General features: G+C 39.6%; 27 protein-coding genes and 2 long non-coding RNA genes across 54 annotated transcripts; 16 read left to right on the top strand and 13 right to left on the bottom strand.

The window, feature by feature from the left end:
• The first annotated feature begins 23,278 nt into the window (after positions 1-23,278).
• On the top strand, positions 23,279-40,629 carry LOC125974627 (tumor necrosis factor receptor superfamily member 11B). Its single transcript, XM_049729286.1, has 6 exons — positions 23,279-23,442; positions 32,865-33,092; positions 34,031-34,175; positions 36,374-36,589; positions 37,250-37,474; positions 38,545-40,629. The coding sequence occupies exons 1-6, from the start codon at positions 23,359-23,361 to the stop codon at positions 38,937-38,939; spliced, it is 1,293 nt and encodes a 430-aa protein (XP_049585243.1). The 5' UTR covers positions 23,279-23,358; the 3' UTR covers positions 38,940-40,629.
• Positions 40,630-41,433: 804 nt separating this feature from the next.
• LOC125974628 (tumor necrosis factor receptor superfamily member 6B) lies at positions 41,434-44,327 on the top strand. Its single transcript, XM_049729287.1, has 5 exons — positions 41,434-41,565; positions 41,640-42,036; positions 42,623-42,802; positions 43,867-43,948; positions 44,036-44,327. The coding sequence occupies exons 1-5, from the start codon at positions 41,563-41,565 to the stop codon at positions 44,280-44,282; spliced, it is 909 nt and encodes a 302-aa protein (XP_049585244.1). The 5' UTR covers positions 41,434-41,562; the 3' UTR covers positions 44,283-44,327.
• A 405-nt stretch (positions 44,328-44,732) lies between these two features.
• LOC125974626 (F-actin-uncapping protein LRRC16A) lies at positions 44,733-77,345 on the top strand. 2 transcript variants are annotated; one of them, XM_049729283.2, is made up of 39 exons: positions 44,733-45,144; positions 47,987-48,084; positions 52,630-52,680; positions 55,311-55,370; positions 55,754-55,875; positions 56,405-56,502; positions 56,655-56,725; positions 56,909-56,982; positions 57,094-57,169; positions 60,273-60,361; positions 60,671-60,765; positions 60,972-61,058; positions 62,313-62,416; positions 62,686-62,763; positions 63,362-63,438; positions 64,213-64,317; positions 64,405-64,474; positions 66,043-66,124; positions 66,208-66,307; positions 66,454-66,508; positions 68,415-68,587; positions 68,658-68,726; positions 69,777-69,870; positions 70,060-70,158; positions 70,292-70,420; positions 70,582-70,713; positions 71,085-71,260; positions 71,330-71,417; positions 71,546-71,686; positions 71,982-71,999; positions 72,796-72,862; positions 72,994-73,220; positions 73,309-73,418; positions 73,485-73,733; positions 73,950-74,160; positions 74,276-74,312; positions 74,421-74,615; positions 74,685-74,831; positions 75,112-77,345. In XM_049729283.2, exons 1-39 carry the CDS (start codon positions 45,105-45,107, stop codon positions 75,285-75,287), a joined length of 4,170 nt encoding a protein of 1,389 aa, XP_049585240.1. In that variant the 5' UTR covers positions 44,733-45,104; the 3' UTR covers positions 75,288-77,345. The 2 variants fall into 2 exon arrangements, with proteins under 2 accessions (XP_049585240.1, XP_049585241.1); XM_049729284.2 differs by lacking the exon at positions 71,982-71,999 and having other exon boundaries at positions 44,734-45,144.
• A 240-nt stretch (positions 77,346-77,585) lies between these two features.
• On the top strand, positions 77,586-84,181 carry scgn (secretagogin, EF-hand calcium binding protein). Its single transcript, XM_049729288.1, has 11 exons — positions 77,586-77,747; positions 78,070-78,140; positions 79,123-79,215; positions 80,415-80,504; positions 80,894-80,950; positions 81,196-81,273; positions 81,380-81,435; positions 82,337-82,382; positions 82,492-82,551; positions 83,565-83,633; positions 83,813-84,181. The coding sequence occupies exons 1-11, from the start codon at positions 77,678-77,680 to the stop codon at positions 83,939-83,941; spliced, it is 819 nt and encodes a 272-aa protein (XP_049585245.1). The 5' UTR covers positions 77,586-77,677; the 3' UTR covers positions 83,942-84,181.
• On the bottom strand, positions 83,927-85,452 carry LOC125974630 (uncharacterized). Its single transcript, XR_007483674.2, has 2 exons — positions 84,373-85,452; positions 83,927-84,307 (listed from the first exon to the last, which is right to left on the bottom strand). It is a non-coding gene; the product is annotated as an uncharacterized lncRNA (long non-coding RNA).
• Positions 85,453-89,198: 3,746 nt separating this feature from the next.
• On the top strand, positions 89,199-92,621 carry LOC125974904 (CCN family member 3-like). The gene is made up of 5 exons (XM_049729832.2): positions 89,199-89,308; positions 89,626-89,854; positions 89,937-90,191; positions 91,003-91,226; positions 91,616-92,621. Exons 1-5 carry the CDS (start codon positions 89,258-89,260, stop codon positions 91,907-91,909), a joined length of 1,053 nt encoding a protein of 350 aa, XP_049585789.1. The 5' UTR covers positions 89,199-89,257; the 3' UTR covers positions 91,910-92,621.
• Positions 92,622-94,104: 1,483 nt separating this feature from the next.
• sntb1 (syntrophin, basic 1) lies at positions 94,105-126,807 on the top strand. The gene is made up of 8 exons (XM_049729831.2): positions 94,105-95,173; positions 102,739-102,988; positions 113,632-113,749; positions 113,858-113,947; positions 115,501-115,640; positions 116,117-116,313; positions 121,898-122,127; positions 124,428-126,807. Exons 1-8 carry the CDS (start codon positions 94,690-94,692, stop codon positions 124,518-124,520), a joined length of 1,602 nt encoding a protein of 533 aa, XP_049585788.1. The 5' UTR covers positions 94,105-94,689; the 3' UTR covers positions 124,521-126,807.
• A 2,847-nt stretch (positions 126,808-129,654) lies between these two features.
• mtbp (MDM2 binding protein) lies at positions 129,655-143,479 on the bottom strand. The gene is made up of 23 exons (XM_049729536.1): positions 143,303-143,479; positions 142,962-143,045; positions 142,811-142,884; positions 142,576-142,724; positions 142,446-142,504; positions 142,169-142,313; positions 141,881-141,995; positions 140,403-140,510; positions 138,403-138,497; positions 137,819-137,885; positions 137,598-137,715; positions 137,063-137,242; positions 135,854-135,964; positions 134,364-134,504; positions 133,749-133,839; positions 133,488-133,646; positions 133,108-133,203; positions 132,731-132,991; positions 132,489-132,646; positions 131,895-132,007; positions 130,735-130,848; positions 130,118-130,183; positions 129,655-130,034 (listed from the first exon to the last, which is right to left on the bottom strand). The coding sequence occupies exons 1-23, from the start codon at positions 143,361-143,363 to the stop codon at positions 129,993-129,995; spliced, it is 2,607 nt and encodes an 868-aa protein (XP_049585493.1). The 5' UTR covers positions 143,364-143,479; the 3' UTR covers positions 129,655-129,992.
• Positions 143,480-143,705: 226 nt separating this feature from the next.
• On the bottom strand, positions 143,706-152,469 carry zfat (zinc finger and AT hook domain containing). Its single transcript, XM_049729535.2, has 24 exons — positions 152,080-152,469; positions 150,742-150,891; positions 150,446-150,595; positions 150,225-150,362; positions 149,961-150,068; positions 149,748-149,885; positions 149,607-149,680; positions 149,394-149,482; positions 149,173-149,241; positions 148,823-148,971; positions 148,629-148,720; positions 148,153-148,301; positions 147,286-148,078; positions 147,082-147,199; positions 146,264-146,496; positions 146,005-146,086; positions 145,719-145,832; positions 145,424-145,597; positions 145,208-145,296; positions 144,853-144,991; positions 144,567-144,667; positions 144,358-144,445; positions 144,169-144,275; positions 143,706-144,094 (listed from the first exon to the last, which is right to left on the bottom strand). The coding sequence occupies exons 1-24, from the start codon at positions 152,096-152,098 to the stop codon at positions 143,906-143,908; spliced, it is 3,552 nt and encodes a 1,183-aa protein (XP_049585492.1). The 5' UTR covers positions 152,099-152,469; the 3' UTR covers positions 143,706-143,905.
• Positions 152,470-152,622: 153 nt separating this feature from the next.
• LOC125974755 (protein tyrosine phosphatase type IVA 3) lies at positions 152,623-159,584 on the bottom strand. The gene is made up of 7 exons (XM_049729540.2): positions 159,286-159,584; positions 155,884-156,301; positions 155,318-155,463; positions 154,980-155,072; positions 154,211-154,341; positions 153,978-154,052; positions 152,623-153,652 (listed from the first exon to the last, which is right to left on the bottom strand). Exons 3-7 carry the CDS (start codon positions 155,411-155,413, stop codon positions 153,532-153,534), a joined length of 516 nt encoding a protein of 171 aa, XP_049585497.1. The 5' UTR covers positions 155,414-155,463; positions 155,884-156,301; positions 159,286-159,584; the 3' UTR covers positions 152,623-153,531.
• A 248-nt stretch (positions 159,585-159,832) lies between these two features.
• On the top strand, positions 159,833-170,604 carry LOC125974753 (protein NDRG1-like). Of its 3 annotated transcripts, XM_049729539.2 has the most exons (13): positions 159,838-159,972; positions 165,176-165,253; positions 167,421-167,526; positions 167,739-167,859; positions 167,952-168,014; positions 168,106-168,166; positions 168,457-168,543; positions 168,669-168,725; positions 168,810-168,976; positions 169,257-169,356; positions 169,459-169,494; positions 169,572-169,623; positions 169,730-170,604. In XM_049729539.2, the coding sequence occupies exons 3-13, from the start codon at positions 167,463-167,465 to the stop codon at positions 169,918-169,920; spliced, it is 999 nt and encodes a 332-aa protein (XP_049585496.1). In that variant the 5' UTR covers positions 159,838-159,972; positions 165,176-165,253; positions 167,421-167,462; the 3' UTR covers positions 169,921-170,604. The 3 variants fall into 3 exon arrangements, with proteins under 3 accessions (XP_049585495.1, XP_049585496.1, XP_049585494.1); XM_049729538.2 differs by lacking the exon at positions 165,176-165,253 and having other exon boundaries at positions 159,833-159,972; XM_049729537.1 differs by lacking the exons at positions 159,838-159,972; positions 165,176-165,253 and adding an exon at positions 165,322-167,231.
• Positions 170,605-171,652: 1,048 nt separating this feature from the next.
• Positions 171,653-203,550, top strand: LOC125974889 (focal adhesion kinase 1). 15 transcript variants are annotated; one of them, XM_049729804.2, is made up of 35 exons: positions 171,653-171,920; positions 175,797-175,823; positions 180,122-180,399; positions 180,475-180,641; positions 181,651-181,738; positions 181,822-181,901; positions 181,998-182,060; positions 182,147-182,201; positions 182,437-182,577; positions 182,893-182,970; positions 183,260-183,367; positions 183,779-183,896; positions 184,167-184,197; positions 184,389-184,459; positions 184,846-184,863; positions 185,281-185,337; positions 186,002-186,022; positions 186,696-186,793; positions 187,294-187,378; positions 187,466-187,566; positions 187,644-187,759; positions 187,911-188,011; positions 188,125-188,214; positions 188,343-188,547; positions 191,395-191,506; positions 194,153-194,230; positions 194,320-194,508; positions 195,382-195,555; positions 197,321-197,383; positions 199,454-199,493; positions 199,818-199,921; positions 201,119-201,274; positions 201,685-201,765; positions 201,884-201,969; positions 202,187-203,550. In XM_049729804.2, the coding sequence occupies exons 3-35, from the start codon at positions 180,166-180,168 to the stop codon at positions 202,311-202,313; spliced, it is 3,336 nt and encodes a 1,111-aa protein (XP_049585761.1). In that variant the 5' UTR covers positions 171,653-171,920; positions 175,797-175,823; positions 180,122-180,165; the 3' UTR covers positions 202,314-203,550. The 15 variants fall into 15 exon arrangements, 14 of the variants coding, with proteins under 14 accessions (XP_049585761.1, XP_049585758.1, XP_049585759.1 ...); XM_049729801.2 differs by lacking the exon at positions 171,653-171,920 and adding an exon at positions 172,847-173,288; XM_049729802.2 differs by lacking the exons at positions 171,653-171,920; positions 175,797-175,823 and adding an exon at positions 175,853-178,065 and having other exon boundaries at positions 195,382-195,507.
• Positions 203,551-204,075: 525 nt separating this feature from the next.
• On the bottom strand, positions 204,076-208,696 carry LOC125974770 (lipid scramblase CLPTM1L). The gene is made up of 17 exons (XM_049729566.1): positions 208,238-208,696; positions 208,069-208,160; positions 207,571-207,748; positions 207,134-207,255; positions 206,947-207,025; positions 206,764-206,881; positions 206,584-206,678; positions 206,370-206,454; positions 206,188-206,288; positions 206,058-206,111; positions 205,939-205,989; positions 205,781-205,863; positions 205,333-205,367; positions 205,066-205,121; positions 204,948-204,992; positions 204,716-204,849; positions 204,076-204,569 (listed from the first exon to the last, which is right to left on the bottom strand). Exons 1-17 carry the CDS (start codon positions 208,439-208,441, stop codon positions 204,518-204,520), a joined length of 1,584 nt encoding a protein of 527 aa, XP_049585523.1. The 5' UTR covers positions 208,442-208,696; the 3' UTR covers positions 204,076-204,517.
• A 68-nt stretch (positions 208,697-208,764) lies between these two features.
• mrs2 (magnesium transporter MRS2) lies at positions 208,765-214,229 on the top strand. Its single transcript, XM_049729567.2, has 13 exons — positions 208,765-209,034; positions 209,230-209,525; positions 209,704-209,768; positions 209,938-209,974; positions 210,065-210,177; positions 211,809-211,970; positions 212,038-212,168; positions 212,377-212,493; positions 212,802-212,871; positions 213,071-213,153; positions 213,237-213,354; positions 213,476-213,589; positions 213,663-214,229. Exons 2-13 carry the CDS (start codon positions 209,243-209,245, stop codon positions 213,720-213,722), a joined length of 1,353 nt encoding a protein of 450 aa, XP_049585524.1. The 5' UTR covers positions 208,765-209,034; positions 209,230-209,242; the 3' UTR covers positions 213,723-214,229.
• Positions 210,369-211,638, bottom strand: LOC125974773 (integrin beta-1-like). Its single transcript, XM_049729568.2, has 4 exons — positions 211,492-211,638; positions 211,062-211,370; positions 210,713-210,991; positions 210,369-210,633 (listed from the first exon to the last, which is right to left on the bottom strand). Exons 2-4 carry the CDS (start codon positions 211,367-211,369, stop codon positions 210,462-210,464), a joined length of 759 nt encoding a protein of 252 aa, XP_049585525.1. The 5' UTR covers position 211,370; positions 211,492-211,638; the 3' UTR covers positions 210,369-210,461.
• A 487-nt stretch (positions 214,230-214,716) lies between the features above and the next one.
• Positions 214,717-219,250, top strand: fez2a (fasciculation and elongation protein zeta 2a). Its single transcript, XM_049729572.2, has 9 exons — positions 214,717-215,203; positions 215,574-215,682; positions 215,840-215,959; positions 216,039-216,171; positions 216,236-216,480; positions 216,598-216,678; positions 217,173-217,248; positions 217,329-217,394; positions 218,415-219,250. Exons 1-9 carry the CDS (start codon positions 214,917-214,919, stop codon positions 218,429-218,431), a joined length of 1,134 nt encoding a protein of 377 aa, XP_049585529.1. The 5' UTR covers positions 214,717-214,916; the 3' UTR covers positions 218,432-219,250.
• A 187-nt stretch (positions 219,251-219,437) lies between these two features.
• Positions 219,438-220,847, top strand: clec3ba (C-type lectin domain family 3, member Ba). The gene is made up of 3 exons (XM_049729569.2): positions 219,438-219,840; positions 219,917-220,012; positions 220,185-220,847. The coding sequence occupies exons 1-3, from the start codon at positions 219,585-219,587 to the stop codon at positions 220,583-220,585; spliced, it is 753 nt and encodes a 250-aa protein (XP_049585526.1). The 5' UTR covers positions 219,438-219,584; the 3' UTR covers positions 220,586-220,847.
• Positions 220,687-228,021, bottom strand: cdcp1a (CUB domain containing protein 1a). Its single transcript, XM_049729565.1, has 9 exons — positions 227,765-228,021; positions 226,607-226,807; positions 226,135-226,488; positions 225,691-226,059; positions 224,302-224,499; positions 223,817-224,185; positions 223,088-223,435; positions 222,931-223,018; positions 220,687-222,247 (listed from the first exon to the last, which is right to left on the bottom strand). Exons 1-9 carry the CDS (start codon positions 227,817-227,819, stop codon positions 221,839-221,841), a joined length of 2,391 nt encoding a protein of 796 aa, XP_049585522.1. The 5' UTR covers positions 227,820-228,021; the 3' UTR covers positions 220,687-221,838.
• A 633-nt stretch (positions 228,022-228,654) lies between these two features.
• LOC125974775 (transmembrane protein 158) lies at positions 228,655-231,637 on the bottom strand. Its single transcript, XM_049729570.2, has one exon. The coding sequence runs from the start codon at positions 230,215-230,217 to the stop codon at positions 229,513-229,515; it is 705 nt and encodes a 234-aa protein (XP_049585527.1). The 5' UTR covers positions 230,218-231,637; the 3' UTR covers positions 228,655-229,512.
• A 3,906-nt stretch (positions 231,638-235,543) lies between these two features.
• On the top strand, positions 235,544-255,806 carry lars2 (leucyl-tRNA synthetase 2, mitochondrial). Of its 4 annotated transcripts, XM_068651902.1 has the most exons (24): positions 235,558-235,694; positions 235,884-235,968; positions 236,118-236,297; positions 237,069-237,276; positions 238,625-238,756; positions 240,709-240,800; positions 240,880-240,940; positions 241,008-241,097; positions 241,340-241,483; positions 243,287-243,394; positions 243,652-243,811; positions 244,104-244,208; positions 244,423-244,538; positions 244,643-244,926; positions 247,761-247,859; positions 249,887-250,024; positions 250,100-250,203; positions 251,225-251,404; positions 251,486-251,655; positions 252,375-252,452; positions 252,529-252,640; positions 252,972-253,052; positions 253,432-253,559; positions 254,821-255,806. In XM_068651902.1, the coding sequence occupies exons 4-24, from the start codon at positions 237,073-237,075 to the stop codon at positions 254,995-254,997; spliced, it is 2,763 nt and encodes a 920-aa protein (XP_068508003.1). In that variant the 5' UTR covers positions 235,558-235,694; positions 235,884-235,968; positions 236,118-236,297; positions 237,069-237,072; the 3' UTR covers positions 254,998-255,806. The 4 variants fall into 4 exon arrangements, with proteins under 4 accessions (XP_068508002.1, XP_049586088.1, XP_068508003.1 ...); XM_068651901.1 differs by lacking the exon at positions 235,884-235,968 and having other exon boundaries at positions 235,544-235,694; XM_049730131.1 differs by lacking the exons at positions 235,884-235,968; positions 252,972-253,052 and having other exon boundaries at positions 235,544-235,694.
• A 2,839-nt stretch (positions 255,807-258,645) lies between these two features.
• Positions 258,646-272,444, top strand: LOC125974800 (Wilms tumor protein 1-interacting protein). 2 transcript variants are annotated; one of them, XM_049729613.1, is made up of 8 exons: positions 258,646-260,293; positions 264,870-264,971; positions 268,169-268,236; positions 268,900-268,962; positions 269,356-269,486; positions 270,142-270,193; positions 270,555-270,626; positions 270,957-272,444. In XM_049729613.1, exons 1-8 carry the CDS (start codon positions 259,186-259,188, stop codon positions 271,092-271,094), a joined length of 1,734 nt encoding a protein of 577 aa, XP_049585570.1. In that variant the 5' UTR covers positions 258,646-259,185; the 3' UTR covers positions 271,095-272,444. The 2 variants fall into 2 exon arrangements, with proteins under 2 accessions (XP_049585570.1, XP_049585572.1); XM_049729615.2 differs by having other exon boundaries at positions 258,647-260,293; positions 270,558-270,626.
• A 735-nt stretch (positions 272,445-273,179) lies between these two features.
• deptor (DEP domain containing MTOR-interacting protein) lies at positions 273,180-288,119 on the top strand. Its single transcript, XM_049729616.2, has 10 exons — positions 273,180-273,542; positions 273,647-273,736; positions 276,636-276,814; positions 277,084-277,207; positions 279,112-279,290; positions 279,990-280,172; positions 280,405-280,542; positions 280,943-281,013; positions 281,295-281,399; positions 285,336-288,119. Exons 1-10 carry the CDS (start codon positions 273,529-273,531, stop codon positions 285,456-285,458), a joined length of 1,206 nt encoding a protein of 401 aa, XP_049585573.1. The 5' UTR covers positions 273,180-273,528; the 3' UTR covers positions 285,459-288,119.
• Positions 288,120-294,158: 6,039 nt separating this feature from the next.
• col14a1a (collagen, type XIV, alpha 1a) lies at positions 294,159-366,400 on the top strand. 2 transcript variants are annotated; one of them, XM_049729958.2, is made up of 48 exons: positions 294,159-294,481; positions 296,072-296,175; positions 302,964-303,080; positions 304,822-304,965; positions 306,010-306,099; positions 316,781-316,936; positions 317,019-317,138; positions 317,266-317,430; positions 317,551-317,715; positions 318,395-318,543; positions 319,283-319,412; positions 319,963-320,108; positions 320,175-320,304; positions 320,542-320,681; positions 320,973-321,099; positions 322,363-322,502; positions 323,504-323,636; positions 324,137-324,172; positions 325,012-325,154; positions 327,040-327,172; positions 328,117-328,239; positions 328,794-328,943; positions 331,777-331,893; positions 332,527-332,673; positions 333,746-333,820; positions 334,818-334,957; positions 337,293-337,416; positions 343,011-343,154; positions 343,303-343,467; positions 343,539-343,577; positions 343,664-343,802; positions 344,808-344,950; positions 345,696-345,805; positions 347,477-347,635; positions 348,380-348,457; positions 349,136-349,222; positions 350,382-350,435; positions 352,767-352,862; positions 353,224-353,277; positions 356,341-356,394; positions 357,527-357,580; positions 357,667-357,738; positions 358,770-358,805; positions 359,753-359,819; positions 360,254-360,445; positions 360,723-360,800; positions 361,912-362,067; positions 363,665-364,641. In XM_049729958.2, the coding sequence occupies exons 2-48, from the start codon at positions 296,076-296,078 to the stop codon at positions 363,691-363,693; spliced, it is 5,346 nt and encodes a 1,781-aa protein (XP_049585915.1). In that variant the 5' UTR covers positions 294,159-294,481; positions 296,072-296,075; the 3' UTR covers positions 363,694-364,641. The 2 variants fall into 2 exon arrangements, with proteins under 2 accessions (XP_049585915.1, XP_068507986.1); XM_068651885.1 differs by having other exon boundaries at positions 294,160-294,481; positions 364,604-366,400.
• Positions 366,401-366,458: 58 nt separating this feature from the next.
• On the bottom strand, positions 366,459-372,665 carry mrpl13 (mitochondrial ribosomal protein L13). The gene is made up of 7 exons (XM_049729959.2): positions 372,506-372,665; positions 371,951-372,074; positions 371,532-371,625; positions 371,222-371,282; positions 370,941-371,027; positions 369,476-369,597; positions 366,459-366,766 (listed from the first exon to the last, which is right to left on the bottom strand). The coding sequence occupies exons 1-7, from the start codon at positions 372,530-372,532 to the stop codon at positions 366,742-366,744; spliced, it is 540 nt and encodes a 179-aa protein (XP_049585916.1). The 5' UTR covers positions 372,533-372,665; the 3' UTR covers positions 366,459-366,741.
• Positions 372,666-377,050: 4,385 nt separating this feature from the next.
• dscc1 (DNA replication and sister chromatid cohesion 1) lies at positions 377,051-380,609 on the top strand. The gene is made up of 9 exons (XM_049730034.2): positions 377,051-377,220; positions 377,303-377,471; positions 377,931-378,065; positions 378,152-378,242; positions 378,328-378,466; positions 378,575-378,627; positions 378,700-378,854; positions 378,935-379,083; positions 379,245-380,609. Exons 1-9 carry the CDS (start codon positions 377,051-377,053, stop codon positions 379,354-379,356), a joined length of 1,173 nt encoding a protein of 390 aa, XP_049585991.1. The 3' UTR covers positions 379,357-380,609.
• On the bottom strand, positions 377,256-378,826 carry LOC125975011 (uncharacterized). Its single transcript, XR_007483816.2, has 3 exons — positions 378,690-378,826; positions 378,120-378,228; positions 377,256-377,402 (listed from the first exon to the last, which is right to left on the bottom strand). It is a non-coding gene; the product is annotated as an uncharacterized lncRNA (long non-coding RNA).
• On the bottom strand, positions 379,762-387,616 carry LOC125975009 (carboxypeptidase Q). Of its 3 annotated transcripts, none has more exons than XM_049730033.2 (11): positions 387,581-387,616; positions 386,976-387,099; positions 386,598-386,807; positions 386,306-386,422; positions 385,921-386,128; positions 385,638-385,845; positions 383,416-383,527; positions 383,198-383,289; positions 382,835-382,930; positions 382,565-382,670; positions 379,762-381,078 (listed from the first exon to the last, which is right to left on the bottom strand). In XM_049730033.2, exons 1-11 carry the CDS (start codon positions 387,596-387,598, stop codon positions 380,987-380,989), a joined length of 1,383 nt encoding a protein of 460 aa, XP_049585990.1. In that variant the 5' UTR covers positions 387,599-387,616; the 3' UTR covers positions 379,762-380,986. The 3 variants fall into 3 exon arrangements, with proteins under 3 accessions (XP_049585990.1, XP_049585988.1, XP_049585989.1); XM_049730031.2 differs by having other exon boundaries at positions 379,762-381,044; XM_049730032.2 differs by lacking the exon at positions 387,581-387,616 and adding an exon at positions 387,203-387,348 and having other exon boundaries at positions 379,762-381,044.
• A 266-nt stretch (positions 387,617-387,882) lies between these two features.
• On the bottom strand, positions 387,883-395,250 carry LOC125974855 (syndecan-2). Its single transcript, XM_049729720.1, has 5 exons — positions 394,971-395,250; positions 391,165-391,297; positions 390,284-390,489; positions 389,955-390,210; positions 387,883-389,873 (listed from the first exon to the last, which is right to left on the bottom strand). The coding sequence occupies exons 1-5, from the start codon at positions 395,028-395,030 to the stop codon at positions 389,710-389,712; spliced, it is 819 nt and encodes a 272-aa protein (XP_049585677.1). The 5' UTR covers positions 395,031-395,250; the 3' UTR covers positions 387,883-389,709.
• An 809-nt stretch (positions 395,251-396,059) lies between these two features.
• On the bottom strand, positions 396,060-407,265 carry ankrd28b (ankyrin repeat domain 28b). Of its 2 annotated transcripts, XM_049729719.2 has the most exons (28): positions 407,031-407,264; positions 405,142-405,225; positions 404,855-404,933; positions 404,377-404,447; positions 404,066-404,266; positions 403,119-403,206; positions 402,576-402,718; positions 402,247-402,459; positions 401,936-402,014; positions 401,717-401,831; positions 401,512-401,594; positions 401,385-401,448; positions 401,204-401,272; positions 400,971-401,111; positions 400,603-400,714; positions 400,497-400,523; positions 400,099-400,173; positions 399,813-400,014; positions 399,646-399,733; positions 399,448-399,565; positions 398,918-399,137; positions 398,537-398,624; positions 398,373-398,456; positions 398,149-398,294; positions 397,732-397,814; positions 397,504-397,586; positions 397,077-397,168; positions 396,060-396,979 (listed from the first exon to the last, which is right to left on the bottom strand). In XM_049729719.2, the coding sequence occupies exons 1-28, from the start codon at positions 407,055-407,057 to the stop codon at positions 396,699-396,701; spliced, it is 3,156 nt and encodes a 1,051-aa protein (XP_049585676.1). In that variant the 5' UTR covers positions 407,058-407,264; the 3' UTR covers positions 396,060-396,698. The 2 variants fall into 2 exon arrangements, with proteins under 2 accessions (XP_049585676.1, XP_049585675.1); XM_049729718.2 differs by having other exon boundaries at positions 401,385-401,594; positions 407,031-407,265.
• Between the last annotated feature and the right edge of the window lie 977 nt (positions 407,266-408,242).

The raw sequence follows: 408,242 nt of genomic DNA, 5'->3' as shown, positions 1-408,242 counted from the left end.
AATCCTCTTTGGTCAGATTTCAACAGACTTAGTGGAAGGACATCTTCCATAAAACCCTCACCAGACAAATAATACTTTTTGTATGAGTGTGTCACAACACTCATTTTTGATCATTTTACATGGACTTTCTCTGCATTCCTGCTTGATGAGTACAACCTATACAAATGTACTTTACAAGCATCCTGAAGCTAATTGTATACATGTGGTTCATGTTGCTTTTTCTTACTAAGTGTGTGATTCACACCCTGACATTGAGAGGTGACTCTTGTGGTCAAGGCAGCAAAAAAACTCTTTGCTGCTTTACTTGCACTTTTGAAGGTAAAACCTTTGTCGGCCAATCGTCACCAGAGATAAATGGTTGTCTTTGCTGTCACCATCTTTGCTCTAATGACTTCAAGAAACCTGCTCACAACTGGATGGTTGTGAGAGCAGTTGGAAATAAAAATGTGATTATAATTTGGCCAAACTGAAAAGTATGAAGATTGCGTGACTGTCAATGACACAAATACCTTGAACGGCACCAGGAGGCCTGAGACCGCCGTGACGATGAAAACGCTATTTATACAACAGCAAAGCATCCATTGATTTTGAATGTCGGATAGGATTACTCTACCTTTTCGCTTGCTTTGGCAAGAATTTCCGTTCTGATTGAACATGACACAAGAATGGTGTCGACATGAAAAACATGGAGAGAAGCAAAGGTTGCGGGAAACGTTTTGTAGTCATTTCACACGTGTTGTGAAATCTCAGCTAACCAAAAATAAATCTGGGGAGACAGAAGCATTTCCAAGTTTTCATACCTCACTTGAATTTCCTGAAAATAAAGACAATCACTGTGAGGAATTTAAAAACAGGCATCAACTGAGCCCAACTAGTATAGTTCACCCGCAGGAATTGTTGAGCTATGATGATCAAGGCAAGACAACAATCATAACATAATTTCATTTCATTCGGAAAGCCACTAACATTATCAGCCTATTACTCATGGTAGGCAACTCCATGACCGCTTGGATGCTAGTGAATCAAACGCAGACACAGACACATCTGGTAAGTGCACACGAATACCTTATGGGACTATGATATATAAACTTTATGTAAAATGTCTGTGAAACTCCAATGAGGTAATGTCATGGCTTGAGCTTGCGAGGGCTTCTTCTGGGATTGTTGTTTTAAAAATTTTCATTGATCAAACACATGATGCAAGCAGGAAATCGAAAATCGACAGACATAGCAAGCCGGCACATTTGCCAAAGGGCCATTTGCGTCAATGTGGGCGTGAACACAGCCAACTGGAATTACCGTCAATTAAAGCGACTTCTCATTCCCAAGGTGAATGAAGAAGAAATTGGTCTAAAAGTTGTTAATTCTAACAGTCTGCAGCTATACCTCAGCAGAGATTATGGAAAGGTCATGGTATTTTTTTGGAATGGCACACATTTGATTGACATGGAAATACAGTATGTATGACTGAAAGTACCAACGTTGAACCACAACACAGAAGTACATGTTTGCTGACTTTGGTTCAATGTCCAGGGCTTCTTTTATAGAGAGTAGAAGACAAAGGTTTGTCTTTTTCAACCATGACCAGCGGCTTTCCTCAAGTTTACACAAAGTGCTCTGTTTCTAAACCTCAGCCATCAGTTTATTGCCTTAACCTGATCTTAACCTTCACTCTGTTTGTCATACTTGCTTCTCATGTGTCGCTTGTTTGTCCATTTTGGGCTTGGGACACACATGAAACCTATTTTACTGTAGGTTTGTGTGAGGAAGAATTTTAGAATGTAATCTGACGCGATGTAAATTCAACTGGGAGTATCAGAAGCAGCTACGTGACGCTGCTACGTGTGTGTTCATGATGTGTATCAGTAACTGTCGAAAGTCATCTGCAATTTTCCGAACTGGAGATTGAATAACAGTAATTATCGTCACTCATTCATTATTTATTTAGACAAAAATCTGTGAATTCAAGTTACAGAATCCTTAAATGGTTACTTAAATAGGCAGACACTAATCTGTTCAGAAAGCTCAGAAAACACACTGTAGCGTGAACAACAAATATGGCGAGACAATAATGAAAACATGCTTATAAAATAATCTTGACCTCATGTTCAAGCCAACTTTCACAAAAAAAAATCTGGTTGACTGGATGAAAAGGGAGTGTAAAAATACTTTTCTCTCCAGTTTCTATTCCATTTGGAGCCTTTTTCCCAAATTGTCACAGGGTTGATGAAATATCAGATGGGGTAAGATGCAAACACGTCAAGTGGGCGTAGTTGTCAGATGGATGTTAAGAAAACAACTTCACTCTTTCTCATGCCTCCACCTCACAGTTTTGGGTGTCACTCTGTTTTTCTAGCATACTTCATCCAGACATGTGGTTGCATTTCTACATGAAACATCTCTCATATTCTTGATGATTGACATATTGCATTACATCTAATTCCTTCTGTGTGGATGTAAACTACACCTTTAAATATGGGAAATAACCGTTGGATTACCAAAGCTGAAACAACTCTTTTCAATATTACACATCAGTGTAAAAAAAACTAAATGGTGCCGTATTAAAAATGTGGTAATAAGATAGCGTCTTGAATTTGAATGCATAGTTTTGCTATAACGATATTTGCAGTCATCTTGTATATCCGTTCATCCATCCGACTTTGCGTAAGAGTCAACGCATACCCTGGACAGGTCACTTGGCACATAGAGACAAACAATCACTCAAATTGGTAACTATGGAAAATTCAAAGTCTTCAGTTAACTGAATATGCAGAATCTTCTGACTGTCTGCTGTATGCACAATTGCTCCATTTCAACCATGTTGCTATTTATTTATTATTTATTTATTGTTCTTATTTATTCATTGTATGTGCCTTGTTGTTTTTACTTTTTGTATTGTTTTGTTTGTCCGTGGACCAATATAATGTAATATATATATATATATATATAATATGTCTTGTCACCATGGGATAGTAGGAAACGCAATTTCGATCTCTTCGTGTGTCTTGACATGTGACGAAATTGACAATAAAGCAGACTTTGACTTTGACACTAGGCCAGCAGGTTGCCTGGCAACAATTCTTCATATATTATATACAGTTATTTTAACATAATACATATACAAAGTACATAGACATAAAAAGAGTCAGAATGAAGGACTTTAAAAAATCCCAACCCAATTCTTGGCTGGGACGGGAGACAAAGCTTTTACCCTCCCCAATTTTCTGAAAATACTTTCATAACTTAAAAAATAAAGAAAACACAGCTGAATAGTGACCGTTGCTATTCCCTGATTTATGAAAGTGAGAGGAAGAAGACTACAACTAAGTTCTTGGCCTCAAAACTTGTACTATATCTAATGCCACACAGTATAAATCACTGAATTCTGAATTTAATTTTGAAGCCCCTTGACTTCACAGAATGACAACAGAAATCTGGATTTGCATTCGAAGACTAATGTTGAAGATCGCCATGTTGATTTAGGCAAGGCCCATCACGCATGTGTGTTTTATATTTCCTGGATTTGGACAAAAATCATACTAGCGGTCATTACCTTATTGGTGCAGATTTATCAGGTGCGTCATAGCATGCCAAAGCTGTTCTATTTGCTTGCCCAATACCTGGCATTGAGAAGTGCAGTATAGTATGACGTGTGTATGTGATCCATCCTAATGTGTGGGAAAAGTGATGTACAGCCCGAATGGTTGCGTGACATATGGGTCCGTGACAGTCTGTTCTGCGCTCCCACACTCGGCCCTATAAATCCTTCCAACGATGCGGCGGTTAAAGTCTGACACGAGAAAGAAAAGAGAAGAGCAGGAGACGATGACGAGTAATTGATTCCAACTCGGAAACAAATTGATGTAAAGCCACAGCAAAAGCAAACATCATTTGAAAAAGTACAGGGATGTGCGATGAAAAACATGCATCACTGATGTATGACATTTTTCCCATGGCCCAAAGTTATACCACATTTTCATTTTTTGGGGGGATGACAACATCAGGGTGTTGGAAACAGAAGGGTATGTACAAGTTTTATAGAAAAACAAAAACTGTGCAAGAAAACCAAACACCTTTAGCTAAAAAATGCTATTATCGTACGGACACACTAATCAATTAAACAGGTCATTAATCAATCAGGATTTGGACTATGCTGCTTGAATCTTATAGCCAAAGAAAATCAAACCAGAAACTCCACACAGGAATCCACTAACAAGATTTGAACTCAGCAACTCCAAACCATGAAGGAGTTCGCTGCTTGGCCATCATGCATACTTCTTTTTAACTTTGACAGATATTGTTTGAAATAAATTAAACACAAGCTCATCATTGCCAAAATGATTTGATGCTTTTCTCCAGTGAATATAATTTCGGCACACAAGCTGCGTTGGCTCTCACTCACCTTTTTTTTTTTTTTTATTCTTTTTTTTTACTTTTTGAATTTGATTTAAATTGAGCTTGAACAAATCTATATTAGTCAGTACTTGTCTCCATTCTCCATCTTCTAATTCTTTCTGCTCTCACTTTGGCAAACATTGATGACAGCATGTCACTCACAGTTGCAAGCTTGCGTACGTTCTCACTCCATAGGGACTGAGGCGAAACACGCCATAAGGCAAACGACAGGAAGGGAGGGGAAAGATTAAGATGATGCAATGCCGATTTTGATGACTGATTGATTCGGTGTCATACAAAAGTTCACGTTCAAATCAGCCAAGCTTGCCTCCAGCATCTTATTGGATGGTCGATCATAGTCTTCTCTTGTGCTCTTTTTCCACATTTCATGTTACAGTAATAACGTAATATCCCACAATGGCATTACTTCACTTTAATTTTGACAATGACATTATGGAATCTTATGTGTATTTATTTTATTTTTTTGTGTGGGCTGGGTCAATGCATTTAGAAATATGGCTACATCAGAACAACTTGTGGAAAAACTGAAGGGCTGTAAATACGTTCCGGATGCTCTGTATTAAGTTACAGTACCTTGACAGACCAAAGAGAAGACTATACCTGACTAAGATCCATTATCTCCAATGTAAAAGATGCTTGGCTGTCCTGATTGTACTGTTTATTGAAAACATGAATCTTTTCAGATGGTTACAATAAAATGACCTTCTCCTAACCTTAGATTGGAGTTTCCCAAATTACAAATGTGGTTTCTGTTGCGGGATCCATATTTCTACTTGACCACCAATGAAAGCATTTTACTTTGACAATCAGTGTTGAATACAGACATTGTATCCCTTCTATTTGCAAAAAGATACATGCATACACTGTTACCTGCAAAATATCCAAATAATTTTTATTCTTCCTTTTTAAAACAACATGCCACATTTGATTAACTGCAGGTCTTGTGAAATGTCAGGACCTGTGACGGTTGCGCTCATCCACCCACACAGCCATCTTTCTAGCGGGAAAATGATTAGTCAACGTTAACAAAAGGTATGTAATGTAACAAATATGCATATTGGTTAAAACTGCAGCCAAATTGTGTGGCTGATCATATGAGGAAAACATTCAACAGACAACTCAATTGCCATAACCTTGCCTTGATTGTATTATAGACACGATGGCCTAAAACTAATTATTTCTCTCTGTGGGAAATGGATGGAAAGATTTTATTGAGGTAAATTCTCAAATTTCCCAAAGAACCTTTTACATTACATTAGAAGCAGACTAATTGATGTTTGCATTTTTGAAGTTTGTCCTGAAATGAAATTAAGGTCCAGAGAGTTTTGTAATTTAGCTAGCGGAACTATTGCTCATCTCATCATGTTTGGACTAACAGGGATTCACTGACATCATCATCATTATGGCCCTCAAAAGACACATCGTGGTTATTCAGCCCATTTACAGTGGAGACTTTTCTGGATGTGGGCAAATAAGAGTCACAGGAGTCTGATTGTACTTGTGTCCTTCCTGACACTCTTTATCATCTTTTCCGACTTCCAAACCATTTTCTGAGACACATATTTTATTTGATGTCTACTCATTGTCTGATGGCCTCAATACGTCACACTGTTCCCGTTTGCTTGGTTTGCTTGGTTCTGATGAGAGGAGCAGATTGCAAAGTGCTGGCACCACTGCTGTGTACTCGGCGGCTCTTAAGAAAGCTTTTGGGAGTCGCATTAAGAGGCCAAATCACGTCACAAAGGTAAAAAAGATGCACATGCTTTCACACAAACAAAGCCGTGTTCTTGGAAAGGTCAGGAATTACATCACAATTTGTACCTACCAAGGATGAATCAAGATATCCTTATGGGAAAAAAAACATCCATCTGGTAAAGTTAGTGAAATGTCACGTTTGTACAGGAAAAATAAACTGTGTTGTGTATACTTTTCCAATTTTTCTTAAACAGGATGGAAATTGCTGGATATGTTTGTGGAAACGACGTCTTAAAGTCAGCTGTTGACGTCTGTGGAGCGCTTCTGACTTGCGCGAACACGTCAATCTGGTAGTACACTCAAGAGACTCAAGTGTGTACTGTATTTTCATTTTTACAGAGTGGAACCTCAAAAGCTACATGACACACACTTGAAACATACTGTACATTTCCAAAGTGTGCTATGGGAAATTCTCCTTAAGTCACAAAGAAATTATTTATTTACTACATGTAATGCATAGGTGTCAAACTCAGGGCCCGGGGCCCAGATTCGAGCCGTCACATCATCTTATGTCGCCCCCGAAGACAAATTGTGCATCGTGTCAATATTAAAATTACAAATTTTCTTCACTTTTAAAGAAATACAGATATTGCTAGAAATTTTTACCATTGATCTTTCAAAAATATTTGAACAGTTTTAACCCCAGTTATTCATCAGTTTGTTATGTAGCCTATATGGCCCTCCCCTGAATTGTAATGTATCTTTGTTCATTTATCTAGCCATGCATAGACATAGTTCAGCCTGACAGAACAAATAAATGCTCTTGCTTTAGATGGCAAAAGCCAAATAATTATACTGTCCTAGATTTTTCTACGTATAATAAAATATGTCCCTTGGCTCCGTAAAGGTTGGGATACACTGTTCTACTGTATACTGTAAGTTTACTTATTCCTTGCTGTAATTCTGCCTTAGCATTAGAATAGAACAGACATTTACTGGAATAGTTAAAGATGTCACAAGTCTGCAGCCAACATATCCACACTTGTTTCCAGTGTTTGGGGAGTAACATTTCTTCAAAAAAAAGCTTCACTGAGCATTTTCAGATGTTAGATTAATTAACTTTATTTCCATCGCTGGAACAAACAATCCTGCTGCTCAGCAGCGTGGTTTTGGTCATAAATTGGGTTTAAAGTTAGAAAGATATTCATGACCAAAATCATTGAGGCAATATGTAGAGTTGGTCCATCAAAACCAAACTGGGGTTTAAGTGATTCCGCCTGTCTTATCCTGTTCATCTAAAGCAGCCACAGGAGTTTGGAAGCATCTTTATCATTAGTCACGGTCGTGTGTCTGGACTATGAACACGTATGTCACTTGGGTGCGAGTCACTAAATACTAGCTCATGATGTTCTCGGAGTATTGCCACCTAGTAGATTAAAAAAAAAAATATATATATATATATATAATGCGGCACACAATAGAAACATCATTGTGCGAGTGTTGTGACACGAATTTCAAGACTGGAAATATTTTATAAGAGTGACAAAACAAGACATAAACGACCCATTCATTAGGTCCTCCAGAGTCTGGAATTTCCCCTGTTATAGTGAAAAACAGTCACGCACACATCGTGTACACTGAAACACTAAGAAAGTCAACTATGGTTGCTTTTCTTACGAAGCCAACAAATTTCATAAATAATTACGCAGTTGATATGAACCTTTTTCAGATTTGGAATAGCATTCATTTACTATTATTATGAATAACAATGTTTGCATTACTGCCAGGTGTAAATCCATGCATCTGCTTAGTATACTCATTAGGATTGCAGATGAGCTGATCCCAGATGACTACATAGACATCTATCTACCAAGCACAAGGAGCAAAGCATGTAAAGTCTACACCAGGGGTGTCAAACTAATTGTAGTTTTTAAAAGTGAAGGTTTTAGTATTGACACATGAGGTCGATCCACAATTTGTCTTCGCGGGCTGCATATAATGATGTGACGGGCCGTATCTGGCCCCCCGGCCTTGGGTTTGACACCTATGCTCTAAAGCGTAACAGAGAGATTTGATCCACAGACCTCAGAACCGTCTAATAAAAAAAAAAAAACTAGTAATGCCTGCGTCTTAAAAAAAGTGACACTTTAAAAAAAAATCTCCCTCCCCACTATGGTCTCTACCGCAGGAACAGTTGTATTGTTTCAAGTTCTGAAAAATTACACTTATTGGCCGGAGATAGTCACTGGTGGAAATGAGGACAGCTCAAGTGTACTTAGAAGTTGGCCTTGATAAGAAAAGCTGAATTGTCTTCAAGTAATAAATTGAGCTTCTTCTGTTTTTGTTTCACACAACCACAGGAAAAAAAATTATCTAGGGAAGGGTCATTATCATCAACATCTTGATCATGGATTCAAACTGATTATCATGGGATATGCACTCAATTCTGCCTCACTTTTATTGTCTTCTAACAGCTCCTCTCATTGTAATTTTCATAAGCCAAACTTGACAGATATATTGAAAAATACATATCTGGAAAAGAAAATGGTTAGCAATGACTTCCTCATTCAGAATTGTTCTCGCAGACCAATCAAATTAAGTAACGGAAGAAACTATAACGTGACCTTGACTTAAAGGTCACCTAAGGTAGTGAGGACTGATGTGTTGTATTAACAAATTCAAAAGTAATGTCATTTGTGTACAGAATTTGTAGAATGCCATCTGGAATGTGTCTCATTTCCATGTCTGTGAGAAAATTGCGGCGTTGAAGGAGGGGGTGTCGCTTCTCCGTCTCAACACTTACTCACGGTGGAAATACAAACACAATTGATCACAAGTGAATTACAACTAATGTTACTTTATCCTGTCATCTACAATTACTTACTAGAAAGAACAGACGGAAATAGTTTAACACATTCTCCCACTATTTTGGTTGCCAGCGAATCACAGAGCGGACTGAGAGAATTATTCACACTCGCATTCAATTGAACCCATTGAATTAAGGTGAGTAAACCATGATGGCTACTCTACCAGGGGGGGGGGGGAAATTTTGGGTCTCGAGGGTATTGATCGAAATGTGAATAAATATAAAAACTGGTTAATCTTCATTTAAAACTGTCATTATGTATGTCAGTCTTCTGCAAACCTAAAAGCAAACGTTTACAACACTGGATTCCTTTAGTTTGCCATTCCTTTTATTTCTTACCACTGAATGAAACTAAGCTGATGTTATGTCAGCTCAGGGTTCATTCAGACATCTAGTTTGGCAGCTCCTTGACAAGATGAGAAAAGAAGAAAAGAGGAAATTGGAACAGTGTGTGACCACAGAAAGGCCTTAGACCGTTTATATTGTGCCCCACTAAAAAGAAGGGGAAAGCCAGGAATACTGAAGGGGGTTTCGGCTGCGTCTCTTTCGCAAGCGACCTGACTAACTACTCAGGCAGGGTTGCAGCCTGGCGTTTGTCACACACGTTAAAGGAATTAAAAAAGAAAATACCTCGCTTAGAATGTGTACTTTCTCCGGAATTCCCAGTTTGACATGTCTGAAATTGAAATGATGACACTTTTCTTGCTATTGTTAAATTGTCAGATTGATTAGAAGTCCTGTCATTGAAGAGGAAACCACGTAAGAATTATGAGAAGTTAAACAGTAGGGTGGCATTTTCCGCACACAGCTATTCTTCATATAAATATGACATTTTTCAAAAGAACAAACGTGACCATGATGGATCACAAACCCACATCAACCGTCTTAACTTCCGAGAATACACGCAGATACTGGCTCAACTAAGGCTTTATTTAGCTATTTCAATGCGGGGCTGCCTCAGAGGAATATAGTTAATCACTAAAACAGAACCTTGGAAAGAAATCCCCCCGCGGCAGGAATTGACAACATCTAAACCACATTTTAAGGAGGGACAAGGGCCCACTAAAGCATACTTAAGATAGTTGAACAGTTGAACGCACATTCACACAGCCCTGCGCAGTCACCAAGCAAATACACAGACTATCCATTTTCTAACGTAGGGCTATGGGTGAGCTGGAGCCTTTGCCAGACGACTTTGGCCGAGAGGCTGGGCACATGTACAACCATTAACATGCACATTTGTAGAAACCGGAAATATAAATAGGTATCTCTTACGTAGCAGGTAGTGCTAATTGGGCAATTCTCTACCAAATGGGGATGTTTTTCTTTTTTTTAATTTATATATATTTAACAACGACCAGCCCCAAGGTTGTTCATTTCAGATTTCAATCAAATAAAAAACAAAATGTTTCAGCTCAACCAGTAATTAACTGTAGTCATATTTTTTCTTATAACTGTGACAAAGTGAAGCGAGGAGAGTCTCTGTTTCAAAAATGCACAATTACAGTCAATTGCGTTGTCGTTGCTGACACCCCCTCAAATATCCACAATCGCTCCTCCTTTATATTGTATTTTTTCTAATTTATTATCCACGATAATATAACTACAGCAGCCAGTGTGTTCTGCTTCTTTCTTGACAACCGTGTTGTTTGTGGGTCATAATAAAAAAAAAAAGTTTAGGTTTGGTCGTTTGTTATTCACAGGGCACATACACATCAGTAACCGTTCACATTAAGACACTTTCTATTGTTTCCTTTGGGATTTTTCTTTTTCAGAACAAATTGGCGGTTAAGCCAATCTTTGAGTTTCAACTGTATTCAATTTAGGGCAAGCTTGGACTAATGGTAGCCAGTCCAACACCTGGATTCTTTTTGTCTTTCGCCATGCCTCTGTAATACTTCCAACATGGCATCATAGTCAACGATGTTTCTGTCTTGAGGGAGTTCGCTTTTCAGCAGTGATTGAGCCATCACCGCTCAACAAATTGCGGCACCATGGCTGGTTCCACTCAGATTCTTCTCATTTGGTGTCCACATCCCTCCGGACCAGACCTTTCCGGAATGTTGCTTTTGAACGAAATAATGATTACCATCACTTGCTGACCGCCTCTGTTCCATTTGGCGTTATTTCGTGATTGTCACATCATTGGCAACAATAACCAAATGGTTGGCCTCCAGGTGAGGAAAATTTGACGAGATAAAACATTTAGCATGTATGCAATTTGTGATTAGCATAAATCCTTTGTACATCATTTGAACTACCATTCACATCCAAAACCAGCTTCTTTTATTTTTTATTGATAAAGTACCCTGGACCAATTTTGGTCAATTCCCGTCCACCACAATACTTAGAGCGGGTAGCATGACGGAGATGCCATGTCCCCAAATTTCACCACTGCTTTGAACCTTGAGTAGGTTTAGAGAAAGGCTTAGGCGCTCAGCTCATGAAATAATTACTGGTTAACCACTAGTGACCACATTCTCTTCTCTGATGTTGCCTTCAGAAGACTCAACGCAGCTGGCTGATGGTGCAGGCCTTTGTAGGGTGGCAGAGTGCAATGGTGGCAGTCAAAGCCGGGAATGCCCCTTCACTGGAATCTTGGATCCGATCCCCATATTTTATAGGAGCTAAGACGTGACAAAAGTCAGGACTGCTCAGTGTAGACTACGCAGGGACACTGGCTCTATATTTAACTGCTATTTTTCAAAGAACCAACAAGTAAAGCAACTTTATGTGGTGTTATTGGAAACTTCTGGACCATCTAGGGTTCGTTCGGAGCAGGTGATGCTCACCCGTTCAAGTCCATAGTCGCCACTTGTTAGATAAGCCAGGCTGCTTTTTAAAGGATGATAGAAATGAAACATTTTTCCAACAAAAAGTTTGAAAGATTATACAGAATTTATCACATGATGAATGAAACTCAATGACACTTTTACATATTTGACCGACTGCCTTTATGCGAAGGGTTGAATAAAGAGGTACCATGGGAGAGATGGCTTGACTATGTGGGAAAAAAAAAAGTGACCGTAGAGAATCCAATGATTCACACAATGAATATGCTGTCTGTCATCACAGTCCCGCTCCTGGTTTTGGTTTCGAGACGTGAAAGATGAGCGGTGAGTGTAGTCACCGCTTTCACACCCTGTGAAAACCACACCCCGTAAACCGTGCAACCATTTTTGGGTTCAGCGGGAAGACGTCGCCTCGCAGATGATAACCTTCATTAAATATTTCCCTGGTGACTGTATCGGCATGCCTTGAGATCGGTCCCAAATATATTTAGCAGTTTGTACTCACAACATTTGGACACTGTAACATTATTGTCATTATCTCATTTCTCATTATTATCATTATTCTTTCTGTATGGGATATGAAGTTACAACTATTTTTTATTCAATTATTTTTTAACATGGCTGTTGTTCCAAATTCAGTAGCGGCACTTTTTTTTCCCCCCCTGTTCTCAGTGCGTTCTCCACATTTTCTGGTTGGACTAACTTTAGTTTTTCTCTCTTTCCTCTTTCCCAGACAGATTTACTTGGCTTCAAGCAGCTTCTTATTGGACCGTGCTTTTGTTCTATTAGAGACATATTGTGTGCGTCTTAATGGTTGATCCCAATAGATGATTTAAATCTCACGATTTACTGGCCCTAAACATTTCCGGGAATATCTTTTTTTCTTTTTGCGATGTTCCAAATCAGGTTTATAATGAAAACATGCTGTGTATGTGTATGTTTATAAAACTATTATTTCAAATCCATGTTGACAAAACAAGCAAGTTACAGTAACATTTTCCATCTGCATCCAACAATAAACATCCTTATTTGTAAAAATTGATTTATTTGGCGGGTGAGATGTAAAGTCCGTATCCTAGTGAGCAGCAAAGCTTTGCGAATATTTGCCAATGTATTTTTCGTCTGGGTCATTCAAGGTCACAATTGGTCCCAAAGACATTCGCCAGACATTTGCAAACAGTTAACGGACAAAAAACAGCTGTTCTTGTCAAGAAATTTTCAACATGTCTGGTTGCGAATGTCTGGCGGACATCTTTGAGACCATTTGCGACTTTAAACAAACTCTGAAGAACAATCAACATTCACAAAGACTCGCAAACCTTCCGGATACGGGCTTGACATAATATTTTAACTTCAAACCTATCTTCTTCTATCTTGCAGTGATAATTGCTCCAAGTTTCAGCAAGATTTCAATTTCAAGGACTATTTGACTAAAAAGAGGGATAATATTGTATATACTGCACACTGGAAATCCTAGTTCCCAATTCTAATACCACCATGACACATTTCCAAACTGTGCCAATTGAGCAAAATCAGCTGTGTATTACTTGTTTTTGCACTTTGCCAGGTTTTAATGAACAGTCTTGGCTATTACATTCAAGGATTTCTGCTAGTGACAATCTCAGAACCGCACTGGTTTTGAATTCCTATTGCCCCTAAAGCAAACCCACCACTGATCAAAAAATGAAACAATAGACGACAGTGCTGGAAGAAAGTAATAAGCTACTGTAAAAATTCCCTTCTCATAATAGCGTACGTGGCAAGACTCAAGTCTTTAGTAAAGGTGAACATCCTGCCAAGCATTACAACAGCAACAACATCACTGATTATTCAGCCATGACGCATTAATGCACCCACTACTCATTGCTTGGCTTTACCAGCCCTGCTACTGGCTTGCCCACACACCGATGCAAAAGGCGGCTTGATGTCCTGGCTGCCTCACACAGCTTTCCCAGCATTAGACCACGGTGTGTGTGCATGTGTGTGTGAGTCCACTCGGAAAGATTAGTTTGTTTATGACTGCATTGTGTGTGTAACTAAATGGTTTCTGACTGGGGGCTTTTGTGAAACTGTTTGTGGAAGGCATCAGCAGTTGCTGATTAAGGCCTCAAAGACTTTCCTTGAGCCCAACTTTTAATCCCTAAAATGGTGTTTGACATGATGTTTTAGTGCAACTAATCTTTGGGGAAACATTTTCATTTCTTCTTGAGTTGAGCTACAAAGCAGAATACAAAAAGCATCAAATGAACTGATGTTTTTTACCGTAACGTGATGACAAATGCAAATGGGAATTTAGTATGTAGAGTGCATGATTAGTACGCTGGTGTTTTCCCCACCATCATTCAAAAATGCAGCACCATTAAAATCTGTGTGGTTAAATCGGGATGACAGCATAGAGTGTAAAACAATGGGATCACACAGATTTTACACAATAGACATGCATGGGGTAACCTCAAATGGTGCGTGGATCAATTGATTGACTGAATGTTGAGAACTTTGCCTCGTCAGCATGCTGTCACATTTTATTTACAAGTGTATTTATAAACAGAATTTGGTTTTCAATGGTCATACCCTTTGGCACACTGTTATGCTCACTGTTCATGGCAGCAAAGTACAAAACATTGTGGGAGGTCACATATCTTTTTGAAATAATGGTTAGCATGTCTGTCGAGAAGACCTGCGGCTAAATTTCAGCTCTGGCCTTCCCTTCTGTATTTTTCAAGGGCTCTCCGTGGTTGCACGCCTGATCATCGTGTCCTTTTCTGCACACAAATGTCGACATGCAAGATGAGAGTGCTCCACATTAAGGGAATGAGCGGAGCCGCTTTTGATTAGACGCTGTGATTACGCCCACAATGGTGCAAACTGCCCTTTTGAAAATTGTGGACATTTACTCATGTCAATTACTAACTCCTGGTTTAAAACATATTCGAACAGATTTAGACCGCATGTCGCACTGGAGATGAAAATAGAGTTTCCAAAGTACCCGAGACCTCCCATTGTTCAAAGGTTTAATAATTTCCGAGGCATTAGAACACAGCGAAGTCATCGTCAAGTGGAACAAATATTCAAACACTTCATTTTTTTGTTTCAGTTGTTCAGGTTATAAGTAATTTTTATTTGGTATTGTTGTTGTTGTTTTTTTTTTTTACATCACACAAACCTTTGGAACATGTTTGTTGACTTTGTATGACTGGTGCCAAGTGCAGGTTTACTATGTATTGGACTTCAGTTATACAAGCAAAGTCTGTTTTAGGTCACTGAAAATGAAGCTTTTGGAAATCCAAAGTCCAGACATTCCAAAATTGTTGGGTAGGCAGGAAAACCTTTTCTTTTCCTTGGCTTAAGTCAGTTGCATGACATCACAATGTGTTCCATTATTTGTTCTTTTTTGTCTTCATTGTTTTGTAACCATTTAAATTAGTATATAATCCATTTCGTGGTCAATTCATGAGTCCTCTTTTCCCCAACTTGCAATTATTGTCATTATGCTTTTAACGGAGTTACTCAAGATTTTAGTAAGTTAAAAATGGTCTGTATTTAACCAATGGGTTTCAATCCGGACAAATCCATGAAAAAAGTTCAAACTCCATCACTTTAATTTTAGTGAACAATTTTAATATTACGTCTTTCACCTATGGGTTTGCAATGATCCTTTCAAGAAGCGATCTGTAGCAATGACCGCAGCAAAACAAATAATAATAAACTTCGGCAGACCACAAAAAATTGAATGCTCACTGAAATGGAGTAAGTCCAGGGCAGAGATTAGGAGAAAATTAACTCAATATTCTTCATGACAAACCCGGGTTAAACAAATACAGCGCAGTGTTTTGACGACGCGAGAGCAAGCACACGCATTCAAAGTAATCCCATTTCCCTTATTCGCCAAATTTAAGATCCATTCATCACATTCACTTCTTTTCTCATGCCCTCATGTCTGTGGACTTTTCCCTCTCATTCTGCACCTATCAATTTCCCCCTCCAGAAGGATTCAACGGTTTCCTCCATGCCAGTTCCAGTCTGCCAAATTTAGCTTTTGACGCCCTTTTACTGGCAGCGCACCCATCACTGGATTAAGCTCACACTTCTTCTGGCAGATGAAGGGAGAAAACAAATGAAAGCATGTGTGTCTGCTTGGCTGCGTATTTCTATAGACTATTATTCTTTCAAGCTCCAGGTCATTGTTTGCATAAAATAAACACGGTTCTAGTCTTTCTCATTCAAAAGACAAACACATTTTATTGGTTGCAAATGAAGGAGAGAGGTTAACTAGAAGACGGCTGCGGAAATACAAAGTAAAGGAAAATAAGCAAACAACCAGTAAATAAGTTTACTGCGGAAAGAGGGCAATGCCAAATTACCACTTACAATTTGTTTTGTAAAACCAAATTAATATGTTGCAGCATCTACCGCAAGTGTGTGTGGTGTACTTGATGACAAAGCACAACATACCACACAAATACTAACACCACCGACAATTGCGAGCCTTCCCCAAACAAATACTTATAATCTTTAAGAGACATCTGACCGTCAGATCTGTACTAATTTGAGCTGTAAGAAAGGCTCGAATTCGACTTTCCGGTAATTGAATTGTTGTCACAATGAAAAATGAGAAAACAAATTTCAAGCTACTTGGACCAACAACAAAGTCCACAAATACAACATTAGGAAAAATGTTTCTCGCCATCGTTTTAAGCATCAGCCGCACTATTTCTGCATTAAAAATATTCTTTAAAAATGTGTTTCCCCGACTTCCATTGAATAATTTGCTCATTCCAAAGAAACACATGCGCCTCCCACCCACTGTGCTGAGGTATATCAACCATTTTTTTCACCCACGGACTGCCTGTGCAGCACACGCCCACCCACGCACACTCCCCAATACACACTTGCATGCAGACAGGCCGACGGGCAGGCCGTTTTTCGGCGCACAGCTAAGTGCCCAGTGCGGGAAAGCCCAGTGGCTTGCATTCCAGTGGCATACTGGTGAGAGAACAGGAAGCATGCCGCTGCTTCGCAAGCTGCTGGCCTCTTTGTCATCTTTTCCAAGATAACCAGACTGCAGGAGAATAGCCCAATGGAAAATACTTGCAGAGATAATAATGGAAAAAAAGACAACAAAGAAACCAAATATGTGACTCAAGTTGTTACCTTGAATATGTCATTTTTAGACCAAGATTGTGGGTTGATGTAGAAATCTTTGTTGGAGCTTTTTGACTGCATTCAACTCAACGTGACTCCTGAAACGTCTTGGATGGCACTACTTTGCTGATAACAGATGGATGATTCAAACCACTGCTGCTCGCTCATTTGTCGAGCCAATTAGCAAGCACTGCTTTGGGGACAATCGAGGATATAAGGGTTAAGTCTGGTTCATGTGGTTTCCTTCCCGACAATCGTAGGTCAGCTCCGATTCTAGTAAAGGCTCCAAATATAATCTTTAACAGATAATCATGGTGTGGTGTCGTCAGGGTGTCGAATTTTCTATCCAATGTGGGAATTTTAATGAATGAAATCCCTTTTTGTATGATGTTTCGCTCTTGCTGTGTGGTTGCACAGCACCCACGATTCAAAACAGTTCGAGCTGTGTTTTTTTTCTCATCTCGTGTGGGTTCTCTCATTGTTTCGAAGTCGGCCGACAATTTATTGCTGTGTGCCCCAGGCTTTAGGGTGATCCATCCATCAGAACTATGAAGTCGGCATGTTTTTTTTTTTCAGTAGAAGAAAATGAAAGCACAGTAGATGCTTTTCTTGATCCGAAAGTTTTGTCCAAATTGTCTTAGGCAGGCGATGATAAATGTTTGTCAGGTCTATAGTTGGAATGATTAGCCTGTTAAGCTTGTGTCATCCAGAATGTACAGAGCATAAAAACACCTTCCAACTGTCACTCGTAACAGTTTCTGCAGCCAGCATGTCAGGTTACTTCATTTTGGCACAGTAACATTCATGTCTGACCTTTTCCAACTTTAAAAAAAGCAAGAAAGTTATTTATACGGCCTTTTGGGGCATCTTAAGGGTAAAATATGAGGGTGATTTCCATTAAATTGCTATGTTTGACTTTTGACCCCATGGGGTCTTTTCCCCAGTTGATGTAAAGTTCTTAAAAAGAACATTTTGTATTTTCACAGCATTGGGGGATTTTTCTGGTTGCCTGAGGGGAGCACTTAATACTTCAAATTTAAGAGAGTTATTTCATATTTACGTGTCAGATTAAAGGCGTGCAGCCAACCAACATTTCCTCCTTATTTAAGGGATGTCTTTTATTTTTACCCCGGTTATTTCATGATAGTGTAACGGAGTAGCCAAGGGTGAGACCCTGTCGAGTTTGGTGTTAGCACAGTAGCTGCACAGTGCGGCCATCTTTACATTGGGCCTGTGCCACTGCGCAGTGTGGCCAGTGAGTAAGAATTTGTTTTGGTTGGTAAACATAAAGCACAACTACATGCATTCAACCTCATGAAATGAACATACCAACAAGCAAGGAAGTAGGCTGCTCCCATTTATCTGTTGACTTTGCTTGGGGGAAAAAAAAAACATATAAAATACATCCTTTTAATGTAGCTGGAAACATGTTTGAGGGCAAATTTCCCAAGTTTATATAGGCATGTCTGTATTCAAGAGAGAGATTCAAGAGAATCTGTATATTAAAACTTCATTTAACTCTTAAATGCTAACTGTGTGGTGTTTCAAAGTAACAATTTGATGTAACGCAGTGATGAAATTTCTCTGTGCCAACTAACTTGTCTGTCTGCCTTCCATTTATACTGATATCCATATATACCGTAATTTCCGGACTATAAGCCGCACCTGCATATAAGACGCACCAGCTTCAGCACAGGGAACACATGGCATTTACACCTAAACGAGTTTAAATTTTTGACTCTGAGGTAAATTTGCTAACCACCAGGCAACCGTTTCCCCCCGTAGGCCTGTTTCTATCTTACTTGCAAAAGATTTGCAAATAACTTGTTTTTAGTTATTGTGTTTGGAAGTTTTATTATATTATCCACCACCACTAAATGGTACTTTCAGTCGTGTCAAACCTGTTTTAACCAAAATCCACATCGTTGGTACGGTTGCCTCAAGGGGGATGGTTGTAACGGGGAAACAACACCAATAGTTAATGGCTCGGGGGGTGTAACAGTATGTGAAGTCACAGTTCAAGTCATAATTTGGTTTTAAGTGTATGGTTCAGTTGACATTCAAACAAAATGCAAAACCAACTGCTTGCCTTTTTTTGTAAACAGGAACAGATTTTAATGACATTTCAAATAAAACAGCAACAAGCTAAATGTTTTCTATCTGGGAAAGTCCAATATAAACATTTCTTCTTCCTCCAAGGAAATGAAGGATGCAGACAGATGCAACAGAGAAGGAACAGTTTGAATGATTGTACTATACCTGTAAAAATATTTATTTATTTATTTATTTTTATTTTTTTAAAAGGATGCCTCACCGGTGTTTGTTTCTGGACTCGGCAAATAGCAACAGAGCAAGTAAGTTTGACGTCTTATCCTTAATTGAATACAGAATTTGCTATGTAATTGACACATCTCATTACTTAATTGGAGAGATGAACTACTTTATTCTATAATTGAGGCACACATTTTACAGCTATCTATTCCGATACGGGACTAATTAAGCGAAGCTTTTTCACACTGAGCCTTGTTTCTGCGTACGCTGCTATGTGTCACGTCGGTCATCATAAGCGCCGGAGAGTTTCCCCTAAATCATATTCAGAAACCTCACAAGAGAAAACAAGGTGACCACATCAGCTGCCGTGGAACTCCAGGGTTCCCTCTGTTGTTATTTCTTCTCTCAAGGCCACATACGAGTCACTGCTTGGACTGGCAAGACTTCCAACGCCGTGCGCAAGGTCTGTAGGAACACTCATCGCTCTTTTTCATGCCTGCGTCTCTGTTGCTTGTCTACTCCTTTCGTGTCCTTGCACTGTGTTCACATCACTCACTCCAAGTGACAATTTCTGCATCCGCCTCATGCCTTTATTGTTGTTGTTTTTCTCAGTGTTTTCTTTACCACTTGTCTGTCGTAAATTCCATCTGAGAGGCCCCCGGTACTCTGACAACATAAAATATCCTTAAAAAAGAAATTGAGCTGGACCGCAAGGGTGGTGGAGAGACAAATATGAGAAGGTCAAGACAATGGTTGCTTTGCCTATACAACAACAGAGCAGAGGCCCACGTTTCCTGACAAACATTCACGCTAAGGTCATTCATCTTGCTTCCCAGACTGCGTGGGCTCGTAGGAAAATGTACAACAGCACCTGGAACTTCAAAAGTTGTACAATTTTTAAATCAGGCCAAAATTAAGTGAAGACAATGCAGTACTAAATTTGTCATTTCTAAGGTTGCTCAAATTGAAGTCCAGCAGAATCACAGAACAGCAAACGCCCGAGTTGAATTTTAATATCCTGCCTGATTTAATGCAACGTTGTGCAGATGTACTACAGTACACACGGCAGCTGTTAATAGCATGATGGCATCAGTCCCATCTTTGTTATTGTTTTGCTCTTAATGGAAGTTTCCAGCACATGCCTACAACAATAGACAAAGAGAACAGTACTCACCAATGTCATCCATGACTTAAAGGATGTTGTGCTGACTTTTGAGTTTTGTAAGATGTCGACTCAACTTTTTTGAGGGGGGGGAATTTAACATGAGACATAGATTTTGATTATTTTGGTGAGTTTCAAGTGTGAGAAACTGAAAGGGAAAAGTTGCAGACTCACAAAGATGAATCATCATACTATTGATGGCTATTGGGCAAGATATAATATATTTTTGTGTTGATCGCCATTTATTTAAACAGCTATTAAGAATGGTTGGAATTTTCCATATGCAACATCATCAAGAAGATTATTGCAATCAATTTATGACACTTTTTTATTCCTTTCTCTGAATACATTTGTGAGAGATTTGCACTGTGATAACGTATGTGTATGGTCATGTGTACAGTATGGTAGTTGCATGTTACATAAAACACATTTTTCCCATTTCCTCCCAAAAAATACCACTTCTCAATCGTGCGCAACCGTTTACACATTCAAGTTATGTGGAATCAAATGAGTTTTTTTTTTCAGAGTAATGGTATGATGTTAGGAAAGAAACGTTCATTACTTTGACTAATATGCAAAAGCAAATTTTTAGAGAAACAATATCAACCTTGGGCTATGATTATCAGAAAGAATATAAACAAGTATAGGTACATTTGCAAAGATGTAAAATTATAGCGCTTGGGGCAACTGTGAGTTTTTACATGTTAATCCCATTTTCAAGTCAGACAAACAAATCAGGAAAAAAAAACTGTCCACCTTAAGAGGTCATTTAATAGCACACATCTAAGAAGAAACATTTTTTAACTAATGTTTTCAGTTCGAGCCCTGTAAGGATACGATTGCTTAATTACGTTTACCATAAATTTCAGCGAGCTTTGACATTTATACTTCAGCCACCTGGTAATGCTTTCATTCAATGGGAAGTAAACGTTTATTGGCAGCTTAGCAGAGTGTTTAATGATTTCACCGATGACCTCAGCTTCTTAAGAAAACATTGGGTACCTCAAGATTAATAATAAAATTCTGAATTAAGTTTTTCCAACGCTGTGACAGTCAGATTCCACGTTTTCACTCTGCCAGCCACCTGCTTCCACATCCATCAAGTTCTCAATCCCGCCTCATAAATATATATAAAAACGTTTTTTAAAGAAAATAATAATAAATTAAATAAATAAATAAATAAATAAATAATGATAATTCAGTGCGTAAGCCTTCCTCTCTAGTCATTTGGAATTATCAAGCTAAATTGTTTTCCTCCACTAAGTAGGTCACCCATCATGTCAATATGTAATAGTATGGCTGGTTTTCTACAAATATACTACAGACAGATGCTATGTATCACTTGACCTCTGAATTAGCTACGCATACCGATGACTAAAAACAAAAATAAGGACAATTTTGCAAGGTCACAGGTCTTGTTTCATGACCGCCCATGATCCATCGTGTAATATGACCTCAGCTTTTGCTTTGAACCTTGATTAAAAGAGGATATGATTTAAATTGCTGCACTGATTGGATGTTTTTCTTGTAGTTTACTTAACATATTGAACCAGTGAATGGAACACAAGTTTCCAGCTCATAATATTTTTTGGAATTGTCAAAGGATTGTATCCAGGAAAATGAAGGATAAACATTAGAAATCATCACAACAAATTCCCCGACTCAGTTAAAATAATAGGACTATACAATTTTAATTAAAACATTTGGGATACATCCATTCTGACCAACCCCAGTTGAAGGTATAAGAGCGTTGCTGAGTACTTTTTCAGTGTACTTGGGATTCACAGAAATGTTGAATCTTCAGTTGTTGACAGCAAACACTGTCTCTGGAAATTAGTTCAATTACTCAACTCTATGATGTGTCATGGACCTGCTTGCTGCGTATGTTTAACTGTCTGTGGTTACTCTCCCAAAACATCTATTTTCTATGACTAACAGCTAATAGCATGAATGAAGAAGACATAATAAATCTTGTACATAGGCATTGCTTTCTGTGGATTTTACCACACACTTCAAAATACACCAAATTGTTCCACTTGTTGTCTTGCCACATTGTTTTTCAGGTCCACTTGACCTCAATGCACACAAATTACCACACCAGAAGCGCGATGAATTACGAATTAATCCACGGATAATTCTTTTAAATCAGAGTGCATTCATTGAAACGTTCTTATGATGACAGAGCCATGTCATTATTGCTAAAGAATACGAGTACCACATTGAAAATAAAGAGCAAACGTAAAAATATACAAAATAAATGTATTTTGCAGAGAATAAAAGTTGTGACATTTGTATAGCCACGTCTGTGTGATTTTATGGAAATATAAACTATATGTATATTACTGTACTTGCCACACACATGTGTACGGTGGTAATAAAATAAAATTACTTTTTTTTCCAGCCATGTAGCCCATGTAGAGATATTTTAAGTTAAATATCACTTTATAGCTTGTGGTATTCTCAAAAAGCAACATTTCATTTCTTTTTCCTTACTTTATTTCATAGCTAACACACAGAGGAAATATTTTCCTACTTGATTATAGCAACCACATTCTTCATTTCTTATTTCTTCTTTGTCACATATCTATCTGTCTCTCATTGCCCTGTGACATTATGGAGCGGAGGGTGATTCCAGGCAAACAAAATATTTCATTTTCTTAGAAAAAATGCTTTCATGTTCTGTAAATGCATAAATAAAAACATAATTGAGCCATAAATTCAAGGACACATCCTCTCATGATCACGAAATGTTGCGCTTCACTTGAAGTAGTCCTCTCTCTCTCTCCCTCTGCCTCTATCCTTGTCATGCACGACTTGGCTCTGTGCAAGGGGGAGACACTCAGTGGGTGGGCAATGTGCTCTCTCTCACTCTCTTTCTCAGTCTCTCTCTCTTTCGCGCTCTTTGACTTGCTCTCTAACACACTTACTCCCTCTCTCTCTCTCTCTCCCTCTCTCTCTCTCTCTCTCTCTCTCTCTCTCTCTCTCTCTGGCTCTGGTATAAGAGCACATTTGTGATGGAGTCCACATTAGTTCACTTTTATGCTGTGGAGATGAGTGCTTGGATAGCAAGCTCCAACCCGGCCATGAAACTTATTTTGGTAAGTTGTATTTTGATTCTGGAGAATGATGATATTTAATTAGGGTGCGTGTGTATGTGTGTGTTCATTAGGCTGTGGTTTTGTGGCTGGTTTAATTTCCAAGATGGGACTTTGCTTTGCTGTTAGTCATTTCTCATTTGTGCACCATGGCTATAAAAGAGTATTTGTATAAAAACATGCAAAAGGAATGTTCAGTCTCAATGTTTACGAGCAGGGAAATTAGTCTTGATGATGACAACATAACAGAAATGCAATGTGAAAGAAATTACGGTTAATTTAGTGATAAATATTGCATCATACTGTATTGTTGATAAAGTGGCTTCAGGTTCCAGTGTTGTTTTCATCCAATGTCGTTTGCACTGCAATGCGTTTTTCGTACTGTAATACGTTTTTCAGGAAGATGGTTATCAGAGCAGTTAAATCTTCTAAAAGCATTCCTGCAAGCGCCAAATGTTGTCTTGCAAATGTTTCCAATGTAACCTGTTCATTTTCAAGCCAATGGATGGAATTGCTCTTAGAGCCAATGCGTTGAAGGATTCATGCAGAGCAGCGCATCACATATCTGAGTATCTTTGAGATGACAATAGTATTGACGTGCTTTTGCATTATTCCGACATTCAGTCAGATAACTGTCATATTTAGCCAACTAATGAGTCAGTCTTCTTACTGCTTTCAACATCCGGCTAATTAGCCAAAGGCCTCCTTTGGGAATCTCTCATATTTGCAATCCTGCTTCCAAGCCAAGCAGCCGCTCAGTCCGTCATTGAGCAACTCCTGTCCGAGTCGAACAAATGGTCTGCAGTCTTGTCCAGAGAAGTTGTTGCGGTTTCAGGCGGTGAATGTACCTCATGCACCTGTGACCTGTGTGCACTTTCACTTCCCGGCGCGTCCCCAGCACATGTGGCTGCAATCTGTCTTCAAACGCATGCTCCTTTTGGATGATATCATTGGAATGCATCAACATAAAATCACATGCAATTTTTTTGGAGGAACATGAGGACAGATCAACGGGCAAGCTTTGTATGACTGACACACAAATGTGAATGTTTACTTCACGTCTCTATGGGTTCTGATAGAGGCAAGGTTTTATCACTTTAAATATTTGTTGCTCCTTTTAGTATCCAACTGTCTGTCCATGCTAACTCTTAATCTGTTATCAGTATCGGTAATCTATCCTTTCATCCACCAATCTGTCAGTCCATTCAACAATCCGCCTCCTCTATTTATCCATTCGTCCGTCTGACCGTCTATCTTTCTGTCTTCCCATCCGTCTGTCTGTCCATCCATCCATCATCCATCCATCCATCCATCCATCCATCCATCCATCCATCCATCCATCCATCCATCCATCCATCCATCCATCCATCCATCCATCCATCCATCCATCCATCCATCCATCCATCCATCCATCCATCCATCCATCCTTCCTTCCTTCCTTCCTTCCTTCCTTCCAGCCATTCTTCTAGCCATCTATGCGTCCATCTGTCCTTCCAACAATCTGTTAGTCATCCACCATTATCACCATTCATTTTTCTATTATCCCTTAATCCACCCAACTGTCAATTTATCAATCATTCTTCCCTTCCACTCTGCTCTTCATCTGTTCTTATTATAGTTAATGGTAAATATTGCTATTGTTCAATATTTGATTTCCAAGTTGGAATCTCATTTGACACCCAAGTCTGCAATCACCCATTCACATTTGAATCCCATTACGCTATAATGTCCAATATCACCATCTGTTATCGCTTCCTTCTTTATTTTAACGCCCTCTCTCTTCTTTCTTCTTGCATCTGTCCGTTGGTATGACCTGCATCAACTTCCCCAAATGTGCGAGTACTGTATTCCATTGTAGAAGTTTATCATGGAAAAGGCGGGTAGTGGGTGGGAGGTAACCTTGTCAAACTGATTTCATTCTTTTGAAAACCTTTGAGGAGTAATAGGGAGGCCCTGCCAAGGGTCTGTGAAGGACCAAGGTGTTTTAGACAAATAAACATTTACCTTTGTAAGTTAGGGACTGCACACCTAACTTCCTCTTTTGCATCAACAGTAGAGCAGATAACAGAAGTTTGCATGTATGGACTGCAAATGAGGGAGGGGGAGGGGGGGGGGCAGGGTGTAGGTGTCTTTATTTTAGGAGGTTGTGGAGGATATGTGGTCAAAAGACAAAGAGAAGTGTGAGGGGGGTATGCAAAAGGCATGCGGCTATTTGAATCAATATCCCACTCTGGCCTTCATTTTTGTTTCATCTTATTTCCGCATGCATTGCGTTAAAAACAGTTTGACTCATGCAAATGTGGTGAACAATTATCGCACAAAGAACCCATTGTGTATTTTGTACAGGGAGTAGGAGACATGGCTTAAACACATCACGCACAAATGTTTGCATGTGTTGAACAAATGTTTTTTTTTCCTGTGGTTTTGAATAGAATATGTATTTTATTTTTAATATCACTTAAATGTTAATTGTTGTTTTGATTTTCTTAATCGGGTACTTTTCAAAAGTAGGGTATCAAATGGATAAAATGTTAGTGAGCTCTCAACTGAAGAAAAGTTATGTTATAATTTAAAATTTCTGTTTTATTGGTACATAGTAAACAAAATCCATCTTAAAAATATGAGATGCTTTGTTCAGCAATGATTGATGAGCTACCGGTGAAAATGCTGTTAAATTGTATCAGTTGAGCAATGACCCAATGTGTCATGATGTAAGCAACATGGAAGAATAACCCCCCTCTGTCTCTCTGACCCTGTAAAAAAAAAAAAAACATACGAGCACAGAGCTGGAATCCCCCTTCGGACCACCTGTGTTTTTCAGTTAACCATGTGCCTGGTGCACGAGCTGGTGTTGTGGCTTTGGTGCTGCAGCCACCAATTGCAGGATGACCTCAGACAAACCTAACTCACATTCTCTTATTTCACGTCAACCATCTCTTTCTTGTGGAACTCTAAAAATATGAATATGCTATTTTAGATATGTTAGCGAATTGATTATGGACTCTACAAGCTCTTTGTTTGTAGACGGCGTAGCTGCACTCAAGCGTAAAAATGGCCTTATCCTGATTTTCATGCAGGTGCAAGTCCCATTTTGCCTGTTGGGGAAATTGCTAGACTGCTCTACGCCAATATAGACACTGTGAGCGTGCTTCCTTTTATTTGCTCCAGGCGCACCTGACAATTTGGTTGCTGAAAGCAGTCCAAACTTTCAAACTTGCCTTCTGGAACCATGTCGATCCATATAGTGTAACGTGATTTTGGTGAATTTGGGAGCACAGGCAGACTGATTCTACACTTTACGGATTTCTGATGGCTGTCATCGTATTTCATTCAGAAATATGACAACAGCGTGCGTCAAACCCTCTTATATAGGTATAGGCGAGAACTGATACCAGGTATTGGTATCTCTGCTGATACCAGCGTTATTTCAAAGTATCGGTACTTGTGACGTTCGTGGCGACTGATTGGCTGTCCTCTTGTGGATGTTTTACAAATTAGAAATGCAAAGAGTAGAAAATGACTTTTAATTTGATGCAATTTTAAGAAATATTTCGACATTGGGATTATATATGCTTCTTTCTTGAAAATGCACTAATGGTATTAGCACTTGGTATCGGCACAATTAAGTAATCGTAGTTATCAGTCTGAAAGTAACTGCTATCGAACATTCCTACGCTTATCCCCTTACTATGTTTTTAAAATCCATCCTCCTCAGCCATTGAATGGGGGGGGGGGGTGAACTGATTGATAAAATAAAACACATGTGTTTTGTCAATGTGTCCTTCTGCCATGTTAAGAAGACCCCTGTGCCCACCACCACACGCACACACACACACAATGGCAATAACTGGGGGCAAATCACTGTTTTTAACTGCGCCAAGCTTCATTCATCAGCAAACATACCAATACCCGGTCATAAAAATATGTGCTTTATGACTGACATGGATGGAATCAGCCTTTTGAACAAAAGTTAGCTAGGATATTGTCCAGGTGATCTCAATATGGACAAAAAAAATACATAAAATAAAATACAATATTCAAACTTTATTTATATAGCGCTTTCACAACAATAGATAAATAAAACTCAACTAACTTTGGTATCTTATTTCATTTACATTTTTTCTCACATTTCAAATGTCTTGCAGACATGAGATAGGTGCACGCAAAGTACATTCAAATGAAACTGCAAGATGATCTTCCCTTGCGGATTATGTAAATTTGGCTGCTGTGGAGCGGGCACTTGAAGACTGCCTTCCACCCCCAATAAACTGACTTTCATATACTGTATTGAACTAGTCAGGGAGCCACCAAGCACACTGCGGCAAGTGTGGCGTGTAATGAATCGGCATGTTTTCTTTGCTTTTAAAAAACCTAATTTGCTGTTTTTTTTGCGGTCTATGCCCAAACCACTTGTTCTCAATTGGAAAAATTGAGTGTTTGAATATAACACAATGTGGGTTTTTGTTTAATGCTACATAGCAAGCAGAATAAAATGGAGGAACATTTTATGCTTCTAGCTGATATATTATTCCTGAGAAAAATACTTAAATGGAGATGGAGGTTTTTCATTAAGTGGAGTGCCCAGTCATGATACCGAGAGCAAAGCTAACATCCTTGAACTTTTACTGTTTATACTGCTGTCTCAACATCATTTTGATTTAAATCAAATGGCGTCCTCCTTTTTATCCTCTGATTTCCAACTCCACTTCAATACCTTCATCAATCCTTTCCTCCCATCTGGCCGTGCTCTCTTTACTCCATTTATCTCACTGACAGTGTAATTATGGATGTCAGTGGGATCTCGCTGCCGTGTAATTTGGTTTTCCTTGAATGATGTCATCAAATGGTGTCTTCAAAAGGGTTGCAAAGTTCAGTAACTCTTAATTGCTGATAAACATGTAGACACATGCCACAGGGCATAATGGAAGACAACCATTCTTCAAAACAGGAGCATTCATAGTGGGTTCATCCGGGGAGCATTAAAACATAACACCAGACATTGTGGACTCAATAAATGAATATTGCTTCATACAGTTTGGGGCAAGTCATTTTTGGTTCTGTGATTGTGCCTATGCAGTCAACCCATGAAGTTATGCTCGGATGAGTTTGGTTGGACTTATCAAACACCTTTGGCAACTAAAATCTCCAGCTAGATACTAAAAAAATGTAATAATAATAATAATAATAATATGAAATTATACTGTATAATACTCGTCAGATGCATTTGAAATAAAAAAGCATATTACATCACAATTGCAATGTTGAGTGATAGAAATCCTACACATTTAAATCAGTCAGCCCTAAGTAAAAAAAAAAAAAAAGAAAAAAAGACATCTAAGGACAGTGAAAACATGCTAACTTCCCACCAACATTTAAAACCCCAAGCCTCAAAATGTGAGGCAGATTTACTAACCACAATCCACTGCATGCCTTCTGAGATTACATGAATATAATATTAACAGACGTCTATTAGGAATGATATTCATTACTGCCATAGTGTTTGCCAAGGTGGTGAAGCTGTAATACCCTCATGCAAAATAACTCCATCCTAAAAGCAAATTTATGCAGACGTAACGGCCAGGGGTCTCAATTCTGTTCTCCCTATCATGCCCCTTCTCTGCTGCTCCCAAGTGGTCGGATACAGTTCTGCAAGTCTGCTCACCAAATGTTTAAGTTACCAGTCCACATGGCTTTCATCATATCCTTATAACTAAACCAGTGAAGGATTCAATTGAACGATTCACTTTTTTTCGACATGTCTCAAAATGGATTACTCAAATCCTATCATTGCTATTTCATCTTAACATTTCCCGGAATGCATGCGCTGTCTTCCATCTCTGTTCCGTGCATCGTGCCTGTTCTGTCACTGTGACTGGGCTCAGTCCAAAGAGCGCTGTGTGAAACTTGACAAAATCAGCGCGACCGTGACCATTTCCACATGTGCTCGTGAGCACATGCCAGTGAACTCAGTGTGACTTATCGATGTGACGGCTGTAACTGTAACCAGATTAGGTAAACTGGGGTCACACTCTGTCAGGGATTCTCTATACTCTTTAGATTGATTGGCTGAGGTCTCGTGTCTTAATAGCCTTCTTAATTTACGACCTCGATTATTATGAATTTGATTCCCGGTGAGGGCCACCCATGCTCGTACAAACAAAACATGCAGTCACGGTATGGGCCACCAAGTCAATCTGGGTGAGAGGTTGATGGGTTTTGTCAGGAAAACACTGAGCTCACTCAGTTTTTGGAGCTTCGGTTTCCAATATGGAGCCTTTAATCTGTTTTTATTATCTTTTCGCTGACCTTCAACGCTACGGAAAAGAGGATTGAGTGTTTTTTTTCCGCCTTCTTATGAAGATGAAAAACCAAATGTGCATTTAATTAAGAACGCATACTGCACACCAACTTCCTCCCTTTTTTAAAATCAGGTTCAGTAGGTTTTTGCGTCCACCTGTTCTTATCGGCCTACTGCCTTTGTGTTCAATTAGGTGTTCCTCATTGTCTCAACAGTTGTATTTAGTTCCTTGGTTTCTTTCAGTTGTGGTAGGTTCACTTTTTTTGTTACTTCTGTTTCTGTTTGATCTTGTTCCCAATTTTGGTTTGCTGATTTGCATATATTTGGACTTCTGTTAATTTTGTAGTTGGAAATGCCAAACCTATTTTTTTGGTTTGAGAGCATCCTGCAATACTACGTTGTTTCTCCTACTTCGCTGTACTTGCAAACCCAAATCATAACGGAATGTGAAAAACAAAAAACCTAAAGTTCAAGACAGGACACAAACCACAAGAAGACATAAGATGAAAGAAACCCAAATCTAATCAAAACCAAATAAAAAAGACTTTTTCTACCTATTGTTCTTCCTATACCAAAAGTACCACAAAACACACATTTGACCTCAGATACAGAAAGAATACTCCGTCCGGTTTGACACAGATTTATATTCTTGAGGTGGTGTGTTCTTTGAGGTAAGCGGCTTAAGAAGAAATACAAACACGCAGCAGAGGGAGAGGTCAGTGGTGCATGGTGATAAAATAGTAGGACCGAGTGTTTTGTATTGTGGTGGTGAATGGGGAAAGCCCAGCAGTAACCTCCAACAGTTACTTCAACAAACAGCAGCCAGGAGAGGCGACCACAGAACGTACCACAGCCATAACATATAAACACACATGTGCATTGCCCACACATGCAACATATTATCCTGCACATGCACATGCACAATATGTGAGGAGAGCTGCCTGCTGTATTTGAATTTAAATAAGAAGAAACAAATATGTTACAAAGTATGCAGTCACATGCGACGATGGCCCATTTAACAACGAGGACGCATCTCAGCCAACGGGAAAGTCCGCAGAGCCAATACTGTAGCAGAAAGGAAGCGGGCTGTCGGCTGACATCTGGTCTGCATGTGTCCTTCACGGTCTGCGTGGCTGCGTGTCAAACACGCTGACTTCTTTTCCAAGTCTACTGTGAACTGTTCAGGAAAATTCACAGCCAATTAGATAATAAATACGATTGATGTATGGCAGAATATTCCTCTAGTGATAGTCAATCAATGGTTAGTGAATTCAGATGGGTTGGGATCTCGACTCTAGATTTTCTGTTTGGAATTTTTTTTTCACACAATCCCCCAAATATTTTATGCCATTTCCAAATCAGTGGTTCTTGTGGTGTAACTCTTTGAAGCACAGCCCGACTTATTGTGAAAGGGAAACAAGAAGTACCTGAGATGCTTTGACGTCTATGTCATGTTATTAATTGGCGTTAGGATTATGAAGGGTCCCTGGAAAATTTTTCCTTAGACACAAAAATGTTGAGCACTCCCTGCTCTAAATTGCTTGTACGTGTGAAAATTAGAATGATTGTGATAATCACTTCACTTCTACTGATTTATGGTGGTTTCCTTACTCTTACTTTACTGGTGTGCAGGTGCATTTCTGGCACATGTAATATCAAATTCAATAATTCCGTTTTGTCAGTGAAATTCGTCACCTTAGTAGGCCAATGGCCACAGTGAAATATTTCCCAGGAATGCAGTGGGGTGTGGGAAAAGAAAGCCACATTTGTGGCCTGCATTTCTAGTTCGGAAGCATTTACAATGTCATCAGCCTTCAAATGCAGCCTTCAAATGATGCAGCCACATATTCAGAGGCATTAACAGTAGAGCATGCACATCTTTGTAAACATTAATTTCATTCCATCTAAGCGATACATTGTCTTACTCTGGTGTTCAACAAAAGATAACACAATGTATGGAATGAACGGCATGCAAGATCGATTGATTTTATGAATTTGGCTTTTGTCTCGTTTTTGAGAAGCGTTGACAGTGAGTCTCGGGTGTTAAACCTCACAATCTGCTCGCTGGCAACACGCAGGCTCTGTTCCGCCTCTGATACTATGCGGGAAGCCGGCAGATTTCCCGGTTGACACACAAGACTTTGGCAAAAAAAAAAAAAAAAAAATGACTGACAGGGTGAAAGAGACTAGCGACATCTGGTCTCGGGTAATGTATATAGTTTGCGTGCAGCAATGCATTTTTATCGGATATTTGATTATAATCACTTTGCGAAAGACAGTTGATATAAGCCGCAGCTTTCAAGTTTAATCACCGGCAGTGTAATTCAGAGCATTTGCATTTTCTCTCAGTTGCACTGCCACAAAACTAAGTACCATATAAAATGTTGAATTTTCATTTTATTTAACATTCTACAATGCTCTGGTTGCCTTATAAACCAAAGTAAAATAAGAATCATAGTGATAGCCAGTCTTTGATGCACATATGCAGGAAATCATATTTTTTAGTAAGCGGTCAGTTCATCTAAGTGAGCAAATACACACCAAGTAACTACATGTTGACAAATTTGCTATATGTGGCACGTATCATCATGAAGAAACTCACAATGTACATTCGCTTCAGCAATTATTGTAAACAAGCTATCGAGTCGAAATGTCCCCTTTAAACTTTTAGCTGGAGTGAAACATCTGCCTTCACTAAATTTATCGTCCAGAAAGTTTTTAGCTTATGACGAAAATATGCCAAAGGAGCAGTGAAAAATAATGAAGATTAACAGGCACAATGAAATCATACGACAACAATTACAGCTTGTTTGGCATCAATACAATGTGACTAATTGTTGTTTGAGCGGCGCCAGTAATGAAGTAACTCATACGGAGCGATTCATCTCAATGGTGAGTTTCTTCTCAGGCTCTTTAAAGCACAGCATTTGGCCGAAGGCCAGCGAGTCCACCAGGAGCTACAACTTTACAGCTCTGACCTTTCCTTCAACTCACTCTTACTGGAAGCCTTGGGCAGGCCACAGCTCTACTATTCAGAAATATTTCATGTTGGAGCCAAAATAAGACGAGATGTGCTCGAGATGGTTTTCTCCATCACACGTGTTGATCATTTTCATCCTTGCTTCAGCTCTTCACAACTTCCCTCACCTGGGCCTTCCAGCAGCAGGCTGAGCTATCCAAGTACCAGTACCGAGACCCGGTGACCTCCGACCTCCTCCTGTGTGACCAGTGTCCCCCTGGCACGGCCGTGAAGAAACACTGCACTGCTGAGAGGGCCACAGAGTGCCAACCCTGTCCAGAGAGGCATTTTGCAGACAGCTGGCACTGGGGGGACTCGTGCCAATACTGCACTTTGGTGGGTACAGTGCTGGGAGTAACAAAGTACAATTACTTGGTGACGCTCCATTTGTAATTACAAATTTATACTTCAAGAGAAAGTCAAGTCAAAAACTTCAAGAGGAAGTCAAGTCATAAAATGTATTTTATTCATCTCAGGGGGTGGCCATTTTGCAACTTGCTGTTGACTGAAAATGACACACAGTTGCTCGCAGTTGCTCAGTGCTTAAGTATTGACAAACCATGGCTCCCCTTTTTTTTTTTTTATTTGGTCATGTCATGTTCACATGCTTAGATTTTAGGCACTGTGGTGTCATTTTCAGTCAAGAGCAATTGGCATAATGGCCACCTCCCACAGGTGGATAAAAACGGGTGGATTTTGCTGCTTGATTCATATTCCACAAATGCATGATTACTCAGAATAGTGTTTTTGGACAAATGCGGCCACATCAAAAACATTAATGTCAAGATCATTTTTGACTTGACAGGAGTCATTTTAAGCACAATTATCTGCACTTCTGCCCAAGAACAGTGTGTGAGTACTTTTGTTACCTTTAGCACAAAAAAACTATACATTGTAGTTTTCAGAAAGACCTGTTTTTCTGTTTAAAATTCCTGCACACACACACACGCTGTGGACACAAGTCTGTTACTTCACTTATGTGAACTTGTCCGAAATTCCTCCGACGTTGCGTTTGTATTTTTATTCAGCTTAGTTTTTTACTTGAAATATTCGTGGTCTCAGATCTTTTCCTTATGTGCATGACTATGCTATATTGTGTTGCTTTTAGAAATCCAGAGGATGGTTTTATTACATGTCTTTCATCAAAGTTTTTGTTCAAGGCTGCGGTTTGTAATGCAGCACCTTCATGACCTGCACCGCGACTCAAAAGAACCATTTCTACATTCTCCACTTAAAGGCCTGTGACAATGCTGGGTTGTGTGCTCCATGTTTAGGTATGCAAAGAGAGACAGCTGGTGAAACAAGAATGCAACAGCACCCACGACCGAGTGTGCGAGTGTGCGGCAGGTTTCCACCTCGTGGTCGAGTTCTGCATCACACACAGCTCCTGCCCACCCGGCTATGGGGTGACGGATTTAGGTAAACGAGATTGCATTTCAATTTCACAACCTGAACGATTAAGTGACCTTGATTCATTTTGTCACTACTAAGACGTAAGACTCGTGTATGTTATTTTTACAAATTATTGATTAATCTAAAATGTTTAAAGTGACTTGCGCTCTATTATGATGCAAGATTGAACAAACATATTGTTTTTGGGAGAATTTTTATTTTTTAGTTTTTTTTAATTGTTTATTTTACTTGTGATTTATTTGTTCATTTTGCAATATGGTATCTTTTTCTTTACTTTAGTACGGTCACTGTGTTACACTTACAAATTCTGAACTAATAGTTTAGATTGTTCTTTGCATGTGAAGTGATGATAATTAAAAAGAAGAAGTCACAAATAGCACGTCAAATGGTTAAAGTTCCTCACAACCACTTGATAACTTCCTCAAAGCATTCATGCTTGGGTGTCAGACACGTTCAAAACTCCGCTTCCGGGTCAATTTGACTTTTTGCATTTGACATGTTATTTGTATATCAGAATTTGTTATTCATGTTACTATTATTTTCAAACATTACTAAGGTGCACTCATCTGACTTTGATAAGGTAAATTTGAGCATATTTCCCTATTTCATACGTTTCTTTATGAAGTCTCCGAACTCTCAGTCTTTTATCGAGTCATCGTGGTTTGCATCAACTGTTATTTTGCATAAACAAATCTGTCTCATCTTCTTTGGAACCCATTTTGCATTAAATACAGTATGCCTCGCTGACACTTACCTTCTATTCTTATTACCCTGTAATTCGCACAAGGCCATAGTAAAATAGGAGACAACTTTTCTCGATGTGGCACAGCATCACTGGGGTTTCCCCTTCCTTAAGCTGCTTGGTTCCTCATGTAATGGGCACAAATGTGGTCCAAGCCTTAAGACCACAAGATGAGCAAAAACCAACGCTTTGCTGCCTTGATGTGACTCAGCTTCTTCCCACTAGGCCACCTAATGTGCCCTTTTGCTGTTGACTGACAAGAAGATTGGAAGTTTGACCTGACCGTACTTTACGCCTGACTTGTGCTGGTCACAAAGGGCCAAGCGTGTTGTCAAAAGTATAACACTGTTTAAAACGAAGCGAAACAAGCGTTTTAAACTGACTAATGCACTTTGATATCTCACGTGTTTAGTTTCAAGATGCAAAATGAGGATGTGATTGTGACACACAACATGACACAATGTGACTTATACGCAAAGCAGACAAATCATTTCAAATCATCAAACCTTGGCCTAGAACTTTTCCTCGAAATTCCCATGTGTCTGAGGATTCACATAAACTCCTTGACCATTCCCAGAAGAAAAGTGAGCAACATAAAACACACAGCAGGCCAAACCAGGATCACACATTATGACTAGTTATATGATTTTACAAAAAAAAAAAAATCAACCCACCTACATATCAATAAGAGCATATAATTGACTGGAGATTTGTGACAAGACTAAAATTAGCCCTAGTTTGTAAGAATTTGATAAGGATTAAGGATTTTATGCTACTTTACTTTGGATTTGTCCAAAAATCAATGTAACGTATTTGTACATGAAACATTTGTAATAATTAAAAAAAAAAAAAAAAATAGTTGACAGAGATGTGTGTACCGTTTTTCCTCTTTGTCACCACTGGTACACTTGTGTCAAATTGTGGGTCAATTAGTTCATTTTCTGAGGCATTTGATTGAAGAGGCTCCACTGAATTGAAAGCAAATTAATCTTGTTTCCAGTCAAAATAAAAAGCCCCAAACATATGACAAAAATAAACCAACTAAGTAGCTGCTACAGTGGTGTGACTCACTCTCATAATGACAAAGTCTCATGTTGTGGTTGACGTTCTTAGAATCACATCATTGCTCCTTTCCATAAAACAACAATATGTACTCATTTGACCCAAAATGACAGCATCTGAAATCATTTGGGATGTAATAAAAAATAATATCATCTTTGTCATTTTCATGGAAACCACGTCTCAACTAATTCAGTGTTCTAGAATAATAGTAATTCCCAACCAGAATGTGCCATGGGACATCAACAAGTGTGCCATGGGAAACTACACAATGTCACTTCACTGATCCAAAAATAATTTATTTATATATAATTGCACATTGTCACAGGACCTCCATGTAAAGCTCTTCTTTGTATTCCTTTTTGTTCCTTTACATGACTGCTTGGTCTCTGATTCCTTGCAGGTACACCATTGAGTGACACTGTGTGCAAGCAATGCCCCGCTGGTCATTTCTCCAGTAGCCGCTCGTCCACAGAACCATGTCGACCCCACAGAAACTGCACAGATTCAGGCCTGAAGACACTGCGATGGGGAACATCCACTTCAGACAGCATCTGTGGAAGTCAAGACCAAATTATGGCCGTTGATTGTGTTCATCGGCACACTTTGTGCCATACAGGTGAGACCTGAGCTCATTTTACAGATCAGCTGTCGCCTCATACACGTCATTGCACACGGGTTGCAGCTAAAATTAGTCTGGAATGTGTAGTTTCTCTTCCTCACCACAGGGAATTTTTATTTAGTCCTCTTTTCTGACCAGATTCACACTGCATGTCAAATCTTGATCCCAATTTAATGTAAATTAATGTAAATCCCACTGGAAACGAATCATGTAGTAAACATTCTTGAAAGAGTTCAAAGTATTGCGCAGTGAAAAATGCAACTCTGGATATTCTGTAATGTACCATTTTGCATCATTTCTGGAAAGTACAGTCAAATCGAAGCCAGAGTTAGGCAAAGCTTCAAGGAAAAAATATGTAGTTGCGTAAAACAAAACTGGAACCAAAATGAATGACAGAATGGGTTTTCATGCAAATTTGTATCAAGTGATGGCGCATGATACCACAAATAGGCAATATTTCAGCATCTAAATCTTGTGTGTTGCATATTATGCACTCATTTTAATTCTAAATCAGCTCTTAATTCCAGGAAAACAAATGTATTTTATAAGAAGCAGTTTGTTCACGTGTGGAATGACAATAATAATGAAGTGAGATCATGTAGCTCCCTGATTATGTTTCTATAAATATTAAATCTATTATTTGCTCTCTTGTTCCAGATGTGCTCTTGTGTGAGGAGGCAGTCTTCCAGTCGCTTGCCTCCCTGCAGCTGTCTTCCGTGCCCCTGGAGCGTCTACTGGAGAGTCTTCCGGGCCGCAGGGTGGATGGCAAGAGTGTGGAGAGGCTGAAGAAGGCCTGTTCACCACAGCAGCAAGTCTTCCAGCTGCTGAAGCTGTGGAGGCAGCAGAACAAGGACCAGGACAAGTTGTATGGCATCATAAAAGGTATTCCAAGATGACAAAAGTGTTTCAGTCGCTCCAGGATTTTACAAGAGAATTTTGCAGGCTTAAATAAAACTGCACTGTAAATTTTCACCTGAGCTTCATTTGTTCTGAGTGGAACATGAAACCAGTCACTACGATATAATCATCATAATTAAAACTATTACTACTACTACTAATAATAATAAATAGCGTTATCCCAATTGTTTTTATTAATAAAAATAATTTTTTTGACACTTGACCTAGATACCAAAGCCTACTCATCTTTGACGTTCTGAATTGTTTTGCAATCTTTTCTCAGTTGGTGACTCTCTTGCTCAACCGCAATCCCGTATATTTTACAAAACAGTACACCCGTGTTTTCAAAACAATGGTATGAAAGTCGTTTTGGAAGAAAATGAGTCATCAACTTTGATCATAATTTAAAAGCTTTGCATGTCACACTGAATTTATGGTTGCTTGAATTGCTTTAATTGTTGCAAATTTAGTTTTGGTGTAAAGCTGATTCCGTTTTAAGTTGGTGCAGACACAAAGTTTTTGTGATTTTTATAAAACTATTGTTTCTGTACTTTAAATAGTTTCATTTTTGAAAAGTACACGTGTGTGCGTGTTAAGTTGTGCATAATAAGGTACAGATTTGTGTTAATTTTAAAATAAGCAAATTGCTTCAAAATGGGAAACGCTAAGGTCTGTGAAGTGCTGCCATTGTAGTGGCCCATAACTAGTACTGAAAGCTAGAAATGGACAAGTATCGATACCAAGTATCGGTATTGGGCCGATGCCAGCTTTATTTCAAGGTATCGCGTACTAAAGAAGGCTGCCAATACCAGTTACCGATACTGGTCACTAGTGCCCTCTTGTGGCTGTTCTATTATCAGAAATTAGATGGCATGCATGGCTGACAGAACCTTCTTCTAAGTTAACTGCATCAATATCAATTCTCTCAAATACCCATGAAGATCTAATTTCTATAAGTATAATGCTTAGAGTGCATTAATTATCTGTTGCTACCAAAATCTGTGTTTCCGTTATGACTGTGTTTACAGCCTGCATGTTTCTTCTCTTTCATCCAGGTGTGAATAGCTGCGAGCGGAAGGTCTCCCGCTGCAACAGCCTGAAAAACGTAACTTTGGGCGACCTATTAGAGGTCACGAACAGCTTGCCCGGGGTAAAGGTTCATCGGGAGGACGTGTTGGCGCTCGTGGCTACTTGTCTCCCAAAGCAATACATGCTGCAGCTCCTCCACCTTTGGAAGACCGCCAACTTTGACATGGATTTGGTCAAAGGTCTTTCTCACAGTCTGAGGGTGCTCCGCAACAAAGGCGCACCTAGGTATCTTCAGAAGGGCCTGAAGAAGATCAGCCGCATTATCGGATCTACGTCCACACGCAAGACGTATGAGAAGATGTTTATTAGCATGCTGCAGGATGAGTTGTGTTTTAAAACGCTTAAGCCGTTCAATGAATGAGGGCAAGATTTCATTTAGGGATGGGCATTAGACTAAATTTATTTTATGAGACTATGGGGCAAATCAAAGTCTAATTAGTGTTACGTCAGCTATTTTTTCATTTTTGAATGGTCGAGAAGATGGTCATCACATCTGCCTGGCACTTCTGAGGTTTCATGGTTCTAATCCTGAATCCAGCCTATGGAGAATGCATGAATGAATGCATATCAACTGCATGTTAGGTCAACTGAAGACTAAATTGTCCATAAGCGTGAAAGTGAGTGTAAATAGTTGTTTGTCTAAATGTGAGTGACGGGCAATCAATCCAGGGTGCATTGCCCAAAGTCAGATGCTATAGACTCCAGCCCACCTGCGAACCCAAATGAGGACAAAAGCTATAAAAAAAAATGATCAATGGATGATTGGGAAAAATGTCACTCTGTTTGTTCTGAACTCCTGTTTTCTGTTTATTATTGTGTAGAATAATGTTTCCAATATCTTGCATCATGTTCTTCCTCATACCTCAAACTAGTTGGCCGTAAACCAACAGCGCCTTGACTGTTGGGAGGCACTTCATGAAGCTGAATCACTGAATTCCACACAATTGATGATAAATTAGATTGACTTGATTTTTATGCCCATCCTTAGTTTCAATTAACACTAAACTTCAAGGCAGACACACAAAGTGATTCGTTATAATTACACCTAAATCCAATGGATCCAATACAGAAGCTGTATTTGTAATGTAAAATTAACATTACCTCTGTAAGGTTTTGCTGTCGGTCTGTATTATTATCATTATTATAACATTATTATTATTGTGTGCATTCCTAAAGTGGGTTTCATGATGGCATCAAGAGTGTAGGATGCTACTTAAGTAGCTGAGCTACACACATAGTAATCCCAGGCAATTACAATTCCACTGGTCAACAGCATATTTTCATCAGAGATGTTCGTATGTCTTTACTTTTTTTTTTCTTGCACATCAGGCTTTTTGAGATATTTTCATTTTGACCTATAATTCCTTGCGCAATACAGGTTTACCATGTGTTGTAATTTATAGCTATTACATTGTAGAACAAAATCCACCTGTTGCTGCACCTAACCCTCAATCCATAAATATGACTACATATATTATTAGATTACATGTAATATTATTAATATAATGAACATAGACGAATTGTATATGATCATTTATATTACATATAACGTAATTTTGGGGAAAATATTTCATTGGAGTCATTTGAATCTGTGAAAAGAAATATTGAAACTATTTAAAACGTAAATAGTACTATTTTATGAAAAGTGGGCTAGCAAATTTGAGTGGTTTTCTTTTTGCTTTCTCTGAATTTGAGAGGAAGGATTTGATTTCATAATCAAATCCAGGTAAGAGCTATACCTGTATGTCCTTCGTTTCTTGCTTTTGTCTGTGACTGCTGGCAAGTGAAGCTTATAGGAATTTTATTATGTAATTGTCAGCTTTATGAATGTACAATTGTGTACTATTTAAGAAAATGGAAATTTAGTTTTCCATTCCATGTAAAGGCTTTTTTTTAATTGCTTTATGAGAAATACTGGATTCTAAATGCTGCAAATTTTTGAAGGGATGTGTTTATTTTTTTCACTTTTAATATTATGAACTTTGTTGTATATAACACTAATGCCAAATGATTTGTACAAATGCATTGCTTGATAAAAGTTTGGACTTTTTCCTCCTGTGACTTAAAATTTCTTAAACAGGCATTTATGAGCATGGGGCACAACAATGTCAGTCATGAATGATTGCTTTATATTCAGCGGAAAAAAATGCTATATGTTGCTTCTTCAGCACGGGAGCCACACTACACATAGCTGACTCATCATTATCGTCACCATCATCATCACAGACGGCGTGACTCATTATTCAGAATTTCCTCCAAACAAGCAAGTTGGAAACCAAAATGTCCTTCTTAAATTTGCATGATTTTGTAAATTCACATCTCACTCATCTGACTGTGCAAACCTTCTTTGCAGACTGTGTACACAAAGTAGTGTAATTAAAGTATTATAAAATATTGTTCAGTGGAGTTCTACCCCAATGCAAACTCCAGCCAGATTAATAAACATATTGTTCGGCTTTTAAAGGGCAAGGAACCAGTATTTGCAACATAAAGTATTCCCTATGAGGCAAAAGAACCTCATGATTTATCCCAACCTGACAACAATGAATTTTTTTACAGCAAAAAATCTTATATGGATGTTCATTGATCAAACATATTTTGACCACATTTTTAAAGAGTTAATTGAAAAATGTATTAAACATCATAAATGTGTCTGTTTATATGTTTGTTTAAATTTCTTCTCTCTGTTCCTTGAAAACCATAGTCACCAAAAACAACTCTTGTTGTTTTTAGACAAAGTCACTGGGGATCTGCAAAATCTCTGGATCAGTTCAGAACTTTTTTTGTGTGTGTGGACACATCAAGTTTTTTTTTATCCTCAATTGTGCATTTTTGTTAAACACTTCCCAACCAAGCCTATACTCGAAGTAGAAGTGGTTTGACCTTTAGAGAGAAATGTAACGTGTTCCTCGCTCGCCACTATATAAGTGCATGACAAAGCATCCAAATGCACGCATGAGAACCTCAACACAGAGAACATCAGCATGGTAAGTAGAAGGATGGCGTTGCGTTCAAAGTCACTTGTAATCGTCAGATAACTTCACGCTCAATTTTTCCTCAGCTGTGCCTGCCGTCCCTGCTGCTGCTGCTACTGTGTGGCGTTCACGGCAAAGTATCGCCAACGGAGTCCCCTCCCACGTTCGAATACAAAAATCCATCCACCGGGGAGATACTCGCGTGCAACAAGTGTCCGCCCGGCACGCGCATGTCCGCTCACTGCACGGCCGCCGAGCAAACGCAGTGCGTGCCGTGCAGGGATGGACACTTCACGGAGCTGTGGAATTACCTGCCCAAATGTCTCTACTGCAACCAATACTGTACCGGCGACAAGGAGGTGGAGATCGAATGTGGACCTCGCAACAATAGAGTGTGTCGCTGCAAGGAGGGCTACTACAAGACGGATGATTACTGCAATGAACACTCAAAGTGCACCCACGGATACGGCGTTCTTACTCGAGGTGCATATTTGAATCCTTTTAAGTGTTTTGGGAAGCTAGTAAATACAATTGTCTAAAAAATAATGTAATTACTTTTTTTTTAATTACAACAGCTAAAAGTAATTTGTAGCTTTTTGCACCCATTTTTGTTTTGAGTCATTTTTTATTTTGGCAATTAATTAATGTATTTTTTTCATTTGATCAACCCATCCATTATCTAAACCGCTTATCCTCAACTTTATTCGAGAGCCACCAAAAAGAGTAGCTTTTTCAGTTCCCAAACAGCTCTTCTATATTTTTTGCTGCCTAAATTAATTGATCACCAAGAACTGTGTAAAATTATGATTTCTTTTTCAATAGGTATCCTCATGAGGATTGCAGTTCAGATAATGGATGGATAGGGGGTAATATGTATATAGGTCACACAATAACTTATCAAAACCTTTCCTCCTGGGAAATTATTATGACCAAATGGACTAGTGGTATGCATGTCTGCTTCCTAACCTAGATCTGGGTTTGAATCTCAGCTCAGGCCCCATACTGGTTGAGCGAGGGTGTACCTGATATTGCCTATTTCTATGACCCTAATGTAAAGATGTTTTTTTAGGTACATTAGAAAATGACACAGTGTGTCAAAAGTGCTCCAATGGCTTCTTCTCCGCCTCTTCGTCGTCATTGGAGGCGTGTGCCAAGCACAAGGAGTGCACCAACGAGCAGCTCGTGCTCTTCAATGGCTCTGAAGCCCATGACATGTTCTGTGGTCGATGTGAGGACCTTGCAAATGGAGGTAATTTTGTCCTGTACTTCAGCCCATAACATTTTCGGAGTCTTGTTTGATTGGACACGTTCATTCGGATAGTTATCAGCACTATTCCAGCTTCAGTTATTTTTCAAGGCAACCTTTTTCACACAGCATGTTGACACACTTTACTTGAAGCACTGCTGTTAGCAATGACCCCCAACCACGTTGAAACCGGAAAAAACAGGAGAGCTCAGAGGCAAAGGGCAAATCTAATTTTGATCAGAAGCAAATTGTTCAGATTTATAGACAATTCCCACCTACATTTGCCCAAAATATGTCTAAACTCCGGCGGCTCGGTGGAGCACTGGGTAGCACGTCCGCCTCACAGTTAGGAGGGTGCGGGATCGATTCCACCTCTGGCCCTCCCTGTGCGGAGTTTTGCATGTTCTCCCCGAGCCCGCGTGGGTTTTCTCCGGGCCCTCAGGTTTCCTCCCACATCCCAAAAACATGCTTGGTAGGCCGATTGATCACTCCAAAAACAAATGGTTGTTTGTCTCTGTGTGCCCTGCGATTGGTTGGCAACCGGTTCAGGGTGTCCCCCGCCTACTGCCCGATGACGGCTGGGATAGGCTCCAGCACGCCCGCGACCCCCGTGGGGACTAAGCGGTTCAGAAAATGGATGGATAGATGGATGTCTAAATTCCATTTGTGCTTCAATCAGATAACAAATAAACAGTAAAAACATAACCTTGGTGGAGTAATGATCGGAACAATCCTGGATTCAACATTTCAAGAGATTCTTCCTTGGCCTTTGTGCCGTGAAGGTGTGTGACAATTGTCATAGTTTTTAGGTAATCCTAAACCAAGAAATAAACATGGTGTAAGTATGAATGGTAATCCTGGATTCACACTGCAACAAAATGTAATGGCTTTATCCAAATTTTGTGTTTTCTTGTTATCTCACAAATGAATGAATGGATTCTTTTTAGAGCAAGTTTCGATCCATGCCTTTGGCCGCCGCCCAGCTCATAAAAAAGCGTAACCTGAGCGGCAGTGTCATGATTGATCCTAGATTATACTTGCATTCATCCTTGGGCTTTCCTTTTCAGGTGAGCTGCTCAGGAGCTTCTTGTCAAGATTCTTTGGTATGCAAAGAATGAACTCAGTGAAAACGAGGAGCTTTTTCAACAAGTTAGTCCATATCAAAATCTATTGAGTACTCTGAATTGTTCACGGTTGGTTCATTATAGTATTTAACAAATATCAATTTCCCAACAGATATATTAAGTCTGAGATGGAAAGAAACACCATGCACTTCTTGACTCGGCATCAGTCACGACGTCATGTGTTGCATCATATCAAACGTTGGCTCCAAATAGTCCCAGAGAAGGAGCTGAAGATGTTACCACACATGCTGAGAGCTTGTCAGCTAAACTCTGTGGCAACGAAGCTGTACAAGACACTCGAAGGGATTGAAAGGCAGCAATCAAACTGTACCTTAACGCATTTATTCTCATTTGACTAATTGTGTACTTTTCACAATAAACATACCAAATTAGTGCAATTGCAATTGTGTAAAAATTGCAGTTATATGATGAGCTATATAGGGGTCCTCCAATTCAATTCACTTAACAACCACAAGATGTCACTCTCTCCTTTCTCCACTTTATTAGTTGTCCTGAAGAAAAACGCTTGCAAAGCAGACATGTTTACATTGTTGTCTTTTAAGATTGAAAACGACATCTTTTGCCAAACTTTATAGTTATTTCGGCTTCAATGCATTTATTATTAGAAACTAATTGTTGAATAGCACGGCTTTAATTTACGCCGCCTGAGGTTTGGAGGAGCTTAACTCGGTCTTTCTGACCCGAGGAGCAGCCAGTGACAGCAGCGCAACCACGCCCCCTCTTGCCACGCCACGATCGGCTCCCAGACTTTCGCATCATCAGCCTGGGAGGGACTTAGGCTCCCGGTCTCCACCATTGGCTGCCGTGATACAACCACAGACAGCTTTACGATAGGGAGACAGCTAGAGAGGATGTTGTCCCGTCATGCCTGTGGAGATACGCTACATCTGATCCCTTCGGTGTACTTTCCGTTTGCCACCCTCCGGCTCACTCCATCCTAAAACCGCTTGAATCACAAAACGATGCCCTGCACCGATCCACGCCGAAATATTGTCCGGACAGTGCGGGGGGAGAGGAGCATGTAACCCTGCAAGAGAAGCACCGGCGAGGCGGCAGTGTGGTACCACCTTAGACTTGGCTTTCTCCCGCTTTTGCCTTCATTCCGACACCAAGGGAGAAACCTCATCGTCGTCTAGTTTGGATACTTAAGTGTGCACAAAATGAACGAAGACATGTCAGAGGTCTCCAAAGAGCTCATGGGTGAGTAAAGCTCATTTGTGGCCATGTGTTCAACCCTCTTGTCAAACCCACGCGACGCGATCGTCATCGGGAACGCGGTGTGTTGTTCCTCTGCAACGCTGCACAGCTTCTCATTGTGCCCGACTGTGGCAAACAATAGTGGGATTGTCTCAGTTGTGGAGCAGTACTTTTCCTAGAAGTCATGCATGATTTGTTTTGCGTGAGACTTCAATAGTACACACAACTGATTTTACTGCTGGTAACACAGATTGTGCAATCTACAATCATTATTATTGCACACCAAGATTCCTTTCCAAGACTTTAAAGGTGCAGGTTGGGTAACAAGCAATAAAAGTCTGATGTTAGTAAAGGACAAAAGCATTTCTTAGGACCTTGATATCTACAATTATGATGTTCATGATGTTCATAAACTCTGTGTAATTTAACAAATTGATTACAGAATCACATGTTAGACAAATCTGTGGAAATTATATATTGTAAAGCAACTGTCCTCAATGTAATCCTGTAGTTTTGCCGATTCTGCGTAAATCACAATGCACATTGTGCCTTTTTTTGGAGAAGTGGCCATTAATAGAATTGCTCTCTTCTTAACATAACCCATTTAATCCACATGGTCCCTGAAATACAAATTTAATGCAATTTAATACTATTAGTACAGAGTAAACATGTCTGATTAGGATATCTCAATTGCTGTTGATAGGCAGTTTTTACACTGTAAAAGTACTTTGTGGACAGCCTGAACATTCTTGTCTAAAGAAGTGGTGTCAAACGCAAGGCCCTTGGGGCCTGATCTGGCACACAACCTCACTTGATTTGGCCTGCAAAAGCCTGGGAGTAAATACTATAGCCTTGTTTGGGCGCTCTGTGTATTTAAATGACAAAGAAACAACATCAAAGAGGTGTAGACCGTTTGTCGTGAGTGTCTGCCCATAGTCCACAGATTGGTCCTGGGAATGTGATATGCTTCTCAGACCTGTTTCGACTTTTACGCCGGACATTTACTTTTCACCCAGTTGTGCAGCTGTGTGTTTAACTTTCTTTGTTTGACCAAGCAGTTACTATTTGACACCTTGGTGCAATCTTGGGCAAGCACAAGCACTTTCCATCCCATCTATGGACAAACACTTCCTCCTTTTAAAGGGGAATGGGTGTTCAGGAAATTGTATGGAGGGACTTCAGAGATGACTTCAATAGCTATATTAGGTCATTTTGTGCGTTATCTGCACACTGACGTGAATCATATATTTATGCTGTGCTGTAGGGAAACAATCTAAATTCTGCATTGAGAACACTAAGGAATTTGTCATGATCACAAGTCATGTGAGGAGCTGTGTGGACGATGACCATTGTTAGGAACGTTTGTGCACTGGTGCCAGTGATTCAGCATCATCTTAGCAAAATACCACTCCAAGTATTCTACATCAACCGTCCACTCAAAATTGAGATATACACATTTAGTCAATATTCTAATGTCAATGTTATTTGTCTTTGTAGTGCTTTTTTTTTCTCACCCTTTGGCTCATTTTGATTTATTTTCTTTAATTACATTTTCATAGCCAGTAAAAGAAGAGCATGATTGCATGTGGGTCATTGTGGCCTATTTTATTAATACTTTGGATCAGAGCAACCCAATTATGGGTGTAGCAATGTGGTGAATAAATAACAGGCCCTGCCCAATGACATCACTTCTCAGTGACACACAGGAAAGCTGTGCGGTTAAATGATCAAAAATAGGATTATGATAAATTTCACGTCGATCATGTCATCAGCTGAGAGCACATTTACTAAAATCAGACGCAGGATTGTGCATGTCAACAGCCAATCAGTCAAATTTTTCCTCCTCTTTCATTTCCGTGTTTTGTTAGTTTTTCATTTTGACAATGAAAACTCCAACCTTTGATGCGAAAACAAACACAATAGAAAATAAATTGACTTGTAGTGATCCACTTGCCTTGATGCCGTTGGTACAATAACATCAAGTACACCAATTTGTATCTGCCGTGACTCTATAAACATGAGTCAATTTGAGCCTGAGGTTCATTTTCCCAATTGCACAAAGTGCACATGCTGCAACTCAATCCACAGGCTGCACTGCTGTTTCAGTTTAAATTAATCGGCGATGGAAATGAATGAAAAATGCTTACTTCCCCTCATGCTTCTTGAAATATTCAAGTTCACATGTTGGATAGAGCCGCACTAACTGTTTTTAGCGCATTCCCTAATTGTTTCCTTTTGATCCAAAGAAGCCTGTAGGCAAAGATACACATGCCAGCACAGATGTGCTTGAGTACATCCTCCCTCGGAATGGATGAGTGGGAGTGTGAAGAGCTTGGAGAGGCAGCTGACCCACTTCTGCTCTCTGGGCCAGCATGCCAATTTTGGTGCTTCTCCTGGGCGTGAACAATCGGGCTGAAGAGAGCATACGCTGAGTGCAGCAGCTTCCTTATCGTTTTTAGTGCGCTAAAGTTTGAAGAATTTCCCACAAAGCTCAAAATTGAGATCATGCGCATCATGTGGACGAATACTGACATGAACCCTGAAATGGAACACAACCGCGTGAGCGTCTGTGTTCCACGTGCAAGTCCTAAAATGAAACTATGACAGTATGGAGGCATCACATAAAACAAATCCATGAACAAATCCTAACTTTTGCACTGTAATTCTTTCTTATCACTTTGGTTAAAATACTTTATCCAGAACTGAATAATGCATAATTTGTAATGACGGAATTTAGACATAAGCCGGTGGGTATCTATGAATGTTTTTATCTATGAAACGCTGCTGTCAGTATTATCTTCAAATATATGCCAACGCTGACATTTAATCTTTTGTCTTTGTGTAGAGAGCATGCGGGATGCAGTAGGGAGGAAGGTGAAGCTGTCACTGAGGAAAAGAGTCAAACTGGAGATCAAAGGAGACAAGACAGAGAACCGAGTCTTGGTGAGTCGACTGCTGCTGCTTTCCAGCATACACAAAATAACAGTCTGCTTTCCAGTCTGCGTTTTTTTTTTTTTTCTTGTGGGGTCATTACACTGTGAAGTTGTAAAAGTTACTAAAAGCGAATAGTCCCCCCTACATTTTTAAGTCTGGGCACCAAATGCACAGAATTATAAGGATGTAGCAAAATCCAGACTAGTTGAAAGAGAAATGCCACTTTTGGAGCAATAACTGGGTACACTATTAAAAATACTTGTGAATTAGGTCAAGAGAATTAAAACGCATTAGTTTTTTTTTTCTTCATGGCTGCAGCACTGTGCTTAGTGATGATTTTGTCAGATTAATTGCCTCGGTAAAAACTGTCTTGTGCTTGTACGGCGTCTCTTGTTAGTCACAATCATAGTGAAAACATAATTTAAAAGAGGCTTTTGTTTAGTTATACCAATGGGACATTTTAAACTTTAGTCGACTCCAATAGTCCAGGAAGCTTCCTTATCTGTCTTGAAGTGCAACTGCCAACTTTCAAATTAATTCTCCAGAGTCTTAATACTTTGGCATGCGTATACCGGGTCGTACTTTGCACTCACTGTTGGAAATCTTAACAGCTCAGATAATGTGAAGCAAATGACTCACTAAATGACTCACTTAGTGGTATGTGAATGACTTCAATGTATTCACGTGGAAAAACAGCCACTCGTATCTTGTAGACAACAAGCGTAGGGACTTGGAAAGTATCTCCTGCTCTTCAACATGTATATTAGGACTTACTGAAGACTGCATAAATAATGTGTTTCTGGTGGATTGTTAACAATTTTGTTTTTTCTTTTTTCTTAAGAGATAAAGCTTTCGAGAAGAACGATGAATAAAGTCATCACACAACTTCTGGTGTTATTGTTTGAAACCTTATGCGTCATCTAAGGACATAAGCAGAAAGAATGAGCTTTACTTTCACATTTCCTGTGTTCGCTAAATGATCTGGCAGCTGTGCGAGGTGGGAAGCTTGTGGCAGAGAACGAGTTAGTGTGGAAGAAAATTGCGCTAGTCAGTTATGTAGTGTTCCCATTAACTGGAGAGACACTGAGTCTTAGATCACAAAGAAATATGGTCATGGAGGTGTTGGAGGCACCGTAATATTAAACGATCATTTAAAAACGCCCGTGTTATGTGGGAGAACATGGAATGGAGAAACACATGCAGAAACAATGCAAATATGTGGGAATCTGCCTGAGGAATTTCAGTGGACTAATTTTGATATTTTATACAGGCTGAGAGCATGAGAAAATCCCACTGCTTGACCGCACTCGATTAAACAATGGGCAGTTGTTGCTCTCGAAAATAGAGAAACAGATTCTGGAATAAACACAAAAGGAAGGCAAACACGTCAAGGAATTTAAACCTATGAGTGGGATGGCTTTTGTCAAATGTTAGGTGAAATGTCCAATGAGTTCTTTTTTATTATTCTGAGAAAAAATGACCATTATATAGACCTGCAAATGTTATAAACATTTATTTTATATAACAAATGTTGATTCTGTCTAAGTACTTTCAGCATATTATTGCCAAATCCCTCAACACTTCTAAAAGTTTAGACTTGGACTCAATTTTATTCCTCTCTTGGGCTTGCTCCCTCAGGAAATTCTGGTTCCAGTAGCTCACACAAAAATAGTACAAAAGAGAACATTGAACATGAGTAACAAACAAAGAGGAGAGTAACAAAAAAAGTCCATAGCAATCGCAATAAAGTGTCGAGTAAGAAATAAATAACAATAATAATAAAGCATTGAAGCGACTACACTTGTGTATCCCAAACATGTGAGGACTCCCTTTGTCCCTGTTCCTATTGCTCCTTCCCCCAATTGAGTTATACAGTTTAATGACATGAGCAACAAAGGATTTCAGCAGTCTGTTGGTCCGACACTAGGGGAGGAGCAGTCTCCCACTGAACATTCTCCTCTGAGTGATGATGACGGTGTGCAGAAGGTGGCTGGCATTGTCCATAATGTCCCCCAGACAGCCCAGCTTCTTGCCGACCACTTGCCTGACCAGATTGTCCAGTCTGGAAGAATCCTTCTTGGATGTGCTGTTCCCCCAGCACACTATAGTGTAGAAAAGGACACTAGCAACAGCAGACTGATAGAACATCTCCAACAGCTTGTTGCAGATGTTGAACTACCGCAACCACCTCAGGAAGTATATCCTGCTCTGCATCTCCTCGTGCAGATGGCTGGTGTGTGCTGACTTGTCCAGTTTACCACCCAGCCACACCCCAAGATATTTGTACAAGTCCTCAGCCTCCACCTGAGCTCCCACTAGTAGTACTGGCCTATTAAAGGAACTGGAGAAGTCCAGGAAGAGAATCCTTGACATGGCGCTCCCCTTATCCAGGTGGGAGTGGACTCGGGGTAATAGTTTGAGGCTGTCATCCTCCACTCCCACACCTGGCTAATATGTAAACTGCAGTTGATCCTGGGTGTGTTGCACTTGAGGTCTGAGAAGATTGAGGAAGATCTTCTCCAATGTCTTCATCAGGTGCGAAGTAAGCACCACTGGCCAGAGGTCATTCAGTACACCGGGCCAGGTCTTTTTTGGCACCGGTTATTTTCTTAATTTAATGAATCTAGAAATTCTATGTTTTTGTTTCACCTTTTAAACAATTAAACAAGATTATCCTGCCATTTAGACTTTTAGGGGCACTACCACAATGATTTTAGTCAATCCGAATTCGATTGCGATATTAGGCTTCACCATTAGCAATGTATTTTTTTTTTCATTATAAGGTTTAGCATATTTGTAGATAACAATAGTCCGAATAATGTATCCCAAGGGAGGTATTACCAAGCAATGTAGTCTGGTCTCATGAAAGCTCCTCCCATCATCATTCAATTTAATGATAGTTTACGTCAGGGTCATGGTCATTCAAACAGTCTTAATTGCATACAATCATCACCTTTATATTTCTTTGTAAATAGTGTCATGGTATTGACTGATGATTTAATTTTTGTTGTCATTGTGTTCCAGTCTTCTGATTTGTATGTGTTCATAGAATATACAAACATATAGAATATACCTTGTAAAAGAAACAAAATTACTCCATTGTCTTTCATTGAACAAGCTGAGCCAAAGAAGTGTGTTGGAAGTGTAAAATGGTTTTATTACAAATACCACTTGCTAAACATGAGTGGCGGACTATGACAAGGTCTGTTTGCTCTTATTGGCTTCAATTAAATGAGGTTTGTAGGTCATAGCCACAGCCAGCATTGATTGGACTGAAATGACATTTGTGCATTGTCAACTGACATACTACATATAAACAATTAGTTTAGTTAATTATTATTATTGTTATTGTTATTATTATTATCATGATGCTTTCTTGTCGAAACTGAGAGAGAGAGAGAACTTAGTAATGTGACTTTTCCAGGGTGCCTTTCCTGCCATTATGTCTGGATGAATACTTCCCAGATTGGCTTTGAAATAGAGTTGTCCTGATCTGATCACACTGCAATAGATTTATATTGCGTTATGTAATGTTCCGGGTATTTCAGGACAAGCCGTTTGAGTGATACTATCAGAGCCAGCTTCTATGTTGTATTTGCAAATCTGGACTTTGGTCAACTGAACTGTAAGACAGGGAGGAAAAGGGTTAAGGAAATGCAACTTATCTTAAGGTTTGAAGTTTGTCATTTCGTTTTGGTGGGTGGTGTACGGCTTGTATCAGTGTTTCCCTTGGAAAGATAGACTGATACTACTACTAATGTGCGTTATTGGTGCTGACTGATGTTTTCCGCCTACTCCAAAGGGAGTCTTTTGCTTTGCTGTCAACATCAGAAAGGTTCCCCAACCGCCTCCGCTTTTCTTGTTAGTCTGCCTTTGTCTTTTCTCGACTATCCCCTCCAAACAAAAACCACTGCGGGTCCAACCTGGATTGTTGAAAGGATTCTCCTCCTCCTCTCCTCTGTCATTGGTTTTTCCACCTTTTGATTACGTTCTTGCAGTTTTATCTCCAGCATCTCTCATTACACACAGATCTCGCCCCTACTGTGTGTGGCTGGTATGCTGATGAATGATTGTGAAGGTTCCTTATCTTGGTAAACAAAAGACACACAGCGTCCTTACAGGACACCCTGCAGGATGATACTGTTTTGCATCCATTGGCAAAAGAGTATGGCACTGATATCCAATCAGTGCTGAGTGACAATTGTGATTATTGCAGCTTTCACATGGGTTGACTAGTGCTAATTTAAAATAACAATTATAGAACATTTTATTTCCATGTCTAAGCATGACATTATTTCAAATGGACTAATCATGATTCAGTTACTGTTTTGGTCCATAACATATTGATTGTTGTTTTCCAAAAACAAATGTGAGCAGAGAAATAAGTTTTTCTTTGTCTTTGACAAGATTTTTTCCTATCACATGCATTTTTTTCCTGATGAGTCAACAGAAGAGCTCGCTTGTCGTCTGTATCATTTCCTGCTCGGACTCTGTATTTACCGCAAAAGAGCATGTATTTACAGACTCATTCTGCCCTCTAATTCTTTTTCTCAGGCTCTTGCGTCCCATCGAGCATACCTCCTGACCGCACGCATTCCCACCAAGGTAAGTGGAGAGATTTCGATTTTTTTTCCCCCCATGAAAATTATGACAAAATTTGAAAAATATTTGATTGTCATTGTATTCTGCTGCACATGGGTGTAGTGTGAACCAATAGTAGTTGCTATGACTGCCACTTCTACTACTTTCTTTCATTTAGTGCATTACCCCTAACTTTTTAGCAAGTTGAAGAAGGTGACTACTACTACGTCTTCCATTTCTTCCTCATCTTGCCTTTTGACCTCCATTTCTTCAACTTCTATTTCTTCTTTCATGTTTTCTTTCTTTTGGAGGTTGGAAAATACTTTGGTTACATTACCACATTCAGGCCACCAGGGGTAATGCACCAAAAGTATTTGCCAACCTCCAAAAGAAAGTGGGAGCTCAGTTTGAGCTTTAATTTGAATATTTTTATGCCGCACTTGAGTATAAGTCGCATACACTCTGCTGCACTCTAAAAACTGTTCTACTGTTTTTTGTTTGTTTGTATGATTTTTTTGCATTGAATCGTACCTGTAGTCTTAAGGATATTACCATAGCCCCATCCCTATCCTTGTTTCATTCACATTGACCCTCTTTCGTGAATGTTTATTTAAGCAGTGCAACAGTTCTTTTGTTTATCAACTATCCTTATTTGAAAAGTCAGACCCTTGATTTATGAACTACTCACTCAGAAGCACGTCCAAGGCTAGAATAAATCCACATCCCCTCAGTAAAACCACCTCTGCTTCGATGTCCCTTAAACCTTTCATTCCGGATTTTTTTTTTTTTTGCTCTGATCCTCACCACTTTTTCCTTAGTCCAGATTACTTCTTGCTACCCCCCCCCCCCCCTTCCCCACACACTAGTGTGTCAAAGGTTAGCAGGGATAAGCTACATTGTCTCGTTCTGAAGAGGATGGTGCATCAAAGAACGTTGTCTGCCTGCAGCTGAAGATCATGTTTTGTTCCACTTTCCTTTGTTTGGATTTAGTTTTTCAGGTGTTATGTGAGTAGCATGTTCAATAATATGACCAAATGTCTAGCAATATTTATTTTACAACGATGGAAACAAATGATCAACTATTTGTATCATACAAATGTTTCAGTGCATTTGATGATTTTGCTCATGCCACAATCGCTTAAAATTATAATAATATTCCCGCCTGTTTCCAAAAAAGGCTTCCGATTCAGATTTTAAGTAAAGTGGACTTTGCTATTCATTGGGAGATAGGCACCAGGTGAAATATGTTGAAATACATTTGGGGGAAAAATTCCACAAAAAAGGGGGTTTGGCTCCCCACTCATTAAAAAAACAACAACAACAGCAGCAGGAAAAAAATAAATAAAGATAAAAAAACAAAAGGAAACACAAATCCGGAAATACAGCAGGTGAATCTGCGGCTCCCAAACCACGGGTAAGTGGCGGTTGACTGTATTGTGTAGCTTGATGAAGTGTGCGGTACTGATTTAAAAATAGTGTGGCTCTGCTTGTAGGCAGTAGTGTCAGGTGGTATGTGTGAGCCATGCAAACATTAATGCATTTGGTCGTCTCGGCAGGACATTGAGTTTTTTTTCCGTCAGCTTCTGTGTGTCAGCATGTTCCAGGAACATTGGCTGGAAATCAGTTGCGCCAATATGGCAACAATATATGTTAGATATTGTGGCGTGCTGTGAAAAGGTAGCATTATAAATATTGTCTTTTTGAACCCATTCTATATTGCATTGATGCAGTTATTTTCACATTAAATCACAAGTTACTTTTGCATGAAGTCCTATCTAAACTATGAGTTCACCAACATCATCAGCTGAAAAGATGAAACATCATTCTGAGGGATTGAATTACTGTTTCTATAAATGTTTTCTAAAATGTAAATGTCGCAGTGTCACTCTTTTGTAAACAACGCAATTAGATGACAGAAAGTTGATTATAGTGCTTTTGTAGGATCATTTTTATGCAGTGGAGTGTAGACAAAACATTGGTGGAAAGAACAGTGCTTCCCACAACACCCATGCACACACAAACACACACAGAGACAGACAGTCTGCTCGTCGTCTCCCCCCCCACTCATCTTTGAGCCAATCCTCGGAAAGTCAACTCCCACCTGGAATTGTCTGCTTTCGCTTCCTGGCCTGCCTTCAGGCTGTGTGTATGTGAGATGCAAGTGCGGGAACCTACTTGCTTACTTACCGTAATATAAACAGTCTCAGGCAAAAAGATTCCCCCACAGTCATGTTGAGGATCATTTTTGGTTTATGTCCTTTTTTGGTATGCAAAAGCAGACTACTGCTTTTCTTGTATTTGAACTAAAATGCTTCTTTTCACAAATGGATAAAAATGGTTCCTTTTGTTTTATTATTATTATCATTATTATTGTTATTATTATTATTATTGTTGTTGTTTAGGTTTTATTTCCAGACACTAAAATGTATTTTATTTTCGGGGTAAGAATTTGTTTTTAACCTATGAATTATGGACAAAACATTATTTTACACACATTCTTCAGTCAGTCAGTCACTGTCAAGTCTTGTTATTGAGACAGCTATCACAGCGCTAAAATAAGCCTCTGGATAGTGTTCCTGATACTCTTTCTTTCTTTATTAACATTATACTATATTTCACTCTTTCCAATGTATTTTTCTCTCTTTTTTGTTTAGGTGGAACACTCCTTTAACTACCTGGAGATCCAGGGCATTAGCTGTAATAAGGCAAAACAGGTACAGGACATCTCATCTCAAGTACAAACACAAAAGCAAAATATTGCTGACTGTGGTTATTTGGTATGTCAAAAGTGCATGCCAATGCTTACTTTAATCCTCCTGGCACACAAGCCTGGAATTACCAGCGATACTTCCACAAGGAAGACATTTGTTAGCCCATCTTGGGAAAGGTCACTGTAGTTGTCCTTTTACTTTAATTATTTGGTGCATGGACAGATGGGTTGGTATGACTGTGGATAGATTAGTGGACATCGATAGAAGGGATTATAAAATTCAAATTCAACGTTTTTGAGTGGGGGGGAGGGGCTGAATAATTAGTATCCAGATTTAAAAGAAACAAAAATCTATTGGAAAAACTAACATTTTGTCTTTCCTTTCAGCTGTTAGTAGAATACGAGCGAGGTTCCTTCTCACTGAAGCTCATCTCCACTGAGGAGGTCAATGAGGTGGTTGCACATGTTGGAAACTGTCTGCTCAGAATATGTCCAGGTCTTTCACCCAAGTGAGTCTCAGTCAGAAAGAAACTCCCATATTATTGAGAGAAAGAAACATGCTCATTATTACATTCAGAGTTGTTAAAATTGAACATGATACTTTTGTTTGTGAAACCAATTTTTTTTTTTCCCATGCTAGATATATAACAACATGCCATTTGCACGATAGCATCATTGGGGTTCTGAAGAATTTGACCCAAGCGTAACATATTCTGGCTTAATAAATGGGGTCCAAGAGCTGACCCTTGATGAACCCCATATGCTCTAGCCATTCAGTCAAATTGAAAATTTACAAAAGGTAAATTATTTTCTCCAACTACTACAGAACCAGAGCCATTATAGGACGGTTCCATTTAGTCCTACCCAATTTTATAACTCGCTCAACAATACATTATCATCTACCATATCAAATGTTGGAGTCCTCAGCACACCCCAGCATCATCCGTGCTATCCATAACTTAAGACTTTCACACACTCTTGGAGTGAGTTTATATAACTGCCTCACTAAATAATACTCTTGCTCTTTTCTCATGCCAGTAAAGTGATGAAGAAGCTCAGCATGGAGCCTGCTGACAGACTGACTTCGCTGCAGACGTTGTGGGAGAACAACAAACCTGCTGACCCGGGGCCATGTGGTAGGGATCAGTGATGTCAAGCAGCTCGAAATGTCATACTGCAAAAAAGGACTTGCAACGATAAATCAAATATGAAAGTGAAGCTTTGAAGCATCGTGCTTTTAAGTTATACATTTAATGCTCTTTCCTTTTGATGCTTGCTTGTGCTGCAGGTGGCTTTTCTCAGATGTACAAGTGTGTTTGTGACTGGCTGTCACTGCCATACAGAGAAGAGGTTCAATGGGTCAGTATGGGTTCATCCATACTTACTGATAACCAAGTTGCCATAGTAAATGTGTAAATATCCAGTCATTTCTTAAAATCTTGAATCACAGTGAAACCTCTTTTTTTCGTGGAAGTTATTCAATTCAAAGTGGGGAAATGTTTCTTCTTCATTCTGGCTTGAATGAATTATTTATTTCCCCAGGATGTGGACACTATCTATTTGACACAAGACACTAGAGACCTTAACTTGCAGGACTTCAGCCATTTAGAGAACCGGTGTGTATTTTTAAATACTGTCAAAGAACTTTAATACTTAAATAATAAAAGGTGCTTAATTCATTGGAGTAAATTGTCTGAGTGACCCCCCCATATGTTTTTTTTCCTCAGAGACTTGGTGGCCATAATTGCAGTCCTTGAGTTCAACCAGTGGTTCACCAAGCTCACCACGAAAGACTACAAGCTGGTAGGCTCCTTTTCTCTATCCACACTGATGATCTGTTTGTTGCTCCAGAGACTCCAAATTAAAATTCCTGTCATTTTTCTAAACTCACCATGAATCAGGTGTCCCTCCCATTAAGTCCTCGAATAGTGTAAACAGCAATCATGTGGCGAATTGCATTTTTGTCTTTGGTTTCTCACTCTGCTCAGTCGCCAGTTAAAGGAATGTCTCGGGCTGCGCCTCTTTCATGATGAAGTTTATAGTGCTGTCTAATGTCTAAATGTTTTTGGTAGAAGCATTATGGATGGTTGTGAAGATGGTAGGTCATTTTATTGTTGAATTGTTTCCGTTTATTATCCCTTTAAAACACACACACACACCCCTTTTAGTTCCTCGTCATATATTTCAATTCTATTATGAGCTGCCCCAAGCTTGTCAGATTTGCTCCCATCACAGTTAGTGAGGCACTACTTATAAATATGTGGCCTCGGTTGTTATCAATTTTATTAAACGTCCCCACACTCACACTTGCAGCCGTCCTTTGTTTTAAATATTTACATCTCTATTTACTCATCTTGGAACTAGTATACTGAGGTCTGTGGTTGCCATGTCTATTTACAGGGAAACAAATATGGATCGTTGAGGGGTTGTTTGTGTGATTTTTATAAATTGAATCCAATTCTATAAGAAAAATTCAATCATAATTTGTTTGTTTTTTGCAATTGGCATATTTGTTCAGTTTCATTCGCTTCATGACTATTCTCATTCCCACGAAATTAAGTGGCCGTATGCCCATCGTCCCTCGTGTGCCATTTGACTCCGGATCAGTCAAGTGTTCTCATGTGATAAGACTCCCAAGATCAGAATGAGACAAAGCGACACCAGGCCCCCCCTGCAGGTCTTCATTACCAGCTGTCTTGTCTTGGCGCTTCATGCTGTCTCACCAGTTACCACACTCTGCTTCCTCAGTGCAAACAATTATCTCATGCTTTTGTTATTGCCAGTCCCTTTGTATTATGTTTAATCCCTTTCCTCATCACCATGCCATGATGTGCTTATTTAGGCTCAAATGTTCATGGGGGCTCATGTGTTTTTACGTGTGGCTTGCCAGTATTAAATGGTCACCAAAACTACTGAAAAAAGATGAGCTTTAAAAATTCCTTTTTTTTTTTATGATTTTGGTGTGCAGCTTTTGAGAGGACATAGCATTTCCCATCTATTTAGAATTTGTATTTGTGTAAAAACAAGACACGTCATCGCTAAACAATGTGCTGTTTTGAGCTGTATTTACCATCTCCAGGACTTTTTTGTCATTTCAAGTTGTATGTCGGTCTTAGCTGTAGCTACTTGATGATCTGTAGCCAGGAAATCAGTGAAGCTATGTCTGCTACAACATGTGATTTGACGCCGGATAGTCAAAGAGCACATTTGTACACATTCTTGGTCATCGTTTTGTTGCTTTGTCAAGAGCAAAAGTTCCACTGTTTGCTTGTTCAGTGTAGTTTTTTTTTTTTTTTCTCCAAGCTTGTTTGCACAGTTATAATTATAGTCTACGTTGACAACTTGCTTACTGCTCCTTTTGAACTCTTCTGTGAACTATACATTTGAGAGAAGTAGTTTGAGGATGGCCTTCCTTTTCTGCAAGACAAATAAAGGCACCTGAGGCATCTGTGTGCACTTATACCAGTTACAAATGTACCAAAGGAAAAAAAAAAAAAAAGGACAGAGCATGAATGAGAGCAGCAACAGGATAGAAATATGTAGGTCAATTTGGATTTCGATGGAGAGGGGCAGGGAGAGCCAGATGACGAAATAATTCAAGAGGTAGCATGAAAGAAAAAAACATCCTACTCAACAGCAGAAGTGATTTTCTAGTATTTTTTTCGCATAGCCCTTACAGCTTTATTCATGCTGATGTAGCCACAACAAGAGTCTTATTAAAGAAAGAAATGTCTGAAAGTCATACATTATTTTCATTACTCAGACTTTCTGCGTTATTATTCTCCGTCACAAGAAGCAATTTGCTTGCTCACACCATTTAGTGTTCTAGTCAGGTTGCCGATCTGGGCTAGAGGACGAGGGGAAAGATGACCTCATAAATGTGTAGCTTGCATACAAAGTGCAACTTGCACATCAGCTCAAAGCAGCACAGAAAAGAGATTTAATGTCTCTTGAATGCTTCAATGCATCGTGCCTCTCCAGCTGTGTCATTGTGGCATTTTTTGGATGTTTAATTCTTCATTACCGTTATACTATATTTTCAGGTATTGCTTGCTACTCTGTTATTCTCAACCCTGCTCTGTAATTCATAGTTTGAGAGAATCAACATGGGAACAACAAGCTCTTTCTCCATCTTTCTATCGCTCAGCTCTGCTTTTCTGCCCTCCTCTCCACTTTCCCTAGGACAATGTTGCCAGTGTTTTGGCCCCACCGGGGCTGTTGGCCCAGAGAGGCAGGCCCTAATGGCAAGACTGTCAATTACCAAGAATAACAAACGGCACAATGGTTCAGTAAAGTTCTGGTATTCCGATGGAAAATTGTTGCGGCCATGCAGATAATTAGCAACTGGTTGTAAAAACCTTTAAATGTCTGCATGGGGGAATGAGAGGCAGCATACACTGAACTGGGTCAGTGAACATCTAGGCGGGACTTTTGCTTCTAACTGTTGAATTTTTTATTTTGTCTAAGTTGACTGCTTTAGCTCCCACGTGTGCTTGTCCTGTGGTGATGCAACCACAGGGACACAATATTGTCCCGCTGAAATGTTTACTGAAGTGTGTCCTTCCAAGTTGTTTGTCGTCACACATTGATGGCTGCAAAGTACCACGGGTTGAATTGCTTGTTATTGATTTAATTAAGAAAAAAGGGAGCACTTTGTCTGCAATTTTTTAAAAGGAAAGCATGTGTCCCAAAGCACATCTCTCTTGGTCAGATCTTTTTGGTCTTAGTTTTTCTGGTTAATTGCACTTTGACTTTTATATAATGGAAAATGAGCTGATTCCGTTGAGTAGCGTGTCTTTTTGATTAACACTGAACATCTTCAGTAAGCCTATCTGCTCATCATTTAATTTTACTGTCCTTCATGCTTTTCTTATCTCATTATTTTTAGCTATGTGTTCTTCCTAAGTCTACAGATGTTTGCGAGCAGATCCTTAAAGTGGTGTCTCGCTCCACTCGACTTGAGGAGTTGGTGCTGGATAACGCAGGACTCAAAACGTGAGTAAAAATGTCAACTTAATGGACAAAAAGGCTTACAGGCAAATTTTCGGACAATTCTATGCGTTTGGCCCTTTTCCGATTCTAATCCTGACCTCGACTCCATTAAGTGCCCTAAACTAGAACAGAGGTTGTGATCCAGACCCTTTCTCAAATTCAACATTGACTTCTGATGTCACGAATGTTCTTCGAGTTGAATGGGTGCAAATTCACACAAACACAAAGTGTACCCGTTTACGATGCTTCTTTTACCAAAAGCTATCAAGTGTATTGGTCATGAACTTAAAATGTCTTTTGGTCTCTCCTCAGTGATTTTGCCCAGAAACTCGCTGCTGCCCTTGCACACAACCCCAACTCAGGACTCACTAGCATCAATCTTGCGAACAACCCTCTGGAGGACAGAGGTATGATATTTAAATATGTTCATATCAATATTAAATCATATGATTGACTATTTATATTTATATGAGTAACATATTTTATAAATTGACAACCCAGTTAGTTTTGCCAACTAAAAGTGAAATGGCGGTCTGTTAAAAATAATTTGCCAAGAAAAGGGTTTTGGGGGCAGTATCTTGAGGATCCATTTTCATCAGCTGTGTTCTTGCAGGTATTTCCTCCCTTGGTGTTCAGTTTGCCAAACTTCGTACTGGGCTCAAACACATAAACTTCTCTAAAACCTCAGTGTCACCCAAAGGTAGGTGTTGTCTTTGTAAAAATGTAATTTGATTAATATGGCAACTTCATTTATATCTGTTTGCATGCGTGCCACCAGGTGACAAAAAGTCCCTCATTGTTATGCTGGAATCGTTGTTTTCTATATTTGCATGCGAAACACGCGGACACTTTCAGAATTCTGTTTATGTTTTTTTTTTTTTTTAAATCTTTTTCATTTGCAAGTTTTGTCAATATTGGCTTGTCGGTGCGATTTAGTTTTGGTTTACCATCAAAGTAACCGCTGCAACACTAGACACAGTCTTTAGGGATGCACTGTAAACTGCTTAGGCCTAGGGCAATCAATAAAGTGCTATCATTTTCCACAGTGCAGTGTTGCTTCAACCGATCCCTGCTCAGATGCTGTTGCTCAAGGCTTAATCTATAATCCTAACTCTCAAATGGTATAATGTGCACAACTATATCAAGGGCACCCGCTGGTGTTAGAAATTCTTGAAATGATCAGAATATTTTGTTCTTTTTCGAGATTTGGTAGGTGCTTCAGTTTTGGATGAAAAGTGCTAAAAGTGTTTTCCCACATTCAAAAAATATGTATCTTAATGGTTAGATTATAAAATGAAAAAAAAAAATCGGCCTAAACCCACATTATTATTTCAGTGGCTGCTGGTTTGAAGGAAGGACTAAAGTCCAAAAAGCGAGAAAACAAGTACTACTAATGTATAATATTACATATATGATATGTAGTTGATTAAATATTTGTCCAATTGACTGGAGGATATTAAGCAATCTATTGTAAGGCTATTGGCAAAATTGATTTGACTTGTTTGCCTTCTGCTTTGTTTTTCAATTTTTTTTTATTTACTCATGTAACTCTATCAAATAAGTCAATCCGCAGACAGAATCTGATTCAAGACCCTGTAACATTGACTGTGTGACTCATACGATACATTTGACATAGGTCAGCAACTCTACGTGTCATACGTCAATGTCATGCATACCCCAATCGTCGATTAGGTAAAGACACTTCAATCGCAATGTTACTATCAGGATTCTAGCAGATTCTGTCGAGATCAGTGTATCGCACCGATTTTATTATCTGGGCTTGAAATGAAAACCGCACTACTATGAAACATGCATGCTTCATTCTCGCCACTTGTCTTATTGTTTGACTCAATTTATTCCTTTCAATATGCCTGAAAAGCACAAGTGGACATTTGAAAAATGCTGACACAATTTCCGCTTGGCTGTTTGTTTTTTTGTGTGTGTGCGTTTTCAGGGGTGAACAGCCTTTGTCAGTCACTGAGTGCCAACCCATCCATCCCCGGTAGCCTCGTCCATCTGGACCTCTCAGGGAACATCCTCAGAGGAGACGACATGCAGGTGCATACATATTGGCACATATTTGCATTTAAGCATACACATTTTTTTCAGTTATAATGCGACTACTGTGCAATCAAAAGGAGAACAAAAGAAAATCTACTTCAGTTATAGATTATACTTGTAGCTAGGCAGCTAATCAATTGTCTGATAGAGCTGATGTAGTCTTCTGTGCTCCAAAGACAAAGCGAGGCTGATTTGGTTAATCTTCTGTAGGAAAAACTGGTTCCTATCATGACAAATTAAATTGGGGTTTTTTTCTTCTCTTGTAGCATTTTTACAATTTCTTGAGCCAGCCCAACCGACTAACAACCCTGGATCTCTCCAACACAGACTGCTCATTGGATCAGGTGGGTAGGTTCCAAAGAAGAACATTCAAAGGGGAAAGCTCAAAAATACATTGTTAAAGATGCACAATGATGACTTTGGTCCACAAATCCTCACTGGTGTTCATGAAATATATTTTTTGCTAATTTGATTTATTCTCGAGATGGTGTCTTCTCAAATTTAATTATCGCACGTGGTTGAACGGGATTACTAATGTACGTATTTAAATAAGAATGATGACAGGATTGTGTCTAAAAACAAATTTAGCTTGATGAGTAATTAAGAAACAGTACAGTCCTACTGTATGTGTGAGGTACTGTTTGTTGGTCTTTAGGACAAATACAATATTGATTTGTCTGAGATGTAGCCAGCTGTCATTCTATCACAGAGGCGAGTGGACCACTGATGTATAAAGTGCATCATGAAACATGATCAGACCATGTTTGTCATATAAAACAAAAACAAGCGAAATAAGGTGAAAAGACTGCAAATACTCTCTTATTGTATTGAATGAGAAGTTTGACCTTTTCACAGACTCGTTACACTATATCCATCATATTAAAATTTAAGATGCCTATAATATGATGTTGATTTATTTATTTATATTTTTACATTTTCCAGGTTTGCTCTGCTCTCTTGCGAGGCTCGGCACAGCATCTGTCTGTCCTCAACATTTCCAAAAGTGTCTTTCCTCACAGGTAAGACCCCACTCAGTGTGCCTAATATTCACACTCAGTGGCGTGTTTATTTAAAAAAAATCATTTTTGCATCCCCCCTCGGCCATGACCTCAATATTTTTTGTGACACCTGCTGGTGAGTGAATGTCAGGGCAAACACACTTTAGGTGTATGTTTCCACTTGTCATATGTGTAACAGATGGGTTAAGGGTGGAGTTTTGGATACCGTTATCTAATCCCACTGAGTCTCGGGGGAGTTGAGATTTGTGGTGAATAGAGCTGATGTTGAACGGGCCCTGGGGCTGTTGTCTATAGATGGGCAGGGAACGGGAGGACAGTAGAGTAAAAGGAATGACCTTTTTTTTTTTTGTGGCTATCAAATCTCCCGAATGTTAGTGAGTCTGAAAACAAAGACAGATGTGAATAGGAAAATTGTTTTGTTTTCTTGAAACACGCAAGTGCATTGGCTGGAATCGTTCCACTTCAAAATAAATCAAAACATATCGAATTATCATTTATTGGAGGGATGTATCTGTGAAGCAAATACCTGACAAGTGAATTCATATAATTAATTCATAAAATGATGACAACAAACTTATTGCATCGTACCCTCTCGAACTGAGCCGTGTCATATCGAATCCATAATTGTAATCCCACTCGATTGAATCTTTGATTTGTTTCACACGCATGTATCGAAATATCTAATGAATAATTTTTAAGTGGAGAAATGTACACCCTTAGCGCTGGGAGAAGGAAATTGAAAGCTGTTCGATTTTTATTTTTTATTTTTTGCAGGAAAGGCAAAGAGGTGCCGCCATCGTTTAAGCACTTCTTCAGTAGCGCCATGTCTCTCAGCTCCATTAATGTGTCAGGAACAAAGCTGGCGCCAGATGTCCTCAAGTGAGTGAACCACAACAAAATAGTCCTTTTAATCCATCAATTTCTAAATATTTAATTTTTTTCTTTCTGTCCAATTGAATGTTGTAGAGCTCTCCTGCTAGGCCTGGCTAGCAACCCCAATGTGAAGGACGTATCTCTCGACTTAAGCTGCTGTGAGGTGAGACCATACATACAAAGCACCTTATTAGGGCCAAATTTGGAATTTACAAGTGTGCCTTTTTCTCAAGATCCAAGTTTATTAAGCTATTAGTTTGCTACTTTTCTGCAGCAAAAATTTAAGAGCAATTCACAATATTTGTATCATGATATATCGCTCACTAATCAACATTTGTATGTTGCTGTAGTTATACAGTGACATCGTCTGTTCCTTAAATCTGAGAGTTAAATAGTTTATCTGTCATTTTAACATACAACACATAATGTCCCATCTTAACTGGCAAATGGGCACTCTAAAGCTTTTGTTCAAGTGCCATTTGCAGCTTAATTTTGGTGAGTGTGGCATCTAATCATTTGGAACTGATCCTCCTTTACTGCAATCAGCTTTTTAGCAGCCACTCCAAAACCATTTGACAGACTGGTGACATGCCAGTGGGTATTATTCATAGGCTTTAGAATGAAATACTTAGCAGGCAGCAGGCGGGGGAGAGAGGATAGTAGTTGTAGGGTGGTGGTATTCTGTTTCGCAATCTAATTTTTGCATCTCTACATTTTTCATCTCTACCTGTGCGGTGCTATAAGAAAAAAAAAAGCTTTTCACAGCTTAAATGGGATCATCAAAGATAATACTTGAATAGAAATCACATGGGGAATTCAATTCCAGATACCAGTAGAAATCTTCTCTCATTGAAGCTGGTGGGAATTAAATGAGCCATTTCGGCAATTATTCCATGCCCTAATGAGCCCTCTGCTGAATGCAGCGCTCAGCGTAGGCTGACGCACAATATGCAAATGTGTGTCAGCGTGTGAGTTTTTAGAGTAACTATATGGTCATTAAGCATCTGTGTTGTTCTTGCTAATTCTTGGCTTCTGTCTGACACGCTGTTCTCTCCCCTTAATGCCTCTTTAAGCTTGGCCATTGTGTAAGTACCAATGGGCTCCCGCTTACTAATTAACTTCTCATTGTTCCATTTTATTTGCGCATCTGATGTTGGTTTAGTGTACTTACATAATGCTCACCTTCATCTTTTTGAAATTATTTCTCTATCTCGTGGGGAATTAATTATTTGTTGTGCTTCATTATCCATGTCATGGTTGTACTAGTAGAACTACATTACAGTGCATCCAGAAAAGTATTCACAGCACTCTAATTTCACCACTATTATTGATAGTGTAGCCTTGTGGATTAGTGGAAAGTCCTTGAAATTCCACACACAACAATCAAATGACAAGGTAAAATATGTTTCTTGTACAGAGACCTTGTATTTATATATCTTGTGCAATTTAAGACTCTTGCATTTTATTTACAGTGTGCTGCATCCACACCTAACTGTAGTGGCATTTTTGCACATTTTTGTCCGTGATTTTCAAGACATCCTGTATTCATTTACCATCTACTGTGTAGTTGCATGTTCACCCTAAAAATGTGAGTTTATGCAGCTCGATGTTTTGATAGAACACTTTTATGCTCCTATTGGTTGCGGATCTGAGAGTGCTGTCCAGTGGTTTCACATTTGGTGACATGTGCAATATGTGTGTCTTACTTTGTTTGCGCTCTTCTTCCAACAGTTGCGTTCTGGAGGGTCACAGATCCTTGAAGGATGCATTGCTGAGATTCCAAACATCTCCAGCCTAGATATCTCTGACAATAGTGAGACACTGCCCTCTAGACTGACTTTTCAATGTTTACCTCACAATACGTTTTTCTTAACTTTTCTCTTTTTATATTTCCAGGCTTGGATTCTGATCTGTCGACTCTGCTGATATGGTTGGCAAAAAATCGATCAATAAGACATTTGTCTCTGGGCAAGAACTTCAACAACATCAAGTCCAAGTGAGACTACAAGCCTGGACTTTATATGGCTTGACACATGAAAAATCCGCTCCTGTCCCGAAGGACGAGCCTGCAATATGTTGTTCCTTCTTGTAAAAAGAAGATTGATGGTCTCATCCTCTGCTCTTGCCGTCTATCCGATTTAGAAACCTCGCCCCGGTGTTGGACAGTCTGGTTCACATGATCCAGGAGGAAGAGTCGGTGAGTTTTTCATTTCCTTATTTGTCTGATTCTGAAAGCATCATTCCTTCAACAGTTAAGCCTCGCATGATTTAGGCTGCATTGGAATTTGATGGCTGTAAGGTTGAATGCTTCTTATCGCTTGGCCGTGTAAACTGAAGTCCTTATCTTGATCAGCTGAAATGTGTAAATATTGATACTTTATTATATCTTAGTGTCTCACTCGATCCATTGCACTTCTGATATCTCACTCCGTAATGGCTACTCGCCCTTTGTCTCCTGCATGAGTCATATCAAGAGTGAAGTGGTGAGTGGGGAATTGTCTGCGTGCGGATGTGTCATTAGGTGCAGGAGACCAATGTGCGTAATCTGATCATATGAATGAGAAGTTTTATGCAGAAGTGTAAAGATTGATTGAAAGCATCGGGTCAAATACAATGTTCACGCATGCAGACAGAGAGGAAGTGACAGATGACAAGCAAGGGGACAAAAACGTTTTGTTTTGTCTTGGTCAAACCACCAGCTCAGAGTATAGGGAAATAGAAGATATGCAAACAGGCTATTGGATAACATTAGCTTCCTTTCTTTTTTTTTTTTTTTTTTTTTTTTTAAATAAATGGGACAGTATGTGTTTTTTTTTAAGTTTTGTACTTTTGTCAACTGTTGTCAAGCAAAAATAAATATTGTCCATTCATATTTGTTTTGAAATTCCTAAACCTTTGTGAAGTAATTGGAACACTGAAAAATATTTCTTTCGAGAAACAAAAGTTTTTATTTTGAAAATGTGACATTTTCCACACTAGTGTATATCGGAACCCCATTCAGGTGAAACTGGTCTATAGAACACAAAGGTTAATTCAATACTATGCAGTGGATTAGAGATATTCAGGTTTACATATGTCCTCCAGACAGGACAGGTTTGACCTACTGATATTTATGATTCATACAAACAGCATCTGACTTCAAGCTATTTCCATGCCATCTTGCAAGAGATTGAACAATTAGAACTACTCAAACAAATGTGTTTGAGTGAAATACAATGACAATTTCACCATCTGCAATCCTACATTAACAGATCAAATACATTTTATTGCCCAGCATGAAGCAGCACAATTTTTTTGAAGAATGGTTAATCACGCTGTAATTTGGCAATCTATTTTCTTTATACATTTTCTCATTTCCCTTGTTTAATTAAACAGGGCGCGTGTGTTAACCCTGGGTAATGACTTCTTAATTTCACCCGTTAATAAGGGAATCTGATCTCTTTATATCCAAAGGGGAGAAATGGGTTTAATAACTACATTTTTCTTCCAACACATGTCGATGTTTGTGATTGCAGTCCACAATTCCTCTCAAATTGTCGAGATGTGGTTGGCACGGCTACTTGCTTTGTTCCCATGTTTCCATTTTGCAAAGGAGTTAAACCCAGTATGCAAAGCCCACTGATTCTTTCTTCAAGATTAAGTGGGTCACACTCTGCGCTTTGTTGTTACACAGCATGTGGCACTGAGTCAGACGGCCCACCTTGCTTGGCTGCCCAGCAGCCATCTGTGTGTGACTGAGAGGCAAGATTGAGAAACATTTTGGACAAAAGCACAATAAAATGACAACTAATGAGACTTGTGGCTGGTTACATTTACATGCATAATGTCTGCTGTGTGCACACACACGGGCTGTGAATAATTCCTTCTGCACCTCTCTTTCAAGAAGGCATGAAATAATAATTTTCCGCCTTTGTTGTTATTGTGTTGAGCAAGTATTCTCAACGGGTTAAACCTCTACATTACTATTAAGAAATGAGCCTTGACAAGCACACAGGCTCCATTTAAGATGTATTATTTAGAAAATTTATTATGGCAAATCTATTTGAGATAGCCCAAAAATGATATGAATGTTCCATGTTTAAGATAATTTCTTTTCTCTTCAGCCTCTCACCTCTTTGTCTTTGGCCGACTCCCGACTGAAGAGCGATCTGACCATTATTCTGAACGCGCTCGGCAGCAACACGTCACTCACCAAACTGGACATCAGCGGCAATGCCATGGGCGACATGGGTGCCAAGATGCTGGCAAAGGCACTACAGATTAACTCGAAACTCAGGTGATTACCACGGGACAGTAAATACACGTACATCCGCCATTTGTGTAACACGGTGCATTTATCTTTACAGGACGGTGATCTGGGACAAAAATAATACTGGTCCTCAAGGTCTGCAGGATGTAGCAACAGCTCTGGAGAAGTAGGTTTCAAATACACAATTGTAGAGAAGGCATTCATCAGCGTTTATTTACTTTTCACTGAATGATCATCTTCTGGCTGTGTGCACCTCCTTCAAAATTTTCATCTGGGACGTCTCTCTTTTTATCACAACCTCCTGAAGGCATATCTCCCAAGCTCCTATCACACTTTCATTTTTTAAATAGGTTTTGAGCCTCCCCCCCATTCTGTGTCTGCCTATTTTGTGCAATTCAATTTCCTCATGCCAGTCGGTCTTTTTTGAATGAATAATGATTCTCATAAAAAGCATTCATAATGCTTGACATTACAGTCAGTCTCAAATATCCCCCTGTCACCCTTTTCAAAGTAAAAGCTTTAATAATGCTTGACATTACATTCTCAGATAATCAATATTTAGTATTCCTAAATGACTGATACAATTGGGAGATTCAAAAGTAAATTAATAAACACCCTGCCTTAGATCAAATTCATTAATATTATATGTGTTATGAATATATATGATATGAATAAAAGTTAGACTCTCACTCTTGACACTGCTTTGATTACTAAATCTGGTGGGAAGAGTCAAGTGTCATGAATTTATAAAATAAGTGTCCAATTTGCTGTTGAAGAAAAAAGGAAGGCCCATTTAGATTGAGGCACATGACCTAGAATACAGAGTGTGTGTGGTTTCTTAGTTTCTTAGATCTGATTTAGGAACTGAAATAAGACACACGGCTGTACAGTTTACAGAACGATTATTTGATTTATTGTCACGATGATTTGATTAATTGTCCCTTACCAAGATCTACCTCAATTAAAACACAACAAAATGGGTGTTTTCATTGACTTGGACATTGAATTACATTGACATTTGATTTATTGTGGTTTTCTATAGCTATGATTTTGAAACCTTCCCTGAATATATCTGACATAATAGCTATTGACAATAAAACTGACTTTGACCGAATGAAAAAACAAATCTTGTTTGCATCTCCACTCATGTACTTGATAACTGTGTCCAATCTGTTTACGTCATTTCAATTTTGTCTTCTGGCTGTGTGCCTAATAGGAACTTCACTATCCGTTTCATGCCCATCCCCATCATTGATGCCTCTCAGGCACTAAAGTCCAGTCCAGAGAAGACAGAGGACGCCTTGCTCAAGGTATTTTAACAAGCTCCATTAGTTCCATCAACCCCAATCTGTCTCGTTTGTATTCTCATGTGGAATGATGTTTGCACAAACTGGAAAAAAAAAGAAACATATTCATGGTACTCCAGGATTTCAGTCGCCTGACAAACCTTGTTAAATACATTATCACTCACATTATTTGTGTTTCTGTTTCCCCCACAGATTGAAAACTATCTCTACAGAAACCACGAAAGCAGGAAATACCAACAAGAGCAGGCCTATCGTCTTCAACAGGGCATCGTAACCACAACAACACAACAGGTTTATAAACACAGAAGGACCACTTACCTTTTATTTTAGCTAATTGTTCATTTTTTTGGGACATTAGTCATTTTGCTGCTAAAGTCTTTTAATGCAGTATTGGGCTCTAAACTGCCTGCTGTGTGTTGTCTAGATGATGGATCGGATTTGTGTGAAGGTGCAGGATCACCTGAATTCTCTGAGAAACTCTGAGACTGACGCCATCCTCGAAGATGTCAGGTCTGCTGAAAGTCTCATCAAAGACGCAAGGAACTCTAAAACGGTCAGAAACCAGACCATTGTTATGTTTCACTTGTAAACTCATCTTTGAGGCATTTTAAGCAGTTTTCCTTTTTGCTGTACATAACCAAGGAGATTATCATTATACTTTTTTTTTTTTTTTTTCCTATATACGATTGATTCCGCCTTTGCGTTTCTTCACAGCTCCTTCCAAACCTCTATCACTTGGGCTCTGCCTCGAGAGAAGAGGTGCACCATGCTTCAGTAGGTCCCATTCAGGAGAAATTGGAGTCCATGGCTGGTGAGGTGACTTCTGTCATGGATCAACAATTACAGGTATGTGATGACATCATCTACACACATACATTCTGGATGTAATTAGGTGATCCAAATTGTTACTCTCGTTGAGGGGCATTTTTTTGTTGTTGATAGAAGAAAAACATGGTATTGGCGCCATCTACAGACAGTAATAAAAATATCTGTTAAAAAATAGACATGCAATTTGTGCCTGTTTATTTACTCATTAGTTGAGATTATATTCGTATTAGTTGATCATTGTGCGCCATAAATTATAGGTGCATAACAGTTAAATGAAATCCAGTCTAATTTTTAGCTGAAAAGTGACCCCCTGGACAAAGATGAAAATTCTTGATTGAATTGAATCGCTTTGTGGCTAATACTACATCGTTTCCAATGAATCCTTCCAGAGACTGTTGGAGTCCATGATGGACGCCGCAGAGTCTGTGTGTCCTCACGTGATGAAAAGGAGTCATCTGCGCTCAGACCTCATGAAGGCCAGTTCGACCAAAATGGTCATCCCTAAAAGTTTTGTCACCAAAACGCTCCTGGATCAGTCTGGTATTGACATCATCAATAAAATCAGGTGAGTGCCTTTACTGTATGAATAATGTAATATGAGGTTAGACCTTAAACACATTTGTATTTTCCTCAGTGAGGTGAAGCTGAGTCTTGCCTCCTTCCTGTCTGACCGCATCGTTGATGAGATTTTAGAGGCTCTTTCCACTTCGCAACACACTTTGGTGCGTAAATCAATCACAATTGTGATTACTTTGAACTCATCAATAGCTCATTGCCCTTTTCACACAAATGTTTCTACTCATGCTCGAACCAATTTATCTCTGTTGCTTTCATCCCTGCCCTCTCTTAGGCAGACCACCTCGTGCGAAGAGGGCGGCCCTTGGTGCAGCAAGAGTCGATAGACATGGATGTTCCCGAGGAGAGGATTCCCAAACGGGCATCCACTGAGACCCTCGAGGGCGAGCGGCTGGATGAACTGGAGTCATGCATGGTAAGGGAAAGTTGAAAAGTCAATTATTTTGATGATGTTGTCATTCATGTGGCTGAATAAAAAGACAAAATAGGTTGCAATCATCATCAGGCGGCATTTACTTCTCATTTGTTTCTCTTGTCTCTTTTACCCCCTCATCCTCTGTCATGTCACCTTTTTGCATATTTTAAAAGCCTCTTTTCTGAGTTTAGGGCTATTACTCTCAGTTTCCCCCCCAATTTGCCTTTTTAGGCTTTACTATCTTTTTCTTCAATTTCCTCTGTTCATCCTCTTCTTGCACCTTTGCCCCATGGAGACACTGTGCTGCACCAGTGTAAGTAATCATTGATGCTTCTTGTCTTGCTCCACTGAACCTGCTTGCCAGTGGTCATCTGTAACAAGGATCTGTAGTGTTTATGCTTGTCTTTAATCGTTTACAGTGTGCTGTGTTAAGTTAAATCGGAAGCTGGACCTGTTAATTTGTTTACCACTCGAACACTATTTTAATCCATTTGTATTTTAGTAGTGCACCCATTTGCCACATAAAACATATCAGTTTATATGTGAAGCTGTGTGACCTATATGGGGAAATATGTAACACTTTTACCAACTGCAGACAGGGAACGTGGCTTGCTTCGGAGCAAGAAAATAAAATGACGACAGCTAACTGAAGCAGCAAATATTACATATTATATGTTGCACTTCCTGTCATAGCCATTCCAGATTTTAAAGCAGTTTGGGAATTGTGTTAGATTCACAGATATGGGCACTCAATCAGATGTTCATCCAGATGAGTGTGCGAGTGTTTTACTAAAAAGTTAATTCGGTAATTTCTGGTTGATGATTTTATTTTTTATTTTATTTTTTTTACCAGTACTGGGAAAATGTATGTAATACACTGATATATGTAGATGCAATATATCAGTACAATGTGGGAATGATCCTTTTCTTTTGTATTTGGTGTTTTGTATTGGGTTACCTAATACTTTCTTGAGTCTATAATAAAAATTAATGCCAAGTTCCACAGTTCAATCACAGTTCACAGAGGTATACAGGATAAAAAACATTATTTGTTCTTTCAATTAAAAAAAATACATACAAAGCATAATGTGTATGTGCTTGTCTTACAGATGACTCCAAAGACAAAGAGAAAAAGCATCCATAGTAGAATGCTGAGACCTGTGTCTCGTGCCTTTGGTAAGTTACATGCAATTGTGTCTTTAAACTCAACATTTTCTGGAAGTGACCTTATATTAAAATATAGAAAAGACCCACTGCACTCTAATCTGTCTCAATTGCTGCTCCACTTTCCCCAACACTATCAATAGAGATGGAGTTTGACTTGGACAAGGCACTGGAAGACGTACCAGTGCATGTGGAGGACACGCCACCTCCGTCACTTAGCCCTCCAGTTCCCTCTCAGCCCTTACCAAAAGGAGAGCAGCGTGTGCCGGGAGGGATATTGGAGCTCCCGTCTGAGGAAGAGAAGAAGCTGCAGCACTTTACCAAGCAAAGACCTCGTCGAAACAAGAAAACACACTCCAGCAAGATACCAGTGAGTGTAATTTTGTTATTTTGTTAAAGACAATCAATAGGTATTGGTTTGATGATCTAATGTTTTTTTCTTGTTATTGTTTTCAAAGCAAATGAGCAGCGCCCCACCCCAGGATGGTGAGCAGAATGGCCTCATGGGAAGGGTGGATGAGGGTGTGGATGAATTTTTCTCCAAAAAAGTCACCAAGATGGATTCAAAGTAAGATACATTGTTTTTCCTTTCTCATAGACTTTCTGCTTAAATGTTGGATTGTTCTTTCTCCAGACGTTCCATAAAGGGCTCAGAATCACACGATGGAGAGAAGAAGAAGAGCAAAGGAGGCTTCCTCAACCTGATCAAACGCTCTACCAAGTCAGATAAATCAGAGAAGTTGGAAAAATTAGAGAAAAATCAGGTGACCCCTTCATCCTCAGCCACATCGTCGACCTCTTTAGTGTCAGTTTCCAGCATCGCTGAGGAACCATCCTCTCCAAAGTCCACAATAAAAAGTCCAGCACCTGAGCCAAAGTCCAGGTACTATTTAAGTCATTGTATGCACCTGTGCCTCTCATGTAAAATTAAAAAAAGAAATAAAATATTGCAGCTAGAAGTTAACTATAGAACGTAAAACTTGCTACTTTTTATAGCCCCCCCCCCCTTGAATTATCATTCATATTTTGTCAGTAATTTGATTGTTATTTAGACAGACATTTATATCAAATTTTTCAATATGTCCTGTTCATTCGGTAGAGATTCGTCCACTCGCTCACAGCCGACAGACTACAGCAGCGGCTCGGAACGTTCGGAGGAGCTGAGGACTCCCGATTCCATAGATGAGCCGTGGGAGAGCTCCGACGGCCGAGGGAGTCCCCAAGGAGGCCGGCGGTACCCCGGCATGCAGATGATGGGTGGCGGGCTCCTGGCGGAAATGAAGGCCAAGCAGGAGAGGAGAGCACATAAAGTAAGCTGATGTTATTTAAAAAATATATATATAAAAGGAAGTACAGGTTTTGAGGTTACGAATGACGTGCTGCATAAGAATATGGGTTAAATATGAGGTCTGTTTTGTGTTTTAGTCCTCCAGCCCTGACAGACCTGACAGCAATGCCACAGGTGATTCAACATGCTTATTTCTTATTCTACTATTAGAATTGCAACAATTACAAGGTGTTTGGAAAGTTACTTTGCACTTAGTTTTGTCATCACCGTAACCACTTCCAGGTTCTCCAGAGAAGACCTCAGTTCGTGTCGAAACAAAGCCTGATCCCGTTCCTCGTCCCCGGGCTCCGTCCTCCTCTGGCTCCCCTGGCGGGCCAGTGAGTCCCAAACCTGCAATGCCCCTGGGAACGAAGCCCACTCCGTCCTCCCGGCCCTCCCTTCCTCAGAAACCGAGGACCTCCAGCAATCGGAGCATAGGTACTATTAAAACCGCTTTGCGTCAAAAGTGATGGGAGTGAGTAATACTTATGCGTATGTGATAAATAGATGAGAGCTCAGAAGCACCCAACGGCGGGAGACTTTCTCCTAAAGTGCCAGGTCTCCCATCGCTGAAGAAGGTGTTACCAGAGAAAGACAAAGAGGGCCACAATAGCCTGCAGCCAGGAGGTTCTGCTACTAAATCTACTCAGGAAGGTGAGTAGCCATAGCTCACATTACATGGCATTAGTCTTGTGTGTCTTTTCTCGTAAGAAGTCTGTTTTTAAGATCAATTTTAAAGATGCTTTGCGGGTTACTAGGAAGTAGCATGGATGCTTTTCCCGCTAGTTGGTCTATTCCTGTTGGCAATCTGATATCACGCCTACGCCTCAGTCTGTTTGGCATCCCCATGAAACAGAAAATAGCCCGTGTTTTGTTTTTTGTTTTTATTTTTTTATTAATCAAGTCCTTATTATTGCCCTCTGTCATCATTCAGGGAAGAAAGCGTCCGTGTTTGAGCCCATTCAACGCTCCAACCATCAGCGCAGCAACTCTGATGACCACGGCGCCTTCAAGGGAAAGGGGGCATCTCCAAATCCAGATAAGGACAAAGCAGGCAAAAAAAACTCTGATCCTGGGGAGAAAGGCGACAAAGAAATTATTTTAATATGAATTTATCGCATTTAATGCAAAAATTAACCTTTTTTTTTTTGTTCATTTGCAAATGATCGAATAGGCAATATGAGCAATAGTTTGTATTTATATTAAGTTGTACAAATGATGAAACACTTGGTTACAATTAACCTATTAATATGAATCATCACACCAAAATGGTGTTTTTTTTCCCCCAGAATAACTTTTTCAACTCTTTCTGATGTCACCTACTAAACCAAACATTCATTAAGAGCTTCCTTCTTCCTGCAGAAATATGTCATTTCTACAGGCAATTAATCATTTGAGCTGACTAATTAAAACCACTAAAAACAGAAGCATGAACGTACTTTCATTCGAAAGCAAGCATGGGCTGGAAACTCTGAAAAGAGGCTGTGAAATGATTTTAATAATGCCATGATCTATTTGCTTAATAATCATAATACCACCTATCGCGGTACTTTACTTGAAGCTTAATACAGTCCTCCACCCAACAATTTTTCTAAATGAATCTCTTTTTGCCAAAATACTTTTTTTGGTGAATCCATTATGCAACCCATCTTTTTTACAGGATAATACAGGTTTCTGCTAAGCATCTCAGCACTCACAAATCACACTAATGTAGCTTACCTGGACTGAACAATCACCACACCGCTGGTCCTCACTGGTGACTGACCTTTGCCGACCCTGCAGTACACTTGAGCTTTTAATCAACAAAGGCTTCAGCACTGTTAACAAACAAGCATTCACTTACTGTGGATGGAACAAATCTTGTGACCCTTTAACTTGCTAGGGGTGTCTTTATGTCTATAGGAAATGAAGTCATGTGACTTAGTCTCGTTTAGTTTCAAGCTAGAATACAAAGCTGTTGTGTTGCATGCCACTTTTTGTCCTGTTGTCCTTCCAATTGTTGAGTTCAAGACGCAGTGTGACACCATTTATTGCCACTCATCAAAAACGTTGCATACTTAGGGCTTTCAACCTTAATTGACTTGAATGCAAAGTGCATTTCATCCAAAATGATCCTGAAATGGTGTGTGTGTGTGTTTGTTTTTTTATCTCGGTGCTCTTGCGTTCCCTCTGGACGCTTACCGAAACAGCACAAAACATCTTAAAAAGCAACAAATGCTATTTTGTACACAGCCTGACAACCGCCACTTTCCAATGCATGCACTGCAAAATGCAGTAGAAAAAAAATGAGGTCCAGTTTGGATTGCCATAGCTTGCAGATTTAAGAGAAAGATTAAGGGTGGTGGAAGCACAAGTGTTAAGTGGGCTCCAAAATAATGTTTGCAGTCTTTCTTGTAGAATGGCTTCTTAACTAATCATGCAAATAACAATTCTTCTTGTAAATAGTTTCACCGGCATGATGCCAATTTGATTTATTTATTTTTTGCTCCAAAAAGATGTCAGGTCACAGGTGCACAAGTTTGCTGCAGCTGAGTGTGACGCGAACAAAATAACAGTAAACTCGAGTGAGTGAGTGAGTGAGTGAGTGAGTGAGTGAGTGAGTGAGTGAGTGAGTGAGTGAGTGAGTGAGTGAGTGAGTGAGTGAGTGAGTGAGTGAGTGAGTGAGTGAGTGAGTGAGTGAGTGAGTGAGTGAGTGAGTGAGTGAGTGAGTGAGTGAGTGAGTGAGTGAGAGACTGCATGATGTGCACTGTACTGTACTGTACTGAATCGAGCCTGAATCAAGCGTCAAGCCTACAAGTGTGTATGTGTCATGCATACACGTAATATGGACACTGTGACTTTTTTTTTTTTTTTTGCATAGTTTGGTACATTGCTTGTAACATTCAAAATAACGTCCACAAAATTCTCTCGTAAATTGTACATTTTGTTTATAAAGCGAGTTGTCTTTGTTTGTGTCAGGTATGAAATGTATTAAATCTTAACCATTCTTTCATAATTTGTTAAAAAAAAAAAAGGGGGGGGTGGTGTATGCAACATTTTCACATAAATACTGAAAACATATTTGCACATCTTACATCTTGATTTAGTTTTGGGATCATTGTGTTGCTTTCATACTGTCCTGCTGGTGTCCATGTGAATATTAACCTTGATTAAAATCATTTTACAGGCTTTGGAATGTGGTGTTATTTTTTTAACCATTTGTCTGACTTTATATCTCCCTATAAGAAATAATGTCATAGGAATTAATTTATTCTTGGCTCAGACTTAAACGGTTTTGTTTTATCCACGTGTGTATACTTTATTGTTGTGCTTTTCAAATTCATAACCACCAGATGGCATTCACTAACAACTCATTAGAAGTGTGTGTGCGCGTGTGTCGTGCGCAGTTCCCACATGCAGAAGGGGTGTGGTTTCTGTCTAGAACATATATCATTCAAGCAAGAGTTTAAAAGGCAACCACTTTTCACCGCAGGAGTCTTTCTGTGAAGAAAAAAAAAACAATGGACAGTGCCTTTGACAAACTGGACGCTGCTGGTTTCTTGGAAATCTGGCAGCACTTTGATGCAGATGGTAAGTATAATGAGTCACATATTTTCATCTCCAAACAGCTGTTAAAGATGATGTGCTCTGATTATGTGGCTTATGAGGAAAAGTTCAATCTTACAACTCTGAATGCAATTTTGTGTGTGCAAAGTTGATTTTGTTATTTTGCATCTGAACAGATGTAACAGAATAACAGCAGTTTATTGTTATTCTATGACAGAGTACAGTCACATAGATGTTGGATAAATGTGGGAAAAAAATAGTAAAACGTTAACCTCTTTTAGGTATTTTTTATTTAAAACAGTAACGTGTGCCAATGTGTGTGTTTTTTTTTTTTTTTTTTTGTCAGACAACGGCTACATTGAGGGCAAGGAGCTGGATGAGTTTTTCCGTCACATGATGAAGAGACTGGGGCCAAAGGTTAGTCCGCATTCTAAACTCATTTGGTAGACCTGTGATGACAACAGTTCACTTAACATTTCATCACTCATCTGATTTACCGATGAATGCACTTGATGAATGACTCCGCTATGAATTGGAAAAGCACTGCTGTTTCTACACATGGCATGTCAGTGATGTCACTTTACATTTGCAGTCTGTAAATTCATAATGAATGTCTGCTCAGTGTGAGTGTGCTCGGCATGGTTACAAATGGGATTGTATTAAACCAACAGGCCGCATGTCTTTTAGCCGTCCTTGTTTGCTTTCCAGCGTGAAAGCCACAAGGATAAGTGCACTGTTTTGTGATGTGGCATCTGATAAACACACAAACCTCTTGTTATTTGAGTCAGTATCATATACACAGTCAATAAGTGCACCTGTATAAGTAAGTGATTCCCAAACAGCCACTGGTGAGCAAGGAATTTTTTTTTTTTCCTTTGGGCGGGACCATACGTGTGACTGGTCAAGGATAACAAAAAAACATATTGTACAGATGCACATATTTCCATGACCCACACATGAAAATATTTTACAAAGTGATGTTTTGTTATCAACCAAATTGAGAAGTGCAACCTTGCAATGACCTCGTCTTCCATGAAGGGCCAGTTCAGTCTGTGAGATGGAGAAAAAAAATTGCCTAGCAACATCAAATGGTTCCTGACATAAGAATGATGTTGAAGACAAACACTGGCCTTTCTCTAATGGATCTGGCGCCAGCATGCTCCTCTGCAGACTGTGCGTTCTCCCCTCGGATCATCATTTTTCCAATCATATAGGTTTCCATCGTTACTTACTTCATAGGTTTAAACTGTATATCCCCCCCCCAAAAAAAAAAAAAACAATGCAGGCACCTTTTGTCTATGTATGCACATGCCTATCCTTCATCTTTACAGCTTGGTGACACACCTTTACTATTTTGGAAACTTAAATAGTTACAACTGTCACTTGCATGTTCTTGCAGGAGAAAGTGACTGAAGAGCGGGTCCAGAGGCTGAAGCAAAGGTTTATGTCCGCCTATGACGTTTCTGCTGATGGCAAACTACAGATCCAGGAGGTACTCCATTAGCAGCAACATGCCACTTAATTTACAACCCACTAATTATTCGAGACTACCAGTTAACGTGTGGATTTTCATTGTCAATTGCACCAAAAGTTCTTGATTGGTACAACCACTCTCTACAAAGTCTCAAGCAAAGTGCTACTTTTGGATTGAGTAATTGGCTCCTTCCTCTGTGAACATTCACAGAAAAACAAACACACCACTGCCTCTGTTTTTGTCTGACCATTAAAAGCATTCATGGCACGCTTTTGTCTGACAAAAACCTCCCGCCGCTCTCTTCTTCCGCTGCTTCTCTGGACTTCTGTCTTTTATTTAATTCGTGTTACCATGACAAAGACATGAGCCTTAATTCTGTTAAATCTGCTGTGGAGGCTTTCTCTGACTGACTGACATTAAGCCTTTGTCAAGTACTGTTCAAATATCTTTTCAATTTTCAAAGGGAGACTTTTTCATTTAATCTTATATCTACTTAACTGACAACTGAGATTTAAAGTCACGCTTTGAAGATGACAATGTCTCCCAGGCTCCACTTGAACATGCAATTCAATTGAAACCAGTCAAGCACGGGTTCTTCTTTTCCAATGTATTTGAAAACGCGGCCTGAAATTTTCCAGTTTTGCCTGATTTAGTTGTAAGCAGTCAGATAAATGACGATTCTAAACCGCTCATGACAACGTCACGCAATTAAGTCGAGTAAGTCACACCAAATTCTCTGCTTCAAATGCCTTATTTTCCATCAACTATTATTCTAACTGCAGATGCAGAATTAGGAAGGAAGTGAGCCGAGCACTCAAGAAGCTGCTGCATCCTCTCTGATAGGCCAGAGTGTTCATTTGGCAGCCAAGATTGGTGCATTGCGTTTGTTTCCGACTCAACCGCAAGCTATTTCAATGAGATTGATGCCAGCGGCCATGGTTTAATCTACTAATGGACATACGATAATGTTATTAAAGGACAGAAGGGAGTGAGAGCTGGGGTGAGTCGGTCCAAACAGACATTTCTATTCCCTCGGTGGTGTCTGCGTTTCTATAAATTCAATAATTATTTGTGGAGGAGCATAAGAGCTGACTTTATTTTTCCATCATCTCACGTTTGCTATATTGAAACACCTTAAATGTGAAATCAATAGTGAACATTTACATTGCTTGTGAGCACAAGAAAGTTCACCCTCAATTGTGGGCTTGGTTTTACAGTTGGCTAACATGATCTTACCTGAGACGGAGAACTTCCTGTTGATTTTCCACAGAGAAGCTCCCCTTGACAACAGTGTCGACTTTATGCAGGTGAAGCCACTCACTCGTATGGTCATAAATTTTTGGGTGCAGGGTTTAAGTGCATGTTTTATAAAAGGGTGGCAGATGCCCTTTGTCAAACGAGGAACCATATTTTATCATCTAAAGAAGCATTCACAATGAATCTTCATATTTGGATCACATTGTTTATTTTATTCAAGCAGTAGAAGGTACTCTCGAACTATACTGTATCATTGTTGGGTCATTTTTGTACATCAATGATAGATTTTTTTTTTTTTAAATAATAATTTTTCTCATCAAACTTGAATGTCACTTGAATGATCCTTTTCAGTCGTAGTGTATCACAATGGCTTAATCGTTTCACTCTTCTCATCCTCCCTAATAAATCCTGCCATCGATCACTTTCCCGGCCCCTGCAGATCTGGAGGAAATACGACATGGACTGCAGCGGCTACATTTCAGCTCAGGAACTGAAGGTAACAAACAAAAGCCAATGGCAAGCTGAAACATATTTCTTTGTGAAGGGAAACAAACGTATTGTAAAAGCCTCACCTGATATTTCTGGTCCTTCCACTTTCAGGTCGACATATTTATCATTTTTAACCACTTGCGAGGGATTTTTACTGGTTGGAATGGTGCATTTAAAAGTTAATTTTGATTATGATCACTTTTCGCTTCCTTGTCTCTTTGTGTAAAATCATACCTGAATGTGTTTTTGTAGGCTTTCTTGAAAGACCTGTTCCAACAGCATGGTCGCAAAGTGTCACCTGCCAAGCTGGAGGAATACACGGACACAATGGTATGATTCACACCTCCCGTCAATTATTTGAGCTGGTTCTTAACGAACAAAATGGTTGCTTAATCATACATCACATCACATACTGGCAATCCTTTGTGTGCCGCAGATGAAAATTTTTGACAAGAATAAGGATGGCCGTTTGGATCTGAATGACTTGGCCAGGTATGTAATCAGGAAAGAAAAAGTGCATGACTCATATGTGAAGTGTTGGCTACCATAGTAACCTACTCACAATGTTTGAACAATCCTAGCAGTGCTAATTCAGGATTAGAACTTGCTTTTAAATAAGAATATAATACATACGCACATAAAGAAATACATAAAGAAATACAAAGTTGCTAGAGGATAAATACAGCAAAAAAAAAAAAAAAAGGTCGAAACACAGAATACCTGCTCACTTCATCCCATACCGGAGCTCCATCCTGGTTGTCATGAGAACAAATGCTGCGGGTAAAAGTAAAAGTTAGGCTTTGCGTAATTCGTCTTTTGTGTATTTTTGATTTAGCAAAATGTCAGCGTTATTTTTGTTAAGACACGTAGGAACAATTTTAAATTTGGGAAAATTATACATAATATGCCATCTTGAAGAATGTATCGGTTTGTAATTGGTACACAAACAACAATCCCCGTTGAAAATGATTTTATTGTTTTTGGTATTGCCTATTTTAATCAACCTACTTCAACATATAGGATGGAGTCAAAATAAATATGTTTGGCTTTATTAAGATACGCCCGCCTTTGGGTTGGGTAACAATTTGTTTTATTAAAATGATATTACAATGACTCTCAATATGACTTAAAGGCCACCGTACTTCCATGCCGATATCGACATTATTTTAATATACTCTATCCTTTTTGTGTCAGCTTGATTTGGTGGTGTGATGGAGATTTGTCAGTCCCATTTGTGTCTCAATAATAATTGGGATTTTTTTTCATTCATCATTTTGTATTGGATCCTATCAGATTATGCAGATGTGCCTAGTGCTTTAACTTCTATAACATCTATTTTTGTATGACTCTCTTTATACTGACGTGACGGTATGATAATATTGTGCTCAAACAGGATCTTGGCTTTAGAAGAGAATTTTCTGCTCCAGTTCAAGTTGGACGTACGTGTCACATTTTGCATAATAAAACATGATATATAAATACATGTATTGTTATTTTTATTGAATTCACTCGCTCCTATTTGAACAACTTTATGTGTGTATTTTCCAGGCTGGCAGTACAGCGGAGCGAAAGCGAGATTTTGAGAAGATTTTTGATCATTATGACGTTGTAAGTACGATTTAGGTTTTCAATAATTGTCAAAAAAATTTACAGTACATCATTAAAAGCTTCCGGTGCTTTCAATTTACTGCATTGCTACACGGCCACAAGAAGAGTTTCCATAGCGCTTGTAACATTGCTTTTAATCAATACAATACCTTTCACTTTACTTATTCATGTGTTCCATTTTAAATATAAAATACTATGCAAGGTCTGCGATGGTGCTGATTAGACGGCTGAGCCGCGTAGCCAAAGGTCATTAATGAAGTAAAACATCCATTAGGTTGCCAGTTTACACTTTGAAATAACAAGGTCATTTTCTCTTATCTGCATTGATATACTTCTTTTATTCTTTGTGAACTAAGATGAGAACTTGTATGTTGTCATGTATTTGTCAATGTAAACAGCTGTAGCATTCCAGCACCCCAAAAACACCAATACATTTATTTATTGTGTTCTTATAATAATAAAAAAAAAAAGTACTCTTCAATACTGTACTGTATAAAAACAGTAGCAATTCAGTGATTACAAACAATTAGAACTACACTTCATGGCCACTAGGGAACAGTATAATACATATATCAATTGCACATGAATGAGATGGTACACAAAGAAGATTGCTGCAGTAAAATTATTTTCCACATCATAAAAATACATTTGCATACAAAATACAATCTATGGTAACTTATATCTGCAATAGCTGCTGTTCTGTTTATCTATGAGTATTACTGTAGCTTCTTTACTAACGTTTTAAAGTTCACTGACAAAACATTGCTCATAATATACTAAGTGATGGCTCAAATCTTGAAAAACTCGTTAGACTTGAGCGTCTTTTGTCTTCAGTGCTCTGGAGGCTGGTATAGCTCCTCTCCAAGGCAAAACATTATATTGCACGATTTGAGTCATTTCACAGCCACTGACAGCAGGTGATGATTGTCACCGTCCTACTCGGCTGATCCATGCTGACATGCGAACAGAGGCAATGTGTGTTTTTCATTAATTCATCCTGCCCGTTATTTTAGAACAAGACTGGCGCATTGGAGGGAGCAGAGGTGGACGGCTTTGTCAAAGATATGATGGAACTGGTCCGGGTAAGAATATATCAGATCACATCAAAACAGCCACACTTCATTTTATCTCCCAATGAGGCTTGAAGAGCAAAAAGATGAATTTCAGAATATAAAAAAAATTGCAGAATTATGTATTAAATTACTTTAAGAGTGATATGTATCAATTACACATAAGTTCTCTCCTCTTGTGTGATCATCAGCCCAACCTCACTGGTCCCGAGCTGGATAAGCTGCGAGCAGTTTTGTTGCGTCACTGTGATGTCAACAAGGATGGAAAGATTCAGAAAAATGAGCTTATGCTGTGTCTGGGGGTGAAGCACATGGCTTAGGTGCACTTCTAGAGCATTGTGTTATCATTGTTAGATTTTTTCAAAAGCATGAATGTAATTTATGAAGCGGAGACAGATCATGCATTTCATGTGGGATATTGATCCATCAGTGAAGTGTCTCTTTGACTATGATGAAAAAACACATTGTGATACTATGGAGTAAAAAGTTAGAAAAAGTGTATTGTGCATGTCAAAGGTCAAATTAAACGGTGCAAAGTGGATGCCTGTGGTTAAAAGGAACATTTGTGCTGCGTAATTATTGTCACCATTTTAGTTTTCCTTTATGGGGGGGGGCTTAATGTAAGGCACATATTACTTCAAATGAAAGAAAACAATGAATTGCTGTCTATTGGTTTCCATGACCAACTTACTATACTATACTATACTATACTATACTATACTATACTATACTATACTATACTATACTATACTATACTATACTATACTATACTGTAACATGACATAAAACAAAGCCCGCCCCTACAAAAAAAAGTAAAGTACTGGACTAATCTCTCAACCTGAGAACATTTGAGCATTGAACAATGCCTCCCGAGATATCATACATGATGTTTGTTCAAACCTGCTAAAAGGAGGCAATGGGGTGGACCTAACAGTTTGAGTGCACTCTTTTTTCCCCAGAGAACTCCACCTGCGAGGTTTGTGTACATGTGGGCATGATATAATGTAGGGTCAATTTTTTCTACTCTACCACATTAGGATCATTTGTAGACAATTGCAGGGCCAGAAAGAACTGAGTGTAGCTATCAAAAAGAGATGTCGTATCTTATTTGTTTGCAAACAAGTGTCACATTTTCAGTGTGCAGTGAATGTGTGTGTGTATCTGAGAGGGTTAAGCAGCTGCCTAACAGCTGCTCTAGAACAAACACCTTCCCATTAAGAGAGCTTCAGTTTCTGTTAGACCATAATCCTCATGTCCACTTGCTAATGGATCACAAAGAAACCCCAAAGGATGCAGGTTGAATGCTAAACCTCTGTCTGTCAATACTCAAAGAGATGGTGCTTGTTATTATCTTGTGACCAGAAAATGTTAATGCTACATACATAATAATAATAGGGGCAGGTTAACCAGGTCCCATTTTAATATGCTGAAAATAAATGTCAGATTTCAAATATTCATTGTATGATGTTATTCTCCACGGGTGCTTCTTATAAAGGTCAACTTTGGTAGAATCATCTTTGCTCAGCGAGCGAAACAAATATTTACGAAGATAACCCAGTTTAGATGATTTAATTACAGGTGGTCCACAACAAAACAACGTAACCACTTGAGCTGGTTGGTTTTAAAATAAACATTTCAAGATTTATGGGCCATTGCTTTGTTTGACTCCCTTTATATTACCTTGCACAGTGCTGCCGTCTAGTGGTAAAAATAAAACAATGCAGTGCTTCTGAAAATCAGTGTCTGAAACTAAACTCTTCACTGCTTCTGTGTTGTCAAAGCAACATCATAAATATAGGATTCTCAGACAAGTTTTAAATCTAATTGTATTGCTTGCAAAAAAAGTTTATTAGAGATTAGGATGATTTTTCTTTCTGAAATGTTTATTCCAATGTGTTTGATAAAATTATGTGATGAGGTTTTCCTTTTAAAATACAATATTGAAATAAATGTACTTTTCTGCATTTGTTGAGATGCTCACCACAAAACTTGCATAAGTTGACAAAAGGCCATGGTGCTGGGCTCTTATAGACACACGGCTCCCCTGAATTCCTTCCTCGTATATTTTCTCTCTTTTCTTTAACTCCTTTGTCTTTTCCTCCAAAGGTTGGTGGCTAAGTAAACAACAAATAAGACAGATGCAGTAAATTGTAACCCTTAAAGTCTCAGTGTGACGCAGCCTGGGCTTGCGTTTCTGCGCCTCTCCTAGGTGAAACCCAACACAGACGCTCTTGAAATGCCACAGGGGGGGCAAAACGCAGTTCGGGGGAACCTGTGAGTGACGTCGTAAAGATAACTGACAATATATGGATGGGCCAGGTCGAAGGTTACCGTGGTTACACCAGCATTGCTATGATGGGCAAGCAACAGGTCAAAAGAAGGGGAAATAGTTGGAAGTCAAGGCTAGAATTTATCACAACACAAGGATTTTTTTCTGCTCTCGTGGTCTTTTCAGTAAAACGAGGCATTACAAGGAAAAGTGTGTGCGTGTGTGTGTGTGTGTGTGCGTGTGTGTGTGTATACAATGCCTAAATGGCCAATATTTTCCTTAATTATGATTCCACAGTTTTGCTTTTAGTTCTCTTTATGTGTGCTGGTCTAAAAATACTAACTTGAACTAACTGAAAATGAGTTCATAAAATGGAATACTAGATTTATTTTTATATGCAGTCCTCCCCGCCCACGTGGCAACCATATGTTCCTAGTCCTCCATCTGAGGAAGTCAACACAAACATCTTCATGGCGGGGAACCCGTCCAAGCGTGGCTTCTGCCTGATGCACTATAAGGCCGCAACGGGGTGTCTTGTCATAACCAGAAAGGAAAAATGTGACAAATTGCTGGCTCACTCGAGATTAACATTTGGAAGTTTTTAAAAGAAGGTGCTTCAATCTGACCTAAACAATCATATAAATCCAGTTCTAATTCATATGTTGTTTGCACCGTATTTTCCGCACTGTAAAGCATGGCGGATTATAAGGCGCACCTTCAATGAATAATAATCATCATCAGGGAAAATATAAAACATAATATATTTCAGACTCAACTAAAAATGGGGGGGATAAAGTTTTTTTTACAGTGAACGTGGTAAGTAATAAGAAAAATCTTGAAGTCTGTCCCATACGTCCATGTTTAATGATATTCAACTTCTGGGCGACTTCTCACGGGCGGTATGCTCATGTGTGGGCCGACCGCATGAGAAAGTGCATAAAGCCCTTCGGCAGGTTGCAGGCAGTCATGGTTATGGTCATGGTGGATGTGTCTTTGTTTGGAAAAGATGGTGTCAAACCCCATTTCAGAGTGGCAGTTAAACATTTCCTTCCACTGAATAAAGTGTATTTTGTCTGAGTGTGATCATAACATCTGGTGCGAGGTACGTCCTCAGATGGCGTGAAGTCGTCACTGCTCGCATGACGACATCATTGCTTTCGTCTATGCTCCCACCATCTCCTTCAAGTCCTCACTTCAGCTATTTCACAGATAGCATGAATGTGCGTATGCAGACTTCCCACCTCATTCTGATATGACACATTCTGTGCCAGGCTGTTCCACTGTAAATAAGCCTCAATATGTTCACTTTTTGCACACATACAGTATATTGGGTTTGGGGAAAAATGTCATTCATCAACCACTGGTAAAGTAATCGGTAATAAATCGTAAAAAGTATTTACAGTTTATAATTTCCATGGCAACCATGCATTTGGTTTGGTAATCTGGCTCTTCTAACCTGTGCGATATTCCCAAAGTAAAATTTCTTTATATTGAAATTTAATTACTACTATTAATTATTATTAATACTATTTAATTGAAATGGACTTTTTACCCACATAAATACAAGTTGAATTAGATGTTATACGGTCATTTATAACCAGATACATTCAGTCAAGGAAAGATATTTATCTCTGCATTATAAACTTCAAATGTGCACAAGTAAAGGTGAAGTCAAAAGAGTTTTTTCAATGCAGCCAACGTCATTTGTGTCAGGTTGACCAATGGAGGAGTCATCGAGGCGGCACAGTCCGCAAACATGGCGCACAGTTAAGTTCAACATTCTTTCGCTGGCACATATATATATATATATTGTACACGCTATACTGTATACACAAAGAAAGACCTTGGGAACGCTTCACCTCTCACACACAAGATAGCCAATACTGGACAAAAAAAAAAAAACATCTCCAAACAACAATATTACAATGTAATTTTATTCTAAGGCAACAAGTGCATGCACTGGTTAATTGTACTCTTCAGCCATCTTGTGGAAGTCAAGTCAGGTTAATTTACTATATCGCCCTTAAATCACAGAAACATCTCAAAGGACTTCACATGCCCACAACAGACAAATATTCTCGACATCCCCTCGATAGAAATTCATTAATATCTCACAGCACACCTGATTATTTCTCACGGTATTGGGAGCCACTGGTAAAGATTGATGACTAGACCTGTCACCGATGTGTAAATACATCCTTCTGTCTTAGCAGGGGCCACACGACAACACAACCTCTGATCTGAGCAGATGTGGTGACCTCCATGTCAGACTCCCACTGACCCAAGCTGCTGACCATCCAAAAGTTTCCCAACGTATCTATTAATGGAAACAGTCAAGATCCCTATGGATATAACGGGCTTTTCCATGTGCGCCCTCCCAAGAAGAGCCCAGGGAAAGAGGTCAAAGGTTCATCACCTGCAAGCAGATGGACCAAAGGGAATCCTCACACGATGACTCAAACATCCTGAACTAGGAAATGGAATCTTCCATTCATGTCGCCCAAAGGGGAATAGGAAAACAGACGGTTGACTGACAGACACTTGTTCATGTATACAATCATCCTTCCATTCATTTTCTTTACTACTTTTCCACATTTGGGTCATGGGTGAGCTGGCGCCTATCCCAGCAGAAGGGCCAGATACAAACTGGACAGACAAAAAATCTTTCACAATCCGGAATCTTCAATTTGTCTAATGAATGTTTTTGGAATGCTGGAGGAAGAAGAGAAAACAAATTAAAGCACAGAGAAAACTGTGAAGGAGATGGGAATTAATGTGTAGATTTAATTAATATAGTTCCAGTGAAATAAAAGTTTAAAGCGCACCATTAACATTTAGAATTATTGTTAATATATGTTTAAACTAGTACAACACAATGTGTTGTCGAGGGCATACAGTAGAAAATACATGGATTTTTTTTCCCACTTTAAATCACTATCTGTGTCGCTGTGTTTTTAGCTAGCATGTTTTCACTGCCTCTCAACTATTCAGTGTTCAGTTTTCAATTTAATGCAATACACTAAAACAGACTTCCGCACTTGTTTGGATTTTAGGGTGTAAGTTGTCCTGTGAGGAATCTCTTGGCAGAATGTCCAAATAAAAAAGAAAAAAAGTCCCTCCTCAAACACTTTGGGTGTTCTGGCACACATTCCTTGCTATTGGTCGTCATGGTGGCCATGGGACAGCTCCTCTATATAAAGTCCTCCCCTCCTCGGCCCTGATGCACAACGACAAAGAGATTACAACCTTCTGCTTTAACGCAAGCTAGAGACAGAGAGGAGGGAAACGTAAACCCTAAATCCAAGCATTCAAGACAGCTTCAGCATAGACGGAAGATTTTATTATTTTTTCCCCCAGCCCTGAGACGATGACTTGTTTGTGTGATAGAGCTCTTTTTCTTATTTGCTTTACAGCACAGGTAGGAATGAGAATTTATCAGAATATATTATTTTTACTAGATATTTTTTAATCCATTTTAATGTTGTGTTTGACTATCAATATAACACATAGTGTTTTTAATTCATATTTGAACTAGTATCAAATATGCAAATTTAAATCAATACGACACTCATTCAATTCTAATCAGCAATTCGACTGATTGGCTGAGAGAAATCACATGGATCCGCTTCGATGTTAACCGCTTGTGTGATGACACTTGGCATTCCTTCCACCTTTGCATTTGTTCTCTACATTTGTAAATATGTTGTATAAACTTTTTTTGTTTCGCCCAATCAGGTGCTTACGTTAGCCTGGTCCCAAGCATGTACGCAGAGATGCCAGTGCCCAGACGAGCCCCCGATCTGCCTCCCCGGAGTGCCCCTAATCCTGGATGACTGCGCCTGTTGCCTTGTGTGTGCTCGTCAGAAAGGTCAGGCGTGTTCCGAAACCAACCCCTGTGACTCACGGAAAGGCCTGCAGTGCGACTTCACCTCTGGCAAAAACAAAAACACAGGCGTATGTGTTGGTGAGTCAATTTGTGCGGTATCCACTGTGATTTTAGATTGCATTGAAAATCAATCCAACATGATTGTACGATGGTCTTCCAGCTCACGAAGGAGACGTCTGTGTTCTGGACGGTGTGGTCTACCAGAACGGCCAGACCTTCTTCCCCAGTTGCAAGCACCAATGCATGTGTCATGATGGACAGATCGGCTGCATCCCTCGCTGCAATATAGACGTCATGCTACCTGGGCCCGACTGCCCCGTGCCTCGTCGGGTCCACGTCCCCGGCGAGTGCTGCGAGAAGTGGGTGTGTGATCCCCCGGCCGAAGCCAGCGCACTGGGAGGCTTTGCTATGGCAGGTGAGCAGACTTTTTATTAAGTGCACATACACTCATTTTATGGTACAAGAGTTGCATAAACAGTCTGTCATTTGGATGATCATCATCCCAAAATATAATTGATGCAGTGAGAGATTATTCTTTTGATATTTGGTACAGAATAATAGAAAATCACCATGTCTCAAAACTGGTGAGCTATTTTTAGAACAGCTCTGTGGGCTGTTCTTGTCGTCCATGGGGGCTATCTGATCTAGTTTATCTATAAGAGAGTTGGGTAACAAAAAAATATTTTCCATGAAACTTTGTCGAGGACAAGGACATAGACAAAGTGAGAACTCATTGAATTTTGATGTAGTATCAGGATTTTTACCCCCACCCTTTTTTTTGTGACATTGCAATATTTTCAATTCCTCCGAGAATATCATGATGCAAACCCGATTCATGTAACCTTTGAAAACAATGATTTTTAAATATCAAAGTGTTTCAAATGGGTTCCTTTTGTAGAACCTGTAATTGTAGCAGTAAATTAAGTAACTAATCTCCCGTTGTGGGTTTTATTAGACGACTGTGCCGAAAGCAGACATACAGTCGTCCCTAGACTTGGAACACACATTCCTGGTGTTACACTTGTGTGAGACACTCAAGAGTTGAAAGGTTGTTTACTTAGCGCTGACCTGTCAGAGGAAGAGGCCGGACTAAAACCCAACACAGAGGAAAGAGTGTTGTCACCTCCACCACAAATATGAAACACTAACGTGATTCTTCAAAATCTTTTCAGTTGAAAGGCTATTTCAGTATTTTTAACCTGCTTCTCCTACACGTGCTCCCGCAGCCTTTCGTCAGGAGGAAGCGGTGAATTTTGACTCCTGGGACCCCAGCTTGAACTGCATCGAGCAGACCACTGAGTGGGGAGCCTGCTCCAGAACGTGCGGCATGGGGGTGTCCACCAGGGTCACAAACAAGAACCGGCGTTGTGAGATGGTGAAGCAGAGCCGGTTGTGCATGATCAGACCCTGCGATGAGCAGCAGGACCAGACAGCGCTCTTGCAACCAAAGGTACCCTCAGCGTTGTGCTTATTTGTAGTGTGGGCCTTGAGGCATGCATCTGCACCTGCATACACTGGCGGAGCTAGAGGGGGGCACAGGGGCATTGGTCCCCCTTGAAATATATAACCACATATCCAATCTTCATCAACATTTTTTGATTTTGTATTTTTCTTGTTGTTTTGAGATATCCTTGGCCCACCATAACCCCCGGCCAGTGCCTGCATAAATAAATGTGTAGTGTTTATGATTAAAAATTACTCACCCATTTATTTAGGTCAAACACACTTTAAACAAGTAGTTCATAATTTAAAATATTTTGACGATATCCTTGGCCTGGGCTGAACATACGTGTCTGTTAAAAGAATAAGGGTTAAATGTGAACTAAAATGCGTCTTCAGAGAGGCAGCAAATGCCAAAGGATTGTGAGGAGCGACACCGCCGTCCAACTCTCCTACAAGAACTGCACTAGCGTCCAGGCTTACAAACCTCGCTACTGCGGCTCCTGCACGGATGGCCGTTGCTGCACCCCACACAGAACCAAGACCGCCCTGGCGGATTTTACCTGCGCTGGCGGTAAAACCAGTAAGAGGCCAGTCATGGTGATCCTGACCTGCGTCTGCCACAATAACTGCCCACGGGACAACGCAGTTTGGCAGGCTTCGGAGCTGGGCTACAGCGGGATGACGTTATAGGTCAGAGCTGTCATCATTACAGCCAGTGACTGCGTGTATATTTGGCATTTCTGTTGCGTTGGACAAATTCTTGGCCAAAATCTTGAACATGAGTTGTATCAACTCTTCCTTAGTCTAAAACACGCAAACATGTGACAACATGGACTCTCCTGTGCACAAATGAGTCTATTTTGCTTAATGAACGCACTTAGCATATATCACACAAGTCTCTACTATTTTCGGAGATCAGATTGAGAGAATGATCCATTATTCATTTGAGCATTTATGGTCAACACAGTGGTTGGTTTGTTAGTTGGAATGAACATTTGACACTATTTCTGTGAGTCAAAAGTGTCATGTAACAATGCTAACACGTGATCTAATAATTGTGTAGTTGACAGTTTCCAAGTATGGGATGCATACATGCATGACCTGGCCCTACACAAAGGGCTCAACCTATGAGCAGAGGTCATTTTTGGGACTTTGTGTCGTTTCTAACGTTTGTCTGATGTCCTCCCTTGTTGTGTCTGGCCATTAACGTTTTATTGTATATTTGAGTCTTATGCAGTGAACGACAAAGGTTCTTGATAAAACTTGCTGTAACTGTTGAATTTTGTTCGTGTGCAAATTGATGACTCATAATCAAACTGTATTGTTCTGTGGTATGTTTTCTAACTCTTTGCTTATTGATCTGCAAAGTCTTTCAAAAATAAATGTATTTTTGTATCAAAGAGTTTTTCTGTTGTACGAGTTACAATATTTTAATCTAGGGGTGTCTAAATTAGAGCGCATTGGCAGCATATGGGCTGGTTTTTTTTATTTTTTGGGGTCAACATTTGAATAACTTTCAAATGTGGTTAGCAATGCAGGAAAGGCGGCAGAGCTCGGGTTTGTGTCAAGGCCTGACCCTCTCATAGGATTTTGGTTCCTTATGTTTAATATATATGATTGTTCTTATTCTATTTTATTCTTTCGCTGTTTCACTTCCCCCGAAACCAACATGATCAACAGGTGCACGTTTCTGCTGAAATCTGTGAAAATATCATGAGAACATGACTGTCTGTCCCGTAATAATACAAATTCTATACACACAACTCTTTGACTCAGCCACTGTGCAAGCGTTTGTATTCTTTTTGTTAGCAGTTTTGCCTGCAATTTCTTCTCTGTCCAGCAGTAGACGCTAATGTTTCAGTAAATATGAAGCCCCTCCAGCAATGGATTTGACATTTTAAAATGTTTTATTCATTTAATAAAGTTAAAAAAAAGAATGAATTTCCCAGAAAATCCTAGAGCTTTTATAGTATTGTGCTTTTACTAAAAAGAAAAACGTGAACTACATTACAATGTAAGCGAATATATATTTTTTCCTGATATATCTCTGGCGTGGTTTTCAGCCATGCAACAAGTATGAATCAGAATGGACAGATTATGGCAGCCGTTGATTTGAATTATATTGTAAATCCAAACTGCTTGTGAACATTTCTTCCTGCATCAGCCACCGTAGTTTCAAATAGCAATTAATTAACCTTGGCATACTTTTATTAAGACAGCCTATTTCTCTTAGTCATTTTATTTGTGTGCTTATTAGTTTTGAAGGTCATTCCCCCATCCAAGTATGTGCATTGAAGTGGATGTCTCATTTCTATATAAAAGTTTTTTTTTAATCAATCACAGCTTTTTCACAACACCTCATTAACACAAAATGTTCTATGAATTCTATTTTCTCAAATCAATCTAAGCCTATCTTTGCTTGTTTCAGTTCTGCCTCCCTAACTTGTGTGTTGCAGTTTTGAGCAGTTATTCAGGTACTTGTGTTTCATCCTGCTCATTCAACCAAACAACTTGTTGTATTTCCAACTTTACATATTCCCCAATTAGGCTATTTACCCTATAATCATTTCCCATTGATAGGGAAGTACTTTTCTTTTCATTCCCACGCAAGTTGCAGCTCCAGCACACAGTAGGCAGGCCTACATGAACAGCTGCTTATGCTTCTACTTGAGAGGTCAAAGGGTTGAAAATAAAATTAAGAATGACGGGCCGCTAAATGTTGTCACACCAGTAGGTGTCATAGCAACATCACTCACCTCGCAGCATGTTTAAGGCGCAACAGTTCCTCCAAACATGACATTAAAATGTTGAATAATGTGTGTGCACCCATTGCACACATGTGGGAAACATGAGTGCCATGTCGTGCAATCTTGATGATGGGAAAAGAAAAATCATTTATTTCATGTTCTCTCGTTCTTTCTTTCTGTCTTTCTAGATTTGGAGTTGTCAAAAAACTGGAACAGGCGCATTCCTGGAGGCGCGCAACCGACCCCACGCCTCCATCCGTGCACGCACACTGGACAGCAAACAATCTGTGTACAATTTCATTTCTCATTGCCAATATCTGGATTTTGATATTGTTAAATAATGGTTGATCGAAAATGGCAAGTCTAACTTTAGACAGTGCATCAGTATGCCATGTTGCGCCACTGTGACGATAATACGGCACGAATGAGGAAGCGCTCATTTTGAGGTTGCTTATTCTTATGTGTGTGTCAAAATGTTGACGCGTTGCACACACACTGGTCGCAGAGGTTTGATCGTCAGATAGCGGACAGCAAACTCCACCCAACATACACTTACAAATACATGCACGCGCACAAACACGCGCGCGCTGAGCAGAGAACCTGTGGAAGCTTGCTCCGCAAAATACGTGCTGCTCGCACGGCGTCGCGTGGAGAAAAGTTGTGCGGGTCAAAGTCCGACAGCTCGGGTGCAAGCAAGACGTGTGCCGAAGACATGGTTCAAACATGGCCGTAGTCTTAACGAGCGTGCAGGAGAGTGGATTTGTGGAGGTTCTCGTGCGGGCTCGCTGGCACAAAGTTTGGGCGCACTTAAACGAGGAGGCGCTCACGTTGAGCTGCGAGGACGACGGCGTCAACTCCAACGGAGTCGTCACCAATGGATCCTACCTTGACAACAACAATTCCAACAATGGTCCGAGGCTGCCGGACCTGCCCGAACCCGTGCCGGAGACCATCGCCAACAGGAAGCGGTGCGTCAAGGTGACCAAGCAGGACGTCGGCGGACTGGGGATCAGCATTAAAGGCGGCCGGGAGAATAAGATGCCCATCCTGATCAGTAAGATCTTCAAGGGGTTGGCTGCGGACCAGACGCAGGCGCTATACGTCGGGGACGCCATCCTGTCCGTCAATGGGTTCAACCTGAGGGACGCGAGCCACGACGAGGCGGTGCAGGCGCTCAAACGGGCTGGCAAGGACGTGACTCTGGAAGGTAAGCATGGTCATCCTGTTGATTGACGTGGTGAGTGGCTGCAACAAGAAGCTCAGTTGTGGAAGACAAACTCTATCCTACCTACTGACCTACTTTGCAACCAAAATTCTATTTCTGCTCCATGACATTTTATTCATTTATTCTTAAAAGTATTTTCATTTCATAGCATGTATTTTGGCTCGACTGCTTTCAGTACATGTAGACTGTAGCTTTAAAATAGAGTCTATTTTATGCCTCTATCAATCTAATCTGCCCAGGTCCTTCAGAATCAACAATAGTGGCTGATTTAACCTAAATTATGGGACTCTTTCTTTGACCAATTAGCGCTCAAATACAGTTTGTCCTCACGGTGATTGCCACTGATGAGCTCAGCATTATTCCATGATTGGTTGGTCAGAGAAAAACATGTTACAGCCAATTTTGAGAAGCAAATGGTCATGTGCACTGGCCATGTGTCCAATCTTGAAACAAACTTTTCTAAGGTTCTGGGTTTGAAACTTGGGTCTAGCCTTCCTGTGTGGATTTTGCATGTTCTCCCCGAGAATATTGTCATTTGAAACTGCACACAGATATGAATATGAATGTTAATAATTCATTGTATGCACCATGAAATTGACTGGCAGTCTTCTTCTCACCCAAAGTCAGCTGGGATTAACTCCAGACCTAAACTGCACTTTGAGTGACAGAAAAAGGCTCCTGCTATACTGCCATGCTACAGAATATTTACGACAGCATTAAACACAGACCTGCAAACTGTGCGTTTTAGCTGGACATGTGAATTAATTAGTTGATTAATTGATAGCTCAAGAATTGTGGACCGTGTCGAAATGGCGTGCACAACTTTGTTGCAACCAGCAACAGCTGCTTAAAATGATCTGAAGAACAGCTCAACATTAGCTAAGTCGAAGATGAGTTTGCATCGTCTCAACAATGGCACACCTTATACAGGCTGTGTTTGCATGTGCTTTATATGTTGTCTTTAGTAACTTGTGTTACACCAATTGCCATCATTGCAGAGCTTCCCTTGTGTCATAATTTTACGTCAAGCTCGTGAGACCTTCAACGTGCACTGAAGTGTAAAAGCAGAGGGGGCGGCTGTGCGTGGACTGCCAAAAACAAAGCAAAAAACTCTATCAACCATGGCACCAGACTCTTCTACCAAAAATTCTCAGGAGAGCAAATGTGATTGCACATCAAGAAAAGCATCCAAAACACTTGCAAGCTCAAGTTTTTAAATTTAGAAGAAAAATGCAGGGTGCTTACAAAATTCAAAAATGCAAAATATCATTCTTGAATATTTCTCCCTGCCAGTTGATTGCATTCATTTGGCTTCCTGGAAAGCCAATAAATCACACCCTGTTTGGGTGAATACAATAAAAGCAGCAGGCATCCTGAAGACTAAGCCCCTTGGACAAAATTCTCACTTCTATGCAATCTATTTCCCACACTTTGAATGGTGCTGATTAATAACAACAGTCAGGACACAGAAATTGCTTGTTTGTGTTGAGCTCTATCATGTTTCTTTAGACTTATTCTTATATTTGATGTCATGGTCGCATAGCATTTGACCATCTAATCAAAATGTAATTTAACTACTTGTCACTTCACAGCAGCAGAGGTTGATCGCTTTGTAATTTGCCACCCCTGAAATCAAAGTCAGCAAAGTTCAGATTGACTGATTATATTCTGCTACCACTTGTGTGTACCTATTTTAATGTAGTTTTTCTTCTTTTTGGATAACTGAACATTTGTGTTTTTTAACACGCTGATTTTTATGGTACAAAAGATTTGATGGTGACTCATTTAACCTATTGATAGATTTTGATCATGCGATTTCTGTTTTGTTTGTGAGAGCTAAGAAATGGGTGGTCATAGTTACCACTCATATGATCAAAGAATCCGAAAACCTCCATCATGGCGGTCATGGTGTGACATCATCTATGAGTTGCCTTTGGAGGTGCCACTGCATTTATTTGGCGAAAAAAATAATAATGAATGCCTTACATCTCTAGGAAGGCTCTTATGTAACCAGGCATTCCATGTTCCAACTCCCTTTGCTGCTTTTTTTCTATGCAAAGCTGAAGTAAGTTGAGTTTCCTGCTATCTCACTCACTCATGCAGTCGCGAGTTTACTGACATAAACAGTTGCTTTTAGAAGATGAAAATTGCACTGATAGTAGATTACTCTGAAGGCTGAACATCATTTTGCACACATACTCACAGGCACAGGAAAATGGATCATGTAAGTGCCCACTTCTGAGTATATTCCTGTTCCCATGAGGACTCTTGAATGACGAGTATCTCACGTGGTAGTGTGCGTACACACACACGCACACACACACGTCCACAGAGATGATCCTTCCCAGGGGAACAAGGGGAATACATTGCAGAGGGGAAAAGCAGAATTGATAAGAAAAATAAGCAAAGGGAGCGAAGCAGTGGGACCGGGGGAGAGCGTGGAGCAGAATTGTGATTTTTTTTTAAATGGAGAAAGACCAAGAGGGGAGAGCAAAGCTGCAGGAGGGATAATGAGGGAGGAAAAGAAAGTAATGGGAGGATACGTAGATTAACTTCAGGGTACACCAGTGCCGGGAGTTTGTGGCACACTGAGTGGATGCGCTCAACCATTTACCCAAGCGTGTATGTTTCATTTCCAATGAAAAATGTGATCTGTGATATTCCCACCGTTCCACTTTAGTCCTTACTGTAAGTCGTTTTCTGAAACGGGAGAACAGCAGTTAGGATGAGAGAGAAATCAAGAAGAAACCAATTGGAGAGGTGGGACATCGCTGTGTATTTTTAGCAATGTTTTCATCTTGTTAAACAGATGGAAAGAAAGTTTGCGAAAAGCGACAGTTGTGTGCTGAAGGTTGCGTGAGCAAACAATTGATTAGGAAATATAATGCACACCATAAGGACAAATGTTTGTGGACACGCCTCATGGTTTAGCTTCAGCAAACAATTTTTTTGAAAAGATAATTCTCTCTCTACCAAGCCTTTGCCCCACTGCATAAAGTAAGGGCCATAAAGACATGTTTGGAATAGTTTGGTATGGGACAACATTGCTGGCCCGTGCAGGGTCTTGACCTTGCACCCATCAAACCGGGATTACTCGAGGTATTTTCAGTTCTTCAATTCTCAGTTCAAGTTGCTACATCAACATAACCTTGCCCCCAAACCATGTAATGTCATTTTTAGAAAAAAATGATTAACTCTGAATAAAATTGTACGAATGGGTCTCCTGTCTGCTCTCGCACTAACAGAACAAAAGTCTTTAATACTTAACAAAAGCATACGACTGAGGTTATATCATCTTCATAATTTCTTTTTCAAACTTCTACAACCCATACAATGAATAAAACAAGAAGCTGAATACTAAGCAGTGCATTAGGTGCACAGCCACACTTACTATTGATTGGTATGTATATATCTTGATAGTTTGAACATTTTTTTTTTAATCCAGCTACGCCACCGTCTCCTGCATAGGAAGGTAGACTAAAAAAAAGAATTTAATCAAAACATCTGCCTTACTTGAGCAGGAAGGATATGAGTCAGTGGCCTCCAAGCGTTTCGATTTGCCACCCAGCAATCCAGGCCTGTCATCACCTGACAAGTGTGATGAGGCAGCGTTAGTGTGCCCATCGTTGTATCGTTATTGTCAGTGTCGTCTAGACCGATGTTCCAGTCACAATGCGTGTGTACGTCTGAGACTCAGTGAGGAAGCCATCACTGAGTCGGAGTGGATGATGATGGTATTAATGACAATAGTGTTGTTGTGCTGAAAATACTCAATGGAATTGTTCATCCCCTGCTTTATGTACAGTGCGCTTACACAACCAAGCCGATTGCAGAGATGCTTCATAAGAGAAAGACAAACTCCCATTGCCTCCAGGTGTAATCACTGTTCTTATGTCTTTTGTTGTTTGACCCAATTTCCTGGAATGGTTGTTACAAAACTCGAAGACTCATTCTTATCCGAAGGCTTATATACGTAACTTCAGTAGAATACTTGAAGGGAAAACTTAAAGCCAGATTCACTGGAATGGAAAAACATCTCCGAGACATCAAGTCAACTGGCGTCTTTGTAATGTGTTGGTGCTTACTGATCAGCAGCTCGCTGTGAGAATGAGAATTGAGGTCGGCGTTGGAGTTCGCTTGTTACAGATGGAAATGCAATTCCCAAAAAGTGGGTTATGGTTTGCCATTTAGTAAAACCTCTGATGAGTTGGGACTCCTGAGACTCATCACTTCTGAACTGAACTGATTCATAAATCATCTGTTAGGCAAATTCCCAATTTTGATTTTTTTTTTTTTTTTAAGTGGTTTGTCTTAAGATCAAAACTTGATCTGACGTACACGATTGACATACCGTCATCGGAACATCAACTGAACATACGTAGACGGCAGCTGAAAAGCAAATCTCCTTCGGAATGATAATTATGTAAAGTTGAGTTGAGCCTTGACCCCCATCAAGCATTTCTATCGTTTGAACTACAACAGAGCTTGCTCTTTTTGTGACCTCTGATCGTAGAAATGTTCTTCTGGATGGATGCGCATTCAAATTCCCACAAACAGAAGAACCAAGGAGTCTGTTGGCTTCACTTTCATTACTCAAGAGTTGTATTTCTTTGCTTATTTTTCAGGCCAACACAAAATGGTTTCATTGAACATGACACAGTACACAGTTTTGTCAGCGCAGTCTAAACATCTTCATACTTCTAGGTCGATTAAGCTTCCAAACATTTAGAGAGGACTTATTTGGTTTTTCTTGTCTGAGCTGAGGGATCTTTTTACATGCCAACATTTTAGTTGATCTGAGTGTGTTGTTTGAATGACTTGAGGTTCAGTGACAGCTGTTCCAGTTGGCCTCCTTGGAGAGAGCCACTTGGAAGCGTTTAGTTTGTGTGTAATCCTTTGGCGAAAACAGGAACTGGGGGAATGCCAATCCTTTCCAGACTATTAAAATAAACTAGTTTTTTTCAATCATGGTGATTTGTTTTTTTTTGTGCCTTATAGAAGAAACAGCAATGTGCAATTCATTGGTAGATTCTTCAGTCACCGAATCATATTGGACTTTGGCGCTGTTTTCTAGCAGCTGTGTCTTGTCTGTTTTGTTTCCAATTCGTATGTGTTTTATTTTTTATTTTTTGGTCAGAGACTTATTTATAGCCATCTCTCATTGTCACATGTGTTGATGCCAGCCTTGTGGCCCTTACAGTATGTCCTAAGCTTCTTAAGTTCCTGCCTGCACTTAAGGATGCATTTCCTCCATACAAACGACACATCATTATTCTTTCCCTCTTTGTTCATGTGAGGTAGTACATTGCAGGGACGAGCTTTCAATATGTTCTTGTTAAAGGTGAAGTTACACAACGGCCATTCTCAAAGGAAAGATTCCTCGAATTGGAACAAATATATAAAAAATGTTGCTGTGAAGGTCTTGTGAAAAGTGAATAAAGCCTTGTATAGCTGCGACATACAGTAGGGCTTACAAGGGAAGCTTTCATTGTGCACTCACAGGAGACTTTTCCTAATTTTGTTTTGCCTCCTGCCTGTTCTCCTTTCAACTTTTACCTTACTTGTCACAGGCCTAATGAGAGGACGTTTCTCCTTTATCCGCTACATTTGCTCACCAATTAAATTTCTTTTCAGAACATATGGAAGGTCCCCTCAACTTCGAGAGAAAAAAAAAAAAAAGCAATTGTCGAAAAAACAATTTAATGAGATTGATGAAGTCATTGCACAACTGGTGCTACTGTTGACACTCTTCAGCGTCGGAGGAAATAAAATGTCGTATTTACAAAACGTATAATTGGATGGGGTTGAGTAGAGTTTAACAAGTGAAGTGGTTTTTGACGAGCGAATGGGGTTTTTAATGGGGGCCGAGCAGCTGGTCGCTGGTGGTAGGCTGTCACTCATCAGAAGAACTGTAAGAGTGAGCTCCAAATGAGATGCAGAGTAGTTACTAGAGAAACAATTTGGCAAAGGCTATTTGTGCAAACAATCTCCAGAAGCAGTTAAAGAACTCGTAAAATTTGGAGTTCCGCCATAAATTTCTGGAAAAACCTGCTCTAAATGTCATATCAATTTTGGATGTCAAACTGTCACAATGTATGATGAACTCACTCCTGCTGGTTAGAAGTCTTTACTTGTTGCTATTGTTTGAATTTTTACATGGCCCGTCAAAGTGATAAGTTTTAACATGGCAGCAGTTTTACAAATATACTTGAGCTCAATTGGATGATTAGTTTTGACTTCCAAACTGCAAACATCCCGGAGGTGATTGTAAGGTTCCACTGTATTTACTTCTTACTGCTTGCCATTTATATACTAGTCTGGCACAGAGCTGGTGCTTTGACAGAAACAGGACCTGTGGGAATATGCACACACAGACATGCACAGTGTAACCATTTTCACCAATGAAAGGAACTCTTGCAGCTCTATTTGTGACCACACTTTAATGAGATTACATCAGATCTGTTTGGAGATTTAAAATATATACATGTATTTGCTATGGGTCATTTTTAGAACTGCAAATTAGCAACTGTCTCCCGGTTTCAATTGCTTTGTACATTTTTGGACGAAATACATATGAGCTTAGATATGTATATTTATTATGTTTTCCAAGGTTGCTTGTCATCATGAATGACGAAATAAGCACGACACGGTTGTCACGTCCCAGATTTGGCAGATTACCTGAGGTCTTTATCATGTACCATGTTTTTACCATCCGCTGGAATAAATCAGCCCTTATTTGGCGCTCTAATCTGACATAGCTGATGTGACTCAGTGAGTTATTCTTGTTTTGCAAACGCCGTCTTTGGTGGGCCATTGTGGACAGTCTCGTAAAGCCACGATTCCAGTGGCGAATGCCTGCCTGTTGTCGTCCACAGGTTGGCGGCTAGGCTTGTTACTGTTTCACCATGACTCTCTCGACAATACTTTGTATGCTGGATCCCAAATGCCAGCGGCCATCTGCCAATTATACACAACAAGTACAGCGGAATATGTCTGTTCCACATAACAAGCATACCAAAGATTCAGAATGTGAGATATAGGCGGATTTGAGCCCTTACGTGAAATATACATGTCTCGTCTGTGTCGCTCTTCCTGTGTTTGATCTGTCTTTTGCTGTTCTAGAACAATCTGTGTTCATCAACACTGAGCGTAGATTTCTTTGTAGAGCTTTGCACCATAAGAGCACTTTACATTTGGGTGGAGTGATTGAATGTTCTCATTTTGCATTTTATTTTAAGCATCATGCTTGGTCTGTGGTTTACAGTATTTCTCTCATTTCCTTTTTTTATTCACAGTTCATGCACTTATTAGGAAATAGCATGATATGCATACCTATGTTGTGGAGTCTTCAGTCAACCCAACATTCATTTTTTTGGTATGTGAGGAAACTACAGAGAACATGTCTAGCTATGATTCAACCCCAGAACCTTTGACGATGCGGTAGATGTGCTCCCGTGTTGCCTCAATTATTTTGTGTGCATAATTCATACTGTAAATCTTACCATTTGCAGTAACCCTGACATTGTTGCCGTTTCTTCCCTATTTAGTCAAGTACCTGCGAGAGGCCACGCCGTATGTCAAAAAGGGCTCACCTGTGTCAGAGATCGGATGGGAAACCCCCCCACCTGAGTCGCCACGTTTCGGCAGCACTCCCATCACCACCTCTCCTTCCTCCCCGGAAACTCGAAGTCCTCCTCATCCCCAGCCTTCCTTGTCCCTGCAAGGCGATAGGAGATGCATTCCACTTAAAATGTGTTACGTAACCCGAGCTATGACCACAGTAGATCCAGACAACAGGTAGCTGACTAATACAAATTTCCTCCTCATGTGCATACTTATATTACATTTTGACACAATGATTAACTGCTCCTGTAGACCGGTGGGTCTCATCTAAGGTGAACAATATTTAGTGTCTTAGTCTAAAATAAAGTATAGAGTATTCCGCTTTTATAGATTAATGATAGAATCAGATCAATAAGAAATGATCTGGAATGCTTAGTACAATCATGTTAGATATTTTTCTCAATCAACCAAATGTAATGTTCACTGTCACGCCCCGGAAAAATTGCGATGGCGCTCTTAGCTGCACTTTGACAAAGCTCACTTGACTTACAATTACAATTTGAGAGGATCATAGTGGTTAAACATTCACTGGCTTGACAATATTCTGCACTTGACCGCTCTGTAGTTTATACGAGAATTTGGGGTCAATATTCCAACTCGTAATTTTGTGTGCCAACGTTACAACAGTATTTCGGTGTACAGATGTTTGTATTATGGTATGGTTGTATGTTATCTACTGTGTTCTTGTTTATTATTTTGCACTTCTGTGTCAACGGGTAAATTCATTAGATTTTCCTTTGGGGTGGGGTGGCAAATGCATTTCACAGCTTGGTGGTAAAAGCTGTATTTGAGCCTCCACATTTTCTAGAATGTAATTTTCAAAAGATGCTGGTGTTAAACTTTCTGAACTACTTATTGGTATTAGTATTTTTCTTTCTTGTTACTCTCTTTGTATGTCCTCCATTTTATTTCTTATATTTTTTACAGTTTAACCCTTTCGCATGCTTTAAATACATTTCAACTAATCCAAACACACTTTAAACCCACGCAAACATTTGCACGCATTAAATGAATAGAAAATTGTACATACTGTAGACTCTATGTGCTAGTTACTGTATGTACGTACTGTGCCTGGTAATGGGTGACATCACCAATTCTGTGCGAGTGTCTGGCTTGAGCTGTGGCAGACAGCAGCTCCTCTATGAGTATGCTGAAAAGTACAATCTATGAGCCACAATAGAGCGGGAGAACACCGAAAGTATTTTTAACCTCAAGTAACACCTGGAGCGGATGTACAGTATGTGGTGTGTCCCAACAATTGCAGATTCATCACATTCTCTCGGGCTTTTCCAGGTCTCCTGTGCCAGGTGTGTGTATAAAAAGGGAATAGAGAGAAAGCCAAACCACATGTGGTTGGGAGAGTTGTCATTCCACCACCCACCTGAACAGATGACTATTGAGTTCGACATAGTAAACACAGCAGATAAGGAATGCAGTTGTACTCATACTGATGAGCGTTGAGGCCGAAACTAAACATTTCCTCCCTGTTTGCTTCTCACTTATCATTGTTGCTCCAAGCATAACACCTTCGTGATGTGTACTTTTGATTGATTTTCTTTTGTGGTGGGATGTTTATTGCTAGACATATTTGTTAGACTGGCATAGCTCGGGGGGGTGACATAATAAGGTTTTCTCACTTGTACTCAAATATCCACTTTTTTTTTTTTTTTTGCTCGATACTTGCCACGTCTGGTCTTGTCCTCAGCTGTGGGCTGTATGTTACGCTTGCATTAATCATCACTTGTATATAGGGAAACACCTTTGAGGCCCTAGATGTTTTTTTCAACATGATTCCTTCTACCACAGAGGTCCCCAACCACCGGGCCGCGGCCCGGGACCAGTCCGTGGGTCACTTGGTACCGGGCCGCCAAGCCGCACAGGGAATTTTTTTTTTTTTTTATCGACGATCAATTAATTCAGGTCAAGGCGCTCGTCCCGGTCATGTGACAAGCTTCCTGCTACCTTCCTCGCAGTTCAACCGCAGGTTCCATAGTGTAGTGGTTGGTTCTCTGGACTCTCACCCCAGTGATCCAAGTTCAAATCTTGGTGGCACCTAAAATATTTTATCATGGAAAAATTTGCAACACAGTTGCTCATGTGCCCCATAAATCCATACTTTTTTTTCTATCAATGTTTTACCAGGTAAGCCAATTCAGAACACTTTCTCATTTACAATGGCCACCTGATATACGTACTTTCCCTGCAACTCAACCAAGGGTTTCCTAGTGTAGTGGTTGATGCTCTGGACTTTCAGCTCTGCAACCCGAGTTCAAATCCCGGTGGCACCAAAAATTTTTAACATGGAAAAATTTGTTGCTCGTGTGCTGCCCCATAAAACCATACACCTCCCTGAGGGTGATGGCTCGAGGTCTGGGGTTAAGGTTAGAGCTAGGGTTGTGGTTGGGGCTAGGTTTAGAGCTAGTTTGCTTGTGAGCTGCTCCATTAAACCATATACGTACCTCCCATGCAATACAAGTGAGTGGTCCATAGTGTTGTGGTTCGTGCTGTGGACTCTCATTCCAGCGACCTAAGTTCAAATCCCGGTGGGACCTAAAATATTCTATCATGGAAAAATTTGCAACACAGTTGCTCATGTGCTCCATGAAACCATAGATTTTTTTTATTTTTTTTTATTCAATGTTTTACCAGGTAAGGCAATTGAGAACTTTCTCATTTACAATGGCGACCTAATATACATACCTTCCCTGCAGTTTAACCGAGGGATGCATGTTGTAGTGGTTGGTGCTCGGGACTCTCACCCCAGTGATCCAAGTTCAAATCCCGGTGGCACCCAAAACATTTTATCATGGAAAAATTTGCAACACAGTTGCTCATGTGCCCCATAAATCCATACTTTTTTTTTTCTATCAATGTTTTACCAGGTAAGCCAATTGAGAACTTTCTCATTTACAATGCTACCTAATATACATACCTTCCCTGCAGTTTAACCGAGGGTTACATGTTGTAGTGGTTGGTGCTCTGGACTCTCACCCCAGCAATCTAAGTTCGAATCCCGGTGGGACCTGAAATATTTTATCATTGAAAATTTTGCAACACAGTTCCTCATGTGCCCCATAAAACCATTCTTTTTTTTTCTTTCAATGTTTTACCAGGTAAGCCAATTGAGCACTTTCTCATTTACAATGTCAACCTGATATACGTACCTTCCCTGTACTTCAACTGAGGGTTTCATAGTGTAGTGGTTGGTCCTCTGGACTTTCAACCCAGTGACCCGAGTTCAAGTCTCGGTGGGACCACAAATTTTTAACATAGAAAAATTTGCAACATAGTTGCTTGTGTGCTGCCCCATAAAACCATACTCCTCCCTGAGGGTGATGGTTAGAGCCTAGTTACAAACCCTAATCTTAGAAACCCTAAAAGTAGTTGGAAACTTTCGTTGGAAACCCTAACCCTAGCTTTAAAACCTAGTTCGAAACCCTAACCTTGGTTTAAAACCCTAGTCGGAAACCCTAACCCTAGTTTCAAACCTTAATTAGCGATAGCAAGACTCCTTGGAAACCCTAACCCTAGCTCTAACCCTAGTTCTAACCCTAACCCTAACCCTAGCTTTGAAAGCCTAGTTACAAACCCTAATCTTAGAAACCCTAAAAGTAGTTGGAAACTTTCGTTGGAAACCCTAACCCTAGCTTTAAAACCTAGTTCGAAACCCTAACCTTGGTTTAAAACCCTAGTCGGAAACCCTAACCCTAGTTTGAAACCTTAATTAGCGATAGCAAGACTCCTTGGAAACCCTAACTAGCTCTAGCTCTAACCCTAACCCTAGCTCTAACCCTAACCCTAGCTTTGAAAGCCTAGTTACAAACCCTAATCTTAGAAACCCTAAAAGTAGTTGGAAACTTTCATTGGAAACCCTAACCCTAGCTTTAAAACCTAGTTCGAAACCCTAACCTTGGTTTAAAACCCTAGTCGGAAACCCTAACCCTAGTTTGAAACCTTAATTAGCGATAGCAAGACTCCTTGGAAACCCTAACCCTAGTTCTAGCTCTAACCCTAACCCCAGCTCTAACCTAAACCCTAACCCTAGCTTTAACCCTAACCCTAGCTCTAACCCTAACCCTAGCTTTGAAAGCCTAGTTACAAACCCTAATCTTAGAAACCCTAAAAGTAGTTGGAAACTTTCGTTGGAAACCCTAATCCTAGCTTTAAAACCTAGTCCGAAACCCTAACCTTGGTTTAAAACCCTAGTCGGAAACCCTAACAATTGTTTGAAACCTTAATTAGCGATAGCAAGACTCCTTGGAAACCCTAAACCTAGCCCTAGCTCTAACCCTAACCCTAGCTCTAACCCTAACCCTAACCCTAGCTTTGAAAGCCTAGTTACAAACCCTAATCTTAGAAACCCTAAAAGTAGTTGGAAACTTTCGTTGGAAACCCTAACCCTAGCTTTAAAACCTAGTTCGAAACCCTAACCTTGGTTTAAAACCCTAGTCAGAAACCCTAACCCTAGTTTGAAACCTTAATTAGCGATAGCAAGACTCCTTGGAAACCCTAACCCTAGCTCTAACCCTAGTTCTAACCCTAACCCTAACCCTAGCTTTGAAAGCCTAGTTACAAACCCTAATCTTAGAAACCCTAAAAGTAGTTGGAAACTTTCGTTGGAAACCCTAACCCTAGCTTTAAAACCTAGTTCGAAACCCTAACCTTGGTTTAAAACCCTAGTCGGAAACCCTAACCCTAGTTTGAAACCTTAATTAGCGATAGCAAGACTCCTTGGAAAACCTAACTAGCTCTAGCTCTAACCCTAACCCTAGCTCTAACCCTAACCCTAGCTTTGAAAGCCTAGTTACAAACCCTAATCTTAGAAACCCTAAAAGTAGTTGGAAACTTTCATTGGAAACCCTAACCCTAGCTTTAAAACCTAGTTCGAAACCCTAACCTTGGTTTAAAACCCTAGTCGGAAACCCTAACCCTAGTTTGAAACCTTAATTAGCGATAGCAAGACTCCTTGGAAACCCTAACCCTAGCTCTAGCTCTAACCCTAACCGCAGCTCTAACCTAAACCCTAACCCTAGCTTTAACCCTAACCCTAGCTCTAACCCTAACCCTAGCTTTGAAAGCCTAGTTACAAACCCTAATCTTAGAAACCCTAAAAGTAGTTGGAAACTTTCGTTGGGAACCCTAATCCTAGCTTTAAAACCTAGTCCGAAACCCTAACCTTGGTTTAAAACCCTAGTCGGAAACCCTAACCATTGTTTGAAACCTTAATTAGCGATAGCAAGACTCCTTGGAAACCCTAAACCTAGCCCTAGCTCTAACCCTGACCCTAGCTCTAACCCTAACCCTAACCCTAGCTTTGAAAGCCTAGTTACAATCCCTAATCTTAGAAACCCTAAAAGTAGTTGGAAACTTTCGTTGGAAACCCTAACCCTAGCTTTAAAACCTAGTTCGAAACCCTAACCTTGGTTTAAAACCCTAGTCGGAAACCCTAACCCTAGTTTGAAACCTTAATTAGCGATAGCAAGACTCCTTGGAAACCCTAACCCTAGCTCTAACCCTAGCTCTAACCTTAACCCTAACCCTAGCTCTAACCCTAACCCTAACCCTAGCTTTGAAAGCCTAGTTACAAACCCTAATCTTAGAAACCCTAAAAGTAGTTGGAAACTTTCGTTGGAAACCCTAACCCTAGCTTTAAAACCTAGTTCGAAACCCTAACCTTGGTTTAAAACCCTAGTCAGAAACCCTAACCCTTGTTTGAAACCTTAATTAGCGATAGCAAAATTCCTTGGAAACCCTAACCCTAGCTCTAGCTCTAACCCTAACCCTAGCTCTAACCCTAACCCTAGCTCTAACCCTAACCCTAACCCTAGCTTTGAAAGCCTAGTTACAAACCCTAATCTTAGAAACCCTAAAAGTAGTTGGAAACTTTCGTTGGAAACCCTAATCCTAGCTTTAAAACCTAGTTCGAAACCCTAACCTTGGTTTAAAACCCTAGTCGGAAACCCTAACCCTTGTTTGAAACCTTAATTAGCGATAGCAAGACTCCTTGGAAACCCTAAACCTAGCCCTACCTCTAACCCTAACCCTAGCTCTAACCCTAACCCTAACCCTAGCTTTGAAAGCCTAGTTACAAACCCTAATCTTAGAAACCCTAAAAGTAGTTGGAAACTTTCGTTGGAAACCCTAACCCTAGCTTTAAAACCTAGTTCGAAACCCTAACCTTGGTTTAAAACCCTAGTCGGAAACCCTAACCCTAGTTTGAAACCTTAATTAGCGATAGCAAGACTCCTTGGAAACCCTAACTAGCCCTAGCTCTAACCCTAACCCTAGCTCTAACCCTAACCCTAACCCTAGCTTTGAAAGCCTAGTTACAAACCCTAATCTTAGAAACCCTAAAAGTAGTTGGAAACTTTCGTTGGAAACCCTAATCCTAGCTTTAAAACCTAGTTCGAAACCCTAACCTTGGTTTAAAACCCTAGTCGGAAACCCTAACCCTTGTTTGAAACCTTAATTAGCGATAGCAAGACTCCTTGGAAACCCTAAACCTAGCCCTAGCTCTAACCCTAACCCTAGCTCTAACCCTAACCCTAACCCTAGCTTTGAAAGCCTAGTTACAAACCCTAATCTTAGAAACCCTAAAAGTAGTTGGAAACTTTTGTTGGAAACCCTAACCCTATCTTTAAAACCTAGTTCGAAACCCTAACCTTGGTTTAAAACCCTAGTCGGAAACCCTAACCCTAGTTTGAAACCTTAATTAGCGATAGCAAGATTCCTTGGAAACCCTAACCCTAGCTCTAGCTCTAACCCTAACCCTAGCTCTAACCCTAACCCTAGCTCTAACCCTAACCCTAACCCTAGCTTTGAAAGCCTAGTTACAAACCCTAATCTTAGAAACCCTAAAAGTAGTTGGAAACTTTCGTTGGAAACCCTAACCCTAGCTTTAAAGCCTAGTTCGAAACCCTAACCTTGGTTTAAAACCCTAGTCGGAAACCCTAACCCTAGTTTGAAACCTTAATTAGCGATAGCAAGACTCCTTGGAAACCCTAGCTCTAGCTCTAACCCTAACCCTAGCTCTAACCTTAACCCTAACCCTAGCTCTAACCCTAGCTTTAACCCTAACCCTAACCCTAGCTTTGAAAGCCTAGTTACAAACCCTAATCTTAGAAACCCTAAAAGTAGTTGGAAACTTTCGTTGGAAACCCTAATCCTAGCTTTAAAACCTAGTTCGAAACCCTAACCTTGGTTTAAAACCCTAGTCGGAAACCCTAACCCTTGTTTGAAACCTTAATTAGCGATAGCAAGACTCCTTGGAAACCCTAAACCTAGCCCTAGCTCTAACCCTAACCCTAGCTCTAACCCTAACCCTAACCCTAGCTTTGAAAGCCTAGTTACAAACCCTAATCTTAGAAACCCTAAAAGTAGTTGGAAACTTTTGTTGGAAACCCTAACCCTATCTTTAAAACCTAGTTCGAAACCCTAACCTTGGTTTAAAACCCTAGTCGGAAACCCTAACCCTAGTTTGAAACCTTAATTAGCGATAGCAAGATTCCTTGGAAACCCTAACCCTAGCTCTAGCTCTAACCCTAACCCTAGCTCTAACCCTAACCCTAGCTCTAACCCTAACCCTAACCCTAGCTTTGAAAGCCTAGTTACAAACCCTAATCTTAAAAACCCTAAAAGTAGTTGGAAACTTTCGTTGGAAACCCTAACCCTAGCTTTAAAACCTAGTTCGAAACCCTAACCTTGGTTTAAAACCCTAGTCGGAAACCCTAACCCTAGTTTGAAACCTTAATTAGCGATAGCAAGACTCCTTGGAAACCCTAACCCTAGCTCTAGCTCTAACCCTAACCCTAGCTCTAACCTTAACCCTAACCCTAGCTCTAACCTTAACCCTAACCCTAGCTCTAACCCTAACCCTAGCTTTGAAAGCCTAGTTACAAACCCTAATCTTAGAAACCCTAAAAGTAGTTGGAAACTTTCGTTGGAAACCCTAACCCTAGCTTTAAAACCTAGTTCGAAACCCTAACCTTGGTTTAAAACCCTAGTCGGAAACCCTAACCCTAGTTTGAAACCTTAATTAGCGATAGCAAGATTCCTTGGAAACCCTAACTCTAGCTCTAACCCTAACCCTAGCTCTAACCCTAACCCTAGCTTTGAAAGCCTAGTTACAAACCCTAATCTTAGAAACCCTAAAAGTAGTTGGAAACTTTCGTTGGAAACCCTAATCCTAGCTTTAAAACCTAGTTCGAAACCCTAACCTTGGTTTAAAACCCTAGTCGGAAACCCTAACCCTTGTTTGAAACCTTAATTAGCGATAGCAAGACTCCTTGGAAACCCTAAACCTAGCCCTAGCTCTAACCCTAACCCTAGCTCTAACCCTAACCCTAACCCTAGCTTTGAAAGCCTAGTTACAAACCCTAATCTTAGAAACCCTAAAAGTAGTTGGAAACTTTCGTTGGAAACCCTAACCCTAGCTTTAAAACCTAGTTCGAAACCCTAACCTTGGTTTAAAACCCTAGTCGGAAACCCTAACCCTAGTTTGAAACCTTAATTAGCGATAGCAAGACTCCTTGGAAACCCTAACCCTAGCTCTAACCTTAACCCTAACCCTAGCTCTAACCCTAACCCTAGCTCTAACCCTAACCCTAGCTTTGAAAGCCTAGTTACAAACCCTAATCTTAGAAACCCTAAAAGTAGTTGGAAACTTTCGTTGGAAACCCTAACCCTAGTTTTAAAACCTAGTTCGAAACCCAAACCTTGGTTTAAAACCCTAGTAGGAAACCCTAACCCTAGTTTGAAACCTTAATTAGCGATAGCAAGATTCCTTGGAAACCCTAACCCTAGCTCTAAACCTAACCCTAGCTCTAACCCTAACCCTAGCTCTAAGCCTAACCCTAACCCTAGCTTTGAAAGCCTAGTTACAAACCCTAATCTTAGAAACCCTAAAAGTAGTTGGAAACTTTCGTTGGAAACCCTAACCCTAGCTTTAAAACCTAGTTCGAAACCCAAACCTTGGTTTAAAACCCTAGTCGGAAACCCTAACCCTAGTTTGAAACCTTAATTAGCGATAGCAAGACTCCTTGGAAACCCTAAACCTAGCCCTAGCTCTAACCCTAACCCTAGCTCTAACCCTAACCCTAGCTTTGAAAGCCTAGTTACAAACCCTAATCTTAGAAACCCTAAAAGTAGTTGGAAACTTTCGTTGGAAACCCTAACCCTAGCTTTAAAACCTAGTTCAAAACCCAAACCTTGGTTTAAAACCCTAGTCGGAAACCCTAACCCTAGTTTGAAACCTTAATTAGCGATAGCAAGACTCCTTGGAAACCCTAACCCTAGCTCTAGCTCTAACCCTAACCCTAGCTCTAACCCTAACCCTAGCTTTGAAAGCCTAGTTACAAACCTTAATCTTAGAAACCCTAAAAGTAGTTGGAAACTTTCGTTGGAAACCCTAACCCTAGCTTTAAAACCTAGTTCGAAACCCTAACCTTGGTTTAAAACCCTAGTCGGAAACCCTAACCCTAGTTTGAAACCTTAATTAGCGATAGCAAGACTCCTTGGAAACCCTAACCCTAGCTCTAACCCTAACCCTAGCTCTAACCCTAACCCTAACTCCAGCTTTAACCCTAACCCTAGCTCTAACCCTAACTCTAACCCTAGCTTTGAAAGCCTAGTTACAAACCCTAATCTTAGAAACCCTAAAAGTAGTTGGAAACTTTCGTTGGAAACCCTAACCCTAGCTTTAAAACCTAGTTCGAAACCCAAACCTTGGTTTAAAACCCTAGTCGGAAACCCTAACCCTAGTTTGAAACCTTAATTAGCGATAGCAAGACTCCTTAGAAACCCTAACCCTAGAGCTAGGGTTGGGGTTAGGGTTAGACCCAGGGTTAGGGTTGGGGCTCGGGTTAGGGTTAGGGCTAGGGCTAGGGTTGGGGCTAGGGTTAGGGTTAGAGCTAGGGTTAGTGCTAGGGTTTACTTGTGAGCTGCTCCTTTAAACCATATACGTACCTTCCAGGCGCTACAAGTGAGGGTTCCATAGCGTAGTGGTTAGTGCGCTGGTCTCTCAACCTAGCGACTAGAGTTCAAATCCCGGTGAGACCTGAAATATTTTATCATGAAAAATTTACACCACAGTTGCTCATGTGCCCCATAAAACCATACACCTCACTAAAGCTGAGGGTGAGGGTTAGAATAATATTTAATAAATAATTACTAATAAATAAATAAATAATTTTTATCTATGTCGTTTATACTTGCTTTTATGCAAGTTGTATCATTTTATTTCATCATGTTTATATATTTATTATAAATGTATTAGTTATTTATATAAATGTATCATTTATTTATATGAAGGCCGGTCCGTGAAAATATTACACGTAACCGGTCCGTGGCGCTAAAAAGGTTGGGGACCACTGTTCTACAGGATTGAACAGGAATGATGGCAACAATTTGAAATGGCGCCGTGTTACATTATGCACCATGAAGCCTGGCAAAGAACCCTTTCTTTAAAAATTCACATTCACTGAGCACACAATCAAAGAGCAGCTCGCTGAAGCCCAGAAGCATTCCATAGATGCATGTCTATGGAGGCCAGAAATACTCCCTTACGGTAAAAGCAGATTAGTGAAGGAAATTTAGAGAGAAATGCCTATTTGTTTGAAATGGCCCGCAGAGGTTTTGTAAAGCACGGCAACTTTATTGCATTTTAACCAGGATCAAAGAAGTTAAGAATTCAACGTAAAACAAGAACATTTGATTGGCTTGGAGCTTCAGGCTAAAAAAGATATAGAGAGAATAAAGAATCATATTTTGTACTCTGCCATTTGATTTCTTCACTTTGATCCTAAAATTGCCTTCTCCAGACAAGTGGAGCTGCACTCCCCTGACGCCAGACACACTGTGGTACTGCGCTGTCCAGACCAGCCATCTGCCCTCACTTGGTTCTCCACAATGCATGCTGTCACATCAACACTGACTCAGGTCTGTCGCCCATTTCCACAGCAATTATAGCATACACGATATAATATACATACTATAAGGGATGTACTCTATGTAGACATACTAAATGATCACGGCATCTCATTACAGCAAGCACTAGCCGAGGTGATTCATCACAAAACCAGGTCAGGGGTTGCTGGCAGCAAAGAGATCCGACACCTGGGATGGCTGGCAGGGAAGGTAAGCAACGAGTGTAATGTGGTGGTTTCTCGGAAGTCGACATCATGTTTTGTCTAGCCATCACCCGTGGATCAATCTCGTGTTATTTTTGTGCTTGCAGTTTGAGTTGGATTGTGTTTGTGGTGTGAGTTAAGGTGTGTTTCTAAACTTGTTTTTCCATTTTATAACCAACTTCTTTGAAAGGATTGGGCTCTTATACCATTTGCACAAATTTGGTAAAAAATACGGCACGGTCATAGGGTTCGTCTAAATCATAGGTGTCAAACTCAAGGCCCGGGGGCCAGATCCGGCCGCCACATCATTTTATGTGGCCCGCGACGACAAATTTCAACTTTGTGTCATTACTTAAATTAGAATCCTACAAGTGTGTGCCAGAAATGATGCAAGTGTGTTTTGTGTACTGTTTCTCCACACACAAAACGTCCACATGCACCGAGCAAGCTTCTAATCACATCGCACTCACCTTAATGATCTGTCCAATTGTATCCTTCTAACATTAGCAATACTTCATCATTAAATTCTAACCATTATTGCTACTGGGCAACAAATTCTCATTATTTTCAAAAGGTGACCTTTAATCCTGAAAAATCCTCCGACGTGATTGGCTAAGACAGATCTTCAAAGAGCAGCTTAGGATTCCGTAGCTAGGTTGCAGATAAAGTCTCATAATGAGAATAGTTAGGAACGGAAAATACCAATCCACGTGTGGCATATGTATACGGGAGCTCTAGATGTAAAGGATTAACTGTGTGGCTTCTGAAGGAAATACGAGAGAGGTTTCTCTGAAGCATGGGGGTTGCCTGAAAGCAAATGTCTCAATCATGTACCTATGCACAAACACCAGAAATGAATTTGCATTTCCATCACACATCCCCGAATGGATCATATTTCTCTGGCATTCCGTTTCGGTTATTGACTTGCGAACAAAGAGAAAAACAAATCATAACGGGTCTGCATATAAACACAGTTATACAAATTTTGTATTCCATAAACATTACTTCTCTGTCTGCTTGAGTTTGTGCTTGAGTAACTTTAGTAAGGAACAATTTCAGTACTTTGCACAGTCAGTGACATTTTCAAAATTCACATTAGGTTTAGTGGACGGCTGCACAGATAAACATTTGAAGCAATTGTTTCAACGTTTAAAAACAATCCTCAAACTACAGAATGAATGGATTTTGATATTGTTAATGGGACAGACAACCTTTCACACTCATCATCACATCATCACTGAGTGGTAACTGAACACACTGATTTGTTGTGGAAATGTCCAAACAACTAATCAAGTCAGAACTTGTCCAGGAACATCCTTACATATAACAAGGCTCATATTACAAAGGTCAAGGGGGAAGTACCGGACCAGCTGGCTGAACTCACAACCTGACCATAATCTGTACAAGTCTGAAGTACCAGAAAATGAATTGATAGAAAACACAAGAATAACGTGATAACTTCAATCTTTTTGTGTTCTGATGAACTCACGTTCACAATTTGCTATTGATCCCAAGTAGGATCACTCAATGCTCTCAACTGTGTGCTGTTTATTTGTGCAGCAAAGTGAGAGTGAGAAGCAGTGCTGGAAACCTGTGCTGGTGGTGGTGACGGACAAAGACCTGCTGCTCTATGACAGCCTGCCACGGAGCAAGGAAGCCTGGCAGAGTCCAGCACACACGTATCCTCTACTAGCTACACGGTGCGTCCATCTTCACATCCACACAATCGAAACTCGTGAGGCGCTGCTGTGTAAAACTTTATGGTTGGATGTCAAGGATTTATGGTAATGTACAAAAGCCTCAAGGTGTTTGTGTTTTGGAAAAGTTTCACAAATTATTTATTTAAACAGTCCTTGGTCCCCGTCTGTTTTATCAAGCAGCATATTTTTAATGCTGTCTTGGACATATATTTGGTTGGAAAATATGAGCTTAGGGAGGAGCCATGCAACTTCATAGCAGGCACTAGCTATGTACATTGCCATACATTGCCATCACTTGTTAAATAAATAAATAAACGGATGAATAAATAAATAGATAAATAAATTCATTTACTTCCACTGGGAAATTTTTGATTAAAATAAGAACATCTTGTAAGTTAGCTAATGTCTCGGAACAGATTGTTTGTCTTTGCAAATTCCACTGTGTATTCAAATTGGATTGTTTGTGTTCTCCTCAGTCTGGTGCACTCTGGGCCTGACACGGGGTCTCCTTACTCGGGCACCGAGCTCTTCTTTGCCACTCGAACCGGCACTCGCCTCGGAATCGAGACTCATCTTTTCCGAGCTGAAACCAGCAAGGATTTATCCCTGTGGACTCGACAAATAGTCAACGGCTGTCACGCATCAGCCGAGATGATCAAAGAAGTCAGTACCAGTGAGTACAGCGCCGTCACACTGACAATGAATGTAAATGCATATACACAATGGTACCTTGACTTAGAAACCTAATTTATTTCTAGTTTAATCTCATAGCTACTGTATTTAAAAATCAATTATCTGCTTTGAAATGAATTAAAATGCCACAAATGGAAATAATGAAACAGTTGAGGCCAGCCCACAGTAACACTGCAAATTTTAGTTGTAATTTATAATAAAACATAAAAGAATGTGAAGCAATGAGCTTGTTCAAAAGTCATACAGATATACACAGATAGCAGTGAAGTGAAGAAGTGAAATTTATTTTTTAACGTATTTTTAACGTATAAAATTTGTTCTCTGCAAATTACGCATTCTCTCAAATTTTCTGGCGGCATCAGATAACTGGGCACTCACATCAGTGTTGCCGTTTTCCTACAGATGCGTATTAAGAATCGACCAAACAAAATCATTTTTTCACATTTTCACATAATTTCATGTTATGCCAAATAAGGCACATAAATCAACATGTTCAAAAAAGGAGAAGGAAGAAGCTATTGCTTGTTTTTTTCCTACCCCTTTTAAACATCATAATTGCAGTGCAGTCGTGCATTTGTGAAGACTTTCTTAATGAGTGACATCCGGAGCTCTGACTCCGCCTCCAGTTAGCCACTTTCCTCGCATGACTATCTGCTTCCTTTTGTATCTGTGGCTCTTCTTTTGAAACATCACTTATGCGTTGGCTTGCAACACAGAGCCAAGCAAAAAAAAAAAAAGATTAATCAACCAAGCAATTTCTCATAATTTGCATACATTGTAAACAAGGTATACCTGCATATTAAAATCAAAAGCTTCTTTAAAATGAACGTCACCTTAAACATGTCCTCTGTGAATTGAGATAAAAATGCATGGAAGTACGAGGATGGAATAAATCACGCGGCACAGGTCACTGCGCTAGATCCTGTAACACTTCCTCAGATGTGTTCAGGCCTGCTGCAGCAGCACAGATCCCGAGAAGGCGAGGGTATGCGTGGCACACAGCCTTTAGTGCTGCGAGCCTAAAACAAAGTATTAAACCAAGCTCACCATGTGGAATGTCAACACAAACGTCCACAGAAGGTAGAAGAGAGCCATATGGAAGATGTTTACAAGCTATTTATAGACAAAAAGGGCATTTTTCTGCATGTTTGTAATTGTTTATTTACTGTCAAGGGAATTCCAACAGTACCCCCCTCCCCCTTTTCTCTTTGCCTCCCTTTTCTCTCCCTGCACAAAATGTCCTGGGAACTGCACGTCTCCCATGGGCGCCCGCCCCCACTCCCTCCCCTCGTCACACAGTGCCAAGTTTCACTTCAGACCTCTTGTATCCGGCAGTAAAATCCACTCTATGCCAGCTTCACATACTACTCGTTAATTTGTTTAACTCGTTCAGTAACTCGTCATTTCTGCTTCATTTGATTGTCGCGTTTGCACTCACAGCAAGTGTATGATCACATCTGCAGTTTCAAAACGTAATCACCTAAAGGTGTTTTATTGCAGTCGTATTGTTTACGGTTAGTTTTGGGGAAACGTGACTTTTCTTAATTGTATTTAGAGCCATGACTAATTGTTGTCTAGACAGAAGGACATGCTTTGTAGCGGTTTTAGAATTGACAGGGTTTTTTTCCATCTATTGATTTCTTTTAGTTCACACAAGGACAAGTGGTGGCAAAGGTAAACAAAAAACAGATATCATCGTTTCATGTGTGGAGGGGAAAAAACTGCACAACAAACAGCTGCCAATTCAAGCTAAACTGCAATCATGCATTATTTAGAAAGAAATCAAGTGAAATGTGCTCTGATGATAAATAATTAATCCGGTTAAATAAAAAAGTATCGGAATAATACAAACTCCTTGGGAAAGATCTCACCGCTCAACTTGCGCTAAATGACTGAGACTGACTTTTTTTTTTTTTTCCAGTCACACACCAAGAATAAACATCAAGTCACTGAGTTTTCCAATGTGAAAATCCTGAGAAGGAATTGAATTTGTCATCTGAATGCAAATTATACTTAGAGCTTAACACAGTGTGGACAAATGTTCCTTAAGGGCAAAACAAACATTCAATTGGAATTCAGGTTGTATTGTTGTTACAGACTCCACCAGTTAAAGGTTGCACAGCATTCGGTTCTTAACTTCTCAATTATGCAAGTTGATTTAAATATATTAGAATGTTATACATATATTAAACATCCTTATTTTCTTTATAATGTAATATTCACATTTCATCAGATAGTAAATTGTTTTGTTTTGTTTATTGTTTTGTTTAAATCTTTGGGTAAGAAAAAAAATCTATTATAAATCTAAGTTATTTTCATGTTTGTTATTCAATTTTGTGAGCTGAAAGCTAATTTAAAAAAAAAGATTAACTACGCAAATAATAACAAGGAAAGCTGAGGCAAGCTGGAGTAGTCAGATTTATAAATAGCTGTATGATTTATAGTGTTTTACCAAATGTCTTTTTCTCTGAGTGGACGTATAGAATTACAATATTTTACCAGCTCTGCTGTGACACCCTAAGTGCATAACGGCGAGTTTCTAAAATCATCATCATCATTTAATATCTTTTCCAAGCTCAAACATGACAGTAAAATCCAATGTGGTCCCATTACAGGCTTTTATGGTCTATGCATATTATGATTAGCATCTACTGTATGTATCACATCAGATCCTCTCTGTTACTTTTGCTTGACGATCATAATTTCTCTCACTCTTTTGCTTACCATCAGAGAAAAAAAAAGACCGTTGATGCCACTTGAGAAATGTTCTCGTACTTTCTCGGTCTCAGTCTGTGCGTGCGTGCGTGTCGCTAGTCATCGGATAGTTTCACTTTAAATCTGCAACGACAAGAAATTTATATTGTAAATGCTGCCCAGGGTTTTTCAACTTCTTTTTTTGTGACGTTATATTAGTCTGTGGTTCACACACTGACAAAATAGACATTTGAATTTATTTGAATAAAACAGAAATACGCAGGTTCCTCAATTCAATCATGCGTATCAGATGCATATGTTCAAAATAAGTCAATTCAAATGTTTTTTTTTTCTGTGTAGTAGAGGAGGAGAAGCAAGAATAATATGCCAAAGTGCATCTGGCACACACATTTAATATTATATGTAGCCTATTGAGCCAAAAACTGCCTTTATTATGCAGAAACATTTTACAATATATTTAATGTTTCTTCCGCAACCTTTTAAATGCACATTTCTTGACCTTCTTATCATTATAGAAATGTGTGCTTTCGTTTTGGACTACTTTGATGGATTTGATGTAAAGGTCCAAATGTGTGTTAGCAACAGCATGAGAAATAATCAACTGGGTTTTTTGTTTTGTTTTTTGTTTTTTCCAATCATTTCACTAAACATGGCAAAAGTACTATTTCAAGTGCTGTTTGAGAAATGTTTATTGGGATTGAGAGTATCTTCTGGATTCTGAATGTAAACACTAAAGAAATAAATCAGAGGAAAGGGAATGTAAGGATATGTGGTCAGGAAGGTTAGTGATCGACAATGCCACGTTCCGATTTAGGTACAAATTTGGGTTACATTGTTGTTGCTGTTGTTGAGCAACATCGGGCTGGATTGTGGATGAATTGTTGCTGTTCATCTGTTCTTCATTCTTCTCCAGCACATCTTTCCCTCTTTCCCAAAGTCAGATTTGTTTGACTCAGTTGTAATTCACATTAAACAAATGATGGAAAACTTTGAGATTGGGAGGCGGAACTGGTGAAGCAAATCCGTTCGCTGGTATCCAAGCAACTGATGAATTACCCATTCATGCTTTTGACGTAATAATTTAAGGCAATGTGGCACAGTCAGAAACAATTGCAGTTTGGTGCTCATGGATGGCTCCTCTGGTTCTCAAATAATGAAATGCAAATTGCCGTAGCTGACAAATTGGGTATGATTGGCTGTGACATTAAGTGTAGTGATTGCGAGCCAATTCTTTCAGCAGTGTGCTTTTATCATTTAAAAAAAAAATAACCAAAAACTCATGGAAGGGTTCAAGTCGCATGTAAAACGATGTGTCAATACCATTTTTTTTTCCTACTAAATTATTCTGTGTAAATCTGCGGTATCTGAGCTACTAGTTAAATTAAAGAATTTCCATGTTGTGCTCAATCATAATGTGATGCACATGATCGGTGATCAAACGGGAAGCTAGATTTAGTTCTACAGTAGATGAGGTTTCTCTGTCAACAAAACCCATCCTAGTCAGACAAGATGCTTGGAGAGGCTACAGAGAGCTGCAGTGCACATACTTGAGTAACCACACGCAAGCACGAAAATATGGTTTCTCTGTAGACAAGCACTCACGCGCGTGCACATTAAGTGTATACACATCCTTTTCAGGCTATCAGTAAACAATAGCAAGATAATAACTTGCCTCTGGCTCTTTGCCCCTTCTTTGCCCAAACATGCAGCTCAGTAGAGGAAATGATGTCAAGAGAAAGGCGCTTAAGAAGTTTATATTTTAAAAAAAAAAACAACTGCATGGGAACTTTTATGTGTGTGCCAAGACAGATGTCAAGATTTTCAAATCATGGAACTTCAATGGACTCTGAGGGGCAGTAAAACAGATGTGACATAAAAGCGCAACATTGGTGTGTGAAAAATAACAAGCAAATGAAATGCAGAAAAAGAGAGATTGTAGTGCTGCTGAACAGAGAAATGATGCCCAATGGTGCATGTAGCCAGCAAATAATCAGTCAGCATTAAACGTGACATAACAAATAACTATGGAGCATACAGTATGGCGATGAGCCTGTGTGATTAATTACACACTTTCCAAAGAGGCGCTGAGCTATGGTTGCTTTTATGAAGCATTTGGACCACATTACATAAGAAAATTGGCATCCATATCCAGATTACTCTTAATTTAAAGAGAGACAGTTGAAGATGAAAGTTGAGACTCAGGGTCCAACTATTTGTAACTATTTATTGTAATATACTTTTAAGTAGCCTAGTCATTGTATCTACATTTGCATCTAATTAATACTCCAGTCAGCTCAAATTAATTCAGTACAATTCAAAAGCACAAGACTGTCAACATTTATACAGTTAAGTTTAACATACCCAAGAATTTCTGACATTGAATTTTTTTTTTTTTTTTTAGATGACTGTTGACTGGGACCATCTCGCCATTTGATTTATTGCAATGTTTCGTTTAACGACGGTGACTTCCTGAAATGCCTTCTAGTTTAATATGAATCACATGAAAAAAATATGACGTTTGAACGATCACTTCTGTTTTCTTTGGAGGACATTAGAGAAGGGAAAAAAAATAAAGGAAATGTTTGTCACAGTGGACACATCACATTTGAACTTCTAATAGTGGGAATAACTTTCTGCATTACTTTTACTTTTCCACTCACTTTTTTTCTTCCGTTTCATAGAAACAATTGAGGGTTATCATTTACAGAGTTTTTTTTTTAAATGTCATTTTAGGTTTCACTATTAAAAGTCACTTAAAAGTTAACCAACTTTTACACTACAACCACAATTTAAATGGAGAACAAAAAAGCTCTTACTCAAATAATGTACACTCGCAATAAATCTTTCAGGTTGTCTTTACCTGGGTCAGGAGTCCCGGCTGGTGATCCACTACGAGCAAGGCTTCTCCGTGTTAGCTGAACCCAAAGTCCAAGACGTTGAGAACGGGAACGACGGACGACGCCATAGTCCAACCAAAATCCGAGTGCTCCTGTCCTACCCTTTCGAAAAACTGAGGATGTCATCAGACGATGGAGTTCGAATGCTGTTCCTGGACTTTGGAGGAAAGGAAGGGGAGATTGTGAGTGTTTTCTTTTCTTTTAAAAACACAAAATGACAAGTTTACATGCAGCAATCATAGTTTAGGTTTTATGACCGTGAAAAGAAGTCAAACTGAAAATAAAAATACTAACCTGTATTTTATTGGACTAACCATTAACCGGCAATATGTTGGGAAATTGCAGGTCACTCATAAAATAACTCCTGAAATAAAATCAGCTGCAGTTAGCGGTCTCTCCCAAGACTCCCACTGCTTTGAGACTTTTAATCAGATTCAATCACTGCGTAACAAGTCGAGGTAGCATTTTTTTTCCAATAAGTCAGGACCAATTACAGTCAAGATAAAAAAAAATAAAAAAAAAATCAATGGAACATTGAAATGTTGGCATTTTCATTTTGGAAACCGTCACTTTGTTTCATCCCCTGATCAACATTTGGTGACACTATGAATATTAATGTGGGTTTCATTTGCTAACAGTTTTTAGATAGACAGCAGTGAAAATGCTAAAAGGGACTAAATGAATTACCCTCATGGCTTATGGGATTTAGCTAATGTAAATGTAGATGTTTTGTCTCCATACAAATGTCTCATTCCCTATTTACAGCTCAGTAAAAATGGAAATTCTCTGTTGTCGGCTATGAGGGGTGATTGTCAACACGGCTTCATCAAAATCCCAAGGCACTTGTGGATTTGGCTGATGGCTCATTAGCTCAACTTTTGAAAGACAAATCTGCTGGGCCTTTGCTTCATCTTGTTGACTTTACTGTCATTATTTGGCACAGACACAGTCTGTTTCTAAATTTGTCTCCGCTCTTGACTGTTTACCTTTCCCGTTGAGAGATGTGGACTGAACCAGACCAAAATAATCATCTGAAAATGAGACTGAAGGTCTGCATATGAGCTATGTTAAAAGAATGCACTTGCCAACCCGGTTCAATCCTTTCATATGGAGAACCAAAACTACCACAACAAAAATAAATAAAAGTATAAATTATATATATATATATATATATATATATATATATATATATATATATATATATATATATATATATATATATTATTTTTTTTTTATTTCCGTATATTTTTGAAAGTACGTGTAGAAGTTGTCGTATAATTTGCATATTCAGAGTTTTGTCAGGGACGGTAAAAACTGTGCTCCATAAAAACACACCACCAACCTGTTATTGGACAGCTTCAGTACTATAAACATAAACCTATCCTTTAACAGCTTAGAGTATGTTTATTGTTCTGAAATAGCAGATGGCAAAATTCTTAATTCTTAAATTATTAATGCAGATTAAAAAAAAATAGTTCAAGAATGGACAACTTAACATGACAAAAATGCCACTTTAAATTTAGACAAATTAAGTACTCTTAATATACTGTATTTTACATTTTTCATAACAAATTTCTCAATGCATGTACTATATGAAAAGTCCATAAAACAATTTGAAACAAACTATACACTATATAGAGTATATACTAAAAGTAATGTTTTTTTGTTTTTTTTTTTACTAAAGCAATAACAGGTGCATTTGGAGCTGACAGACTTCAAATTACATTTTGTCAACTCAAGCACTTTATCCAGGTGTTTACCGTTTCTGCTTGAGGCGCCAAAACTGTAGTGTGAACAAGGAGCTCTTGATGCTACTCGAGGACTGAAGTCAGGGATACCTGCACTTCAAGGTTGATTATCCGTTTTCTTTTTACTGTAGAGATGAGTGGACACCGTTCTTTTTTTTTTTTTTTGCTCCCTCAATTTTCCGGTGATGCTCCGATCGATCGGGCACCGATTGTGATTGGCCGATTTCCAACCAGATACCAGCCCTTGTACTGTCTAGCATCCATCCCCTTTTTCTTTACAATATGCCCCAAAACAGTGTCATCGTATTAATTTTGATTGCATTTTAAGTTGTTAGCAGACTAGTGTAAACATGCAGACAGACTATAATTAATGCACCGTGGTTTACTGGAGAATAGCTGTCATTATCAAAGTTTTATTGGAAGAAGCAAACAGCGGTTTAAGAGGGAATTTATAGGTTGAAGCTTCCTTCCAGGCCTCAGGAAAGAAAGTGAGTCATAGATTCATGAAATGGTCCATTGTTAGGAGGATAAAAGGTCTTTTGTTCTTACACATTTTAATAGGAATGTCTTAACCTTGTTGCAATGGGAAATGTTGACCTTTTAATGTCATTTTTACACTTGGGATGTGCCTGAGTAATTTTTTACACTTACTCAGGATGTGCCTGTTTATTTTGCTTCCTCTGTGTTTCATGTTACATGTCCAGAATGTCACTGTATCCATTGTTCTCCTACAGCAACTGGACCTCCACTCGTGCCCCAAGCCAATCGTCTTTATCGTCCACTCCTTCCTCTCTGCTAAGATCTCCAGGCTGGGCTTAGTGGCCTGATGGCAACCCCTGGGTGGATTTCTGTTGCTATGGCCACATCTCTGCAGACCACGTGCAGGAGATAGACAACATTCAGTCCAAGACCCAAGCTGAGGGAATGTAGCCTCTCTTTGGTCCACAAAACAATGAAGAAGCAGGTTGAGATATCGTGCTTGTTTGTCAAAGAGCTGGAAACTGACATCAGTGAACAAAATGTACTCGGAGCAGATGGACGGATACGATGAACGTGAAAAACGATTGGGCATTACCGACACATTCACAAATTTTATTTCAGTTACTATAGAAGCAGTAAGTTGATTTTATTTAGCAATTATATTTAATTTATTCATGATATCTGTGAAAACATTCTGAATTTCACTCTGTTTACTTTTTCACCTGTTAGCAATATAAACTGTTTTAATCAACTATACAATACACACAAAAAAATTATTTGGTTTTTGGGTGAATGCTAACGATAAACCTATATTTCACTTGCAGGTTAAATTAATTTGACCTGAATTTTTGAATGCACATGTCCAACTGTTCAATGGTTCAATACCTTTTGCACAAGTTTCTGTTCTCTAGCTAAGAAGCTAAACGGCAAACTTCTCAATGGATGTTTGATCCACATCCAATCCTTTGCCTTCCTTTGACACTTCCAGTCTCTCGGCATTACTGTTGCAACATGATGATGACACCCTGTGACACTCAAAGCTCAGCGCTGATCAATTGTGAGGTGTCGTCTTGGTGTTATAAAGTTCAAATGTGAGCAGCATCTTTAAATAGCATTTCTATATCAAGCAAGAAATGTATTGTGTAATATGCCGCGTTCAGGCATTCGGTAATCCAGGCGGGAGACGATCTTTCATTCTACGTTCAATTTATTGGCATCTATCGACATGCGTTGTACTTCGTACTTCCTGTCCGTTCATCTCCTTCATACTATGTCCCTTATTCAACCTATTAAGCGTGTTTGGGTCCTTGAAAAGCCCTATATAAATTGAATTAATTATTATTATTAACAGGTACAAATACATCTCTCGCTACATATCCGTACATCAAACACCTGTTGTGAATTGTATCGTTCAACTCCTTGTTAGAGAACAGTAAGATGTGCTACCAAATACCAAAACGTTGAACATTTGGACAGTTTTAAATTTTATTGCTCAAATAAAGTGAATAAAGTGCATTTTAGAATCATCCTGAAATTTCACCTGAAAGCCAAATATCCTTATGGTTTTGTGAGTATTATATGTTCCCAGAATAGAAAACTCAACTAACTCAAAATACATGACAGTATTGCTTGAGATCATTGCATTCAAAAACCAACTGTGCTATTAGTGTTGAAAGTTAACTTATATTTTTGCAACTCCGGTGAATGAAAAAAGTAGCTGCGCTAAAGAACAATGTAGGATATGACCACATTCCTCTATAAATTTCAGCTGTTCTTAAAATACAAATGTGGCTGCCTGGGATCATTAAATATAAATTAATGAATTATATCTATTAATTTCAAATCCGAAGAACATGGTGGTAGTTAGTCTTTATCAGCCCTCTGACCATTTATTTTCCTTCTCGTGAAAACCGATTGCCATCTTCATATGTAAGACAATACTGTACGTGTAACTGAGTGCTCTAATGTAACAAAATCTGCCACCAAATGATCAGCCTATGTGGAGCATCCAAAGTCAAACGTACAATGAGGAGTAAAGTATCGTTAGGTCTTTTGCAATGAAGCAATCAAGCATTAAAGCAAAACACTGCAGCCCCGTCGTTCTTGTGCCTTGGAAATTGATCGTTTTTGCGAGGAATACCTCACAGGATGAACGCGGAGCAACATTGTGTCTTGAGGACATTTGCCACATTAGCAGTAGTCATCTGATATATTGAGTTTCACATGCTTTGTTCCCTTTTTTGTGCACCATGAACAATGATTTGGCAACATGTTTTTGTGTCTTGCTCAATTGACCGTTGCAATTATGAAGGCGCAGCAACAATTGTAGAAATCACAATCACAAGTAAAGTACAGCGTGAGAGGTTTTATGCTGCTTCAAAATAATGCCTTTTCGTCATTCGGAATAACAAACCAATGTTTTTAACTCAATGGATGCACATAAATGATGTATTTCAAATGGATTACATGTTTTTTTTTTTGTTGTCCTCCTTGTCTCTTTTGTGATTATTGCAGAACTATCAGCACAATTATGCAACTGAACACTTTGAGCTTGTTTGGCTGTCACCCATAAAGGACAGATATTTGGTCAATGGTCATACAATACAGTACTGAAAGATTATTCTAATGCAAAAAGTGTTTGAGTAGTTTGTGTAATGAGTGGCTTTTAGAAAAAGTTACGTTAATTTCAGCCCACTCAGCAAAAACGATTTGAGAGAGAGAGAAGACGCCTAAGAATAACTTTGTTGTCCTGAGCACTTTGTGCACAATTGCGACTCTGACATGATTTAGTTCTAGTTAGTGAGCTAGCATCCGCACTGCCACAAAGTAATGAACACATTTGTGTGGTTAAGAAACTTTATAGACTTGGATTGTTTAGCACAAGATTTATGAGCATTTTTTAAACGTGAATTAAGTCCAGCTCCCTCTGTGGATCATAAACTATAATATGGCAAATGAATTTTCTATGCGGTAGTGTTGTGTGAGGGCTGATACACCAATAAATTGCCCATCCATGCACGGTCACTGAGCTTTTCCATTGACTCAGAGAAGAATGGCCTCAATGACACATATTGTCGCCTCTTTGTTTTGATTGCCTGCTAGATTCATTAGCAACTGGCCACAAAGGTTTGAAGCGTATACAGTATATTTTCAGCAGCTAGTAAACTAGCAGGCGTTTTAAAGTGGTAGAAGATTAATCAATCATTTTTGATGAGTGATTAATGGTTGCGATCTTGTTGAACTTAAAATGTCAGTAACAGTAAATATATAATATATATATAGATTTTGACACAGATTGGCAGTGTCAAGTTGACTGGTGAAACTAAAATGTCCCATACCTAAAAAAAATATGCTTGGAAACTCTTCCAGGTGCCAAGCCAGATAATTGACTTTGTTAATAGTTAATCATGAATATGTGGGTGGAGAAAGGGTTCACTAGTTTCCCTTGTGTGTACTATTTTTCATTGTCTTGGCTCTCACTTGATCGTGTCAACCCTCAGGCTGTCAGCTTGCCATTGTGTCTTGCATGTGTGCTTAGTCAGTCTACTTAGCTCCAGTTTCTTTTGAGGGAGTCGGGGGGGGGGGGGGGGGGGATCATTGTTATGACTTGATGTGAACGTGTACTTCCATCAGTCGAAGACAATACATGCAGGTGTTGTAACTTGTTCATGCGTTACATAGTAGCATCTTGGCTCATTCACCATTTGCATTCCTCGCCCGCCTGTGGCTGGTCCTTACAGGTTGTGGTTTATTTGCTTGTTTGTGTGTTTGCATGCTAGGGAATAAGCTATAGAAGCTTAAGATTGCAGGAGGGAGAGTGGGACCCAACAGGCTGCATTGGAAATTGGAAAGTTCCGAAAGTTATTCAGGAAGATGAGAGGCTGACAGGCCCAAAGAAACACGAACTTACATGTTTGGAGGATTTGCATTGATTATTTAAACTAGAGATGATTGCAAGTGAGGTGCTTGTCCTCTGGGTTTGATTTGCAAGTCTTTCACTTTGTTAAAGGTGCCTCCCCATCAACCTTTATGGGTATTGACTGGCAAAGAGAACGAGAGAAACAATTTGAAGCTAGCAATATTGAGCATTGCTTTTATTTGATTTACTGAATTATGTGTAGTGCTTAATCCAAACACTCCCACATGTAGACCAGTAAAAGCAAGTATCTTATTGGAGCAGAAACAATAAATACATATTCCATAAACAAAGACAGTGCAGCTTCTGGCTAGCGGACATTGTGGCTACTGAATTGCTTTTGGCAGAAAATCAAACTTTTTAACTAATTTAAAACTGTGTTAGTTGAACTGACCTTTAAGGGTTTTTCAAAGCAACACCATTGTTAGTTTTTATTGGAAACCAATTGAAACTGATCAAACAATTAAGTGTAGCTATGTCTATATTGTTGAATTCCTAAAACAATCTACTTATTTGGCTCTTTCTCTAATATATTTCATTTCAATGTAATGAATAATGTTTTCAAGGGCATGGAAAGCACATGATCATCCTCTTCCTGTGTCCCAGTTATAATCTGTTGATGGACAAGAGGATGATGGATGGATGATGCTTTCATGCATACTGTGCTAAAAAAAACAACAAAGCCATTTTAGAAAGGGTCAGGTATGTTGTTGTGGCCCTCTTGCTGTCTGGGTGCTATACAAACACACACATACTACACGAAAAAAGTAAGGTAAATGCATGTGTGTTTGCACTCAACATTGCCTTTCCCTCTGCAGAAACACTGGCAGCTCCTATTTTTTTACTTCAACTCTGGGAACGTCATGATAAAAGAGATTTTAATTGTGTGTGTGCGTGTAATGTTCTGGATGCCACTGCCAAGTCCCTGCAACAACCTTGAATCCCCCCCTTTTGCACAAAGCCTTTTCATGTTCTTTACCATTTCATGATCCATGATGAATAAGTAATAAATGCAGGTGAGTGCAATGCATTGTGGGCATCGTGCACAAATGCACAGGCAAGACAAGCTGTCGTACATCAGACAGTCCTAATGGCAATTTTGAAGCAGAGACAAATGGCTTGAATGCGAATGAACACCAAAGATGGGCATGACTCGAGTTTTTGATGAGCTGTGCAAGAGTTTGACGATGTGCTGGGGGAAGGGGAGGGAGATGTCATCCTATTAACAAACAAAAGATCAAGAAGCCCCTTCCCACAAGCCTTGCATAGGCAATATTTGAACCGAGAAACAAGCTGGGAGAGTGAGAAGTGTGACCAAGAAGTCAGTGACCGATTGTGACGATTATGAATTATAGTTAGTGGTTCATAACTTCAATTAATCTCATCTTTGTATGGTGCACAATAGTTGTCCTGTGTCGTGTAGGCTATAAATGATTCCAAAACTAAATACAAGTGATGTGATAAACATGGAACACCTGCACAGGACACGAGTGGCTGAGGGAGCTGATTGAGAGACACAAGGGACCTTGTTGACGAGCGCAGGAAGAAACAAAAAGCTCAGCATGTTTAGTTATGCCATACTTACTGATTTTTATTTCTGTTGTTTATGGAATACAAGTGTTGTTCAGCAGTATTTACAATAATTATTTTTAATTAATATTATTGAGTGGTTGCATACAGGAATACAACAGGATATTAATTAAAAACACATTTATTATCCTACATAAAGTAAAACATTAGATAAAAACATTTACAATTAAAAAAATCTATGAGTATTTAAAACAAAAGATTAATTTAAAGAGCAAATTATAATTGAATTAAAAGAATTTCCAACAAACTAGCAAAACATGCCTACGTAAAACATGGACATATTAAAATAGGACTCAATAAGCTTTTGTTAAAATCATGATTTCTTTATATTCTTCTCCAGCACCCAGTCAATGACCTATAATAACGCAACATATGAGTTGAAGAGTATTTTCATGAGTTAATGTGTGGAAAAGGAACACTGATGCATGTTGATTTTACCTGTTTAGCATTGCCGCTAGCTGCCTTTTTCATCTCATCATAGAGACCTCGAGATGTCTTCAGATCCTGAGAACAAACAGTTTCACTCATTCTTTTTAATCAAGCTAAGTGAAAATTTGAAGTCAAAGCTCAAAAGCTCTCTCTTCTAAAACATACAAAGACTCTAATAAGTACAAAATTAGTTTGTTTTTCTAAGCTGTTTTTGTTTTAAATTCAATATTCAGAAAAAAAAAACTTGGTGTGGTTAATTTCATAATTAGTCTATGACGTAACAGTGGGGCGAAGGAACAGAAAATCTCGCTCACAGGAAGTTTTTCAAAATGAGGCAGATAACCAATAATCTACTTGGTTGTTTAATTTCACACTATTTATTTAGAAACAAAAAATCAACTTTTCATTTTGTGTGCGCCTTTGAAATGGGAGCACAAAATAAATAATGAATATATATTTGGAAGAAAAACAAGGGAGTGTTCCCATTGGGGTTTATTTGTTGCACACATTGGTACCAAAACAACGACATATGGTGGACACTACATTCGTGGCGGGAGGGAGCCAAAGCACTAAAAGAGAGTTCAGAGTGAACGAGTGGACAGTGCTGAGTGTGTGTGGGCACCAACCTTGAGAAAGAATTTGGAGATATCAAACAGTCTCTTGCTGCAAGCCTCAAAGCATTTATGCTCGGCACTGATGCCGTGCTGTTTGAGCGTTTTAACAACTACCTCCTGCAGCATCTGAGGGCAACAGAGGACACGCACATTTTCATGGACACAATACTAAAACCTTAAATCTACTCGTTAATTCCCTTATCGGCTAACGTCAACTTGGTTCAAAGAAACTCATTTTAGCAAGGCTTCCTTCTTAAAGAATGGATGTCAAAACGTCACGACTTTGGAGAAGGATGGCGTTCCACAGAAGTGTCTTTAAAACGACTACGGGGGCTCTCAGGTAAAAGGTGCACTGTTTCACTGAAAGAGTTGACAGCATACATTCAAAAATAAATGGAGCCACCTTCACTCTTTAGACAGCAGATGATCTGAATAAACATAATAAATCACACTGGGGGATCATCGGTGCTTTTCCGTTCCACAAAGCAGACGGTTTTTAATCTCTGTGTTGAATTAACTGCTGTCGTTATTCCTGAATTGCGACAACTGTTTTTGTACACGTGCAGAGGACCTGCACATTAGTATTGCTGACTGCACACATCTCCTGTTAGCATAATGTCCACGGATCGGAACACATCAAGGTCGGGATTCAGCCGGCGACGTGTGCGCAGGTAATAGTGAGTGTGTGGTCATGCATCGTTTCCGTGTGAGTGTGTCTGTCTACACACAAAGTATGCGCAGGCTGTAAATAATCAGCAAGCACAGCATGTGATAACATCCTAAACATGCATCATTTATCTTTGCTAAATCTATTATAGTTATACGATCCTCATTTGTTGGATGGACATTAGGTGAATTTGTTGTCGGCCTCCGGTGTAGGAGTTTGCGTGTGTGTGTTAGTAAGTGGTACACTTGATTTAAGGCTTTTATTCATCAGTTTTCAGGGGGTCTGCATAATGTTTTCATTTTAAAATGGCTCTTACAATGAATTTCCGACACACAATGTGTTATAGTATTTATAAATCTGTTTTTCTTTTTTGTACAGATTTTAAAAGCAACATTTTTAAAAGAAAATGACTCAAAAAGTGTTAGGTAACAATAATAACGTAGAAAATAATCAAATTAAATTGCATTCATTTCTTATCAAAATACACACACACACACACACTTACCCTATTGTGTTTCTGGGAACGCGATTCCTTGGCATTTTTATCGTCTTTCAGTTTGTGATCAGTCTTCTGCTCCAGGGCTTTAAGTTTGTCGGCTGAAGACTGCTTCAATAAACCTAAGAATAAACCAAGGCAAACCATAAAGTAATACATTAAGGTAGTTACAATAACATGCTGTGTAAAGTGCCTTGACTTCACAATGCCCCAACTACAAGTAATTCAAGTTACGAGTCGACACTTGATCGTTCAGAGTTGCAGGACAAAATTTAAGGTACAAGCCAGCTTTTAATAAGCTGCCACTCAGGTAAATGAGGAAAAAAAGATGGACTATCAATGAGGTTCATTAAACGGGACAAGCGTCAAACACACATGAAAATGAGAACAGTCACAAAGACTCGAAATGACACCAACCCCTGACATCACCCACAAAGCTAAAAGGCATACCATCCCAATACACCACATTCAACCTGCCAATACCATAACACCACTTCAGTACTTATCATGTAAATACCAGTAAAGATTTTTTACTTGAAATTGTCTTTTATTATGCTTTTTTATGAGCTACATTTTTGGCCGGTTAGGTTGATTTGACTATACCAGATGATGTTCTTGAAGCAGAAGAGGATGAGGGAGTGGAAGAAGAGACCGAGTGCGATCTGCTGGGCTGCTGCCGTTGCGACTTGATGGTAAGCTGAGTCCCATTACTGCCATTGCTCTGTGAACAGACCAAGTCGCTGCTCTCTGACTTGGCCTGCCTGTATCATTTATTGAAACAGTTATCACAGTCAAACACTAAAATGATTCCACCAACTCATGCATGAATCCATGCCTCCACCTACCTCTTGCGGGGATAACCCCCAACATCAGTATCCCAGGACCTGCCTTTGAGTCGGGCTACATCAGCGTTCTGCAGAGTCTCCCCATCGGGTACACTTCCCGGTTCTGACATCACCGCGGGAGAGGGGGCGGGGCTGGTGGCAAACGGTAGGACACACGGCTCCCTGGAGCAGGTGGTTTGCGTCTCGTAGCGAATGAGACGGGACTGAAGCCGCACAAAAGCCTTATCTCGCTCCATAGAGCGCTGGTTATCTAGGCAGAAGCTATATAAAACCAAAGATAGGAAACCAGCAGATTGTTAAATTATATTTAAAAAAAAAAGAAGTGCAATGAAAAGAATCCAATCACCACAAAGGAATTTGAGGTGGTAGATACATACTCTATGCCGTGATAATGGGAGGTCGTGGCCTCTTGAAAGGACATCTCACTGACACTCCTAGGACACAAGTCTGGCGACAACTGGAACGCATTATGACTGAAGAAAAGCAGCACAGAGAATAAAGTAGAATGAGATGGTCTGTCATACTCAATGAATTGTGTTTCCCTCCAAATGGTATTCCAACAAAGGTCACGGAGGTTTTACTCAGGTAGACTAATGATCAAAATAAAATCCTGACCTTGAACTGCAGTACACAAGATTTTTTTTATTTGCCAATAAACAATTTTTTTTTTAGATCCTGTTTTCCTTCTGTCTCCAACTGCCAGTCTACATTCTCAGAAAATGCTGTAAGCAGCGCTCATTCAAATGACTTGTCTTACCCTCTAATAAGAGCCAAAGGTTGCAGCTCACTGGTGGGCTTGCCATCGAGAGTGAAGTGTTTTAAAAGTTCTTTGGCATCCAGTAAGGTAGAAGAACCCTTTGGACAGTCTTTAGGACCAAGCAGGCTATCACTGGAGCCGGAACATAACAAACTAAGTCTAAAGCACAACACATAATATTAGTAATTGCAGTGCACTGTTCATATGTTGAAGTCACAATCCTGCAAATAGATCACCGAGGTACCACACGGTAATTTTTACCTTCGTCTCTGTCGTCTTTTTTGCATGTTCTCAATATTGTGGAGGACGCTCTGCTCTGGCCATACAGATTGAGCATGTGACGTTGTTTCTACTGCAATAAAGGAAATAGAACCGACTTGATGTAGCAAGTTCACAGCTCAAATGACATTGCCCCTTAACGTTGTAATAGATTTGAAGTTGCTGTTATGTTGTCGAGCCATACATTAATCTTCAGATGAGGTCAAGAACAGAACGAAGGTTCGAAAAAGAACCGTACATCTCAGGTAATTTACTACTACCCTTTTTGTAACAAGAACAAAAGACCTCTGGTGCAATCATACACAAACCTACAGGACTTCCTCTATGAGCACACTATACGGAAAAATTCACTATATGATGGATTGCAGCGGTTATTCAAACTTTTAGCTCGAGCCAGGTCAAGATGCGTAAGCTGTGGTACATGGAAATTCAATCACAAACAAATGTGTGCACTGCATTGATGTAAGACAACTGCATTTTCTTTGGCTGTGTGATCTGAAATAAAATACTTATTACATGGACAGTATTTGTCCTAATTGGATACTCTAGTAATTAAGATATGTGAAGTGCTTGAGATGCAAGTATAAATATGCTTACCTGGGTGCTTAGTGTCCAAGGTGTCAGTCAGAGAAGAGGCCCGGGGAAGCATGGAGTCAGTCATCTTCAAGTATTGCTCCCTAGCTATACTCAGAATGGCCTTCAAGTCATTGGGTGATATTAAAGTGGATTTTTTCTGTCCTGGACACACAAACAGATCCTTTGACACTTTGGTGCACAAGTTCTCATTTGTAGTCATGTACCAAGGACGAAAAATATAAATTGGAAGCATTATTATGAAATGTATGAGCACAGAGTAATAAGTGTTGGAAAATAAAACATCAGAAATACTTTATCGCCCAGGCTCATTCAATGCAATGCTATAGTACTGTACTTAACAGAAGCTGATGTTCTATTCCTCTTTTTCTTCTTAAATTACACAACTAGACAGGCATCCTCCTCAATTTGATGTGAAATCATTGAATATATTGCAATTTTGAATTAGCGCTGTGGTATATAACCTCCTCACAGTCTTGTCAAAGCGCAGCCAGACTTTGTCTCCTCAAGGTTGAAGAACTTCATTTTCTTTTATCTTACTATACTCTACTGTAGCTTCGCTGTCTTTGTCTGTCGGTAAATTAATTATATTGCGAATCATTCTATGCGCTAGCAAGTGCCTGAAGTAAAAACATGGAAAATTACTGAAGCCACTGATAGGATATTTTGGACCCGTTTTACTAAGAAGCAAACAAATAATAATGGTTTTGTTTTTTGAGACTGAGCCTCAGTCAGTATAATTTATACTGACATTACAGTATTATAACATTTTAGTTTATCTTGTTCAGCTACCTTAGTGGGGCAAAGTAGTAGAAAATTACTACATCAATATTAAGCAAATTAATACAGTACACATTATATTTGTTAATCATATTTCCAGGTTTTATCTTCTGCATCTATTGGGTTGTTGACTTTCAGTGGGATTAGTATAACACATAAAAAAAAAAACACACACACACACACAATGAGGGATCATTGATTGCTGTAATTTATAGCGAATATGGAAATTTAGCCCTCAAGTAAGTATAGCTATATTTTTGCATTGAAAATAAAACGTACAGTAATATCTTTAGAGCATGTATTCTGTGAGTTTGTTTTTCATTTTGTTTCTTTTATTATTGGTGTGATGATATAATAATGTGATATGATAATAATTAGTCGGGATGATTATGAAATGTTCACGTAGTTTATTCTTCTTAGCTATAAAGCACTTAAGCGGGATTTGGAGTCAAACAAATGACCTCAATGTTAATTCAAGCACACGAGGGCACCACCATTCTTTTATATATTAAATTGGTGATTCTAAGGTGAAGTGAAAGAATTTAATAAAATTATGATATGACATGTATAATGAAAATATTTTTTGTGAACTATAAAACGAATGACATGAGCTTTGAGGCTCCGGACGTACATCTTCTACATTCCATCACCCTATAAATCTCTTCATATTCATTTCTTTCCATGTCATCAGCTTTTTTAGAACAAGTACTTACTGGAGTATTCTTTAATCACTAGTGCTTGGACCTCAGCCACCTTCCGCTCTCTCCTCAGAAGACCGTCTCCTTGGAGACAAGGCAGAGAGAGGATGTCGCTTCGAATGCCTCCTGGATGGAGAAAAAGTGGTGAATGGAAAAAGGCCAGAGAAATGTGCATGACCAGCCCAGCTGAGAATGTTCTTTGTAGAGCTTCATTCACGGGACATATGACACCTCCTTAAACTGCATTACATCTTAAAGCAATATAAAGTATAGTAAAAGCCCCAAATTCAGCTGAATAAAATAAACAAAAATGGCAGTAACCTCCAAAAAATGTGAAACATGTTTTTCCCCAAGAACTAAAGCCATCATGTTGTCATGGAGATGACTTATAGTGAAAACTCTGCTGACTCACAGCACAAGAGTTGGGTTATATTTTATGGTACTTTACAAATGTCTTCTGAAGGTTGCATAAAATGTTAACAATCATAGAAACTTTCTTGAATATCATTTGCAGCCTAAGAGCAGACAAGGACATCCATTAAAACAATTGGTCATACTTTTGGAGAAAGTACCGATGCACAAATGATTGTCAACTCGAGATGAATGATTTTGAAAAAAAATCCAATTGTGATTTTTTTTTTCCCATTGCAATTTATTATGCAATTATTTTTCCCATATTTTTTTTCAAACAAACACAATCTATGTATTAATCTGTATAACAATATAAAATGAATTGTTATCTATTTTCTTCAAACTTTTTCACTTAAAGGAGAGATCAATATCATCTGACAATTTAAAGTGTTATTTCATCCGATTTATTTTTATTTGTAGCTGCAAACATCTTGTTAAAAACCTCACTTAGCATGGCAATTATTTCTCCTCTTTCATTTACTTATTTATTTATTTTGTGCTTTGATTTTGATGCTTTATTCATTTTTACTTCCAATTATTACATTTTGCTCATCTCTTAATGAATCAACTTATTTTTGGCACGCACAACCTTGTCATCTTATCCTTTTCAAGAAGTGAAGGCTAACAAAACTGCTGGCATTCATTTTACCCCAAGTCGCAAACATTGACGTGAACAACTCTGCCCTTTTAAATACTCTTCATGCCTCTAAAATGTTTTCCTCACTGTTAAATGAAAGGAAAAATAAATGAAAGTACAAACACACTGAGTAAATGAGACTACAGAAACACACACAGCATTATAATAAATCGCACCTGATGATGACAGCAGCTTCTGTTCAGACAGCCCCGAGAATGTTGCCATGGCGGGCACGCCATTAATTTGACTGTCAGAGTGCAAGACCCTGACTGTGCAGACTCCATCCTCGATATTGCCTGAGCCCTGGACCAACAGGAAGTAGTGAGCACTCTCTCCCTTAACCTCGATGTCAGGTGCTGCAAGATGAAATATTAGCGTGAGTCAAAACAAAGATATTCTTCTGCTTAAAGCTATATTGATAAAACTTGCTAATGCGCTACAATACAAAACCTACTATATTAGGATAAAATTTCAACCCTATTTTTCCCCCTATCATTTTTTCTGCAGTTTCATTTTCATAAAAATACAATCAAGTTGTATCAGTCATATCTTTAATATAGCTTTCGGATTTTTCCAACAGTGTTTTTGACTTGCGAGTCTGCCTCATCCACAGAAGGCTTTATCATCTGTGACAATGTAGCTCCAGTTACCAATTTATTTCCTATACGCAAGATATGACTTGTCATTTAATGAGGTAATGAAAGAACTGACTGGGCAAGGACTTGGGTCTTCTGGCTAGAGTTTCTCTCCAGCGCTGGGAGCTGATTTGGCTTGCTGATGGCTGTGCGATGGAAGTGACGACGCAGGAAAGGCTGAATAAAGCCCCGACCTGAGCACATAGAATATATTTGATTCTCTCACAATGGCAGTGGCAGACATTGAAAACAAAATGTTTAAAGGAAGAAAACTGAAGTGTTCAAACTAGTTAATACCCTTCCACGCAATGACTTGAGCTGGTCCAAAAGAAGTTTAGAGTTGACTGACTTCCCAGAAAGTGCTCTGTGTTCTTTTTGTTAAGGTGTACAAAATAGAGCAAGACAAGTAAAAGGGTGCTGCAGAACAAGTTGAAATGAATTAAAAGCGGGGTTCAAAACGAGTGAGGCCATATTTTATGACTCGTGCTATAAAAGTATCTTGGAAACATTACTGAATGTTATTTAGAAACTTGTGATTATATTTTGTCAATTACAAGGAAATTTCAATCTTGTGATGAGGAATGAGGAATGTTATGATGATGTTGAGGGGGTGGTGGCAGCATGGTGGTGTTTTGCAAGTTCAATCATTGCTCTAGGGGCTGGGGTAAACGCTTTTTTTTTTTTTAGCCTGGAGGTACCAGTTTGCAGGCTCTTTAATGTTTTCCTACTTTTAAAAGCGTCCTCCATTTGCATTCCTATCGGTACGGTTTGCATCTAAAACTGAGTGTAAGTTATTACAGGTCCTCGAAGCTCTGATCGCCTGTGGGGTCCTCGAGGTCTGACTGTTGGCATGGAAGCACAGACTTCAGAAGTGAGGATACAGCTCAAAGTGTGTGTTGGACATCAGGAAGAATGGCAGGTCTGACAAAGTAATCAGATGAAGCAGGTCTAAAACTGGTGCGTAGTAATGAAAGACCTGCAAACAGGAAGAAAAGGAATGACAGCTCTCAAACACTCTTTCAATTGAGGAATGTTCAATAATTATTTGCCCAGATCGCTTTTGAGATTCTTCCAATGTGGCCGATTGTAATAACAGACAAATTGTTATATATTGTAAAGTTTTATTTCTTGGGAGGCTTTGAGTGGGCAGCTAATTTTCACAGTTTGAGATTTTGTATTTCCTGCAGCACAATGGTTTTCATTTAAATCAGATCAAATTGAATGATACACAAGTCAGTTTGAAACAAGCACCTCCATGGCAATTATCTGAGGCGAATGAAAGCCCACAGAACCAACTGGTGTTTATTTTCAGTCATGTAACATAGTGAGTGTTCTTTCTAAAAAGTCACTCACACTGCCGACAAAGGTCAAGTCTGCAATCTGGCTTCGCGTTGGTGTGCCAATGCAATTATTCAAACAATCCACTGAACATCTTTAGTGCAAAGTGTTTGTGCTGGTTGCGTTCTCATTTTGCAAAAAACTTTTGCTTGTTTTTATTTCCTCACTAAGCTGTAGCAAACATTTCTCCTGTTTTTACCATAATAATCAACTTATTTATAACTATTACAAATTAGGGTGAAACATCCTTGTTTTACATTCACCATTGTACCCTTTGAAATTGCTTGGCTCATTAAGCTAATGTATTGGTTGATGGTGAGTGTGATGATGTGATCGCTCATCACTGCTATTTAAATTAAAACTGTTCTTATGTAGACAGCGACTTAAGCGTTAGAGAGATTATATGTATTTGTTATGTTTCATTAGATCAACTTGTCTGTTTTTTTATTTTTTATTTTCAGAGTGTTGCCACTGTTGTCAAGCAAACTCAAGATCGTGATGGAGCGTAGTTTGTACAAGAGTGCTGGGACACTTTTGCTATCCTTCAGTGTTTCTTTTTTTTTTTTTTTATTGTGTGCCAAGACGATCCCCACCATATGCCTCTCTTTCTCGCTAATACAGGCACAACCGCACGCGGAGCGGAGTCTTTTCTGTGTATTATGGACACATACTAACCATAACCTTCCTGTGCACACCCCTTGGCTTTTATTGTTATGGTTATTAATCTACATCAGAAAGCTCATTATAATGCAGAGCTTTACCAACTGTTATTAAGGACCTTGTCTCACACTGAGTGTTCTCTCTAAATAAATTCACAGCTTTCACACTGTGCACTACGCACCTTTTAAACAAACACCGGGGGTCTGCGCCACAAATTCACGCAGTACTATCATTACTTGCTTGAACAGTGACATGTCCTGGCTTTATTACAGGGCACATAGCAGCAGTGATGTCATCCATCTTAAAAATCATGGAGTGGGTCACAGGTTATACAACAATAGCAACTCAAGAACTAAGCTAATAGGAAATTATTTTAGCCAGACTTTCCAATATGCTTTGTATTAAAACTAACTAATTTTATATTGTAAATAATGGCTCAAAGCAACATGCGAAATAAATACACTCAAAATTTGAAGATTCCTGACAGACGTGAATGAACAAAGAATTTTCAAGTTTTTTCTCAAAATCATAATTTGTTATTTTGCTTTTCACTACATGTTATTTACATGCTTACAATTAGTGTTTAATTAGTAAACATTATGTTAAATTTCAGGGTCTATGGCAAATATTACAAATGTACACACACAGACATTAAGATGCTAAGTGAGTCTAATCCTGAAACTTTTCCATGACATCATGCACAAGGATGAGAGGTTTTCCTGATACCCCCAAAAAACATTTTTTGTTTAAGTCATATTTTATTTATCTTTAATATTGTAGTGATCAATTTCTCTTTTTTACTTAAAATGTTCCTCTGCATATAATGTCCACAGCAAGAATAAACAAAGCTTGAGTAGGTAGTTAAGTCATAAGAAGAAATCACCTCAGAGTGTAGTTTGTGGTCTGCAGTAAAGCATGGCTCTTCCATGAGATTGGATCTATATACTGGAGCGTGCAAAGAAAAGCCACTGAAACGAAGCTCTGACACATTCTGAAAAAAAAAAAAAAACAATAAAAAGAGAAAATATCAGGTGAGGCAGCAGGTGATGAACTCATATGTGGGCTCTCACGCTGAACTAGGGATGGTGTAATGGAAGTAATATTGCATTGCACTTCTTTGAAGCAACCAGTAGTGTCACATAGATTCAGGCCCAACTAATATGTTAATGGCTGTCATGGGAATAAAAAAGAAAGGAAAAAAAACGTTGCTGTACGTTAATTTGCTGTGTCATCATTGACATTGGGTGGAACGCTGGTACCTCAAAATTCAACACTTCCCAGTACACCCTAAAAATGTGACGTTTGTTCACCTATTTACATCATCAAAGAGAGCGAGCCAACACTGAAAATTGGTCAATAATTTGTAAAAATAAATCCCACATACTGGACTGACCCTTAGTCTAAATTGGTGAAAAAATATTAAATTTGTAACATAGGAGGTTTCAGCCAGAGCCTGCTGACATTGTGGACAATAACAGGGTGGACATGATATAGTTTGTTGACAATATAATATGGCAGAAATATCTTTGAATGCAAATCCAACAACTGACTGTTGTTCTGGTGCTGGAAAAGCACAACACACATTCGCACACGGTGCAGTCCAAGGCCCGTTTGCAGGTTTTCATTCCTCTGGGAATTGCTTCCTCCCGCTGAGCAGCTTTCACCAACTGCCAGCCTAAGCCTGCTACATCTCCTAGCAGTGCCTTATTGCAAAAGGTCAACGTGTTTGCTGTATTCATTTGTGATTTAAGATGTAATTTCAGTGTGTATATATTTTTTTTTCTCAATTATTGAGGGGATCTACACTATCAGTTTGAGAAGACATCACACACTGCTATTCTTCAATCTGGATAGTATAATGAAATGGAGGAGTTGAAGTGTCGATTCACACATCACTGAGACACTCAGTTTGAATTCATTACACCGCATATTGTATTTTTCAAGATTGCTTTTCATCCTAAACAACCCCCCATAAAAATGAGACGCTTCCTGCTGCATTACACCAGCGGCTGTATTTTTTTTTCAAGATCTGCCATTATGCAATTTTTTGCCAGTGAGTTTAAAAAGAATGCAACTTCCCTTCACAGTTATTATTCCACAAAAAAAAACAACAACACATGCATGCAAACACATTTGATAATAGTAGGATGATTTACCACAATGTCACACTTTTTTGCTTTGCAGCATTGTGATTACTAGAGAGCAATAATATTAGTCATGTCTACAAAAAAAATATTTTCAGCATGTTAATCATACCCCGGGGCCAAATAATTGCGAGGGTAAGAAAAATACATTTGTGCAAAAACTGCAAAGTGCAAATGTAAATAAATATAACCATAACACACATGCCTCCAGCATTACCTTCTTCTCTCTGATCACCATGCCCCCTCTCCAAAGTTCATTTGCATTGATACAGCTGGTTAACTCAGTGGACTCCAATAGACCAGCATTCAGAAAAGATGCAGTTTTTTGCCACCTGAGACAAAGATCACGTGATCAACATGTAATTCATGCCATAAGATCAAATATTAAGTTCAAGAGAAGATAAAAATCAACCAAAATATACGAGTAAAAATCCTGTCTGTCACCTGCTCATATTATGCCACTAATGCCCCCTAGCGGCACAGAGACAGTAACACATATTCTCACCCTGCAGCATGATGACTGACGACAGTGATCTTAGCAGAGTGCCAGCAGTTCATGTGTCGAAGGGCCCCCAGTAGTGGAAGCAGGATTTTTAATGCAGGACACTCCTCAGCACACCCAAACACCAGTATATCTAACAATGCTTTACCTGAGGGGATGGGTCATGCAGAGAAAAATAAATAAACAAATGTACAGAACAGTTTTGACAGTATTAAAGGATCTAGAAAACACAAAAGCATAGAATGAAATAAATGATTTAATATGGATTGGTTAACTATACCTGGAGGTGGAAGTTTGTCTGCCAATGCATGCAATCCTTCTGCAGCCTCCTCGAGCAACCTATTAAATAAAAAATAAAACATTTTCTTCCTAATCCTGGCACATGTTGGCTGTGTGAAGTGAAATCTCACTCTGTTAGCGTTGCTTCGTCGCACTTTTGAACAGATCCCTCCTGAAGACACAGGGAACCAATGCACAGATCCAAAGTTGTTTGCTTCTCCTCTTCACTGTTCGCTCTCTGTTGGACTGCCTCCACCTCTTCCCAGTCTGAGCTGCAAAACTGCAATGCATTTAAGCACAGGTTTATTTTCACCTTTCATTCAATGAAGAATTCATCCAATTCAATTCAAAATTCAAAAATTTTACCAGCATTTCTCCATGGCAAGCCTGAACAGCAAAGTACCACCGCTGAACTGAAGGGCTTCCACTGAGAGAACACGCTAAAATGGGGAGGAAGTCTGTTGTTAACAACATATTATAATAAAATAAAACATGATGGTTTGATGGCTGAACGCACCTGGGAGCACAGAGATTCCTCTGGCTGATTCTTGAGAGGAAAATGCCACAATTTGGTCATAAATCTGCTTCACTTGGGCCAGACCTGTGCAAGACAACATTAGGTATTAACTTATTCCATTGCTGTTCTGTTGCACAATAGGCAGCCACAACATTAAGTACATTTGCGCAATCTAATACAATAAAGTTCTACACGCATTTCCACTTGTTTATGCAAAATGTTTAAGTGGATGAGCAGAAATAAACAAACACCGGTTGTACCTTCTTGAAAAAGTGAATCTAAGCCGGAAGGTTAGTAAACGCTGATAGATCGGTAATTCACACAAGGAAAGAAAAACTTACATTTGCACTCCTCGTCGTTATTCGCCTGACAGATGGATGTAACTAACACATATCTGTCCATTTCGTGTTAACTTGCGATCAATAACATAAAACACGATTTTTTTTTACGATTGTTTGCAGCAACGCCCGTCAAATTTCCCACCAGGTACTCTTCTTTTGTTTTGAGATTGTTAGCAAGACTTTACGCGATCGCCACCTACTGGAGATAAATATTATTGGCTAAACGGTACTGATTGCGTCCTGTTTTCATGGTATCTTCTATTTAGAAAAAAATAAAATTGAAAGCCTTCATGAAAAGTTCAGGTAGACAGATAAACTGATACTTTTTTCCCTTACTGAGCTAAATACTATATCAAAACCAATTTCATTTCAATTAGTAAATAATGCTACTCGACACGACAAGTGTAAGACATGATTTTATTTCTTTGCTGTGAAAGTAAAAGGTGTTGTATATAAGTATTGCACATTTCATGATAAATGATTAACCAGTGTAACAATTCAACATTGCTTATTGATATTTTATGTATGTATGTAGGCACCCTATGTATAAAATCTTCAACTTGGTTATGGATAATTGAACTATATTGTGAAATTCAAGCAGTACTAGTTGATTTCCACAGTCTGTTCCTCTACATAGACAATAAAATCCGGGGTGCTGTCATCTTGAGTGAGAACTGTCAGGCCCTCCAGTTCGTGTCTCTCCTCCACCACCATCACCTGCTCGCCAGAAAAATCGCCATCTGCATTCAAAACCATTAACTGATGGTCGCCGACCTCCTCCTCATCAGCCACCTGCAAATGCCAGCATGCTTCTATGAATCAGCTTTTTTCAGGCCAAGATTGCCTGAGTCACACAAACTGTTTACCTGTTCAACCACAGCAACAGTGCCAGGAGCCATGGTGACCATCGATGTGATGGCGTCATGAGCTTCTGAGCTTAACTCAACAATTTGCTGGACAATATGCTCAGTCCCTGTATACATATAATCATAAACAACGGTTGAAAGCCATTAGAAAAAAAAGCTATTTTGCTTTCAGGGCAGTTTGACTCTCACCATTGTCTTGTAGGACTGTTACAGGTTCTTCTGTCAACTCCACTTCTTGTGCTAAAGGGATACATTGGCTCTCTACCATTTCTTCCACCTGAATATGGATTCAGAACACAAAGAGCACCAATTGCAAATATTCATAAATAAACATATCGGGTTAAATTAACTCCTCTTGCACTGTAACAACATGAGCATTATTGTGTATATTAGCGTACCTCCCAGATACATGCTCCCTCTTTTGAGCCATGCTTCTTCATGTGTCGATTTAACTCCCATTTGGTGCCATAAACAAAAGGGCATTTAGGGCACTTGATGCCTAAACATGGGCATAGATAAAGTTAACACATTTATTCTCTGCCTAAACATGGGCATAGATAAAGTTAACACATTTGTTCTCGGAAAACAGTTTGTGTGGTATCAAGTGCTCACACGACACATTTCTGCTGGGACTTAAAAAAAAAAAACTGTGACTGAACTGAAGACAGATACTTATATTCAAACCTTGTTGTGTAGAATAATCTGTATCTGAGAGACCTTCTCCGACATTTTGATAATCCTGGTCTGGGTGTTTTACATTGTAGTGTCGTTTCAGGGGACCAGATGTGTTGCAGGAGTAGAAACAGTGAGCACATTGAAATGGCTACAAACAAGCAAAAGAGGTTATGAATAAAGTGCATAAAATTAGTATCGGGCAGAAATTGACAAATCACAGGCAGGTTTTATCCCAGCGGTGCAACATTAAATTGTTTTTATTCTTTTCCAAATACATTTATTCATTTTAGTATGAATTGACTAAAATATTGGTACACCAGAGCTTTTGTAATCCTTCACAGGGTGGACAATAAATGATTCTGACCTTAAATTTAGCATGCTGCTCCATGTGTCTCACCAAAGTATACTTGAAAACTGAACTGTAGTCGCATTCTGAGCACTTGAATTCTTTCTCTTGATTTAAAAAAAAAAAAGAGGGGGGTCAATAAGGGAGCGCCTCGTTGATCAAACATGCTTGAGAAAACAAGTCAAAGAAGAAAGTGTAAATAAATGAAAGAAAACAATGCTAAGTGGAATATACCTTGGTTAGTATGGCTCAGTTTGTGGCTCTTCAATGACGCTTTGGATTTAAGCGCTTTACCGCACAGGTCACAGATGTGACATTTTTCCTTGTTATGCCGTTTCATGTGATTTTTCAAGTTACTCCTGCTGCAGCTAGCATAGTTGCATATATTGCAGACAAAAGGTTTCACACCTGGAAATGAAATGAAGCCAGATTTGAGATTTTTGTATGAAAAGAAAATCAGACTACACGACTGGATTCTTATTGTTCTTTTACAAGTCAATCAGCACAGGCATAATTGCACCAATTTCACCTTGGTGGGCCCAGATGTGCTTCTGAAATTCACTGCTGTTCCTGAGGTAGTAAGCGTCGCAGTATGGGCACTTCTCTGCTCGCTTCACCATCTGCCCTTTAACTGGTAATGTATCTGTTCAACACAAAATCAAACATTCCATGCTATGTCCAATAACTAGAATACATCAGCAAACAATTTTAGTTACACACTGAACTTTAGCAAGCATTTTTTACAGCATAGCAGCGGATTAATTCAAAATGTTTCTTTCGTCTCGTATATGTTGATATATTTGCGTGTATTTTACCAGGGTGGGATATTTGGATGTGGCGTTTAAGTCGGTGCTCTGGATAGCTTTGATTGCAAGTGGGACACGGTGAGCTCTTCCTCTACAATCAAAACACAAACAGTAACAGTAAGTCATTTGGATTACATCTCCAAAATATACATTCAATAGCTCAATGAAAGCTCATTTGTATTCTGTTGTGTCCTTATTTAAACACAAAATGTTTCAAATTTACCAAAAATGATTCGATCTGACTTTTGATTTACCGGCAATATCTTACCTCTTTTTGATGAGTCCTCTGATGGGCTTGTAGTTTGTATTTATCAGGTGTGGTGTATTTACATCCTGAAGTGGAACATGACAGCAGCAAGCCGCTGTGCTTCTGGATCAGGTGGCGCTTTAAAGAGCTTTTGGTGATGGACGAGTAGTTACAGTTTGAGCAGTAGTGTAGGTGCTCCTTAGTGTGTGTGCGTATGTGGGCATTATAGTGGACCTTGTACCAGAACAGTTTCCCTACAGGGAACAAAAAAGCACTTTAATACATTTTTGTAGATGACCATAAGACATCAGAAGTTTTCTAATTACATTTTTTGTTGACCAATGGAATCAATTGAAATTATTTTGTCAATCAATGAATCTTGTTCATTCCAACCCTATATTGAAAAACAGAATTTTCAAATTTTAAATTATATGATTTGTTTTCCGGTTTGGCCCGTAACATGTCATAAAATGGTGATTATTGTTGTCTATAGTAAAAGCTGAGATTTGTAAATGTGTCTTATTTTGATTCAACACAATAACAATCAGTTTGTCGAGGGGCTGAAATTCTGAGGGTTTCGACAATTTGAGGTCTATAAACAAATGTTAATTAATTTGATAATCGATTAGTTGCTGATTAATCGATTTATTAGTGCTCCTAATTTAAAAAACACTTTTTTTGTGGTTGTAGTCCAAGTTAATTCTGTAAAAGAACAATAACAGTTGTCAATCTGAATGGCACCTTATCGTGATTAATCATGGTTCAAGTAGAATTTCTGCTATTTGCTCTAATCAAGATCTTTTTACGATTGTGCAAAGCAGGTCATTCCCTGATCTCACCACAATATTGACACTCCAGGTCGCCATACATTTTCCTGATCTGCTGGAAACTCTCCATATCAAGAGGAGTCTTCGGAATTGATAACAACACCTGCTGGAATGCACTTAGTTGGAAGTCCTGTAAGATAGAAGACAACTAATAAGTAATGTAGAAAATAGCGTGACACAAAAAGAGATACGAAATAGAAGCTTGAAATGGCTCACTTTTTCTGATTGTGCAGTTTGGATGTTTTCTTCTGAAGGTGCTGAAGGCAAATGAGTGTGTTGGGTAGGATTGGGCACTTGAGTGACTTCTGAGTAAGGAGCTTGTCCTTGCTTATTTGTATCTGCAGAGTTACATGTGTGTTTTGTTTTTGAGGACTCAACACACGCATCCGTCCGTGTCTCAGTGACAGTTTTGGTTTCCAGATTTGGAGTACATCCTTCACTTGTCCTCTCAGCTTCCGCATTTTCACCCTGATTTTTAATGTCCTCCTTTTCTTGCTGCGCATCTTCCAGTGCAGCTGCTTTTTGCGATTCACTTTCACCACTCTTGAAATCCTCAACATCTTCGCCGGCTCTTATCACCTCTTCTCTGCTCTCGACTCCCGCTTCTGTGCTTCCCTCCATGTTTAAACATCCCTCTTTGCCCTTTCTTTCTTCATCTACCGACAAGATCTCTCCGCCATTCACCAAGTAGAAGCTGTTTTTAATACACTCGGTGAATGCCTGCTCTTGCTCCAGCTCAGGGTGATCCTCTGTGAGGTGACTCTTGAGTCTTTGACTGCTGACAAACTTCCTCTCGCATGCCACACACACATACAAGAAGAGATGCTTTCTGACGTGAGCGGTGAGGCTGGCCAGGCTGGTTCTGGCGTGGTCACAGAGCAAGCAGGTGAAAGGCCGTTGAGGCCCGTGGACCAGTGAGTGGCGGTCGCGCTCCATCTGGTTCTTAAAGCAGCGGCTGCAGGTAGGACAGTGGTAGAGGAGTTGTCGGAGACCCTGGCGAGTCTTCAGCCTGGAAAAACAGATTAAGATAGCCGTCATTCATAAATGACAGTATGCAAAATATTTACATGGTGTCTAGAAAACCTCAGTTGTTGGTAGCTCTTGTGTATGAGCGGGTCCTTCAGATTGTGACTTTTTTCTATATGCTTGATCAAGTTCTTCACATCGGAGTACTTCTTTTGACAGAAGCTGCAATGCTGCTTCACCTTCAAATGAACTCGTTCAATGTGGACCTAGAGCACAAACAAACAGCAGAGTCATCATGTCAAGTCAATCATCTGGCCTAGCACTGGGGAAGTCCAAGCATATATGAGGGGTGCCATTGCCCCTGCCGGGCCCCCTCTAACTCCATCAGTGACTACAAGACTTTATGGAGCTAATTAAAAATCTGATGACTGTAACCATAGCAATTGATCTCGTGAACGCTCCCCTGTGAGGCCAATATGCCAACCACGACTCCTGCTGACTTTTTAAAATAAAATACGTGCACAAAAATGCACATAAATTAAGACCTCAGTCAAACCTGCATTAGAGTATGAGCACAAATGTTAAAACCAGACCTTGAGGTGTCCTGGGTTGAGGCATTTGAAGGGACACTGTTGACAACTGAACTTTTCGCCAGTGTGTTTCCTTAAGTGAACATTCAGGTTTGCTTAAGACAAAAAAGAGGGAGGGGGGGTAATTTATTAGATAAAAAATAGGAATTGATTAAATGTTTTTCTAGTCTAAATTCGCCAGTGAAGAGTTGATTTACCTTTGATGGAAGATGCATAGTCACAGTGTGGACACTTGAATGGTTTTTCTTGGGTGTGCGTCCTGAGGTGGGACATCAGCGAGTGTCGAAACTTAAAGATTTTATTACAGACCTCGCAGCCAAAGACCTTCAGCTGACTTGGAAGTAAACTGAGGAGAGAAAAACTTGTATTACCATGTTGCCCAATGTTGTGTCAAATGAGTAACTGATTTTTCTGCTGCTATTTCTCTTTTCTTAATCTATATATGAAAGTAATCTTGTTTGAATTAAAGCCCAGCAATGATTCATTAAATCATTCATTTAAGATATGTATATTTGTACATGCAAATAAATATATAAATACACAGTACTTAGGAACATCTTGCTTGATGGAATATTCCTGGAAGCCTTTTGCGGGTGCTGATTCAATATTGTCAGAACTGCAGTTGGAGTAGAGCAGAAAATAGGCAGAAAATGTCAAATGCTGCATGTTACTTTTTCATGCATTGAATAAAAAGAGGCAACACCTGACCATTTATCCTATTTAGCGTCTTTTTTTCTGGCAGAAATAATCTATTGTACGATTCAGTACCTTGGGTTCTGGTCAGCTTTTACATCTTCAGCACTGGCTGTAGACTGACTTGCAATGTCTGCAGGCTCATTGTGAGGGACTGCTGTATCCTGGATACAATTATTTTCAGGAAAAAAAAAATTGAAAATTCAATAAAATAATACATTTGTGTAGCTTGTGGACGGAAACATTTCTTCATGTGGTGGGAAACAGCAAACTTGCAAACAGACTCACCTGAGACTCATTCAGAATGTTGACGTGCTCCGAATTTGTTAATATGCTCTCTACTGGAATTAATTGAATGACACCTGTGGTATGAAGAGTTTACAAAATTAAAAGTTTAGTTTCAGAAATAAACCAGCGCACAAGACTGACCTGGGAGTGATTCATCTGCAGTGAGGAAAATATCAACACTTTTTTTGCTTCCTGTTGCAAGTCCATCTTCTTTGGAGGTGAGACTTTGCCCATCAGGAAGCGTTTGACCTTTCTTGTCGCGCTGAAAATTCCTCATTCCTACACACAAAGAAGACAAAGCCATGAATTATAGTGACTATAATTTGGAAAATACTGCTTCTGAAGGTTGTTTACCCTTTCTCCCCTTCATCCTTGATTTTTTTGGGGGTTGTTGCTTTTGCCCATTATCTCGTCCTAGAGGGTCCAGATTTTCTGAATCCTCAGGACTTTTGCAAATGCTGTCTGAAACGTAGGCAAATTATATGCCATGTTAGTTAATATATTTGTTTTAACATTATAAATAACATTATAGTTCTCTCCATCAATGCCTTGGCTAACCACTACTAGTAAATGCAGCTTTGACAATTTATCTCATCCTATTTAGTTTTATTTCCTTACCAGGGTCCTCGTCCTCGTCTTCGTCTTCGTCTTCCTCATACTCTACTTTCAGGCAGATGTGTTTAACAATCTGCCGTCTGTTGCTAAACAAACGATGGCAGTCATTGCATTTCAGCCCAGATATTCTGTTGTCATCAGCTAGCAGAGGGATGAAAACACTGGAATTGGCATCCTTTTTACAGAACAGATCATATTATCCATCTTGCCATTTAGTGCTTTACCCTGTTTGTCGACTTCCTCTTTTGGCCCCTCTTGCCTTTGGACTTTGTCTTCTGAAGGTTGCGTGGAGTCTTCTGTACCATCCCTCTGGTCTATGAGTGCTTTTTTGGTAGAGCCTTTTGGTCGTCCTCGTTTTCGCTTTACTGAACTCTCTGTGAAGAATACATATAATTATGACCAAAATTATTCATGGTGAAAAATAAAAAGAGACAATTTTAAGCGTTAAATTAGTGTTAATTAGACTTTAGATAGATGTTTAAGTCCTGAGTAAATCCTAATAACATAATCCTGATTTGACCTGCTAAAGGCACTCCTGCAAGGGGCTTCAGTGCAACAATGATATCCGCATAAGGTTCCTGAAATGGGTGCTTCTGGGCACAATGGTCCATTAGCAGTGAGTGACTGGGAGAGAACTGGTTGCAGAGCCGACACATGAAAACAGAGCCAGCTGTAGAGGAAGAAAGAATGAGAAGTTAAGACAGGTACATGTACAATTTACTTTCCATCCATTTATTTTATAGACCATGCCCCTTATTAGGGTTGCAGTTAGGTTGGAGCCTATCCCAGCAAATTTTGGGCAAGACTCTGGACTGGTCACTGGCCAATTCCAAGGAAAACAATCATCAATTCACACTTATGGATAAGTTAAGAGTCTTGACTGATCCAAACATGCATGTTCTTTGAAAAGTGCCCAAGGACCAGGGGAAAACCCAAGTGCAAGGAAATGTACAAGTTTCACACAGGATTGCTGGATCGTGGATGCTACATGGTGGAAGTTCTAGACCACCCAGCTCGTGATACACTCCTGGAATTTGATGGGAATGTTTTATTTGTATAAAAGAATCCATGCAGTCTTGTACAACATCACAACAATTAATGCAAAGGTAGTATATTGAATGGAGCAGGCCTATGCATACAAACATTTCCATTTAGATTATTTGCACATATTTTAAACCCTCTTTGCAACTGCAATCATGCCTAGATGAGTCCTCCACATATTTGATATTTACTATACATAGACATTTACTTCGTGTTTATTGCACGTTCAATTCATTTTGTGCCAAAGAACAATTTCCCTCGTGCAGTAATTGTTGCTCTCCATTCAAATTATGGGGGTATCGTTTGTTTCAGTGACACTTTTTGTGGTTTTAGAAGGCAAGTGGGGTTCCATAGTGTGTGCTTATCAGTAGTCAGCGCGCACTTTAAATATCAGATGTTTTTATTTTTCCTTCAACAGTATCTTGAAGCAGTCAACTCCCGTAAACCCTAAGAATAAATGAGACGTCACATAAACCCTCTTATGCTTTTGCAAAAATCGTGGTTGCCATTGAACCGGTGGAAAGATGGGTACATAGACTCGTTATTATAGTAAAAAACGAATTCCAATAATCATGGCTATCGTGCGCCGTCACACGACGACGGTCACCGTGTCTCAAAACTTGCGAACATTATGAGCTATTAGAGCATTAAACGTGTATGGGGAGAGAAAGGATCGAGCAAGTCGTCCGAAATGTTCGTGAGTACTGAAAAAGCTTGCAATAAAAAGCGTGCATTGACGACCACACATTTATGTCAACATGGCCTAACATTAAACACCGACTAGCATATTCGACGTAGAGCTAACGTAAATTCATACCTATTAGTTGCCCGTCCATTTTCTTTTGGATCTTTGAACAAAATATTTTGCAATTTATTCACTGTCAGTAAGCAAAAATAAACTGTTTATAATTTAAATATATATACTTTAGTGTCTAATTTTTTTACTTGGAATATAGTAAATTTCTGACGAATGTGTTAAACATGTCCTCCTGTTCAGCGGAAGTGGATTGCACTTGTTGCTTCAACCTATAGCGCCTCCATACTGGAGGAGGACTACACAGCAGTTTGAGTCAAACCCCCACACAACCAATGTTTTTGTAACAAATCCCAATATTCAGTTAAGCGTAGGATATAATAAAAATGATGTGAATAAGAAATAATTGATCTTTTACACATTTTATTTGAGTGGTAAAAATCTTGTATTACATGAATACATATCTATCCATTCATTAATGAAAGGCTCAATTGGAAATGTTTTAACTACTCCTGCTATAGGTCCTAAATTCTATTGCCATTTTTCCAACAGAAGCCATTTATTATTTAAGACCTGTGGATGCAAAAAATGACACGAGACATTGACTCAACATATATTTTTTTATATTTACATATATGTAGTCCACACCTTTCAGGCATTTTGATCATTTACACACGGACAAAATTCTTGGCACCCCTCTGTTAATGAAATAATAATAATAATAGTAATAATAGAAAATTCAAAGAAAATTAACCAATCAAAATCATTACTGCTTAATTGTGGTTCAACATAATTATTAAAAATAATACATAATAATTTAAATGCAATAACATTATTATTTTATTTATTTTAAAAATGTTCTCTCATTAACAAGTGGGACAAGTATGGTTAATGTTGCCATAATGTTTACGCCAAAACTTTCTCTAACACAAATCCGTTGAATGGATAACAAATTGCACTCTGAAATGTAAACACACAAACATTGGCTATGAAAACCAAAGAGAAGGCTTTATGAGTACCAACATGCTTAAAGCATTAACATTTTCATGCGAAATATACGTATCTCTGACAAGTTGAGCCCTTAAGGGTTTTTTTTTCCTTTGAATTGTTTCAAATTAGACAACTTTAGGGCATCCAAGAATCCAAATTTAGATGTCAATAAATTATATGTAATAGCTGTACAAAACAAACCAACTACAACCTAACTGTATTTGGGGTCACATGCTGCAAGATTAACCTGCCTTTCTACAATGAACTGTCTTATCTGTTACTAAGCAACTTCCCCAAGCCTCAACAATCAGACTTGTCCACTTTTTCCATTCCCTCATCACTGGTCGAGCTACTGAAGCAAACATTCAAAGTGTAAAACTCTTTTTTTGTTTTTTTAAAGACCCACCGTTATTACAAACAGGGAAACCAGTGGATTTTAATGAAAGGAGGGTAACAAAAACTAGGAAAGGCCTATAAAGAGTAAAGCAATCTTTTGTCCAAATGTGTGACTAACATTGTGTGCGTTCACATAATGCAACACTTCTTGTTCTTGTGGGTGTTTGACTCATTAAAGCGGAGTCGTTGCCTGGATCGGTACTTCTCCAGGTAAGTTAGTTGTTTACTGTTGATGGCTCCACGACGCTTCCTTTGACACAGAAAATGTAGAGGTGGGACAAGTGGAGCAAATTCAGTGATTTCAAATAAATTACTACTCCAGTCGTATATGTCCTTTTGAGACCTTTTGAATATTACAATTTAGGTAGCAAAAAAAAAAAAAAAAAGAGAATACTTTTGTGCTTTCCCAAACAAAAAAGGTGCTCATTAATAATTTTGTTCCATATCAAGTACGTAGCATATTCTGACTGCAGATTTGAGGTCGTAAACAAGTTCTCGTGCTCCCATCACAGTATTACATGCATCTAATTAGACTGAACATATTTAGTTAATTCAAAATAAGGGCGTATACTAACTGTCGGATCAGTTGAATAGCATCTTCATACTTCATTCCACTCTCTATCAAAGCCAGCGCAACCAGCACAGGAGCCCTGTGTGGACATATATAGACAGGAACAAAGTTATGGCGACCAGATGATAAATTATCATTCCTCATCAACGTCTAAGAAAGGTGGCTGGTTACAGCTCATTTTTATGAGATATAACAAAAAATCTTGTGTTTCGAAACCTCTGTTGGTGTGTCACTAACCTTCCAAGACCCGCCACGCAGTGAACAGCCACACAGCTTCCAGGTTCTTCATGAAATTTCTTCTTCAATAAACTCAACCAGTCATCAACTAGTACACTTGGGGGCGGGGCACCATCGTCAAATGGCCAGTCCTAAACGAGAAGCAGTAAGAAATCACTATGTACCATATGTATGCGTGTGTGAAGTGACTTAACCCTATGTAGTAGTAAATAAAAATGGTAAAAATGATAAATAGAGTGTTAGGACGTGTGCCTTGCAAAATATGAAAGTAAACAGACAGAGAGTTCTGTGATTGAAGGTCTTAGAGATCAACACGGTAAATAACTAATAACATAAAGCTAACAAAACAATCACATGTATTTCTCACACAAACATTGGTATTTTCTCGGCATTGGACACAGTTGAAAAATGTTCGCTTCTTGTTAACCCCACCGTGTTCACCGTGGACTTTATAGGCTTCCCAGTATAATGTATGGTACTGCATGAGAGTCTCTCTTGTGACATGGAGGTAAATTACAACAATGCAAAAAAACAGCTCATAGAGTATGTTTATTCATTTGTCTTGCTTGCCTAACAGGGATCAGCCCTAAACCTAAATCATTGTGGTGATGACTTTGGGACATTTTGACGAGTGCATTATTTTATGAAATCAATGTGGCACAAACTAAGTAGTGCTTCAACCTGTGTGTGGAAGTAAATCTATAGAAAGGTTTTTGGGTACAATTTTAGAATAAACATCAAATGTTTTGACTAGTGTATATGTCCTCACCAAGACAGTGATGCCATCTTTCTCCAGCGGCGTTTTGTCATATGTGATGTCACAGACTCGAACCACTGTTGTGACCCCAAACCGCTTCAGGTCCTGGAACACAACAGATCGGGTCAACTTAGTTCTACTGGTTGAGTTCCTCAATATGCGTACATTAAAAAAAATATAATCCTTTAGATTCACTTAATTCAACCATGTGAGGTTCATCATATATCATTTGACTCTTGGGGGAGTTAAAGAGGGAACAATTACAGCATTTTACCACATTTGAATCAGTGCAACTGAAAGTTGACTGCTGTTTGTGCTCAGTGTGACATTATTTGACACAAATAACTTACCTCTGTGAAGGACCCGAGTGTGTTGTCTGTCGGGTTATGTGTTATAAGAAATCGCATGTGATTGTGGCACAGTTCCACAGGAGCTGGACGGTTCATGATGACCAGTTTGTCTTATGGCTCACAATTGTCCCAGGAAGACTTCTAACCTATACATTTTAGAAGCACAAAAGAAGAAATTTAAGTGTGTCCAAACTACAAACTATTTTTTTTGCCATTCAATGTGGATCGGATAAGCAGCACATATATGGTGTTTCTTTGTAAGGAGTGTCATAATCATGCCCTTGTATGCAAATAAGGTACACCGAGATAACAGGAGTGTGTTTACAGTTTGGAATGGAATTTTAAATTCTGTAATCAAGGATGCCTCGCATGCTCTAACGTGTTCACAGCCACTATTTTAGTTAGAGTGCTGATGGATAGATGGGTGACATTGAAGGTTGCAATGAGAAACAACTAGTTCATTTTATTTTCATCGAGTGGATTTCAAGAAGACTGCACAGTCTTAAAAACGATGCATGGTTATGTATATTTCAAGACCCGATCAGCAAATTGATAAAGTCTCTCACCTTTAGTTTCACACGCTACAGCTGCTGCAATGAATGGATGGCCTCAGTTGTAAATGTAAATATTGAAATTTAAGAAAGAAGATTCCCAAATGGAGGAAAATATTTTACCCCATCAGTTTTACGTAGCCAGAGAGGCAACAATATGTCAGCTCTGTGTTATATTATCACAGAACTGATATCAGTTCTTCTCTTTAGTCCTTTATGCTCTGCAACTGAAGGTCTTCCAGTCCTTCTCCACTTCAATTTTGAGGCTCCACTTTTTACCCCATCAGACACCTCGTTGGCCAGGCACAATTTGTTTCTTCAGATTTCAGGGTCCCAAAACGGCATGGTAGAAATACATCATTGGTTGGGTCTACATGTGTTGGGCGTGGCAGTAGTCACCACTCTGTCGCACAAACGCCATCAACCAGTGTTTCTGTGAAGACAAAAACAAGCAAACCATAACTGCAGAATTCTTGTTCATCACGCTCCCACAAAAAAAAAAAATGTTTTTCCACTAAAGGCTACAGTTACAGGAAACACAAGTTCATTGAAAATGCCTTATTTATTTAATCATAGAATAAAAGTGTGGGACTGAGTGTGACTCTCTTCTGATTCACGTGTGCAAAGACTCAGACAAACAGCTAAGGAAGGCGAAAGGGTAATCTAGGTAATCTGTGATCACCTCTTCACCTCTGGCAACACACACACACACTCACAAACACACACACGTATGCACAAAGCACCCTGTCACATGGCAAATTACTCACACGGTGACTGTTCCACAACAGTGTCATCTATTCTAGGTTGTTGACGATCTATATTTAGTTATCATCCTGTGATGGGTTGCAGATTATTTTGTATCATAGTATTTTACACTCACAGCACAAGAGGAACTAGTCAAGGGAAGCACATAGTAATAGTAACAAAAGAAAATATTAATCAATAACTTTCAGTTTTGATAGCCACTTTAAGTTTGAAACTGCAATCACAATTACCAACTGAGATCAATCTACACTTCTGATACAAAACATATTATAAACCTATTCAATAGAATAAATTTCCCTAATTTTATGACCGTTGGCTACATTTTTAAATACAAAAAAGAATTCTACTGATCACACAAAACATGACACAAATCACTAACTCACTGTTGAATAGGCTGTTGAGAGTTGCCTGGCTAAATAAATAACTCCTTTGTCGTTTATCTTGATAAAATAGTTATACTCCTGATACTTACCTGGCTTGTATTACATATTGACCCGGTGAACTAAAAAAATAAAAATAAACAAATCCGGACGGTGATATAACCTTGGTAGATTTCTAATACTAATATTATTTTAGACGGAGTTGGTGAAACTGAAACAAGCAAATATGTGTGCCCACAGTTGCGCTGCTTCTTTTTCCTGTCATAAGATAGGTCAAGACCCAAAGAAGTTGGAACATTGTATTACCGTAGAGAGCCATGCTGGGTTGCCTAACTCACTTTTTTCCAACCTTTATTGAGCCAAGGCAAATACATTAAAAGAGGAAAATCTCACGGCACAGTATCAAACAAAAATGTCACAAAAATATGAAATGATGGCTATGCATGTAACTTTACCTTCTGCTATCTTGTGGAAACACATTCTTTCAAGTGTTCGGCCTGTCCCTACATGTCGCTCATATACTGTGGCTAGTTGAACAAAGATATGTTCTTTGTAGTAAATAAAAAATATTTTGGGACCATTTGAGTGAACTTTGCCACAGTAAACATAATGAGCTCTCACAAAACACTAATGTGCCGTGGCACAATGATTTATTATTGATGGCCAAACTTCCTGCAGAACTACACAACATGTATTGAGCAAGGGAGACTGGCAGTAACTTCAAGTTGGATCAGTCCTGAAACATTGTTGTACATGCCATACAAATGATACCCAGTTAACACCTAAAAATGACGCAGCATTTTTCTTCACCTGTCCATAGTCACGTTGGGGGGTGGGGGGGTTAATGCACACATGCATCATTTGTGTGCAAAGGCGGGGCGTAATTAAGTGCAAATACATTGTTAATGTATTTCAGTAGATCTTTCAGGTGTCTGTCGCTGAGTATTTATTTTTATCATGACGGTTTTACCTTTGCTGCCTATACTTTAAAATGAATGTTTATTTTCAAAATTTGTCAAAATAGACCACTTTTTTTTCAACATTAGCAGAGGACATCGCATTAAAAAAAAGACAAATAGAAAGATGTAACGTCAACCCCAGTTCAGATTTTGATTGATCGCTCGATTGACTGACTGATTGAGAGCTTTTGAATCTGCAAGGAACATGAACCAGGGAGCTTCAACAATAATGGTGCAACAGATTGAAAGAAGCAGGATGTTCACAATCTATGGTGTTTTTTAAATGAACTGATGTTGACGGCTCCTAGAATGATTTGTTACAAAGTTACATTGGTTTAAGGGCAGAAAAGCCCGAGTCAACGCTAGCTAGTACCTTTCTTCTCACTTGGTAGGACCATTGTGAAACGTAGTAAAAAGAGAAAATATTTTGTGTGCATATATTTGTTCTAAAAAAAAATACTGGTGGAAATAAGTACTGATTCAACTCTTGTGTTGATAGAGTCTAGTCTTTAAAATACATCTCAATAAAATATTCAAAATTTATTTTTACAATTATATACAAAACACATTTAAAAAAAATCTAAATTTATAATAAACCAAGAGAAAGAAGAGAGAAAGAATCTTGACTTTTTCCAAGATATGGAAATCTAGGGGGGAAATACTTAACTTCTATGTGCTGATAATATCAAAAAGTTCTCTTGTACAATGGAATATCTTGCTTCTCCCCCTGATTCCGTGGTAGATAATTGTTCTTTGCGTCCTCCATGCTGCCGCTCCCGTCAGTTTTTGTTTTTTTTTAACTTGAAATTCTCCAAAATCTCAAGACTTTATCCGAGAATTAATTAATCTCTAATCCATTTGAAAAGTTCCTATCACCAAACTGCAGAGGATGCAAACAGTTTAACAAAATAAGGAGTAGAAATTACAGATCGTTATAAAAAAAAAAAAAACACTCAATACTTCATTCACTATTTGTATGTTTAGCAAAGTATTTTTGGTATTTGTACTTCGACCAGAGTAGTACTTTCGCCACCACTGGATTTAAAGTATAAGCCTGCTCTGCACGTCTCGTACCTGACTTGAGCTCCACAATCTGATGGGTTACGCTATGTTGCAGAGGCTGCAGCTCGTCTGCTCGTAACCCCATTTTGACACCGAATACACGCACAGCTGTACCGTATTTATATCCACATATAGCAGCGTTTGCGTGACGCACTAGCTTCTAGGTGGCAACAACCTGTAAACTTAACGCGTTTCTCGAGACTTTAGTAACAACAACAAAGCGGATCTCATTTGAGTTTCCCCTTCCTTACCGCTTTAGATGGTCCGTGTCATCCCTCGATAGAGACGCGTGATTCTCCCAACTGCACCGAGAAGGTAGTCTGGAAGGTCTTGTGCAACCACCTGTAGCTCCTTCCCGAATGACGCGACTGGCTCCGCGAGAAAAGAAGCGAAATGCGTCGCACAAATCGAACGTGCTAGCTTGGCACGATGTAGTAGAGTCGCCGAGGATCTACGCCGGTGAGCCGGTGTAATCAGGCTGAGCAGCCATCTGACCCTGACAGCCCTGTCACCGCCAGAACACTCGACAGTTAATGCTCTTAGAGGGAGAAGAGCTTCACTCTCCCCGCCTCCTCTGCATCCACTTTACCCTCCTTTCTTCCCTCCCCTCCTTCCCACCATGCAGGTACTTGGTGTGCACAATTATAGCGTGGTTCCCTCCTCCAAATAACATAAGGCTAAGAATTCTTGATCAATTGTAAATCATCTGCAAAAGCAAAATGTTCCCCCCCAAGCTGTGCCTTCTCAGGTTTTCTCCTTCTTATTTCTCCTAAAAATAGTAACCCCGTCAAGCTACCAGACAGGTTGGACAAGTCAAACCTTTGAGTGCGCTTCATGGAATTAACCATTTCCTATCACTAGAGAAGTGTTGCTTGTTTGTTTTTGGTACAACCGTGCTATTGCAGAAAGGTGCAAACCAGAACAGCTTCTTCTCTACAGTACGTACTTTTATAAACTTTTTAATAGACATTTGAGTTATTGCTGTTGTGTCATTTGTGTTAACTCCTAATACTGGCCGTGACTTTGGTACATGGGCCTTCAGCAGGCATTTACCAGACATAATCCACTTCTCAGTAACCCCGGTGGCAGTTTCTGGTATGTGCAAAATGTAGCTGCACATGATGTGTGTGTGTGTGTTTAATTCTTGGAGAATGATAGGAGATTTATTCATCGTAAACAGAGACGTAAAGGTCAAAACAAGGTGCTAAAACAGGGTGCCTTACACACGGCTCCATTCAAGATAGAATTATAGAAAGCATCAACACTATAAAAGTGTAGTATTCAACCTTACCACGTACTTTACATCATCTGCATAAATTCAAAATCCACATTTATCTAATAATATAATACAACACAACAGGGATGGTCAACCGGTGGTCCGCGGCCCTCTAGTGGTCACTGGCGGTATTGCATTATGGATTTATTTAGACTTGTTTTATTTTCCAGCTAATTTTGTGAATCATTTACCCATCCAAATGATGTCAAATGTAGCTAAGATTCCCAAAATAAATATACACATGCAAATAAATAGCCTGTATATGTCTATCCTCCTTCAGTGCTGAACTAGATAATATTCTGCCTAAACTGTGGTCCCCGAGTTGCTTCTTGGTTATAATGGTGGTCCCTTGGACAAAACCAGTTAAAAACCCCTGCAGTACACGATACTCACCAGATATGATGATTAGTCAATATATTCATCTGTGAAGATTGCTACAAAGTGTCATCGAGGACCAGCTCGCTTCTAATAGATTAAGTTACATTGACCTGTACTAGAAGGCAAGAAATCAATAAATAGTAGACTACACAGATTGAATTGGTAGATTGAAACTCTCCAATATATATCAGTTATCAGCTTTTTTTTTTTTTTTTCTTGAGGATCGCTTCAAAATCCTGACTGTGCAAATCCCGATAGATACATACTACTAAACCTACAGCACATATGTGTTGGGTCTTTTTTTCTTACTTGGTTAGAGTATGTACAGTATGTTGAGCCAGAGAGTCACAAGACTGTCACAGGCACAGCCTTTTTAAAGCAGGCAAGGATGAGGCCTCACTTTCCTATCAATCACTTGGAGTGGAGGTTAAAGTGACTGATCTAGCACATGAACGGCTTCGGAAAAAAAATCTGCCTCTGCTGGATAAAAATAACTATATGTTGCTTGTATGGCTGGTAATTTGTTGCATTTTAAATTGGAAAGAATGTATAAAAGTTGAATGGTTTTTTTGCCAGACGATTTTTCAGACATTTATCAGGAATCCCTAAAAAATGTGATTTAACTTGAGGCTCATTGAATAGAAAAGTTTAAATAGCTGTAAATGTCAGTGTGAATGATTACTTGACTCTTGAGTGGCGAAAAGTCCAGGCTTTACCCCACTTCAAAGTCAAAAGGGATTGGCTCCAGTTTACTCACAAAAGATAAGCAGGGTGGATGAAAGAAAATGTAACACAAAGACATACTCAAAGGTTGACATATTTTAGGCTTAAATATTGAATTCTAAACAAATCAGACACTCAATCTTGACTGCAGCTGCAATGACACACCTGCCCTCAGGTATTGGGGATTTTCAAAATGTCGTGTTGCTGGGTGAGGTGCAATAATCTGTGATTATTATTGAGATGATACAAAGCAAGTCAGAAAAGACGGTCTCACTTTTATCAATTTGATCCTCTGTGAGAGTGCCAACTGTGTTGATGCTGCAAACCGTGCAATGCAGTTGGCTTAAACATGGTTGTCGCAATGTTCTCAGGAAATATGAGCTGAGATCCTGTAGGTCAAACATCAGCTGGCAGTCTTGTGATTTTCGAATAGCCCAAAGGACACTTGGGTGCAGGGTGCGGTCTCTCTCACTCTGATGTATGAAGGCCACGGGCTTCATTTGACACATAAACCGCTCCAGCCTGTTGGTCTGCCACCTCTGCCAGTTTGTGCTGGCGTGTTTATTACCTCTTCAAAGATGAGTTGTTTTTATTTCATGGCTGCTCTTTTGTTCACCCGGCGAATGTCACAAAACATGTTTGATCAGTCACATGTCATGACACCAGTGTCAGATTTAAGTATTTAGAACACAGATTGACCATTTAATCTGCTAGCTGGTATTTAAGGGGAACTAAAAGCAACATGTCAAAAGGTATTTTAAATGGGCAACTTTATCTTGCTGCTGTTTGTCTATAAAGCATATATTCTAAAAAAAATATGTTTAAAACATTGCATCTACTTGATTACGAAGGCCCCCATTTTGTAGGTCTTTTTACTTTCACAGTAGCGTAAAATATGTCTAACATATGTCCATGTGTTACTATGCAGCGTTATGAACGAAAAAACATACAGTTAGTAAATACTAACTAAAACAACTAAAAAACTAAATACTAAAAAACTACATCTGTGGGGCAGAACTAATAATAATAATAATAATAATAATAATAATAATAATAATAATACATTTTATTTATAAGCCACCTTTCAAGGCACTCAAGGTCGCCGTACAAACATAAAATAGCATACACAATTAAAAGAAAAACAAAAAAGTTTGGATGTTAGTACATCAACACATCACTATCCAGAACTCTTGTTAAATTGCTAATTCGAAATGCTAAAAAATGTCACAAATAGTCACAAGAACATGCATAATTGTAACCTTGATCACACTATTAAAGTCAGCTTTAGTCTGGTATATTTACGTATCTGCATAGCATGCGGACGTGCTAATCAGTGCATTTTCCCCCCTCCCGGTAAAATGTCACTTCAAATATTAAATAAATCACTGTCTTGTCTTATCTCAAAAAGTGGAAGTTGTAATTTGTGCATGACATGTAAAATTCACGACACGTGAATAGAATGTGAACTATGATCACCATGTAAGAAATGTGACTCACCACAGAGTGCATTCCACTCACAGGTGTGTTTTCTGACAAAGTCTTCACTTGCTACTCTTGGTCATTCAAAGAAATGTTGCACCGCTGTTTCTGCCATTGTATGTATATAATTCACTGTACACATCATTTTCTGGAAGCTAATTGCCACCACTTGGACAACCTTTTGTAATTTTAGAGGCCATTGGTAACTTCTATTAATCTTGTGATGTTTTAAAATATTTATGTAAGTTTTCTTTTTAGTGATGTGTGTATATCTTATTTTGTGTGACAATGTGCAAATACTATTTTTAATTTGGACTGGCTGTGATGTTAAGTAGAGGATTTTCCATGGCGCTCGGTAGTTTAAAGAGAAAATGTAATTTGATAGATGCAAAGAGTTACATGAGTACTATCGGTGAGTATTATTTATTGCAGGGTTTCCCTGCCTGGTGCTGAGTCCGATCTAGTGGACAAAAAATAAACCCAAAGGTCCAATGAGGATAGCCTGCATAAAGGAAAACATCATATGATGTCACACATGTGTCTTAGTTCAGCTGTCTTTAACTTTTAAGAACAAAGCAGCCATTTTGTTTTTATAAAGTTTATTCTTATTATGGATGTGGGTATGCTGGAACCTGTCCCAGGAAAGATTTTGCAAGAGGCAGGGTACACCGTGGATTGGACGCCAGTCAATCATGAGTCACATAGAGACAAACAAGCAAGCAACAATGGCAAAAAACAAGCATTCATACCCTGGAAAAAAAATGTGATGCAACAATTCCTAACAAAATATTCCTATCTGAGAGTTTTTTTTTTTTACCATGATGTGCCATATTAAACTTACAGTGAGGACTATTAAAGGAAGGTGATAAGACCAATTTTAACACATTTTGACACCGGGAACCTTGTGATATTATTTTAATAAATACATTTTTCTCAGATCATATTTTAAGAGCAATTTATGCAGAAATCCAGATAATACCAAATGTTTCACATGCTTCTTTAGCACTTTGTGTATTCTGTTTTATTTTATGAGGTTACTGATATTAAACCTGTGCAAGTGGTTATCCCTTTTTTTTTATACAGGTTTCAAAAGCTTTGTCTCTACTATTGCAGCCAAGTACAGTAAAGTGAATCAAATTAGTTCTTTCCTTAAGCTGACAACACCACCCACACATCCTCACTGGCACTATTACTATAAAAGGAATCATGGAAAGCAATGGTGGGCTTTTGCATGCACACACACACACACACGCACGCACGCACACACGCGCACACACGCACACACACTTGCTTATAAAACGTGGCTACATACATGTCGACCCATCTACACAAATAGCATGATCCAATACGCACGCACACTGTGAAACAAAAACAAAATCACATACACCCAGTCAAGCATGTAGCAAGAAGCAGCAGCTGCTGTGTTATATTTAGAATGTTTTGAAAGCTGAGAGTCAGAGATTGAGACTTCACCTGCACGCTAAGTACTTTCCATGGCAGCCTATTGTCAGCATGACAAAGATCATACATGTTGAGACAAACAGAGAGAGAGAGAGAGAGAGAGAGAGAGAGAGAGAGAGAGAGAGAGAGAGAGAGAGAGAGAGAGAGAGAGAGAGAGAGAAAAGTTTTATCTGATCTGTTGACAATATTCTCCCTGAAACAGTTCGTAATTCAACTTGGAAAAGTTTCCTCCCCTTGATCAGTCGATAAAGTAAAAAAAAAAAAAAATCTGTTCAAGTGTCACTGTTCCCCATGGGCCATAAAGCCACACTTGGATGAGTTTAGTGTGGAAGAATCTTGTTGTCAGGTCGGAAAACAGTGTGCTTTGACCTCTCAAATGCTCTTTTGGATGAATGGACTGAACGATTCAAACAAAAAAATTGCTATCCCCTAATTTGTGTATCCAAAACACATAAAAGCAATCCCTCAAGGAAAATATAAGACTGATGAGACAAGACAAGAATGATGAGGCACACATATTGCCTTCACCCCTTCGCTGAATCTGGGGGTCAATGCCTTGCTCAATGGGACTTCAAAAGTATTCAGAAACCAGACTAGCCTCACTCCAAGACAAATTGCAATTTCCTTTAGTCCACAGTCAGACTCCAAGCTGAATCGTAATAGATGAGCTTTGCAGCCCCGACCCAATCTATTGTAGCTATAGCTGCATGTATACGGTATTTTCGCCGCTTTCTGTATATGTTGTGATTATGTGGATAAATAGTCTAACTTCTGTTTATTAAAAAAAAACGTCATGAATTGTGAAATTCTGTTAAATGTTTTAGACTAGTCTGCTCCAATGCAAGAGAACTCCAGCTCAAATCTCCATCTAGTGGAATCTACTGGTAAATGACAGCAGCAGTGTGAGTTCTGTACATTTTATCTATCATCTGTACTTTTATTAGAATGATTAAACTGAACTGAAAGATTTTACTTCTGTCAGGCAGAACATGTCAAACAAATTTTGTTAAACTTTAGACTAATGTCATTTTAGCCATTACAAGTAAGCATGAGTCACCTTCAACAGGTCCTGGGTTTGAATCTTGGAAATGTGGCTTCCCCTGTGTGGATTTCTATTTTTTTAATGTTACTGCATTCTTGTGGTTTGCCTCTAATTACCACCTTTTCAGTGACTCAGTATCCGTACTGCCAAGGCCTGTGCCAATCTCAGTAGAACAGGTAAGTTCAGGAATGTTGTCACCTGTAAAGCAATATTATTGCTGACTTGAATAAAAAGCCCAATGACACTGTTGTGAGACAATTACAAAAAAAAATGTGGGACAGTGCTCAGTGATGAATTAGGCCAGGAGGTCAATGTTTCATTAGGATTGCAAAGATCCTAAACAGGTTCCATACTGACGCCAAGCTGAATGCAACCATCTGCTGCCCTCTACTTTCAGCCATGACTAAAAGGATTACCAACTGTACCTGCACAGCTCTCGCAAATGTAAATAGATCTTAAAGACGGGACTAGTCTGCTTTGTTTCCGTTCAACCAGCAGTTCCTAGAAATGAATGCATTTGGTAAAAAGTACTCCTGTTTTTTCCCAAATGTTCTGTTGTTTTTCATCTTATCAAAGAACTACACAAAAATTTCTACAATCCAACCTGAAGAACTTTTTATCAAACTTTAACCTTCATAAATTGTTAATGTGTTTGGATCCAAAATGTGGGACAAGCTCCAAAGGTCAAAGTCTGGCCATATTAAACTGGCCCTGGTCGGACATTTTTGGGAAGAAAAGATGAGAGCTTGCCACATTCATCATTATCATTACATTATCTAGATGAATTAATTCATTCCAAAATTTTGTAGAAAATCTAACAACAAGCCAACTGTGCATTTTCTTTAGCAGAGGTCAGGTGTGCAAATATCTATCTATAATTTTAACATTTGACTTGGTGCATTACATATTCTTATTATTTATGTGCAGCGACACCCCTTGGCATCTGAAGTGTATAAAACACACAGATCATTCAAAGTAATAAACAGTACAGTGGATTGCAGTCAAGTGTCAAGGACAAGTAAGCAGAATTATGTGAACAGATGGAACTCAGAGATTAAGAAATTGACCTGATACCTCATGGCTTGGCTGAAGGTGTTGTGGCTGATGCATACATCTTTTTATTGTGCCAGCTATTTAATCATCCACACAAACCATGAAAACAAATATTCAAATTATGACACCCTGATTCGATTGATCTTTTTCTATTCTTTTTATTCTAGTAGTTTTGATAGCTATATTATTATCATCAGTGATGCAGATGTCATTATCACAATCCAAAATTGTTTTAAAACGTATTCTCCTTTTTTAACCTTTTTTTGTTTGTTTGATGTTGTATATTTCCAGTTATAATTTAGTTCTGTTATGTGCCTCCTATGTTCAATAAAGCAATCAATCCATCAATTGTAGAAGTTGCTCTCGAGCATCAGATGTATCAAAAGACCAAATGGCAACGTCATGTTTACGTGGTCTTTGGTGCATGGTTAATTCTCAGTGGAAATCCCGTGCCGGTTCATCGGGACTGTCTGGAACAGCCTAAAGTGAGATTAAAAACAGAGGCCAGTTGGCCACAGGTGAACCAGGTTGGACTTGAAGCTTTAGCAGCAGATCAGTGCTGCAGCGTATATAAAGCAGCTCAAGCAAATGGCCAGTCACATATCCTGCACGGGGTTTTACGCATAGTCGTGCTCCCTACGAGATTTTCAAGAAATTCACATTCAGAGGACAGCTCAGCACCTATTGCAAGTTTTTCGTCAATCTGTACTTGGGCCTTGAGTGCAACAGGAGTTATGGTTCTGGAAGAGAATGAGTCTGACTCTGTCTTTGAGCCTCACATTAAAGTGAGTATTATGATACAGAAATCATATATAGTATATATATTTTTACATGCTGTTCTTCTGTATCCCAACAAGTTTCAGAATTGTTTCGCATGAGCGTGCAGTCAAAATAATCATGTTTCTCCCACGTAGAAAAAATATGTAAGATATTTTATTCAACTTGTGATTTTTTTGTTTGTTTTTTTTTTAAAGGAGGAGGACGTTGAGACTCAGTATGGGAATGTCCACTGCATCATGATGGGGACGCCTAGGGCAAATCGCCCAGTCATTCTGACATATCATGACGTTGGACTAAACCGTACGTATTAATGGAGCTGCTTATCTACCAGAAATCAATAGTAGCATCACAGTTATTCCAACAAAGAGGGAGAAAATAAAATAAATATTTTATTTATACCATCTATAAATTGTCTTGTGAGAAACACTTTACACATTCGTAATTCACTATTTGATCAATTTATTCATTTCATATTGCATAACTACTGCTTTCCCACTCCACATTTTCTACAGACAAGACCTGTTTTGAGACTCTATTTGCGCATGAGGACATGCAAGAAATCCTCGGACATTTTCCTGTTTGTCACGTTGAAGCCCCAGGACAACACGAAGCGGCCAAAACTTTCCCAACAACGTGGGTACTCTCTGCAGTTCACAGGCTCATTCTTAACAGTACGTTAACTGTATGATGATATCACTAATAACTATTCATATCTGACCTTGAAGGTATTCCTACCCGACCATAGACCAACTGTCTGAAGCGCTGCTTAGTGTGCTCAAACACTTTGGGTGAGACAGACCTGATAATCCTCGAGTTTTACCATGATAATCTCCAGCTAATACCACAGATCCGGGTCTTGATTCTCAATGTGATTCACAGGTTGCGCAGTGTGATTGGACTGGGAGTTGGAGCAGGTGCCTGCATTTTGGCCAACTTTGCTGTGAGTCCACATTATTTTTCATTTATGACAATATTGTTGACCTAAGTGAAAATATGCATGTAAGAAAATAGACATTTTCAATTCCAACAAACCTGAAGAACTACGTGTTAAATAATTAATTATCTTTTACCATTGGAAATTGTGTTCACTTCTTTAATTTCTTCATCAACATGACATCATACTGGTGAAAAATACAATACAAAAATATAAAATAGATGGCAGATGGTTGCCTGGATCAAACACAACTATACAAACTGCTAATTAAATGTATGTCTTCTGTTTGTGTGCAGCTAAATCACCCTGATCTGGTGGATGGATTGGTTCTGATCAACATTAACCCTAATGCTGAAGGATTAATAGATGCCGTCACAAACAAGGTCAGCACCACTTAGGGCATCATGTCTCTCTCTCGCTGTGATTCCTGTATTAGCTTATCTTAAAATGGTTGATTGTTAGTTATACTATACATCAGCATGTTTTTTTTCCTCATTTTATGCTACAGCTTACTGAATGGACTCACACTCTCCCTGACACAATTATCACACACTTATTCGGAAAAGTAAGTTGCCATAACAACCAAAGCATCCGTAGATAATTATATATTAAACCTCATTCTCGTTCTTCCTTCCACGCTGACTTTTAGGAAGAGATCCATACCAACCATGACCTCATAGCCACATACCGCCACCACATCAGCGCGACCATGAACCAGCACAACGTGGCCCAGTTCTTTCGTGCTTACAACAGTCGCAGTGCTCTTGAGGTGGAGAGGCCTGTTCCTGGAGCAAATACCAAAGTCAGGACCCTCAAGTAAGAATCATCTTCTGATCTGGAATGCAAAGTCATGACTGAAGTCAGTAATGCAGGGGTCACAAAGTCCGGTCCTGCTCTAATGTAATGCACTGATTTTTTTTTAAAGGAGACAATAGAGGCTAGTTGGAATCACTCACTCAAAAAAATTTGAAAGTCAGAGCTTTGACGTTCCTCCGTTCAGAGCTGAACATGGTCATGGTGAACTCCTGTTGCAGGAAATCCAGGCACGACTTAACATTCTGTAAACCAACTCTTATGTGTTATGTGTTAATCCCAGGTGCTCCACATTACTGGTTGTTGGAGACAGCTCTCCATTTGTGGACGCTGTGGTTGACTGCAACTCGAAGCTTAACCCAACAAAGACCACACTGCTCAAGGTAAGCACGAACTTCTAGATTAATTTACTAATGTTTGGGGTACGCTAGCAAAGTGAATGAATTGTTTGTTTGACCAAAGCTACTTTTGCTTTGCCCTTCTAGATGGCGGACTGCGGAGGACTTCCTCAAGTGGCTCAGGTATGCCAGTCCATTGAGCTGTAGTAATTCTCCACCTGAAAAAGAAAATGTATTCATATTGTTTTGTCTCATAACAGCCAGCAAAAGTGACCGAAGCCTTCAAATACTTCATCCAAGGCCTTGGATACTGTAAGTGACATCAAAATTGCCTGACTTGTATTCACAGGATACAATTAAATTTTCTGAACTTTTATTTGATCATTAATAATGAAATACTAAAATTTTGTGTCTATAGTATCCAGTGCCAGTATGACCAGACTTCGTTCACGGACAACCTCTAGCTCCAGCGTCTCGTCTATGGAGAACTCTCGGAGCCGTACACATGAGAAGCGAGGACGCTCCCATACTGATGTTTCCATGGAGAGCATCGCCAACAACAACATGGATCGCATCGTTTCAAAATCCACTCATGAAGTGGCATGCTAGAGCACACAATGCACTCAGCTTGCTCTTGCATCTTGTTATTGACTATCTCTGCAATGACACTTAAAGGTCACGGTCATAGCTAAATATGACATCAATATGCTTTTTTTTTTTTTTTTTAGTCTCCTTTTCATGTTCCCCCGAGCAGCTTCTCCTTTCAACCTTTAAGTACCTAAAAAATTCCATTCTCCTTTTCTTACCACTACTACTGATTGCACATACTATCGATAATAATTTCCATGTATTATTGATTTCATTATTTATCATTTTCCTAATTATTTTATTCATTACTGACCAAAAGAACTCATATCTTAACACTGATAGACCGTCATTTTTTCATCTTTTGCAGAAGTGGTTCATAGAAATGTGTACAAAAGATCAATTATGATAGTCCATCATTGATTTGCAGAAGATAAATTATATCGTTACATGGAGTACTGAATAACGCAGCACACCGCAGACTGTAAAATAAATACCAAGTAACAAAAATTGGAAAATGCAGCAACATTATTTGTTTTTTTTTTATACGTATTGAGTTTTTTGATGATCCTATTGTTTGAGTTTAGTGGTGAGTGCAAGGGCTAGTTTTGTTTTAAGCACTTGTTTTAACTATATATTGTGAATATAAAGGAATGATGTAATATACTATATTGTTACTGTATGTAGAAAATAAAAGAATACAGTGGTTGGAGTGTCTCTTACTTTTGGTCACTAGATGGCGCTCTCCGCATTGATCTACTACATAGTTCATGGAAAGCGGCGACATCCATCTGGCTCAGAGTCGTAGATGTTTTTAATACGGCTTATGGGTTTATCATAAGCCCTGTCGTTTCACAGATGGTCTGCATTAAATAAAAATAATGTAAAATTAGATATCTAATATAAATGGTTTGTTTCCATTCTTGAACTGTGAAGACACGCACAGAGTTTGAATTTTGATTACTTTCAACTTAAAATAATTCAGTACTGAAACTATTCATAGCACATTGCATACATCATGCAATCAGTCACTTTCCCTTTCAGCGTGCTTCCTGCATGACTGAATGTTCTGACTGTACAGTACGTGCAGAAAGAATCTTATGATGCAGTATGAATGCATTCAGTGTCGAGGCATGTGGGTTGATGAAAATGGATGATACAAATTGAAAGCACGAGATGTCAGCGTTGAATATATCTGTTTGTGTGAGGGGTGATGGGTCCAGATCACGAAGAAACTCTGCATTATGATGCTCACATGAATAATGTATGGAGGAATCTTTTATTTAAACATGAGACATCCTCTGTTGCATGCTTAAGGGCTTGTAACTTTACCATCTTTAGAAGCATATTATTTTACTGTGCTTTAGTGTAAAGGGCTGCATTGGTAGTTTCACTCATTCAATGAATTAATTTGGTTGATGGAGTGCTCAGAATGGAATAAAGGGACGTGGAAAGGGTGGACAAATGAATTGACACTTTTACATTGAGTTTATTGCTTTTTTTGTCTACTGTTTACTAACCATTATGATGACCATAATATAATCTAGTTAATTCAAAATAACAATAAAAGTCATCTGCAGCACCGTGAGGAACACTATTGCATGATTTCTCCCCTTGACATCCTTCCTTGACGTGCTAGATGACCTCAGCATTACGCATGTGCATTATGCATGCATTGAATTTGATTTAAGTAAGAATAATGCCCCTTTCGGTGGTGTGAACCTTTGGGCCCACAGTCCTCGTGACAGCTGCAGCCATGTTGGGAAATCTCGGCGCTCCAGATGCAGCAGAGCAGATCGGCACGGCACCGCACGGTTGCTAACTGGGCGTCAGTGACACCGACAGCCGGGCACGGCGCTGTTGTAGTGGACTCACTCAGACAGGGAGAGGGAGCCAACAGCGGGCAGACTCATCCTGCAAAAGTCGGATTTAACACCACCGGTACTAATATGTTAAAGCCCTGCTTCCTGACTGAAAAAGCTGGCCGGTGACTAGAAGTAGGTGCGGCCTGGCCCCGGGATTGGGTGAGTATTGATCAGTCTTGGGAACAGAATGGTTGGGAAGAACCCACCGTTAGCTGAATTAGCTTAGCATTAAAGGGCTAACAGTCAGACAATGGGCTGGATGCTGCACGGGGCTTGCATTATTGTCGACTGCCATGGAGATTTTGTAGAAATAACGCGCAGTCAGATAGTGTGGTCATTTGTGACACGATGCAGTCATTTGTATTCGTAGCAGACACTAGTGAGTGGTGCAGTGGCCGAAACCACCCCTCTGGGCTTCTCTGGTAACTTGGGTGCAAAGATGAACCCTGAGAATGATTAATGTCGTGCACAACGATCATTCTGAAACATGTGCAAGATAGCCGTCCCCGTTATAATGCATTGTTGCAACCATGGATTTCTTTGAGGTCTTACTTAACCATCTTAAGGTGCTTGGGTCGCTGGCTGACAACCACTACTGAGTCCGATTGGTGTTTTTACTCTATTGTCAAAAATGACCAGTTTAAACCGCTCCAAAGGTAAAGATGATTGTAGATGACTAACATATGATGTAATTTGTCAGATTGTCCTATGCGTGCCCCTGTCACACCTCTCTGCATATGCTCCTCATCAGCTGATGACCCTGGAAGAAACCCCAAAGGTTGAATAATCATAGTCAGCAGATCTTCATTAAGATCATATGTTGGTCCACAAATACAAGGCTATTGTTGGCATTCCTGACTCACTTACACCTATTCCTGGATGTGTCAGCTTTTATTGTTACTGGGTGAATCATCAGGCAATTGCCCTGGCCATCGTTTTAAACAGACACTGTCTGATTATTGCTACGAATAGTGGTTACTGTCTAGTATTTATCTTCACCTTTTCTATAAAGAGGCTGCTTACAGATGACTAGTCATTCTCATTCAGACTGTAATTTGCCTCACAATGTCTAGATTTTTTTTTTTTAAGACAAAATGACCCTTGACTTGTCTCCATGTGTCCTGCAGTGTCACTTCTCACGTTTCGGGTACTAATCCAAAGAGGCAGTAGTGAAGGAAGCAACGCTGACAAAGTTGGATCGATGGTCACACCTGTCTGGTTTCTGACGGGGGAAATAAAGATGAGGGAGAGGGGCTTGTGGATGAAATTGGAAGCAAGGTGGATGGCAGTGGTGCACCATGGAAAGAGAAACAAATCAACTAGAGGGAGGAAACTGTTATGATCCTCGAAGGTGTGTGAATTGGAAACAATCGGGGGGCGGGTGCTCTTCCTCTCCTATTTGACGACATGCCGACCAACTAGGAAGTGGAGCGGGGAGGAAAAGGGGAATGCATGCAAACAACGAGCAGAGGTACCTAAAGGCTACCAACATGCACTTCTGGGATTTTCTCGGCTGCTCCAGCAGAGGTATGTAGGTGGCAAGATGGCTCGGGAGGGTCTATTTGAGCCAGTGTGTGGGTGCTTGCTGGAAGCCAGGTAGTGAAGGTCTGAGGGCTGGAAAGGAATTTGCGTTGCTCGTCACCATGCAAGCAGTTGCATGTGGAAACCTCGCTCACAGGCTGAATGTGCAGCGCAAACATGGACACGGACGCCTCTGATATGCTGTCAGGTCGCTTTTTGTTTTTCTTTGATAAAGCTGCTCGGTTGCTTTAGATGGGAAGGAATGAAATGTGTTGCTTTGGATATCTGCCTTGTGATTACCGATCCTGCTGCCAAGGCAAAGTTTTCCCCGCCTTTGACGTTGTTTTGTTTTGATTGTTTACCTTTAGTATTAATTCTGTTTTCATGCGGACCGCAGTTACAAAATTGAACTTAAAGATGAAATAATGTGGAATTTTACAGCGACTGTGCTACTGTTGCTACTTTAAATGCTACCTGAGACATAACAGTGGAGCTGACTCATCTTCAAATCTAGCTCTGTAATAAAAAAGCAAGCACTGCTTTTGTGTTTGTGTCTAGCAAAATGTAGTACATTACATACATTCATGTCAGGCGAAGTTACTTACTCGTACACATTGCTCAGTTTTCACATATGTACTGCACAAGAGCGAGACAGTTTGTCCCCAAAGAAAAGAGTACTGGTATCGTGTCGTTGTAAAAGTGTCTCGATACTACACACCGATACCACGTGACATCTACTTTGTGGGTAGGAGTGATGTCACATGTGGAAATAGGTGACTGCATATTATGCTGTGGAAATGGATGACTAACTGCTCAGGTCTCGACCACCACACTCCAATTCCAAAAACGTGTGCTAGGTTGATTGAAAATACAAAATTGGCCTTCTATGTGGATGCGAGTGTGAATGGTTGTTTGTCTATATATGCCCTACAGTTGGCAGTTTAGCACACTTGGGACTCAAGTTGGGGGTAAGTAGTACAGAGAATTGATGGATGGGTCGACTAAGCAAATGGAAAATTTTGAGGTCCGGTCATTTGCGCTGAGAAATTCTTTGGAAACGGACCCTTGCTTCAAATTTAAATTTTTGTATTTGAGTAAGACTCTTAACGTGTTCGTGATGTTTTTGTTTTAAAAAGCTTTCGGCAGTCATGCCTGGTCAAGACTCCTCCACAAAGGGTTAAACACAAGATCTCATCCATCATTGATCAAATGTCACTTTTTGCCCTTGAGGCCTCTTGAAGTAGATAGCAGAGAAGTGAGAATGAAGCAGACATAATGCGAAAAATGTACGTTTTAATTGCTTGTGCACAAATCTCTGGATCTCTTGAATGTCTGTCTTGCCATAAAATGTGAAATGTATCCTTTGCAGGTTAAAGTCTTTAAAGGATAACTTATGTCTCACGCATACTGAATGAGGTTATCTAACATCTTGGCCAGTCAAGGTAGTTTCATCCAGCCATCCATTTTCTATGCCGCTTGTCTTGTTCAGGGTCACAGGGAGCTGCAGTCTGTCCCACCTGACTTTCGGGCAAAAAGTGGACGACATCCTGGAGTGGTCGATTTGTTCGTCACAGGGCACATTTATAGAAAAGTACAGTTTACGCAACACTGTTATTGATCCACAGATAACTAGAATTGTTCTAGCAATTGGGTTGTATTGGGCTTTAGCCATCAGTTATCCAAAAGTTTGGTGCAACGTTGCAGTTTTTATTTATTTATTTATTTATTTATTTATTTATTTATTTATTTATTAATACATACAACAGTTTTAAACATATGCTAAATAAGTAGCTAGACAGACAGGTAGGGGCTATATCTCAGATAGAAAGTCTAGACGAAAATGGCCATGCTGAATTCAATTTTCAACTTGTTTCTTGTGAGTATTCTCATCAAATGTGACATTTTTAGCACTTTATTTTTTATTTTTTTGAAGGGATGGACTTTTTTTTCTTTTCAACTGGGAAGTAATGAAGCGAGACTATTCACATTTTGAAATATGAAGCCATAATATAATCAGAAATATAAATCAAAAACTGTCAGCAATAGTTGCAGTTATATTACAAAGTTCATGTTACCATGAACTTTGTAATATAACTGCATTGATTTCATTAGTTCTAATGCCGTTTTCTCTGCAACTACTGGGATGAATTTGCCTGAAACATGTTATGCCCCCACTACTAAAGCTGTTTGGTGCTGCGTAGTGAATTCAACTTGCTGCTATTTATGCCTGAAGTTGTAAGACTCCCCCACAAAGCTGTTCTTACGTAACCTTGACAACAATATCTTGGGAAGTAGTCATTATTGGCGGTCGGTCCTTTTTTTGCACAGAGTAAAGTAAGTATGCAGAAGCTGGGAATATTTAAAGCTCTTATCTTGAGTAGATCATAAGCGCTCTTCATATGAATGGGAGATTTTAAATCAGTAATACTCTGCCATCAAATCGGGATGTTGTTATCATTCGACACGTTCCAAAAAGTCATTTATTTATTTTTTTTTAATCCTTTTGTGTTTCAGATATTTCTGGAATATCCCACTATGCTGGTAAGTACAAACTTGTGCCATATCTTTTGTTGTGTAATCTACGTGGGCATAGTAATATTTCTGCCGCCATTGGCTTTTCTCTTCATTTTGGTGTGCTTGAAAGCAAATATCTAATTTCATTAACTAACTTTTATAAATTAAATAATAATCCTCAACCAACACTGTAATTGACAGTTATTTCATAATAAAAGCATTTATTTAACATTTGATGATGAGTAACATGTTTCCATGTTAATTACTTATATTTATTGTGATTATATTATCGCACAATTTGTCAGTGCCTAGATTTTAATTAGAGACACTATGGCTGTAATTTCCTATCACAAGACCTGGAATGTTGCCTGCAAATAAAATATGTGGGTGTACAACAAGACAAGCTACATTAATATACTTCTCATAACAACAACAAAATGAAAACAAGCCAGAGGGTTGTTTACTAAAACAGAACATTTGTCAACATCGCAGTTAGCCAGATGGTTCTTTCCCGATGTTGCTGCTTGGATAGATGTTACGTTAGCCATAAAAACGGCAATTAAATCTTAGAAGTGCAACATGTGATGCCAGTGCAGGAGAGCGCAAGCATAAACCGGGTCAAATAAAAAGGCCACAGCAAGCTTACATGCAAACAAAAGCATGTTCAGTAGAAAAGAAAAAAAAATTCAGATGATTGAAACCCAAACGGGATTAACCCTCCAAAAACAGGAGGATCAAACCGGTTAGAGTGTTTTTAGTATTTTCAGTGGCTAATATCGGAACCTGTCACAAGTTGATAGGTGACCCGATTTACATTTTAGCGTTTGTTATTCCTCAATGCCAACACTACTCACGCACATCGTGCCCGTTACGGCGTATTTATATCGCAGCCTTCCCCAAAGACATAACATATTCCCCTCGGGTATCTTGTCGACCCATACTTGCTTGCTCTCATACAAATCTAACCCCTTGCTGTCACCTCCATGTTTATCTGCAGTCACACGCTCACGCTTTTGCATATGTAAACCCCTTTTCTCCAGCTTACACACACATGCACACACACACACACACACACACACACACACACACACACACACACGCTATGCTGCGCTCACAGCTAAGCACTGCACTGCATGCATATTGCGCTCGTGATCAGCTGCGGCAGCCGGTGAGGGGAAGTCGGGATCAGACTTGGAAACCCGTTTCGGCAACATTTTCATGGATATTCTTTCATTTGACTTTTCATTGGTACTTTTGTCGCTTAGCTTGACTTTATTTCAATTTGTTCTTTTGTGACATCATACACCTGCTTGACCTCATTTACCTGGATGCTTTGCATGATGTAAAGCTCAGCCCCCCCCCCCCTTCTGTCCTGCTCTTCCTTCCTCGTTGTGCTCCACTTTTGATTGCCCTTCTTTGCCCTACTTTTGCTTTCCTCTCTGATACCAGTTTCGCTTTTCTTCGTTACCTCAACTGTCTGCTTTCGATCGCGTCGTGGAATGACAACGTGAAACCGGCTATGTTGTGTGCTCTGAGACAGAAAGCTATCCGTTTTTTTTTAACATGGATGCCATGATGCTGCAACCTGACGTTTATGCCTGCTGCCAACCTGCACTCTTTGGAATTCATCTGAAGGATTGATTATTTTGATGAACAGCTGCAGGAAGATCGGAATTTGAATTGTCTTGGGGATTTATTTAACTGTTACATCATGGCCTGAAGTGGAAAGAAGACCTCCTCATGAAACGAGTGGCTTTCAGCTTCTACGTCTTCTCTACAAGGAATACTTCATATCAGTGATGATGGAATTTAGCTGGTTAAATGTGTTGCACTAGTTGGTTTTGAATAGCTTTTAAAAGTTTTTTTTCCCTCTCCATGGCAATGTGCCAAATTTCTCGTCCACACCAGGATAAAAACATTGACTCTATATACTAGCGACACATTGCTCCTCTGAAGTTCCGGATATTTTCACATCTGTAAAGATGAAAGTTGCACCAGCAGTGATTGTGATTTTTGGAGTCCTCCTGTTTTTTCCCTTAGTTGCTTTTATTTAAATCATTTGAAAGGAGTATTCATTCACGAGTCGCCTTATACTCAGGACAACACCGTCCCTCAGGTTTTATGCTGATTTCACTATTTAGCAATTTCATTTTGGGAGTTGTTGCCAAGATTGGAACAGCACCTCCTAGACAGAAGATGGAAAGAAATGGCTGCATCCCGCTCTGCTGGAGCAAAGGGGCGTGCATCTATGCACATTATCCTTTACCAAGTAGGTACAGAAATGAATTCAACGAAATATGGTTGACATCAAGTAAAGCTGATTCTCCAAATTTGAATATCTGATTTGATGTAGTGTAGTTATGCGTTCAGAGCACACAGAGGCATTTTTGATTGAGTCACGTAATAAGCTATTAAAGCGCTAATTCCTTTCTCCTTGACAATTCCATGTTGTCATATTGGATTGTTGGAATTTGCAACAACAATGCTGATAGTCCCGTAGGAATTTTTGTTCATTGGCTCGAGGAGGTGACCTGCAGTGGTTGTGCAAGTCAGCGAAAGGACTGTCACCGAAATCCACCCAAATTTTGAACCAATTTATCCTCACGAGGGTCATATATAAAGAAAATATTGTAAAAAATGACCACTGAAATATTCATTTATAAAAATCTAGAGTTAGGTTGACTTTGATTCTTTATCTTCTGTGGACAGAGACAATCATCCTTGGCAAGGAGAGCCGAAAGGGAGAGGAAATTGTGCGAGGATCAGAGAAAGATGAGAGGGGGGGAAGGAAGGAAGGAAGGAAGAAGCGAGGTGGTTCAATACAACCGGAGGATCAAATTTAGATGTAAAGGAAGGAACTAAAAGATCTGTGAGTGACGGGAGGAGATTAGTCAGGGCATTTGAGGGCTACAGTTAAAAAGGTATGAAGAGTAAAAGAGAGAGAACAGAATGCAGGATTTAAAGAGAATGGCCATACAGATAAATGGGAGCAAGTGCAGAAAAAATATACGGCGAGGCTGAGAAGAGACTCCTCCAGGATTGTGCCAGTAACCCAAATAGCAATTAGAAGAGAGAAGAAGAGAAACCATCTCACTGCCAAATCTGAACTCTTCCGCCCACTATCCTTTACCAAGCTTACTGCCAGTCCCCACAAAGGAAAAAAATGGAGGGACAGTTTGACTAGCAACTTCCACAGTCTCATGTCTGCATGGTTGCAGTTCTCTTCAGATCATTTGTGGAAGTGTGTGCTGTGTGTGAATATTCCCTCCGTAGAATTACAGGAGAAAAATTGGCTTTTGTTTAACTTGCCAATGCTTTTTCTGCTTCAGTTAGAGTGAAAGAGGTTTCGAAAGGTCAGCGAACATCAAAATGTGCTCGACATTTCTATTATGTCCTCCAAACCCATCACGCTGCCAAAGCCAGATTTAAAGTGCCACCTTAGCTGTCTTGCAGGTGTGAGCAGAGGAAACGCTTCAGAAGAACACAGTGTGTCCTTTACTCACGGAACACATCCACTCTTGTCTGAACTTGGACCGCAGCGTTTCCTCCTGGTTCTGAATTCATTTACTTAAAATCACCTGATTTACGTTGAACTGTGGGTCTATTAGGGCTCGCTAAAAGGACCTTGTGTCAGTGTTTTTTCCAGGCTGCCGTTGACTCATTTGCTGACCGGCCAGCTCGTATCGTGTATTAAACACACACCAACACATAAGCATGCAGTGTGTTGGAGTGCATCTGTCCAAACACATTTCTCTACTCTTAGTACTATGCCTGTGATGAATCAGGTGTATTTGCATTTAGGAAACTGGCAGTGCTTCAAGCTCATTGCATTTGATTATATGAAGTATTACCTTCCCCCTGCACTTGCCAGTTATACTAAGTCTGTGATGCACAATAATACACAGCCATATAACAGTATTTATTTATTTAAAGTTAACATTTTACATTTTTTTTGGACTGTAAAAACAAAATAAATGTTTTTAATAGGGAAAAAAATTGTTTGAACAAAATATTAAAAGGCAATTTAGAGTGGTGATTTTAATACCGTGGTATTTTTCTGTTATCATTCCATCAGATGCGAATCGTCCCATGCGCGACCTGGAGTTGAACGAACATTCAAAAGATAGGTTGGGAGTGGAATATTTGCTGCATGATGGCAAATGAACAAATAAACTGTAAAATAAACCAAAATATTCTAGTGCCAAGATGAATGTTGGGTAATGGACAAACGGTATCGAGCCATGCTGGTACTTGTCATTGCTGTTTTGACTTAACTTGATTATGAAATCTCATTTTAATGCCTGTCTTGTTTGTTTTTCTCCCAGAATATGACGGCCAGTTAGCCCCAGTAAGAACATCTGAGTCAGGCATGGCAACATCTTCCTATTTGGAGCCCAACCTCAATCACTCCGCAGCAAGTGGGTGTGGAGTGAAATCTCGCTCCGGTGGTACTGGTGTTGGTACCAGCGGTTCTGCTGGCTGTCTCGAGCGCACTCCGGGTTCTATAGACAGGGTTCTGAAGATCTTCCACTACTTTGAGACAAATAGTGAACCCAGCACCTGGGCGAGTAATATCAGACATGGAGATGCCACTGATGTCAGGGTATGGCATAATTTGCATTTTCGACAGTCGTTGTCACCTTCTGCTCCTCACATTTGTTTTTGCTTGTTTCAACAGGGAGTCATCCAAAAGATAGCCGAAATCCACAAATTGCGCTGCGTCACTTCACTCGGCCTGCGTTTAACCCATCTGCACACAGACGCACGCCACTGGTTACATCCTGACTTGGGAGTTTGCCATGTCAGGGAGAAATATGAGAAACAGCACCCACAAGAGGAGTGGAGGTAGTGTATATGTTTTTTTTTTTTTGGGCTGGTGTTTTTTGTTCCCCTTCTTGTTATTAGAAACCAAACCTCAGACGAGAATATCAAAAGTCCTGGATAAATAATTAATCGGGCTCTGCATTTCTCGATTCCAAGGGTACGATACGATTGAAGGGTGAAACATTTTAAAATGTTACGATTGGTTAAATCAAAACCCATTTACTGATTCCAATGACACCCCTAACATTTGCTCTAAAAATGAGCAAGAAAAATGTGCAAAGTTGAAATGTCATCTTGCACTTTTGAATTTGAAGCTATTTGGTTTGTATGCTGAAAAATCTATTGTCCCAATCTCACTTTTCGCAAGCTGTTTTCTGGAGTGGAAGAACCACGTTAGCTCTTAAGAGCAATTCAAACCACCACAATGTAATTGCACGGATGCTGCATCTTCTTTTGTCTTCTCCATCTTTCACTTATCGGCCTGCACTCCTTGACATGAATTTTAAATGTTACTCATTTTGCAAGCATGTAGCCAGAGTTGTGCCTCAGAGGGTGGCAGAGTTGCTAGCCCACGGGAGGTACTGCTGCTGAGCTATTGTTAGAACGGAGGCGAGCGCAGCCCAAGGGATCGACTGACTCTCTATCACACTCCCGTCTATCTCCCTTCGCTGATTTTCTCTCCATCTGTCTCGTGGGACCGTGCACGGCACTTAGCATTTTCCCTTTTGATCTTACTCTGCATCCTTTTTTTCCCCTCACACATTTTTCATTCTGGCTTTCAGCTTTCCAGTGTGTCTAATTTCTCTTTGTACCACATTTTCCTTCATTCATTATTGAACAGGGTTTTTCTTATTCATTTTGTTCTCAGCCTGGATTTTCTCTCTCATCTGTTTGTAGGGTTATAACGTCCCTTACTCAATTCTCCTGCCCCAATTCCCTCCATTATACTACTTTGCATAGTGAGGTTACAATAACATTGGCTTCTGATCTTCCTATGAGCATCAACTAGCATTAACTTTTCAATTCTCAGGTATGAGCTACGGATGCGCTACTTTCCTAAAGGTTACCTCAGTCATTTCTCAGAAGACAAACCTTCGCTCAACTACCTCTATCACCAGGTGTGACAATAGCTCAGAAGCAAATAGTCGCTTATCTTAAGTCCATAAAGCATCTCACGTTTTCCATCCATTTATTTCAACAGGTAAAGAGTGACTACATGCAACATATCGCCGATCAAGTGGATCAAGAGGTGGCGTTGAAACTAGGCTGTCTAGAAATCAGGTGACCTAACGCAGTGTGTTCAAACACAGTTGCCTTACCTAAAACGTTATTTTCTTAGTTGCTGTTTCTAACCACCAACATCTTTCGACCATACAGGCGCTTCTTCAGAGAGATGCCAGGAAATGCTCTTGACAAGAAATCCAACTATGAGCTCCTAGAGTAACATTTATTTCATTACAATGTCTAATTTATGTGGTTATCCAATTATCCAATTCATTGTTTTGTGATGCCGCTGTTTGTTTCAGGAAAGATGTTGGCTTGAGAAGGTTCTTCCCTAAAAGCCTGCTGGACTCTCTAAAGGTAAGATCATAGGAATTGAACGCCGCTGCTTTGACCTTTCACCTTATTCTGGTGGAGGAGCTTATGTGTATCATTGATCCTTGAAGTGACGTTGCCATAAATAGTTGTTAATATAACATAATTTAGGGCCTGAAACGGATTAATCGCATTTCCATTCATTTCAGTGGGAACAGTTACCTTGACTTATTGTGTACTTCTTCTTATTTTGAATGTCTCTCTTTCACCATTTTCTCAGGCAAAAACGCTTCGCAAGCATATCCAGCAGACCTTTAAGCAGTTCGCCAACCTCAACGATGAGGAGAGCATCCACAAGTTTTTTGATATCATCTCTCCCATCTACCACTTTGATAAGGAGTGCTTCAAATGTGCATTAGGGGTAGGTAGGGCAGCATTCAATTCACGGAGTCCCAAATGTTCCGTGTTGGATGAGTTGTCAAGGTCATTCCCACGTTTCCCAGCCGTATCTTGCCATTCTAGTGGAAACCCGGAATTTATTTAGCTTTCAGTGTGGAATGCTATCATGTTAATGACTTACTAGAACCAACATTTTCCATTTGTCCTGTATCTTTACTTTCTCACTGGGCAACTCATTGGCTTATATAGTACAGTTGAGTGAAATGTCATTTGATAAAATATAAAAAAGGTCGGTGCGAGAAATTTTATTATTTGCTTGTTCTCTCTGTGTTTTTAGTCTAGCTGGGTAATATCAGTCGAGTTAGCAATCGGACCAGAGGAAGGAATCAGCTACCTCACGGACAAAGGCTCAACGGTGAGTATTATCAGTTTTTACATAACCCTGAAATTGAACTATTTTTATAGGCGTTAATTAAATATAGCATATTTGATTTCTGTAGCTGTGTTGTATAAATACCTCCATATTCTGGAAGTAGGGTCCACTTTTTCATTAATGATCCTTTTTGAGTCCTTAATAGTAATTCACAACACTGCCCTCTATTGGTTTGTCTTGCATGTACAGTTGGCATGTTTCACTTCAACTTTTGATATTTCAAAATAGATATTTAATGATAATTGGTTGTGATTTATTTTCATGTCTCCAGCCTACCCACCTAGCTAACTTCAACCAGGTTCAGTCCATCCAGTATTCACCTTTGGAGGAAAAGGATAGGAAAGGCATGCTGCAACTCAACGTAGCTGGCGCTCCAGAGGTGACGACACACTTTTTTTTTGACACGCACACACTTTACAAGTCCTCCCTCATGTTGTCACACTGACATTATCAAGTGCTGGATTTATGTGGATCGTGTTCTCAATGACGGTATGTCCATCAGAACGGTTGCGAAACCTATACGAGTAACCACCAACACATGCTCGTGAATCATCATTTTTCATTTTAACTTGTAGTGACACTGTTTCCTGATAAAGATGTAGACAATGTCAGTATGTATGTCAACAGTGGGCGTGTTGCACAACAACGGGGCTGGAAAAATGCATCACATCATGACTATCTTTTTCTGTGCACGGGTGAACAAATGAATGTGTCTGGATGTCTACTCATGGAAAAGATTACTTATAGAATCGTACCGCTTATCATACAAATGTTTTGTGTATATGTGCAGCCTCTCACAGTCACCACAGCTTCCTTGACCACAGCCGAAAACATGGCTGATTTGATTGATGGTTACTGTCGACTCTTCTCCTCCACGAGCCACTCCTTCATTGTCAGAGTCCACAAGGGTAGGACACACTCCCACGTCTATGTATTTTGGGCTTCTTGCTACTCGAGTGGTTGTCTTACGTGAAGATTACTATGAATAAAAATGTGTGTGTGTGTTTGTGTGTTTGAATACTGTCAATAAAGTCCAACAATAGTCACCCAAGCAGAAAATTAACGGACTGGAGATGCTTGTCACGTTGAATACCCGTCTTGACTTTTTTCCTCAAAATAACTGTCTGCAAACAATAACGCGTAAGCACTCACCACGGTAGGTTTGTTTTGTCTTGCAGAGGGCGATAGAGCGCTACCATCCATCCCAAAGTAAGTACGGCAACGTTTGATGCAACTTTTTTTTTTTTTAAGATCATTTATATCCAGCTGTAGTGTAAAATATAGGTGTTGTGTATCATAAATTACTCTATAGCAAATCTATAACTTCTATATTCAGATTTCGTAATTTATAATCAGCCTGAACGTTATGACAAGGTGTTAACTCAATTTTTCCAATGCAGAGTATCAAATCACGAGCGGCGGATGGAAAAACGGATGGACGGAGTACGAACCAGAGCCGTTTGTGTGTCAGGTAGAAGACGCGCTCTGTCCTTTCCCTTTGCTCTCTGTCAGTCTCTGCGAAGTTTAATGCTCTGAGTGACTGAAGCCTTTGTGGACACGCGTGTGTGAGTGTGTGTGTGTGTAAGTGTGTGCGCCCAGTTTGCCCTATAAAGCCCCCTGTGTTAGCAGTGAAGAGTCTCTCATTCACACCATATGTGTGCATGGAGAGCTTAAATCACTGCCACTCAGCCTTGACTTTCTCAGTTTTGTTAATGTCCGACTAGCTCCCAGTCATTGTGAAAGTGAACACACAAATAGAATCAATGCAACACAAGATATGGGTCCTAACTGTTCATGCATACTAATTTTTACAATTCTCTCCTCCCTTGCATCTCTCGTTGCATGTGGCTTCTACAGGGCACAATAGTGGCGATGGTAAACAATATCTTTGACATTCCTGCTTGGTTTGATTTGACCGCATGTGTCGAAAGAATCTGTGTGTCTGTAACTGATGCCATTTTCTCCATGACTCAATCTGTTTTTGTGACACATTCTGGAAAGAACAGCCGTTTCCATCCCTCCCCTTTCCTCTTTGTGTCTGCTTCTCGCCGCCGCTCGTCACTCTTCTCTGTCACTTGCGCGTGCATTAGTTTCGCACTAATAATTGTGCATGTGCTTTGAGTTGGATATGGTGGCATTGTTTTTGGCAGGTAATTATAGCCAATCATTTTTTAAAAGCTCATTTTAAATTTTTTAGAAAATGTGTATTTCATTGCTAATTTATGGTCAGATTATTATTAGTCATAATTTGAGGCTTATATTTTCCCTTTTTTGTCACCCTTGGCTCTACAGAAACAGACGACTATGCTGAGATCATAGATGAGGAGGACACTTACACAATGCCTTCAAGTAAGTCGGTCGACATACACATTTGGACGTACAATATGAGGAGTTTGTTATAGAATACGATTCTCACTTAGTGGATTTGATCAGACTTGTATGATCTTGAGAACCACGGGTTTATGTGTGATTAAGAAACTGGAACGTCCAAAAAAATTGTGTGTGTGTTTTTGTTGTGCGTCTGTTGTGTGATATTTAGAAACAAATGACTTTTTTTCATTGAAAATCTGTCAATTTAAAAATATTTTGCCTCCATTGCGTTTGACTCTGTCTTATCTTCTTCTACATATACACTTATTATTATCGGATATATGATCATTTGATGTCATTATCAACAAATTAAGATATGGAAAATATAGTAGTTGGGGGGATAAAAAGTTTTGAATCTAATACAGTATTTAAACTAACTATTAAAAAAGGCTGGATGAACAATGCCTGGTTTAAAAAGCAAAAAAAAGCTCACATTGCTAATGTATTCATTATATATATATATATATATATTTTGATCTTGTAAAACTTTTCTTCAAGACATTTCTGCTCTAAATATCATTTTTTAGCAGCAACTCTTTCTTCACGTGCTTTCTGTCAAATCAAAAATGAAATATTCCAAGTGTGATTGCCATTGTACTCACGGCTAGTTATTTTGTCTTCTATCAATAATCGATTTCCCCAGAATACTATGGACTAGATCAAGGTAATGATTTGAACATACCATAGTTATATTGTGGTGGTACTTTGATTTGGTGGTGGTTGTGAATGTCTGCCTGCAACAGTAAATGAACATCTGAATGTACTCTTTTTTTTTTTTTTTAATTGTGCAACCCAAATTACATTCTCTGTGTTCGCATTTGTATTGTCAGTATGGGGGCAAAGTGGGCCCACTTTTCTGACATGAATATTCGTAAAAGGAACAAACTTTTTTTTTTTTTAAATTGCAATGAACTTAACAGAGATACTGAACTCACTGCAGATCAAGTAAACATTACATTATACACCATCAACTTGACATTTTCCCCTGAGTAAAGCATACAATACAAATTTAAACCTAAATTTGAACTTTGCTACTCAGCATGTTGGATTCGAATTGCGGATTGTTGCATGCGGACTGCTACCAAGCTTGCCAGAGTAAATGGACGAATTTAAGATGGTGTATAAATTTTTACCAGCCGATGACACAATGTATGCTGCAGAGTAAAACTCTACGTACCCTGCATACAACGGGCTGTGTGAAAAACGTGCTCACACAATCACATGCAAATGACAAGGCTGTGCTCTGACAAGCTTTGTAAGTGTGTGTGAGTTTGGTTCTAATTGCCTTCACCTTGTTTCTGTGTGTGCTCGTGTTCATGCGTTTATTGTCTATCCAGCACAGGACTATGAAATTCAACGGGATCGCATTGAACTGGGCCGCTGCATAGGCGAGGGTCAGTTTGGGGACGTCCACCAAGGAGTCTACATCAGCCCAGTAAGTACACAGAAAAATGCACACAAGATTTAATTTCAGGGGCAAAGTTTTATTAGGACTCATGTATACTCTTTATTCTAAGTGTATGGCAATTAAAAAACTGCATAATTGAATTGCTGTCACTTTTGTTTGAATAAAATAATCTGTGCCCTCAGCACACTTGCAGTTATACAGAAGAGAACAGAGAGACATAATCAGCTTTCAGCACACGGTGGCTCTGGGAAGCTTAAATCCAATTTTTTTTTATTTAAATATACTCCACTGTGAATGCTCTCGTGGCAACAGTTAAATGGTTTAATTTGGGGGAAACAAATCCAAATCCCTAAACCATTGTAATTACCCTCATTGAGCTTGGATCTTCTTTTCTTTAGTTACAACTATGCTTCGGATTGAATGCAGTCACTAATAATTAGAATTTAAGATATTATGGATGGATTGCAGACAGACAACACTAGTATTTAGTCCGATTTGTCATGTTATGATGTGCCCGTATCTTGCAGGAGAACCCAGCATTGTCTGTGGCCGTCAAGACGTGTAAGAATTCAACATCGGACAGCGTCAGGGAGAAATTTCTCCAGGAAGCATGTAAGCTTTTCATGTGTGTTTGATGAAATGCATGATGTTTACACTTTAGAGATGATTATTGACAAGCCACTTTGTCACTACATCTAGTAACCATGCGTCAGTTTGATCATCCTCACATTGTGAAGCTGATGGGCGTCATTACAGAGAATCCAGTCTGGATCATCATGGAGCTTTGCACACTCGGAGAGGTAAGATAAATACTTGGAATATTACTGAGAATGCTAGAAGGTGCTCTAACATGTTTTTTTTTGTGTGCCTTCCATAGTTACGTTCTTTCCTGCAAGTGAGGAAGTACAGTCTAGACCTGGCCACCCTTATCTTGTACTCTTATCAGCTCAGCACGGCCCTGGCCTACCTTGAAAGCAAGCGCTTTGTCCACAGGTGTGTTGCCTTATCTGCAGTGAGCTCTATTTATTTATTTATTTTCAACATTTTGAGAATAACAGTTTCTGGTCCGCTTTGAATGAAGGAAAATAGGATCGTGGCATTCCGGATGACCGCCACCCAACTTTGGTGTGTTTTTGCTTTTCAGGGATATAGCAGCACGGAACGTCCTCGTATCAACTGTGGACTGTGTGAAGCTGGGTGACTTTGGCCTGTCGAGATACATGGAAGACAGTTCTTATTACAAAGGTACGAATGCCACCTCCATGTGTTATTTTTTATTATTATTTTTTAATTTTATTATTAGACACCATACTGGAAAGTGATTTACTAGGTAAAACAATTTCTCCCATTTATCTCAGCTTCGAAGGGTAAGCTGCCCATTAAATGGATGGCTCCTGAGTCTATTAACTTTAGACGATTTACTACAGCCAGTGATGTCTGGATGTTTGGTAAGTTCTGCATTAGATATTATTTTGTACGTGAAAAATTATCTAAATTTGATTACATAACAGCTGATTACATTCACCATTTACTCGTGCTAATATTTGGGTCATTGTGTCTTTTTTGCTTTTTCTAGGTGTCTGTATGTGGGAAATTCTGATGTATGGCATCAAGCCTTTCCAAGGTGTAAAAAACAACGACGTCATTGGGAGGATAGAGAATGGCGAACGACTGGCCATGCCCCCTCAGTGCCCCCCTACCCTATACAGCTTGATGACAAAGTGTTGGTCGTATGATCCTAGCAAAAGGCCGCGCTTCAATGAACTGAAAACCCAGCTCAGGTATTTATTTGATGTTGTGGTTTGAACTTGATGTCACTCGTGCTAATGGACACGCTGCTTGCTGCCTTTTGTGCACTGAGCGTGTTGTGTCAGGAAGGTTATCTGGTGGAAAAACTGTGCCAAACAAATTATGCAATGACTCACATTGACCACTGATTGCACATCCCAAATGCTACAGGAAAAGTCTTTTAAAATTGACTTTGTGTACTTACTTCCATTTGACTTCAACACAGTTTTTTACCAGTTTAGCTTTCTTCCATCATTTGGACAGCAGGTGTCACTGTGTTTCTGTAAAGTCAAGTTAAGTCATGAATTCCACACTATATGTGTATTCACATAAAAGTATGCCCTTTATGTTTACAATTATATAAGAAGCTCATGATAACAGATGGTGCCGTAAAAAGGCTTCTGTCGTGGTCATTCTTAATCTTAAGTTTTGCACATGTACTTTACATAGTCATAAAAAAAAGAATCAGGGTGCAACACTGAGTCTCCTTCATGCACACATGTATTTTCTGTCTCATTTCCGAGCACTAAATAGTGAAATAAGTATGCATGTGGCTTTTATGAGTTTTCTCCAACCAGCATGACTCACACCTTAAATTCCAACGTGATACCTCCTGTTTTATTTGGCCATTTTTCTTACTCTACTCCACTCATTTCTTACATCATAATCTCACCGTCTTCGTTGTTTGCGTTTTTTGTAAATTCCATTAATCTTGCTGAAATGCGCCCTGCATTTAATGGCTTGTGTTAATGCTCTGAATTTAAAGCAATGCAAAACTGATGAAATGTTGAGTCCTTTACTTTAATGGAGTTGATGTTGTTCGACGGGGGGTTCATTAATTCTCATGCAAGTCAAGTATTTACTAGAAAAATTAATGCGTTAATGGTCCGGGCGGGTTTGGTTCTCTCTTGGTCTGGAAAACATTTATATCATATTATCAATTATAGGTCTCGCCTGCCAAATATGCAGCTCTCAGCTTCCCTTAAGTTTTACTAGACAGGACCAGCGCATGTGTGTGTGTGTGTGTTTACACACAGTGGGCAGCTGCCAGGGGCTGCTACTTGCCAATAAAAACAGAGAAAGACAGAATAGTGAGAGAGATGAGTGCAAGAAAGAAAGGAGTAAGCGGGTCTTCGGTAGCGCTCTTTTCCAGTAGTTAGACTTCTTTTCCGTGCACTGGGATATGTGATTTTTTTTTTCCGTGCTGCATGCTGCATTGTAGCGTATTACTGTCAAGCTGCCAGAAGAATTGACTTTTGTCTTGTTAGCGATGCCGGGATTGTTGCAGTTGTTCAGCTTGGTCCCCAAGTGCACCTCATTAGTGGATTTTATTGGCTGTAAATGTTGATGTTGAGTGGATACGCTGCTGCAATTATATTGTCCTGCTCTTGAGGTAAAGTTTTGTATTCTTTGTCATTCTTTTTCCAAAGACTAACAAATGTTGTGACAAATTTACATGCGGTGACAGCCAATTTACTGTAATAACTACTGTTGTTTTATGCTGCATGTACTTTGTATTTAACAAAAAAGGGCTAATTTCTCCCGAGTTTGCACATTGTTGAAATTTGCTCAGTTTACCAACTTGGAGGATTGTGGCCCTTTTCTAAGCTCTGACAAAAACTTTGGTGAACATTTCTGTATCATCAAAACGTGTTTAATTTTATAAGCTGCTCAGCAGTCACGCATTTTCCTCCTCAACGCAATCCTTTGACTCTGTGTAACCAGAGAAAGCACGGAAGCTTGATTAAACATTCGGTGCATCTGAAATCTTAACATGTTCTCGGGATTATTCACGTTATTTAAATTCCAAAAGTGAAATAGGTACACAGTCCATTGGATAGGATTTTGAATTAAATTTTGAATTTTATTTTCCCCTATAATAGAGGAAACAGATTTTTTTCTCATCATCAATGTGTAGAGTACAATGGTCTTCATTTCTGTCATTTGATGGTTGTTAGTAGAGTTTCCATTGGACAGCTCTCAGGTGAGAACAGCGTTAAAGCAAAGCTGGGTGTTTCTGACAAAATTGTGGACTCAGCTTTCTTCTTGGTCTGTGTAAATAAAAAGGCCTTGTTGCTCCAGATGGTGTTGTGGTTGATGGTGGGAAGAAGTGCTAATGTTGCCAGGAGGTGAAGTTAGCGTCTTTGCACCTCCTGATTTCATTTGCAGATTTATGTGACACTTTGATTTTTTTTTTTTACATATTTAACTGGGAATATCCCCACTGACTTTCGTACAAATGTCCATTGCAATGGGAATAAAGTACAAGGCCTGCCAAGAGATGAACTTTGACAGGTGCAGGGACACACGCAAACACACATGGGAGACAACACAACTGGGGGTAATAATGATGTTTCTAAAAATAGAATTAAGTCTTGTTGAGGGCAGGAGTGTGTAGAGCATGTGCCGGATCGGCCGACTACTCTCTTTTTTTTTTTTTTTTTTTTGGACCATCAACTCCTCAGCTCTTTTGGGAATCGTTCCCTTGTAAGATCTGATATGGCAAGAAAATAGTCTTTTTGCGCACGGTTATCCGGTAAGATTTGAAAATGTTTCAATCATTTCTCAAGCCAGTTGATTTGAAATTATGCTTAGATTGTGCTAGTTTAATAAGCACTGACACATTGCTTGTAAATTTGACGTGTTTTTATTGCATACTGTAGTTTGTTTCTAAACCTGATTACTGTAGACTAATTCAAACCTGATAGTGGACTAAAACTCTAAAATGCATGTTTCTTCTCAATTGCAATACACTTAAAAAGAAAAAAAAATCCAGACACAGTTACCATGCAACATAAACACTACTCATGTTATGTTGTCTTTCCTTTTTTTTTCTCCAGTACTATACTAGAAGAGGAGAAGGCCCAGCAGAAGGAGAGGAACAGGATGGAGATGAGAAGGCAGGTCACAGTATCTTGGGACTCGGGAGGGTCTGATGAAGCACCACCAAAGGTAAGACTTGCTTCTTTTTGTTTGAATCTGCCAGAATTAATTTCACGTAACTGATTACAGACTCACACAGCAAAACGGTGACTGCTTTAGTTTGAATCACATTTGATTCATTGTCTTTTACCTGGCTGACTTTACTGGAGTTGTTCGTACTTCCTCTAATGGTGCCCCTTCACCCGATTCACAACCAAAGCACAACGGATGAAACCACTCTCTTCATACCACAGTTTCCTTAATAAGCACTGTAACTGGAAAATGTGACATTACTGCTCGCATTGGATGAGTCAGAAAGCCGAACCCTGGCTCCTCGAAAGCCCTCCCAACTTGTTGGCTCAGCTGCTTGCTACTACATCCCTTCTTTGCTCAGTCTTTGATTTGTTTTATTCATTATGACGTTGATGTTTTTGTTTGTAAGGCTCCTTAACCTACACAAGGGTGTCACATTTATATTTGTTTCCAGTTACAGCTGCTTCTTCCCCATCTATTCATTCCTCTCACACACTTTTATTTTGTCCATGTTTGTACCCGCGCTACTTTTCTTTCTTTCTATTGTGTTTGCAGCCCAGTTGCCGTCCTTTCCTGCAGACCTCCTGCAGTCTGGATTGTCTGTCTGCTTCCTCTCCTCACCATTGCCATCAAAGCCAACACTTTGCCTCACAGCTTTCCCCCCGCCTGGGAAACCCTCCTCCTTCATCTACCTGCTACCCGTCTCCCATCCCTCCTCCCATTTCATCACTCGTATTTTCCCATCATTGTTCTGCTTTTCCTTCTGAGTTGCCTCTTTTTCACCACAAAAGCCACCACGATCGCTGCTTTTCCCATCGCCACACAAACCCAGAGTCCAGCCTGCGGTCTCATGTTGACTTTTGTCCTCAACTGGAAAATTCTGAGAGCCTGCCCAGTGGCAGCTGCCCCCACAAAACAAATCCCCCTTCTGACAACCACCTGCCGTGTTCATACCAGTCAAGAGCAAACACCTCCCTCGTAAGACACTTTACGCAACTCCCTTCGCTTCCCAGTCGTAAGTCTCAGAGTTCCATCTTGTCTGATGCTTTGGCCTTCAACCTCCAGAACGCCAGTCGCAAGACAACTTCCAAATGTAAAAGCGCTCTATTGCCCAGCTGCCCGACTAATCTTACAGTCCACCACCAACCTGCCGCGACCCCGCTGCCCCAGTGTGGGAGGCCTCTGCCACGCCAGCTCGCTCTTTCCGACAAATTAATCCCGGTGTCCTCCGTTTGTACTCTGTTCGCTGATACTGGTCATCCACCCGACCAAAGGCCAGGCCCTCCTTTCCCTGCCCACATATCTTGTCTCACCTCCTGCACGCTACCTGCTTACAGACCATTTAAGGCAGGTTATGCAGTTTTACAATAATGTGCATTTAACAACTAATACTTGCTTGTGGAACTGCATTCTAAAATGTTGCAACATTACTTTTAAATCTAATCAATCATATTAAATAACATTTTTTTTAATTTTATTTCATATTATTTATACGTCACTGGAATGACTTTGACGGGTCACTGTGAAGTCAGCATGATTGTGCTGGGCCTGCCAGCGTGCTGCTGATTGACCTTCATGCTGCTTCATCTCATGGCAGTTGTTTGTTTTTGTCCGCGTCAGGCTTTGTGTTGATGTGTCCTCAGATTATCACTTTCTATGTTTAGCTTGTTCAAAATGTCTGTCCAAATCCTTATAGTACTGCTAACCTGTTTTTTTTTAATATCACAATAAGATCACAAAGAAAATAGATGGCTTAAGGATTTAACATTACATAATAAGGCTGAGAAATGTAAAATTCTAAACAGTGCGTATAAGCTTAAAAAAAAAACTTTAAAGTTGCTGACATGCACCAGTGAAAGAAGATTAAAGAATAAAATCACATTAACTTTGGCTTTCCGCTCGATCACATTCAAACACATTGAAACATTTTTACAGCCACGCTCCAGACGAGTTCTAAGTCTTTGTGACGTGTGTTTGTGGCGGCGCTGTTTCTGTATGTCAGCCCAGCACTTTCAACTTTATGGTGATCAATGTGTCTGTGTGAAGGCAATGAATTGTGCCACAAATCTTCTGCGCTGCTGCTCAACGCTTTTGTTTTCTTTACTTTTCATAGATATGCTGGGGTAAGGGGGAAAAATTGGGGACTTTGTTTCTCTGAAATATTTGTTTTTTCTCAAAAACAGATGGGCTATGTCTAAAATGTCATTTGTTTAAAGAATGTATATGAAAAAAAGATTATATGGGTTACAGGTACAGAATATAAATTTGTTTTAAGTCTACATTACAATGTACAAGTTATTATTCAAAACACATGTATTGAAAGGTGTGCATGTTGTGTGCATGTTCCAGGCTCCTACAATCATCCACCAGTAGATGGCGGTCTTAGCAAATTTGTTTGTGAGTTGTGCAAGGACTGAAATTACTTGGAATCTTAGTTTATTCCTGTAACATCATACGTCACCGTCTTGAAAGTTTTTTAAGTCTTTAAATTCCGTGTAATTATTTTTATAGATATGACTAATAGCTTTCTCTATTTTTTTTTTTTATGTGTTTTTAATGTGACCCAGTGTCCTACCCTCTGAATTTTTTTAGAAATAGATCAACATGACTTGTGACATCATTTCCTTCTTCTTGTCACCATAGCCTAGCAGACCAGGTTACCCCAGTCCCCGCTCCAGTGAAGGCTATTACCCCAGTGCCCAGCATTCTGGACATTACCAGGTATGTAAACAACTTCATCCTTAGGTAAACAATTCATGATATTCTACAGCAGTCATTTGGCGGTATTCATCGCATTCCCCTTGTGTCAGATGACAGGTTACCCCGGCCCTCACACGCTGCCATCAGTGCCCAGCGCCCTTTACCCACCGCAGGCCACGATGCTGGAGACTCATCACGCTCACACGCACCCGCGTCACCATGTCCACGCACACTCGCATGTACAGCATCTTCCTCAGTCGCATGGACAGGATATGGCACATTGGGGTTCGGCTATGGAGGTAAGAGACCAATTACATTGTCAGTTTTTGTCTTAGTTCATGTTGGACACAGCAGATGCTTCGAGTACAGCATTGCAAACGCAACTCACACAAAGTTAGGGATGTTTGGCATTTGGGTGAAATCGTGCAATGACTTTAAATGTTCTTTAATCCCAATTTAATTTGACCTTCGTTAGAGGAAACCATTGACTGCAACTGTTTAGTTTTTTTAAGCTTATTGGAACTTTTGATGTTCTTTATTAAAGAGCTGAACGCTTGAAGAATGCATTTCCTGGATCAATTAGTTTTTTTTGTTTTTTTATCCCTTGTTAAAAAAGAGACATGTGTTTTGTGTTCATTGCTTCAAATACAAAATATTTGACACAAAATAATTAGTTTATAGTTCTATAGTTTTCTCCATCATGCTGTTCACATGTTGTCATCATGAAACCAAGATGGCTTCCAACAAATGCTCCTCAATATCTCACCATTGCAAACGTATTGGTACATTCATAAATCCAACGCCTGGTGCAAATTTTCAGTAAAACCCTTTTTTAGAGAACAAGTTGCAAGTACAAAAAGGACTGAAATATGGAACAGTTGGACTTGTATTCCAAATTTTCCAGAAATCCACCTGTTAAAAGTTAGAGTGAATTTTGGTTCATCCTGAAATTTCAACCAAAAGCCAAAACATTTGTGTGTAGTGTGTGTTAATGACACATTGAGTTCTGACTCATTATCAACCCATACACATCCTATTATTTTGCCATTGCTCCTCATCCGTTTTGTGTATATGTGTGCATGCTTGTCTTCATCCATACGTCCCCATGTCGCATGTTTGCTGTTGTTTGTCTTGTGCGTGCCTTCGTTCGTGTTTGTCCGTGTTGTGTGTAGGACATTGCAATAGACACGCAGCAGTGTATAGGCCAACAGTGCCTGTTAATGGAGGAACAGCTGATGATGCAGCAGCAACAGATGGAGGAGGATCAGAGGTGGCTGGAGCAGGAGGAAAGGCTGCTGGTAACACACAGCACACACAGAGGACAAGAAGAGATCTTTACAGGCCATGTATGATCAGGTTCTTTAAATCTTTTATTTACTCACTGCTTCAAGTAAGAGTATTTGTATAACTCTTACGAAGATGCGTAAATAATGTGTTCATGACTGTCATCTGCATGGAAATACTGTGTTGCATGCATTTAATTGTTTGGGTTATCATTTTTCTTTCAGCCCCCACATGTTTTTTATTATTTGTTAAAGTCCATCATATATATACCAAGAACATGCTCACATCTGGCAAAAAGTACTGTCTTGTATTTTTGAAGCAAATACTCTTTGATTATCAAGTCTTTAACCTTGGTGAAGGAGATTTTTATCTCCTTGAGTTGATTGTTTGATTTTTCCTGAACAAATCTGTTACCGATGTGTAGTTAACTGCTGACATTATCCCCTCTAATTTTAACAGCTCGGAATTGCTCCTAATTTGAGGCATTAAATTCCTGTTGGCGTCATAGCAACTAGCTTGAAAACAGAAGACGTTTGTTCAACTAGAGGTGCTTTCATTTCAGGCTCTTACAATTAGAACTACAAGACAGTGGAAAATTATAGGCTTTCTTTTTTTTTTTTTTGGTCCATTTTAAGGATTACCGATTTAGTGCTATGATGCAATTCTCTTGCGCTCCCTTCAGTGACATGCCTGTACGCAGAAATGACGTGAGTCTGCCTCTCCTAATCAAAAATCTAAAGTGTACATTTTTCAAAAATAACAATTAAGCAAGGAAGAGTTTGTACAAGATTCACATTTCTAAAGTGCACTTATACAAAAATAACAATTAAGCAAGGAAGAGTTTGTACAAGATTCACATTTCTAAAGTGCACTTATGCAAAAATAACAATTAAGCAAGGAAGAGTTTGGACGAGATTCACATTTCTACAATTATATGCGCAAGTGCGCGTGTGCTCTTTTGTATACACTGTGTGCGTGCGTGCCTGTGTGTGTGTTTTTTTGCAGGCAGATGGGGCCTGTGTGAATTCCAAACTAATGATAGTCTTAGAGAATCTGACAGTCCACTCAACACACAGATACACACATAACCACTAAGTGACGACACCCAAGTTCACTAAAAAAGTGTGTGTGTAGTTTTCAGTCTGCTTTTATAATGCAGTACCTACAGGGAGGGGTGAGAAAGAGGAGGAGGAGAAATATGGGCTGCGGGGGGAGAAAGTGGTGGACGTAACTGCTCATTGGCAGCGTGCTCCATCCCTCTCTCCTTTCCAACTCTTTCCAACTCTTTTCCGGGCTTTCCAGTCATATAAAAGTGCACTGGAGGTTTGCATATATTCGCCACCACATTAACCTGCTGGCACACACAAGGATACAGCCGTGCTAGACACATCACCTTAAACAACATATATGAATTCCATTGCTATGCTGGTCTTCAAGTCCTGTCTTGGACAGCTGGTAGGCGGTAGGAGGGGATTGTATGTTGCGTTCTTTGTTGAATTTGGATTGACAATGGAGAGTTGTGGTGAAGTTGCTTGTTGTTGTTTGATTGTGTGGAAGCGGTTTGATTTGCATACTGCTCACTATGTGTGCTTTGCTTTATTGGGAGTCTTGTGTAGTATCATCTAAATAATTGCTGTGCAAGATTTTTGCATTTTTTAAATTTAATGTGAAACTTTTATCACTCTCATTGTGACTGAAGACTAGTTATATTTAATCATTATGATGTGTTTTGCCTGTTCACTGCTGTGTCTTCTGAATGCTCAATTGGTGATGCCAAGTTTTTTTTTTTTATTTGTTTTTTTTAAATTGACATTTCTATGTGCTTAGAAACCAGAAACCAGAAGTTCTCGAGGGAGTCTGGACCGAGATGATGGAGTACTCCAGCCACCAGTAAGTCGCTCTCATGTTTTCTGGCTCCGTCATATGCTGTGTGCGGGGCTTTTTTTTTTTTTTTTTTGCTGTGATCAGCAGTGGCATGGCAGCAGCAGTGTTGTAAATCCAACAATGGATGTGGGTGTTAACGACCACAACAACACCCAAGACATCTTTATTAAATTAAAACCAGTACTTACCAACCTCAATCAGTGCTAAGGCATATGTTTTACATTAATAATGAAACAACAAACCACACACCACCAAACAAAAAAAAATATATAAAAAGTATTTTTTATAAAAAATTGTATAAAAAGTATTTTACATAAAAATGGGTGAATACCAATACCAGGTCTTGTTTTTAGGTATTAAGTACTCGAGGCTGCCGATACTTAAGACAAAGAAACAATTTAGATTTAGTCACTTATTGACCTACTCTTTTTGAAATCTGTACCTTTTTAGTTCAGGTTGATAATTTGATTTAGGAAAATGTTTTCATCATCGGTCCGGCCACTACTACATATGTTGCTGGGATAAGTGAATTAACAAAAATCCAATTATAGCAAACAAATGATCATTTCCTGTGGCATACCTAATCATCTCTCAGGGCACACTTGAGCCACAGAAAAGTGTTTGATAATAAATGGTAAAAGCACCAAGATGATGTCTGAAATGACTGAGTCACGTTCCGGTTGGTCTCACTGCAAATTGGCGGTAGCATGTGTTTATTTTGATCACGGCAAAGGGTTGTGATCTCAGAGCAGGAAGTAACCCATTTGTGCTGGGCTCAGCAATGAGGGGGTCAGTGGATTCCCACATCACGGCTAGTTATTAATAGAAAACCATTGCATAAACACCAAACCGTCGTCTTTGTGCTTCTCTCTTTGCCTTTGCGCTGTGTTCGTGCCGAGATCACTGGGCTCTGCCCAAATCTGGCCACCTGTAATTACACCCAGAAAAAAAAAAGCAGTTAAACTATTCCAAGTGTGAAGCATGGCGTCACAGGAAAATCCCACATGGGTCGTTTCAAGTCAAGCCATGTTCAGACCTGAAGTTAACATGCTCCCTTGGTGATGAGGTCATTGGTAGACAGCGCCAAGTTCAGGTGTGATGAAGGATGCAAGGAGATTTTGATCAGTAACATTGTTTTTGCACTGCCTGGTGTAAATTCATGTACCCCGCTGGGGCGCACGAGATTTAGAGTCGCTGGTTCCACCCCTTGCTTAGATTTTCATGCAAAAGGCTCAGTTTTATTAGACACATTCCCATTTTCTGGTGTTTATAACCGTACTTGTAGTGTTTCTTTACAAGTTTGAATTCATGAGGGAAAAGCCCTGACTATGTCTCAACTATGAATTTCAAGTCAATGAACACATTGGGAGAAACCACGAGTCACACAGACAAGTCAAATAATTTGTCAACATTAATAGCCCGTACTAAAAGGAGGATTTTTTTTTTTTGTACCAGGAGACCTTTCAGTCTAATGTTGCCCTTGGCAACAGAGATATTTCTGTCTCTGTAACTCATCACACTTGCCTGACCTCCTCCTCCCATAGAATGTGGTTTGTGGTGGGAAAAATCTCCCTCCTATATGCGGGGGTTTGTCTTACTGTACTCAAATATTTTGGGGTGTCTGTGGTTGTCAACCCACAAGGCTCCCATTGCACAAAAACTTTTCTCAGTCATCGCTTCTATTTTCTCACACAAAGAAGCCAAATAATTTGCCTACAATTTCATATCTGAACTTGACTGGCAAAATGACAAAATTAAATTGCCTCATTTTATGTTTGCAACCAACAATTCCTCAAGGAACGCTTCAAGGCTCTTTTCTTTTTCTTTTTCTGTGTTTGTGTGGCCACAGCAAATTTTCTTGTTCGTGTAACATGATGATAGACCACACGCACACACAAACGCCCTCCACTGCAAATGACAACTAGTGAGTGAGGGATGTCGTGTGATTTAAACATTAAGCTACATTCTTTGCTTTTCTTAGTCTCTCCTGTAAAGTTGTTTCATTTCCTCCCAAGCTTCTACTTACACGTACATACTTGCTAACCCAAAGTATTGTTGATGTGTTTGTTTTTGCAGACTGGAAACCAACACATATACCAGCCCGTTGGCAAAGCAGGTAATAGTCTTGAAATTATAGTCCCCCGACCACAGTTTTTTTTTTTTTCCCCCCTCTCTTTCCATTTCAACCTCTGAAGTGTGCATTTAAGTGTATAGTGTGTTAGCTTGCTTTATACAACTCTGGATTTGTCTCCAATCCAGCAGACAGTGTCTTTATCATATAGCCCGCACTTTACAGTGATCACAAGTGCTCGTTTGTTTATTTCAGTCACTGAGTCGGCATGCTATTGTGGAATCCTACGAGATTCGAACGCACGCACTTATAAACGAAGCTTGTTTGGTGTACTAAACTCCAGAACTGAGGAGATGTTGTTTCCCGCAGAGCTTGTGGCCCCACCGAAGAAACCACCACGACCCGGGGCCCAGAGCCAAGGGTGCAGTCTGGCCGGTCTGAACACTGCAGACAGCTACAATGATGGAGTCAAGGTACGCAAGAACACTTGTCGATGTGGAAAGACCTCGAAAATTGTATTTTGAATACTTGAATGCACGTTTTAATGGTTCCCAATATCTTGTCTTCTTTTGGTTTGCCTGCTCCCGCTGTCCCTTCCTCCTCCTGTACTCCTCCTTACTGTTGACCCCCAGCCCTGGCGGGTAAGCAGCATAATGTCTGTCTGACTGTCTGATGTCTTGTTCATCACACACATTTAAATTGTGCTCCTCTTCTGTAGATTCTTTATTTCTTTCCTGCTCTTCCTTTTCGTGTACTGTTAATACAAAATGATTTCACCCGTAAAGATCTGTTTTGTGACTATTATGAACTTTTACTAACAATATTAACTTGCAGCCTCCCTGAAAATATAAGCATACAGCTGTCTGTTTCAAACATCGGCCAGTGTAATGTGAGCAGGTTTGAGCATTGTTTGTTGAGTTCCTGTCCCGTATATTTTGTGTCACTGCACAAGGTGGTCCTTCAATTGCTGTTTTCATTCTGAAAATATTTCACCAAATAGTAGCCGTAAAAGTCTGACTTTTTTCAATCGAGTCAAATGCCGAGAACAAAAGTGCATGTAGAAAGGGACTTAATTAAACTAGATTTAGCCAAATGAAATAACGAGCCAGTTTAATACTCTAAGACAGGGATTGTCAACTGGTGGCCCGCGGCCCCCTCGTGGTCCGTAGCATAGAAAGTAGTTGTAACATTTTTTAAAATATACATTTTATTTATTATTTAGACTTGATTTATTTTCCAGTTAATTTTGTGAATCATTTACTCTCAAACCCCTGCTCTAAGATGATGTTAAGTATCTTTAGTGAAGTATCTCTTGTACATTCTCAGTCCCTTAGAGCCATCTAGTGGCTGTCAAAGACCAGTGCATGCTGATGTGGGGAGTTGCCACACTGTCATCAATATCATGATCATTTGTCCTTTCATTTAAATACAGTTTAAGGTTTTCCCATTAAACTTGGTGAATGGGTTGAAAAAAAAAGAAAATTCGTGCTGATTGATCCAGATGGTCAGATTGTTCAGCCTTGCCGAAGGTCTGCACACCATTAGTTTATTTTCTGTCGTGTTGAAGATATCCAGTGGATGAGATGCACATAAAGTATTCATATTGTATGTCTCATCTACATCTTGGGTTTTGCTGTGCCTAATTGATGTTTGTATTTGACTTGGCTCAGCTACAGCCCCAAGAGATCAGCCCCCCTCCCACCGCCAATCTGGACCGTTCCAACGACAAGGTATACGAAAATGTGACCGGATTGGTTAAAGCTGTGATCGAGATGTCGAGCAAGATCCAACCCGCCCCTCCCGAGGAATACGTTCCCATGGTCAAGGTAAACGATGTTGTTTTCATAACCTGACAAATACTTGGTGATAAATTACTAAATGTTCTCTCCAGCAGACGTGCTTTCTAAAAAAATAAAAAATCAGCCATCGCAATTTGTCTCGATAAATCACATTGAGTGTGTGCTTACTCGTGTACTCGTCCCAAAATGTGCAAAATGAGCTGCAAGGCAATTTTGCACGGCTAGTAAATCACCTTCTCACATTTTTTGCATGAGCAGTCAAGTTCGTGACCCCCTTTTTTTTCCCCCCTCTGTAAACTTTTAGTGAATCCAGTCCATTTCTGTTGAACACGCTAGTAAATATGATTTGGCAATTGTTTGGGTGATTTTGACATCATCCGAGTTACACGTTCGTCCATCAGAGCTGCGCGGCTCATTTTGTGGTTTCCTGTTTTCAGGATGTGGGCCTCGCATTGAGGACGTTGCTGGCCACAGTCGATGAAACCTTACCGCAACTTCCAGCCAGCACACACAGAGAGGTAATGACTCGCACTCTTTTTCTTAGTACATATGTACATAAACAAATACAATGTCTACAGACTGACATTATTAATAGGCAATTCGGTAAATGTGATTTTTTTCTTTTTATTCCTGCAGATCGAGATGGCACAAAAGCTTTTAAATTCTGACTTAGCAGAACTGATTGGGAAAATGAAGCTCGCTCAACAGTATGTGATGACAAGGTAGGTACTTAATATCAGACTGCACAATTAAGTTTGTAACTAGATGACACTAATGCGAAACAAATGTAAAATTTGAAGGAAGTCGATAAATAAAGAGAGAAAAGGCAAATGTCATGAACAAACTCCATAGAATTTCTAAACTATAATATTTATTAAAAACACTCCTTGTAACTGTGATGTAGCTAATGTCTATTTCCTCCCCGTATATTTTATTCAGTCTTCAGCAAGACTATAAGAAGCAGATGCTAACCGCCGCTCACGCCCTCGCTGTGGATGCGAAAAATCTCCTGGATGTCATTGACCAATCCCGGCTCAAGATGATGGCCCAGTCCCGCCCACATTAGCACCGCGGGTGTTGTTCACCGACTGGTGGGATCAGTCTACTTCCTTATCTGTGAGAGTTGTTGGAACTTTCCAACCAAAACGCTAGACAATTGGAGTCGGGCGGGGGCCCTGATATCATTGTGACCTCGATGTAATCACGGAGCTGATCCCTTATTTAACTCTGCACCACTGTGAGATCTTTTTTTTTTTTAAAGAACTTAGCAAAACAATTCCTGAATCAGGGATTTGTCATCTTTGTGGACTAAACTGGGAGAAAGAGAGGAATAATCGGATGGTTTGGAAATACAACACCACGGATGAGGCCAGCAACGTTGGCCCTGAATCAATTCCAATTGTTGGAGTAGGCCAAGCCATTAAAATGTGACTCTTTCGACTATCATCATATCACAAGGAAGCGACTCCAGCATGTCAGCAGTTTTTTAAAGTCATGTTTTTTTCCCCCTCCTCCTTTTCACAGTTTTTCCCCCTTCTCACCCTCTTATTTATAGCGTCATGAACGGAAGACACGATATAGAACACTAAAGGACAACCTTTTTCTTACTTTTCATCTTACTGACTGTTTTCTTGTCTTCCTCATACAGCTCCGGTTTGAAAGATCTTTGATGAAGCCACCTCAGATCTGAGTTACCTCTTTATCGTGCATCATTTTGAATCACAGTCATTGTCTAACCTGAAAACTCAAACACATTCAATCCCAGCAGCACGGAGGAGGATGAAAATGAAGGAGGGTCTTCTCTTTGTCTCACTTTCACTGTCCCCTGCGCCATCATATCCGCCGGTGATTTGCCAGCAATGCAAATAAACCCGAGCACGGCGCCCTTGGTGTAGAAGATCCTGACATGTTGAGCCACTAAACTTGAACTTCATCTGCAAACTCACGAGATTGGACTGAGAACACAAAAAGTCCACCCGTGTGGCATGACATAGTGGCAGGGAGGAGAGCGTATTTGCACAGCACCAAAATGAATCAAGAGTTTGACCCAGGTTTGATGATCACATCTAGCCAGCCAATCAATACCTGGGTGATTATAGGGTTACAAATGTAAAATAAACAATTTATTTTATCTCTTTGCTGTTGTGTAAATCTGCTCATGTTGCTATATTGTAAACTGTACTGGTGTGCATCACTGGTCAATTGTACAGAATAGTCGTACTAGTAAACACTGGTTTTTATTTTGTCTGCCTTGTTAAATAGCAAGAAAAAACAATGAAATAAAAATCATGCAGAAGTTAAAATGGAAAAGTTTTACTCAATTAAGCCTCAAAGTATAAATACATTGAAAACTGATGCCAAAATATATTTATCATATATATATATATATATATATATATATATATATATATATATATATATATATATATATATATATATATATATATATATGTGTGTGTGTATGTATATATATATATATATATATATATATGTGTGTGTGTGTATATATATATATATATATATATATGTATATATATATAAATGTATGTATATATATATATATATATATATATATATATATATATATATATATATATATATATATATGTATATATATATATATATGTATATATATATATATATATATATATGTGAGCGAATTCATCCAAATAAAATTCATATCATGTGCATACACCAAAAACAAATAAAAGTATTGCTCATTAACTCACTGACTAGATAAAAAAAAAAATTATAGACACAAAAATGCAAACTTGTACTTAGATCAACTACTGCATTCTGTTCATTGTAAGTCATTGCGCAACCTGAACTTAAGGACAAACAATAATATTTTTTTATTTGTCAAGTGCAAACTCATACAGTCAAACTGAAGTCCGTTTAGAAACAGCATACACAAATGCAGTTCATTTCTCTAATTCAAAAATCAGCTCCAAGCATGCTATTCAGCAGTTTGCATTCAGTCTATTTACATTTGCGATGGAAAAAAAAAAAGCAACATATGATCATTATAGGCTATAGTAAAGTGTGGGAGATTAAAGGGTTTTAGTTATTGGGTGTCAATTAGCTAACCTCATTAAGTTGCAGCATGACCAGGATGAATCTTAAATGCATAAGAAGCATAAAAAGCAAAATCATATTAAGGTTGTACGATGCTGTAATTGTAAAGTGTAAAAGAACAAGTTGGATGAGGAAAAGACCAGATGCTGCTGCTGCTGCTGCAGTCGAATGTCTCACTTGTGCTTTCCTGCCTCCTCACTGAGTCTTTACTTTCTTGCCGTGAGCTCTGACCTTTGAGGCAAAACGTCTGATGGAGAAGGACAAGAGAAGACAATAGGAAGTTATTTCTATGAACATTCAGACAGCAGCCAACTCTTGTGTGTCTTCTTCAAAATCACAAAGTACATGGCTCAGGTCTGATTGTAAATGTAAAAGAGAATCCTGTGTAGCTACCTTCTTTGGTAGAGGTAGATGAAGAAGAAGAGCTCATCTCTGAAACAGGAGAGTTGGTGGGAGGACAAGAATGCCTCAGATGAGGAAAACGTGGCAGCACAGGAGCACACGTCTGAAATCAGGGTGTTCATTCCCTGGAATGAATAGAAAGACAATCTGATTTAAAAAAAAAAAAAAATCTGTATCTGAAATGCAATATCAAGAACTCCAGAGGAAAAGTCATCCCACTTACTCTGTACATCAACACTGTCCCCTGCAGGTGGCTCACAGATCTCAACTGATGGAAAAAGTCACAAGACATCAGCTGCTTGGAAGCACAATGTAAAAGATTAAATTGCTATAATACTCACCTTGTGGTTGATAAATAGCTGAGGAGCCGTAGACAGGAAGCCAAATGCATACACTCCTATAAAGTAAGATCAGTTGAACCCAACACCAAATGAGGAAACTGTTCAAATATTTATTTTATGTGTTTAATTAACAATGTTGAAATATTTATTTCATGCATTTAATTAATGACTCTCTCTCAAATGTACATGATAAATGCTTGTATACATGTTATCGGCTACAGGAGCTGTAAGAAAATTAAAATATGCACAAGCAATACTATGGCTCACCTGTTACCAGGCTGTTGAGCATCCAGGAGAAGTAACTGTTAAAACAGAATTTATTCATGGGTTAATTCAGCCACAAACATGCACATGTTTCATTTTTAAAAGCATTCGTCATCTCAAGGGTAAGGACTCTGTCACCAAAAATAATATATATAAGTAAAATATGTCTGCAACCCTTGTGAGGATAAGCGGTTCAGATGGAGGGCTGGATCAATGGCTGCGTGATTACATGAATGGATGGGTGAACAATATTTTATTTTAATTATAAAATAGCAATTGGCTCTAATTCTTGCGCTAAAACTGTGTTCGCCTTCCCTCAGGTGGACGACCCACAGCCCTTTGGTCCTCCCCCTATGCACGCAACTGTATCAGCGCAATATTGTGCATGATATAATATTGCTCCAAATACATACGATGAGGCAAAGCAGAAGCACGACAGTGAGCCGCTCACCTTTTTTGCCGTAAGTAGGCCAGTGAGAAAATAGCTCCACTGATGCACAGGGGATAGATCAAGTAGGACAAGTATGTTGATGCCTTGGGAGAAAAAAAATATGTGAAATGATCAAAAGAAAACAAATAATATGAACTCATGACTGCAGGTAGAAGCACCTGTGTATCAAATTCCAATGTCCTCCGCTCTTCCTCATCCAACTTGTTTACCTTCATGTAGAGACCAAACGTTAATTGTCACGTCACTTTGCAAGGATGCTAATGTGAATGATACTCACGCAGGGTCGTCTCCACGGCAAGTTGATCCGAAATACTTTCAACACTTTCCACACCTGATGAGACAACATGCCAGTGGTATAGTCCAATTTTTATTTGCTACTTTGTGTTATTTCTAACATGATGTAATACCTCCACACAAGCAGCCAGCCCAACAGGAACTAGCACTAGCAGGCTGGTCTCCCCCAGTAGGTGCAGGAAAATCACCAAAATGCCGAGACTTCGCCACAAAACTGTTTTGAAAGTGCGCAGAATATAATGCTTTGCAGGCTCGCTTTATTATTTCTTATTGTTTGCATATGACAAGCTCTTACCAGATTTCCTGGACATTCCTGCCATGCTCTTCTTTTTCCTCCAGGAGCTGATGTCATTTTTAAGAGCCAAAAATTCACAGATGAGCTGTGAAAGTTAGACGACAATCGCATTTTGAAATCCTATACCAATTGATTTTCCATTGCACATTCATAAATCAAGACTTGAACCCAAAGTTACATTTTTCATATTATTAATTTGGACACAAAGTCTTACTTGCAGGGTTGTGATGAGGGCAGTCAGCACTAATAGATACAGATTTGAGCCAACCAGGGTCCCTTTAATTTCATCAATATACTCTTCGGAGAAGCCTGTATCAACAAAGAGTCACTTGAAGTTATTCCATTTATCATTTTAACCTTAATTTGAGTGATAAATTGTTCCATTCGTACTCACCAAACTGCCGCAGGGAATAAACCACATCCTGGAGATGGACCCAAAATCGGAATTTCCTGAGAGAAATGCCCTCGTAGGACACAGTGAGGGGCAGATGAGTGGTGCTTCTGTTGATCTCCTATGGAAGGATGCATTAAGTAGTAGCACGCCAATAAATCCTTGATTTTTTAAAAATATATTTACCATGAGATCTCGCATTCTGAAGCTGAGCTCGTCAATCAGCAGAAGAGGAAGGTAGAGTATCCGTCTTCCTTCCTGTGAGCTGACACAACGTTTTAAGCTTAATGGATGAATTGACTCATGGTGAATTTCTCCCTTTTATTGTCAGTCCAATCAGTATTCTATCACTGCATTTGATCACGTGACTTACATTCGAATGAAGCGGCGCATGTCGCTGGGGAGTCCTCCCTTGGTGAAGGTGAAGTCCTCTGACATCATCGTAACTGACAGGCGGGGTCTCCAGTGGGATACAGGATGCTTTAATTTGGAGCGCTAATGAAGTCACACACACAAATTGATTTGTATTTTTATTTTATTTTTTAAAGTTTTTTCATTCTAGATGGTATAATACTTATTATTAAACTGTTGGTTTGTTTATTTCGGCCAATGACGTTTTGCCGTGATTTGTGTTGTCAAACATGCTACAGATTAGTTTTCCACAGGTTAACATTAAGTTAGCATACCATTCCTAAGGTTTGGTTGTTCTAAGTATTTTGTAGATTGCATAGATTTATTTGTTTTATGTTTAGTTTGACTATAAACTTGTCTATAGGTATCAAAATTCAGCATTATGAAACATCTGTGTACCTTCTTTGTCTCTCTGTGCCCTTCAGTGTTTACGGGGCTTATGTGGGTGGTAAGCAGAGCTGCGTGATGCACCTCTCGGTTGTCCTCCAACGGGGAAACGCTGGCCTTGTGGACGTACACTACCGCATACAAGCTGCCGTTGGCTCGAGTTTCCTCCGGTAAGGGGACATTCACCTTCCTGCATGCGCAGACAAACTTTGTTATTGCTGTATTCTAATTTCTTTATCAATCAATATGTTTAACAGAAAATATAATGTGTGGGTGTTTTTGTCACTATGTGCACATGTGCCTTGATAGTAGGGAGGGATGGGAGGTACCAAAGGGGGAGTCTCGCACATTAAATCTGCAGGACCCCAACTGTGCACCATGTTACCCTATACTACACTAAATACATTACAGTATAGCATTCCACATTAATGAATTGCATTCCCTAATACACACCTACTGTAGGATATGACTATGCACATTCAGTAAGGTAAGTGATTATTAAAGATGCACCTCTGAAATGTAGAATGCGGGTCAAATGGATCAATTCTCAGAGCCAGATTGAGCTGACTGTTATCTGGAACAAGGCAGGTGAACACACTCAACTGGACGGAAAATAAAAAGACATTTGTCATTAGTCTAGGGGTGCTCATGGGAGGGAAGCAGGCACAAAAAAAGCTACCTGCAGTCTTGGTCTGGACGACAGGTAGGATGTGATGCAGCCCTCCTCCCTTCGTCCCTCATCGCAGGATTTGGTGTTGAGGAATCCGTACAGCAGCCATGCGGTGTGGGCCATGTAGACCAAAAACACCCCCAGGACGAGCTTGGCCATGGAGCTCCTCTTACCCCCGCTGTTCGCAGGCTTAGAGCAGCACGATGGGAACATGATGCAGATGCGAACAAAAGGAATGAAAAGTAAATGGAACTGGGATTAGGATTAAGGTCGACTGCGGTCTCGCCGCAGCATCCTCCTCCGAGACGGATGCTGATGATGGATGATGATGATACGCGATTTTGGCAGCTTCAACGCACACTCACCCACATGGGAAGTTTTAAAACACATCGATAATACCTCATAATATACCTGAGAAATATAAGAATTGTTAATTTAAATATAATAAAATTGTAATTTTCATCCTAATTTATAGCGATTGTGAATCTACCTTCGCTGAATATCTTTGGCGTCATCGCGGTGCATGATGGGTAGGACACATCCTGTTTCAGGTTTTCATCAACCGGCTACTGCAACCACTCGATTAGCACTCCGATATCGAGTTGTAACGTGTGTATTTGTGAGTTTACCCAAGTTTGCAGTTAGCGACGTGAAGTTGACTTGTGTTTCTTGTGCTTGACGTCATTGTCATTAAGATCTGAAGTCGATAACTTTACTTGGAGCGCATAGTGTCTTATTAGCAGCTGCTATACAAACTAGCAATGACGGTCACGTGAAGAAGGATACAGAATAACGGCAGAAATACGGTAGAAAACTAATTCTCATTTCATACCTTCCCCTTGAGCCTTTTATTGACATTTCCTGTAAAATGCATACCATTTGTTTTACCTCAGTAATATAGTTAAAACACAAATCATGTGTTTTTTGGAGAGGGGGTAATGCATCCTACCATATGCTCACTCACAATTCTGTGTCGTTGTTTTGCATGGTCTTGAGTATAGGATTGCTCTGGAGATGAAACTACACAGAATACTGAGCTGCCCAAGGATGTATCTTCCATACAGGGGACATTCTAAGCGCCTTTTAGGCTCTGTTGGTGCCCTCTCTTGTATGGGAGGAAATGAAGCTCTAACTCCAATGGTTGGTCGTGCCATGCTCTACTGCAAAACATGCACAGTGCCACCAATGAACTACAGTGAAGGTGCTCCTGAAGCAGGTAGTCATCTGCTGCTTGAGTCGAGAAGAAGAGGTTCAGCAAGAAACAAGAACCTACTGAGAGGAGGAGGAGCATGGCCTGGTAAGAAGGATAAAACTGTATGATGATCAAATTGTATGCTGATCAAATTGTTGACACTTAAAAGTATTTGCAATCTAAGTGTTTCAAAAAACGATCAAAATACTTTTTGTAGTATTTTTAAGAATAGCTTTCTTGTACTTTCACAAATCTTGTTTTAAAATTGTCTGTCTTTTAACAGTGTCCTTTGTCCGCCACAGAATGACAGAAGCTCCTCTTTCCACTGTGCCGCCACCTTTTGTCGTGGTAAGCTGTCTTCTATTCATAGAAGTCGCTTTTGGTAATGAATGACCTCGTCCCTGTCCAGAAAGTGAGAGACAGCTAACAACAAAATTATTTTGTGTGACCTTAATGACACTTTAGCAGGATTCACATCATTTGTAGTTAGAAAATTATTTCTCGTATTGTTTGACAGATGAGATTTGACCAAGAGGGAAATGTCACATCATTCGGTATGTCAGTATTTTTGTATATATTTTTTTTCATGTTTCTTGAGTGCATTTACAGTACTTTTTATTGTTTATTCTTTTTCTCTTTTGTAGAGAAAAAGAAAACAGAGCTTTGTCAAGAGCTAAGTCTTCAGGCGAGGGATCTTCGCTTTCAGCACAGTACCAGCCTCACCACTAGAAACAACTGCATTATCCTACGAATGGAGGTATGCTAAAAATATTGACAGAATGTCTCTTTAGAATAAAACAAATGGATCACATAGTATAGGTAAGGTAGTATTTCACATGGCTGTGGTATGTATGTATGTATGTATGTATGTATGTATGTATGTATGTATGTATGTATGTATGTATGTATTTATTTATTTATTTATTTATTTATTTATTTATGTATTTATTTATTAAATCCAATAGTGATGCGCATATTACAGCGTAAATGCTGCAAAAGAAACATTAAAATGAACGCTGGGAGTTCCTTAGCCCACTTCCGCTATGGACATTCTTTCACTGCCACCACAGTGCAGTGTGTCCCTGCGGGGCTTTGGGTGATGCTGAAGTAGAAGAAACAAGAGTCCTCGCGGCTAATCATTTTGCAGGGTGTATGAATATCCTCTTTTTTTGCCACCTTGGTCAAAATGAGGTAGTCGCATTCGGCCTGGCACCTGATGACCAGATAACACACTCAGGGAGAATAAAAAATGAATAAATCACAGCCGATGATGATTATAATGTAGTTCTCACCTGTCTTTTTTGGGTCCCGTTCCAAACGCTCGGCAGTCCACGCACTCTGCGTGAGTCAGACAGGGGCTTGAACAAATAGGGCAATGCTCACAAGTCGAACCCGTGTACGATGGCTCGCAACGACAGCTTCCGCAGTCACACATCCCTCTGCCGTTACACAATTGCCCATTGGACGCCACGCATGAAGTTGTATCTATGGAGCAGCTGCAATCCTCGCCAGTCCAGTCGTTGTCGCATATGCACCGTCCGCACTCGCATTTGCCGTGACCCCCGCATATGCTGGAGAAAGAATGAAACACTTTCTAGCAACAGAATAAAACGAGTCGTCAGGGCTTATTGTGGTAATTACCTGTTGTTGTGATATGGGCAATCAAAATTGCTGCACTCACAGAACATCCCCGTGTATCGTTCTTTTGGGTTTTCACGACGGTGGCATACGCAGTTGCCTTCCTCGCACGTTCCCCTACCGCTGCACAGTGGAGCATTTGGTTCCGCGCGACAAAATTGCTCATCTCTGCCAGTGCTCGAATCTTGATCCATCTGGCAATGTTGCTTTCCCTCGCAGTTCAACTCGCCATGAGGAAACGTTTGTTTTTCAGCCTGGCCAGATGACAGTAGGGGCAACAACAGGAAAAGACAAACCGTCTTCATAACCATCCTGCAGACAAACAATGGAAATCGAGCACATGATTTCTTTTCTGTGAAACAATATTGTGAATGTTAGTAAAGCTTTCCTCTTCGGAATAGTTTACTGTAAATAGACATGAGATAAAACTTACTCAAGTTCCCGAATATCTTTTCTTGGCGCTAAGTTGCTTTGGTACGTCTGCCTCTTCGTATGGCAACGCTTCAGTGAGGTTAACTTAAAGTTACTGCCGGACAGTCGGACTACTCCGCTGATTCTGTAAGTCTTGGTCAACTTTATTGATTTCAAAACCTTCTATAGATTTAGCCTCTGGCCTCAAATATTTACTAATCAGATCTGGCTAATGGACCTTCAACTCAGTGAACCATAACAAGATTTTAGCAAATTGAAACTGGGACGTCTTTGGAGGTCTTAGTTCAAACGACATCTCAAAGTCTTGTATACCCACAGACGTTGAAAGCCATTGTGACTCCCCATTGCCTTTTGGTGCTGGATTTCCGTGGGCTGGGGTTGGAACGCTGGCTCGTCCTGGAGCTTGGCCCGCAGCTGGCCTCGCAGACGCACTCCCTGCCTTTTGAGTTCAGGGCTCTGGAGGCCATCCTGCAGCACAGGGTGAGGCCAATCTTTTCTTCTTTGACCAACATGACAACATAAGGCTCAAGCACACCTCCGTCAACAGGTTAACAATTTACAAACACTGCTGAACAAAGTTGAACCGGAGATATTGGACGTTTTGGAGTCTCTGGTGGATCCGAAAATCCTGTCAGCTGATAGAAGTAAACTGCACGTACTACTGCAGAACAGTAAGAGGTAACCATGCAGAGTCATGAAGGCAGAGTTGAAAGGAGGTCTGCAATAACAGCTATCAAATAGATCAAGAGCATTTTATTTTCCTCATTTATTTTTGGGCAATCAATTGATATCAGTTATTTTGACGATATATTCGATTTGATGTTAACCGTTTGCTGTCGATTTAATGACCTTGTTTGTGTCTTTGTTTGTTGAAACTCGTTAATAGTTTATCAGAGTTGGAGACGGACATTAAGGTTTTCAAAGAGTCCCTGCTGAAGATTTTAGATGAGGACGAAATCATTGAGGAGCTGTGTCTCACCAAGTGGACAGACCCGAGAGTATTGTAAGTCAGACGTTGCAGTGCATGTGCCGTTGTTCTGAAGAACAGTGTGTTCCATAGAACATTTCTATAAATAATATGTAAATATTAAATATAAACTTCTCACATGCTTGACATTTTCTTGTGCCATCTCCTGTGAGAAAAATGTATCTTTAACTCAAACTGTCCTGGTGATTTTTGGCTTAACTGTTTGTGTGATTTTAAATTTCTGATTTCGTATTTTATCCTGCATTCTTGATCATTTGATTCTATGGACAGCTAACTCTTATTCTTACATGAGCCTTTTTTACACTCCTGATTTGTATTTCTAGTGAGGAGAGCTGTTTGGGGATTGACCATGCAGAGGAGATGGAACATTTACTGGATAATTACTACATGCAGGTAATAATGTTAACAGACCCCCTGAGATAGTATCATCGTTCACCCCATGCCCCCCCCCCCCAAAGGAAAAAAAATCCTAGCTCCGCCCATGTATCGATGATGTTTACACATAAACACTTGTGACTTACACACACACAAATGTTTTTGAGGGTAGCAACATTCTTATGTTGTGCTTGTGTCATCACACCGGCCCATGCAGGCTGAAGAGCTAAGCAACAAGGCCAGGGAGTTGAAAGGCCTGATCGACGACTCGGAGAGTGTCATCTTTATCAATCTGGACAGGTGTGCATTAGTGTCCTTTTTTTGAAGAATCTGCGACCGAATCGGGTCCAAATCAACTGAAAGTCAATTGCTGTTTGTTTTAGCCATCGAAATGTGATGATGCGTTTAAACCTGCAACTGACTATGGGGACCTTCTCACTCTCCTTATTTGGTCTCATTGGCGTAGCCTTTGGAATGAATTTGGAGTCGTCTTTTGAAGAGGTCAGATTGCCTTCTCTTTGGGCTTCATGGTTTGAGATCTAAGAATTTGTGACATTGATTTTTAGATGTCCATGTCACCACAATGATATTTATTGGCATCAAAATATTTTCTGTGTTCCAGGACCCTCGTGTTTTTTGGCTGGTTACAGGATTCATGTTCCTTGGCAGTGGCCTGATTTGGAGGCGATTGTTGTCATTTCTAGGACGACACCTAGAACCTACATTATTACCACCAGTGAGTATATATATGCCTTAAATAGTCTGAGAAAATTCATTTCAATTGTCTTTTTGTTGTGGTTCTTTGATAGATTCCTCCAGTTTGGAAGAGAAATCTGAAAGCATCAGACATGAAGACTGGATTGAGGTGATGCTAGCTTTATAGCTTGAACCTTTAGCACTTTTAAGGCCATCAAACTGACCTCATGTATTTGACAAAGATGCAAATTAGTTGCTTCCCTTCACCCACTTCAGAGTGTGTCAAGTGTTATTTCCTTGCCTTACTTGTTACTGCAATGTATCATAATCTTCTAAAGTGACATATGTCTGTGTTATTTCGGGATAATTAGACAAATATTTTTGCGTGTAGCTATTTAATTCCACAAAATGATTCATCTTTCTGTGGGTACAGGTTTTTAAATTGTCAGAATTTAGTTGAACGTAAACAACTTGACTTTTGATTTGTGTATTTTATCTTGATTCTGTATTTTGAAGTCATACAAAGAGGAAAAGCAGATATTAAATTATATAACTAATGTTTTGGTAACATTTCTACATTGTTGCATGTGCAGTGTCTATTTTCTGCCTCCTAAAAATAAAAGGCCAGATGTTTTGGTCCTTAATAAAAAAACTAAATAAAATAATCAACAAATGATTAATCATGCTGTCAGTCCAAATTCACCAGAAAATACTTTTTGTTGTTTGTGGGAGTTTTCTCAAGGAACTCTGATTTCCTCCCCCATTCCAAAAAACTTGTACTGTTCAATTGAGACTTTAAATTGTCCGTAATTTGGAATCCTTATTTGTCCATTTCCTCACCACCATCGTGCAGCTCGTTCATTCAATACACAGAATATCTCATTAAAATAGGACTAATCTTAACCATGATTTTTTTTTAAATGGTTTATTTATTTTGAATGAAACTTTTTTTTAATAATCACCTATTGTAATAAATTTGAGGATGACAATTAAAACGGATGCCTGATGTTAAAATAAGAATATTTTGGTGTGAACAAATTTGGCGTAATGATGTGTCTGAGTTGTTGTTGTTGTTGTTGTTGAACCCCATAGAGGGCGCTATTACTATACATCACATGGAAATTTTAAGTAAACAATGTACGAGTGATTCAAACTGCAGGGCACTGAGCAGTACACATGATGAAATATTAATGATGGGCGGTATGAAGCAGCTACTAATCGACTACGTCCAGCTTGAGCCGCCGCTCCAGGAAGACTGCCTGGCGGCTTTGCTGCAGGGTTGAGAGAAGGGGGGGGGGGGATGCCACGGCCTGTCAGCCTCGCACATCCATCGCCATCTCTTTGCCAGTGGGCTGTCCCTGCGGGTTATGGCGGTGCCGACCGCTCTTCTGCACGACGGCCGGCCCAATTTGTTTAGCGATCGGCCGCTGAAAGGCGCTGTGCCCGCTGCGGAGACGCTGTTCCTGAATGCTGTCCACGGCGATGAAGATGATGAAGGACATCCGGACCCTCGAGGGGAAACCTGTGCTATTACATCCACAGAGGACCTGGTGGACGATTTCGACGAGACGTTGTCTTTGTGTTTCGAGGGTGGGAGCTCCACAGCGGGCGACGCGGTGACGGTGAACACCGAGGACACGCTTCAGGGGGACGAGTGAGTAGTTGTTGCTGGATGGCTCTTGACAATGGCACGCTTTAAATGACGTCATTGGTTGTGCTACCACTTTCAAAACGTCAAATGCCTTGCACAACATGCTATTTTATTTTGAGGAAAATATGTCGTTTACGTAAACAGTCGATTAGGCGTTTTGCAGCACATCGCACGTCGAAAACAGAACCCCTTGTATGTTTCTTTATCATATGTTCTAAACAAGGAATCGCCACCCAACCTTTTTCAGTTTTTTTGGTTATTGATTATTGCATAGGGTTACTTTTTGTTTCTTTGATGCAGTCGTGGACATTGAGAAAATAACTTTCATTGGAGTTGACAGAAGCATCTGATGCTACTTTTCATGTACCCACAGGATCTGGGATTCTTTAAGCAAAAGCTATGGTCAAGTGTTGGAGATGGATTGGAAACATTCCCAGCCACGCTCCCTCTACATGCCCGCGTTCAACCCGGAGGAGAATGCGGTCAGTGATCCCATCCCTCCCCGCACCCACCTCCTTCCCAGCGTGTCCCACTTTTACTACTCGCCAAATCTCTCGTCCATTCATCTGACAAATCTCAACCGTGCTTCGAGCTGCGGATGATTAAATCCCTTGCCCCCCTGTTGTCATGTCTACTTAGAGTCAGACGAGTAACATCACAGGGGATGTGTCTGAAGTCGAGGAGCGGAAGGAACAACTGGACATGGACTCCATCATCGTCCCGTGTCTCGGCGAGGAACCTCTCTACACAGCCGAGCAGGTGAGTAGCGCCTACGTCTTTTAAATGCAGATCTTAAGACGGCTATGGAGGAACTTTAAAGGTGATTCTTGCTGTGCAGGTTATTGAAGAGATTGAAGAAATGCTGCGAGACTCGTCTGACTTTGAAGCTGAGAACATTCCTTCGCAGTCTGATCTGTGTATGCCCTCTTTGGATGTTCAGTACCCCAGAAGAAGTCCAAGATATGAAGAAAGTGAGTGCTACAATTAAATCTTGTTGGATGATTGCACCATTTACAAGTGCGTATGTGCACGCAGGAGTGCGTCGACTCAACGTGGCGGAGTTGAAAGAGTGTCTGGAGGAGACAGAGGTTGCCGTCACGAGGCTCTCAGAAGAGCTGGTGCAGCATTTGGCTCTTAGAGATGAGCTGGACTTTGAGAAGGAGGTGAAGAACACTTTTATTTCGGCGCTCATCGATGTGCAAAACCGACAGAAGGAGCATCGCGAGGCACTGAAGAAGAAGAAGAAACTTAAAGGGACGACGGGAATGTCACTTGGAACAGTGAGTGTATTATTGCAGACTTGCTTTGTTAGCATGGCAATACAGCATTGGTGTTCCTGCATTTGTCGTTTTTTCTTCCTCTCTTATATTTTTCTTTACTTTTTCCTTCATCCTCAGCGTTTCACTATGGAGGGCCTCTCCTCTATTATTCAAAACAGCTTTCGACAAACATTCCGGAGTGGATGCAGTGAAAGACAGGTTTGTTTAATTTTTTTTTCCGTGTACTGACTGAATGACTACTATGTGAACTACGTGATGAAGAGGGATGGACATATACATATATATATATATATATATATATATATATATATATATATATATATATATATATATATATGGACAAAAGTCTTGGGACATTGAAACGTTATCTGTTAACTGTATGTAGTTGGCTTAAACACACAAATCAATAATTCTGCAAACTTTAATCAGAGTTGGTTTAGTGTGTCCCTAAACATATTTTTTTGACACTGATTTAAAAAATATTTTTACTTTTTCCTAGCCCATTAGATTTGTTGGATATTTTCATTTTTTTGTATTATTATTACTATAAAACCTGATGTGCTACAAAAAAAATATGGGTAGACTTGGAAGCTGCGCAAAAAGATCACCTTGAAAACTATGCTGTGCAAGTCCTGATTTGATTAAATAAATCTTTTACAAACTCATTGATAATTATATATTTTTATTTCTAGTATTTGACTACCGTCATCCCGTATGAAAACAAAGGACAACCTCCTTCTATCGAGGACCTCCAGATCCTGATCAATAGTGAGTTTCTTTCTTCCCTTAAGTTTGATTCTTCCGCATCATAAATAAGGGACCCCTCATTCCCATTTCCACCATTTCAGTTTTGCATGCGATGAGAGACGACAGCGACAAGGTTCCAGCCCTTTTAACAAACTACATTCTCAAAGGTAGGACATACCAAGTTGATTTTGCAATGCACATTGCTAGAGACCGCTCATATTCAAACTGTTCATGTTGTACTGTTAGCATGAATTTACAAAATAGACACCACCACAGTGTGTGTGAGCGTGTATGTGTCTGTCTGTTTGTTTGTGTCTGTTCATGTGTGAATGTGTGCATGCAGTGTATTGGGTCAAGCTCCAAATTCAAATATAGCACAGTTAAAACATTTACTTTGAGTGTCAAACATTCCCTCTCCACTTTTTGTTTGTTTTTGTACTTTAATTCTTGTGCTAATGCTGCCTTCCATTCGCTAGCTGTGATGTGAGTGCCAGCCTGGGAGGTTTGTAACAATTTTCATGTGACCTGCACTGTTATGATGTTGTTGCTCACTGTGGCAAGATGCCCCCCCCCCCCCCCCCCCACTACAACTGTGGTGCATTTCAACCCCAATTTTTTACTCCTTAGCTTCACAAACTGGTGTCACTATGCTGCATGGTTGATCCCTGATAATGTGCAGATTACAGCGCCACTAATAACACTTTGCAGAACCGTTGATATTTAATGATTAGACTTGACCCACTTCTACAATAAAAAAGTCTATTTTTCATCAATTTATGGCATACACAAAATTTTTACCACAACATCAAGTACACATGCATGCTCAAAACAGCTGTTACCATCCAATTTTGGCTCATTAGTTTCAAAATAATTATATTTTTATTGCGACTGGTGTGGTGTAAACTGCATTGCACAAATGTTTGGTCTGAAAAAACAAATACATCCACAATGATAAAGTTATTATTAAATGAGTTACTTTCTAACTGTCAAAATTTAGCTGTCACTTTTGTATTGAATCTCACGGATTGTGCGTGCGTTCTTAATATTGTGCTTGGTGAATGTGTATTGTAATTGATGTATTAATGTATTCAAATTTTCCCCTCCACTTTATTTTCATTTTTTTTTTTTTTTTTAATCATTGACCGCCACACATCTCACTGCTAATATTTATCTGTGTGTTGTTTCAGTGCTTTGCCCAACGTAGCCTGAAGGGATGAAGCCAAACACTGGGGAGAGGCTTCTGATGATGAAACCGATTGTTTTTCACAAACACACAGCATATTTATTCACTGAATGCTTCATTTCCATTTTTTTCAAGATGCGTCCATGCGTTTTGGTCGTGTAATTCAATTTCTTGTGACTTTGATTAGTTTGCATTTTTTATTTCTTTTTTTATATTTATCGTGCGTCAAAGGAATATGCCCGAGAAGCTGTACTGTTCATGCGAAGCAAAGGGCTTTGCATTAATCCAAAGTGCTTACCGAGCTGTGATCAAATGTGCACAAAGCACAACGAGGCTTCCAGGCTAATTTACTCAGAGGTCAAGTTTGTATTCTCAATACAGCTGCTGCTTATTATTAAACAGCACTGATACTGCAAAGACATAAACACACAGATAAGATGTTAACAGAGCAAAAAAAGTTCATCCACCAGCAGCAAGAGATCGGTTTGCAAAGCTTTTCAGTATTCCACCAACTGCGAAGATTGTGTTTTGCCTGAAACATTTTGCACTGGCTACAAGGAGCTAATTAACTGACTAAACTATGCATTTGAATGATAATTAGTATTGTCTGACCCAAGCACTGTCAGACACAAGTGTCACTGTGCATGCTGTGAACAAGAGCAGTAAACTCTGCAGGACTTTTATTGATGATTTCTATACTTGTTGCCTTTTGAAATTTTGTACATTGTAAAGGGCATACAGTATTTTTACTGAATGTCTGATTACTGGACTGTGTTAAATGCTTAATTGCTCATTTATTTGACAAATGTTCTGTTTTAAATATATTTATTTATGTTGTTATTTGGTTTCTGGGATTTTGAGTGTAAGATGGTTGAAAAATGTTTGGTAGTGACACAAATTCAACCAATATGAGAAAATTGAACAATAATGAGATCATTGAATACTCGAATAAGCCAGTTTGGAAAACTGATCTGCATTTTGCAGATCAGTTTTCCAAACACTTCAAAATTAAATGATGTATAATTACTATTTAGGCCCAATAAGAATGCCTTTTTGCTACTGTTGTAGCTTATTGAAAGAAGAGTCAACATTTAACAGCTTTCTGAATTAAGACGTTGCGAAACTGAATAATCTTGCCAAAGTTTTAGCGCAATCCAGTCGCCCTCCTCCTCTCATGCTTTCCAAAGCAACACAAACGCCTGTAAGACATCTGCAAAACATTTGTGAAGTCCAAGATAAGAGGTTGTCGCCCAAACGCTGCGCCATTCAGCGGTGCGGCTCCAACTCAAAGCTGCAGCCTGACATCATTACAGCGTCTTTGAAGCATTTCATCATGGAACGAACTCAAAGTCTCCGCTTAGTGTTTTGCCTTCTGTTGCTGATCCAATGCACACTCTCACAGACAACAGGAAAGAGAAGCACAAAGAAAGGTAAGGTCAGCAATCATATATTAGACCTCACAATGTGATGCTAACTTTTCATCAACATGTCTTTCAATCCTGACAGACGCGACCAATGCTGCAATCGAGGAACTCAAGAAACAAATTGAAGACATTGTTAATGACCTGAACTTGTTAAAAGAGAAGCAATCTCTACAGTCAAGTAAGTTTGTCTCATAAATACTGACTAACCACCATATATTGATAGATGCAAAGAAATAGGTCATGATCCAAAGCATACCACAGCATCTAATGATTGTCAATTGAAAGTAACAGCTCTTTACCCAAAGCATACTCCATCATGGGTAATCTATTTCTCCATCCTTCCATGTCAGTGTGTCTTCGTGGAACAAAGGTCCCAGGCAAGTGTTTACTCGCCAATCCGGTCAAGAAGAATTTCCACGCAGCCAATGACGACTGCGTCTCCAAAGGGGGCACCCTGAGTACACCCCTGACAGGCCATGAAAATGACCAGCTTTACTCCTACGCGCGGCAGAGCATCAGCCCGGAGGAGTCCATCTGGCTGGGCATCAACGACATAGTGACCGAAGGCCAGTGGTTGGACCAATGGGGGTCCAGCTTGCGCTTCAAGAACTGGGAGACCGAGATCACCATGCAGCCGGACGGCGGGCGCAGCCAGAACTGCGGCGTGTTGGCCACCACGGCCAACGGGAAATGGTTTGATGAGAGTTGCCGAGGTGAGAAGGCTTCCGTGTGTGAGTTTAACATTGTGTGAGCAGAATTGCCTTTAAAATGCCATTTGAGTATAACCATCATCATATAATGTTTCAAAATAATGCACTAACCACTTCCTCATTTACAACAATAGTCACAAAATCGTTTTCATTTTACTGTGTAGAATTTTCACTGCATTTATTGTCAAAGCAGAAAACAAAAGAAATAATTTACTGGCAGATTCCGTGGTAAACAACATTGGATTTCTATCCTTAAAACATCAGCTAATAAACCAAAATAAACATGTATTTTCTTTCTGAAAATGCTTCTCCATGTCATTTCTGTGCACTGCTCGGGACAAAAAATTCTGCATCAAACGAAATATTTTCATCTCCAGAGCAGTCATGGAAAAGATAAGACCAACAAGCATTTCTTGAGGAATTGAACTCAGCACTGCTTTGGCCTGTGAGCTCAGAAAAGTTAAACATTCGAGGAGGAAGAGATTTGTTTGGAAAACACAAACCACAGAAACAAATGAGAAGCGGTGAATACAGTACTTGTAAACTGTGAGCTGGTTGCAGAGTGAATGTGTGTGTGTGTGTGTGTGTGTGTGGGGGGGGGGTCTTAGCTAAGAGCCAAAACGATCACAAACTATCAAACATCTGCTGGGGGCTATATTTTCTGTTACACATCACCGAGTCTAAATTCTGAGTCACAAAAGCAGATGAAGAGGTACAAAGGAATTGCGTAAACTTTTCCACCATCCAAATAAAATGACCTCACAATTATTCATTCACCCAGAGGAGGCCTACGTCAGATTATGAAATTAATTTCTTCAGACATCTTCAACCATTGTCAGACATTTGGGATTATAGTAAAGTGACTTTCAAGCACTACTTTGGCATATAAAAATCGTGTTGGGGGTACACAGTGCACATATTAGTCATAGCCAAACTAAAGTTTGTCTTTAATTCTAAAATATGAGAAGAAACTCACACAAAAGTTGACTGTAAAATGTTATGGCCGCATGTCTTGAGTCTTTAAAAGTATGTTATCTGTCTTTCACCCAAAATCAGCTTGTGAGTTTTAAAGGAATGTGTTCCATTTCTGTTAAGTAAGCGGTGATTCTGATTTCACAAGAGAAGCACTGCCACTCAAGATAAAAGCAGGCAGCAGCAGTCAAGTCTGAGCATGTCTAGTTTGTGAATTTGGTGCAAAAACCCATGCAGGAAGAACAAGGTCTCAAGCAATCCAGGAACGAAGATCTCCAAGTTAAAAAAAAAAAAAAAAGTCAAGTGGAAATCCCGCATCCTATCAGTTGCCTCCCTCCGGATCCAGCCGTGCCTCCATCGTAGCCGAGGTGGGCTGTGCCTCGTAAATCACATTGTCCACCAGGGTGTGGCCGTGGCTGGGGGGCCTGTTGGGAAGTGGGGGTCCCTGCTGTGGATACTCTTGGTAAACCCCCGTCTCAATGTTTTCGTCTTTAGATAGTGGAGAGTCTGTTGTCTCCGTGTAGGGGTCGTCCATGTTCGACTCTGTGTAGATTCCCATCTCTGCGCCTTTTCTCAGCAGGTGGGTGTAGACAAGCGTGTCCTCAATGGAGGCGTACACATGGGACTCGTTGTCTTCACGGCTTTTAGGGAAGCCGTTGTTTCCCGGCAGAAAGATGGTGCCGTTGGGATTGTAGATGGACACCTGATGATTGATCTTCTTTTTCTTCTTCCTATTTGGTAAGAGACAATTAGTAATGTACAGGAGCTCAAAAGTGTTCCATTTTAAAAGTTAGGTGAGTTATAATGTCTGTGACATATTAACTCTTCTTTTTAATTTAAAACCAGAAAGATGTGCCCTTGTTGATTTCTGAAGATTTAAAAAAGGCTGCTCATTTTTATGAACATTTTTAAATTACAATTATGGGAAATATTCTTATTAATTAATCTCATTGTATAATCTTCTCATTTTAGAACTGCCATGGTGGAGTAAACCGTTTTGATGGGCAAATACATTCAAAAGTAATTTCAAGTAGGTTGGAACACATTTGCAGGCTACATATTTGAACATATATTTTCAGGCTAATTAATAAAAATATTGGATTTTTGCATTTAAATGATGAATGGAAATCATACACTGCAGTCATAGTAATAATTAAAAAAAATCAGAGTAAACGATTTTAACACAACTTTTGAACGTATTGGTATAATGTAGGCCAAATGCTAAAAAAAAAAAAGTTTTTTATGCACCATATCTGCAAGTATGTTCAAACGTACGTATAAATACAGTCAAATGTTTTTGCCAGTCAAAATTATGTACTCCACATTGGCAGTACCGTGCTTTCGTTATAAATAAAAAATAACGTCCCGAAACAAAAAAAGAAGAATGGTCAGACAGCATATGCAAACCACTTACTTAATTACGATACAGACCGCGACCAGCACAGCAATGAACAGGAGGACCAGAGCAGCAACCACACTCAAGATGATGATCAATAGTTGGTCTGAGTGAGAGAAAATGTTAGCCAAAGTTGCACTTCACTGTACAAATTTAATCGAAGTGGAAAATGTACTTTTCTGGACAGTTAGTTCTGTGACGACCATGAACTCTCCTCGCTCTGTCATGCAGTTAGACATGTTGAGGTAGAAGCTCTCGGTGACGGTGACCTCCTCGACCTCCTCGTCCTCCCTTCGGCTGTAGTCCTCCTCCAGACTGCCGAACGTCTGCACCCGAATGTTGGTGTGGCGGTTAGCACACTTGGGCTGGCTGAGGTGGACGAACTTCAAGTGCGCTTCCATTTTAGGGGGTAGCGAGACGATCCAGGAGACGGTGGCATACGACTCCATCCCCGCCGGCCAACCGGGCGTCGCCAAAAGGAGACTCGTGTCTCTTTTTGGGGATAATGTGAATATGTACCTTTCTGGATTGGACAGAAGAGATTTTCAATACATGTTTCCCAATATCAAATGAAGAGGATCAATTTTGGTGCTTAAATCATTTTAATATATAATGTATTTTCCGCACTATAAGGTGCACCTAAAAACCTCCAATTTTCTCAAAAGCCGACAGTGCGCCTTATAATCAGGTGCGCCTTTTATGGACCAATATTGAACCACTACAGCAGGCGTGTCCAAAGTCCGGCCCGCGGGCCAAATGTATATATCTTATATATGGACAAAGTTTTAAAATGGGCCATTCATTGAAGGTGCGCCTTATAGTGCGGAAAATACAGTAGGTGGTATTTAATTATTAATGTACTACTTTTACTTTCACTACTTATAAGTAGGATTCAAACAGTTACCTGTTATCTCCTCTTTCAAACTAGCAGTCAACAAAGGCTTCACAGACGATCTCAGGTTTTGGTTGCCCATTCTTGTGACAGTGACCGATACGTTGGTGTGGATTTGGACCTTCTGAATGGCCCCCTGAGGACAGAAGTGGCCTACAGTCTTGCCGTCATCCTCGGTCAAGCTAATGAGACTGTCGTCGCACAGCTGATCCGGCAGGGCCTGCTTCAGGGGTCCCATTAAAGAGGTCAGTTCCACAGTGCCGTGGGGGGGAGGACGGAGGGCCCAGGTCACCGCGTTCAAGGGGGATGGGAGGCAGCTGGGTAAGAAGGGCACCCCAAGATGCACTGGAAACTTTGGGCAGTCTTTAAATTGACTGCAACCTGTTCAGAGAACATCAATAAAGGCTTTTATAGAAAGGTAAACAATAATTGTAATAACCAATTTGGCAAGCACACACACACGGAGTAAAGTAGGTATGAGTTAAGTGTGAATTTACCAATGACTCCACTGGCTGTGACACTGATGTCGTGAGGAAGACAGTCCTGAAAAGTCAGTTGAGAAACCTCTCCGGATGGGATTGTAATCTTCTCCATGATGACAGAGTCCATCTTCATTTCACATTCAGAGGCCAGGTTCAGTCTCTCCAAGTGCAGAGAGAGGTATTTGATTTTCTTCAGGTCCACGCTACAAATCACTGCAGGGAACAGTTAAAAGAGTTACAAGCCTTTTTCCTCCCATATTATCCTATTTTCCGAAAGCAGAGGTAAATCAGGATCCCTCTCGTCATTGGAGGAGTTTCCCGCTGAGCTGCTGTCATTCATGACTAAGTGATGAGGTAACATCAGAGCTTCCCGAGCCTGCAAACCTGAGGGCATCTGTAAATCACATTCTTCACGTCATCGCTAAACCTAACTTGCCCCTAAAATGTATCCCAAAAAAAAGAAGACTCACACAGTGAATTTTTTTTTCAGTGAGATGAATTAAAAAATGATTTAGTTACACAGCAGGCCTTCACATTCCATACTGTTTTACAGTTTGCTGTCACAGCTTGAACTGTTGTTGCAACAAGATACGAAAATTTTAAAAAATACATGTTACCTGCTGCAACATGCCATATCTTTATCAATCTTCCAGACTGTCATGTGTAGCAACACTAAACAAACCACTTTGGTAAAAATGATAAGACTGAAAATTCTCTACTGCGAGAACAAAACATCCTTGGCATACAATCTGAAGTCATTCCTCTCCATTTAACTTAACCATTAGCAGGAACCTTATTTTCTTACACTTAAGTAGAGCAGCTCTAATTAATGCCATGACTACCTTATTGTGCTTTTTATTGCAAATAAAATAAAACAAGCTAGTGGTCGATCTTCGCAAAGTAATGTGTAGGTGAAGTAATTATTTACCTGCAAATGGGGAAACACTTCAACACAAAGATTCACCGCATCACACATTTCCTTATCTATCAGAATTAATCATTACAAAGGTCTACTAAAGAACTAAAAACCAAATAAAATTTTTTAAAAAAGTAAGCCAACAAAGATGCAAATTACTTTGTCTATGGATTAGGAAAAGAGCTGTGTAATAAAAATGCTTTTTCCCATTTTCACCAATATTCTGACATTAATTTCTCATAAATAATGCATTAATCTGAATAACAAGAGGAAGAAAAAAATACAACCACTCCAGTGAGCTACAACAAATAAAATCTGACCTGATTTAAAAATCTTACCACCTTATTCCATAAATATTAAAAATGCACCCAAATGTGACTTATATTTTAGAAGCCCTGATCATTTAAGTCACCATACAAGATGGCTGATTTCTAAATATTAAACGTTTGTTAAATGTACAATATTTTCAATCCAATGCGATGTTATACCTGGTGCGCTCGTCCTTAAAGCTGTCACCTTGAGTTTCAGGGAGAGTCCAGGAGAACCAGCTCGTCTTCTGTCCATCTCACAGTTCCTGAGAATCAGAGAAAAGTCTCCCTGACTCTGGAGAGGTTGGACGTCCGTCAGAGCCGTCACCAGCGCTAGCCTGCCTTTGTTGTGGTACTCGGCCGCAGTTTCCTTCTTCAGACAACGTGGCTCTGTCAGGTTAAGGAACTCTATCGCTGCTCTTTGTTTATTTGTGAGCTCAAAGTACCACTCCATCACGTCATCGTCGGGAAAACTCTCGGGGAAGTTTGGAGAAAGCAACTCAGAGGAATATGTTCCATGTGACAAAGATAATGTAACTTTGGCAAGAGCTAAAATAGAACAAAACACAACGCCATTTAGATACGAGACAAGATGGAGAAGATTGTATCAAGTAGCTAACTTACATTTGATGTCCTCTCCAACAGACATGGTAAAATCGTCACTTTGGACCTCCAGTCCTGGTGGGACATCCAAAGAGAAGCTACCCTGGTTTAGAATTTGAATACTTCTGATAGGGCCTGTTGTGCAGTATTTGCCAATGACCACACTTCCTCTCTTCTGAAAGGCCTTGAAGGTGTAGGTGTGCCTATCTGGACACTTTTCAGATGGAGGAATTTGTCTCATGCCCGTCTCTGGGAAGTCCACTTGGACCGACTTTGGTCTAGAGGCCTTCAGGTTCCAGGTGAACCTACGGTGGAAATCCAACCACGATGTGCTGACTGGAACCGACCACCAACCGCATTCCTCGATGGTACATTCTAAGTAGAAATATTTACTACAGTAGTCAGCATCAATATAGCTTAGTGATCGCCAAAACCGTGCTCAAAGGCCATATTTGAAAATATTCAGACAACACTGCGTGATTGGAGATGTTACCTATATTTTGTATGATCTCCACTTTGAATTCATCTTCAGGTTGGAGGCAAGAGAATTCCACTGAAACAGGGTTGCCGCCTTTCAACAATAGTGCCTCTTCACAATTTTGCCTTCCCTCGGTGCACACTTTGCATGATGAGCCTTTGGCTAGCCTGCTGATGTTGACAGTGGTACCTCCATCATGGATGAACGACTGGATACCTATTTCATCAGAATGTATGCTTTCACTTTCTATTCTCTAAAGATTTCTGAAACATTTCATTTGCTTTTTAGTCATGATGAGGTTGAGATTGAAAATACTGCTGCCATGGTTTAAATATTCATCACTTGTGAAATCAGTAACTGAACTGCTATGATCAAGTATCTGTCGAGTGAAAATGTATTCTATAAACCCATCCAACTAATTTCTATCAACTGCTTGGTAACATGGATTAGTCATTCACACTCACATTCAAACCTGTGGGTAATTTAGGGTCTTCACTGAAAGTAAAATTAATGTTTTGGAAATGTGGGAATAAGATGGAGCTCTTGGCAAAAATCCAAATAAAAATCAACGAGATTATTTTAACTCCACACTTGAAGTCTGAACCAAGATTCGAACCCAGAACCTCAGAATTTTTTAGGCAAACCACTCATTCACCATGCTGCTGCTACTACTCTATACAGAATGTCAACTATAACTGAAGTCCAATTTAAATTTGGTTAGATATTTCTCAGCCTGCAAACTGCATTTTTTAATTGAATAATATAGTATGTCACATATGATCATATGATAACCATTGATAATTTTCCCCATGTTTCGATTTTCAAAGTTTATATAAAAAAGAGTTTTATTATCAATATGTAGTTTTTCCAAATTTCCATATACTGCTTAGCCATCATTCAAAATAAACATCCACGTTGATAATGTATATCAAATATTCTACAAGCCCCGAAACCTGCAGAGATGTTTAAAAAAAAAACAACTACGCAACAAAAAAGCAACCGGTACACTCCCTAAATAAATCAACACCACCACAGCACTACTTTACGCACACTGTTATCCAATAACCAAATACGTATTTAATCTGCGTAATCCCTTAGTTACCAACCAACACTACTTTCCCAGAGCATTTTTTTTTATATCGTTTATTAGTATAATAAAATATCTTAACTTACCTGAAGCGACGAAAACAAAAAGAAAAAAACAGACGTGGATTCTCAAAAGCGGCATGCTGCCGAACCATTCGCAGGTACTGCGACTTTGTTCCCTAGTGGAATCGCTGAACCTTTGAGCATGCCGGACTACTCATTGTGTCATCGTAGTGAGGGGGAAGTGTTCGTCAACTGTGCAGTTCGTTGATGAATCCGCTCTCCAAACTCCACTTCCTGGCTCTGTGTGTACGTGTGCGAAAGGTGTGGTAGGTAAACTGCAAGTAAGGGAGGCAACTTCTTGCCTGAGGTAAGTAGTTTACGCACACTATATACGTATGTCAAGTTGAAGATACGTGTGTGAAACAAAACAACACATGAGTTAAAGTATAAATAAATAAATAAAACACACGCGCGCGCACACATGCACACACACACTGAAATGTACTTGGGTATTTTTTTATAACTTCACATACAAATTAAAGCAACGCCTTAACTAAGTAACAAAGCTTTACTACCTATGATGAATGGAAAAAAATAGTCTGACCTGTTTTTCATGATTAGAGGATTTTTGAAAACCAGAAGCTTATTCAACAACTCATCTTGAATGTGGGTATTTAAAAAAAAAAAAAACAAAAAAAAAAACCTCAGGAGTAGTGGAGCCTTTTCTGCAGATAACTCTGGGTGATAGTGTTCCCTTTAAAGTGCACAGCAGGGAGTCGGTGGGTTTGGCACAATGCATATGAATGGGTTGTTTGTCACGTTTCTGTCTTTGGAGGCATTTAAAATGTTTTTTCTTTCCTTTGGAATTCAATTATGTTCGCCACAGAAACCCTCAAGCGATATATGCAATGCATATTAGCAAATGTCAGTTAATAATATCAGATTTATGTAGAGATTATCATTGATATCATATATCATTTGTATTATTTGAATTTATTTCTTTTCCTCAAACAATGAGAATCGATGGGAAAATGTATCGATAAGGAGTATTGATAATGGAACAGGGATCAGTCATTTCTAATCAATAAACATCCCTATGGGCTATACTGCCTCTCATATTGCAGAAGTTATACAAACAGACCTTTTTCGCCCCATTAGAGGCAGGGCAGACAGATTCAGTCATCAATCACAATCTTGTCATTTTTAAAATTCCCACATTTCCAGTTTATCTTGTGTCATTTGCTTCTCAAGATGTGTTCTAGTGCAATAAGAAAACTTAATTTTAAATCACAGAATAAACAGCGTAGATAAAATGTCTAATATTTTATTGTAATGTATGTATATTGTTTATATTATAACAGATACAAATAAAACACATACTGTATATTGATCTTGATATTATAAATCTATCATTAAAAACACTGAAAAGTGAAAACCACTTAAACGACTCCTTTGTCAGAAAAGGCGTACATTTTATACAACGATTATATGTTTTCAGTACATGTGCAGTGCAAAAGTTCTACACGAGGTATAAGGCAAACATTCTAGAAAGGTTTAAAACTACAAAGACGGGTTCGCGAGAAAATTGTGCACAATATACGCTGACATATTCGGCTATATAGGCCTACAAGTATACAAAAACATATTGGTCCCACTAGAACTCACGCATACATAGAGAACATTCATACCTTGTTCCTCTGAAGAGGTTTGTTGGAATTCCAAATGACCTACATTTCAATTAACAGTCATTCATTCATTGTGGCAAGGAGTATAATGGCTACAATTAATTTTAGGTATAGGCAGCACGGGCTCGTCAGATCAGATCAGATCAGTCATCTTGGTCTTCTCTGCTCCATCCCATTAGGTAGGAAGCCTGCAATAATAGGAACCGGCCATATGAGAGCAGCAACACTCCACACAATAATGACCAGAGTCATGAAACAAGCCACAAGTGTAGACTCGATGGGCTTTCTGTTCAGCCTCCAACTTTTGTCACCCTTCAGCTCGTCGAGGCTGAAATCCACGCAGCAAAACGTGACCTGATCCCCGCTCTGCTGGCCCCTCGCCCTGCCGGGGACGAGCCTCCTGTAGCGGGACAGCCCGCAACCCACGCATAGCCTCAACTCCTGCTGACCCCCGGTGGTCCCCAGATGCTCGATGATGACGGGCGAGATGGCCCGGTTGAACGAGGCGGAGAAAAAAGCCCGTCCGTGGTTGTTGGTGGTGTAGATGAGCACGTCGCACTGGAAGCCGAAGCTGCTGTCCCAGCGGGCCACCAACGAGGAGGGCAGCAGTCTCTGGACGCTCACGTTGCATTGGGACGGCGTCTGCAGGGACGACGACGCGTCCGGGGACGCTTCGCTCCCTTCCGCGGACCTCTTGGACAAGCGCGCGTCCACCCCCAAGTCGGCCAGGAACCTGTTGGAGGAGTTGACGGGCGGCAGCAGCATGTCCTCGTCGCTCCAGCTCTGGCATCGCTGGACAAGTCCGGCCACCGCGGTCAGCGCCAGCAGCAGGGTCCGACACTTGTTCAGCATGGCCCGGGGCGCGTCTCACCTGCTCGCATGGTGCGTGGGACGATCCGCTGGTGATTTTTAACTGCGCCGATCCAGATGGAGAGATTCTATCCTCTTCCCGACTGGTGGGAATGGAAATGTCCAATGGCTGTCACACGCGCGCACCCCCTCCTCCCTTCCTCCTCATCCAACTGTGTCCTGCGTGGCTCCCCTCAATCCATTTACCCTCCTCGTTGTCATTCACCAAAGGAAAAACGAAAAAGAAGGAGAGCTAGGGATGCATGCACTGTATGTTTCTGTCATAATCCGGATCCGTTCTCCAACAGTGGTGAAAAGAAACGAAGTAAAATACTTCGTTACTGTACTTAAATAACTATCGGTGTTATTTGAAATTAGACATGTTGAGCCTCTTATTTTTTCATTAATTTGAGAAAGACAAAAAAAAAGACGGAGGATGAACAATGACGGCAACCGATTTGGAGAAACAACATATTAGCCATTATTTGAGATGATTAATTGGTGTTAATTGTTGGCTACAAGACTGATAGTGAATACTACACTTTGTCAATATCTATTTTTTTTAAAAAGACAAACAAGTTGGCTCAGAGTATTTGTTATCATTGGGTAATTAGGTAATATGGCCTTTCTATTAGCAATTGATAAAAGTTTGATAGTATCAAAGTTGAGTTGACAATACCTGGCTGTTGGTTTAAAAAGCATGAAAAGCGATGATTTTTTATTTGTTTTTTCATTTATTTATTTTTTTACAACCAAGTAAAGCTTCTGTGTTTGTTCTGGGATTTTACAATGCTTTTCAAAACAGGAACAATGAACTAATTGTCCTTTCATGTTACCTCACCTCTTGTCCTCTGTGGAAAGGGAAGGGGGAGGAGTAATAAATAATAATGGCTGCATTATAATCATAATTATGTAATGTCTCAAAAATGACAATGAGTTATTGGCAGAACTGGATTGCCGAACGGGAATAACAAAGACATTGATTATTCTCTTCTGGCTATTCTCTTAGCAGTTGATGAAGTCAACAAACATCACTTGAAGGAACTGTTTGCCTCTGTAAATCGCATCATTTGCTTTATGAGGGCCTGGCTTTGTAGATTTGATGTGATGGTCAGCTGAATTGAAAAACCCTTTGGCCTCAATTTGCATCTGAAAGCGCTCGCCCTCTTCTTCTGTTTTAATTATGACGGCAAACCTTTTTATTCGCAGACAATTTGGCGCTTATTTAGTTCCAGTTGGGCACAGTCAAACGTTTCACTCTTTCTAAACACAGGTCACTCCGTCTCAGATATGCCATTGTGTGAACGGAACAAAAATGTAAATGGTTTTCTTGTTCATTAATTATGCTATAAAAATGTAAATTGGTTTGGTGACAAAAATACAAATGGGACTAAGATAAAGTCTCTTGTGCCAAAGGAGAATGCATAAAAGATTCATTTACTCAAAGTGCGGCTCTTTCCACAGGAAGCTGAGATGAGGAAGCATTTGTGGCATGTGGCTGGCCGGTAGCCGCTCTGTGCTGGATCAGACACCATTAGTCTAAAACGCAGACTCTGACTTAATTAGAAACAAAGAATTAGGTCTGTGCGTTTTCATAACTGCAAAGTTCAGCTCCGCGCTCACATCGCAGTCTGGAGAAACCCCGATTTGTCTCCTGTGGGCCTGTCATATCACCAATCACTGCCAGGACTCATCACCACGGCAACCAAATGGGGCTCTCCCTGGAGGTGTGAGAACAGTGGAGTCCACTGATGAGGAACAACACAGTATGTTCAGTGGAGGAAGACGGTCCTAATACTTCACTGTCACCGTTTAACGTCTGATTCAAGACAACAGTCTTGAAATGAATGGCAGTAGAAAGTCATGTGAATCAATACATTTGTAAATCATACATAAATGGACTAAACTAAAAAAAAATTTATTACACTATTGAGAATATGAAAAGAAGAACGTACAGCACGGTGGACTAGTGGAAAGCACGTCTGCTTCAGAGCCAAAGGTTCTGTGCCCTGCAAAAGCCTAATGACCAGTTTGTGTTGTACCCTGCCTCATTTTTAAAGTCAGCTGGGATAAGTTCAAACTTGCAACATGTGATCCTAATGAAGACAAAAGCTATAGAAAATTTATTGTTTTTATGCCCGGCGCAAGTCTGGGGTCAAAGTGCAATCTAACTGTGAGCATGTGTGTTTTCATTCTTTTGGCATAGTATTTTCCAAGACTTGTGCAGACAAAAGAGGATGTTTGCGCCGTTGTGGGATGAAACACAGTCGATTCCTAGCTTCACCTCATCATGTTTAGTAGAAATTGACTCACTGTTGTCCATGTATGAGAATGTGTTTGTACAGATAAACCGCAAAGTCTCCTCTGATGATGTCATCGGCGACCCATGCCTTCCACTCCGCCTGATCGAGCGTTTGTTTGTAGTAAGGTAAGGTTCGATTACAAACCAGAATCCAAACATTCAGTTACTTTCGTCTCTTTTTGCAGGATTCAATCTGTCGGCTGGCTACACACCACACATCAAGTCAATAGAAATTTAGGTTGCGCAACATGCATGGGGATGAAAAGCCTGTCCTAGAGTATTCAGTGAACTCTAAAGATGCAACTCCTTGGTGTTAAATTAAGAAGTCATTCGAGAAGAAAATCCTTGGGTACTGATAGAATGTCAAACAGTCTGCAACATAAGGATAACAATCAGAAAACACATCTAGTCTCTTCTTCAAGTGGCTACCGCAACAAAACACAATCAAGATCAGAGTGATTGATAAGGCTGATGCTTTAAGATGTTCTTCTAACCACACAGCTGACCCTCCTACATATCATGCTTCTCTCCTCCGTGTGAACAGATAAGTGAAGAACACACGAGTCTGTCAATGTGAAATACACCCAGGGAATAACATCACAGAAAACGAAAGTCGGGGGCATGCTGGGACCCGTCAGGAACCTTCTTGCCGTTCTTGAGATGGTGTGAGATTGCTTCTCCGTTGTGCTCCAAACAGCGCCAACCTAGCTCGATTGATTGGGAAGTGCACAGTTGTTCTAGGTCACCTTGGACAAATAAAGGCAAGTCCCCACCCAGATGCATTCAGAGATCGTTTTGCACATAACGCACCGCTGCTCCAGTTGCTCTGTGTGGTCATTTGTCTCGCGGTTCTCTGTTCGTGAAACGTAATCGTCCCCAGAAACAAGAAGAGAGAATCATCGGGGTGATTACCGTTTTTTTGTCATGGAGGCAACAGGGAGGCGGATGTGGGTAGAGTAGGATGATTGGTTCCTTTCAAAAGAGATTTGTTTGAAAAACAACCAACAATCTGCTGAGACCCAAAAGCAACAGAGCAATTCACAAATGCTCACTTTGAACACAACCAAAAAAAAAAAAAAAAGGAATTGACGAAAAATGTCTTTGTGGAATGATACGCAGCTACTATTTTGGGCATGCAGCTCATTAGAGAGAAATGAAAATAAGTAGAACACTGAGATGGACCGTTGAAATAGGATGAGACATTTTCTCAGAAGTAATTCCATACCTTGTTTTTGTTTTTAGTCAGTTGCTGCGAGATTTGTGACATCAAACTTGCCAGCACAGACAGCATGAAGCTGCCACCTGTCCCTACATTTTGTTTTTATCATTTTTCCCTCAAGCCCATGTTAAAACTCTTCTATGGATTAAAAAAAACAACACATGCAGACTATTCGCCAAGGGCAATTGAAGAAGTTTAAAAAAAGTTTTTTTCTTTTCTTATCTATGCCAGAAACAATTAGGTAGCTCACAGGCAGAACAATGAAATCCTCTTCAGCTAAATTGCACAAGGTACCTGTGCCTCACAACATTTGATAGTTTCTCCAAGAAAACCAATCTGTGCTTATGAATTTACAGAACCTGGATCTGATTCGAATCAGTGCTGTTGCCAGGGTAGCAGACAGTTGCTTGGATACTTAAATGCGTGAGAGCGGACATAGGCTGAAAAAATATTATGTGTAAAAACTTAATTCAATCAGGGTGTCATTTAAATGTTCTTGAAATGTTTCAAAATATTAATCAAATAATTCTTCCTATGTGTTTCTATGATGGAGGAAAATTGATCCTTGGTTCCAAAAATAATCCTTCAGTTTTTATTGATTCTTCATCCATTGAGGTTTATAATGTGTTTTTTGTTGTGAATTATGAATATGCACATCTCATCGTACTATACAAATTATTCAAGCGTTTCTTGTCAGGATGTTGCTTTTTGCAAAAAATTACAAACTTAATTCAACAGCGGATCCAGTTCTCAATCAAAATGAGGAAGAATTCGATTTATTGATCTGTAGAAATCTTGTCGTGCGTAGTGTGGAGAGTTTATGCTTCCGCTGTGGTAAAAACGCATTGCTCCTTCACTCATCCACCTAACCTGAAGTAAAAGTGTCCACTTGCCTCTGATGTATGACTGCGGGGCAACAGTGATGCCTCGTGTTTATCTTCCAGATGTCAGGCGTCGGTCTCCCCCGCATCAGCTTGGACTCCTTCATTCTTTCCGCATTTTAGATCAAAGATTGCCTTCTTCACTGGAGCCTCTCTGTGATGAGGAGCAGTGCTGGTGGAGGTGATCTCTCAGCCAACAGTCTCTCCATACTGGCATCAAAGAAATGTTCCCCTCATATGGTAACCCTCCTGAGAAAGCACTTCAGAGTCATTTCAGTCGTATTTTATGATCTGTACTGGATTATAGGTGACCTCATTTACTTGGGTCATTTAAATAAAGATTGGCAGGAGTGCACTGGAATATGCAAAACCCCCAAATGTACTGAAGCGCCACCATTTGGGTCTACAGTCCCTCATGCACAGCCCTGGTTGCTGTTCTGTGTGCTGTTCGGTTAATTTTATATCACCGTTAATCATTAATGATACCGTTAATTGTTAGATACTTTCCACTGACACTGTAACCTGTTTTACTGCTACTATAAATTGCTGTCTGACACAGATTAGAATTGTTATTTGATGATTTAAAATTTACAAAATATATATATATATTTTGTAAATTTTAAGTCATGAAATATATATATATATATATATATATATATATATATATATATATATATATATATATATATATATATATATATATATATATATATATATATATAATATAAAAAAAATCAAATAAAATAAATAAAAATTATAAATATATAAATACATTATATACATATAGTATATATATTTTTTAATTTATGAAGGCCATCTGATAGTTTCTACGTCGTTTAGGTGCTGCAATGTAATTCGTTGTGGTTGCTTTTTATTGTTCTTTTTGAGTGTTACACCCTACGTCATCATTTTGTCCGTCTCAATAAAGTTTATTCAAAACAATATGGCAGCGCTCTTGGAGCAGTCATGCTCCGTCTAAGCAGGTCACTGACAGCTCCATTTAAGGCTGCACATCATATTTCCACTATAGAGTTTTGATCCATGATATATCCAAGGACGCGGATGAAAATCCAAAAAGGTAATAAACACTCCACCTTTTGTTATTTACTTTTGAAAGCTGCATGAAAGACGCAACTGTGAAGAAATCAATGGTAATTCTTATAATAATTGGATAATACTAGCGATAACTACCTGATATATGCAATATGTATATATGCAATATAAATATATATGCAATATGTATATTGATCGCGATTGATTCTTGCAGTGGTCTCGAACTGAATTGCATCAGAGTTGTCATCGCTGTCATCGATACAGCTTCCTTTGCTAATTTGCTACCAGGTTAATCAAAGGTTTGTGTAGCTCTTTTACCATTTTAAAACCTTAGGTTATTGATCAGTCAATTTATAACAGAAACCATATTTCAGTTTTTATGATGCATAAAGTGCCCTCTGCAAACCTCTGTTTCCAAACTCAGTTTCACTCGTATATCTTCTTGCAGAACTCCCCCCTTTGGAATGCGGAATTTAAAAATTGGGAACATCTTGAACAAGTTTGTAGTCCCTTTATTTAAAAGATGGTTTAGCCAAATGGCCACCATAGAAACACATGAGTCTTTCACCCTGCCTTGACTGCTGACATGCTGCAGTGATTCTTGAAGGACACGTTCTCACAAGCGCTGGTGAGCAAGGACATGTGAAATTGTCACACAGCTTAGTTTGTTAATCTTTTACGCTGCTCTGCTTAATTAAATTGCCATTTATAGTTTGCAAACTATCTTTTAATCAGATTTTTTTTGTATCCTTTATTAGAGGTGGGATTTGCTCACTTTCAGTCAGTTACTCCAGTCATCATATATTCAGAATGAAGCTTCTCATAAAATTCTGCATGATTTCCAAGTATTAGCGATTACGGACCTCATTCACTGTTTTTTCTGTCTGCTTGCGGAGATTATCCGATGTGAGATATGCCACTGCATCGGTGTAGTGTTAACGTGTTGGCCTGCTCACAATAGCAGACTCTGAAGAGAGTCCTCAGGCTACTATTATTATTATTATTATTATTATTATTATTATTATTATTATTATTATTATTATTATTATTATTATAATAATTCAACTGCAACCAGCCGAGGTGCTGTTAATTAATTCTCAGATTTTGATTTTAATAAAACTTGCTATATGATCCATAAAAAAAAACCAATATTTTAAAAATAAACATCATTTCTTTCATCATTTGGCTCCCACTCAAAATTTAGCCCATATATATGTTTACATTGCCTTACAATAAAGACATGGTGGGATGCATATGGTGTGGAAGAATGTGAAAGCAGATTAAGATCCAGGTGTCCCAATACTTTTGCGTTATGTGCTTCCGCTTCAAACCAAAATTCCTTCGTCCAATCTGTTTTGAAACAATGACTTTCAGCATCTGTCTTTGTTTTCTATGACAGAATCATGAAGATGTTAAGGATACGGATGCTTCCGTATCGTCAGAGTGTCCTGAACCTTGTCCACCGCCATTTGTCCCCCGCTATCCGCACGCTGTTCAGTGAGACCGGCGTGTGGGAGAGGGAGTATCGGCCAGAAACCAGATGCAGAGTGGAGCAATGGTGGCACCCGCGGATCATGGCGCAGTGGCGCAAGGACTCACAGCAGAAGGTACAGTGCCAACCTCATACGTGAGTGTGCTTATTAGCGTTGTAAGAGAAATTCTGGTTATGATGAAAAGAGACAAATAATTCATTTTATTGATTAGTTTCAGTTTATTTGTTAGGATGCTTCTATAGCTCACAGTACATTCCTGCACCGCTTGCACTAACAACATGACTGCAAACGGAATGTTGTTAGTTTACAAAGCATAGTTGTTGCTGCCACTTGAATGAATTTTCCAATCCCTCTAGTGACTATTTTTAATAATATCAATATAATTAAGAAACGCACATGAGTTGAATAAATTTGTCATTGTTTTTTTAATGTCAAGAAAGGAGCTCAGTGAATAAAAAAAAGTTGCTTAGTGAATAGATTAAAAACTGAAGAAATTTTCAGAAAAGGGTAAGAATCAGAGCAAAACTCAATTCAAATGATGTCATAAGCAAAGGAAAATACACTAAAATCAAAACTTGATTCCACCCCCCCCAAAAGAAAGAAAATCTGAGATGTTCATACTCCCCAGCCATAATGATAGGTTGGTGTGTGATCAATGCTGTAATATTGATCAGTGGAACTGAAGGCTTGGTCAAGAGTGCACGAAACATTCACGGTAATTAGCTTCTAGTATGCTGTTCAAGCCAACCTGTTCCCTGGTTAAGAGTAGAAATTGTCAATTGTCAAAGATCTAAAAAAAAAAGAACAAAAATGCAGCGAATTAAATAGTGCCCAGAGGAAAGATTCATTCATTGTATATTCATGCAGTAGCGGTGTATTAATAAAACTAAAGTAAGTTTTCTTCATTTGTAGTTATTGTTCTTCTAAAACAATCCACCCAAAATAATGTTGGGAAATGTTCTCTTTAAATTACTTGATTAGGCAATAATTAGTCATCCACCCAAATGATGCTCCGCTATTACTCTCGTACGCTCCGGCTGATTATACATCCTAATAGTCTGATGGTGCAGACGACAATGATGAAGTGTGCTCGTGACAGCTCTGGTCCTAATTAATTTATTGAAAAATTCATGGCTCAGGTTTCCTGTAATCATGTATAGCTTGATGTATCTGGCACTTGCCCGGTTGCCACGGTAACAGTGTTGCGACTGTAAACCATCCATTCAATGCTGTAACGGCTCAGACTCTCTTCTGACACTACAATCAGAGTGCGTTGGAGCCTCATACAGAAATACACAAGTTTTTTGTGCGTGTGATGAGTTATTGTTCTTTTTCTTCACTGCCACATGCTTAATGCCGCCTCTTTGAAAGAACAGTTGCATTTTATATGATTTACAAGAGAATCAATTCAGGTTTTATTATCTCATCTTCCTAAAATATTCACTGCCTTTTTCCATTGCAGGATTCAAACCGGGAAAAGTTCTATGTTCTCTCCATGTTTCCATACCCGTCTGGACGGCTGCACATGGGCCACGTGCGGGTCTACACAATCAGCGACGTCATCGGCCACTTTCAGAGGATGAGAGGTTATCAGGTTCGTCAGCTGTTTTTGTTGTGTCATAGCCATGACCACATAAGCAATAAATGCAATGATTTCAGTATATAGAAAATAAACGTTTTGTTGGTCCTAGTTGACATTTTCCACCATTGATGTTCAACCAGGAGTTGATGAATCAACCAGGAATTGATGACCACACGCTAGTTTGCATCCACGAAAAATGTAGGCGTTCATGAACGAGTCACAGCTTTGATGACAACCTTCGTTCAGTCCCTACCGCTTTGCTTCCCTTGTTGCATAGCAAGCCCCTTGAATTTCATTCCCAGGTGGATCTTAGATTACGTGCTGTCATCTGCGGGGGGGAAAAACAACTAGCTTTACCCGAAACTAAAATAACATGACTGTCACACAAGCCTACGTTCTCTCAGCATCTGTCAGAAAAGTCAGGCTGATTCTACTGTATGCACACACGGTCTATCCCCGGTTAATTAATGAAGGTGCACTCAATAGATGGTCACGCACTGTTGCTATTTCCAGCTTGTGGAGCGCAGTTCCTGTGTGCGCTACGTGTCAACTATTTTTTTTTTACCCTGGAGAAATGTCGGCAGTCCCAAATTAACAAACTTATAATGGCCATTTGAAAAACAAAACACTTGACTCAGCTGAAGGATTGCAACAAGTGGTACTAAAAAATTGTGTGGCTGTAAAATGCACAATTTAAAAAGAAAAAAAACATTTGTATAATGAGTTTGTAGCTTGGCGTGATAGCAAATTAGTATTTAGTTTATACAAGAGTACTATTGTTTTAAATTACTTTGTTGGCACACTTTAGTTAACTATGTATATGGAGTACGACTTAGAATATATCTGCAAATTATTTTTTTTGTGGCGGAAGTAACGAGTCAGATTTTGTTGCCACAATGGCACCAACTCATTCCACGCTACAGTCGACAGATTTTGTCATGAAATCAACCCCCCCATCCATTTCTCCACTCCACTTGTCACTCTTTGTGTCCTCACAATGGTGGATTAGGAATGCACCTGTGAAAAGTGGGACAGGTCTACTTGAATTCAGCAGGCATGGGAATAAGCGCCACTCAAGCTATTAACAGTGAAAAGATGATTTTGCACTGCCAGTCTCTTGGAACCTTGAGCTTAGGCAGCCACTCCATTAGAGCAGACAAGGGTTTCACGTTAACAGAGTTCAACAGTGAATAAAGAACAGTAGAGCTAATGAGGACCCCCTCCCCCCTTATTTGCACAGGGTGTCTTTGGCTTGGATCAATGTCCTCCTCTCGCCACATTGGCCCACAGTTCTTAGCTCTCTTAGCCTGATTCCATCTAGTACTCAGCTTTAAAAAAGGAAGCAGTTAGGCAATGCAGTTACCAAGGATACCAACTCTTCTGAAACATCAAACCTGTTTAGGTCTGCGCAGTGATCCTCTCCGGTCCTCGACTCTATCACTGTGTGCTTTTCTTTACTGTGAATTTCACTGCTTTGCTTTCATCACCTTTGGCTCTTAGTGAGCAGAAAGCCACCTGCCATAGTGCTGTGTGCATATGAATGTGGCCATTTGCTATATTGAGTTGTATGGTGAAATTGCTGAGTGGATCTCGAGTTGCGTGGGGAAGTATTGCGATGCATTGACGAATCCATTTTTTTTAAGTGCTGTATTTTCTGCATTATAAGGCGCACCTAAAAACCTCCAATTTTCTCCAAAGTCGACAGTGCGCCTTATAATCAGGTGCGCCTTATATATGGACCAATATTGAGCCACTACAGCAGGCATGTCCAAAGTCCGGCCCGCGGGCCAAATGTATATATCTTATATATAGACAACGTTTTAAAATGCGCCATTTATTGAAGGTGCGCTTTATAAACTGGTGCGCCTTATAGTGTGGAAAATACGGTACCTCTACTTGATCAATCTTCTTAGAACTTGCTGCTCAGTGTTTATAGACAGTACACACTTTTTCTTGACCTCTAGGTATTAAACCCAATGGGCTGGGATGCCTTTGGTCTCCCAGCAGAAAATGCAGCCATTGAGAGACGTCTTGATCCAGAGGATTGGACGAAAAGGTACCAAAGGCTTGTTTGCGGCTTCAAGAGCTTAAACCCTCTTACTCTCGATTTTTTTTATATTCTTTCTCCTCCACAGTAACATCAAGTCTATGCGGGAGCAGTTAGACAGCCTCGGCCTTTGCTTTAACTGGGACCGGGTTTGTTGGAACACGTCAAACTGCATTTTTGCTTAACCTCATTTTTAATACTATGTTTCTTTGACAGGAAGTGACCACTTGCCTTCCTGACTACTACAAGTGGACGCAATATCTCTTTATTAAGCTCTTTGAAGCCGGGCTGGCTTATCAAAAAGAGGTAGGACTAGCGTTTACATCAAAGTACTTACTCTAGGGTTTCTTTGGAAAGGAATATGATTGCTTTTAAGTCGGGCTTCCGGACTGACAGGGATGATTTTGTAGGTCTTCTATAGAAAGCCTTTGATAATGTGTAATGAAGTATGACAAGCTTTAAATAAAGCCTACAGTCTGGTGCTTTCAATTGAAGCTACTTCTTAATCACTGCTTTCATTCTTCATGAGCAATTTGTGTGCCATTCAGGGTGTGGTGAACTGGGACCCCGTCGATCAAACAGTGCTGGCCGATGAGCAGGTGGATGAAAACGGTCGTTCTTGGAGGTCTGGTGCTCTGGTGGAGCAGAAGTTGCTCACTCAGTGGTTCATCAAGACCACACACTACGGCAAGGTACACTTGTGTCTAAAATCATACAGTAGGTGCTTGGGATTTTGCTCATGCAGTTTTTTTTGCAGCCTACTTTGTTAGCTTGACAGCATATTCAAAGAAAAGAGTATAAGCACATAAATGTAAAGTGGGCCATTGAAGTTGGAGTAGTTGTGATGATTGCTAGTTGTACCTCATTGCACTTTGCATTGTATGCGCATGAATAAGACGAGGGAGTTTTGCTCATGAGAGCCTGCTTGTCACTCAAGACGGACCAAAAAAAAAAACATTGCATAAATGAATACCGACTTACCACCCATGCCAACACTGAGCCTTGACTGACAGGCAATGTGTGTTTCACACTTGTAATGAAGCCAGAATAATGGCCGGGCAATATGACGGTGCATCCTCTTCTTTCTCAACTAACTTTAAAGAAAATGTATTCATCCAAGGCCTTGTAAAAAAAAGAAAAATGCGTGGCCGTTAATGGGGCCATAAAAGCAATCATTTCCATATTCAAACCTTGCATGTTTCTTGGCCACAACGCTGAAGTCGCCCATGATGGTCCATGTCAGAGGTATGAGTGGAGGTGGGAGCAGCCCTCTGTGACAATGTGTTCATGCATTTCTAATTTTCACAAATGGAGAAATGGGAAGGAAGGAAAGAAGGAAGGAAGAATGAAGAAGGTGCTAAGAAATAGAAGTGAGAGGCAGATGGAGAGACAGAAGGGCCAAATGGAGCATGCCAATCGTGCCCGTGATTTCCTCGGCGTGCATTTCTTCACTTGCCTGTTCATCATGTCTGCTCGACAACATTAATTTCAGATTATATTTATGCCGCGCTCTTGTTATTTTTTTCCAAAATCATTTCAGATGACAACAATCATTAGTAAGTTTGATTATTTTGTCAAACGCTGTGTGGAATTTCCAAATGTTTACTCAATCGCGAGGGAAACAAATTTGCATATAGTTGAGTTTCTACTTTTCTTAACACTCACACTTTTTAGTTCCAAAATATTATATCCTATACCTTGTCTCAACCATTTGCAGAAAAACTCAACTTGTATATTTGCAATTTGAAATATTAAGATAGGCAATTATAAAAATTTGGGAGAGCATAAATTAGTGAGTTTTTTTTCTGCTCTGGGTTTAAGTGTACTGTGATATGATTGACGTATTAAGGAGCCTGTCGTTCTGATTTCATTCTGGCCGACATCATAAAATAAGTCATCTTTGCAAATTGCTGCAATTTTTGTGTCTGGATCAAATCCTTAACCAGGTGTCGAAGCATATATTAACATTTCTTTGCTGAAGCGCATACACTCACACACGCTTTGGTCTCTATATGGTGTTGAAGCTTTTAATTGTTGCCATGGAGACAGCCCTTACCCATCACAGTCCTGTAGCACACAAATGTTTGGTTTTTTTCGTGCTTATCTTCCGAGACTGATATAATTTCCGGGTATAGTTTTTGTCCTGCTGTCATGAAAGTGATGACCATAGCCATTGTGTTTGGTTTCACATTTTAATATGGTTGTGGAAATGAATGGCGAGTGTCACAGTTGGAGTGCTTGCGGGTAATAGATTGTGACAGCCTGAAAGGAAAATGGAGAGGTATAACAACACAGGCCTTTGCACAGCTGTGACATTTTGACTTCAACTTGGTTGATATGCATAGGTTGCGTATCGCAATAACTGTATTCTACAGGATGATCTGAAAAAGTCAGGCAAAACAGTTTTTGAAAGTAAATCCTGTGAACAAATCTGTCTTAAGAATTTGCAAAATAGTAAAGTTGTATCTAATTAAGACTTTTTCCCTCCACTCAAGCCTCTTCTGGACAGCCTGTCTGACCTTCCAGAGTGGTACGGGGTCAAAGCCATGCAGGCAAATTGGATTGGAGAGTGCACTGGCTGCTATTTTGATTTCAAACTCAAGGTTGGTCTCTGCTGGTTATTTATTCATTCATCATTCCTTGCTTTCTTTGGAACTCTTGACCTTCTTTCACGAAGCACTTGTCCTCTTCAGCCACGAGCTTTCATCTTTCTCACCAACCTGCTACTTTCTTTTTTTAAGCTTATGTGATTTCTCAGAAAATCTTTAAACCATGTGTTAGTAGCACATATTCACGTGAATGCCTTGTCAAATCATGCAAATTAAAAGAAACACCCTGATAATGTTTTTTCATTTCCCAGGTGAGTGGAGAGGAGACTGGGGAGTGTCTGTCGGCGTACAGCTCCTCCCCAGAGGCAGTGTTTGGTGCAGCGTACCTGGCCATCCTGCCCTCCCACAGACTTCTTCATGGGAGCAGCTCAGTCCGTTCTGTGCTAGAGAAAGCCTGTCAGCCAGGCAAAGGTAAGCATCATTGTGAGCAGTACTTAGCCATTTTTGGTTTTAGGCTTATGTAAAATTCCCTGCTATTTTTAACTGTTAATATATAAATCCCTTGGCGGTTGGCAACTGGGTTCTTTTATATCTAAAAAAAATAAAACTGAGTGGCAGTGAGACCGAATGTGCTACTGTCTACCGGAAAAAAAACTTTTTGTTTCAATCTGTAGGTGTATGATCATTGGGATTGAAAGTGTTAATCAGCCATCAGGGGAGGCAGCGCTGCTTTGTTTTCATCCCCCTGCCTTCTGATTTGCAGACTCCCTGACAGAGGTCACCGCTGTCAACCTGTTCACCGGCCACGAGGTTCCTGTGGTGATATCTCAGAAAGAGGCTTTTGATGACTATCTAGACACTGTGGTTGGTAAGTTAGCTACGTGATTGTGAGTCCAAGTGCTGCAGGCTGTTTGTTTCACAGCGACTGGCGTTGCACTCTAAGTGTTTGCTAACAATTAGTCGCGTCACAGTAATGTCAGGGAGCATTGTGGAGCATTCTCAAGAGAACTCTACTGAATAGTTCTCCTTATGTAAGTGTGCAATTGTGTTGTCTTTTGTGTGATGTTCTCACTGCACACCAGGCACACCGGACTGCAGTGAGGAACATTTATCTGTGGCCAAAAATCTGAATTTAACGTGGATCAATGTTCTGAAGAGCAATGACGATGGGACTCAAATTGTCATTAACTCTGATAAGGTGATGACAACCACAGAAAATATGCCATTTTCATTTCTCAGGTATATCTGACATGCACATCTATCTGTGTGCTTCTTCTCCTCCTCTTCCTCCACATGTCACAGTTCTCAGGACTCACCAGAAGCCAGGCTTTTGACTCCATTACCCAGAAGGCCAGGGAGCTGAAGGTGGGGGGCCACCTTACCAGCTCCAAGCTTCGGGACTGGTTGATCTCAAGACAGCGTTACTGGGGCACACCCATCCCTGTGGTGCATTGTGGGCGTTGTGGCCCAGTTACTGTCCCCGAGGAACATTTACCAATAACCTTGCCAAAGCTGCCGTCTCTCACCGGAAAGGGGGCATCGCCTCTGGAGGCTGCCCACGATTGGGTCAATTGCAAATGTCCAAGGTAAGATTGTTGTCATATAAGCAATCCTGCGGTTTATGGAATACTCTCAGGGAAGAAAGTCTAGTTTTATTTTTAACAATGAGGCATGTTGGTTATAGTAAATGGTAATGTCAGCCGTAAGCCATTAGCTGACATGAACACTCGCTAACGTAATGTGTTTTGTGCAACGCGGAGGTTATAAGTTCTCCAGCTGCAAGGTTGCACCACTCAATTAATGACCACATCAAATGATTGTGGAGGGGAATTATTTTTGCAAACACAGCTAATTGCTCTCAAAGTCCTTTAAATAACCGCTTTGCTTTAATAATTATGCACAAAGACACTTTGCGGCCTGGATAACAAAATGTGGTGCAAATGTGGCTCAAGGCATCGGGTTACTCATGAAATGCAAATCTAGAAAATCTTCAACCTGTAAGATTCATTTCAATTGTTTCAATCTTCATAAGCTCTTAGCAATGGGAAGTGCATCAAATGGTAAAAAGAAAAAAAAAAACATTGTAGCCGTCAAGATACTTTAATTGCTCCTACCATTTTAAGCTTCACAGCCGTTCCTCGCCCTTGAACTCTTGAAGTCCTTTTAAGTCAGATCAAGACTCTCCAGGCCCTGCTGACATGCAAGCAGGCACGAAAGCAAGACAAGCAGCCTCTGAATCACCCACCACTCCATTGTGTAGAATCACATTATCAGATCAGTGGTTTTGCTCAAATGTGTCATGTTGCAAATTGAAAGCAGAAAGGGTAGATAGAGAATGTTACTTGCTTTGGATGGAACATTGCAGAAATGGAGACTGTTGATAGTTATATTTGCAGAATGAGAACAGAAAAACGATGCTGTATTACTGTAATTTCTCGTGACTAAATGACGACTCGCAGATGGAGCTTCAAATGGGAGACTGCAACTTATGCAATCATTATCGTTTTGTGTCTGATTGAGTTTTGTTCAAAAGGGTGTCCAAGATCAGAGAAGCACAGAATGCTCACAATATTGTGCAGTGAAATTTCACGTGTGCGCACACCTTATTGGCTGTAAATGAACTCGGTGTTTGAATAACCAGAAAATGCAGATTGACTTCTGGCGCTGAGATGGGAATTTGCGGCTCAATAAAACTAATCACTGCCATGGCACCATGTTGATTAAAACAATGGCCCACTCGACTGTGGATGGCACAAGTCATCAGATTGTGTTTGCACACTTCCACAAAGCCACAAGAATTCTTCCCATCAGGTGTGATTGATGGGCGTAATCGCAATGGCGCTGTTATCGTCTCATTCTCTATCTCGTCTCCGCTGTTAAGTGTCGGTGGAAATTTGTTCCCTTCACTCGTCGAGCATGTCCAATTAAAGTTTGAGTGGAACACGGAAGAACACAGTGATGAGAGCTGTGCGGCTGGGATGGAGCTTCATCTGTCCTTGAGGAAGTCATATCCTGTGTGCTCATCACGACTCTCTGCAGCTCTGCTAACTGAACCCTGGCTCGGCTTAGCCCGTCTCGAAGCCGTTTTTTTGTCGTGCCGCAAAGTCCCGCGTAGAGAGAAGCCATGTTGGTACCGCTGACAGATGAGGATGGAACAGATGGAGACCCAAAGTTCAGTTGGCCTGTTGATACTCTCTTCCCTCATCTGTTTTCAAACATTTTCACTTTTCAGTTTTATTCGATAAATATGTTAAGAAGGATAATTCAGATTTTGGTAACGGTTTTAGTCTGTTTTATAGTCTCCGAGGGATCTGTAGCTACAACTAGAAGTATGTTAATTTAGACTGGTTGCACACTTTGCTCCCAGCACGACAGAAATTGCTTTTGAGTCTTTGAGTCCCAGTTGTTTGGCATTTGGTGCCTCCTCATTGTACACGTGACACAAAGTTCCTGAATTGAATTTCACTTTAGTGGAATCATTTCGTGTGTGTCATCAAAGCAGATCTTTGTACCAGCTTGTCTGTGCAGTCACCACATTCTGTCCATTCTGGTGTGAAATCTTCCACATTCAGAAGATCTTTTTCATGTCACTCTGGCTGTTTGAGTTGTTTGGTCACAGCCTTGGCTTGGCTTCTCTATTTTCAGTTTTGTGAAATAACACCTGGCTTTCAAAAATTAATATTAACGCTTTAGTGTTGTTGCTAGGCAACCTCACGGTCTTATTTCATCATCACTGGCTTGTTTTATAGTTTAGTAAGGTAGATGGCCGGGTTTTGCCACTTTGCGTGTCATGATTTTGTTTACGGAAAATGTCGGACAGAAAGTCTGAATAATGATGAGGCATATTGAAGAAAGCTCAGAGTCGCTTTTTGGGTTTTTTGTGTGCAGTCTGGGATATTTTCAAACTCTTTTGAGACTCATTATGAAGTGATAAGCAGATGCCTTCAATGTTCCGTTTCTTGATTCAAGTACAAGTAAACACGGCATGGTGACTGAAATCCTGTCTTTTTTTTTTTTTTTTTTTTTTTTATAAATCTTCTCCCTGCCTCTGTTAAATATTCTGTTGGCAGATTCACATCACGAACCAAATACGGTTTGGCTGGGGGTAAAACAGGGCACAAGGTGACATTTCCAACACAAATACATGATCATTCCCTTGTTAGCACAGCCTGCTTGTCAGGGCATGGGACCAATGTTTCCGTGCCAGTTTGCTTTCAACTGTGCTTGTCTACAGAGGCTTGACCTCCGCAGCCAGATGGAGGCAGCATCACACTAACACAGCTATCACATATAAATATCACATAGAGATGCCATTTCTGTCGGCATACAAACAGAGGCTGTTCTTCTGTTGGCTTTCTATTTTGCAAGCTTAATATTGATGTTGTCCCAGCTAACTTTTTTTTTCTGGCTTTCGTTTCAGATGTAATGGCCCAGCAAAAAGAGAGACTGACACCATGGACACGTTTGTAGATTCAGCCTGGTATTATTTTCGTTACATCGACCCCCATAACACAGAGAGGTATGTGACTTGACAATATTGTTTCATTTTTCTCTCCTCTGATTATCAAAGTACATATTTGCAGTTTTGAATGTCAGTGTCATGTGCAAAATGTTTACATTTTTTGATGCATATACAAATTATCACAGAGATTTTTTCTGCTCATGCTAGGCATGTGATTTGGTACTCCTTTTGTACTAAGCTCTTTGTGGTCAAGTCCAAGCATTCTATAAACATTTAAAATTGGAGACCAGACAGTCACAGAACGAGGCTTACTTCCAGTTGTCTTCATTACCATTCAAATGTTATTCAAACTTGTAACTTAGTTTTTGCAAAACCTATAAGACGCAGTAGCTGTATTTTTTTTTCCCTTCAAGTCAGTTTGCATTCAGCAAGCTGCCACGTGCCTTAGGTGTTCTCCAAGGGTAATAGTATAATATATACTGTATATATAATGTGAATGTGAAAATGATATTTACAAAGATTTTATTATTAAATTCCAGCATTTCTTATGAAAATTTTGACATGATAAATATCCCACAATAAATTGTGTTCAACTTTAGAGGTGCCACCATTTTAGAGCTGGCTGTGTGCAGTGCGTTTTTACATTTGTGCACTACTCCAATCACAATATTAAATCTCTAACTCATTAAATATGTTTGTCAGTGTTGTCAGTCGGGTGTATTAAATAAAAGTGCAGTTTCATCCACGATAATGATATGCATCAGGGAGCATATCCTGACACACATGATTGTCGAATATCACCCACTCTCCCACTTAGCTATTTCAAGCATGCATAATATAGCTTGTGTGGATATTCCTCCACCCACTTAGATATATGCTTCCACACACAACACAGACACACGCAAATCCATGCAAAGTTGAACTCTCTGCCCATAGAGATTATGGAGCCCTTGTTGTCACTTGCTGGGATCTCGCTGATACCGGAAGCTTAACAAAACATATTTTTAGTCTTGGTAGCTTCTTGGCCGAGCAGGGTATCCGCTTTAAAAGGCATTTGCGAAGGACTTCCTATCCCATTCATTATTATTATTTTTTTTTTCTGGGCATAATGTATTATAGCACAACAGAAAAAGCTATTACACTATTTGTGTATTTGAGTCGGCCTGCTGAGTCTTATGTGCTCGAAAGTGAAAAGTAGGACGCTGGGCATGCTGAGAGAAGCAAGCTGGAGAAGGGAGGAAATAGTGTGTTGTGATGTATTAGAGGAACGTTGGCCTGATGCCAAATTATTTTCAGCCTTTCAAGTTCATAACTTTATCCCATGGTTCAATTATCACCAGACGGCAGTTGCCAAAGGAGGGAGGAAGAGGAGCAGAGAGGTGTGGAGGAGCGTAATTACCAGAGCCATGTGCGACACATGCTGTAGATAGCGCTCTGCTGACCATCAACCCTTAAAAGCTCGCCACATGCAGCCCCTCACTCGCACCATTATCGGGTATATCTTTTGATATAAGCGCTTTTCTGCAAAAAAGATAGGCGAGTCATCAAAGCTGGGATGATAAACACATCACTGTTTTTTTTTTTTTGGGGGGGGGGGGGGTAAAGAATTCCAAAAACTCAGCATTCTGAAAGGTGTGTGCAAAACAGAACATTTTGCACCTCACACTAAATTCTCACAGTCCCGTGTTGTTCTACACAGAAAAATATTTTTTCTTGCCTCTCTGATTAAGACCACAGAGACCGCAGTTTCCAACAGTCTCAGAGAAAAAGGCAGGATGTATGTTTGAAAACAGTCTCGGAGTGGGATCTGGGTCAAGTGATTTAAAATACTACATTTAGTGACATTACTGATCAATATATATATTCATTTTATTTTGCCTTTCGCCACGACTATGTTTATGAAAAATAAAGCAAACAAACAAATGAATGAATAATAAATAAATAAATACACACATAGATAAATAAATAAATAAATACCACATTTATGTTGTAAGCCAGGTGTAAGTTGCACCTTTTACGTTAAATATAAAAGTTCTTGAATCTTGACCATTTTCTGTTTGACTAAATGTGATATTCTTCTTTAGGCCTTTTGAGCGCCACCTAGTGGATCACTGGCTTCCCGTGGATGTGTACATCGGAGGAAAAGAGCACGCCGTCATGCATTTGTACTATGCACGCTTTCTCTGTCACTTCTGCAACAACCAGGGACTTGTGGCACACAGGTCTGTTTTCTTGTTCAATGTCAGATGGATTATTGTGCACGTCATTCGTCTCTACATGTCCATTTCTTTTGACAGGGAGCCTTTCAGAAAGCTACTCGTCCAAGGGCTGATCAAAGGCCAGACTTTCCGACGAGCAGACAGTGGCCAATACCTAACGAAAGAAGAGATAGACTTTGCAGGTACATGTAGACTAAATCTGACATGCAGACTTAAATGCAATTTTTGTCCAATAAGGACGCTTAAAAATAACGTGATACTTGCTCAAACGCAGCAAGGATAATCGTATTTTTATTTTTTTTACTTTTTTTATTGCAATGTTCGCTGCTCGAATGCTTTCAAAAGTCCAAGGATGAAATCTAACAAAAGTGCCTTACAGAGAAGGAAGGTCTTGCATTATCAGCAAGGATACTCTCAATAGAGACTCTTGTAGAGAAATTTAGTCAGTGTCAGTACTGACAGTCAAGCATTAACACTAATGCTTTTGCACCTAGTTTTTTTTAAAAATTAATTCATTTTGAGTTGTGTAATGCAAGCATGTTTTTCCATTTTTTATACACTAATAATACCTACTTCCTACTACTATACACAATTCATCCAATTCTTCTATATATTCCAAAAAATGCATGGGGTATGTGGGCTATTACTTTTTGCATTCCAAAAATTCAATTTTCAATCCATTAATTTTGAATTGGACATTAATCCAGTCATATTATTCTAGGGAAAAACTGTGGCAATTTTAATGGTGAAAAATCTTTGGTCAGTGAGGGTTTTTTTTTTTTTTTTTCCTGGAAAGTTGAAAATTGTTCTTTTGTTCCATTGTGAATTAAATGACCTTGGTTTTTTTTCAATTGAGCTATTCAGTCCCAATGAAACATTCAACAAAACAGATTAATATCTTCATTCCCATTTTAAATTCAAAACAATTACCGCATTTTGTTCACAATGCTTTTCGCTAGTATGAACCAGCATGAACTAGCCGTTCCATAGATTGTCGCTCCGTTTGAGCATATATCAGCATTCGCACACACAATTTCCAAAGGAATAGCAATAGTCAGAAAGAAATATTAAATTTTATTCAGTATAGTTTCTATGAATAAAACCCAGTTTGTCAAAGAATTAAATTGCTCAGCTCAATATAATAATATTTGAAGGGTAATAGCTACGCTGTCACTGACCTTTTACTCTTCCTGCCTCTGTTAGGAAAAGATCCAGTGGCGTTGGGAGGCGGAAGAGTGGATGTGACATGGGAGAAAATGAGCAAATCCAAACACAATGGTCTGGACCCCCAAGAGGTGGTGCAGCAGTACGGCGTGGACACAGTCCGACTCTACATCCTTTATGCCGCACCGCCTGAGCAGGACATCCTCTGGAATCTTAAAAGTAAGATGTCAGATATCCCTGTTAGTTATTTGTTTTTTTCTTAACAAATGTAATCCTGATTTGAAATTGACCCCACCCCAGAGGATGCACTTCCTGGGGTCTTGCGCTGGCAAAACAAACTGTGGCAGCTGGTGACCAAGCTGCGAGGTGCTCGACAACTCGGTGACATCCCCAACCCCTCCTTGCTGAAAAAGAAGGAGCAGGCAGAAGCCAAGAAAATCTGGGAAGACAAGAACTACGTAATTCAAGAGGTAGCCTCAATATTGAGCCATTGCAATAGTTCTCACCAGTAGGGGTCAGTAGCCAGCCTGGTTTTAAAGTATCAGTTTTCATGTCAGTTCGACTTTACCAAGAGGACTGATTCGCCCACTGCTTCGCTCACCTTTTTTTTTTTACTTTGAGTGCACCACGAGATGAGATGCTAACATGCTATGACAAGCTTAATATGTCAATCATTACATGCCACTGCAGCCTGATCATCCATTCCGAACTGAACCCCCCCCTCAGAGTATAAGAGGATGACTTGCTAGCAATTGATTTAAAACCTACTCAGTAGCTCCCACACTTTATAAATAGATGGCCATTCCTGCCAGGTTGGATTTTCTTCCTCTGCCCCTCAAGGCTGCAGCTTTTATAGGACATCAGGCCTGTTAGCCTTAAGCTCACAAAGCCAAGGCTGTGCTTTGATTCACCCCTCGGAAAAAGCCTCAGTGATCAGCCTGTTCCTCTCTCAGACCCATCCCTAAAGGGCTTTTTCCTCCCAGTGGGCTAAGCTGGGAAATATTGACCTACTCAGAGCTGCCGATAACACACTGGAGCTGTGTCCTTAGGGCATGTTGTTTTCTCTTCAGATTTAGCACTAATCCTCAGTCAAGTGAATGACTGATGATGAGAATATAGCAACACTAAATACTTTTTTTTTTTTACTAACTGACTGTTCATCCTTTTTTTTAAAATCCATTCATTTTAGGTAACATATTACTTCACGGAGGACTTCTTGTTCAACGCGGCCATTTCTCGTCTCATGGGACTTACCAATACGTTGACTGTGAGTGAACACCGTATTGCCTCTTCAGAGTTCGGTGAGCATCACTCTAACGACCCTTGTATGTGTTTGTATCCAGAGTGCAACCGTGAGGGTGGTGCAGCACAGTGAGGAGTTTGAGGATGCTCTGGCCGCATTGATTATGATGACGGCACCCATGGCACCTCACCTGGCTTCTGAACTTTGGGCAGGTCGGTGGAAACAAAAAGATACCCTCACCAATTGTCTCACTTAGTTAATTAGTTAGATTTTTTTTTGTTTTACATCATACAAGCTTATCATGTTTATACAACCAGAAGTAGATTTCTTATTAATACACAAATAGTTTGGTCATAATTTGGGGGATATCTGCGCTTTACTTATTGCCAGTACAAACATAAGGTTAGCACATTATATTGTAAGAGGAAGTGTTGACACTGCTCCTTTTTTAATACCCAAGAATGATGTAACCAACCGTTCTCAATTCACCTGAAATACATTAAGTGTCCTTCTAATGAAAACCTTGTTCTTGGCCCAGTGTAGAAAACAGACCGAGAAAGGAAGACCGAGCAACTTTAGAAAATAGATCCTTCTCCAGATTTTTAGAGGCTGCTTGGAAGGAAGGTGTGGATATCACCTCATTTGCGTGTGATCTAAAAAAAAAAAAAATGTTTTGCAAACAGGAGACATGCATAAGTGACGTCTGGTAATGTGTTGCACTTTCACTCTCGCTTGTTGTAATTTATAGGTACTTCACATCCTTTCTTTCTTTGCATAACTGTTTTGGTGAAAAAAAAAGAATAATTTCAGCTATTCAACTCGTTTGATAAGGTGGATAGTATTCGGCTGGCTGGTTTGCAACACCAAGTGGCTATTAGTGGTGGCACTTGTGAGGGGTTTTGCAGTCAGTGGTTAAGATGCTGGCAGGGCTTTTTTGTGTTAGCCTAGGTTGCTCTGAATGCTCTTCGGTGATGCCACAGTGTTATTGTTTTATCTTGGTCAGGTCTTTGCCAGGTGAACAACCCCATCAGCAGCACTCTCCGGCGGGGTGGAGACGTCCTGTCACAGTCCTGGCCTACTGTGGATCCCGCCTACCTGGCGACCCCTGACTTTGTGGATGTTTCTGTGCGGGTAGGATCACACACATTGCCAGACAAACCTTAAAGTGACTTGTGGCTGGTTTGCATTGGCCGAAACATTTTTTTCTGCACGAGCAAGCCAAATCTTCCCCCTTAATTGTCTTTTTTGTTTTGGAAATGAAGGGTTTTATTTTGGCACGGGCACATTTGTTACTTTGTTTTACATACATCGCTGATGTCACATGCATGTCCTCTAATCCAGCAGCATTTTAACTTTCTAAGGTAAGATCATAGTCCACGAATACATCCATGCTCTGTAATTTTAACAAGAGCCTATGATTAGCTTGTGCTTGTGCCACGTCTGAGTGTGCGTGTATTTGTGCATCTGCATATCAAGTCTACTTGAAAATAAATAGACAAGTGGGGTCATTAAATAAAAAGCTGCTTTACAGCATTTTTTTTTTTTTAATAGCACAACTAATGGTCTTGTCATCCTCTACGAAGGAATGTTTTTTTTGTGTTTGATTACTTTCAAAGGCATTTCCTGCAAATGTCTCAACTGTGGATCCCAAAAGATTACCTCAAATAATGAGAGAATATCCCGGAAAGTGAATTATGCCGATTAGCCATTGCCTGAGTTAACACTGACAATATGAACACAAAGTGGCAAACACATTTTGATTTAAATTTACCCAAGTGTTTGAAAGTGGCATAATCTGACTTCCTTTTTCTTTTGAATTGGTCTCCCTTTATAGATTATCTTCTTTCTTCCCCACATATATGATGCAGTTCTACTTAAAATGAGAGAAATAATGCGAGCCAACTTCCAGTTTTTTAACAGCTATTTCTATTTTCCTTGAAAATAATATGCTTGGATGTGTTTGTACTGTATTATGGCTGTTGACTTCATTTTTTTTTTACCTCCCTGTGTGCTTCTTTGCACAGCAAATATATTTGAGCTCATGGTGATGATTTGACTCACAAGAGTACTCTCTTGTGGGCTTCCTCATCCTCTGCCTGTGTCTTCTAATTACATACTTTGGGACGCCATGCCTGAGTGGCCTCCAGGACGTACGCAAGCAGATGAATGCTTCCAAAGTCGCACAGGATGTCTTGACGTTCCCACTCATTGTGTACACTTGCTTCGAAACCTACAACACTGAACACACTTCCTCTAACTACCACTAACTACAGGGTCCACCACATGTGGAAAGAGAAACTTTTATTTGTATGCCAAAGAATGAGTTTATCTTGATCTCAAAATTATAATTCAAGTCTTGAAATTTGATTTGTTTCTTCATTCTCATCCCCAGATTAACAACAAAGTTTGCGGGACCGTGACTGTTCCCATGGTAGTTTCTAAAGATTTGGATCAGGTGCAGAAGCTGGTTATGGAGAGCCCTCTTGGACAGACTGTTCTGAGAGAACTGAATATCAAGAGAGCTATTCTCTCTCCCCGGACTGCCCTCATCAATTTCCTAGTCGGTTGATGGTGGACTCCCTGCATGTGCAACTGTTTGGTGGTGGGGGAAAAAAACCCAGGACTGTTATACACTGAAAACTAACTCCCGCATCCACATGTCATGAATGCTATGTGCGAAAAGAGTCAGAGAAGAAACATTAAGTTAACTTTCGCCTCCTTCGCAACTCGGCTAATGTTTTTATTTTAACAAAGATTCATCACACACACTTGCATCAAGCCAATTATGTATCATCTCTGTTTTTACCAATGACGTAATTTTTTTTGCAGGTGAATCATAGTAATGGTTCATTTCCATGTGAAGCAAATGAGCTACATTTGAATTTGCCACTATGCAAATAAACAGTAAGATAAATAAACTCAATTTACCTAGTCGTTGCCATGTGACAGCTATTCTGAAGCGCAAGTTTGCATAAACATTTTAAAACTTTAAAACAAAAATGAGTTTGAAATCCTGAGTACAGCATAAAACAGCCATTTAATTTCCCTAATACAGTTTTGTATATTCTTGATGAATATTTCATCACACTGTTATCATGGAAATAATACAGGAAATGTATTTTTGTATTCCTTTTTGTTCATGTGCGATATTTATGATTAATGTGCAAGTTTGTACAGCAAGTTTTACTTCTTTGGTTGCATAGACATAATGTATTTTTTGAACCAATGCTCGCTGTTATGTTGGCAAAGTGGTGGAGGACAGAAAAGAATGTATCATGGGTCATGTTTTCGTTTTTCCCCCCACCTCTAGGAATTATAAATATTATGTAAAAATATTTTATTGGTTGCTTTATTTTTAATAAAATATTTGCGTACAAAGTGGCCTCTATTTCCCCCCCCCCAAAAAAAATGAATCTCTCCACTCCCCATTTTGTCAAGCCCTTTTAGACGGTCCCACGAGAACCAAAATACCACTCAAGATTCCAGTCATTGCTCAGATATCCCTCGACTTCAGCGATGTCCTTTCATCTCATCTTCAACATGAGTCACGTGCTATCATGCCTTATTAAAGGTGATTATTGCCAAACATTTTGGGGGGCGTATTTCCACCCTAGCATGCCATGTTTGGACACGAGGCCTTTGCAGCTCCTTCAAAAGGTCATTCGGAAGACTTTAATAGTATTCATCAGATCGGTGTCTCTGCTCTGTTAGTCTGACACGGCAATTTGCATTTTTCCTTGCAGAGCTCATGCACCATACTGTTTTCATGTGTACTCCCAAAAGCTTATCTTTAATTGGCTGGGTGATTAAGCCAGTGATGTGCACATTCTTACTTGCTGTACAAGCAGTCAATACATTTGGATGTTCAGTATGTAACTGAAGGAAGAAGCACACAGGCCATGAGGAAGTGCTTCTATTTTTATGATTGGAGAGGCTCTGGTCTTGACTGTGCAAATCATGCCATTTCAGCAAATTCTGTAAAGGTCTTGTTAAGGAAGTCACAGACAATTCGAAACATGCGGACAGGAGCTGGAATTGAAAATTCCTCACTGATCCTTCCCCCCGCCATATTTTCGAGCTCATCAGGTGACGGGAAAAGGAGACGGGGGAGAGAATAACAGGAAGGGACACCAGGAATTATAAGGGAGAGGAAGCAAAGCATCAATGCAGTGTTGTGTTCTTTTGTTTTTGTGCCACGTTCAACTTGTTTAATTAGGTGCTGTCACAGTGCAGTAGGTGATGGTGCTAAAAATATGGTGTTGCCTCTTGAATTTCTACGTTTTCACACATAGAAACTGTGAATGGTGAATTGGAATTATGGATAGTACTTGTTTTGTATTTCAACCTTTGTTGAAGCAAAATCCCTCTCCCACTTTACCATTAAAATGCTCTGCAATTATACACCCCTAACGATAAGTCGACCGCCCAATTTTCTCTAAAAAAAAAATGCCAAGACCATTTTAATCGCCATCAGAAAATATTCCCTAATAGCTCACGTGTGAATATCCATTAAGAATGAACATTTCCTATAATAATGAATTTTGTCACTGCCCGGGAGTCATTTTTTACTCGTTTAATGTCAGCTCTGCAGTTGCTATGACGACTAGAATCACTGAACCACAGTGACTCATTCGGGTATAGTTCTGCTTTATACTTGAGATGTACAGCAAGAATTGTCCATGATGAAGTACAAAAGTCCGCCAATGAAGGAAAAGGCATGGTACACTTTATGGCCTTGAATGCCACATGGTTACAAAGCTACGATAAATACAGCTTGATGGTGTTAAAAAACATGGTCGATATAGAACACATGGTGATACTGTGTTGCTTTTTAAATTTATACTTAACCAGTACTGGAATTTGACTTTATCTTGTACGCTTGCACTACCTGAGAATACTCACTGTGTGTTTGTAAATGTAAATAATGCTGTCAGTATTTTAATTTAATGCTTACAAGTATGAACTGAGTAAGTTTCTTGAAAAATAAGATTAGCTTTGCATTTGAGCTCCTTTTCTCTGACTTTCACACACCACAAGTGCTGCAGTGAGCAATATGCGAAGGAACGTTTCTCGCTGGAAGGCAAAGTTGCATAACGATGATTGTTTCCCTCCAAACCAATGTGGTGCCCTATAAAGGCTGTGTTTTTAATTAAAGCTGCAGCCTGCTACCTCTTTGTCACATCAACTGGGATTTAAAGCTTATTATGGTGGCTTATATATGCCAGTGAGGTTCACTATGCAATGTGGAAGGGTCACGGGCTGGAATGTGTGACATCACACAGCCAAAACAGAGAGGTCTGTAAATAGCTTACCTCAGCCACCAAGTCTAACACACCCATGCACAGTGATTGTGATGTTGCTTTGCCATCAAATGATGAAAGAGATTGTTTGAAAATTACAGAAATAAAATACTGTAGTGGTAAATACATTCCTCTCAGCATCCTGATTTAGAAAGGGCGTGTGTGGCTTAAAATCTCTGGGAAAGGTTTATCTTGTATAAATGCCTCTGATTTCAAAACTTGTTTCATATCAATTTATTTTGTTTTATATGATAGGGTGCGTAAATATTTATATGGTTTTGCAGCCATAAAGACCCTCTGAGAGAAACTGGAACTACGATGTGGACCGTGACAAAAAAGACTTTGACACCCCCATTGTAAACGACAATAAAAAAAATGGAAACGGAAAAATACACCTCCCTCATATCCCCCATACATTGCCAAGTTGTAGCCATGGATGTGGAATATCTTGCGTCTCTGAATCTGTTAATACAAGGAATTAGCAGTTACATTTACAGTTACAGGCCAGAAAAATTCCCCAATTCTGGAATGACCCCAATGTTGAGGGTAGAGCGAATTATTGTCTATTAAATATGATGTTGTTGTCCTAATTTACACAATAATGTAACACGGTAAATATGCATTCTTCAATTTTATCATCACATAAATGCAAACAAATGTCAACTTGACCCAATTACAAACAATGAGAGGTTTCTCTGCTGATTTGAATGAGCAAGTCATTGAATTTTGACCACACAAGACGGATAACAGTCCGACGCGCATAAAATAAAAAGTGGCTTAATATTCGCCCCACAAAGTTGCATCGTCGCTGTTTATGTCGAATCATATGCGTCTTAGTTATATTTACCATGACCGCATGACTGTTGCAGCGGTTGCGGTCACAATTATAAAGCAGCGCTGCGCCTTTAAAAACAATCTGCGCCTTGTTTCCAGTCTTAACGGAGTCACAGTCCACCGGCTGCGCTCAGGCTGACACGTACGACAGCCGTGAGGATCCGGATCGTCCGTTCCAGGCGATCAAACCACTTGGAGACAACTTAACAGTTGTTTAAAGTACTTTTGGGGGACTTTTGTTATCAGGCGGTTCAAGTTTTGAGTTGCTCGCGGTTCGGCACCAAGTGAGACGGTTGGACAGTCTGCAAGAGGAAAGAGGAGGAGGTGGTGGAAGAAGAAGAGGAGGGGGCCAGTGCCCACCGGCTATCAGAGCCGGGATCGACTATTTGAAAAGCAGACAGACGGCGGTTTGTTCGCGACAAAGTTGACACACGCAAATACGCTCGAGGAGGACTTTGAATCAAACCCTGCAACGGAAAAAAAGTTTGCACTGGAGTCTGGATAAGTTTTTTTTTTCCTCTGTCAGGACCGCTAGTGGACGGACTGTAAGTCATACTTCTATTTGGAGTTCAAACTTTTTTCCGGACTTTTTATTTTCTAACTTTTTTCCTGAAATCTCCAAAATGGATAAATACGAGGATCTAGGACTGGAGGCAAGTAAGTTTATAGAGGATTTAAACATGTATGAAGCATCCAGAGATGGTTTATTTAGGACGAGGAGGGATGCAGGAAATAATCCCGATTTTGAGGAGACCAGAAGAGTTTTTGCTTCTAAAATGACTAAAATACACATGCAGAAACACCAAGAGGAAATGGCAAGAAACAACCAAGCCATAAGAATGAATGGAGGGCTCAACAATGCACATTACACAAAAGACAGACCACCCATTAGTAGCTCCAGGCAGCCAGGTGAAGCTGCTGCAAAACCTCCAATACTATCGGGTCCTTTATCATCTGGAGGTCATTCATCACAATTTGACGGTCAGAAGAACCACACAGCCCTTCATTCTGAGCCTCCAGTCAGCAGGGCATATGGCTACGGAAACAATTACGATAACGAGGAGCGCGCAGACCTACATTTGTACCAGAACTCCACCCCTGCCAATCTGAGCCCAGGAAATGCTTTTCACGGTGCACCCATGCACGCTCGTCATCCGGCTCCGTGGGCTTCATCCCGAGAGAGCCACAATCCCCAATCTTTGTCCGAGAGCAGTGTTGCATCTCCTGCCATGATCAGTCCTCCACCACTACAGAACACGGATGCCCCTTTCTCATCCAACAGGAGTCCAACTTCCTCTACTTTTCCCAAAGAAAAACCAGACCGCATTCCTTCAATGCCTCTGAGTGCCTTCACAGGAGGAACCAATTTCCACGTACCTTCCACACAGTCTGCAGCTCACTATGCACCATCTTCTCCAACTTCAAAAATGTCTTCCAGTAAGAATGGCCCTGCTGTGGCTTCCTCTCAAGTGTCATCTGAAGCACCTCAAACCAAAATCCAGGTCACTTCTGCTACTATAAACCCTGGCAATGTCTCCAAAAGCTTCAGCCAGAGTCAAGATCAGAGTCAGATACCAAGTTTTGGGAAGGCCATTGGTGCAGAAGCGTCTTCCTTTAAGCCTGTCCAGCCGCCACCGGAACAGGGCCCGTCAACTGCTGAAGTAAAATTAGAGGCCCTCACAAATCGTCTGGAAAAGGAGATGACTACTCAACCAAAAGCCGACTACTTTGGTAAGCGTTCAGAACAAATTTTAATCCTGTGAGTTCGTTCTTTTCCACAGATAACATCGCCCACCCATGAAGTTAAGAACATAAACCCGCATTTCTTGTTCACACACACTCGTGCTTGTCATCAATCATGTCACTTCAGACAGTTCATGTTTCATAACTTGAAGGGTCTCCTAATGCTTTGAGTTTCTCTTTATTGATAAAATGCTTTAAACTAGTCAAGCAGACATCAGAGAAACAATGTTTTTATTTTTTTAAATAATACACATTTTGGAAAGCAGATGAGACTTTTTAAAATGTTTTTTTTAAATGATTAGCCGCTCACTCTGCAGACAAGCCCCTGAAGCAAACTGTCAGCCAAGTGGAAAGTTGTTCTAAGAGCCTAAAGATTTTAAGACCACATCAATAACTTCTGTCTTGAGTGTATAATGCTCCATTCTAGCATTGACTTTTTAGCTACAGTTATAATTTTGCTGCCACAAAGAAAATTATTTATGTATTGGTTTTTCAGCCCCCCCTTCCAATTGCACAATACCTGTTTGGTTCGAAATTGGTCGGTCGCACTTAAACCGCTGCTCATTGGTGGAGCAGTTTAGTCGCTACACGGTGCATGACTAAAAATGTCACCAACATTATACCTCCAACACATACCGTACATTCCGCACTATAAGGCACACCTAAAAATCTCATATTTTCTCAAAAACCGAAAATGCGCCTTATAATCAGGTGCGCCTTATATATGGACCAATATTGAGCCACTGCAGCAGGCGTGTCCAAAGTCCGGCTCGTGATCCAAATGAATATATCTTATACTATATGGACTAAGTTTTAAAATGGGCCATTCATTGAAGGTGCGCCTTATAATCCGGTGCGCCTTATAGTGCTGAAAATACGGTATAAACCTATCTGATTTCAACTTGGATTAGAATGATTTGAACCATATAGTGTAACTTGACCCCTTTGTTTACAGTGTCCTATTTTTTCTGACTCCAATGCATGGTTACAAGCTTTTAGCATTTATTGTCATGCGGCCTGCTGACTAACTCTGTGGCTTAAACACAAACCAGATCAGGGTTTAAATTACGAGTTAAACTCAAATGCCACTCACGTTTGAGTCCTCATAGTCCATTAGTGGCTGACCAAATTGACGTTTGTGTTTATATTAACTTCAGTGACAAATGTGCTGACAAGATACTTGGCAGGGTTGTCCATCATCCAGTAAATTGGCAAGATTGCAGATGTGTTTGCTGTGCTCATGAGCTCTCCAGCTGTTCGCAACGAAGGCCATTGTTGAAATAGGATATCGTTTTTGTGACAGAGCAATGGGGACAAGTTGATATGGTGATATCAGATATCATGCTGGAAACTTGTCTGAGACTCTTCCTTCCACCCGCCCTTGCTTCCTTGCCTGTAGGAATTTCCCGGTGGAATGTCACGGTTGTAACTCTGAGTCCCACCATGAGCGTATGCATAGTGGCGTGCGAGAGATGTTCTGGCGTGCGTCACTGTCACAACACGACTCCCGAATCGCTGAGCGATGTGAATATGACAAATGTGTGGGAGAGCGATGCCGTGCGCAATCCACCAGAGGAAATGTTTTTTAAAATAGCGCATCTTTTTTTTCCCTTCTTATTCCCACATCACCACGCACGGTCCCACACTTTTCCACGAGGACAAGGCTCATTTTCTGAGTCATGCTCTCGTGCAACGTCAGTAATGTGTAGGCTGATCATAAAAGAAGCAAATTTTCCACAAAATTTGGCGGCTGGGTGCTTCGTTGTCTTTAATTCTTATTTGCCTGAGAGACCAAGAGTGCAGTAATTGGCAACTCATCCTGTTGTTGCATCTGCTCTTTTCTTTCAACTTTCACCACACATGAACACACATGAGTGTTTTGTTGTGTTAAGATTGGAGGATTGATTTATCCCATCCTGCTGTTGAGTGGAACGCTTCCCAGGGATTCTTGGCTTCTTTTCTGGCTAGCTTTTGTAGGCGGCTGGGAATGTGATCTCCTCCCAGGCTGCTGTCTGATGAATATATTCCAGCCTAGTAAATGTTTGTTATCATCCCATGTTTTCATTGACGTGTTTGTTACTTAGCAGGATTATGTAAGTACTGTAACTGCTTAATACAAAACGTCTGGATGGCCCAAGCGAAAAGATTAGTTCAGCTAACGCTGTTAATTTAACCAGCCTGTGATCGCTGCGACCTTGACTAGCCTGGGTAAAGTTACTTTTATTCACTTTTCTTTTGTGTTTGGTTGAAATATATGATTATATATATTTGATATATTTTTTTATGTCAGTCTTGTATTGAGCTGAATGATGCTGCGTGAAGTTTGCCCTAGCTCCTCATGTCATTCTGGCCGGCATGATTTCCATCTACTATGGAAAAAATTGAGAAAATGATCTTCCAAAGTGACAAAACATGTTTGCTATGTTTAGCCATCTCCCAGCTTTTAAATGGTAAATGTATGCAATGCTTGACTGAAGTATATCGCTAACTTAGAAATGGGAGAAAAAATACCAGGAGGCTCAGGAGAACAAGGGTGAGTGTGTACAAAAAAAAAGTTGCTAGATGACATTGCGTCAGTTTTTCAGGTCATAATATTGGTATTTGATTGACACCTGAGCAAGGTTGGGTTTCATTCAGCAGTTAGCCCGCAGCGTTTGAGAGCAGAGAAAACGGCTTGATTTTTTTTTTTTTTTCGACATTGTGAAGCTTCTATTTTTTTCATGCAGTACTTGTTTTCTAATCCTCCAAATTTAGTAGGGTTGTCAGCAACACTACTTTGTGGTATGTCAAACTTAGAGCACATGTTTATTTTAGATTTTTCTAAGATCTCAAGTTGCTCTTCTTGCAGCATTTAGGAAATGATGCCATTGGTCAGTGGGGAAGGATTTTGGGATATATATTGTCTTGCTCTATCCTCATTTAGAAAGGGCAAAAATATTTTTGTAGTTCATTTGAAAGTCCTAAATTTGAACAAAGTATATAAATGGATGACAAATACCTTCCAGAGCTTTGACAGCTGCAAAAGGTAAGCAAGGAGCAGGGGGGGCGTCTGGTCTTGGGTTAATGTTTTGCTCCCCCCTCCCCCATTTGAAGCCAGCAGCCAGTCCCATGAATAATCTCACTGTTTTGGAACACGGGACACTGGCCAAAAGTACAAATGCAGCGGCCCAACCTGAGAGGAGCTTACGAGCGTTAAAGCAGAGACCGTACTTTTATGACACGGTTGTACTCGTGGGGGCTTTTAAATTGCAGCTAAGTCTAGTTAAAGCAGAAATGACCTTGAATTATTGTCAAAAGCTTTATGTGATGTACTGCTTGTCATCACTGTAACCTCTCACCGTTTTATGCCTGCTGGGCTGCTTCATACGCTGGCTGGCAACATTTTAAGAATGAGAACTTTTGTTCAGCTCATTCGTTTGTTGTCCGGAAACTGTACAATGTTGTCATGTAAACAAAATGGCTTACATAAGAGGAACATTCCTCTCCAATAATACCCCCCCCCCTGTTATCTCTAAATCTTTTTTCAAGCCATTGGGGTCCCTAAGGACGGGTCAGGGCAGCACTAGGACAGACGGCGCTGAAATATATATATATATCCCGAAATGTATGTTTTCTTATAACATGTCTGTTTTGGAACAGCAGTTAAATATGTGCGTTAAATGCGACAGTGTGTTTTTTAGAAGAAGCTGACGTGTCATGTGTGTTGGATGCAGTGGAAACAGAAGTTTCTTTGTGTGTGTCAGATGAGGACCAGGGGCGGGCTCGGCTACACGGGCTGCCCAGTCACCAGGGAGTTTTTCTATAAAAACACACACTCACAAATAAACACATGCCCACCCGGTCGGTGCAAGTGACACATTGAGCGCTGCGTTGATTTCTTCTCTTGCTATTGTTACAGTCACTTTATTGATTGTCCATTTGCGATATAGCGTTAGTGATTCCTTTTGGGGATTTGAATTGTCACAAATAATATTTGCTGACATTTGTGCCAATCTGTGTACTGTTTTATCACAGACTTAAGTATAGCAACATGATTTTTTTTTTTATTAATCTTACTACATGATCAATATTTATTTCCAAAGTCAAAAGTCAGGTTATGTAGTCTGCTATGCTTGCTCTCAAGCATTTGCATCAGCTGTTTTTAATACTTTTCATTTCCATGCACATCTCCTTCTTCATCTACTACCCCCGCTGGTACGGTGTCTCTGAGAGACACCCTTTGGTTTTTATCAGTGTTTCATTAACAGACTTCTCTGCCTCTGAGCCAAATCAAATAAGCAAAACGGGAAATTTCTTTCCTGCAATGACACAGCGTGCTAACTAGCTTCCTGTCTTAAATTGAATCCTTCCCCCCGAGTCTATTGCTACTGCTTGTTTTCATCCGGATCAGAGCCTTCACATTTGTTTTTGCCAATAACTTGCTAATTATGTGTTGTAACAGAAAACCATCGCTGAGCATTTAAAGGTCATTTGATCTGTTATCTATTGAGCTCATTTGTTCCGTCCGACAAACGGTTTTAATGCGTCTTCCGGCTACTTGTCGTTTTTTTTTTTTTTTTTTTAGGAGTCTGCATTAAGTGCAACAAGGCCGTGTATGGCGCCAACCAGGCTTGTCAGGCAATGGGTAGCCTCTACCATGACAACTGCTTCACCTGCAGTGCCTGCAGTAAGTATAGACACACACACGCACACACACTTCCTTCACCTCTTGACCGTCTCTGTGGTTGAGTCACTTATAAATGTAATGACAGCCAATTTGACTCGAGGAGAACCTCCCGAATGAAAGTAAGGCCTTCCTTTGTGGTCTTTCGTGACCCACATAATTAGTTTGCGATATTTTACTGGTGGTGTTTGGTTTCTGGGTGTGCCGATCGCTCCGGAAGCTCCCACAAAACACGTCAGCAACACGCTTTATTCGACAATGCGTCAACCACTGCTCACTGTAACAAATTGCAGTTTAAATTCTCTGGTCTAATCCATTTTAGATTTCTTGTATTTTGGATGACTCAGACCTGTTTTGCAATATTGCATATTTTTTCCATATGTTTAGTCTGGCCAGCCCTGTGTAAAATCTATATTTTCTCTATGTGTCCTCTATCTGCTATTATAATCATAATAATGCCATCGAGTTATTTAAAATCATCATCTGGATTGTCTTTATATGATTCCTAATACAAGACAGAGAAGCTCGATGACGTACCAGTACGGATACTTGAAGCTCGGGACTTTAAATAGAAATGACTCAATCACTGAAAAATTAGTGTCAGTGCTGCAGAAGAGTCACAAAAAAGCACAAACACACTGCCCTCGCTGATGTTGGTGTAGTGAGTCAATGAAGCCTCAAACACACCCACAGCAGCTTTGTGGTACCATCGATTTTATCTTGTGAGTCACCACCCCAAATGTGGTCACGGACACTGCTTGAGTCTTTTGGCATCTGTATGTCCATGGACAGATTTTGCCAAAGCGTACACTTTTGTCCAAACCTCAATGTACCACTGTCTACTCATTTCTTGAAATACCAACTTGTACTTGGTTAGGGTAAAGCTACTACAAGATGTTTTTGAGTTGGACTCAAACAAGGACCTCCTCAATCAATCATGGCATCATCATTTTCACACATGCGAATATGCAAAAAGCATACTTGTATGCAAACTTTGCCCTCGTGTTAAGCCAATCTCTGTTCCTAATATCAGATGGAAGGTATGTGAAGTATTTGTGACACTGTGGTGACCCACCCACTCACCCCCTACATTGACCTCTAATTCTGCAACAGCGTTGACCTTGTTTGCTACATCCCAATGTGTGTGAATGATTAACATCTACTTTTACACCCTCCCTTGCGTGTGTGTTTTTGTTTACATTAGAGATGGGGGGAAAAAAAAGTGAGCATGGCGTTTTTTTTTTTGGGGGGGGGTTGGGGGGTTAAATTTGCGTGATGGCTAAAGTGGGCTTGGGAAGAGTTTATGCATTACAAAGCTCTCATAGCTCGCTCTGTGAATGCATGCTGTGAGGTGCCCAGAGGAAAAAGCATCTCGGCTGGGGAGGAATGCAGGCACAGGGGCCCTCGGGCTCCACAACCACACTGGGCGCTGTTATTTCAGCTGGACACAACAAGTCTACAGTGTAGAACCAATGTGGAGACCATTTATTGAGACCAGCCCACCTACCACGTATACACAAGTGTGCTTTTACAGACTGGTCATGATATGGACCCCTGACCAATTATTAGATAACAGTGAATAAAACTTCAGGTTGCAAAGGTAACAATAAATAAGGCTGTACAATTATTTTCTTGGAATTTGGCACTGATTGGTAAGTTGTACTGAATTTTAATGCATGGTATTAAGATGTTCTGGGCTTCAGCTTGAAGACATTTTTCTGTATTGGACCCTTTTTAACTCTGGTCTGGTGGGATGGGGAAATCATTCAGAAGGTGGTCACTAAATTGCTTTTATTTCTGAATAGGATTACATAATGGAATTCATAAAAGGCCTTAATGAGAAAATGTCCTTGTGTTTTGTTCTTTCACTCATCTAATTTACATTTTTATGAACACGCATTTCACTGTGGTCTTTCTCAAGCAGTTAGCCTTACCTTCTGACTTTAATAAAGCTGTTATCCTTTTGTAAAGCTCAGAGCATTTCTGCTCAGACCGACTGGGATAAAAAATGCTGGAAAGAGAAGAGCAACGAGTCTTAAGCAATGTATACGAAAGATTAGGAAGACGGGCATTATACCCTCGGGAAGAGAAAGTCGAAGAAATTTGATTAAGGTGAGGAAAGGGCCTTCTCCATAGAATTGGCCAAAAGGCATGGAGATACCTTGAAGGGCAGGAGCTCAAAAGTTGAAAGGGGCATGCATTTTTTTTTAAATTATTATTGAAGAAACAAAATAAATGTAACATGCTAATTTGAAGAAACAAAATAAATGTAACATGCTAATTTGCGGCCATTCGATATAAATGTATTGCACCCAGTCGAGCATGTAAAAATAGGAATTTAAATTGTTTTCTGCTACTCATACTGGTGACCCCCACACCCGTCCGTCTCCCACCAAAACTTACTCAAAAGCTTAGAACTTTGATTGCTAAAGTAATTTTATCTTAACTCATTTTAGAGAGCCTGACCATACATACACTAAGATGCACATAATTGAAGCTCATTGAAATTAATCGGGGATTTGTTTTTTTCTACTATTCGCTTCTTCTTACCAAACAGATGCTGATAAAATATGTCCCATGTAGTAGATAAACACCTCTCTCCTGTCACTCCCCCCCCCCACACCTTCCAATGCTGAAAAATGTAAAGAATGTTCCCTCTTCCTGTGGGCCTCGCGCAGGAGTAGCCGTCTGAAGGCAATTTGGTGTGCATGCGTTGGTGTTTGTGCACCAGATTCAGCCTGCAGAAGTTTTGAGGGAAACGGAAAGGAAGTTGTGCACGGCCAACATGTGGAGAGACCACAAGAAGTACACCGGGTCATTTTGGGTCCTGGCTCGTTGCTGTATTGCATTCCAGAGGAGTGGATAGTTTTCTCTTCGCACCTGTCCAGTAATTTGATTCAGTGATTATCTTCCCCACATGTCTGACCCAGATGTGTTCCTCATCTGGCTGCGACTTGCTCCGTTCCCCAGCTAACTAGTTATAGTACATTATCAACGACACGGGCAAATTTGATTTAGCCAGCAGACGTTCAGCAGGATGTGCTGAATATTGCAAAAAGGGTCCATTACTTTTCAATACGGTCATTAATCATCTGTTTTTAGTGTCGAGTTGACGGCGAAAGATTTTCTACTAAGACAGTTCATTCTGTTCATTTTAAAGGAAAACTGAAAACAATCTGAATGCATCTGATTGTTTGCAGGTCGAAGGCTGAGAGGAAAGGCTTTCTACTATGTTGGAGGAAGGGTTTTTTGTGAAGAGGACTTTCTGGTAAGTTCAGTGCACAAGCTTGTTACTTATGCTTACAAGAGTTTATAGTATTCTTATAACACTTGAAATGTGTTATCCCGTTGAAGCAATGGCGAGATTGAAAGTAGAATATGAGCTTCATTTATTTTTAGCCATACAGATTGATAAATGATAAGAGCTCAGATGATCCTTTCAAAGGGGCCTGACTAGCATATCAGTCTTAGAGTCATTTTAAAATTAGACTTTCGAGGACTTGTGAGGAGATCAGTAACTTGAGCAGGTGTTTGACTTTATTGAGTTTGGGGGATGGCGTGGTTGTAGGTATTGACACCAGTGCAGTAAAATTGATTGAGAAATTGTCAATGCATGTAGTGATTGTTGGCAGAAGACCAGCAGGATAATTGTCTGGCCATGACTAAAAATAGTGTTCTTATAACTCCAAATATGTATCATGTCATTAGCCCTCAACCGCCAGCTTGAATATTTGCGAAGCTCCTTTCGATGGATATTATCTTGTGTCGTTTTATGAAAGCTAATCACGCTACCCTGACTGTGAAAGTGTTTTCTAAGAAACGCTATTACCAGAATGAAAGTTATTCCGTGCAGACGCTATTAAATAACCACACAGACTACTTTTGCTCTTTGTCTTGGAAAGCCTGACTGTCATGTCTTTTTCTGCTCAAGTACTCAGGTTTCCAGCAGTCAGCTGACAAGTGCAATGCATGCGGTCACCTGATCATGGACATGGTAATGTTTGTGTTGTTTTATTGCATCAGTGTTTTCCAACCTTCATTAAGCCAAAACACTCGTTTTAAGAATCTCACGGCACACCGCTAAACAAACATTTCGCAAAAAATGATGACAGAATTGTTTAATGTGAAATCTGGGCCTTAATTTTCCCTTCCGCCATCTAATGAAAGAACATTTAATTATTCTGAATGTCACTATACAGTGTTGGCATGGATAGTTGAAGAAATTCAATATTTTTATGTTTTCTGGATATCATTTTTTCTCTAGTTTTCCTTGGCACATTGATTGGGAATCACTGCTTTATATAGCGCACGTTTACTTATACTGCAAATGGCGTAAGCAAATACGAATATTAATCAGCTACATCCTGGGCTAATTTTGTCCGTCCAGATCCTGCAGGCTCTCGGGAGGTCGTACCACCCGGGCTGCTTCCGCTGTGTTATCTGTAATGAGAGTCTCGACGGCGTGCCCTTTACTGTGGACACTGAAAATAAGATCTACTGTGTTAAAGACTACCACAGGTGGGCATCATCTCTCTTTCTGTTCACAATATCTACATGGCCGCCATTTTGTTGCGATATGATAAAGAAGTTGACAGTGACACGCTACGTGAAATGTCATCTCAAATACCATGAGTGCAGGGGAAAAAATAATATTTTACAGGCGACTGAAGAATCTCAAACCATAGAGATGCTCTGTAGTAATTCTCAGCACATATATTGTATAGTCTGCCAAAAGCTGGCTACCACAATCCGGACAGCTGTTGGCAAGCTGCTTTCTGCTCAGCAGAGTCCAAAGTGTTCTCAGCACAGTGAGTGCACAGTTGACCGCTGGTCGATAGTCTAGCCTGTGCACACTAGGACGTTGTTTGTCTTAACTCCCGCTTCCCACCATATGCTCACGTAAAAAAACATTTTTTCGATTTATCTAATAATGCTTTCTGGATCACGTTTGTGGGTGAGCCTTAATATCTGCAAAGCTGGCATCTGCTCAGTCAGATGAAGAATCACAATCTAGTCTGACTGAAGAGGAAAAACACTTGTGGCTCAACTTCAAAAGCTGGGGATGAAAAGCATGGAATGAAAGCTCTGTAGTTAGATTGGCTCAGTTTAGCACTGTAATACTTGTAAAGCAAATCTATTGAAGGTGTTTTTTTTTCTTGACTCTTCATTCCAGGGTGCTGGCTCCCAAATGTGCCTCATGCAAACAGCCCATCCTTCCATCTGAGGTAAATCTGTCTAATGATGAAAGCTTATCTCATCTTTCTAATTTCTTTAGGGTACGTTAATTGCCCAAGATGTATTGGCTAGTTTCAGCATGAGAAGAAATGAAGAATAATTGGATATGTTGGCACAAATGTCCTAAATTGGCACTGGCTATAGTGGAATATAATTTCAATTGATGTTTCTCACAACTAAAAATAAAAGATGATGGAATTATGGAGCAAAGTGAGGTGAATGTTCTGTTTGCTAAAAAAGAAAACACCAATTTGAGCTCCAAGGTCATAAAGTGAGGAGGCGGCAGGCAGGCTGAAGTTGAAGCAAATTCCACTCCCATGTAGAAGGGCTTCAGCTGTATCAATGTCTCAGCAGGGCTCCGATGAGACCGTACGTGTCGTTTCCATGGACAAAGACTATCATGTGGAATGCTATCACTGCGAGGTGGGTAATAACACACTCCAAGACTGCAATGTAGATTATCTGCAAACACAAAAACACTTAGGGGCTTCAAGCAAGGCCCTGCTCGAAACAGCTCATGATTAGACATCATAATGATCCCTGATCTTAATTACAGCCGTGACAGTAATTATATGCCACTGAGCCGAGCTGAGCTCCTATGCAATATCTCATCACGGCTCCCGTCGTTTTACTCGCTTTCTGCTGGAAATGTGATTTACTGTTGCTTCCATTCAACAGAAAATAAGCAACAGCTGATAATGATTTGTCAAAGAAATAATAATGCTGATCCGCCTCATCGTGGTTGACTTTTAGGACTGTAAGATGGAGCTGAATGATGAGGAGGGGCACCGCTGCTATCCTCTGAATGGCCACCTTCTCTGCCACGCCTGTCACTTGAAGCATATTGAGCCAGGCAGCTCCTCATCCTTGGCCAGCAGCGCCTCCTATTAACACCAGTGTGGGTGAAGGGAGACACCCGGTGGACGTTTTGGTGGAACTGTCACGGTGGAGCATGATCACAATTCTTGTTGTAGAGGATTGGTTGGAGGTCTCACTTCACGGATTCATAAAACCTGTTATGAATGAAAAAAAAAAAAAAATCAGTGCCCTTACAATGAAGTCAAACAGTACCAAAGCTTTATTTGAATGCAGTACTAAATTCACCACTTGGCAAAATGCCTTAAACTTCACTTTCACGCTTCTGCTTTGGTTTTACACATCTACTCTAACACGCAATACTTCGTGACTTAAATATCACAAGTGAAGCAGTAAATAAGTCTTCTAGTTTACTGCTTATTGCTGGTTCAATGGGTTATATGAACACGACAGCATGGTAGCCTCGTTTATTATTTTGTGTGCTTCACAGGCAGTTCTGCATCTAGCCCTTCCATGTTCAGCCCATGGATTTTTTCCCCTTGGTATTTGGGCTCCCTCTAACATTCCAAAAACAAAGTTTCATCGAAGACTCGAAATTGTCCATTGGTGTGAGTGATTGTTTTCCTAAAATGTTCCCTTGCAATTGGTTGGCAACAGGGCCAGGATGTACAGTGGACGAAAGTCATCTGGAATAGCTGCCAGCTAGAGTGAAGACAATCAGTATTGATCTGTTATCAAACTTTTTCCACCAAGGACCACCTAAAAAGTACTGCGAGTACCATAATCAAATACAGTATCACAATAGGACTATGTGGCTATCAAAAACTAGATAATCCTCTCAATGTGGTCACAAGTTTGTTTGTGTTTGGGGACAGACAGCATGAAAAATATGTATAACGTTACACTCATAGGCAGAATGCAAAAGTTAGTCTCTTCCATATGCAATATTTAATTATTAAATGATCATGTGGGAAAACTCTTGTAGATGCAGCGAGGCAAGTACAGTCATACAAAAAATATTAACTCTGTTTTGTGTCATGTAAGCAAGAATGCACATGATAGCTTTACCTTTGAATTGTTTGTGTCACATGGACACTGTAAAGCACTTAGAATGCGGTTTGTTTTCTTGTCCCCCTATGAAGGTTGAAATTTCTAATATAATTTGCAAGGAATTGTATATTTTCATGGACATGTTTTTGAATTTACTCTTTTGTCCTATCATTCATATATTGCACAAAAACTATCAATATTGATTGGTTTGCAGTGTAACAATTTTGAGGTTGCCTCATTTGCTTTTTGTCATAATTTAAAAGTAATTTCAGGACTTACTGTATTTCATAGTCAGTTGTAGTTTGAGATAGAAAACATTGATGTGTTCAATTGAGTGATTGTATTTAATAAATTGTGCTGTAGGCCAAACTGAAATGTATATATTTATTACAAAGATATATCCAAATCAAACATAGTTCCAGATAAATCCAGACTTTTTCTTATGTCAAGTCAAGTTTATTTGTATAGCCCTAAATCACAAACAGTCTCAAAGGGCTTCACATAGCCAAAAATTGACAATTATTCTCAAAGCATCCCCTGATCTCAAGCTCCCAAAAGGGCAAGGAAAAACTCAAAACCCCTGCCAGGGTAAAATGAGAAACCTTGAGAAGGGACCACGAATGTCCATGAACTCTAGGTGTGTTTTTTTTTGTCAGAATGGCAACAAAATCGGACTTGAACCACATTATAAGCTTCAAGTCGAACATTGACATTTTGGTATGGTTAATTTATAAACATAAATGAAAAAAACATTTTTTATTGAATTATAGTATACAACAACAATAAATTATACAAGGATGTACAGTCTACCAAACAAATACAATAAAATTAGAAGGCAAAAGCCAAAATAGAAAAAACAAAACTGTAGTCTGTTTTATTTTTGGTTGCACCCTTTTAATTTTTTAGTGAATCAAAAAATGTACTTGTTCTCAAAAGAATATTTATTTATTTATTTATTTATTTATTTATTTATTTATTTATTTATTTATTTATTTATTTATTTATTTATTTAAGTACTTCAGTCACGTTTGACAGTACAGTACATCCAATCAGCACTCGTTAAATTCCGGACCGCCCCCACGGTCTACTCCCACTGACGTCATGTCGATCCTCCCCGTGCGGGGTGTGTGAGGAAAGCGTGTAAGCGTCCTGTGTGTTTACGCCTGCCTATGTGTGTCACTTTGGACAGCACCTAAGGCGAGCTGAAAACCCAACGATGCATGTACTATAGATATTTTTGCATTGAGGGGGGAATCGACTTGACATGACAGGCCAAGGACGAAAGGGGCTTTGCAGTGCTACGTGCATGGAGCCATGAATGAGCGCGTGCACGTATTCGGAGGTTTTCGAGGAAAAGTCCGCAGCTCATCTCGCTTCCTTCAAGCCGCTTGTGATCCCTCACTGTCTCCCATTGTTACTTTTTTTTTTTTAACGAAGTGATCAGCTATCATCGCTTAGCATGGTTTTCGAAAGGTGAGTGAGTGAATCATGCAAATGCTGCCTGATAAAATGATGATGATGATGATACAATCAGCTCATTGTTGAGCGAATTGCACCGTTGATGTCCGTCTTGGCAGAGAGATGGACGCGATCGCCAACAGCATGCAGAAGAAGGCTGCGGAGCTGGAGCGGCTGGCCGAGGTGCTCGTCACCGGGGAGCAGCTCAGGTATGTCGGGATTCTGTTCAAGCCAGTTATATCCATCATTAAAAAAAAAAAAAAAAAAAAAAAAATCCAATGCAATTGCAATTATGCAACATGGTGGACCCATTTTGGACTTGACACAGGCAGCACCTCATTATTTTTTATTTCAATCATTTCCAGTTGTAGGAAGAAACAAAGTACTACTCTGATTTTTCTAGCGTTTGTAGTTTACTTGAGCATTTATTTGCATAACTTTTTACTTTTACTCCTTAGAAAACAGGACCTAAATGCAACTTACTCCACCTTTTTAAAAATATTTTTACATCTTAAGCTCAAAGGCTTGAGTATTTAAAGACATTTCAGAGTCTACACTAACTTGCTCAACTTCTATTTATTAATTATGTAAATGTTCTCACCAGCCCTCTATGCGTTTTGTATTTTGGACTCAACATGAACTCCCAGCCCTCCACTGGCCCGAATTCTAATGATTTTGTTTGCTTTACTAACACTACATAAAGTGAGCGCGAACCCACTAAACCTCATAATGTCATAGATATCAGGGACTTGCATTGCCTAGTTGTGTTGACACGCCCTTTGACCTAGTGCTGGGTGAGGCCCCTCATTACCATGGTGTGGTGGTCTATGAATCCAGCAATAAATAATGTAGCAAAGTGCAAAGCGTGGCAACAATGCCTGGAATTTCATCCCACCTCCCACTCTCTCTATTGAAATGAATTGTTCCCCCAATTTGGTTTATTTACTGTGACACCGCTAACATTCATTGCCACACGAGAGTAATGGCTTGTGTCAGCACAAAGTTCCCAGTCACTAAGCACCAGTGTATGTCTTTGTATGCTGTGTGTGTCAGTGTCCGTACCCCCAGCTGGCCATGTGACTCGGTTTAGTGAGCAGTGGGTTGGCCTGTTGGCGATACAGAGTGCCCAAATTGCGATGCAAAAGAGTCCCGCTTTGTGCTACTTAATTGTTTTGCAACATGTTTCAGCCTACCCAAAGATGCTTATCAACTAGTTTGGGAGGGATTGACATGGCAGTGGAAGTTATGGAGATGTACAATGTGGTTTCTGTAAGAGTTTTGCACTCGTAGTTTATTGAGGATTTTTTTTGCGGTGTCGCAAAAAATGCTATTGCACTGATTATATCGTGGAGGTTATGAAAGTGCGGATAAAAGTTTCATATTCCCTCGTGGAGTTTTCTCAAGGTATAAAAACTAGGGGATCAAGAACAAAGCCTTGGTGCATGCCAAGGGAGGAAAAGGGAGTTGGGCCTTGAGAAGGTCATTGCAGTGAAATAGTGTGAAGGCAACGAATGTGTGGATTGCAACAGATGTTCCTGAGACAGCAGCATAGTGGTGGCGCTGTTTTTTTTTTTTTTTCTTTTCTTTCAGGGTATTCCTGCTTCCTCCTACAGTCCAAAAACATGCATGTTAGAATTATGAAGACTCTGTCCATTGATTTCTATCTTTGTTTATGACCTGTGATTGCCAGGCAACCTGTACTGGGTGTAACATACTTTTCATGCATGACATACAGCTGTTTTTTTTTTTTGTCGTGTACCTGGGTGAACCCAGCTGCAATGCAAACTGGAAAATGTACTTTTGTCTCTCATCATAGTCAGCGTGGGAGTTTGAAAAAGTATGCAGTGTAATGATTGACGCACTCCTTTGTTGACCTCCACTCCCTGCTTTGGCTTTCTATCATCTAAACTGATAAAGAACTAGAGTATGTAAAAGTCAACTTTAACTTCTTGTCTTTTTGTCTTGTATTGTATTAGAGTTAACAGAAACTAACCAGCTGACTAAAATAAAAATTGCAAAAAATCCACGTTTGATAACAAAATAAAATCCTTACAGAAAAGAAAACTATCTATTCAATCCAGGTAATCTATACCCGTATTCTCAGCAGTTTTATTTAAAGGAATAACATAAAGCGACAGACAAATTTATAAACACTTTTTAAAAAAAAATAAACACTTTATAATCAAGTGCGCCTTTTCGTATGAATATCAAATTGAAGTTCAATCAAGTTTGACTCATCCGCTGTACTGGTTTGCCTCCCTCAATGTGACGTAATGCACCACATGACCCCGTGTGGCTTATTTAAAGAAATTTGCAAAAATCGATCATTTCATAAAAAACACAACATTTTTCACCAAAAGGCCTATTATTAGCAATGGCTTCCATGTACATTAGCTGCAGGTCACCATCTGGCATTTGTGACTGCTCTTATGTAATGGAGCATCTTCAAAAGGCCCATTTGTTATTCTGCAACACAAGGAAGGTTTCCTTAGTATGTGCAAACACTCTGTGGTCATGTCGGGCATAGGAACATCCTGTCTCGAGAAACGCGGGCATAAGAAGCACTCTGTGTACCCTTGAAAACCACAATGTCTAAATGCGACTTATCTGAGCTCATCTTGGACGGAAATGAGCTCTGTAGTCTTGTGAGACCGCATTGACTGTACATGAGATTTCCCTCTGAATGTCCTGACCTCACTTCATCTCTGTTCGGATGATTTAACAGGGAATTAAATGGAAAAGGCAAGAAGATGATACCGCATTGGGCGGAAGTCTTTTGGTGTCGGATTGTTTGCTCATCTGGGCTCTTGGCAGACAGGCGCTTGCGTTGCTGGCAGACTTGGACTGTGATCATGAATTATGCAAAATGTTAGTCAGATATACTGAAAGTTGGATACCTGGATGAGACTTTGACATACTCAAGTTTAGCAAGTGAAACCAGAACAAATTTATTTGACTGGTGGATGACATGGTCTGGATATGTCTGATTCTGGACTACATAAAAAAAAAAAAAAGGTGGCAAATCCGTCGCAGACACTTGCTGAATTATTAAAAATGATCATAATTGGAAAAAATAACAATTCTATAAAAGCTAATATTATCTTCCAGGTTGCGGCTCCACGAAGCGAAGGTCATCAAGGATCGACGTCATCACTTGCGGACGTACCCAAACTGCTTCGTGGGCAAAGAGCTCGTTGATTGGCTGATTGAACACAAGGAGGCCTCCGAGCGAGAGACGGCCATCAAGATCATGCAGAAGCTTCTGGACCAGAGCATCATCCACCACGGTGAAGCTACAATGCTTTCAAGCAGTTTTCGTGTAGCACAAGAAGGGGTGAAGAGTGATTGATGGATGGATGGATGGATGGATGGATGGATGGATGGATGGATGGATGGATGGATGGATGGATGGATGGATGGATGGATGGATGGATGGATGGATGGATGGATGGATGGATGGATGGATGGATGGATGGATGGATGGATGGATGGATGGATGGATGGATGGATGGATTGAGCTTCAAAACTTAACCTTGTGCTGCTTGTGCATTTTCAGTGTGCGACGAGCACCGGGAGTTCAAAGATATGAAGTTGTTCTACCGCTTCCGTAAGGATGACGGTACCTTTCCGTTAGATAACGAAGCCAAAGTCTTCATGAGGGGGCAGAGGATCTATGAGAAGTACGTAGACAAAACACATGCACAGCTTTTTGATTTCCTCCACACTGGAACAAATCAAACACTATTTCCATTGTGTTCAGCTCAATTAGTTTAAAAGCTTTTCAGGCATGAGGTTATTGAATTTCAATTAAGCGTATTTGTCCAATCAGGGCCGAGAAGAACAACACGACTGGAACTGTTTTGTTTTTTCTTCAGCTTTTTGCCCATGATGTTGTTTGTACTTGATCTCCATCTTAAGCCCTATAGAGCTCAGTCTCAGATGTCATGGACTCAGATCCAGATCAGAACTGGGTTATTATGAATATTCAGGTCACGGCTGGCGGCTGCTTGCTTTGTTCTACTTTGAATAATCCCAACCTGTACACTATGTTTACTCTTTGACGTGCACAACACGCTGTGTACCTTGTTGAGCTAACACCAACTGTTGACTTAACATATTTAAGCGGGCTGAATGACAACTGTGCACACAGTCACTTTTCACGGAACATTTCATCGACAATTTGTACACGCATGATGGGCAGAGAGCCTCTTCTAGCTAAAGTCCTACCCTGTCACCATATTAACAATTGACGTGTTGACTTTACATAAAGGTTCCTTAAATGTACCACAAGGAGAAAAAAGAACTGCAAATTGTTTCGCCGCATGAGCTAAACAGGCTCCTTTATTGAACCTCCCTGAGAGGAAAGTGCTCCTAATTTATTTTCCCAGAATGTATGCCCTGCTCATCTAATGCACGTACGTTTCATTAAGTTTAATTTCATCCATTAGGATTCTGAAAACAGTTCTTGACGAGCTTCTCAAAAGAGAACATTTGACACACAACAGAGGCATTGACATCTGCAACGAGTCTTTATCAGTTCCCCAAGCCAAGCCATACGTAAACCTCTCAAATGCATGCGACAAGAAAATGTGACATAATTAACATGACAGTAAAAAGAAAGACAACAGTGAAAGATCTCAATCATTTTTTGTTTTGGCAAATCTTTGCAGCTATTGTAATGTTGCAACAACAACAATTGTGCAACCTGAACTATCATGTCTCATACTTTGTTATGAACACATGATCTTAAATGATGTAAACATTGTTACTTTCCCTTACAAGGAGTTTCTAGTTCCCTGTGGTTTTGACTTTTAAGAATAAATGCAAGTTAGCTGTGGGATGCGGGAAAGTGAGTGATAAGATAAATGCACATAAAACAGAAAAAAATTGTGTGTTTTAGGGTATGGCTTTGACATGTGCGGACATGTCTTGGTTGAAAGATGATTCAGCACGCTTTATTGTTTCACTCAGTCGGTGACAGTTGTTGACTGACGTGTGTTTTTGTACACAGTAGGGTAAGAGTCAGCAATTCTGCCCTCCACATGTCTGTACTTGTTTTTTTTTTTTGTTCGGAGTTTATGGATGTTTCGCTCAGCCTACGCTACAAAAATTATATAAATTCGAGTTTTGCAGTTTCACACAGCAACAAACGTCAATGTCAGTAATTAGAATATAGTCATTTATAGCTCTTGCACAAATGATATTATCATTTCCCAGCAGCTTAAAAGATTAGCGAGTTTCAAGGAATAATGGCTTTCATTCCCAGTGCGTCCGGTTATTCAGATTATAAAGTCGGGAATGTGTCTGAGCCGCTTGTTTGGAAGGTGTTCCACTTTGGCATTTTTATTTAAGAAAAAGTCATACTATGCCACTATTTCTTTTTTTATAATTACTGACTACTTGTATATGTAATTGTGATTACAGAATCCCACACATTCACGAATAAATGTAATAAACCGAAAACAAATATACTTTTCAACCTAATGAGGATAATTGTTCCCTCGAGTTCTCAATCTGATGCATTCACTGTATGTCTGGATTTTTCCTTCATGGCCACTCACTAATGCTCATTGATGTTGTCTAGGTTGATGAACACAGAGAACAGCATCATACAGAGCAGGGAGGAAGAAGGCGGAAACTTCGAGCGGACGTTGGTAGCTTCCGAGTTCATTGATTGGCTCCTGCAGGAAGGGGAGATGGCGACCAGGGAGGAGGCAGAGCAACTGGGGCGGCGCCTACTTGAACATGGGATCATCCAGCATGGTGAGGAGGAAGTCTGGCTCCACTTTCCATTACTAATGAATGGTTTGAAACTTTATTGGAAGTGTACGTCTTATTAGAGGTTCGTTGCCCTGTGCAGCAACTCCACAAGATATCCTGAATGACTTTAAGTCAAGTTTCCACATGGCGTTAAATTCGATTTGATGTGAATGTGGTGCATGATTCAATTAGACTGCACTGAGGAGCAGTCACATGGTTGTGCTGTTTATATTTGACCTTCCACAACTTTTAGTCAATGGCTATGGGAAACATTGCCTCATAAACATTGCATTAGTGTGTGTGTAACCTGTTTTCAAAGATATAAACACAAGGTAGATCAGTATTTCATATGACAACACACAAAGCTGCATGAGACAACTTGATCTCATAGTGCTCAGTTCCCACGTCAGGAATGAAAATATTTGGGGAGGTTTTTCTGACCCACCTCTGGTTAAGCTACATGAATCTGTATTGAGACACATTTTACGCAATTAATTAATCAATTGGGAGTTGAGCTTCAACCCAAAATCGCTATTGTTCAACTTGCCAAGAGAACTTGCCGTTTCATAATGTGCAGTCTACGATCATTTTCCTTTTAGTCTCAAATCATCTGACTTGAATCAAAATCCATTGTGGCTGTTTCAAAAAGCTTTTGAACTCATAACCACTTTCCTAAAATTATGTTCTGCTTTGTTTAACCAGTCACAAACAAGCATCACTTTGTGGACGGGCCCCTCCTCTTCCAGTTCAGGATGAATTTTCGGCGGCGGCGACGGTTAATGGAGCTGCTCCACGAACGGAGTCGCTGCATCCCCGAGACCCACGACAGCCCTTTCTGTCTCCGCAAGCAGAACTCGGATGGAGGGAATACCAGTTTTCTCTCAGGTAGTCTGCACTTCATCACACACAAAAAAAAACAAATCTCAAAGTTTCTACAAAAAACATTCAATATCTGTTTTCAAAAAGAAAAATAATGAGACAATTGGGGAGGTGTGTTGTCAGTCTTTTATTCTTAATTATACGGCTCAGCATCATTGTAGAAATCAATTAATCAAATGTATTGTTATATGTTATTATTATGACTGGACCTCACTTTTTGTGTGCGTGGTGTCGACAGTGAGTCCCACTAAAGAGATAAAGATGGCAGTCGGGGTCCGCCGGAGCAGCATGAGCAGCAGCTGTGGCAGCAGTGGTTACTACAGCAGCAGTCCCACACTCAGCAGCAGCCCACCAGTCCTGTGCAACCCCAAGTCTGGTCAGCAGGCGCTATGCAATCTTTTATACAATTACAAGTTAGAGTCATCACCACTAAGTTTTGGTACTGAAACATATTGTTGCTATCAAGCAATGTGAATCATGTGATGAGATAAAAACCAGAAATGTGTGTGTGCGTGTGCATGTGTGCGTGTGCCTGCCTATGAATGTGTGTGTGTGTGTGTGCCCATGAATGTGAGTGTTGGAGGTGTCCTTGATGGTCTCTTGGTAGGCACAAAACCTCTTCATGCACACAATACAAACAGGAAGAAGGAAGCTTCTTAAATACATAGAAAGAAACGCACACACACACACACACACATGCAAAATGCACATTCATGTGTGTTCACAATACATCCCACAATCTGGCATTAATAATCAAATGTTCTGTGGTTTAACAGTTCTGAAGAGACAAGTGAGTCCAGAGGAGCTCCAGAGCCCAGGAGGACCTTTTCTAAAGAAGACATTCACTGTAGGAGAAACACACATGCACACGCATGCTCAAATGTGACTTTTACAGGATGCTGTTGTAACAATGTCACACATTCAGACACTGTTGTGAATGCACAAAGTGATCACGAGTCCCACAAGGAAATAGACACATACTGTACATACCACATGCATTGTGTATTCTGTATTTTATGCATAATAATCCCCAAAACATGTACTGTAGATGATAATACCTTGAGCATAAGTATTACTACGTATATGGGCTATTTCTACCATGACAACCTTTGATTTGGCCTTCCACAGATTGTAGGCGATGCTGTGGGTTGGGGCTTCGTCGTGCGAGGTAGCAAACCCTGTCACATCCAGGCGGTGGACCCCGGGGGACCTGCAGCAGCTGCTGGCATGAAAGTAAGGACATTACACACCTCATGCACGAAAAGATGGAAGGCACCGTGACATTGTGGCAAAAATAAAAACCAGTGTGTAAAATTCAGAGCATAAAAATGTGATCAAATGATAGTGAATCAAGTAGTAATAGTAGCAAGAAAGTGGGGTCATTCCTCCCATGCAGCCACCACAGCTGGCGGTGAGTTGTGCAAGCAGAGCGGCAGCAAGGAATGCTGGGAATGCATTGCACAGTGACTGCACTGTCAAATGGTCAGGCAGCAGAAAACAACTAGCAGCAGGCTGGCTGGCTGCAGGCGACACACAAGCAGACTTTGACATGTCTTACTGTTACACATCATAACACAGTTTGACGATTAAATGATCAGCTCCTGCTGGTTTGGTTAACATCATGCAGTAAGTAGTCAAATGTAACTTCATAAAAATTTTGATTCTTTTTTGTACAAAAAAGAGGAATTGGGCATTTGGAATAACCACTTCTGCTTTGACGTTCATATTTAGTTGCAGTGGAAATGTGTGTCATAGTTCACGGGCGCTGATAAGGCATATATTGTTATCTTAATGGAAGAGTAACTAGCCTGAACTTGGGCTGATAGTGTGGCATAAATGCAAACTATTTGACACTCAAATTAAACAGTTTGACAAGCACTTACAATTTTTCTTTATTATACCACGATAGGATGTCATAGATGTGGTCACATTTTTATTTTTAACACTTGGACATTATCACATACTCTCAAAAGTACTTGAGATGTCATTAAGGGTCCAAAATGATCTCACCGCATTCAATTTTGGCAAAGTTGTAACTATTTTTATTTATTTAGTTTAAAGTGCATTCAATTATTTCTAATTCACGCTAACTTGCTTGAAAAAAATCCAGAAATTGTCTGATACATTTATAAAATAGATTTTTAAGACAACAGTATTAAAAAGTACTCAATTACATATGGTAACAAGCCACACAGATATATTTGAAGACAAAAAAAAGTAGTGCGATAAATGGCCGAAATGTGTTATCACTTGGCCGGGAGGGAATGTTCTTCACCGTATCACTAATGATAATTTTCTGTTTGAGCAGTTAAGAAAGTGCTTGTTGTTTGTTTATGAGGAGTTGCCTTGCTATTCCCCATGTTCCACCTCCCATGACTCATTTTATTGATGGATAATTAGTTAGCAGTAACGTCATCCTCAGAGAGGAGGCCACGTTGCAAGGTGTTGACACGGCGTCCACGTAAGAGGCCGAAGGGTGAAGTTACAAATGCAGACAGTCACTGTGACCTCAGAAAACACGTACCGCCGATTTGACTAATCACTGTCAACCAGACAGAAGTCTACAGAAGATACTAAAAAATACTACCACGACGAGTCTGTCCCTCTTATTAGTGGTCCTTTCAGTTTTTATCAAGTCCCCAGCAGGCCATAATACATTTATGGAAAAAAAAGTGATGCAACTGGCTGAAACCAGTCCAGGATGTACCCCACATCGTACCCAAAATCAGACGGGATAAAAATGGAGGGATGGCTATGATGCAACAAGTTCTTGTTATGTCTGAGTAGTCATGGGTTATATATTTTAGGGGCTTTTTTAAAAAACAAAAACAAACAAAAAAAATCCTCCTAGGTACCATTTGTTTTTACAATCGACTGCCGTGCCAGATAAAATGTTTTTGTAGGCCGTATATGACCAACATGACATAAAATCGACTTCCGTGTGGGACTCGACATAAAAAAAAACCGGGTAATATTTGCATTTTTTTCTTATTCCAGCTACAAATACACTAATATATGCACAATTAAAGTTGCTAAATATACTTCAGTGATTGAAAATAAGTGTTTTACATACTTTTCACATCAGACAAACGTCTTTTTTTTTTTCTTTCAAGCTTTACGTGTGTGTGTGTGGTCCATTTATAAACTTCCCCTTCCTTCCTGTCGCCTCTGCTGGAAAAGGTGTGTTTATTGTTTGCTTGCCCCGTCTCAGAAGTTGTCTTTAGGTGTGAATGTTTGCTGGCTGCTAAATCACTGCAAACATCGGCAGGCCACCTATTCATTTGTTTGCACAGTTTATCTTCGGAGCTAGAGAGGTCTGACATAGTTCCGCAGAGGTTATGTTAATAATTGTCAACCCACCAAAGATTTGTACTTTAAAAATACTTCTTGGTTAACGATCTTGGTGATTATTTACAATAAATGCCAAGTAATGAATACAACATTTTGCCAAACGAAATTAAATCCTTGTGGTTCTTCTTCATCACCTGACAAGGAAGAATAAGCTCTTCCAGTTCTCACTCAGCATGTGTCCATTATTTGCTCTGCACATTTTCGTGGTCTTTTCTTTGGGAGACTTTTTTTTTTTCTTTCACGCCCCCTCCCTGCCCACTGGCACCCGGCCAAGAGTAACAAGCCCGCAGCCCTGAGAGGAGGCCGGAATTAAGGAGGGGGGCTGTTAAGAGAAGTTTAAAAGGAAGCTTAAACAGACGGAATAAACAGAGATAAGATAAAAAGATATTCAGGTGTGTGTGCGTCAAGAAGAGTATTTTTGGCCCTTTATGACCTGAGGTGGTTTGCAGCACCATCATGGGATTAACATGTTTTTGTTGTTGTTGTTTTTCTCACCCCCTTCTATCCTGAAACCTCAGGAAGCACATTAAATTTTATGAGCTGGTGATTTTGTAAAAGTCATTCAACACCATTCCGCAGAACGTCCGGTGATTTGTGGGCTCCTAAAGCCGAACGTGCACAAAGTTTCAGAAACATTTTGAAAAAAGTTCAATAGAAGTCTGCAAAAACCTAAAATGCCGAAGTGCCGTCATGTTGCGAGCGCCTCCTTACTTTAATTGGCTCCAGTTGGCAGTTGCGGTTTGGTCATGATCAGGAAGGCAGGGCGGGGCGCAGGCATGACGGCGTGCCAGCTAGCATGCGGTCATGTCGTTCCTGAGGTAATTTAGCTGTAGTCAGCATTTTACGAAAGGGAAAACTTTAAAATGAATTGTTTTCTAAAAACACACAACAGTACAGTGGAAAATCCCTGAGCACAGTTTGTGACACTACTTTTGTTCATTTGTCCTATAAAAGAAGTCAATTAAATAATTCTGTTTCAGAATTAACCAGTGCCTGCATTTATAGTATAGACAAGATTTTAACATTGATTAGCAGTTTTTAATGACAGACATGTGGTCATCATCACACTTTTCCTCTTTGCTCTTAGTGGTGCTTTTGTTGGCATCACAAAAAAACAAAGAAAACAAACGAAGTGATGTGTTTCCATAACATTTAGGTTGCAAACCAAATTGTATGACTGTCCAACTTTTTTTGGGAGCTCACATTTTGGCTAGATCATCTTTATTGAGGCCAAAAGAAGAGTTTACCCAGCTGCCCATTCAGTCATCTGTGTACACTTTGTCTTCTCATCAATGCCAAATTCAGATCTCACATGCACACATTGATATGGGAAGAGGATAAGGGCATTTAGCACACGCCAACAACACACAGCAACATTTACTGTTGGTTTTGAGATGCAAATTGTGAAACCTGAAATCTGTCTTTACTGTAGTGATTTGAGCAAAGAGTAAAGCTCGATGAAAATGAATTGCTGCAACATAATCCCCTTTTCCAACCTGTCACGCCAGATGGCTTTTGCTCACTAAAAATATTTCTTGCTCAAATCCATCTGGAAAACAGCCAATGAAAAAGGTCAAGTACTTTTCCCAAAAAGTCATGGGAAGAAAGTTTGTAATGTCACTCCCAGCATGTCAAAAGGTCAACAAGCACCGTGACTCCAGTCAAATTCAATCAACTGTGTTGTTGTTTTTTTCTAAACTCCATTTTACATTTTGTAAATTAAATGTAAACTCATACGTAAACAAGACCGACAGTGGATAAAATGAAACGCTCTGCTCAGGGAAGTCAATGTTCATATTTGATCTCTCTCATCTTTAGGTTTGCCAGTTTGTAGTATCAGTGAACGGCTTGAACGTCCTCGCTCAGGACTACAGAACTGTGAGCAACTTGATCCTCACTGGGCCCAGGACAATCGTCATGGAAGTCATGGAGGAGATCTGACTGTGTTGAGCACAAACTGCTGACTAGAGATGTGCAGCAGCATCTCCTAAGGTTGAGTGAAAACCACCCGCACTAAGAAAGCGAATGAACGCTATTGTTCTGTTCTTCGTCTCTGCAACTCGAATCACACGCACAAAAAGTGAGAGATGGTGCAATCTTCTGTATTCAAGTACTCTACTTTAAAACAAACAAAAAAACAGAGGAAGGACAATCCATATCTCAGTGACAATTTGGAGATAAATGAGTGCCAACTTGCATCATCAACAGATGACTTACCACCTCCAGTGTCCTTTGCCCGAGCTAGTTTCCAATTCCACAACGAACGCTTTGGAGAGGCCGATGCTGCCCTCTGCTGGCACAAACACATTTTCACACACGCACATTTAAACAAAATTCAGATGCACTGGACACAATTTACAATATTATTCGATGATACCTATATGAACATAGGTACAATGTATGAAGTTGAATAAAAAAAAATTCTTAAGTCAAATGAGGGTTTATAACATTTATTCAGGCTGATGTAATCAGCACCATAACTATAAGCTCTGATAGAATTTTCTAGCATTAAAAGAATAAAGTATCCCTTATAGATTTAAGAAATTGTTTTAAAATGCACATGCGTTTGTTTTTTGATTACAATATGAAAATCACGGCTTTCTGGCCTCATCATAATATAGTTTGTAAAACATATTGTAAATGATAGCCAACTAGTGACAATCATAGCAAATCGTAGGTTGATTTAAAAAACAAATATTCACAAAACACCAATATAAGCATCCTCAAACAATTTACGTTAATTTCCTTATGTACAATTGCAATTTTAACGTTTAATGCTAAGCGCAAAAATATATGTGGCAGTATATTAATGGAGCTCATTGGGTGGGCTTTTAACAATGTGTCATGGACTATGCAACAGACCTGATCCACATTGGCTAGTCAGGGTAATTGCACAACTGAATGTATTGCAAACTTTTCTTTTTTTAACATGAAGCACTTAACGATAAGAGATGCATGCTTTTTGTTAGAATGTTGCGACATCATTACGCTCGCATTGCAGCATGATGGCTGTATGATGGCCCCACATTTAAATTTGACCAAAAAAAAACAACATTATGGTATGACAATTGAACCGTTGTATGTAGAGACTAATACCGGTAAATATTCTATATCTTTATATGAACCACATGTAACTAGGTGTAGCGTATTAAGGAATTCAATATGATCTTCCTTTTGGCATATGTATGTCATGTATAAATATAAACTCCCATCGTGTTTCCCTGTGCAGTTACGCACACATACTCCTCAATATTGGATATTAGCTATTATTCCATGACCTGGGAGAAAAGCTCTCGACTGCACTCACCATACTAAGCATGCTGTTAAATTTAAAAATGTGGTGTCTTTAGAATTTCAGTGTACAACACGTAACAGCTGTCCAAGGGAAAACATGTCCACAGTTGAGATGTGGTGTGAGACGACACGGGTGTTTTGAGGTGATGGCATGAGTGTATCTTTAATCACATGTGAGCAGAAGTTGAGAGGTTGCTCTGCTGGGGTGTTTGAAATCTCAGTTTAGTGCAGTGAAATGATAATAATACGAAGTTTGACAATTTTGCAAGGATATCAATGTATCAATGCATTCACTTTATCAAGACCTCTTTGATCGTGTCAAAAGATTGTTACCTGTGTGATCACAGAAATTTTAATACAGTCTTTGTATTGGCTCAGGTGTACCTAATGGTGTGTCCAATGTGTCAACATAGAGTATAGGTAGATATTTTTAATGTTATCTTTTGACACCTCTTGTTGACTCTCTCTAAAGAGTTGTCAAGTAAGCTAGTAGACTTGATTAGAGGCCACTAAAAATGACCTGCATTAATTGTCATTAATTTTATTAGTGCCTTTGCGACAAGCAAAGGCAATTGTAGACAAATCATCTTTAGGTGCAGTCAGTAATGGCGTCATTATTTCTCAACCAAAGATGACTGCTGATTTTCCCAATAGTTTTGTTTGTTTATTCTCTTGTAAATTTGTGTCATGTAAACATGCAGATAATACACCTTCTTTTCACAGGCTACAATTTTTTGCAGCTTTTTTACATTACAAAAACACACTGAGTAAATGAATAGTGGTTTACATCAGTTTATATTTCATCTATATGGTTGTATTCTATAATTTCTATTTTTCCCAGACTAAAAACTCACCTTCACTTTTAAAGTAGTGTCTGTAAAATCTAAATAGTTTTGTTTCTCACACAGACTGATATTTTTCAGAATAAAAATGCACAGGATTATAATTCATTAATGAATGATGGGATGATTTGCCTTAATGATTTGTTTTGCTTCTCATGTTACTGTTTTGTGTACATAAGTTTCATTTGGTCATGCTGCGGTGGCTGTCATGCTTCATTTTAAGGGACAATCAGTGTTTTACACACTCTTGAACTGATGGGAGAATGTATTGCTTCTGTCGACACATTCATATTTCAGCTATAAAAGGGACTATGATATTTTCAGCATTTACTCTGGATTATTTTTGCTCTCAAAGTGGGACAATTCTGCTTTTAAACTCAATAATGAGCTTGTTGTTTTAATGATAAACGCACAGATATTTTCCTGAGTGAGATGTTACGTGGTAAATAAAAGCATTCTGTGTTAACTGGGAGAGTTGTTCTCTTTTCAATACATGTCGAGGTTTTATATGTCTAATTTTGCTTCTTATATCACATCTTATTGCACAAGTAACGTGCAATCCAATTGTAAGAAAGATATGAATTATTGCATTTTATTGAAACTAGTTCATTATTTTAAGACATTCAAATCTGGCTGAGTTTATAATGGAAATGTAAGATTCTTTTATTACTAAATGGAAAATATATTTATAGGTATAATGTGTCCATTCTTAAACATTAGAAGCACTTTTTTATTAATTTATAGATCCAAAAATAAATCACGCATGGAATATTCAAGTAAGTACTGAAGATGACATTTTGAATTTGAGATTAACCATTGACTGGCTCCCTTGCAATATAGTATTTAATTGCTTTGATATATTCTAACCACCATGAGTTCATATAGTTTCTTATCATGTATTTTGTATGAACATAATGAACTCTGCTTCATTATAAGATGAGGCATTTACCCAAATAAAATGCAAAAATCACAGTAGCGCATTGCTACCAGGAGATGACAGTGTTGTTCAGATAATTATGAGAAACTCTGCTCTGTATTTTGTTTGTCACGTCTGAGAGAAGTGTCATGATGATAAATGTTCTGTAGTCTACAGGGTGGTTCACGTGCCTGATTTCCATGAAAACAGTGTGAGTTCAGTTCCCGGTCAGTGATGGTATAAATGATCATCAATATGCCCTGTGATTAATTGGTGACCAGTCAAGGGTGTACCCCGCAAAGTCAGCTGGGATAGGCTCCACCTCACACGTGCTCTTAAAAGAATAAGCTCTATACCGTAATAGACATGTAAACCTCAAACAGACTCAAGGAGTTATCGACCGGGCTCCGTTGAGTTGTGATTAGGGTTGGGATTGTCCACTGCTTCCTTTGACTAACAAGTACCAGCAAGCACAAATGCCACCTGCTCTCACCTCTTTGACTATTGTGTGAACTTAACATAGCTAGAATTTGGTCATTTCATCTACTACTGCAGGAATTTGAGACTTTAAATTGAGACACGTATTTGGAGTGCTTGTGTTTCCACGCCCTTAATGACACCCAAGTTGATGGATGATCTTGCATTGCACCATTGAAAACCAGTTATATTGTAGTCATCCATATTGTTGGCTTGAAATATTAAGTCTATTTTTCTCAGCTCAAAGATCACATAAATACTAACATAACAGAGAAATGGGTCCTCGATAACATCAGTGCCACAGTGCCAGCATCCATTTTGATGTTTAAAATACTTGTCAGACAAGGGGATAATAGTATCAACCCGATATGGTATTAAAATTCACATTATGGAATTTCCGTACATCCCAACAATCCAGTCGAATTCATTATTTTTCCATCCTTGTGTTAAAAATCAGCAATGCCCCGATTTTCTGATACTGCTGAAAGCTTATCGACCTGAGTGTTGACCACACACAAGAATTTGAGATGCAAATACTGAACAGGAACAGTTTTTGATTGTCGATCCAGCCGCATTCTGAGCAGGTTGGGCATAAAAAACAACAACACAGTACTCAAACTACTTGATAACTATTCACGATCGCACACGAGCATCGGGCCTTTTGCTGACTTTGATCACTAAGGAGGCAAAATGCTCTAATTTGACCTGATTGCCGCTGTGTGTTTACACCCGATGCAATAGGGCTTCTGTTGCAGCTCCGACAGCACTGCCAAAGGTAAAATACTGGTGTGCTGCGTCTGCTGTTTGTACAGAACAACGTATTGGAAATAACGAGGGTAAAGCCAAGCTTTAGCAGGCAGTGTAGAAAAAGGTTGGAGACAGTTGTCTTTACATTATTGACGTACCTACACCTCTTTCACTGATACATTTCATTTCAATTCCCTCCAGGCAATTGTAGACAATAAAATTTTTCATGCTTTTCATGCAAAATGCACCGACTGGAGCTTGTAGTTGGAGTAGAAGCCAACATTTGCTGCCAGTTTAGTTAGCAGTATGGCATATTTGCAAGTTAGTCTTCCAAATGTTCCAGAATGTAGCCAAATGCTGCCATGGCACTTGTGCATTATTTACAATCAGTACAGCGAGTTTTAGTTGGAGGATATGGGATGAAACAGGATGCAGCAATCATAGATAATTCAATTATTGGATTCAAATGATTTTAATGGGTACATTTGTTGGCCATAAATCACCCATGCATCATTTGCCAATTATTGTTTTTCCTCGTCTGTTTGTCATTGCTGTAAAATGTTGCATATTAGATTAATAGCTAGAGCCACAAGACAAAATGGTCTGTGATGATTTGCCTCATGCCTGCGATGAGCTTAACTAAAGATGCGACTACCACCTTACCCGTTTTACCTAACCATGTGAAAGTCAATAACGCTTTGACACAATGATGATTATAGAACAGGGGTGTCAAACTCATTTTTTTCACGGGCCGCATTGCATTCATAGCTTCTTTCGGAGGGCCACTATGACTGTCAACCCAAATAAATGTATGAGCACCTCATATTATATACAGTAAAAGCTACAAAAAAAAACCTGCCAAATAACTCATTTTCAAATCAGACGAATAAAAACTGGTCAAATAATTAAATAAATATAAATATTACTAAAAGTGAAGACAATTTGCAATTCTGGGAATGACACGAATTTGATGCACAATTTGTCTTCCCGGGCCACATAAAATGATGTGGTGGGCCGTATCTGGCCCCCGGGCCTTGAGTTTGACACCTGTGTTCTAGAACAATTAGGAATTAAAAGTAAAGTATTCTCTAGTGACCTCAAGTAGGCAGCACTCTGGGAATGGCGGTTTAGGTTGCAGATGACAAGGTAACTAATAACCGTGACCAGTCACACTAATCACTAGGCTGTGGTCACTTCAGGCCCGTATATTTACCTGCTGCTTGTCATTAACACTCCAACTGAGTGTGTGTGCATATATGCAAGAGAAGGAGACTGGAGCCTTTTTTGGTCTTCAGGGTAAAAAACATCTCAACCAGGCCAGTATACTGTATGTGTAAATAAGCTCTATAAGAGCCAAAGTGTGCACATGAGAGGACATTAGTGAAGGACAACAGTCAATACAGCAGCATTTCATGGCAGAGTGACCAGATGGGAGCCATTTTTCAGTGAACCACACATGACAGCCCCCTGGGACTTAGCCAAAAGCCACCAACATGACTCACTGACCATGAAGCTCAAATCCATCCATCTGATGGGATGAAGATTGAACTGCTTGGCCACAATTCCCAGCAGCGTGTGTAAAGAATCCCAAACTGGGATCCGACTCACATTAATATCTCGCTTACAGGCACTCTCGCTAGTATTAGAGACATGCTGTGAGGATTTCGAACAACATATGAGTCGAGAAAGATGGAAGTGGGAAAAACATGGAGACGTTCTCATAAATAAAGCTCAGTTGTAGCTTTCAGGAAAGTGTGAAAGTCCCACCGTGGCCCATCAATGCACCACTGCACAGATTTGAAAATTGCCCTGCACTGGCGTTCCCCATCCGGTTTGGCTAACTAATTTAAAAAAAGCAGAGTAAAGAAACGTCCAAAAATAAACAGTCTTGAAAATAATCTCTGATTAAATCTACCCTGTTGCTTCTAAAAGTGTTCCTTGGTTAAGAGTAAACACTTATAATAACCCCATTATTTATTTTTGAAATTACTTGAGTTTATTTGGGCAAAATGAATGCTGACTGCAAAAATTTTAAATCAGAATATTTCACTGACGAATATATGGCCTTATAATAGAAAGAAAGTAAAGTTCCCTGCAGTTAAAAGCAATGTAAAGTGAATTCAGATATTTGTCTCAATATATTTGAAGATTTCATTTTTGAACACATTTATTTCATTTTTCTTTTCATTTTTTTTCATTTCTTTCTGTATTTTTCCATCTTGTATTTCATTTCATTTCATTTCTGAAACTATGACTATGTTTGAAGCCTCATTTGATATACTTGATGATTTATTCAAACTGGGCAGTGTTGTTAACAACACTCTTCTCTGTAATATGTCAAATGTATATTTTTTTTCACTTTAGAGGGACCTTAAGGATATGATACATGTATGCCCAGGGAGTGCTGAATAGCAGTGAAGTGACAATTTATCACTCTGGACAAGAGAAAATGAGGAAAATAGTCTCTTCAAAACCTTATCTCTTCAAAAAAGTTACTTACTTTGAAGAAAAGAACACTTCTCTAACCATTTTCAAACTCAAGGCAAATGTAATTGTCTCAAAATTCCGCGTATTTTCAGCACAACTGAGTTCATTATAAGATATTGCTTTGAATCAGTGTAAATCCCGTCATAGTTTTTTTGGGATGTAATTCTTGGAGCAGGTCAAAGAGTTATTGTACAGCAATGTGAGGGTCACAAACTTTTCTGAACATCACAGATGGTCCATATTGAGCTGAGCACAATGACCTGCTGCTCAACTCTACCGACCATGTGACTGATGATTTTATTCATTAGAGCCGCCGCATGGGAAGGGCGGCGACATTGAAGAGGTAGACAGAAGGAGGGTGCAGAGGTGAGAAAAAGATACACTCATTAAAGGAGAAATAAAAAATAAAGTCGGAGAATATACCGGACATATGGGAATAAAAATCAAAACTTTGAAAAGAGAGAGCGAGAGAAGCTGTCAATCAAAAGTCATCTGGGCTCCAATGACACACAATATGAATTAAAAGGATGTCATATAAAAAGCATAATTTGTTCAGCAATCAATTAAATCATTTTGTTTAATTTACATTACTGTGCCTTACTTTAATATAATGCTGCAAACTTGACGCACTTCTATGTCCATTTTAATCAATTTGGGCATGCTTGCTCATTTGCCACCCAATATAGCGGCCAAAGGATTTTCTGCAACTTTGATTTGTTCGTTTATTTGTTTCTATCACCTTTAGTTATCAGTACAACAGGAATTGATCAATAACAATAAGAGAGGTAAAAAAAGTATGCATTTTTTTAAACATATTAGCCAAACTAACGTGTTCGGTAAAGCCAATTTGGGCCACAGGGGGTAAGAGTGAGCACCAGAAATGAGTAGATGAAGAGTATGATCCCGATTTAAATATGTGTATGGAAAGTATACATGTATACAAAATCATTTAAAAAGCCTTAGATTAAATTTATTCCCTCAATTTTTTATTTGAGGTTTGCACAACAGCTAAAGAAGGGAGCACCACTGGGAAAGGATGAAGTTGAGGAGAACAACAAGAAGATAGGGCGTCCTCAACCACTATATTATAGTGTTTATGACATCTGGTCAGTTGTTTGACTGAGGCATGAACGAGTGTATGTGTGTGTGACTTTTAGATGCTTCACGGACACACCTGGTGTGTGTTTTTCGGCTTTTAAGACATCCAGATGGACATTTGACCAGACCAGCTTGAGTTTCCCATGACTCTCTCAAGCCTGGGGGCGAGCCACACAGCATGGCAAGTGTTTAAAAAGATGCCTTACAGATTGCCTTTTGCCTAAAATAAAATAATTTAAGGATTGATTTAGCTGTTCTTTTTAAGATTAGTACCAAAAGCTTCCTTGTGCTTTAGCTTTCTGATCGTTGCTTCTGAGCAATGGCCAAAATCAGTAGTGTGGTGGCCATCAGGAACTTCAAAAAAATGGATTTTCCTGAACAGCCGGTCTTTTTTTGAGACGGCTGCCTCAATTTAAATTTGACCTTTAAAATCTTGTGCAATACTGATTTTACCATGTCCTGCTTTAAATTAATTAAATTATCTGTAAAATCATTAAAAAAAAACATTAAAACTGAACCGCTATTCTGGAGCAGATTATGTACACATTACATGAAGATTTTTAAAGTTTTGAAGGGGAAACCATGAAAAAATGCCTCTGGAGCTCAGTTGAATTATAACCGCACAAGATCAGTTTTATTAAGAAGGTGATTCATTCCAATCAATATTTCCTCGCCTTGACTGGAGGAAAAAAATACAGCAACCTCGCCGACTCCTGAGCGCAGGTTCCGGACGTGAACCTGGTCACGGGGTCGAAAGGTGACCCCGGGAGGCTGCAGCGGCTGCAGGTTACAGGTTGCACGATGAGTGCGGGTTCGTTTGCGCAGCTGCACTGCGTGGCGCCTCCATACAACGCGTGTGCGTGATGAGACGGGAGTAGTGAGGGCTGGGACGGGAAGGATTAGCCGGAGGGAGGGATGACTGAATAACGAGGAGAGAAAAACACCCACCCACCCACTGCCCGACTCCCGACCGACCGAGCTTATCCGGAGAGGAGTGACACGAGAAGAAGGAAGGGAGAGAAAAATCGGGACGCGGCAGCGGTCGTTTCGGATTTGTCTTTTTGGAGAAGGAAATAGGACGCTTTCAATATATGACTGGAGAGGTATGAAATGCAATTTTATTCAGCGTGCGTAATTGTGCGTGACATCAGGTGTGTGGGGTTACAGGTGCAGAATTTTGAATGGGGTTTCTGCAAAGAAAATGATAAAAAACTAAAAGTCAGACAGAGTTGGGTTTATAATCAATTTTGCACGTATGCACGGGAGGAAACATGTTCCTATCTCATGAAATACTTGGAGCTAATCGGCAGTCTGAAAGGAGGCGAGCGGCTCGGCTTTGCTCCACATGCCACAATCCAATCTTGACACAACTTTGTTACAAGTGCTGTTTTATTCATAGAGCTGCAGGAGAGCGGGTGTCCCTAGGTGAGAAAGATTCCTCAGCCTTTCTCCTGCGTGGGTAATAATGAGCAGGAGGTGAGAGGTACAAGGGGTGAGAATGAACAAAAAGTGGGAAATTGAAGAAAGGAGAGGGGTTGGTCAATGAATGGCACACACCTGGTTACTTATTTGAGCTGTCAGTCAAACTTGCCACCATGTTTGTTCTCCAGTTTTTTCCCCTTGTTAATTTGTCACAATCTACCCAATTCCTTACTTACAGTCTGGTGCTCTAAAACAGAAGCAAGTACTAGTTTGATGTACTAAAAAAAAACATTGCAGACTTTATGTTTTAATAACAATACTGCAGGTAATGTAAAAGTGGAATTCTTGCTTAATATTAAAGGAACGTGATCTTCAGATTTGAATTGATATCCGGAGGCTTGTTAACAGTGCATTTCAAAATCCCGATTTGAATGCTCATTCAAACTTCATAGTTCCAAATCAATTCAATCTTATCTTCTTTTTCAAATCAATAAAAGTATGTGTGTTATATATACGAGGAATCCAACTTTTATGGGTCTTTCCTCCACCAAATTGTTAATTGGAATGAGCATCCCCACCCATCTGCTTTTATGGAATCACAAAAACGTTTGCAGAAGTTCAAAGGTCTTTTCTCCATGTTGTTACCTGGAGAGTAACAATAGGTGCGCTGTTAAATAAATAATTTAACTTATTTATTGTATGCCAGTCAAATAAACCTGTTGTTTCTGGCTGAGGTTATTTTGTGGTGTACAACTCAAAAATCAGCCAATTTTTCCATTTGAAATAATTTGTGTTCTTCTGCTTAGCTTGACTTTGTCATAGAGTAAAACCCCAAATTAGTTTTTGAAAGGACAAAGACCACCTTCTTTTCTACTCTGAGCTCTTGTCTTCTGCTCTAAAATTCAAAATCTCTTCCCATCTTCTCTCTACTCTTTTCTTTCACGCTTCTCCTCTCTTCTCCTGCCAACAAAGTCCTCCACTGTTTTAGCCTCCTCCGTGTGGGAGTGAAGTTCGACGACTGCTCTGCGGTCGGTCTAGACCGCCCGACAACTGCTGTGTAATTGTCTCCAAGTGGACATTATGTGGGGCTAACTGATTTCAGATCAGCCCCTTGGGCTTGTGTTGGGGGCTGGGAGGCAAGGTGGGTCTTCCTGACCTCTCGAGCCTCCCTTCAGCTGAATGGCATTCCTCAAGTCTGTCACTGGATGTCTTGTCTCCATCAGCTTTTAATCATTTGCTCTTTTTTTTTTTCTTCTCCCATCTCTTTCCAGGTCCATGTCGCTGGTTGTGAGGATGTTTTCTCAGGGTTATCTGTGGGCTCCACTGGTGTTACTGGTTGTCATTTCCCATTTCCCCATTAAAGCACAGGATCAGGGTAAGTTCTCTGCTTTTACACATTTTTTTGGTCTTCTGCTTCTTCCAAACCCTCTTTAAGCCTTCCAGCTTTCCAAGATCCATCTCCAAACTCTGTTCTGTTTCCTCAACCTAAACTTTCTTCATCACTCTTCCCTCTGTGTAATCTTTGATGGAAAGGCTAAGTCTAATCAGATGACATCATGAGCACGTCGATGCTATCATCTCTGTCAGGGTAGCGCTTCGGCATCACGCCGCCGCTTGCCACCTGGTTGCAGATGCTGCCACGGTTCAGAGCGTTTTTTAATAAATATGGTGGAAACGCGAGCTTCAGGGTGTGGTGATTTGCTGCGTGATGTGCCGCACAACATATATAACGCATCAGCGTGCCTTGCAATCAACTGCAACTCAGCAAACTGGATTGATTCATTCAATATGGGGCTCATCACAAACGTGGGCTGTCTGCTTTGTGCTGACAAATGACTGAAATACGGAGATGAATCGCCATAGCCATTTCCCCAATTTGTGTTTACTCCAACCTTTAATATTGTAATTTCCCGAGTATATGATGCCTTTTAATGTATTTGTCCTAACACTAAAATATATGTGCTATGAAGGAATTAGCTTGTGTTTTTTATGTGCTACACTAATATTGTATGAGCAATGAATGAAGGTTAAGGTCACGGTATCAAGTGTGTATGAGTGTGTGTTTGTGTGTATGAGAGAAAGAAATATTTGAGCAGTGAAAGGGTTTCACTAAATTTGAAATATAACAATCAATATTCAAATGTGGACTCAATCCCACCAAAAATATTACATTTTAAAAATATTGCACTCTGGTGAGACCAAGTATCTCAATCATTTTATTATGAATGAATGAATTGAATGAATGAATGAATGAATGAATGAATGAATGATGAGGAGGACTTTTATAGGCAAAATGTGTCGACAAAACAATACAAGCAAACATTCTTTGGACGCAAGTTTAATGCATGCACTTTTACTACCATTACTCAATTGACCCAGATCAGGATGTCAAACTTAAGGACCGGGGGCCAGATACGGCCCGCTTCATCATTTTATGTGGCCCGTGAAGACAAATTCTGCATCGACGTCACGTGTCAATATTAAAATTACAAATTGTCTTCATTTCACAAAATAGAAGTATTGTTAGCAATTCTATTACCATTCGTCATTTTAAAATATTGGAACAGTTTTTACTCATCTCTTATTTCAAAACTCAGTTTGTTGTGTAACAAAAGTGAGTGGGCTAGCATTTACATCATTGAAGGCCCTATGCAAATTAAATAGAACTGGCACCAAGCTGAAATCTGATTGGACAAAACAAAATGAACCCACAAATGAAAGGAAGCTGTGCAGCCAAGACACAAATTATGAAATGAAGACAAATACACAGTTGAAAATAAATGATTACAATTCCATACAAGTTGTGAATGTAGGTCAGTGCTTTAAATGATTTGATTGGCCAGAAGAGAAGTTATTGGCTGCACATTCTCGATACGAAGCTGCTTTGCCAAGCTGTCACTGCATCCACCTTCAATTGTTGCTTGTTTACTTAAAAAGCATGTTTTATTGGCTCTAGACTTGCCCATTTAATTAAGAATATTCCATTTCATGCTGTTAAAACATGCTGAGGTGCTTTATATTTAATGGCAAAATTCCCTTTTTAACTGCCTGTTTACAAATTACTGAGTGCCTGCTTGCAAATCAAGTGTGAAATGAAACCACCATGTAAATCTATGGTTACATGTCTAAATTGCCCGAAAGGTTTTGTTTTTTTCTGTTTTGCTGCATGCACCACATGCATGGATCCTACTTATTGACGGGTGTAATGAGGCGGCTTGGTGATGAAGTACTCCCTATACAAGGTGAAAATACAATAAATGTTTGAAAGGGCATTGACTTTGTTGCTCACCTTGTCCCGCTCGCTTACTTCCGCTCCAGGTCGATTTGCAGCAGGACGAACAGATTCATTTCAATATCAGTTTATATATTTTGACCAAAGAATGTTAGAGACCTATCCAAACACTTTCCCGTGGTGTTGATGATTTTACAATCACTCAGAACTTCTTAAGATCAATTATTCACTTGTTGAGTAATCCTTTCATTGATCTCTTGCACATCACTCGCACAGGCAACCTTCAAGGGGAATTCGATCTTTAAATAATAAATGTTTGTTGGTGAATTTCTACAGGTTGTCTTAAATCATGTTGGGTGCGGTGCCGCCTTGTGTGTAGTTGATTTATTTACACTCGCACGTCCTTATTAAATGGTGATTGCGTTGAAATGAAAGTGGGGCTTTTCTATACCTCCCTCTTTTCCCAGCACTTAATTTAGACCTCCCTCTTTGCTCGCACCATTTCCTCTCACTCTATATTTTCCCCAGTTTTTTTTTTTCCATTCACTTCTCTCTCCCTTTCCCATTATTTCATTCCAATTTGCAGCAGCTATTGTACCGCATAGAGTGATTTATTTGATTTTCGACAGAAATAAACAAGTAGTGTGACCAAAGTGTGGATGTGTAAATTAGACTGGGATTTGTTGCCTATGAGTTAAAGCATCACAGGCGTGACCTCTATCCAGTCTCTTCATTAGGGTGCAAAGAAAAGCCACAAATGTCCCTCGAAGCAACAGCATCAGGTCAGATGGGATTTTAGGGTGAGGATTAGTGTGTGTCCTAGGAATATTTGTATAAACAACACATATCCTCAGGAACACCCACGGTACCAAAGAATGGCTAGACTGCAAGAAGAGCAGCTATTATTCCAATTCAATAAAGACCGATAATATAATTCCATCCATGCATTATTTGTTATAACTCAATATCAAATCACATGATACAATTTCAAGAAATCCTCCTGAGGCACACATTTGACAAGATATGTGACAAGTTATGACTAAACTCATTAAATATAAAAATGTGAAAGATTCTGGTATATCATGAGGTAGCAAAAGGTGCATTTATAAAAACAAAATAATAAAGCCACAGGAGGCTCATATTTAATTTTGTATAATTATTTGTCGCTCAAAGTCCCTGTTATGCTTTGGTTGTTGTTTTGTTTGGTGTGCAGAACAAAAGTAATTCTCTTCTTGTGTTCTGTAAGTCTGTTCTTCAAGTCCACAACATCACATGAAATATTTGCTACGGCGACATTGAGATTTATTTTGTTCCCAACTCAGCCCCCAGAGGGGGCAAGTAGAAATACTTTTGTGTTGCCGCTGTGGAGGCAGCAACATACTGGGAGTATAATGTGCTGGGTTTTGCACATTTTCATTTTGATAATTAAGTATTTGTTTGTAGTCCGGTCACTCAATCAAGCTCCCTAAAGTGTGTGTGGAATCCCACGTGTGTGTGTGTGTGTGTGTGTGTGTGTGGTTGTGTACTCGGCTCCTGTGTGAATACTCATTTATTTCAATTGATTGTGTTGCTTATCCAATTAACGGGGTGCAGTTTGAATTACGTCCAGTGATTTGTGTGTGTGTCTGCAGTGATCGGCATTTGTGCAGTGAAATTGTGTGCTTAGAGGACAGACAGTAAATGTGAGTGACTTTGCGGTGGCCGATGATTCCGACTATAATGAACTCCGAGTGAAGTCAGTGAAGCGGAAGCATTAATTCATAAACAAAAGGCAGGATGAGGTGGAAGCAACCTGCTTTGAATTAAAATCATGCTCATTTAGCCAAAGCCAATCAAGTGGTGGCAGCTCCTCACCATTCAATGTCTGTTGACTGGAATCCAACTTATCACCATCTCCAACCACTCTGGAACAAACTGAGCTGGAGGCTGTGATGTAAAAAGTGAAGGAAAATCTTACAAATTATTATCAGTCAAATTAACCTCACTGATTGCAACGCTGACCGCCCAAAAATGGACAGTGAGACACAATTAATGTTCCGCTAAATCATTTGGATTGGTATCACTTCATAACTGTGTGTCTCCTGGTTCAACGTTTTGTTTTACAAAAGTGTCAAATCCAGGTCCAGAAAGTTAAAAACCCTGCCACAGTTTAGAGCTACTCAAAGGTGCTACTAATCAACCCCGCTGGCGGGCTGTAGGTCAAGTGATGAGCGGTGCACAATTTCCTCCAAACATGACACCAAAGTGTTCAATCTTTGTCTCCTCCTCAGACCAGGGGAAAATTGAAGCACTGTGAATACTTTTTTTTTTAAATGCACTGCACAACCTGTACACCAGTCATTCTCAGGGCAGGACATTGTTATATATTCTATTCGAAACGGTGTGTAGCGCAAGTTACAAGTGACCCGAGTGTGACAGAGGATTTCATCATTGCAATTGTGTACTACGTGATCTGGCTACCTTGCTGAATAAAGAGCCTTTTTTTTTTTTTTTTTTGTGGACACTTTGCAAGTTTTTTCATTTCAAATCCAGGAGGAGGGTACTGCTCCTTCCCTTTTTATGACACAAGAAAAAAAAAATCGCTTTATAGTGGCATAAAGGAGAGCAGGCGGAGGAAAGATTTGAATAAAAGCTAACATGAGGAGCAAACTGTTGTAATGCGACACGTCAATCCGTTTTAAGAAGCTACAGGACAAAGTAAACATTTCTAGGAATGACCGTAAATGTTTCTGGCTCACACCTCCTGCGTAGTTTAAGATTACGCTAATTAGCCGCTTGTTAAAATGCCTTTGAATGGAAATCACAGTGCCAGGCCGCAAGAAAATGTCCTAGGTGTTGTGTTTGAATGGATTTCTTTAATTTTCAAAAACTATGAGGCCTTTTCTGCACAAGTCACTTCAACGCCTCGGACTATTTCCTGATGTGAAAACTGTTGTTGCTGAGGAAGCCATCAATGTCATACTTTGAGAATGGTCTTTAATTTTACTGCCTCGCATGAATTGAGCAGTGGCTGAGCAGGGGGGGAAGCCACTAAAAATGGCTCTAGTTTGCGAAATATACGGCTGAGTTTTATACAACACGTATATCGTACTGTACTGTATACTCACTTAGACAAGGCTTTCTTCCGTATTGGCTATGATTCAGCACTTTTTCTACTATATCCCCAAAAGCATCTTGGCACATAAAGAAATGGAATGTAGAGGTGCAATATTCATATTCTCTATGTGGCAGATGAGCTGACCTGTGAAGAAGAGTTTAAATAAGAGGGCCTCGATTTCACTCGGCATCCACAGCTATTAGCTATACGATATCCATTTTCATTAATCACAGTTACGCTCTCTTGAATTGCCTCAATGTACAGAGCTTGAGCATTATAGCTGTCTCCTTCAATTTTTACATTCGTTAATTATAATTCAGCGCGTGTAAGGGTGTGTTCTTTGACATGCAAAGGGAAGGTCTTGTTATTAATCTCCTGCCAACTCTATTCAAACGCTATCAAGCACACACCCAACGCTAGCGGAGTTCTAATGCTCCCAGTGGCCCTGAATTATTCATCGAGTCTTATTGTGCTGAGGTGTAATTATATAGTTTTGCACCATGCATTTGGACTATTTGATAGATGACGTGATATGATTACCTGAGGACTGCAGTGGATTATTGGTGAAACTGCTGTACTGCATTGTGTCTCGACACCATAATCAGATCTATAATAAAAAGCAGGGTAGCAAGGAGGATTTTAAGGACAGAAACCCAAAATAAAACTTCCTGAATTTTTTTTTTGCTTCGAACGAGATCGGTCAGCATCAAGTATTTTCAGAATCGATTATTCTCGCAAGAATTCCATTGAATAATTGAGTAATCGGATCGAAAAATGCTTTAAATATGTATTGCAAAATCATGTTTTAAATTTGTGAGGATCAAATGAGAAGATTTTGACATTTTTTGTTCATGAATGGCTCTAAACCAGTGGTTCTTAACCTTGTTGGAAGTACCAAACCCCACCAGTTTCATACGTGCATTCACCAAACCCCTCTTTGGTGCAAAATAAAATATTTCTTTTCAAATTCAAGACATCAATGTTTTTACTGGTGCAAAAAATGAGCTGTGCATGAACATCACCTTGTTCAAAGAAAAAAAAAACAACACACTGCATGAACTCAAAACAAATTCCATACCTGCAAATCAGCATGACTTCTGCTGTTGCCTTTGCGAGACCACTTTAGATATGCGTCATCACGAATTTACACGATGAATCAGGTGTGTTCTGTCTGCTGAACCCGAGACTGACTCACCGAACCCCTAGGGTTTGATCAAACCCAGGTTAAGAACCACTGCTCTGAACGATAAATCGATGATCAGAATAGCTATAGATGATTTGTTGATTCATCCGTTTATTGTTAAATCGTTGCTTCAACTTTGAAGACATATTTGATCGATAACAAAACTTGCATTATTATTTTACATATTTTTTTTACATTCTAGGGATTAAGATCATGTTCTTGAGCTGTTGTTTTGAATGTAAGCTACTACCAATAAGTTTTCTTCAATGCTTCGACAAGAATGACCACGTACATCATAAAAAAATATTTTCAAATGCACTTTGAGATCCATTTTCCAAAGTTTGCCTTTTTTATTCTCAAAAATACTGTTATTGTACTTCACAGACACAACTAAAGCACTGGCTGAGGTACCCCAGAGCAAATACGCCCGCCTCAAATAAGATTTGGTGCATTGATTGAAAAATGAGTTCACAAGAAAAACAAAAGTCTCATTCTTAAATGTTCACTTATTGTTGCTGTGAGGATGAGGGAAATATTTTCTTCCACTTGCGTCCCTGGTGACTGGGAACATTTTAATTAATATAATTTTGATTAATGGCTGCATGACTAATTTCCCATGATAGAAGTGTTGATCATGATGTGTTCCTTCAGTTCCAGCTCCGAGGAGGCTGCGATTCAAAGTGCTGAGCCCAAACAACCTGCTCATCTCGTGGAAGGAGCCCAAAGGCGACTTTGATAGCTACTTGTTCCTCTACAACAGCATACCAGGTAGGGATGTCAACCTTAAAAAAAAAAAAAAACAAATAAATTATTAAAACTCTCAGAACAGTCACATACAGAGAAAAAAAATCTGCTCTTCAAATTCGAACTGACTCAACTTTAAGGAAGATTTCATCATGACTTGGATATTCCGTACCTCAGGAACAATTTTGTATTGGACATATTATCAAAGCTCCTGCACAATTATCCGACATCTCTGCTCAGTTTGAGATGACAAAAAGTTTGTTGTAACAGCTTGCAATCTGTCAGCAAGTTGCAAAGTGAGGCTTTTAGTCAAGTAGCTTCCATAATGATGGAGTCAAGCTTGGAATCAATGTGAAGCACAGGCTGCACACACTGCCGCAAGATTCAGTGTCTCACCCCGCTCATTGTGAACAACTGAAGAATGTTAAAATGTCTGATATGACCTCATCTACTAGAATACATTCATTGGTTACCCTAATTGCCATTGATGTTTCTTGTAATCATAGCACCTCTACGTCTTCGTCACATAAAGCCCTTGACGATGACGCTGCCAACCTCGCAACGCCGTTCCGAAACACAGAAGATAATTTTCTCATGTGCAGCCATTGTATAAGTGAAGGAGCAGGTCTGAATAACCACGTAATATAAAATGCATCCCCCCCAAACAAGCTATCAGGAGAAAGCTGCGTCTGACAATTTCGTGGTGCGTTTAATAGCGTAAAAAAAGAATAAAAAATAAATAAAAATCTAATTTACGGCCGCTTCCTCTCAGGGAGGATTGGAAGTACTGCAGTGGTTGCTTGGCACTCAGCACATGCAGTAAACATTTTGGCCCACCACTGTGTCCTTTTTTGTATCAAGATAGTTAAGAGCTCCATGCAAGAGCATCCAAACAGTTTCTCCTTTCACCTCCGTATTATTTATCGTCATATCATGCTCAGATTTATTTTAAGCAGTCAAGCTGCATGATGAAAATTTAAGTATTAATTTGGTGGTATTAAAAAACAGCTTAATAAACTGCTGTGCTTGATTTATAAATAAAATGAAAAAAAATCTGTCAAGCTGACATTCTCATTAACAGTTAATGAAAATGAAATTCAAAAAACTAAAACAGCAATTTTTGTATACATTCTATGTACTGCAGACATTTTTTTTTTTCCATTTATTGTTCCATGAAGACTTTTAACCTCATGAGCGCAGCCCGGGAAAAAGAAATGAGAAATTGTTATTCATACACAGGCACACGTGATTATGTATATAGTATTGCGAATGAATGCGTTTTGGTTCGGAAATGATCGACAGCATAGAGATGTGCAAGAACATCAAACTATCCAATTAAAACACTGAGCCTGTATTTAGCTGACTGACTTTAGTTTGAATGCTGAGCGCTGCTGTTTCTTCACCTTCTCCCTACGCCTTGCTAGTCTTTTAAGGACGTCATTATCCAACAGACTGCAGCGGTAGGGGGACCGCAGAAAGCGTGCACACACCTTATTGATGGCTTCATTGATTGCAAGTTCAACATTTAAGTGGGCTGATAGTGTGGCTGAACAGCTCACATTGTCGCTCTCAAACTATGCAACAGCATTCTTGGAGTGTCAAATCACAGGAAGTCACTCATTAATTTTCTCCACCTCAAAAGTTACTCAGTAAAAATGAATCATCTCCAGGAATTAAATACAAATTGGTCATAAAATGGACAGACTTCCTCCAAGGAACTGAATCAAACTTGTGTTTAACCTTGGTGTGATTTTCTTATACTCAGGTGGCCATCAGAGGGAGATCATCATATCAAAAAGTGACACTAAGGTGTTGATAACAGACTACGATCCATCCAAGGACTATGTCGTCAGCGTCATTTCTGTCAGTGGCAGTACTCAGAGCAGAGCACTTCTGGGCAGATTTAAAGGTGCGTTTATACCTTTAACCCTTGTGTATTGTTGTTTTGGTCATTCTTAATATGGTCATCTAACTGGAAGATGACTACGGATTCAACTTCCATCTCTACTTTCTAAGTATCCACTGATGTACTATGGCTGCTGCTGATACGCTCTCATTAGTGTGAATGACTTGTTTACTGGCTTCCTTGACAACATACTTTATGTTTACTGTGTGAGCGGATGGATGAGGAAACACTATAAAAGGCTACCTTCTGGGAGGAAAGCTGCTGTATGAATTTATTACAGTGAATCCCCATTTATTGCAAAGATGTGTTCCAGACCCAACAGCAATAGTCTGCGCTATAGAGAGATCATTTTCTCCTTCCACATACTTTAAACACATTTGATTATATTAGAAGACACTTAATTATAACTTTTTTTTTTTAAACATATCCTTAGTGCTTGCTCCTACTCTCTTGCTTCTTGTACGTAGTATTTACAGAAATCGCCAAACTCTAACTCGGTAACACTGATTGTTCTGGAATTAAAAAATCTTGGGCAAAATGCATTAATAATAAAATAGTTTGTTGATTTACCATATTTTTGGACTATAAGCTGCTTCTCAGTTCTCGAATCGTGTTGACAGCAGCGAACAAGGAGTTCAAGTTAGAATAGAAACTTGCACTTCTAGAAACTTGTATCCCTTTTGCTGTTTTTTTCTTTATTTTATTTTATTTTATAATGCTCAGAGGGCTAGTGACTATGCAATAGATTTATATGAGCAGCAGCGGGACCACAGAATGGGACATAGGAACTTCCTCGCCAGATTATTATGTCCAGAAATGCATAAACAGCAACTGTATGCCAATGAGAGTGGCAGTTAGTTTGTACAACATGTTAGCAAATCTCATCTTCATATCTGTAAATCTGTATTTGCTTGTACACTTGCTTGTAAAAAGCAGAAACAAATGCTCACTTAAAAACCAACAATGTAACAATAAATTGTGATTTATGATGGGGATTGACTAAATCATCGTGCATCTTGTGACATGTCTTTTCTTTTCCATGTGCAGCCGTCGATGGTGGCGGAGGAGGCAAAAGGGAGCCGCAACATTTGACCGATTCATTGATTCTTCCTGAAGATGTCAATGAGATCTCCGGAGGTAAGACGAGTACTCACAAAGTTGCCAGGAGGATTTGACGTTACGTGTATATTAATGTGTTGCTCAGATGAAAAATCTAAAACATCAAGTGTTTGCTTTGGTGTGCACTGCTTGTGAATTGACGTAGCAAGAACAGCTGTCGGGGCCATGTCGAAACAACAGCTCATTACAACCCAAAGCCAAGAAATAAAAAAACGACTCCTAGGGTCTTTCGAAGTCCAGCTGGAATTTCTTACTCCATGCTGAGGCAACAGAACCGACTTTTTAAAAGCAACGCACGTAACAAATGCTAAGCCTAATTACACTCTGTTTGTAAATCATTCAGAGTTGTGTACACAGGGTTGAGTGATGTATTTGTCAATTGTGTCTTTGTGGTTTCCTACAAATTTGAACTATCTCGCCCCAGACTGGACTGTCTGGTTTTTCATCTTGAAATCAAGATTTTATTTAAACTGGCAGCCTTAGCGATACACTACACTACTTTGTTTTTCAAATTTACTGACAAGACAGAGACAAGGAAAGTTTGATATTCATGTTAGGTCCTCTTGAATTTGGTAGGTTCATTTTATATAGACACCTCATATTACACTGGCAGTGTGGTTATGGTTTTATTTGCTGGGTTTATTATTCAGATTTGCATGAAGATAATTCGTCACGAGGCAGCAAGGGAATGCAATTGGGCAACTCAGAACTCTTCTGGTAGTTTCAGTATACACCGAGAAATTGAGGGGAAAGTTAACCTCGATAATTGATAAAGAGCTTTTTTTTTTTCCAAGACCTTTGAGCGTGTCCATCTCATCCGGTTTCTCTTGATGCACAGGGACTAATATTCCCGGGCCTTGCCACTGAGGATCTTTTTAACCATCTATAACTCTGATCTAATCCTTAGAGATAGGAGAACCCATATCAGTGTCGAGACTCTGCTTCCCCATGGGAAGGTGTGTCAGTGGATTTGAGGGTTCGATCCAAGCATGCGTTCCCAAAGTCATCACACATAATTTATTTTATCACAGTGACAGGAAATAATTGTATGATCTGCTGATGCTTGAATAATTTTCCCAACTTGGCCACAAAACATGAACAATCTTCTCATCCTCTTGGCCTGTCTGTAGCTAGATTAGACATTTGAGTTTCCTTTTGGCTGTTTTATCCCAACTGCAGCAGGGGTGACCTTCATTAGGGTTGTGCCTCGCATCTCTCGAGGTTTATAATAGTATGCTGCTGTGCGTCAGTAGACTCAATGAATGCTTTGCGTGTCGCTGAGCTTTTGTGTACTATGGCCATGGTGATAATGTCACACTGGATGAGTGAAAGGTGTTCTTTCAATTTCATTGTGTGTTGTGAAGGCTTCTATCACATGGCTGTGTTAGTGCATATACGTACGTATTCACATCATTTTAATGAATGCTTCCAGATGAGGTATGTCTTCTTTATCCTCAGCTGGTCCATGTTTGTTTTGGAGTATCATGGTACATTTCATCATCCCCAAAAAATATGCATCTTTGGTTTATTAAATACTTCAAATTGTTTATAAGAGTGAATGTGAGTGTCATGGTTGTCCACGTGTCCTGCTATTTGATGGCGATAGGTAATGTGCACAGCGTGTTTTTCCAAAAGTTAGTTGTGATAGGTCACCTGTGACCCTAATTAGGAAAAAGTGTTATCGAAACCGGGTTGATGGAGATCCGATCGTCACTCGTCCGATGGTGTGTTTATGGGAGGGTTGAAAGAAAAGCTAGATTGTTTTTGTCGTATAAGCAGGAAAATAAATTGGGATCAGGGCTTGACGTTAACTTTTTGCTCACCAGTCACTGTGGCTATTGGATTCCCAGAGTTACGAGCCACTCAGCATTTTCACTAGCCACAATTTTGCTGTTGGATAATAGACATTCTGCCCGACCAAGTTCTGGTTTTCTGAAAGAGGACAAAAAAGGACTATTAGAAAAAAAAAAAAGAAAACGAACTGAGCTCAATTTCTTTTTCCACAGCAAATCAGAGCATGTCAGAAAGGATCATAATATATCAATACGATTGTATGTATGAGTGGTATAGCTTATTTTTTTTTAAAGTAATAAATATATTGTCAAAGAAAGCTACAAGTTATAATTCACCATGCATTCCATTTCCACTTTGTGGTTTTTTTCTTAAACTAGGGTTTCAAACTAGGGTTAGGGTTTCAAACTAGGGTTTAAGTGCAAGAGCCCCACTCTCCTCCTCAATGAAGCTAATACGCAATTCTCTGCTCCTGTGTAGGTCTGCATCTTAACAGCTGGATTTGAATAATCGATGCAGTGACAGCGCTTTTTTTTTTCTCTTTCCTTCCATGGAAATGTCTGCCTTGAGAAAAACAAAGTCAAGATTGATGCATTATGGTGTCACAAAGATGTAAATTGAAAAATTCACAGAACCTCTTCTCCATGAACAACGCTGTAAGCGTTTCAAGAATAGCCTTCAAGCAGCTGTAAATAACATTAAGCTATATTATTATGTTTATAGAACACTTCTCCCATGCTTCTTGTTGCTGTCCCTTCTAAACTTCTATTATTGGTTACTGCATAAATTTCATACACTTCCGTTCAAAAGGTTGGGGACACTTTGAAAATGTTTGTATTTTTAAAATAAAATTGCTAGATAACATAAAACTAATTAGGAATACACAAATGTAGATGATAAAATGTTTTTTTTTAGCTATTTATTTATTCATTTATTTATTCGTTTATTTTTGGAGACCCCTACCTCAAGCCTCTTGCTGGGTGGCATGGGTCCCTAAGGTTCACCAATGGCAGCGGGTGTGCCAGGACAGATGCTTGCTTTGCTTGTCAAAGCAACTATAAACTCATTAGTGGGACTCGTGTTAGGCAGTAATGTATTTTCATTGGAAGTCGACCCGAACCAACGTTTCCACAAACACGATAGCTAATAGATGATTCTTTGCACAGCTGTGTGGCATCAGATCAAACACTAATGTTTATGTGTCGGCATCACAGATGTCGTTCATGATCCTCCAGTAGTTAAACAGATTTCAGTCTCCTGTTGAGCCCAAATTTTAAGTCATAACTGAGCTTTGAAACCAAATGTTTTTTCCCGGTGAAATTATTACCTTCAATTAATTAGATGGCAAAACTTCTTTTCTTGCATTGAGAGTTGATGATCACAAACACTGGGTCCCTTTCCCTCAGTCAGTCTTTCTCAAATAGTGGGGCGGGCCCCCTTGCGATGGGGGGTTGCGATGCCAGGAGGGCGCGTGTGACCCCAGGGAACTTGTTAATTAGGGCACAGTGCTATGCAGAGGTGTACTTCTTATGATTTTATAAACTAATGATACTATTTATAGTCACGGGAGGGCGTGAAATATTTTCTTCTTCCTGGGGGGGCATAACAGAATATAATTGAGAAGCACTGCCCTAAGTTTTAATTCTGTCGAGAAAAGACACCTTACTAATAAGCTTTTGGTTCACCGAGTTTCCGAATCATGGCAGTGAAATTATTTTTGGAAATTTATTGTCATGTAAGACACACTATCACATTGGCTGATTTAACATCCAAGAGTGTAAAGTAAAAAATACATCCCAAAAACGCATCCCCATTGCTACAATGCATTTTTCAACGCATACATAAATTAATAGGATGCGAGCGTTTCCTCCCCCCTCCGTTATTGAAGCCTCAGACTGGCAAGTACACGCGTGCAAGCATGCACACAAATTCAATGAACCCAAGGGACAGATGTAGTTAAAGTTGAACTGGAGGCCAATGAGATTCTGATGCTCTGATAGTGAGAGATAGAAACGAGAGTCATCTTAGAGCATCACCTCTACCTCCGTGTCAGAAATCCTTTATTTGCGACACTATTTGAGCTCTTTGGCTCTGTAATTAGAAGCTTGTGTTGCACCCTCCTGGAGGCCTTTTAATTTAGAACTTGGATTTATTTCCCCCTTTGTGGCTGGTGCTCTTGCTTCCTGTGCCACAGACAATTTTCTCCATTCACCTGTAGTACTTTACATATGCTAGAATAAATTTGGTAGCAGTGCTACCTTTAATAACCCGAATATTATTATTGTCATTATTAGTAATATTATAGATTTACTTATGTTTACGTTTATTTAAAAAGCCAGTTTCCAAACACAACAGCAACAAGACACTGCAAGATGACAGCCAACCATCTTAAGTTAATCCTGTAAACCTATTTTGATCTTGTCCTGTGCAAATTTCAGCAGTGTTCAATCAAATGGCATGCTGCTAGCCAGCCAGCCATATTGATATGCATACACAGTTGCTTCTTCTTCCACTTGGTTGCTTACACTTCTGCCTTCATTGTTTTAATCAATTTCTTGTTTGTGCATCTTCCGTCTGCATGATGTGGCACCGAGATCTGACGCTCAAAATATTAAACCCAGAAATATGTCGCAATGTTGGTAAATTATTACGGCAGGCGGTAGGCCCACGACAACATTCATTTGAATCATCACTTGTATATGTTGCCAGTTCAGAACAGGGTAGAGTGATGATAATGATGACAGCTGGTGAGATGATATAAATACGGTATGAGAAAGAGCAGCGGGTGGAAGCAGTGAGAAGAATTGAAAAATAATGAACAAACATTGATGCAAAGTGAGGAGGCAGCTAAAGGACTCACGGAGGAAGCTCATTTCAGTGTCCTTTGCAATTTGCACACTTCTTCTCCATTAATCTCCCTTTACTTACAGCTCTTTCCATCCTGCCAACGTGTCTTTAATACTTTGCTTTAGCCCCACAGCTGAGTCATTTCTATTCAAAGCTGCGTCGACCTCGCACACGTTGGATGTCAATTCGCAGTCTCGGGAGCAGATCGACCATCGCTCACTTTGGTTTGCATGCAAGCGAGAAAGAGCGAGTGTTCTTGCCAGACTTTTGTCCTTGTCCTCAATTAAGTAATAAGTGTTCGCCACTAGGTTAAGCTAATTGTATGACACTGCACTTGGGTGGCTCGTCCACTGGTATGTCAAGTAAAGCGGTCAATTAGATTGATTTATGCCCACTTATGTGCCTTTCCAGCTCATAAAAAATGCTGATAATGGTAGCACTCTGAAATATTTTAATCATGCGAAGCAATGTCACATGGAGACGAGTGCCAGGTTAAATGCATTATTTAGTACAGCAACATGCCAGTGGTTTGTATAATTTTGTTTGCTAGATGGAATGATATGGTGAATTTGGAATTTGATTGAATTTTTCAGTTTGACTCTGGCCATCTTATAAACATGTCTCAATATTCAGGGTTCTCTCAATTTTTTTGGGCCACTGTAAATCAAGAGCAGGATACACAGAGGCAAGCTTCCCTAAAAAGTTTTTTTTTTCTTTTTAGACATAACTGCTAGTAACTACTGACTGGGTAACCACTTAACTAGAGCTGCTTGGTGCCAGGCCAGATAATTGATAATTGTAAAAAAAATAAAATAAAAATCAACTTTTTGAGGTAACTCATCATAGGTGTTTGTAGGGTTTTGTTTTTTTTGTATAATTTGGGGGGTTTGTATTACCCTGTGCGAGATTCTTGGCACCCCCGCGGCCCTCCCAGGGAAAAAAAAATCGAGCTCCTCCAGTGTTGGTAACATCATTATAATCGTGTTGAATGAATTTGTCACCTGACATCGCACAGCCGCCTCACACTTTTCAGGTTGGGAGTTTGAATCTGAGCTCTAGCCTCCCCAGAGTTTGAATGTTTTCCCCGTGCTTGCACGTTATTTTGTTTTTGGGGGTATGCTGGCCTCCCTCACACATTTCAAAACTGTAGACTCAACAAAACTGTAGACTCAAAATTATCTGTAGATGTGAATGTGAACTGTTTGTCTCTATATCCATCCGACCCAAAGTCAGCTAGGAAAAACTCCAGCACAGCCGTGATCAAAATGTTTTTTTTATTTGGTACAATGCCAAGTTAGACATTGCTTGCTTATTTATGGACTGTATAATGACCAATAAACCGGGAGCGGTCCCAGACAAATAAATTGAGATCCTCTCCCATAGCTGTCACACACTTTTGTTTACAAGCTCGTATGCGTTGGCCATGGTGGAAAGTATCATCTTGAATAAAAATGCCATGCTTGGGCATATTTGACCAACTTCTTTGACCTTGATTTTGAGGGATTTGTGCTAAACTCAAACTGGTTTCCCTTAATTGGCTGTTTGGCCTTGGGCACAGTTAGTATAATTGTTAATTATTAATGATTATAATTCATGACAGAATAATAAGGTAAAATGTCAGAAAATAAAGTATGCGGCAAACTAATGCATCATGAACTTGTGCACTGGTGTCATGATGAACCACTGATTTTGATCTTCAACACAGTACAGTATCATATAAACGATACTGAGTGTAAACTATTTTTTAGAGCACCAAAATTTCCTTTTTGAGAGCATATTTTCTTGACAACTTACGATTGAGGGGTGACCAGTCTACATTGCACCCACCTATTGACCCAAGATGGGCTCCAGCTCACCTGCGATGGTGTAGTACGTGTATATAATATGAATTAATATATCTTGCATTTGACTTTGGCGGTTTACAAACTAGTGTCTCGCATTTTGCAGAGTCAATTATTAAGCCATATTTAATGGATCCAGGCAGTCACCCTTGCATTTTTTTCCCCAATATGTACATAAGGCTCAAGAAAAAAAATCCACCAGATACGTATGACAAGAGGGCCCCACTTGCGAAATAGAAGCCTACTCTGCTCAACAAATATGTGAGCAACCAAGCACAGAAATTAGGTTAAGACAAACAGATTGGAGAGAGCGGCGAACGCAAACAAAGGTAGAGGAGAGACGGCTTAAGGGAAAGCCCCTCGGTGTATTGAGCCAATACATAAAGCATCTGCTGTGTCAGAACGTCTTTGCAGGGAGCTGAAACAGAACACGGCAGTCGATTAAAGTTCAACATGTTGAGAAAGGTCACTCGTGGAACGAGACAAACTGTCAAAATACATTGTTGGGATTATGTTGTATAACCCAATGCATCATTAGACTCTCCCAAGGCGGGCCCGCCGACTCCTTGCATGAATAGCAATGAGCGGCTGAGTTGATTGAGGTACTCTGAGGATGGCAGATGTCACAATCCTCGACATGTTGCCCGATCTAATGAACTTAAAAAAAAAGTAGAGAATATTTTCCTTTTTGAGCCCTTGTCACAGTTCTCAGGAACTTTCATGAAGGCTTTGTAAGCATTCTTTAAGGTTGTAATGTTTTTTTAAATGTTATCCTTATTTTCAACATGCTTTAAAAAAAATAGTGGAAGTGTTATCCAACACATACAGGAAGCTGTTCATTTTAAGGATTCGCTTCCAACATATCCTTTACACTGTCACAGGAAAGCCGGAGCCTATTCCAGCTGACTTATGGCAAGATGGCGATGCATCACTGCAACGGTGCCGCCGTATATTTTGGTCTGTCATAGCAGCGAGACAGTCCAGTATCCCATTATCGTTTTGTGCCTGGGATTTATCTTACATCAAGTCTGCACAGTAATTTAATGAAAAACTGTTTAACAGATATCAGTTTGATTATCTTTGCAATAAATTATCATGGCCATGGAGGTGAATTGCTACTTTCAAACTAGTTTTACGCAGGAATCTAAAGTCTGTTTCTGCTGTCAGTCCATCTGCTTAACCGTCGCTGTTCTTGACATTAATTCCAGCCACTGCAATGTAATCACAGTGCTTGGGAGGAAATAAAACCTCACAAGAGAAGGACTGAAATGGCAGCAGACTCCGTCTGATCCAATAAATAGTAAGTCACTAATAAATCAAGACGGCGTGGTGAGAAGCAACAGTTAATGAAAATAAAGCAAGGAAACAGCAACATGGAAAAAGGCTGCAAATGTTAAATGTGTTTGTTTAAAGGGCTGACTAAGTTTGACTACCTTTAAGAGCTCAGTGAGTTTTATTTCATTTTTATATTTTTAGTGTAACTTTCAGTTCCAATTTTTCTTGTTAGTGATCTTTAGTTCTCGGTGTTAGTCACTTGTGACTTGTTCAATCTGCAGGATGTTGGATAATGGCTCTTTGTTACTGTAATGCCAGGTAGAATGTTGCATTCAAGACTGCTGGAAAATATGCAAATGAAATCCAGGGTGTGGGGTGTGTGACTACAAGACATTTCACTTAATAACAAACACCCTTTCTCTTTCTTTTTTTTTTTCCAACACTTTTATGTATTGAATTGACTGTGCATGGCAGCATACTGTGTTTTTTTTGTCAAGAAACTTTTTCAGTCAGGCAACCACAAACACATTTCAGTTTAAACTGAATTTCTTGTTTCAAAAAGAAAGCAGTATTTTTAAAAAAAGCATAGCTTTTGTGTAACTTCATTTGCGGGGTGAGCATTTTAGCACCCGATTTACATTTTGAATTTGTTTATATGAGATGCAAAATGTGAATTTTGACTCTCAAATTGTGTCACACCAGTCCATGTGTCACGTACGACCTCTTACAACTTTTGATATGTGTCTCCATCTTCTTGCTCTAGGTACCATTTATGATCTGTGCCCCTGTGTTTTTGCTCTCCTTGAGGAGTCTGGCAGGCAACCATGGTCTCTTATTGCACTCGTCCCAGTTTTAGTAACGATTTCAGCGCTCCTGCTTGGTAATCCGATTTATGTCTGGATTGCACATACTTTTCCCCATTGGTCTGCTTTGTGGTTGATCCCTTAGGCCTGGTGAACCGTCAGTTTAACCGTTTGTTTGCAAGCCAATTATGGATGATGCTCATCCATTTATGTACTCGCACGAAAATAGAATCGGTTACGGCAGCGGCTTTATTAATCACGAGCTTATATGCAAATGAGGTTCAAATACAGTTCACTCAACATTCTTTAGCACCTGATATTTCAAAGTTAGCTCAGCACCAAATGCTCTGAGTCTTTATAGGCTTGAATATGAAGAAGAGGAGTCCAGATGTTTGATTCACTTTCAGTACCGTTAGTTAAGTGGGCCTGGAATTGTGATTGTCTATTTTACAAAGTCATTTTGAGCAATTCTATGCCTCTGGCTTTTTGGCAACAGTTTACGGGAGACTTTCTTTTGTTCTAGCACTGTGCCCAGATGTGCAAATCAATGCCCATAAGGATATGCTTGCATCATGAGGAAGAACTTGTCATCCTAACTAAAAGTCCATCCTTCCATCCGGTTAACCAATGGGAACAGAGAGAAACATAAACTGCCCTAGTAAGACTTAACATTACAGACTTGAAGAAAATAGAACAGAACTTGTTACATCCACTAAAGATGACTTGTTGCCTGCTACCTGGGTCTCAATTCTTCATTTTTCAAGCCATAAATGAGCTCTTGAATATTATTCCTCAGGATGTGTAATTTCAGCGAAGGTGTTAGATGAGAGGGGAGATGGAGCGTTGGTGGTTGGAAAAAAAAAAAAAAAAGAGAACTAAGGCAGATGGAACTTTGGGGGAGAAGAGACACCTTTGACCAGCCGGCTGTTGTCTGCAAGGCAGGCGGTGTGTAGCGATGAGATGTATCGGCACGAATCACAGGAGCAAGCAACCAATCTCTCTGACATCAACAACACTGTATGCATATTTATGTGTCGGCACAAGGCAGGACTTTGATTTGCTGTCCCCTTCCTATGCCTCGCTGTGTATTATTTGCGTGCATGGGTGAGTCAATAGCCGCATGATTGCAGAAGTAATGTATATCGAATATATGATTGGGAATCATTTTTCAAAACAGTGGGCAGATTTAATATGGAAACTGTCAGATGATTACAGTATCAAATACTCTGTAGATGGCAGAGGCTTGTGCAATTTTTTATCACAAACATGCTGAAGTTGTCAACGCTTTGTTCCACATGCTCCAAACAAACCTGTTCAGTGCTATCTAAGATACGTACATGTCAGATGAAAATTGTAAAACGAATTACAGTAGTGACTGGGTATTATGTAGGCCTCCTGAAATTTAAATTGGTTTTGGTTATAGTCAGATTACACCTTGAGGAGGTTTTCTTCCGAGACATTAAGAGTTGTTTTCGTCCTGTACCAGGTTAATGGAAATACCATTAGGCAAATAGTCTAGTTACAGTATGCCCTCCAAGCATATCATGACAATTAAGAAGCTTGGTTTTCATTCATGTTAATTACTTACGGCCATATTCTCAGAAAAGGTGCATAGTTGTGCAGGGTTTTTTTGGCTGTGCAGATCCTCTTTTGGACTTCATTCTGTCATTTGCACACCTTTTCACCATTTACACACACTGCGTGGAACAACCCTTAAATCTGTCAAATCTGGAAGAGTGCACATTCTCCCAAAGATTTAAGTGCATTTTCCTTTGTGTAGAAGAAAGGGTGAATCATTGCATGAATCAACTTATTGAACGCATTATTCTTATTCTTATTCTTGGCTTTTAAAATTATCCCAGGAGGTGCGTCACAAATTGGTTGTAGTTCCTTATAAATGTACGCACTTTGAGCTTCTGCCAAACTGGAAAAAGTTTATTTTTCTGCCATGTCAACAACCCTTATTTGCATTTAAAGGAAATGAGATGAGCCACTCGGATTAGGGTACTGAGTTTGACTTTTTGCTGTTCTACGTTATCGTCAACTTTCATTAGGGAGACCTTTGTCGACTTGATGGAGATCTGTGCTTTTGTAAATGTCATTCTAGCATTGATTTTTTTTCATGGATCTCTTATTTTCCAGCGGACCAGTTTGTGTGCCACACTGAGTCCATAGCAGACATTGTGATCCTGGTGGATGGCTCGTGGAGTATCGGTCGTCTCAACTTCCGGCTGGTCCGCATGTTCTTGGAAAACCTGGTCAGTGCCTTTGAAGTCGGCATCGACAAGACCAGGATTGGTACGTCTCCCTTCACCTTTCCATTATGAAACGAGCGAGTCTTTTGAAGGTTGTAAAAATGTCATTATGTGTGTGATTGCAGGTTTGGCTCAGTATAGTGGTGATCCCAGGATAGAGTGGCACCTCAATGCTTTCACTACGAAAGAAGCTGTCATTGATGCTGTCAAGAACCTTCCTTACAAAGGAGGAAACACTCTCACGGGTACCGATTTATTGTTGCCATCTTTATTTTAACCATTTCCATACTAAAATTTGTCTACCTTCTTTTATTCCCCCACCCCTGTTTTCTTTTTATGAATGTTCCTCCTCTATTCTTTGTCTCTCCCAAGGGCTTGCACTGTCCTATATCTTGGAGAACTGTTTCAAGGCTGAGTCTGGTGCTCGTGTTGGTGTACCTAAGATCGCGATCCTCATTACTGATGGGAAGTCTCAGGATGATGTCATACCGCCTGCAGAAAGCCTGCAAAAAGCTGGGGTTGAGCTGTTTGCAATTGGTGAGATTGCACACACAGCGGGATGACAGGAGTTGTGAATTATCCTGTTATAGTCTCACGCAAGTGGCCACCGTTAGAATGGACTCAAATCCCCATGTGCAATTCCCTCTTCTTTCGCAGGTGTAAAGAATGCTGATGAGAACGAGCTGCGCTCCATCGCCTCGGAGCCCGATGACTCTCATGTATATAATGTTGCTGACTTCAACGTTATGAGCTCCATTGTAGAAGGACTGACGAGAATGGTGTGCGAGCAAGTGGAGCAGCAAGACAAGGATATTAAGGAGCGTAAGTGGACAATGATACACTATGTGAATGGCAGATAAGAGACTGGAAGGACTACATGGAGTGAAAATGCAGATGCATGTCAACTTCTAGATAGAAACAGAACATTTTTAAAATGTATCCTAGTAAATTAATTGCCAAAATGAACCTTATATGTTCCCGTGTATTGACTTTTTGGGGTTAAAATTGGTTTATTTTTTTTCCTTCAAACATTTATTATGTGTGTCAGTTACAGAGATTTTTGTTTGGTCCGTTTCCAGAACTTGAATTAAACTACCGAGATAACATGCTTTGCACGATAGCTACCTTAACGAGGTGCATTATCTCAGTAATTTCTTGCAATCGTATCACAATGATGTAGGCCTTAATTTAAATTAACAATCTAACTTAGCTTGTAGTTCATGAACCAGATATAAAAAATGTAAACCTAATGGCGAGTCCTAAACCTAAAGACCTGAAAAAAAAATTCAGCCTTGTTATCATCTTTATGGTTCTCCGAAAGGAAAAACCATGAATCAAATAGACTCTAATACGTCTCAACGAGTGCAAATTAAGTTATTGCAAATATTAAGCTTAAGCGGGCAGAAAATAAAAGAAAATTGAAACTACGTCTTGTTCTAAATTTTGCACCACTAAGGAAATAATTCATATATCTCCATGTATCCTTTTTTTCCCCTTTCAGAACAGCCAGAAAGAATTGGACCGCCATCAGACTTGGTGACTTCAGAGGTGACCGCCAGGTCCTTTCGAGTGACATGGCGCCACACCCCTGGAAATGTTGCAAAATACAGAGTGGTTTATTTCCCTGTTCATGGAGGACAACCACAGGAGGTAAAGGGCTTGTATTTATTGTCAAAACAAATCCTGCTAAGAAATGTCTTCATCAGAAAAATCAATATCTGATATATACCTACAGTCTCTATTTTCATCGTGGCAATCTCCTCATCAATAATTTAATCAGTCCTCTCTCAGTTATAGCCTTCAATATTTTCAGAAACTTCATTTTTGAACAAGTTTAATGTGGAAGAACTCGAGAGCACTCTCGCAAACACCTTTGAGATGAACTACAACAGGCACAAAATCTCATTGAGAAGTTCTCTCTCATTAGGATCAACTTGATGTTTTCGTAAATCCTTTTTACTTGAAGGTGAAATGGCCTGGCATCCTAAATCTTTAGTCCATATTGTTCATGCTCTGAGAACAAAGAAAATATGACGCAGTAGTGCCTAGAAGGAGAGTGCCCTCTATTTTTACAGAACAAATGTATGATGGCTCCAGCGCACGCACTGATCCATTTCTTTTCCTGTCATCTTCCTAAAAGACACACGACCAAATCAGTTCAAATAAACACATTACAAATAATAATCTGACATCTTGAGAAATCTTAGTTCCGCAAGTAAAGAGATGTTAGCCTAAATAGTTCCTGTACTGCTGGTTTTTTTCGGCTTCCTTCCAATTCATTTTCCCACCACCATTGTTGTTTTCGTGTTCTAACATTCATTTTTTTTTCCTCAACCATCTGCTCCCCAATCTTGTCTATTTCTCTTTGCGCCACTTCCCCGCACCCCAGGCTGTTGTTGACGGCCGTGACACCTCCGTAGTGTTGGAGCATCTCAACTCACAGACTGAATACCAGCTGTCCGTCTTTGCTGTGAATGAAAACGAAGCCAGTGAACCTCTAAGAGGATCTGAAACAACCCGTGAGTGTTTATGCACACCTGTAGAGGATGCTTTCATAGCAGTCGCATACATCACAAGTTTAACATTGCAATAAATGATTAATATTTTTATTATTATTAAAATGTCTTGAAATTTTAATTCTTAATTGATCCTGAAATGTATCCTTTTTATTATACATGTGCTTTATTGTGAGAGGACACCAAAAATCTGTGTCTTTCTTTTGTTGTGTTTTTAACTTTTGTTGAGTCTCTGTAATAAAAATATTAAATTTGCTTCATACAGGGCATATCATGCAGATCAGACACCCACTAATAAAGACTAAGAAAAAAAAAGGTCTTGCAAATTTGGCATGATTATGTTTTCAATACAGGGTCATGCTGTTTTTTGATGACACCCTTTTTATGGAGGTCATTCTTTCTGCGGGCCATTAAAAGTGATTCACTCTTCTATTAGTGCAAAATGAAGTTGTTTAGATGCAACTCAGCCCTTCCAAAGATGAGATTTTTAATAATTTTGACACAATTTGGGTTCTGACTGCTTTTCGCTGTGTGTGGTCTTGTGCATATGCAGTGGCTCTTCCCACCGTGACAGACCTCCAGCTGTTAGATCTGACTCACAACAGCATAAAAGCGAGATGGGCCAGTGTGAAGGGAGCATCGGGCTACATGGTGCTTTATGCTCCACTTGCGGATGATGGCGACTTAGATGAGAAAGAGGTATACTTTTTAAAACAAATGTGGAGCTTTTGGTGATTGTTGAAATCTGTGTCTTTTTGTCTGAAGGTCAAAGTGTCAGAAGCTGTGAACAAGCTGGAACTAGATGGTCTGATCCCCCACACTGAGTATACAATCACTGTTTATGCTATGTTTGGAGAGGAGGCCAGCGAACCCGTCACAAAGCAGGAAACAACTTGTGAGTGTTGCATAGCCATATTCAAACATTTGTCAATCAGTATACTGAAAAGAATGAATAAAAATGGATCAAGGTGTAATATTGCATTACTACCTCTGATTATGTTTATCAAACGATCTTTTTAAAGGCTTATATTTTGAGAGCTTTGGAGCAAATTAGATTGTGCTGGTGTGTTTGATCATGTGTATTGCGAGCACATTGATTTAACGCCACAACTCTTTCTCGCTCTCTGGTCAGTGCCACTTAGTGCGCCTCGGAACCTCCAGTTCTCTGATATCACGCACAACTCGGCACGCATCAGCTGGGACCCCGCGGCCAATGGAGTGACTGGTTATCGTATCATGTGGGTTAAGACAGATGGGCGGGTTACTGAGGAGGTACGTGTGTCAAATAGTTTTTTTTTTATTTTCTACACTGTATGATTGCTGACTGAGATAATAATAATCATCATCATAATGATGATAATAATAATAATGATAAATAATAATTTTAGCACATCAACCATAAATACTGTTCACGCGCTTCAATACTGGTGTAAATTATGTGTAAGCAGCACAGCCCTCCCTGCAATTCTTTTTTTTTTTCTCTATTCTTCCTTGACAAAATTCGCCAATTTGCAAGGAGAAGTGGTCGTTAAAATTTGATCCATTTGTGTTTTTGTCTTTTAGGTGGAAGTTGGACCTGTGAGCTCTTATGACCTCAGTGGATTGACATCTCTGATGGAGTACTCAGTGGCTCTATTCGCTTTATATGATGAAGGCCAATCAGAGCCACTCACTGATGGATTCACGACGAGTAAGTCTCTTTTGTTGCACAGAAAAATGAATCAAGAGGGCTTTTGGAAGGTTTTGTGGATGGCTATTTGTTTTACCATTGGTTGTTTAGCTTTATACATAAATCAAATTGACAAAAGTCGGTTCATGGATTTTTTTTTTTTCCTCTCCCAAGCATTTTGTTGGCATCCTCCACTATGTTGGCCTGAGTCATGACATAGTTTGCAATACTATCACACAATAACTCAGCAGGGTTTATGAGCACAAAGTGACTCAGTGGGCGACATACACAAAAGTATTGGGACACATAAGCATTCCATTTACAGAAATTGAAGCCTTTTGAACTATTTTTTTAACCAATTATATTACATCTATAGGAATGTATGGAATTGATTGACATAATGCTGACAGGGATTTAAAAAAACTGGTTATATTGTATATTCTGTTTTCCTTGCTGCTTTCAAGTAGATTTAATTGGTTTTATCTATTGGGATCATATTGGGATGTGCAACTGTTAACCAAGTGAGACAGATGCCACTACTATAGTACTAATTTGCATGAAGAAGTAAATAAATGTTCCCCTAACTTTGTCTTCTAAATTGATTGTACTTCATTGGGCCAAAGCGATCTTTACTGGTGGCAATTTATTCTTAGTGTCCATGAAAGGGTGTATCAATACTGTTCAAAGGTGAGCCATTTTTCTCCCAGTGTTGAATTTTATTGCCCCTACAGCTCCCTCTGCTACACTGGCAATATGCCCACCTCATTTACACCTCAGCATAATAGCCCGGGCCCATTAAAAGGTCATTTCCTTGTCCCTGACTATTCAATCATACTAACGATTATTGATTGGTTGGAATATCCCTTTAAGCAACAGGCTTTAGTGCTGAGTCAGAAAAAAATGGACCTTTGGCAAGGTACCACTGAAGTCCTCAATGGAGAACAAGGTGATGTTTTACCACTTGGTTTAATGAGGCAAAGGCCTCGGGTTCTTTAAGATTAAAGCGCTCATAAAGATATATTTCGCGACATGCCTTATGCTTTTTTTTCTTTTTTTTTTCTTTTTTTTTTAATCCATCCCTGTAGTATTTTGTCTAGCACTCATTCTCACCAGGATTGCAGGTGAGGCGGGGTACACCCTGCACTGGTGACCAATCCGTTTATTATTATATATACATTATCCACTGAAAAACAACAATACACACATTATGTTCTACTTTTATTGCAAAATAAACACTAATGAAGGCATTTCAAAAATGTAAACAACTTAAGCATTTTCTCACAGCTCCAGTTCTAGGTCCCCTACATCTCCGGTCCAGTGATGTCAGTTCAGATGGCTTTCAGGTCAGCTGGGATCATTCCGCAGATGACATCATCGTCTATAGACTCTCCTGGGCACCACTCGCAGGAGGCAACACAAAGGAGGTTGGTACGGTATCAGTAATGAGCACTTGCTACATGGCTGCCACTGGAACGCTGCAGACTTTGAAGGGTTTATTCTGACAACAATGAAGGCGTGAAACATAAATAGGTTTTTAAAAAGCCACCATTTGGTACTCTCTTCTCATCAATTTGAAAACTATTACATGAGTGAGAATTTAATTTAGAGCCAAACGTGTTTATCCTTTGGGGTGCTGCTATTGTTCAGTAAGACAGCAGTCTACTTATGGCTGTGCGTGCCCTGATAAAGTGGAACGTGTGCCGGTTGGACCAAACTGCTTCACTCGAGCTGATAAAACCGCAGACATGACTGAGTATAAATAAAAGCTGAATGAACCCAGAAATGAATGGCTTGGGTGGTTTATTACACTGATCTAGGCCTTGGAGACGACTGGGAGACGGCGATAAAGCTCTCTCATGTTTCCAATTGTATGTGTGCGTGCATGTATGTGTGTGTGCACCCTTGGTGAGAGTGATCAATGCTGGAATTATCAGTCTTGGGAGTTAGAGAGGTAAGATGTCAGCATGGATAGTGAGCAATTTTTGACCCTGTCCTGTCTGCTACCCTTGCAACACACGCACGCTTTTTATAGCCATTAAAATACAATTTCTTGTTAAAGTTGGAACACGCTTTTTCGAGCTGCTCTTGAATAAATCATGAACGGTTGCCTCACAGACAATCAATTACAAAGGCAGCTAATGAAACTGACATGCCTTCCAGCTAGTCATGGCAGAGCTAACGCAAAAATGTTGCGCAAACCAGCCTGCAAGCAAGAGATGTAATTTGAGTAAAACTGGTGCAAATTAATAATGTACAGGACAATTTATGACAAATTAATAGGTCACATAAACATTGTCAAAAGAGCAGAAACATGCCAGGGTTCAGATTCTAATATGGTAATAATAAATTAGGATTATTTGATTGGGTTTTGGGTGAGAATAAAATGTAAAATGTGTGTTTCCTTTTTTTTTTTCTTTCTTTTTAGGTGATCCTGAGTGGAAGCGATAACCGATACATGTTGACGGATTTGAGTTCTTCCACTGCGTACGAAGTTATGGTGATGGCAGTCTTCAAAGATCAATCAGAGAGCGACGCAGTTTCTGTCACAGAGACTACATGTACATTTCTTTGAGCATTTGCATTTCCCATAATAACATGTTTTTTCATAATAATGATAATGATAATAATAATGATGATGATGATGATGATGATGATAATAATAATAGTAACAGGAACAACAACATGAATAATTATTTTAAACAAAAACCTCATGTTTCATGAGTACCGCAGATTGCAGTTATTGACTGAAGAACATCTAATCAATTCAATTGAATTTCTCAAATTGCTTACCCTCACGCCGCACTCTTGCTCTCAAGGTAGTATGTTGCCAATCAGCCCAAACATATGTCATCAAAAACAACGTGTAGTTCTGTATTCAGAGTCTAACTCCAAATGTGACTAATTGAATTGGCTTTTGTCCTTGTTTATCTCAGAGGTGGAAAATCTATTTTCCCCATCAATGATTTCTATGTATCTATCCAATTACCTGAGCTATTGATATCAAGGGTTGCTACGTTTGGCTCTAATTATGTGATTGATACTTTCTGTATTTCCCCAGTGGCCAAGACAACAACGATCGCCACCACAACCACTGGTAAGAAGCAAATAATACATCATGCACGTGATGTCATCAGTGATATTAAATAATAAATTGTTCCTCTAATTACCTTTAACCGTGAAGAATTTCATGTCAATGAGAAGAGTTCTATGATCAAACAGTTCCTGTTTTTATTGAGCGTCAATATAGTGGCCCGCTGAGTTTTAATTACGGTTCAAACCAGAGCATGTTTACAGTGTCATAAGTCTTTCGATTGTTTAAAGATTGGCGAGCTGGCAACGCACGCTGGTATTGCACTAACCTCGTGAGATCCAGGAGATTTGCTAACAGTTTGGAGCGCTGTGCTGTCTGCGTTTGTATGATCCAATCAAATCTGCAACACAGTGGAGTCACCCTGCAACTGTGGTTCAAACTAATTATTTCAGGAGCGTCCCAGAGGCGACCTCGATTGTTTTTCTGTTATGAACCAGCGGCACCTAATCGAGTTAAATCGCAGTCAAAGCTTTCAAAATTTAAATTATAACATAAATTAGCTAAAGGCTTAGACTTCTGCAACCCTGTATCTCAAGGCTTTTATTTAACAGTTGCTTTATGCAAGTAGCTTTATAGAATCCAGCAGTGAAAGTCTGCACAAGCTTGATTTACGTGCACAAACATTTTAAAGGCGCTATCATGACCATTGGCACAAACCAACAAAATAGTTACTTTATAGCTTTGTGGGAAACTCCCCCTGTTAAAAGTGTCTTTTTTGCCACCTGACATTTTAAATCTGTCCAACCCACTGCTGACAGCAGCACACTTAAATCTGCTGCCAGTTTTCGGTGACATTTTGATGGATAAATCTCACTGTTGAATACCTCATGTCTGTTGCAAAGCCCCCCGCCAGGCGGTTAGAAACCTTCATCTGAGTGATGAAACCACGCAGAACCTCCAGGCATCATGGGAGCTGGACGACCCCCGTGTGGAGAGCTTCAGGCTGTCTTACGCCATCATCGGGGCCAATCACAAAGAGGAGACGGTGCGTTTAAAAAAATCTTGACAATCTACCCCCAGTAGTCTAAATTTGTGTTTAACATTTGTTTGCATTTTCAAAACTTCCCTCTTATGATTAGTAAACAAAGGCCAGTCAACTAAACACGGATTAGTAAAGCCTGACATTCGTCAATGATTTCAGTAAAGCAAAACAATAACAAAAAGTGAACCCTTCTCTCGTATTCTGTTCACATCATATCGCCTTTTCACACATCATAAATTCTTGCAGCAACAAGCTGGGAAGTTGTACACATCGATTTAACAGAACAGACAACAACGCTGCTTTTTCACAGACTTTGCAGTGGTTGCTTCTGGTAATCATTTACTCCCATCAGAAAAGCGATTCCACGTTTAGTGCCGCTCCACTTGGCTTTGCCAATCCCAGATCGCTGATTCACACATTCATTCTCAAGCGGCGGGCGACTCCCTTACCTCCCCCTCCATCTGTTCCCGACTGTGCCTCCCTCTTCTCTCATCACCTCCTTTTACTTTCATCCCTCGAACCCTTTTTCCCCCTTCTCGTTTTAATTTCCCGCTGTGTCGTCAGAGCCGCACAAGATGGAGAGGCCTGACCGAGCCAGAGGACATTCCATTATCTTTTCAGCAGCCATTTACCTCCGTGGCTTCAGAGATGGGTCACAGCGGAGAGACGAACAAAAGAAACAAGCTGGGGTGGATGAGGAAACAAATGTGGGACAAGGGTCTAAGCCTGACCACATAATTGTCGTTGTGTCTCTTTGGGAAATTTGAAAAGACTCAGGGCAAGCACGATAAGTCGTGTGATGCCTCAAATAGCTCACTTTCATTACATCAACCTGCTGTCGTCTTGCGATGGCTCCACGGGGGACTCTGCGATGAGCACCAGTCCATGCTGTGACCTCATCTGAATATACAGCAGAAAATTGATGATTGGTTTGGCAAGCGTGACAGCAGTAGCAAGTGTTGACCGAAATATGGGCCAACAGTCATTTATTGTGCACAGATGTTCTTACCGCGGGAATTTCGCCTGGACGGTACTTTTGAAGTCCAATGGACATTTTTTAATCAAAAGCTTTAAGTGCTCTTTCTTATTTTCTATTTCAGATACGTATAACCAAGAGTGGTCTTTAGAAAGTCGACAAAGCAAGGAGCTGAGAGCTCAGGTGGTTAGTGATGGGTGTTTTATTTGGAGATGGCATTTCATCATATTTGAAAGCGTGGCACTTGAAACAGGTTCTCCCCCGCCCTCGCACAAGCTGCCAGCTCGCTTGGGTTCTTGGAAAAAGTAAATCCAAAGCGTTTTGGTTTGTTTTCTGGATTCTGGAGTTCACTTTTTTTTTTGCTTTCCTCTAATCACTGAAACTTTCCCTATCATGAAGTTGATTGTTCTGATGATCTCTCACTAGTCTTTAACGCTCCCCATTTCTGTGGCCTTGAGACACAGTGTTTTGAAAATGGTACATTAAATTTCTTCAGCTAACGCAGCGCTTGTAAAGTAATGGAACGTGTCTGAAAAAGACACCTTAAAGTTAACCTTGAGAGGACTTATTGCCAACCATTCACAGGCTCATAGTCATCATCACTCAATATCAGTCTTGATTCATCTCCACATCATCTGATCAAGATTGCACTTCCGTTTTGTTGCTGTCGTAATAGGCAACCAATTTATTTGGTGGCAACAAGCACATTGAAATGCTGAAAGAGAGCCAACTTCAACACTAATAACCAACTTTAATTGCTCCATCTCACTCTTGGCCTTTGTGACTTTATTGACCGAGCTGAAGTGAGCAGAATTGCTGAACAGTTGTGCTTTAAATCCCTTAAATTACACGATATTCTGCAATCTGTCACCACATGAGCTTTGAAATCCGCGTCCATTTGTCTGTCTTTAGGTGTTAGTTCCTGGTCGTCAGAAAAGTATGTCGCTTGAGTCCTTACTTCCTGACACTCAGTACAAAGTAACTGTCACGCCAGTTTACTCGGATGGAGGCGATGGCATCAGTGCATCCACACAGGGGACCACGTGTAAGTCACACACCTGTATTTTTCTGCCAACACATTTCTTAGAGGAGCAATGCAAATTAATTTTTTCTTGCCAATGACAAACACTGATGCCTACTTAATTTTCCTAATGGGGACCATTCATAATTACAGCAGTTCTTTTCATTACGAGACACTGCTGAATTCCTTATTGATTACCTCAACCATGCTCGTGAGAAATACTGATTACCTCGTCGTTAAACAGGGAGAAGGCATGCTTGATAAGATATGTCATCATCGTAGTATATGAAGCCTCTATGGCTGGCCTTATTGCAAATAAAAATCGGTGTGCCTACAAGCAACTGAGTCATAAATCAGATCTCAGACACGGATGTTGGAACAGCATGACAAGATAATCTGTTCTGTGCAGAGATAAAAGTTCACATCAATTATTCAGGAAATAAACATATTAAAACAACCCTAGAACTCCAGTGACACATTTCTAACCCTATCATTTGTTACATTTGCAATTTAAAACATGTATACAGAGTCTCAGCAAGACATAACAACCAACCATCCGGGCCCTATATTTATATTGTTGCCTCATAAATGAGGAGCATAAATTATTGATTATGTGAGGCACTCACTTAGCCAGAAGCGCAATATATTTCCTTTTTTTTTTTTTTTTAATTTATTTATTTTTTCCTTTACTTGCTGGAGATTCAAACTAGTATGTGTGATATACCAAACACTGTGCACTGAACGTTTCTTTTCTCTCCTCTTTTTGACATTTTCTTTTTATCAATATTGTAATTGTAGGGCAACACTGTTACTATTTTCATTTGCACCAGCACTACAAAAATATTTTAGACATTTTCAAGTTAGGCTCTTTTTATACTGGTAGTGAAAAATTAATGTAAAACTAGGCAATTATACATTTTGTGTACAAGTGGATATATATTTGAATGAATGTATTTGTTTTGGTCCAGTGCCTCTCTTGTCTCCTGAAAACCTTCGTGCATTTGAGGAGTGGTACAACCGCTTTAGGGTCACCTGGGATCCTCCACCGTCTGCTGTTATGGGTTACAAAATCCTTTACCAGCCGATCTCTGGTAGGTCAAAAAAAGGTTTTGCAAATGTAAAACGAACAAAAGGTTCATTTGACTCACATGACTCACACTGAGAATGCAAACATTTTACAACTGGAGAGTACAACATTTTGATTTTCATTACTGGTTAGTTTTATTTCATTTATTGTAAGATTGTCTGAACTTAGACATTTATTGCCTTGAAACATGTGCCAACATTTACTCTTTGGTTGCTAATTGACCACTAATTGTTTCACGAGTCCACTCGAGTTACTTTCATGTCCAGGTCTGCTTGCTGTCAACTCGACACAATAACTGCTTCGCCTCAAACCAAGAATCCACATTATTCTAGTTATAGAAAGAGAACAGAAATAACTTTCTTAGAATATAGGACTGGTACAATAAGAACGGGCAGAGTGGCTGTCGAGTTGGTCTGTTTTTTAAGCTACCGGTGTTTTACAAAGATAATTGATGCCCCTGTTTGATATTCATAAAATGTTTTCCTGGTTTTGTTTTAATGTAGTCTTCTGCAGAAATGTTTTTATTATTGTGTGTTTGCGCATGTTTGTCTTTTGCAGTACCAGGGAATGTTTTGGAGATGACCGTGAATGAAGACTTTAACTCGGTTCTCCTCCTGAATCTGCAAAGTGGGACAGAGTACAGCGTTCAAGTGTCCGCTTCCTACCCTTCAGGACAAAGTGAACCATTGCAAGTGAACGCAAAGACATGTGAGCCCAGTTTTATTTAACGATGCTTGATATCTGATCGCATTCACGTTTAAGAAGAAAATTGTCCTTGCAGAAAACAACAGTGTGTGTTGCAGGAAATTGAAATGGAATCCATCTTGCAGTTAGTTTGATGGGGCAAAAGGTTAATGATGACAGCGTGGTTAAAATGAGATCTTAAATTGAATTCCTACACTTTGATGGGACATTGCTGTCAGGTTAAGTCTTCCTCGCAAATTTGTGGGAAGGACAGCGTGACCGACAGAGTGGAAGCAGTAACAGCGAAGGTACAAGTACAACGTGCATATTAAAGGCTCACATTTCTATTGAGACTCCAGCAAAAAACGGAGCGACAAAATATTTATGTATCCCAGTCAGATGAAAAGAACATTTGTTCATTCATTCTCGGAAGCGCTTTTATTCAAGAACAATTTTTTAATAAATAGATTATTTCAGCAGATGTCCAAGGCTAAAACCTCAGATTTTAGAGGGAGGTGCTTTTATGAAGTTAACAATTTCATTTCCTTAACGATTCAGCTTTTTTGTGTTACTTGAAACAATTTTTTCGACGGCGTGACACCTGCCATTAAAAAATTCATGAGGTGTGTCTGAAAAGTTACAGGACTGCTTTCAGAGAGTATAAATCCAAGCTAAGAAAAGAGTGACGGAGAAAAAAAAAAAAATCACACTGAGCCACATTGTGTGAGTAGTGATCGAGGTTGCTTCAGCATGGCCAGGAACTGTCAGATGCTCAGGCACGTTGAAGGACAAAACTCGTAGTTTGAAACATATCCAATCGAGGAATGCTTCTGTCATACCTCATATACCGCATCCATTGCAAAGAAGCAAAAGTGATACAAATTATACTTGACATGATTTAAAGTTGATGCTTGTGGTGATTCACGGTAGCATCCTTCTAATGGTGCCAAACACGCTTGCTTGCACCAATAACTCACACATATGAGCAAGTGGGAAAATAATGATTGGTGCCTTGGGTGCCGATGGAGGGATTGAAATTGCTTCCTCATAATTAAGTTTGATGTTATTTGCTTTGAGATGCCTCTGCATACTGCAAAAAGTGGTTTTACAGCTTACAGTCTCTTCAAAGTACTTGCAACATGTCCTCAATATGTGTTGCTCTTAAGCAGAAGCCATTCAGATCTGCTCTTTGCCACTTTTTGCGTTCTTTCCTTTGCCTTTCCATCACCTTTTGCTTTAGCCGTGCCCTAGATTTCATTTCTCTAGCCGTCTTTATATTCAGATATGATTCCCCATAGCACTAGGGATTTTGTTTCGTTTTTATTTTACATAATTGATCTCTAAGGTAAAAAAAAAAAAAAAAAAGGTCTTGTTTGACTCTGAGAAGACTGAGTAATTAATTGTAAAACTTTATGAAGAAGAATCTTGGCTTGAGTTTATACACAAGACCACGTACATGGCAAAATGATGATACTTTATTATTGCTTAAATCAAGTGCATAAAATGCATGTCTTTTTTTGCATATTGCTAAAATGAATCATGTTTCTTATAAGCCCAAGTAGCTTTTTAAAAAATATATAAAAAGGAGCACCTGCCATATGCGCACTGCACTAAATATCAATTAGGTGCGAGTGAAGCCAAGTTTATTTCCTACTGTCAGCAAATTTGGTTAACAAGGGGGAAGTTGCGGCAGGAAATAAAAGTGAGGCAGGAAGTAGCTCCTTGGAGATTGGCTTGCTTACCGTGCTATTTAAGTTGTTTATGATGTTTTGCATCATGCTGCATCCTGGCTCATTTAGAATAAAATTTGTTACTAACTATAACTGAATTTACTGGTGCTACTATACATTGCCACCAGTGTCTCCAACCAGATTTCTACTACACTACACTCGTATTAATAATAATGATAATAATAATAATAATATTAATAATACATTTTATTTATAAGGCGCCTTTCAAGGCACTCAAGGTCGCCGTACAAACATAAAATAGCATACACAAATGAAAAAGAACATCCATCCATCCATCCATTTTCTGAACCGCTTAATCCCCACGGGGGTCGCGGGCGTGCTGGAGCCTATCCCAGCCGGCATCGGGCAGTAGGCGGGGGACACCCTGAACCGGTTGCCAGCCAATCGCAGGGCACACAGAGACAAACAACCATTCGCACTCGCACTCACACCTAGGGACAATTTGGAGTGATCAATCGGCCTACCAAGCATGTTTTTGGGATGTGGGAGGAAACCGGAGTGCCCGGAGAAAACCCACGCGGGCTCGGGGAGAACATGCAAACTCCGCACAGGGAGGGCCGGAGGTGGAATCGAACCCGCACCCTCCTAACTGTGAGGCGGACGTGCTACCCAGTGCGCCACCGAGCCGCCTGAAAAAGAACATCTGCAGAAAATCAAAGCAAAAACGTTAAAAATTGACCATTTTAAAATTAAAACACAGACATGTTGCTGTTCAGCCTGTAATTATAATATTTAACCCATAGACCAACTTTTTGAGCTCGCTGTAGTGTTACTTCCTGTGTCTTTGTCTGTCACACTTGATTGTCACTCTCTCACATTGATCGCAGCATGAAGGTGACTGTGATAAAATTTCACTTGTAAATGTGAACCAAGTCCCACCTCAAATTAAAGTCTTAATGGTTTGCAGATTAAATACTAATTTCTCATCATAATAACTTCTTTTTATTTTTTTGGGGTGGGGGTCATGGGGTCAAAACTCACCTGTAACAAATTAAACAAAAACTAACCTCATATTGTAAATTACTATGATCTGTAATTGCACAATGTACATGACGCATCGATTATAATCAATATTGTGTCTGTCATGTTTTCTTCATCCTCTGCAGTGTTCCTGGGTGTGTCTGACTTGACAGTCTACCAGGTGCGGCACAACAGCATGTGTGTGCAATGGCAGCCTCATCTGCATGCCACTTATTACAGAATCTCCATCCAGTCCACACTCAGTAAGTAGAATAAGATTCACTGCTTATACAAATATTAAAGCAAGTGTTAAATTATGTACCCTTCATTACTTTTAAACAGTTTTAACATGTTTTCAGATAATAGTCTTGCTCCAGTTTTATTGCCAATCTAAATTCACCTTGAGCATCTCTAAATAAGAGAAACTGTCACTGTATGGCCTTTGCAAAGTCTGGAGAAAATTGAGAATAGATGAGGAAACAAATCAATACTGTGCTGCCATTTATTTACTCTGTTTGTTTTTGTCACCTATCGAAAGTTGTATTGGTTCAAATGTCAAAAGCGGCAGCAAGATATTTGATTATCACAGTCAATAATAACTTTGACAAAACATGTATCTTATCAAGGAAATTCACTATAAATTGAGTTTTGTTTTGTGTGCGTGGACGCATATGTGTTTTTAAAATAAAATGGTAGCCTTTGCATGGATGCGGTTGTTTTTTATTGGTTTGGGAGAACTTCTGTACTTCATTTAATGTTTTATGACTGGGAAAAAAGTGTGAGCTTTCATTTTTCAAACAGGAAGAAAACGCTTAATAAGATTTCATGGGACTGAGGGGATTTTTTTTTTCTTCATCCTCATGGACATTTTGTTGACGTTTGTTATTTTACTGCAGACAGTCAGCGGCAAGAAGTGAGCCTAGGAGGCGGGGCTTCTCGACAGTGCTTCTACGACCTTTTTCCAAGCAGCCAATATGAGATCAACATTCACGCGCTGATTCCGGAAATGGAAGGACCTCCCATCTCCGTCACTGACATGACACGTATGTTATACAAATTATTGCTGAATGTTGAAAGATAAAACCTGGCAAGTTCACTTCTCATTGTTTCTCAATTTTTCAAAAACTTTTCCATTAAAATTTTGCACTGATTCCAAATCTGCAAAAACAAAGACTTCCATTGAAATATGTATAAAACCATCAAGGGAAATATTCTGTGCCTATCGCATGTTCATTTTCATTTTTTATCACTTTCACTTTCCCGTTATTACATCTTTAAGTTTCTCCACCAGTCCCATTTCGAATTAGTGAGACATAGCCGCCTCTCTGCAGCAATCTCGTCGACCTTCATATTTTTTTATTTTTTTTTGTAATACCAGAATCTCAGTAAGGATTCTGGCTCTGTTGCAGTCCATTGGCCAGGTGATGAGCTCAGTTGAATCACACAACTCCAGGGACCTCGGGGGCTCTGCTCACTGTCAGAGTTTTAAGATAGATAAGACTCACCCCAAAACACACAGATTCCCCTCCTGCTGTTTTTCCACCCAGTTGTGGGTGGGGATTAGTTACAACTTCGAAAACTGTGGTGGATTAAAATTTGCCGTTCAGTTTTTTCCTCACTCAGGGCCTTATTAGTACTTTGAGATTTCTATGAAATGTAAAGTGCGTTAGAAATAATCGACTTGTTTATTTGCCATTGCGTTTTTGCCCAATTGTGTTCAGTGTAATTTATTTACATTTTAATTTAAGTTTTTTTTTCACCGCATCTGCTCCTTCCTGCCAACTAATCATTTTGGAGCAGACACATCCTCAAGCCTGGGGTTGTTGTTTTTTATCCCTCTGAAAAACAGCCTGTGGTCAGGTACACACTAGATTGATGAAAATACTTTTTCTGGCCTTAGGTTGTGTGCGAACAGATGGTAGATCTAGACACATTTTTGTCTTTTTTACTCTGACTATAAATGGAAAGAGACAAAAAGACAATTGGGTTGCTTGTAAATACACATATGCCCCAAAAAAGATCAACAAAACACAGTTATTGGTGCTAAAAAGAGGATTAGGAAACTTCAGATTCACAGACAGGATGCCATTACCAATTTGTCCTGTGTGTCTCTAGTGCCAGCGCCCACTCAGGCTCCAACTGAACCCCCTGCCACGGAGCCCCCTCCCACAATCCCACCTGCCAAAGAAGGTAAGCAAAGACTTTTCATGATGTCACGCTGTTGTTGTTGCACTTCTCAACACTAATTTTTCTGACATGGGCAAGTCAGCCACATCGCTCCATGTTATCAAAGCGCAGTGAGAAGTAAATTGTTACAAAATGGTTTAAAAAATGCCACTTATCGCTGTTCCCATCAAATTAATTTCTAGAGTAAAAAGAACCACCCCTGAAATCAGACAAGATTGTAAGGTGAGGAAGAAAGGCAGACAGTTTCACACGATACAAGCATCACCCCCATGCCAAATGTTCCCACGATGCGATGTTGCTGTCTGATAAGCTCACCTAACAGCCTGACCCGTGACACAAACTCCACAGACATGATCGGGCAAGCCTGCTGAGCCTTCTGTTGTAATTCAAGTCTACATTTCTGACCTTTGATGCCTTAAGTCTAGACAAAACCACAGAAGACAAATAGCCAAAAATACTAAGCCTACTTGGGAAAATACTGTACAGACAGCAAAAACACAACTATGAGTGAAAAAAAAAAGTCAGGAGAGAAGGACAACGGAATATGAAAATGGCAAAAATTATGTGAGAAAAGAGAAAAAATCTGGAAAAATGACTTTTCGTGGGGGCAGGCTACAAAAACATCACAGGTCAAGCATGTAAAAATTCAGCACCTGACCTTTTATCTTGACATTTCTGACAAGCATACTTGCAATGAAATGGCATTTCCTTCCTTCGAAACAGAATTGTTTTTTTTTTGGGTAGGGGGTTATGTTTTATTATTGCTCCAAAAAAAATTGAGTTTGACTTTCTTCACTTGAACATTGAGAAAAACCTTTTCCTTGTCATTTATTCATTATAACTCTAACCCTACAAACTAAAATTTCTTGCAGAAAATTTCCCCTAATGTCAATCGACTATAATTTTTCTCTTTTCAGTAACTTGTTTGTGTTATGTTTCAGTCTCCCAAGCTGTTTGCCCATAACATGTATGCATCTGCCTCATGTGCTTATCTGTGAAGTATGCAAGGAAGCCAAGGCGGACCTGGTGTTCCTGGTTGATGGCTCCTGGTCAATTGGAGACGACAACTTCATGAAAATCACAAATTTCTTGTATAATGCCATTGGATCACTGGATCAAATTGGGCCCGATGGTACCCAGGTGAGTTACGTTAACATGCTGTCACCGACACCATGTCACAAAATGCAGTAGAGGACTCACATAGAAGTGCATAAATTTCAAGTCTAACTATTGTGTGTAGGGTTAGGTCTTATGTCTGATCTGTGAAATCTGAACACAGTAAACATTTAAGATTATGCAAAATATGTTTTTACATAATGACAAATGACTCTTGGATAAAGATTTATGCTGTGCTCTCTATGAAGTTGGTGTATGCGGTATATGTTAAGCAAGGCCAAATCTAAAAATGGGAAAAAAAAGTCAAACATGAATGATATATTTTAATTAAAAAAATAATTGACTATCTTTTTTTTCTCACATAATCCAGATTACATTTGGTTATATAGTAATTATTAAATATAAAATAAAAATATCTATTTGATTATTTACAACAAGTCAATCAAGCAATAATTTGATACAATAAATAAAAACCGAAAGCTACAATTTTGATAAAGCAATATCAGGAGAGAACATCTAAACAAAAGCAACAAATATTACAGAACTCTCGATAATGTAAATACTCGTTTCAAGGAATGGGGTGGGCCAGGATGTTGCCCCGGGCCGTACTTTGCAGGCTCACTGATTTTCAATCATGAGACTCTGCTGCCAAAAGTACGTGTCAAGGTTTACAAAACCTGCAGCAGTATTGTTTCTTGCCTCGTGCACGACGTGTCTGACAGTTCACTTACAGTAAATAGAAGTGCACTCATTTTCCCGGGAGCTTCAAATCCTGAGCTGAATAACAGCTTGATGCTTCTTAATAATAAATGAGATGGTTTACTGTAGTTCTTTGTTCACCTTTTATACTCACATTTACACATATGTTCCCCCTCTGTTGAAAGCTATCTCATGCCATTGAACTGCACACACTGCCTACATTTGTTTACAATACACAGTTCATTCAAAAAAAAAAAAAAAAATCCACCCAATGTACGTATATGAAATCAAATTTATATTGAGTGCATATTTTTTGAAAAAAAAAATCCAACACATCTCCCATTCATAAACCAGCACCACAACGTTAACAATTTATTTATTTCTAAACAGGGTTGCTATCTCGGGGTTTCTGTTGTGAAATTAGCATAACAACAGTCTATAAATTCACGAAATTGCAAGAGCGAGGGAAGCTTACAATGACTGAACATTGCACCCCAAGGGAGTCTGTTTGTGTTGTTTCTGAAAAAAAAGAAAAAAAAAACGTTTAAGCATCTCTGTTTATTTGCTTTGTTGTGTCCCTGAGAACTTCTGGCTAGTTCATTCCAAATGCATTACTCTTTAGAACAAATATCAAGTGGTTGCAGCCCCAGTGCCTTGAGGCAATAGGACTACTGGAAAACACAATTATCTTGATCCTTAGCATAAAAACTACCAGGAGGAATACTTAGAATCATGTTGCCAGAGCGAATGCTACAATCTCTTCAGCCTCAAAGCGTTTCTCTTATATCAGGTTCATCAATAATGCCAGGTTGTTGTAGACCACCCCTCCCTCCACAATATGTCACCAGCGGTCAGCTGCTTCATTTGTCACGCCGTAGAGGTGCTCGGGAAACCTTTTTCTTTCATTTGTGCAGTACAGTTTGTGCTATTAAGCACTTTGCTACCCTCAGCATGCCCTGTAACCTCGTGGCGGTGGGCTACCGACAGCAAAACACTGGCTGTAATGCGAGAAAGTTGGCAGTGATCTAAAGTGAAAGTTGGCTGCTTAATGTTGACTGTCTTGAGCCAACAAAAGCAACGTTACAAGTCTGGAAGTAATCACAGTCCCCATCTTGGGTAAGCTATTTTAGATTTTGTAAATGAGCCTGATTTTGGGAGTGTGGAAATATTTCAATTAATGTTCTAAATATTTTCTTGACCACCAGCTTAATTCACAGCTTTAATAGAACTCATTAGCTTGCTGGGTCCGTTTCAAATGCTTAGAAGAAAATCTAATGTTCTCACTTGTTGGCTCAGCATTGGTCCACTTAAATAAATGAAGCTCTTCTGGGGGGATAATGAGAGAAATATTTTTGAAGACAAATCACATACTCTTGGTTTTATACGAGCACATGCCAAATCAGCAACTTGGACAAAATTGTCCTCTTAGTCAAACGTGTTGACAAAAAAAAGTTTTTTCTATTAAAATGCTGGTGTCATAGGGCAGGTCTGGTGGGCAGATCCACGGGATGGTGCAACTCATGGAATCATCTTGGGAACCCACACAACACCACCTCTAACCATTTTTATTAGTCACCATTTTCAACACCAAATGGATGGTTTTATGATTTTGTTTTGTGTATCTGGTGCTCTTTCTACATCAATAAATTTCTTTGTCCAGGTGGCTATTTGTCAGTTCAGTGATGATGCTCGTACAGAGGTCCAGTTGAGTTCCCATGGTAACAAAGAAGCACTGCTGGAAGCGATTCAGAGGATCAGATACAAAGGAGGCAACACAAAGACGGGTCAGTACATCTTACAGCAGCCGTGGTGTTGATTCACAGGGGGAAATTTCAGTAAGACGAAGGATGTTTTGCTTTGGCGCATCAGTCCGCATTGCAGACACAAGGTCCACTGGCAGCCGTTCTGGAGCTTTGATGGGTGCCACAGGATGCCCAGCAGCAGATGGACTTTCCTCTTGAGTAACATTAGGCGAAATAGTCATTTCCAGAGGCAACAACTAACTGTCGCTCTCAACTTTTAAGCTAACGTTACTTTCCTTGGAGGAGGAGTAGAAATTTCCAATTAAAATCCATCTCAAAAGGACATCTGCTGCTGAACGATAATCAAAACACCACAAGAGCATTAATGGGCCTTTTAACAGATTGTGATCGCAATTAGTTATAATTCTCCAATAAACTATTGTCCTCCTGTTATACACCGTCAATTTTCAGACAATCGTAAAAATGTGAGTAGGAATCACAATTTCTTTTTGCTGTTTTTTTTTTTTTTTTAATTAAAATGCTCCCATACCATACCCAGGAGACATACTCTGAGGGTCTGAATACTTAACAAGTAGCATGGCTTCTGAATCTGTTGTAATATTCATGTCAGAGTGTCCAGCTGTGCTCGTGAGCACAAGGTGAATGTCGGCAACGTTGATGCGATAATGAGACTTTACAGCGAATGCCGCTTGTTGAGAGCATTTTAAGTCTGGGTGTGGATCAGCGTCTTTTCAGAGAAACGGTGTCCTTGTGCTTTTGTCTGCTTCAGGGAGGATCTCCTCATCATTTCTATACTCTTGTGCCTTTTATCTCCACCAGATCCCAAAGGCCTCTTTTTTTTCCTTCCCTCTTGAGGACCCTACTGTTTGCTTCTCCCTGCCCCATTTGTTTCCGCTTTTTATTCGCACCACCTTTCATATTTGCAGCGCTGTGTTTTGAAAAATTATAGCCAGGTTTCCATTAATCACTACAATTTAGTACCATTTTGTTATTTCTATTGTCAAGTGTACTAAAATACCTTAACCTACTATGTGAGATAATATCAAATGAATCGAATAGAAGGGTGCTTCTAAAACTTTTTACATTAAGTTCCACCTCCAAAACGTAAGGCCAACTTTAACGTACAGTCCCGTTGTTGGTGCGAGTGTTCATCACAGACATGGGGGAGGTATTAAAGCATAAGTGTCAAACTGAAGGCCCGGGGGTCAGATATGGCCCTCCAAGTAATTTAATGTGGCCCGCAAAGACAAATTTTGCATCGACTTTGTGTCATTACTAAGATTACAAATTGTCTTTATCTTTATCCAGTGTCTAGTGAGAAAAAGAGAAAATAATTTACACGCTATAACGTGTCAGCCAAGGAGGACGGGCATCTAAGGTTGAAAGTAGAATGATTTATTTTTATGCAAAACAGAGTGGCAAATTTTGAATTTGATTAAGATCTGAACCAGGTTCTCAAAATGTATTTATTTGTTTCGTATTTTTTAGATTAATTTAACAATTTAAATGACCATACACCCTATTAAAAAACTTCCATCGTAATATTTTCACTAAACTTAATTTTCGTTTAGTTAATGAAATAGTGCCTATGTGAATGTATATTAGAATATAATTTCAAGAGTTACTGAATAAATCGAAACTGAGATTGAACAAAAACAAAAAAACTGACAATATTTTGTCATTTGAAACAGTTCAAAGTGAGAAAGTATGATACAAGTAAAAGAAAACATTATTCTTGTTCTGAGTCTTTCCGGTGGTGTGTTTGTTTTGGCAGAGACCCAAATGCTTCTGGCAAAATATCCACAGAGGTAATGACCAGGGTTGGCATCGCTGATTATTCAACCTTGATTGGTTATATTAAAACACACTCGGGAACATCCTGGCAACTTCGGCACGTAAACAATTTAATAACTGCACCATGTTTACTTTTGGGATGTGCGTGTTAAGTAGTCTGCATCTAATCTTCATACCAGAATTTGTGTGTGACAGACACACAAACACGGATGTCAGTGCTCTACTCGAATAATTGCTCCTTACATGAAGTGAGGGGAAAATGGCACATATAAATGTTAATAAATGTCTTGCGGCATGTACAGTGTTCTTTGTAATGTAGTTATGCATTAGTCTAGCGACAAGATCATTCTTCTTCAACCCATAGAAATCAAGTCATGCTTCTTTTATATGATTTATTGTATTTTTTAATAACGTAAATCCGAGATATCGCAAAGGAAGTAGAAGCATATATAATTAGTATTCTTCAAATATGAGTTCTTTCTTGGTCCATGTACGCTCCTTCACCAATAAAAAGTGCCAACTATGTCTATTCTTGTTTAGAAACTGGCAAACAAACAAACAAAAATCATAAGCTCCTTGGCAGAGGTAAAAATATCCTTCTGAACGAGAGAATAAAGGCTTGAGAGGCAACGAGGCTTTGCGGGCTAAAACAGGAAGAGATTATTTCAAGTATTTTTATTTTTTTTAACTTTTACATCTTCACTGAGTGTGAGACAACTGGTTTCATAGAAGGTACGCTGACAGTGTTGACTAAGTATACACAAAGTACTGGTTAATTGAGCTACTAAACCACAATTCCATGTCATATTTCAAAACATTTTGCCTGATTGACTAAAATATTCTCTCCCTTTTTGGCTTTTTCAATCTTCCCCACTACCATGGTTCCATCTCTGAGTTCCTGGGCCCTCTGCTGTGCTCAGAGTCTCACTTCATGCCTGGCTTGCTTCTGCAATTCCACTCTTGCCCCGTGTGATCCCTGGACAGTGTAGAAACATGTATTACTGGCAGCTATATGACAACGCTACTCTTTATAGGCCAACCGTGCTATCATTTGTCATTTTTGACACATCTTTGAAAAAAAGAATGTCTGCGTGGATTCCCTCGGACATCCAGGTCATGGTAATCCGTAAAGGTTTAATCGAGGTTTCTTGGTTGTTGAGGGTGTTTTGCCCTTTATCCCCTATTTATGTCTCTGGTTGGGTGTTATTGTTGATGTTTTGCTGCTGTTGTTTTTTCAACTGCCTGGTGACTTACAAGCCTTGGGGAAGAGATGTCAAGACTTGTACCCTGACGACAACTCTCTTTTGGGATTAGGCCTTTCTAGTGTGACATTGATGCCTTTTTTCCACACCTCTCACAAGCCACAAAATTTTATCATTGTTATTTTTGAGATACAAATGAACTGCTGATCCTGCACCCGAAGAGGTAAAGGAAGTGTCAATCTTGATTTTCATTTGAGTTTCATCAGAGTCACTTTGTGATAGCAGGTGTGTATATTGACTTGTTTAAATGTGGTTGGTCATTATTGTACAAGTTATTATTGCAAGTTATTCGAGGGTGTGCACACACCACTCATCTTAATATATTTTTTTTACACGTTCCCTTAAATGATTCCAATTAGTTATTCAATTAAGTTGTGCAGGTTATAGTTCACATTAAAAGTAAAGGTTATGAAATAAATTTTCAATACCTTACAAGAAAAGTTTCACCACGTATCTTTGTCACTTAAACACCTTTCTGATTCAAGGTGTTCTCATTTTGCGCTTCCCTAACACCCAACGACAAAATGACAACCTGATAGCTTTTAATTAGTCTCAAGGCTCTTGCTTATATGAAACAGGTGAGTGCATGTGATGGGAATGCCACGAAAAAAGCAAAATCTGCTAGGAAATATTATCTTGAAGGAGTCTTTCCGCTCCACATTCACACGCCTGTCAAGTTGACTTTGGAGGTGGCGATGTATGTGAATGTGGCTGTCTTCCATCCTCTGGCATGTTCTCATGGGAAGCATTTAGCAGCTAGAATTGCCTTCATAAAGGAAGCAACATACTAAGTGCCTGCGCGTACTTTGACTCAAACCCTTCATTTCACTTTTAAATGTATACATGCTCTGCTGTATTACTTTATTTTGCAATTCAAAGATTCTATTTTCCATGGTCTCATAACTTAAACTTGAGCCTTATATTATATACAGTATAGGCTACACAACAAACCGGTGAATAACCAGTTTTGAAATCAGAGACTAGTAAAAACGGTTCAAATATTTTAAATAGATGAATGCTAATAAAAATTGCTTGCAATTTTTTAATTTTTTGAAACTGAAGACAAGTCGATGCACAATTTTTCTTCGCGGGCCACATACAATGATATGATGGGCCGTATCTGGCCCCCGGGCCTTGAGTTTGACACCCATGCTGAAACGTAACCCAGTTATGTACAGTAGCTTTACTTAAATGTGTGACTACATTCATGTGAAGATAACACATACTTTTTTTTGGTATCATTATAATAATTGCAATTCAATAATGTCTGTTAATAATTATGTGAGGTGAAGAAATGGTGAAATAATAACTATAATATCCTTCACTTAATTGTTTCGTCTGTCAAGCAATCTATTATCCTTTCTTTCATCGTATTTCATTTAAAAATGTATTATCTGTGCCTTTTTTTGCAAATTAGCTCATGTGATTTAGGTTTGTAGGGGGAAAAAAGAGTTTCTATTAAGACCCAAATTGGTGGGCATGTCTGTCACTCACAGCTTTTGGAGTCCGAAAAAAAAAAAACAAAAAAAAACAGTTGATGTAAGATTGACTCCATTCTAGCCCTGCCACCATTAAAGATGGAGACAAGCCCGAGAAAACAGAAGAAGGATGAGAAAATAAAATGTTAATTGACAGGAGCACTTCTGAAGATAGATGACAGCGATTGTCCATGCCATTATAAAAAGGTCAAGTGCAGCGTCACAAACTATAAATACTAATCAGAATGGCTAAGTGAGAAGTTCCAACATGTTGTGTGGTGATAATGAACTGATCAATCACGGCTTTAAAGGACAACTTAATGATCTGCTTGTCTTGCCATTAATGATACTAGAGTGTGACAATAAACGGCAATAAACATGAAGCCTTCTGCCTTACCGTGATATGTATATGATTCCTTTCAAAGGTTAGTGAGGACAAGAATTGTTCAGTAACAAAAACAATATTAAATATTTATAGGCTCAAATCCCACATGATTGAGAAAATGCCTTTAAGCCTCATCTCATGAATAAAGTTTTTATGTTTTGTCTTATGGGAGGATCTTAAAACTATCTAAGATGCCCACATGCATTTTATTGACTGATTAAATCCATGAAAGTTTCCTGTGAATCAACCTTTAAAAGTTGGTCAACTTTCAACCTTTGTGAGATTTTTGTCTTCTGGTCAGTCTTATCTGTAAACATTAGGAGCTCATTTAAATTCACTTATTCTAAATACTAATGGACAGGCTGCCCTTAGCTTGGCTGCCTCCAGAGTTTTGTCGATCTCTCATTGACATGCATAGGTTTTGGCCTTCAAACTATATTTCATTTGGGCTGACAGAATAAAGAATGTTTTTCTTTTTTTTTTTTTTTTTTTTTTTACACGTCAGTTAAAATGGTTGGGAGATTCAAGCACAAAATAAAACTTTTTAGTACATTATAGAACTGCTATAAATTCAAATATGCTGTGTATTTTATTAACAGTTATTAAAAACTGCTGACATAAGTAAAATAGTTGAAGATAGTTAAATGTTTGTTATTGTTATGATTACTCTTCATTAAAATTGCTTTCCTTTATCAGGGCGAGCCATTAAACATGTGAAGGAGTCCATTTTCACCTCTGATGCTGGAGCCAGGAGGGGCGTACCCAAAGTCCTGGTTGTCCTCACTGATGGCCGTTCACAAGATGATGTCAATAAAGTGTCCAAGGAAATGCAGATAGATGGTTTGTAGTCTGTTCCACAAACAAAAAGTAACCAAGGCTTGGATTGTTGGCATGCATTATTGAGATTTGATTATGACTTCTATAAAAAAAAAAAAAAAAAATCTTCAACCGGGTTTGATTTATTTATCTGATCCCACCACCCATCCAGGATACATCATTTTTGCAATCGGCTTTGCCGACGCAGATTATGGCGAACTGGTCAACATTGCCAGCAAGCCCAGCGACAGACACGTCTTCTTCGTGGATGACTTGGATGCTGTGAAGAAAATTGAAGAACAGCTCATTACTTTTGTCTGCGAGGCAGCCACTGCCAGTGAGTAACCACACTTTGAAAATAACAGTTGGAAGTAGAAGGCTCTAACTAACTTGCTCTTTTTGTAACAGCTTGTCCGTCTATTCTGATGAGTGGAAACAGCATGGCAGGTAAGATGTTAAATTGACAGGGGATGACAGCTAATACGGGCTTAATCACAGGCAGGAGGGGGTGATGAGTACTTGGTCTCCTGTAGGTTTTCGCATGATGGAGAAATTTGGTTTGGTGGAGAAGGAGTACAACACCATTGCTGGAGTTTCCATGGAGCCGGGCTCATTCAACAGCTTCCCGTGTTACCGGTTACACCGGGACGCTCTGGTGTCGCAGCCCACCAAGTGAGTGAGGGTGGGTCAACTCAGGGGAAAGAAATGTGACGAGAACCTTTCTTGGTTTTACATGAAATGTTTAAAATGTTTATGTTCATGTAACATTGCAAATATGCTCTTTGAATTAATTCTATTTACCGTATTTTCCGCACTATAAGGCGCACCTAAAAACCTCAAATTTTCTCAAAAGCCGACAGTGCGCCTTATATATGGACCAATATTGAGCCACTACAGCAGGCGTGTCCAAAGGCCAAATGTATATATCTTGTATATGGACAACGTTTTAAAATGGGCCATTCATTGAAGGTGCGCCTTATAATCCGGTGTGCCTTATAGTGCGGAAAATACGGTAACCTGTTCTGATATTAGCTTACAATAAAGCAAAAATGTCGGCTGTGCCAAATGGAAAAGAACATGTTCGGAGCACCCGTTCGATATAACACTTATGTAAATTTAAAAAAAAAGATATTTAAACAAAATGATGTTCTGCCAACACATTCTAAAATCACTTTAACATTAAAATTAAAAACTGCAGTTTTATATTTCAAGCCTTAACGTAAAGCAACAAATTATCAAGTTTACATTTTAAACTAGATGCGCTTCAAATATATCCGCAACCTGCAATCCAAAGTACTACTGTAATGCTTTTTTGTCAGTGTTGTTGTTGGGGGCTTTTCGTCAGGCAGCTTTAAATTTAGCCTCCTTAACTAGGAGCGTTCCGTTTTTTGTTTTTAAAGTGACATTGACAAGAGTGCTGAAAAGTAGAAGCTGAAATTGTTTGAACCTCGATGCTCAGAGGCAACTTCCACCCAAAAAGTTTGATTCTGTGATGAAAAAAGGTGGCACTCTGAGACAGTTTGAGGCAGCCAAGCACTCCGTAAAAGCTCTCAGCCAAGCAGCAAAGAGACTTGAAAAATACACTCCAGTGAGTAGGCTACATGCCTTTAGGGCACAGTTAACTCATTTTGTGTGTTGTGTATGATGTGTCTTGCCATTTCTGCACATGTGCACCAGATACCTTCATCCTGAAGGTTTACCATCCGACTACACCATCTCCATGATGATCCGTTTGCTTCCTGAGACTCCGCAGGAGCCTTTTGCATTATGGGAAATCCTCGATAAGGACACCGAGCCGTTGGTGGGACTCATCTTGGACTGTGGGTTTTATTTCGACTCGTGTTGTTTCCTTATCTTGTCATTGTTTCAATCTGCAGATTTGTGGTGCTGTCTGCAATCTCAGCACCGCAAGATAAATCCTTCAATATGATTAGATGTGAAATTAACTTAGCCAGCAACTTTTCACTTGACAAAGACATTGTGTACTTGGAGTTACGAAAGAGCCATTGATGAAAATATGTTTACAGCAAAAGTTTTTTTTTTTTTTTTACTGTATAATCCCCAAAGGAGTGCTTTCAAAGAGTTAGGATTCCTTTCCACGGGGTTAGCCACAGAACTTCAGAAGCCGTGCAGCCACTTCCCCAAAAACAAAGACAAATGTCTTTCTAAACGTACTGAGGGAAAAAAATTATTAGTGCCGACAGTGACTCATGAGACCCTTCTGGGGAGAATAGAGAACTCTCGCTGTGTTAATGAGGATGTATATATCAAAGTTACTTACAGACAACTTTCACACAGTAATGCAATAAGCAGCATTATACAATGAGTGCAGTTATTTTGGAGTTACACAGTGGGATATTTTTTTTTTCTGTTCTCAAATTTGAGGTTAAAAATATATTCATGCCTGAATAATTTTAAATGAGCAATATTTTGTCTTTTGTTTGTCTGTGCTTAATCAAAATGGAGCAATTTGTTTTGAAAACTAACATTTAATACATTTAATCAGCTGTGCCTATATTTTCTGTAAGATCTGTCCTAATGTTCATTTTTCTGGATCTCCTACAGACTCTGGAAAGAGTTTGACATTCTTCAACTACGACTACAAAGGAGACTTTCAAAGTGTCACCTTTGAAGAGCCTCAAATAAAAAAAATCTTCCATGGAAGTTTCCACAAGGTTAGTGTTTCTACTTAGTGCCTTATTAATGGTGTATTTTATTCTTTAAAGTATCCATTATAAAAAGGGGGGAAAAAAATAAGCATCAATTATACCAGCCTTCTGACATTTTGGAGTGTCTCATCAGGAGTTCAAGTAGTTTTAAAAGCGCTAGACCTTTTAGTACTTTTTGACAAAGTATTGTTATACCATTTTGACAAATAAATTTGCCCCAAAAGTGCGACTTATACTCCGGTGCGACTTATATGTTTTTTTTTTTTCACTGTATTGTGCATTTTATGGCTAGTGCGACTTATACTCCGGTGCGACTTTTAGTCCGAAAAATTACGGTAACACTGCCCCTACATGAATATTCATTAGGGCACTATATCTATTGTGCTAATTCTGCAATTTATGCAACTATTTATGCAAAGCCACACATAAAATATGCAATGCATAACAAATTTAATATTTACAATTCATTACGTTACACTTAAAAGAAAGATAGCCATTTGATATTTGTGCAGTGACTTGTATATGAAAGATTACAATGAAAACTTTGTGCATCAAGTTTTTTTATCTTGAGGCAATGAGTAAGGTGGGAGGATTTAGACGGGGCAAACTGAGAGCAAAGAACTACAAGTGCAGTGACATTTTCTTCACGCAAATTGAAAAGATTAGTGAGCGGCCCATGCACCCTTGAAAATGCTGGGTTAAAAATTGGACCAACTCGGAAGTTGGGTCAAATTGACCCAAAACAACCCATTTTTTGTTCAAAACAACCCCGACATTGTTTTTTTTCCCACAACAACCTGAGGGGGTCCAATTTTTAACCCATCATTTTTAAAGGTATTGGGATGGGTCTGCAAAGAGCTACAATTTGAGTCCTGCTGGGTACAAAAGAAATTGCACAGTCTGCTTCTCTGAGCAGTCTGTAGCCAAAATATATAGTTGGAATTGAGAGATACAAATGAATATAATACATTTAAATCCAAATCGAAAAAAAAAAAGTCTTTATGATAAGCGGGATATATTTCACAACAAACAAATATCAAGTCAACTTTGTAATTTTTTTTTGCTCTGATTACCTTTTTTCTCTCGTTGGTGTTTGTATAGCTGTGTTTGTGCTCTTTGCGGATAACAATCGCTCGATAACGCTGTGTTATGGATTCTCGCTCTCAGAGTACAACAGAGTTAATAAAAAAATTTCCCCCATTTCCCTCCCAAATCATACGTGCAATATGAGTGATAATGCATCACTCTCAGCAGAAGAACCAAAAGCAATTTGTCTCATGTCTGGAAAATGATAAGCCAGACCAAAACAAACGAGGTGTCTTATAAACACTGTGATGCTGTTGATGTTTGAGACTGTGAATAATCACTTTTCTCTTTTTGTTTATTTTATGTTTTACCCCAATTGCTCTTTTATTTATTCATATGTATTCATAACTGCAAACTTGTGGTTGATCTCATCAGGATAAACATGGCTTACAATCAAACCTCAAACCACCAAACGCTTTTGTTGCCATCAAATCTACATTTATTCATCCATTTTGTTGTGAACAAACTAAAAAAATCTGATTGTGTCAGGTGGTTCACTTATAAGCAAGTAACGCTAACATCGAAATAAATCATGTTTGTACTGTCATTTGATAAATACTCAAAATGCATTTAACGCTTGCTTTTGTTTAGCTCCATGTGAGCATTAGCAAGACGGCAGTCAAGGTGGTGTTGGACTGCGCCGTTGTGGGAGAAAAAGCCATCACTGCAGCCGGGAACATCACCACGGATGGCGTGGAGGTCCTGGGTCGTTTGGTGCGGTCTCAACGTAGACAGGACCACTCTGCTCCGGTCAGTGTTGAGTCATGTAGGACCTGCTTGCATATTAACGTCCACCACTAATTATATCATCCCCCATTGGCTAATTCAACCTTTATCACACCTCTAAAAGTGAGCAGCCATAAACATTCAATTCCTGTTTTACTTGTGGGGGCAGCATTTGATTGCCAAGCTGCCGAACTGCACTTATCAATTAATGTAGTGCATGTGTCAAACCCAAGGCCCGGGGGCCAGATACGGCCCACCGCATCATTTTATTTTAGACAAATTTTGCGTCAACTTTCTGTCATTACTAAAATTACAAATTGTCTTGACTTTTAAGAAAATAGAGCGATTGCTTGCAATTTCTACTACCATTCATCTTTTAAAAATATTTGAACACGTGTGCATGACAAAACCCAACCGTATGTAACAAAAAACTTTTCAATATTTCTCCCATAACTTGTGTGTTTACATGTTTAAAGGCATAGAGAAAGGTCAAGTGAATTATTAGCCATGTACAACACATCAAGTCTCATAGAAAAATCTGGATCGAGTGGGCTGTAAAAGATTAAGTGCTGCTTGGAACCTGCTGAGCAAAAGTATTTCTCTAATAGGACAAGGAGGACAAGTGGACTTTTATCCACTTAACATATCACTGACCATTAACCCTAAGCTGCTCACATCACATTGCATCATATCGAGATGTATGTATATCTCTGAGGCCATTAAAGCCCAAACTGCTCCGAGTCTAACGTTGCGTGGGTGTATTTGCAGTTTCAGCTCCAGATGTTTGATATCATCTGCAGTACATCGTGGGCAAGCAGGGATAAATGTTGTGAACTCCCAGCTTTGGTAAGAACACACACACACATTCGCACAAACACATACTCCTGTCATCTGTGAACGTGCAGTCATTTGGTGGATATCACAGCTTGAGATAATCAGAGCCGTAATTGTGCTTGTGATCAAATGGAGTGACGATAAAATCAGAACGACCAAACTAAAATGAGGTCCAAATGACTTGGAATTCGTTTGAACGGGGATGGCCACTGGCGAAACAGCATTGGCGTTTAACCGCACCTAATTTCATTTGCAAAATTGAATTACATGCAGTGGTGCACCCCAGAGGATGTGCTGTATGATCTTTCCATTATGTTCGCATATACACACATGAGAGGTATGAGTTGCAAAATCCGCTACAGAGTCAGTGCTCTGAATTAATCATCACGCTACATTTATTGATATAAACATTACAAAATATAAAGGGAATGTTGTGTATGTAGTTTGTTGCTTAATAGCACAACAATAAAATACACCAGTGAATTTGGTAAAAAAATATTTTTCTTCACGGCTGTGTAGATTTTCAGTCATCCAGGTCATGGTAATTGGCAAAGGTTGAATTGAGACGAGTGGGCTCTTTTTGTTTGGATTTTTTTTTTTTTTTCTGAAAAAATTTAATGATGACTCGGGGAATTATTTGGCTCTCAACTCTGACATGGCTAAGCAAGAAGAATTGTGTTTATGTTGTAGCGAGTTGAAGAGGAGTGCCCCTCAATGCCTCACGCCTGCACCTGTTCTCAAGACAGCAAGGGACCCCCAGGACCTTCCGGACCTCCTGTGAGTTATTTCTGTCATTCCGTTTTATGATTGACCACAGATGTGTTGTTAGTCAACTTTTATTTGTTCATTTTCTTTCCCTGGACTCTAATTTATAAATGTCAATACTCATAGCGTCTGTTCTTGCATCATAAATTCACAATATTTTTTTCAGTTCTTTTCTTGTCCAGTATAGTCAAAGAGGAATAGAAGTAGGAATAAAATGTTTTGTGTGGTGCAACAGTAAGAAAATTCATTTTGTTTAATTGGTTTCTCCACACTGAAGTTATTTTGATTTAAATGAATTCAAATATAATACTAATTATGCCACTTTCCAGATTTTTTTGTTTTTGAAGTTGCAATGGAGTATTTCAGAAAACACATTCTAAGTAACACAAGCTCTTTTATGGCTTAAGAAATTCTACTCGTCATGATCTTCATTTTCAATTAGTCTGTCTCTGTTTCCCCGCTCAGACGTTCCATTCGCCATATGGTCTGTGTTTTCCGCTATTCACTTACAACTCTCAATCATTTTGTCTGCCTCCACCATCGGCACCACCTCGTTTGAGAGTGTAATTAAATGGTGATTTCATTTATCACAGAAGATTACGATCCGCCACAATTTTCATCCCAGTGCACCCAAGTCAGGTCCACTTTCTCATTTGAGAAATCCACTTGACAGCGTCTTTCTAATTTTCCTTAATTACGTCTCATTTAAGAAGCTTGTATTGCAACAAATTTGCACTTCAGCAACAAATGGCTAATAGAGAAGTAAATGCACATGTTTTACCTGTTTTCCTTATCCTGCCTTCACCTCTTTATATTTGAATTTTTCTTTCACTTTCATTCTTCAGCAGCTGTGATACTATTTTGTGGCCAGGCTATTATTTTTCTTTTACGTCCTCTTCATCCCAACACCAGCTCCCTTTTATGTCTCCTTTTCACAATGTCTGTTTGTACCTGCAGCTTTGAACGGACTACTTAAATCACATTGTAACTGTGCAATGTGGCCGTCAGTGACAGTCATAATGGGATAAATCTTTTCAGCGCTAAAGCAGCATAGCATGCCTCAATGTGTGTCAACCATGAACCATATCTTTATTTTAACACAATATATTGTTCATTTTGTAATGATTAGCATTTAATTTTGAGTGCATTGTACTTATCTACTGTGTTTTAGGGTGGTCCGGGAATACGAGGAGCACGAGGAGACAGGGGGGAACCTGGAGTGACGGTGAGTTAGTATTTTTGGTGCTTGACTAGACAAGCAAATGAATCTGTAAGCATTTTGGGGATCTTTGAAAGTCCTATGCACAGTAGCCTTCATGATGAAGAAAAAAAAATCACATGAATAGCTTTTATAAGCAATTTTATAAAGACGCTGACTCATTCCTCGTGAATTTTTGCGGCATACGAGAGTCGTGGCTATTGTAGCTCTTCACCTTGGGGAAAAAAAAAAGGAGAAAAACGTAAAACTAATGACGTCTTATATATCTCTTGAAAATCTGTGATCATTTGAGCAATAATTTGCTGAATAGACAGTACGCTGCATCATTAGTGAATGCAATTTGTAAAAGTCCCATTCACGTGAAGGTGGATTGGGAGCTTATTAAATGTCTGTGTGACTTTAATGAGTCGAAGATAATACATTCATGTGGTGGAGGTACAATGCTATAGGAGACTTAGACAGCCCTCCCATGAGGAACAACGGAGGGAGGATCAATAAAAACACCCACAACATCTCTCAGCAGTGTTCTCACGGACTTGCTGACTATGTATTCTACATGTGTTTTGTCCACACCTGCTCTCCAAGGATCGAACAAACCCCCATCTACTCCCTACTGATGTGGTCAAACGATGGAATCAAATGTCCTGGATATGAAGTGTTCACAAAGAGTCTTTTATAAAATCCCCCTTTGTTCTTGAAGCAGACATGTAACTTTGCTTGGCTAAATTTAGCTTAACTCTAGCTAAGGAGAGGAAAACAGTTCCCGGGAATCTGAATGGAGTAAGATTGCACCCCGTCTTTCCTTTTGCACTCACACACATATACACGACTGGCGATTTTGACCTTTTTCCCACCCCATAAAGCTTGTGGCCATACAGATTTGATTAAATTTTCACTCTTGCAGTCAGTACTTCATCACCAAGCTGCTGAACTATACTTGTCAGTTAATGTAGCGGTGTGGCGTAAATTCAGTGGAACATTAGCGTGGATGCCAGTGAACATTCCAGTTCTGCTTACCTTTTTGGGTTTGGCAGGATAGTGCTTTTGTGGAATCTGACAGAAGGAGTCCAAGGAATGCTTGACAAAAGTGCATGTAGGAGATTTTGTGTCTTTTGTTTTGGTGGCTTGTTTTATCTAATACTAGTGTGGGTCAAATAGAGATAAAATCCTTGTGTGTTTTTAACATGCTTTCCCAATAAAAAAAATTACGTTATCTTGTATTTCTAATTTCTCACCTTTGAGTGAGATGGAAAAGCTTGCAGTCTTCATTACCGAAGCGTATGCAAGCATTGAGTGTACTGCAGTCAAGCAAATGAAGTTGGTGAGCCTTTTGATATGGGCCCACTCTTCTCTTTTATTCTCACCCCAAAAAACTGAAGAAAGCTGTATCTTCCTTGACTGTTCTTCTTTTTTCATGGTTTAATAAAAATATATACTGTGTGTGCATTCTCCAAAAACTGCATCTAACATTGCAGGATGTCCATAAATCAAAATACTGAATGTGCGTGCGAGACGCCAACAGTCTTTCGGTTTTTTCTCCTGGGGATTTTTTTGCGGTCAGTCCAAGTTGCACCATGTGTGATGGACTTTGCTGTCAAACATGGCAATACATTCGCAACATTTACTGCCACATATAATGGCAACAGCTGCACATTATCCACAACAAAAAACTAATTTAGATATTTATGAAGCATGGATGTTCGCAACTAATGAGCCTGGATGTTAACTAACGAGCATAGATGTTGTTATGAATTCAACATTGTCTAACTACACTGTTGCAGCGGGTCCACATACCCAACACATTCCTGATTTTATAAAGGATTGCAATACAGTGTATGTTGATATATTGTATACTTACACAATGGTGCAGTGTAACTAACCATGCAGCAGCTGTGGAAGGAGGTCGCAGTTCAGTGCCCCCATCCCCTTCATGGTTATTTAGTGCAATATACGGAAAACGTGTTTTGGCTAGGGTTCTCCCTACCACTTGTTCTCAGTCTTGCAGGGAGGCCTTTCAGTAAGTCAATGAGAAAATATTATTGTTAATGGACGGCGTGTCAAGAGATGAACATGAAATGGCCCACCCAAGAGTCTTTCTCGAAATTCCTAATTCCTAGGACATTTTTGTTCTTCTTTACACAATCATATGCCGTACACATACTCGTCTGCAAGATATATATTTTCTCAGGTAACCAAATAAGGAAAAAAAAAAAAAAGATTAGATATTCTAATGATCAGGTGTTCTTGTTAAATTTATTTGTAACTTGTTTTATTATACTGTGTAGTATATTTAATGATTTGTTTAATTATTATATATTTATTTTTTTATTCATGTAGGGACCTCAAGGGCCTGTGGGAAAGGCTGGCTCTGCGGGACCACCAGGACTGCCAGGTCCTCAAGGACCCAGTGGCCTCTCTATTCAGGGGCCTCCGGTAAGCACTCACAGTACATTAGATGAATTCCTCTTTCCAGGAAGAAAGTGTTACATAGTGTTAAAAAAAACTATACTGTTGGTCATATACATGCATGACAAATGGTATGACAGGAAATAATTGTTTCCACAATTGGCTCAAAAGCTCACATTGTGTTTTCCCAAGTTCTGTGATATCAAAACACCTGCCAGCATAAACTGTCAAAAAGATATCCTGCCAGAAATTCAAGTCCAAAGTTCACTTGCGTTAAGGAAGAACTTTATGAAGAAAACGGCTGTTCGTTTCTTTGGTCCCTTGATATTGGTCGCTATGACTGCTATCATTTAGACAGCTGACATGTGGAACAATGTTTACTTTGCAGGGCGCTGCTGGGGAGAAGGGAAAGACGGGAGAGATCGGCCCAGCCGGCCCAATGGTAAGAGTTGCGCGCCATCTTTATAAAACGTCAAGGCCGCTTTTATTGTAGTCATCTGAGATACAAATGCTAGCAGATCCTAATTTCCATGCTCACTGCCAATTTGGCAAACCGGTCGCTGCCAAGCTAGGTATGCCAACCCAGCAGTGGGAGTGAGTCGCTTTGATTGGCCGTGACTGAAGTTGACTACATGTGATCACTCACACAGCGGCGCAGACCTCCCTCTCTCAGATACACTGGCCTGTGCCCATCTGTGGAAGGTTCACCGTGAGCCGTGCAAGATTTAGCCCATTCACCAAGATAGAGCCCTCAATCTTATAAAAGTGAAACAAAGTCTGCCGTCAAACACAGTTGTTTGGTAGGCTGCCCAACAATCATGTATTCCATTTTTCACACAGTTTTGGTTCAAATCAAATGAACTGAAACCCAGCTGTGCCTGTTTATAAATTGTTCTTCTTTGTATTTGTGTGTGTGTGCATGCTTAAAGAATACAAATGAACATCTCCTGAGTTATCACTGAAGTGCCTGCAGACAGATGTCAACAAGCCTCGTTGCCATAGAAACCCATTTAATGACTTCACAGCTTATTTCATTATAAAATAACCAATATTTCAAAATTGTGTTCGTCATATGTAACTCATTTGAGGTGTTATCATAGGTCCGTTCAAAATTTTTATCCATCTTGTGAAGCGGTAAAAAAAAGTGTCACTGGATGAAATTGACTTTACTTTGAAACTCCCGAATGAGTAGGAATGATTCACGCTTACAGACTGTATTTATTCAAGTGCTAAAGTTAGTGTTATCTGTTACTGTCCTGCCAGTGCAAATTAAATATTAATCTCTGAAAGATCCTCTGAGCACTCCGAATCCCACATAAGCAGTGCTTATCAACTTAGTTTGACTTGAAATTCAGTTTTGCAAGACCATTTATTGAAAGTGGAGTCACTGGCTGACACGCTTAAACAACTCAAAACTAAAGAGCTGAGTCTGAATCTCATTTTTGAGTATTTGAGTAACAAATGCTCTCCTGCGGCTAATGACCTCAACTGAACAGTGTTTATAACAATTCCCGTTTTCCCACCGCAACGACAGTAGTATTCTAATTACAGGAAACATTTGTATGGAGGGCTCTTCCAGCCCATGAATGATCTCCATTCTTTTGTTGCAACCTACAGCACAATTTTACCTTGGAATCACGAGAGAAGAATAGGAATGTGTGTGTGCATGTGTTTGTGTATCGGCGTATGTATAAGTGTATATGTACATACACGCTCGCGTGACGGATCCTATTTTTCAAGCGCTATAGCAAATATCAGCAATAGAGCAACACCTCTGTTTGTATTTCTTTTCTCTTTCTTTCTTCTCAATCTTTTTTCCTTCTGTGGCTGCAGTAAATTCCACATAACCTTGTCATCATCAGCATCCCCTCATTTTTCTTTCAGTTTGATAGGAAAGAAAATGCTGCTGCAATGAATAGCAAATTGTGTGTTAGGACATCCATCTTCCTTATCGTGCTTTTTTTTATGAGTGTGTGTGTGTGTGGGGGGGTTATCATATAATTATTTGTTTTGTCTCAGCAAGGAATATATACTTCTGTAGTGTATTCACTGCTTAGGTTTCACAATAATCTTAAAGCAAGCAGTGAAAACATATCCAGCACATTTCTTTTTAATATTCAGAAACACTTCACCACACATTTCTAATTTTCAATAATTTTCACAAATGTTATATATATTTATTAATTTATTGATTTATTTATTATTTTTTTATTAATATTGTACAGAAGATCTGAATGTTTATTATTTGAGTTAACAACTACATAATTTAACACAAACGTTATTCTAGAACCATTCCCACAAATATATCTTTTTTAAAAAATGCTGTCATTTACTTGGAATGTTTACTATAGCAATAAATTACTCTCTTCGTACAGTTTAGCTTTAAGTATGCACAAGAAAGCAATTGAAAACAATCATTCCACGCGGGAAGATTCTTTTTTCTCCTAGAAAAATAAAATAATATTATTACAGTAATAATGACTCGGGATTCAGCTAAAAGGGCATCGTGTCATTGTTTTGATAAAACCGAATTGACCTGCAGCAAAATTTCCAGCCCTTTAGCGAGTTTTGACATGTTGCTGTTGCTCATTAGCTTGTAAATTATAAACAACATATTTAAATTAAGAGACAGTGTGTGTCTGCGTGTGTGTGTCCATCTGTGTGGCATGGCTGCCAAAGGCCACATCTGTTACATTTGATACAAGGTGTAGATTATGAAGCATGGTGTCCTCTCTTTATATAACATTTAACTGTATTTACTGTCCTGCCCTCGGATTTTATTTTGATTTTTATCCTTAATAGCATTTTGAACTTAATCATTTACGCTACCACGCCCAGAGGGGTTGATGTCGGGAAAACTGTTCGTAAAGCAATTTCATGCTTCCATGTTGTGCGAAGTCCACTTTGTGTCCCAGCATGCCGGTGCTCGAACGCGACAAGTTCATTTCCTGTTGTGAAGGCACTGCCTTCGCTCAGCTCAGCAGGCTGTCTGCACATGGGCCCTAAATTTTGGTGACCAAATTGTCAGTGCATGTCCTCACTGAATGTTCAAAATCATTGCTTACTAATTATTGTTTCACAGCACATTAGTGAGAGGTCATCAGGTGGAAGGGTACAATTTACATTTTTTAATTGCCTAGAAATGACTAAAAATGTATTGTGGTTCTTCTATATAACCATGCCAGCAACAGTGACAGACAAGAACAATTGAGAGCTCTTTCCCGAGATGATAAAAAGTACAATTAACCTATTTGTCCACCCGTTTCCGTTCGAACAACAGAATAATAGCTTTGGGTTCAACTAGACAGACAAACACTTACTTCACACTGAGTAAATAAATTGGTGACTAAATTAAGAGATCATCATTATTTTTGAGTTCAGTATATACATTTTGTAACATTTTTGTTTGGTTGTGTGCGGTGAAGTTTTTCAAAAGTAAAATATATGCCTGGGCTTAATAAAGGTTGAGAATATGTTGATGAAATTCTGTTTGTGTTGTGTTCAGGGTGTTCCTGGAAGCCAGGGATCCCCCGGTAGGGATGGTCCCCCCGGAGCGAGGGTAAGACATCTTTTGTTGCTACGGCGCATCAGAAAAAGCCTTTACTCATTTTGAATCGTTTTTATGCCTTATCATTTTAAATGATCAAAGTGCTTCATGGCACCACCAAGTTAGTTAATCCCTGCTGTGTTTTTGTCTCGGTCCCAATGGGAGCCATTACTTCAGTATTACAGCACAGTGCAAATTTTAATTCGTCGTACATTTAATACATGCATAAACACTGTGAAATATAAAGATTCAGATCAATCTTGTTAAAGTTGAATTCTACAGCGAGAACCTTAAGCACCAATTCGACTGGATATTGGTGGTGGAATTGAACATTTTATGAGGAGTCTTGGTTGTGAGGCCAATGGCTTCAAAATCACAGCCCAGGCTTGGCTGGTTACATTTGTCCAATTCATTCTATCAAAACATGAAATGGATTTTTCTTGTTACATATGAACACAATCACATTTTTCGAAAACTGTGAGATGTGAGTTTAGCTTCTCTAGTGTGTCTTTAGCGGTTTGATTGCAACAACGCTTGACTCCTTGGTGCCTCTCCCACTTGCGTGATTTGTTACTGTGCAAAAAATGTACAAAGTGCTGTTGGAGCGACTGTTTTCATTTGGACGGGTGAATAGCCCCTCGATATCGTCGCTGCCTCCGAAGTCGAAACACCGCAGGGAATGTTCTCGGCAATCTTTGTCTCACCAAATACGATTTGATATCGTAAGCAAGCCAACACACGTAAGCAGAACTTAGAGGCTAGTTGGTTGGAATATCTGGGGGCTTGTATCTTCAGCTGTGTTCAATATTTTAACAGTTGCATTGCTTTGCGTTGGCTTCACTTCACACGGGCTGGAATGAGAGCCATGTAAGGCGAGAGTCCGTGATGAAAGGGCACACTCTGAAAGCAAACCATTTATTTTCCTGGTTGGATGCTAATTCAAGTTTACAAAGCTTTCCAAGGTGAATAATTCTGGATTTGTGCAACTATGGGCCAAAACTGCACGAATCGTTACCTGCAATGAAAATAAATGCTGAGTCGGTCTGCAACTCAAACGTGAAGATGGCGGAAATGTCTTATCCATCAACAGTTAGCTGCTCTCGGATGAATCTTGACTAACAGCAAATAAATGTTTCTGTCACAGGGCCTAACAGGTAATGATGGACCTCAGGGTCGACAGGGTCCGCCGGGCCCTCTTGTAAGTTTGGGTTTTCTAGTTATTACCCAGAGAATACATTCTTGGCAGGTACATTTAATAAACGAGCAATGCTTTCCATCTTTTAGGGAGCCCCGGGTGCACCTGGAGCTACAGGACCCATTGGAGCAGGAGGTCCTAAAGGAGAGCAAGGACTTTCTGTAAGTCCATATATATTTATTTCTTATTTTTAAATTTATTACAAATAAGGAAAAACCTGTGATACATTTGTCAAATATTATTCAGTTGCCCTAAAAATGTAAGCTTATGCGGAGACTTTTCTTGTGGGGGAGAGAAAAAAAGCCAATTAAAATATGTATTCAAAAAGTTATGTAAGCTCTGCTAAAACCATGTGAATGAAATGAAATGAGGAGCAGTAAAATCGAAACGGAGCAATGAGGGAGAAGCAACTGGTGTAATGTAAAAGTAATGAGATACAACTGTGCAATACAAGGGTGGGCAATTAATTTTGAAAAGGGGCCACGTGGAAAAATCGGAACGCTTGCCCCGGGGGCCTTTAAGCCAACATGTTAAACTTAATTTTGTCCATATTATGTTTAGAAAAAGTATATTGTCTTGTTTCAATACATTGCTATATGTGTAGATATTTATTATTTTAATTTACTTATGAGAAAAAAAATATTAGCATAGACTTGCAGAACAACCACCAGAAATCATCTTATCGTTAGCCAGGATTTTCCATTGAAGCTCTTCTCTGAGGAATTCCACTTTAAAAGTTAAACTGCACTTTATTAAAGCAATTTGCAGCACAGAGAGCCTGTCCTCTACAATATAATTGTCATCACACAAAGGATAAAGGAGCTTTTTATTAAAATGCCGCAATATGCCGAACGTGATTATCAAATCACAGGCAGGTAAAATTGTATCTTTTGTTTGCCTCAGGATTGCAATGTGCTGCAGTCTGATATGCTTTCATAGCCGGGGTGCGCTTGGCAGCTTTTCCGTGTATATGGCGTGACCAGATATGAGATTCGGGTGCTTTACAGTATTGCCAGAAGCCCTCAAAGCCACAATTTTGTGTACACTTTTATGTGCACGCAAAGGACCTGCATGGATGGACTATATTTTCTCCAAATATAAAAGTATCAAAACTTGAAAGGTACTGTTGGTGGTGAAGGACAAATATAGTGGGATCCAAATCCCATTTTCATTCCGTGCTTTTATTTTGTAGGGTCCCACTGGTATCAAAGGAGACAAAGGAGAAAGAGTAAGTCTGCCCACGCTACAATCAATCAATGTTGGTTTCAACTAATTCACTTTTATGAAGTGGGAATATTACTTGCTCATACTCACCAATGGTGTCTTGATTTGAAGGCAATCCTCTTCTCCCATTAGAGATTTTTTTTTTCTTTTTTTGTGTAACACAAGCCTTCGTTCTGTTTCTCTCTTGGACTGCCTGCTCCTTGTTTGGCGACTCAAGTCAGACTCAGATTGAGAGTCTGTTTTTGGCGACAGGGTGATCAGAGAGAGGCGCACAATTTCCTACCCTGAATCAAACTCTCACCCGACCAATTTCATCTACTTTTACGGTCATTTGTGTCCTACTGCGCTTCATTTACTGGAAGTGAGAAGGTCTCTGCAGGATCCCCCCCCCCCCTTTCCCCTCCATCTGTATTACAACTTTGTGCCTGGTGGGCATCTTCCCAATGATGGAACTCACTTCACAGCGTATGGTGGGGGGGGAGGGGGTGTATGATCATTTAACAGGGACAAGTTAAAACATTTATTGGAAATAGTCTCATGAAATATTTAGCCGCTACCACTCGCATCTGTTGTGGGTTTGTAATAAGTGTAGCAGACTGTGTTTCCCAAATTTGCGAAAGGGTTTTCACATGCCCTGCAGACTTTTTTTTCTGAATGTGTTAAAATGTTGAATAGCTTTTTAAAACAAAAGAGAAGTTCCTCCTGTGATGTACTCGAAATGCAAAATGGGGACACGCCTCAGTGAATTAATCAATCATCATTGGCCTAGATCCATTAATTTCCCCGGAATCGTAATTCTTCATCTAATTAAGATATTTTGGGAAATTATATGCTCCAAAACAACAATTTTTATTTATTTTATTATATTTAGATGACATCCAAATGGTATCAGGTATGAGTTGAACCAATCCATTCATGGTGTGTAGGAATAAACTTTTATTTCTCTCTCAGGGTGACGTGCAGTCCCAAGCAGCCGTGCGCGCTATAGCAAGACAAGTGTGTGAGCAACTCATCCAGAGTGAGTAATCAGCTAAATAAAATCCCACACACTCACTTGGGTACTCTTTCACACCTATAATAAGATTCGGTGCAATATTTATATCCACAATTCTGCAGAGAATTAATTATGACCAAATGACCTCGCTGTCAGGGACGATTCATGGAGGATTGTGACCGAGCCAACTCGCGAATAGCAACCAGTACCAACTTCTTGTGTTTATGAAACATATTTAAAAAAAAAAAATCATATGCTGGAGGTCAACATATGCTAAGCAGTTAAATACACAGTATTTAAAGATTTTTTTTAAGAAAAATCTCATCTTGGTATCGGTGGAGGGAAAAATTAATTCGTATGATATCAGATTTTTTTAATAAATATTAAAGAGCCAGTGCATATCAGGCTGTGGTTTGTTTTTGGAGGAGAAACACAAACCCTCTTCTTTGTGTGTTCAGACCACTTGTCACGGTATAACTCCATCCTGAACCAGATCCCAATCCAGTCGTCTGCACCAGTAAGTAGAATGCCCGGGCCACCTGGTGAGCCTGGCAGACGAGGCCCCCCAGGACCTCAGGGAGAGCAAGGACCACCCGGCAGGCCCGGTTTCCCTGGTTCTAACGGGCAGAGTGGACGGCCAGGAGAAAGAGGTGAGCAACAAAGTGGTTTGAGTGACATGCAGACAAAATAGGATTGGCTCTCGTCTGGAAAGGCAGACACGTGTCAAGATGGGAATGGAGCCCCTGTCAAACATGTCCTCTCGCCAAGTGCTTTCAGCTCATTCTCAATCCTTTACACTTGGCACTGTAGTATGTAGTTATTCACAATTTTATCCTATGTTCCAAAATTTTGTTTTTCCCCACAAATAAAGCGATTTTATCTGCCATCTGCGATGTACAACAAATGTAAAACACCTGCTGTCTTCAGGTCTTGCAGGGGAGAAGGGTGAGAGAGGCAGTCCAGGTGTTGGGCCACAAGGACCTCGGGGACCCCCGGGACCACCAGGTGCGACTCACTCCACCAAACAGTTCTTGATTGCGTTGGATTTTTTGTTTTTGCTTGTGTGCAGTATACTGTCTCAAATGTTTGACCTGGATTTTGATGTTTTTGATAAAGTTTGATCCACATACTCATATTCTGGGGTTTTATAATGGGAACAAATTAAAATGTATTATTAGAATTTGCAAAAATAAATCTATAAAGTAAATTTGATGTGTCCACATTTAATCCCAATTGCATATGAATAATTTATTAAATTGAAGAAAATCAAATCTCAGTAATACAGGTTGGAATTTTGTGCCAACATAGGAATATTTTTTCATCCAGTGGTAGGAGGTCTGATGAAACTTGACCTTCTTTTAGCTATTAAGATTCCAGCCCATCAATCTTCCCACATTGATTTTATGGGTGACAAAGGCCTTGGCAGAAGTCTGAATTCTTCAGAACTGTTTTAAAACTGCTCGATTATTTTGTGCTGTGCTTTGAGCTTCTGGAGCTCCTCACAACCATGCACTGTATGTTTCAGTAGTAAAGTTAAGGAGTTGAGACTTGCTTGCACTTTGCTCTGATGAAATCAAAAAGCAGCTTGAGGGAGTGTGTTGCTCTTACATAAAGAGCTAGAACTTGATTTCCTCGTAAGCGTTGGGATTTGTCCGCCTCAGCATGGTGATAGCCGTGAGTCTGTACGGCATATTGTAATATCTTATAAAGGCTTCAAGTAAGACAGCTTTAACTCAAAGATAAACCGTTTTTATTAAGATCAGTTTTTTAATTAAATAAAACCATCATTGGGTGGTTATTTAACATTGTTCAGTAGACTCCTTCATAAATACTGTTAGAGGGTTGTTATTTTTAAGAAATGATGACGAAGTGAACCATCTCACTTAGCCAAATATACTGTAGACTCCATCTCTTGCTGAAGTCCATAAAACTGAACCCGCTGTGTAAATGTCTGCTTGTTAGCTGCTCTTTTCCCCTGTGGCTTCCTTTATGCAGAGTCGACATAGCAGGCGGCTTCTTTAGTGTCACTTTGTAGCAAGAGCAAAAAATGATATCACCAACGTTGGATGCTACATTTTTGCCAACTCTTTCTTACCTGCTTTGATTTTCTCTTCAGGGTCACCAGGTGAGGGGCGCACAGGAAGTCAGGGCCCCGTCGGGCGACCTGGGAGCCCGGGGGCTCCAGGGAGGCCGGGCAATCCGGGTACCCCCGGACCAGTTGGATCGCCAGGTTACTGCGACCAGAACTCTTGTTTGGGGTACAATGTTGGAGGTAAGCACACGAGCACACCAGGAAAGTACTTACAAAAAGGACGGACAATGAGAAAGCGCAAGAGTAAAACCACAAGGTTTCATCATAGAAATGCAGATTCTACACCTGTTTAAAAAAAAAAATGGCAAAAAGTACTGATTCAGCTCCTTGATTTAAAACGCTCTTTACTTTATCTAAGCAATACTCGTTTTGTTAAGTTGGCACAACAAAAAAGCTTCTCTGCATACATAATAGTTCGCCTCTTTTATTTACTTGCACTAAAACAAAACCAAACAAAAAATACTTATGGGCTAATGAAAAAATAACACCCTAGCTGAAATTGTATTTTTTTTAACCTAAAAAAAAATAATTTAGAGAATTTCATTTAACCTTAAGAATCTTTATATGCCAGGAACTTATTATTTTTATATTGACACATCCATCATTCTTGCAACTGCCAACATAATTGAAAATGATATTTATTCAGTCAGACAAGTCACATGTTCTACTTAATAATTCATGCAGATATTTCAACCTCCTATTTCCACCCATTTTGAGGGATAGAAAGCAGCTGTTCATTTAGTTAAAAAAAAAAAATATGAAAGGCAATGTAGACAGCGGGAGCGGGTTCACACTGTTATTGTTCTCATAAACCTCTCAGACAATGCACGCTAATCTGGCTTTTAGAATTGTTGCGTTGACAAGTTTATATACTTGACAACCGTCTTGAGTGTGTGGTTTGGTAAACAAACCCTAAAACAGATAAAAGGCAGATTTGAATATTGATAGTGATGAGGCAGCTGCATGTCTGCTAGAGCTGCTTCACAGCAAAGTCATCACACCTCTAACAGCTTCAGACACTTGTATCATCCTGATCGTCTTCTAAAAGTGGCTGACGGTGAGACTTTTATCCATCAAGTCACATTCAAATTCCTGAAAGTTATTCAGGCGCCACTTTTATGTTATAACTTTGAAAGGCCTCGTCTGTAGTGAATCGTTTGCGGGTGAAATGTTACATCCTTGCGTAATAAACCCCAGCATTTGTTTGTCCTTTGCATGTCTGATTTCATTTGTATTGACTATAGTTTGACTAAAATGTAGCTTCAGCTTGAAGACTTTCAAACAACCTTTTTTCAAAGCATAACTATTTTCATATAAATATATAAATAGTTATGCTCATATATAATCAAATAATATACACATGCAGAAGTTGAGAAAAGTAATTAGAATTTTTTATCTTTTATATATATTTATATATATATATGATAAAAGATATATTTAATTTAAATTAAATTGGATAGAAGATTAATTTAATTTATTAAATTAGTTAAAATTAATTAGATTTTTAAAATATATATATAGTATATATTTTTATTTTTATTTTATTTTTTTTTATTTTCATCCTGCCAAAGTCGGACAGTCTTTACATTGTATTTATTCGGTTCCTCTAGTGTTTTCTCCCAGTTCAACACTAATCATTTCCACTGTTAGAACTCTGCAACCTGTGTCTGTGCAGTTTGAGAGTTTGAACCATCTGGTGTCTTTGGGTGCTTTTGTAACGTGAGGTAACATCTCCTTTCCTTCTTCCCTTTGCTCCTTTTCCTCCTCCACAACAAAGTTCAACGGGACTATGGGAATGATTACTGAGGAGCGCTCTCCAGCTCTCCTCCTGTCCTTCCTCTGCATCCTGTAGATTCAGAGACTTCCTCAAGATATCCATCCTCCTTTGCAATGGAGAGTTGCAAGCATTTAAAACTTCCTTCCTGCAGGAGCATTTTTTTTTTCCAGAACCGCTTCATATTTGCACATTGTGGATTTAAAAAAAGAAGAAGAAAGAAAAGGGGAAAAAAGTCTAATTCAGCCTTTGCTTTGCTGTTCCGGCGCCATATTTTGACAATCTCTGAGGCAACTGTGGATTATAGTTTACCAAAAACAGACCATAATACTGTTATTATGCGCACACAATGCTTCGGTGCCGCAGCCTCTTCAAATCTCTTCAGCGCTAATCTCGTCTTTCAAGACCACTTGCAAGTGACTTCTTACTTGTTGGCTGTTTTATTCAGTTTGCCTGCTTAAAAATGGGCACAACCCCCATCGAAATTAGGCCTGGTGTTGTCACCATTTCTAACTTCACCCGGGAGATGAGAATTCAACCTCTGCATGCTCCTTACATTTCTTCAAAGCTTCTCTTCTCAAGATGGTGGTGGAGAAACAGTTTTTGACTCCCCCCTTGGGCCCCCAGGCAACAACAAATCAATATTTCAAAAACAATCTCATTCATTAAATGATTGACTTCAACGGTCTCCTTGCAATAGACAAACCTGTTATTAGGGGGTGTGTCATTTCTGTTTTGTCCGGGATTGCCTGCTGGCTGGAGCCCCCAACTAACCGACAGTCAGCGACAACAAAGAAGGGACTGCAATTCTGGTGGCGGGATTAGTTTTTCCTTAACGCCCTCCAGGCAGCTCTAATTCTGCTCCTTGGACTCCCCTATGGAGTTATTTTTGCCAAGTGTGTGCCACAACTGACCGCCAATGTTCCCGTTACCCTCTCACAGTCCAAACTTTTCCTAATGGTGGCTACCAGCCCTACAATCAAGCCTACAACCAGGCCTACAACCCTTCAGCAGGAGCCCATAATGATGAGGAAGATGAGGAAGAGGAGGATGAAGAGGACCCTTATTACGCCCCTCATCCCTATCGCTATGGTTACCGTTCTCACCCCTCCCACTCAGAAGATGTGGAAGTGCGGTCACCCGGCGTGGTCAGGAGGTTGACCCGCGACGTTGTCATCAAGGAGGAAGCACTCACCTCAAGTGCTTGAGTTCTCCGCATACACAAAATAAGCTGCAGCAAGAAGTCCCCACCCCTTTCCATTCCCTCTCTGAGTGGTTTTCTCAAACTGTTGAAAGTCTGTAAATATCTCTGTGGACTCTTGTATAATATTGCAAAAAGTGCCTGATCTTTGTTTTGTTTGTAATCGTGAGATGAGCTATGGGAAGCCATTTCAGCATTTATTCAATTCCTCCTTTGTCTTCACTACAAAAGACATTGTGGATTTTCCCATTACAGCTTTGCACTAATCTGACATTTGTGCACATTAGCACGCCATTTTTAACATGAGCCAGGGGCGGAGTTATGTGGTGGCGGCTCTCTGACGACCCCCATCTCTAGGAAAAGATTTCAACTAACAGTTGTTCCACGAGTGAGCTGAATTGTCTAACAAGTGCATAAGCGAACCTTAAAATGGATTTAGAATAAATGCTCAAACAGCTTTCCATAGGCACCCGCTCATCTTCACAAACATCTCGTATTCAAAAATCATGAGGTGTTACCACTTGTACAGGCAGCTGTTTACGTTGACTAAACATCACCTGGTGATCTGTTTCAGTGTGTTCATCATTTCGGCTATGTTCACACTTAGTTGGGGTGAAAAAATACCTTGGTGCGATTGATTGCTCTGCGTGCATGGTTCATGTGAACATGCAAGATGATATTGGTCTGCTTGCAAGTGAACTCAAGTGCGGTGAGACAGAATAGTATTAAAATGATGTCTCAAATAATCAACATCAAAAAAAAATAAAAAATCAACTCAGTGCAGACAGCCCGTAGTCCTTCCATCAATTTTCTGTAGCACTTAGCATTTGAAATGTTCTTACGTCAGTAGTATCGTAAACCGCAGACCCTCATAGTGGACGTGTGAACACCGCCTTCATCTGAAATGATTTTTTTCTGTACAGTGTTGTTTACGTCCCTTCAGCTGAATACATCGATCCCCTCCCCAAGTTACCTGAACACTGTGGAATACATACAGTACTCATTGCGTTAAATTCTATTATTGCTACTCCGTGTTTGTGTTGTCATAAACTTTTGTGGTGTTTGTCTCAGCACAATACTTGTGAGCTGCTGGGTTCCAGAGAAAGAAATCTCAATGGTCACAATTGACCTTGATAGCAAGGACCGTCATTCAAAAACAAGATCATAAATCGGTTGATAGCTTCTTTGATAAGTCACAAAAGTCATAGATTAGAAAAAAAATATTAAATTAGTTGATTTGCCTCAATTGAGCATCAAACAATAATACAAAACACTAAAATGACAAAATTAGACAAGTGTTGTTGCTGTTGTTTACTTTTTTGTTATTGTTCTCATGCTGTGTCTGGTCTTGACTCCTTAACTGGATTCAGTTTGCAGTCAAAATAAAACTATTTGGGATTCACCACAAGCACAAAACTTGAGCAGTGAGGCGACAGGCATCTTTTCTGTTTTCTTAACTGAACAAGAAATGTGTCATTGCATGAATGTATTTATTTTGTTTGCTTTTATAACCAATAAATCTGTCATAAGACAACAAATGATGCTTCTATTGTTTGGGAATGTTCCAAAGAAAATGGTCAAACTATATTTAAAAAAAAAAAACAAACACTCGATTAGAATGTCTCAAATTCTATTTTACAACAAAAGTCAAATCAAAAAGTGAACACGTTGACAGAAAGAAAAACAGTAGCATTAATAGCGCTTCCTCATCTCTAATTGTAATTTTTTTAATGAGAACGTCAACAACGTTTGCGTGGGAGTCAAAGTCGGTAAGACAAGTGCAGCTCTTAAACACAACATGGTGAGAATTAGAACTGCGAAGATGGCGATCACGTCAGTCCATGATGCTTTTGCGTTATTGCGTCCCGTCTTTGTCTTCTTATGGCATCTTGAAGTCTTCAGGTCTGCGGAGTAGGGAGAAGACAAAAACAAGTTTCACATTAAAGCAGGCACGTACCACAAATAGGAAGGTGATGAATGACAAGTCACATTGATTTTATCCATGTTTGTTTTTGTACTTTCAAAATGACACAAAGCTCAGCGTCATCTTTTTGGTCTGTTGCTCATATTTCATTTCAGACCTGAGTCTGATATTACCACGAGGCGTTTTGGTTTCAAGGCAGTTCTTTTGACTATAGTTCTGTTTGTTGTTTATTTTCTGTCTGAGTTTTTGTGTGATTGTGTGTCTGTGTGTGTGTGTGTCTACTCCAAGTCCCTGAGAGAATATTAACTGTGTTCATAAAGGGCAATGATTAAAATCGCCCTCTGCGACCCCAACCCCACAAAAAGACAGAGTGAATATTAACAAGGCAAAAGCCGCTCTCTTGAACAAAACACTTTTAACTTGACCTTGACGACCGCACCGCAGCGACACTGATTGGCTGAACACCGGACCAGTAAACAATACTAGGTCAATTTCATTTATTACGACTCGCACGCACACAAACGGTGATTGCCGACACTAAGCAGAGGCCAAACGGGGACGGAGCTTGCACATAATGCACTAATCCCTCTCTCACAGCTCAAGCTCAGCATGCAAACATTGACCAGAAACGAAATGTGTTGAAATAACTATTTATGGTTCAGTAGTTGTCAAAGTTTTTCAACATGAGACTCAAATTGCCAATTTCTTCCTCAGGACTTTATCAAGTCCAAAGAAGTACACGTTCATTAATTACAATATTTTACTCGTTTTGAATTTCAAATAGCGTCTAAATGTTCAGTTTAAAATGACAACTTGAGATGGTAAAGACAGTCACAATTCATACTGTTAACGTAGCATGACTCCTTCTTGTGACTGGTTCTAAGTCAGCCCTTTGATCATTCCGAGTCTCCAAAATCGCATTGCCAAACAGATGTTGTGATAATTTTGGTACTTCCAGCCATTTCCATACACGAGCATACAAATCTGTTCTCCCCTCAACGTCCCTCCCTCTGCCACAGTAATTATAGCCACAGTTGCACACAGTACTGCTGGCTTTGACTCCGCCTTTTAGATGCCCCATTTAAAGACGCAATATTGGCTATTGCAATTCGTCTCAGGTTTAATAAATCAAATTGTGCGTGCTAAATTAATCTATTTGCCTACACTCCCCACAGATGTGTAAAATGAACTGTGAAGCAATTTAGCCCATTTGCCAGACGCACCAGTGGGTGTGCCCGGTGAGTAGATGAGCTTCCACATCTGTTTTCCTGGGTGGTCAAAGTTTGCCAAAGTTTTTACAAACACAAATCTTTAGAAAAAAAAAAAAAAATCAGGTCCATAGTCACTAGATTTGACACTAACTACAAATCACCTGGTTGGCAGCAGTGATTCAATACTCACTTTGTGGCATGCCCTAAGAATCCTTGGTCATCATGGTAACGAAAGCAATACTCTGTATTTTCATGTGATAGACACCCAACCACGCTTTTGTATATTTTGATGGAATCATGTCAGAGTCCTTTTGAACTGTTTGAAATTATTGCATAATAAGTCTCTTTTTAAGTTCAGGGAGTGTCAAGCCTTTATTTCTATCAGCCTGGAGAGTGACTGAGTTCAGGCTACTGTGTTAAACAACCTTAAGAGGGAGCAGTAGAATGCTGAGATGAGATGGAAAAAAAGTTAAGTTAATGAAGCACTAGGGTGGCCAATGACCCGACGGGGAGACGGTTAACTACGTGGCGAGGCCACGCGGTGACAATATGATTATTCCTATGATGACTCAAACTCGAGCGTCACTGTCATGATTCTGCAGAAATCCTGTGGCAAGCTATGAATACAATTTTGCTGTCCCTCCGACAGAAAAGTAGGTTAGGTGAGACATTTTCAGTCTTTTTCTATTCAAAGATTGTCACAGTAGCTGTCTGAACAAGACCTGCGAAATGACAAGTGACGTCCGTTTAAATCAAAGCCGGCGCACACCAGACAACACAAATGAAACTGAAGGGAGTCACAGAATGTAACTGAACCCACAAAGATTGAATAAATAAATGCAAGAAATTTTTGCTTAAGTAACACTCTTAACTGTCCTACAAAGAGAAGTGACCCTCTGTGTTTGCGGGATGATACTGGCCCCTTGTGGCATTTTATGGGATTGCTATAATCAAATTCTTGTGATGTTGAAATCAGATTAAGATGTTAATTGATTGTATTGATCATATTGTACTGAATAGCCACAATAATGTCAGCTGCTTCCTTTTCTGATTCTGTGGTTATCACAATTTGCGTTTCTCATTTGGACAAAACTATTATGTTTGTGATGCCCTCCAAACACACACACAAAAAAAAGAAAAACCTAAATCATGGTGTCATGCATGATGTTGGCTTGCCAACCCAAATTTTGTTTGACTTTTGAGGCAGATTGTTCCTGCACACTGTATTTATCTGTTTATGCTTTTTACGTTGCCACTAAAGACTCTCCGGAGAGCCTGAGTTAGCTCCATTTCTTTATTACATGAGCAGCTGCAGCACTTTCAACCATCTGGAGCTTTCCTACAGCAGCCAAGAGTTTGAAAGCATCAAGTAAAATGGCCCTTGTTGTCCTTGACCATTTCCAATATACAAAACACGGCACTGTTCGGGGCCAATATCTGTAGCAGCGTTCATCTCTTGTGCGTGAATTGGTACATACGGCGTCCAGAGCCTGGGGAAGGCATCTATCTCCTCCTGCGTGTACTCATTGAGCTTCCTGGGAATTTGTCTGGGCTGAGGTAGCTCCTCTGTCAGGTTGGCTCGGATGTCTTCGGGCAGCGCCTAGCAATGGACAGAGACCAAGTGAGAGGCGGCGAGGAAAATGTTGATAAATGAAGGCATGCATACAGTGAACCGCCGTTTTTTTGGGGCATAAGTTTTGGACTCACTCACGATAGGTTATAACAGAGCATCCAGCAGTATTCTACTCAAATCTTTTTGCTCGATGCGAAAAACTACTGTAGAAGGCAAAATTTAGAGCTCACCCTCTTGTTTTTGCTGTACAATACAGTATCTCTGTTTCTCAGCTATGAGAGTTAGCATATTTACACTTGGTGGTTCTTGCTCAAGAGCGTGTCACTCGTGCTTGTGGAGCAAATTGGCAGGTCTCCAATAAGCAACCCTAATTCCCAGACTTATACGCCAATAAGGACACTTTTTATGCGCACCCTCAAGTCAGGTCCTTGCCAAGTGAGCTATCGCTGCTGTTTAAACCTTTGCACGACCTTGAGATATTACTCTCCAAGGCCTCTCCAACGACTTATTAATGACTCAAGGCAGTGGAGCAGATGGGATTTCGGAACGGGGTGGGGCACTAGTTTGGAACTCTGACCCAAGTTTGAAACCCTAACCCTAGTTTGAAACCCTACTTTAAAACCCTAACCCTAGCTTGAAACCCTGACCCTAGTTTGAAACTCTACTTCAAAACCCTGATGTAATGTAAAACCATACTTCAAAAAACCTTAACCCTAATGTAAAATCCTATTTCAAAACCCTAATTTGAAACCCTAACCCTAGATTGAAACTTCGAAACTCCAACCTATCCTAGATAAATATTCATTAAGGGCAGTAACAAATGGCATCAAATAGACACTACACACCCCACGAGAGGGAAGCTCTTTTTTCTTTAATGACTGGTTCATTAAAGACTCGTACCACGCAGTGGGGCTTGGGGGTGACTTTTATCATAATGTGACTTAAGATGTATTCTGATAACAAAATGTGATTATGCTGTTGCACTGCCTAACCATCATAAAGTGGTTGCCATGAAAATTTAATTTGTCCCAGTCAGATTCCTCATCTGTCCTTAAACATATCAAAGCTGCAGACTAAAGCAAAGCATGGCAAAGTCGTATGGCCCCACCTGCTGGAGAAAGCGGATACTACAAGAAAACAACAAAGCTGACATGATTTATGTGACTAAAATGCCATCCTCTTAATTCTATGACTTTGTCACAGATTATTTTGTTTTCAGTGTTGACATGTAATTCTTTGTGTCATTGTTGCGCATAACATAACAAGAAAGTACAACATTTGAAGATGTTTTCATCATCACCTGAATAGACCTATTTCAATTTGATCAATTCTCCAAAAAAAAAGTGTGTTGAGTGCTGATGTGTACGTACGTCTTCAGGAAAGATATGTAAACGCTGCATCATGGTACGCCTGTGCAGGTTCCTGGGCAGCTTGCCGTATATTGCTAACTTCACAATCTGGAGGCAGGAGAAATGTTTCAAATTACTTTAATCAACAGAAGGGTCTTGCCAAAAAAAAAAACAAAAAAAAAACATTTGACTTAGTATATAATTGTTTTAATCTGTTGTTTTCATTTAGACAAAAAAATTAATAAAGAAAAAACGAGGAGAGACGGAAGGTGTGTGTATTTTGAGGGCTTTGTGGTGCTTACAGCTTTGGGGTCTTTAAGATGAAGCTGAGCAGCAGTGACTTGTTTGAAGCTCCCAGGGTAACTTTGAAAAATATAAGAAAACACATTAAGTAAGGAATGTTTGACCTTATGGCCTGCAGAGAACATGTTTGGTCTTTGCTTATAACTGTTAGACCACTGTGACACTCTTCTAAAGCAGTGTCTCTCAAATGTATTATTGGACAAATCTCATGGCACAACACCTAATAAAAATATCAGGAAAAAGTATAAAGTGGAACTACTTGCAGCTGATGGGGACAGGGGCAGCCTGCGAACAGAGAAAACGGCTCACCCAGTGTGTGATGAGTAGACTTTCTGCTCCCATTTGTTACCAGAGAAGGCAATGTGTTTACTGTTTATTACCACGACATGGTCACCGCAATCACCTGCACACAGGGAACAGTCAATTCAAAGCTCAGCAAACAATATGATACGATATATCACTATAACACACATTAACTATAAATTGTTAAATCTATAATTTTCTATTTTGTTCAACAAATCAATTACAAAAAATATTGACAACCAACTATTGGGTTTGTTTTATTCCTTTTCATAACAATTATATTGAGAATATCCATGGAAGTGGGTCCAATATTTTTTCCATCTTATTCTTAATCTTCTTGCAATTTAAACTGAATTTAAAATCCTAAGAATTTGTTAGTAAACCACAAAGGTCTGTGTGTTGTGTTGTGTAACGTAATAACTCACTGAGTGCATGGTAAATCGGTTTGTGTTTCCCTTGTAGCCTAATAGAGCACATGGCAGCTATTTTCCCAGGAGGCTGCATTCTGGCGTCGATCAGAAACCACGAACGAGCAAAGGTGGCCCATTGCTTGACAAAGAAAACAAACACACAAAATCACATTACATGACGTTATCACAATGAACACTATGTAGCATTAATTTCATGTTTCAAAAACTTAATTCTATCCAATTTCTCAAACTGAATGTTACAGTTTAGCTCTTCTGCAGTTGTGCTGGAATAGTGACATATTGAATACATTTCATTGCGTGATTAATAGTAATCATCCAAATGAAACCACGTGGAACAACACAAATCTACAGTAAATTAAAATACAGAGCTGCTACATGGCCATATCCTACAATTTGACAGACCGATGTTTATACCTAACCGATCAAGCACATTTCTCGTGGGTCTCCTACTTGCGCTATCTTTAGGGAACAAAGATAGCTAACGAGATAACTCTATAATCTAATAAAACAGAACGCATGACACGATGATAAAATGTATAAAATCACTACCTGGGCAGATCTGGAGAAACTTGACATTTTGCTAACACTACAAGCTCATTCTCGTATCATTTACAGGTTGACCCTCAACGTTAGCAAGGGCGCGTTGTGCATATTTACTCGTGTGAAACGCAGTGGTTTAATGAAGTTCCTCATGGATACTCTGTATAATGTTTTGGGGTTGGTTGGATCGTTTGTTTATTTGATTGTAGAATAATTAGGTAGAGTTAGTATGGTAAAATTACAGTAGAAAGCCTCTTCAGTATGCAGGGACGTTTTTTGAAACGTGGACATCGTTGAGCAAAATGGCTGTTTCATTACGTGTTTATTTTGATGTAACACACAAGGCGCGTTCAGATATACACCCCGATCGTTCAGTGCACTGTTGTGACCTTTCGGAAATTCTGCTCGATTTTGCCATTTAGAAATTCATAATGCACTAAAAACGGTGTGCCGGAGCGCGCACTCGGCGGTCCGACGGAACACATTTCATGCGTTCGGAAAGGGAGCACACTCGCCATACGCACTAACGCGCAGAGTAGTGCACGGAAGTCGGTATAATTTTCGAACGCACCCCAAAGTAGTAATGTGCATTCCAGTTCTTTTAAGTGAACTGAATCTTTAGAATTGGTTCACTCAAAAGATTTGGAATGCACATCACTAGTGCAAAAGAATACAGACGGCCGGGGGTTACCGGGTCGAAATTGCCGATTGGTTAGTGACACGGGCGCTGACACGGAAAGGCTCTGGTTCGATCCCGGGTGTGCGCATGTGCTTTTAGAACCTCGCTTTGTATGCATATGCAAACAAGTATTTATGCGTAAATACATAAGGTGGCCCCGCCCCCAAGTAGAAGCAGCAAATAAATGGATCACGCACACTACTTCGGGGTGAAATCGAAGTAGGCGACCGCATACAACGCGAAGTTCCAATTCTAAAAGCACATTTGAGAATGTGCTCATACCTGGGATAGAACCAACGTCTTTCCGTACGAGAGCCCGTGTCACTAACCAGTCGGCCATTACAACCTGCCAGCCACAATTGGCTCGTGAGTGAGTGATTCGTTCTTTTGTCAGTTTATATGCCATCAACCAGTAGGTGTCGGTAATGCCCATTGAAGCTGATGCCACCTCGCCGTAAAACAAAACAAAGAAGAAAATGACGTCACTTCCCGTTCACGAACGAGTCGTGAATTGCATTTCCCGTTCACCAACGAACGAATCTGTGAGTGAACGAAACAGTGAGTGAGTGATTTGCATTTCCAGTTCATCGCGAAAACGGATCAGTGAGGGAAGGAATCATGGCTTTCCCGTTCGCGAACGAGTAAATGGGTCAACTGCCTTCCTTCCTTCCCGTGCATCAACGGATCAGTCAGTGAACGTGTTGCGTCTCCCTCCTGGCGTGAACTATGTAAGCCAGAATGTAGATTTACGATTTGCCAAGGAACAAAAGAACCACTCACTGAAACACCACTTCTTTTAAGCGTGTTTTCTCTTTGGGTAATTTTGATTTTACAACACTTATAGTAGTTTTTAAACAACGTGTATGTATATATACGCCTAAATATTGTTATCCAATATATCTACTGCAATTTCACATTAGATTGCTGGTTTGAAATGTACTTTTACTATTATTATTATTAATTTAATAAACATTAAAACCTGTTTAAACTTGTCTGGTGTTTTATTCCTTGTTTTTATTTTTTTGGGCATGAAAACAAAAATCTGACATTTGGTTAACTGCTTTATATGACAATATGTATGTGTTTTACGTTGTGTAATATGTGTTGGTGCCCCCCAAAATAAAGAGCAAATAGTCAAATACACATTCTTGACACGTACAAAAAATGCATAAAGTTATTAGGTACACCTGAAAATGGTGGTGTACCAAATGGAGCGTCTGTGTGACGTCACAGATCAAACAGTCAATCAGGAGGTGGGTGAGGGTGGGTGTGGCACTTTTCGCTTTCAATTCAGCTTTGGCCATGATTTTTCCCTAATGAAGTGGCCTGTTATTAGGCACACCTAAAAATGGCGGCGTACCTAAAGGAGTGTCCGTGTGACATCACAGATAAAACAACCAATCAGAAAGTGGGGGTGAGGGCGGGTGTGGCACTTTTCACTTTCAGTTAAGCTTTCGCCATGATTTTTCCCTAATGAACTGGCCTGTTATTAGGTACACCTAAAAATGGCGGTGTATCTAATGGAGTGTCCAAGTGATGTCACAGATCAAACAGCCAATCAGAAAGTGGGGGCGAGGGCGGGTGTGGCACTTTTCACTTAAACCAGGGGTGTCGACCTCCAGTCCTCGAGGGGCCGCGTTCCAATATGTTTTTCAAGTGACCCTCGTTAAGCGCACCTGTGTGAAAAGTTTTAGCCACTTTCACGTTCAAAAAGAGCTAAAAGTTTTCACGCACCTGCACTTAACGAGGGAATCACATGGACAGTCCATCAGGTACACCGCCATTTTCAAGTGTACCTAATAACAGGCCACTTTATTAGGGAAATATGGTCAAAGGTCACAGTTGTCAAGCTCTAGTCCTCGGGGCCGCGTTCCAACATGTTTTCCAAGTGACCCTCGTTAAGCACACCTGCGTGAAAAGTTTTAGCCACTTTCTCGTTCAAAAGGAGCTAAAACTTTTCACGCACCTGCACTTAACGAGGGAATCACACAGACACTCCATTAGGTACACCGCCATTTTCAAGTGTACCTAATAACAGGCCACTTTATTAGGGAAATATCATGGTCAAAGGTCACAGTTGTCAAGCTCTAGTCCTCGGGGCCGCGTTCCAACATGTTTTCCAAGTGACCCTCGTTAAGCGCACCTGCGTGAAAACTTTTAGCCACTTTCACGTTCAAAAGGAGCTAAAACTTTTCACGCACCTGCACTTAACGAGGGAATCACACAGACACTCCATTAGGTACACCGCCATTTTCAAGTGTACCTAATAACAGGCCACTTTATTAGGGAAATATCATGGTCAAAGGTCACAGTTGTCAAGCTCTAGTCCTCGGGGCCGCGTTCCAACATGTTTTCCAAGTGACCCTCGTTAAGCGCACCTGCGTGAAAACTTTTAGCCACTTTCACGTTCAAAAGGAGCTAAAACTTTTCACGCACCTGCACTTAACGAGGGAATCACACAGACACTCAATTAGGTACACCGCCATTTTCAAGTGTACCTAATAACAGGCCACTTTATTAGGGAAATATCATGGTCAAAGGTCACAGGTGTCAAGCTCTAGTCCTCGGGGCCGCATTCCAACATGTTTTCCAAGTGACCTCGTTAACAAAATGTGTAGCGAACGATTCGGTGAACGATTCTTTTGAACAAATATTTTGAGTCAACCGATTCTAAAGCTCCAGTTCACTAACTGAATGCACATCACTAGTACAAAACAGTGCAGACGACCATGGGTTACCATGTCGAAGTAGCAGACTGGGTAATGACATGGGCTCTTGCTTGGGAAGAGCTTGGTTCGATCCCTTGTGTGAGAATATACATACATTTTCTTTTATTGTGCAATTAACCCTTTATTTGTTTTTTTTGTTTTTTACCTCGTGTAGTGTACCTATTGAAGTGTCCATGAGGTGTACCTACACATATTGTCATATAAAGCAGTTAACCAAATGATTTTTATGTTTTAATTGGCGAATATAAAAACAAGAAATAAAACACCAGACAAGTTATAACACATTTTTATTAAAAGAAAAATAAAAGTAAATTTCTGTTTATTATAAATAATAAAAGTAATTTAAAACCAGCAATCCAATGTGAATTTGCAGAAGATATATTGGATAACAATATTTAGGCGTATATATGCATACACGTTATTTTAAGTGTTATAAAATCAAGATTACCCAAAGAGAAGCATAATCTCCCCGTTGTTGCATAACGGCGCATCCCTTCATGCAAGGAAGTTAGCCGTTAGCTTGGAGAAAACGCGCATAAAAGAAGTGCTGTTTCAGTGAGTGGTTCTTTCTTTCCTTGGCAAATCGTCATTCTGGCTTACGTCGTTCACGCCAGGAGACGCAACACGTTCGGTGACTGATCCGTTGATGCACGGGAAGTAAGGCAGTTCACCCATTGAGGATTCGTTCCCTCACTTATCCGTTCTCGCGATGAATTGGAAATGCGAATCACTCACTCACTGACTCGTTCACTCACAGATCCATTCGGTTGGGGAACGGGAAATGCAAATCACGACTCGTTCGTGAACAGGAAGTTACGTCATTTACTTCTTTGTTTTGTTTTACGGCGAGGTGGCACCAGTTTCAATGCGCATTACCGACACCTACTGGTTGAAGTCATATGAACTGAAAAAATAACGAATCACTAAAGTGATTCGTTCACTCTCGTTCACTGAAAAGTAATTCGTTTTTTTGAACGAATCGTTCACTCACGAGCCAACACTACCCGATAGTACAACTTCCGTCCCGCGACAAGAAGGCGCGTAACTTGGAGGACAAACTATTTTGTTACCATCCGTAACAGACATTTTTCGTGTACATTGTGTCAAATTGTGTCCTGTATTTATTCAATCAGCGTTCTGTTCAAAATGAGAACTTTGGAGGAGATTCAAGCGACGCTTGAGATCGCCAAGCTAAAAGAAGAAGATCTGCAGAAAACCATTCACTGTTTGTCTCTGGGAGAGAACGTCTCGTCTGCAGACTACTGTCTCATGGAGCTGGACGACACACTGTGCAAACACATAGAAGCGGGTGACAGGTCGGAACAATTTCTGAACTTTATAGTTCCATGTGAGGGTTTTGTAGGTGTCTGTAGACTTGACCTGATGATGCTTTCGCAGCCTGGTGATCAGAGGGGACAAAGATGAGCACGCCGTGCTGTGTACCGGTGACAGGACCTACGATTTGAAGATCGCAGACACGTCCAACCTGTTGCTCTTTCTGCCAGGATGCAAAACACCCGATCAGCTCACCAGCAGCCAGGAGAGCACACATCTCGTTCACGCTCAGGTTGGATAAGTTTGGAAAATCCATTGCCCCTCAAATCATTTGTATCATTGTATTTTAGATGAATATTACTGGTTGATTAACTCAAACTATATTTGCAATGAGGATGTTTCTTGACACCATCACATTAAAAATTTATCTTCAGGGCCATTTAAAAAATGCTGCAAAATGCACAATCGTGTGCTGTTATTTGTGATTTAAAGATGGTTTTGATAATTACGTTGTAATAATGGAAGTAATAAATAAATTCAATTGGATAAGGCCCATGCAGGTACTAAAGGCATAGCCCAACACTGATCTGAGTTGCAATTAATAGGTATAAAGTTACAATTTGCTGAATTTAAGCTTAGCTGGGAATTTAAATCTTGCATGGCATTATTATTTAATGCAGTTGAATACTCAATAATCAAAGTAAATGTAACAAGATCATGCAAATCAGCATCAGTGTTCAACTCTTCGCAGATCTGGGGCTTTTGCAACAGCTACTGGGAAGTGAGAAGACAGCGTCCTAAACTAAAGAAGCTGCTGAAAGTTTTAAGGGAGAACCCATATGAAGGGCCTGGCCTACCTGGGCAGCAGGAGAACACTGAAAACACGGTAACGTGCTTTTTCTCCTTGAACAAATTCACACTGATGACATCACAGCCTTACCCACGAAGACAAATGTGTATCTTTGTTTGTAGTACACCAAGGATGATCTACTGGAGACAATTCAAGCTAGTGAAGAAGAGCTTATGAACCACTTGAAGGCCATCCACGCCTGTCAGATAAATGGTACAATAATAACACACTGTTAAATAGTGTTCAGCAATACTGAGCAATTTTAAAGACATTTACAGTTTAGCGTGAATTTCTTCAGGCTGCTGGCGTGTGCTCGACTCTGACTACGAGATGAAGTTGCTTGGTCATGTGACTCAGCTGGTGGACTCTGAGTCATGGTCTTGCAACAAGGTTCCACTTCAAACCAGTCTGGAGGAGTTAAGCCCACTCGAGCCCAGGTTTTTGTCAGAAACCCAACTTTATCTACAGAGCACTTTAAAAGCAACTATATATAAACTGCTGTACATTAAGTAAAAAGAAAACTTATTATTTAATGTCATTCACAGAGAGATGATTGAGCACTGTTTAAACTGCTATGGGACACGCTACGTTGAAAATGGTAAGTAAACACTGTCACACAATCTGTAGGAATTGGAAAATGAATTTTACATATGCACTTACCTCCAAACAGACGATGTATTTTACGCGCTGGATGAGGCTAAAGTTTGTCGGGGTACTGCGCTCATGTTGCTGAGGAATGCCATCAAGTTCAACCTGAGGGAGTTTCAGGAGGTGTGGCAGCAGAGCGTACCAGATGGCATGAGCACGAGTCTGAGCCAGCTCAAGGTTGGCATCTACATCATCAGCTTTTCATTCTGAATTTGAAATCTTTAGTGGAGCATAATAACAATGTTTTACTTTTCTAGAGTGTTGCACTGGTGGACCGCAGCTCCCGCCCCGAGACCATCTGCCTTCTGCAGGTAGAAGATCTTCCGGAGGACACACTGGAGCGCTTTAATCATCTCTTCACCCTGCGAGAGAAATGGACGGAAGAGGATATTGTTCCGTATATAGCGTGAGCATTCTTTTTTTTATCGCATTTGATGTCCTGTCACATGAGCTTTCAGAATTTGTCAGAATACTAAATATCTCTCTAACAAAAAACAAAGTATGAGTCTGCAATTAAAGAAAAATAAGTAAAAATGAATAAATAAATTTGTGTATTTCTTTTTGCAGGGACCTGTGTGGAGAGAAACAGACCACAGGAGCACTATTGACCAAATATGCTCGATCTTCAATGCAAAATGGCGTCAAGGTGTTCAACTCCAGAAGGCCTATTGCAACTTGAACAGCATTCTCCTACCTTCCATTACATACATTTAGACATTTAAAATGTTTGATACTTACTTTTGGAGTTTATTCAGTAAACTGTTGTGGATATTTGGGTTCAGTTTTAATTGTTTGTACAAATTAATTCTTATATTTTTGTTATTAAGACTTGAGTAACTGCCTCATCTATTTGCCTCAAAATGTAAGAAAGGGCTGTCCACAAGGTGGCGACATGTAAAGAGAAATCACCCAAGTGTTGTTGACTACCAGCAGGACCACATGACTAGTCCATGGTCCTGTTCTAAAAATGGCTCACAATCAATGAAGGGATAGTTATTTCCATGTAATGTTGTAGAAGTGACCCTTTAAAAATGTTAACACTTGCAGACATGTATAATATAATAAAGAGATGCATATCACCATCAACGGTAGCATAAGTAAAGCTATATTGAGCAACTGTTATTCCAGATGTGTTTATCAAACTATTAGTCCTTTCCATTATCAGTATTCAATAACCAAGAAGCAGCTTTCACAAAGGTCAATGACCCCTGGTGTCCAATACTTGTATAGAGAATAGCACATATCACCTTAACATGTAAGATCTCTTAATAGTAATCGTAACATAAACAAATGGCAACAATTAAAAACAAACAAAAGAGCTAACGTTAAAAAAAGAGACTTGTAAAAAAAGTAAAATAATTGTACCAGATGTAGTAAGTCAAATCCATGATGGTGACGTCTGTTGTTTTTGTGTGGATGTGGCTTCCTGCAGCTCGTCAGCGCAGATGTGTGACTCATTGTGCTGAAACATCCAATCCGTTTCTCAACTCACATAATCGTGTGTGTGTGTGTGTGTGTGTGTGTGTGTGTGTGTGTGTGTGTGTGTGTGTGAATCAGCCCATGAATTCAGAAGGTACTGACAAAAGGTGACTTAAGGCCTGTTACAAGTTACAACAACTTCCAGTGCACACTCATAGTTTCCAAAGAACTTTTGTCTATGCTGGCTGACATCACTGATGGGAATAATGAATTTGAAATACATTGGCCAATTGTATTTCTTGCTGCCTTCTGTGGCAACCAAAAATGTAATTAATTGCAAATTCTTGGCAACATTTTTTGTTCTGCTGTTCTATTCTTTATCTTGGATTTTAACCATGTCATCGCAGCTAATTTCACTTATTAGTGCTTTTATCACACATCATCATGAAAACACTTAAAACATGGTAATGAATGGTTATTCAAAGCAATGGCCTTTTATCCATGATAATAAAACAATAAAAGTATTCTTTGTAAAATCTTAGAGAACACAAAACTGGTGATGAAATAAAACTTTGTACACATACAGAAATGTTAACAAGTATAAAAACCCTGGAAAAATAAAAATGTTTGGTTAAAACAATTTTCCCTAATCCTTGTCACGTTTTGGTCTCACTTTAAGTGAAAAATTATTTTTCGCTAAAGCTTTACAGAATACTCTGCTGCGATATCACCAGTGTAAACACTTCTGACGCAGCTTCTGAGAATCCTTGTCTCATCCTCTTAACAACTACCGAGGCAGCATGTCCTCGAGGTCTGCGACCACGTACGCCACCACGGCCCACAAAGCCGAGCAGAGGTTCATGTCTCCTGGGTTCTGAACTGTCATGGTATCAGCTTCCGTGTGGTGGAACCAAAAATATCGACTGTCGGCTACATGAAGGCTGGCACCTGGATGAAGGCCAACAATAGGAGTTAGTAGTGGCTGAAATAGAAAAATGAAAAAATTGAATGTCATATTTCTGTATCTCTGTATTATACAGAAACTACCGTGTCATCAAAAAATATTTGCCTCTTCTACAAATCTTACATTTTTAGACTTTTCCATCTTTAAAATTGAAGATATTAAAATATGTAAATATCACACAAACTACACCACGAAACATAAAATCCCATTTGTTGACTTAATTTGTTAGAGAAAAAAAAGTTAAAATCCACATGGTGCTTTTTAAGGTCATGTCAGCATTTCAATCAGATTCAAGTTTGGACTTTGACACGGTCCAATATCTTCATCTTGTTTGACTTGCTAGTATGTTTTGGATCGTTGTCCAATTGCAGAACGCAAGTGTATTTCAACTTGAGGTCACAAACTCATAGCCAGACATTTGAACTGATGCAAGGAAGGCCTGCGGTTCTTTAGGTGTGTCCTGGGTTCTTTTGTTACCTCCTGGATGGGTCGTTGCTGTGTTCTTAGGATCATTTCTGTAGTTCTTTTGATCCACTTAAATTTGTCAGACAGGGTTTATTTAAGAAATTTCAGATCTGGAGGTAATCATTCTTGAGTGTGATCAGTGAAGATTAACTCCACTTTACCAAAACTGTGTGCACTGTGCCACAGTTCATGATTTAACGAGAGACAAGTACTTTTTTTTCCAACACTGAGCCGTCTTAGATTTTTTTTCCCCTTGATAGATAAAATCACCATTTAAAAACTACATTTTATGTTTACTCACAGTAGTTTTTGCTTATATTTATTATCTCAAACACTTAAGTGGGGAAACTGTACAGACAAAAAAGGAATTGGAGAAGAGGCAAATTACAAGTACAGAATCAAATTGCCACGTGATATAAAAGTTTCATTCTACATGATGAAATGAGGGGAAAAGTAATGGCTCTGTACAAATAGTGTTGAAACGTTTGTACTCTTGTGTCCATATTTCTGCAGAGGGACCCTCAACCTTTCCCCAAGATACACTGACTGGCATTAGAGAGAACTGATGACTGAACTGTTGAACGACATTATGTTGAAAATTCTTGATAAAAATCCTCTTTTATAATTCGTCCATCCGTCCATCATTCTACTGTCTATTTTGTTTCGGTTTGCAGGGAAGCGTTTTGTGAGTACTGTAGTATGGGTTTTACTTTTTGATCTGAACTACTAAAGTCAATTTAGTTTTCCCAAAATATTCTAATTTATTTATATGCACTCTGCACCTCTGTTTATGGATCATCTAAAATTTGTGACCAAAAAAAAAAAAAAATCATTCCCACCTCAGAATATCAATGTACTGCATAGTTTTTCTTTCAGATCAATTTTAAACCAGACGTCATTTGGCAAGAGGTTGAGGAAGTGAAACTCTGTGTGCAGCATTTTTTTAAAAGTAATAGGATATTCTGTCACACCACAGAAACTAGTATAACTACTTCTCATTTCCCGATCTGGTGAGTAACATCCTACTGATTAATCTGACCTGGTACTCCAGCCTGCATCCAAGGCGAGATGTCCGTACCCTCTCCATGTGTCTCCAGTTTGGTTGTATTGAGAGGAGCTAACAGTTTGACCACCTCCTCCATCACCTGTTGGTACACACATAAACATGGCCTCCTAATCTCGTCCCACCACAAAATCCAACCGGCAGAGAGAAATCGAGATTTATGTTTTCATCATCTCTTATTTTCTACAATGAACACAATTGCAGTATACCTAAAAAAAAATTTGGATTGTGATTTAAAGATCTTACCTTTTGTGCTTCAGCACTGCCTGTAAATTGCAGGGCCACCGGGCTGAATGTCCCCATGTCAGACTCCATGACCAGATCAAAGTTGGACAGATTCACCTGGATGGAAGAGGACATGTAGCATATGGTTGAGTCTTAAATTAGCTCAGTAAAAGTTGGGAAACACTCCTCTAATTACTAATCAAGGCAGTGTGAATATTGAATTTGTTACATGAATGAAGCCAGTGCAATGGCTAGAATGAGATGACATCACTATGTGGACAGAAGCAATGTGGACCACGTCTACAGATGCTTTACTGATTTCTATTGCTCTGCGTTTTTTCATTCTGTTGTGTCATCATTTATTTATTTTTTTTTTATTCAGACCTTATGAAGATTGTAATACTGCTGCGCTCCAACTCCTCCCTGCTCTTCACCCGTCCACAGCACTGTACGCATTGTCCTCCTCGGACGTAAACCTGAAAATAGGTGTGGGAACACATTAACAATAACATGAATGTGTACCACTTCACAGTAAAAGTATCCTTGTAAGAATTATAAGTATTTATTTACTGGGCTTTGTGTAATTGTTTGGCTTGCCCCACCTAGCTGTTTTATGAGTGACAGGACTTCCCAGGAAATCATGGCTCCGCCCCCATCATCCATAGCACCCTGGCCAACATCCCAACTGTCAAGATGACCACTCAGTAGGACAACCTGAAGCACAGATGTGAAAAAAAAAATACTAAATGTGTCCTGTTGGAAAGAAAACAGACAAACACAGTTTCCAGTAATGTTATGTTACGTGGAATTCCTGTCAGCGGGAAGTGCAGGACAAACACAAGCGTGGACTATGATCCTGAAACATTGCACCACAGTGAAAAATCAACAGAAATAAGAACAAAGACCTTGCTTCATAATCCAAAACCAAACAAACAAAATATTGAATATCAGAGGTCAAATAAAAATATTGTCTTGTCCCTCTAAAAAATAATAGAAATTCATATCATTCCTTCCAGGGTTAATCTATCATCCTAAAACTGTTATCATCCACACAGAATCGTTTCTATGCCATTCCTTTATTTGCAACCAGACTTTAATGAGTCACACCTCTTTAGTGGTAGCACACGAATTTCTAGATAACGAACGATGGGTGTGTCTAGATGCCAGAATGTGGATAGATAAACTTAGCGCAAGCCAAGCATGTAATTTTTAATCATTTAAAAAAAGGCAGACACAAGTTAACATGACGTTTTAAATCGTAAACAAGCTGCGTATGTAATGTAAAAGATTGACAGACGGTTGTAGGAATTACATATAGAGCAAAGTATAAAAGGTAAAAACAAAACGTTTGGAGGATTCATACTTGTTAGATAATTGACTAAATCCCATGCTGAGTCACTAAACCTCAAACCACATACATGTTCTTTGCTGAAACTGCAAAAGGGAAAATCCACAGGCTAGAGATGATTCAAGTACTGTCATGTGTTTCGTTTCCCTTTTCTGTATTTTCCTTGCACAAAACATTTTGGTCTCTATCATGTATGACGTGCACTGTTTATTTTTTACTGTAAATGATTAAAAGCTGATACACAATAAATGCACAATCACAAAATAGTCACCAGACTAAGAATGCATGTGAAATGAAAACAAGTTTGTAAAAATAGTTTCAAAAGGTCTACTTTTGCAAAAATAACAGTACTTGGGTAGAAGCAAGTTATCTGTTCATCAAATTCGACCCGTTTTTCTCGGTACGCAGGTACGTGTAATCTCAAAGCATTTGGACATACGTGTTGGCTCAGGTCGTGGTATGTGATATATGATAAAATTATGATAAAACAAGACCACATTTTATACCTGAGCAAGATCACTTTACCTAAGACTGTATTTTTTTTTCTTAAGAATTAAATTGCTGGCATATTCATTCACATGGAAAATGAAATCTATTTTTAATAGTCAGCAGATTGGTTAGGTGGATAAAAAAAAAAAAGAGATGCGACATCATCACCAGACTTCCTGGTGATGATGTCGCATCTCTTTTTTTTTTTTTTTAAAGATGATAATTTTTTTAAAATTATGATAAACACAGCAATGATAGCTTTGTGTATCATTTCATGCAGTCAGAACTGGAATGTTGTGCTAAATAAAACAAAGTGATGAAGAAACTTAAAAGCTTTACACTATCCCACATTCCATCACTTCAGCAAATCCAGTTCAAATCTTCTCTCTGTAGTTTTTGCGTAATTCTACTAAAAGAAAGGCATGAAAGACAAACACCTCGTTGAGGCAGGTAATAAGGAACACGTGTGCTGGTTCTTTCTCACAGTGCTGTGATTCTAAAGACATCAACAAACCACAATTCCAGTGAAATTGGAACACTGTGTTAAATGTAAATTAAAACAGAATGAAATAATTATTTTCAATCAATATTCAAATGTGAGGTTCATGTCAGCAAATTCTGAAGAGACGAGTTGTGCTAACCGACCATAGTTTGTGTGTATAGTGGATTGAGTTGATTATAGGTCAAAAAGGATTTGCAAATCATTGTATTCTGATTTTATTTATGTTTTACACAACATTCCAACTTTATTGGAATTGGGGTTTGTATTTCATGCACGTACCTAATTTCATCTAACTTCGGTTCTTATTAGCTGCGGGGATAAACAATAAAGGACATATGAGCTGATAATTTCTCACACGTGACCACTAAGTGGAGAAAATGAATTATTCATTTGACATATTAATTTAAATTGATTTAACATTTAGAAAACAAGAATACATTTGCATACATTTAAATAAACATGGAAGACAGAAAGATGCAAAGTACCTGCTCGGGGTGCTGCCAGCCTTTTATCTCAGCCACCGTGTTATAGGAGTCGGCATCTGGGAGCGTCTTGGCGGCCATGGTGAGTCGGACGGTGATCCGCTGTCCCCTCTGCGCTATACGCGACATGAGCTCAGCATCCTCCATGGTGATGCATGCTGTAGGGATGCGCTTCACACCATCCTGGTAGTCTTGCCAACCTGTGTGAGGGCTAAAGAGGTAGCGGCAAAGATGGATTCAGATTTTTGTTTGATAGGAGTGAAATAGTCTACAGGTAGATGAGCACCTATTAATCGAGAAAGGAGTGATGGATCGAATTAGTGTGGCCACGGCTCCAAATTTCGACGCCTCCGAGGCGCCGTATTCGCGGTATGCCACTGTCGTGCCGTAGCTGACAAATGGCTGGTTGAAGACCACAATCCTCCCTACGGCCTCGCTGGCTCTGCGCTTCAGTTCCTCAAAAGATTCAACAACCAACACCTCGGCCTCAATGCCTTCAGACAAGCAGCAAAAAGAAGGAAAAATAATGCTAAGTGTTTTATATAAAACTGGTTAAAAACAGTAAGGCTGCTGGTTTATTAAATTGCTACTTCTGCAATGATTTAGAGCAGAGACCACTTTTAGAGGAAATACAGAAATCAAAATCACTTTCAAAATGAAGCGTGGCTGACCTTCAGGTGGCGTTCCCACACTGCTCCCCAAACCTAAGAGAGCCAGATTCTTGACCCTTGGCAAGGTCATCACTGCACTCTCCTTTCCTCTAACCCAGTGTGGGATTTTTACTGGTTCTGGTGATACCCAAAGACAGACACAAAAAATTATTCCTTACCAGAGAACAAGATATGAGATGATGATAGAGGAAAGAAATATTTCTCCTCTGTCCAACATAAGTTGCATCTCTCACAAACCAAAAAACTGTATGATGTGATTTTCTTACTTTCGCATTAACACAGGATGACTTACCCAGATGAACGTCCAAACCATCCTGCATCATAGCTTTGTACATGTATTTTATAGCCATCTCCAGGTTGAGCGAGCCACTGACACGGTTCCCGATGGTGTCGGTAAAGTCGGCGAGGCGTCCGTAAGAGCGATTCTTCGCAGCTCCGAACACAGCCAGGTCGATGATCTGTTTAGCCACATCTGCGTAGCCTGCAACCTCCGCTGCCACGTCTAAAACACATAACAATTGTAGCTTTAAACCATCAGTTGTGATTTCTTTAAGACATCTGGGGACTGTTTTAAATTATGGGGGAAACGGGATGATTTGCCATCTTTAAAATAAATTCCCACCAGCAGACCTCAAGAAAAATATAACATGTAAAAGAGAATGTGTGGTACCTTTCTGAGCAGTTCTGTTGAATTCATATCTAACCATTGTTGGGCTTTGGGGTCGCCCAACCAGGGATTTCAGCATGAAAATAAGGATGAAGAAGCAGGGAGACAGTTTACCAACCCTTGCCATCTGAGGAAAGACAGTTTGCCACAGTTAACACTATATTAGCAATCAAAATAAAATAAATGCACTGATCAGTTCAAAATAAATGGAGGGGGGGGGGTAAACTAACTCGTTCTTACTTCCCTTGATAGTAAGATATTAAGAGGAAGTTGACAAGGTTACTGTTTCACTTTCACTGAGAAGATAAAACGAAAGCTATAACGATTAAATTAAACTTGATGTTAATCAAAACAAATAATCTAAAGATGAATTGATAACGCTTTTGTACAGGTCTGCGAGATTAAACAAATGAATGGAGGAGCTCAGGTAAAGGGTAACAAACCGGTGTTGTGAAAGATTACAGATTGAAAATTGCGATTATGTTTGATTTGAAAACGAAGTGAAAGAACACAAACCCTGCAGTTTTTGACAGGAGTCCTGTCGCTTAGGTTTTAGGACTGTCTCCGTCTTCAGAGTAACCAAAAAGATCAATGCAGATGTAAACAACCTGAGGAAGTATTCTCATGATTCGGACGGCCTCACCATTGCTGACTTCCTCTCTGGATACTTTCAGAATAAAAGCTTGTTTTATCAACCTTTCGCAGTAAAAGCTAAAGCAAACGAATGAAAAATAGTTCTAGTTCAGACAAATATAGTACAGAAAAAAATAATAAGAAAGGCAGTAATAGTATAACAAAGAAGATATGTAGAGAAAAAAACAGGTTCTGGCGTGTTCCTACATTTGTTTCATCCTTTTTTTTTTCTTTTGAGAAAACTGTCTGCTTTCAAATAAAAAAAAGACGTGTAAAATATGTTATCAGCTTTTATTGAATGTATTCAAGACAATTGCATACATCCGGTTTGCTAACAATGAATTGAACCAGAATATAATAAAACATACATTTGAAATAATCTGATCCATGAGAATAAAGACAAAGTATTGTACATTTTACATATTGAAATTGATTATAGTCTAAATTAATATAAATTAATACATGTCATAGTATCATCACTACATAGGAGACACTGAAATGAAAGTTGCAGACGCGAAACTGTTTCGGTCCACACAGCACGTTTCCATTTTGAGTTTAGTGTTTACCCTCGGTTTAAAGAAAAGTACAACAGTCAATGTGGTTCTTTGTAGCTAAATCTACATTTTTTGAAGAACTGCTGATTCGGCACCATCTGGCATCCTTAAGATCTTGATGAGAACAGTAAACCAGAGAGAATGAATAATCATAACATTGTGTTTATTCCAACCATGTCAGTCGTTCCACAGAATTCTGCAGGAAATTTGAGAAATGCATGGGAGCCTAGTTTTCTGTAAAATGGCAACAGAAATTTCATAAACATATTTTATTCACCAACAAAAGATGGTACTTCGTATTGTTGAAATGGAATGCGTTTTAAATCTGAGCAAAACTGCGGCAAAACGTTTGGTAAAAATATGGTCTTAATTTGAGATTATTTTTAGAGGTCCAAATATGAGGCAACTTTTGAAAACATAGAAAGTCTAACAAAAAAAAAAACCTGCTCTAAAATAATTTTCCCTCAGTCCACAAAGCAAACCAAAAAATGTTTTCACATACAATTAGCACCAGGCGAAATGCTAAAACATGTATAGCTAAAACAGAAGACCTACAGAGTACTGCATTACACTGAAAAACCCAAGTGGTCATTTTAGTATCCCGTTTTACTGAAAAACCTTATTGTGCAGAAAGGCTCTCAATGCTGTCACCAGTCAAACCTATTATTATAGCTGCATGCAGTTGGCAGTTGCAATGGAATGTGGTTTGGCTTTGCTTGCTGCACTCAGTCATCACAGAAAATAGCCCTGTAAATATTAAGAATGTTCGATGCAAGGTCGTCATAGCGTGTGTGCAAAGGCATCGGGAATACAATGTATGGACTGCAAATGTTTTCTTTAAAATGGCTTTTGGGTCAAAAATTTCCAAACTATAAAATACAAGCTACAATTTCCAAAGGCAACAAAGAGAACATGATATTGATTGATGACAAGATAAGATTTGAGGAAAAAAAAAATTGTACCTGCAGAGGAACCCAATCTCACGTACCAAAACTGGACAGAATATGGAATAACATATTCGCTCATCACAACAACAAAAACATTCGTACAATTAACAACAACAAAAAGCACTAAATGAAATGTAACAACATATGAAATCTGACCTCGACCAAAACAAGGATTAACATTGGGATCTTTGGAATACAAGTACCATTTTATGACATCATTCAAAACACAATGAGGATGCCTGTTTTGTTTTTGTTTCGGTCAACTTCCTTATGACTAGCTGACACCATTGCGAGTCCATCTTAGAGAGGCAGTATGGGTTTAAGGCACAGTAAGCTTTCCTTGACTCGAATGGCTGTGATCCTGTGATACTCTCGAGACATTCCCACTCCTTTCCCAGATTGGAATGATGTGAATGCATTTGAATTCTTCCATTCGGTGTGAGAACTGTGCAAACTAAAGACAGAGCTGCGAAAAGATAGTAGACGGGAGAGATGAGGAGGAGTTTGCTGCTGTTGAAGATTTGAAAATAAAAGCTGATATTGAGCCGCTCTCAGTCCAAACTGGCAAGTGATGATATCTATTCACAGTCTGTATTGGTCAGTTCAGGCGTAAAACTCCTTGGTTGGTGCTTTATGGTAAGCTGATGTGGAAAGTTTGGTGTCGCCCAGGTCATAGCTCCCTTCGTCCTTCTTCTTCATGCGGTAGGCCAGGAGGACGAGGAGGAAGATGGCACAGAGCAAGCCGACCACTACGCATGCTATCACCGCTGGAAAGGCAGAATGGAACCATGATTGAAATCATATATATTCTACACGTTCCCTTAGGAGTAATGTAAATGCGCACTTACCTGCCAGCACCTCCGTCCTATCCCACATGCTCTCGGATGTCACGTCATTGGGAGAGTCAAACACTCTGCTGCCCCGACTGACAAGAATTTCATTCGTCTGGACTCCGCTGGTGTCTTCATCGCCACTATTTTTGGTGGCGGAGGAGTCGTCCCATCTATCCAGGCTGTTGTCTTCGTCGGCTTCTTTGTTCTCCTTGGTGGAGCTGGGAGTGGAAGATTGTGTGAACCAGTCAGCTGTTGGGCCATTACCTGGCACCTGAAACACACAAGCAGATGAAGGGTGATGTGATAATGCCATACTGGGCCCAGCATAAATATTAGATGTTTACCTCTTCCTTCATTTCCACACCGATTGCTGTCGTTTCACTGTCCATCGTCTTGTTTGGTGGATCGTGGCGGTCAGCTGCTTCGGTCGGTTGACTGTGACGAGAGTCCGCTGTCGACAGCGTTGGAGTCATTTCTTCGCTCTTGTTTGAGTCGACAAACGTGGTGAGGATCGCTTTCTCCTCTCTGTTTAATTGGTGACTGATTGGATCTTGAAGAAAAAAAATGGAGGGCACTTATTGGCTATTATCATGCAGAGGCATTGTTGATTAGTACCAACTAGATTCACAATGGTGAGAGAACATTTCGGCATTTGGTGTTCAAATGTTTTCTGTGTTTACAACACGGTTGCTTCGATACCTGAGGTTTGAACACCCTCATTTTACAAAACCACAATTGCTCCACATGATCACACAAATTCCTTGAGCACATTCTCTCTTGGGAGAGGGCATAACGATGAATCATTAGGAATACAAGGTGAAAAGTATTTTGCATCTGCTGTCTTCTAATAAAAACTTCACCTCCTCCACATGATCTAGTTTGAACATCTAGAACACCCACCATACCAACCAACATGTGTAAACAAGTCAAATTAATAAGAACAGCAAATTGATTGACTGGTTTAGGGTATGAAAGGACACGCCTGACAACGGGCAAGAGATCATTCATACACACAAACACACCCATTTGATGATGAACTCTTGAAACCCATTATCCAGTTTTTCCTGAACGAATAAAGAACCCTGCCATTGACTCAAGCTTTCTCCCAAGCTTCTCAAGCTTTGTTTCAAATTGTCAAATGTTTTTGTTTCTTCTTTGTTACCGATAAGACTTACTGTACCAAACATGAGGAGCAAGAGCAGAATCAAATGCCAAGTCTCCTTACCATAGTCTCCAGATCCGGATCCTGAGCCCATGTCGTCGCCATCTTCATCATCTATCGGCAGCTCACCTGATGTTTGACCTTCTATGTAAAGGTCATCTCCCATGAATGGGTGGGACTGTGAAGAGACCAGCATCTGAGAGGAAAACAAAATCATGTAATCAGAGTGTCATTGCTGATTTCATGAGAACTACTAACCACATGAATAACAAAGAAGAGGGGAAAAAAACACTCACAGAAAGTCATTGACCACCGGTAGTTGACCTTTGGTTTATGAGATTGTGTCAATAAAGTGATATCATATTGAGGCATGTGAAGGGAGGTCATAGTTTGTTTGAAGTACTGCACAAAGTTTCAATTGACATGCTGCTCCAGTGAGTTGCAACAGGACTGATAAACCCTAAATTTGGTGCCAACTAAAGCATCACAGGAAGAAGTCAAGGAGATAAATTACATGTCTACCTGCAAAAATGCTACATTTAGCTCGCTTGTTGTTGGCAGAATTACCTTTGCAGAATGCAGCGTGATAATAAGCCTGAAATTCTGTAATATGCACAACCACACACACAACCACACACAGATGAATGTGGCCCATTGAGACGTGAAGTATGCATGTCTGGTATGCATGCTATGCTTCCACTAACACAGATGCGAACATGGACGGATCCCGGCAAAAGGAAAGGAAGGATAATTCTGATGAAACAGGTGCTGAAAACAAATGAAACAACACGGCCATAAACGTTGCTCTGATTCAGAGCGCAGCGATTTATTATTACCAAGCAGATGCGTATCGTCATATGTGATAAATCACACTTAAGACCCTGGGTTTATTTAAAAAAAAAAAAAAAAAAAACGTTAACGTCGAATGAAACAATGGAAGAGGAATTTGTGAAACGAGGAAATAAATACAATCCATGACAAAGACTAAATAGATTTTTAAATATTTCCCAACACAAAATTTGAGAAGCGAAGCATGTGCCAAATTTAAAGTAGAACCCTCAGATATGATCATCGACTTTTCTACTGATTGTGTGAATTTGATCCGTGATTAATTGTGACTTGAAAACATTTGCCAACTCAACTAGCAAACTCTGATCTATCAATTGTCTATACCGCTCATCCTGACTCAGGGTCCAGGGGTCACGTGGAAATGGAGCTGAGCTGAAAGTCGGCTTCCACATGTGGAACGTCAACATCAACAGATATATCATAAAACATTTTTGCCAAAGTTTATCTTTGCAATACCCTAAGTAAGAAAATTACGGAAAAATGGGGATCAACACTAAATTTAGTAAAACAATGGTGATCTAAATATGTATGTCGTGTCGTACGAAATTGAGGTGACATTTGAGAAATCTTTTCTTCTCAAAGTCTTGAGCAGACTGGGTGGCTTGAAAACATCTTGATTCAACCCAAAAGCAAATGTTTTTTGCTGTAATGTGGCCTTTTTTTTTTAATCCAAAGCAGCTCACACCAGTGTCTATTTAGCAGACAGACTCTCTGGTTTGAAGGGAACAGTTAAACCGTGGTGAAAGAAAGCATGATTCCCTTTTATGGCCATAGAAGCTCACCTTACCGTGACCTCAGGTGCTTTCATCTGCTCAACAGCAAAAAGCTGTCTCCCATCTTTGAAAATATCACACACTATACATAAATATCACATCAACTAGATGGAGACGGGACGCCAACATAGACCCACTGCGAGGTGGTGGGCGACAAGCCAACAGAAGAAAACCACCAACAAAATAAAATACAATTCACTATCACGCTCCCGTGCCAAAGAGTCGCTGTAATGCCTGTTTACATGAAAATCAGACATCTGGAAAACATATATGGCGTCTCTCTCCGTCTCACACACACACACCCACACACACACACAGACCATACAGTATCTACACCCATCTGGTAGCCCGGTGCTCTGTCATGATGAGACTTTGCTGGAAATAGCCCTGTCACAGCAATAAAACTGTGTGCAGCCATGTCTGATTGGCTCATGGAAATGCATTGGTATCACTTGTGAGAATTTTTTTTTACCACTTGGGCTTATAGTTATTACAGGAAACTATTTCTCACATGGTTCGCAGTCCATAATCATGATGGTAGCATGGTTGTGTAACCACCTTGAGCACACAGCAGGGTAGCAGCACCAAACGCTGCATAATGTACAGTATCGTTGGTCTAGTCTGAATGAAAAAAAAAAAAAAAAAATCAAGTAGAAAATACGCTTTGATTTATGGCTATTTACATCTCCTTTTCGCTGTTGTAGGGAAACACCATAATGCCACAGCAGTGTGAAAATTGACACCGAACATTACACACTCACTTCCCCGCTGTGCTGAACGCAATCTTCACTGTCCAGTGACTTCACACGTCTAATTATCTGAATGCGGAATTCTGTGTCAGCTTTGTGAAAGCGCACAGAGTCATGTGAATGGCACAGGCAGACAAATCTGGATTTTCTCCTTATGATTTAGATGGGTGAAGATTCTGCAACATGACATGATGCATGAAAAATAAATACCCACCCTGTTGAATATGATGAGTTTGGTTGCACATAAATTTCACCGGTAAATATATAGCTACAAATGATTTTAATCACATGGTTGAAATAAACTGGGACAAACTCTAATGATAAGAATAAGCGGATTGGAAAATGGATGCATGAGTAAACCACTAGGTCACCTCTATATTTTGTTTGGATGGGCAAAGATAAACTTGCCTTGATTTGAGCAACAAAACTAGAAACTGCAAGGCACAGTGCAACACTAATGTGTGATTAAGCAATGAAAGGAGGTGTCCTAGAAAGTTGACCAAATTCTGTACGTCCCACACGACTCCTATCTTGCCTGAACTAGCCCAGTGGGACTCACGGTGAGTCATCCATCCAGAAAATGACACACACACACAAAAAAAGCTCACATCCTGTCCCGAGCAGGCGTTCATCATTCACAAGCGCAGCATTGCTGGTTGGTTAACTAACTAGCAATTCTACAATTCTTCAATATAATGCCCAACAATTTTAAGGCTTGGGTCGTCTGGAAGTGAGGCGACGCAAAGCTCCGGCGCAAGATTGTTTCTCAAAGATCAGATTTATTTCCAAGACTGCGCTTTCACGTTAAAACCTGCAGGGCCTTTTATGTACTGTATATGGGGAAACTTCATAAACGCTCTCTCTGGAGCTCCAGTCTCAGGTTTCAACTGGCTTGCTTTCACAATACACAGTCCAGGATTCATAAATACCACACTTATTTAAAAAGGTAACTTGGTTCCACTGTACTTTAACTGACTTCTATAAACAGGATCTTTTGGTTCCTGTTGAAAAAAAAAACGGAAAAAAAACCAGAGTCGTTTCCAGGTGTTTTCCAGCTTTGCCACACACACAAGGAGAGGGGAAACAGGTTGGTTTTTTTGTTGGCGAGGAAGGACAAAATGGCCTGAGGCGGGGTGTGGACTAAACTTGATTAAATTTAAAGCTTAATCCAACATGTGTGAGTGAGAAGATAATGGTCACAGTTTGTGGGGGAGGAGGAAAGAGTCAAAAGTCGAAAAAAGATGTGAACTTGACACCATCTCGCCAGCTACACATGGACTGAGGCTAAGGCTGAATATTACTTGGCTAAATAGCCAAATAGCATATCTCTTATTTAAATGTTTACTTGAAATGGCGGGTCTGTGTTTTTCGTTGTAAATGTTTGTATAGAAAGTTAACTGGTAAATTCTGATCATGGATAAATAGATAGATGTATAGATAAACTAAAAAATATATAGATAAAACTTTACATTCGATGTCAAGTAAAAGCCGTACTTACTTTTTCACTTATGAATCCAGGGGCTAGCCCGACGAGGAACAACAACCACAGGGTCCTCATCTCAATTTTCAGCGAGACGGTGGTAACTGAGAAAAAAAACTATAAAAGTTCCTCAATGGAAATGTATGCGATTAAATCAAAGTTAAATCCTTTCGAGTTTATCGTAGTCGCGTTTCGGTCGGTATATTTTTCTTTTTTTAAATCACTGCTTTACGGCGTGCAGCAGCTGGACGAGTCGAAGTGTGGAGTCGCTCGCTGAGTCTGGAAAGTTGTTTGGTCTGGAGAGGGATCGTGACGCTGCTGTGATGTCACCACGCCATTGCGTCACCTTAAGCGGAAGTGAGGGGCGTGTCCGACTACGTAGGGGGTGATTTACAACGAAGCATGACTAACAAATTCGAGTTATAACTGACAGTGAATAAAATAGAATACTTAGGATTTCTTTTTATAGAAGCTTTATATCAATGCAGGCGACACGATGGCCTCCGCCTCAAAGTTCAGAGGTTACGGGTTTGATTCCACCTTTGGCCCTCCCTGTGTGGAGTTTGCATGGTACCTGCGTGAGTGTTGCCTGGGAATTCCTGTTTCCTCCCACATCCTGAAAACATGCTTCAATAGTTGCTTTGTGTATTAAATGTACAGTAATCATAGCTACTGACGATCCATTTTTATAAATAATTCATTTTATTACCCATAAAATATACACCAATCTCAGTACTGAATTAATAAATTGCAACTTTGACTTCACAGTTCTTTTTTTGTGTACATCACATCGCATCTGAAGAATATTCATAGGAATTCACATAATGTACATATTTCCAGTTAAATTGAAATTCTTCAACTAAAGCAGGAATTTCAAGTGTGATATTTTGAGTGGATTCTTTTTAAAATAAAGCAAGCAAACCACACAGTATACTAAGAGAAAATCAAATGTTCTTCTGTCCTTGCTTTACTTAGATGTGTAGCTCAAAATGGTCTCAGTGCTTCTCACAAACATTTCATTACTTACCTACGAGTCACTGTGCTTTTTACAGCTGCCTCAACACTTTTCACCCCTTCCACGACTAATGAAGGCACAAAATGAGCACATTTATAGGACCCCAAAGTACACAAATAATTTATTCTTGAGACTAAACCATAATTGACAAATACACAAGGGTGAAATTGATCAACAATAAAATAACCTGACGCAAATACTTGATTTTCTTTTCAAGTGGATATGGAGTTAAAGACAGGGATATTTTAAACTTTTGATTTCAAACATTGACACGCAAGTGCGTTCTGAAAGATGTAGTGCGTATAAGAATCTAACTTCTATATTCACACAAACATCTAAAAAAGAATTTTTAAACTGGCTGCACCGCCTCCAGGAAAACCAACCAACCAAAACAAACAAACTCATGTACACTTAATTGAACTTGGGTTAAAATGCATTCGCATCTTTTGGTCCATGCTGGTATAGCTTTCTTTTAGCTGCTACCGTCCTTCCCATCAGCATGTTATTGCTGTAAAAAGGTCGCTGTATGCCCATCGAGTGCAATCACTTAAGTAGTGAGTCAATGTTGCCTTGTATCAGCTGGAAGGACACCTGGTGCTGGATGAGGTCGGGAGGGGATGACTTTTAAGGCTCCTGAAGGGGCTCGTCTCTTCTTCTTCTTCCGCCCTACCAAGCTGGCCCTGTGTGAACTTTAAGACACAGTGTGTGCGTTTCGTGCAGTTTCCTGTCCTTCAGTACGTTTCGGAGTCAGAGTCATTGAGCTCTTCTTTGTAGAAGACATCATGATGGCTAATGTTGTTGAAGCTGCAGTAGGAGCTGTGCTGGTCGCGTAGCACGGGCAGGCTATCCAACGTGACGCTCTTGGAGGGGCTGGTGGTGAAGTGGTTCATGGCACTGAAAGGAAGGGTAGGCGCCGGGGTACAGGGGGAAACAGGCATCATTGTGGCCAGTATGAGGGCGAGGCAGTCTGCAACATCTTTGTTGGGGGCACAAGCCAAGGCGGGTGTGTAACCTGAGGGAATGACCACACTCTAGTGTTAATAAACACTTAAATGTTAATCAAATATTAACGTGTTTGTCTTTATCAAGGATGGGATTAATATCGTTACCATTCTCATCAACCGCAAGGACACTGGCTCCCTTCGCGAGCAGCTCTTGCACCACTACCGTCAGGCCATTCCTTGCAGCTACGTGCAGAGGCCTTGAATTAAAAAAATGAGGATTGGTGAGGTCAAGTTGAAAGGGGTTGGTACATTGCTTATAGTTTTACATCAGAGGATTCACCAATAATCTTTGGAAATAATACAAACGGAATATGTCCATTGAGATTGTTGATAATTTAATTAAATGGATATTTGGGGGGGTAATGTTTGTAATCTACAACCACAATGAACAGTAATTTAAATTCAGTTTCCTACAACATCAGTCAGTTGCTAGTGAAATCCATTGAAATGAAATGCATCCTGAATTGAAATTCTTAATTTTAACTTATCATTTGCACGCAGAAACAAAACAATAATTCCAAGTAATACATACGTCTGTAAGGCGGCGTTAGTGGCATTTATTAGGTTTCTGTCTGTAATCTTCTCCAATATTAACAAGGCACTGGTTTCATGTCCCTGTGAAAAGCAAGAGAAGGTTTATTGGTGCTAAAAATGACAAGTTGAATAAGATGGCAGGCCTTTACATACACATGCAAGAGGGCACCCTACTCGCTGTTTGGGTGTGAAATACAGCCATCTAGTGGTTATAAACGGTACTGACCTTACTGCAGGCAAGATGAAGCGCCGTGTTCTTCACTGCATCCTGTAACGTTAGATCTGCTTTTGCACTGCTCACCAAAAGCTCTTATTGATGAGAATAGCATATTCAGTAAGATTCTGATCAATTTTGACTTTTAGGTATATTTCGCTGGCATCAGGCAAAAACCTTCCGCTTCCAAAACCTTTACTTTTCAGAAAATCCTCAAATTGTTGAGCCATTAACATTGAATCGTCAATGACAGCAAGCTATTTTCAACGCTTTAAACTGGTCAATAACTTGTTAAAATAACAAACCCACACTGGGACTGACCAATAGTATCGATTTGTGGTTTGGGGTGGGGTGGGGGTGAAATTGGCCACATTTGTGCATAGGAAATTTCAGCCTGAAGCCAGCTACGCTTGTGTGTAGCCATCATACCGACTGCGTTGGTTTGGCCGTTCTCGGCAGCCATCATGAGTGGGGTCTTCCCTGTGGTATCCACACTGTTGACCTGTGCGTTGTGGCTCAACAACAGCTGCAGACACTCAACATGGTCAGTGAAGGCTGCGGCATGTAAAGGAGTCCTGGGCACAAAACAGAGGACGCAAAGCACGATTGAGAATTTTATCCAGCATTTTAGTTGACCTCCACACAGATATTACCTGTCTTTACTGTCTTTGGCATTGACAATGGCAGGACCCATGGTGTCGATAAGCATCTCAGCAGCACCTTCACTGTCACGAATCCTTAGGAGAGGAAAAACATTTTTAAACTCGCCCATCTTGTTTTAGCATCTGACAATTACTGTAACGTTTAGATCACTTACACAGCACAGTGAAGGGGGGTGAAGAGATTGCCTTCTGCTTTTTGGAAAACCTCTTGTTCCAGTAGAACCTCCACACATGTATCGTGACCTTTAAAAAAGAACACGGTTCATTGTCAAGCTGAGCTAACTATTTTCCAAACACAGTGACTTTCATTGTGAGGAATTTGTTACTATGTTGGGCGCTCAAAATATGAACAAACATGAAGACGGGTGCTGAAAGATTTGGGGACCTGCGCCTCTCTAAAAAGAAAATAATTTTTTTGTAGACTACAGGTCTGGTTTATTTCATAGGCATGGAACGACATTCCAAACTGTATACCTTGTATTGCTGAACATATAAACAGACATAACTACAGGCCATTTCTTTCGGAATCCACATACCATTGTAGCAGGACCAGTGCAGCGGTGTGTAGCCTTGGCTGTCTGTTAACACCGGAGGTGTTTCCACTGACTGAGCAGCATGCAGCAGCCCTCCCAAGACACCAATATGGCCACATGCTGCAGCCAGGTGGATGGGTGTGCGGCCTTTACAGTCTTGCACCAAGAAGCTGGCGCTATGCTGAAGCAAAGCCTCCACACATTCCTCATGACCAGTAACAGCCTACAAACAAAATCGAGAGACATGAAAGTTGATACACTTGACAACCTGAAATCGATTTTAAAAACTTTAAAGGAGAAGCAGAGTCGAAAAATCTTCTTTACAGTAATATATTCTTGACTACTTGAAACGTCAATCGAAAATTACATCACAGAAACTTTCGGCTCAGGTGATCATGTGATATTCCCAAGCTATGGATTTTGTTGTTTTAATTCATATTCCATAAATGAAATATTAATTAGAGTACAATGTTTAAACTAGTGGGATCATAGAACCTGTTGTAAAGAAAAAAATAAACTTGACTTCGACTCACTCCTCGATGCAGGGCTGTCCTGCCCCACTTATCTTTGGCTTCCACGCTGGCTCCCTCATTAAGCAAAGAATATACACAGTCTGTGTGTCCACTTAGAACTGACAGCATTAAAGGGGTTCTGAGAATTTAAAGGAAAAAAGGTTACATTATCGTACAATTACTCTCATTTTGGACCACGATATAAAATAAATAACTTACTGTCCGTTACCATCTTGAATGTCCACTGCACTTTTAAGATCAGCATTTCCAATCAGCAAACGTAAACATTCAAAATGACCATTAGTAGCTGCAAGGAATCGATGAGTTTATAAATTTCAAAATACAACAGAACGAGTCACATTCAAAGCTTTACTGCTGGTCCATACCTGCAGCATGAATTGGGGTTCGCTTTAAAGTAAAGTCTTTGACCAAGATGGAGGCACCTTGGTTTATTAAAACATCCACACACTCCACGTGGCCCTTAAATGCGGCTAAGTCTAGCGGTGTTCGCCCTTGGCTGTTTCTCACATCCAGATCCAACAGAGACTGCACCAGAACCTCCATGGCTTGGTGGTGACCATGGTATGCCTTAACGCCACAAATACATTTCCAAATATTAGATTACAAAAAACAAAGACAGAAAATATTTCAAGAGGTAAAAGGTTAACTCACAGCGAGGTGCAAAGGGCTTATGGGAGCTCGAACGTCAGACTCATTGAGGATGTCCGTCCCTGAGGTTTCCATCAACTGATTACAAATAACAAAAATTAAAAACGGAATAGTTTGGAGCTCAGAATTACATTGATGCACAATATAATACAAATTATTTTTACTAATTTGACAAAACCACTTAAATGGAAAAAGGCCTAATAGGTTGAATTTTATTTCTAAGGCGTAATAGGTTGAATTTTGTTTCTAAGGTATTTATTGATTTGGTGATTTATTTTATGCTTGAGGTGCGTAAATAAATAAATCCCGAGGGATTATTTGGACATTATATTCAAAAATTCATATGTTACAAAGGTAACCTCAATTTGAGAACCAGTGAAGAAGACTCAAACTCTACTCACCGCATCAAGAGGGGTTTCACTTGCAATCTAGAATATTGGAGAAATTAAATAGATAAGAAAATGCATAGGCTTGTTTTTACACAGCATGCAGTCATGATGCTCTCACCAGCTCCAGACAAAGGCGATGTCCATATGCAGAGGCATAATGCACAGCATTGTAGCCCTGATTGTCCCGAATCCCAGGATTTGCATCATTTCGCAATAAATATTCCAGGCACCTGGAGCCACAACAGAGGTGCTTTCAATCTTAAACATTTACTCTATTTTTCGTACTGTAAATCGCACTTTTGTTTTCATAGTTTGGCTGGTCTTGCAATTTTATATTCAAATCAGAGCTCAGACTCGCACCCAAAATCAATTTTTGACTGGTGTGATTAATACTCCAGAGCGATTTACAGTCCGAAATCCAATGACATTCTAATTTGCTGCTTCACCATTACTACATGTTAAAGCAATGCTCAGAGCATTACTAACTTTCCATCTGTGTCAGAAGCGGCAGCATAGTGAAGCGGAGTGCATCCCCGCTCGTCAACGTCATTCACGCTGGCCCCTGAGCCCACCAGCGCAAACAAACACTGGTAGTTACAGTTGGCAGCAGCGTAGTGCAAAGAAGTCCTGGAAAAGTAAACGTTGCTTAGCTGACTGTATAAGGAAAACCATAACAGCACCAAAGCAACGGAGCACCACCATTAAACATCATTGCAAACCTGCCAAAGCTGTCCTTTTTATTGAAGTCCGCCCCAGTGTTGAGAAGTAGATTGAGACATTCCAGGTTTCTGCAGATTTAAATGACATGATCAATGATTGTCCTTTATCATTAGAAGTTAATAATTGACTGGAACATATGTTTAAAATAAATACAATCGATTCAGTTATGTTGACACTCACCCTCCAGCAGCTGCAGCATGTAAACAAGTCCTTCCAAAGTCATCAGGAGTATCTATATCAAAACCTGATGAAGAAAGATTGATGAGCAACAACTCTAGTGATTGATTAAATTTCATACTGGAGTTACCTGAAGACAGAAGCTTTCGGCAGCAATCAGAGAATCCACTGAGAGCAGCCAAATGGAGCGGGAACATACCGTGGACCCCTCGTCTGCAAAGACATTCTATCGATCAGGTTGTCTTCATTGCAGAATACTTTCTTACTGCAAGCAAGTCATTAGGATCTAATGACTAAGATAATTATGGTTACATTTGTGGGCAAGGTACACTCACTTGGCAGTGTCAGCTCTGTGGGCAATGAGCGTGTTGATGAGCAACTCGTGACCATATCGTGCAGCAATATGCAGTGGGGTGTTTCCATTCTTATCCTCACAGTCAACCTCAGCACCTTAAAACGAGTGATATACAAGATCAAGCTTTTGAGCCAAAGTCGTATAATGGGCCTCAAGTTTACTGTCCAACCAAAAAAACGACAGTTTTGGATGAGCTCACCATTTTCAATGATAGCAAGGGACCTTGAGAATCTTCCATGGATTGCGGTCATGTGGAGGGGAGTCTTTCCATCCTTACTCTGAATCAAAACAGAACCATGCTGATGAAAACGGACAGCTTTTCAAAAATGTTGAATAGGTACTAATTGGACTTTTTTTTTACCTAAACAGTTCTTAGAATGAAAAAAAAAACTTTTGAAGTGCGATTTTGGCAGTGTGTATTATATTCATGTGTGTTATTCTTGAGAAATTATGGTCGATATCAAAGTTTATCAGTTGAGTTTTGAGAGATGCACTGAAATCATCACGCACCTTGATATTGACATCAGCCCCATTGCAGACAAGCAGCTCAAGACACAGCTTGCCTTGTCGGGAAGCAGCAGTGAAGTGGAGGGGAGCAAAGCCCTTCTCGTTCACCTGGTTGACATTCGCCCCACACTCTATGAGCTCGTTCACCACCACATCTTGACCGTTGTAGCAGGCCACGTGGAGTGGCGTATTGCCGTAGGCGTTCGGCTCATTGATCTAAAAAAAAAACCAATCAACATACAAAGGTCAGTCTTATAAACACTGCTACGTTTCACTATGGCACAGTTGTGACACTATTGCACATCGGCAATGCAATGGTGGGCGGAACTCACATCCACCCCCAAGTCCAGGAGGTATTTAACAACAGTGATCATCCCACTGGAGGCAGCTGCGTGCAGAGGTGTGTACGATTTCTTATCTTTGCAGGCAACTTCGGCACCATGAGACGCCAGGAGCTTGATCACCTCAATGTGTCCTGAATAATAGAATTCTATTAATCATTAATGAATTACCGATATTAGCAAAGCATTGCGAACATAACATTGCTGTCGGAGGAAAAACGTGATAATATACGTATTTACTATTAAAAAAAAAAAAAAATTCTTACTAATTTGCATGTTGCTGCCATATGATCATTACTTCATTGTAAACTGAAAGTTGTCTACATTTTTTTAACCCAATTATTTTTTTGCCACTGGACAATATTGACGAGGAAATTTGAGGAGTCCAAGTAAGTGTTACAGAAATTATATATCATGGTGAACTGTGAAAAAAATTCTGGGACTAAATGTGTAAAACATACACACCATCAAAGGTACACTTGCATGTTCCATAGAGCAATAATTACATAACAGAGCAAGTAGATTTATTTTTACCCATGTAGGCTGCCCAATGGATTGCACGGCGGTCTTTCTTGTCAAAGGCATTGATGTTGGCCCCTCTGGAGAGTAAGAGCCGCACCATCTGACAGCATCAGCAAGGACAGGCAAAAAATAGAAGGGGGGGAAGAAAAAAAGCAGTGAGTCATAGACATGATGAATGGATCGTTTCTGTATTTCAAGAGTAGACAAAAGTAGTGTGTCAAAGGTTCCACATTAAAAAACATTTTATCCATATGAAAATTCTAGACTAGACTTAAATATTATAGTATATTATGTAAATAAAAATAGTTTTGATTTCAAAAGAGTCCTTTTTCCCGTGTGTGGAAACTTCGGGGACGCCCTGTATAAGGACTACAGTGTTTCCACTATCCAGATTTAGATTTAGGCTTTAATCCCTTGGATTTGAAAATAGAATGTGCTTTACATGACCACACTAATGTGGATCGTTCGAAAATAGCTCAATCCACATCGGCATTTCGATAAAAGACATTGCCAAGACGAGTTGTATTGCTGCATTGTAGTTTAAGAATAGACCTTGTTGTGAACAGAACAAATGAGCATGCCCGCTGCCGTAAGGCAGCTTGACTAAGGCTTGGGAATTAATACTTGATTAGAGCAGGCATTTCCTGCCCTAAAATAACTAATCCACATGAAAGTACATGCATCCATCAAATCAGCTACATGGGTGCAGCATGCAGTACTTGGCAGTGCACACGCTACTAATGCTGAGTTTATAACGTGGAAGGAATGTATTGAGTTATGGATTTCATCACCTCAACATTCTTGGTTCTTATAATTTTAGGAATGTGCTCAGCTGAAAGCAGCCGCGTGTGATGCAATCGTGCATGATAAGTATCAGTATTGACTGATATTGTCGTTTAAAACAACACAATTGGGTCAATTTGTGAACAGAAAACAGGTGAAGGTTCAACCATATTTACCTCCAAGTGACCACTGAAGGCTGCATGGTGCAGTGCAGTTCGGCCAGCTCTGTCCGACACATTCACATTGCTGAGCAGCGGGACGAGTGCTTCGGCGCAGCGGACTGCTTTGTTGGCCGCAGCGATGTGTAGCGGCGTCTGCCAGTTCTTGTCTCGGGCATTTACGTCTGCAGAGTGTTTCAGCAATACTTGCACGGCTTCCTGCAACAAAGAAAACATCAGGATTTGACACCTTTATTGTTCCGTATGATGCACGGTCTGCGTGCGTGTTTGCAAATGTGAGACAAACAATCGACGGAACATTCTCATACCTCGCTACAGGAGGCAACAGCTCGGTGCAGAGGAGTGAGCCACTTGCTATCTTTGGCATTTACTCTGGCACCTACAGCACAAGTCAGAGGACATTTGAAGGACATAAACGGTATAAACTGCACAACCGGTTACAAAATTGAACCGAAATTGGCATAAGAGTTATCGAAATTCATTCAGTGGCAACATTCTAAATGTACAAGGTCATACGTATTGGAAAATTAAAAAAATAATGATAAGAATAGTTATGTATTCGGTCTTGAATACATTTTCTGAATCATCATGATTAACAGCGATTCTCCTGTAACTTCTTAGATGTTTACAAAATGGAAATAAATTGAATTGAAAAGAAGGGTGGTCAATTGCTTGGTGAGACAATATTAATATTTCTGGAAACTGTAAAGGGTGTGACGGTGACCACATCACTCATATTACACAACTCAAAGCCACTCAATATTTGCATTGTAAAATCATACAGACCCGAAAGGATCAGAAGTTCTATAATTTCCGCATCTCCAAGGTAGGCAGCAGCATGGAGTGGCGTCCGCTTCTCATTGTCCTATAAGGAAAGAGGGATGGACTGTAATGCAAGGCTCTGAGGTCACAAGTTCACCTCCACAAAGATCAAGTAAGATAAAACAAAAGCCCCAATTTAAGTTGTGAGGTATGCAACAAAAAGGTGTGTAACACTGCTACTTTCATCATAAAAAAAACAATTAAAGGATATGGAAAAGTAAGATTTTTAAAACACATCTAGTGGAGCTTACCTGGGCATTCACGTCCTCCTTTTTGAATATAAGCGAGCGCACTTCATCGGGGTCCACATTGAAAATTGCTTTCACCAAAGCAGGCTGTGGAAGGAAATAGCATCTTTTTATCCCAATTTATTTGGAATGTTACTCATTGCGGTAGTTCCCATTAAGCGTAAGCATTCAAATGGAACAAATGACAAACTAACCCCGCAGACTTCAGCAGTAGGGAAGTCTGCAGGATCCTCGTCCTCAAGAATCACGACACACACCCGACTCCATCTGTTCAATGTCATCGACCCAAAAAAAGCTTCTACGTTCAGATGCGCAATCAAACAAAAACGATGACACACAGCCACAAGATGTCCTTTTCAGTGACGCGTCCAAAAAGACACGTGTTGAGAGATAAGTCTTAAGAGGAACAAAAGTCCGAGAACAGATTCGAAGTGATGCCAAAGTTGCTGGAAGAACAAACAACACTGCACATCTTGGTTTCTTTGCCCGAAAGAAAGAGATGATACTGCAGAGGCCCCCCTCCTGCTGTGAACTTTCAACATCCTTAGTGAAGTAAGAGTGGTGGACAGAATAAGTAAACAGGTTCTCCTTGAAGGCCCACGTCTGGAGCACACTCTTAAAATGCCTGCATGATAGCTCCACCCCTGGATGAGGATGCAACTTTGACAAGTGCCGACTCTCGCGGAAACTGTCACTGACCGTAGAGATGCATTCAGCTTGGTTTTAGAACAAGACGAGAAGAAGAGCAAAAGTTAGTCCCCACAAGATTAGGAATGACTTGTGGTCTCCCAAATCCCTCACTGATCTTTTACTGTCACACTTAATCACACCAGACAATTATGTCCCTCTGAAATGCCCATAAAACGGTACAGGGGGCACGACAGACGCTACGAGGGTCAATTCAAGCTAACAAGGGGTCAGTTGTGCTTCTCACAATGTCTCATGTTGACACAGTGTGTGGGACAAATCTGCGTTTTGTTTTCAGCAGCGCAGCCCAGCTCAACTGCTGTTGTTGATTTTCTATACTCGTCCGGCAGCCTCATTCGAAGTCTTTAATACGGTCACCATGGAGACAGCTCTTTAAGCAACCACACTGACTTAACAGGAGATCATTAAAGCACATGACGAGAAGCATACACATGCGTGATACAAGATGTACATCGATTACACCCAATAAATGTTTATTAAATAAGCAAGCAATGTCAAAAATTTTAACTTTGAGTGAAAAAATAAAAGGCTAGACTTTTAGAGATTACAAGACTAATATAATGATGTTATAGGCTACTGTCAAAGAAATATAAGGATCCTCTTCCAGTCACTTTACCAGTTTATTCCGGTTTCATCGTTGGGCTATCGTGGTTTATCCTCATTATTCGTACCATATCTGTTTAGGCCAACAATTGAAGCGCTTACCCACCTAATGTCACAAACATTGAAACGTCACAGTCAGGAGCTTAGTTTATGTTGCCATGGTACGCATCTCCGACAACGTTTTGGGTGTCATTTACGAATAACCAAACTTGAAAGCAACTATTCAAGCCACTTTCCAATTGTTTTATGCAGCAGGTTAACTAGCCATGCCCAATCTTATTAACACTGAAGAGGGGACTGGCTAATTGTTGCAGATAAGCAGTACTGTTAGCAGGTTACGACTCATTTTGGTTGATCATGGGTCACCATATAGAAGTGATACATATCATCATTACGACAAAAGCTCTGCTTAGGTTTTTATTCAAGTGTAATATCGCGAATGGACGAATTTAAAGACAAATTCATCACTAAACGATTGGCAAGAGCAACTCAATTTACAGTCCGCTGGGAAAACTGTAATCGAAGCTAGCAGTCAAACGATATCACTAACTTAAATTTCGCTTTTGACATATTGCTCTTACCTGGTCTCGAATTTTGAGAACCACCATATTTCTGTGGTTGGAAGTGTTCTCATGCAGACTAGTGGGCTATTCGTCTCCTTCACAAACAACAGAGTGTTTGATCTTGTTGCTATCTCTGCTGTTAGTCTGCTGGAGGCCTAGCGTGACGCTAGCTTAGCTTCCATGCTAGCCTCACTGGCCTGATTGCATGCAAGTCAACGAGTAGCGGAAACTCCATAACATTACCGCCGCCATATTTGACATCCCAAGAACAAGCATTTTCATTGGTCATTTTTCTTTTGTGTATACGAAAGAGCACTATTGGCTGTTGCTGGTTGACGTATATTAACTGGAGCCTTACGATTTGACAGCATGTAAGATGTTTTCGCTATGTTCAGTATCTTAATTTTATTTTAAATAAATGCAGTACGTGGGACGTGGATTTTAATTCGCGTTCTTGATGTGCAACTTTCTTTTTACTTTCAGGATTCTTTTGCATGGATAATTTCCTTAGATATTCCAATTACATTTAGGTGAGAATGCATTCCATCCACTATTGCAATGGGCTAGTATTCAAACAAACACATTTCTGCAAAATTTTAAGAAGAAATACAGGTTCGGAAGCAATTGTTATCACAATTTTACATTAAACTTTCACATTAAAAAGACTAAACTTGGTTGACTGTCTCTCTCTAGCGGTTGTTTTCTGAACTACACATAGGTTTTGAAACGCTTTCGTGAGGCTTGGGTTCAAATCTTCATCCTGTATGGCAGAGAGGTGTATAAATCCGTCTCTTAAAGGCCTGATTTACACGCTTCCCTCCTTCAACTCATTCCAAATAATCAGAATCGTTATTAGGCTTCTTCAGGGCTTGCTGATGAGTTGAAAAGTGGGGGACACAAGCTTAGTAGGCCTGCAATCCACGAGAATACTTCACCTATTAAGCTAAAATGCATGTAGGGCCATTAAATATTTTTTTTAAATGTTCCATTCCGTGAACACTATGGTATTATTTACCATCCAAGAGTAAATGTACCATACTGCATCAAGACTGTTGTCGCATTGTGTGCTTTTTTCCGGTGATTACTTATTAAGTAAGGGGGTTTAGTGAACGAGTGGGGCTCCAGTGAAAGAATGTGGGTTATCCTCACCATGGGGCTGAACTTTCCTTGCGAGTCTCATATTTCAAGAGCAGGAAAGACTGAGGGGGAGCTTGTGGCAGCTATGCTTAT

This window comes from Syngnathus scovelli, chromosome 9 (assembly GCF_024217435.2).
Source record: "Syngnathus scovelli strain Florida chromosome 9, RoL_Ssco_1.2, whole genome shotgun sequence".
NCBI classification, from domain to species: domain Eukaryota; kingdom Metazoa; phylum Chordata; class Actinopteri; order Syngnathiformes; family Syngnathidae; genus Syngnathus; species Syngnathus scovelli.
This window is presented reverse-complemented; position numbering and strand designations above follow the sequence as displayed.

Excerpts from the sequence above, each read along its gene's own strand:
- deptor (XM_049729616.2), top strand. Across the intron at positions 273,737-276,635 it reads GTCACCGGGGAGCAGCTCAG|GTTGCGGCTCCACGAAGCGA; the intron begins GTATGTCGGGAT and ends ATTATCTTCCAG. Across the intron at positions 281,014-281,294 it reads TTCTAAAGAAGACATTCACT|ATTGTAGGCGATGCTGTGGG; the intron begins GTAGGAGAAACA and ends GGCCTTCCACAG.
- LOC125974753 (XM_049729537.1), top strand. The coding sequence starts at position 166,767 with ATGTTCAATAAAGCAATCAATCCATCAATTGTAGAAGTTGCTCTCGAG. Across the intron at positions 167,527-167,738 it reads TCATGACGTTGGACTAAACC|ACAAGACCTGTTTTGAGACT; the intron begins GTACGTATTAAT and ends CATTTTCTACAG. Across the intron at positions 169,495-169,571 it reads GACTTCCTCAAGTGGCTCAG|CCAGCAAAAGTGACCGAAGC; the intron begins GTATGCCAGTCC and ends GTCTCATAACAG.
- LOC125974773 (XM_049729568.2), bottom strand. The coding sequence starts at position 211,369 with ATGGTTATGAAGACGGTTTGTCTTTTCCTGTTGTTGCCCCTACTGTCA. Across the intron at positions 210,992-211,061 it reads TGCCCATATCACAACAACAG|CATATGCGGGGGTCACGGCA; the intron begins GTAATTACCACA and ends TTCTTTCTCCAG. Across the intron at positions 210,634-210,712 it reads ACGGGACCCAAAAAAGACAG|GTGCCAGGCCGAATGCGACT; the intron begins GTGAGAACTACA and ends TCTGGTCATCAG.
- LOC125974889 (XM_049729797.2), top strand. The coding sequence starts at position 177,918 with ATGCTGATTTCACTATTTAGCAATTTCATTTTGGGAGTTGTTGCCAAG. Across the intron at positions 180,642-181,650 it reads CACCCACAAGAGGAGTGGAG|GTATGAGCTACGGATGCGCT; the intron begins GTAGTGTATATG and ends TTCAATTCTCAG. Across the intron at positions 186,023-186,695 it reads ATACTATGGACTAGATCAAG|CACAGGACTATGAAATTCAA; the intron begins GTAATGATTTGA and ends TTGTCTATCCAG.
- LOC125974755 (XM_049729540.2), bottom strand. The coding sequence starts at position 155,413 with ATGAACCGTCCAGCTCCTGTGGAACTGTGCCACAATCACATGCGATTT. Across the intron at positions 155,073-155,317 it reads CACTCGGGTCCTTCACAGAG|GACCTGAAGCGGTTTGGGGT; the intron begins GTAAGTTATTTG and ends GTTGTGTTCCAG. Across the intron at positions 153,653-153,977 it reads GCTATTCAACTGATCCGACA|GAAGCGTCGTGGAGCCATCA; the intron begins GTTAGTATACGC and ends TCTGTGTCAAAG.
- fez2a (XM_049729572.2), top strand. The coding sequence starts at position 214,917 with ATGGCGGTGCCGACCGCTCTTCTGCACGACGGCCGGCCCAATTTGTTT. Across the intron at positions 215,960-216,038 it reads CTCTCTACACAGCCGAGCAG|GTTATTGAAGAGATTGAAGA; the intron begins GTGAGTAGCGCC and ends CTTGCTGTGCAG. Across the intron at positions 217,249-217,328 it reads CCTCCAGATCCTGATCAATA|TTTTGCATGCGATGAGAGAC; the intron begins GTGAGTTTCTTT and ends CCACCATTTCAG.
- mtbp (XM_049729536.1), bottom strand. The coding sequence starts at position 143,363 with ATGGACAGATATGTGTTAGTTACATCCATCTGTCAGGCGAATAACGAC. Across the intron at positions 142,725-142,810 it reads CTTGCCATGGAGAAATGCTG|TTTTGCAGCTCAGACTGGGA; the intron begins GTAAAATTTTTG and ends AATGCATTGCAG. Across the intron at positions 141,996-142,168 it reads GTCAGTCATCATGCTGCAGG|GTGGCAAAAAACTGCATCTT; the intron begins GTGAGAATATGT and ends TCTTTGTCTCAG.
- LOC125974855 (XM_049729720.1), bottom strand. The coding sequence starts at position 395,030 with ATGAGGACCCTGTGGTTGTTGTTCCTCGTCGGGCTAGCCCCTGGATTC. Across the intron at positions 390,490-391,164 it reads ATCCGGATCTGGAGACTATG|ATCCAATCAGTCACCAATTA; the intron begins GTAAGGAGACTT and ends TTTTTCTTCAAG. Across the intron at positions 389,874-389,954 it reads TAGGACGGAGGTGCTGGCAG|CGGTGATAGCATGCGTAGTG; the intron begins GTAAGTGCGCAT and ends CTGCCTTTCCAG.
- LOC125974628 (XM_049729287.1), top strand. Across the intron at positions 42,037-42,622 it reads ATACGGCGTTCTTACTCGAG|GTACATTAGAAAATGACACA; the intron begins GTGCATATTTGA and ends ATGTTTTTTTAG. Across the intron at positions 42,803-43,866 it reads TGAGGACCTTGCAAATGGAG|GTGAGCTGCTCAGGAGCTTC; the intron begins GTAATTTTGTCC and ends TTTCCTTTTCAG.
- LOC125974627 (XM_049729286.1), top strand. The coding sequence starts at position 23,359 with ATGGAGTCCACATTAGTTCACTTTTATGCTGTGGAGATGAGTGCTTGG. Across the intron at positions 34,176-36,373 it reads CTATGGGGTGACGGATTTAG|GTACACCATTGAGTGACACT; the intron begins GTAAACGAGATT and ends GATTCCTTGCAG. Across the intron at positions 37,475-38,544 it reads GTTGTATGGCATCATAAAAG|GTGTGAATAGCTGCGAGCGG; the intron begins GTATTCCAAGAT and ends TCTTTCATCCAG.
- mrs2 (XM_049729567.2), top strand. The coding sequence starts at position 209,243 with ATGAAACTACACAGAATACTGAGCTGCCCAAGGATGTATCTTCCATAC. Across the intron at positions 212,169-212,376 it reads CTACTGCAGAACAGTAAGAG|TTTATCAGAGTTGGAGACGG; the intron begins GTAACCATGCAG and ends ACTCGTTAATAG. Across the intron at positions 213,355-213,475 it reads TGGAGTCGTCTTTTGAAGAG|GACCCTCGTGTTTTTTGGCT; the intron begins GTCAGATTGCCT and ends TCTGTGTTCCAG.
- LOC125974775 (XM_049729570.2), bottom strand. The coding sequence starts at position 230,217 with ATGCTGAACAAGTGTCGGACCCTGCTGCTGGCGCTGACCGCGGTGGCC.
- mrpl13 (XM_049729959.2), bottom strand. The coding sequence starts at position 372,532 with ATGTCAAGTTTCTCCAGATCTGCCCAG. Across the intron at positions 372,075-372,505 it reads GTTTCTCCAGATCTGCCCAG|CAATGGGCCACCTTTGCTCG; the intron begins GTAGTGATTTTA and ends TTCTTTGTCAAG. Across the intron at positions 371,626-371,950 it reads ACCGATTTACCATGCACTCA|GTGATTGCGGTGACCATGTC; the intron begins GTGAGTTATTAC and ends CCCTGTGTGCAG.
- sntb1 (XM_049729831.2), top strand. The coding sequence starts at position 94,690 with ATGGCCGTAGTCTTAACGAGCGTGCAGGAGAGTGGATTTGTGGAGGTT. Across the intron at positions 95,174-102,738 it reads CAAGGACGTGACTCTGGAAG|TCAAGTACCTGCGAGAGGCC; the intron begins GTAAGCATGGTC and ends TTCCCTATTTAG. Across the intron at positions 116,314-121,897 it reads GATCAAAGAAGTCAGTACCA|GTTGTCTTTACCTGGGTCAG; the intron begins GTGAGTACAGCG and ends TAAATCTTTCAG.
- LOC125974904 (XM_049729832.2), top strand. The coding sequence starts at position 89,258 with ATGACTTGTTTGTGTGATAGAGCTCTTTTTCTTATTTGCTTTACAGCA. Across the intron at positions 90,192-91,002 it reads GGGAGGCTTTGCTATGGCAG|CCTTTCGTCAGGAGGAAGCG; the intron begins GTGAGCAGACTT and ends GTGCTCCCGCAG. Across the intron at positions 91,227-91,615 it reads CAGCGCTCTTGCAACCAAAG|AGAGGCAGCAAATGCCAAAG; the intron begins GTACCCTCAGCG and ends ATGCGTCTTCAG.
- ankrd28b (XM_049729718.2), bottom strand. The coding sequence starts at position 407,057 with ATGGTGGTTCTCAAAATTCGAGACCAG. Across the intron at positions 401,112-401,203 it reads AAAAAGGACAGCTTTGGCAG|GACTTCTTTGCACTACGCTG; the intron begins GTTTGCAATGAT and ends TTACTTTTCCAG. Across the intron at positions 397,815-398,148 it reads CGGCCAAACCAACGCAGTCG|AGCTTTTGGTGAGCAGTGCA; the intron begins GTATGATGGCTA and ends CTCATCAATAAG.
- clec3ba (XM_049729569.2), top strand. The coding sequence starts at position 219,585 with ATGCTTTCCAAAGCAACACAAACGCCTGTAAGACATCTGCAAAACATT. Across the intron at positions 219,841-219,916 it reads AAAGAGAAGCACAAAGAAAG|ACGCGACCAATGCTGCAATC; the intron begins GTAAGGTCAGCA and ends CAATCCTGACAG. Across the intron at positions 220,013-220,184 it reads GAAGCAATCTCTACAGTCAA|TGTGTCTTCGTGGAACAAAG; the intron begins GTAAGTTTGTCT and ends CTTCCATGTCAG.
- LOC125974770 (XM_049729566.1), bottom strand. The coding sequence starts at position 208,441 with ATGTTCCCATCGTGCTGCTCTAAGCCTGCGAACAGCGGGGGTAAGAGG. Across the intron at positions 206,289-206,369 it reads AGGAATGTCCAGGAAATCTG|TTTTGTGGCGAAGTCTCGGC; the intron begins GTAAGAGCTTGT and ends CTTTCAAAACAG. Across the intron at positions 205,990-206,057 it reads TGCCGTGGAGACGACCCTGC|GTAAACAAGTTGGATGAGGA; the intron begins GTGAGTATCATT and ends CTCTACATGAAG.
- LOC125975009 (XM_049730031.2), bottom strand. Across the intron at positions 385,846-385,920 it reads ACTCCTTTCTCGATTAATAG|CCCTCACACAGGTTGGCAAG; the intron begins GTGCTCATCTAC and ends CTACCTCTTTAG. Across the intron at positions 383,290-383,415 it reads GTCACTCATAAAACAGCTAG|GTTTACGTCCGAGGAGGACA; the intron begins GTGGGGCAAGCC and ends ACCTATTTTCAG.
- LOC125974626 (XM_049729283.2), top strand. The coding sequence starts at position 45,105 with ATGAACGAAGACATGTCAGAGGTCTCCAAAGAGCTCATGG. Across the intron at positions 60,362-60,670 it reads GATAACGCAGGACTCAAAAC|TGATTTTGCCCAGAAACTCG; the intron begins GTGAGTAAAAAT and ends GTCTCTCCTCAG. Across the intron at positions 70,714-71,084 it reads TCATGGATCAACAATTACAG|AGACTGTTGGAGTCCATGAT; the intron begins GTATGTGATGAC and ends GAATCCTTCCAG.
- scgn (XM_049729288.1), top strand. The coding sequence starts at position 77,678 with ATGGACAGTGCCTTTGACAAACTGGACGCTGCTGGTTTCTTGGAAATC. Across the intron at positions 77,748-78,069 it reads GCAGCACTTTGATGCAGATG|ACAACGGCTACATTGAGGGC; the intron begins GTAAGTATAATG and ends TTTTTTTGTCAG. Across the intron at positions 81,274-81,379 it reads AGGAATACACGGACACAATG|ATGAAAATTTTTGACAAGAA; the intron begins GTATGATTCACA and ends TGTGTGCCGCAG.
- cdcp1a (XM_049729565.1), bottom strand. The coding sequence starts at position 227,819 with ATGCCGCTTTTGAGAATCCACGTCTGTTTTTTTCTTTTTGTTTTCGTC. Across the intron at positions 226,489-226,606 it reads GGAGATCATACAAAATATAG|AATGTACCATCGAGGAATGC; the intron begins GTAACATCTCCA and ends ATTTCTACTTAG. Across the intron at positions 224,500-225,690 it reads TTTAAGGACGAGCGCACCAG|TGATTTGTAGCGTGGACCTG; the intron begins GTATAACATCGC and ends TGTTCCCTGCAG.
- LOC125974800 (XM_049729613.1), top strand. The coding sequence starts at position 259,186 with ATGGATAAATACGAGGATCTAGGACTGGAGGCAAGTAAGTTTATAGAG. Across the intron at positions 264,972-268,168 it reads CTTCACCTGCAGTGCCTGCA|GTCGAAGGCTGAGAGGAAAG; the intron begins GTAAGTATAGAC and ends GATTGTTTGCAG. Across the intron at positions 270,627-270,956 it reads TGGAATGCTATCACTGCGAG|GACTGTAAGATGGAGCTGAA; the intron begins GTGGGTAATAAC and ends GTTGACTTTTAG.
- zfat (XM_049729535.2), bottom strand. Across the intron at positions 150,596-150,741 it reads TGCAGGAGTGCCTTTAGCAG|AGAGTTCAGTAAAGCGAAAA; the intron begins GTCAAATCAGGA and ends TATTCTTCACAG. Across the intron at positions 148,079-148,152 it reads AAGAGCTACCAACAACTGAG|GCTGAAGACTCGCCAGGGTC; the intron begins GTTTTCTAGACA and ends CTGTTTTTCCAG.
- col14a1a (XM_068651885.1), top strand. The coding sequence starts at position 296,076 with ATGTCGCTGGTTGTGAGGATGTTTTCTCAGGGTTATCTGTGGGCTCCA. Across the intron at positions 306,100-316,780 it reads TGTCAATGAGATCTCCGGAG|CGGACCAGTTTGTGTGCCAC; the intron begins GTAAGACGAGTA and ends CTTATTTTCCAG. Across the intron at positions 316,937-317,018 it reads CATCGACAAGACCAGGATTG|GTTTGGCTCAGTATAGTGGT; the intron begins GTACGTCTCCCT and ends GTGTGATTGCAG.
- lars2 (XM_068651901.1), top strand. The coding sequence starts at position 237,073 with ATGAAGATGTTAAGGATACGGATGCTTCCGTATCGTCAGAGTGTCCTG. Across the intron at positions 240,801-240,879 it reads CCAGAGGATTGGACGAAAAG|TAACATCAAGTCTATGCGGG; the intron begins GTACCAAAGGCT and ends TCTCCTCCACAG. Across the intron at positions 244,539-244,642 it reads TTGTCATTAACTCTGATAAG|TTCTCAGGACTCACCAGAAG; the intron begins GTGATGACAACC and ends CACATGTCACAG.
- dscc1 (XM_049730034.2), top strand. The coding sequence starts at position 377,051 with ATGAGAACTTTGGAGGAGATTCAAGCGACGCTTGAGATCGCCAAGCTA. Across the intron at positions 377,221-377,302 it reads CACATAGAAGCGGGTGACAG|CCTGGTGATCAGAGGGGACA; the intron begins GTCGGAACAATT and ends ATGCTTTCGCAG. Across the intron at positions 378,467-378,574 it reads TTAAGCCCACTCGAGCCCAG|AGAGATGATTGAGCACTGTT; the intron begins GTTTTTGTCAGA and ends TGTCATTCACAG.